General features: G+C 50.3%; 14 protein-coding genes and 4 long non-coding RNA genes across 46 annotated transcripts; 9 read left to right on the top strand and 9 right to left on the bottom strand.

Annotated features, from left to right (window-relative positions):
- Window positions 1–65,853: 65,853 nt before the first annotated feature.
- MAP2K3 (mitogen-activated protein kinase kinase 3) lies at window positions 65,854–99,553 on the bottom strand. 3 transcript variants are annotated; one of them, XM_052772694.1, is made up of 13 exons: window positions 99,437–99,553; window positions 79,332–79,364; window positions 78,842–78,911; window positions 76,909–76,957; window positions 74,016–74,129; window positions 73,413–73,532; window positions 72,841–72,957; window positions 72,629–72,680; window positions 71,675–71,802; window positions 70,959–71,036; window positions 68,634–68,773; window positions 67,818–67,863; window positions 65,854–67,332 (listed from the first exon to the last, which is right to left on the bottom strand). In XM_052772694.1, the coding sequence occupies exons 1-13, from the start codon at window positions 99,450–99,452 to the stop codon at window positions 67,249–67,251; spliced, it is 1,047 nt and encodes a 348-aa protein (XP_052628654.1). In that variant the 5' UTR covers window positions 99,453–99,553; the 3' UTR covers window positions 65,854–67,248. The 3 variants fall into 3 exon arrangements, with proteins under 3 accessions (XP_052628654.1, XP_052628657.1, XP_052628656.1); XM_052772697.1 differs by lacking the exon at window positions 99,437–99,553 and adding an exon at window positions 98,010–98,037; XM_052772696.1 differs by lacking the exon at window positions 99,437–99,553 and adding an exon at window positions 84,611–84,711.
- Window positions 99,554–103,739: 4,186 nt separating this feature from the next.
- On the top strand, window positions 103,740–116,274 carry NATD1 (N-acetyltransferase domain containing 1). Its single transcript, XM_052772698.1, has 3 exons — window positions 103,740–103,934; window positions 111,839–111,957; window positions 112,773–116,274. Exons 1-3 carry the CDS (start codon window positions 103,838–103,840, stop codon window positions 112,887–112,889), a joined length of 333 nt encoding a protein of 110 aa, XP_052628658.1. The 5' UTR covers window positions 103,740–103,837; the 3' UTR covers window positions 112,890–116,274.
- Window positions 116,275–118,988: 2,714 nt separating this feature from the next.
- TMEM11 (transmembrane protein 11) lies at window positions 118,989–128,067 on the top strand. The gene is made up of 2 exons (XM_052772478.1): window positions 118,989–119,122; window positions 127,150–128,067. Exons 1-2 carry the CDS (start codon window positions 119,058–119,060, stop codon window positions 127,664–127,666), a joined length of 582 nt encoding a protein of 193 aa, XP_052628438.1. The 5' UTR covers window positions 118,989–119,057; the 3' UTR covers window positions 127,667–128,067.
- A 3,080-nt stretch (window positions 128,068–131,147) lies between these two features.
- DHRS7B (dehydrogenase/reductase 7B) lies at window positions 131,148–144,839 on the bottom strand. The gene is made up of 7 exons (XM_052772476.1): window positions 144,758–144,839; window positions 138,162–138,337; window positions 136,421–136,536; window positions 135,520–135,730; window positions 134,731–134,823; window positions 133,023–133,175; window positions 131,148–132,663 (listed from the first exon to the last, which is right to left on the bottom strand). Exons 1-7 carry the CDS (start codon window positions 144,775–144,777, stop codon window positions 132,458–132,460), a joined length of 975 nt encoding a protein of 324 aa, XP_052628436.1. The 5' UTR covers window positions 144,778–144,839; the 3' UTR covers window positions 131,148–132,457.
- Window positions 144,840–145,022: 183 nt separating this feature from the next.
- Window positions 145,023–160,433, top strand: LOC128134804 (uncharacterized). 7 transcript variants are annotated; one of them, XR_008232829.1, is made up of 3 exons: window positions 145,023–145,126; window positions 149,493–152,667; window positions 156,336–160,433. It is a non-coding gene; the product is annotated as an uncharacterized LOC128134804 (long non-coding RNA). The 7 variants fall into 7 exon arrangements; XR_008232832.1 differs by lacking the exon at window positions 145,023–145,126 and having other exon boundaries at window positions 145,235–149,582; window positions 151,144–152,667; XR_008232833.1 differs by lacking the exon at window positions 145,023–145,126 and having other exon boundaries at window positions 145,235–151,241; window positions 151,931–152,667.
- Window positions 160,434–163,869: 3,436 nt separating this feature from the next.
- Window positions 163,870–275,241, top strand: USP22 (ubiquitin specific peptidase 22). 3 transcript variants are annotated; one of them, XM_052773296.1, is made up of 15 exons: window positions 164,025–164,154; window positions 166,195–166,427; window positions 204,104–204,236; window positions 217,634–217,747; window positions 218,289–218,333; window positions 223,163–223,264; window positions 247,227–247,396; window positions 254,296–254,443; window positions 261,772–261,877; window positions 263,569–263,727; window positions 265,940–266,066; window positions 268,897–268,988; window positions 270,303–270,365; window positions 272,318–272,467; window positions 274,332–275,241. In XM_052773296.1, the coding sequence occupies exons 3-15, from the start codon at window positions 204,125–204,127 to the stop codon at window positions 274,372–274,374; spliced, it is 1,431 nt and encodes a 476-aa protein (XP_052629256.1). In that variant the 5' UTR covers window positions 164,025–164,154; window positions 166,195–166,427; window positions 204,104–204,124; the 3' UTR covers window positions 274,375–275,241. The 3 variants fall into 3 exon arrangements, with proteins under 3 accessions (XP_052629254.1, XP_052629253.1, XP_052629256.1); XM_052773293.1 differs by lacking the exon at window positions 166,195–166,427 and having other exon boundaries at window positions 163,871–164,154; XM_052773294.1 differs by lacking the exons at window positions 166,195–166,427; window positions 218,289–218,333 and having other exon boundaries at window positions 163,870–164,154.
- A 4,839-nt stretch (window positions 275,242–280,080) lies between these two features.
- Window positions 280,081–285,539, bottom strand: TNFRSF13B (TNF receptor superfamily member 13B). The gene is made up of 4 exons (XM_052773428.1): window positions 285,401–285,539; window positions 284,192–284,308; window positions 283,316–283,567; window positions 280,081–281,833 (listed from the first exon to the last, which is right to left on the bottom strand). The coding sequence occupies exons 1-4, from the start codon at window positions 285,537–285,539 to the stop codon at window positions 281,559–281,561; spliced, it is 783 nt and encodes a 260-aa protein (XP_052629388.1). The 3' UTR covers window positions 280,081–281,558.
- A 12,779-nt stretch (window positions 285,540–298,318) lies between these two features.
- MPRIP (myosin phosphatase Rho interacting protein) lies at window positions 298,319–387,236 on the top strand. Of its 7 annotated transcripts, none has more exons than XM_052773050.1 (27): window positions 298,319–298,582; window positions 309,799–309,876; window positions 311,986–312,051; window positions 333,820–333,971; window positions 337,062–337,146; window positions 341,620–341,830; window positions 342,847–343,006; window positions 343,127–343,363; window positions 349,327–349,468; window positions 350,008–350,124; window positions 352,737–352,793; window positions 354,204–354,272; window positions 354,501–354,590; window positions 355,052–355,161; window positions 356,110–356,148; window positions 359,616–360,201; window positions 361,124–361,240; window positions 364,261–368,133; window positions 371,071–371,218; window positions 371,830–371,947; window positions 372,680–372,839; window positions 372,973–373,092; window positions 373,585–373,671; window positions 374,349–374,511; window positions 374,934–375,019; window positions 376,220–376,281; window positions 379,076–387,236. In XM_052773050.1, exons 1-26 carry the CDS (start codon window positions 298,463–298,465, stop codon window positions 376,250–376,252), a joined length of 7,224 nt encoding a protein of 2,407 aa, XP_052629010.1. In that variant the 5' UTR covers window positions 298,319–298,462; the 3' UTR covers window positions 376,253–376,281; window positions 379,076–387,236. The 7 variants fall into 7 exon arrangements, with proteins under 7 accessions (XP_052629010.1, XP_052629009.1, XP_052629008.1 ...); XM_052773049.1 differs by having other exon boundaries at window positions 376,220–376,285; XM_052773048.1 differs by lacking the exon at window positions 376,220–376,281.
- Window positions 387,237–387,669: 433 nt separating this feature from the next.
- Window positions 387,670–389,562, bottom strand: PLD6 (phospholipase D family member 6). Its single transcript, XM_052773061.1, has 2 exons — window positions 389,133–389,562; window positions 387,670–389,015 (listed from the first exon to the last, which is right to left on the bottom strand). The coding sequence occupies exons 1-2, from the start codon at window positions 389,560–389,562 to the stop codon at window positions 388,774–388,776; spliced, it is 672 nt and encodes a 223-aa protein (XP_052629021.1). The 3' UTR covers window positions 387,670–388,773.
- Window positions 389,563–390,062: 500 nt separating this feature from the next.
- On the bottom strand, window positions 390,063–403,281 carry FLCN (folliculin). 6 transcript variants are annotated; one of them, XM_052773057.1, is made up of 12 exons: window positions 403,124–403,281; window positions 401,935–402,213; window positions 400,965–401,111; window positions 400,066–400,287; window positions 399,424–399,584; window positions 398,557–398,648; window positions 397,611–397,801; window positions 396,282–396,395; window positions 395,790–395,913; window positions 395,293–395,424; window positions 393,617–393,722; window positions 390,063–392,822 (listed from the first exon to the last, which is right to left on the bottom strand). In XM_052773057.1, the coding sequence occupies exons 2-12, from the start codon at window positions 402,181–402,183 to the stop codon at window positions 392,621–392,623; spliced, it is 1,740 nt and encodes a 579-aa protein (XP_052629017.1). In that variant the 5' UTR covers window positions 402,184–402,213; window positions 403,124–403,281; the 3' UTR covers window positions 390,063–392,620. The 6 variants fall into 6 exon arrangements, with proteins under 6 accessions (XP_052629017.1, XP_052629014.1, XP_052629015.1 ...); XM_052773054.1 differs by lacking the exon at window positions 403,124–403,281 and adding an exon at window positions 403,000–403,087; XM_052773055.1 differs by lacking the exon at window positions 403,124–403,281 and adding an exon at window positions 402,782–402,850.
- Window positions 403,282–404,579: 1,298 nt separating this feature from the next.
- On the bottom strand, window positions 404,580–419,665 carry COPS3 (COP9 signalosome subunit 3). 4 transcript variants are annotated; one of them, XM_052772798.1, is made up of 12 exons: window positions 419,561–419,665; window positions 416,814–416,943; window positions 414,959–415,071; window positions 414,807–414,856; window positions 413,840–413,932; window positions 412,946–413,125; window positions 411,555–411,695; window positions 410,200–410,373; window positions 409,226–409,312; window positions 408,770–408,883; window positions 408,090–408,170; window positions 404,580–407,833 (listed from the first exon to the last, which is right to left on the bottom strand). In XM_052772798.1, exons 1-12 carry the CDS (start codon window positions 419,613–419,615, stop codon window positions 407,780–407,782), a joined length of 1,272 nt encoding a protein of 423 aa, XP_052628758.1. In that variant the 5' UTR covers window positions 419,616–419,665; the 3' UTR covers window positions 404,580–407,779. The 4 variants fall into 4 exon arrangements, with proteins under 4 accessions (XP_052628758.1, XP_052628760.1, XP_052628759.1 ...); XM_052772800.1 differs by lacking the exon at window positions 410,200–410,373 and having other exon boundaries at window positions 419,561–419,648; XM_052772799.1 differs by lacking the exon at window positions 411,555–411,695 and having other exon boundaries at window positions 419,561–419,648.
- Window positions 419,666–419,996: 331 nt separating this feature from the next.
- On the top strand, window positions 419,997–427,382 carry NT5M (5',3'-nucleotidase, mitochondrial). Of its 2 annotated transcripts, none has more exons than XM_052772741.1 (6): window positions 419,997–420,104; window positions 420,200–421,985; window positions 425,422–425,522; window positions 426,012–426,072; window positions 426,493–426,607; window positions 426,815–427,382. In XM_052772741.1, the coding sequence occupies exons 2-6, from the start codon at window positions 421,722–421,724 to the stop codon at window positions 426,970–426,972; spliced, it is 699 nt and encodes a 232-aa protein (XP_052628701.1). In that variant the 5' UTR covers window positions 419,997–420,104; window positions 420,200–421,721; the 3' UTR covers window positions 426,973–427,382. The 2 variants fall into 2 exon arrangements, with proteins under 2 accessions (XP_052628701.1, XP_052628703.1); XM_052772743.1 differs by having other exon boundaries at window positions 420,013–420,109.
- Window positions 427,383–453,279: 25,897 nt separating this feature from the next.
- LOC128134703 (uncharacterized) lies at window positions 453,280–456,204 on the bottom strand. The gene is made up of 2 exons (XR_008232814.1): window positions 455,581–456,204; window positions 453,280–455,318 (listed from the first exon to the last, which is right to left on the bottom strand). It is a non-coding gene; the product is annotated as an uncharacterized LOC128134703 (long non-coding RNA).
- A 98-nt stretch (window positions 456,205–456,302) lies between these two features.
- Window positions 456,303–461,320, top strand: MED9 (mediator complex subunit 9). The gene is made up of 2 exons (XM_052772744.1): window positions 456,303–456,516; window positions 460,492–461,320. Exons 1-2 carry the CDS (start codon window positions 456,353–456,355, stop codon window positions 460,706–460,708), a joined length of 381 nt encoding a protein of 126 aa, XP_052628704.1. The 5' UTR covers window positions 456,303–456,352; the 3' UTR covers window positions 460,709–461,320.
- A 1,906-nt stretch (window positions 461,321–463,226) lies between these two features.
- RASD1 (ras related dexamethasone induced 1) lies at window positions 463,227–465,287 on the bottom strand. Its single transcript, XM_052772736.1, has 2 exons — window positions 464,871–465,287; window positions 463,227–464,585 (listed from the first exon to the last, which is right to left on the bottom strand). The coding sequence occupies exons 1-2, from the start codon at window positions 465,154–465,156 to the stop codon at window positions 464,035–464,037; spliced, it is 837 nt and encodes a 278-aa protein (XP_052628696.1). The 5' UTR covers window positions 465,157–465,287; the 3' UTR covers window positions 463,227–464,034.
- An 8,362-nt stretch (window positions 465,288–473,649) lies between these two features.
- Window positions 473,650–518,242, bottom strand: PEMT (phosphatidylethanolamine N-methyltransferase). Of its 4 annotated transcripts, none has more exons than XM_052772740.1 (8): window positions 518,135–518,242; window positions 513,998–514,105; window positions 493,471–493,586; window positions 485,405–485,550; window positions 480,866–480,977; window positions 476,709–476,783; window positions 475,859–475,919; window positions 473,650–475,093 (listed from the first exon to the last, which is right to left on the bottom strand). In XM_052772740.1, exons 2-7 carry the CDS (start codon window positions 514,088–514,090, stop codon window positions 475,865–475,867), a joined length of 597 nt encoding a protein of 198 aa, XP_052628700.1. In that variant the 5' UTR covers window positions 514,091–514,105; window positions 518,135–518,242; the 3' UTR covers window positions 473,650–475,093; window positions 475,859–475,864. The 4 variants fall into 4 exon arrangements, with proteins under 4 accessions (XP_052628700.1, XP_052628699.1, XP_052628698.1 ...); XM_052772739.1 differs by lacking the exon at window positions 518,135–518,242 and adding an exon at window positions 517,060–517,168; XM_052772738.1 differs by lacking the exon at window positions 518,135–518,242 and adding an exon at window positions 516,729–516,929 and having other exon boundaries at window positions 473,650–475,096.
- LOC128134704 (uncharacterized) lies at window positions 476,494–479,261 on the top strand. The gene is made up of 3 exons (XR_008232815.1): window positions 476,494–476,811; window positions 478,511–478,552; window positions 479,147–479,261. It is a non-coding gene; the product is annotated as an uncharacterized LOC128134704 (long non-coding RNA).
- On the top strand, window positions 516,865–517,765 carry LOC128134702 (uncharacterized). Its single transcript, XR_008232813.1, has 2 exons — window positions 516,865–516,978; window positions 517,617–517,765. It is a non-coding gene; the product is annotated as an uncharacterized LOC128134702 (long non-coding RNA).
- Window positions 518,243–522,899: the final 4,657 nt, after the last annotated feature.

The raw sequence follows: 522,899 nt of genomic DNA, 5'->3' as shown, positions 1-522,899 counted from the left end.
AACCGAACTCCCACCGCGGAGCGGTTTCCCGCAGAGAATCCAAGTGTCTCCAGCAATCTGCCAACTGCACGGCTAATTTTTTTTTATTTTTTTTTTTAAAAGGGAGTTAAATGTTACAACAATATTCTGAACAGCCAGCGTGCCAGGAAAATGTGTCGAGTGCTGGGGAGGTCATTAGTTAGAGCCAGCTGAATATGTCAATGCTATTTATCATCACACCTTTCCCTGTACCTCTGGAGGGGACACATTTTGGAGCCATCAGGGCTGCCGTTCCCCCTCCTGCATCCTCCCAGCACGGATTTTTCCTCCCGGCTCACGGAGGCGTGCAGGGAACCAGGCTGCGTTCAGGTGGGATTGACCCGAGTGGGGACTTGGGAGGAGCTGAGCTGGGGGATGCAGATCCCCCAGCCGTAGGGGTAGGAGAGGTGACCATCCAGGAGGAGACGGTGCGAGGAGGTCACGCTCGGTGCTGCTGCCTGCCCTGCACCGGGAGATAACGCTGCTATCTCCCGCAGCGATGCCCTTCATGCCCCAGCAGCGGGACAGCAATGTCAGCGGCGAGGAGGGGAGCTCTGCTCCCAGCACGGGGCTGCGGCTGTGCCGGCACAGCCAAGGGTGCCCAAACCGCTCCTGCTCACCCCTTCCCGACAAAGAGACCCGGCACTGAGCACCCACAAAACTGGGGGGGAGTGGGCAGTGGAGCTGGGGGGGGTCCCCCAGTTGTGGCCAGCCCCCAGCCAAGCGTGTGTGTCCCCCCGTGCTGGGGCAGCACTGCTGCCTGAATAAGTCCGTCCTCTGAGACTCCATCTTTGGGCACTTCCAATAAATTAAGGTTTGACACGGGGCAGACCAGGCCTGGTGAATCCAGAGGATAAAAGACCCCCTTGCCAGGGGGGACGGGCGAGAGGCTCCCACCACAGTGCATTCCTAACGAGAAAAAACTGCTCGGTTTGGCAGGGGACATGGGTAGAAAACAGCCACGGGCATGGACCCCTCCCCTGGACCCCCCCACACACCCCCACAGCGCCAGCGAGCAGCCGAGACATCTCTGTCTGCGAGCCTTGACGGTGCATGCAGGGAGGGGAAACTGAGGCACAGGGGACAAGAAAGGCCCCTGGCTGGGGAGACTGGAGGTGACTGGGGTGCCTGGAGAGCTGCTGGCTCACCCCCGTCCCCCCCGAGCCACGTGCGGATGCCACCGCGGGCACGGGAGGAGAGAAGGGGCCACGGTGCAGCCCTCGGCACCGCTGGGGCCACGTGGCCTCTGCGGGGTGATGGGCTTGTGCTTAAGCACCCTAAAACTCCTCCTAAATGTGCCCTGGATGAGCGGAGATCCTGGGAAAGATCCCTTTGGAGGCTGCACTGAGCACACGGTTGGTCCCCCAAATCCATGGCATGATGGGGGGGGGGGGACACCGAGCATCCCAGGCTGGCTGCCTCCATGTCTGTTCCAGCCCCGGCACCCATCCCTGCTCCAGCTACCCGCACCCTGCGGCGTCAGGGACCCAGGGCTGTACATCTGCCCCTGCTGCCCCCCCCGCCGCTCCTGGGTGACGTTCATTCCCCCCCCCAGCACAGCGTTGGAGGGGGGTCAGGAAACATCGCAGCACCCACAGTCTCCCCAACCCGCAGCCAGCCCTGCCGCCCCACCAGGTCCGAAATCCCAGCTCACCGGCTGTTGGTCCGGCCGTTCGCATCCATACAGCCAGACAGCGGGACATGACTGGGGGGGGAGGATGAGGGCAAAGGGGGGGTGAAGGCCTTGGCAGGGGTGCGCACCGGCGGCTGCTGAAAGATGCCCCAAAACCCCAGGGGATGCAGCCAAAACTGCCCTGTCCCTGCGACACCCTTACCCAAATCTCTGGGGTACCCCCCAGCCCCTTCCCCGCAGCCCCCCCCGGCTGCCCCGGCTTAAAGGATGGGTGTTAATACCCCAGCAAATTGCCCTGGGAAGGGGCAGAGCCCCAGCCACCCCCCCCAGGCAGGGGGGTCTCCAGCCAGACCCCGGGAGGAGGGGGTCAGCCCTTACCTGGCGTGCGCCCGGGGGGGTCTCCCCAGCACTCCCTGGCCATGGCTGTGGGGTGCAGGGTGCCCCGTGGGCCTGCTGCAGCCCGGGCGAGAGACAGAGAGTTTTAATTGAATTTCTAGATTATCCTGGGGGAGAAATTGTAATCTCCTTAAATCCAACCTCTGGTCGAGTCCCGTAACCTACTGTCCTGCGCTGGGGAAGGGATTTAACGAGGGGGAGGGGAGGTTTCCCAGCCTGCTGCTGCCCCGGACTCCGCACCCCGCAGGATTTGTCCTGCAGGACGTCAGAGATCTGCTCCGGCAGCCCCGCGGCCGCGGGAATTAAGGTTCTGCGGCGGCGATGCCCTATCCCCTCTCCCCATGTCCTGCCACAGTGACCGGGGTATCCCGGGAGCCTTCTGGAGCCTGGTGGGGCTGGAGCACCGGTGATGGAGATATCTGGTGCTGGGTGGAGGAAAGGAGGTGGCTACGGGGTTAATGGGGTGTCTGGAGGGTGAAGAATGAACCCCCCTGGGGGACTCGTGGCTGGGAGGTGTCTGGGGCTTTGAACTGAAATATCACCTGGCTTGGCTGTGCCAGGGGTGCCCATGGGATGTGCAAGTCCCCAAGCAAGTCCTCTTCCCCGCCTGGGCTGCGGTGGACGCCTCCCTCCCGAAAAGCCCCATCCTGGACCACGTGGGTCAGAGGGTGTTTTCGGGTGGGTGACCTTGGGGCGTCCCTGTGTCCTCCCCGTGCGTTGTCCTCCACCACATGGCCCCGTCCCTCTGCATGCTCCCAAATCTGGGTACGTACAGGCTCCAGCCCCAGCCCCAAACCATCCCGGAGACAAACGCCAGCGATGGGGCTGCGGCAGATGATGGCAGAGCCGAAATCAGTCGGCCACTCTCCTGCCCTGCCCTGCGCCCCGGTTGTGCCATTGCCAGGGCCTTCAGGGATGCAGGTTCCCATTGGGAATGGCAGATTCCCATCCGGCACGTGCCGAGAGGCTCAAGGGGAAGGCAGCAACCCTGTCCCAGCCCAGGGAGATTGCCCAGCCGCTAAAAAGCACCGTGGGAAGAAAGGGAAAAGGGAACCGAAAGAGCAAATGTCTTCAAGCGGATTTTATCACCAACCAGATGGAGATGAGCCGAGGGCTGCAGCGCCGAGGGGCTCCCACACCTCAGGTAGCACCAGGGCAGTGCTCAGCACCATCCCTGGGGTATCACAGGCATGAATTATTTTAAAAGCCCTCTCACGGAGCAATTGCTGCCTACTACCTTAGGGTTAGAGGCAGAAGGTGATGGATCTGGACCCTATTCAGCCCCAGCTTGCCCACGGCAGAACTAATCCTGCGCCTCCCGCTTGCCCAGCTCCCATCAAGGTCTCTTTCCCAAATCCCATTACTCCCAAGGCGGGTTTTCCCACGGAACTCCGCTCTCACCCAATGCAAACCCACCCCCCCCCACCCAATGAGCCGTGTCTCCCGCTCGAGGGAAATCGCATGTGTGGGCAGAGCCCGCGCCCGGGGAAATGTTTATCCTGAAGGCGCGACGTGCGGCAGGTTGGGAGCGATGGAGCCGCCAGCCGGAGCCGATGGAGCCGTGAACCGCGGGGAGAACGACGCCGAGCGCCTCGGCACCGGCTGCAGCCGTACGGCTGCAGCCGGTGCCGAGGCGCTCGGCGTCGTTCTCCCGCGGCTCAGGTCCCTTCCAGCAAGGGAAGATGGATGTAAGCAAGGCTGAGCCATCAACTGCTCATCAGCATCCTCCACTCTTTTTTGGGCTTTAAACCCACAGCTATTCCTGCTCCATCCAAGCATTAGTGATTGCTCAACTCTCGGTGAAAAATACAACCCGTGTCCCGCTATCCCGGGCCAATTTTCCTGGCTCCTTGGCCGCGCCAGGGTAAAGTTGCCATTTCCACCCTAGACGCGGCTGCATTTCCACCGGGGCCTCCTGCATCACCATGGGTTAAGGTGTCGGCAGAGCCCTAAACTTGACTTTTAACCCCAGGAGGAAGGAGATGGGGGAGGAAGGACGCACCACGTTCGGGCAGAGCCGCCCTCCTGTCTCTACTCACCCCACGATCGCAGCGAGATGCCGGCGGCCGAACGATTGAGGCGAGCGGGGCGGCAGGGACTTTGCCGGGCAGCACCCGCCGTCCTGGCTAATTGCTCCCGAGCTCAGATTACAGCTTCTCTTCTTCCCTACATGTACAGGAGCTGGCACCTCGGCTGCAGCCGTGGGGGAGCCACCGCCAGTGAGGGGGACATCCACCGTCGGTGGCATTTCTAAGGGGTAGGGAGTGAAATTGCGGTCATAACAAGTAAAGAGTGATAAGAAGCTCAAGATGCCTTGGTGGTCTCAGGGGACTGGGGTAGAAGCAGCTCGAAGGGGATTTCGAGATTTTGGGGATGGGAAGGACCAGCCGGAAGGATGCAACAAATTCAAACCTGGGAGATCGGACACTGGGGCCAGGCAGTCAGTGGTTCAAGGCAAGTTCTTGGTTCTTTGGTCTTGCCATTTAATGGTGGCCATGACCCAAAACTCATACTTAAGCCTTTCCGAGGGGGAGAAAGAAAAATCCCCCTTCTTTTCTGTTGGAGGTGATAAAGCCCCCTGGCACACACGTGATGCTGCCCGGCATCTTCAAGACAAAATAGGCCTTTGCACTTCTTTGCTGCTGCTAGTTTTCCTCCGGCTCATGGCTCTGTCCGCACCAGTTCAAGAGTTTCAGTGTCTTTTAAATCCTGCGAGGGTTGCCTTTAATGCTCTCATTCTCGAGCTGAGCATGGTCGGAGGAGACCTCCTTCCCAAAGGATAAAGGGTTTTCTGGCCCTGCGTTTCTGCCCCTTCCACCTTGCCCCAATGTCACTGGGGAGCTGGACACCCCCAGATTGCAGACATGACCCCAAACCCAAGTAGCTGCAAGGGCGGCAAAGGCAGGGCAGGGTATTTTGGGGACCGTCTTTATCTGCTGTGGTGAAGATTTAGCACAGGCATTGCGTAACGCCGGGGGGGGGCTTGCTGCTCCCCGTCCCCTCTCTCTGTCAGGGATCAGCGGCTCAATTAATCCCTCCCTCATTCCCTGCCCACGGGTACCAGCCCCGGCCTGCCCCTCTTAGCCCAGACCCGGCATCAAGAAGTCAAATCTCTGCCCAACGTCAGCATCCACTGGGGCTGCACCCCGCAAGCTGGGGATGAGGCCCTGGGGCCACCCCACCGCCACCAGTCAGGGCACCCACGTCATTTGGGAAGCCCTGCTTAAATGGGGTGGCCACAAAGGTACCCACTGGGCAGACGTGGAAAGTCCCTAAAATAACTCCTTTCTCATTATTTCTGTGCCCCAGCCTCAGGCGCTGTTGTGCATCACTTTGTTAAGGGGCTCGGCGGTTGCAGACCAGCGGGCAGAGACATTGGGCATTTAAAAGGTCGTCTTTAAACCGGCGAGGTTTGCGCGCACACCCAGTTGTGCTCCTTCTCCGCTCCTTTGCACAGCCCAGGTACACCCACTAATGGGTGGCTCGCTCAGGCACACTCTGCAGGATCACAAAAGCAATATAGTAGAAGCCAGGAATCCCTTTTTTTTTTGGCCAGCCCTAAAAAACCAAACCCCACGTGTGTTCCTGGGCAACCCTACAATAAACAAGGCACTGGCGAGCCACGCACTGCTGTGCGCGCACACATGGGTTGACAAGGAGCAGGGCACCGTTTCTCCAGCAAGCAAACCCAAAATGTTGTCAAGGAAAGATTTCAGGGGGGCAAAGGCGGTGGCACGCTGCTGCCAGCCACAACAGCCTACCGAACCCCTGGGGTCGCGGTCCTGCCCGCCAGCATCCCTTGGAAGCGTATAAAGCCCAGACATCACGCAGCATCCCGGCGTGGCCGTGGTGGCAACAGGCAAGCACAGAGCAAAGGTGCCCTGCGGCTGGGACAGCAGCCAGGTCTGGTGGCATTGGGGAGGGTGGGACATGGTGACATGCCCCCGGCGAAGAGCCGCACGGAGAGTTACACAACGCCGCCCCGGCCGCCCTTGGCTGCGTGCGCCGTGCACGCTCCTATCGACACGGCCCCGGCTGCCCTCCAACATCCCCGCGGGGAGATAATTTTGCAAGTGGCGTAAATGCAAGCGCACGTGAGCTGGGGGGGCCCCTGCTCCGGTCCACCCCCACCATCTCCTGCCAGCGATGCTCGGGACTCACCAGCATCCCGCTGTCCCCTGGCTCGGCCGTGACGATGGCGGGGGGGGGTCGGGAGGGGCTGTGACGGTGCTGTGCGGAGTAGGGGGCAACAGGGTGAGCACCCACCACCAGCACCCTGCTGTGAAAATGCAGTGGCTAAGGCACCGCGTGGCCCCGACCCGGGGATTTTTAGGACGTGAAGGACCTGCCAGAAGGATGCGACAAATTTAAACCTGGGGGATGTGACACCAGATTGGGGCAAGGCAGGCGGTGGCCACAGGCAGGACCTTGGTTCTTTGAACTTGCCATTTAACGATGACCATGACCCAGAAAAGCACCTTTAAGTCTTTCCCAAGGGAGGAAGAAAAAAATCGCCCTCCTTTTCTGTTGGAGGTGAAAAACACTTGCTGATCCCACGGTGCTCACACCAACAGCCAGGAGCCCTCCCCTTAGCACGGCATGCAGGGTGCAGCAGGGCTGCTTTTGTCCACAGGGAGGGGGGAAACTGAGGCACGGCGGCTGGATGGGACCGACCGTGGGGACTGGCCGCAGCCCATGTCATCGCCTTCCCCCCAGCCTGGCCTGGCCTGAGTTCGCGGTATTTATAAAGCTGATAAGGGAGCAGAAAGAATTTTCCAAACGCCAAAGTTACGTAAGCTCTCCTCACCCTCCACGGACATCGTCTGTAATTATAGGCTTGGGGCAGGGGGGCGAGCCCTCTGTGGCAGGGCTGGGGGGACACACACACCACTGCCGGTGTCACCCCAAAGAGTTTCACCCTCCTCTCCCTCACCGCAGCAGGTCCCCAGGGCCAGGCACCAGCCCGTGCCACCACTGTGGCCCCGTGGGAGCCCCATCCCTGAGGGGACCCTGGTGGCATCACGGCCGGGTCCCCCCCCCCTTCCCTGCCCTGCGTAGGGGACCCCAAGTTTTTGGGCTGGGCTCTGGGTGGCTGATCCCCCCGGGGTGCACAGACCCCTCCAGCCCATCCCGGCACGCGCTGGATGTCAAAGCAGATGACAGCGGGAGCGTGGCTGACATTGCCATGGTGACTATCAACCGCTGCTGCTGGGAGGACTCGTGCGGAGATGCTGCACCAGCACCTGCTCCCAAAAAGCGCTGACCCCCCCCTCCCAGCGACTGCGGGTACCCCCTGCCCTCTGCCAGCCCCATTTCCACCTCTTTTTGCCCCCATTAGACACACAGGCAGCTTCCAAATCCTCCTCCATCACCTCGCAGCTGCCTCCAACTCCACTAACCGTGCCTCAGTTTCCCCAGCCCCGTGCTTGCCACCTGGAGCCGGGGCGGGGTGGGGGGGGGCTGGTGTCCCCTCCCTGGGATATTTTTCTCTCACCCAACTTCGGCCAAGGCGGCGGAGTTGGAAGGATGCTGAGCGAAGGCTCCGTCGCTGTGGCAACCCGCCGCGGCAGTCTCCAGGCGACCGCCCAGGGATGCTGCAGAACCGCTCTGGAGGCAGAGCAAGAGGGACCAGGGCGGTGGGGGGGGGGGGCTGAGGGGGGGGGAGGTATCCATAGGGATGCCACCAGACACACACACTCCCCTACCAAAACCACAGCCCGGATGGTTGTAACAGGGTGTTAAAAAGACCCCGAAAACGGCCACCGGTTTGACTCGGGTAACCGGCTGAGCACTGACAATCTCGTGGCACCCCAGGCTGGCTGGCAGCGATAGCAGCGGGATGCTCCCGGGCGGGTGCGGGGCCCCCTCCGTTTTCAGGGACACCTGCAGAGCTGTGGAAATAATTGCTGGTAATAAGCCCGTTAGCCTCTTAACCCTCATTAAGCAGCTTAGGGGGGACACGCGCCATTATACGCAAACCCAGAGGTGGAGGAGGCCCTTGTCGGGGCAAAGGGGGTGTTACTGCCGGGGACTGGATTTCAGCGGGTGCTGTGGGGGTGTCACGGGGGGGGGAATGGCTCCATCGCTCCCCTCCTGCATCCAGCCCTCCCCGTTGCTCTTTGCCGGCCGGTACCATCGGCAGCTCTCGGCAGCACTGAGCAGCGGGCAGGGATGGCGATGATGGGCCCGTCACACCCGTGTGACGAGTGTGGGAGGTCTCAGCCGCAGTCACGCCGGCGGGGGGGGGAGCGGGGCGGCTGACAGCACGGGGCGACGGCCCGGCCAGCACCCGACACCGCGGCTGGGGAATGGAGCGGGACGTTTCTAATCGCTCCAGTTGGAAAAAGTCCCATTTTTACATTTGCTAAATTAAAGGATGTCAGCATCTGATGCCAAGCCCAGGCTCCTCAGAAATTTAAACTAATGATAGTGAAGAAAATGAACTGAAACCAGAGCACAAGCGCTCCCACGTTAGCCAGCCGCACCAGCCCTGACCAGCCATGACCATGGCAGGGTTTAGATGGCAGCTTGCAAAGCACCAACCGTCACAAAGGTCTCAACTTTTTGCCCCAAAATGCAACCTTGCCCACTCCGCTTGGTCAGAAAGTGCATTGCTGGCACCCAGGCAAGCCGGGCTGCCGGGCTGGGGTCCCCAGCAAGAACCCCATCCTCCGAAAGGGCAAATATCTCCCTCTTTTATGGATACAAACGCTCTAGGCAATGGGGTTTGATCAGCACGGGGTGGAAGTGGGGAGAGCAGAGTGGCGAGTGCGATGTCCAGATTTCCGCAGCTCTGACGATTCCTACAGCCGGCTCCGTCCAGCCTGGCCCCGCGCGGGTGGGCAGCGGGGTCCCGGCAGAGCACCGGGGCCGCCGGCTGCCACACGGCCCCTTCGCTGCCCCTCTTCCCCATGGAAATACCTGGGCTCAGGCGAGGGCTTCAGTCCCCGGCGCTCTCCGGGCTCCGCTGGGGCGTTTTTGTGCTGCAGCTGAGCAAAACCACAGGGTGGTGTGGTTTTTTTTTTTTTCTTTTTATAATTTTCTCTGCAAGATAAAATTAAACAAACAAGCCCTTCTGGGAGCAGTGCGAGGAAGGGAGCCTGCTTTCCTACAGATGTGCGTGTCCTCAGCGATTACAACCACCGAATTAAGCTTTCCCTGTGGCTGGGACATTTGCATGATCCCCCTCCTTCGCCTCCTGCGGTTTTGCTGGTAGGAGACCGGCTCACTCTGCCTCTCCATAAGGTCATTACCCAAACACCTATTTTTCACAAAAGCATTGAGAACAGGGTTTTTTCCCTGACCTCACCACCTCGCCATCAAATTAGAGTGGTCTCGAGTGCGAGGCTGGGAGCATTCAGCAAAGTGGCGCACGCCAGTGGAGAATAGAATAAATAGGATAGGACGGGTTAGGATAGGATAGGATAGGATAGGATAGGATAGGATAGGATAGGATAGGATAGGATAGGATGGGATAGGATGGGATAGGATGCAGCCGGGCATCTCCTAGGGGATGGGGCTGCAGAGGAGGGGGAATGGTGTGGGTCTGGAGTAGAGAGGGGGCTCCCGGCCACCCTCCGAGCCCCCGCTGCAGCCCCCAAACCAAAGAGGAACGGCTGTGGCATGAAGACTTGCAAACACACCTAAACTTTCCAGCTTCATCTGATTCGGGAGCCAGCGCAGAAGCCGTTGCCATAGCTTTGCAGACCACCGGTGGGTTTTGTAGCGCAATCTGGACCACGGATCTATGCAAATCCCCAAGGCAGAAGTCTTTATGAAGGCATATGACAACCGAAAAAGAATAGCGCTCAGTGCTCTACTCCCACACGCCACCCCCCAACTTCACCATCATTTAAATCAGTCTTAAGTTGGAAGAATTCAAATCAACACTGTCGTCACAGAGCCAAGCAGAGAGGTGACACAACTTGGATGCTGCCAGGGAAATTGCCCCCCTGAGACTCCAAACCCATCAGCCCATCACTTTTTGAAGCCCCATCAAGGAAAACAAATGAACTGGCAACCCGCTGCCCCAGACCCTTCATCCCCTCCGGCCAGGGCTGCCGGAGAGATTTCCAACCAGCCTTCCCCCTGGGATCAACGGGAGGGGGGACCGTGGGGAGAAAAAAATATCCAAGCCATGCTGCTGAGGCTGGAGAGCCACAGTTGGAAAAGAAATCAAAGCTTCCAAAGAGAGAGATGCCAAGGAGATACGTTGTTCCCAAGAGAAACAGGACATTCCTCTCCAAGGGGAAGGAAGGGAGGAGGAAGGCTCATACCACCTCTTTCAGCGACCCAGCATAGGTGCTCAGGGGGATCCGTGCACGGCAGCCTGCTCGGGCGGCTCGTCCCCGCTGTGCAATGCTGCAGACGCGGATGGCATCGCAGCTACTGACTTTTTTTGTTGTGTTTATTTTTTTACCCTAAAAGCATGTTTTCAATTTGGGGGAAAGGTTGCCTGGGTTCTGCCAGCAGCCAAGCAGATGCGGAGCTGCTCTCCAGACTCCCGGAGACCTCCCTGCCTTCCCTGCACCACGCACCCAGACCCTCCGCTGTCTCGGGCGCTGCGGCTTGACTCCTCGGGGCTTTTATGGGAGTCCAATAGGGAAGAAAATGGGGGAAAAAATTTTGCTATTGCCAGAAATGCCAAAATCAGGTCCCAGTCCAGTCCAGAGGGTGAAGAATTGGCAGTTTAGATTTTTTCCTTGCAAAACCTTTTTGGGTTGCACAAGCAATGGGATCGAGCTGGAAGCAAGCGGGGAAGATCGTTTCAGTGTGCTCCTGGTTGCTCCCCTGAAACCGCCCAATTTGGCTAGTTCAGCATAATTTCTGCAGCAAATTGTTCCTGCAGGAAGTTTTATACCTGTGCCCCTGGGCAAAGTCCTGACAGCATCCTTCGCTGGGAACAAGCTACCTGCCTCCTCAAGGCAGCACCTGGGGAAGTAGGAGGGAGAGGAGGACGGGGAGCAGAGTTGGCCCAGCTATAAATAACACCATGGAAAGGAAACAGGAGAAAAAGGAGCAAACAGAAACCAAGAAATCCAGGGAGATGGGTTCAGCTACGGGCACTCGGTGCAAACAGCTCCTCACGCTCTGTGTGACCCTGTAGAATTGAGCACAAGAGAAAAATGGGATCCATCACAGCTCAGCGGAGCAGGATCCAGCCCAACCATCACCTTTCTATGAGCAGCGCATCAAACTGACCCAGAGCCCTGGGCAGGGTGTGCAGTACACAATGCATAGTTCGTGGCAAGACCTCATCCACTCTGCTTCATTAAAAAAGATGAAGGTGAGAAAGGGGAGAGTTAAATTAAGGAGAGTTAAATTAAGGCGCCTGTTGGACCATGCCAACACAGCACTGGCCTAGCTCCTGGTGTCACCGGCACTGAACACCCAGCGATCCCATCCCCGAAAGCACCAGCAAGCTGTGAAATAGCCTGTGTTTAAGGCAATCATTATTTGCAATCTGTGATCCTGGAGAAAAAGGCAGAAAAAGCAACTTCTCGCTTTTACCAGTAAAAGGGGAATTGCAGAGACTCAGCAAGCACAGTGGCCAGCAGGTCACAACCAGCCGTGCTGGAGTGATTCATCCTAAATAAACTAGATTTAGTCAAACTAGCCTAGAATAAGGCAGAGAAAACAGCCCAGAGTTTGCCCTGCTGATGCCTGCCAGGTATTAGCCCATGGAAGCGATGGGCCCAGCAGAGAGGAAACAGAGCAGGATCATCCCCACCGCTGCTTTCCCCTCCGCCTCCAGAAAAATGAATGAAAAGCTTCAATCCCAGCTTCTGCATCTGGATGCTGCACTGAAATACATTAAAGAGAGTTTATTTTTTTCCTCTTGCCCTAGACAATCTTCCCGGAGCTCATCGGTTCCCATCCCCAAAGGCTGCTGGAGGAGCCAGGGACTGGGCACCGCTCCGCAGCATCCACTGGACTAGTCTTCCCCAAAAAAAAAAAAAAAAACCAGCCACTTCAGTTCTGCTTGTGTGTAACTTATTATTAAAGCTGAGCAAATAATTCAGGGCAAAAGCTCCAGGAACAACATTTTGCCTTTTCATTTTCCGCTCTCGAGCTGTCTGCAATTTTCCCAGTGCTCGGGGATGATTTAAAGACCTGTCTCCGGACAGAAGCGCCTTGCTGTGACGATGGCTGCGAGTGTTTGATGGCCCGTATTTCACGTGCGCAGATGAGGACACACCGGACACGGAAGAATGGATGAGTCTTTCCTGGTACCCTAATTAGACGAGCAGCATTTGCAAGTGGGTTTGGGGATTTTTTTCTGTGTTCGAGACCTGCAAACACTTCATGCCGAGTTAACGACCTCCTGTTCATTAGGCAAGGCTCGACGAGCACTTTGCTTTATGGCTCATCATTTTTCCAGCCGACAGTACCAACCTGGACACAAGATGTCCATGGAGCGCCTCATTCCCAGCCCCTCTTTGCACTCCAAAACATCACTAAGGACACGGGAAAGATGTGCGGAAGATGGGACCGCGGGCAGAGCCACGGGGCCGTCGGGCTCCGATGGCTCCGACCTTCCAGCGCCGCAGCCATCCCAGGCATTTTCTTCCTCATTAGCGGAAAGGGTAAGGAGAACGGATCGGCTCTGTGCAAACTCCCCGTGGTGCTCGCATGACGCAGGCTGGCAACGGCAGCTCGCCCCGATCCTCGGGCAAGCGCCAGCCGAAAAAAAAAAAGCAAGGAGGGGAGAGCCACGCTCCCGGCTTGCGGTGCAAGGGGTGCCCAAATCCAAGGTTCCCATACCTGGGGTAAGAGGCTGCCCCCCCCCCCCCGACCCCGTCCGTCTGTCCCTGGGAACCCCACGCTGGGGTAAAGCAGAGTCTGTCCTCGAGGCCATACGACCTGCCTACTCTAAGAGATACCCTCGGCCCTTTTTCTGGGGGACAAGGGCTAGTGTCACCCGCTGCTGTGACACCCAGACACTCAGTGGGGATGCTGAAGGGGCTGAGAAAGGGACACCCCCCCCACCCCGGCCAGAGCCGGCATCGAGGGCAACCACGTCTCCTTCGGGGACCCGGCCCTGGAGAAAGAAATCGCTCCCAGGTTTGGGCAGGGCAGCCGCTGCCTCCCGTTTTTTTTTTTGCTTTCAGGATGGAGCAAACCGATGACATTCACCTCCTGCTGTCAAGACCCCCCAGAGCAGCTCACGCACGAGACAGAAGGAGCCATTTAATGCCCCCCAGCACTCAAAAGGGGCCGGGGCCGCTCTCGGGGCCATCCCAGGTGACCGAGCCTGGGGCTCCATTAGTCCCGGCTGGAAACCCCTCTCCAGCCGAACAGCTTTCTCCTCCCATTGCGTAATTGCACTTTGTCAAGCAAACCCAGCCGCTGGCGATGCATTTTCTCCAGCATCACTGCTCTCCCGCAACATTTTCCTTATTCACTCGCTCTGGACAGTCACCAAAGCACCCAGAGAGGGAAAGAGAGACAAACCCAATGGTCGTCCCACCCGTAAAGCAAAACCCAGGATGAAAAAAGGGGGGAAGAAAAGCAGAGAGTGGTGTCAGGTGCCTCTCCCCAATCCATCCCCTCCCGGTTTGCCTGTGGGGGTTTGACAAAAGTGCTTTTCGGCTGACAAAATGATTACAGGGTGCCGAGGCAATAAGTTGCACATGGATTTCTTTCCTGCATTTCAAGCAGGGCGAGGACACGGCTGCAAAAGCAGCTGCACTTCTGGAGGGGTCGCAGTGATGGGGAAGAGGGGAGGTGGCAGGAGGGGGGATTTGGGGAGAGGAGGAAGGAGGGATATTTTCTGCTCGACAAAAAAAGCAAGGAGAGAGCAGGTGGGAGTGTGCACGAGTGTGCGAAGCCAAAGGCAGAAGATGCTGCAGGTCCCTGTTGGAGTGGGGACGGGTTTGGGAGGATGCTGGTGCCGGTGTCTGGACCAGCCTGAAGTGGGAAGGGAAGAAGCTGGAGCCGCTGCCCGCCCCGAGCAGGGTCAGATCCTGTGGCCTTGCTACGAGGAGAGATTTGAGCAGCGGCAGCGGCGCTGGGAGCGTGCGCGCAGCGTGCGTGCGTCTCTCCGGTGGGAATATAGACCGAACGGGGCAGAGCGAGGTGTCCTGGGTGCGCTTGGACTCCTGGTGCCTGCAGGCAGTGGGTGCTGGGCAGGGGGGAGGAGGAGAGGAGGATTTCAGCTCCCAACTCAATCTGTTGGAGAACTTGGCCTGCTCCCCGTCAAGCTGAAAATAGCACATATGTAAGGACGTGCACGCAGTGCTGGCTGTGTCCTCGCCGAGCGTTTCCTTCCTGCTGCGCTCCACGCAGCACCCCGGCCCTCCGCCTGCCGCCTCCGGCCCCCCGCAGCCCCCACGTTCCCCCCCACGGGGACCAGGTCTAGGGCAAGAGATTTTTTTTGGCTCCTTAGAGCATCCTTATTTTGGCAAAGCAGGGCCGGTGCACAGATGCCGAGCTGGAGCCCGGTCCTTTCACCTTCAGCTGCTTTTTACTTTTACCACGAGGTCCGTCCGGCGGCGGCATCCCCGCCGTTATCATCTGGAGTGGGCGAGGATGAGTGCGGCTCACGGCGGGAGCCGAGCTTTATTAGAAACAGGCATCTGGCTCCAGCCCCCCCGGCAGCCGCCGGCCCAGCCTCGGGCTCAGGATGAGGCCACGAACACATACGAATGGCCAGGCAGCTGCGGCAGCAGGCGGGGAACCTCCACGAGTCCCCAATATTTCTCCAGATTTTATCTCCAAACCCATTACTGGTGGTGGGAAAATAAAGATATTGTCCTGCTCTGCGGGGGCACGTGCTGCCCAGCCAGGGTCGAGCCCCAGCCCTCAGAGGAATGGTGAACTAGCAGAGCGTGCAGCAAGCTGGAGGATGGAGATAACCCTGGCAGCAACCAGAGCTGATTCCTGCAGTGCAGAAGGAAGAAAAGAGGCTGAGCTCCCCATGGACATTGGGCACGGGAATAATGGGAGAGTTTTGTGGGACATCGGCTGCAGTTCTGAGGAAAGCTTGTGCAAAGCCCCGCTCCTCTCCCATCCCTGCTTTGAATTCCCCCTAAAGAAATGTCCAGGGCAAGTACCCCAGGATGGAGGAAATATAGGGTTTCTCTTAACAACGAGGCTTACTGGGTGGTAACTGGGGGATCTAGTAAGTGCAAAAAAGCAAATAACACCAGGGGCTTGGGAGGGACATACAGGCAACCCGCATGGTGCTTGGTGTACGGCAGAAGAGGATTGTTTTAAGCATGCAGGTTGCCTTGTGCTCAGTGTATTCAGGGTGCGCTATATAGCCACTATAGGATGATTTCCTAACCGGAGGGAGCAAGCAGCCCTCCAGCCAGGCAGTCTGGTGTTTCAGGGCATGGCCCCACAGCTGCACCCAGCAGGAGAGGCATTGCTTTGCGAAAACACATTTCTCACCCCAAATCTCTGCTCTGCCGGGATGTTGCTTTACAACGATGGCTGCCTCGTGCTGCAGAGCTCGGCTGGGGACAGCCGCTGGGCGCAGGGGGACATCGCTGGCTGCGCAGGAACCAAGCACAGCTCTAACTCACTCTTGCATCTGCAGAGCACCAAAAATGCACCTGAGCATCGCCAAAACCCCACTGCTTTCCAAAGGACTCTGAAGAACAGCATTAGCGAGCGTGTGGTATCAGGTCTCCTGAAACAAAGCCATTGTGGTCGAGGCAGGATCCTTATTAATTCTTTCCTCTCTTTAATTTCCATTTTTTCTCGGTTCCTTTTCCAATTGCTCAGGTAGGGCTTGGGTAGGGCCCCCACCGCCGCCAGCCTGTGTCCCTGTGGCACGGTGCCACCGGCGTTATCGCTCCGGGACACGGGGATGTGATGGGTGGTTGCATTTGGGGTCGATGGCGAGCTCAGAGGCATGGGGGGAGCACAGAGGGAAGGGAGCCCTGCATGGGGCAGAGAGCCCCAGGTGGAGGGGAAAGGGAGGGTGGGGAGCACCAAAATAACACCCCGGGGCTGTCGGCGGCCAGGCAGCAGGACGGGGGGGGGGGGACAGACGCACGGCTGGGTCCTGGCCTCGTCCACTCTCCAGCTGGGAGGATGGAGACAGGAAAGTGCCACTTATTGAAACGGCATCGTTTGGTGAAATATCCCAGCTTCTCCCCAAACGCCGCCCTCAGGGACAGACCGCAGGGAAAGGGGTGGGCCAGGACCCCCTCGGCACCCACAAAACCCACCCCAGCGATCGCCTTTGTGCCTCCACCAGCAGCACCCGCCTCAGCCACCCGTCACCAACGTAATTCCCCTCCACCCTTGGGTCCCCCCATCGCCCTCATCCCCCAGGACCCTAAAAAGCACCATTTTCCCCATTACATCCCACATCCTTGCAGCCCTGAAGCCCTCTCCAGCACCAGCCCTGCAGCACCCATCGTCATTGATGCCATCAATGTGTCCCCAGATCCCAGGGGATGCCGACGTGCTGCAGCCCCTACGCAGGGGACAGCGCGTGGATGCTATATGGCCCCTGGGACTCCTGCGATGCCCACTCGCCCGCCGTTACATAAACTGCCTGGAGCCGGGACTGTTTTCATTTGTTTTGCCTACAGCACTGTGCTCTTCAACTTTATTTGCATAACAAATAATTAATAATAATTAATGACTGGGAGAACGGTGCGGATTGCCAGATTTTGCTAATTAGTGAACAAGCGCCATTGCAAAAGCGAAGGCAGACGTCACACGGTCCCGTCTCCCCGCCGAGGGTGGGCTGTGGCCGGGGATGGTGGTCCTGTGGGACACGCGGCCGTTTTGAGGAGGAGGAGGAGGAGGAGGAGGAGGCAGCACTGCGGGTGGTGGTGGGACGGGTCAATGGTACTCGCAGGGTTTTGGCTGGTGCCCACGTGCGGGTGCCTCGACGCAGCCCCGCTCCCTGCACACGTGCCATGGCACAGCATCCCATGCCCCGCTTTCTCCACGGTCTTATTAGAGCCTGGGACAACACTACTTAATTGTCTGATGATGGCACCGCTCCATATAATTAATGAGAAAACCTGTACCAGCTCGTTAGAGAAAAGCCTTTGCTCCAGCAGCCCCACAGCCAAATTGTGCTGGGGACGCTCTTCCCCCAGACCCCTTGTGGGTGGCACCCCCTCGGGGTGGGGGGGGGGGCTGAAAGCACCAGGGAGACCCGGCTGCATCGCCGACGCCAGAAAATAAGGAGGAGCGAGGACGTGAGCTACGGGATGCCCTGTTCGGTGACACTGGGGGGTAGGGTGACGTGACAGCCTCTGCCTGGACCTCACCTGCAGCTGTCTGGGGGCCTGGGAACACTGACCCTGAGAGGGAGGGGAAAGGGAAAGGGAAAAGGGAAAGGGAAAGGGAAAGGGAAAGAGAGAAAGGAAAAAGATGAAGATGAAGATGAAGATGAAGATGGAGAGGAGAGGAGAGGAGAGGAGAGGAGAGGAGAGGAGAGGAGAGGAGAGGAGAGGAGAGAGAGGAGAGGAGAGGAGAGGAGAGGAGAGGAGAGGAGAAGAGAAGAGAAGAGAAGAGAAGAGAAGAGAAGAGAAGAGAAGAGAAGAGAAGAGAAGAGAAGAGAAGAGAAGAGAAGAGAAGAGAAGAGAAGAGGAGAGAGAAGAGAAGAGGGAAAGAAAGGAAAGGAAAGGAAAGGAATTAGGCTCTCTCATCTTTGATCTGCTCGAGTGCTGACTGCTGTACCACACACGACTATGCACACAGGAGCGCTGACAGCAGCGGGGTGCTGCGGTGAGCGATGGATAAAGCCCCCAGACCCGGCTGGCCGGAGCCAGCCCGCAGGGAGCAGGGTGCTTTCCTCTCCGGGAGAAGAAGGGATGAAGAAGAGCAAAACCCTCTCCCTCTGTCCCCACCAAAAAGCTCTTTAGGTCCCACTTGCTCCCCTTAACCTTTGCAGCAGACCGGACAAGCCCTCGGTGCCGGCAGAGCCCCGGTGCTGCTCAGCATCACTCCCACTGCAAGCTCCAAACCAGCCCCTCACTTTACACCACCATTAAAGCAGAGCTGTGTGTAATTATGCTTCGCTGGCTCTCTCCTCTATAACTGTAATTCCTTTGCTTCACTAAATTGCTTCCCCTTCAGTACCACACATAATCCGTTGCACCGTAATTATACGGGAATTTTAATATCTGATGTATTTATAAGATGCACTTATTCATCAGCCCCTTTAAGTACATTGTCATTACAGCCTTCAGCACGGTAGGAAGGATGACTCGCTGTCAGATGGAGATTAGCTGGCCCCCGTGTGTAACGAGTTGGAGGGTGTTCTCAGCCCAGCTGAGAACCACGCTGCCAGATCCGGCCCTGGGGCATCCAGGGCTGGGGAGCAGGATCCCACTGCGCCGGGTGTCCTGGGTCCCCGGGGGGGATTGGCAGTGCCAGGGCTCCCCTGCGCCGCTGCGGAGCTGAAGGGCAGCACGATCCAGAGCGGCACTCGACCCTCCCTTTCCCAAACATCTGAATCACCCGGCAGGGCCAGATTTGGCATTTCAGAAAAGAAGGGCCTGATCCAGCGCTGGCTGCCCAGCACTGGGGAGGTTTATCCCTGCAGCCTGAGTGCTGGGGGGGGGTCCCCAAAGGACTCCCCGAAGCAAGGGATCCGCATTTGGATCCCTCCAAACCCACGAAGAAAGTAGCTGCTACTGAAAGCTTATTTTTCCTGGCATTTGTTTCGGTGGCTCCTTTCCAGATGCGTCCTAAAAGGGAACCAAAGGCCTTTGAGCCTCTTGCAGCAAGCACAATGCAACGATTTTCCCAGCCCGGGCGGGAGGGATGAGCTCACTGGCGTCCTTGGTTCCCCCCAGCTTCGGGGTGCAGGATCCCTGTGCCGTGCACCATGGGTGCCGGGGCTGGGTGTCTGGGGAGGGCAACGGGTTCGGCAGCGTTCCAGGGGGGCAGCTGGGCTCTGTCCCACCGAGCCCCTGGGATAAATGCCAGCTGAGCCTGGGAACGAGGGGCAAAGGGAGAGAGGGAGGGTGGGGGTCTCGGGGACTCGGTCCCTGTGGGATGTCCTGGCTCTCACTGGTGGGTGACGCCACATTTTTCATGTCGGGATCATACTGGGGGTTTTTTTTCCTGCAGCACTGCAGTGATGTCCGTGCTGCCCTGCCAGGAGTCCCTGCAGACGGGTGGCACCCATGGGTGGTGGCATCTGCCACCACTGAGGCCACCTCGGCACTGACCGTGAGGCACCACAGAGGAGCAGCCCAGCTCCCGGTGGCACTGGGTGACCCCCCACACCCTCGGGGTGGGACAGAGCCCCACCGGGTCCCTGCAGCACCGGGTGACCATCGGGGCAAGAGCCAGGGCCCTGCGTGCTTCCAGGCACAAGCCCTTGTCCTACTCCAGCGAGCCCTGCCGGAGCAGGATGACATTTTGGCTGGTGGGGGATCTTCAACGAGTATCACCCCAAGCCCCGGGGCTGCTACCAGCACCCCGAGCCCACCCGCAGCCCTTAGGCTCCTGCTGGGTGCTGACACCGGAGCAGCTCCCAAGTGCACCCCGGCATTCAGCAACCGTCAGGCACGGTGATGCGCTGGCCCCCCCACCAGACCGAGGCCCTGGCACGACCTGGCAGTGAGGTCTTTCCCCCAGGCTCCTCGCTCCAGCACCCTTCGCCTCCCCGGGGACTCAAGCTGGGGCAGGAAGGGTGCTACGGCAGGTCTGCTGTCCCCCCGTGTCATGGCACATGCCACAAGCTCCAGAGCATCCCTGCGAGGATGCTGCACTGAGTGCCAGCAGGTCCCTGCGCCCACATGCCAGCCCTAAGGAGGGACACCAGCTCCGGGGACAGAGCTCAGGCTGGACTGGGGCATTTCCAGCCTGGGGGTATCCAAGGGGCTGGTAATGTCCCGTCTCCTCCTCCCCGTCCAGAAGGACCCTGGTACGTGGTCCCCACGGGAGGTCACAGCCTCCTGCCTCAGTTTCCCCACCTGCACAGTGGGGCTATGCTGTCTGAGGAGGGTAGAGATGAGAGCGTGGTTGGCAGAGGATGCCAGCAGGGTCTCTAACCTGACCCCTCGCTTAGGACCCGGGGCAGGGCTCTCTGCTCTCCCCCTTCCCAGCCCTTCCTTCCGCAGTGTGCTGCCACCCGGGGAGGGGGGATTTTGGCTCCCAAGGTCACCAGACAGATGGGGCTGGGGCCAGTCACCCCAGCCCTCATGCCCAGCTAGCCCTACCAACCACCCCCTCCAGGTCCTGGCCACTCCCTGGGGCTTACCTATCCCCCCCCAAATTGTCCCCCTACCTCCCCCATCTCCCCAAAAAGCAAATATCCAGGGAGATGTGCTCCGCGCTGCAGCTCTGCCGGTGGCACTGGCGGCTGAGCAGAGCAGACTGCAGCACGGCCGTTACGTAAGCCCGAGCCGGGCTCCGGGGATGTAGGACACCGGGGTTATCCCCCAGCCCACCCGGGGGATGCCACCCCCAGCCCGCCTCGCTCCCGGGGCTCGCGGAGCGTGGGGGGGGACCCCCACCGATTCAGCCCACGCTGCAAGGGGTGTAGGGGGGGCTTGGGGTGGCCCTGGGGGTTGCTGTGGCCCTGCCATGGGGCGCACGGTGGTGGCAGAGGGCAGCAGCGGAGGGACGAAAGTGGGCAGGAGGGTTGCGTTGCTGTGGGGCAGGGAGTGGGGCAGGCGATGGGGTGGGATGGGGCTGGGAGGCGGTGGGTGCTGCACCCGCATCCCACTGAGTCCGTCTGCAGCCCCATCCCACTGAGTCCGTCTGCAGCCCTCAGCCACGACTTTATCGGGACTCATCCGCACAAGCGAGGGTGCAGGGACGGAGCTGGGTGGCCGGGTTGTGACTCCTGGGTTGTGCCTCCCGCGGGGTGACTGACGGAGCAGGATGAATGCAGCCGGGGCGAAGGATCCCGGCCTCTTTCCCAACCTGCATCCACCTGCTATGGCTACATCCCCATCCCCGCATCTCTAGAGGGTCAGCATCCCTGGGGACAGCCTTCCTGGGGTCAGCATCCTCGGCATTAGCAGCCCTGGGATAGCATCCCTGTGGTCAACCTCCTTGGGATCCGCATTCCTGGGAACAGCAGCCTTGGCATTAGCATCCCTAGGTCAGCATCCTTGAGGAGAGCATCCCTGGTGCCTCCAGCACAGGCTGGAAAGCCAGGATCAGGGCTTCCCGGAGCTGAAGGGGAGATCCATCCCCTGCGGGACAGCGCTGGCATCACCTGCCCCGCAGTCCTGCGGGGAAATGGAGGTGAGGGATGGCACAGCCAGCATCACCCATCCGTGAAGGACCTGTGCCCTGCGCCGGCGGCACGGCGAGTGGGCAGGCAGCGCCGGCAGCACCGGGGATCCCCCAGGACCAAGCCCTACCCTGGCTAACGGACTGGTGGGGGCCTGGCAGCATCCCCTGCCAAGGTGCGGGATGGGGACAGGGATGGGGAACCCATGGCCCCCCCCAGCCACGTGGCTTCTTTCTGGCCTTCTGCCAGGCATAGTCTGGATCTGGCCATTTCTGTTTGGGGGTTGGGGAAAAAAAAAAAAAAAAGCCCAGGCTAAGGCTCCTGGCAATAGGAGACACCAGAACAGGGAATTAATGTTAATTAATTCATAATGACGCTCAGATAGTGATACCAGATGCTTCAAAAGTCCAACGGGGGAATCTGAAAGAGCTTTGCAAAAAACTGTCGCCCACCGGCAGTCCTGCCTTGCTGCAAGCTGGGAATGAGGGAGTGAGCTGGGAACCAGCATCGAGCTGGGAACCAAGATCCAGCTGGGACCAAAGGATCGAGCTGGGACTGAAGGACCGAGCTAGAACAAGGGAACAAGCTAGGAACGAGCCAGGAACAGTGAAAGAGGGGCACGTCCCAGTGAGGTGACAAGCCCACAGTCACCCAGAGCTGTGAGGAGCAGCACCGGGCCCCCCCCCAGCCTCCTGCCACCCCACTCCCACCTTTCTCCCTCCCACCCCAACTCAGAAACTGGAGTGGGGCCGGGGCCATGCTCCACTCCCCGGGGCGCAGGGGCTCTCTCAGCCCCTTAATGCTCATTTTTTCTCTCTTTTCCTCCATTTCGGGCGCACTGGGTGCAGGGCAGCCGGATGGGTGGGCACTGGGGCACCTGGGGACCCTCAGAGGGGATGGAGGGACAGGGTCATGATCTGGGACAGGGACACAGGTCCTTCACCAGCTGGTATCCCCACGCTCGGAGGACTATTCCCAGCTCCTGCAGCGAGTCGGCAGCACAAGGAACGGGTGCAAGCTGGGCTGGTTTCTCCTTTCTCATCCACGAGAGCCAGCCCTTGCCCTGCGCTGTCGAACCCAAACGGGGCTGGGCCTTAGCCAAGGGGCGCAGAAGAGCCTAGAAAGGGACTGGAGCCCGGGTGCCACCTCCCCAGGGCTGCGGATTCCGGAGCAAGTGCCGGGAAAGATGCACCCATGAACTCTGCAGAAACCACGGACAAACCCCTGGGCTCGGAGCCGTTCCCCACCCTGGCCTTCCCGGCCGGTGGGGGGATTATGCTTCCCCCCCCACCCCGGTGATACAACAGCACCTGCAGCCAGAGGGGACCCCCAAAACGGGGGCTAAGGGAGGTGGCCGAGGCCGCACGGGGCCTGGCAGTGGCGGAGCGGGATGGCACGGCACGGTCCGGGCACGGCGCTGCCATCGCTGCTTACATAAGGTGCCCGCTCCCCGCTCCGCGCGCGCCGAGCGGCGACGGGAAGGGGGGGACGGATCCGTCCCTCCAGCAATCCCTCATAGCGTCGGCGCTCCCGCTCTTTCTAGAGACAGCATCCTCAAAACTGCCAACCCGTCTTCTTTCCTACCCGCACAGAGCTTGGGTGAGGCTCCCGTGTCTCTCAAGCCCATTTACGCCCTAAAAACCTGACACCAACTGGGGAGAAAATGCCGGGTTTCAGCTCGCCGTGCGGTTCCCCCGACAGCTCCTCCAAAGTTTATCTGCAGCGGGGAACGGTTCCCACCGCGCTGCCGGTGAAGCTGCCCCTGCAGCCTCAGCCAGCCGACGGGGAGAGGGGGGAAACCCACGGCGAGCCGTGGCCGTGGCCGGAGCATCGCGGAGCACCGTGGCACTGTGCCGTACGGCCGGGGGAAACACCGTCATCCCACCCCGGCTGGTCCTGGGGGACTCGCCGTAACCCCCGGGGTCATTTCAGGGCTCAGAAAAAATCCACCTTGACTTTGTAGGTAAAGCAACTCTTTTGGGTAAAGAGCAGCAGAGGCGATACAGGATTTCAAAGTGTGTCGTAGATCAGAGGCAAGAAATAAAGTGGCCTTTAAGGTGCCTTCCCCAGCAAAGCCCGTTTTATTAAGGCTATCCAGCATGGATGGGAACGCTCGCTGTTATTCCAGGCCTGAAAGGAGCAGGCGAGGATTTTTAATTTTTTTTTATTTAGTCTTGTTTTCATTATTTTCTGGTGGCTTCGTGGCTTTGTACTCACACAAAGGGAATTTCACCTGCTGTTCAGAACAAAAGGCCCCGGAAAGTTTTGCAGAGAAGGGGACGAGGGGAAGGAGCTTTATAGAAGCAAAACGAGTTGTTGCAGGGTTTGGTTTTTTTCGCAGTGAGCTGTAAAACATCCCCAGCTCTTTGGTGCCTGTAGGAGACCTGGCACCGGCATGGGAGTCCCCTGTCCCCACCGGTGTCACCCCCGGGCTGGGAGCAGGGAGGTCTCACAGCCCTTATGAGATTGGGGTTGATTTGGGGTGCAGAGGGGGCCGTGGGAAGGCAACGGGATCGCTTCCCGTCCTTTTTGCACACAAGCAAAGTCATCGCCACGCTTTCTAAGAACATGAAAGAAAAAAAATCCAGCCCTGGTTTGCTGACACCACTGCAAAACAGGTGGTTCAAAATCACAAGGGAGCGGGGGAGAAAAACCCCTATTTGGTGATTTTGTGCTCATATTCACTGAAAAACTGTCTGGGAACGAATGCTGCTAAATACACACCATTTTCCCTCTAACACTCTTTGCTCTATAATTAAGAGAGACTTCTAAAAATACAAATAGCCTCAAGCACCCAGAGAAGGCGTGCAGGTGCTGCTAACTGGAGGCACTTTAGCACAGCTCATTTTCTGGACAATTTTACTAGCCTGGCTCACGCTCCGCGCCGATACTATTACAGTGATGCAATTATGCTGCTGCTGTCGTTGTCGGCTTGCTTTGCTTTTTTCCCTGCGCTTTGCAGTTTGCCTTCGAAGCACACACACACACAACCCCCCCCGCAGCTCCTGGATTCACCCCAGGCGTGCCCCCGGCACGGGCAGGCAAGTCCAGGCAGCCGGGAATAAGAGGGTCACACGAGCGTGCATCGCACGCGCGCGTGCATACACATGTGCGCACGTACACAGGGGCATAACCCGCACGGGCATTTCCAAAACCAGCCGGTGTGCAAAAGTTTTGGCTGAGGAAGCGAGCTGGCCGGGGGAAGCGAGCGGAGGCGAGCAGAAGCGAGCGGAGGCGAGCGGGAGCCCAGGGAGGCACCGGCGCTCCCCGAAAGGCAGCAGCAAACCCTCATCGTTGGCCACGCAGGGAGGGGGCCCGTGGCATTGGTACGGTGACGGCGGTCAGCTTGGCAAAATCCCCTTCCTAAACCTGGCATTTCGGGCACGGGGGTGAAGGGGGGGAACTTCACCCGCGAGGCTGCCGCTGCGAAACTTCCCCGTCTTATTTCTCCATTAGGGCTGCAATAGGTGGAAGTGATTGACTCACTATGAGACTGCTGTTTTTGCCTCTGACTTGAGATTAAGACGGAGCTGGAGAAGCGGAGGAGCTGTCGCGCCGGCTCTCTGGCAGGCAGACGCCGGAGCCGTCACTTACCTCTCACTGCATCCAGCCCCCCCCGGCCGTGGGGCTGCGGGTCCTGGAGAGTTAGCTGGCGGGGGACCCCAGATCCACTCGGGTTTCTCCCAGGACCGACGTTCGGCTGCTGCTTCTTAGGCACAGACCCAACCCCTCCATTCCAACCACAGGGGGGAAAAAAAAAATCTTCTTCCAAAAGAAAAAATTAAATAAAAAAAAAGAGGGAGATTAAAAAAAAAAAACCACCACGTTTTTTTCTTGGTTTGGTTTCCCCCTGCCACCCCCTGGAGAAGAAAAAAAAAAAAAAAAAAAAAGATAAATCCCAGCGACCAAGAGATCCAGACTCAGGTGAATTTAGCTTCAAACTCCCTCTGTGCTTTCAGAGCCTTCACCCTCAAATGGGCTCTGGAAGATGCTGGGGGACCCATCGTCGCCAAAGTGTCATCAAATATCCTTTGGGCTCAACTCCGCTCCTGCCCGGGGAGGGTGGACTTCTTCCCTGCTCGCTGCGTGCTGTGGAGTTGGCAGGGACCTGCCTGTTTCAGCCTCAGCGTGGAGGGTGGGTGGGTTGGTTGGTTGATGTGGGTTGGTTTTCTTTTTTTTTTTTTTTTTTCTCTCTGCTATTGGTTTTCTTGCTATCTGATCCTGAGCGAGCGCTGCAGCTCGCCGCTTCCCTGCTTTTTTTCCCCCAGCTCCCAGCCTTTTGACAGGGAATGAAACACAGACACCCAGTGAGACAGGCTCCGGCTTCTACAAAGCTCCACTCCCTCCTACCGCCTTTGTCCGCGAACAGCAACTACTCCAACTCTGCCCGTAGACACAAGTGAACCTCTGCATCAGCACTTTCCTAATGGCTGCTTCGCCAGAGTCCTTCGGCCCTTCTTCTTCTTCTTCCTCTCCTCCACCTTGATGGCTTCCGCTTGCTTTTTCTAGCCCGGCCCCGGCTCCGACAGCCACAACCGCGACGAAGCACCAACCCTTTCCCGACGGATCCATCTCAGCTCCCCCGTGCCGGCTGCTGCGGTCGGGGGGTTGCGGCCCTGCAGTCCATCACCGTTCTTTCTGGGCGCCTTCCACGAAAAATCGATGGCGGGTACCGCGTCCCCGGAGGCTTCGCTCCGATTTCGGCTGGCTTAAGGGGCAGGGTCTGCGTGTGTGGAGAGGAGCCGGGGGCAGAGGGAGGGCTGGGAATTGAAGCCACTTCTTTTTATTGCAGGCGGGAATTTTTTTTTAATTTTTTTTTTTTTTAAGATTGATTGGAGTCCAAGTTTATTTCTTGGTGGTGAGCATTATTTTAAGCCAGTTGGGAGGCTTTGGGTGTCTCCAGGTCACCCTGTCCTTATAATAGCAAGGCCTTTTTGGAGAGGGTCAAAGTGAAACCCTGCTCCAGCAGCCTTTTCCCCCCCACGGCAGAGGGATGCTGCAGTGGGCTCACAACCCTGGCTGGCTTCCAGCCAGAGGGAGATGCAAACCAGCCACCATCTGCAATTTCTGCTAGACTTCCTCCAAACTTGGTCTCCTGCAAGATCCCAGGGCTGCTGCCTGCTCCATTTTTGGGGATTCGCGGGCTTTGTTCAAAAAAAAATCACAGCCGGGAGACCTCCAGCCTCGACAGCGATGCTCAACACCGCTCAGCTTGGCTGTCATGCAGCCAGCAGGTCACATAAAAACCATAAAGCCCCCCAGCACACGAAGAGTTTGCCTCCCCGCCTGTCCCATCTCCCTTCTGCATCGCCTCCCTCCGCTTCCCAGCGTTCTCTTCACTCTTCTTCATCTTCTACCATGAGTTTGGGACCAACGATCCCTCCCTCTCCTCCTCCCTTTGGCAACATCCCAGAGCAGTGAATCTCCTCGTCCCCAGCTCCCATCCTCTCCCCGGCACGGCAATGGAGCATCGTGCTTCCCCTCGCTGCTCCCAAACACCCCCAAACTCCAGAGCGTCTCAGGGCGACGCTTGCAGCGCTGCCTCATCTCCCCTCTCCACGTTAGCTTGCCCCATATCTCACCCCATTGCATCAACCCCACAAATCCTGAATTTTAACCAACACGTTGAAATCCCCGGATGAAAAGCACCGCAGGGCCTTGATCTGGCAGCGGTACGCCTAAACCCCCACGGATGCTCAGCTAACAGCGGAGATTCGGGTTTTGCAGATCAAAGAGGACACCAGCCCGCACGCCGGGCATGGTGGTCATGAGCACGACCACCCAAGGGGCGACCGTCCGCGTCCTGACCCCAAACCACTGCTCCCTTCTGCCTGCCGGGCAGCCCCTCACACCCTGGCTTGCTCCTTTTCTGCGGGCTCCTCTCCTGCCATCCCACCACGCTCATCAGTCGTGGAAAGCTTTCCGAATCCCACCGCCCCGGCCCCGGTGCCCAGCCGGCAGTGCCAGCCCCAGGCTCCCTGCACCCGGTCCTCCGACTCCCTCCAGCAATAAATACAATTAACGCGCCGGGCAGTCTGGAAATTGGCTGCAGGGCTGGGGCGGGCGGCTGGCCGTGGGCCAAAGCTGGGCAGGGAGGCACCGCCGGGGCGGGGGGAGCTGCTGCGGGGACCCCAGCCCTGACCCCCTCTCGCCTCCCGCTCCCCGGCACGGCGTTCTGCCGGGGATGCCAGCGGTTGCCAATTTTGAGCTGCGTGAGCAGGGTGTTTTTCCAGCAAAGCAGCAAGTGGGAGAGGTTTGGGGCTTGTATGCAGGGGGAGACGAGGGCACCCTGGGGGGGCTGCAGCCCTTGGGGCCGGCTGGGAGGACAGAAGGGAGCTGGGCAGCCAGAACTGGTGAGGCTGGTGTTCCCATCGCCCTCCCCGGTTTGCTATGGGAAATGCAAAGAAATAGCCTGGGATTTCCATCCTGGCCATCCCCAAGGGTTCCCTCTGCTCTGGGGGAGCAGAGACGTTCCCTACGTTTTTGCCATCCTGCCCCGGGGCTGGGGAGACCCATGGGGAAGCCCATTGCTCCCAGTTGGCCCATCTGGGAGGGTACAGGACTGCAGCCTCGGGGACCCCTCTGGCCCCGGTGGGCTCTCAGCTGGGGAATAGCTCGGGTCAGGATCTGGCCTCACCCTGCAGCCAAGTCAGCTTCGGCCACTTGCTTAGGAGCCGTCAAAGCCAGGGAAGGAGGGCGAGAGGGCGAAGGAAGGGGCTGCACCCCGGCGGGGTCTCCGGCGTGCCCCTTCCCGACGCCTGCAGCGCGGCTGCGCGGGGCCACGAGCAAGTCAGCGCAGAGCCATTAGGGCTAATTTAATCAAGACGGATGGCCCAATTGGAGGGCTGCCGCCCATAAATCCCAGGCTCGCACTGCATTAGTGTCAGGGCTGCTGGAGGAAGAGGCCGAGGGGGAGGCACGGGGGGAGCGGGGCTGGGGAAACGTGCTAAGTCACCAGCCCTCCCGATGGCACTGGGATGCTCGGACTGGGTGCCACCACCCAAGTGTGCTCCCCATCCCGTGGTGAGCAGCCTGGCCCCGGGGACGTGGCCCACCATCTTCCAGCTCTTCCAAGAGCTCGACAGACGGAGAGGGTGGGATTTCGAGCAACCTGGTTTTGCTGAACCCCAAAAGGTGCAGGGTTGTTCACAAATCCCCCACGCCAAGGCAGGGTTTGGCTCCCATGGGAATCTCCCCTGGTCGCTCCAAGGGGTTTTGTAGCAAGAGGGAGATGGGATGCTGGGGGAAATAAGCCTGAAGCCCCACGGTAGATCACAGTATGATAACTGGGACTCGAACATACAAGCTGAGAAAGACCCAAGGCTGATGGGCGCAGCATCCATCCCAGAGCCCAGCCGAGACACCCCAAACTCAAGCCATGCCAGCCCACCACAGGGCTGCGGGACATCCCCGTGGGGTGCCAGCTCTGCTCTCCTGGCACCCCGCTCGCTCCCTTCCCACCCTCGCTCCTAGAAAGACCATTTTCGGGCTCAGGGTTGCCATCTGATGACCCAAACTCAGCCGTCCCCATCCGCTAGGCTCAGGCAGCGGGAGACGCGTGCCGCTGCGCCACACAAGCCGAGTCAGGAAATAAGCTCTCATCTATCAAAGTTAAAAATAGCCGTTATCTTTGCCATTAACACGCCTTGCCCCTAACTCTCCGGCCAAGCTGGCTCCCGTCTCGCCGTCCGCCCGCACACCAAGGCCACCGTGCTCCCGGCCGAAAAACCGGCCATGGGGAAGGGACCGAACGGCTGCCGCCATCTGCTCCGGGCGCTGGCATCGCCGTCGGCGCGGGATGCTGGCTCTGCGAGGCCGCGCTGTTGGCCGGCGCGGCGGTACAGAGGGCCAAGTCCTGGTGGGTTTTGGGAAGACAGCGGGCCAGGGGATGTGGCGGACGGATGGGAGGATGGCGTGGGTTTGTGGGCATCGCTCTGGCTCCCGGAACGCGCCCGGAGGCTACGTGGTCACCCAGCAAGGGAGAAAACAGGGGTGCTGGCCCAGTGCAGAAGAAAAGATACTTGTGCAATAGGGATGGGGGTTTACCGAGGGGATCTCAGCCTGGGAGAGCTGCTGAGGGCATCAAGGAGCGGTTGAATGATGGAGAGATGGATGCTCAGACCTCGTCTCCACATCCAGCGCATCTCGAGGGCTATGCCCGCAGCCAGTTAGCAGGGAGCACGACCGAAATAGCTTAGGAAAGCTGAACTCAGGGCACGAGGAGCGATGAACTGTGGTACTGCCGTAGATTTATCTGGAAAAAGAAGAGTGCACAGCCCTGTGCACCTCTGGTTTCTGGCTGTGCTTCAGTGTGGCCAGGAGGGAGGGAGGGCAGGGAAGGAGCCGGACTGCCGGCAGGAGGAGCACGGCGGCCGAGGTCAGCCCTTGCGGTGCTTTTATGAGACCACGCACAAGGTCCCAGAGACCAGAAAATGCTGACGGGGGCAAGAATTGGTCACCACCGAGCAGGGGTGCGGAGCGGCTCTCCGCAGGCTGGGTGCGAGTGGCACCGTGCCCAGCAGGTCCGGCTCCCTGGGCTCAGCACCTTTACACCCTCTTGCTTGGGAAAGAAAAGCAAAGGCAGGATTGGGCCTGAGGAACCATCAGCCAGGAGCAGCGATCTGTCCCATGAAAAGCCATGGAGCAGGTGAGCCATTTCTCCCCCAAAATGGCTAGCACAGGGAAAAAAAGACATTTGTATTTCTGCCAGCCGACAAAATGAGACACCACTTGTAGCCAATGAAACTCTGCAGATTTTGCTAATAAAGGATTGCTCCGTTCAGCTTCCAGCTGGATTCCAGCCCCAGCCCAAGCCACTGGCAGCATCAGCCGTCGCATCCCAGCACTGGCCTCCCTAAGCGGGCCGGCCCCGTGCCACGCCGCGGGCTCAGGCTCGCTGCAAATTCAAGCGCTGCCCCATGGCAGGGACACAGCTCCCATGCTGAGGTTTGCTCCCACCCTTTGGATCCCTGTGTTTGCCATGGGGACTGTGCTGCTGGGATTGCACTGCGTCCCTTGGGACACTCTAACACATCTCAGGAAATTTTCCCTTTCTATTCAGCTTAATTGCACCCATTAGAGCTTGTTTCAGCAGGGTCCCGAGGGGATGTTGCTCCCCGGCATCCTCCTCTGACTCTTCCTCCGCTTCTCTCCTCCTTCATGCACACGATGCTCACCTCAGGGAGGCTGATCCTTGCTCCATCATGAGCAACGCTGGTCCAAGCAATCATATCCTCCATAAAAACATGAGCCTACACCACCCCAGTTGACGGCATGTACCTTTTCCAAGTGGTCACAATACTCTTTTTAGGACTTCCAAGGCGCTGACCCTGTCTCTACTGCATGCAGAGAGGCCCGGGCCATGTCTGTGGGACAAATGCTTGAGGAGACCTTGGCCGGTGCATCGGACTGCGGCCAGAGTTGGGAGCCTGCTCCTTATCGGCAGCTGAAGAGGAGAAAAAGAGCAAGTTTGGGAAAACCATGTGCCCTCAGCACACCACCAGCCCGAGATCAGACCAGAGGCTATGTCACACTGGGATCCTGCCTGGAAAATATAGGACAAAGCAGGAGGCAAGAAGCTTATCTGCTGCTGTCGTGACCCGCAGTGTTTGGGGGGAGGATTTGGGGCAGCAGATGGGATTTCCTAGACCTCGTGCGTAAGCCCAGTGCTAGCTCCACGTCCCGGGCCAGCCGGTACGAGCAGAGTTTTGGCTTTTTACCATGGGATGCTCCGAAAGGAACAGCGAAGGGCAGCTCCCCTGGGCTGCCCACAGTGCCCATAGGACCCTGGAGAAACCATCAGTCCCCTTTCTGCTCTCCTCACTCCACCACCAGTGCTCAGCTCCCCTTTCCCTCACCCACAGGGCAGATTATTTTAGGACAGGGAAGAGGAAAGAGCAGCAGCAACCAGTCGACCGATGGCTGCTCGTAGCAGAGCCCAGGCAGGCTGGACATCCCAGGGGTCAGACAGGGACCTCATAGAACCCAGAGGCTTTCCCAAAAAGCTTGCCGCAGCCAAAGAGCCCAACTGGCTTCTTACATAAATGACCTCAGGGCAACGCCTCTGAGACCACCAGACCAGGCAGCAGATGCTCCGAGGCAAAATCCACCCCGTCCTGAGCAGACGTCACCTAATCAGCATGTTGGCTTCTTCCCAAGGCAGTTTTGGGGCACACAGTAAATATCTTATATAAGGACCTCTGTCCTGGGGTCAGATCCAGTTCAGCCTTGTCGTACAGCAATGTTCTCCTGGAGAGAGGCACAAGAGGTGGCCTGAGGGGCCAGAAAGGGCTTTCCCCAGCATGGACCTGTTAAATGGTTGTAGAACCCCTCGGTGACCCATCTCCACAGCTTTGCCAGAGGAGGCTCCAGGAGAAACCCTGGTGGATGGAGAAGAGCCACCCATTCCCAATGGCAAAAAAGGACAGAAGAAGGGGTCAAAATGACAAGTCACTTCTGCCTCCAAACTATTTGTCTTCCAGGACTTGGTAGCTGGGTACGAAGCTGGAGAGAGCCTGGAGACCCCAACACCCCTCCCTAGCAAGACCAGTCCTTCCAGCCCAGCCACAGCTGCCTGGCTGGACATTAAGCACCTTCTCTGACGGAGACATCACACCAAGCCAGGAGACCTCTGCCAGCGCTCAGCTCTCACCACTTGGGAAGTTTCAGATCCCAGTCTCCTCTGTTGCAGGTTAGCCCCCAAATTTTTCGGCACGGCTGGAGGCACAACAGAAGTCTTTCCTCTTTGTCCCGAGCAGCCTCCTGGAGCCCGCTGGAGTTGGGAGGCTGGAGAGAGCCCATGGACAGACAGAGCCAGGGGTAAAGATAGCTGGGCTGGGGCATTAGCAGGCTGCAGAGGATAACCTGTCAGCATCTACAGCACTTAAACTGTCAGCGCTAGATTCCCCTCCGGGCTGTTCAGTGAGGTGAAAACTGAGGCAGGGGCTGTACTGGCAGATGCTAATTCCTCCCTCAGCATCCTCTCTCCGGGCTCACATCTCCAGGGGATTTACCCACATGGCTGCACAGGGGTTTTGGTCAAAAAAAAACCCCCAGATAAGTGGGCTTCAGCCTCACTATTGCCTTTACCTGCCACCACCAGCCTCGGGGGACTTGCCCATCCACGGGACATCGCCTTTCTACCAAACCAGATCACACACAAGCACAGCGGGTTCAGACATCAGCAGGAGGATGCTCAGAGGCGCGGGCAGCAGCCAAAGGAGCAGACAGGACACGACCTGCCCCTCTGCCTGCCCCAGCCTCCCTGCTCCTCTTTGCCAGGTCGCTTAAACGCTGCGGCCACCGACAACCCGTCCCCGTCTTTCACAAGAGGCATTTCACACCAGCCTTCGCTGCTAAATAAAGCAGCCCAAGCGTTACTTGCACTACCCAGGCTCCCCGGGGTGGTCCTGGACAAGGAGCAAGGTTAAACTCATCCCTGCAGAAACGGCACCAGCAGCTTCTCCATCAGCGCTGCTGCCCCAGGCTGAGCTGGCCATGCCAACGCCGGCCCCGGGCTTGAGCAAAAAATAGAGTCGGACGGAGAATTTGGGTCTGTGTCGCTGCAGCTGGCAGAGAGGAACGCATCAGCAAATATTTGTGCTCTCCTGTTATTGGCAAGGCCTCTTTGCCCCGTCGCTGCCCGCTCACAGGCAGCTCTCAGGGTTTGGGAAAGGGCAAAAGGGTCCTCAGACCCGGGGTACGGCAATAAATATAAAACTTTAATGAATTGCTCAAGTCCTGTCCCCAGGCACGCAGCATTAAGTGACATTGGGCAGCTGCAGACTCCAGAAGCAAGTGCTCCAACTTTGCAGAGTTGAAGAAACAGTCAAAACCGGCACAAAAATCCCAGTTTTCATCCTCTGCTCAAAGCCACGGGCAAGACGCGCACCAGACACCTGGGCTGTGTCAGGGAAGCCAGGACAGCAAGAGGGCGGTCTGAAATAGAGAGCTGTATTTTAGGAAGATAACAGGGATCAGCTGCCTGTGACGGGAATTCGGAGGGTGGGGGCTTGGAAAACAGGAGTTCAGTGGTGCCCAGAGCAGGGCAGATGAAGGGTTGAGCTATTCTTCGGCTTGTTGAGCAAAAGAAAAGTGTACATTCAGATGGAAACAAATTATTTTTAAGTGAAGGAGAAAATTATAAAGGTTTTTTTTCTGCGAGGCTCAAAACAGTTTGCTCAATCCAAAATGAATCAGTTTCTCACCAGGCTATTGCACCCGTTTGTAAAATCACGGTTCTCCTCTAGATGAGTTAAAAGGCACTTTCCAGACCAGAAAAGGCAAAACCCCATTTAAAAAAGAAATTAATCTCCAAACAAGGTATTCTGACTATTCTTGAAACAAAACCTTCACATTTCCGAAAGCCGAGGTGAAGCACCGTGATCTTCTCGGATGTCTCCCTCCCCCATTTTGTGCAATCACACGTATTTTCCAAACGCCGCGTGAGCTTGGGATCGGCGCCAGCCTCTGCAGCGGCGGTGCTGAGCACACACAGCTGCCGGCACACGCCGGATCAAAGCCGCAGTTCGGCCATAGGGGCAGAGCACCCAGCAAAGCCGAGGACAGGGAGCTTGTAAAGGGGTGGGAAAAGGCTCTTTTCCTTTTCCTGGGGTGTTTATCCCTCCGGGGTGAATCAGGGAATCCCATTTGCGTTGTGGGTTTTGCATGACTGATCACATTGGTGATACCTGCTGCTCCTGGATGCTCCAATGCAATGACTTGCAAAGACCAGGGAGGGATAATTCCCACACAGAGCTGTTGTGGATCGTCCTACAACCTTCCTTTTCAGAGGGGACCTCACCCTCCTGCCATGCACAAGGTAGCACGTGCAGCTTGCATGGGCACAGCAAGCATGTGAAGCAAGGAGCATCGTATAGCTGAGGTGTAATACCCAGAGAAGGTGTGATCCAGGTCCTTGGGAGAAGAAGAAAGTCCTCCCTCTGCTACAGCAGCCTGTGCCTTAAATTCAGCCCCACTGGACTGGTAATTTGGCTGTGACCAGGTATATATGCACATGTGAGAACAGAAAAGTATATATGTTCTTCCTTAAGGACTGCAGCCGGCAGGCTAGAACTGCCCACCATCCAAGGCACTCTGTACTTCTCATCAAAGATGCTTCTTTAGAATTTCTTGACTTTTTTCCTCTCTTTCCCTCCATTCTGGATAATAAAAGACATAGCAGCAAAGGGCTTCTCAGACCCCAGCCCCAAGGGACCAGGACCTCCAAGCCCTCTCATCTCCCTTGATGTAAGGGAGCTTCCCAGTGTAAATTTTTGGGTTGGTTTATCAGGGATCAAACTGTGCCTCTCCTCAGGGGATCTTCTACCTCTGTTCCATTAAAGAAAAAAAGAAAGTTTTTTAAACCCCAATGTTTAACAAGACAGCTGCAGGGAGGCTACTTGACTGATTGAGTTTTTACCTGGCCCTTACAGGCAAGCTAAGGTACTTAACATAGAAATGAGGTTTAGTCACAGCAAGGCATTTGGGATTAGAGTTGGCTGGAGAAACTCTGATGGAACCACGATCCTCCAGAATATGCACTCCTGTCAAAATTGAAATGCTTTGTGAGATTGAATAGGTTTAGCCAGAAGTTCATTTTCTAAAGAAAATCAGAGAGTGGGTACAAGAAAATATGTTGAATGAAAAAATGTGCTTTTTCTTTTGAGCCATGCTGGTGTGTATGCTGTTGGGGAGGGTTTTTTCCCTCTTTTTTTTTTTTTTTTTTTTTTTTTTAAGTCGTGCATTACTCAGAGAGGAACCTGAGGAACTGTTTTCTCTCTAATGACAAATTTACCCAAACTCAGCAATTCCCCACTCCCTGCTGGCTTACAAGCTGGTAGCCCTGAAGACATTTATGACTCTGCAAGAGATGCTTGCTCTTGGACTCCAAGGCCAGTGTGACTCGATAAAAAAAATATGCTATCAAAACCCACCTGGAGTGAGCCTAGGGAGGCAAGGAAAGCCCAGCAGGACCTAAGCAGGCAGCGTAATTGCAAACAGAGCCGCAATGATCTTCGCTAAGGTGAGTCCACAGCAGCAATTGGGAATTTCTCACCCCAACCCCATACCTTCTGGGGAGCATCATCCCACTGGAAAGCAGCAGAAGGGATGGGGAAGCCCCTCAGCATGGAGACGATGGGCAAAGTGACTTGACTTCCAGGATGACAGAGCCTGGGGTTTCTGCAAGCCCGTTGGTTTCCATTTCCAAATGGTTCCTCTGCCCAAATCCAACATCATTCCTGTTGGGTAAACCTGTTACTTGAGTCTCTTGGCAAATGCTCACGCTCCTGGGTCGGACGGCTAAAACATCAGGGTCAGGTTTTTATCAAGAGGTGAGGATCTCCACTTGGCTGAGACTCATGCTGGGTTCTTGGGCTCCGGTTTGAGCACCGGTGGGAAGCGACGATGGCCTGGGCTTCTCCTCCTCCAAGAGAGCACATTGAGCACCTGCCCGCTTACCAGGTAGGGGAAAGAACACCGGGATTTCAGGGTGCTGAAGGCAGCAGCAACCCCCAGAGCAGCCACATGGGTTTTTCACAGCCTTTCCCCGGGATCACAGCCCATGAAGTGCTGCAGCCAGCTCCATGCTTATTTAGCAGATGCCAACAGCCTCCCTTGCTCAGCTCTGGGAGGTAGAGACTCCAAACCCCCGGAGATAACACTTCCCATCAGGCTGCCGCAACTTGCTCAGGGTGTTTCAGCAGTCCTGCCTGAAGCAGATAAGCTCAGAGGAGATGCCTGTCCAACGGCAGGAGCTGCCGGCAGAACTGCTGGACCCAGCCACAACAAGGCACCCCAGCTATAGCACAAATTACAGCCCATATCACAGCAAAACCCCTTCCCCAGGCTGGGGGGGGCTGCGAGCTATATGAACAGATTTTTGGGAGAACAAACAACAGCCCGTGGTCCAAGGGAGCAAATTCAGAGTTATCCTCCAGCCCCGTTAGCCACTCGCCACCATTCAAAACCAAGGAGGGTTTGTGCCAGATCTTGGGCTGGGAGGTGTCCATGAACCTCTGACTACTACCCCTGTAACCCCAGCTGTGTGCCCAGCCATTCAAATCAAGCAGTGTCCGGGGGGGTTGTTTTTGTTCCCCCCTCCCCTTGCTTTGGGATGAGAGGATCTTTATAAATGACTTCCGCTTAATCTCATTGCCAAGCGGACATCGCTGGCTTCTGCCGTCACACCATGCTCTGAAGACAGATAGAGTTTTCTGCCCGGGCTTAAAAAGAACATTGTTTGCAGAACAGAGCGAACATGTGAAAAGGAGAAGGGAAAAAAAAAAAAAAAAAGAAAGAGATGTGTGATGTTTGCTGGAAGAAAAACCCGCTCGTTTGTTTGGACGAGGATTCTCAGCACGTACAATCTCAGGAACAAAAGGAGATGCTTGTTCTCCACTGTGTTTGTGGGAAGAGTCCTGTAAATATTCAGCGGTGTTTGTGCTGTAGAGAAGATCACCTACCTGCCTCCAGAAACTGCTCCCAGCACCCCCAAAATCACTGCTGAGGGGTCCAGCCCTCGAACAGCCCTGCAGGTCTGGACCCTGAGCCCTTCCCTTTATATTCAGTAGAAAACAAACAGCCTGTTCGAATAGAAGTAACTGCAATAATAAAATTCCTTTGGGCAGAAGTTTTGGGAAGAAGCACGGCTCCATCTGACCTTGCTGGTACTCAACGAGATGTAGGTCAAATATTTTAATTGCCAAGTCACTAATCCCCCACGCACAGCATTTCAATATTTGTATTGCTGCGGACTTATTGCCTTCTGAAGCCGCAGGGGGAAAGAAATAGCTGCCTGGATTGATGGGCTAGTAATTTCTGCCAAAATACGGTGCTGGATACAACTACTCAGGATGAATGGTTGTGACTGCAGGGAGAAGCGAGCGGAGCAGGGGGGAGTTGCTGCTCCACCAGCTGCATTTCTGGTTGGATTCAAAGCTTTTGCCACCTTCCCAAAACAACGGCTGCATCCTCTAGCATCCAAGCGCAACCGTCCCAGGCAGCACATCCAGCCCAAATACACGCTTCAAACCTCCCCTCTCCCATCACTGTCGGGAAACTCAGAGCAAAACAGTCGGTTTATTTTGATAAGCAACCAGACGGCAAACCAGTCCCACCAGTGCGAGCTCCTGCAAGCTTCTCGCAGGCTCAGGCACTCACCGGGGCTCGCACGTCTGCAATGCAGCCACCTCTGGGCTGCAGCACTCGCTGCAACCCAAGACTCCTTCGGCAGGGAGAGGACTAGCAAATTGCATTGATGGTCCCCGAGGAATTTGAAGAGATGGAGGGTAATTACCCATGATGGAATTTGGCTCGCACAAAAATTACTACAGCAGGAGTCACGGCACCTGGGTCATGCAGGGACAGGCAGGAGGGAAGAGGACCTTGAATCATCAACTCCAGACCCTGCCATCACCAGCAACCATGTTGCATAATCCAATTTGGAAATCTATAATGGAAATCTTAAAATTAGCTCAATTTTCTACCCCCCCCGCTGCTGGGATCCCGCTCTGTAGCTGCTTCCTTCCAACAGCACTGAGGATGCTCCACTCAGGGTGCGCTTCCCCAGGTTTCGGGGCACCCAGAGGTCCCATACAGGCACCCATTGCCTTGGGACTGGTTTCCCAGCTGGGCACAGCCAGTGTTAGCTCAGTGACAGCATCTCTAGAGAGGAAAGAAAACAGGGGGTGGGATGCAGCATAGAGAGCATTGCATTTTCAGGCTAGAATTAAAAGGTCAATTACTTTATAATCTCTCCAGTACAGGAATGGTCTCGCTCATTCAAACAGGGCTTAACAAGACAAGGTCCTGGCCCAGAATAGAGATGTTGTTGCAGACCTGCGAGCAAATAATAAATTCTGATAAAGACAGAGGTTACGTCATTAAAATGGAGCGGGCTGGATTCTGCCCTTACATCTACCCCTGTAAATCCCGGACAAAGGATTTTCTAGATTACATATGCACATTCCTTTCCCCGCTGCTTCATCAAATAATACACAGTGCCCGTTTCCCAGCGTATGCCGGAGCTCTTGCCCCAGGCGTGCAACAAGCAGACAGCCCTCTGGGGCAGCTGGTGCTTTGGTCCTCAGGGCTATCCAGGGAAGAAGACACCCTGGGGAAAGAAAAGGGGAGAGGGGGAGGTTCCCCCTCCTTTCCCAGCTGTCAGGGAGGATGTACCTTTGCTTTTGTGCGGTGGATGGAAAGCTCAGGTTGTGACACCAGCAGCCCCAATGAGGCTTGATGCATGGGAAGAAGAGTCAGGCAATTTGCCTTGCCTGCACCAGAGACCTGGGACACAATGCTGTCTGCTGGGGCATCGTCTGGACATGCTTCATTTTCACTCTTGCTTTTGCAAATAAGAAGAAAACCCTGATTTTTTTTTTTTTTTTTACTCCTTAGGCTCATTCATGCAAATTTGTTCTTTGGGCACGCGATAGCAAGGGATGCCCCGGCTTTGGGATGCAGGAGGATGGAAGAGGCTGTACCAGCTGGGGTACAAGGCTCGTACCCCTCCTCTGCTCAGTTTCCCCCACATCTCGCTGCTGAGAAGGGAGCATTTTGTATAACTGCCCAAAGCCCATGCTATAGAGAACACGGAACAGGTTACAACAGAGGATGCCGGCCTCTGGACCAGGCTGGTCATTCGGTGCATGAAATCTCACCAATGTCCCACAGGGACAATTATCAAATGGGAGAGTTAGTCATCCCGACCCAAAGCCATTAGTTATAAAACAGGGAAGAGGGTTTAAAGCTCTTATGCTTGAACATGTTAGCTCAGCCCTTTAGGGAACTCCTGATGTGCCAGAGCATCTAATCTCTGCAAATCACTTTTATTCTGCCTTGCTCTGGGTTTTCCTTTTTAATCAACTTAATCTTTATTCATGAGGTGTGTTGCTGCATTACAGAAACGCCCAGATCCTGAGCATCAGGCTCAGGGAACGGAAATTGGGGAAACTTGGTGTTTGTTCCAACCAGGGCTTAAGGTCTGGAGCAATTTATCTGGACTCATGGCAGGCCCAAGCACTCCTCCACGTCCCGGCAGGGAGAGGGAAGAGGTGGGAAATGGCCCAAGCACGCAGAGGACAAGCACTACACCCTGAGGGCTGGCGCACTTCGATCAGCACGTTTCATTGCTATATTTAATCAGCGAGGTCCACGTTCACCTAGCCTTGCCGATGGAGCCTTTTTAAAAAAAAAAAAAAAAAATCTTTGAAATAAAAATAATAAATTAAAGGGATCAAAGAAATGAGCGACCAGTGAGTGACAGCAACACAAAGCAAAGAATAAAGGAAGTGCTAGTGGGATTTCGAGGGGAGAAGTGGGGCAGGAGGGAGGCTACGTTCCCAGAGGGAGCAGAGAGATGGGATGCCAGGACCCCACGACCTGTCCCACATGGGCTCAGCCCATTCCCCTGGTCCATCCCCACCTAAGGCAGAGTTTCACAAGGTATCTCCAAAAAGGGACGTAGGCAGAGCACAGCAGGACGGTGCATAGTTTGACACCCAGCATGAGCTCCCAGGAGCAGGCTGGGAAACACCAGTGCTGGCACTTCTGTTTTGAGAAGACAGGAGCAATTTCCCTGTATGCTTCCCTGGAAGAAAAGGGCCATGGTTTGGGGGTTCTCAAGAGGAGCTGGCTGAGCATTACCCCATCCCAACAAGTCAGCCCCAAAGCACCCCCAGTTTCCCCAATGCAAAGAGCGGTGCTCAGCAGCCTGCGGTGCCCTCGCTTGCATCCTCTGAGGATCGGCTCCCCCCCCATGATCAAAAGGTACTAATGGGATTGTAATTCCTCTAATGAGCTGTAATTAATTAATTACCCTGTTAGCACAAGAGTTTTACATTTTTTGGCAAACACTGTGCTGTTTTGTAGCTAGAGGGAGGCTCTTCCCCAGCACCATCAGGCTCTGATCCTGGCTGCTTACAAGCCTCATCTCAGCACTGAGCACACTCGCTTTTTGCCAAGGGAGCTTGTTCCCCTCCTCCTCAATCCGATATTGTTTGTACCTTAGGGAAAGTACCCTGGAAACAGCCACAGAGCTCACAGGTCTCCCCCAAATTACAGACCACCAAGTCACAGACATCAGTTCAGAGGGTTCGCAGACATCTCCTCCATCAGCCCCTTAAGAATATCAATTCCCTCTGGCAAATTTAACTATAAAAACACACCACAGGTAGAGAGTAAGAGATATCGGGACCCTCCATTGTCCCTGCAGAACAGGAACACACTGGTGGAAATTCCCCAAAGCACCGACGACGGAGCCAAAGCAGGCTGGGGGCCAAAGCAACGTCTGAGCTGTGTTAAGCAGCACAACAGCCCTGGGATGCTCAGAGCCACGCCGCAGCCTCCTGCATGCCCAGGATGCAGGATTGCACCCATGCATCTCAGCCACCTCTCCCAGCTCAGCTTCTCCATTACCTCCACGTTTAATAATTAAAGCATCAGTGTAAAGGCATTAAAGTTTCAGGGCCTGACACGTTCAGAGCAAGACGGCAAGGCTCAGGGACCAGACAAGGACTGCCGCTAATTAACCCTGCACACTGCAGACAGCGAGGAGCAGGTCCCTGCCCATCTGCCCCCATGGACGAACCCTTTCCTCCCCACAAAGCCTGTCTTCCCAGAGCCGCTTTCCAAGAGCATCCATCCCAAACTACAGGGGAGGTTTGCTCGACATCAGGTGTCTCTAAAAAATCCTAACTGGGGGGGGGGGATTCTTCCCAGGGAGCATGGCTTTTTATAGAGCACATGGCTTTGCATGGAGCCAGCTCTGAGCAAGGGTTATGAGTTACCTTTGGCCGGCTGCGGAGGCTGAACAGGAGGGCTCTTCTGCAGGAGCAGATGGAGCTGACATGCCTGGGAGCCAGCCCAGCCCTGCTGCGGTGACAGACTGTCCCATGCTGCCTCCCCCGATGATGCTGCGCTGAGACCCCCCCCCCCATGCAGGAGTTGGGGGAGTCATCAGAGGGGCTGAGCACTAGCACAACTCACCCCACCACCAAACTCCACATCAAGCAGCCAGCCTTCCCCTCCAGCATCCAAATTCCCCCCACCTTGTTTCCTCCCATATATAACCCAGCAGGCTGGAGAGGAGGATGCTTCTCCTCTCGTTAGGCTCAGCTGGGCAGAATACACCACCTTCCCTCAAATACTCACAGCAATTAAGCTAATTGCATTCCCCTGGGTAGCTGATGCTGGTTCCCTGATCGTGCAGCCTAGGCTGTCCCAGGATACGAGCCCCTTGCATGCAGGATGGGATCTCCCAGCTAAAACTCTTTAGGCACATTATTTGCTCTTAGAGCTTCATTGAATGCAACCGCAGCCCCCAGCAGCCGGGGTAGGTGCGGGAGCGGAGCCCGTCCCTCCGTGGAGCGGCGGAGGTTTGGGTTTGGTGGAACCCTGCCCATGGGGTAGCGGGGCCAGGAGTGGTTTGGGGCTGAGAATGGGGGCCAGGAGTACCCAGGCAGCCCCTTTGACTTCCCTTTGCTTGCTGCATCTCCTCCAAAAAAGAAGTGCTGTTTGCATTAGGAAGTGCAGATGAGCGGGGCCATCTGAGCCGAGGCTGTCGCCAGAGTCGGGTTTTGGTGTGCCAGGACCGCGGCTTGGTGATTAATCCTCCCCCGTGACACCTCCTGGGCCCGGGCGCAAGTGACCATTACCTTGATTAAAAGAGATGGGTTAATGCAGCGCTCGGTCCCAGCAGCCTCCCAGGAAAGCGAGGCGGGATGTCCCCCGTCATCGAGTCCAGCTCCCCAAATTGCAGGTGACGGCGGGGAGCCCGGTGGGTCACCAGGACACCGCTCAGCACCGCGGGCCACCCGCTGCCTGACGCTCCCAGGGACCGTCCCTCCTTGCCAGGCAGCTAGAGGTTGTTTCCCTCATTAATCCAGCATTTGCTCCTCTGAGGATGCTCCTGCCCTTTCAAAGCGTCTCCTGTTTTGTCGCCTGCCTTTTCAGATGCCGCAGACACAAAAGACCCTGTTCTCCCTGCAATGCCACCAGCCGGGTGCCCAGCCTGGGTGTGCACCAGCACCCCTGGGTGCAACCCTGGAGCTGAGCTAACGATGCCGCCGGTCACCCTCTTCTTCTACCCCTAGGTCGTTGTCCCACTTTCCACCCTTGTTTCACCACTTTTGTCTTTCAAAGAGATTTTTTGAGAAGTTTCTTTTGCGGCAATATTATAAATGTGATAGTTGCGTTTTGAAGGCCACCTTCTCAGAGCTGCCCAGGCACAGGACTGTCCTGCCGCAGGGTCAGCCCCGTCTTCCAGGCTGGCTCCGTTTGGGCTGGTCCCTCTCCTTCCCACCTCTGGAAGCTGCAGCCACCTCCCACAGGGACCCTTCCCTGGTCCTTTTCCCCCCTTGTGTTGTTCTTGCACCTGCTTTAATTTGCTTAACACCAAATATTTTATTACCTCTCTGGAAAGTTACTGGGGAGATTTCCTAGAATAGCAAATATTCCGAGCTGTGAGCTGCTCCTGGGGGTGCACCAAGCCCAGGGATGGTTGCAACCACCCTTACCCTGCACGGAGGAGCTGGGCAGAGGCCAGCCCCAGCCTTGCCCTGGCGCAACCGAGCACGTTAGTTGCGTTTCGAATGTGCTTTTTTATATCATCATCCCTTTTCATTCGGGCCTCTGACCAAGCCGTGAACTTGCGCTGCTTCACCGGCGGCTGCCAAGATCTGCTCGGCGTCCGCCGACGGGGAGGGCGGTGAGATCGGCTGCGGCTGCTCGGCTGGCGGGCGTCCACCCTCAACGCCGCCTCCGTTTTTTTGGCAAGGTGACGCTCATCCCCCGAGCGTGACGCGGGGCGGCAGGACCCGCCGGACGGCTGAGGACATCCAGCATCATGGATGGTTGCAGGGTGGAGAAGAGGGGCTCATGCCGGCAGGTGAGCCCGAGCTGATGTCTTGGCCCCACGGGCTCCCCACGCTGCCCCAGTTCCCCACGCCGGGTGTCAGGATGATAAAGCCGAGCTGAGCTCGCCGGAACAGGCGCAGCACCCAGCAGCTCCCATAATTAATGGCACCGCCAGCACTTCCCTGCCGGGCTATGAATAAAACATCCTTCCTGAGGACCCAAACTTTGAAAAATCTCTTTTTTTTTTCCTGTTAATTATATTTGGCGGGACACTGTGCTTTTATTATTTTCTCCTCCTGCTTAATCAGGGGGGTGAAAGCTGGTTTGGGGACCCAATTTCCTTCGGACTGGCGCCCAATTTCTTAGAGGGATAGTATAACTGCCAGGGAGATTCCCCCCCACCCCCAAATCCCTTTCCCATGCCCTTGGAAAAGCACCCACCTCTGCAGCTTTGAACCTGCTGGATCTCTAGGTTTGCTACAGCCATTGGATTTTTTGGCATTTCTCGGTCCTTCAGCGTCCAAGAGCCTCTTCTGGAAACCAGCCTCCCCAGACCCTTTCCATCTTGCGAATGTTTTTGCCGCATACCCAGGTTATGAACACAAAGTTATCAGTTTTCTGGACAAAGAAGGGACTGCACCTTGTCCCCGACCCCCTTAGTTCAGAGAAGGAGGGAGAAGAAAGAGGATAACGTAAGTCAAGGGACCCTGAGCACTTCACATTAACTCCTGGCATGACTTTCAGCACATCTCTGTGACTCAGTTTCCCCATTTGTCTATAAAATCCACTAAATGCAGTGGAGGTTTTTTCCATACCCTCCTGGTTTTGACCTTTGGCTAAAGCAGCAGATGCTCACAGGGGGCTGGGAACAGCTCAAGGGGAGAGCGGATGGATGAAGGCTGCTCACAGCTGCAGGTCTCAAACAAGACCCTGTACTTTTTCCTCTGCCCACCGACCCTGCCATAGCTTATATATATATTTCCTCGATCCCGACCAACAACCCACCATATTCGTCCATGCCATGCCTGCGGCACACAGGGGGTTGTGTTCCTGAGTGCTTTTTGCGAGGCTGAGCGCTGTGTTTATGCTACAAGCTGGTCCCACCCAGCGGCTTCTGCTGGGCAAGCAGCTCCCGTTGCCGCTTGGCTTGGGGAGCAGCATTTGAGCAGAAGAGAGCTGTTGCCTGCGCGCATCCAAGTCTCTAAGCATCTCCCTCTGTGGAGAAAGGTGAAATTCCACCCCCGGCTTCACTGGCTCCAATCCAGGAGCTGCATTAGCAGAGCTTTGCCAGGTCAGGATCAGACCCAAAGCCAGGTCCTGCCATTGCAGAAGCATCTCAGCTACCCAAAGCGCTGCCGCCTGGCCGTGCCGGCTGCCAGCCAGCAAGAGAGGATGCTGCCCTGCGCCGAGAGCCCACGCGTGCCGGGGCAGAGGCACCGGGAGCTGAGCTCAGGGCTGTGCCGTGCTGGGACACTGCAGCACGGTCCCCTCGCAGGTGGCAACAGCCAGGACTTGCATTTCCCCGGTGGTTTTGAGCCGCGGGTCGTGTCGGGCAGCGCTCCGACTGGGTAACGCGGCACTGCTCATGCCATCCCTGGCCAAGGGGGACTTTTAGCAGAGATACAAGCTCTGGGAGACACGGCAATTTCCTGCCTGAGCAACAAGCGCTTTACTTCTCGCCGGATCCTCTGCCAGCCAATTTTCTCTCTCTGGGCTCCTTCCAGCTCGGCGGTCCAGCCCTCACCGCCAGCAATCAACAGATCCAACCTGTTTGGGATGGTCGCTAGTGCCGGCTCAGCCCCATCCTGCAAGGTGCCTTCTCCTTTCCTTGCGTGCCCCGAGGGGGTTGATGGCATTCTCTGCGTGTCCTCCCTTGCTTCTGTCTTCCTGAAGGTCCTGGAAATGTTCGGCTCTCGGCGAGATCTGTGCCGTAACTCTCAAAAGCTGCAGTGTAAGTGCTTGAAGTGCTCTCAAAGGGAAGAACTGGCACCTTTAGCACTAGGAAATATAGTTGCATCCACTTGCACAAGCTAAGGATGCTTCACTTGCTTTTTAAGAGGGCGGCCTGCAGAGGGAAGGGATCTTCTAGTAGCTTTGTCACCGCAGTGAAAGTCTAGAGCTCATAAAGGAGATTGACTCTGCCAAGGTGGAGAGGAAAATGAATAAGTAATCTAAACAGGACCACTAAAAATCCCCCGGTGCTCTTCAATAAAGCAGAGATTAGCAGGAGGATTTGCAGCCACGCTACAGGCTGGGACTCAGATCTGCCGCTGAGGTTTTGCACGGGCTTGGGTGAACTGCTTCATTTCATCCCGTCCTCCTGTTTCTCTGTCTGGGAAGCAGAGACAGTCTTGATTCCCTGGTAAAAGATTAATTTAGTGATGACTGTGAAGCCCTTTGAGATCTCCCGGAGCGGGGAGAAGCCATAGGGAGGCAGAGCGCGGCACGCCGGGGTGGTGGGGAACAGCAGGTACGATCTGTGCTCCTTTCTGCAAGCAAACTCTTCCATCAGATGCTTTCATCAGCCTCAGCTAATTGCTCATTTGATGTCACCAGGATCTTGGCGCTGCAGATCAGCCCCGGCTCCGTGCCGCACCGCGCAGGGAGGCAGCAGGGGCTGCAGCAGCTCCCGGCTCCCCCGGCCCCGTGCCCACCGCAGCCGGTTCACAAGGTTCCCGACCCATGGAGATGGCAGTCCCTGCTGAAAACAGCTTCATGCCACATGCCGAAGCCAGCAGATTCCCTGTTGAGCAGGGGGTTTTTATAAAGGCAGTGAGATCAAGACCTCAAAGTGAAGGCAAAGCGCACACAGGGCATATAGGAGCTGAGTCTTTGCAAAACTGGACTGCGTGATGGCCAGGATCTCACCCCCAGCGGTGTCGGGGTGAACCCTTCCCTGCCTGCATGTCCCAGGGCACCTCCCTTCATCTCCCCAGGGATGGAAATCAACCCTCCTCATCCTGGAGCCACGGCAGGGACTGGCCTTTGCTGGGCACTGGTACCATGAGGCAGCAAGCTTTCCCAAGCCCTCCTTAATACAAATAATAAAGAGGGATTTGAACCGGCCAACAAAGATGGAACCAAAGCAATCCCAGCGGGAGCATATTTTTATAAGCCGGTGCTATAAGAGAAAGGGCAGGAAACCTGACACATTGCAAATCACTCTCCTGTCACTTGCTGTAATCTAGAAATGCTCTATTAAAAATAAGAGCAGCCCCAGCTGCCGGCAGCAAAGCAGAATTGAGGCCAGGGAGGAGGGCAGCTCGGGTTCAGGTCTGGCTGCCAGGTAGATGGAAGTCTATGAGGCTGGTAAGTGCTACGCTGCTCTGCTACGATTTATAAATATATAGAGCTGCCGGGCTCAGTGACATCCATCACCCACAGCCAGCAGATGTAGCTGGGGGGGGATGTCTGTCTCCCTCCCTCCCAGCCAGGCTCGGCTCTGCTGCCCAGTTGGGAAAAGGCTCAGGACAGAGCCCTGTGTTTCCTGTTTGTCCCCAAAAATTCACTTCCCCAGATGAGGAAGGGCCAGGGCTCCTGGGTCCTGCCTGCCTGCGGCGAGCAAAGGGCTCCTGTCCCCCGGGGAAGCTGGAGGGGGGCGAGGGGACCCCCCCAGTCCCCAGACCAGCCACACGGGGCTCAGCACCGCCAGGCAGCCTGGCTCGCTGCTCCGGCCGATGGCAAAGCATCGGGCATGCAAGGATGGCACACCTCCTCCTCCTCCTCCGAGTGTTTGCTCTTAACGAATCGGACCCGGCGCTAATGAGGTCGGGAAGTCACCTCTTCTTCTCTTGGCCATGGCCATGGCTGCTGTGAGCCCCTGCGGCCCACCGCTGAAGTCAGAGCAACAAAAAACATCAGCTAACAGTGATTCACCTGAAAAATGAGGTTCTGGGGGAAAAGGAGCTCTTTGCCAATTCAGCACAAAGTAAGGCAATAATTATGGGAGGGAGCAAAAAAAATTCAAGGGCGTTGAAGCACGTCGGGGCTTCCAAAAGGAGCGGTTTTTCTTGGGAAATGCAAATCCCCGTTTGCTTTGAGGTTTTCCAGGTGAGACCTTTGACAGCATTGTAACATTTTCCGTTTTCAAACCCGGCTGCTCTGATCACGGAGGACACAGCGGCTCCAGAGGAGGCAAGAAGCACTCCAGAGAGGAGCAGGAGCCTCCTCCCTCCCTCCTTCCCTGGCTCCATCAGGGTTTCCACCACCACGAGACCTATTTTCTCACATATTTTCCATGGCAGAACCAAACTCCCTGGACCTCCCCAGCTCCAAGTACTGGTCAAGGGATCTGGGGATCCCAGGCACCTCCTGGCCACAGGAAAAGCCCAGGAGAGGGCTGGATGAGGTCCCCCCACCCCAGCACCCTGCTGCACCATCCTCTGCGGCTGGTGCACATCAGCTTGCTCAAATAAAGCCCCATCTGTGCAGATTATTTACAGGAGGATGTTTGCTCTGTTGCAAAAGCTGATTCGGTGATGAATGTTTAAACAGGATGGAGAAGGGAGAACCGAGCAAGGTGTCCTAGAGATGGGACACGGCCCCGTGGGTCCTTCCCAGAATCAGATTCCCACAGCAGCATCCCTTGACCCTGGACACCGTGAGCACCTCATTGGAACAGATGCAGAGGCTGGGATCCACAGAGAACCACCGGCCCCAGGACAACCTGTCCTGCAGGTTACAGGAGACGCAAAATGACTTGTCCATACACAGAGTAAAAAGTCCCTGTCGGTGACCGAAAGTCCAGGGATTCCCATCAGAGATAGCCCTGCGTGCTGTGAACAGCCGCCAGGAACAGGCACAGCAAAGTCACTGGCGAGCCGGGGAAGTGCAGAGCAAGGGAAACACTTCGCAGAAACAGTTCCCCCAAAAACAAGGACCTGCTCTCGCCTTGTTGCCCAGCTAGGAAAGAAAAGCCCTGACTGGGGGCTGGAGCACGTTGCTGCACCCCAAGGTAGACCAGGAAACCACCCCGAGTCACTTCAAGCACCGAGATAATCCCCAGGCCACCACATCCATTCTTCCCTTCACCATTGGGGGCAGATGAGGAGCCCAGCCCTGGAGAAAAATGCCCAGATTTCCTCCCAAGCCTTCTGGGTCCCACAGGAGATGGCTGGTTTGTCCCCTGAGCTTCTAGGACACATCTGGCAGGCATGGACTGCTGGAGATCACCCCTTTGAACCTCCAAATGCCCCTTCCTGGCGATCAAGGAGCCTCCTGGGCCACGGTGGGGGGTGAAGCACGGCCAGAGCAGCCACACGCGCTCACCCGTCCCATCCCAACTCACCCACACGGACTCACGCTCACCCGGCTCCTTCTTTCTCAACACCCTGAAGATGGCTCCTACCTCCAAAGCACTGGTGGAGAAAGATCTCACCTCTTCAGAGCCAACCCTCACCACCCTCGTCTGCCGCCGGAGCCCAGAGCCGACCACCGCGTGTCCACTCCTCCCGTGGGTGAGGCCGAGGAACCGGGGAGCATCAGCAGCTCGGAGATGTTTCCTCGTGGATGGATCAAGAGCAGGGAAAGACCTGGGGAGGTAGGAAAACCTGCATTCGAGCCAGCAACACTTGCTCAACCGCTGGTTAGTGGCTCCACAGGGAACACCTTCCCATGCTCACCTGGAAAGACATGTTCCTAGTGAGGCAAGGCTGTCAGCGGGCAGGGAATGGATGGGAGGCTGCAGGAGGTACACCCCTTGGCAGATACGGCCACCTCTTCACCACAGCCGGCGGAGGAGAAGAGGCTGCCAGCACGTCCTTCCGCTCTCCAGATGCTTTTGCTCTCTGCTTTGCAGCGTTGGGGTCTGCTATGGCTGTTTCTAGAGGAAAAAAGGGCTTTCTCATCCAGGACTAATCCCACCTGGGCTTGCTCCTAGGTAGCTCCGGTATTTTCCATTATAATACACCTTCACGCTCTGCAGTTTTATTTGAGACTGAAGCTGTGAGGTCACATATGAGGCTTTTGGACAAACGCTGCTCCCTGCCCCTTCCTCAGCTGCCCCACGGCCAAGCAGCGCATAACTAGAGCTCTGCAGGGACGCAGCATGCTCCGAGTCTAAGCTATGGCTGGTTAAAACCAGCAACACCAGTGGAAAATTGGTAGACCATGAAGCTGTGGGCTTTCAGTTGCTCTAAAGCTTATTTGACCCTTATGGCATGGACAGATCCTGGGGGTAAGTATCAGGGGGGTGCAGTAAGTGGTGGGAAGGACCCCAGGCTTTATCACAAGCTTATCTGGACATCTCAGCACTAATGAAGCTCCCAACAGGGCTGGCTGAAAGCATCCCAAAGGGCTGGGGACAGCAGAAACCTGGAGCAAGAAGTTGGGACAACATCGTACCCAAGCAGATCTCACCTACTTTGTGGAGAACAACCCAAACCTGCCTGTCAGAGTCATGGCACAGCTTCTGGGTGACAAGGAGTAGCCACCCAGGCCTGTCCCACCACGGAGCTCCTCCGTGGTCACCCTCCTGCTGCCAGCTCTCATGGACAGGTACGAGATGTGGCTTCCATGCTTTGGGACACAACGCCCGTGGCCCCACGGCTCTCCCACTGACCTCCCTGGGAGCTCAGGGTGCAGCAGAAGGCTCCATTGTCTGGCAGGAGAAGGTTACTCAGATTAAAAACATGTGCTCATGTGTCAGAAAACCAAACACTGCTTCCTCCTCCCACCACCCTCACCACAGAGCTGGGCGGTATCTCCAGTGCTCGCCACAGCACTCCAGTCTTGCTGCCAGTGGCCTCACCAGTCAGGAGCACCTTTCCCATCACAACCGTCCGAGGTGGTTCCACCATGTTCCCTCAGAGCACAGGCTTAGGCTGGAGAAGAGGGGACCTGCACGGACGTGACAGGAGCAATCACGTCCCCGAAGGGTCCAGTAAGGCTCTCTCAGCTGGCACCCAGCCTTACCTTGTGACACGGCACATGTCATCCTTTCCCCTCCTGTGCCACGATGGAGCCAGATGCTCGGAGCAAAGCAGCGTAGCTCCACTGTCATCAGTGCCGTGACTCATTGCCATCTTCCAAAGGCTGGTCTCACTCTTCCCGGGTGTCGGGTACTTTCCATGCTCAGATCCCTCTTCAGTTGCTGCTTCAAACAGCTTCTGGGTGGCTGAATAAGGCCCATATCAGCTGCCTTCCCACACCTCAATGAGACCACGTGCCTGTTCTGCTGCAGAGTCGTGGCTGCTCCGGGCTCAGGAAGGCTGGAACATTAAGTGGGAAAACGCTGATTTTGCAAGGGGCTCTAACAGCACGGGAGAAGCAAAGCCCTACTTGGGAGAGCTGCAGATCAAACCAAGCCAGGAAGCATTTCTTGCCAGCCACGAGTGAAGGAAGGAGAGGAAGAGAACCAGGTGAAGCTAGGGACGAAGCACCATCTGCCGTGTGTCTTTGCAGGATGCTAGCCAGATTTCACAGCCCTGAAATGGAGACCTCTCGTTCACAAATACACAATGGTGTCTGGTGAACTCAAAGGGCTGTGGGGTCAGGATGAAACACTCCTCCTCAGCCGTGAGTCAGCTTGTAGCGTTGCTGCGGACAGGAAGCCCGTGACTCATGGGCTGCAGCTGGGTTGGAGGTGACCACTAAGAACATCACTGTTATTTATAGCCCAGACATTGATATGGGCAGAAAGACCCCGGCAGCTGCCCCGGGGCAGGGACCACACGGTGCGTTGCCAGCATGTCACGTCCTGGGCACCTGCTGCTCTCATCTGCGTCCCCATCCTGGATTCCCAACCTGGAGCTGGGTTCTTGGTGTGCTGGATGTGCCCCCTTCATCTAGGTGACAGTCTCCAGCCAACAGCCAGTCTCAATGCTAAAGCCAATGTTGCTGGTTGCCTAAATACAGCATTTCCCAAGGCTCTCGCCCCATGGGTACCACCCTCGGAAAGAAATGCATGAAAGAACAAACACAGATTTTGCAGAGGGATTTCTAAGATAATTTATCTGTAATTCAAGAGGCACTAGGGAGATACAGGAACTCTCGCATGAAGCCTTTTCTCCGCCTTGAAGGTTTGGCTTCTCCAGATTTGCCAGCCAGACCCCACCACGGTGGCTCAGGACTTTCCTCCCAAGTCCAGAGCCAGCCCCCAGCTCAGACTCATCCTCCATCCTCCTCTGCACCCTCATTTTGAGGCATTTTGGTTGTGCCTCACCGACGGTGAAGGAGCAGCTGTGAGCACAGCATGCAGAGCCACGAGGCCAGGAGCAAAGCTTGCCAAGAGATTTGAAGAAGGGCTGGTTGTGAGTAGCTGCCCTTTGCTAGCTGGTTTGCTTCATGCCTCCCTTCCAACTGCGTGGTGCACTCAGCCAAATATCATTAAAGGTTTATCCACACGCCGATCACCTTATTTGCCTTCAAAGCTGGAGCAAGATCTCTCTCCCTGGGGAGAGGCAGTAGCTGTTGCACCACCTTCAAAGGCAACAGAGGCTGCGCAGACTCGCTCCGAACTTCCCTTGGCTGCGGGAATTGGTCAGGACACTTGGGAGAGACGTGGCTGATGCCTTCAAAGTGAAGTATGGGTTGATAAGTGGGGAGTGGAGAGAGGCATTTTAGCTCCTATTGGGTAATCATCACCTACAGAAGGCTGAGGATTAGCTGTTGGGAGGGAAATCATAACCTAGCATAAAACCAATCTCTCCCCCGAATCCAGTCTCTTTAGTGTTCAGGAGTGTTTGGTCTAGTTCCAAGGCTCAGCTTCTGAAGGAGTTTGGAGAGGTCCCTCGACAGACCTCCAGTATGGCCGCAAAGCAGAGACCGCATTCCTTTTGTTCAGAGGTGTACAAAAACGGGTGACGCTTCAGGGTGAGAGGCTGAAGGAAAACAAATGGCTTCATTCGGGAGAACCAGTTGTGGTGAGATGAGAAGTGACTTAATTACAATAAGTCCCTTTACGGCAAAACCGCCAGGTGCTAAAAGACTTTTTAATTTAGCAGAGAAAGGCAAATCAACACCAAGCATCTGGAAGCTGAACCCAGAGAAAATCCAATTAAAAATCAGGCAATGCTGCGAGTAGAACAAGCTATGAAGTGATGGATTATTCATTCCAGGATGTCTTGAATTCAAGGGAGGGGGAATCTAATGGATCCTTCTAGCACTATATCTGTTGATGACGAACACTCCTACCCAACTTCTGGGAGCATGCTCACTCCACTGCAAAAGCAAGGCCAGGAGTTTGGCTAAATGCAAAGTTTTCGTGCATGTGATGGAGGACGACCCACAAGTCCTACTAGGTAAGTCGCACTGTTTTATGCCTGGAGGCATTAATAACCCAGAACTAGCAGCCAACTCCATGGAAACCAACTGGTAGTCGGTGACAAGTTCTCCTGTTGCTATAGGAACAGGGCCCAAACAAATAAAAATTACCTATAATTTTTCCTCCCCAAAGTTCTCCCACATTACATTTCCATAGCAACTAATTAGCTCATTAGCGATCGGAACCAAATCAGTGGACTGGTGGAAGTGCCCAGCTGTCATGCCCAGCTCTGTCGCCCCTCGTGGTTAGCTGAGAAAAGCCATTAAGATAGTTTATGCTGGGTTTAAGGGGAAAGGCTTGAGCATGAAGAGTTGGGTATCTCAGGGCTGGATTTCTTCATGCCTTCCCCATGATACCTCTGACACAAATATCACTCGGTCCCTTCTATTTCTAGCTGTCGCCTTACACTTTAGTTTCTTGATCTCATCGTTTCCTTTCCAGACTCCCCATGTCTTCTCCAGGCTCAGCATTGGTCTGCTTGACAGCTGCATGTCTTGGTAATGTTCTCTCATCCTTCCAGGCATGATATTCAGGTCTCCTGGCTTGTTACTATCTTCTGCACCGAGCTAACACACTTCATCTGCAGGGTCCTTGCAGGAGTCTTTCTTTTCTCATTTACACTCCATAATTATATCCCTCCATCCTCCTCTGGCAGTTTACTGTCATGGGTCTCTTCCATCTCCAAGCCATGCTGGAGCATTGTTCAGCCACTTCCACCTACGTCCCACCAGTCTGAGCCCTGGGAAAGCCACTGCTCAACTCCACTAGGCCAAACCAGTGCCAATCACACTGGTCTGAAGAGACCCACCACTACCTTGTTTAAAGCAGCGATGGATGCCGTTGTCACCTTCATGGCCAAGGAAAGACTGTAGCTTTGCAGACGTAGGGCTAGAAGGATGCGTTGGATCACCCTCTCTTGATTTCAAGACATCCTGGGTACAACACGATCCTCCCCTGAGGCCGACGGACACATTTGCACCGTGCGTACTGCCTGTTTGGCAGAGTTCAGGCTGAGCAGCTGGAGCAAGGCTGGGTGGCATCAGTGCATGGGTGCTGTATGTCCCGCCTGAGCTCAGCAGTCACAGGGCATGACTGATGACAGAGCAATCAGGTGTTAAAAATCGACCAGGGAAAAAAAAAAGTTAAAAAAAAAGAATAAAGTGGCAGAATTGCTGTTGACAAGTGTTGGTGTAATTAACACGAGCAAGTGCATCCAAGGAGATAAGATGCATTAAACCATAGTTGCATGCCCACAGAGAGGAGATGCTACCTTCAATTAGTGTCAGAAGCTTTGGAAAACAGAGATCGAGTCTGATTTCCTTCACTGTAGTAGAAATCTGCCGAAACCTCAAATCCCCTGAAAATCCCCAGAAATCTGCTGACCAGCAGCCACAGGGGAACACAGCCCAGGTCTTCTTGGTTTTGTTTCCTATGATTTGAATATTTTGGCACCTCTCGAGCAGTAAGTTATGAAAATGAGGTATAAAGGGGGAAAAAAACAATCAGCAATGAAGGGCAGGCAACTGAGAGCCTTTGAAACTAGCAAACTTGAGTCTTAGTCTGGGGTCTTAAATACCAAGTGAGAACAAAAAACTCCAAAGAAGTCAGGGGCTTTCAAGGGAGAACAGCTTTTCTCCCCTGAATTTGCCCAGCCCCCCTTTTTTCCCAGCCTTCCGGATGGACAGACCTACTCCTGGACACTGCAGATCCATGCTGAGCTACAGGAGGGGAGTGAGTGCCTCGGGGACTGAAAACCCTGCAGAAATGCAAAGTTTCCTTCTCCCATTCCCTTTGGTTTTTCCATTCCAGCGTTCCTGGGAGTGTGGATTGTTCACAGAGATAATAGCAGAGTATTCCTCGCTCCAGAGAGCCGTGTCTCCAACCCTCCCTGGGAATCATGCAAAGCTGCCGTGTCTTCACCTTTCCCTCCAGCATAATGATTAGCAAACTGCTCCTGAGAATAATATAAGTAGGTGTCCTTTGGGACAACCTGAATGCTCAGGACCTGAGGGCTTCAATTAAAATCCTTTCCTGGGACTTCTGATAGAGTCAGCTGCACTGAACGTTTCTCCTGAGCCCCTCGTACAAATTGTTGACGAGTCAGTGGAAACAAGAGATCTGAGTGTTGGTTTCATCAAAGGCAAGAAAAAATTACCCTAATTTTTGCGGATTGGGTTTCACCAGGTGGGAGGAAATCTGTTGCAGAGACCACTGATACCGTCTGGAAACCTGCCCACCCTTTGCATCCTCAGCTCGCAACGCTTTCTGCTACCACCTCTGCTACCACCAGGCTCCTAAATACAGGAAAAACTCTTCCAGCCCATCCTCCTCACCAGGCTGAAGGGGTGCATCCCCCACCCCGGCGCAGGTGACAGGAACGGCCCTTCTCTCCCCCCTCCACCGCTGCCCACCGGCCAGGGCAGAGGTGGCAGCAGGAGGGGGGGAGCGGGAGCTGGGAGGGACCGTGTCCCCGTCCCCCAGCCCTCACGTCCCCTGTTAGATGAGTGGGCAGCATCTGGAGTCCTCAATGGGAGGAATATGATGCTCATGTCGATGGTTTCTTCTTCCTCACTTTCGGGTCCACTTGGGGTCATTTTTAGATGTTCGCTAACATTTCTATACCCGGCGTTTTCTCCACTGGTCTGCAGCTCCACGTTAAACCTGAATTTACTATAAGCTGTGCCATTTACATATGTTAGATACTATTTCTTTGTTCTCCTTGCTACCCCTAAAATCAGTTCTGCATGTCCTTCACTGACCGCTAATGAGCTGTTTATAGCCATGGGGTCTCCACTGCTAATCCTGGGAGCCCAAGTCTCACCATCCCATGTCTATGCTCCTCTACGCCACACTCCACATCTCCACTTCTCACACCTCTACTTTCATACCAGGCCTATATTTCTCTATCCCACATCATTATATTAGAAAAAAAAATATTCTACAAAGAATAACTGCTTGCTACTGTTACCTGTGTAAAACTAGGGCTGTACCATACAAACAGAAGTAAAATAAATTAGCCATAGCTACCTGCTCAATTAGAAAAACCGCTGTTACATCTAAACCAAGTACAGGGCATATCACTATATCACAGGGCTACGGATATCAGGGGTTGCATTGTGGAGCCCCATCTTCTCACCTCCACATGCCCTGGGGTAAGCAGCACTGGCAGCCTGGGGTGAGGGACAGATGTGTCCCTCCAATGGCTCATTGAAGAAGTTGAGGTCAGGGTGGAGGATTCTTGTTTTCTCCCCAATCTGAGGGAAAAATGCCCGGCATCTCAGGCAAGAGACCACTGCCCCACTCGGGGTCTCTGATGCCTTCACTGCTGTGTCCAAGCCGCTGCCGAGGACCGGGGGATGGAGGACAGGCTGCTGGCTCGCTCTTCCCCGCCTGCTTCATTACCTCCAAAATTACACACACAATAAACGCCCAATTAAACACTTGCTGACAGAAAGGCATCTAGAGCAGGAGGCAGCACAGCTCTACGAGGAATATTCCCCCCACCCCAGGGGCTCCGCTTCCAGTCAAATTCATGTAAATCACACATGAATTCCCATAATTAATCGCTGCCGTCCCCAGCTGCACACATGCTAGTGCGAGCGATATCAGACGGAGCGGGCGCGCAGGGGTGGTGGAGAGCTGAGCCCACATTCACGCACAGACACCAGCCAGGTCAGGATGAGGCCAAGCCGGGTACCACGTGTGCTGGAGCAGCAGCACTGGGAGATGCTGGAGGTTCTCCCCAACAGCCCCCAGCTGCAGCGAGATGGAGCCACCACGGGGCTTTGCCAAGCAAATTGGCTTTTTTTAACCAGAAACAACACAACCTGTCGGGTTAAGTCCCCATTGAGACATGCGGTAAATTCACCTAGCCCCAAAACTTGATCTGACCCCAGGGTGGATGGAGACAGGCTGCTGTGTAGCTTCTCTGGTGTCTCTTAAGGACCAAGCAGCATCACCGCGGGCATGCAAGCCCCCCATCTCGCCTCCCTCCTCCACCAGCCTCGTCTCCGCGTCACCCACGGGAATCTGATTATCAGCAAGATCTCTGCTGCCGTCAGATGTGATCAAAACCACAATTCAATTAAATTTGATTGGATTGAAAGCTGAGGGTTTCAAGGAGACGGGCGTGTACGCCCAGAGCGGGACACCGTTCCCCAGGAAAGCGGGCTGAGATCTGCAGGATGGTCACCCCTAGGTGAAGGAAAAGCAGGGATGTGGCTCCGACCCCAGGATGAACTCCATCCCCTGGGGCCAGGAGCCTTTGCCCGTGCACGCATCCGCCTTCTGGAGGATCCCAGAGAGAGTAAGGTGAGCCCAGCCTCCCGGAGATGCTTTTAATTCTTTCTCATCTTTTGAAATCAAATAAAATTCCGAAGGAGAAACTTTGTCATCTAAGCAACGGAGGGGGGGAAAAAAACCATGCCTGGAGATGAAAGGGAATTCTAGATGGGTATTTCATCTCCTGCTCTTGTAACGAAGGTGAAAACAAAAAAAAGAAAGAAACAAACAAAAAATCCCAGACACGGTTAATGAGCTTTGCATTTAAATGTGGCACCAATGTCACCGCGCAGACTGTTCCTTCAAGGTCCCGCGTACTTGCTCACACTGGGCGACGGGTGCGGGACAGCCCATTGGAGCAAATATTGGATCAGATTAAATTTCACTAGTGTTTACTAAATAAAACATGCATTTCAAGAAATCAAGAAAAAGTTTGTTAAATATTTTAGTACATCTGGTCTCCTCTTCCCCACCCATATACGGACTTACAAAATGCTTTGCATATTTATTTTAGCATGCACTAGATTTATTTAAAAATAGCATCACCAGCACTGGAAACAGCCCACTTGCTTTTCATCTAGATCTTTGCATTGAATCAATGAATCCAAAATTAAACAAGGTTGGGTGAACTAAATCTATACAAGGACCTATTTGCTGATCAATACAGAAATGGATGCCTGGGCTCTCTTTACTGTGTGAAATATGAAGACTTATGAGAGAGAAATTGCTTTTGTTATTGTATTAAAAAAAAATCAGATTTAATCTCCCCACATAAAAAAATTATTTATTGGAGAGATGCTTTCTCCTAAATAATTCATGCCGGTTGTATAGTACCCAGAAGAAAGAAGACTCCTGTCTTCCATTCCTAATGAGAGGGAAAAAGACCTCCAATATTTTCCTTGGGTTCGGTTTTATCAGCACAAGGAGCTGAAACTGTCCTTGGCTTCAAGAGGGTGTCCTCCCCCACCACCACGGGGCAGCTGACTCCCCCAAAACACAAGGAAAAACCGCAACACGCCGCACATGGAGGGAGAAGAGCTTCAGACACGCCTGGAGGCCAAACTCAGATCACCAGTAAAAGACACCTGGTTTTGGCATTGAGGTTCAAGGGATGATGATGGTGACGGAGTAGCCAGAACCCATCTGACAGAGGCAAGAAGGGTCTCCTGAAGAAGCCACCTTAATACGGCCATCAAATAAATCCAGCCTCCGCTCTGTCTGTGGCTGGATGTATTCCTCCAGAACAGGGTGGAGGTGAAGCCACCCCGGGCTACACCGAGCACTGGCTCCCGCAGCAACGTGGAGCTGGAAGGCCACCAAAAGTCAACCCAGGCCACCCCATGTGAAGTACATGGGAGACATGAGCCACAAAGGTCAGTGGAAATCTCTCCTGGCCCAAAACGGGGACAGAATCAGGGCTGAAGAGCACGGATTCGGAAAAAAAAGATGATTGGCCTTTTAGCACATCTTGGGCACAAAATTTGGGGCTGGCTTTGGGAACCGCCTTGCACAGCCACGTTCTTGGCCAGGTCCCCTTCTCTGAAGCACGCTGCAAGAATTGATCCATCAAGGGCTGTACTTGCTCCGCTCTGAATAAATCTGCATATCAGCTGCTTCCATGAATGAAAAATGCATGTGCCAGTAAATTGGAGGTGAAATAATACATCTGTTGTCAGCACTCTTTTTTTTTCTCTTCCACGAGTTTCATTAAGGCGAGACATATCGTCTCTGATAAAGTTAACACCACCAGTTCACTAATTGTTCCTGACACTTCCCTGTTGCTTTGATGATGGATTGCTGCAGAAACACCAGCCCCAGGCAGGCAGGGAGGGATAAAGTCACCTCTTTGGGCTATTTCTGGAAGGAAACACAACAAAGCTGCAGAGCCTATGCCAGGGAACAGCCCCGAGCCGTGGCGAGGCTGGGGACACGGGGGTGGCAGGGGTGTCCCAGGAGCCCTGCGAGGTGCCAGCACTGGATTCGGATCCTGCAGTGCTGCAGCGGGCTCCTGATGTGCTTCCCCTGAATGAAAGGAGGAATGAGAAATAGCTGACCCTGGCTGGACATATCACAGGTCCCCCAGGGCAAACGGAGCTCAAGGGACAATCCCAGCCCCAGCTTTCCCGATCACCTTCATCCACCTGCATCTTTCAGCCCTTCTCCAGGCCAGGAGCCGGGCAAACCCAAAATGACAGGTTTTGAGCCCAGTTTCCTCTCCACGGGGTGCTGCTGCTCCGGCCGTTTGCATCCACGCAGGGAAGGACACCATGGTGCGAAGGATGCAGAGGGACCGGGCGCTCGGTTCCCACTCACACCTCAGATGATTTTGGCCCTCCCATGGGCAAGGCGAGGGTGGTCGTAGCAGCCAGCTCCACTCAGCATCACCTCGGGATGCCTGGAGAAGCCAGGTGGGACAGGGACAACGCCAGTGCCCCCCACCTCTGCGTGAGCCCCTTCCCATCCCCACGCTGTCCCCCGTCCTGTCCCTGCGTGGCCAGCAATCGGGTTAGCAGCTTGCAACACGCCCGAGCACACAGCAAAGAGGCAACAGCTGCTTTCTGCTGGCCCAGATCAAGGATTTTAATTAAGGAGAAGATTTGGGGGAATAAAAGGGAAGATCCCTCCCAAAGCTGTAATTAAAGAAACTCAGGGTGAGGCGGGACGACGAGAAAGGACACGTCCTGCTGCCGATGGCCCCGTGATGCTGGCGCAGCCCCCTCCCCAAGGGGAGATATCCCCCCACACGCAGGTCACAGAGGGTGCTCCGCACCCACAAAAACCACCTTTCAATCTTTGCTGAGGTCCCCCAGACCTTCAGCAAGATTCACTGAACGTGGAGCAAGCAGGCACCCCAACCTACATCAAACCCAAATTCCTGTCGATTCGGCTCTGAGTTATGGCAAAGGTTTGCCAGGCTGGCAAGGCAGGAGGGTCCTCATGGTGCACGCGATCCTGGCCCCAGTTCACCCCCTCCGAGCCGAAAGGGGCCAAGTCAGAACCCGGGAGGTCACTGTGGCCTTTGGGTGGTGGGTGCCACCGCTGCCAGGACCCGTGGAGCAGTTCTGGGCTGTTTGGAGAGGTTCCTGAAAAGCAGCATGGCTTGCAATTCGGTCTGCACCGATGCTCCGGGAAAAACACCGTTTCAATACGGTGCTGCTGAGAGCAGCATCACCAGCCAGGATGGATGATCAAGGGCACTGGACCTCCTGCCCCATCTCCAGCGGGATGGGAATTCCTGGTCGGGGAGGGTCCGAGAGCTGCGCCAGTTCCCGGTGTCCCTCCATCAGCTGCCGAGCCAGGCGCAACCGTGCCACCAGCCCGCTCGGAGTTGGTGCTGGAAACAGGCAATTTTCCCAAACATGTGGTGAGCATTTTGTTTAGCTCTTGGTGTGTCTCATCAGCTCTGGAGGAGCAGCTCAACCCCGTGGGCAACATCTGCTCCCCAAAACCCCCTTGTTCTGGAAGAAGAGGCTGCATGGCCCCCTCCAACACTCAAAAATCCTCCAGACTTCAGCAAGAAGGCACAAAGCCAGCCCCGGACAGGCAGCAGGGTCCGTCCTGGCCCCATCTGCTGCTTGGACCAGTCTCGAGCCCCAGAGCTGCACATGGGACAGACTTTGGAGATGGCTCAGGCAACCCCAAACCTGCTCAGGAGTCTCCCTGCTCCCATCACTACACGGGATCGCGGGGACAGTCTGTCCTGGCCACCCAAGAGGGAAAAAAGTCGATGGGGGTTCACAAGCCCTGACGCTGCATGTCCCTGCATGGCTATTGGGTGCAAACCAGCCCCTTTCCAAGCCCCATGCCTGCTTCCTCACGGTACCCTTAAAAACCCCTAGTCCCTCTTAACCCGAGCTTCTGCTTTGCTTCTTTAATAGATGGGAAAGGGAAGAGGAATGCAGCCAACCTGCCGGACCAGCCAGCAGTGAGCCAGGTACTTGCCACGAAACATCTCTCTGGCACCAGACGCTGAATGCCCGCAGAGGTGGGGGCTCAGCACAAGGCAGCGAGCAGGGAGGGGAGCAGCGGTGAGACTGATAGTGGGAAAGACCCCATAAAACATGTTTCCAAATGATCACAGCCAACTTCGTTAGCGGTGATGGCCACAGGAGCCGGGTGGGACCCCAGTCCTGGGACCCAGAAGTGCTGCGGGAACCAGGGTCGTATCCTCGGATGTGTGGGTAGACATGGCTGTGCCCAGGGCTGTGGGTCCCCCGTCATGTTAGGGGCCAGAAAATGAGGTTTTGAGGAGAAAGGTGCAGCAATGGTCCCTTGTAAGGGAGAAGAGCCCCCAGGTGAGACGTGGAGCAAAGCAACAGACCCTGGCACATGATAGCCACAGCGTAAGTCCCCCCAAAAAGCCCAACAGCCCTAAAAAAATCAACAGGGTGGGAAGGCAAGCTGGAGGCACCACTCCCCGAGAAGCCCCGCTGCATCCTGCTGGCTTACCCCAGGCTCCCAAAATTGCACCCAACAACGTCGCCCATCGCTCCAGCCCAGCTTTGCCAGGTCGCACCCTGTCCTTGGAGCTGTGCAGCACCAGCCTGTATCGATCCGGGTGAGGCAGCGCCTGATTCGCATGGCAGCTGCTGTGTATTTACAGAGCAATTATGAGCCCTTCGAGGCGGGGAGGCAAAGAGCATCCCTGGGGCTCCTGTTCCCAGGGCTGGGGGCAGCTGCACACAAGTTAAATGCCTGCTGCCACCAGCAAGGGCTCACCAGGCAGAGTTTCCATTGCACAGTCACGTCCCGGGGTACCCTCAAGCTCATTCAACAGCTTCTCGTTGCCGACACGGAACGGGACCTGTTGCAGACAATGATATTCTGCAGGGCCTTTGCAGAGGGTCGAGACGACCTAGGAAAAAATTAATTGCCTCGCTGAGCCGGAGCGGCAATGCTCAGAGAAGCCACGCATGCAATGCTCACTTAATGGTATTCGGGGCAGCTTCAGACCCAAGCTGGAGCTTTTGTCTGAAACCTTGGATTTAATTTATGAAATCTCAGCTTCCATAAGAAGAGAAGAGCACGTCACTCTAGAAGAGACATAAGCAGGCCTGAGCGGGGAATGACACCGAGGAAAACACAGCTGATATGAAGGTAACTGCTTTAGTTCATTGAGGTTCCCGTCTCCTCCACTCCGAGCTGCAAATCAAGTGCAAAAGCCACCCTGGCTTGCCAGGCTTCTCCGCAGCCCTCTGCCCACGTGCCTGCAGCACTTGCCGCCGCTCCCGCTCCCAGTGTCTGGAAATAAACAGCCTGTTCCAGCACCGCTTGGTATTTCGAGAAAGGTTAACGCAGCATGTGAGGGGCCAGAGCCACCGCTCACAAGGGCTGGAAAGCCTCCAGGCAAACTTGCCAGAGGACCGGGGCTCCCTGCATAGGAGGTGACCTCCTCGGCCCCCCGCAAAGCGTTCGCTTCAAGCTTCGGCATTTTCAGGCTTTGCACTGCTAAGGCTTCCTTCTCCCACCCCCACGTTTCCCCACCAGCATTCCCACCTCTGAAAAACCAACAGGAATTTCAAGCCAAGAGGGAAGCCGGGAGGTCCGCGTTCACTGGGCAAGCCGGGAGTTTTCCCCCTGCTTTGGGGCTCCTGCTGAAGGCAGTAGAAAATCACCCCAGTTTTTCAGCACCCCATCGATGGGGAGTTGTGCTTGGCCCTGGTGCAAGTCCCAGGGGAACGCAGCAGCGAAGCGGCTGTGCATGGACCAGCCCTATGGCTTGCTCCATAAATACACACATGCTGGGGCTGCATTTGCAAACCTGGCTGCTAGGAGAGACAGAAAAGGCTTGGACATGCTGTATCCAAGCCAGCGGTGAAAACAGCAAAGCTTAGAAACTCGTATCCAGGGATGACCAATGATCAGGGGGAAAAGGCACCAAAACACCTGGATACTCATGATTAAACCAGAGCTTGAGCTCTCCTCACCCCAAAACAAGCTACCTACCCTTCTGTTTGGAGAGGAGAGCTAGGAGACATCCGCAGCAGCTCACCACAGGCAGCAAAGACCTTCTCCACCCAAGTGCACCTCACTTAACCCCTTCCCTCTCTGATGGGCTGCACCAGTCCCTCTGGGTGCCAGCTGAAATGATTTTAAAGCCTCTCGCCAGCCTGGCTGGGCCTGGAAAGGCTGATCCATATTCCTGAGGTCTCATTGGTATTCTGCAGCTTCAGCTCATTAGCACTGAGGTGCTACAAGAGCGGGAGTGTTGGAAGTTTCTGGGCGAGACAGCTATTAGGGGAGGATTGAACACATCTCGCACAAACCAATGGCTTGCATGAACTCTCTAATTTACGCTATCGATCTAGAAGGTGCCCACAGGCCACCTGAACCAAAAAAAAAAACCCGCCCTAGATACAGTCTCAGCTGCCTTCAGAAAAAGAAGAAAAATTAAGCAAAATAAATAACCCTCAGCCCCAGAAAACTGGCTGCATCATCACACCCCCTGCTAATGCTATTAGCCAGCCCTCCTCCGCAAACGGCTCTTCAGGAACGGTGCGAGCTTCAGCTCAGCAGCTCCTGGAGAGACCCACCAGCCCACCGAAGGGCCAGTATGACCAGTACGAACACCCACGCTGTACTGGGAGAACGCGTCTGGGGGTCTGCCCTCTTAGAGAGACCGTGCTCCCAACACATTCTGCTCAGCAAAAGGCAGGGAAAGCTGCCGGCGCTTAAATTCAGGAGGGCTGAGCTGCTGCAGCCCTGACGGTCCCGATGTCCTCTCCCTGTGTTGGATGCGCTGAGTTTTCCCTTCTCTGCAGCGAGAGCTGTGTCCTCCTCGCCCAGGTTTGGGCACTGCCTGTTTACACCTCGTGATAGACCCACGGGGATGTCACCGGGCAGAAAAAAACCTCTTTTTGCCTGTATTTGAGACAAATGGGGGGAAAAAAGCACCGTTTCTCCTAATAAGGGAACTCGATGAATTTTCCGCTTCTCCTGAAGTTCTTTCCTCGGAGGCACTGATGCATTTTTAACGGGTCTCGATGTAGCTATTAAGCTAGTAATTGAAACAGAGAGCCCTCCAGCTCGGCCCCAGCCCCGCAGCAGGTCAAGCCCCCTCCGAGCGCGTTCCCCGCAGCCGTGCGGGTGGGCTGGTGGGTTTTCCTGGGGTCCCTGCGAGTGGGCCCGTGGGTTTTCCTGGGCTCCTTGCTCCCCCCCCCAACATCACTGACACCCCTGGGGTCCCATCTCCGGGCAGAGCATCACCACCGAGTTCCCGGTCCTTGAGGGACCCGGTATCCCCAGCCTGATTCTGCCTGGTGGGGGCTGACGGGGAAAATATTTAGGGAGGGAGCCATTCCCCCTTCTCCCTGTCCTATTGTATGGGGAGGGCTGTGAAATAACCCACAGCCCCCCCGCTAAACCTGCAGCTTTGCCTCCTGTGGGGATGATGCCCAGGCGATGGCAGCCCCCCCCCCCCCGGCCCCGCACCCCTAAGGGACGGCTGGAGGGTGCTGGGGGGGGGTGGTGGAGGGTGCTGGGGGGGCTGAAGGGTGCTCGGGGGCCCCCTCGCGGCCACGGGCAGCCCCTGCCGCCCTCGGGGACCCCCCCCCGGGGTGGGCACCCCACTGTTCTCCTGTCCCAAGCAGCCCCCCACCCCTGCAAGTAGCACCCACCCTCCTGCCCGGCCCGGGGGGGGGGGAAGCAGAGCCATGGGTGCCCCCGGGCAGCCCTCCTGGAGGGGGGGGGGGGGCTGCTTTTGGGGTCCTGGCTGGTACAAACTACTCCCTCCCCCGGACTGGGACCAGTGTTACCCCCCAGTACGAGGAAAAAGCACACTGGTGGCAGTGGCTGCTGCCCCCCCCCCCCCCCAAATCCCTGGTGGGCTCAGGAGCCTGAACAGACCAACGCTGATGCTCCAACAGCAACAAGAAGGGACAAGGAGCAGGTTTGAGGGTGAATTTTATTGAAAACAGATGCCTGGGTTTAATGGGTACAGACCGTTCTCAAAAATACAAGGTTAGAGGGGCTTCAAAATCCTCGTCCACCTTAAAGCCAAGCTGGTTGCCCCCAGGGCTGCCGTTCGCCCCCGCCACGGCAGAGGGGATGCAGCAGGACAGGGAGAGCGTGGGATGTGAGGGGGGACAGGGAAAGACCCGCGTGGAATGAAGCGGAGCAGATGGCCCAGGGAGGCGTTGGGTTTGCCTCTTCAGCAACGCCTTGCTTCATTCACAGAGGCATCGCCCCAGTGTTTGAAAGGGCAGATGCTCCCTTTCCCGAAAATACAGGAATCGGGACTTTCTCTAGGAGAAGAAATGCAGCAAAAACAAAACAAACACACACATGCAAAAAAAAAAAAAAAAAAAAATCACCATTCCCCAAAGCACCAAAAACGGGTGAGATAAAGGAAGGGGAAAGGAGTCGAAACAAGGAGAGAAGGGAAAAAACAAAAGCTCAACATCAAAACAAAAAAACAATCCGAAGTAACCAACTATGGAAAAAAAAAAAAAATACAATTATACATCTCAGCTGCAAAGCCGTCAAACCAAGCGGGTAAGGGTGCGGATGCTCCCAGAGAGCGTCGGGTGGTTTGCAGAGTGGGATCAAGGAGGGAGATGTGGAGAACATCAATCACTTTCTTATTTTACATAAAGAGAGGGGTCAGGGTCGAACCAAAGCTGAACGGGGTTTGTCCAGCTCAGCCTGGGCTGGTTCTCTCGGGGTTTGGTGACTCAGGGAAGGGGATCAGGGCAGTGATGGGGCAGGGGGGAAGCGCTGCTGCACGATGCCCCAGCACGGGGGCATGAAGGACTGAAAACCGTTTGCCCTGAAGCAGCTCGCAGGAATAGATGATGTCAAGCAGCCCCCTTCCCAGGCAGAGGGTCCCCAGCGCCGCTTCAAACCCCGGGCTGTAGGAGGGGGGAGCAATGAATTTCAGGGGACATCATTCTTCATTGGGTGGGGGACCCTGAACGCTGGAAATGCACCCTGAAATCCAGACCTCCAGGGCATGAATTTCAGGAAAAACGTTTTTAAAAGATTCAGTTAAAAAATAGATGCATTTCTTTTTTTAAAAAAAAAAAAAAAAAAAAAGTCTTCAGCCAGGGTGCCTTCTACTGATCCCTTCCCCACCGCCCCAAATTTAGCCAGAAAAACGCTAGCCATTTCACCAAATCTGCTGGCCACATAGACATTCACACATTCATCATTGATTTAAAAATATATAATATATATATATATTGCGCACACACATACACACACACAAATATATATTAGAAAAGAAAAAAAAAATCCCTCTGAAAAGTCAGTCTATTAAAAAACACAACAAAATCCACAGCCGGTGCGTTTATCCCGTGATCATATACAGTAGAAGACAGAAACCCCTTTTGCTCCCGTAGCTCCTTGCAGAGTGCTCAGGCTGGGAGAGTGGGGAAACACATCAGGTTTTCACAGTGGATTTGTTAGCGGAGAAGGAACTGCTCCTCCCTCCTCCCACGCAGAAGGGCTTTAATTTATAGCAAGTTAGATTAAAACTAGGAAACGTTACAAAGTCCATTATATATAGACATAAAATGTACAACTGTCGGCAGCCCCCGGGCGAGTCGCTGGGGTTTCGATCTCGGCTGACACCTCGGCGGGCAGCTGGAGGCTTCGAAGGCAGTTTGGGACACGAAGGATGCAAGTACGGCCTCCGAAACGAGCGGCTGTCACAGTGCGAGGTCCTGCGTGAGCTCCAGGTTGGAAGGGAGACGGAGCAACGACTTCTCCAGGAGCCAGGGAAGGCAGAGGCAGGGGCTGCAAAAGGTGTTAGATGCCCAGAGGATGGATGTGTCCTCCCAGCCCAGGGCTGGAGGGGAGAGATGCAGTGCCCAGGGACCTGCTTCTCTCTCCATCACCTCGTGCCCATGTGGGGAAGGGAGCACTGTGTGCTGGATGAAATCCCGTGGGGAGAGCATGGGTTGCAGCTTGTGTCAAGGTGGGCTCATCGAAAAATGCCCCCTTTTTTTTTTTTCCTCCCCACAAGGGAGCAACGTATCGATTGAGGGAGGGGGTCGCCCAGTCTGGTGCTGCCTCGAAGGGTCGTTAAGATGTCAAGCCAGGCATTAAAACAGCCTCTGGTGTGAACGGCGGCGTGCCCAGAAAGCCCCACAGCCCCCTAAAAAGCCGCGTGGGCTCCTGGGGGCATAGAGCCAGGCACAAAGGGAAGGCGAGCAAGACCAGACTCTGGGGAAGGGGCTTTGGGCAGGCAGGGGAGAAGAGTGGGGCAAGCGCAGCAGCATTTTTTCTCTCTGCCTTCCCCAGGCAGCAGAGAAACACAAATCCCCTGCGCTGTGCACCAGGCTGCCGGGGAGGGGAGATGCCCGCCGGCACCCGCTGTCCTGGCCCCGCTCAGGTGCCACAGGCACGGTCCTCTCCCCGAGAGGGATACGCTGGCATCAGCAGGGAACTCCCGAGCCTTCGGTCTCCGTGGCTTAGTTGGAAAGGTGTTGGCTTCAGAAGGCTCATCCCGGGGGATTTCGTTTAGAGGGCAAAGAGAAAAAGAGATTGCGAGGCCAGATGGGGCCAGAGATGCCCACGGGTTGGGGGAAGTGCGATTTGTGCAAACCACCATTAACTCGAGTCCTCATTTGCTCTTCTGCAGGGAAGCCAGGATGGAGGGGACTGCACGAAGCCGTGAGGTTTAAGTTAGGAGTCTTCCCCGAGGATCTCTGTCACAAAGGAGGCCATGTCAGTCTCTTTGGTGTCGTGCAAGGTAAAGAAAGGGTGTTCCTGCCAACGAGACCAGAGACAACATCAGCTGACACCCAAGGACAGACAAGCCCAAGAGCAGTCCCTGGGGGATGTCGCGCAGCTGGCGAGGTGCTGGAGGAGAGGTGGACACCAACCTCCTCCCCAGGCTCCCACAGATGCCATCCTTTAGCTTAAAGATTAACTAACACTTTCAGGTTTGGCATTTCTAGGTTCAACCCCAGCAGGACAGCCCACCTTGGGTTTGGGGTTAGACCACCATCTGAGGTCTAAACTCACCAAGAGCAGGTAGCGCAGAGGGAGAAAACACCTAGAAACCCTGACTTTAACACCCAGGAAATCAACACACCCTTCCACCTTAGACACACTACACCCATCCCGCTCCATGCCCGAAAAAAATCACCCGCACGTCCTGTCGTCCCATTTTCCTAGGACCTGCTGGACCATTTGTTTGACTTTTGAAAACACATTGCGATAAAGACCAGCAGAAATGGCTTCACGCTTACCATAAGTTCTAAATAGTTCATTCGCTCAGCAGGGTTCTTCCTTAAGCTGCAAGACAAAAAAATGGGAGAGAAAGGCTGTAGGATTTATTTTTTTTCCCCTATATGTGGTCTGACACAAGGGATCCCCTCCCCTTCCCAGCCAACACGACATCCTTCTCATGGGCAGCACCCATTCCCCTCCCTCCTCAGCCGAGCAGGTTTGAACCACCAGCAAAGCGGCCAGGCAGGTAACTGGGAAAGCACAACTCATAGTGTTTTGCCACAAAAAGCACAAGCCAAGCAGCTCGCTGCTGTCTGCCCCGCACAACCTTGCTTGTCTGCACAGACCAGAACAAATGAGGGGGGAGAAGAGATGGTTTCCCACCACCTGTAGGGCGAGCCTTGCCTTGGTGGGCTCACTTCTGCCTGGCAACTCCAAGCAGCACCCAGGGAGCAGAGGAACCCCCCGAGGGGAGCAGCTACCCACAAAACCACAAATCGGCTTTCACCCAGCGGTACCCAGACGCTGCCAGGGGTTCGTTCTCGTTTCATTGCCTCTTTGCCAGAAACCACCAAAATTTCAGCAGCAGCGACAGCAGAAGGGGAAGAGAAACCTCTGTGCCTTCCAACTAGCCTGGGTGAGTCAAGCCGAGAGCAAAACCAGTTTAGGCAGCGCTTCCTGCCATGGCCAAGCACCAGCCTCGGTACGGCAAGATGGGGAGGAATGGGCTCCGAAAGGATGACAAAGCCAGCCCCACGCTTTGCTCCAACCCCCACAGATCAGGGCTCCTCTTCAGCCGGGCTGGGAGAAGCCACCAGTCCCTGCCAGAGACTCACCACTGTGCCGTGAAGTCCACAAACTCCTTGGAGAAGCGATCGGCGGGCAGCTGGGGCGAGGGCTCCTCCACCACTTGCTTGAGCTGTTGGAACGGGGTCCCCCAGGACTCGTACGGGAAGCGAAGAATGGCCAGTTCGATCTGAGGATGGAGACAGGCTGACGTGAGACACTGGGATGAGCACGACCCCACGCAGCCTGCCTACCTCAGCCAGCTCAGATTCAAAATGAAAAACCTCTTTCTTTACAAACCATTTTCAATTTGGGTCATACCACTTTTTTTTTTTTCTTTTTTTTTTTTAAATACAAAGACCCAGAGGCCAAAAATACTTCCTTTTGAGGCTGGCTCAGCATATTAATGCATTTACAGGAAGCCGCCAAAGGTATGTAAAATGGGATTATTTAAAAAGATAATAATAACAGCACACCGTTTCTGCACTGGCTTCCAAAGTGCTTTGCTCCGCCATAAGGCAGCCTCTGGGCTTCAGGCTAGTACTATATGAGCCAGACACAAAAAAAAATTCCACAAACCCAAGAAAAACCAAGTGCTAGAACATCACTTATGAAGACCTTTGCCAAAACCACCTCAATTACTGGGTCCTGCCTACACATCACCTCTGCTCCATCACCCATTCAAGCAGGAAAAAGCCCATCACAGCTCTTGGGCAGTCTCCTCATGCCAAGGGTCAGCTCCCGTCTCGAAACGGTCAACAGAACCTCCAGACCTGCCTGGCAGGGTGGGACAGGGTGGGAGGAATAAGAAACCTGAAAGGACGTGGGGCAGAGCCAGATGCCCCTACGCGCCAATGGTTCGGGTCGGGGAAGCTCAGCTCCCGCTGCTGGAAAACTGAATGAAGCCACCAGCCCAGAAAGGCCTGGATTAGCCCTGCAATTCAATGGCCCTAAAACCAGCCAGTCTGAAATCAATCAATCCTCTTCAGAAATAAAAAAAAAAACCAGGAAGCCAGCCCAGGAGGAAGACATTAGAGGGAATCAGACAGGTCGGGGCTCCGTTCAGCTGCAGGCTGGCAGGCTTTCAGCAAGGTCCCCTCTCCCATCCAGGTTTGGAAAGGTTGAGAGATTTCGTCATTCATGCAATCTCCCATCCCACAGCTTCCTGCATCTCGGGAGGAAAGCCGGAGCTGATTACATTTCCAATCAGACAGCCCAGCTTTGCTCTACACTGGCATGGGGACACGAAGGAGAGGGGCTTGGGTTTGGCACTGCAGACAAAACTAGCTGGGGAAGAGGGAATATTTCCCAAGAGATCTGCACAGCGCACACAAACGCAGAGATGCAGCACTCAAAGGCCACGGCTAACAGGGTGCAGGAAAAATTCCTGAAAATAATCTACCCACAGAGAGGCAGTCTCCTGCAAAGCGAGAGACATGTTCCCAGGCGGCATCCCCTTTGAGCCAACAGCTGGGATTTCCTTTGTGCTCTGGCACCAGAAGATTTCGGCTGCTTTCTGCAAGATCCGTTTCTTGCAGGAGGTAGATAAACCATCCTGAGCAGCTGCGATTTTGGAACTGAAAGTGTTTCCCCTTCCTGTTGGCTGCTCTGATTGCAGCAAGTCCTGCTGCAGGCAGGACTCACTGCAAACCACGCACAGCACCCCTGGCTGCAGCAGGGCAGGCTAACTCGCTCCGATACTCCTGCAAGGCTTTGCTAACCCGGGAGGGGGCTGCATGTAGGAAAGCTGTGACCCTGCCGCAGCAAACCCTCAAACCCTGCTCCGCTCACTACCTCTCCAGCCAGCACATGGGGAACTGCAGAGCAATTAGAAGTCAGACTCTTGAATGCCCAGCTAAGCCCATTGTCATCCAGATAGTGCCCGCTGGGAGCCTGCCATCCACATCAACATAGTTCAGAGCTAAGTGGAGCTATTTGGAGCTGGCATTGTACACAACTAGCTCTGTGAAACCAAGTGGAAGGGTACAAGGGAACCACGTGGGAATAACAGGCCTTTTTGTATCCCCCAGGATCCAGCAAGAAGGGAGAGGAGGAAAGAGAAAGGGCAGAAAATGGATTATCTCCTGGCAAGCTTGTCAGCCAACTCGGCAAGAGCCGCAGCAGTGGTGAGCACACACCGGCTCACAGCTACCTGCCCTGGGTGAAGTACCCCTGTGTGCACTGGGCAGCACCTCCATCCTGTGCCCAGGGCATGTAATCTCATGCCTTAAGCTATCACGCTCAGAATTTAGTTACGTCTGGTGTGAAGCCACCAGCTGCCACTGCTGACGGCAGGGGTAGAGCCCAGCCAGAGCAGACCCCATCCCAACCCAACCCCAGGGCTGCAGGGTGCCAGTTGCAGCCCTTGGCATTACCATTGTGATCCCGAGACTCCAGACATCCGACTTCACGTTGTAGCCCTTCTGGTTCAGCTCAGGGTTTATTCTTTCTGGCTGTAACAGTAAAATGGAAGATATTACAACTCTATCTCATTTTCCCAGGGCAAACCCCACTGAGCAAATCTCTGGCTCCAAAACCCAGGTTGGGTGGATTCCCCCGGCTCATGTCCCCACGGAGGCAGGGTCTGAGGTTAAATCTAGCACTGATGAAAGCCAGATCTTGCTCCACACAACTCACAAACTCTCCCCTCCAGCTCCTGAGTGAGACTTTTACTATCCCTGCAGCATAATCCCTGTCCCAGGAGCTACCTACACAGATGCCACAGATGGCAAAGGGAAATTCATACTGACTCGAGGATGAAATGAAATGATCCTGCCAAGAAAAGCCTCAGCATTTTCTAGCCAACAAGGAGCAGCCCTTCCAACCACCACAGCCAGCACCAGCCAGTCTTTTACCCTTCTGCAAATGGAAGATGGCACAGGAAGAGCCTGCTACGGTATTAACACACACAGCAGGGCTTACAGGGAGGGTAATCCCATCCTTGGAGGACTCTGCTGAGCCAGGAAGCCCAGAGCACTCTGAAGTGGCTTCTGTCTCAGGACAGAGGTGAACCAAGACTGATTTCTATGCGGCAGCCTCTTCGAGTCAAGGCTGAAGGCTGCCAGCTCCAGTCCCACGTGAGCACACTTACAGCCATGTACGGTTTGCAGCCAGCATCCATGGTTTTTGCAACCGAGTCCACCAAGTAGCCGCTGATCCCGAAGTCGCACATTTTCACATGTCCCTCCTTGTTGATCAGCACATTCGAAGGTTTCACATCTAAGAGAGAGAACACAAGAGGGCAGATCGGCCTTTGCAAAGGTATTGCAGAGCCTGAGACAAGATGGACAACTCCCTGCCGACCTGGGAGGGGACCAGGCAGGCCCTAACACAAAGGAAGGGAGACAAAACCCCACCAGTCTTTTATTTCAATAAAAGTTGGTCACAGGTAAAACTGTAACCATGCCCTCCAGGCAGAACAGGCCTCCTCTCTAATGAGGCAGGTCCAAAGGTTGAAATAAAATGTTGAGGAGTTAATGCCCAGCTCCTTAGGAGAGGTTTATGTGGCCAACAGCCTTAAAAGCCCAGCCCTACCAAGTTCTCAGGACAGCTTGTCTCATGCCCATCATGATCTGTCCACAAGTACAGAAGGAGCTACACCAGAATGAAGAGCAGGACCTGGGTGTTACAATTGCTGTCTCTGATTTTTATAAGGTCTCCTTCAGTCCCTCACCTTGCTAGAACCACCCAGCCTGGAAGGCATGGGGATTTTGTCCCCGAGAGTTCCCTTCGAGGCACCTCTGTACTCAGAGATAGACAGAGATGTCCATAAAAATACAGGTAGTGAGGAATTCAGTTATTGTATTCAACTCTTCATCTGGAAAGGAGGAAGAGAACAATATCATGCAAGCAGACGCATGAGGGATACATCTCAGGAACAAGCCTTGGGCACCTAGATCTGTCCACCACGGTCCTAAGTACCATTAGACCCCACTGTAGGCATCCCAGAGGGACACACCACGCATCTCCTGAAAAGGAGTCCTCGCGTAATTTATTTCAAGGCTATATCTCCAGCAACATCACACTAACCCCATCCAGCACCTACCTCTATGGATTACGGACAGTTTACTGTGCAGATGCTCCAGAGCTCGTACAATCTGGGGACAAACAGAGCGAAAGAGTACCCGTTAGTCACACACGGCACCAGTCTTCCACTGCAAACACAGCACTTGTTTCTACATGCTGCAGGCCTCAACAGAGACCTCCAACAGGCTCAGGGGATGCACAAAACCACTTAAGAACCCAAGAGGCACTCACAGACACGGCCATTTTCCCCAAAATGTCTTCAGGGATGGTTTTCTTCTTCTCCAGTACTTTCTTGTAGAATTTATCTAGGGAGGTGTCCATGAGCTCCATGCAGATCCACACGTCGCCCTGCAGACGGAGAGAAAGCAGCTGAGAGGGAATTCCCTGGAAATCCCCGGGAGCTGAAGGGAGCGGTGGGGATGGACGGACAACTGGACACTGCCCCTTCCACACAGGGCAAGCCAAGTTCCCTGCCACACGGCGGCTGTTGGCCATGGCCACCAGCACACAGGCTCCGCACTAGATAGCGATGGGCACAGATGTCCAGGTACCAGCAAAGCTACCTGCGATGGTCTCCCTTTGAGGGTCTACCCAAAATCAGTCCGGGCCATGGACACCGTGCTCGGGCATCTGCCGTGGAAGTGAGGAATGGGACCTGGTCAACGCTGCCTGAAGGAGGCAAGCCTTTGACTTTAAGTCACGGCAGCACCTCGAACTTTGGTTTGGGACGGCGTAGTGCCTTCAGCGCAATCGCACAGGCCCCAGGTGCTGCAGAGCCCACCAGCCATCCACCAGCTCAGTACCTCGCGGAAGAGGGCTCCATAGAAGGTGACAGTGTAGAAGCAATCAACTGTCCTCATGGAGATGTCCAAGTCCATCAATAACCTCTTCTGCTCCTGAGTGTTCACAGTCGCTCGAATCCTCTGAGACAAATATGAAAGAAGAGGGGTTTGACATAGGTGGGGTAACACCATTATCCCTCAATCTGACTCGGAGGACCTGTGGTTCTGAGGCCAGGGCAAGCGTTTTATGCTTATTTTGCAGCCAGTAGCACCCAGGATTCCCTTTTCCAGACAGCACCTTAATGAATGATAAACCTTGGCAAGCTCTGCAGTGCATGCAGGATCAGGCCAGCAGCCTGGACAAGCACTCTGACATCCAAACCTCGCACTGTATCTACCTGCAGGCACCAAGCCTGGATTTCAAAGCCTGCTGACCAACCCCACGGTGCCTAGCTGGTATCAGCGCAGACCCTTCAACAGCCAAACCACACCAGGAATACCAGAGACTGCCAAACCGAGCCTGTCCCCATTTTGCCGTGACTGGTGGAGCTCAGCAGAGTCTCTCCACTCCCTTGGAGCTGCACATCTTGATCTCCGTGCCCCTCAGCAAGCAGCCGTCCTCACCTTCACGGCCATGATGGTGCCGCTCTGCGCGTGCCGGACTTTCTCCACCACGCCGTAGGCCCCACGGCCCAGCTCTGAAATTGCCACCAGGTCATCAGCTTCCACCTCGAAGTTCTTTGGGGAGAGACAAAAAAAAAAAAAAAAAAAAAAAATCAGATACAAGCATGCTTATCAACAAGGGCGTCAGCAGAGGTCCAACGTTTGCAGCTTACTCATGCAGAGCATTTTGATGGTACCTACAGGACTCCACCAGCTCCTATACATACCAGGGGCACCATGCTTAGAGAAGATGAGTATATTTTTTGCTCTGTTGAACCAGAGCCCAAACCCTCTCACCCCATACTCACCAGGGCTCATTTAATTCCCCCTCTGGAGCTAGAGAGCACGACTTTCATCCTTTAAGCCAGGGCACGCTGCCACTGGAAAGGGCACCAAAGGTTGGTGCCTCTCTGCCTGCCCGGGATTACCCACACAAGGGTATTTCTGCGGTTGCTGAACTATTTGCAGGATGTTAACAGCTCCCGTGCCAACACGGGCAGCAGTCAGGAGCCTCTGCCACCGCTCCAAATCCCCGTGCACAGCCGGGGATCCCCCACCTCGCCCCGCATCCCAAGAGATCACTGGTGACAAACACACCTCCGTGTCTAATAACACCTTCACCTGTGCAAAGCCTCTCTCAGATGGGATGGTGCACACAGCAACCCAATTCCTAATTATTGGGGAGTTCAAATGGGTTTTACCCGCTTTCGATCCTTTCTCCCACCATCAGAAAGCAGCCAGCAAGGTAAAACGTGAGTTAGCACCAGCAAAGGAGCTCAGGCAAGTGCAACTACATAAGTCTCGCTTCAAGCTGGAAAAAAAAAACATTGCCAGCGCTCAGCGAGTGCCCCACGCAGCAGGGAGCCAGCGAGCTCCTGCGCAACCCACAGACAAGTTTCCCTAAAGACGCGTTACCCTGTAATTGCTTCCTTTGCTGGGCAGGGCACAAACTGTTTGAGTGAGACGTGGGCTATTTTTGGACGCTGCGTTCATCGCTCCTAATAAGTCACAGGCCTTCTTTTAGCCAGGCTTTATCCAACCTCCAGTTTTCCTCCGGTCTCAGGGAACAAAAATAATACCAGGATGCCAAATTGCCCCAGTAGCCACAAAGGCAGCGAGGGTGGGAAACATGCACGGCACAGCGCCGGATACCGTGCCTGCGAGCTACGCCCAGAGCGGAGAGGAAACAGCCTTTGGCGTTAAGGAGCCAAACTGGGAGATGTGGCTGCCGGGCTCCTGGCCAGCAAGCTCCCCTCGGCACTGGCCACGGCACGGCCAGCAGCGACCAGCTCTGCCGGACCTTCCTGCCAGCCCCGGCTCCATTTATTCGAGCCAGATGTGCCTGGCAGACGGCCGAGGCAGGGAGCAAGGGAGGTCTGTGCTTGAGCTCAGCGCTGAGCTATGCACTGCCCAGCACAGGAAGGTGCCGGCCCTTTCCTGGGCAGGACAGTGGATGCAGAAACGAGGAGAGCAGGGCTAAGGGGGACATGTCGAACCCCCCCACACCCCGCCACCCCGGGAAGCTGGCAGAGCAGCAGTGCAGGCTCGCAGCTCCTGCAGGGGCCTCCAGGAAGGATCTGGTGGTGCTTTTCGGGACACGTGTTCTGCAGTTGTTCCAGGTTATTGTTTTTTTTTTTCCTGGCATTTACCCTAAGGCTTCCCCAGAAGCTGGCGGTTCCCAGCACGCTCCAGGAACCAGCATCGCCCTGCCCAGCAACAAGAGGCGATGCGCCGACGGAGCTGGTGCTCCCCTCCCCTGGTAATGGGACACACGGCATCGCCTGCACAGATCCAACGGACCCGAGGTCGTCATCCAGCCCCACGGCCTACAGCTGGCCTTCTGCCCAAGCCCTCTTCCTCCACCATGTCACTCCAAAACGCCTGGACCGGACCCCTCCTGTAAACACCGGAGGAGGCAGAGCAGGGAAGCAAGCGAGTCTAGAGAGCTTTCCCCAAGCTACAGCACTCTCCCCTTGCACACACCATGCCCAGGCTGCTACAGAGAGCATCTCTCCCCAAGCTATTAATACACACGACACAATGGCCAGAAAACGGCACAGGCAGCAGGATTGTTCCCTGGACCCAGCCAAAGCTTCCTCTCCTCTCCCCTAACCCTAAAACCTTGCACTGAGGCTGAGGGGCCCAGATCCCATCAGCCAAGGCATCTCCCAGCCTGGAAGGTAAGCAGCTAGATATAGGGCTGATCCAATGCATGGTATTTTTAGCTCGCTTGCAAACAGCCTTCTGCAGCCCCAAGAGAGCCCGTAACAAGAGAATGAAATAAAAGAGAGACAGTGGCTATTTCTAGCAGTGTTTTTCATCAGGTCACTAGGAAAGTCTTTGGAGAGCCGGAGAGAAGCTTTGCGCCCAGCTCTTCCTGGGCCACGGGCAGTAACGCAGCCCTGCGGGTACGCAGGACAAAGGGGACTTTGTTTGGGGCAGCCGGAGAGCGCGGTGAGGCCACACTGATTTAGGGCAGATGGGCTGGGTCCATCCATTCAGACCCAGGTGGCTGGTGGGGCTATCAAGGGACTGCTGTGATCTCCCACTACGGACAAAACTGCACAGCTAGCCTTTGATGCCACCCATCTGCCTTGCAGGGACTGCCCGCAGGCAGAAGAGACCAGCCAGCGAGTGCTCAGGCTCAGAGACGAGCCGTCCTGCTGTGGGATGTCTCGTCCCTGCAAAGATGCATCCCATGAGGCTGCACCAGGAGGGCACCATCCTTCTCACAGGGTGCTCTGAAATCTCAAGATCTGATCTGACAGGTTGTCAGGCATGATCCATGAAACTCTACATGCATGGGGCAAACAAAATTGGAAGCAAGCAAAAAAGAAACCACATTGTCACGTACTTTATCTCCGATGGTAATGAACGCTCTGGAGTCCAAATTCCTCGGGGGCCTGCAAGAAAAGAGAGTGTATCGTGAGAAAGCCCAGCTTCATTAACCCTCTTAGCCAGAGCCAGGTTTCACGTTCCTTCGACCACTTTCAGCCGCTGCTCTCCACCGTGCCTTGCTGTCGTGGGTTCAAAGCAGCCCCCTCCAAACACTCACAAATGCTTTAATCGTGCCAGTAACACCTCAACCCACACCCACGAGGCACTCACTGCACGCAGGCAGTGAGAACCCCAGAGAGTCAGCTAGGCGAGACGTGCATCAAACCAACAGGCTACGAAACCATCCCTGCTCAGGAGATGAGCCCGAGGAACCGAGACCGACGGGATGAGACGTTTCTGTGGCAGAGCAGCTCAGCTGTCATGTTTTGACAGGCAGGTGTTGTAACAGGACAGCCACGTAGCCCGAAACGCACGCCGAGGGAACAACAGGTAATTCCTCACCCGTGAGTCATTTGTGTACACTCGCGGGCCTGTTTCAGGCAGCGTGGCAGGCAGAGCAGGCAGCGCTTCAGTGTCACGCTTTGCACAACACCATGCAGGCGAAAGTCTTCCTTTATGGCTTTTTTCCTCATTGCTGCCCACTTCCCATTATGGGCAGCATGGTACTTTTAGAGCCGACATGAGCTTTTTGTCCCTCGTGCTTTGCTTCTCTGCTGTCCCCATCCCCTGGGACCTTCTAAGAGTGGAGATTGCCCAACTGGTTTAGCCTCTCAATTCCCATCAGAGCAATAAGGCAACCTCTGGCTTCAAGGAAGTACTTCAAGCTCACAGCAAAAGCCTTGCACTGCGCAAATATTTGCACTGCAGCTTGAAAAGGAGCTGTGGATAGCTTGCACCAGCCTCTGGGCATGCAAGCGCCCCACAAACTCCGGCACGATGCCTTCTCGAGGGGAAATTCAAACACCGATAGGGGCAGAAACAGATGCACCCATGGGGGAAGGAGGTGGCTGTTGCATGCAGGGCTCGGCGTGTGCATGCTAGGCTGCACGGCATTAACGGGGGAGTTCCCCTGGCTCCCCCTCCAGCAGATCTGCCCTATCTACCTGGGGTTTTGGTAGTGTTATTTCCTCTTCGGGGATTTCACTGCTTTCCTGGAGCTGGGAGGGTCTTTAGAAAGGGTTTCTGGAGCAAACAAGGCTCAGTGGTGGAGATGCAGCAGCCCAAGGTGTTTTGGAAGAGCACCATGCAAGAGGAATTTAAGCCATCTGCCCTTTGTCAAACCAAGTGCCACTACCCTGGGCTCTCCTCCACAGCATAACAAAGCGTCAGCTGCACAAAACAAACAGGGCAGAGAGAAATTCTGGTGCCCTGAGATATAGCTGGGCACCGGCCCCCGGCACCGAGCGGCGTGCGGCACAGCAACGCAAGTCATCCATGTCCTCCTCACACCAAGGCGGGGAGCTGCAAACAACTCAAACTAGCCCTGACGCACAGGTCAGGGGGAGGATGCTCTGCGTGGCAGGGCATCCCCCAACCCTCATCCCCCTGCTCCTGGCGTGGTCCAGCTGCCACCACCCCTTCTCTTCCCCTCATTCAAAACCTTTCCCTCTTCTTCCCCGGGCAGATTTGCTCTCTCCACCACGCCTTTGCCCTTTGGCACTGGCACAGCCATGGCAGGAAGGCTGAAGTCTCCCAGCAGACTCCTAGCCTTTGCCTTTCAGTCATTTCAAGTCAAACAGGCACCTCCCAGAGAGACACACGCTGTGTATGTGTGTGCATGCACATGAGCATACGTGTGTAATTCTTTCTCATCACCCGGAAGCCAGAGCTTAAGAGAAAAAACTAACTATCCCGATTCTGTAAAGTCTATAGGGGCCATTCCCCTCGACACAGCATTGAATCCAGCTCCAGAGAATCGCCGGCTGACTTTAAGCAACAGAGACACTTACGTAGTATTGGCAACGGGCTGTTTGATGGGGACACATGTTATCCTCAGTTCCCGTTTCTTCTTGCTTTTCACTGGAAGAGAAGATGCACACATGAGCAACTGGCATTTTTACTTTTCTTCCTTCGTGCATCTTCTTGCCTGCAGCAACCAGGTAGGGGAGGCAGGGCCTGGATCCCCTACACTGCAGCTACAGCAAGACAACAAGAAGGTCACAGAGCTCATGACCATTTGCCCAAAATTTCAGGCAATAGCCAGAAGCACAAGTGGGTCTCGATGTTCCTGTTGAGCACTTGCCTGCAGAAATACCCAGGATTGCACTGACAGAGAGCATTTTCCAAGTCTTGCAGCCAAGCGCTGCCTTGCAGTGCTCCTCAGACACCCCAAAAGTGCTCTTTACCCCTCATGGCCATTAACAGTCCCCTCTCTTTGGGGATTTTAATTGCTGATATTCAGGAGACGGGTTAAAGCCGTGATTTCTGCTGGGCGCTTACCTGGTTTGTGCGGCTCCAAGGATCCTTTGGAATCTGAAAGAGAAGGGAGACACCAGCTCAGCCTTCATGCTCCAGACCCACCAGGTACCAACCCCGCATCCCTCACGATCCCACGCACGGCCCGGGGAGAGGCAATATCCCAGCTACGCTGCAGGCACACTGGGCTGCCAGAGCCCAGCCAAGGCTGGCCCGATCCCCATTTCTCCAGCCACAAGAGGTCCCCACGCCAATAGTGATGCACAGGGTTCCCGAAAAAACGCTCCCTGTCCGGCTCCTCCTTGCCCCCACAGCCCCTCAGCCCCCATCCAGGCTTTCTTGGGAAGAGCAGAGCCATTCTGTAGCGTGGGTTAGATCTGGCCACGGAGGGTGACGGCCACCAGACCTCAAGAAAAAAACCAAGGAGTCACTCCCAGCACGAGAGGGGACGCTCCACACCCAACGAAGGGAAACCAGGGCAAAACCAGACAGGAGCTGACTATAAGAGCCAGTAGCAAACTGGCCACAAACCCAGGCTTGCAGAGGCCGAGACCCCGCCAGACAAGGCACGATCCCATCAGGAGTGACTGGTGAGAGGATGCTCTCTTCCCGCTCCTCCCCAACTCCAAATGGCACTGAGATAACACAACCCGCTACCGCAGAGGGAAACGGCGTTCAGACAGGTCCAGGGCAGGCCAAAACACTTGCAGATGAAACCACAGGGATAAGAGAGAACCAGCGTGGGGGTCCAGGGGACAGCAATGGGCACAGGAGACCTGCGCGGGGCTAGGAATCAGCTCCCTGTTGTGCCGCGGACCCCCGGCTGCTCAGCAAAGCCCCAGCCGTTCCTCCATCAGCAAACAGCTCACCCACCTACCCCGACTCGCTGGGAAAATAAATAGACCACGGAGGGGCTGGGATGGGGGCTGAAGTGATACAGCTGAGAGCGTCGAAGTCCTGATCCCCCCCAAGAGAGACGAGGGGGGCAGCTGCGCTTTGCAGTTAAAGGCGCTTCTGGCTGCACGGACCTGGAAGATGCATTAAAAAGCACAAAGAGCGAGCTGTGCTCCAGGCACCGGGCTGGGAGCGGATGGCTCAGCGTGGCCTGGACAGCCCTTCAAAACAGCTCCTACCTGCCTGGCTCCTGGGAACAGGCGTGCGGACAAAGTCCAGCACTCCAAAGGCCGCCGGGGAAGGGAGGGGAGAGGGCGAGGAGCTGGGATTTCAGCAGGAGACACAGCACCGTGTGAGAGCTCCTGCAGCAGCAGCGAGACAGAAGGACAATACACGTCCAGCACGTTCCCAGCACAGACAGCTCCCGTCCCCATCCCTGTATCCCCCCCAACTCCAGATGCCTCAGCTCAGACGGGTGCCTGAAACCCACTTGTCCAGTCCCGTCCTCCCCCAAACACAAACCTCACTGAGGCTGCAGGTGAAAGCTGGTCTGCAAGATACTGCAGAAGGGTCCCAACTGCTGGACCAGCAGCATCCCTCCCTGCTGAGGGAATCAGCACGGATCAGTCCATATCCCCATCTTATCTGCCACCTTTCCTGCATCAGAGCTGGCCCATAAGGGACCAGCACAGTTCCCGTGAGCCACAGGAGCGATGTGAACTTCCAGCTCAATGAAACCAGCCAGCAAGCCACTCCGCCCCAAAACCAATCCTGCTTGGCTGGAAACCATCTTTGGAGACCTGACCATGTCACAGCAATCACAGCTTCTACTTCATGAGCCTGCAAAGTTTCCTTCCCCATCGCCCATCTAGCAGGGCTGCAAGGGGGACTATCAACAGCCCAGCATGCCCACCGATGACACTTTGCAAAATACCTGGTTGAGCAACGACAAAAGCAAACGCAAAACAGAGCCAAAGGAAAGATGCCACCCATGGGTTCAGAAATGCCTCCCCTTCCCGCGCACAGCCTCTCGCTACTCAGCGTGGGGGGGCCGACCACAAAACCTAAAAACTGGGGTCCCCAATGTCCTTCTGCACCCAGGCAGGTCGGGGAGCTCACACATCCCGTCCCATGCCATCCCATCCCATCCCATGCCATCCCATCCCATCCCATGCCATCCCGGGGGACAGATTTAGCTCGCTGCTGACCGGGGAGCTTCGCACCAAGCATTTCTCCTCCACGACCTGCTGCAAAATGCAGACAGCGGTTTGCACGCAGCCCCCCCAAAGCAGCTACCAGCCAGACCTTAACATGAAGCCCTGAAATGCCCCCCATTCCGGCTGGTATTTTGTTTAATCTGTTTGCTCTCCTTCTCCCCAATTGCCATAGTAACCCCACACAGCCGGCACAAAGCGCCTTCTGTGCCGCCGGCTCCCCTGGCAGCGCCGGCCGCAGCGCGGTGACTCACGGGGCAGGAGCAGGGTCCACACGCTCCCGGAGCCAGGCGTCCCGCAGGCTGCGGCGTCAGCCCTTCCTTAGCCCTGGCTGCAAAAGCCAGGCCAGAAGGAGCTGGGAGCACCCAGTCTGGGAATCAATAGGGAGAGCGTTGTTCGGTGGAGCCCGAGTTCGCAGGCAGGAGGATTTGCAAGCGCGGGTTAGGGGGACAGCAAGGGACACGGAGATTCCCCACTACAAACCCCCTGCACAGTACAGGAGGGTCATTTATTGCCTCTGCGCGTCAGCCATCCCCTATGAACTCTGCTATAACAGGGCCCCTGCACGTCACCCCACTTCCCTGTACCCCCAAACTGCTGCCCTGGACTTCCCAGCATCGTACCGCCTGGGTCAGCAACAATCCCCTTCCCACCCCGTCCTGCCTAGCCGCAAAAAGTATTTCCTAGCTCCAATCTGCAAAAGCACAATTTAAACCGGAGGTATTCTGCCACCACTCCCAGGCTCTGGCTGGGCCACCTACGCCAGCGGAAAACCCAGCTCAGCCCATGCTTGCAGGAATAAAATCACCCGCGATGCTGCCCTGCAGCCAGGGGAGCTGAGGCAGAGATTGGATTCGCCTGTTACGGCTCTCCCAATATTTGCCATGAGTTTTCCCACCACCCTCTAGGCTGACCCGAACTCCTGCTTCTTGCTGCAAGCTTTTCCCACTGCTTGCAGCAGCACTGTGGGTCTGGCTGGGCAGAGATGGAGTGGGGCAGGCACCACTTCCCCTTGAGCACAGCCCGGAAAAAAAAAGAGAAAAAAAAAAAAAGAAAAAAAAAAAAAAAAAAAAAAGAGATGAGCAGTCCCACCCTGAAGCTCTGCACAGCCAGCTTGGGGCAGGCAGAGCCCCAGTGCGGGAGATGGGGGCACAGCCCAGCAATTGCCCCCCCACAAGCACCCCGTGGCTGCTGGGCTGCCTGCTGCAAGCCCCAGAGCTGGATGTGTCACCTCCGGGAGGTGACCTTGTTCCTGAGGCTCTGCAGCCCCCCAGGAAAAGCCCACGCACTTGTTTCAGGGTGAATGAGGGTGGAGGAAGGACTGGGGGTGGGGAGAAAAATAAAATGGGATGAACAAAAAGGCAGTGGGATGGGCATGACAAGACCTTGCAATTCAAGCCCTTCTGTCCCGAGTACATCCCAGGGCAGCATTTGCTTTTAGCCCCCGCAGGCAGCTGCTGTCAGCTCTTTCTCACCGGCCAGGCCTCAGCACCGTCCGTCCCGCGTTTGGGATCCCAGCAGAGTTGGTGCAAGAGGAATTGCTATAACATGAAGAACAGTTTAAGTCACCTGAAAATCCTAGAAACACGCTAGTTTCCCAGGGCACTGGGTTCTTGCAGGAGGGGCGGCTGCAAGCACAGAGCAACGCAGCTCCTCGCTAGAGATCCCTCCACGTGGGCAAAAAGGCAGCAGCGGGACAAGGTGTCATGTCGGTGACATGTCCTGGCTACCCCTGCAAGCCCCAGGGTTCTGCTACCAACCCTGGGCACGAAAAACGGCTGGGCGCTGCCGGTGCGGCACTCCGGGCAGCGGAAGGGGCTGCCGGCCGTGGGGGCACGCGGCACAGCGCCTTGCACCCGGGCAGGGGAAAATTAGCTGACAGAAGTTCCTGGTGCAGACAAGATTCTAACCCACGTGATGCTGCAGGCACGTAACTGCATCCTTTATGCTAAGAAAGGAACCATTTCCTCCTAAAGAAAAAAAAAAAAAAAGCCTAACAATTTTTTTCTCATGCTATAGCCTCCACCAGCTAAGAACTGACACAGACATTTCCTGGAACTGCTTAATTCAACATTTGAATCCTCATCTTTGCCACCACCAACTTCAGTTCTATTAAGCTGCACCTCTCCTGGCGTAGGCGGAGAGAAACAAACAGGACAATCTAAAGAACTGTAAATAAAACTATTTGCCTGAGCCGACCTTTGAAATTAAACCTCTCCGCTGCCTCCCCAAGGCTCTGGTTCCAGCCCCAGGTGAAATCCTGGGACGGCTGCAGCACGGGAGGCTGCTTCCAGAGCCGCGCCGCTTTGTTAGTGCTGGGGCAAATGTTTCAGATGCATCCCGGTTCTCCTCGATCCGAGGAGGAGAGTCGAATGCCATGGATGGGGGCAGAAAGCTGTAGGGTGGATCCCAGCCCTGCTGCAAAGAAAGAGCTGGAACAAAAAAGCATCAAGAAAAAAAAAAGAAAGAAAGAAAGAAATTAGAGGCAGGGTGCAAAGCAGAGAGGGGAATTTGGTTGCTTTGGTCACAAGAGCCAGCTCCTCACAGGCACACTTTGTGCTATTTTCCACCGTTGAGAGTGGAAAAAGCTATCTGTGGAAGTGGAAAAAGGGCCCTCAACCTGCCGAAAGCCGTCACTCATCGGCCCGCCAAGGTCCCACTGCAGAGAGGGGCTCCGACGGGTCATCGCCGCCCCGCGCTCGCCACTTCTGCAAAAAAAGCAAGCGAGGAGGAGGAAAAAACCACGCTTCAGAAAAAGCCCCTTGCAGCCCCAAAACAACCTGTCAGCCTGCATTGAATCAGAGCTCCTGACTGCCGTGGGTACCCGCCTTTCCAATGCAACAGGCTTTTTAGCAGGGGACGACCACGCAAGAGCTGCTGGAAAACCCTGTGTCCCAGGAATGCAACCAGGACCGGAGCCAGGAGCTAGCTTTACCCTCTGAATATTTTCCTTTAGCCATGCTAGATTTTATTTTTTTTACAATTAAGATGCCAGTGTTTCAACCCCCCAAAAAACATGCAAGTTTCCAGTGCTTTAAAAATAGATCCCTGCTGCAAACACTGACCCCCCGCCCAAGCAAGGGGAAAGAAGTAAAACCGCGTGGATTGACCCAAAAAAGTTACACGGTCCCTTTTAGCACCAGAATCAGCCCTTCACTCTCCCCCACCACGTGTTTTGGAAATTGCAACATCTACCTTGCTTCTTGTCCATGGTTTCCCAGAAATGAAGAACAGCGCCGGCACGCCTGGCAGAAGAGTGGGACGGGGGCGGACTGGAGGAGGGAGGAGGGAAAATAAAAAAAAAAAAAAATAAAATAAAAAAATCCCACAGGATCCAGCACACGGCACTTCTCGCAAGCACCGATGGTTATTTTCAGTGGGAATGCATGGCCCGAAGCGCTCGCCGGCTTCACGCGGCTCTCCTCGCCCGGTGTCCCTGGCTCCTGGGGGTCCGCGGGGCCGGCGGCAGCGGCGAAGGCGAGCTGGGGGAGACGGGGAAGGTAGAGCCGCGTTCCCTCATCGGCAGCTGCCGAGGTTGGCCGGTCTCAGCTCCGATTACCCTTGAAAGCTCAACAGTTGTAAAAATTGCAGCAGCGAAATAGCAGATGACGTCAACAGGAAACTGGGGGGGAGCCAGCTCCAGCTCCGGGAGCCATTGAAGCACCGGATTGCTACAGTGCATCCCAGTGGGACGCGTTTTCTTCCGACAAATTAAATCATTCAAACCCAGCCTGCAGCAGAGAGGCAGAGCCCGCTCCTGCCTCCGCCATCCCCCTCCCCAAGCATCCCACCGGAGCGAGCCTTGCTGGAGGACAGTCCCGCCACCACCCGGCATCAGCCGGTCATCGGAGCAGAGGGAAGCCCACGCTCGCCGGTTTGGGCACCGAGGGGGTGCCGGGATAGAAAGAGGTCACATTTCTTTCTGCTGCAGGTGACACGCTAATTGCTTTGCCACTAACAACTATTACCACAACAAATAGTAGAAATATTGTTCCATGACAATACCGGTACGGAGCTTAGCGGCTATTGCAGGGTGACAACCGAGACAGCATCTCTGGTGGCAAAATATAAATCGCTGCATGGATTTGGCTGGTAAATAGCAAGGGAGAGAGACGACGGCGTGGAAAAAGAATAATCCTTCATTTCTCTGCAAACACGTGCAAGAAAAGCCATGGAAAAGTATCGCTGCTCTTCCCCTTTCCCTCAAAACCAGCCTGGCAGAAGCCAGCGCTGACACTCCTGATCAAAGCCAGACTCAGCTTTGACAGGCTGCAGTTTTGTTTTTGATTTCTCTGTCAGCCCAGAGGGGAGATACTGTACCAGCTTCTTTACCTTAAACTACAGAAAAAACATGCCTCCAGTTTGCTCCTGAGCTATTCCCTAACTCGTAGGCTGTGCCAGGCCATGCACATTTGCAGGCAGAAAAGTCAGAGGTCAAGGTAAATGCACATACCAACATAATGAGTGACTCTAATTTTAAATAGTGTTTATATAAGCCCCAGAAGGACTGCGGAAGATATTTTCTCAGGCACATTTCCACTCCCAGGGTATAGTTTCAGGCACAGATCATCAGCACATAAAGGATGCTGATGCAGGAGCTGCTATCACAGATGGCACAGAGAGCCACCAGCACCCATCCCCAGCACTCCCGGGGAGAACGATGCTGCGTTGTCCTTCTGTCATTAACTCTCTGGCTTGATGGCTAATTCCCTGACCCAGACATAAGATGCTCCGGGGATCTCTACAGACACCCACAAAAATCAGTGCTGCTTTGGAGCAGAAAGTCCCTAACCCAGCAGGTGGGATGGGAAACACGATTTCCTTTGAATTAGTCCTGGTGGGTTTTAGTGCCCAAGGACCAGGGGTGGTGTAAAGCAGAGCTTCCCGACATCTCAAAAGCATCTTAAAAAACCAAACAAACAAAAAAAACAAAACAAAAGGAAAAAAAAAAAAAAACAAAACCAACCCAAGCATCCTTTCAAGTCTCACCCTTGGCAGCCCTTTCAAAAGTTTCCTGACGCGGTAGGAATTGCCCAGCCTTGAAAGACGCACACCATTTGCCATTAATCATCTGGCCCTTTATGTGCTACAGGTAATCCCAGAGGAACAAAAGGCATCGGGTGTTCCGCTGGTGTTAACGAAGCCTTCCCACGCCTCGGTGCTGGGACGTCACCCCACGACAGCCGAGGGAAGCCGGGAGAGCAAATCCTGGCATGGGGAGAAGTCAAGGCACTCGCTGCAGGTCCAGGTATGCCGGGAGAGAGCCAGGGACAAGGATGGCTCCCATCGCTCCCATCAGCCTCCTGCCAGCGGGCTGGCTCGAATAAGTGGAAGAGCACACCCTTAAAAACAGCAATGAGCTCAAACAGTGCCCTGCCAACACCGTGCCCCTCTCCCCACCCTTCCCCTGCAGACAGGCAGCGTCTCCCAAGGCCAGTTTGGTTCAGGCTGGGTCACCATCGCAGCCGGGAACCGGGGAAGAGCCACTTTGCCATGAGCGGCAAAAGAGGAATGCCCCATTTAGGGTCGGCAAGGAGGTTTTTATAGGAGCATTTGGGGTTGAGCAAAAAATTAACGGTTTCGCCTGCCCCGAAAGAAGAGTTGCTGCCTGGGCAGGGGGTGATTTTCACGGGATACCACATTCCCCCCGATCAGGGAAAAGTCCACGCACCAGCCGGCCGCGCTGTCCCAGCGCCACGCTGCCCAATGCCCGCTGCACCTCGCCATCCGACCGGGAATTGCAGCAGTTTCCCTGGTCAAGGCTGTTAATGCAGCCACTGCCCCAAGCCCGGGATGCACTCGCCTTTCCACATATGAGGTGCATGTCCCATGGGAAAGCCCCACGTGCCCAAGCCATGCACGGGACCCGCAGCCTGGAAACTCTGCAGCAGCTCTATTTTTAAGCAAAGCCTTTGAACCGAATCCAATCGGAAAGGGAACAGGGTCATCTTTCTCATCCCCTCGGACGGTACTTGGGGACAATCAATCACCGCACAGGACTCATCTCCTCCGGCGGAGCGGGATGTCACACCGACGGTGCCGCCGGGGCTGGGCGAAACCGATGCAAGGGAGAAGGGTACGAACCTCCTGGTACCCAGCGAGGGATTTGGGGACAGGCACGTTAGCCGAAACTACTGACAGCCAGAAGTTGACATTCGCGCTGACACCTCTGGGTCTTGCCACCACACCCGGCCTCCGTGCACCGGCCAGATAACGCCGCCACGAGCCGCGCCGGCTCTGCCGGCAGCTCCGGGAGGATGTCACCGCCCAGTTACATTCCAGTTGTATTTTTAGGTTACCTGCATAACCCCAAGGGCTGGAAAAAAAAGTTTGATTTTGTGTTTTGTTCCCCCGTGGCAGCTTGCTATCCTGCAGCCCCGTGACGATGGAGCACACAGGCTCCCCTCCAAGAAACCACATGTGAGCGGAGACCAGACTGACTTTACAAAGCTGAAAAACACCGGCTAGCTGGCATTTGCATTATGTCATTATAGGACACACTACATACGCGCCAAGAGTTGTGCTGCTTTGCACCAGAGCTTGTGCAAAACCCCAGTGCAAAGGTGGTTACGGTCACAGGGGCATCTCTTTGGAGCAGGCACCGAGCCGGAGTGCAGGCAGAGCATCCTCTGGGAACAGTGCCACAGGGCTGGACACTGCCTCCTTTGCATCCATCGCTCCAACTGGATTTTCTCCCCCCAAAAAAGCAGCAGCAGAGGTCACACCTCCTCAAAGCTCAGCTGCAACGCAATGCCAATGTGGACCCACTGAGGGTAGGCTGGGGGGCAGTGGGAAAATGCTTGGGATGGGTAATTAATTAACCCAACCCACAGCTCATCAGGAACTACAGAGCTGGGCAGCACACAGGTCCGGCCAGCCCGCAGCGTGCGTGGCCAGCGTGAAACCCGCGGCCACGAGCCACCTCGTCTGCGCAGCCCGTGCTGGTCCCACGCAGCTGCAGACACTGGTGTGCTGCCATGAGACAAAGGTCTGGAAGCAATCCCAGCCCCAACGCCTTAATTGTTAGGAGAAGGCAAAGGAGACGGTGCTTAGAGAAAAGCAAAGAGCATGCTAAAAAAAAAAAACAAACCAAAACCCAAAAACAGAGAAAAAGGAAGAGGCAGAACACCCGTCACCTGTGCCTATCTCCCTGCCAGCAGGTACCCAGCTCTCCCCAGAGCAATGCTCTTCCCTTTGATTTCTCAGCCCATAGGCAAAGCCATGAAAAAATAAAAGCTGTTTGGAATTGATGTGACCAGCTGGTGACAGTTTCCTGGTGGGAGAAAAAACTCAAACCATTTTTGGAATAGATCAGCTTGACAAGACGCACACGGTTAGTTAGTGGGAAAGGAAAAGAGTCATTTGACTTTTTAATTGTCAGCTGTAACTCAACTCCAGAGTCAATAGACACTCCTTTTTCTATCCAAATTGGTGCAATTCAAGTACTTCCAGGTGCTCCCAAAACTCTGTAAACTTGGCAAGACAGCAAAAGTATTCCCTCTCTGCTTCTAATGCAATTCTTTAAAAAAAAAAAATAAATAAAAAAATACTAGCTTTCCATCATCCTCCCTCCAATTTCTTTTGGGCAGGGATAGAGTGATTTCATCTCTGCAAATGATGTAAGACAGAGCAGGCACCCGCTCTGAAAACGGAATTTATGGAGGGGAAAAAAACCAAGGAAGGCCTCAATGTCCGCAGTCGCCTGCTCCAGGAGAGGGGCAGAAACAAGAGACCGACCCAGGTGCTTTCCTGGCCCAGAGACTTCGGGCAGGACTTTCTCGAGACCAGCATCCGCGCTGGAGAATGGGGCAGGCGGCTGCTCGGATGGTACACAGTGACGTTACCCTCTGGGACCTGGAACGCTTCCCTGATCCTGGGATGCCACCGCAGCTCGGGCGGACAAAGCCTGTGCATTTTCAGAAAAACCTCTGATCTCCGGTGGTGATCCAGCATCGCATCTCCAGGGCAGAGGAGCGGGGAAAACCTTTGATCGTTTCTTTTGGAGCAGGGTGCCGATCCATCCGGTGGCTTATGGAAAGCAGCGGGCGAGTGCTGCGGTACACTCCTCTATGTCTCCTGCTGTCCCACACCAATTCTTTGCTTTTTGGGGGGCATCTTCAGTGTCATCCCTCTTCCCTGCCTCTCTCACCCTCTCCCCTCCCTGCTCAGGGTTACCAGGTAGAAGACGCAAACGCAAAGGGCTCATCACGCCAGAGAGATGGTGCAAAGCAGACACAGCCAGTTGAAGTCCCTAGTTTCTCCACTCAGTTTTTCTGAGAGAAAAAAATCCATCCCATCATGAGGTGAGGGGGGAGCCGGGATGCCTCCCCGGGCTCAGATGCGGCAAAGGAAAACTATAGGCTGAGAGCAGCCACGAAATACGGAGACTGTCCAATTCCCCTCAGGCCACCACTCAGCCTTATCTCCATGTAAAGCCTGATACCACACTCAAACCTCAGTGCCCAGCCAAAAAGCATCAGTCTTAACCCGCTAACGATGCTCCCAAGTCAAGAGAGGTGGCAGGTGACCCGTTCGGTCCCCGTAACCTGCTTGCAACAGGGCTGGGAGTAAGGGCTGATGTAGCAAGGGGAGAGCCGGCTCCTGAAACCCCCAGGAGAGCTCAGCCACAGCGAGCCAGACCTGCAGCCTCTTTTCCTAGCGTTAACCACACCATCCCTCCGACCCGCACCGCATACCTCTTGCTCTCCCATCGCTGTTCCTCTGCCCCAGAGGACAGACTACATCCACATTCCCAGAACAACTCCCACGTCCAGCTGGTCCATGAGATCAGCTCCTGCTGCTCACTGGTCTAGGAAGTTAAAGATATATATATATCTATCTCATAAAAGATAGATAAATAAATAGATAGATAAGAGAAGCACCACATACTTGCTAAGCACCAAGTTTTGCAGAAATCACCTGCAAACATTTCTCCTTTGTTCCTCCAAATTCCCTGCTGCAAAGCTTAAAAATCCCCCCCCCCCCCCCCAATTAAAGGCTGGACCACCAGCACGCTGAAAGCTGCTGCCAGCCCCACTGCCCAGCATCACCCTGCACCATCCCCCCCCGCGGGCTCTTATCTGAGGCTGCAACAGCTCTGCTTGGGGAAAACACGTATTTTGTGGTGGATTTGCCCAGTACCCACAGGGCAGCTCTGATTTGTGCCTGGGAAAGGCAGGGGCTCCGCGGGCGACGTGCCCACGGCTCGGCAGTGTTCCGCCACCGTGGTCCCGACGTGGCTGCCGGCAAGAAGAGCACAGCCTCACTGCGCCGCTTCCCTTTGGGTGGGCTTTATTCCCCCCCCACTTTTTTCACTCCTCACCTACCTCTCTCGAATCCAGCTACCGCGCTGCAATTTTTCCAGCGTTCAGAGGAAGTAAGCATTGCAGGCTTTTGCTAGTAAAGGCGGATCAAAAAGCCATCACCCTGTCCCAGGAAGCCAGCGGTCTCCGCAGACAGGCCAGTGCCAACGCATCCGGCTCACGTCCCGGCTCAAGAGCTCGCAGGCTGTGAGTCAGTGCAGCTCAGCCTGCAGCTTCTCGTGGGGCACGCTTAGGCCTTGCAAGAACCATTTCCATTTAAATAAGAAATAATAAACTTTAAAAAAATCCCCTTTACCCCCAAAGAGCGAGGCTCACACCAGCGTTTTGGGGAAAGGCACGGTGCGCTGCGGGGTGGCGCGCGAAACGGCAAGGAGAGGAGTTGGAAGGAGATGTGTGAAACGTCAAACCTGTTTGAGATAAAGGGAAACACACGCTGGCTCCCTTCCCTGCAACGGTTATGCACGGTTTCCCTTGCTGAGCTGTGACTGTAAAACCCCACGGGGAAATCCACAGTTACTGAACAAGAAATTCTTTGTGGATCCAAAATTAAGGGTAAACTCTTGCAGCAACCTGGAATGTACACAGAAAAAGAAACCACACGTACAGGAGAGCCACTGGAGGAAAAGCTGAGTCGCTTTCTAGCACCTTAGCAAAGCACACGCAAGGCTGATAAGTGTTTCAATTAATATTCACCCAGAATTTTTGCCTGGCAATTTCTAGAGGCACCTCCTCCAGCCTCCGCTTTACTCTCATCACCCAGACGTCCTTCAACAAACCAGGCAGGGGCAGGTGTAATTAACACCTGCGAAAAGCTTCTCTTGGGCAAGAGAGCAGCGTCTGCAGAGCACAAGAGGCAGCCCGGCCACGGCACAGCCCCACAGGTATGCTGGGCTCGGAGGACAACCCCAGCCCTGGCCGGTGCCAGCCATGCTCCGGCAGCCGGTGCTCACCACCGATGCTCCCGGCCAAGCAATCGCAGGGATCAACCCAAAACCTGGAGGAAACGAGCTGCAGATGCTAACAAAGAGCGAATAGAGGGGGCTGCAGAAGCAGCAGATCTAAAACACCCACCGCATCCTCCTTTTTTGGCAGCCTTAAGGCAGCGTGCAGCTGCTTCCAGCCTTAAGGAAAACGAGCGCTGCCGAAGAGAGACAGCCGGAGCACAGCGCGGAGGCTGGTGTAGATCCATGCGGGTCCCCTGGCAGCATCGCCACCCACCTCCCACCACCCCCCCCAGCGCCCGCATCCTCCTTTCTGCACCATTACATCATTTTTTCTGACCACCGAGCTCTTGCCCAAGGGGATGGCAGTTGGCAGGGAGCATCGCGGGCGAGCCGGGTGCGGATTCGGCACGGGGTGGATGATTTTAGTTGCAGGGAGACCAGGGAAACCTCGAAAGCCAGCTGGGCACAAGCGCACCCGCACAAAAATGTCTTGCGCTGCCCTGCCCTGTGCCAGCAGGGATTTTCTGGGTGCAGGCACGGGGTTTTACAAACAGGCACGTGGGCCTGCCACCTACCCCCAAGCACCTTCTAAAGGTGCTTGGAAGATGACAAAGAGCAGTCAAAGCAATGTATCAGCGCAAGATCGTTTCATCTTTGGCTGAGGTGCAACTTGGCAGCACGTCAGGAGAGAAACCAAGCGGTCCGCAGCGGCTGGGGATTTTTAACTATGCAGAGCAGCTTTCTCAAAAAGCCTCGACGGTGAGCACATCTGGCTCTCAGAAAAAGAGCCACGTCATTTTTAGTGACGAGCTGCAAAGACATCCTTGCATCTTCAGGACAACACACCCCCCTGCAGCCGTGCCCGGCCACGGGGTGCACGTTCAGGACTGACTCAGAGGGACCGTCCTCGGGGCTGCACGCTCCGCTGCTCCGTCGTCTTCCTCTCGAGCCTCAACTTTCCCACTCTGACACCAAGTAAACCAAGATCTCCATCCTACGGCAAAAAAATACCTCCACCACGCGGTGTATTCGCCCTTCGCTACCTTTAATAGGAAACTGTCTCCTGCAGGGAGAGATGCATGCAGCAGGAGAGGACATCTGCTCCAGCTGGGGCAAATGTCCTCCAGCAAGCCGGGTCAGGACGCTGCCACCTCCAAGGGCTGCTGTTAACACACACCAGTAAAGACGGCCAGGGCAGGCTGCAGCCCTGCGGGGCCACAGCACCCGACCCACCGTAACCAACTCCTGCCGCGCGGGCAGGCTGCCTCATCAGCCATCCCTGCAAGATTCAGGCTAGGAGGGAATTTATATACACACACCACAAAGCAGTATCTAACCGGCCTGCAAGCCCAGACAAGCTGACACTCCCTAGATAACCTCGTCATCCTCCCTTAAACCACCCCCCCCCCAACCCGTCCACATAACCAGCCCTGCGTGTTTATGATCTGTCAGACACATGACTGTCACCTGCCAAGCCCTGCAGACGAGCTTCTTCCCCTCCTGTCCCTCTGTCCTGCACCACCGGTCATTGCATCGCCGCTCCCACCCGCACCCGTCACCGGCACATGGTAAGGAAGGACGGAGCTCTCGGCACCCGCGGCAGGACCCATCCCGGCTGCGGGGTTTTACGCGTTCCTTATCGGAAATCTCCGAGACCTTTATGGGAACAAAATGCAATCATTAAAAGCTGCTTTTAAGTTTCCGAGAAGACACAACAGGCACTATCGAGGCAGGAGACGAGGCAGCAGGGTACAAACGCCCTGCGACAAGGGGCACTCGGTACCCAACGGGCAGCTCCCAGGGAGGAGAGGGTCCAAGCACCACCGTCATCCTCAGAAAGGTTCATCGGATACAAGCAGTTAGGCTGATGCCAGTGCCAAACCACAGCTAAGGTTAGCAGCCTCTGATGGGAAATTACTTGTATCGAGCACTCTGGAGGTTTCTTCCTTTCCAAAACTAGATTTTTCTTTGGTGGTGGTATGGGGGGGAGGAAGGGTGGATGCTCTACAAAACAACTTCTGGTAAGTTTTGTCTCCTCCTCATCCTGCCTCCTCTTCCACTCAAGTTATGTTTTTAACGGAATTTTTTTTTTTTTTTTTAAATAAGCATTTCACTTGAAATGATGAAATTAAGGCTTAGAGCATGGGACAGACCTAGCTTAGCAGTGGCCCTCCCAGAGCGCAGTGCAGGCAGGACAACAGAGGCTGCGGCAGTCTGGTGGGTGCCAGACACCCCCCAAAGCTTGTCATGCACCCTGCCAGCTCCCAGAGGAGGGGGCAACAGCCAGGCCATCACCTTCACGCGTCTCCTTCCCTCGCTTCCCGGCGAGCGAGGCTATAAAGCCATTGCTCCCAGGGACCGGAGGGAGCCCAGGGCACCACACCCCAGTGCACCAAACAGCTCCCCGAGGTCACAACACTCACATTTCGGAGAAACCAAACTCCAGCATTGGATGTCTTTAAAAACAAGATCGGGTGTCTTTTTACACAATCTGGCTTAATTCGCCCAAAAGCTGTTGGACCGGCTGCAGTAATTCTTGGAAGTGACATCCTGACCTCCAGCCGAGCACGATGCTCGCCATCATCCCTTCTGTCCTTAAAGCCCATGATTCAAGCGTTTCCCCATTTCCCCCTACATTAGATCCAGCAGCACACAGGGGCAATCACGCCCCACAGAAAAGCCCATCAGCCTCCAGGGCTTGAAAGGGACGTGCTCCTCCAAAGTGCCGTCCATCTTCTCCTGCAACAGGTCGACAGAGCAGACAGCGCACAACAGAGCCCTCTGGTATTATGCCCGTGGATTAATTAAACCACGTGGACAACACAGCACAGCATTAGCTGGAGAGGATCCACCTCCCCTCCACCTTCATCCCACTGCAGGTCCAGAACCTCCCCCAGCATTAGGCAGCGATTCCCTCCCTCCCTCCCCGACCACGAGACCCCCAGACCCTGCCCTTCCCCTTAGCCACACTGTAACCCACCGCATCCCGCACGGGCAGCGACTCTGCTCCAGCCTTTTGCTGGACACACAAGTGGCTGCAAGAGAAAGATGCAGGCAGGGAGCCCTGTCCCAGCTCCAGAAAAGGGAGGAGAGACTGGGACCCACTACAAACTGAGGCCAGCTGGGACCACAAGACACTACCGTGATATCCGACATAGCTGCAGTCGTGCCCAGTAATTAATGTATTTCTTGGGGCGATGAACTTTTAGACTCACAATGCTGCCACGGAATCAGTGCAGCATCGTCCCCACCCAGATGAGGGGGTGTGTAGAGATGGGGTATCTCCCAGGCTGAAAAAAGAACAGAAACTTCCAGTTTCCACCAGAAAAAAATCCTCTCTGCCCTCTCCCTCGCTCAAAATCTCTGGCTAACACTCGACCTGCGCTACAGAGTTTTGTCAGCAAAAGAGGCGGGGGGTAGATCTAGCTCCATACATACCCACAAGCAGTCCTGAGTCATGCCAGTAAAACCCCAAACTTTTTGTTGATACAGTAAAATCACATCCCCAGCCAACACAAGTTCCTCTCACAACTCTCTCCCCAGCAAACAGCCTGCCTGGGCAGTGCCTTATTAACACCAGTGAAAACCATCTTCCGTCCAAAAACCCACAGAGCCCCACGTCCACAGCAGTGGCTTCTCGGGTCACAAAATCACCCGGACCAGAAACCCGCACCCGTTCCCAGGCACCCAAAGGGAAGCTCTATAAAACACATGAGAGTTTCCTCCAGCGACGACCACCTTTGCAAACAACAGGGGCAAAGCAAACTCCGGTTCAGCCCTGGACTGCAGCCCAGAGCTGGAAAATAAAAGCAGCAGCCTTCAGGGAGAAGCATTATCCACTGAAAAAAAGCAGGGGAGCATCCCTCCAGGGAGGGAAAGGGATTGCTGAAGCACAGCTAAATATTTATCACATCCAACATGATATTTTCCAGGCGCCCACCGTTATGCTAGCAGAAAGGAGGAGGAGGGCAGGTGCAAAGCCCTGTGCTCTCTCTATGATTGTCATAATTAACTGGATGCAAGCTCCGTGATGCTTCAACTAGAATTAAAATGAAAACCTGCTTCTGTGGGATCAGAGCTCCTATCTCTGCAACCCCCCCTGCCCACGCACACCCAGGGGACACCAGGCTGGTGGCTGCTCTGCCTGGACACGACGGGAGCCCGAAGGCAAAGCCCTGCTTCTGCAGGTCACGGCCCCATGTGTATTTTCAGCAGAACTGCCTTTTTTTTTGGGGTGGCGGCAGGAAAAGTGTGAATGGCACGAGACAGTACAGGATTCACAGATGACTGAATTGCCTAACGGCGGTGTGCTCCCACGAAGGGCATGGCCAGGGCGCGGGAGGGACGCATCCCCACCGCTTATTTACCTACCCAGAATAGACGTACCACCAGAACAAGTACGAGTTCATCCCCAGGTTCTGGCATTTCTAACCACTGATTTTTCCAAGCCTCGGTGTCAAAGGAGAGCTGCCTCCCCAGAAACACAGCCTGGCTTAGCCGGATCCTCTCCCCTCTCCCCAACAGCACCCATCTTCCAGGAGGAAGATCTCTCCCCTAAAGAGAAGGACTTGCTTTTGAATTTCTTGGGCATTGGCGCTGGGTGAGCCCAGGAAAGGCCAAGCAGGTCTTCTCCCTCCTGACCCCATCCACGCACCCTCTCTCTCCGCAGCTGCACAGCTGCTTTCTCCAGCAAACCCCCCGATTTCGGGAAACACGTGCCTCCCCGCCGGCACGCTCCTGCCTGTCCCTCCAGGAGGGGCTTCCCGGGTGTCGGCGGCCACCGGAGTCACAGCCAACAGCCACGGCGACGGGCACACGGGTCTTCACACGGGCTGCACACGCAGGCAGAAAATATGCCTCGAGCCGCAGGGGAAAGGCAGCAGCTTGGATTTGTACACATAGGGTCTAACACAGACCCTGCACCCTCCACCGTGTTTCTGCATGCACCCAAAGGCTGCAGACTCCCTGAGGCTTCATCCCCTTCTGCTTTAACCTCTCAGACACAACACCCCCCCCTTCACAGCATCCACTTCACCAAAAAAGGTGCAGACTTTGTTGGAAAATCACACGCGGGACCAGCCACGTGTCGCAACCTCTGACTAGAGGCTGCGTCCCCTGCAAAGCTCTGCAAGGAGGACGCAGGGGCAGCTCCGGAGTTTTGCACACAATTCCTTCCCTCAGTGCCACGCATTCAATGAAACACAGCTCCAAGGAGCTTTGGTGACCTGAGACAATGGGGAAATTTTGCATAATTTAGTAAACATCAGACTTGACAGTGCAAGAGAACACGGAAACCAATGGCCCTTTTCCCACACACCTCATCCCGCGAGATAATTTGGATCAAGCAGATACGAGCAATGGGAAGAGGAAGAAAGCCGAAATCCTTCCTAAGCTTCGCATAATCCCCAGAAGGTGTTTATCTCACAAGCTATGTTTAGCGCAGAGCGAGGCAAAGCTCTCGCCCAGCACCATTCCTATCGCACGTGTCACGGCCAGCCACGCGCATCCCCAAAAACTCCCGAGGCAGGAGACAACCCAGTGACTAAGCCAAAATGACGGCAGGTGAGTTTTGGTACGCATCTATCACGGAAATCGCCAACCTGAGAGCTTCAACGCAGCGGCCTCCCTTTACGAACCTGACCAACTCAAGCCCACAAAGGGAAAGCAACCAGCAAAAGGAAACCCAAGACCGCTCGCTGAATTTCCCTAAGGAAAATTAGGGAAATTTAGCTTAAATTCAGGCTGCCTGAACGGAGAGGCAGAAGGAGCTGCCGCGAGTGCTGCCAGCAGCGTCTGCAAGCACTCGGACCTGCGAGCATCCCTATGCGGCAGCCGGCCGCCGGCAAACCCGCTCGGAGGGCTGGCACTGCCGAGGCAGATGGAAAACCGAGGAGAGGCACGGTGGACGGCTAGCAGGACGAGAGGAGAGGGTTTTGAAGAGGCAGATGCGTTACACACGCTCAGGATCGATCCCCGTGCTGAATGCTGCCCCAACAGAGGCGAAGGAGCTCGGGTCAGATGGGGACCCAGAGCAGCCGGTGCCAGCAGAGCCCGGGCGCACTCAGCACACGTGCAACACCTCCGGCGAAGGATATTAGGAGTAATTGTATGAATGAACCGGTTCGCCACAACCAACAGCCCCATGCAACCAGAAACCTGCAGACACAGAAAGGCTCCAAACTTCCTCCGAGGAAAGCACCATGTTCCCAGGTGCTCCCGCAGGCATCGCCTTTTGCTGTCAGCCAAACTGCTTCCCCCAAAATCCTCCCAGTACCAGCTCGGGCCTCGTCTCTCGCAGGACATGAGCTGTCCCTCGGCCGGGCTCACCTCTTTCCTCCATCCACACATCCACACGCTGCCCACGGCACCCGTGAGCCGAGAGAGGGGTCTGGGCTCGGGCGTCCCGGTGAGAGCCTTTTTAAGAAGCCCGGTCGATCCCTTTCAACGCGGGACGGACGGCGGCTGGAGGCATGTGCTCCTACCTGTGATTCAGCAGCTCCGCTCAGCAGCACCGTAAATCGCTGCTGATTCACACCCTGCTTACACAGCAAACAGGAAACTCAGGTCCACATTCCCTCCGGTTAAGACACGGATCATTTAAAAGCGGGGGGAAAAAAAAAAAAAAAAAGTCACGCCGAGGTGCGTTCATCTGCTCACATGGTTCCTGACTTCAAGTTTCCAGTGCATCACTCCCAAACAAGGAAAACCCCTCCAATTTTATTCCGGTGATAAGAGAGAGGCAGCAACCGTTCTCCGGGTGCTCCCTCCTCCGTCCGGTCTGCGCTTACGGTGCTGATGCAACCGGCTCCCCGGAGCAGCAAGACACCAGCGAAGCCATTTCCCCATTTTCCTCAATCCCGGCACGCTGGCGGTGTCACCCCGGGCCGATGCCTGCCAGCCGGCGCTCACCTTGGGACAATGACCAGGCCACCTTAGTCACGGCGATGCTCTATAAATAACACCCGTGACACACGGTCACGTTTGCCAGCCACGTACGGCGGAGACAATGGGAAACTCCGCCACGGCGTTCCCGGCACATGCCGGCATCGGGTCACGGCTGTGCCCCGAAACGAACCGCCACGCCGTGCGGACCGGGATCCTCGTCCCCGTCCTTCCCGCCTCATTAGGCCGAGACGAGGGCTCTGCTCATCCTCGAGCCACGACGCTTGCTGAGCTGCCACGGGCCCTTTCCTTCAGAGGGAAAGACCCCAGCAGCAGCGTAAAATGCATAAAACTTGCTTTTTTTTTTTTTTTTTTTTTAATTAATCGTTCTCCACATCGACAGCAGCTTCACCCCCTCCCTCCAAACCGCCCCCCTCCTCCTCCCGGGGCTCAGCGGGGCTGCTTGCTCCCTTTCCCCTCCACGCAGCACACACGCCCCGGGGCTCTGCAGCTCCGGGGGCGGCTGCAGCCCGGTCCCGGTCCCGGTCCCGGTCCCGGTCCCGGTCCCGGTCCCGGTCCGCGATGCCGGGCTGCAGACGGGTGAGCAGCACAGCCCTCAACGGGGACCAGGGAGGGGGAAAGACACTCGAGGCCCACGCAGAGGAAACCCCGACCGACTGCAACGGGCAGCCCACGCCCGGCGGGTTGGGCAACAGCCCGGTCCCCGCGGGTTACGCCAGACCCGACGAGGCGGCTCAACCCGGCCGCAGCCCCGTTTCCTTCCCCCCACACCACCACCACCACCTCCTCCTCCTCCCCCGGCCCCGGAGCCCCACGGAGCATCTCCCCCTTCGCCCGGCCCGCGGCCCTACCTCTGGGCAGGGACATGGCTGGCGGCGGCCCCGCGGCGGCCGGGCAGAGCGCGGCGCCCGGCGGAGTCCGGCCCTGCGCGGCGGCCGCCCCGGGAAGAGCCGCGGGGCGGGGCGAAGGGGCGGTAGGCTCCGCCCCCCCTGCCGCGGTAGGCTGGGTCAGCGGCGGGGAGGCGGGGGAGGGGCGTGGTTAGTGCCTCCGCGGGAAGAGCTTCGCGGTTCTCGGGTACGGCTGCGGGGGTGAAGTGAAGCGGGCGGGCGGGACTCACGGGCGTGGTTGTGCTGCCGTACGACCGGGGAGTCCCCGCTGTCCCCGCCACCGGTGTGACCCCCGTAGGGCACCGTTTGGGGCGCGGAGCCCTGCCGGCAGCAGGGGCCAGGGGGGCCCCAGTCCTGCGCCGCGGCCCACACGCCTGGCACGGGGCGGGGGGAGTGGGAGCGAGGCTGGTGCTGTGCAGCTGAGACCGGCCAAGCTCATCGCATCTTCCGTGGGTCCCTGCTGCTGCACACCGTGGGTCCCACCGGTGGGTCTGGCTGAAAACTCGATGGGGATTTATTCTTCTCCGAAGTCACTGAGGAATCAATCCCTCCTAGCCCAGCAATGCGCCGTGGCACGTCCCCGGGGCGAGGATGCTCCCCCAAACACCCGAGCTGGGCTGCAGAACGTAGCGGCTGAACAGGACATGAGCGATGCAGTTGAACAAGCAAAGAGGAGATTACGAGTGCCATTTTCTGGCTGAAATCCCTACAGATCCATACAGATACAAAAAAGGAGGGGTCAGAGGGGTGGCGACTGCAGACAGCCCTGGTGAAATCACAGCTGCTCTGTCACAGCCTGTTCTCAGCTTCGCGTTTTGCGGAGCATTTTGGATCAGTTCGAGGGCTGGAAAACCTGCCTCAAAACCAGACGGCTCAAGGGAATGACTGCAGGAGGGAAGGAGCTGGGCGGACTGGGGTCTGCGTCCTTCTGCGGAGGACTGGTGCCCCAAACGGACCTGGAATCCAGCAGCGATGGCATAAGATCCGGCAGCTGCAAATTGAAGCTAGAAAAGTTCAAATGGGAAACAAATTACAGGTTTTTAATAGGGCGAGCAATTACCTTCCTGAGAGACGTAGTAGATTCACCACCTTTCAAGTCTTTCAACACAGGCGAGGAGTCTTTCTAAAAAAACTCCGCTCCAGTTGAACCGCAGGGTTATTAGCTCTGATGCAAGAGCTGCAGATGTCACTGCCTGGGCTGGGCAAGCAGGAGGTGGGAGCAGAGTGGACCTTTCTGGCATTTAGCCGTACCAATCTCTGAATCAACAACGGGGTTTGAACTCCAGCCCGCCTGATCCGAACGGGTTTGGGCTGGGCCGGTGTTTGGGTGCGAGATTCGGGGAGTGCCGCCGCAGAGCAGAGCATCGTTAGCATCTTCGCAAACGTGCAGCTGGATGCGGACCTGCGAGGACCGGTGGGACCGGCTTTGACGCCTGGCCTTGATGCTGGCAGCACCCGGGGTGTCATTGCAAGCGCAGGACACGACCCTGCCGTCCCCAAGCATGTTGCATGCTACATCATTCCACCGCTTGCATCCCCAGGCACGGCTGGAGATCGCCGCCGGCCCCGGCTGCAATTACAGGGGTGGATGAAACAGCCGCCGGCTTTTATTCACCCATCTCGAATTGCCAGGCACTTCACAAGTGGGGGTTTGTCACCTGCTCCGAGGCCTTCCAGGGCAGGAACGCTACAGAAGCACGAGTGGAAATTGGGGTACGCTCGGCATCAAAATCCAACAGGGTGGGAAGGTGTGGGGCTGGGGAGGGAGCCCACGGACCCCCGTGGGCTGCGAGGAAGGGGCCAGAGGCAGCACACGCTCACCTCCTCGTCGGTGGCAAGGCATGGGGACTTCTTGGGAGCACCTCTCCTTTTCTGCAACCTCTCGGTGCCTGCCAGCATGGCTCCTTGCCTGCACCTCCTCCGTCTGCCTGAGCTGCAGTCGTCGGACCCAGCAGACCCTTTGCTGGAGAAGTGTATCTGAAAGATCAGAAGCAGCTGTAACTGCTGGCCCGAGGCAGAGGGAATCATCCCAGGCAAAGGCAGGGCAAAGCGTCCCGGTGGAGCTCGAGTGCTCCCGGAAATTTTGGCAAGGGTGCTGGATTTTTGGCACCCCTGGAAGGCCTCTCTGTGTTTCCAGGGTGCCGTAGGTAAACCTGCGGGTTTGCAGGCTCTGGAGGGAAAGGCTGATGGAGAGAGAGGGAGGGAGGAAGGCTCGGGTGCATCCCAGGGCCAGACCTCACCAGACACGCTGGGACTTTTGCCGCTGGTGCTCGACGCTCGAATCTTCGGTGCTGGCCCCTCGCTGCGGGGCTGTGCCAGGCCTGGTTTGGGAACGCACCCACAGCAGGACGGGTCCCCGGTGTCCCCGGCACAGAGATCAGGGGGATCGCCGAGAGAGCCGGCGAGGAGCCCCTCGCCTTTGTGCAAAACCTGCTTCTCCCTTCCCCTCTCTCCTAAGGTTTCCCAGCGAAGCGACTGACTTTCTCCTGAGCATCCCTGTGCACTGGAGGGCATCAGCATTCCCTCGCAGCTCCAAGCAGGGTGCAGGATTCGGCCCCTCTCTCTGCCTGCCCCAGGATCCCCCCTGCCCTCGGGCTCGTGCCGCTCCTCTCCTTCCTGCACAATCGCAGCCGTACTTGGCCTGGCTGTTTGCAGCGTGTTTGCCTTCCCCTGCGTACCCCTGCTCCGGGTGTTTTGCCGTTTTTATCTTCCCGCATCGCCATTCGGCGTAGGAGCGCAGGCGGGGCGAAGGCTGCCAGGGAGGGGATGAGGAGAAGGACAATGTCTCAGCACCAACATTTTCTAGTCTTTCACGGAGGAGGAGGGGAACAAAGCCCTCTCTCCTAGCAGACACCCATTTCTGCGTGCCGGCGGGTGCTGCGGGCGCCTGTGCTCGACGGGAGCGGGAGAGCGGGACCTCGACGGGCACAACACCAGCACCCGGCACCGGCCGATGGAGCAGCACAAACCAAACAAATCGAGTGGCCTGATGAATTAATCAGCTGATGGACTCTAACTCGGAGAGCAGGAGCCAAAGGGATGAGTAAACAAAGGCCAAGCTACACGAGATGGTATTTAGGTGCAGAGTAGCTGCCAGTGAACTATTACAAGTTCCAAATTAATTCTAGGTGTTGCTGCTTTTCCTGTTGCACAGGCAGCCACCAGCCTGCCCCGCTGCGCAGCCGGCATGCAGACGCCTCGGACAGGCTCGGATCCTACCTCCGAGAGCTTTCGATTCAAATCTATCAAGGTGTCGCTGCTACAGCTCCACGGGCACGGAGAGAAACGCCGCTGTTTCCTCCCCCAGTTTCGCACGTGGCGGATACGCCGAGGTTATTGAGCAGACCCAGATGTACACGACGTGGTGTGTGGAAGCTCAAGCACTTCTGGTTTTGAGGGTGCGCTTAGTGCGACTGTCCCACAAACAACGATTACGGCACGTCCCCCTCCCCAGGCATCCGTGGTGTCCCGTGGCAGCTGATGCACAAGGTTTCCTTTGCTTTTGGGACCTCTGGGATGAGCATCTCGAAGCCGGCTGTTCACACAGCACTGTGGCCACCCTGACGAGCCTCCTGGTGTTTTCCGGGGTTTTCTGCGCTGTGGGGTGACGGGACGTGGCATCACCCCGCAGTGGGGCTCTGCCGGACCCCCCTGCCCTGTTCCCAGGGCCCGCTCCTGGGGAGGGGGGGACAGGACAGAGCATTGCCCGGGGGCCGTGACCTGGGGCTTCCACCGCACCCCGCAGCGTCAGCGCAGGTCACCAGCACAGCACCAGCGCACCAGTCCCGCGTGCTGGTTCAGTACCAGTACAGCAGGGCAATAACAGCGCAGCACCAGCACGCTGGGGCAGAAAACCCAGTACAGTACCGCAGAGCAGACGGCACAGCGCGACAGTACCACTGCCCCAGCGCCGGACCCCGGCGCAGCACCAGTAAGCCAGTACAGCGTACCCAGTGCAGGACCAGTACAGGACCAGTACCCCAGTGCAAGACCGGTACGGAGCACTAGGACTGCACTGGTGGCGGGTGCGGCTCTGCCCCTGCCCGTGTCCGTGCCCACCCGCGCGGGGGCGCCGGGTCCCACGGAGTCACCTCCGGTGGGGGGGGGCGGGGGGGTGCCGGGGGAAGGTGACGCTGTCCCTTTAAGAGCCGGACGGCCGTACCAAAACAAAACGGCGGCGCGCCCATTGGTTGGGGCGCGGGCACGTGGCGCACAGCTGGTTTCCTGCGGCCGCGCGCCGGTGGCAGCCCCGCGGCGTCCGCCGCCACGGCCCGGGCCCGGTCCCGGGGTCCCGGGGTCGGATCCGGCGCTGTCGGGGGTTTTCGTGTCGTTTGCGGCTCGGGCCCGGCCCGGTGCGGCTCGGCCATGGCGCAGTCGGCTCCTGTCGGCCTCCTGGAACAGGGCTGCCCCATTCAGGTGGAGCACGATCGGAAGAGGCGGCAGTTCACCGTGCGGCTGAACGGTAAGGAGTAGGGGGGGGGGGCACGGGGCTCCCCGGTACCCTGCCCGCTCTCCTTTGCCCCCGGTTCTACCTCCCTCGGGGGGTCCCAGCCCCCCATTTCCCCCCATTTTCCCCCAGCGCAGCCGTGTAAAAAAAAAAAACAAACCCTCCCTCAGTGCCCCTGTGCCCCCCCCATACTCTTCTGAGCCCCCCTGGACCTTCCAGTGCCCCTGGTTCCTGCTGGTGCCCCCCATCCTTCCTGCCCCCCCCTAAATCTTGGCCCAGGAGGTCTGGGGGTCTCTTGGCTGGTGCTGGTGTGTGGAGCCCCATGCTGGCATGGGCAGGTTTGGGGGGGGGACGACACTACCTTGGACACCCCCCCCCAGGAGCAGGTGGCTTTAGATGATGTGGAGGTGCTGTGCCAGGTTGGTGCTGGGGACGTGCCTCGGTGTGCGAGCTGCTCCGTGGTTCTTCTGGTGGGATTCCTGCAGGGAAGCCCCTCAGGGGGGAGGTGAGTGGCCCCCGGGGGCCCTTGCGCCGTGGGTGCTTGGCACCTCATTCGGTAGGACCCACGGCACGGAGCCAAGCTGCCCTCGGCGTCCGTGGGACTGGGGCTGTGGAGGTCTGGTGATGCGGTGACCCCCCCAACACCTCTGTCACATATTGGGTGGAGTGAACAAAAAAAGTAGGTGCCGCTAAAATTCCTCTATGGCAGGCTGATTCTTTTCCAGCCATCCTCTTAATGGTTAATCCCAAATATTCAACGATTCCCAATGTCTGTGTGTCATGCCGAGAACACTCTGGGGAAAACAGGCCGCCTCGCTGCCCTACAGAAATTGCAGGGTAGCTGCCTTTTAAAAATAAATAAATAAATAAAACGAGTAGTTCAGAAATTATACAGACTGTAGGAGGCATTCTCAGTAAGACAACAGGAATAGTCTGGATTTTATTTTAGACTCTTCTCTCCCCCCCTCTTTTTTTTTTTTATTTTTTTTATTTCAGCCACTAATTACAAAGTGCAGGCTAGAGGCTCGGCAGTGGTGGAGCAAGGAAGGAGGAGACGTGCGTGCTGGGTGCGGAGAAAACAATTTCACTAACTGCTTATTTCAAACAGGGAGAGATCAAACGAGGTCCCAGGTGACGGGTCCCCGCTGCCATCGCAAGAGTTGTAACACAGCGTTGTCGCTGTCGGCGAAGTTCGTACGTGCACGAAAGAGGGGAGAGCGAAGGACCAACAGTTATTAGGGAAACGTAATCTTTTTATTGTGGTTTGCTGAATAAAACCTCTCCCAGCCATGCCATGGGCCGAGTCGCGTTTGGCGGCTGGGGGGGGATAAGTCGGGTCTGGAGAGGATGAACTTTGAGAGTGAGAGAATCAGCTGTGGGACCCATGGTGGGAGTCGTGTGTGAATCAGCACAAAACCTTCTGCTTCAGGAGGGGACCACTGCGGCTCAGGGAAGCCACGGCATTCCCCAGGGTTGTAGGTGGATCCCCGTGATTGGGGCTGGTTTGTTTGGTTTTTTTCTGGGAGTTAAGGGAGACTGAACCCTTTTTTTGGCAAGTTCAGCGCTGGCCACGTAAGGAAGCCGAGCTGAGCAGCGTCCTGGCATGACAGTGTTCCTGCCGCTGGGCTGACTAACATCCACGCCAGGCAGGTGATCCATCTCTCCTTCTTGTTAGGCATTTGCTGATAACAGCCAAGCCCTGGAAGATGGTCAGAAGATAACCATCTCTGTGGGAGTGTGTGGCGTTGTGTTTATTTCCTGGGCTGCTCTCTTCATCCCTCCCGCTCCTGGCACAATGAGCATCAGTAGTGCTGAATGCTCTGGCAGGTTTTTCCTGCTGCACGTGGGGAAGTTACAAGAAATGGGCCAGGCACAGATTTTAGCTTCAATGTGACCCACGTGTCCGTCTGAGAGCACTTTTGTCCTGTGTTACTGCACTGTGGCAGAGATGAACAGCAAGTCTGTGGGGCGAATCCACAGCTCACCGGTGGTCTCCAGGGTCAGCTTGTCTCTGGTGTCTCGGTCCTAACTTCAGCTAGATGTTGAGTGTGCTTGATGCTCCAGGAAAACACGGGTGCATTGGGCTCGTGGACCAAGCAGCCAGGCTTTGCTCGTCTCCAGTAATACCTGATCTCTGAGCTGATGGCTTGGTGGTTTACGGTAGTGTGATATTGAGTAGAAAACTTCGTGTGGTGATACTGTTACGGAAATTCCTGTAGCGAGAGGCCCGACACACCATGAAAGCTGTGAACTAGTTGTGAAAGTGTTTGTTTTCAGCATCATCCTGTGTTTGCCTCTGCACCCCCGCGTAACCTCGTGTCGAGACTCCCTCCTCGTACACAAGAAGGATGAATTGTGTTTGGCATTTCCTGGGTTGCCCCATCTTTCCCTTGCTGAGCCCTCATTGCTGCACGTGGCTCCTAAAACTCTAATAGAAACAGCTGCTTCACTTTAATACATTCCCTTTTTCCTTGCATCCCAAATTTAGAAGCATTGAGAAGCTGAAAGTAAAGCTGAGTATAACCAGACTTCACCGAGCTTTGTTATCCCTCTGAGAGGAGGGTAGAAAGAAGCCCAACTGGATTTATAATCGGTCAAGATGTGACTAACAGCATGAGCTAGCCAGAAACCTCCTGATGCAGCAACTGTGTTGGAAAACACCAATTTGTCAAAGCTAAAAACTTCCATGGGAATCATATAGGCCGGTTTTGTCAGGAATAGTTGGAGGGTTTTTTTGATCTGAGACAAAGTTTCTGGTCAAAACAAGAAACCCAAAGAGACCTCCACCCTGAAGTAGTTGGCCAGTCAGTCCAGCTGCTGGCACAGCTGCTTGGGGCAGGGGAACAGCACTTTTAGCAGCAGCCTCTTTGACATCTTGATGCCAAGCAAACGCATCAGGCTCTCCCGTTGGGAGGTGGGCTCACCGCCTGCACTGAGCTGCTCCCCTTGGGGATGCGCGAACTTTTCGCACACCCGCACTCCCATTCATCCAACATGTGGGTGCAGCAAGCCACGCTTCCCAAACCTCCCGCTCCTCCCCAGCTGGGTTTGGGCAGGATCCAGTGGCTGGAAGCCGCTGCTTTGCCTGCTGCTGATCTCTGGAGCTCCTTGTCAGGAGTCCAAGCTTGGGCTTCTTAGGAAAACTGGAGCAGGTTGTGCCTTGGTGCTTTCCTTCCTGCTAGGGTTGATGCCCTCCAGGAGGGGAAAGCTGCCAAGTTTGCAGCAAGGATGAAGGGATCTGGTTGCCGGACGCTGCATCAAGATGTCCTCACTCGTCTCCTGTGCTGCAGTTGCCTCGAGAGAGCTCCTAAACAGGAAACTGCTTCAAACCAGAGTGCCCCCCCGCCGCTGCTCCTGCAAGCGAGGCCCCTCCGTGATGGTTGCGCCATCTCTGCTCGGCTCCGTCTGTTGTACTCTGTTGTGTTTTCTCTCCGGAGTAACGTGCCAGTGGCTCCCTGGGGAGCAAGGTCAGCCCGAGGCGTGCAGGGAGCTCCGGCCTGGGATGCACGAGCTCCTCAGGATGTCTCAGCTTGCCCCACACAGCCTTCGGCAGCCACCTTTTGGCTCAGCAGCCAAAAGAGCCAAACTGCCGCCTGCCTCGGCTTTCCGGGGTCTGAGAGCGGGAAGTGGGGCTGGTGTCTGTTCTCTCCCCGCTTGCTCTCAGGGAATGGCTTTGCAGCAGTGCCGCAAGGAGGCTGGAGCTCAGGGGCTGCCTCCAAAGGCTGGTGAACGCAGAAATTGGCCCGCAGACAGCAGCCAGCCTTCGCTGAGCCCCTGCCTCGCTCAGGGCCTGGCCATACAATGATGTCTTGTGGGCTGGGGCTGGTGCAGAGGGACAGGGAGAAGGCCTTGGGCTGGAGCGACAGGTCCTGCTGTGCTGCCAGTGCTGCAGCATCCCCTCGCTGGCCAGGTACTGTCCATGCCCCAGAAGAGGGGGTCAGCAAAGGATGGGCTGGAGCAGGGTGCCGGTGTCTTCCCAGATGTCTGCCGTGTCCCTTCCTCAGCTCGGGGCTGGGCTCTCTGCTTGTTCCCCTGAGGCTCACAAGCCAGCCAGCCTGGGGATTCACGTCTGGTGGTGTGGCTGAGCCTGCAGCGTAGGGGACTCGTCCACTGCCCAAAGCCGTCCGCCCTGTTTGGGTGGAAGCTCTGTGCCACTGGTCCCGGTGGAAACCCTCCATGGAGAGCAAGTTTAGACCTGGTCCCTTGCCCACCTCCTGGAAAAGCTTCCCGTTCCCCGTGCACCCTGTGATTCGAGGGAGGGAGGGCTGGGGACCAGCTGTGCTGCCATTGCTGCCATTTTCATCACACAGCCTCCTCTTGCTCCTCTTTCTTGCTGTGCTGATTTGCATTGACTCAGACTTCCTTGCTCGTTGGCCTTGAAGCCGAGGCGCTGTGCAGGGGAGTGTCTGCGAGTCAAACATCATGATCAGGCTCATGGGGCACCGCTCGGGCTGGCCGAGGTCTGAGCCCATTTTGCCAAGCTCAGTCTGTGCAGGCTGATAAAATCCCTGCCCCGAAGTCTAAGGGGATGAGACAGATAGGCAGGAGGCTGGCTTGCAGCGTCCCTCCTATGCCATGTTTTGGTGTGGTTTCTGCTTGCGGGGGGGGATTGCAACAAGCTGGGGATGGGCTGCTCCTCTGAGGGGTCAAAACTGCTTCCAGATCCCCCAGCTTTGCAATGTTCCCTTTGCTGGGAGCAGCCCCTGAGTCCAAGGTACCACGTAGCAGCAAGGCTGGCTTCTTCCAGCATCATATTGCAGCGAGGTGCCTCTGCTCCCCCGTCTCCTCCCTCTGGCCCCAGGGAGGCTTTTTGGTGGGAAAACGAGGGTTATGCCTGGAGCTGCTTATGGGGAGCCCAGGAACAATGCCCTGGTTTTGGGGTACAGCATGCTTCATCCTGCTTTTCCCAGAGGCTCTGGGCCCTGGTCTGGAGAGGATGTGCAGAGCAGCTGGTTTTGAAGGAAACAGGCTTTCTGCTGGCTGGTCCTTCCCCTCCTTTTGCGAGCTGTTGGGCACCTTCAGCCTTGCTCAGCAGAGGAACAGGGATCTCAATCTCCAGGAGAGGCTGTTCCTGCAGGATCTGTGCAGTGAGCCGGCATCTCTGCGGACGCAGGGCTGCCATGAGCGCACAGCCCGACAGCAGACAGTGGAGAATCCAGGTGGGATGCTGTCTCGCAAGACTGAAATCCTTTCGGATCCCGGCTTGGTTCTCCTTTGCTGATCAGGGCTTTTTCCTACCTCCAGCCCCTGTGGTGGTGCAGTCCCCTGTGTCCAGCTGTGCCCAGCTTACGGGTTTGGCTTGGCACATTCTCGCCCAAAAGGGTTGCAGGGGGTGTTTGTGGTGACCTTTAAGCATAACCACTCACCTCTGGCTGTCCCCTCCTTATCAGCTCCTCTTGCAGTCCAGGTGCTCAGTTTGTAGCTCTGCATCACCAGCCGTACCGCAGCAGGGAGCTGGAGACAAGAGACCTGGAGACACTTGGTGTCGCCCAGCCCAGCCCCGGGGCTGTGCAGGAATGGGGACCAGGAATGTGGATGCAGCAGCAATCTCCTCCCAAGCCGTCAGTGTCACCTGCAGGGCCCACACCAAGCGCTACGGCACAAGTGTCACTGATTTCACGTGCTGGGTGGCTCAGGGTCCCATCACCGAGGTGAGCATGTACAGAGGCGTTTATGTACTTGGCTGAACCAGGGTGTTTTTCTGAACTGGGACCGGTTTCCCACAGCATTGGCAGCACTGGCTTTCTCTGCAGAGCCGGTTGTAAAATCCTTTGGGCTCTGCGTGTGTTCATCTGTACGCTGGTAGCACCCTGCAGCTCCCGTCCCGGCTGGGGTTTTGTGGTGCTACAGTGATACAGCAAATATTGAGGGAAAGTCTGTCTGGGGCAGATCTGAGATTCTTCTAACACTGCATCATCTTCTGCTTTAAAATGCATTGTTGTGGATGATACTTCTATATGGATCATATATGTGTATATATATAAATATAATGTATAAAAGTTCATTTAAAAAAAACCCCCAATCTTTTGCTCTGTCATCACTTAGAGAAGGATTTGATTTTGGACTTATCAAAGCTTAAGGCACAGTCTATTGAAAGTCTTGGCCTGGGAGAAGAGCAGAGTGGAAGGGCTGGAGCATGTGAAAGCTGCTGTTATAAGAGCGTTTTACAGCCTTTGGTGCTGCCAGCTCTGCCGATAGCACCTCTAAGAGCTGCCGTTGAATGTGTCGCTTCTGATGCGAGAGGGCACCTGCCTTTGCCTGGGCAGGCTTTCTCTTGAGTGAAATGGGTCTGTACTGCTGGGGAAAAGCTCACCTTGCAGCTGCTCTCTTGGCTTTGTTTGGATGCCTGGATCCACATGGGAAAATGCTGCAGTTCTCCCTTTTTTTTTTCCCCACAAAGATTTGCGGCTGTAAAATGGGGCTATAGGATCTCATCTGCACTGGTCTTGGTAACGGGGAAGAGGCGAGCACCCCTTCGGCCCCTTCCCCACCCCATTACCTCTGTCAATCCCAGCGGTTCACCCCAAACCCTCTGTCCTGAGACAGAGCAGGGAGTCTGGGATCTGTAGGGAGACTAAACGAGCTTAGCTTTTTGGTGAACTAGAGGCTGAGAGGGGCAGGACTGATGCCTGTAAATACGCGGGGGAATGGCAGGGAGGGAGACTATTTATGTCCACCCAAGAACAATGTTGGCACAAGAACGAGCGGGTAGAAACCAGCAGGAATAAATTCAGACTGGAAATGTGAAAGTCTCCATCCAATGTAGGAGGACTGAGTCTTTGCCTAAAAGGAGCAGGAACAAAAAGTTGAGCTGCTTCTCTTGAAACACAAAATTCAAATGGGCTCATTTCTAGTGCCTCTCAAATACAGGGATCAGGCGAACTGGGCTGGAGTTGTCAGCTGAAACACAATAAAATAAAGTGTAGTGAGCTCAGCTAAAGCACATAGTAAATGCAGGTGAACCTTGCAGTCTTTCACCCTCCAATAACCATGGGAGGGAAAGGACAGGTTTCCATTATTTTAATAGAGCTTATCTGTTTGATTGGAAGCTTGCATTTCTGAAACTCACTTTTAAATACAGAAACCCTATAGAAATGAAATGCTTGCTTTTGCACTGAAGACAGAAGCTCGGGTTCTGCACATGAAGCCGAAGGGGTGTTATTAGCTCTCCTCTGATTTACATGTGTGCTGAAACTTCTTTTTTCCTGTAACTGAACTGCTGTGACAAAAGTCAGGGTGTCGCAACAGGAAGCCTGTGTGTGTGCATGTAAATGTGTGTGCACAAACCCCCTTGCACGCCTGTGTGTGCTTTTCCTGTGTGTTTGTGGGATTCATCTCTCTCAGCATCTTCCCCAAAATGTATCTGTCCAAATGCTGCAACACCAGACCAAGAAGTCTTGTCCTGTTTTACCTGCCGTGACAAAAAACTCTGTGGTATAGAGAGAAAGGAATTGGCTGTTACCTGGGTCAGCTTTTTCCTGTTCTTCCCCCTCCTTTTTTTGCTCACTCCTCCATCAATACAACCCACCCCTTCCCACCAGCTGCTTTCCTACCCTAAATGTGTTGTATTGGCACATCAGCACTTGGTTCAGAGCTGGGTAGAAAAGGTTCGGGGGCTTGGAAAAGCCAAGCAGATCTACCTCTGCTCGCACCTCGGGAGGCGGCGGGACGACCAACAGGGACGTCCAAGTGTCACCAAAAGCAAAATCTCTGCTGAGACTTTCCACTGCATGAAACCATCCAGTGCCACAGCCGTTCCTGTGGGTGCCAGGAGCTGTGTGAGGGCTGTTGTAGCAGTCCCAAAGCTGCCTGTCCGCTGCTGTGGGCTCCCCAGAGAGTGGCACCATCCAACGGTGGGCAGGGAGTCTGGGGCTCTCCGGAGGACATCCCAAGCCTCACCCCTCTCTTGCATCCCCCAGGTTGCCATGACAAGGCGGTGCTGCTCTACGAATACGTGGGGAAGCGGATTGTGGATTTGCAACATACAGAAGTACCGGACGCCTATCGAGGGAGAGGAATAGCCAAGCACCTCGCGAAGGTACGGCCCCAGCCACCCAGAAGGGCAGAGGCTGTTGCGACCTCAGCCGTGGCTAGAAGCCCTGACTGAAGCCAGGCCCCATCACGTTGGAATTGCATGCATGCCCTGTGGGAACCGTCCGTGCTCCGATGGGATATAGGGGCAGCTGGCGGGGCAGATGGAAATCTGCGGTCAGATATTCCTATTTCTGGTGGCAAGAGAGGCTGGGTGAGTGCCAGCACGTCCAGCCGCTTGCCCAGGCTCGGCCCTTTCCTCCTTGCAGCAAACAGCCTTCATGTTGACCTTGCAGGGGCTGATGCAGTGCCTCTCCTGGGGGCTGGACCCCCTCATCTCAAAGCTTCAAGGCCTTCGTGACCCCTTTTCCTGCATTGGGTCCTGCTTTTGAGGCCCACAGCTGTGCAGGGAGAGCTGAGGAGCTGTGAGCACAGTGGTGGGGGGGACTGCGGGGTGATGCTTTGGGGTTACAGCTGCTCCCTAACCCTGTAAGCCAGGGCAAGTGGGTGACAAAGGTAACCTTTACGTGATGTGGCTGGATCCCCTGCAGTGCAGCATCCACCAGGCTGGATGTGTTGAGGGTTACCTGGGGAGTCCCCTGCACACCTCTGGTGAAACTGGGGACCCTGTGGCAGGATGGCTGTGCTCTCCCCCCAAACCTCTCCCTCCACCTGCCTCGCACAGGGGTACGTAAGGGCAACCTTCTGCTTCCCCCAGCTGCGTGCAGGGTACCAAGAGTCCAGACCCCTGTGAGGCTTCAGAGGAGAGTGTAGGCTGGGGGTGCTGGTTGTAACCCATCTGTCCTCTCCGGTTGGTTGCAGGCAGCCCTGGACTTCGTGGTGGAGGAGGACCTGAAAGCTCACTTGACATGCTGGTACATTCAGAAATACGTCAAGGAGAACCCACTGCCGCAGTACCTGGAACACTTGCAGCCTTAAGGCAGGACTGCTCTGACACCAGCGCGCCTGTCCCTGACTGTTCAACGCGGCCTTCGCTTCTCTGCGGTCTCAGGAAACCCCCCTCCCACACTCACAATTCCCATTTTTTTAAGCGCATCCATGTGATGCATGAGTGTGGGCACGACCTCCTCCTCTCTGCCCACGTGTGAGCATGGCTACGGCCCTTGGGCCAGGCTGCCTCCAGGCACACGTGGTGCCCCCTGGTGCTCTTACCAAGCCAGGGGGTGGAAGAGGATGATTTTTCCACCAAACTCCATCACAAGACTAGGGGATGACTCAACCTGCACCTCATCCTCTCCCTTCCGCTTGGCGACAGCTGTGAACTTGCTGGGGGATGTTGGTTAGGGGTGGTCGCAGGGTACCAGCCCCTCTTTCCTCCCAGCAGCTGGGGGAGATGCTGGGGATTAAGCCTTGTGGGACAGAAGGAGGTGCTGGAGGAGCCCTGGCCCCGTGGCAGGTTCATCCCCTGCAGCATCTGTTGGGCACCGAGCCTTGCCCAAGCCCACGTGGAGTACAGATAAGAACGTGTGGGCCATGGTGGCGCCTGGGGGGCTTTGCTGTACCTGCTGTGGAGACACTGGGACGGTGACACCTTCAAGCCTAGAGACAGGAGCCATGTGAGGAGCAGGCTTCAGCCATGGGGGCTGCAGCAGAGCACATGCAGCGTGAGTGTGCAGAGGAAGAAAGGTGGCTGAGTTGCAGATGCTGGTCGCTGGAGATGCCAGCTCCTGCCCAGCCTTCTGTATCTAGCCCCAGCATGGCATCCCCGCAGGGTCACGGGCTGTCGTTCCTGTCTCTGCTCCCTGTTATTGGTGTTGACCGTGCTGGTGTGGACACAGCCTGCTCAGGAGAAGAGCACCAGCCCCCACAGCCAGCCCTGGCCTAAGCAATGAGGGGACATCCCATGCCTTTGCAGGCACCAGGATGGTTTCCTGCAGCTGAAGAGGAAGGCTCCCCCCACCTCCCTCAACTCCAGCTCTGCACCCCTGCCCTAGATTGTAAGGCCTGAGCTGTCATTGCATCCTGAGAGCAACGGGGGTAAGGCCTCCGGGACCTGCTCCTGGCCTATCTCCAGGACTTGATGCTAAGCTGCCTGCCTCCACCTGGATGCTGATCACTTCTCCTTACAGCCTTTGGAAAGAAACCCTGGCTCAGGGCATTACTCGTCTGCTCACTGGCGTCCTCGTAGCTCCAAGCCCACAACATCGTGGGGTCCTTGATCAGCAGCAGGAACACCCTCGTGTTGTGCTGTTACCTCCACGGATGATGACCCTGTAGCACAGCTCAACGTTGCCACAGTCGGATGTAGAGGTAACACCGTGACAGCAGGGCACTGCCTGGTTCCAGCTTGTTGCCTGTCCTCCCTTGCTCAGGCCTTCCAGGGCCTGAGCTAGACCCCAGAGCATCTCTCCCCTAAGTTCTCGGGATTTTGCGGTGTCCCAGGGCTGGGCTGTGGTGGGGGAGATGGTGCTGCCGGCATGCCACGCCAGCCCTGAGCAGCTGCTGGGGGCTGCAGCCAGGCAGAACAAGATAAAGAGCCTTTCACCTGGAGGCCAAATCCAGACCTAGCTTATCTCTCGGCAGGGACTAGTTTACAAGCTGTGCCACGGACCGAATGAAGCCCTGGCCAAGAGGCAGCTCAGCCCTCTCCCAGAGCCCAGGGCAAAATCCATGGCGGCAAAGGCAAAAGCTCCTACAACCTTCTCTCACGGTTGGGTTGGTTGGAGATGGAGACACTGTGCCTGATCTCAGCCAGGGAGGCCCTGAGCTGTTCCTCCTGGCCACCGGCTCGAGGCGAAGCCCTGCCGCCTGCCTGTGCTTTTGGGCTGCCCACTGCCAACATAATGCAGCCCTCTGCCCACAGGTTTGAGGAGAACCTCCCAAATTCCATCCCTACCCTGCCACGCTGCAGGCTGTGAGACCTCTGCCCATGTCCACCACCTGCCTGGGGAGGGACCTGTGCCTGGCGACAGACCCATCTATCTCTGGCTTGTGCTGCTCAGGAAAGGCATCAGGCTCAGCCCTGCCACTGCCTCGCGTTTTCTGCATTCTCGCTGCTTATTTCAGCCTGGCTGTGACCTTCAGGATCGCTTAGAGGGACTGGGAAAGGTTGCAGGTAACGAACTAAAGAAAAGGGCTCAAGAAGAAATCTGGGCTGCTAAATGTTCACTCCAACATGCAAAACACACTTCAACATCTAGTTACAGGAGCAAGGCTGGCTCTGTTACAACCAAGTGATGACAGAACCGTCCCTGCTCTTGATCCCAAGGTGAAGCTGAACCGTCTCCTCTCTTGCAAGCCAAGATGAGACACTGTCGTTATCTTTGTCACAGTGGGGCTGGGTGCTTGGAAGAGATGTGTGCCTGGTTGCCTCGTGGGAGCAATAGCGTGAACCCAGCACTGCAAGCCCTGGTTTTGTGCTTATTTCCACTTCGTGACAGTTCCTAGAAGTACCCCGTCATGTCTGCAGCACGAGAGCGGCTCGCTGGAGGGTGTGCTGCAGTTGCTGCACCGGCAGTGTCCCAGTGTCCGAGCTTGACTCTGGAGCCCTTTGTGCTGCTCTGGCAGGAACCTTGTCCTTCCCAGCGCTGGATCACAAGTGGCGATCACTGCCTTAAATCAGGCACAGCACACTGTTTTCCTGCTGCTTCCCTTCGAGGTGCTACAATCCCTCCAGTGTCTGACCCAACGGAGACGTGTGTCAGTGTCAGTGCCAACCATTTCACTGCTGTACCCATCCTCTGCCCTGGCCTTCCCTTCCTTGTGGTCTTTAATGTCGGCGAATAGCAATACCCACAGGTCACCAGCGATGCCGCAGTCCACGGTGCTCCTGTGATCTGGCACTGCTGGGCAGGAGATGGCTCGGGGTCCTTTGGTGTTAGGCAGCCTTCCCTCCTGCCTCTCTGCCAGCCGCCCTTTCCCACCTGGTCTCTGCAGGAAGGAGCTTTGAGTCCTGTGCTGCCCCTTGGTGCTGATTAAGGCTGGAGGAGTTGGGGATCCTGGACTCTTTCTGGCGACAGGAGTGTGGAAGTGGTTTGGTTGAATATTGAGGTCCCCAAACCCATTTGAACTACAGACTTTGGTGGGTTGGGAAATGCAGATTGCTGTCAAACTTGCTTCCACATCGCCCAACTTGAAACACCCCCTCCCTCGTCCGCTTTCGAGCGTTGTCTTCCTCTGTCCAAGGTTTCCATTCTGTTGAATTTGGTGGTTACGATGTGCCTTTCCTTCTCAGGACCTGTTACAAATGATGTTTCTGCTTTTGTTTATGTCTAACATTTATCTTTATCCCTTCTTCTGTCATACTATAAAACATGAACATAATGCATGGAATACAATACAATAAAAAGTGTGGCTTAACTGACCTGCCAGTGGTTCACTGTGCCACGCTTGGTGGGAGGCAGGAGGAGGTGCCTGCAGAACCAGGGGACCTGGGGCATCCCCAGCTCTGTCACCGCTGGGTCACTTGGGCAGAGAGCCTGTTTCACAGGCCCTGTCAAATAACTCTGCTCTCCAGTCCATGTCCAGGGTATGATTTTTGCTGCCTCGTTGCTGTGTATTCATTTTCTACATAAATGTAAACAGTCTTTTTCTCATCCCCAAAACCCACATCCTCTAACAAATCTAACCCCAAATCTCTTTGGACCTACCATGCATCTGTCAGCAACTTGGAGAAGGTGAGAGAAAAGGCAGAAGTTGGCAGATCTGCATGTTGGTGTACTCGGCAGCTAGTCTCCTACTGCCTAACCTTCCGCTCCAAAAAATGGAGAAAATTCCATTTTCTCGCCCACATAGGGAAGAGGATCTGGCTGGCCACAGCTCCCTATGACTTGCAGGCAGCCAGTCTTGTCTTTTCATCACCTAACCTGGGTGCTACCTTCATCACCCTTCTCCCATCACAGAGCACCTTAGAGCCAGATCCCAGATGAGCCCAGCACGCTCCCATTGCAAATGAACAGGGAGGCATGGACTGACGCTACTGAATTTTATTTCAGGTCATAGCGCTGTCTGACCTTGTGATGACTGTGTAGAGCTTGGGATGAGTGGGATCACAACTGGTTCCTCTCATTTGCTGGCTGATACGCCCCTGCTCACGCTCATCAGTCCTGCCTTGAGATTTCAGGTCAAAGTCTTCGGGAGTTATCCTGCAAATGTACCCTCTTGTGAAGACGCTTGACACTTGTGTTCGTTGGTTTAAGATGTTTGAAAACATTAAGGCATGAAAACATTTAAATAGCCAGCTGGTAGAGTCATTCCCTGCTGTGCTTGTCCAGAGCAAGGCAGGTGGGCAGGTGACTAAGAGGAACACAAGGTGCTTCCCTCCCAGGGCCAGTGGTCCTCAGCCTTGGGAGCAGAGCCCAAGCGCTCAGCACTTGGGCTCCCAGCACAGCGTGTTTACGTTGCTTCCTAAAGCTGTGTGTAAGCTACAGAGGCTGAGGCCAGAGTTTCAATAGCTGAAAATGCCAGGGCTGGGGGGGTGGTGGGGAGAAGGGGCACAGCTTATTTACAGTTATGATTTGATCCAACATGACAAGTGACAAGTGGCCCCTGGGCTGCAATTCGAGCAGGCAGGAGCGTGGGTTTTGCTGCTCCCAAGAGACAGCGCGGTAGGTTTGGGTTATAGCATGAAGCTGGGCTGTTGCTGGTAACACGCTCTGTTTACATTCCACATTCCAGACAGTCCGATGTTCCCGCCTGTCCCAGCAATGCTGCCGCTCGGCCGCAAGCTCTGCCAGGCTGGGCGCTCTTCCCAAACGCCTCTTGTTCGTGCAAATCCACCATTTACCTCCACGGAAACAGCTGACCCCCAAATTACAGCTGAGAAAGCAGGGGTGCGGGAGGGCCCTGCAGTCTGGAAGAGCAGCCTCACGATGGCTGGGAAGGTGGAGGCAGCCACGGGTTTGTTCTCTTTGGTCACATTACATCACTTGGAAATAACGTTGTCCAGAAGAGACTTTTTCTAGGAATGGGAGATGCAAAGACAGCGCCGCTCTCTTCTGACGTGCACTGTCAGGCTGGGGCTGGTTGTGCTCTCCGATGGGTGCTGGGAGCCAAGGATAGCTGGCAGCACAGCGTACCTCCAAGAGAGGGGAGGCTGCGGAGCAGGGAGCTGCTGTTTGATAAGACAAAACCAATTCCTGAGAAAAAGGCTCCTCTCCTGGGAGGAGTCAGAACTGGGAGCTAGAGAGGGCCCCGGAGAGGCACAAGGATCCCAGAGATACACCATCCAAGCACCCCGGCACAGGTCCCCTTGGGTGACCCTGCTGTGCTGGGGGCTGGCCCCGAGGCTGAGGAGAGGCTGGGTCCTGGGGCACCCCCACAAAACCTTCAGCATCCACTGCTGCTGGAGCGGCGGGAGCAGGGAAATCTGCGACAGTGGCAAACCTGCGTTTTGTTTTCTAGTGAAGTGTTTGGCTATAAACTGTTATTCCTCCTCAGAGATGCAGCAGTGGTGGAGCCTCCCCATTCCCTGCTCTTCTTTCAGAATCGATCAAAGGGGCTAAATTTGCCCCAAGAAAGCCCCGTCCCTCGTCCCCAGGGGGGTGCTGCTCTGAGGAGGTCCTCCATCCCTCCTCCGCCTGCCAACAGAAATCGTCTATTTCTTTTCGGGCAGGAAAACAAGGCAACGCTCCGGCTCTGGAGGACAGCCGAACCACCAGCCAGAGCTGAGCCCCCTCCGATCCACAGCCACTTCCACAGCCCGGCCCAGGACGCCTCGTCCGCGGCGGAGGCCGCATCCTCGGCCGCACCCCCCCCTCCCCGCCATGGCGGGACCGCGGGGCAGGCCGGGACTCGCCGCCGCGCTCCTCCCACGGCCCGTCCGCTCCCGTCGGGACGCGGAGGCGGAAGGGGCCGGGAGCAGGGGCCGAGGCAAGGACGGCGGGGCTGCTCTCTCACCGCTGGTGACGGGGGACCGCCATCCCCGCTCCCGCCCTGGTCCCCACGCCCGCTGAGGGGACTACGCGTCCCAGGGGCCCCCGCGGCCGGGCCGTGGCGCGGAGCACTGTGGGACTTGTAGTCCGCGCGTGGGCTGGCTCCCGCCCGCTGAGCGGTTCCGGCCGCCCTCGCGCACTACATTTCCCGTCGGGCGGCGCGGCGGGCCCGGGGTCTGGTGGCGGAGACATTTGCGAGCCGAGTGTCTCCAAGATGGCGGCGTGGGGAAGGAGGCGCGTTGGCCCCGGCGGCACCAACAGCGGTGGCGGCCGGGAGAGGTGAGCTGCCGCCGGGGTGGAGGGTGCGGGGCTGCTGGGGCGCCTCGGGCGGGCAGGGAGCGGGAGGAGGTGGGCTGCGGTCGCTCGGCGCTCCCCGCGACCCCTGGGGCAAGGGCGGGGGGGGGGGGCTCCCCGCTGAGGGGAGCGTGGCCAGGCAGGGCGGGTGAGGGACGCGGCCCCGCTGAGGTGGAGCCGGGGCGGAGGGGCTGGCCGGGGCCGGCGGTCTCCAGCTGCGGGCGAGCGCGGCGATGGAGCCGGGGCCGGGGAAGGTCAGCGGGGCCCGCAGGGTGGCGGCGGCCGCGGCCCTTCCCGGCGCGGGGATGCGGCGCTCGGGGCCGGGGTGGAGGAGGGCCAGGCCTGGGGAGCCTCCTTCCACGGCTATTTTTAAAGACGGTAAAGGCAGCGACGAGTCCTCCAGGGTAACCTCCTTCTGCGGGAGGTCGCGGCGGTCCCGGCCGCTCGGGGGGTCAGCGCGGAGCCGCCGCGCTCCCCCGGTCCGCGGGGCCGAGGCGGGAGGTGGTTGCCGCCTCGGCGCTGGCAGAGGGCTCGGTAACGCTCTGTCTTTGCCTCTGTCAGGACGGAGGAGCAGCTAGGACGTGCCGGAACGACCCACAGAGTAGCTGTAGAAGTTTGGGAATGGTAACTTTAAAACAGGAAAAAGAGATGGAGGAAAATCTTGTTGAGCTACTTTAAAATCTGTATGCACGGTTCTTTACCTACTTAAAATGTCTAGTTAAAGCCTGTATTTCCTTACGTTGGCATTTTCCGTTTTGCCCCAGGGCTGACTGATGTAACCAGCAGCTGCTGAAAGCTGCTGCGTTTTTATTGCGAGGAGTTTTCTTTTGTCCTGCTGCCTTACCTAGAGACTCTGATTACCTCTCTTAATTTTTGCTGTAGCTTTTGCTTCATTTTTTCCCTTGCTGTAATTCAACAGTATTCTTTTTGATGGTGTTGAGTCTACGTAGCAACGGAGAGCCACAAGTAGCCCTTAAAATTCAGGCACTAATGTGAATTGCAGGAATGCTGTCTCTGTTCAGGGAATTTAAAAGTAATTGAACTGGAAGAGCCAATGGAATTACTGCATCAGTGTAGTTTATATAAACAACTAAGAATACCATAGAGTTCAGTGGCATAGTGGTAAAGCTGTCTGCACCCGGTGCTGGCACCTGCCCCAGCCCTGAGCATGAGGTGTGGGGTTTTCACGCGGTAGACCTGTCCTCCCAGCAGAAGTGAAGGAAAAAAGAAAAAATGCAGAAAAGAGCACTTAATAACTTCAGTGAAAATTATTCTACCAGGGTGAAAATTGATGCAGACTTAAAAGTGAGTTGTTACCTTGAAACATAGTCTGTGAACCATACAACAATCTAATTGTAGTTTGAGGTGATTTTTTTTTAAACTATGATTACTCTTGATCTTATGATCAAAAATACTTACTCCTAAACATGAGTTACTTCATGAACCCGCTGCATATATTATTTTTCCTTTGCCAATGAGAAGTATATAGCTAAGTATAAGAAAGCACAGAAGTGACATAGCAGAACAACAGATACACCATTGACCAACATTTCATAATCCCTATCGAAAGATGGTGGTTCTTTTAGGCGTCATCCTGTACGAACGTGACAGAAGATCATACTTCTAATAGGTGTCGGGTGATGTCAACTAGGTACTACTTCTTCCTTGCAATTGCAGAGCTGGAGATACGCATGGCTGGGCCTCTGCCTCTCTTGATCAGTGGCTAATCCTAAATCACACCTACCGATCTTGTTTGACTGCTGGTAACACAAGTTGTGTAAAAGGCAGTGCTGACAGACCTGATGTCATCAAATGATGACATATGCTTTTTATACGGTGGATACAGTTTTCTTACACTGGGCAGGATTCTTGTCCAAAGATGCATTCCTTTGAACTGAATATGGTAATCCAGCTTTCCTCATAAATAAGCTGCTTCAAGGAGTTTTTGTAGTTGTCAGCCAGCTAGTCTAAAAGGCATCTGTGTGTTGGGAGGTGGTGTGAGGAGACTCAGTAGTGAATAAAATACTGTCTGCTATTAGACTAGACCAGCTTTCATTTAAAAAAAAAAAAAAAAAAAGTCCAGCAACTCTATCTGCAGAGACCATATCCCTTCATAAATGACTTTATTGATATCAGGAAGTCTGTAATTGGTCAAAAAGTGCTTTCCTCAATAGGACTAAATGTAAGGACATTAATTGCAAAGGATGTTGGCTGTGAACTCTAGCTGGCGCTCTGGTGGTGAAGTAATAACGTTAAACAAAATAACCCAAAACACTGAGGAGAACCAACTAAATATTTGTTTTTCTTCATTCTGGATAGACTCTTTAATGGAGACTGTCTAAAGGGAATTGTTAATCTGTAGACCAAAACAACTTTTTATACAGAACAGACACTGAATTGTACTTAGTGTTTTTGTATAAAATTCAGCGTGATGACCGCCAGAACACAAGACAGAATGCCGTTTGTTCACCCAGGAGATGTTCTAACAAACTCCAGAAAGAACAGCTTTAATGTCATCACCACTGCTTGTATTGGCTTCTCTGCGCCCTTAAAGAGGTCTCTGCTTTCGCTACCTGCACTGCTCAGATTTCTGGTACTCTGTTTGCTTACAGCAATGATTGACCTGTTTCCATTAGCCTGGCTAATCATTAGTTGACTTAAAATCGACACCTCTTTTTGCTCTGGTGGCTGGAGTTTTTTGTTATGGTCTGGTGATGTTTTCCTTAGTGTTGTCTTCCCTTGCCAAGGCTGCTTGAATATCCCACCTATGTTCTCCTGTTCTCTTTCCTATTTGTATTTAAGGTACGTCTTTTGAACGGAAGTCTTGCTTTATTGCTATGCTTTTCCCGTTCTTCCTCTGCTTTAATGCATGCGTTGACAGCCTGTTGAGAATGGCCTTCTTAAAGCTGTAGGCCTGACAGCCGTGGCTAATGGTCTGAGACTGGTAGATCGTGCGGACGTTGAGCAGAGCAACAATTCTTCAGGTGTTTAAGCTCAGATGCATTAGTACTTTCTGTATGCCATATCCTGGAGCAATCCTGAGTAGGAGAACATACTGTCGAATATGACTTTGAGGTGGAGTATTTCCACTGAGAGTTAAAGCCAGACCACAGCTCATTCCTTAATCTTGAAATTAAATTCAATTTCAAGAAGGATTTACGTGGGGGGAGGGAAGTTTAGTTTTTGAATTTGTCATGCCTTGACTTTACTGACTTACTCAAGCTTGGCTGAGATGCCGATCATGACCCCAGACACTGCTTTGGCCATCAGTAATATCCTTTTTCTGCAGTTCACTTGCTCAGCCAGCATGAAGTCCCTCTGTTGCATTGCTAAACTAGATTTTGTGAGTGTGTGCCACTTGTGACAGGCATTATTATCACACTGCTGCAAGCCTCACCTTTCTTATTTTTTAACTACTAATCGGACTGGTCTTCATTTACAGTTAATCTGAATGTATGTTTGGTGCTCTGAGCAACACTGTTGTCCAGGAACATTCTTCTTTTAAAAAAACTAACAAAACCTGACATACATGTTATAGGAAGGGTTTTGAAAGAACTTTCTTTGCACAGAACTGTACCTGTACTTTGTCCAGATTGAGATTGTTTCTAATTGTGATTCTGAACATTTTGCAGAACTGAGATAGTTGGACGACTTGACGCCCTTGCCAAAAGTCCATCTGGCAGATCGAGGAACACCTTTAGGCTGAGGGCAGCACTCTCGTGAGGCTCAGGCATTCTCCCCTGCAAGTGGACAGTTGTAGAAGGATGTTGGGTTTCTTCCAGGATGTTGTCATCTGCCCTGTTTTCAGGACTCTCTTCATTTGTTTCTCTTTTTGCTACTTGGCACCTGGCAAAACTTAAGATCTTTTCACATTGAGTGGCATTGTGCCTCCTCCTTAGAAAGGGTGTTTATTTCTTCATCCATAAAGACTACCTAATTGAAACTTACATTTAACAGACAGGCTGCTGTTTTCAAGGGGCAGCTAGGAGACTGCTTCCAAGCTGGAGGCAGAGAAATGGAGCTGCTTTGAGGGCTGTAGCTGGGAAACTGCTATTGTTCAGCCAGCTGCAGCACCCCTCTCCTGGTGCTCTCTGATATTCCCATGTTAGGAAGATAATCCAAATGTAATTTGAAGCTTGCCCTATAGCTAAGACAGACACTTCTGCCCCTCCTGCTGGTGGTAGCTCTGTTAACAACTGATTCCTTATTTATAACTTTGGCAATACCTAAATTTTACACTGGTGATTTTACATTATTTTCATCTTGCTGTGCTGAGTAGTTGAGAGTACTGTCACGTTCCCCCATCTATGCATGCAGTTGGCACAAGGAATGAGACATTTTAAAATTGTCATAGAATGTATGAAGCTGCAATAGAATAAACTATTTGGATATAAGGTCCAGAACTATTCTTACAGAACAGCTGTACAACTTTTTAACTTAGCCCTCTTTTTGGGGGTGGGAAGACAGGTCCTGGAAGATAATTTGATTGAATAATATTAACAACTGCTTTTAGGTTCTGGTTTGTCTAGTAAATAGCATGCTGGGCTTCTGAACATGTGGCAGCATTTTATGACTTCTGGAACTAGGTCCTCTCTGACACTGGTTATTTACTATTCTTTTAAGTAAAATGGAATTTATATAAAATCACCACACTTCATAACCAGTGGATGCCAGCTTGGAGTTCATTGCATAGCTCTGCGTTTTTGTTTGTCATTGCTGGGGGGTGGGGGACAAGCTCCAAAAGGCAAACTCCAGAGCCTCCAGTGTTTGAGCAAATCCAATTGCTTTGACTGGATTTGTTCATGTGCAGCTGCTGTGTTCAACTGAAAGGCTGTGTCAGGAGAGACTGCCTCTATGGATTGAAGTCCTCGATCCTACTCTGCATGCCAACAAGGTCTAAAACCTTCTCAAGCCCACGTTATCTCATCTGTGTCTCTATATTGTCTGAAAACAAACCAGTTTTCAGCTTTCCATCCTCCAGGGGCAGCCAGTTCTTGTGTGAAAATAATACATGATATTTCTTTCCTCTGTTACAGAAATGGAGACTTTTTTCTGCTTGTGCTGCTGACTCTTCATGTGTCCTATTGTTTGAGCGGCTAATTTTTCATTCTTTGTCCTTTGTTTTTGGATTGCTCATTTTGCCTTTTGTAGCTTCAGCACTGATAGAGATTTATTCCCATATTAGAGGACTAATTTGGAGAAGCAGCATAGTTAAGGGCCAGGACTCTTATCAGGGATGAAGCCTTTGTGCGGTTTATTTCCCATTGATTTTTTTCACCAGAACAAATCTGCTTGTTTTGGCTTAGGAGGATCGTGCTTTTCTTGACTTTGTTATAAAGCCCCAGAGCTTGGCAAGCCAAAAGATTCCAGAAGAGATGGACAGTACTGCTTCTGGCCAAAGCCTGTTAGATTCCTGCTCTCTTTGACAGGTGGCTGTTGCTTGTGGTATGGCTCTGTTTGTGTACATTAGGGTGAAAGGAAAAAAAGGGATATTCAGAGGGAAGAACAGGCAAGATCTGAGCGAGGAGAAATGAGGCTGATAAGTTAGTGCCACCTGTCCTGATGCTCAGCCTGGAGAAATCCCATGTAATGTTGTTACTTGACTTAATTCCTGGAGCTAGAAGCCTGGCTCCCTGTCGCTCTTGTACAGGCAGAGAAGAAATGGGCTTGCTTCATCCTTGTTTTCCCAGTGATGGCAGGGAGGTCCTAGGGTGATTAGGCTATTGTGCTGTTCCTAAGCCTCTGGGGCGTTCTCAGCTGAATTTGGATTCTGCTTCTCTGTTTTGCAGACCCACGCTGCATGTTCCTAGGGCGGTACAAAATGCTGAAAATGCTCCTTGGTAGGAAATACTAATTTTATCTGGAGGGTTGTGTTACTGGGTTAGCTTCCAGCTTGAAAATGCCTTTCAGCAATAGCTTTTCCCTGAAGTCATTATGCCTTAGCAAGTGATTTCACATACTCACTGATGTTGTTTTACAGAGTTACCTTAAGTCTCAGCATGTCTTCTGTAATGAAACTGGAATTTTTGATTGGGAAGAAGCTGCACTTGGAACAGTTGACATCAAGAAAAACCCTTGGCAGAAACCATTACCAGCTGTTTCCTTAATGTAACACCTGGTTAAGTAGGTCTTTGTTAGAAACTCCTTAATGTTAGCTGATATACTAACTTAGTGTAAGCATATATCTATATAACTTAGTTATATTAGAGATGTAGTACTCTGTAAAATTTTTATACAGGTGCTGTCCTTCAGAATTTTTCTTCAAATACTTGCAAATTCACTACAGAATGTCAGAGCCCATCACATCCTGTGCTGAAAGAGTTAATCATAATTTTCCAAACAATGTCTGACAAGATGATGGCCTTAAAGAAGCCCCTGGCATACACAGCATTCAGGTGGATTTATATTTTTCTTTCCACCCGTGAACAGGCCAAGGGGGAAATGCACTGCAGAGAACTCAATAACTAGCTTATAGGTTGAGCTTTCCCCGTAGTTTATATAAATTCCAGCCAGACTTTTAATGAAACTGCTTATTACTCTGCTTTGTGACAGGCTGGTGCATCTTGGGTCCTGCTGTTTGATATGTTTGCTGCTGTTCATAAAAGCAGCTACTTCTGGCAACAGCTTGTAATTTAACAATATTCTTGATTACAGATGGCCACTGCACGATACCCTTTGCAGCATGAATGGAGCTGCACATTAAGGGTAATGTCTGGTAACGCGGCAGCTTGCGAATGTGTATTTTTCTCCCTTATTTTCCAGTGCATGCACATATGTACTATTGTATTCATGGAGCAGAAAGTGCTAGTTTCATTCTCCATATCATCATTGTCTTGCCTCCCAATATCGGGAGGGTCTAAATGCTGTTGGGATGAGGTGGTTTTGTTTGCTGCGATTAGGTCAAATATGTGTAAGAATTGTTCTCCTTCTGCTAAAGGAATCTGCTAGATATTTTTATCCTTGAGAGGCCACGTGCTCAGTTTTGCTCTGGTTAAGCGCAAGTATGTCAGAAATAGTTATTTCTTCTGCTTAGAAGGGAGGATTTTGCCTTGTTCTAATGGATAGGTTTTCATCCTTTCTCAGAACAGGTAAACAGTCATAATCCTATTTCTTAGCAGTCTGGTACATTAATGTAGCTGCAGCTAAGGTGATTTGTGTGAAGGGGTGGAGGGAAAGTAGAAATTGATGTGACTTAGGTAGCTAAAAGCTGCTACTCAAATGAGGGATGTACAAGTCTTGTGAATCCCCTGTCAGTAGGGAGCCTGCTCCAAGGTAAAGGGAGCAGCTTTTTCTTCACTGTTAAAGCCTGCCTGGGTTAAAAAAAAAAAAAATGTTCATTTCTTGCTTTGTTGCGCCCTATTTCAGCAGAGTAAACTGTTCTGTAACAAACTGAGTGCTCTGCTACCTTTTTCACCTTCACTTCCAGCAAAGTTTCTTGGCCATCCTTGTTGGATTTACTGTGGAGGATGAAATAGCAAACTGCATCATTGGCAAGGAGGTAGTTACTGTGGGGAGAAAGCAAACGTTCATCTGAAGAAGCTTCCTCTCTTAAAACCTTCCAGTGCGACCTGCCCTCTTGATGGATGAGCTGCTAGTCTTATTTTCTGTGAAAACTCCTTAAGTCTGCATGGTCCATTCATTGATGCGGTGTGGTCGCTGAGGTGTGACAATCCCAGTATCTCTAGAGAAACTGCTTGGGTATCGGTGTGAGGAACCATTTCAGGATTGTTAAGAAGATGCTATTTTCTCAAAATGTTCTAGCTCCTCCAAGTTAGGAAAAGGTAAGGAAAAATATGTTGCCTCATTTTGGGATGATTTCATGTACAGCGGGCATAATTAGCCAATGTGAGATGAATCTTGATTTGAAAAAGCTGCTTGATGAACAGAGGCAGTGACTGACCTTGAGGGGCTGCCCTCACTTCGGGCATTTTTCTCTCCTGTTCTCACAGCTAGGTGGGTGAAAAGTCTGTCTGTAAGCTCTGTAGTTTTCATTCTGTGTTTCCTGTTAACAGGGTCACCTTGTCCTCCACGGATTGCTACATCGTGCATGAGATCTACAATGGCGAGAACGCTCAGGACCAGTTTGAGTATGAGCTGGAGCAGGCCCTGGAAGCGCAGTACAAATACATAGTGATAGAGCCCACTCGCATTGGGGATGAGACGGCCCGCTGGATCACTGTCGGGAACTGCCTGCACAAGACCGCCGTGTTAGCGGGCACCACCTGTCTCTTCACCCCTCTGGCACTTCCAGTAGATTATTCTCACTACATCTCCCTGCCTGCTGGTGTGCTGAGCGTGGCCTGCTGCACCCTTTATGGTATCTCTTGGCAATTTGATCCCTGTTGCAAGTACCAAGTAGAGTACGATGCCTATAAACTTTCCCGCCTGCCCCTGCATACGCTCACCTCCTCTACTCCGGTGGTGCTAGTGAGGAAGGACGACCTGCACAGAAAGAGACTGCATAACACGATAGCACTCGCTGCCCTGGTGTACTGTGTAAAGAAGATCTATGAACTCTATGCTGTATGACTTCAGCAGGGAAGAGAGAAACCCACAAAGACAAGTGTATTAAGACTCCCACAGTAACATTTTGTTTTTCCTCTTTGAGAAGCAATGGAGACTGGGAAGGATTTGGTTTAATAGAGCTGTTATTTTTAAAATAACACATCACTGGTGCACCAAGGTTTTTCAGTTCTTCGTTACACTTAAGATGTGGATGTGTGGTGACTTGAGAGCTGTATGTTAGGCCATGGGAGTCCAGTCCAGCAGCGGAATGTCGATGAAAGAAAGCTATAGGAAGAGGGGGTGTGAGAGCTGCTTTTTTTTTTTTTTTTTTTTTTTTTTTGGAAACATTTAAATATATTGTTTAATTGTATTACACAGAACCAGGCAGAAGTTATCATTGACCATTAAAGGATGAGAATTTCAAATGCTTTTGCTCTCTTGTTACTGTGATCATAGTTCCCTTTTATAGTGCGCTTCCAGGGGATGGAGGCTTTGCTATGAGAACTCCAGTGGTGATGATTATTTATGCATGCTCACACACAGACCTGATATTCCTCTTGTCCACTGCTCATGGAACCAGCATCCATGTTATTTCACAGCAGCTATCTGTTGAAAGAATAGCTAGAGTGTTGCTTTCCCTCTTGCTTGACTAGTTGTATCTCTTGGAAGAGGGCTTGCTGTTACCCCAGTGTTTGTACCTTTTTGGTAATTGCTTAAACACTGATGGTTGGGGCTACAGATGCCCAAATCCTCTGCTGCCCTGCCACCTCCAACCATTACTTCTCTGCAGAACAGAGGTAACACTGTAAGTTCCCAGCTACACGCACATTCTGCTCAGTTGTACAAGTTCTTCCTTATGTGGAGGCATCTCCACTGAAATGCATTGTACCACGTGTAGCTGAGGACTGCCGAGGTGGGAGTCCAGCTGTCTTACCTTTGTGCTTTGTTACTGCTGCTGACGCTCGGACGGCTGTGCCCTGACTACGCAATCCCACTGCTCTTGCTTGGAACACACACTTCTGGAGCTGCCTGCTACTGCTGCAAGGCATCCACGTGATTGTATCTTGTAACTGTGTTACCTGAAATTTTAGAATTCAATCTTGTGCATTAATTCATCCTTTAGCTCAAAAATGTCAAAATCCTGTTCTTAGAATGGGAAGTATTTTCTGTTTTGCAAGATCTGCCAGTTACTTTTAAAAGATAGGGGCTTGCTTTCTATAATCTCCTCCTACCAGATGGAAAATAGGCGTGGCTTGCATTTACAAGGCCAGCTTGGCACAGCTTCAAGTGTTATGATCTGAATAGGAGAGCAAAGCCCTGTAATAAAAACTGCCTGCGCATAGGTGTACTGCTTGCTTCAGGGGTAGTTGCAGTCTGACCTCCACAGCTGAAGCACTGACCTTGGAAGGGAGTCTCATGAGGTCAGAAGCCAAATTCAGTAGTTCTATCTTTATCTTTCCAAATTGCAACAGCAGGCACCAAGAACAACTCCTCGCCTCCAGACTGCAGCAGGCTTTTCTGGCCACAATTCCAACTTGTGCTTTTCTGCTGATGCAGCTTTTCTGTTAGCAGGGCATGCATCCCAGTCATGTGTGTGCTGGGCAAATGGGGTTTGCTGCCAGGAGTTCTGAGCAAGTACTTTTACCACCTGCACACGCAGCCATACCTGAGCAGGCATGTGGGCTAGAGGAAACTCCTGTGGCATCGGGATGTTTCTAGGTGGCAACAGCCCTTTGCCTCTTTGACTGGTACAGTGGCTGCGTTGTCTCCCTCCAAGGTTAAAAGAAGCTGGGATCCAGAGTGTCTCTATTTATAGCAACAATGTACAGTTGCCTTGGCAGAGAGGAGAAGAAATGCAACTACTTCATCTTTCTGCGGTTAGGCCAAGACTGCTGGGCAGGCTGCCTTTTGAGTCCTGACGTTTTGTTTCTAAAGTCCTGTCTACTGGATGAATTTTAAACTAGTGGCAGATCTGCCATAGCCAATACGTACTTTAGTGCTGCAGAAGGCCCTGAAATATCCTTGTGCTAGCCACACAAAAGGCATTCCTGTTCTTTTTTTAATCAATGCAGAATAATTGTCAGGGCTGTTAGTTCCTTTTCTTCACCAAACCTCTGTGGTCCTGGCACTTTTTTGTGTTAATCTTTCCCTTGCCTGGAATGATCACTATAGCAGAAGGACTAACCCTTGGTAGGCTCCCTGAACACGTGGCTTGCATCAAAGACTCTGGAGTTAAAAATGAACAAGTTTCCTCTGGTCTCTTATTGTGGAAGGTGAAAAGTCAGCTGTCACAACAGGTAGGTCTGTTTTAAAAATGCACCCTTTGCTCCATTCTGAAGTGGAGAGGACATAGCTGGGGGTGTAGGGGGGCTTGTTTTCCAAGAAATATTAGTGATACTCTAGCTAAAACACTTAGGTGACATCCTGGCTATTAGTAAGTCAGTGCTGTAACTATGCAAGGTGACCTGGGAGAATGAGATGGGTGTCGAGGGTCATGTGTTTCAGTGCATGGCATGAGATGGTTGCTGTATCTGCCTTCCCCCCCATGCCGGTAGCTGTAGCTTACAGTGGCTGGGGACAAGGGTCCCATTCAAAAGCCCTGCACGCTTTCCTGCCCATCCTGACCGTACGGAGGTGCTCTGAAATGGAGTGTGCTGCATCTCTCTCGTCACAGAGAGGAAATTTACTTTAGAAGGGGAATGTGCACACTCTGGGTAACCTCTGACTTGGAGCTGTAGTTCAAACAGTAACCACAATAACTCCCCACACGTAATTTTTTTCCTCAGGCCTGATGTATTACACCCCTCACCACCCTGGATGATAACAAATGCAAAGCGGACCCTCAGTCCTTCCCGGCTAGCCATGACCTGAAACACCAGAAGACGAAGCAGCTGGACAAGACTGGCAGGAGCACTGTATTTTGCTAAGAAATGGAGGACCTGAACACGCAAAACACGAAAGGAAAAGCACAACTAATGCTTACAGAAACTCCCCTTGTGGAGAGGGAGCGAAGAAAATGCCTTAGTTTCCTATCTTAACAGGAAAAGAGACCCATACACTTGAAAGCTTTAACTTGTAACGTCAACCGTAGGCCTTTATGTAACAAATCTGCAACCTCAGCCACAGTGAAAATGGTAGAGGATGTCCTAACTGAGCAGCAGCACCGTGATCATTAAACACATCCCGGTCATCATCTGGGATGGATTCTCAGAGATAATTTATAAATTGGTACTGGTCAAGAAAAGGCTTTTTGAAGGACAAGGTCCTGCTGAGCCTGCACACCTGTATCAGAGTTTTAGTGTGACTAATCTGTGTGAATTCACACTATGTCTACTGTAAGCTAGCAGATGACGTAAAGAGGGCTGCGATGAAGTATGTTGTTCTGCAACTACTACTGGTACAACAGCACCTTGCAGGAATGTAAGAAAAGAAAACAAATCAAAAGCCTCCTGCTTTCCCTTCCTCTAATGTTACCTGCTGAGAGGAGCTGAAGTAGAACAAAAGATTAATTTCATAGCAATGTCATTTATTTCTCATCAGATGTGCACTCACAGGCAGGACAGACAAGGCAGTACACGTGGAAAATGCTGGTAAGCACATGGAGGCAGCAGCAGGGTTCTGGACCTTGGTTCCTACTAGTAGGCTTTATTTCAATTATAAGTTGAAAAAGATTATTTCTGTCCTTACTGAACTATCTCTGTGCAGCCACTCCTTTTTCCTTATGGTGCTGGTATCCATCACATGAGGAGAAGGGCTGAAGAATGGAATATGGCACTCCCTCAGGCTGTCAGACTCCCTGAAGCCTGCGATAGGTGAACAGGCGGGTATTGTTCCCCCACTGGTGCGATCTTCAGTAGCATCTGTGATTGCTTTAAAACAGATGAGAACGAAGGGTCCGTCTCCTATACTGTCCACCCTGCACACAGGTTCTCCTCTGCTTGCCAGGAGACAGTGTGCCTGGCATCCACAGAATCGCACCTACTCTGTGCTCTAGGCCTGCAGGTGGGCCAGGTGTGCGCTGCCAGCTGCACAGTATTTACACACAACAGCATACCTTGCTGTGCTGTCTTCCATCTGTTCAGTGCTTCCCCTGCATTAACTTGTGCTGGGGTTAATACTGTAGTCTCAGGTAGTGCACAGTTAAATGTCCCTGTACATCAGTAAGGCGTGATTCAGATAAAATAATTGCCAAATAAAACTTAAATTTTACATCAGTCGCTTCTTTCAAAGTGGTACTGGACTTGACTTTGGCTTAACATATCAGATGATTTGGTGTGTTAACAAGCAGAGGCTCTGTGAAGTTTCCCACTTCAAGCAACGTGTTCTACATCAGATTGGAAGGAGTGGGAAGGAGACACTGATCCTGGGAGCTCCCAGCTGAGGACTGTATTTCATGGGGGCCATGGGGTGGGGAAAGCTAAGATCTACTTGTGTGAAGGCAAAACAGGTGGGTTGGTTTTATTTGTAGCAGGCCAGTAAAGCTGAGCATGCCTGGAGTGAGGTGAGGTAAGATGCTGTTTTCCAGCAAGCACATGGGCCTCCCCTGCTGCAAAGTGTGTTCCCTTGAGTTACCCTCCCCTGCAGCCTCAGCTCTCCCCCTTTGTCCAAGCACCCTTCTTCAGGTGAGGTTTAGGTGCTGTCTTCCAGCAAGTGGGCCTGCTCTGATGTGGGGGAAGCCACTTCCCACCCTCCATGTAATGGTGAATTGCAGCATTTTGAGAAAGGTTTTTCCTGCAGGAGCACCTCCACTGATGTCCCAGCCAAACTGCAGGGGGTTAGCCTTTCCCTACAGTTACTGCTTGAGTGAGCTGAGCTCTAAGAGTCCTTTTCTTTTCTCTCCTTTTTTGCTCTAGTTGCCATTAAGGTGAAGAAGAGCCTGGGGAAGAGGTTTCGCAGGTAGACAGCCAGGGAGGGTGTTAGGCCAGCTACAAGTACTTCCTTCTTCTTCTGTCCCACTGCATTGAGAACCACCTGAGCGACCTCTGCAGCTGTCTGTCCTTCGGCGGTGTTCTTGTCCATAACTGCCAAGGGAAACCCGAGTAAGCACCAATGCCAGCAGGTAAGCCCACACTTCAGTACCTTTCCTAGGAATGCTCTGTTCTAACTGTACATGGCTGCTTGTATGGTTTTGGTTTTTACAACAGTTGTGTATGATGGGAGCACAGGCAGGTATAATTCACGGTTGGGCTAGAAGTCAGTAGTTGCTGTCTAGAAAAGCTAAGTTTTGGGGGCTACTCTTCCTACCCTGCATCCAAAGCTGTCTTTTGATACTTCAGGGCTAACCTGTGTCCCCACCAGAGGCCATATGTTGCAAGCACACTTTGGAGTAACCCAGTGAGGTGGAGATGCTTTAGATAGAGGACACAAAATCATATCTCACCTCCATAGCGAGATCCATCTGCTGTTACAGCATTGAGAGAGAGGTTTGTTTGAATGTATCCAGGGCTTATAACCGTCACATCAATGTCATACTGCTCTACCTCTGCTCGTAGACAATCAAAGAAGGCCTGGGTAGCATGCTTAGAGGCAGCATCTGAAAAACAGGAAAAGGACTGTGCACTAAGGAGAAGGAGCAGGGCTGAAGGAAGATTCACTCCCCTGAATGGGTTTTTCACTGCAAAGCAGCCACTTCTCAGCAAGAACCCAGCAGCTGCTCTCTAACTTCTAGGGGTTTTTTGTTTTGCTGGGGTTTTTTGGGTTTTGTTTTGGTTTGGGTTTTTTTGGTTGTTGTTTTGGGGTTTTTTTTGTGAATGGCAGCAACAGGTAGTGGGAGTGAGAGGCAATTTAGGAAGGCAAAATGTAAATACTCAAGTTGGAAACTGGCTAGGATCCTGAGCTTCGTATCACAGCCATGCCAAAGCACTACGGAGTGAACCCAAGCTGCCTCCCACTCGCGATAAAGGAGACATGAAGCCTGGCTTGGGAAGCATTTGATAAGACAGGCTGGGGGAATGCGATGCCAGTACAGGAGGGCAGAGCTGACACTGGCTGCTGAACACCCTCCTGGCCTGCATGCGCTGAGTGTTAACAGACTTGCAGAGCAGGTTCAGAGCTTGGCTGCACGCAAGTCAAAACCTGATCAAGTCAAAACCTGATCGCACAAGCAGACAGGAGTAGAGAAGTGTAGCCTAAGGCAGGATTTCCCCCTGTTAAATGGCTGAGCGACTCCTTTTGCTCACTCCCTTTCCACGTATACTTGGTCACTACCACCACGACTGCCATCGCCTCAACACGGCTGCAGGATTGACGCCAGCAGCACAGAGCTTAGTGCAGGCTATGCACCCTGTCTGAGGACCTAGGTAAGAGCTGAGCTCCATGCTGCCCGGCCCATGTGGCTCCAGTCACTGTGCAAGTGCTCTGGAAGCAATTCAGAACACAATTCTTAGCCCAATCGTACCCACATCATCTGCAAGACCAGATGGCCCAGACGTTGCAGGCTCTCCTTGACTCAGCATCATGTCCTACCACTCTTATGCCACCACCACTGTATTTTTCCATTTTTATGTTTATTTTCAGTGACTTACAGATGCTTGTGTGCCAAACACTCTCCTTTTAGTTCCTCCATCTTTTATAAGGCTTTTTCCAGTAATCTCACCAATATTATTTATTGTCATAACTGATTTAGCATGAAGAGTTTGCTGGATCAAGGTAACTGTTTAGGCTTTTATTTGGGCACTGGTAGTACTGACATTTCATAACGTATTAAAACAAAAAGTTCCTACTTTCTTAGAGGAGATTAACCAGGCAAACAGCAAGGATAAAATACAATAAAATTATGGAATTAACCAGAAAGTTTATAGGGACTCTCAAGTGTTAAGATAGGAATATCAAGCTGTTTTCAAGACACTGAAAACATACTCTCCTTCCCCATCCCTTAACAACTTTAGGACAGCACTAAGATTTTGTATTTGAGAGTGCCTTCCTCAACAGCTGTCAGTGATTTGTGACCACACTAAGAATGATGCGCAGCTCTGCCTTCCCTGCATGCAGCCAGCTCTACAGAGAGCTAAATGTGGAAGCAGTAGCCAAGTATTCATTCAGTCTGGTGCCCCAAATATGTCTTCCCCATCTTCTGTGGAGGTACTTACATGCGGATCTGAAAGGAATGCTTATTTTGCCTTGAACACTGCTGATGGCCACAATGTGGCCTTGTCTTCTCTTGATCATGGAGGGGAGAAGTGCTAGCAAAAGACAGAAAAGACCCATTCAGAATAACAGTCCTGCTGTTGCTGCTGTCAAGAATCAGTGCTTTCAGAACATTCAAAGATGCCTAAGTGAATTACAAGATCCTTGTTCAGTGTAGGGGTTGGGCAAGGGATAGTGCTTAGGATGCCTCTAACTGAAGCTGCAGTCTGGCTGGGATGTTCACCTATGAGGAGATTCCTTGTGCCAGCAAGGCTGCACAAAGGCTGTTACAGTTGCTGTGATCTCCCACAGGCATGGCCAGCGGGACTTGCTTTTTTCTGCCATCAGTACATCTTTCCATTTCCTGCAGCTGATACCCTCCAGGCTGAACTTTCTGTGTAATCAAAGAAGCTTCCTAGGAAAGCTGCAGCTTCACCTAGAACCCATACTGCGTTCCTAGTGTTTTATCAGTGCAGATAGGCTAACCATATCTCTCTTCATAAGTTCCTGCTAGACTAGGGGTCAGGAGGTGTTTTAAACAAGATGGTATCTCTAATCAGGTACTTCCCATGCAGTCATGCCCAAGCATCTCCTCTAGGCCTGCCCATAAAACAAAACTTTCCTCCCCTCTTATACTGTACTGTACCAAATACAATTACAACCAGAAGTTAAGCTGTGCTTAGTTAGTTGTGTTGGCCTGCAGAAGGTATCAGCCAAATCCACTGTCCCCCTGTAATCCGGATCATGGGTACCTTTGGTGAGGGCTATAGGACCAAAATAATTTGTTTCCATCACTTTCTTGTCCACATCCAGTCCTGTGTCCACAATTGTGCCTCGGAAACTGATGCCTGCATTGTTGATCAGTATGTCCACGTGACCCAAGTACTTCAGGATCTCTTCAGCAGCATTTAGGACAGTTTTAGTGTCCGAGAGGTCAAATACCACAGTGTGAGGTTTGTGTGTCTGTGAATAAACAAAAGTTAGCAAAAGACCAGTTCAGGTTGTGCCGAATGTGCTGTATGTTCACACTCGTGATGGGATTTCCCAGCTCTGGAACCACAGAAGCAGGGCCATCCAAACCTTGTGCAATTACAGTGGAGCAGTTCCATTTGGTAGGAATACATGACAGAAGCAGGTTGTGCTCTCATCTTTCTCTGCTTCTGTAGCCTGTTCCTTATACCAGAGCCTAGGAAAGGGGCAAGTGAGGTCTTCCTCAACTACTAATGTTTCCTATTGTTTTATTAAAGAAAATGCTTCTGAAAGTCAAAAACTTAACCCATGTGTCTTCTGCAGAAGCCAGCAACACCTTTCTTAGCCCAGAACTAGACATCAAAAATAAAAGCCAACAGAAGGAAAGTCACTTTTCCAGATTCAGTATATGACATACAGATGCAAGGAGTCTGGGCAATTCTGTGCTTTCACTTCCACTACAAGGCAAGGAGTCTTTCAGATGGCTTATTTTTGTAGGGTTTTTACAAGATATGACATGTTAGCTCAATGTACTCCTATAGCAATATCTATCCCTAACCACAGAGTTGCATTTTTCCTATTGCTCAACAGAATAACCCACAAGCAATTCTGTAACTTCTGTAATAACATGAACAGAAATCCCAGCCACATGAGACAGCAAGCCTCTCCTTCTCCCACACTTACGTTCTTTCGATGATTGGTCATGGTAGAAAGCTGCTGCACCAGGTCTTTGAGTTTCTCGCTGTCTCTGCCACAGAGCACCAGCTTGGAGCCAGCTGCATGGAAGGCTTTTGCACATTCTTTGGAGGAAGCAAGGGAGAGAGAAAAGTAGACATTTGAATGACGGAGACAAACAGCAGATCCACATCATACCTGGTGATAGGCTAAAACTTCTTTTACCTGGCAAGGTTCTAAGGTGGCTTTACGACTCCCGAGTGATAAGCTGATTTACAGTGAAGTTGCAGCAAGATGCCAGCGGTGAGGCAGCTGGTGTGCTCACAGTTACTGTGCTGTTTACGCAGTTATTGTGCTGTTTACGCATCCTCCCTATCAGCTGGTCGAATTTGCCTGTGCCTTTTAATTTTTTACTATATGCCTTTCTTAAGAGGGACTACAATTACCTTGTGTATGTCATCTAATGCAGCAAGGCCTGGTCTTAGGAGTTTCAGTTTTAGTGAACACCTCCAAAGGTTTTGGAAGCCTTGGAGCTAATGGCTTCATCAGGGTGATCCTCTTTGTCAGGAAAAGGCCGAAGAAGGGATGCCATGCTATTGTCCTCCTTTCAGTGCTACCAGCTGCTGAGGCAATCACATGTTCTTCTACCCTACCCCTCTGTGATCCAGTGAGAGGAATTGCTTATTTGTGCAAGAGATGACAGTGGATGGTAACGAAGGGTGTTAAAGAACATACAGTAATTAGAGGTGGTCTAGTATATTAGTAACTGGGAGTGAGGGGAATAGTATAAGATCTTGTCAATGAGTCAATAAGGGGGAAACTTCACTGTACAATGGTGGAAATCCATACACCCAACAACACACAGTGCTTCATCTGCCCAGCCTATCACGGCTGAAAGGTCTCTCCTGAGATACTAGTTTTACCTCTTCTTGATGTGAAATACAAATTCTTTTACCACTGCCAGCTCTCTGGTTGTGACAGGCAGAGAGGACCATTTCATCTCCTTTGGCCATTCAGTTACTGAACTCCTATCCTTAAGGACAAACTCACATGCAAAGACAGCATCAACTTAAGCTCTATTTGTTCTATAAATGTACTCATCCTAATGAAAGGCCTTGATAGCAGAATACCTTGTCTTCTCTTCAACTTCTAGAAGCTTTCAAAGCAACTATAGAAAGCAGAATTAGAGAATGTATCCACTCAAAGAATAAATTTTATTTGGAAAAAAAATACCGCGTTTTTTCTTTAGAAAAAAATACTCACTGGTATTAATATTGCCAAGAGTTTGAATTTAGAATGGATGGATTTGTACCATAAGAGAAAAGGTACCTTAACTTGAGGGTGAGGGGCAGGGAGGAGGAGTGGAAAGTATGGCAGGGTATCTGGAAATATAACAAACATGAATGCAGAACACCAGTTCTGGGAAGTTTTAGAGAAACAATTGGACTTCCTGGCTTTTTCAGGATTTAGAGAAAAGAACTCTGACAGCACAAGAACAGCATAACTTGTTCCTTGCTTTGATGAGCTCCAGTTTATACAGGATGATTAAAATTTTCCTTAACAAATTTTAAGCCTTTCTTGCATCAAAATTTGCACTGGCTATAGTTATAACCGATATAGCTGTGCAAGCCACGTCTCTCAAAATTCAGAGCAGTAGGAACTTTCTGCTCATTACTGCTTTATTCCAATAGGTGCCCCTTCCACAACCCTCTGCTTGTCCTGCCTTTTGTGCCCTTCTTTCGGTACCTACCTTTTCCCAGGCCAGAGGTAGCCCCTGTGATCACGACCACTGCTTCCTGGAGGTAAGCTCGCATCCGCATCCACTGCAGTAGCCGAAAAAGGGCGAAGATCCCCAAGCTGCCAAAAAGCAGCGGGATGATGACTGTGCTTGTAAGATCCATGAGTTTTCCTTTCTGAACAGTCTTCCTAGAGCCACAAGATGAAAGGAAGCAGACCATTTCACCATCAAGAAAATTAGCAGAGGCTTGAAAACTAGGGAAGTCCTTTTTCTTAACCTTGCCTTAAACCACCAATAAACCGAATCCCATACAGAGGTATCTTCAACAGATTTCCTCATCCCTTCATTTAGACTTTCAAAAGTTGACATCAGTACCCAATTTTAAGCATTTAAATGCTAATCTGAACATCCCAGCAGGACACTTGGCGTTGGATCTTGTCAGCTGTTATGTAACAAACTTGGGTTCAAAGATGCTGTTCCCACATTTTGCTCTACATTCACTCTCTTGAACAAAGTGTATTTAGAGTGAAAGCTCCCCAGGGCTGCGATATGTCTCTGCATACTTCTGATTGTAATAAAACCTCTTAGATTTCTCTAGAACAGCCAGTACCACAGTATCTACATGCCATAGACCAGTTACTGTGTATTATCCCAGATGGATATAAGCCAGTCTGACTTCTGGACGCTCAGAGTAAGTTTTCTCTCTGAGCACGCTATTTGCTTAATGAAATGAAATCGGTGCTTCCATCTCCAGTGTCTTTCACCACCTGTTAGGAGAGACAAGGTATCTGATTTAAATGAACCACGTGTCCAACCTAGTAGGCTAAAGCCTACATTTATGCTCTTTACTTTTATGCCGACATTAATTGTGCAGTTTAACAGCATGAACCTGTGTTCTAATATACTGAAATTAAACCTGTGAATGAAACCCAAGCTGAAGGTATCTACAAGACCTAGCTCATCCTGGAATTGGATTCTGATACTAATGCATAGCCCTAATGTCCTTGCTAAGCTATTGCCTTCAAGGGAGTAGTTTATGTTACAGCTTACTACATGGCCAAAGAGTAAGTGATACTTCTGCTGTAAAAAAGGTCACTAATTTTCCCACTGTATATACCCCCAAGCTTTTATGCTTGATGTCCCAGTAGTTACAACCCCTTCCTGGAATCTAGTATATCTTCCCTGTTGTGCAGATAGTTTGAACTCTTGCAGTTTGAACTGCAAGATAGGTCATTACCAGGAAGATATTGGAAAGGTCTGGGCACACAACTCATACACTACTTCAAACAAAAGGACAGCATGAGAAGCAGAAAACAAGACATAACTAATAACGCTAAGCCAGAATTCAGTGTCATTAAGTAGGACTGAGCTTGTATGGAGCTGAGGGGATGACAGAGGCTCTACATGCCATGCAACAGAGCTAATGTGGAAAATGTCAGGCTCTTCCAGATTTCCATCGGGGGCTTGGACAGAATTCCTCAAGTAGCTGGTCAGTGAACAGACTAGGTTGCTGAAACAGTAATGAACTGTATAAATTAAGTATTTCTGGAGGCATAGCTAGAACACAATAAAATAACACATAAAGATAGCTGAGCTAGCTCTAAATAAGCTTGACAAGGTCTAAAAATAAATCCATCGAGTTAGTACAGAACTATTCTCAAGGTACTACGGAGCTTCCCATTCCTGAGCTAACTCATGTATCTACAAAGTACTTCATTGTGTAATATGCTGTGCATAACGCAGCTAGACACCGAGGCCCCAAGCACCCCTGGGCGTAGGGAGTATGCCCAAAGTGGGAAATCAGAAACCCAAAAGCAAGATTAAACTAATTCCATTGCAAAGCAGTGCGTGAGCACAGCACCCAACTGCTCAGACCAGCGTCTTACTCCTCCACCTCTTTGTGCTGAGTGCACACAGAGTGTGTATTTTGTACTGATTTACAGCAGAGGACTGGTAGAGCTGATTTAACATAAGAGTGCGTATTGGCCCTAAAACAATTCCTGGGAAAGAGCTGTTTAGACACAAGGCCACTGGCCTTCCTTAAGCTGGGTAAGAAGAAGGTTCTGCTTACTGGTTCATGTTCAGCAAGTCATTTAAAGCAGCTGCCCTCTTTATGTTGTCTTTTTTTATTTTGCTCTCAAAGGTCTCTTGAGATTCAGAAGATGAGATGTGGGCAGGGACAACAGGTGCTGTGCTGACATTGAGCAGCGTGGCTTACAGGGCATTTTGGAATCAAAAATCTTCAGCTCCCATTTAGGACCTTTCATTATTTCCAAAGTGGGAGCTGACAGGTGGAGTGGCACTTCCTTTATGAGCCCAGGTTGAAGCTGAGGCATTTTAAAAATCTGTCCCTGACCAGCTTTGCTTCTGATTTCAGTAAAATGCAGATCACAGTGAAAAGCAGATGAAAAGGTAAAACTGGGAAGAGGGGGCTTTTCTGACACCTTTTCTAACCAAACCACACTCAGAGATGGGAGGGAGTCCCATGTCTGATTACAGCATGGTTCTTTCAGATTCTTTGGCAAAATTAAAGGTTGACTTTGCAAGGACTGAACTCTCTGCCACAGGGGCTGGTGGAAAAGAGCCCCCAAGCCTACCAACTAAAGGCTAACCATGTTTTGGTCAGGTAGCATCCACTGCTCATCAGTATGAACCAGTTATGCCTGGTTAACTTATTCCTTAATCACATCAATTATTATTCATTTACTTTCTAAACAAAGAAGGTCTGCCTTTAATCCTTTTTCATTTGAAAAATCTTTCCAAGTCTTTTATTGTTTTTCTTTCTCTCTCTTTCTCTCCCCCCCCCCTCCATATTATATACAGGAACTGGGAAAATTACCCAATCTCTGCCTGAGGGCTGCAGCAAGCTGTGAACCCAGTCAGCAGCAGCAACCCACTTTTGCACCTTCCATGCTAGAGTTTGAATCAACCGGTAACCCCCTCTGATATATGGGGAGGGGAAATATGGGATGGGGAAGAGAAAGACTGGATGAAGGAGGGGAGCGAGAGAGAGAAGGACTAGCCGATCAGAGATGTAGATCCTTTTTTTATTAGGGCATACAGTTGCAATACTGTCTTCCAAGGAAGGTACTCAAATGGCCCCTTAAAAAGAGCCCCAGAACAAAGAAAATCTCAGTTCAGTCAGACTTGAGAAAGAGGACAACCTAACTGAACTAAATTATTTTGGAAAGAAGAAAGAATTTCTGTAGCACTTTAGACCTACAGCAACAAGTTTTGCTTTGATTTCATAGACTAGCTTCTGTCACAAACCCATGAGTCCTTATTTTAGCTTGTCATATTGAATATGCTGAAAAAAATCATTGATAAGTATCAGTGGAACAAGAGAACATGGAAATCAGCTCAAGTCATAGAGCCACATTGCAGTATGTTCAACTATATACATCTTTCGGAGCCTAGTGCCAGTCTACTGACACAACAGGGTGGCAGTTACATTCTGTTCAGTTTTCAGGGTTATTTGGTGGAAAGACCAAAGGAAAGAATTGCTGCAACCTGAAGGAGAAGTTATATTCTGTTCAGTATTAGGGTTATTTGCTGCAAAAGCCAGTGGAAAAAACTGCTGCAATCTGAAGGAGAATGAGATGGATAGATCATAGATAAAAAAGACTTGATTTACATCAACAAAAATGCTAAGTTTCAAGACACAGGCTGGAAGAAGAAGATCAAAAGCATAAAACCCAACTTAAGATAGATAACATTTTGAAGTAGCTAAAGACATCCCAGGGCAGATAACGCCATGTCACATTAAAAACATGGGGGGGGTGGGCAACACATGGATTTCCACACCTAATTCGAGATGAACTGGATATCCTCAGACCTCCTGCCCAAAGTTCCGAGACCCCACTATCACCTTTGTTCAAAAATTTGGCTATTCATGCTGAAAAAAACTGTTATTAATTCTTGACAGATAATGTTTATGACGCCAGGTTATCGGCAGGAGAGAAGCCACTGCTCATAATTGGTTCAAATAAAGTCCTGTAATTCTCAGTTCTCCATCCCAAAAGGCAGGATTGGAACATGCAGGTCATTAGAGAGCAGAAATAAGAACCCTGATAATGTAAGCAAATACAGGTGACTGGAAACTTTTTGAAAGGCTTACCATATAATAAAATATATCACAGATATCCAGTTTAAAAAAAAACTTTCCCCTTAAAACAAAAACTGGAGGTCATCCCATAAAAGCCAGGATAGTGATTTCTGAAGGAACACGGATCTTAGTTAATAAGATCAAGAACACACTAAACCCAGCAAAGATGAGATCAAATCCTAAAAGAAAGTAAAACCATGATAAGTTTCCTTAAACAGCACTTATTCTCCTTTAGCTTCAGCCACCTAGAATCACATTGTCTTTTACATGACAAATGGCAGCAACTGGGAGGCTATTTTCAGAAATCAAAAGGTGTCATTTAAAAGGTGGGGGGGATAAAAGGGAGGAAAAAATTTTTTTTCTAGGGAAGCCCTTGTCCAGAAGCACAGCAGCTCTAAGCTTGCTTAACTACCGACTTTAGTCTGAAGAAATCACAATATCCTACCTTTGAAAAGAACTCACTTGCCAGTGACTCTGTGAGGTGGTGTCTCCCTCTGGTCTTTTAACAGGACAGACCTGACTTAAATTTGGAAATGGCAGCAGTCCAAGCAAATGTGCTCTGTCCAATGCTAGCACAGCCAAGAACTGCCTCTAAAAACAAACCTCAGGAATACGGTCTGTGACCTTTCAAAGGGGGGGGTAATTTAACCCCCAGATTGAAAAGATAGAAGTGAATTCAATATAATACAAAATTTACAATAACCCTCTGATTATTTCTAGTACTAAACAAAAATTTCTAGTATTGAATCCAGAGCATCCATAAAGACCAATACTAGGCTTTCCACACTGCAGATGGAAAAAAAGGCAACTTGTGAATCAGCTGCAATTCTCTATTACTGTAATTAGTTCTGGGGCGTACGCTGATGTTATAGTAAATGGGTATCATGCTAATTAAAAGAAAACAGACTTTTAATTCTTCCCTTAGGATTCTTGAGAACTTTGAGCACAACTGAACAGACAGATGAGTTTCTCATCACACTCTGCATCAAAACCTGGTATTTACTGGGGTAATGGGCATTCCCTCCAGCAGGCCAAATTCACTAAATCCCTTATAAGCCATGTTTTACAGGGAGAAAAGTGAGCATTACTTGCATTTTATATCAGCTAAACAGTTTTACTGACCCAACTGCTTTGGAAAGAAACTGAAATCAAACTTATAAACATCTAAGCCAGAAAAAAAAGTCATATAGCATTGTTTGTTAATGTGATTTAATATAAGCCAATGGGAAATTTGCTGACAATTTCTCTGATGCACAAGATCCCCATAAATGGTAAGTTAAACTTCAAAAAACTCATTCAAAACCCAGTAAGAAAAAAACAGTAATTACACCAATTCAAACAACTGAATTACTGAAATGCCAGTGGGCACTTACATGCTTACATAATCAGCTTTCATTCCAAACTTTATAGGCAGAAAATAACGTAAAAAACACACTGAGATCATCAGAAACCAGTAAAACTCCTAAGAAGGAACGCAGGAACTGGACAGAGCTCCTCACTACGACACAACCATTTCAAACAGAAAATGGAGAAGGGGTTCAGGAGAAGGAGTACAATAACCCAACTGGAATTCTCAAAAAGAAATGATGGCAACTGGTGTGATCAAGAGTGCCACGGAATGGCAGCTGGTAGGTCTCGTTGTAAGTAGCTGGCAACAACGAACGAGCGTTCGAGGTTTGCTGAGGGGTGGGTAAGTACCAGTTGTAGTATTTTGATTTAACTTTTTCTAGTGCAATTTGAACAAGCTCCCATCTACTTGAAGCAACGCCTAGGAAAACCACCTGTTGCATTTCAGTCGTCATTCAACAAAATCCTGCTTATGCTTTTACATAGTTGTTATGCAAAACAACTACCTTGCCCTGTGGTACAGGAAGAGGGGAAAAAATGTTTGCAGCCCCCCCAAAAAGGGACTTGACTTGAGAAATCATCTTCTCAGAAATCTTCCTGACATATTTATTCAGTTACAAGCTTCATTTCCAACCCTCCCACTTGAAAATCCTCTATTGGTGACTGGGACACAAACAAAGCTAAATCAAAGTGGTGCGATTAGAAAACTAAAACATTTCCTGTGCCAGAGAAAGTGTTTTGCGGACACTTACCAAATCAAGAATCACCTAAAACCCAGTGAGAAAACGAAGAGTTGGCTTAACGTCTCTCCCCGCCCTGATTTATATATAAATAGGTATTTAATAGCCGGAGGAGTGATGAACTAGGTACTTGAGAGCCCCGGGTTCCCCTGCCCACAGACCAGGGCCCCGTTCACCCAGCCAGACTTCCATATCTCCCGGAGGACCACAGGGGCAGCCCGCCCGGGGGCGGATGGAGGTGGGCAGGCCCCGGGAGCACCGCAGGGTCACGGCGGGGTTCCGGCAGCCCCAGCTCCGCTCGCTCGATGCTGAGCGGGGCCCCGCCGGCAGAAAAGGGGCCGCCTCCCCGCCGGAAAGGGACCGCGGCGGCCGGGGCTGAAGGGAGGGAGAGGCCGGCGGGAGACACCGGGCCCTACCTGGCCGCCGCCATCACCATGGCCACCGCCGGAAGTGGGGGGGCGTGCGCATGCGCTTGAGGCGTCGCCGGGGGAAAGGCGGGCTTTCCGCCGGGACCGCCAATGACAGACAGCTTCCTCTGACAGGAGAGCCGGAAGTCGCTGCCGGAAAGCCCTTTACTCTCGCCGGTCCGTCCGCAGGTGCCGCCCGGGCGGAGCGCGGAGCTCCCGGACCGGGGTTCCGCCCCCCCCAATCGCCAATGGCGGGTCCGCGGCCTCCCGCCCGGCCGGGAGGGCCTGCCTTTCCCCCCCCCACCTCCCTCACCACCCCGCAGCGCTGAGGCCGAGGCTTTTCCACCGTGAACCTGGGACTCCAGCCCTTCGTTATGGGTATTGCTTATCCCCTGTCTCCTTCCAGGGTCGCCTCCGGCCGAGCTGCTGGGTGGGGTTTGCTGAAGGGGGCAGGGAGGGCCGGGAAGGGGTAGAGGGGGAAGAAGGGGGTAGGGGGTGCAGCTTGGCTTCACCAGACACCTGCAGTTGAGGCTAATTTTTACCCTCAGAATCAAGACACAGAAATTTGGCGGTTCCTATGCGGCTGAGCTGGGCGGGCTGTGTCTGTGGGTTGTTTTGGGGGAGCCTTCTGTGATTACCAATTTGACCCCCAAGCAGGGTCTCTGACGAGCTTGGAAGACTTCCCATTTGCAGTGGTCATTATTTTATGTGCACATTGCTGATGACACTGACCTAAGTTCTGTTCTCTTCTTTGATGTCCCCGCGTGAAAGTTGAAGATGGGCAAACTGCATGTGACAGGACTGTCTGCAACGCGTGACTATGAGGAACAGTGGGTGAATTCCTGTAGAAGGAGAAAAAGAGGCATTTCTGCAGAATCCCTTTCAAAGCCATGATCAGGGGAAATCTGATTTCTCCATTTTTAAACGAGCTCTGTACAGTGATGCTCACAGACCGCAGCAGTGGTAGGGAAGCATTTCAGCTTGTCAGTGATGAAATGGGGCCTGAATGCGCTACAGGTTCTGGGGCTTTAAATCTCCTACTTGAGGTAATGGCACTGATAAGGGGCAATAGAGTGTTACCAGGCTGTAGCACAACTCTGACCAGGCCTTTGGAAACCGGAGGTCCCAGGTGATCCCAAAGTCCCAATGGACTCAGTGGTGTAAGGAGCTTTTTTTGCCCTGAGGAAGAAAAGGGTGCACGGCTTCATCCCAGCACAGGGAGGTTTTCCACCTATTTGTTACGGTGTGTGTGAGCAGAAGATACATTTATAGAGGCAGTCAGAAATACTTTAGCGTTATCCAGAGACAAAGGCAGTTAATCCGAGATGTCTTTCCCTGTGAACAGCAGCAAAATAAAGGATAGCTTTTTATGACAGCTATTTGAAAGACAGTTTTATCATAAGTTTTTATGACAACAGTGTTCTGCTCCTCTCTTCTATTATGGAAAATACACTGAAGCTGGGAATTCATTTCAGTAAGTTTGCCATTAGTGAGGGATCGGTATTTCAGGAAAAAGGAGAAAAGAATTCAAGATCTTCCTAAAAAATCACATTCCAAAACGTCGGATTGTAATGCACTTTTCTGGCTTCGGGACCAATGCGAAATGAAAGGAAAGAATCGATAATTTTATTTACACAATGATATTGAAAAACAAAAAACCGAAGAAGGTAATTTATGGCATGGCAACCTTACTGGAAGCCATTGTTAGTTCAGTCTTCTGAAAATCAGAGCTGAAAAAAGCCATTTCAGACCATCTTCCCCAACAAAGTCGGGCAGGATGAGCTGTAGCCTAATGCATTCTCCTTCTTCAACAGCAGTTGCCTGAGAGCTCCATCTGAGCTCCATCCAATCTCCTGTGGTCATTTACCTACTATCTGCTAGCCTTTTTATTTTAACAGGGAGTAGTCTGTCACCAAACTGGCACGTGCTGGCAAAGTTGATTGAAACCAAGTGCCCTGCAGTGACTGTATGACTAGCGAGTCATATAGCAAAGGGTTAGGCTGGAGTTGCAATTGGAGAAGGAAATTCATTGAACTAAGGCTTGACTTTGGGATTCTAATTTCTTAGGTTAACCTAGTGTAATTAGCAACAAATTCACCTTTGATTTAAACCTGCTGATTCACACATTGCAGGTTGGATGGCAGTTAGGTGACTGACTTAGGTGGACATGCCTTTGTTCTCAGAAACATTAGAGGGGAATCTCTCCTGAATCTAGGACTTTTGTTTTGGAGACCATACAGGCCCGACTGGTAAATGTTGATATAGTCTTCCAAAACTACGCCTGTTGTTTTTATTAGCACTCAATGTCTCCTCTTTTCTTTCTCACTGTGTCAGGCCAGAACTGCAAGGGGCTGGAATCCTTTTAGCATTTTAACACTTCCTTGACAAACATCCTGCTGTTCTATCGCTGCCCTCCTGAAGTGTAAGAGCTCGTTTTTGAGGGGAGAAAAACATCTCCAAACTCAAGGAACTATTTGCACTTGTGTTGGGTGACATCTGCTTTACTGCAAGCATCACTGAATGCAGATCTACAGCCTTTTAACCCTATTCTCTAGGGCAACAATTTTGTGCTCTAGTTCTTCCAGGCTCTCATTTGTCACCTTTTTTCAGGGAGTATAAGATGTAGCTTCTCTCTTAAGAAAAGCTTTGGTTGCTTACCCTACACGCAAAGATATGTGCAGAAATCCCCACAGGGTAACAAAAACCTTCCCCAGGGAAAACATCCTTGAACTAGTTTAACTGAAAGCTCCCAATTTCACAGTGCCTTTGGCTGGAAAATTTAAATGTTCAAAGGGCTGTGGCATGATTAAAGATTTTCTTGTCTCAGCCTCTGATGCAAGAGTGCAGACTCTCCTCCTCCCCTCACTGCTTGCATAGATTGGGTTTATAGGAGTGATTGAAAACAGACTAGAGCGTTAGAGGAAGAAACAGAGACCTATGGTGGAAAACAGAGAAAGAAGGGCTTCTTGGGGCTTTTCCATTCTTTGCCCCTGCAGCTCTGTGCAGATCATTCATCTGTGTCCCTTCCAGGCAGTGGACCCGAGAAGATGGTCTTGATTTTTGCACCAGTTATAGTTCTGGTTTGGAACTGGGCTCTGACTCGAGGACATCAAGCTCCTTTCGGAGAACTCTTGCTGGACACCTGGTCACTACTTCTCTCAGCTCTTCTCTCTGGGAGAATTTTGCTCTAGGTTCAGTTCACTGCACTCACAGGTTTTTGCACCACCTGAGTCTGTTTTTTTTAATTTAGTTTCTATGAGGTTTCATTCCAGTTGTTTATAATGACTGTCTTCTCCAGACCCTGCACTGCAGCATTTCCAAGCTCAGTATGAAAACAGTGTAGACTCGGTGAGACTGCATTTCTGATGTATCATCCTGCTGCAAATCCCTGATCTTTGCAGCTAACCCAAAAGCTGGGGAAGAGGGAGCAATATCCTCTCTTCCTGCAGCTAAAGATCCTCAAACAAACACCACAACCATTTTAACCGAGTTGAATGCCTCCAGGGGAGATAGTGATGTTTTGTCACACACAGAAATAGGGACATGGCAAAGCTGAGGTACCATTTCCATTGCTTTAATTGCTGAGTGGGCAGCTCAGGCCGGGTGTATAGAAATATCTCCTACCTGCAGCTTCACTGACCTCAGGATATCCAACCCCGTCTTTCCCTGCTGCCTTCCATCATTGTTTTAGAATGGTAAAAGCAGGTGAGGTCTGAGGGCTGGGCCCCTGAGAGCTGTAAGGCAGCAGGCACATATGCAGAGAAGTGTCTAGCTTATCCCTCTTCTGCTTTTTGGTGGGTTAGGAAAGAGTTAAATGACAACAGAGGGAGAGGCTGTGCTATTGTTCAGGCATCCCTGGGTCCAGGGTGGCTGATCTCTATTCCCGGATCTGCCTCTGGCTTCCTGCATGACCTTGGACCGGTCACTTACCTTTTCTTTTCCTTAGCTCCCAGATTATAACATGGAAATCATTCTCTTCCTGTGGTGCCTCGTTCCCTGCGGGTTTCAGGGTGGCTGAGATTCTCTGGTGGGCGATGATGGGAGGAAGAGAACACGTTTCCACTGGAGAAATATTTACACAGAGGGTGGCAATTTTTGGACGTGTTCTTGTTCACTCAGATACAGCGCGGGCTGTGCATATGGTGATATTTGGTTTTTTTAGTAGGCAAACCTGTGGTGAAAGTCAAATTCCATTTGTCGTTGATGCAGCTGCCCGAGAGCAATGCCAGCTGCAGTGATCCTTTTCTTCACTAGATGGTGCTTTTGATCAAAGATTTGAATAACGGCAGTTCCTTTCTGCACAGAATTTCCTAATTTTTCTTCCCTAGTCTCCATTCCTTCCCCTCTTCTTTCTGTGCTTCAACACTACGGGGGACACTCAGTAATGCTGGATATTGAGCAAGGCTAATCTGGTGGTAATACAGGCTCCAAGCCACCCGCACCCACCAGCCAGCTTGTCTTCTGGGCTTTGGTTTTTGAAGTGTGTATCAGTGCTGCTGGGCTGTGGCAGAGAATTGAATTCTTTCCGTGTTTTCTATTCCCATAAGGAAAAGGCTTCAAAGAGCAGGTCCCCTCCCCCTCTCTGCTGGTGAAGGGCATTTAGGGAAGCTGGGAAAAAAAATCCAGCTCTGACAGATGCATTTATTTAACAAACCACTGCCTTTCCCTACCTTAGCAGAAGATTGGTTGGTTTTTTTTTTTTTAAAAAGGGAATTGCTGCTTTTATATCCGTCTTTGTATTCAGGAGATGGTTACCTAGCCAAGGTCATTGCTGCTGCATGCCAGTATCAAGCAGAGAGCCAGCCTCCTCTTCCTTGAACGAGCACTGATCTCGGTAAGACTTCCCCAGGTAAAGAACGGGAACAGGCTTGAATCTGCCAATGCAAGGTCCCAAGCCGCTGCTGGGTAGAAAAAGCCACAAGAACAGCCTTCCTTTTTATAAAGGCAGCAGAGGAGATGAATGAAATTGTAATCAAACATTTCCTGTGCAGTCACGCACAGGGATCGGGTTATGAGCTCGTACAGTGTGAGGCACAGCAGGGTGTGTGGTGGTGTGCTGTCATCATCCGTGACAGCGTGTGCAGGGCAAATGGGGCTGCCTGCCCCCAGCACCCCAACCTGGCACACACACAGACGATAACCGTCCTGTGCTGGGCCCCTTCCGAGTCTGACCCGAGGCTCTCGCCCCTCTGGCACTCGTCGGCAGCGATGGTGCTTGTTCACATTCGTGCGCTCGCAGGGCTACCTGCAGCCCGCTGTGCCCGTGCCTTCGTGCCAGGCTGCCTCGCACGCTGCAAACGTGCATCCGGACACTCCCATCGGGGAGGCTGCGAGGTTACATCACGTACAGCTCCCTCCCCATGGAATTTTACAAACGTTAATGAATGGGGCTGGATTGCTGCTATGACGCCAATCAGCCATGCACAGATTTATAGTCTGAGGCCAAGAGAGATTATGCTTCTGCCTCTGGCACTGCACCAGTGGCAGCAATTTCATGTGTGTGTTGACAAGCCCGCAAGGCCGGTGCCCACAGCAGCCCTGTCCTCACGTGCTGGATGTTACGCTTATGGCAGTGACGTCCCCACAGCAGGGACACGAGCTATGCTAAACTGCAGTGTGACACAAAACTCCTCTCGGGACTGGGAGCTGACAGTGATTTCTTTGTCATTCCCCTGTTGTCATCTTCCCACTGCACATATATTTGTTCATCATCAGTAAGATATTGCTGATGACTAAACCCTGGGTCTGCATCACAGAGAAACTGTTTGAAGGAGCAGCCCAGAACTGCAGGGTTCAAACTCGTAGAAGATTGAGAAGTGGGGACAGTGCATTTCCTCACATCTATTAGATCTGGAGAGCAAGCCACTCTCCCAGTCCCTCCTGGCTGAGAGAGAATTGCATCACTAGTGCATGCAGATTTTTTTTTTCCTGAATTGTGTTTGTTTTATTGTTTTCCTCCGATGGAATTTGCCAGCATGTCCCAAATTATGTGGTTCTGAAATTTAAAAGCAACATACCTGTGTGGGGGAGAGAATGAGTGGTTTTCACTTTGCAATCTGGCTCTTCCCTCCCTCCTCCCTTTTCCCCACATCCCATGTGTTATGGAGCCAGCTGCTCCCGGAATAGTTTGGGAATGAAATGTCACCGTTTGAAACTGGTGAGTCACACTTTTTGAAAGGGGGGGGGGGGAACGGGGGGGGGAGAATATGAAATCTTGCGGTGTGGCAGAGCGTCTCCTGGTGAGTACAGAGAGATTTTTAAAACCACGGACTCCCTGTTGATGGAATCGAGGGGCTTTGAATAAAGGCTGCTGGGCGTGTCCATGTCGCTTTTTGCAGGAGGATCTCAAAACCCTCTGCAAACTTTAATTGTCTTCCTTAACATGCCCACTGCAGCTGGATCCTAGTGCCTCCTCCAGCAGGACTAGGTTGTATCTGTCTGACAACACACCTACAATGACTCTCTTAATTAAGTCTCCCCGCACTGCTGTGAGGTATGTAATTACAGTGAGACCTGACTTAAGCAACCACTCGAGGGACTAACAAAAAAAAAATTCTTTACCAGAGCAGGGAGGAACAGAATTCTACTGAATACATTTTGGGGGAAGTTTGTTAACCAAAGGGGGTTAATTATTCTGGTTTCTTCTCAGTGTATCCCAATATTAGGATGATGCCTTTAATATACTGTGTGTTAACATAATCAGGGGTTTTTTCTTTTTAAAAGGATACTTGAGATCTTTTGTCTTTTAACAGAGATTGCTATAAAAAAAGTGTCAATTAGTGCAAATGGTGGCAATGGTCTTGCGAAATGAACTATTGTTTATCAGAAGCTGAGTAGTTGTCCCTCCCTGCCCAACCCAGGTCCAGTGGTAAAAATATTTAGTCAAAGGGCAACATTCTGGATTCCTGCTCCAGGGTATTATAACCACCCATTTTCATGACTCTACATAGCAGCTCTGCCTAGTAGGTACTAGGAATCATGTATCTTGAACTAAAGTACCACAGTAGTTGCGATACTAATGGTATCTCCCAGAGAGCTCTGGCAGTTCCAGGCGGACTGATTTTCGATGTCGCTGCCCCAGCCTGCTGTCAGAGGTCTCTATCCAGTACTCGAGGTGGCAGGCCGGACTGTGCGTCACCATTCTCAGCCCAGTGTATTGATATAAACTGCCAGCTATTTCAGGTTGCATTACTACTCCAAGCGCTGAACTGTAGTGGCCATGGAGAAGATATGCCACCCATTTTGCAGCCTCTGCTTCAACAGTAATGCTCTCCAGCTGAAGGACAGGAAGAAGCTGGAAATAGTAATATCATAAATAGTCCCACTATGGGCTGGCAGCCCTCCTCTCGAGTCCCACCTTCAGTGGCATTCCAAATACATGCTGTGAGTAAAACTCCCAAATTGCAAGCCAAGCTATGCAGCTAACTTGGTGGGGATTTTGCAAGCACAAGCCCTAGGGGGGGTTGATGCCATCTCTGTCTATTATATTTGGAAGACTGAGCTAGTAGCAAGATTTTATGAAGTGTGCTTTTATATCTCAAATTTTAGACAGTGTTTACTAGAAACCCACATATTCTGTCGTCACAGGATTTGACAAAAATAATCTCTGGCTGCAGAAATTTGCTGCAGAGTCTAAGATTTTGTTGTTTAAGACAAAATAAAACAAACCCTGTACTTCACGGCCTCAGAGACAACCTTGAGAAGTCAAATCTGGGTGCCATTCCACATGCCTTTTCCTCAGCAGCAAAGCCTGCCTATCTGCCTCACTCTTTTCTCTTTTTTTTTTTTTTTCCCTTTTTTCTTTAACTCAGACTATTTCAGTGATTTGGCTTACACTGCAGGTCTGCAAAGAGTTGAACCAGCAACACTGCAGGAGCTGTAAGTTGCAGCAGCAACACAGGACTGAGCCAAGGAACCAGGTAAGAAAAGGGTACCCCCACAGGTCCCTGCTATGCCATCAAGTTTGAACTTTCAGATATTCTGAACCAGTAACTCTAAGAGATGTGAATGCCAGTGGACCATCAGTTCTGAAGCATAATGACAGTATTTTCGCTCTTGATACTGTCTTCTTAGCCTCTGTTTCTTCTAGGATAGGTGTCTGCCTGGCGTGTTTACCTCCCCAGATCCCTAATGGGGATTCCCTTTAGCTTGCAGTTTCCTGCAGATAACTCCCAAGACAATGCTGGGCATGATCAGTACAAATACTCCCTATTGACAAATAGCTTATTTCTTAGAATGAGGTTAGTGTCATTTCAAACTGAGTAACAAAAGATGAATTTACTGAGTATACAACTCATTGAAGTACTGAATTCAGTAAGCATTTGAAATTTCAAAGATAGGTGATGATTTCTTTAAAACTTAATGGATTTTTGCCCAAATCAAAGGATTTTGCCTCATCAGCTACAGTGGGATTTCCCAGGGTGCCTGAGACCACACATCCGCAGCCTCTTAGACCTTGGCAAAACTGATACATAATGTGTGGAAGTCTTCCTAACATGAACAAGCATTTCAGTTCATTCTGAAAGGCCAAGGTTACTACTGATTTGTTTGGGGGGGGAAGAAAGGACAACCAAAATGACGTTGGACATTCATTAGCGAAGCATTGTCAGAACACAATAGAAGAACAGACAAAAGCCAGTCCAGATTCTGTGGTATTTCCTAAAGGGCTCCCTCTGGCACATGGCTGTTCCCTGCCAATCCTTTTGTATTGTTTTTGATAATGAATAGAAGCTGAACAGATGATTGTTGCATTGTCCACTAAGTGATTCATTTACATTAAATAGTGCTCCAAAAGTAGGCTTTGAGTGGACTTTTTTAGTCACTTCAGTTATTTATTTGTACAGTTTAATTACTGTCTTTTAACTCTCCACTGTACATAATTATTTCCTGATTGCTTCAGCTAAATTACAGGGGGTGTAACTCCTCTGAAGTCAGTGGTCCAACAAGCCCTGACATAAGAAGCAGCATCTCTGCATTTTCAAAGGTGCTTAATTTTGAATGGCCACCTCTAGAAAACTGCTCCTGATTTGGGAAGGTACTGAGGCTCTTAACCATCTGCAGGTCCCTAGTGTCCTTGGTCCCCATCTCTGAAGATTGGGCTATGAAGCACAAACTTTGCTGCAAAAGCCATCACAGTTCCATTGATTTCCTCATTAATCTCTCAACTCCTGCTGCATGTCTGCACCAAGGTTTATTAACTCAGGGCTTCCATTACAATTTCTGGCTTTTCTTACAGAGGTCAAAAGTTTTGTTTTGTTTTGTTTCATTTTGTTTTGCAGGGTGTGACAGATGTTACGTGCTTGAGGGCATATTGACAGTACTGCAGTTAGAAGAATTTCAGTGTAAGAAGCTATTTAGACCCAAATCCACATCCAGAACTGCAGGTCCACTGATCTGGATGTACTAATGGGTGGGAGAGAATGACACATACTGAAGGGCTTTTTGATGGTTGAAGAATCTAAGGAAATCCACACTCTAGGCCCTTCCATCTCCATTTCCATCTTTCCAGCTTGTCTGAGAAGTTGCATGACTTTGCATTTGTTGAATAGCTGTAGTTACATCTCAAAAGCCCTGGTTTCCTAGTTATTTTCTGTTCGCCATTCGATGTACCACAAAGAGAGGTTCAGTGTGGGCTTTTGCTTCTGCCTGTGTGAAAAAATTGAATCCAGGGGAAGGCAGCAAAATAGTGATGCAGAGCAGAGAAGGGAACAGTCCTAATAGTGTTGAGTTGTTCATGTAATATGGCATAGGTTTAAATCTCGCAGGGCAGAGCAAACCAGCCTTTGCAATTGTTTCTGACATTTTCTCAGTCCCTTCTCCTCCATCCACTTAGGAAAACTGAAATCACCAGTCCTGTGCCTAGATATAAAAGAAAGAAGTTTGTTTTGAAGAGTTTATATGCCTGTACCTGCCAATATGAGGCAGGAAAAAGATTGACTTTTTGCAAGCAGTCTCCTATCAACTCATAAGCCAAATGAACAGGGAGGACAAGTACGCTCAGTACCACTGTAGTCTTTCAACTGTGAAAGACATTGCACTACAGCTCTTTGCCATTCTCTACTGCTCTAGCTATGGAACCTGGGCAGAAGCTGCTGCATGGCCACCTAAGGTTTAGCCTTCTGTGTGTGTTACATTTCTGTTACCCTGTTTCAGAAACTGCCTTTGCCGGGTCTGTGATTAAAGCAAACTATCCATCCCTGATGATCTCCCTCAGCTTTAGCCCTCTTTTGGGTTATACGGCATCTTCACAAACCCACATAAAACTCAGCAGACACACAAATAAAACCAGCCCTCCCTCTGCATAAAACCACGAAGTATTGCTAGGGTTTTCCCCACTGCCTTCCACTTTAACCCTCCAGCATTGCTCTCCTTGTATTCTTGTTCTCCCAGGAGTCCACATTGCTCTGTGTTTAGTGGCAGGCGATGAAATCAAACCGTGCATTAGCAGCTCCATAATAGCTTTCTCAGTGGAACCCAGCTTCCTTCATTAATCCAGAAAATGAGAGTTGTTTTCGTACATTTGAGAAGCTAATTATTTAAGTGCTGGGAATTAAGGCTCATCAGATACTGGAGACTGATTTTGGTTTTGCTTCCCAGGGGATGGAACGAAATGGAGTAAGCTGGTTTTGCACAGGTGTGCAGTATGGTAACTCACCAGTACTTGGAGCAGGGAACAACAGTGTGCAGATCCTTGTCTACCTTAAGCATAAAAGCCCCTCTCTTTGTACATCTTCTTCCAGATATCATCTGATGATTCTTCCCATTCAAATAGATTTATTAAGTCATCACTGATCAAATAAATCTATAGCTTTATTTTCTTCTGCCATGGAAAGATGTACCCCACTTGTGGTTGACCTAGCCTGAATATTTTGCAATAAACCAAAAATGCCTTGTCTCAGCTGGGTTTTTAGAGAGGGAAACCAGCTCACATGAGTTGTCCTTCTATAATCAGCTATCCTTCAGCCTTACCTTTGATCACCATAGTCAGAGAGGTGTTTAGATAGAACAGCTGCTACCTAACCTAACAAGGGACCTTCCAGTGGCTTGGGAAACAGAAGATGAATTGGGTGAAAACCCCCCTCATCGGTGGGAAACCACAGATGAGGACAGATCTGTTGTTCTAAACAAAGTTTTTACAACAGAATGAATTTCAACAGTAGATGGGTGCTTTTGACATTCTTCCCAGAAAATGACAGAGAATCTGTTGATGCTATTGCCAATAACTATATGCTAAAGAATGGGGATTTGGTTCTGATGGTGTCACTGGACAGATCCAGTCTTCATTACAAGCAGCTTGCCAAGAACAAATTTTTCATTTTTATTGTGATAGCCAATGCCCTGTGTTGTCTTCAGAGACTAAGGGAGTGAACTTTTCTGTGTGTTCAGTTGAAGCCAGATGTTAAAGTATTGTCTGGATGTAATTGACTTGACAAATACCAGGAGTGACATTTTAGCTCCATTTGAATCAGTGGCAAAACTCCTGTTGAGTTCAGCTGGGGCCAAGATTTCAGCCTATGACAGTGCTGATGGGAAATCTAACAAATAAATAATCTTCAGAAAAATAAGTGTAGTCATTCTGTTTTTCTAGGACTCTTTTCAACCTATGGGACATGAATCCTTGGAATTCTGTGCACTACTTTGAAGAAGTCTGCAAAAGATCACAAAGACAAGGAAGCTTATTGTCAGTAGATTTAAATGAGCTGTACAGGGGTCCACAATTCCAAGGGTAAACTTCAGGAGTTGATTACAAAGTTCTAAGTCAGCTCGATCCATTGAAATCCACCTATCTTTGCACTCCTTGGACTAACAAGCATCCTTCTGGCAGGAAGGTTCTGTGCAGCTGAACTAACCCTTTGACATTGAGTATTGTGGATTCAAGAAGCTGCTCTGTCCCCTATACTAGGACTGAGCCATGTGGAAACCTCTGATCTGGCACCTGTCAGGTGCTCTTACCAATGGATTGGGCTGAAAACAAAAACTTTTAGAGAAGCTGGTGTAGCTGGCATTATACAACGAATTCAGTTTTGTAGCAAGGTCAGTACTTTGTCCCCGAGATAAATGAGCAGGTATACAGTGTTCTCCCTACAGACTGTGAGGTGTCTGAAGTATTTCAGATGAACTTTATTGGGAACTAAAGGCAATCAGCTTCAGGCAGAATCGTGCAACAGATTCTACCTATATCTCCAGAGCTTTAAGCCCAGCAGTCAGACATACAACCTGATGTGCTTTAAAGGCTTTGGATTAAGTAATGGTAGTACTACTGGGATGAAAGTTCATAATGCTTAGATGAAAAAAGGCTTGCGCTAGGAAATAAAAATCACTGAAGATTTAAAAATAGAGTAATTTTAAAATTTTAAAAGTGTTCTGTTTAGGATTTCAAAAATTTTTCTGTGTGGGTTTTGGTAAGCAGAGTTGTTTTGTAAGTTCTTTCCTGTTAGATTGTGGGAGAATTTGTCTTTTTTAGGGTGCCTGAAAAGCAGGAGAGGTACTGAGGAATCTTCATGTGGCTCCTGAATAGCCCCCTTCAAATCCACTTTTGGAGCCAGGGTCTTCAGCCTCTTGTAAGATCAAACTTAAGACAGCTTCACTTGTAGTCCAAGTTTATATGAGGAATCCTAGCTAAATCCTTGATGTTGCTTATACATCTGATCGAAGGGAAAGGTTCGTGTTTACCTGAGAACTCTATTGGACATTTTAACACGTATTATGTGGAAAAGCATGCCAAAGTGGTAAAGTAACAATTGATTCATGGCTATCTAGCGGAGTCTAGAAGTGCCACCTTGGGATGACATGGATTGAAGATACAGTTACTTTGCTTTTCCATGTGAAGAATGCTGCTTCTTCCCAGCTGAGCTATTGTGTAACATAGATGACTCTCTGGAGGAAGAGTTTGCTGCACATTTGCACTATGTTTTAGCTACTATCAACATTTATATTCCATTGGCATTTGAGGGTAAGCACTAATTAGCATAATAATCAATGCTTTAAAATTAAAAATTCCTCCAAGAGACACAGGAGGGATTGAAACTGTTTCCTTCCCCCAGAGGCAAATCCTTTCCCAAGCTATCTGCTGCACCAAAAGGTTTTATTCTAGAAACATTCCCAAGCTATGCCCAAGAGTAAATTAAACTACAGCAAACTTGTAAACTCTCGAGTGTGTGTGTGTGTGTAGCAAGCAGGCCCTGATTTGACAATTACTACATGACAAAATGTTGTCACTATTTTCCACTCCTATTTTGTTTTGACTGCTTCTCTGTGCCGCTGTGTCACCTTTACTGTGTGGGCTGGAACAATCAAGAAGTGTTTGTGGAGTCTGAAGTTTTTACACTACACAGGAAAGATTCTGGTGTCTTCACAAGCTAGAAAGCAAAGGGTTTAATGACATTGCCCTCTTCTAGAGCTTGCCTCAAGCTCCCCAAGTCAGGAGCTGGCCTAAAAAAATCTCAAGAGCCATTCTTTTCTACACTATTTTAGAGTGGATTTTTACTCTGGTTCCAGAATGATTCGTTGACAACAAAAACCTCAGACTAGATTTCCGGCTTAAAGAGACTCCTCTTTATGGAGAATAAGGTGCCAGCAAAACCTTGGGGGAACTTCAAGTTCGAAAGGTAACGTCCATACCTTGGAAATGTCCCCTAAGAGTCGATCTTTAAATTTCTACATTCCTGCCTTTGGGAGGTGACAATGGGCCTCGGCTCCCATTAATAGCAGGTGTGGTCAAAGACGGGTGTCCTAGGCGTGGGTTTGTTGTGTCTCAAAGAATCCTCACATCCTCAGCAGGTCTTCAAGTGGTGGGCCATGAAACCTCAGGGAGCAGGAATAGTTAAATGTTGTAATTGTTCTTGAACTGGCCAGAGAGAAAAATTAGTGGTTTTCCAAAGGAAATATTTCTTTCAGAGGGAAACACTAACAAATGCAGGTGTTTCTTAAAAGAAAACAATTATGTTTACAAACTCACAATTCTTGTTATTTCTGCATAAGACAAACACCACCAAACCCTACACTGAGTAAAGATGGGGACTCTGCAAGAAAGAGTGGCACAGAAATCTCCATGAAAATTTCAGAATCTGCAGGACATTGAACATATGTATTGTTTTCTTGGTATCCTATTTTTTCAGAGAGATGGACTTAAACTTCATTGGCAGAAATTCTATCTTTTATCTTTATCTCCTGTTTTGATGTGGTAGCCATGGAGAAAAGCCCAAGATTAGTAACAGTAGGTTGTTGCAGAATAAGAATAACTCTCTACTTGGATTTAGACTGTAGTAATACCCAGGGTTTTGTTTAACTGGAAGTACTCAGATTGCATAGAATAAATACTAGGTGCTGTTAGGACATTAATCACCCATCCCATTCACTTCTATCCACCTTGAACTAAACACCGGTAATCTTCTGTCTTTTCTGAGGGATGTTTAGGTGGCTTCCACAGGGTAGGGGTAGTGGGCTCTCTGTGCCTACTACTTTTGGAAACAATGGTTAGTTCTCTTGAAGGTCAATGTGTTTATGCTTTTGCCCTGCTACAGACATCAGGGCACCTGGACCCTTGGAATTTGGTTCCGTTTGGCTAATAATGAATGAAATGGGCCATATTCTGAAGCTGAGATGCCTCAGGCTCCACAAGAAAGCCAAATTAAAAAATACTACTTTAACGGCAGTGTCTAGCAATGAGTTTCGAGATTCCCTCTGGAAGCCCACAGTGAGAAACTTCAGAGAAAGGAAGGGGGTGGTGAATCTTTTCTCCGAGAACCTAAGAAGAGACAGAATGCCTTTGCCAGTGGCATGGGCTAAGAAAGCAGGACAATGGTAGGAACAAAGACACCACACCTTGCTCTTGTTTGCTACTGGCAAAGCAGGCTATGGGTGGGATTAGTAAATGTTTGACCATAAAGTTTTAGTTTCCCTAATTCAGCTGATATCCATGCTGTCTGGTACGTTACTTGATTTGCCTCTCCTCAGCATCTCAGCACGTAGCTTCAAGCACGTTTTGCAACTTTTCTTTAGAAAACTGTTTTGCATTTTACAGCAACATACAAACCAGAGCTCTTGCAGCATATTTAGGAAGAAAGGAATTTACACTGCTTTTGCTGGGATGACATTCTAGGATGACAGAGACACATAGTGACACATAGACATAATACCACATATTGTTAAGTTCTACCAGTCAATGTGCTTCTACAACGTAAATCTTGTTTCCAAATGATCACAGCTAATGTCCTGTTTTGATTCATGGTGATGGAAACTAGGTGCAGATGACTGGCTAATTTTAAGACTACAGAGAAAAGGCAGATTGTTGGAGACCAGGATCTGCTTGAAGACTGGCTTCTGAATTAAAACTAATTGGTAGCTTCCTTTGATGGCCCTTTTGCATCTGGATGAGAAAGATCCAAGAGAACTCATTTTTCTTACTTATTTCCCTCCTTCATTTTAGCAGGTGATGTCAGGATGCCATCATGACTTCTGTACTTTTTTTTTTGAGAAGATAAAATAGTTGTTTGATTAGTAAATGTAAAAGATCTGTATTTTCTGCTGGTTTTTCATTGCTAAAGATCTGGTAGATCTTAAGATCAAGGTTATTAAAAACAGCTTATGACATTTCTTAGGTCAGACACTCTTTTGAATATGTCTACTGTAGGTTTGGTGTTAGAATGATATTAAAAAGCATGTCTGATCATGGCATGTAAGAATTTTCTTGGGTATTGTCTTTGTGAAGAGATGACAAGTGTGCAGCATTTAGAGTACAATTCTTTTACAACTGAAGTCAATAAGGAATATTAACACTTACTGGAAGTAGAAGAGGATCATCACCGAATCCATGAGGCTGTTTCTTAACACTGGGAGTACCTTCTCACATCTGAAAAGGTTTCACTTTAGCTCAGTTATTACTATTTATTACAATACCTCATAACCCCCCCAATCCTCCCTGGACAAATGCAAAAAAAAAAAAGTCCCTGCTCCAAACAGCTTAGGAGCTAGAACAAATTAAGAGGGAGATTTTGAGAGCAGCAGAGTTCAGGGAAACAACCTACTAATCATCAGGTAGACATTGGTATTGATACGTAAGTAGTTTAGTGAGCCTCGGCTTCTTTGTGCACATTGCAAGCAAAGGGTTCTAATGAGGGGTTCAAAGGAAGGAAAGAGGAAGCCACGCAGGTATCATCAGGGAGCTTGTCCCAAGGAGAAAATATAGCTTAATTGGTTCATACTCTTTCGTATGTTTATAAAAGAGCCATTTAGACTGCAGAGAACGCCTGTCTTAGCAAGATGTCCAGCCGTTCCTTGATGTGGGAAATACTCAACACTGGGGTCATTAAACTGTACTCATTAGCATCAGGAAGGTGTCACGCGTGTGCTGGGATCTTCTCACACAGAAAGGACGAGGGCTTCGAAGTCCTGTTACGGCTCGTAGTCTCTCTGATGCATTAGGGTGAGTAGGTGGTGTCAGAGCTGTGGTTGGAAGCGTTACGCTGCAGAGTCATGGGTAAAGATGTCTCTGAGGGTGTCGGGTTAACACGTGAGAAGTATGTGCAGCACCAGTTCTTGTTACCTTTTCAAGACGAGGTGTAGGTTGCATGCTTGCTATGATGATTTAATAGGTCTAATGATTATGTAGGGTCAAAGAGAGGGTGTAGCTTCACTCCAGGTTTTGCACATAATCTTCTGAAACATTCAGTGCAGCTAGCAACCTCTACCAGCTTGTGTACACAGCGGGATAATTGGGCCCTTTCCTGTCTCTTGGCATCTTTTTTTTCTCCTGTGGGGCAATTCTGGTTTTATTGCTGGAGCCGTAATCCCCAAACTGCATGGAGGAGGGATTTCAGAGAGAGGCTAACAAGCAGTACGAGCCAGGCAGACTGAACAGTCCGTGTTACTGTTACAGGAGGTCTCCCATATGGCACACAGCTACGCTGGCAGGACAGCATGGCCTGCTGCTGCTTCGCAATCTGAGGGTATAAACTCAGGTCTTTTGCTAGCCATATATTCCCTAGTTGCTTTGCCACCAAACCGAATAATGAAAAAACGTCTCTTTACTACCCAGATACCCTGCTTTCTTTTAAAATGGCAGCACCTCTAAGGAAAACGGAAAGTGATTCTGTCCTCAGGTGACAGTTGCAATTGTTTCCTATTTCTGCAACTTGCAGCAGTAGGCCAGGGAACTGGAAAGGGCCTCATAAAAGTCTGCCAGGTAAAGACTTCAAGATTATAGCTCCTGAGAAAGAATGTAAATAGCATGTATTGAAAAATGGATTGATAAAATAATGCAGTGGTACTTCACCGCTACCTTTCTTGTTGCACAGTCCTTCCAGGGCTTGTGTAAGACCCTGGTCTCTGCAAAGCCTGCTGCCTCTCTTTTCACAGATCATGGCAGAATTCCCATCCTTTTCCTCTTGCCTCACTCCACCATTGTGTAACCCTATAGCGTGTGTGGCATACAAGCTAAGCGCTACGAACAGATTCAGAATTTTTTCACTGTCTTCTCATTTCCTTGTATAGTCATTTATAGGAAAAAGCTGAAATACCAGTTCTGGTTATACAGTACTTATGTTTCTTCCCCGTGGAAGCACCAGGAGAGAAGGATGGCAGCACAGAGGGACCATATATGGTCCTCAGGGCACATCGGAGCACCGCACAGCTCTTCTCCCCGGACCCCAACGACCTCGGCGGGGCCTGTTACACCCAGACCTGCCCCCCCCGCGAAGCCGCCCTCGGCTTTTTGAACCTGCGAACGATCAGGAGGCAGGAAAGGCCTGCCCCTCCTCCTGATTTTGTCCCACAATACCGGCTGACCTAACCGGAGGAGCTCGCTGTGGCGTTACCGGAGCCACCCCCCCACCCCGGGGGGGGGCGGGAGCCCTGAGCGGCGCGGAGGCCGTTAACAGCCGTCAGCACGGCCGCCCGCCGCGGAAGGCCAAGGCTGCCAGGCAGGGCCTCTGCCAAGCACACGGGGGCACAGGCGGGGAGGCAGCCCTGCCCCGGGGAGCGGGAGCCCTGCCCCGGGGAGCGGGAGCGGCCCGGCCGCCGCCACCCCTCTCCCCTCAGGAAACCACTGAGGGAGCAGCGACACAGCCGGCACCAGCGGATGTGACAGCAGCGCTGCCCCCACAGCGCAGGCTGCTGCTGGGAGGGGACCGCCCCCTCAGCCGGCCATCGCCAATCCCTTCGCCTTGCAACGTGAGTGACGAGCCTTTCAGCGAGTCCCGCCGCAAGACTCGCCACGCAGGCCCCGCCCCGTCTCTCCGTTGGCCGGATGGCCTATCAATCGGCCGAGCCCTTCCCGCCCCTTTCCGGCAGGGGGAAATGCTAGGTAGGAAGGGTGGAGGGGGGAGAAGAAAGGGAAAGAAACCAATGAGGCGCTAGGGAAGGACACCTCAGCGGCGGAGTGACAGGCGGGGGGACCAATTGCCGCGCTCCTTCCCCCTCCGGCTCCCTCCCCCCAGGGTGGCGGGGCAGAGGGGGCGCACCTACCGCCCCTTCCCCGTTGGTCTGTCCCACTCCGGGCCTGGCGGGCTAGGTTGAGTTAGCGGCTCGGACCATTGCTCACGGCGGGCGGAGGGGGGGGGGGGGCGGGTGACGAGGAGGAGGAGGAGGAAGGAGACGACGAAGGAGGCGGGGGGGGGGGGGCGGTTTAAAGAGACAAGAGCCGAGCGGGCGGCCGGCTGGGGGAGCAGGAGCGGCGGCGGGCGGAGACTCGCCCCCTTCCCCACACACGCTCGCTCACACCGCGGCCAGGGTCGCCGCCGCCGCCCCCCCCCCCTTACCCCCCCCTCCCCTTCCCCTCCGCTTCCACAGCGGCCTCTATGAGGTAGAAGGGAGCGGCGGCCACTCCGGGGGCGGCAGCGGCCGCTCCAGCCGCCTCCCTCCTCCTCCTCCTCCTCCTCGCCTCAGAGAACCCCATCTTTGTGTGTGAGGGAGAGGGCGGGCGAGAGGGAGTGCGCGCTGCCCGCCCGTCGCCGCGCTTTGTTCGGAGCCGGGGAAGGGGGGGGCCGTGGCGGCGCGGAGCCCCGGCTCTATGTGCCAGCCGCTCCCCGCGCCCCCACAGCAGCCGGCGGGGGCGGCGGAGGCCGCGCGGCAGGGCGGCGGCGTGAGGGGCCGGAGCCCCTGAGGGCGGGCGGGCGGGCGGCGGGGGGGGGGGGGGGGGGGGGCGGTGAGCGGCCGCCCCGGCCCGTGCCCGCGTCTCCCGTGTCTCCGTGTCGGTGCGGTTTGCTGCGGAGGGGGGGAAGGGGCCGGCTCGCTGCCCGCCGGCCCGGCCCGTTTGCGGGCGGATTGATGTGGGGGGGTCTGACATGAGTCCGCCGGCGGCCGGGTGCTGCCATGTGACCGGCTTCAAGGTGGAGAACTGGAAGCAGAACCTGCGGGCGATTTACCAGTGCTTCGTGTGGAGCGGCTCGGCCGAGACCAGGAAGCGCAAGGTACCGGGGGCGGCTCGCATCCACCCCCCTTCCCTTCCTTTCCCTTCCCTTCCCCACACGCGCTCCCGTCCCTTCCCCTCCCTCCCTCCCCCGACCCGCCCGCCCTCCCTCCGCCGCTCACACGCACTCCGCCGCCTCGGCCTGCCCGCGGGCGCGGGGAGGGGTCCCTCGTCCGCCCTCCTTCCCTCCCTCCTTCCTTCCTTCTTCCTTCCTTCCCCACGGGGCAGGTGGGCCCGGGCCTCCCCCGTCCCCGCCCCGCCGGCAGGGAAGGGGCCCGGGCTCCGGCACGCTGGCGGCGGAGGAGGGGGAGGAGGAGGAAGCGGTCGGTGTCTCCGGCCTGGGGGGGTGGGGGGTTACAGCAGGGCCGGTCACCGGGATGGAGGAGGCAGCCAAGCCCCGGCGCCCGCCGGTGGGGCCTCCCTCCCTGCCACCTGCCCCGGCGGTGGGGACGGTTTTCCGCAGCGGGGTTGTTCCCGCAGCGCCGCCGCCGCCGCCTACCTCCCGGAGGTGCGGGAGGCAGCGAGGGTTTCCCGGAATACGGCGGCGGGGGGGAGGGGAGGGGAGGCCCGGGGCAACGGGCACGTCCGGCCTGCGGCGGAGCTTTGTGCCGGCGGAGGGGGGGGGGGGGGGGTTGCGGCCGGGCCACCCGGAGCACGGCGGCGTGTGCGTGGGGCAGGCGGGGAGGCACAATGGCTGGGAGCGAGTCTGCGGGTCCCGGAGGGGCGGGGAAACTGGTTTATTTTATTTTATTCCCTTAAAAAAAGAAAGGTGCTCGTTGTGATAATCCACTTGGGAAAGGGGATTCCTGCTGTAGGGGGGCTGGGGGGGGGGAGAAAGGGATCTGGTTCAGTCTGGAGGACAGGGAAGGGGAGAGGGGAGTTTGCTCTCGGAGTGTGTTGGGGCTCGGGGCATGCAATGCGCAGGGAAACAGCAGGAAAAAAAAAATCCGTGTTAATGAGGCAAAATGCGAGAGGAAGAGCACTTTTCCCCACGTATCTTCTAAAATTACATCCCTATCCACATGCATGTTTCTGGAGGACTACTCTCTTGCCTATGCAACTAATTACTGTTTTTCCCTAGAATCAACTAGTTCTTGCTTCAAAGTGACTTGGCAGATTTCTATCAGTCATCATATTCATGACTGAGGAGGGGAGCGCAACAGCTACACGTAGCAAAACTTGGGTTTTGGGACAGCACAGACTGTGTTTGTGTTGAAGTAACCCATTGAAAACTTTCTGATCCCAGTTGCTTTGCATTAAGCTGCTCAGCTTATTATTCATAATAGAACTGGAGTATGAAAGATGTACTTCAGGGGTGAGGTGGCTAACTGTGTTTCTGTGTTCCATTTATGTTCTCGGGACAATCCAGTTTTCCAGTTTTTTACTTAAAGAGGAAAAAATGGAATCTGAGAAGAAGTATGTTTTAAATGTATTTAGTTAATTGATGGCCCTGCAAAATATAGTCAAACTTGTTTTCAGAATTTATAATCACCTACAAGTCAATATTTTGAAGTATATTAGTCAAAATCTGGTTTTATTTAGCCTTTAGTGTGTCAAAATACAAATTGGCATGTAATATGTGGTGCTTACAGCTTAAATGGAGGAAAAAATGTACATGTGCTGTGGAAGAGAAAAATGACAAGTGAGGTAAGAAGATGTCTCAGACAAATATGAATCAAGTGTTATGTGGAAGGGTGAAAATAAAATTTCATTAGCAAAATTACCACTTTAGGGTTTGTTTTTTTTTTTAAATGTGGAGCATCCTTTGTAACCTGCATACCATTTGTATGCTGCAACAGTTTGGGTTTTTTCTTCTGAAATCTAATGGTAGTAATGTGTTCCTTGTTGCTTGAAAAAACAGCTGGAAATAAATAATATTCCATTGTAATCAATCTGTTCTCACTTCCTCTTTGCACAGCCAGGCTCTTAAAGCAGAACAGGATTGTTACAAAATTACCTATCATCCCATGGAAAACATCAGTTTTCCAAATACATGCTAAAAATGCCTTTTTTTTTTTTTTCTCCCCCTTTTTTTAAGCAGGTTACCAGTCTGAAAATAGTTGGATTCCTGAATTCAGCCAACCTGAAGTATGTGGGAGTATGTGATCACATACAGGGAAACATTTTGGCTAGCTGAATTTGGGGTTCAATTCCCAGTCTATATTCATAAAGATTGAAGAAAGTATATAAACAACAGTTACGGTACTTACCTCTCCTGCATATGAACATGAGACCTTCTTCCATGGAATTTTTCTTTACTGAAATTCTCTGTCCGTATGTATACCTTACAGTTTTACATGTAAAATTTGATAAATGCTATTTTCTGTTCGGAGGCATGTTTATAGTCTAGTAACTAGAAAACAATCCTTTGTCCTTCAATATTTTATCTATACATACATTATGTATGTGTATATATATATTTTAGGAGCATAGCTCTGGCTGCTGAAGAGTACCTATTTATTGGTGAGGATTCTTGTTCTTACTCCTAATCAAAACGATGAGGTCAAATTAAAGGTTTGGTAAAAGGTGGTTTTCTTCTCTGTTGCAAAACCAAGGACAATCGCATCATTCATCGCAGCAAACATTCGACATATGTAGTTGATCGTTAGTGGGAAGCATTGGTCAGTTTAACTGTTAGTCAGATGAACCTAGCTGTAAAAAATGTCTTGGCTGTCTGGTGATAGCCTGATGTAAATTGTTAGGTTTCTAGAATGGTAACGTACTATCCCTTCTAAGGCTGTCTTAAAAATCTAGATAGCAATGGAAACTGCAGGGGGCAGAAAGTGTCCGTTCCTCCTGCTTTACTTACACTGCCTGCTGCATTATGCTTTGGAAGACCATTTTAATGCTGCTTGCTGTTTGCTATTCATTTTTAATACGTACCTTTTCTGCAAATAAGCTTTTATGAGCTTCAGCTCTCGGTTCAGTATGCTTTGCAGCTAGCGTTTTGAATAGAATAGCTGTAAAGGACAGTTTGTAGTTGGAAGGCTATCTCCTGAACACGTATTTGAATTCTCAGTCAGAAGCGAGAGGTAATTATGTATATACCTTTGTAGGTACTGGAATTCTGGTGAAGGTTTTAGGCGTATGTTTGCTTCTGAAGCCTCTTCTGTGCCGGGATTTGAGCTGTCGTCATGGTGCATCATTTTATCTACGCGAAGGAGCAAGGCTGTAGCTTGCCTCACCTCTCTGCATCTTGGCTAAAGTAGTAAAGTGCAGCCGTCGTAGTACATGGTGTTCTAGGCAAAGGCTTTGCCATGGTGTAAATGTGTTGCTGATGGGAAAGCCTAAGCGAAGACAAAAGCTGGTCTGTCACACTGTTTGAAGAGTGGAACAGGAAAAGGGACAGTAGAAGAAATCTGATGAATGACTCTTGAATTTGTAATAATTGTGATTAAAAGTTGGAACTAGATTTCAGGCTTAAGTTGTATGTGAAGTAGCACAAAATCAGGGTTGACTGTCTTGGCTTCAGGACTTTGACCTGTAACTCTTGATTTTTAATTTGTGATCGTTAGAATCTGTTTAATAAGTTGATGGCAAAGCTCATGTTTCTGTAGGTCGTGGACTTTACCTTGAATATTTTGATGTGGAAATTACCTTACACTTAATTAAGTAATACTGTATAAGAGGTCCTTAAATTTGACACCACTACCCCCCATTCAGGAATTACAGGACAGACAGAGGATGCTAAAAAGACTTAGGCCAGCCTTTCGTGTCAGCTTTTTCCATTTTTCTGTAGGGTCACACTTCAAACGCTTTGCTTATTCTTTTAGAATTAGAGATGAGAAAAATCTCTTTTGCAGTGCTGAATATGGTTTTTGGTTCCCATTAGTGAGCAATTAGACATGTAGATGCATCTTTGTGTCTGGGAGTTGGTAAGTAATGGTTTCAATGCTTGAAGGGCAGCGGAATTTACAATTAAGTTCTGTCTTACTGGACTATACACCTTGGAGGAAAACTGTCTTTCTTGTTCTGAATGGTTCTTATTATCACTGCTCTGAAAAGGTTCTTGATGATAAAAGTAAACTGCTCATCATGACCACAGTCATGATATGCACAAGGTCCTATCTGGAATTTCAGAATGTTTGTTCTGTGCTTCTGCCAATAGATCAAAGAATAATTGCCTGTCAGGGGTTGTACACTCTCATTGACAGCGGGTGCATTCTAGCATATTTCTTCCTGTTTGAGAGCTTCTGTTGTTTTTTCCATTATTCTCTCTTTACATGGACCCTCCAGACTGATGCTTTCAGATATGAAGTAACATTTTCTTACATAGATGATGACCTTTCTTCAGGTATCCTTCTCCCCATGTACTTGCGACTTCAGTCCTTCGTTCCTTATAATATTTGACAGATAATTGATTCATAGATACATAAAACCGAAATGACTTTGGTTAATTTTCTAACTTTCAAAGTAGGAAAAGCTTAATAGTATCTTAGCAAATAAATGCCATGTCATGTTTTCAGTAGCAAGGGTTGTGGTTCACAGTCTAAATCATCGTGTTTAGTTCTTGCTAAAATGACCTTGCAGTCACAGGGTAAGCTAATGGTGGAACTTTTCATCTGATGCCTGTTGAGGCATGCTTGCTCACTTGGCTTTCTTTCTCCCTTGCAGCCTTGCCCCATATACCTGTCCAGGAACAGGGAAGTGTTGCTTAGGCGATTTGCTTTGTACCGTAACAGATGGGCAAGGAACCTTACCAGGCTGTGCCGCCTTCTCAGGCTCGGTGTTTTGATTGCTTAAATTAATAAGGGAATCTTAGCTTGTTTTTCTTTAACGTTTTTAGCATATGCACCAAACTTCTGGATTACAAATCCTGTGGAGAATTTGAAAGAGGAGTCCAGGATTCAAGAAGCATGTCTCTTTTTCAGCTGCATACTCCGCTTTGGCTGCCTATGTGAACTGTCTGATTCACTCAGGAAGGATGTTCTTCTTTGCCATGTGTTGTGGGGACTACCTCCTCCCTGAAAGCCCATAAGAAGTGTCAAAATCAACTGCAAGCTTCATTGTTCAGGAGTTCTTCGGTTTCATACCTGAACAATCTTCCTTAGTTCTTAATCTCTAAGGAGTAAAAAGGTCCTTAGACCTGCTGAAGGTAATGTTCTCTTTCCTCTTGGTGTGAAGACACGATCTTTGGTGTGAGAGATATCCAGACATGAGATTTTAGCTCCATACACGGCAGAGCCTTGCATATGTGGGACGAGCCAGATTGAGGATGCTCCACTGAGCTTATGTCTTTGGCACCGAAGAAGAATGTAACACAAGACCTTCCTCTTCCTAGTGGTGTTAATCCCTATTTTGTATCCTCTACCATGTTTTTTTTAAATAAATGGTTGGTTTCTGGGCCAAAGGTTAGGAATTAGTCTTGTGCCATGAGGTGCAAGGTGGTGAATAGCAGTTCTTGAGTTGTGGGATCTGAACCATCGGGACTTAACTGAGCACTTGCTCATATCTCTTTCTCAGGTTAACACTTACAGTCTGATGTAAAGGTTACACAGATCTCTGTCATCGAAGCTGACTCATGAATAATAGTTGTATTGGAACTATTTTGTTCTGTTATTTTTTTTTTAACACGGATGGAGAGACAAACAAGCACAATAAATGCAGTTTTTCCCGTACTTTTGTTTGTTCCCTGTTGCAGAGAAAGAAGATGGATCCGCACAAGCTGACAAAGGAAAAAAAAAATAGGGATATGCTGGACAAGAAGGCTTCTTTTTGGGTTTTTTTTTCTGTAGTCTTAGGAGCAGTTAAGGCTTGCTAACAGCCAGGTTGTTGGTCAGGAGCAGTTGTAGCATCTCTTTAATTTTGTCTGCAGTCAACGATCTTATTTGTTTGATGCTGAAAATGTTGAAAGCTTTAAAACTAGAATGACAGCTAGTAGTGTGAAGGTGAGCAGAGTGGAATGGCTTTGTTTGATTTGCTGGACTATCTGTTGAGCTTTATTTTAAGCCATCAAAGCTTTAAACCCCAAACAAAGGTTAGCTGATATCCTCATTTTTGTTTCAGGCCTTAATCTGTAGCGTTAACGTGAAACCAGAGCTGCAAATGAGTTTCAGATCTTCTGCTCTCCTTCTTTCATTTGAGGATTTTCTGTTTTAGTAACTGCAGTAACAAATCGACGGGCAAATGCTACTGACTGATTGATAGTGGAAGCTGCCTGCTTGTGAATTGCTGACTCCCCTTCTCCTGACTTACTACTACTTGAGTCTGAGCAAAAAAAAAAAAAAAAAAAAAAAATTTGTTTGCCTTTGGGATGTACTCTGGGGATCCTGCTTTGTAAGAAGTGCTGTTGCAACTGTTAGTTTGATTCCCAACGGTGGCTGATTTGTTTTAAACCAGAGAAAGATTAACTTGGTTTTAAAAGCTTGTGTTTCTCACATTAAACCTAGCACCCATACTTTTTCCTGTTTATGTGTGACTGACTTGGAACTACGGTTTCTTGATGTCTTTTTCCTGGTAGATGGAGGACTCTTTTTATCAGCCACACCTTTCCATTTCATTTGACTGATAGCTACTTGAAAGCGTTGGGTTTGAGGTTTTTAATACTTGTATTCCCATGGTTCTCCAGCTATTTATAATGTGTCTGTAGCATGTGGCAGCATCTAAGGTGAGGAGATACATATGTACTCTTGCTTATATATCAATTATAGTGGCATCACAAGAAAGGCAAACTGAAGGTGACCTGTATGCATTTTGCTGGACTTACTAGAACTATATTTTTTAAAAGTAATTTTTTTTTTGTTAACCATGCAAAGAGCCATCACTGTTAGAGCCTTTCTAGACACGGACAGAAAGAGCTGCGTAGAGTAGCTATCTCCAGTCTCTTGTTAACCTATGGGCGATGGAGCTAACTGGGTGAAATGCTGTGATGTCATTACAGTTTATTATGTTATCCTGGACTGTGTTGTCAGCGAGCAGTGCTGGAGCATTGGGAGAGCCATATGTTATCCAAGAGGCCTGAATTGGGAACCTTTTCTTAGCAGAAGCAGTTCTAGAAGCTGATAGATCTGTTCTGACTGGATGAAAGCTCTGTCTTGTTACTTGTATTCTTCTACATATTGATTTGGCTGTCCTGTATGTACACTCTGCTTAATTCAAGTTAAGAATGTTGCTGCATTAGCTAGTAATATTACCAGTGTTGTAAAGAGTTACTCATTGCAAAATTAACCTGCATTCTATTTGGTTCAAAACACCTTTTTTCCGAGCAGTGGTACCACATTAATGGAACTTGCATAGCAACTCCAGAATGCTCTGTGGTTTACTTTAGTGCTAGGACAGCTTCCACCATGTTGATCTCTCTCTTTTAAGAAAAAGAATAATTTTATCTATTTCAAGACCTATTTGATGATCAGTAAAGTGAACTGCTACCAGACACCAGTTGACTCAAAGTAACCCGAGATTCACTTTATCAGCTGGTAGCCGATGAGAGGCAAGTACTCTTATCTTGTCAGGTTCTTTTGTGTGTGAAATGCAGCAAATACTTGACTTTTTTCAGTTCTCTACTTAGGTAGAATGTTATGCAAGAAGGTGTTTGTTTGTTTTTATTTTTTATTAAAACCTCTCAGTTATATGTAACACTAATAAATATTCTTATTTTTTTTCTGTCTGTTTCTGCTGCTTTTCCAAGTTGGTAAAGATAACTTTTCCCCCCTTCTCCTTCTTTCTTTCCTGTGTTTAATGGAGCTTGAAATTAACATGGCTGTACTTGTCTACCTTTTGCATAGTATCACTGGTGATGTCAGCATATCCCTGGGAAATATTTCTGTGAAGGTCTACAGTGTACTAAATTTGTCATTGAATAAAAAAATTGGGTATTAGACAAGGTGAAAAAAAAAAAAAGGAAAAAGTGGACATGGTAACAAAAGTTGTTTTCAACACACTTTAAAAAAAAAAACCAACTTGTCTTTTTAGCATAAATATTGCAGCTAGTGCAAGTTCTCATGTCCTGTAACAAATTCTGACATTAAGCATGTCAAATATTTTAAATATCCTCATATTAAAAGTAGTAGTGAGAAGCAGCTTGCTAAACATGATGCTGGCTTCGTAATAAGTCTGAAAAGAGAACCTAGGTTTAACTACGCTTACATAGTCTTGTTCTTATGCTGGTTTTGCAATGTGACAGTTGGTTTGCACACAAAGCTGAGCTCTTCTGTGCATACGTGTAAGATGTAAAAATATAATTATTCATAAATTCAATGAGTTGTATTTATGTAGAACTAAATTGCAGAGATGATTAATCTACATTTCAGTTAAGAGATTATTAGAATATCTCTTCTTTTTCATTAGCATCTTAATCTGGAGTTCTGTGTTGCAACTCTTGCGCTACTATATTAAACGAAGTTTTCATCCATATATACATATATGTGTGTGTGTGTTACATACAACTTTTTAAGCTGTAGGTTATAAACCCAAAGAGTAAAAGTTACAAAATTAGTAACAACTTTATTTTTGCCTAAATGCATGAAAGACCCTGCAGTATTTGAATATAGTGAAGTGATGGGGATGATGGAGTATCAAATACTCACGTGGCACTGAGTTCCATTTGTGGTGATTGCTTCGCTTGTCACTCAGAAGTTCATGCATCCAAGTAGCCTTTTTTTAAATAGGATTTGGCTTTGGATTCATCTTACTGAATTGACTGCCAGGGCTTTTATATGTATGTTTTGCTTTTGTTTTGCGTAAAGTACAGACTTGAATTCTGTTACTTCAGTGTGTGTTAGCACAAGGAGAGAAAACAGCAGCTTATAACCTTTAGTTTTGTCTCCCCCCCTCCCCCCCCCCCCCCGATTTCTGTTGTGTTGGTTTGGTTTTTTTTAAAGAAAAAAAAACAAACAAGAGGAATCTTGCCCTTGTTGTGTCTTTGAACCACCTAATGTTATTCCATAAAGTTTGCCTAACTGGTATTTGTGCTTCTGTCCTGTGCATTCAAACTTGTTATTGCATGCAAGTCAGATTTTAAGGGACCTTCTTTAGAATATACTTGGTAAATAAAGGTAAGATTTATTGCACAGCAGATGTATGACGACTTTGTAAGTGAAGACAGCTGAGATAGCTGACTGATTTCAGTACCTCATTTGTGTTAGGTGAGGTTTTGTGACCCTGTGCCCTGCAGTGACAATTGCAAAATTTGTCTTAAGGTTTTATGTTTTTCTTTGCTGTGCTTCATTATCTTCATATTACTGCCCAGTTTTGTTCTTAAACTGGATCACTGTTCTGCTTGGCAGCTAGTGACCAGGGTGGAATTCTCATATAATCTTGTTTTCTGTATATTGCTGACTTCTGTCATGGTCTCTTAGCAAGCATGTCCGTCCGTCCTCTCCCCCCCCCCCCCCCCCCCCCCCCCCCCCAGCTTATTATTGGATATGTTTATCTGAATGATTAACACTCAATTTTTTTTGTCATTCATGACTACATTTTGTGGTTTAGGTTGTCAGGTGATCTTAACAGTGATGTGCAGAACAGAATAAGGAAAGCGGTGAAAATAGTTTTAGGAGTTATTGCAGTTATGTGGATAAAGAGGAGCAAGGCTCTCTTCTGTCATTCTGAGGCTGTTCCCGAAGGAAATTGATCTCACACTTTGTCCAGCATAATATTATATTTCTACCCTTAGTGGTGTGTTTCCTTGTCACATAGTAGTTCTACTTCTTATAATTTTTCTTGATGTGCAAGTTCCAGAGTTGCCCCAATAAATGCAATTTCTTTCCTGCATTTCCTTGTAATTTTTTTGCATTGATTCAGTTACCAGAATTGATTCAAACTTGCACATGCAGAAGAGTTGCTCTCAACCACTTGTTGGCTAATTGAAGGCACCTAAATCACAAAGTGCAATGGAGTGGTACCAAAGTTCATAATTATACAGAGTATATCACTGTATATCTGTGAAATAGTGCCAAGTGTGAAAATGAAAAATACACACGGAGCATAAAAGAAATTGCTTTATGACACTAAGTAAATCTTTTGTTCATCCATGCGGTTAAGTATTTAACAAAAAGGAAACTTGAGGGGAGAGATCCTGGTATGTCTGAGGTCACAGGGACATCTCATAATTGGAATGCAAGTTTTCAGGCCCTTACTGAAGGATTTTGGGCAGTAGGAGGTGGGAGTTTTTTGTCTGTCCCAGGCTGCATACTGCAGAAGTCTGACTGTAGAAAAACAGAACTCTAGTTTAACGGTAACCTGAAGAATTACTTTATTATAGCAATTCTTTATAAAGCAAGCAATTTAAGTCTCCAAGCACATTGTACCTGTAGGTTGAAACTTCTGCAGACAAGTTGTTTTAAGCAGTGGTAAAAAGAACACAAGAAAACAACATTAAGGAGAGGGTGAGTTCGCAAATTGACAAATTTTGAAAGCTTGAATTAAAATTTAAAAACTAGTTGGTACTAGGGAGACACAAGTATGTGATGGAATTGGCAAATGGTTTGGATGAGAAAAATGCCATTCAGATACAGGATAGGGCAATATTTGATTTACCAGAGATGAGCAAGAGATGTGAAATTTGGACATTTCTGTGCATTATCACCAAAGACTAGCGAGTGGGGAGCATGAAATCCAGGTCTTCAGCTGTGGGTGTATGTGTGTCTTTCCTTAACAGTCTAAGGAATTACCAGCTTTTGGCTGCCTGTTCTTGCTGTCGTACCATTCGCTGTATTGCATTGGTGCGATTGTGCTGTGAACCAGAAGGAACAGATAAAGATGAAAAACACTTTTTTCTCCTCTTAATAATATTTCAGCCGAATTGGCTCTGTGTTATGTGTCAACGTAGGGTTGAACAAACAGCTGTAGCATTGGTAGCTTGAGGGGAGGAGTGCCTGGGTGATGGGGGAGGACCTGAGTGGTGACCCTTGGAGGCTGCATACGGCAGTTTGAGTAACAACTGCTGCCAGTGTGCGACTGCTGCCTTCCTCTGGACTTTGCCACTGACAGATTGACTGTGTTTGAATGTTCTCCACGTACTAATGGTTTCTTCAGTAAAGTGTGGCTAATGCTAACTTCATTTGAAAGGTTCTGTGAAGTAACCTCTGTTACTGCTACAGTTGTGTGATTGTACCTGCTATTGTAAGTATTGCAGGCTGTCATGATGTAGTAGTGTGTGCTGAGCCTGATATGTGAAGCTTGTCTTATGTTCGCCGTCACTAGAACTTATTCCTGTATGTAAATAATTTGCTTCTACTCCAGTTTCCTTGTGAAAAATAAATGAACCAGGGAGTGTAGAATGCCTGTAATCTGTGATCAGCTGTTACAGAAAATCTGCTTTTCATATGATGTTTAATTTAATGAAATGAATAGTGTTTTTCTAAGTAATCAAGTTATGAGCCACTTGTTTCCCTCTTTAAACAGGCCTGTCTCTAAGTTAAGATTTGTGTCTTTTATAATCAAAGTCTGTTAAGATGTTTTAACTTTTTTTTTGTTGGTTTAAAGCATCTGGTCACAGGGCATGTGCCTAGATCATGCTCATGCTGCATATAGTTGAGGATGATGGGATAATGGGATTGTAAATTAGCTCTTTATGGTACTGGTTTTCCTCTGGCCTACTTCCTTGTGTAGTCTAGAGCAGCCCGAAGGCTGTTCTGAGCTGTGCCAGCTGGCTGTGGCCCTGTAGGACTGGTGTGCCAGATGGAGACAGCAGGAGAAAGCAGCACTCTAGTAAAACCCTAACGTGCTTCCTAGGGTCGAGGAGAGGTGCTAGTTCTGCAATGCCATCAGGGCATCCTTGGGCAAGTGGTTGAGGTGGTATGCAGTAACTCTTGTAGTGGTGCAGCCATGGAAAGGACTGGATTAGGGGGTCTGTGGGTGGGTTGGTTGTTTTTTTTTGAGGAGATGCATAATACAGGATTCAGCTCTATTTTGAGTGTGTTAGCATCTCGTTTTTCTTAGTTTTATGCTTCCATACTATATCTGTGAAATGTTGCACTCCATAGCTTGCATGGATAACTTTTTTTTTTTATTTGATTATCTTAATAGTGATCAAGTGTGGTGTTTCCTGATGTGTTGTCCTGTTTTGTGTTTTTTCCTGACTACTGAAAAATGCTGTTATCTATGAGATATTCAGACAAGAAAAAGCTCATGTTTTTTCTTTTTTTATTAAAATGAAACAAAACCCCAAACTCTTTGTTTTACTGCCCAAGAATGACAACTTTAAACATGCTGAAAATGAAAGATGGAAGTTTTAATCCCTTCATTTGGTGAGCTGCTTTATAGTTTTTACTGAACGAAATATATTTGTTAGAATACCACTGAAATCTGTTGTTTGTGTTACTGCATTATATTCAGGTAGGCCTGCTGGTCCACCTCAACCCTGTGGCCGCCTTTGTATTCAAGAACAAGCTTAGTCAGAGTAGTTGTCCAGCAGCAGCAGAATAGCCTCGCCTTTGGAAGATGTACCCCACAAAAACCATGAGTTTGAAAATTTCTACCTTGTGAAGATGAGGACAGTAAATGGGTGAAACTCCTTAAGAATCATATTACCTGATGGCTGCTTAAACAGCAGATGTTTTCTGGAGGAGCTGAGATACACCAACTTAACCAGTGTTTCATCACTCTCTTGCTGCAGACAACTTTGTTCTCATTGCGCCATTAATGCAGCTAACACTTCTAATCCAGCAGCCCAGAATAGCTGTCAAGCCTGGATTTTACTCTGGTGGCATTTGCTGCACAGATAGTTGATACAACCCAACTTGCTGAACTGTAGCTGGAAAAAAAAACAAACCAAACAAACCAAACAACAAAACAACTGATGCACGTAAGCCTATTTTGGTCAGATATTTCAAGTGTCTGATTTACATAAGCTAATACACTCAACATTATAGCATGTGAAAAGGCCCTTCTCCTCAGAAGAACAATTTACTTTCTTTGAGAGGAAAAAAAAACCCCTGTCAACCTGCAGAACTGTATGGATGCTGGTGGGAATAGGCAAGGAAGGGTGTGCCCTGTAGCTTCCTTGCTTTAATGATTATCTGTGCTGGAGGAGTGAACTGGAAGGAGAATGGACCACAGAAAGCAGTGGCTATCATATTCCAACCCAAATAGTATCTATGTCTGCTCTTGAAGACAGAGTGCTGGTACTTTTGTGATCCCGTAGGACATTACATAGATTTGGGAGTCATCATTTTGTCTTTGTTAGCAAAGCTGAGTGATTTCAATCTTATAATGAAAGATATGCTAGCTTGAAGTAACAAAGTACTGGGAAGAAAAGTATGGTAAGAAATAATTTACAAGCTGCTCTGGGGGAATTAGAAATGGAACTTTGTACTTCAGCCCTGTTGTAATTTTGCGGGAGTTGGGGGGTAATATGTTTTTGTTAGGATTGATTTGGTTTGTTGTTTGTTCTCCTGAGTGATCAGCCATAGATGGCAGCAATAAGTGTCATCTCTATGAATAGTAAGAATTAATTCGTGTTTCAGAGCAGTCCAGTGGAGCTTAAGTGGTAGCACTCTGCCCAGAAGACTGGAGTCCAGTCTGTGGACGCTTCGCATGAAACTGTGCTCCTTGGATGAAGGTTGGTCTTCCCAGCCAATACAGCATTCATTTCATCATTACAAACCAGTATTAAAAAGCTTTAGATGCACTTCCCTGATTTCTTTACAAAGTAGATTTTTCCAAACTGACTTTAGTTACAGGGTCTGCTTCAACTCAGTGTTTACTCCTCTTTGCTAGATGACATTTTTGCTACCTTTTTACTTAACAGAGAATCTCAGGGAATTGGAGCTAATTTCCTAGCAAGCTAGTAGATGAATTGTAATCACTTCCTTACAAAAGTCTCAACACATATTGTTCTTTTAATTCTCTCTCATGCTGTCATATTTGAGAGTTTGGAGGTATGTTATATCTACTTACAGGTATATGTTTGAAATAAAGCTTTTCAAGGAAATTGTAAAATTTTCCTTTTGTCATGCAGAAAGATGTGTTCTATGTAAAGCCATGCTGATTGTGATGCCCACTAGACTGTTCCTGTCACTTTTAACATACTTTTATAGCCAGCTACTACTAATAGTTTGTGAATTAGATTTTGATTTTTTTTTTTTAAAGATGCAATTGTTTTGTCCTGGTCTTCCTCAGTGCTGAATCCCTTAACCTCACCTACTCATATGCTTCCAAATCACACTGCCTAACTTCTTAAAGTATTTCCTTCAAGTTAAGATCTTGGAAGTAGAACACATAATCTGTGAAATCAATTCTATCAGCATTAATATTATACATTTCTTCTGGTTCATGAAGCAAAGTAAAGTTGCATTAGAGGCGAAGCTGATGATTGGTGGAATCTCCTAACTGCATTTCTAGAAAAATTCCTAGCAAACCAGATCAAAGAGCAGAAGTCATACTTTACAGTCCTATCAATTCTGCAAAGCAAAAGTTGTAAGTATGGTGAGTGTTCAAGCAGGAAGGAGATTCCACTGTGTTTTCTTCAGCTTCATGGCTTTCTTTACTTCCCTCTGCAGTTTGGTGGGGTTTTTTTGTTTGGTTTTTTTTTTTTAAAAAAAAACTTGTGGTAAGGAGCTTTGTTTCCAGGTTTCTTCTCTTTGTGGTCAGTTAGCTGGAAAAGTGGAATGGGTGACCATGAATCTGCCGAACAGAATGCCTTAGTATGGTTGGTTTTGAGTAATGTCATTCTGACCTTCCAGTGAGGCCAAAGCTGGTTTTGAATCTGCACTTAACTCACAGGTAATGGCATGTACTGTTGTAGAACACACAGAGTTTGTCAAATCTTTTAACTTGGTATGAGTAACATCCTATGTTGGACTTGGTGATGGCTTTTTTCTGCAATTCACACCTGGCTTTCAGAGTGGCTTATTTCTTGTCAGGTTGGTTTGACTGGATACTTTAATGTTTTTGTGTTAAGCAGGAGAAATCTGGTGGGCTGTTTTCTAGTTTTTGTTCTGTAACTGTTCTTTGGAGCACATCCTCTGTCATAGGCAGTACCTTGTTTTCAGTGGCTGCTTTTTGTTTTTTTCTTTTTTTCTTCCATACCTTGAGCTTCCCTTGGTGTTCCTCCTCCTTTGGCTGTACACTGCCTTTTTCCCCTAGAAGTTATCTGTTTGTTTACAGTTTAGGCAAACGTCTGCATTTCTGTGCTCTTAATTTCTTTACGTGAGCCCACCCTTTCGAGTCTGATCATGGAGCCCTACTCCTGACACAGTATCTGAGCAGACTGCTCTTCATGCCAAGGTTGTAAGTGTTAATCTTGCTGCAGACCGGGGTGATAATTCATTGCTGTCACAGCAACACATGCTTAAAGTTGCTTCTTGCCAGATTTGTTGGCTATATGCTACATGAGAGAAAATTATTTCAAGAGTCTTATTGCATAGCCAGATGCTGTAGAACTAGTGCAATCAACCTCCCCTCCCCCCTTTTTATGACTGTTCTGACTTCAGGGAGGAAAAAGTATTATAGTGAAACACATTCCTGTGGAGCACTAGTAAAGAGGTAGATGAACTGATCGTGGCTAATTTTTCTGGTTTTGCTTGTAGGGAAGTTCTGTTTTGTGTTCAGGTAAAAAAGGAAGGAAGGCTTTTAAGGTAGGGTGAGGGGAATTTCAGAAGGAATTAACCAGTGTCCCCCTTGCTGTTTTAGTTGTGTTCTGTGCAGTAGTTGGGTGCTGTGGATGTTTTATGTTTTCTTAAGAACATGCGCTAATGACTAGATTGGCTTGATTGTGAAGAACTGTAACTTCTTCTGCCATCTGTGTACTTACGATCTTTCAAAACAAACTTTGTGAACTCTTGTTTGATAATGGCCAGCATAGCTAGGCACTGGCCTGTAAGATGCTGTTTGGTTTAGTTACAACTACTTTAGCTAGGTTAGGTGGTTATAATTTTATCTTGCTTGGAATTTTTACTCTGTGCTGCTGAAAATGCCCAAGGATACATCCCCCGTTCCTGGAATTTATGGCTGTAACTTACAAACTCCTTGTTATTTGGGCTCACTGGAGGGTGATACTGTAAGCCAGATCACAAGAGTACAGGTCACAACTGTTACTTGGTTACATCTGTCCCTTGTAAGGCTTCTGCAAGCACATCAGTAGCTGTTCTGTTTCTGAGATGTTGCAGAGCTCTGAAGAGGAAAATTGGTGGCTTTTTGGTACAGGATCTGAGGTTCCCCAGAACAACTTAACATTTGCCCTCATACATGCTGTAGAAAAATGCAAGTTATTTGATAGATAGCTTCTGAAAAAACTACATTTTGTGCACAGTGGTGTTTGATTACCAGGGAAGTGAGATTTATTGACTGTTTAGTCAGACATAAACTTGCTAATATGCTTTTCCCAGTGTATTTCCAGCATAAATCTCATAACGTCCAATGGCTAGGCGTTGTGTCACCAATAACTTTATCCTTTCATATATTAAGAGAAGTTGCTGTAGCAGTTACATTATTATGAATGGGTTCCCATAGGTCAAGATCCAGGCAAAAATGTGGTGTTGGAAAGTTTGCTCTAGTATCACCCAAATTGTGTTTCATGCAGCCTTCCCTACTTGTCATTCTTTGTGCCTCAATTATTTGCATTACCAGATTATAGGAAACACTGTCTTGAAAATCAGAACTAGGAAGAACAACGTTTAGACCTGAGTAAACCACCTCTTTACTTGGCAGGGATAGCTTTTAAGCAACTGGAGATACTCTCAAGAAGGCCTGAGGCAGTACTCTCAAATTATTTTTTTTAATCCCACTGTAAAGCTTAAAGACCATGTATTTGTCCACAAAACACTGCACATGTTTATAACCATAGAAACAAAGCAAGAGATCAGAACTAGAAATCTGCATGGGATCTCATGTAACACTTTTGCTCTACTCTGTGTGAGATTACTGGTAATTTGCAATTGTAATACTTTCCTCAAGAATTCCCTGGTTTTGCTTCAAGCTCTTAACTGGTTTTTCAAGTGAAATATGCCAAGGCAGTTCTGGTTTTTGCTTAGGTAAAAAGACTTAGTAATTCACTTTCTCCCTCACTCCCATGTTTTCCCTTGTCACCCCCATGCCAATGCTGTGGTTTGTGCATATGTATTAGCCTTTCATTTTTCCATATACAGGGGCTTTAAGAGCCCAGACAGCTTTATCCTGCTGCTGGGGTAGCCCGCACAGCTCTTCAGAGCTGACTAGAGAAAGGTTGAGTTCTCGGTTTTATTTCTGGCCTCCACTGGCATGTATGAGTAAATGATAGATTGAGGCTGAATCTGTCTTGCCGTGTGCGTTATAGATGTTGAATTTATTACTGGTACCATTTCTGTGAGTGTAAAAACAAGGATTTGTTTAGAACAAATTGCAAGATGAGTTCTCCGTTCTTAGTAAAATGCAGATTGCACTGTGGTTATTTTTAATAGCAAATAATTTTATTTTTTTTTTTTACCAATGCCAAGCATGTGCAAACTTCTGCTATTATGTTAACTTTGATAAGGGGTCTGGAGCTTTAATGAGCTGTTAGTATACCAGCTAATGCCCTAACCAGCAGAAAGTGTTATTAAGTCTATCTTAGTTTCGGAAACAGGGGTGAGCTAGATCAACGGAAGAGCATACTAAAAAGTACACCTCATCTGCCAAAGAATATTTGGTAGTATGCTGGGAGCAATAAATAATTAAGAGTTTCTGAAAACTGCTAATGTTCCTCTAGTATGGGGAAGAACAAGGAAAGCCAATAATAAGTATCCTAGTTGTCTCTTTCCTAGTGAGACTGCAGTTTGAGATCTTCAAGTCCAAAGCAGCCGTTCCCCCCTCCCAAATTCAATTGTTCAGTTGGGAGACAAGAAGCATTAAGCTTATCTATTTGCTTGAACTGATTGATTTCAGACCGCAGTCATTTGCAGCTTTGGGGCAGAGCTTGCAGAGTCCTACCTTTAGATGATGTTTCCCTGTTGGAATGCAATGTGGTAACTTTTGAGATTGCATCAGATGGATTCCCTGCTTAAGGGGAAGCTGTGGATACAGCAGACCATCCATGTTGATTTGGGGAGAGAACTGAAACTGAGAAGGGAAGGCAGGACACAGAACCTATGCCATCTGTCCTTTGGCTTGTTCAGGCTTCTCTGCAATTCAAGTCTTCTGCTTACATCCACTTGATATCAATTATTACCTTCTAGCACAATAAAAAAACTTTCCGGTTTCTGTGTGGAAAGTTAGTAAACCGAAAATAGTGAGAGATGGAAGCCCATACAACATCTAATGCAAAGGAGGGAAGGTAGAAGAGTTAGAAGCAAAACCTCTTGTTTTGGGTGGGGAGATGATGGAGGAAGAGTGTGTCATAATATGGACAGTTCAGGAAACCTCTGGTGTAAGCAGTGAGGATACACCAGGGAAGTAACTCTAGTAACTGGCTACTCAAACAGCTTAGAACAAGCCAGAGTACTGTTCCAGTGTAACTATCCCTTCGTATCTCAGAGGTGAAATACAATTTTGGCTTGATTCTGTCAGAGTGGTTTTTGGTGGTATAGCTGATTCTGTCCATCCCAGCAATGTGTTCTCTCGTACATGATTGCTAGCATGAGGCCTTGGTGCAGATACTGTTGGCCAAGTTTCATTTCCCCAAAGGACATTATAATGTCAGCGGAAATAGTTGTATTGACTTAGCCTCCCTGTTTGCATGAACGCAGCTTTTTAATGTGGATGGACCTTGTTGCTTTTTTGTATTTCTTTTAAATGCTTAAATTCTGTGCAAAGTGTGTGTAGTTGCATGTTAAACATAACTGATAACTTTCTCCATTGGTGCATGCGTGTATTGAAATTCAAATTTAAAACCACTTAACAAAAGAAAATTTTTCTATCAGTCTGAAAACCAAGAACCTGTCACTTTTGTGCTGTAGTAGCACATGAGATTTCTTGATTCTACCACCATTCCTTCTTTTTAGAGAGAATCTTGAAGTAACATTACATGGGCTGATGGGAAGCCAGTTGGAAGTGTTACTTTTTTTTAAATTGGAAAACCAAATGAGTATACTCTTAAGTCCCTCAAAAGCACTGCTCATGGTATCTAATGTCTGTTAATCATTTCTTAGGAGAAATTATGGAAATAGCACTCAATGCACTAATTTTCTACAGCTTTTCTAATTACTTTGTTGATTTTTGAAGCGTAGATTTGTGCCAAGGTACACTGGGGTATATTTGAACAAAATACATAACAATAAAACTGTAATTGTAATTCATGTATGATCAACAAACAAAGCATTAATTTTATTAGTTTTGCTAGCAGTTTCTGTGTTTGAAGTGTGTGGTTGGTTCTTTAAGCCTGTGCTTCGTTACACTTTTTGCACCGTTCTGTCTTGCCTATCAGGCAGTGTCTGACATTGAATTGGTGTTTTATATGTAGATGTATGTGTATCTGTAGGTGATTAATCAAAAAAAAAAAAGTCCAAAAATATATGTAATGGGTGGTTTAGTAGTTACTTTTGGTAAGGCTTTCCCCTTCTCCGCAGTATTATCTTAACCATAAAAGAAGAAAAATGCCACTTAGGTTGTTCCAGTCAGTCTGCTTTCAGTTATTAAGTACTGCTACACTGAACACTCACTGTTCCATTGTACTAGTGTTAATCATACAGTGACTTCATCCATATTGTTTTACTAAAAATGCAAATAATGTATTTCTCATTTCAATCCAAGTGTCTCATGGTAGACTTCTATTTAACTTAATATCATATCATTAGAGACCAGAACTGTGTGATGAGAAAATGTGTTTTGGTATTTAGAAGCCTGTAAGACCACTTGTTTCTTTTTTGTGATGTTGCTCTTGGGTAGAGCTCAGGCGTTTTTTTCGCCAATATAAATGTGTTTCCAAAGCTTAACTTTTTAAAGTCTCAGTTTGAATTTTGAGGTTTTAATACTTCATTTCATTGCACAGAATATCATTGCCATGGATTTCTTTACTTTAATTAGGGTTTTTCATGTGTGTGTATATATATTAACCCACATATATAGTCAATGGTAATTTGCTTAACCTTGGGAAGGAAAAGTGGAGAATGGTAATATGAGATGCTTCAAGGTGTGTGGTATCCAGTATAGTACAGAATTTGTTCTTCTCTGCTTTTTTAAGGATCAGGTTCACTAATTTAACAATCAATTAAAGAGGATTCAAGGTCTGCTGTTTTTTGTCAGAGCAGCACAGCTAGACCACATGCATAACTTTTTTTGCCTTTATCTTTTTTTTTTGGTAATTTCTTTGGATGTGCATGGCTATCAGTGTTCCTGTCTCCTCTTGTTTGATTAAAAGAGGAATTTAGCAGTTCTTTTAATTGTGTACAGTATTAGTGGTTCCTCTGAATTTCCCCCCCCCCCCATTCTCTAAGAGAATAATTGGCAGCAAAATCGCTGCAGAAAACCTTTGGAATAAAGAACTGCTATCCCTTGAAATAGCTGCTGTTTCTGACTTTTTTTTTCCTCAGTAGAAGCAGAATCTAGCTGCCCAAGGAGAGGGAGTATCTTCTTTTGCTGGAAAGATGGAAAGATGAAACTGCCACAAAGAACAGGTGAATGGAGACGATAGCATTCTTGTAAACGCATACACCATTCCTCTGCTCCCTCCCCAGGAGACTTGTTGAAGAATGATGGAAATAGTGGCCACTGGTGAAAGATTGTCACTACTGTAGAGCGCTGCTCTTCAGTCTCTTTCAAAAATGTGTTAGGAAAAAAAACAACACAAAGGAGGTGGGCAATCTTTCCAGGCCTGTTCTTGTAATATTTCAGTCAGCTTTAAGTTTGCAAAATCTTCATTATTATGTTGACTGTTAGAGGTGAAGTCTGACCAATATGTAAAATATGAAAGGACCCACTTTTTTAGTTAATTTGGGACTAAAATAATGGAGGGTTTGTTGTAAATTCTTCAAACCCCTGTTTTGTACTGTATGTGCAGTGTAATGGCTGTGCGGGTGGACTGTATTTTGAATATTTATCAGACATAGCAAATCTGTATTTTAAGGTGTTGCAGCTGACCATCTTGTAATGCTTGCAAATCCTGAGTGGTAATAATCCCTTCTCTGAAGAACTGCAGAATGATTTCTTATCTCTAAATGGACTTCTGGTTATTTCAACCCATTATCTGTTTGCCCAGCAGTCTTAGGTAACTGGAATTCATCTGTATAGGACTGCTTTCTCTTCCTCCTCCTCTTTACCTAGCACTTCCCTTCAGCCCCCTTGCAAAGAAACAGGATTTCGCTTACCTCTTTTGTTTATATACTGACCTGCGAGTTTGAACAACTGATGTTCAAAGAGCTGTGCCCCAGGGAGAAGTGTTGAGCTAGTCCAGGAATAATTTTTGTATGAACTGTAAAAGCCCTTCTGTTTCAGATGACCACCTTACATTCTAAACCAAAGAACAGAGCAACTTGTTTGCACAGTGGATTGTGAGGCTTTGCAGCTACTGCTTTTTTTCCAGTAATGCTTTCTGGGTTTTTTTGAGAATTTAAAAGATCTGGTGATCTGGCTTTGTTTCTGGTTTTCAATTCAATGTTTTGTTAAAATCTCATACTGCAGGCAGTTTTACGTTGATACACAGAATAGTGACACTGATGTTGGTGTAACTAACTCCACACATGCATGACCCCCATATTTTAGGATTGTCATCAAGATGTCAGTATTTTCTACTGTAGACAGGGCAGTAATCTTTTTCTATGTACGTGAATGCTGGAACCTTCTTTTCCCATCTGTTTTGGAGCATTGTGTCAAATCTGAAGCTGTACTTGGAAGGCTGCTTGGATATTGCTTTTCTGTCCTGTTTTCAGACTCTAGCAGGTATTTCCTTCACAGCTCTGAGTAAGCTCTGCTGTCCTCGAGCAAGTGTCCTGAGGAACAGCGGGTTCTGCTTTATCCTTAGACTATGGGAGTTTACCTGGCAAAGAGAAGACTGACTTTTCTTCTCTGAATTGTGGCAGCCATGTTAGTGAGGTTCCATTAAACAGAATTACAAGGTCCCTGACTATGGCCCAGTCTGGCTTTGTAGATGCCAGAGATGCAGTCTCTGTTTGGATTATCAAAAAAGATGATTTGATTTTGTCACAACTGGTGTCTGCAAGTAGCTCAATCATGTTTGCTATAGGAGTTAAAACCACCAATGCATGTTCCAATTTTGAATTATGTCTTTTTTTTTAGTTGGGAGTCCTCAAATCTATGATTTTTGCTTTCCAAATAGATTATTTAAATCACACAATTATGATATTTATACAACTGAAGTTGTCTCTTCTGTGTTCTGCTTTACATGAAAATGCGTGTGCACCCAAGTACTGTTAAACTTTTCTGGTAAGATAAACTAAATTATATCTGAGTAATTTTTTTCTGAAAGCAGTCTGCAGCTTTGCTGTACAGATGCTCTCTTGGTAAATGAAACATTACTTACCTTAATTATTAGTGTTAATGGACATGCTGTGGGCCCAGTATTTGCTAATGTCAGGTAGAATCTAAGTTACGTCTTTTTATGCTTGACAAATGTGACAGTAACTGTAGTTCTGACTGTCTTGTCTGAATGAATCAATGGCATGTGCATGAGTAGTTGCTGGCAATCACCTGTAATGCATAAGCAGACTATCTTCTTCCCTTCTTTCAAGCATCTTCTGCAGGCACTGTTATTACTAAAATGCTACTAATTTGTTAGGTGTATGTGCTCCAGAACACTCTCTGTAACTGATGAATGTCTTGCAGTTTCTCCTTGTGCCTTTATCTCCTTTTAATGGTCTCTCTGCTCTTACAGAATCCGATATGCTTCTGTGCAAGTGTGTGATGCTAACTGCTGAATGTCTATGGCATTAATATAAGCAGACATAAATAGAGCAAGGCCTCTACAAAAACCATGTCTTTTCCTATAATACAAACAATACCTGTGTTCAGATATTATTTTTTAATTAAAAATTTTCGGTGGCTTCCTGGAGCTAAATTTGTACTCAATGTTAAGAGTACATAAAGTCCATCCTGAAACCATCTTTACAGGAAATTGAGATTCAAATTCCCTTTTCTGTCTTCTGAGTAGAATGGTTACACTTTTTAAACACATATATATGTATATGTTTGTGTGTATATGTGTATATATACATGTATGTAAGTTGTATATTCATTGGACAAGGAAGATTCGTATGTATGGGATAGTTTTCAAAATGCAGTTTCCCAAAAGCCAGTGAAGGAAAAGGGAGACATGAATGAAGTGGGCTGAAACAGTTTTGATCTTATTTGCAATACTCCTGTTTTGCAAGCTATAGAGAGGAAAATCATGGGTTTTTTTCCTGAAACAAAAACTGAGCTGGTTTACAGAATTTGAAGGGGTATGTACAAATAGCTATTCCTGCTTACTTGTTACCATGGATGTTATTTGGGGGGGTTACTGTCTTTGTTTTCATTAAATAGTTTAAAGTTTGGAGGACAAACTGTATGTCTTAAGTAAAACAGAAGATGAATCTTTACATGAATGGTGAAATGAACTTTAGCTGCACTAAATGCTTGCGTATTTCAATGTTGTCGTAGTTGGACACTGCACAGAACAGCATTTATATATACTTCATGTGTCTTGTACCAAGTGCTAAAGGAAGTTGCCTGCAATAGTGATACCTAAGAAGTTGTCACATTCATTAGAGTTCTGTTCTCCCCCTCTCTTCATAGCATTCCTGACCCGTCCACTACATGAATTTTTTTCTCCTGTGCCTTTTTAGTGTCATCATTTGACTTTTCTCTAGCAAAACTATAGTGATGAGTTTGCTATGCAAAAACACTTGTCCAAAGGGTTGTGTAGAGTATGAATAAATTTGACAAATCTTTTCTTCATTTTTCTTAGGAGATAAGTTTTACCTGGGATTGGTGAACTGGGGAGTCCTAATGCAGATCTTGGGCTAAACGCATGTAGGTAGTAGTGTTCCCCCATTTCCCTCATCAGTTACCACTGCCACCACTTGATTATCGGAAACAGGATGTCAGGAAATCCTGCCCTGATTAAGTCTTTTGGCACTTTAATTCCAAGAATTATTTCATTACTGAGAAAGAAATGCCCAGGCACGGTTTCACAGGACTGATGAAAAACACTTGAACTTGCCTGCAAACTTTCTGAAAAATTTCGCCTTTATTAGAGAACCTTTTCTCTGCATTCTTAATTTCTGTGCAATTAATCAAAGAATAACGGGAGTAATTATTAACTTTGACAGGCAAATTGTCTTCTACATCAAAGTACTGTTCTTCTAGCTCTCTGGCAGTGGACAAAATTAAATCTTTAATAGAAATCTTAATGTCTTCACCAAAAAAGAAGTGGAAAATGTTATGTATTATGTAGCATGTTACTTTTTCTTGCTTACAGGGCACAGACATAACGGCTAGTAGAGCATCTGAAAGGTGAGAGTATTGTGTTTTGAATACTTCCACTGATCTGACATGTATAATGGCAGTAGTTAAAACTGCTGAAGGTGAATCCATTTGCATTTCTTTTTAAAACCAGGTCTCTGTCTTTTGCTGATATTTATAAGCTTTTTATATAGCTTTAAGATGTTCTTTGGCACCTTTAAACATTTTTCTTTGCTGTCTCATAACTTGAGTTCCAGTATTTTAATTTAAAGAGCGTTCTGTTGTGAGAATGTGAAGCAATGTGCGTATTATGCGTTCTGAAGTATTGTCAAAAAGATGCATTGTGGAATGAAAAAATGGCATTGTGTCGAAAGCATTCTGTCTTGACAGTTCCTGTTCTGCAGAACTCTGAGTAGTTTCAAGAACTGGAATAGTTTTAGGATTTTTTTTTAAGTTGTTAGTCACAGCTTTTCAGTTACTTAAGTAAAAGGTGTGTTGCTTTCAAAAGGTGGCTAACAATTGTTTGGAGCTGGCTGCCAGAAATGGTTCTCAGAACTCCCCAATTGCTTTGTCAGATAAGTCTTTACCCCATAAAAGTGTTGTGTTGTTGTTACAGTTTTTTGTTTGTTTTGGTGTGTGTGGTGGTTGGGGGGTTTTTTGGTGTTTTTTTCTGGTTTGTTTTTTTTTTTTTTTTTTTTTACTTTTCACTCTGTTCTGAAGGTACTTAAAAGGAGGCTTAGCATTTGCAGTACTTGGTAGCATGAGGGTGGATTGGTTTTTATCTCACCAAGATTGGGTAACGCTTTGTCTGAAATGTCTTCTTCCTTTCCATCTTTCATATTTTAATAGGGGTATTAGAATTTTATGAAACCTAATTAATTCAGAAAGAGACTGGTGTTTACACAGACAGATTGTATAATGCTTATGGCTCTGGGTGTGCTTTCATGCTTGATATCAAGGAATGAGGGGATGGTTTAGGTCCTGAAAGTAATGTTATCTGCACTTAATTGTATTTTCACCCTTTCTTCTGCAGCCCTTCCAACATCTTCCTTTGGAACAGTAGAGGGTAGGTGAAGCTTTTCTAGAGACAGGCTTCTCTTTAAAACATGGCTAGCAAAATGGCAAAAGTGGAGGTGCCTTGTTTTTGTTTTATTCTGTCCTTTAAAGATCAAGGAAAATAGGAAGAAAGATCTGTTGTTGATTTTATGAAATAGGCCTTCGCTGTAATTAACAGCCTGGGAATTTTTCTGCTTGCTTTTCTTATCCCTGTGTTGTGAAAGTTTGCCGTCCTGCTGGGATTTCTTTTGGGAATGCAGAGGTGTGTTCTAGCTAAAAAGCATGTGCTTTGCCTAATGCGCTTTCCTAGCCATTGAGCCCAGCTGGCTGCTGCAGTCTGTATTTGTTTTGTCTTAACTAATTTTTATATCCATGCTTTAAATTAAACTAACACTTTTTGCATTGAATGACAAACCAAGCACAATGTCCATAAATGAAACCAAACACTATAATCTACTAATTTTTGTTTTCAATGTGCAGCATTACATAATCAAACAGCCTACTAAGAAGGAAGATGTGGAAATAACACTGGTGGCATGTAAATGGTGCTGAACTAAAGTGATCAGCCTTTGCTGAAGGGAAAATTTATATTGAGTTAGTGGTTTAGCACTTCCTTTCTGAAATACAGAAGACAAGCGAAGAGAGCAGGGTCTGGCTGGTCAGCACAAAATGTTCTTGTCAAATCTTCATATCTTTTGCTGTAGGAGACTATATATGCTGTCAACAGGTAGCATTTAGCTGGAGTCCACTGATGGGTTAATTTTCAGGGTTGCTGCAGTCTTGCAGCTACCTTTGAAGTTGACAAAAGTTCCAAGTACTCAAACTCCCTGAAATTTAGCCACTTGTCTTTCTGGTTTGGTCCAAATTATGAATGAACAGAATAAATGTTAGAAGGTTAAGCACGGAATAGAAATTCTATTTCAAAATAGTCATGAATCACTATTTATGAGTCTACAACAGTGATACTGGAATGGTTGCTGCAAGATTGTTCTTCGTGTATTTGTGGAAATTAACAATGTTTTTGTTCTTATGCCACCTTCTCTTCTTGTCTCCAGTTTTTGTAGTTGAGTGATGCGAGACGTTTTCTTGTTAGAAAAGCATTTGCCAATGGGAAAAGGAACGCGTCTTCTGTGATGCTCACTGATTTTGGGACTGTTGGGTCGTATGTCCTTCGCTCTAGACAAAGGCTTACTGTGGCTCATACCTATAAAGATGCATTACTGTAACATGGGCTTCAGTCTCAGAGGATGCAGAGCTTTAGCTATGAGGCTAGTGCTACATCATCTTCAGCGCTGTTTCAGGTAGTGCTGCTTCTCTACTTCTGCCTCTCTAGCCTTGTGGATGACAGCAACAGTTTGGGTTCTGGCACAGTTCCCCTCAGCTCCTCAGCCCCTTTCGCTGTCAGTTTGGGCTGTGTACCCTTCTACCTTTTTTTCTCCTCCAGACTGTCCACGCCTGGCCCTGGTTTACAGCTGCAGTTGCCACACTCAGTGCAATCGTAAGCATGGACGAGAGATGTAGGCTTGCCTCTTCTCTGGCTTTATTGCTGAATATGAAAATTTTTCATATAGTACCAGTGAAATATACAAAGCTCTGGCCACTTCCCACTCTGCTGTTAGGTACCAGAGGAGTTTGTGGTTTTTTTTTTTTTTTTAGTAAGATGCAGCAGCTGCTTGGAAGTTAAATAAAAAAAACCCTACAACAACAATAATAAAAACACCCCCACCCCCCCTTAACCCTGTTTGGATATTTATTGTCACAGCAGTAAGGACAGACTCTTTTCTTCTAGTGAATTCATGTAGTTTAAAGCTGCTGTGAGTAGAAGCGTCTCCCTTTGCTGCTAGGGTGAGTGGCATCTGACCTGCACGTAAATGCTCTCCTGTTCTCATATTCATTGTAGGCAAGCAGTCTGAGCTGGGTCAAGATGAAGATTTGAATCTATTTGATGGTTCTCCGTGTTGCTCTTCAAAGAATTGCATTGCAGCGAGGCTCTAGACCTTTTTTTTCCCTTTGCACAAATGTCAGTGGACAGATTTAGGGCCTCGATGTCAACTCCATTCACTTACAGGTTTGCCTCATGTTTATTAAACTGTGACTGATCAGAATCAAAGTAAATTTCCTGAAGTCAAAACTACTGATAATGACACCTCAAAAAGATATAAATAATTGCATTTGTAATTACACTATTAAAAAAGGGCAGACAACTCTAGGTAAGGTTACAGGTACTTCAAATGTAACAAACTTAAAATGCTCTTTTCGGTCTTAATGGAAGGTTGGCTTTGTGATAATTAGCAAAGTGCTTGGTAGTATCTTGGAGGTGGCAGGGGGGGAAAGGAGCAGACAGCTGAAACTTTGTAGTTCCATGTGTCTACAAAAAAGGCAAGTATTTGTTATGGCAGCATTTTTTTTCTTAACGTGTGGACAAGATGCTCTAAACTCAGCTTCAAGAACTGAGTCTGATGAGTGAAGTGCCAAATTGAGAATGGATTGCGATGTATTTTTATTTTGTGTTGAGTTTTGGGGGTGTTCTTTGTTTCTTTGGGGGGAGGGGGCGGGCAGGTTGGAGGGTTTTTTGGTTGCTTCTTGATTCCATTTAGGGGATTCCAAATTTCTCTACTTAGAAACCACATCTTCCCCAAGCCCTCCTGAACGACAGGAGCTAGAATTTCTTGTGTCCTGATCTTGAGAGGCAGTAACAATTTTAACTGCACCCCTCATCCCAATTCATTCCTTTGAGAGGCAGGTAAAATGAATTTATTTTGCAAAACAAGTTAATGTTCCAAATGCAACATGAAGTATTAAAACATAATAATTGGCTGTATGTCCTATGTAAAAAGGCAGAAGCTCCTTGCTAAGAAACTATCACCCACCTTCCTACACACACTGTGATTAATGATTACTCTGTGAGACTGCAGCAATTTGTGAACTCTTTAAATGGAAATGGATACAGAAATAAATTTATCATGAGAATGCTTATTTCCCAGTTGTTTTTTTTTTCTGAAGATGCTTTCATTCATCTTACCAGTTTTAGTGTGAGAAATTCAAACTCCTTTTCTCTTCCACAAGGTATTTTGTGTTCATATTGCTTTAATAACAGTTTTTCTAAGCTGACTTGCATGTCTGTAGAGTTCAGAACATCCATCTGTCTAAATCTTAAAATCTTCTAAAGGGTGAACTGCAGTTCTGACTGCCTCTGTCTTATCTCCATATCTTTAGGTTTGTGAATTTGCATGAATGTTTTCTGGTGAATGAAAGACCTCTTATTTTGCCCTAGTAAAATGAATTATTAATTTGTTTTGTACTGAGGTATGAGAAAATAGTAAGCTTCAGCTTACTAGCTATCGAAGCATGTTCTGTGCAAGCATATTGAGAATTTGCTTTCATTCTCTGGATGTTCCTAGGCAGTAATGTGCTAGTTGGCTTGGACTATTCTTGTACATGTACAGCTAGGTGAACATAAATATGTCCTCAGATGCTGATGTCTTAATATCGTAAGTGGAACTAGACAAGCAAAATTTCTAGTTTGTCCATTATAGTTCCATTTTATGCTTCATGCTAGTGAAAGCACTGTTGTTTGAGGCCCTGTGAATGCTCTGTCTGATTTTCTCTGAAAGGCTTGCTGTGTAATTTTAGAGGATGCACTTGTTCTGTGATGAAGGCTAGTGTGTATGGGTTAATGGTCTTTTCTGTGTCAGCACATTTTTCTGGCATATTTTTAAGGGGGAATGATCTTGCTTCTTGGGAATGGTTTGTGATGCTTTGGGCAAATCGGTCTTTGGAAGGAGAATCAGCAAATGTTCTGTATAGCTCTTGTATAACCAAAAGGGAAGTTTATTTCATTCTTTTGTAATGGTTTTTCTTGTAGGCACTGTGAGGGGACTAGAACTTGTCTTCAGCTCCTGTTAGACAAAGAGGAAGTTTTATTCTTATGGCAAGAAGAGAGTTTGGCTTGTATGCCTTATTTTTGTTACATGTATCATCATTGAAACCCACAATTGTCAGAAAAGTTGTAAGTAATGGGGTTAATTTCTGTACTACCAGTTGGCTTGCTTTGCTACAGTAAATATAAAAATGTCGTGTATAATAACTCTTAAAGTCTTGACAGAATGGTGCATAACTCATAGGAAGCTTTTAAAAGCAGAAATGTTTTCTACCAGACTAATGCTTTTTGGTTAGGCTCAACAATGGATCTACCCTATTTAGTGCAGCATTGTTTATTTTTAAAATAAAACAAATAGTCGCTAATAGATGCACTCTGTCACTCTCTTGCTGCTCATTTTCGACTAGTCTCCTTTTCTGCTGAGAGTATTTGTCTCATAAATAAGTCATGCCACAGAGAATCTGTGCTGTAGCATCATCCCATCCATCTTTCCTACTAGCAGAATTGCTTTGACTTTGATGTGGACTAATTAAGTTCACATATTTTTATGGACATCTTAGAGTAGTTAAAGAAAAGATAGCTGAAATATCTGTGCTTTTCTTAATGAGGCTGTAGAACTTGTTAGGGCTTTGATCCTATGTATCCTGAAGTGTCTTTTTTCTTTTCTTTCTGAAAGGATGCTATCTAGAGTATTTCCATCAAAGTAGTATGGCAAACTTCCCAAGAGCATACCTGTTTTCATATGAAGAATCCGATTTCTTAGTTTTATGCAAGGCAAAATACAGTCTCTGCAGCATGGGCAGGGTTTAATAAGACTCTGCACAGCATCAGGCAGGTTTGTGTGTTTAGCTTGCTCCTTGAATTGCTTCCCAAGTCACGTGCTCACAGATTAGATCAATACATTACCTAATAGGACGTTTAAAAACATTTCCACGATTTGCTGACATGGGGGAATGGTGAGGTAAAGTAATAGATTTTGTACTAGATCTTAGAATACACTACTGCGGTATTGGCAAGCCCCTTGTTCTCATGTGAAATTCGCTACTGCAGTGGTGCATTGCAGGAAATAGATAAAAATCAACACACAGAACATATCCATGCATCATATACATTCGGGGAAAGAGACATGCATTTGAACCTTAAGCAGCTTATATGTTTTCAGAAGGCAAATATGCTTTCCACTTCTAAAAGAATCCTACTACAGAAGGACATGCAATTTAATTTGAAAAAGATCCATTATTTAAATGGTTTAAAAACATGATAGGCTCTTAAATGCATCTTTATAGGGTACTTGAGAAATCATTTAGATTTGTAAATGCTAGTGGTGGGGGTGAGCACCTACCAAAGGAGAAGCAAATAAGCAATTTCAGCATAGTCATTTGAATTTCAGAGAATTGCTTTGTTCTTGTTGAAATACAGCTTTTTACTACTGTGACTATATATGGGGAAACCAAAATTACATCTTTAGAGCATCCTCCTATTTTTCTCCTCTAGCTTGTGCTGTCTGTCTTTTAAATTGTGCAACTGTTTGGTTTTATTTTTTCCCTCCCAAGTTTCATATCAGCCTTGTACCTGCTGTGGAATTCTGTGTGAAAGAAAAGTTGGTTTTTTAAAAAAACAAAACAAAACCAACAAACACAAAAAACCAAACTGATTTAAGGTCCACCTCTTGGCATGATCATCCAGAGTAAGGAGAGCAGGAAAAAAATCTGTATGTAGAGGGCAAATGATAACTAGTCAGATCTCTGTTTCACCCCCAAATACAATTCTTAATTTCATCAAAGTTCTCTAGTTTTAGATTGACTTGCACTGCTCTCTTGAGAGGAGCCCTTGAACCAAACCTGTGTTTTTGGAGGTTGGATAGACTTTGGCTGCAACATTATTCTCATTTAAGAACATGTCTTCATTGCAGAGTTGATTCAGAAAAATGTGTTGTCTCTCTTCTGAGTATTGTCCATACATATAATCCCTTAATTTTAGTGTGTTGGAGCTTTAACTGTAATTCCCTTCAGGGTACATACACCTCAAGCTTAAGATAGCACAGATTGTCAATAGAAGTAACTCCCCAGCTGCATAGTCTAATTGTTTTAGAGCAGGAAGGCATGATTACTGCACAAACAGCTGCAGTTGCTCTAAATGCGTGTCACTGTCCCTCATTTGGAGATGGTTCCACCTACAATTGAGCCAGTGGAACAAATAATGTGAGTGCTCCTCATCAGCACGAAGTCACCTGTCTTAGTTTAGAAAAATACATGTTAGGTGCAAATTGTATGAGATGAAGCAGAACAGTTTAAACCAGTCCCTTCCAGTAGGAAGGGGACAAATAAGATGAGTTTACTGATGTTTTCCATCCTGCCATTTAGTGCAAGGCCTCAATGGAGCTTTGATCTTACTGGATGGAAGACCACATTAAAAGCAAGTCACTATTCTTGTTCTGAATCTTTGGGAAAAAATGACTTACTTGAAGTAGCTCACTTAAGAATGGGAAAGGTTGCTTTAGGATAGGGTGATCCCAGTGTATAACGGCGTATAATGTTAGCAACTAGTAGGTCAAGTTTATTAGAGGAGAACTAAAGTATCTGTCCTCAAGAGGCCTGGTTCTTTCTGGAAGAAAGGCTCTAGGAAGGATTTTCTGACTCCTATAGATCAATCTTTGTATGTATTAATCCAGTTATTTGTGAATAAGGAAGGGGGGAAAAGGAGGTTGTCTTTTCTGAAATAACTTTCAGTGATTTTTTTTTTTTTTTTTTTTTCTTTTCTGCTCTCTTTCCCTTTACTGGTCTCAGAGCAGCTGTAGTATGTTTGGCACACAGGAAAATGGTCTTGAAAACTATTCTCTAAATGCACTCAAGAATTCAGAAAAGCATGTGGAGTCATAAAAAAACCTACTATATGATCTGACACTTAGGATGTATAGAAGCATTTTTAAAGCTTTCTGTGTGGAACCTGTTTGCTGTATGTCTTTTTTTTTTTTTTTAATGGACTCAAAGCTATTTCAAACTTGCTTCTTTCAGTTCAGATCAGTGAGTCTCCTTATTTTATACTGCACCTTTTTCCAACTTCTGCTTAGTGAAAAGTTACCCGTATTTTCCTTAACAGTAATAGGGAATGAACCCCTCCCTGCCAATTTAGGGCTGGAACAGTAGTGCCGTGCAAATAAGTTATTAACGTAACTACTCAGTGCTCTAGAACTGCTCAGTAATATCCATTCCCATTTTGTGGTGTAGTTTGGAGAAGGAAAGTGAATGCTCTGGCTATTGATTCAGAAGTCAGTGGGCGCTGGGATATTACCTGCTTTGTGAAAGTTTCTGGGATAACTTAATCCAGATTTTTCATCCTTCAGCAGAATGAATAGTGTTATTTCAGAAGATGTTTGTGGTCCTTTCAGGCTTATTCTGAATGTTGTTGCTTCCAGCTGATGTGTCTAAAGATGCTTTTATAGATGGCCTCTTTTCTTGCATGTTACCAAACAGCCCCTCTGTATTGCTTATGCCCTGTGAACTTGAAGGGTTTACCTGCATGTTCCTCTTGTGTCTTGTCTTTGGATCAGTGTTCTTTTTTTGTTACTAACAATTCACTTTTGTATTGAGCATTTTGCTGGTGTTCAGCTAACTCTTGAAAGCATGGCACACCTCACTTGTCATCTTCCCACCCTTGGGGCAGAGAATAAAAACAATTGTTTACTATGTCCAAAGGCACAAGGCAAAATACTGTCAGGCTTCCACAGTCATTTTTGTGGTTAATTTTACACGGAAGTGGTAACAACCTAGTTGGTATCTTTTTTTTTTAACTCTTTTTTTCTCTTTTTTTCTTCTTCTTTTTTTTTTTTTTTTTAAACTTAATTCTACTCATTCTACTATTATTATTTCCCTGGATGGGGATCCTGGTCCAATCAAAATATTTGGCCAACTGTGCTTTGGTTCCTGGTGGGTTAGCCACACTGCTGTTGTGGCAAGCCATCACTCCTGCAGAAGGTAGCTCAGGCTGCTTTATTAATTAGGATAAACTCCCATACTCCCCAGCCTCCAGAGAATTTGTCAGCTTGGCATCAGAGCATCACAGAACACTTAGCTGAGGCTTGTCATTGCCAGATGAGGAAATTGAGATAATTTGTCAAAACCAAAAACTACAACTGAAAAAGGAATAGGATTAGTGTGCTTTTAAAACTTTTAGACCAAAAAGTACTAATTAAGCAGATAATGTGAAATATTCTCATATTTGCCTCAAAAACTGCAAGTCTCATTCCCCATGTGGGTGCTAGTGTGTCTTCTGTGAAGATAGGATGGGGGGGGGCGGGGGATGACGACGACACCACCAAACCTGAAAAAATAAAGGCAGGGGGGAAATTGCCTTCAGAATTTGAATTGCAGAAAATATTTAATCATTCTTTCTCTGGCAGTAGGTACTGTGCAACTAATATTTTTTTCAAAATCAGGGTTAAATTAAGATAAAATGATTCTGAGGTTCAAACAGGTGAGTTTAATGTATATGTTACTTTGCCTTATCAAAAGACAGGTAGTTTGTGCCCTTCCTGGGATGCAGCATCTTGAATAAGGTGTAATGGCAAAGGTTTATCAGTCTGGAAGAAAAAAAAAATTTTTCTCAAGTCGCTTTCTAGCATCTTTTGTACTGTGTTCAGTACTTTCATTTTTCCCTCTTTCACAGTTTTTTTCACTTATAGGCAGAAGTAGGATTAATTGGGATTAGCCATGGGTAATCTAATCTACAGAAGGACAGCAAGCTGCTCAGATGGTCATAATGGTATATTTTTATTTACAGTCAGTTTGAGAACTGTGACGTTGTTAAATAACTTAGGCTATTTCATCTTTAATTATAAATTGTGATATTGTTGTCTTCAAACTTGTGCTCAGATGGTCAGAGCCAAACATGCTGTTCACAGACTAGGCAAATTGTGTAGACATCTTCTCTCTGCCGCACCCGATGGCAGTAAGGGAGCCAGCAAATACACAGGTGCAGAGCAAGTGCCTTAGATTTAATGTTTGCTGTTGAACAGAGCTGAAATACTTAACTGTCTTTTTCTGCTGCTCTCTAAACAAACACTTAGAATAACCCAGTTTAAGAAGTTACCTGTACTTGGCTTTTTTTAAAAGGTGACTTTCTGAACATTTGCCAAACCACAGAATTCTGTAACTAGTGCACAGTTTTGCTAGTACTAATAAAACCTTTACTGGTACCCCTGAACTTAGTGGGGCTGGAAACAAAATTTACAGTATTGATGTCTTTTTTTTTTTTTAAAAATAGACATTTCTAATCGGACAATATCATAATTAAGACTTGGTTGCAGGAAGTGAGTGAACAATACTTCAGTTGATTTTTATTTTTTTTTTTTTTTAAAGCTGATGTGTCAGAAATGTGCCCTGACTCAGAGTAACTCTGAATCATCCTATCAGCATGTGGAGGAGTGATTTATATGCCATACCACAGAGGACTATAGAATCAATTCCTTCTTTTTGTTTCTTGAAACCTAAGAACATGGCTTTGAAGTCTTAAGTATTCAAGTTTATGAAGTATCCTAGCCACTATACTAATGGATCTGTGACACACCTGCCTTAGGAAAGCAGTTCAGTGAATCTTGAAGTAAATGTAGACTAAGAAGTGATAGAAATGTCGTAAGGCAGATTTGATCTGAATTTGTTACTCTTGAGGTGCAAAGAGTTCTTGAGAGTAGTAAATCTTGTCAGCTGTTATTTAATATTGGCTTTCTCCTCTCACAAGGCAGAAGAAGCGCTGCTGTTGGAATAGCCATAGGGTCTTCATCTTCAGCAAAGAAAGAAGCAGTAGTCAGTTCTATGACCTTTTGTGATTATCTGTCATTTTTCTTTCAAAAAATAGGCTGAGGGAAGCATGCTGTTCATCACTCAACATGTGCTGCTGTGTCTACGTTACATTTGGACAAGAATTGGTTGCAACACAGATGGATAAGAATAAAGATAAAAGTCTGTGCCTAGGCTATGGTCTAGACATGGCAAGGTGAATATAGGAGAGGCAAAAATTGACAGAGAGTCGTCGTCTTTCTAAAGAATTAGACTTGGTTTTGGGCTGGAAAGTGAAGTGTACCCCTCCAGAGACTTTCAGTAATGATGATAACGTATTAGAAAATTAAATACTTTGTCTTCTTGTTTCTGATGTGTCTAAATGTTATGTCTGTTTTACACAAAAACTTACTATAAAAGGTGGGGAAATTAGAAATAGATCTGTATTGGGAAACTTCGACTTTCCTAATGCTAAGAATTTGTACATGATCAAACACTTGCAGAGATCCATAGCCAGGGTATTTGCATTAAGAGTACCTTAAGAATCTGCTTCGAGTTGCCTGTGAACATGTACAGTGTGGCAACACTTTCCTTATGATCTTTTAACCTCCCAAGCCTCCCACTGTCTTGTTAGTGTTACCTAGTTCATCTTTTCCTGTGAACCTTTGTGGTGAGTATGGTTTGCAGACTGTGAAGGGTAGGAGGTCTTTGGCTTACAAGCTTGTAACTGACAACAGCTCTATTCTGAAAGAGCTTTGATATATTTAGTGTGAGTGTAAGAGGCAAGACTCCTTAGGTACCCAAGTGGAAAACTTCTTTAAAAAGATGTTTTCCTCTCATATACAATTAAGTGAAAAACGAGCTTCTAAAGCTACTTCTGAAATAGCTGAAAATATGGAAGGATGGTTAGCAGTAGCTAAGGTCCATTGCATGCTTCTTGCTTTTTCTGCACAGTTTGCTTTGCAGGGATAGTGTATTGCCACTTGAAACTGCCATTCATTGATTTGAGGAGCCAATATTATATGAAGTTGAAACAGGTTTGTAGGTTTTTGGAACAACTGATGCTACGTGCCCAGCATGACCTTCTTGCTTTAGGTGGAGCCTGAGCTGACCCAGGAAGGGAGAGCAGGAAGAGAAACTGTCAGACAGAACTGCTAGGGCAAAATAATGCCTTTATTTTCTCCACCGCTGTTTTGATGGTAGGATGGTAGACTAATAATAAGCTGTTCTGACAATTTGAGAAGACTTGGAGTGACAGCAGTCTAGTTTTTGACCTACTGATGCCTGGTGCTTTCTTTTTAACTCATTTCATATCATAACTACTAACAATATTAAGAGCAGGTGGCCTTTTAGAGATGGACTCTATTGACATGTGTTAGAGGTGATTACAACCAGTTCCCTTTTGTGTGTTGTGCACTATTTTTTACATCCTCATTTGCTAGGCTCTTTAAACCTCCTTTAAAGAAGGTACAGAACCATTGCTGAGTGTCTGGGTGTGTGAGTTACCACTGTCTTAGTAGAAATAAAGGAGATCAGTAGAGGAAAAAAACACTGAAGAGGGAATTGGGGTATCTAATGTTGCTCACTCCTGCAGCTTTGTCAGAAGTGGTGTCAGTTACTGTGTATGTGTGCGTGCATACATCATTTGTATTGTGCAGAACCGTTCCCTCCAGTTTCCTGTCACTTAAAAAACTGATGATAATCTTCCAGAAAGAAAACGCTCAAGGCCTCTCTTGGTTTCTGTGTGCAGTTTGTTAGAATATCAAAGCGAAATTAAAGGGGATAGAGGTTCAGTATGGACTGAAGGAAGACTGGCTGGGGACATAAGATCAGGGATTGTGTGGGGGGAGAGAGAATAAGGTTAAAGATGGAGAGTGGAGTACTTTGAGGGTGAAGAGAATAAAGGAAAGAAGCAAGTAGGGAGCAGAACAAAATGATGGGGGGAGCAGAATAATAATGGGAGAGGGTATGGAGGAAGGGGAAGACTCTACATTTATGTCTTAGGATAAGGAAGGGGTGCTCTTGTATCTAGGAGGCCATACGAGAGAAAAGAAGAAGTGACAGGTTGATTCTGCAGCCGAAATGCTGGATGACTTCCCTAAAGCGTCTAGACCATAAGCAAGACCTAACTTGCTTTTAAAAAAAGTTGTGTTTTAAAGCAAGCTTGTGACTTTATGGATCTGACTGATTTTGATTACTCATTTGCAGTATTGTATTTCATCTTAGACTGTAGCCTCAAGAGATGTGAGCAGGGGTGGGAGTATTATGAAACAAAGTGATTTGATTATTTGGGGTGGGGTGGGAGGGTGGCAGCTTTGTTTTAACTTAGCAAATTGTTTAAAAGCACAGACAGATGAAAAGGAGACAGCTAATCTAGTTATGAATAGCCACTATGGTTTTTGATATTGATTTCTTTCCTCACTCTGTTGTCTTTTAACCTTGTTTTCTTACAATTTTAGAAAAACCATCTTGAGCTATACTGAACAAGTAGAGGATATGGATAAAATAGCTTACTTTAAATAAGTGATTTAACTTCCTCTTTTAACTTACCACTACTTTTTTTTTTTTTTACATTCTTTGATTTCTCTTTATTTTCATGGAAATAAAAATGCTTAAGGTATGAATTTTCTGCCTTTTAGCCTAAAATGATTGGTTTTTACAAGCTTGTTCTGTCATCTGTTTACAATACATTTAATGCTAATAGATTTATTTTTAGCTGGCTAAGTAAAATAGCTAGTTGCTAGAGTTGTTGTCATAGCAGCAATCTTAACAGATAGGCTGATCCTATTTAGCTTTTGCAGCCAAAGAGCAACCGTTAGGCAACAGTTTGACAGTTCTGCAGTATTTTTCTAAAGATGGAAATTGTGCTGGTGGTGGTGAATTTTTTTGGTCCTACTTTAAAATATTTCTTTCTGTAGGTGTGTGGAGTTTGATTCAACCAATCTATTTTCATCCGACAGAACTTAGGAGAACTTTGAATACACAACATGTGAGATTCAGGATTTAAGTCTTAATTTGTAGAAGCTTGAAAATAAATTACATGGTGCAGCATATTGCAAGCTGCTTTGTTGATTATTTTTTTAACAGCCGTAAGTATCCTGAAAGAAAAATGCCAGACTAGAGAACAGGATTGTGCATCATTTATTCAGCACTAATTTTAAGTTGTGGCACACTGGGCAAATATTACTGAAGAACTTCGGGAGTTATTTTTGGTGAAATGCACTGCCTGGGTTAGATGATAGCTTAGTATTTTAGTAATTCCAAATCTTCTTTTTTTAATATGAAGAAAAAAAGGCACATCTATATCGTAAAGCAAAAAAAATAGTTATTTTTAGATTAGCCTGTAAAATAAGGTGTACCTCTAAGTGATCTCTTTAGGTCTGAGCTGTTACGAAAGCTCAGTTACTCTTAAACATATGTCTGAATGCAGTTGCTGTTGTCTGAGATGAAAAGTGAATTTACTGTGAGGAATTTCTCCTGTCTGTATCTTCCAATCAGATGGTATTGGACCTGAATTGTTTTCTGTGTTGTTGAGCAAAAGACTTATCCGTCAAAGTCTCTTAAGTCTCTTACTAGACAGAGTAATTTTTCAAAAGTTTTGTTGAAGTACCCAAGTTTAATGCTAACAGAAAGTTTTGGGTGGTGTTGGCTTAAAAGAGTGCTTCAGATACGATTTAGAGTCAAAAAGTCTACTTAGCCTTCTAATTGCCTTTTTTTTTTTTTTTTTTTTCCCTCCAGGCTTGCTTGTTAAAATGTGTTATCATAGGAATCCAAACCATCATGTCAGGCTTACATGCTTATTAATTTCCAATCAATCATGGTAACTTTCGTGACATACCTCCCCATTCTGGGTCGCTCAGGGAACAGTTACCATGTCACTTTCCAAACTTGATTCAAAGCCAGTCTGAGAGTAGCAAAAGTGATTTCTGTAACTCTTTGACTGGTATGGATTTGATGTTGCGCCACTATTTTGTGGGCTGGTATAGAGAAATCTGATGAATGAATCTGGCAGAATCTCGCAGCAGAGAAATGAAATGCCATATACCCACAAACGTTTTAATGTTCAAGTCATGTTACAGCTTTTGAGTGGATCAAGGAGCTTGGTGCTGTGAAAAAGCAGAGTTTTTGCTGTGGTTCCACTTCCCAAAACTCCTGCCTCTTCACCCTTTTTACCTCCCTGCTGGGCATCTGCTTTCCCTGAGCTCTGATACTCATCTGAGTCTATTCCATCTCCCCTCAAACTTACTAACCTGACAAAAGATTAGTTTTAGTCTAGCTTCAACTTCCATGTTAGCAAGCTGAACTGGCTCAGCGAAGGGGCTGTTGAGCAGCAAAGCACATTGCTTCAAGGCAGGGACTTGTGGGTGGGAGGTGATTCTGAATAACTGGGCAACAACAGATGCGTCAAGACCTCGCTTCCCTGGTAATCAGCATCTCTGCTGCTGTAACGTTAAGCTTGTGCTACACTAGCCATAATGCCCAAAGATTTTGCACCAGTAATGAATGTTCGTGTGGCTCATAGCTGGATGGAGGAACTGATACAGGTTAATCCTGGGGGGAGTGGCAGGTTCTTTTCATGCACATCTTTCTCCTGGCTCGCACATGGCTGTGCAGGTCATTCTGCTGGTACATGGTTGGTATGGGAACAGAAATGCTCAGGTGGGAATGGTAGGATTGTTTGTGTATTTTAGCAGCAGTGCCTGCTTCCCCCTGCTTGAAGTGTCATTAAACTACAGGCTGGGAGTTGTAAATGGGTTGATTATTGTCTGCTCTTAGATGAGACCTGCTCCCTATCAAGACTTGGTAATGTATTGGACAAATGGAAGAGTTTTCTCTGTGAACATGTCTAATTGGTGGTTTTGTCACACGGGGGCAGAACTGTTTCCCCTGCTGGTCTGCAGCCTTCAAAAGGCACCGAGTAATAGGGAAAGCTAGCAGTTAGATCTACGTCTGTTTAGCTGGACTTGGAGATACGTTTCTGTCACTCATATTCTGTGTCTGTTTCTCTATTCCAGGCAAAGTCGTGCATTTGTCATATGTGTGGTGCCCACCTGAACAGACTCCACTCTTGCCTCTACTGTGTCTTCTTTGGCTGTTTTACAAAGAAACATATTCACGAGCACGCAAAGACAAAGCGACACAATTTAGGTAAGCTGTCATCCTGATATACTCACTGGTGCTTTTTAACTCGCTGTATTATCCCTGTCAGTTCCAGGCCAGTTAAGGTGATATATTCTTATAGCTACCTCATTAGGCAGGGAGATCAATTTTATTTGTGCTTTGGGTTAGTTTAGTGGCATTATTTTAAACTTGGTGCTTAAGCTTCCACTGCATCACAGATAAGTTTTTGTTCACACCTTAAAATTTGAATTATTACTGTTTAGTATCTTAGTGTTTATGAATTAATGTCATATATAGGGAAAAATAATAAAAATGTGTGTAGACAGATTTTTTTTTTTTGCTAAGTGTGAAAAATAGTGGGTTTAGTGCCTTGAACTAGAGCATTTATTTCAATGAACTTTTTTTCGGGAGGTCATGTTCGCTTTTTTTGTCCTTGTTAAGGAAAAAACCATGATTCCTATCGCAAAGATGACTAATAAAATAACAATCAGAATTATTTAAACTTCTGGGGTTAAAAGTTTAAAAGTTAAAGGTTTGGGGGTTTGGGGGGGGGTGGTTTTTTGTTTTGCTGTTTTGGGGTTTTTTTGTTGGGTTTTTTTGGTGTTTTTTTTTTCCCTGGCTTGGCTTCTTGTTTCCAGTGGGGCCAATAACCTAAGTAATGAGAAAACTGTTTAATTGGTATGGAGTACCTTTCCCTCAACTGCCTCAAAAATGTTGGTAAAATGCCAACAAGTTCTTCTATTCTGTCAGCTTTGGTGCTATATAATGTTCAAAACCAAGAGCATTCAGTTTTCTTTTAAATTACTTATTGCTTGTAGTTTAGAACATTTTGGAGTTATAATGCAAAATCCTGATCATTTTATATTAAAATTCTGGTCGTGTCAAAATGGATGTATACAATTTTGCTTGGTGTACAAGCACAATTTTTCTTCAAATGAAAATACCTTCTTGGTGTGGAGTCATATAAGAAACAAGAAAAAAGGCATTATTTCATGGAATAAATTTTCTCTTGACCAGCGTGGCCACCATTCTCATTTAATTTATCCTAAGTGCTTATGGAACAAACTGTCTTTATTTTTCATGAAGACAAAGATGTTCCAGAAGGCCAACAGAGCTCTGTACTCCTGTGCTTAAGAAACTGGCATGTAAGTTTACTATTCATGGAAAAAATTATTTAAAACATCAAATTGTTATAGTTTCTTTCTCCATATGTGTCAAGAAAGAAAAAATTCAGGCTCCATAGTGGTATAACTTAAGTTTGTAAATGCCTTGAAAAATAGAATACTGGAAAATAGTACTGAATATCCATAATGTTTATGAAGTTGCTAGCCTTTGAAAGTGACATGACCATAATTCTTGATGTCAAGGTAGGCAGCAATATTCAGTATAAACTGAAGCACAGGTGGCTGTACTTTAAATAAGTTCAGGAGAAAAAAATGAAATGTACTAGTATGAGGAGACATCTGAAATTGGTAAGCGCTGATAAGGCCACATCTGGAATCCTGTGTCCAGTTCTGGGCTACCCTGGAGCTACTGGAGAGAGTCTAGCAAAGTGCCACAAAGATGGTGGAGGTACTGGAACACCCCTTATGAGGAAGGGCTGAGAGCACTGCGACTGTTTAGCTTACAGGAGAGATGGCTCGGGGATCTATCTCATCTGTGTGTACAAATATCTGAAAGAAGGGTTAAAAAAGGTGGAGCCAGGCTTTTTTCAGTGGTGTCCAGTGACTGTGGAAGAGGCAGTGAGCACAAAATGAAACACAGGAGGTTCAGTCTGATCATCAGGGAACACATTTTTACTGTGAGGGTGACCGAGGACTGGAACAGGTTGCCCTGAGAGGTTGTGGAGCGTCTGTCCTTGGATATATTCAAAAGCTGTCTGGGCATGGTCCTGGGCAACCTGCTCTAGATGGCCCTGCTTGAGCAGGAGGGTTGGACAAGGTGACCTCCGGGGGTCCCTGTCAGCCTCAACTGTTCTTTGAAAATTGAAACGACCAACCCTATATGACAATTTTTTATTGCTTTTTGCAGGGTGTAATCTCAAAGGGCTTTTGAAGTCAATTCATAAGGTGAAATTACTTGGGAATCTTTACCAATGCAGAAGTACAGATTACTCTAGGTAAACTCTTTGTAAGGATTTCTGGTAAAGTGTATATATGTATTAAAAAAACCCTTCTGTGCCAATATAAGTTTATGGCCAGGTTTCTGGTTTAAAAAAATACAGTGCTAAATTGAGACCGTAGACAGTATTTGCCTGTTTATCTGTGGATACTGTGGAAACACTGTAATATTTTTACCTTTAAACTTACCATATTTATGGAGAACTTTTAAAAGAGCTTTATAATTGCACATGTTGTGAGCTGCTGTTACCTACGTATTTGGGAAGCCTAAATTCAAGTTAATTTTTGTGCAAGGTAGAATTTGTTGTTGTCTGCTGTAGTGAAATATCTTCTGTTTCCTTAAAGGAAAAACAAAACTGGACAGAGGAGGGAGGTTCTTTGAAGATGCACTCTTGCTTAAAGACTGTTGTAGTTATTGTCGTGGTACTAGACAATTAAGAACGTGTCAGATAAGGTACTTCCCAAAGGAATAGCCTTTAGGTAAAAAGGGCAAGACTGAATTATACAAGCCGAAGTACAGAATACAGTATTGTATCATCCCCAAAAGGATTCTTTTGCAGCTAAATATAATGTACTCGGTGGACAAATACACGTAATGTGAAGACTGTACAACTGACGGTTTGATTTCTAGTTTTGAAGATTCCTTTTTTTTTCCTGTGTATGTTTTGGTGTTTAATTTTCAGCTGCATGTGAAATGAGCTGTAAAAATATTTTCGTAGTTTTGCTAGTGCTTTTGGTTGCTTTTACTGCTGCAGTTTTCGTTGGGGAAATAACATCTGATAGGCAAAAACAAGTTAAGTGCTTTGAAATTTCAAAACGAACAGGAATTATTTTAAAACACTTGGTGACTTTTTGCTGAGCCAACATCAGTCTCCATGGAGACTAGCAGGAACTGCACACTTAATCACAGTTCTAAGAAATAGCATAGATTTCAGCTGTAACAGCTGTCTGAGCACTGGAAGTGATGTTTTTGCAGCTAACTGCTGTGTGTTTCAGGAGGCTTCAGGATCATAGCCCAGAGTGTTCTTAAAATACATCCCTTGTTATCTCTACTTCCCTGGGCAATATAAATTAAGACACTCACACTCTGACCTTATAGTGATACCTGTACTCTTGCATCTGCTTGCCTATTCAGTGTATATTAATAATACTGTACTTATTTTAATATATGCCTTGAGTTGTGGATGTGGGTGATGGGTAGGTGAAGTAAGATCCAGCTATATGAGCTTCTTTTTTTAATGTCTGCATTGCACAGTCTCTGTTACAGTTGGTCACCATGATAGGCTGATATTTCCACTGGGTTGGGAATTGTTAATGCAATGTAAAATTTTTATACAGGTGTGAAAGCCTTTAGAAAGAGGTAGATAAGACTGACCTTTCCAGAACTTTGAAGACTTGGGACTATTCAAACTAGCCTTTTCATGTTCTGCTTCAGTGCTGTTTTCTTACTGTGTAGGCATCCCTCATACCCCTCCAAATACATGAAAATGGTACCAGTTCTAAACACCCATGGGTATGTCCTAGGACTGCTCAGAGATGGTCTGTGTCAAAATACATAGTATGCAAAGGAGTTGTCAGGAGCAGATAAGGCAGGGCTGTCTGTCCATATCCTCCTTGGGAATTGTAAGGTACTTAATCAAAGTCACTGTAATAGACATCTGATTATAGATGCTACCGATCTGAAATCCAGCAGCCTAAGCAAAGTGGTATCTTAGTCTGTGGACATTGTTACTTCAGGAGATATAGTTTCTGCTGTTGCACTTTTAGTAATATAGAATCCTTAATTTTTCCTTTTTTCCTCTTCTCCCAATTTCATAAAACATGGTTTGGTTCTTTGAAGTGGTTGTACTGGCTGAAGCTGTGTCATAAATATCCAGCCTTCTACCCGATAGTGGTCAACAGAGGTAGCTTAGAGAATAAGCAGCAGTATAATTATTAAGCATTTTTTCCCTTTTTCTACTACTTAGCTCTTCAAAAACTTTCTGAACAGGAGACTGCTTCTAGGTGCTTTTGTTCCAGCAGCTGCCAGTAGCCTGTCCAGTGTTAAAGCCTGGTTCCTTTTTGGCACCCACAACATGCAAAGGCAGTGAGTTCCACGTTTTTTCTGAGCCGTGTGGAAAAACACATGTGTTTTTTCTGGTTTGCTTTATAATGGATCTTGTAACTTTGTTCTGTATTTCTTTTGTGAGGAATTGAGAAATGGTGAGTAAAAAGTCCTTATTGATATCTTCTGGGATTTTTGATCTTTTTGATAGTGTCAGATGTTTCCTTTTCCCAGCGTGTAGGATCCTGAACTATTTTCAGCTTTCCTTACTGAAACTGTTGTATGATTCTCAAAATCCTCATCATACCTTTTTTTTGTTGTTGTTCTAATGTATCCATCTGTGGTGACAACTCTTTGAATTAATACAGTTTACTATACTATTGACTTGCATTCTTAGTTAATACTTCCATGACTTCTATTTTGTGTTTCTTAATATGCTGCTCAACACTGAGCTGATGTTACTTGGAAGTTCTACTCAGTGATGCCAAAACTTCTTTCCTGAGTGGCAATTATTATTTGTTTGCTACCTTATTGGTAGTGATTAGAGTTTCACTCTTGGTGGTATTGCCCGTTTGCTAAGTATCTTGAAATCCTTCTGGAGCTTTTTGCAAGCGTCAGATTTGATTATTCTAAATGAATGTGTGCCATCAGCATACTTCACCATCTTCCTATATATAATCCTTCCAAATCGTGTCCCAGCACCTGGGGAATCTGCTGGTGGTTTCTGTCCTTGTAAAAACTGATGGTCCCTTCCTTAAGTCTTCTACAGTTGCTCAATGAAGGAAAGTACACAGTAACTTAGTCCCAGACTAGCAGGAACAGGAAGGTGACCATGAACAGTAGCACTAAAAGAGAAGAGAGGTTGGTGCTCTCAGAGAGTAGAGAGAGTTCATCTTGAAACCGTAGCAGTGATTCTTTTATCAGTTTCCCAGTTGGGACTGAAAAATCCTAGGCAGATACCAAATGAAGTTTTAATATTCTCTCTGAGTGACTATTTTCTGTTTCTGTTACGTAATGATTAAAACTTTTTCGGTGGGATATCATATGAGAAGACAAAATAGATGATTTTGAGAGTGGAGTATTTGTGTAACCTTGCTTGGGAGATTTCTCCCACATGCTACATATATATATATATATATATATACACACACACACACACTTAGCTGCAAGAAAAAAATCACCGGTATGAGGAAAGCCTGTTACAGATAACAATTCTGAGTTAGATTAGTTCAATTACGGTATCAAAGCTCTGTGTAGACGTATTTAAACTTGGTAAGGAGCCAACTCATTCATTTCCATGCTATGCTCCTATCTGTTAGAGGTGCACTCTTAACACATGAATAGTATCTCTGAAACAGCACATAATGCAGTTTTTGGTTGAAGTTTTGGTCTGCTGTAAGGCTCTGTTCTGGAGTTAAAAGAATAGAGGTAGGTGAAATAGCAGGCTTGAGGTTCAGTGGTTAAGGGACTAAACAAGAAAGAGTTGGAAGGCTGAAGTACCATTCAATTTCTAAGGAGGCTGGCAAACAGTTCATTTCAGAATTAGTCCTGTAGAGTACATTCATTATTTATTAGATCACAAACTGTTGAACTCTTTTTTCTACATATATGCTGATGTAAGGTTCAGTCCAATAAATACATTTGTGGTGAGAGGAACTGGGTGGGTGAGCATAATCACGCTCATAGATTAAGTTGAGGATTTTTTGGTAGAATTCAAAAAGCTTCTACTTCCCCTAGAGAATAAATAAATAATTTTTTTCACCTGATTCAGGGGAAACATGACAAAAAGCTGGTTTCTATACTTGACGTTGGTCAAAGGAAAAAATCTGGTTACTGCTGTTAACGCATACCTGTCTGTTGAAATTTAATATGTCGAAAAAGAACAGATGTAAAGGAATGACAATAGAAGTTGTTTAATTTTCTTTTGAGTTGGAAGGTATTGACCATAGTGTTAATTCTGCATGATGGCAGTAGAGTTGAGTTCTTTTGTAAACAGCTGAAACCAGGACAACAGCTGAGACTTTCATTATACTCTGTGTGGAAGGGGCAATTAAAGCAGTTCCCAGCATAGTGTATGGCAGTGCTAGAGTAGTAGTTTGGTTTTTGCTTTTGCATCTAGACTCAGAAAGGGGTAGAAAAGGTCATCTGGGGATTTTACCAGCCTCTTGATTTGACTTGTGATGTTTTGCTTGGTGATGGTGTGGAGAAAAGTCTGTTAAGGAGATGAAGGCAAATGGAAAACAGCATGCAGTGTTTTATAGTTCTGTCAGAGATGGATTGTGTCGGACTAATATGTCTTTTTGATAATATAACTGATTTTCTTAGAAAAAGGAAATACGCTGGACCTAATTTGTGTAGATCAAGTGAAGAATGTGACATTTTAACCCCATGGAAATTGTTACTTGAGGTGGAAGTGACAGGGATTAATATAAGAATTGTAGTGTATATGAGGCAGGATAAAGAGAGACTGATGATGAATAAACTGAAAGCAGAGTGTGTAGGACACACGGACTTTACTAACAGAACCGGTCCTGGTTTACTGCTGTTTTCTAGTAATTGAAGAGAAGGAATTACATTTGTGTATGAAATTCATGAGGGTCACAAAATTCAGAGGTATTGCTTACACTGAGGAGGGCTAGGTAGTCCTGTGATAAGAATTAAATAACCTCATTGACTACAGTAATAAAAGTGAGATGAAATTTGATAGTAGAATGTACAAACTCTTTCTACTTCAATATAATAATATCCTTGTGATATCAACCAGAAGATCATTGATTGGAAGCAGAGGAGGAGGAAAGCATTTTGGATATACAGGTCAGCCATAGGGTATGGCTTTGAACCTCCAATATTCCTCACAGCCATTAAAAAATATGCTATTCTAGGATGTATTGTGCGAAGTATTGCAGGCAAATTTTCATTTGCTTATGTGATGCGCATTCCAGCATGGCATTCCTATAGTTTAGCTCAAACTTTGAGCCAGACTGAACTCGTAAGAAGGCAGCAGGCATTTGTTCATTGCATCAATTTTCTTCTGCTAGGAGCTGCTCTGGTGAGTGCAGGTAGTTAGGAGCTTCTGTAAGCCATCTCTCAAAAGCTCCTCTTACTATCAGAAATGACTCCTGAAGAGTTCTCTGTACACCAGGAATATCCTTAACCCTCAGAAAGCCCATCTCTTGATTATTTACCTGCATATTGCCAGCTCTGCATGCATCTGCTTGCCTCAGACCCAGCTACTAACTTCTGAGCTGTTCTGCATCTTACTACTGCTTTTATTGAAAATAGTGTTTTGAGGTAAGTCTCCATTGATCAAATGAGAATATGCAGATGAGTGTAAGCAGTTTGCATCATATCATGTGGAGCAGCACAAGACTTGGTGGCTGTGATTTGGGGGTTCTGCCCCCAAATTTCTGAAAAAAACCCAGCAAGATTAAGTAGGGAGTGTTTAACAATTTCTCTCCTTTAAACCTGAATAATATTTTGTGGGATCAAGAAAAGGTGCTGTAGGCAGGAAGATTTCATTCTTTTCAGGTTTGCTGCAAACAGGGGAACTGTTGAAGGTTGTAGGGTCAGAGAAGGGCAGGGAGAAGACTGACAAAAGGCAAAATATATTTTATAATAGAAATTGCAGGGCAACTTAAGTATAGGCATGCTACGGACTCCTCTGTAGTATACTAGGTGTGTGCACACATATTTAAGTAGTGTGTGTGTGTGAGATACATGTATTTCTGAATGAGGTCAAGGAGCTGGAGTTAATATTCTGCTCATAATAAATTAACATAAAATGTTTGCCAGACCATGGTTCCTCTAAATTAACAGCTAAAAACATTTTTGGTATGTAGATTCCATAGGGATACTAGGATATTTTTCCTTCATCTTACCTGCCCTGGCTTGAATTTGCATGCTGATGTAGGATGATACTCCAAACCATCATAGAGGCAAGTGTACAGCACAGAGGCTGGCCATTTGGCTTTCTAGTTTTATTTAAGTGGTTTGCAGGGTAGTACTGGGTACTTGCCGTGTTTGGATTGCAGGCAAATCAGTCCCTTTAAACATTAAAATTCTAGATCTGTATGGGGCCAATAGGCATCTTGGAGACTTTAGAGCACAACCCACAAAAACACTTCTTACCTGTTGACTGCTGGTTTAAAAAAAGAAAAAGTGGTACTTGAATAGAATGGCACTATCTCAAATATTAGGAGAAGAGAATAGAATGTGAGAGGGAAGGATAATGCTTAACTGTGGCCATCATTTTTAATGTATATTAAAAGATTGGGTATCTCATGCTGCATTTTTGGCAACAAAAGGAAGTTTGGGGCAGGTTTGGTTTTGGTCTTCTCCCTGCCCCCTCCCTTGCCCCCAAAAGTAAGTACCTGCAATTCTCAATGGTTGCAGTGGAAGCTAGGTTTAGCAGGACTAGCTTTTTTTGTTGTTGTTGGGTTTTGGGTTTTTTTTGTTAATATGTATCTGTGACTAGGAGAGTTGATAAGGCTGTGATCACCTTGATAGAGACTGAGAAGATAAGGAAAAAGGAATGAATAGCCTTTGATATGTCTGCTCACTAGTTCCTGGCAAAAACTCAAATATGTAAGTTGATGCATCAGATGAGTCTGCTAGTGTGTTTTGGCCTCTTTGTTTTGTTTTGTGTGGTTTTTATGTTACGGTTTTTTGGGGGTTGGGGCTGGTGGTGTTTGGGGTTTATTTTTGTTTCTTACTGAGGTTAGTAAGATTTTCTTACTCATATCAGGAGACCATAATATCTTCTCAGTTTAGGAATTCTGACCTGTGATGTGGGTTCCGGGTGCCAGGAAAACAGGAGGAAGGCAATCAGATACTTGTTTTGTGCTAATATATCAGATACAAGAAAGAGTGGAGAGCTGGCTGAAATTTAGCAAATCACTTCTTGTGGACTTGAGACTATTATCTGAAACTGGTTTAATGATTAACACTTAAGGTGAGAAATTAGGGCATATGAATTATCTTAGGATGTTGACTTAGAATACTGTCTAAAAGAATTACTGATTTAGTCTTCATTGTTACAGAAGTTGAACAAAAATGTAGGTGACTTGCATAGAATATGAGTGTGTGTTGATTTCAGGTTGATAACATGCCAAGATTGAGTCACAGAAATTCACAGTGGAATTAATTTCAATACAGGTAAAAATTGACTGCAGTTCTGAGTTGCTGTAGTTTTGTTCTACTTGAATGCAACCAGTGCTCCAAGGAAGATGATACCAAAACATGATTCACAGACATGTCATATCTGATAGAAGTCTGTTGTATATTATGCTGAAGTATCCCATTTTCAACTGAGCAACATTAGTTCTATTCACCTAGGTCTTTCAAAAACTGAACATACAAGTTTCTTAACTGGATGAGACGTGCGCGCGCGCACATGCGTACTCTGGATGTGGCACGTTTCCCTGCTTTTTTACATGTTGGTATGTTCCCATCATCGCTGGTCTCTTAACATTTTCTCAAGGATGTCAGTGGATATATTTGGCAAAGTAAAGCACTCGGGCTTAAACAAAACACTTTACTTGGCTCCCAGATGGAGAGTTTGAAGACCGTTTGCTGCCTAAATTTAAACTTTCACTCCTGAGCTGTTGTGTTTCGAAACTTATTGTCACTTGCACCAGTAGATAAAGTCGTTCATTCCCGCGTGATCTTCTGTGATGCCTCATTTTTTCTCCAGGCTGATAGCTTTATTTTTAAATGAAAAATGAGGTATGTTTTGATTTTTCTCTCTTGTGTCTCAGCTGCTTAGAATTTTGTATATGAAGAGGTACGAGGAGATCTGACTTTTTAAGTAAGACTTGCCTGTTGTCAGCATAGCAGGTATAAAAGCAAAGAAAAATGTTACATTCCAAGAGGCCTTTTCATTCTTAAGTTACTTTGCCTGTGATCCACAAGTAGGTATTTTGAATTCCTGAAACAGGAAATTAGATTAATCAAATTTAATAAAATGACATTATGATTCTTATAAATTTCTTCTGGTTCTTCCCTATGAAAGCAAAAAGTATATTTCTACTGAATGTATATTTTATTTTTCTAGTGTAATCAATTCTGTATGTGTATTAAGATAAAACTAATTTAAAGTATTCTGATTTCATCACCCTGCCACCTCCTGAGAGCTGTAGAAGTAGTGTTAGGAAAAGCAGATACTGGAAGGTAGGAGCAGCAGCCATTCTGGAGGAGCCTCCTAAAAGAGACGTTCATCGTGAGGAATGCGGGGCATCAAGGCAGAGTTGGCAGTGGATTAATCTGAAACATCTAGGCGTTGTTTCTAGGTTAGTAGTTCCCAAACTTTTTATGAATGTGAGGCCTGATTCTGTTAGTTTTGTGATGCTAAATACTAATGCAAATGATTAAATTTGTTACATGTGCACTCTCATACCTTACTGTCATAGTGTTTTTTTCTGAATTTTCTGGTCAGGTGTTTCAGTTTGGGTAGAGCTTCACAGCAATTTAGTTTAAAAAAAAAAAAAAAGAAGTAGTTTTAGCCTGTTATGAACAATGAGGTGAAAATTGTGTTGCCCCACCCACCAAATCCTTTGAGGGAGAAAGTTTTTTTATGAACTTTGTCCATTCGGTGTAGTGTAACTTCCGTTAGCGCTAACGAATTGCTTGCTTTGGAAGAATTTCTGTCAGTAAGAGAGTCTCTTCAATGGTTCCTCTGTTGGGGACCCTTTGCCCAGCGCCTGCCAGGCCCTGCGGACCAGCTCTGTGGGCACGGTGGCCCACCAGAGTGACTTGGTGGTGGATATTTTGTACTTTGCCCTAGAGAAAACATTCTTTTTTCACCCCAAGATGGCCAGAATAATAAAGTATATTTCAAGGGAAAAATCTGAATTATACTAATTTGAAACAATTAACTTATGAACTTTACTAGTAGACTCTTTTCCTAGGATATTGAAACTGAGCAGCTGTGTTTTGGCTTTCATGAGAAACTCCTGCCCTTCCTTTGTGCTGTAACTAGGCCTGTATGGCTGCCTTGTCACTGGTGCTTGAGGTAATTTGTCCAAAACCTATTGCAGTCTTTTTAATGACATTGAAAGTGTTGGCATATATACAACTGTATTGTTCACATAAGTATGCTGGAGAGAGGACATTTTCTCAAGAGTCCTTAATCAGGCGCTGGACAATTACGGCTTTTACTCTGCCAGTGTTTCCGTTAAACTTTTTGATTCTTTACACCAGAAATTCATTCTGCTCTGAGCAAGTGGTTTGTATAAGGTGGTCTCTTGTTGGTTTTGATCTTGACATCTGTACTTCATCACTCATGCACGTAAATCTAGAAAGCTGAGAAGAGTAAGGAATCCTCTGAGCACAACATAGGCCTACCCATTCTGATGGTAGATTGGAAGTATTAGTGCTCACAGAGAGTCCTATTTATTTAATATTCTGCCAGCCCTGTTCTATTATTTGGCAGGGAGGGGGCCTGCTTGCATGATCTTTTAAAAAAATATATGGAGAACAATATTTGATTTTGTCTTTTGACACCAGTATCTTTAGATTTTCAACAATTCTTTGTTGAAAACTGTGCGTAACTGGTAGTACAATAGGTAATGGAGTAAATAGCATATAACTCTAATACTCTGTAGCTTGTGATTTCCCCCCACCCCACAATTGCGTAGTGTTTTGTTACTGATCTTCACCACAGCTAAGATTCTTATCCCCTTTTGTGATACTCTGCTAAAGGAGTTTATTAAGTCCTCTGGGCACCAGGGTGAAAATTCTGGTGTTTGGACATTATGCAAGGTGATGCAAGCCATCCTTATCGTCTTCCACAAACTGATTGTGGTCCAAATAAGCAAAACAAAAGCATGAAGCACAAAAGCAAGATGACAGCCAAGAGACATTATGCAAACTTGTTTAAAGTAATTGTTCCCTTTATTATATAATAGGAAAAGTAACAAACAATTTGACATAATCATTGACAAAGTGATTTTGAAAGAGGAGAAGGAGGAAAAAAAGGGCACAGAGGACTCAAGGAGAGGGGTAGCAGGTTGTGAGAGGGGTAGAAGCTGTGAAGGGTGGAGGTGGTGTGGTTAGAAAGAAACCTTACCAAGCTTACCAACCTTACCTAGAAACTTTACCACGAGCACTGGCCCACTAACAGGGGAGGACGAAGACTTTACTTTGCCTGATGAGACTGACAGCAGAATTCCTGCTGTGTGGCGTGCGGTTTGGCTTATTTATGACTTCAGAGTAATTCAGTGCTGTTTCTTGCAGGCCACCTAATGTGGTAATGATTTCCTTTGTTTAAAACAAGTTTCCACTGCAGTGAGATTATTTTAATAGTGCTATTTATCTGAAAAAAAAATGGAATTTGGAAATAAAATAAATGGAGGATATACTCTAGAGGGAGAATGGTGATGTGTTTCTCAGCTGTCTGCTGGATGCAGATTGTAGTTTAGTAGCTGGCTAAGAATTTGTTAGTGCCCACTGAATTTTTTTATTTATTTTTTTGTAACTTTGATTGTGGCTTTTTTCCATATCTTTGTAGTGAAAATGAGCAATTTGCTATGATTAGTTTGCACTTCCTTCTTCCTTGGTATATGTTGAAGCAAAATGTCATTTCCCAGTTAGTTTTATTTCATTTCTTGGCTTTCTTTTGTTTACAATTGTGTAAGAAAAATATTTTTAACATTGGTCAGTGTTAATATGTCCATTCTGAAAGGGCGTGTGAAATGAGAAATTGAGACACATGTAACCCGTGGAATAAAATACTCCAGAAAACCATTCCCCTGGACAAGTATCTTTGAGTTTTCAGTGCTGTCTTCTGTTTGAGCTTTCATTTGGATTTTAAGTAGGTGCTTTGTAATTATTTTAATGGCTTTGAATAGAAATTATTGAAGTCTTAGAAAAAGACAATTCAAACTTATATATCAAATCTTACAGTACTAGTTCTGCATGTATTGTAGTCAGTCACTGTAATTATGCCTTTTGGTTACTTATGTCTTTGAAAAGTATATTGTGAATTACAAACAACTTTAAGGCAGCTAATGCTTTGTTGTCTTGCACAGTTTTCTTGCTGTGCCAGAAGCAATTGAAGAACTCATACTGTAACTGGAAAAATGTCTCTTTTTCCTCTCTTTTTTTTTTTTTTTCCCCCCCTCCAGATTATAAGGTACAGATTTTACTTTTTGTGGACTGCTGAGAAGAAAGAGTGCCTGCCTTGGAAGCCTGCTTTAAAATGTCTTCTAGTTTATGAACTCACGTCTTTTTTCCTCCTCCCCAACTTCCCTTCTGTTTTGCAGCCATAGACCTTTTGTATGGGGGTATATACTGCTTTATGTGTCAAGATTACATATACGACAAAGACATGGAACAAATTGCCAAAGAAGAACAACGAAAAGCTTGGAAATTACAAGGTTTGGTTTTCCTGCCTGAATTTCTTGTTTCTGTTTTTAATCATACCTGTCCCTCCCATTTGTCAATGGCAAAAACCAGTAAGGGGAAGAAAAAGCTCTTTAGAGATAGTAGTGCAGGCCATGGGAGAAAGAGATGTCTAGCTATTACCTTCCAGGAGTTAGACTGTTAGTTTAACACGTGCGCCGCACCTAATTGTAGCAAAAATATTTTATTTTTAATTACAAAAAAAAATAAAAATATCTAACATTAACCCTGCAAAACTTGCATAATATCAGTCAGATCTGTATTAGGTAGAAAATTTAACAGTCTGCTCCTTTAGGCTTATTTATGTGATATAGGTAATAAATCTGTTCCCCTCACATGAAATGCCACCCTTGTGTGTGATTTTTTTTTTTTTTTTTTAATAGAACGTGCCAGCTTACTTACACACCTGTGCTTTCATGGTACACGCACAGTATCTATGTAGAAATATTTACACACAAATATATGTACACACATTTGTTTTATTCAGTTTGCTTTCCCTAATTTTTTCTTTTTTAGCCTTCACCCCAACAGTGGTTTCTCACTACCAGTGTACAATGACAGGTAAGAGGCGTGGGCTGGCGACGCACTTCACTAACAAGCGTCCCTTTGCTGATTATCCTGCCATTTTAGACATGAATCACAGTTAAGAATGCCAGTTTTATCGTGCAAATTGTTTTCCTCTTGTTTGGATATGTTCCAATGATTGAATAATTATAGCAGACTTGATTTCATATGCCCTTTCCTTGATAGAACTACTCCAAAACAAACCTTTTCTCCTTTTATTTGGAGAGGAAAAGAAGTAGCATTTATCTTAAACTGAGTAGCTTTTAAGCATCATTTATAAATGCTTGTCATCTTCCATTTCCAGTGGCCTCTAGGGGGTATGTTTTCTTAAAGTGGGAAAGTCTGTATTTGAAGACAGATGACTTCTATCTGGTAATGTCTCTTACTGAATCCATGGCATCCTGTTTCAATGTGACAGCCTTAGTCAGGGCTGATATGACTTCAAACCATTCTTAACCTCATTTCCAATTTTAAAAATAGCAGCTAACATCGTATTAACTAGAGCTTTTCTGACGGCATATCAAAAGTATAGCTGCTTTTACTTAGTTCCTACTACAGATCCCATTCTACTTTCTGCTTATTCCCCATTTTGAAGGAGTTGAGTCAGAGGAAAGGAGGATAGTGAGATTGTCAGTGAGTTCTAGAACAAGAAAATATAGCTTAAAGTGCTTTAGCACAAAGCACTGGTTTTCAAAGCAAGACACAACGGAAACATGTTTTGAAACCTTTCATTTAGGCTATGCACCTCTTCTGAAAACTCCTTCAAACCCTTCTAAACTGTGTTGTTGGGGGCACCAAATTAATCAACTACAGCAACATAACACTTCTTCGTGATGCTACGGAAGAGAAAGGCCCCCCAGTTCCTTACTTTTGAATATGTAAATTCGAAGAGCAATTTCTTAATTATGTTGTCCTTAGCAAATGATATATTTGTGCCTTCTGGACTGAGATGCAGCCAGTTTGTCCTCCAGTGGACATCAGGCTGCTATAGCTTATATTCTAGGGTAATTACAGCTACAAGATTGTTCATCTTGTCATCTGGACCGCAGAGTTCTGCGATGAAGAGAAGAGTCACCAAGAGGAACTGCCAGGCAGAAAACGTTCTCTGTACTGGTTAATTGACTAATGAATAGCATATTAAATATATATATGAATGCATATTTATATGAATATGCACATTGCATCTTCTGTCCCTGGAGAACAAATCTGTAATGACCAATGAAAATATAAAATGAAGGAATAGAAAACAATACACTTTAAATTACTGGAGCACACAGTATAGACATTTTTTCTTTAAAGTCATGGCATAGGGTCTTTTGTTTTATGGCTTTTTATCATGAAACCATGTGTATTTCCCCACAAATTTATCTAAGGAATGAGAAAGGGAGATACATGAGAGAAGTAAGGGAGAACTATGTCCTTTTCCCCTTCTTTCTCCATTGCTTCAATCCATCCCCTCCTTCCCATAGTGACTCATGTTATCTGAAAGATTTTTAAAGTATAAAGGGGGAGGAAACCCTTCTTCCTCTAAACTGAATGTCAAGATTAGTACAAACCCCAAACTCAGTGTCTTAAGTTTATGTTTCTACCACAGTTAGTTTGCCTCAGATAGTGTTGCCAGCTTAAAGAACTTAAGTGAATCCAGTCTGCAAAAAGTGAGATTGGCTTAAAAATTGAAGTGTGAATGTTGTATATTTTCAAATTTCTATCCACAGTGCTTGAAGGCTATTAGTATATACTCTAATAGACGCTCACATAACAACATGATGCCTGGAGAAAAAACTTTAAGAAAAACCCCAAATATCATGAGATTCATTTCATACTCCTGTAATATTAACTCTTAGTGTGATGAGTTCCCATGTCCAGCTGTAGTTCAGGGTTATATGATATAACTCTGAACAAGTTGCAACTCTACCATTTTTTTTCTCTGCTATTGAATATTCTTTAATAATGAGGGAGGTGAGAATACATGGAGCCCTTCATTCTAATTAATATTTGGATTTGGGGGAGGGGAAAAGCGGGGATTTGCTGACAATAGCAAACTAAACAATCTATATTAATGATTACTTGCAAAATTCTGACTTTTATAAATTAGAGCCTTCATCGCCTTTTCCTTCACTCATCCATAGGTCCCTGATAAAGTCTCTGAAAAATTACAATTTGTGTATTTGACCTAATAAAATTAATTCTTGGGTGGAGATTTCACATGGTGACTTGACTCTCTGGCTATTTTATAGCATCACTTTTAAAATGATGAATTTTCACTCCTATAACGCTACTTTCCTTTAATTGTAAACGGTAACCTGTGCATGTTTTGCAGATCTTTAAGGTAGTTTATATTGGAGTTTTTGGCATGTTTGTGGGTGTTATTAAACCTTTTATTAAACCTTTTTCCTTCTTTGTGTGTGATTTTTTTCTTTTTTTAAACTTTTAAACGCCAAACCACTCCTAATAAATGGTTCTGTCTTTTTTTCCAAATTTTCAAGAGTAATAAAACCTCGATATTCTTGTTAAATTACATAGCTGGAACAGAACACTTTTTAATTTCTGTCTCTGACTTAAATTGTGCTCTTTCTAATGAAAGGCTTCTGTAAGAAAGTTTTCTGTCTGTTTTGCTCTGTGTTTGTCGTGGCATTAACTGTACATGGTTTTCTGTTTGGTTTCATTTCTTTCTAATTGAACAGTATTTGATTCACCCAGAGTCCTGCAAAGTAATCCAGTCTGTCATGTTTAAGTTTACTTGAAGAGCTGCTCTTGTGAAATGCTTTGGTCTCCATCCTCTATAAGCATTTAAGCTATATAATTATATATAGATATATATAAATATATATGAATAGTCCTGCTGACATATATGGAACTATTGCATGCCTAAAGTTGAGCGCACATGTGTTTCCAGGTGTGAATTTTGTTGTATTTGATTTAAACCAGGATTTAAACGTATCCAAGTTTTTTGGTTTTTTATTACGAGACTTCATCCCGTTGTCAGATGATACTAACTGTATTTGGCCATGTTTAAACTACAGTGAACCCAAATGCAAGAGTTTAAGTTTACAGCTGGCCAGTGCAATAGCTGGTACTAGTACAGTGTTGAAAATTATTTTGAGTTTTTTTACAAACCAATTTATATAAATTCCTAAGGGAGTATTACAAATATGAAAAGGGTTGCTGAAGACATGTAATATAAAACTTTTTCCAAGCCAATGTTCTGTCATATGTGAACTGTCCATATGTGCGTCTCTAAAGTTGCTTCATTCATTTGCCTATGTGTACTGTATAGTGTATTCAAAGCATTGCAGCTGTTTTATCTCATCAATCTGTTACACAGTAATTAGTTTCCTTTTCTGTTTTCCTGGGTGTGTAGCTTGATGCTGAACCTTGGATAAAGGAAAGGGACTATATGATTCTGGTATTCTTTCTTATGCTTCTTGCATAATCTATTGTTGAAACAAATAAAGTGAGAGATGGGTGCATCTATGTAAATAAGATTTTTCTAGTCCTCTAGAATCTGAAAATGAGACCTTTTATTACCAGAACCTGGAGGGTCAGTAGTAACTATGAATTGAACATTTTTGGGTGGGTAGCTTCTGACAAGCATAGCTATTTCTGAAAATGAAGATCAAAAAGCTATTAAAATTTAATGTATATTATGCAGAATGTGTAAGCCTCTAGCTATATTTTCTACTCTCCTTCTTTTCATATGTATGATTTATAATTTATTTTCTGTAGCACAGCACTGTTTCTGCTCATGCATTCTGTGAAAAATAACTCTTAATTGACTTTAATCCTCAGTTTTAGAATAGATTGCTTGTCATCTTATTATTCTTTATTTTTTAATGCCAAGATGCTTTCGTGACTCACTGTAATTGACCTTGCATAGTAATTTCTCTGTGCTACATAGAATGCTGCAGCAGTACTTAGCTGGTCAGCACATGAGTCGTCACTGTTGTGTTTTTCTTGTATCGAATTTACACTGAACGCAACTCTGTGCTTACTTCAGGTCTATTCTCTGTACGACTTACCTGACTCATTTCTACTGTGCTTTCCTTTGAACAAAAGAAATGTATTGGAAATACAGTGTTGATGTTTAAAGAGAAGGATGACAGATATTAGCTGCAGCTCATGAGAAAGGGTAGTTAAGTATTTGGAGAGTTTTGGTTGGTTGGTTGGGAAGAGGGTTATGCTTAAACCTACTACTAATTGTGTTTTTAGGTAATGTAGATATGTCAGTAAAGTGAATCTCAAGTATTAGAACTTGCTAATATCCAGTCCTACATCAGTGGTTATAAGGAGAGGTCATACTCTGTAATGGTATATCATAAGACATGTAGTAACTGTTCAATATATTGAATTACTAAATTCTGCTGTTCATCTGTAAAGATTAAACCTGTATCTGTCCATTAAGTTGGGTCAGTTTTGATTTATTTTGATTATCCTATATCTTCTAAAATCATATGGTGGTTTTGTCATTTGACCTCCTCTGAGCACAAAGAAATGCATTTTTGAGTAATAGTGGATTTATTCTTGTGCTGGAATTTCTTTTTAACTGAAAGGAGGACTGTAATTGAATAATGGCAAATTTATTTGGGCTAGGTATTCTTTATAAGTAAAGAAGTGCTTTTCTTTTTTTCTTTTAGTTCTTATCGTTTTGAAGATTGGTTGATATCTTTCTGAACAGTATTGGGGGGAGGTAAAAAGAAATCAGTCTCTTGTAGTTGTACATAGATTCAACCTAACTTAATGGGCAGCGTGTTGAAAGTTTTTACTTGAACAGAGTTTTTAATCCTTTTACTAAACAACTTCCTGAAACTTTCTTTTCGTCTGCTTAGGCATTGGAGAGAAGTATTCAACATGGGAGCCAACCAAACGAGAGTTAGAATTGCTACGACACAACCCCAAGCGGAGAAAAATAACCACAAACTGCACCATAGGTAAGTTCTAGAAATCCTTTCGGAAGGCGATTCTCAGCCACTTGTATGTTCAAAATTCTGTGTTGTTTTTCCATAAATATTTTTACCGTGAGGTAATTGTAGTGGATTTCCGTAACTGTTAGGATAACAAAATACATTTATTTTACACTACCTTTTTCTCACTGTAGAAGGATATCTGCTCTGTCACTTCAGGTACTGATGATGATTCATCTGTGTAACAGCTACAAAACAGAACTTTTTTTTGACAATGTTCAGTTAAAGACTTTAGCAGAAATCAGTGATGCTATCTCAAGTCAGTCTTCATCAGAGATCCTGTGCAGGTGTATGAAGGGAAATCCTGTAGTTGAGATGTATCCTTAACTATAGCAATCTGTTGGTAAACCTGTTTTTAGCAGATAGAATAAGCACAGTGATGTCTTTCTGCTTCATGTTCTAAACTCTAAATGGGGTGTCTTCAATTTCACATTGACTCTGAAAAGATGTAATTTGTTCTCCAGTGTGTGTCAAATAGCAGTTTTGAAATGCATATCAAATGTTTAATGTTTAGAGTTCAGTAGTCTTGAGCAAGGAACTCTCTGAAACATGGGGGTATCTACTTAGGGCTGAGGAGTATTTGGGTAAGGGTGATGAAATGAACAGCATTTTCCAATTGTTTTCTGCTGTCTTTAGGTTGGGGGAGTAGGGGCTTAAAACCAGCTTCCTGACAAGCTCTAAATGAAGATTATTGGGCATTTTCCTATACTGTTAAATGCACAGTAACATTTTAATGGTGAAGGTACTAGGTTGGAGATGTAGCTATAGACATTGCAAGTAGGAAGCTGTTTAAAAAGGTTTTTTTCCTAATTTTTAAGCTACTTACTGTTTTATGAGAACGCGTCACACTTTCAGCACAGTTGCTTTTGTCAAAATACACTGAATGTAATTGCTAAAACTTTCTAATATCATGTTTCTAATACAGTAAGTCATATTAAATCCAAAATATGTGCATATTTATTTGGAAAAATGGACTGAGAAGCACAGAGTAAGTTGTAGTAAGTTGAAAATGCATATAGAATGGTAATTCTAAAGAAAGGACCTATGCATTTGCAATAGTGGAACAGGAGAGACAGTTGGAAAAACATCTGGACTTTGGAAACTTCAAGCAGCCTAGGAAAAAATAACGAGGCAAAGATTGCTTGCATCATGTTCACACTGGGATTTTGCATTTTATGAAACTCTAGTAGATTTTGTAAAGACAGTTACAAATTACTTAAGATAATAGAACTGCGCAGGGGAAAAAAAGTTTGATAGAATTTTGAAGGTGAGTGTGACCTTTCTGAAGAATTGAAGCACATTTCTGTGTTTCTCTTTCCAATTCGAAGGAATGCTATGCCTACTCTTAAAGGATTTTAAATTTTTCAGTCTGTTTAAAAAGGACATGTCTGGTTGCATGAAATCTCATACAACGCTGCATGGGCGGGGGTGCTCTCATGAAACACAGGGGATAAGGGAAATGACTGATCTCTTTACTTCTGCAGGCATGCTTTTAATAATTTCTCCTACTGAGCCCTGGAGCTGACTATGTGCTGAGATTTAGAAAGAGAAAAAAATCAAAGCACCCAGGAGACATAATGCAGTTTTGGGCTACAGTTAAAAGGAAAAAACTAGCTTGCTTTCACAAAAATACATTGGGGGTTTAGCTGAAGGAAGAAAAGACCTGCCATTGTCCTTGAGTCTTTTCTCTCCATCTAACCTGCTGCTAAATATATATCTGCTTCAGAGTCTTTTTCCCTTCACTTTCCTCACATTGACTTGTCTGTTTGCAGTTTCAGATTAGTGAAGAGCCTATATGCAGACTGAAATGCTGCAATTATCTGGACATTCCCATTTCTCTTTCTAATAATTAATTCTTTTGACATCAAGTTTTTATCAGTCCCATAGCAGATATTAGTGAATCCAGTTTTATCTTGAGGTAGGTAAATGGCTCAGAGAATAGGCGTAATGTCCAGTTTTATTGATTCTGAAAATGAAGATGGTGTTGATAACCATCTGTAATAAGTATTGCACATCTGTTGATCAGCTCTGTTTACAAAAGAGTCTGTTAAAGCATAACCAGCTGCCTTTTATGTATAAAATGCTCTCTGCAAAGCTGTTTTAAGAGGAAGGCCAGGGGTGTTTGCTGCTTTCTGTCTTACCTCCAGAGATATACTGATGTCAGTTGGAAGACGGCATGTTTAACTGCTCTGCGATGACCTTCTGAAATGGTTAGTGTGCTGATGCCTGTTTCAGCATTTGTGTAAGACAAATGTATCAGTATTATAACTAAAGTAGGTGGGACAGTAATCTGAAACCTGGACAGGCATGGCCTTGAAAGGATATACTTTTATGTGAAGGGCTTGCATATGATTTTGAGACCTAATAGTAAAATACATTAAACTTGATGTTATTCATATCTAGAACACACTCAGGTGGTAAATTATGTTTTGTTGTAGTTTCCTGTTATATCTGTATTATTTGCATGACACTCATTTAGGTGAATGTTTTATTCTGTGGCAGAACCTTCTTTGTACATAAAGGGATTTTTTTATTCCACTTGTGTAGCAATCTCATGATGCTTCTCAAACAGCTGGATGTGTCTGCTACTTTTTGAGCTGTTTGAACTTTTGTACAGCTGCAGGATCCTTGTGTCTTTCATTGGCACCATAAATTAAATCTGAAGAATACTCAGTCATGAAATGAATATGTAATGGAGGATTAAACTGGTAGTTCATTAGAGGAAATACTGTGCAAAACTCCTAGCTTTCGATTTAGTGAAATGAAATTGTGTTTCCACTTACACGACAATTTGAAACCCATTGAAGAAGGAACTTCTTGTTCACATCCTTAAAAAAAAAAAACCCCAAACTCAACAAAAATCCAACTTAACAAAACCCCATAAATTTTGCTTGGGTCTCTTAAAATGGTTTGTGTTTCCATCTCATAGATATTTTTCCAGCTAGTAAGAAGATAGAGTAGGTAACTTTGCTTGAATCACTATTTTGCCATTGAGCAAATTGCTCTTCATATGAAAACTCACGCTGGGCACGGCTACAGGCTATAGAAACTGTGCTGATTCCTGCTTTTTGGGATATAAACAAAAGGCTGTTCCCAATGTGGGCACATAAGCATCTTCAAAGTGACGTGGAACACTGTTAACCAAGTGGAAACATTGAGCTATCTATGTGCGAGAAGCCATGATGAAAAATCCTCGCATAGTGTGGATTTTATGTGGGGCATCTCATATTGTGATGTCCTAGCAGACTGGAAATGTTTCTGTATTTCAAGACATTCAAGAAGTGTAGTCTACTCAGACCATAAACATATGCTCTTCATTAGCAGTATCAGCTCAAGACATTCTCAGACCTTGTTGTGCCCCAGATGCTATAGCACGCTGCCTTTTTCATTGTGCTGGCACAGTTGTTTGCAGGTGAACTAGATCAGGCTTATTGTGGGGAATGCAGAGGGTGAGTGGAAAGTAGAAATTTCCTAAGTTATTGTCTGTTGTTCTCAGCAGCAGTACGGAATCATGGCTTAGACAATTCATAGAGTATTTCTGTTCTTAGTCATGCTCTTGATTTTGGGCTGAAGCTGATGTTTCAAACATCCTGTAAACACCAAAACTTTTATATGGAAAATTAGGTAAGACTTAACAACTACTAAGTTAGATTCTAGTAGCATAAAAGGAAAATCTAATTTTTTCAGTCTCTTCTTGTCTGTGAAGAGGCTGCCCTCAGCAAGTGAGGTTACTGACCAAGCTCCAAGTTCACAGTCAAATTTTTTATTACTGGGTTGGGCTACAAGTGAAAGTGATACAGTATCTTTTGGGAACTATTTTCCAAAGCTCATCTTGCTCTGCTAACATTAGTACCCCCAGCAGATAAGTTCTCCTGAGTACATGAAGTATTAGCATGGGATCAGCTGGTCTCCAATTAGCATATGAAGTGACTTTGTGGCTAAAGATTGGTATATTAACAATAGGAAGAATTAGACTCCCAAGGCACATGGGTAATTAGCAGGAGCCACCTGGGATTCCCATTTGCAGTGTTGCAAAAAGGCAGAGGGGATAGCCTTTATAGGAGACTGAGCAAATCCTTTTCAGAAAGAATGATGAGGTGTGGGGGAGGTGGCAAAAACAATAGCTACATGGGAGTAGCAGGTGGTTTTTGCAGCTGTGCAATGCTAAGCAGTGTGATGTGACAAAGAGCAGCATGAGTGGAATAAATATTGCAGCAGAGCTCCCATGTAAGGGTGGCAAGGGAAGAGGAACAGTGGCCTGGAAAATATTTCTGGTTCTCTAGACAAGCTACCAGGAGCATTTCCGCTTCTGTAAAAGTAGCGGTAACTTGAAGGTGTTGAAGACTACGTTAGTACTTTGAAGTTTTTTTGTGGGATTCTTCTGTTCCTCTTTTACCTTGTCATGAGCTCTGACTATTGGACTGAGTTGTGTAATGTTTTTCCTAGGTCTAAAATTGATAAACCTGACAGTAAAAATAAAAAAACCCTTTCCTCTCGAAACTGCCAGGGAATTTAAAGAAAAATTAGAGGGGCATGAATCTTTTAAGAATTCTAAAACTTAAGCTGTGATTTACTTGCTGAGGTTTGTAGAGATTTGCTTTCAGAAAGTCTTGCTAGACTTTTGAAGTTTACCTCTTTAGCAATATAAAATATAAAGCTTTCTTCTGCAAAAGACATTTCAAAAAGAAATTCCACATTTGATATTTCAGTAGCCTTTTTGTGTATTGATCGTCATCTGAGAGGATGTCACTTAGTTTCCCAAAGCTAGTGCCAGAAAGAATTTGCATCACTGGTGTAATGTCACTTTGTATGGTTTATCTTCACAGCAGTCATTGATTGAGTTCTCTATGATTTAATTGCTGCTGGGTAAGCTTAGGGACAACCACATTATCACTGAAGTCCCTGTAGTGTTTATCTGCTTGGAGTGAGCAAACTTCTGTTATAGAAACTTTTGTTATAGAAAAGTAAGTCATCTTACCTTCACATTTGAAGAGTTTACTAATTAACAGTACTTCTTCAGAATGCTTATTTGATCCCAGGCTAGCTTCACTGACGAATGAGGGGGTTTTCCTGCTCTTACTATCTCAATATTTGATTGCATTTTAGGCCCTCTTTCAGAAAGGACATAAGCTCGTGTCTTTCAGTAAATGAGTTGTCCTGTTTATGTTTTCATTTCATGTTATCATTTTGCAGGGACATATTCTTTAATGAACATTAAGACAACCAGATTCTAAAAAGCATTTCTGATGAAAGCAGTAAGACTTTTTTTCTCCCCTCCCTCCATGTTGATGCTGCACATTAAGCAAAAGAACTAGGAGTATACTTCTAATACCTGCTAAGGGTGAAGAAATATGCTACAACTGAGGAAGACAGCTTTCTTCTGTCAGGGGACAGTTCTTTTTTTTCTCTTCACCCTTGTGTACGCTTCCCTTTAATTCCAGCCACATGGTCCCACCCTCTCCTGGGCATTCACTCTCATGCTGTCAAGCTGGTTGCAGAGTCTGTTCAGTTCATTAACCTGGCAGAAAACATTGTGCTTTTTGTTGTTGTTGGTTTTGCAAGAGCAATGTTCTCCTGCGTTACCGCACTCAACAGCTTGACAAAGGTTCTGACGTGCGCAAAGCTGGCATGAGGAGAGCACAGCACAGGAATGGGATGCGTGGCAGAGAGTAAGGGGGAACCTCCTTTTGGTGACAGCAAGCCACACTGCATCCGAGCTGTAGTTTCGTTTGTCTACAGCAAAGCCAGCAAAGATTAACCACTCTTGGATTGTCACCTTAGTAAGGCTTGACATTAGAGTAAGCCAGGAAGTCAATCTTAAACAGAAACCAAATTTTTCAGGCTTTTTAGGATCCCGTGTGAAGATGACAAAGTCTTTGAGAAGCTGGCATCAGGATAATGTGGTTTATATTTTTGCATATTTAGCTTAATGTTTCTTTAAGTAAATATTATATAATTACATGAATTCCTTCTTCTAAGATTCTAAAATCAGTCAGTTATCTTTGCATGTATCAACTTACTTCTTTTTTTAAAATCAATCAGTAGTAAGGCTGAAATTGAAATTACCTTTTTGGCTTATGCCATTTACTGTTCCTGCTGTAGTGTATATGGATAACCTTAAAGTTTATGGCTCTTCTTTTTCAGCCTTTATACACAGTCCCCCTCCCCAAGAGAAGAAAAAAAGCTCTTTGGAAGTAACTAATGTAAAATGTAAAAAAAACCCTAATGCCTATCTTTTGCTTGATGATTGAAGAATAGTTGAAACTTGCAGGGCATGTTTTTCAGCTTGTAAAGATTAATGAAAGAAGGATACAGCATCTCTTTACAAAGAACTTTTTTCCCCAAGGGTTTAGTCCTGCTTTCAAGTTAAAATGCTGTAACAAGTTGAAGTATAAACCCGTTAACATCTTTTCTCCAGGGAGTATCAGGCAATAGTAGTGGGATAGCTTGGAAAATAAAATTATGTATTCAAGGAAATCACGACTAGTTTTGGCCCTTGTTAGGCTTCCCAGTATTTTTTGGTTGATCCTCTTGCAGGAGTGTATGGATTGTTGAAGAAATCACCAGACCTAACTTCTGTAGATCAGGAGTATTCTTAGCAGCTCTTAGAAATACGATACTTTTGAGATTGGTTTTTTGCAGTATCTGTGTACAGAATAAATCCCATGCCTTTGCTTTGTTTCCAGTAAAAATTAACAAAATGTCAAAAACAATTTTGAGGAGAAGTTACATTGAAGCTTGAGCTCGGTGGTAGGCTGGCATTGGAAACAGCTTTTGCAGTGATGCGCTAAATGTATTCTGGAGGAAATTTTTAGGTTCAGGGGTCTGCTTGAAGGTTTTAATTTGCATTGCTTTATGTGGGAGCAGTTTGGTTTAGAACAGAATAGCAAGCTGAGTAGAACCTTTGAGTATATTTGCTGTCTGAGGAGTAATAAGGTTTTTATACAGGTTTTAGAATTCTTTAAAATATATGTAAAAAAATTGTGAATGGTTTGACTTTTTTTTTCCTTCCCTGTAAAGCTTGTTTTGCATGTTTTATTAGTGGGGAAATAAGAGCAGAGAGAGACACCGATGTACAGGCATGTGCGTAGCTGCAATAATATATAATACTGCAGATGAAGAAATGTTGACATAAGCATCAAAGTTTGTAAAGCTGGAATTCTAATCTCCAGGGATATTTACCTCAAATGCAACCCCTGCAGACTGTACAAAGTTAGAACTACTTGTATGTGAAATAAGCAGATTGCAATTGGGGTTGAATTTTTCTGTTCTCTGTCTTGGAAAATTGCCATTTGTATTACTTGTGTAGAAAATACTTTAATTTTGTAACTCTACGTGGCTCTTGGGGATTTGAGACAAAGGAAGATACACTGTGTGTGCTCACAATGTGAAATTCCTTAGAAGACAGGGTTCTTAATCTAGGGCTTGGATCATGTTCCAGACTTCTAACTCAAACCTGATTCTCCTCCTCTGGACTTTTTTTAAAGTGAATCCATGGTTGTTACTGATGCATACACATCACTTTTAGTTTACAGACAGTGTTTCAATTTGACTTTTCTAAAAATTGTGTTCTGCGCTTCTCCAGGTGAAACTTCATCATTTGGGTCCAGCCTAGGTAGCAGCACAAAAAAGCCTCCCACCCCCCCAGCCCCCACCCCCACCAATGCTAGTTCAACTTTCAAGTGTAAAATGTTTGCTGACTTTTTTTATGTCTTACCTATCTCTCTCTGATGGTCGTTAATTTTTTTCCTGTGCTGTGCTTTCTTCACAAAGTCATTAGATAACTTCAATGTGCAGTCAAAACACTAGGCTTCTAATATGAAAAATGCAGTAAATGTTAGTCACTTGTCATCATCTGCTTGAACAGGTTTTTATGGGAATGGGAGGTTTCTTATCAAGAAAAACCCAACAGCAGTATATAGCCAGAATTTGATTCTGGCCCTCTGAGCAAGATACCTTTATTTAAATAAAGTATTTTTTGTTTGTTTGTTTGAAATTAAAGAAAATTTCAGGGCATTTCTTTAAAGTTTTTAACTTGACTTGGGAAAAAAAATCAAAGCAGTGGATGCTTACAGAAAAACAGATGTGTTAAAAGTTATTAGCTGACCTTACCCTTCTTCACAGCGAACCCTGAGGTCAGCAGGTATGCCTCCTGTTTTCTTGACCACACTCTGCCAAGCTACCGACTGTTGCTCTTTTTGTCAATATCATGCAGTGGTGCTCTAAAAACCAAAGCCTTTCTTGAAATGGAGGGTATACTTTCGCTGTACAGTGATGCAGTCAATGCAAAGATACTTTCATAATCTCTAAATCAAAAGCCAGATAAGGAAGTTCAGAGCTAGCCCATGTGGCTACACTGATTACAGTCTTTAACATGTGCCCGTCGTCTTGTCGTGGGTGGAGATGCACCCTTAGCATAAGAAGGTTCTTTTTCTTACTATTAAAAAAACCCAACCCAAACCAAAGAAACAAACTTTGATATACCACTGTATTTTAACCTGATTAACGCTGTGTCATTACCGAGAGCACGGCATTTTCAACAAGGCCAATAATTTCCGTCTCAGTTTTGTTCTTTTGTGGATCACTTTTGGATTATATTTACTATGACCTTCCATTCTGCTCTTTCGTATCTGCTTCTAGAGTTGGGCTTTGTGTGGACAGAAGGTAGATACAGTATATACTGAAACTAGGAATATGCATAAACAGCATGTGACATGGTTTGTGTGTTGTGGATTGTTGGAATAGGTCTGTGCCAATTCATCAACAATAATTTGTGCTTATTAATATATTTGGATGCATTTAATTTCATTGGCAGTTAGCCTACTCCTTAAGTTATTAATTTGTGAAATCTGTTTTGAGGAAGGGTAAAAACTTGTAGGCAGCATATGGTGTGATATTGGGGGGAAAGGACGGCTGCGGGTGTGAATTTTATTTTGTCAGTTTAGTGGGAGTACCTCTTGTTCTTTAAAGATGCCATCTGCACAGGATTCTCACTGTAAGTCTTATGCTTCTCTGCAGATCACGCAAGATCTCACTGAGCTTTTAAGTTTGTCTGCTTTGGGGGAGGGCAGAGAGAATATTTTATTCTGTGCCACCTTTTGAAGTATTTTATTTTGTATAAAGGCTTTTTTTCTTTGCCATCAAGTTGCCATATAAAAATACCTTGAAGGGTCCACAACTTAACTAGCTTTTAAAGGCTAGTTGTCATAATGCTCCGTATAGATCATTCAGTCGTTTTGGCAAACACGGTTCCTGTTCTTTGCTTACTGCTGTTCTTTTTTGACATTGGGTGTCTTCTATCTGTTCTCCCTGACCTTTCTGCAATTATCAGATTAATCATTATTTTCATGCTCTGGTTCATAGGACTTTAATGTCTTGAACTTTGTGTTGTAGGGTGTGTGAGACAGGGCAGCTCTTACTTCGGTTATGTGGTTGCTTTAGGAGCTTCTCCATACCTTTATTCAACTTCTTTTAAGTTCATTCAGCTCTGTATATCTGAGCATACGACAAGCACCACAGTTGTAAGGGATCTGGCTTCATTGTTAGACTAAGGCATTTTGTGCAATGCATATACCTATATGTAGCATTTCATGTCATGTTTTCTGCTGTGCTGAAATAGGTGCCTTTTTGTTTCTCTGGCTCTTGATGTGACGTGTGCTTGGAGTGCATCGTGTTTTGTCTTCCTACTCCAGCTGATTGATCTTCATGTGTTACAGGGATCAGATAATCAAATCTATTACTAAGTATCAAAGCATTATATGATTATTTCCAGTGCTGTATATAAAAGACATTTTCTTCTATTGCGTGTTCTGAAAATTTGAGATCCAGATCATATGTAGGCATTCCCCACTGTGTTCACTCACTGCTAAGAGATCCTGACAGAGACTGGATCAGGTTGAAGCACAACAGACAAAATTTTTTCAGTGGGTTTTGATATGCCAAGATAGGAATTTAGAGAAGTTTGGTACAAGTTCTGCTGCAGAAATTAATGTCTCTTTCAGTCTTACTCATTTCAGCTGAGACAATCAAATAGGGAGAAATTACTGCAATGGATGATTATATACTGTATAGCTTTCTGGTTTTGAGAACATGATGCATTAGTTTCTTCTTGAGACACCTCAGAGAGAAAAACAATTTTGGATGCAGGTGGTCAGTAAAAATGCTGAAGATAAGAAATTACAGATATAAAAACTGACATTTTCCATACTCTTGAAGAAAAAAAAAAAAAAAGCCTTTATTTGCAGAGTGCTCACAAGTCCTCTTCCTACTAGGTGACTTAGCAAAAAGTTCAAAACTAATCTTGCACATTGCAGAGATCCTTGGCTTTAGCTCGCGTTTCTCCTCCTGCCCCACATTTATTTTAAACTTAAGCTTGGCTATGGGAGACAGTAAATTCATATAGATGCCTATTACATTTATAAATATTTTTAAATGAGTTTTTAGGCGTGGATTTAACTGTCGCCTTAGTTTATGAAAAGGCCTTTCCCTGGCGCTTTTTTTGTTGTTGTTGTTGTTTTAATTCAGGTTATTCTTTACACTTATAATACAAAGCAGCCATTGCTTTAATAGGAAGAACAATTCAACTTCACATCCTGGCCAGGAGAAATTGCTCCTGGAATATTTTTTTTTTTTTATCCTACCTAGATGAAAGCCCAACCCTTGTGGACTTGTCACATGAAACTTTGTGTGGTTGTGTCAGGGTTGTTGTCATGCTCTGCAGCTACAAAACAGCAAAATACATACTCTAATGTGAAGCATTTTAACTTATAGTAAAAAGGAACAGATCAGAATATAATTGTCATCAATCTGGGGGAACACTGGCTAGATTTGGCCCACAGAAGGCTTCTGTGTAGCTGTTATCTTTTCCTCCTTGTTGGGAAGCATATGGGAAATAAAATAGCTCATGCCGTACCCACTCAGGTGCACAGAAGTTTCTAGTAGAGAAAACCAGTGATACCGCAGTATCTTGGACAAGTTGTCTCCTCCCTCATTTTAGGAGCTTTTGTAAAGCTATTGCTATTTGAAGTATTAAAAAAATTTATTCTAATTCAGAAGCTCTAATACTACTAGTAGAGGAGCTTATCTGTAGATTTCATAGTGTATATGTATCTTCCATATTAATGTTGTTACAGTTCTTAGCCTCTGCATTAATTTATTTACAGAGATGACACTGGAGCACTTCAGAATGCAAGCGCATCAGGGGATACAGTAGGATTTCATCACTGAAGAGTTTTTAAGAACAATTCAGGGAAACATTTGTCAGGAATAATATAGGTAGCATTAATTCTATTTTGAGGTAGAGGGATAGACCAGACAATGTCTCAAGATCTTCTACAGCTATGTTTCCTGTGATTTGAGTGGAAGATTCAATGCATTTTTCAGTGGTTTGGTCAAAACCACTCACTTTGTTTTGCTTTGGAATCATGTTTCTTAATTTAAATTCCCAGGGAAGAAATACTTGCAGTCCCTTGTCTTGCTTGAAACAGCTTCTCTATTTACACAGGCAATATGAAAAATTAACCTTAAGCGGTTTGTTTGTGTGTATTGCCAGATATTTTAGGAATGCTGACTCATTTTACCAGGCTGAGGGTGTGCACACATGAGCCAATTACCATCAAATCAGAAGGATGAGAACTTAAAGGACATCAAGTACTCCTACCTGGTCTGTGTGCTTGGTCTTAATCCAAGCATACAGTTACTGCAAAGTATATGACAGGCTGTAACCTCACAGCCTGGCTTACCATGCCCACACCATTAGAAGAGATCACTTGCCTCGTTTGAAGCGTTTTAAGCCTGGAAAAACAGAAATAAAAATAAGTATCAGTACTCTTCTGGAGAATCGGGGGCACACAGTGCTTGTACACCACTGAACTCAGGAAGTAACTACAGGTAAATGATATCACAGGGAGTGTGCCCTAAGGCAAAGAATGGGAGCTCCTCTGGGCTGTGAAATGGCTCGTTTTGGCATCATTAGTTTGTGAATTGGTTCAAAGATGTACATATTTTAAGTATAGTATAGAGAGTACTTTCTGTGTCTGGCATACTGTGTACGCTTAGGAATCACTGTCTGGCTTGGGAGTTTTGTTTCATCTGTGCAACAGTAATATAAAATGTTACACTTTTGTGTTTGATCATACTCTTGGTAGCTTGTTTGATCTGTTTGCTCCAAGGATATCACTTGCTCCTAGGTTCTTCCAACAATATGTGTCCTGAGTAGCATGTGCAGAAAGGCCGATCTGTTGCTCTGAGGATGAATCTCCAGTAAAGCCTTCTTTGGTAGTCATTGCTTAGAGATATACATTTTTCTCCCCAATCTGGCAAAGTGAAGGGTAACCTTTCTTGAATCTCATCTCCATTTGTTGCTGTTTAATTTCTGTATCATTACTAGAAATTCTTTATTTAAATAAGCTGTGAATATGTATCTCCTAGGCTGAGGTTTTAGTCTGGTGTTGCTTCAATGTTTTGCGATTGCTTTTAACTGAAGGTACAGCATGATACAGGGACACTGCAGAGCTCCTCTAGAATTGATTTATAGCACTGCTGATAGCTGCACACTTAAATTTTTCTTGACACACCCTAGCAGGTATGACAAAGGAAATGAACTGAAATACCAGATCCAGGCGATCTCTTTGCATTATCCTTTGACTCTTTTTTGCATTACTAAAGTGAATGAATGATGTATTGAGCCACAAATGCAAAAGCTCATACACAGAATACCTATGTAGTCTAAAAATGGCATTGAGGATAGTTAGCAGTCCTGATTCTAGCAGCAGCTGTTACCTGTTCTCCATCCCTTCTTGAGTGGCAGCAGGGGAGTTAATTTTGGTTTCCAGAGCTGTGTGGTAGAAGTAGGGATACAGACATTAGGGCTATGGCTGTTTTGCTACCCAGCCTGTGGCTTTTAGACCACTGCCTGCACTGGAAGTTTTTTGCAGTAGAGGGGATACAAGGGCTGGCTGTCCCTGAGACTGACAGTTCCTGCATCCCTCCCTCATTCTGGCACCAGCCTTTTGTCCTGACCCATGTTGAGCTGTGCGAACCTGCTCAAACATGTCAAAGACTCATCACTGTTTGCAAGTGATGAGTTCATCCCCTCAAGGTGAGGCTACTTTTTCTGTCAGACGGGCAAGGTGAACCATTTCACCGTGGAGTCAAGCAGATGCCAGCTCAGTGCAAAGGGAACATCCCTTTTGGCATCAGTGAGCTGTTAGAAGGGTTTAGCTGTCGTGTGAAAATGCCCTCACCTTCCCCTTCCCTGTCAAAGCTGGTTCCTGTGTTTTGTATCACACTGTAATATTAATCTGGATGTGTGAACAGTCATGGGATGAAAAGGGGGAAGGGGTGTTACACACCTCTTCTGAGTCAGGGTCAACGTACTGGGCCATTCCTGATGGCTGACAGAGCTGCTTTTGGAACCACTCCAACAGATGGGAGTCCCAAGCTCCCTTGTTGCAATGTTTTCTAACTGTGAGACAATTATTTTTAATATCTAATTAAATTTCACTTCTTGTGAGCTCAGTCTTTTTTTATTATAGCTTTGGTAGGCCACAAGAGTTAATTACAGTCCTCTTTGCAGTGGCCTGTAACATACTTGAAAATTGTCAGCCTGGCTGTTCCTCCATCAGCACTATCTTTTTTAATTAATTAACTCAACCAGTGGGTTCTTCAGTTGTTTCTCCAGTCTCAAATATTAATTTCATGCAAATTTTCGCTCATGTTCTTGACTTCTCCCCAGTTTGCATAGATCTCTTTTAAAATGGGTGCTCAAATCCAGACATCATCCAGCTGAGGTTTTCCTGTCACCAAGGCAGAATAATTATCTCCTAGGCCTTCTCATATTCCTGTTAAGTTTCAAAGTGCTGTTTGTCTCAGAACTACAGCAAAGTATTAAGTCATTTAGGGTGAGTTGCTATAGCCATTGCTCCTTATTTTGTGTTTGTCCACTTAATTTTTCTTGTTTCCTACTTCACAATTGCTTTTATTGACTTTAATTGATTTCAGATAGTTTCTCCCATTTAACAAGTTGCTCTTGAATTATTGTTCTGTCTAATTATGTTTGCACTATCTTGATGTAGTTTGTCCCTTATGTAAGTATATATTATGTGATGTCACTGAAACTATTGAATAAAAATAGTGAATGCAGTCAATTCCCCATTAACTAAGAGGGGTGGTGACAAACTGAATGCTGGAAAAGCATTATTGGTGTCTTGATCCACACTAAGTCAATGCAAATTCAGCTTAGGCTCAGAGCAGCATGAATGTGTGCAGTGTCAGTGTGGGTCTGTAAACAGTATGAACATGTTCATATGGCGCTGTGCCCAAGGTAATGAGCCTTCCCAGAAGTACTGGGGAATGCAGTGCAGAGGCACTAAACCTAGTTGCATAAAGAACATAACCACATTTACTTGGTCTGGACTACTTAATCTTGCCTCTACAGAACCAGTGCTGCTGTTTTTACATTGTGGTGTGGATGAACTAGATCATCTTCATAGACATGCTAGAAAATACGTTCATCTCTTCTGCTGAACAGATGCTACAAATATCACTGTGCATATATATCCTGACAATTTAGTGTGGGTAGGTTGTTACTGACTGGTAACTTTTCATGGTTTTTTGGATATTTCTAAGGACGAAAAAGAGTAAAACCAATGACTTTTGAATGGCAATCCTAACATAAACATAAAAAGGGATAAATCTGGAAAGTCTCCTGTGAATGTTGAGGTCACTCCAGAGTTGCCCACAAATATGCCAGAAATTAGCAAAGGACGGACTTTGAGTTGTCATGTGAACCTGAATGAAGTACTTGAGCATGCATTTAAGTGTTGCATTTAAGTCATAACACTTAATGTGAAGTTTTTCTTACAGACAGCAAAACTGGAAAATGGGAACTGACATGTTCTGGTTTTTTTGGACCACTTGATAATCTGAAAGGTGAGGAATTGACTCTCTCTTTCTAAAAGCAAACCCACCCTTGGCCAGTATTTTCCTTAAGGAAAATAAGTAAATGGCAGAGCACCTGGTTAAGGTCACAACTTGCATTCAGTGCATGGGATATATTTCCTGGTCTTTTTGAGTTGTCAGTTGCTCAGCTATAGAGGAAATTGTGTCTGGTTAATTTCCTTAAATGGACCAACCATCTGACCAACCCATCTTTGCCTCCGGGTGAAGTTGTGTTAATAGGTAAACAGATCAGTAATGAGGATGAATTCCATTTACTTTGTACAGCAGTGACATATCGAAACTGAGAACTTTCTGGGTTTGGGCAATTCGTCCATCTAAATAGTCTTTGTCTTCTGGTGCTGGTGATACGTACAAGGAGGAATACTGACTATATTCTGTTTCTTTCAACAGTTAATGATTTTGCTATACATGTGCCATTCATGGCATATACGTCTTTCTTCCAGTGTACCATCTTTTGTAGCTGGACTCCAGGATTTTGAACTGGAAATAAACTCAAGGACAGTTTCCTTTTGTACACATAAGCAAACTTTTTTTTCTATTGAGCAATCTGTTATTTCAATGGTAATGGAAAAAATGCAGTGATCCGGAATCCTTTAGCCAGAAATTGGAAGGTTAAAGATGGGTTTTCATTTAGAATGCAAATATTCCTTTTTCCTAAGATACATTTTTTTTTTCCTTCCAGAAAGCCTTTTCTGATGTAATTGCCTTTCTTGTTTAGGTAGGAGTGGGTAAACTTGTAGTTCATGGTGCAATGCATAATGCAGTGTGTCTAAAATAGTCCTGTAATTTATTTTCTCTCTATTAACAGGAGTTGTTCTTCATAGTCGTATACTGACTGGTTCCGTTTTCAGCGTCTTCCATATTTTAAATTAGTTTTCTTATGCATCTTGGTTCTTACGTTAGAGTTTCCGGGGGGGGGTGGAGGGAGCCATGCCAACACTAGGTCAGTATGTGTAAGGAAAAAAACCCCACCTCATTCTTCTTGTGTGTTTAGATAGGGTAAGCAGTGGCAAAAAATACAGATAAATTTACTTTCTGTTCTAATCCCAGTACTCTACAGAATGGACTTAATGTACGGTTCCCCCAAATTATGTGTGCACAGGTCAGATATTTAAACTAAAGAATGTGTCCTCCAACTGCACTGGAGTGCATGTGTGTGTCTATTAGGGCTTCTGGATGGAAGGGGCTGGCTTTTTATTTGACTCCTGTCAGTGCCAAATGAAAATATTTGTTTGTAATTAAAACAGGAAGAAGACATCCAAACTTGTATAACAATATTATCTAAATACCATGTGTGCTATCATCCTTCCAAAACTGCAGGATTCAATGTGACCTATGAATCTTGATGCACACACATATATACATGATATTTAATTGTTATTTTTAGATAATGGAATAATATAATATAGGAAAATATTTATATTAATATATAGACTATAACATATATAGAAAATTTGAAAACATGTATCACAAATCTCTAAGTTAAGAAATAACTGTTTTAGAACTCTCTTCTGAGTTGTGATTTAAAAGGCTTCGCATAAAAGTCGGGTAGAGCAGAAGACTGAGCGAAGTTCTCCAGGTTGTGCCTCTTGGGTGATTGAATAGCTTGAGGAGGCTGGGAGAGTGGGTGGGTGGTGGTAGTGGTCTAGCTCAAGAAAGGTGGTTTGTTTCAGGAGGGATTTACAGTGATTCAAAATGAGCAATGACTAACCTGGCAACCTGGAATAACTGGAGCAAAGGAGCCAAGCCAGAAAAATAAACACAGGGGAGCTTCAGCACATTTTTACCTGGTTCAGCAGTAACCCAAAGAGGAAAGATTATTGCCCTGAGTGTTCATCTTAATTTCTTTGATCTGTCATGTAATCCCTTGCTAACCGTTTCTGTCAAAAATACTCTGTTCAAAAAAGATTTACTGATTAACCAATCTGAATCAATGAATCCATTTGGAGAGCACTTATTCAAGCAGTTGCCACAACCTATCTGCTGGGGATCCTTAAGTACCCAGGAAAAGGGTGGTAATAAGCAGTCTAGTTTGTAACCTCCTTATGCTGATCAGCTGCAGGACAGAGCGGGATGTGTTTGGTGAGGAAGAGCCCATGGTGACTTGGGAAGGTGGTTCCAGTGGGAAGTCGAGGTGATAAGCCTGCTAGATGAGAGAGGGTCAGGGCAAGGAGGAGATGCAATGGCAAGAAGCCTGGAGCTGCAGCCTTAATGTCCCTGGTCTTGCTGCTCAGCACTGCTCGAAGGGGGTGGTCTCAACGTCTTTGTGGTGTTCTTTAATGTTTTGGGGTTTGCTCTTGTTACGGGAGCTCCTAGAACATTTTTGTGGTTCGTTCATTATTTTTATGTATCTGGATCTTGCCACATCTTTTTCATTCATTTAACTGAATTGGTTTAGTCTAGTCTTCCAAAGCCACATATTCATTTTCCTCTCCTAGTACCTTTTCTGTTTAGTGAGAGTTTTTTCTGTAGCTTGGTGATTACATAAAACTGAGAAAGGTTCTGTGTAGAGATGCACAGTGTTTTCAAGCTTAACCTCTTGTAAATGTCTGTTGTCTTGCTCGCACCTCAGCAGTTTATAACTGCTCAGCATCTTCAGTGGTTCATATTATTTTAGCATTATGTGTTTTCTTTATCAAATTTCTTCTGCATTTGAGTGTCCTAAATTTTTACCCTTTTTGGAAATCCTTTTGGATTGAGAGAACAGTTTTGCCATTGTGCAGGCTTTTTCTTGAACATAAGATATGTTAACCAACACTGTAGTAGCTTACTCCTATTGTAAGTATTTGGCAGGCCCACTATTAACTGATTTTTTATTTTTTTTTCTTCTGGGGGTGGCGGTGTCAAAAGTGTATCATATCTGACAAAGATGACTATTAATTTACTGAAGGAACTCTGTTCAGGGTTTAATGTCAGTGTCTGTTGAAGAGTCCTCTCACCAGCAGTAAGACTGCAAATCCACCTATGACTGCCGAAGAGGCTCACCACAAAGCTGAAAGTTCTCCCGCATTGCTGTTGCTGACTGTATGTTCTTAGACCTGGGGTCATGAGAGACCACCTTCATTCCACTTGAACAGCAAATTGTGTGCAAGTATGTAACTTGCCGCGGAATCATTGCTGTGTGGCTCTAGCCTTTAACTTGCTTCTAGGCAGAGCGTATTCATTTCAGGGTTGTTTTTAGTAGGTTTTGACCGTACTCTGAATTTTATAGAAGTTTCAAAGTTTGTACTTGCAGAACTTTTTGCTTAAATTCTTTTCTCAAACTCACTACATCTTCCTGAAGGGGTACTACTGATGTGGCCTAAAAACCAACAGAATATTATGTGGGCATTTTTATTAACTCCTGAAAATTAACTCTTGAAATGTATGTGAAAGGTGTGGGGAAATCCCCAAACATTTAATACACTTCTATATATGTTCCTCTAACAGGCACTGGAACAAAAGCCCGTAGCAAAGGCCTCCTGGTTGCTGCAGGCTTCCTCCTGGCAAAGCATTACAGTGTAGTTGCTGACAGGTGTTTCAGTTCAGCCGTGTCCCAGGTCACATAAATGTTTTCCATCCTTCTGTGTTCTTCATCAAAGCTGTTTGGGGTCTGTGTTATTTTTGAATATTTTTTAATATTATTTTTGCAGTGTTTAAAAACCAGCCAACCAAAACTGCCAGTTTCTGTCCTGATACCTTTCTCCAATATAAAGAAGGCATAATACCTAAATACGGTAGCTTATTACTGAAGGAATAAATTCATACTTGCGCCTTGTATCTTAGAAGTGGTGGAAAAAGTAGAAGACGTGGTTGGCAGAACTCAGGTGAATTTCAAGATAACGTGAGAATTTTATGTCAAAATTTTCCTATTAAAATATGAATGGTGGTCAAACTGTTTGCTTGTGCCCTTTAGGAATAAACAAAGGAAAAGAAATTCATTCTTTGCAAATTCTAAAGCAAAGCTATAAAACTGTTTTAATTTAAAGAATACAACTTACTCCTTTTTGGAAACTCAGGTTTTGCTCAAACACCTTTTCTTTTTTTCTTTTCTTCCACGCACTGCCCCCCCTCCCCCCCCCCCAATTATTTTTTCTTTTGTGGTAGATTGCATGCTCTGTGTTTGGTGGAGATAGAGACGTTGAATTGCTAAGTTAGTTTTTAAGATCATGTGGTAGAAATGTTTTCATTTAACCTGGCTGTGGCAAAAGTTTATGTAGCTTTTTCTTAACTGTTGTCAAAATAATTTAATACCTGAGTGTGTCATCTGTAAGTTTGTTTGTAAAAAAAAGTTAAGAAAAAAACCTTTTCTAATACATTCAACTCAGTATACCTGCTTCTGCAGTTACCTGTGGGTTTCATGCAGCCACTGAGAAAGGATGCTGCAGCTGAAGCGGTGTGGAATAAATTCACCAAAACCACATGGTTATTTTTGTTGATAACTCACGTGATCACTAGTGTCACCAAATGTCGTGCATTTTCCTGTGTAGACTTGTAATTTCACGTATCTGCATACTGCTGCTTTCTGAAATAAGGGGTTGTTTTATTATTATTGTTATTTCAAAAGGGATTATCTTTTGAGAATAATTGCTGTCACTAACCCCATTAGCAAAACTATGCTGCTTCTGGCATGCAAGTGGAACAGTAGTGTGTTGGTCTGGCTGGGGTGAGCGTTTGTAACGGATACATTGTGGTAATGTGTGGTATGGTCTGCACCTGAAACTTGAGAGTTGAGAGAGAATTTGGTTTTAGTTTTAGGTGTGAAGAAGTAGGGCAGTTCTCCCTTGAAACACATTTTCAAAAAGATGCTCTTAAATGATGTTGTAATTCCTATTGTATGAACATAGGATGAAACCCCAAAATTGTTCTAGAAATCTTCATTGCCATGCTACGCTGTTTGTTTCCAAGGGTTATGCTGAACTCTCTTTAAATACTTCAGTGAACACTTCCTCAGCTTGCGCTGACTTCTGATACTGTCTGATGGAGCTTCAGAGAAACATCAACACCAGATGAGGAACTGGGAGGGCTGGGGCTAGGGGACAAAAAATTGTCTAAGTTGTTGCCAACCTGTGCTTAATCTAAAAAGGATCTCAAGCTGGCTATGCTGTAGTGCATCTGAATTATTTCCTCATTGTCTCACAAAGTTGCATTATATAGTGACCTATGTTCTTGCTTCCAGAACCTTCATTCAAATAAATCACAAGGTTTCTGTGTGGTAATATTTGTTCAGACTGGTTTGTCTGCTGTCTTTCTTATCCCAGCACAAAGCCTAGGTTTAGAGACAAACAGAACCTTTTCCAGAAGAGCAAGATAGGCACCTGATTGGTTTTTCTGTATTTTGTATTCATGTGTGGTCCTCTCATTTCCCTGCTTCCCCACCTTTAATAGCTGTACAGTTGCATTTCACAGAGAAGTGGAATTTCCTTATCTTGTTTTGGTTTTTTCATCTCGCCTGCGTGGGTGGACTTGCAGAACCAGTGTTCTAGATCTCCCTGCATCACAACAAGCGTTGTTGCCCAGTATTGCAGATCTATTACTTTGAGCATTTGAAAAACCAAAACCCGTTACTGGAAGAAGATTGAAGAACTGAAGCTGACAAAGGTAAGCCAGCTGCTTAGAACCTAGTTTTGAGACCAAATGTAAAAAGAATTTCCCAGATGGGTTTACCTGTGTTCAAGGCATTGCAGAAGTAGATTTCTTGCTGCTTTGCTTACACCCTGCCAGTCCAGCATGTGACAGAATGAGAATGGTGGTCGTATACCATGCATGATGATTAAAGGGTATTTTCTTTTTTATGACTATACTGTACATGACAATTTTGTCTTGACAACAATATTAATTTATTCCAATATTTACATTTACATCAGCAAGGTTCAGAAGTAAACAAGTATTTTTCTCCTAACTACACTTACCACAAGAGCACACATCTGTGTATAGAATATATTAAGTATCTTGATGGTTGCTCTTACTCATTTCAGAAACCGTTCATAAGAAACAGAAATAAAGATAACACTATGAAGCACAGCAGAAGTCTGCAAAGTACCACAGCTTTATTACTAGAGGTTGGATCCTGTTGGCAATCCTTAGACAGTTAGCCCACTCCTCTGTACAAATACTGTGCACTGAATAGATGCTAGTGGAGACAACTGTTGATGCTAGCAAAAGTGGACTGCTGTATTTGAGGTTTTGGCACATTATTTTTCTGTTAATTTATGACCCACATGTTGCAATGCTGACTATTCCAGTTAAACATTGCCAGGCATTGTTAATGGGGAGGGAATAGGTGTGGCAGACACAAGCCTTTTACATTCTTAGTATTTTATTGACCAGAATGCTGTATAGGCTTTAATTTTTAGCTATTTTTCTTTCCAACAAAACTCTTCCCCACCCCACCCCCCTAAAAGTTAAGCACAAGAGAATGTGTTGTTCTGAGTTCTGTCACTCTTTATGTACACGAAATTTTGATGTTTTCCGAGATGCTGCAATTAGTTACGCAGTATCTTAGCTGGAGTTCAGTGCATCATACCCATTTCATTTCAAATGTCAGTTTAAGAGACAGTATAGCAGCTGCAGTTATTGCTCCCTGAAGGATAAGAATGATGTATGCTTCTTTATGTTTTTCCCTTTTCAGCCAAGTAAGTTCTCATGTTCTGCTACATTCACCATTTTCTGATTTTTATTAGGGTTTGGAGTATTCACGTTTCAGCTTTGTCTGTTTTGCAGGTTACTTTGTCTTGGGTCATTCAAGTGAAGTCATAGTGTATGAAGCACTCCGTTTAGACCCATGAAAAACTGACACCAAAAGACCAAGCAAGTAGAGTAAACCAAGAGAGCCTTCCAAGTTTGATGCCTGTAACTAGTCTTCTGGTGGCAACTTTGAGGAAGATTTGATTCTTGTGGTCACAGGGAAAGAAGGTCCAGCCACAGGCATGTAATAAATGATGCTTAATAAATGATTCCAAAAAGCTGCCTTTATGTGTTTGCTTTTACTTGTGATTGCTCAATTAGATATCGAAAAGTGATAGGATGAGTCTCTAGATGTACTACCGGTTTTCTGCTAGTCTTCTGCACTGTGCAGGCTGACTGAATTCTGGTGCTAACCAGAGGGACTGAGTTTTCCAGGGAGAAATAGGGAGAGACTCTTCTGCTTCTCAAAATACCCTGGTGCATCTCAGGCATGTCCAGGGAGCCTTACAGGCTTCTGTTTGCACAGTCTGTGATTTAAATAAAACCAGTAAGTTTAAAATGGAAAACACAGGGGAGAGGTAGGCAAGAGGTACCGACCAAACATTTCTCGACTTGCACAGCCTGAACACCTTTTTGTTGCGACATTGTTTGCAGAGACATGTAGTCTGGGGATTGAAATAGGATTGTGTACAACGTTGAAGCATCACAGCGTATTTCAAGCTGCTACAACAAATTAACTATTTAACACTTTGCTAATGTTGTGCGTACACTTGTTGCCTCCCAGCATGAAAATAAAGCAAATAATTGCAGCAAGCTTTCTGCCCAGTAGAAGTTACTGTAATACAATGAGAAACTTTGTCCGGCACTTTGAGTAAACAGAAGCAACAGGAAGCTGTTGGAAGGAGGGCAGTGTTGAATTAGATAGAGGAAAAAAATTCAAGAGGGCTCTGTGTCCATCGCCGACAGCTCGCTATGCAGTTCAAGCTGATGTAGTGCCGTTTCTCTCTGGTAACGTTAGCAACTGGACCACACCTCCTCCTGCTGAAAGATGCTAAAGAGCCCTTTGAGCACTATCTGGTGTACTGCAAGGGAACTGCATCATTTTTAATTACCATGGCATTGCCAACTGATACCTCTTCCCCCCCCCCCCCCCCCCCATGGAATGGCAAGGAAATTCTTCGTTCTGTCAAGTAAACCTGTTTTTCCATTCATCGTTTGTGTAGTAATCCCATTATATTGCAGAAGAGGACTATGTTAATTTTAAATTAATACCAGAATTGTATCCATCAGTGCATTTTATCTTGTTTTAAGTAAGTTTTTGATTAAAAATAAGCATTCTTGTCCACCTGATGCTCTTCTCATTTAGCACTCCTGTATGGTGGTATTATGTTAACATTTTGGAAGAATACTCAAGGATTTGAGCATGTTTTTCTTCTCACTTAGACTTTGCAAATGACTGAAAAGCTTTCCCCACTCCTAACCTCTCTTCTGTTGTGCAACAAAAGAGCTTTCCTTTAAGCATCTTGGTTTCCAAGCACAAGAAATCGTCTCTGGGCATTACTGAACGTTTGACTTAAGGTGTGATGAATCCTCTTATGCCAAGTTCAATTTTTTTTTTTATGTATACTGTAGATTAATGTTTAACTTAGCTAAAACAACTGTGGAACTAGTATTGTTCAGAGTTTCTCTTTTAAGGTGGTTTTGTTCGGCTCTTGGGTTTTATACAAAAAAAGGATATGCTAAGTCTGCATTGGATGTCACAGCCTGACTTTGTTTTGTCAAGGCCGTTTCCTTTGCTGCCTGTCTTAGAAAGATGATTGTTGCATTATAACAGTACAAAATCCTTATTCTGGCTTCATGACCTGCATGAGGGAAAGCCTTTTAAACTATCTGAAAACTTACTTATTGATTTATTTAAATGTGTTGGTTTCTTACTGTAGTGACATACCAGTTGTTGTCATTGCACTTTGGTATCAGCTTGGGGAGGGGGCATGTTTTGGTGACATATGGCAAAGCAGCCATTGCAAAATAATGCTATTGGTATTGCTGTACTTTGAGGTTTCCTTTTTTTTTTTCTGAGAATTTAAAAAACAAATCCTAGCGTAGTTCAAGCTTGTGGCAGCTTGTGACTTAAGTACATCGAAACCAATAGCCTACCTAAAACAATATAAAACTGTGTACTTGGAGCTGTGCATATACAGTAAATCTGTGGCAATATTGTGAAAACTATATAAAAATGCAAATATACCATTTTGTTAACTTGATAATGCTTATGCATCCCCTCCCCCTTCTGTCTTTATAGGTCTACGAGGGCTAATCAATCTTGGGAACACATGTTTTATGAACTGTATTGTCCAGGCACTTACCCACACTCCACTGCTGCGAGATTTCTTCCTCTCCGACAGGCACAAATGTGAAATGCAAAGCCCCAGCTCATGTCTGGTCTGTGAAATGTCTACGCTTTTTCAGGAGGTGAGTGCTGTTTGCCACAATAGCATCACCTTTCCACAGATGCTGGCTGTTTCTTACCCCAAAAGGGATTGTGTTCTATTTGCAAATATAAAGGAATGTAAATTATGTTTCCCCTCAAGGTGTGGCAAAACAGAGCAGTAAAGATTGGGTGAGACCCTACTGTCAAAAATACCCAGCTGCTGAAAAGGGAACTATTGGCCTTTTAAGTCCTATTCATAAGTCACCCTTGTTTAGGCAAAGCTGGTATTGGAAATAATTACAGTGCTGCCTGCTCTTCTGAGACTGATCTGTAAATCTTTAGTCTTAAAGCTGAATGTGTACTTTAATTAAAGGTGCAAGTTGTAACTGGAAAATATGTCACAGGCTCTTTGGGTGATAATGGGAGTGAGAGTAAAGTAATATTATATAGCCTGTGGTTTAAGGCACTGGATTATGTAGGTCTGTATAAATATTTTAAAGATCTGATTCAGTGCTTTCTAACAGGTAGAAACATCTTCACTATCATCTCTTATGTGGAAACCCATTAATGGCCCAGAGGATTTAGAAAAGTGAATGTGTTGGTACAGTTTGTACCTTCCATGTATGAGCTACTGTTCTTTCCCTTTCTCACTCAGGTGACTGGCTTTGTAATGTGTCTTTCTCTGTAGGTCTAGTCTGTGCTGTATGAGACAGGCACAGTCTTTTCCTTAATAAATAGTCAAAGAGCGTTATTAACTACCTTAGTTGCGCATCAGCAATGTAAAGACTATGGCTAGACATGGGCTTCTAGTTTTAAGATGAGTCTTTAAAAACAAACAAATCCAGCTCTGTGCCTTTCCCTCAGTGATAGATCTGCTTTCTTTGTAAGTAAAAAAAAAAAAAAAAACCACCCACAACAAAAAAAAACCCAAAACCCAAACAAAACCCCCCAAAAAAGCTATAGTACATGCTGTCACAGAGCATTTAAGATAGCTGGAGGTGTTTGTACGCAGAGCATGTCTTTTGTGTAGATGCTGTTATGGAAGTTCGTTCAAACTTAGACCAACCTAAAATAGCTTTACCTTTATCTCGTGATTTTCAATTTGATTTTACTTCTGTGCCTTTTTCACCAGAGATGAGTCTTTTTGGTCATTGCAGGTAAATTAAACATATATGGAAGGTAAAGTCCCCCATTCCAGTACAAAGTTGTTTTCTGCTCATATTTGACACTCATGTGAATTTGCAACCTTTCATGCTGCTGATCAGTCCTTAGTTGTATGTTATACTTCTTATTTTTTTATTTATTTTTCAATTATTTCTATGTCTGTCAGGAAAGGAGGTAAAAACAAAGGGCAGGCATACCAATAGGTAGCAGCTGCAGGATTATTGAAACCAGATGTGCAGTTAAATGGGGAAATACCACTCTGCCTAGATAAAAAAAAGTCAGCCATGGTATAGAAATGCTAGCTTCTGTACACTGTTAATATAGAAACCTATTTGCTTATTTAAAAAAAAGGTACTATTATAATCTTGATACCCTTTCATCAAATTGTGGTATAAAGTCTCATTCTGATGAGTATCACCACATTCTGTTTACACACATGCATTTTTTAAAAAATCCCTTGGGAAAGGGGAAATGAGTATTACATTACAGATTGAGGGGCTGTAGGAAAGATCAAGACTGTCTAGGTAATGCTTTTTATTTCCATTTTTGTATGTGGAGCCCTTTTGATAGCCTAGGATGCCTTTTGCTAGACTATATACAAGCATGTAACAAAGAACAGGCTGTTATCCAAAATGGGGCTTAAATGCAGCATTCACATTAGTTTCAATTGTAATCAAGTTTAATTTCACACATAACTTTGGGAATCTCGGCCTTCATTTTCCCCAATCAAAATTCAAAAATGAGGGTATGTGAATGAGGGAAGAGCCATATCTGTGATATCAGACTCTGAAGGTAGCAGTACGGTAGTCTCTGTCCTTATTTCACATTGAAATACTGCAGCTATGTGCTGTGGGAGGACAACAAAAAGTGACTCAACCACCTTGGAAGTAAAACTAGCGCTTAGTCCTCCACAAGCAAAACTGTAGTGTCTGTAACCAACTCAATATATTTTAACTTGCAAGCAGTAAATCCCATGTTATGTTTATAGCTTTGTCAGCACTCATTGTAAAATTCTGTTTCCCAGTGAGTTTTAATTTCCGTACATTCAGAATTTAAACAAAAATCTTGTATTTTTGGAGCAGACTGGTTATCTTTCATGTCCCAACTATATGCAGTGGTTATGATGAAGATTCCTACACTGTCTTTTCAGCGATGAGGTCTGGATGAAGGAAAGCTAACCAGTGGAGGCTTCAGTGCTATGGTTAAGAATTCCTTTGTAATTGAATTACTGGGGAAACTGGTTCAGGTTCTGTCTTGTTTTTACGTAGCTTTCTCACCGGGATTAACTGATGTAGTTATCCCAAGGCATTTTACCCAGTGACAAACGATCAGGGCAAGGGTTAACTTCATCTCACCGCCACCCTTCTTTTCTGAAGGTGTGATCTTAGGCAAATGGAATGCCAGGGGATCTGGTGAATGCATGCCAGTAAGAAATCTCCCAGGAGAAAAAGAGACTGTTTTGAACATTAAATGAAACTTACTATACATAAATAAGCAAGTTTTGCTATTTTGCTGCTTAAACAGAAAACACTTGTCCCTTTTTTTGTTTAAGACCATTTAGTTATATAGGTTGTGTGATTTCTCTGTGATAAATAGGAAGTTACAAAGTTCTTCCACCTTGAAGTAGGTTGGTGGTGAGTAATGAGTATCAGATTGTTCTCAGAATTGAGATTTTTCCTGGTAGCTTTTCTTGCAAATATGCCAAGCATTGATCTCTGTTTGTTTTAAGAATATCTGACTGCATCCATTAACATTCTCATTTGTGCTACTTGAAACCTATTTCTCAATAGAATGATGACATGAATTACACTGCATAAGAAAAGGAATGAAAAGGATATGGGAATAACAGATAGTGGTGAAACTGGATGGAGGGAAGATAGAACACACAGAATCCGTTCATTGAGCCTTTTGGCTGAAAGGGTTTGTGCGCTACTTTTTACCTACTGGTATTTGTGTTTTAGTTTTGCTTCACCAATGAAAATTAATTTCAGGATGGTCTGCACCCTAAGGTTTATCTAAATCCTTTACAGAATGACCATTCAGGATGGTAGGATTAGCGGATCTGTATCTCGGTGTACTCTGTGACTGGAATAGCAAGAATACCTGGGAATATAGCAGAATGCAGTGCATCCACTCAGAGATGTAAAGAACAAAGCCTTCTTTATTCCCATCATTACTCATCCTCATGAGCCTATCAAAGTGCACAGCACAACTACGTGGAGAGTTGAAAAGTGAGGACAAAAAGCAAAAACAACAAGATGATTTATGGCTTTGATATCTTAAGATGGTACACTGTTGAAATGGCTTATGTATAAAATAAGTTACAACAAAGGTACAAGGGAGAAAAAGTAGTTAAGGCTCTTTACATAGACAGAGGCCTTGCATTTTGTCATGGAAAATACAGAGTTTGTGCTGAGTTTACTAAATCTTTTCTCTGAAATAAGTATAGAACATACAGAGTGCGTGCAAGCAAAATGGTTTTTCTGATTCCTTGAACCATTGCTCGTTGTTGGGAAACCTCCAGTAGGTGTTCTTTTATTCTGAAAGGTGCATGTATTACCCACTCCCTTTATCCAATGTAAATTTTCAGAACTTTTAAAGTCTTAATTGAGAACCAATTTCTAAGAGGAGGTTTTAGCTTCTCAAATTGGACTGGAGCCTGGTACAGGATTTATGCCTATAAATTCTTGATTACAAAGCTCGGAGACTGGTTTGTTGATACGTGTGCAGGATAGATCAAATGCATCTGTTTGTTCACATAATTGGGAAACTTCCATGCATGTGTTTTTGGCAGGAGGAGAAGGAAGTACAGATGTGTGTGGTGGTGTTTTGGGGTTGTGTGTGTCTTGGGTTTTGGGGTTTTTTTTTTTGGTTGGTTGGTTTTTTTGTTTGTTTGTTTTTAAACCTGACTGGTATCTGTATATTTTTGGTAACAATAATGCAAAATACAAAGACTAGAATCTTCTAAATCCCCTATAGATTCTTCCTTTTAGAATCCAAGAGCAAGTGTGTTAAATGCAAAAAAAGAAAGTTACTGTTACTTGGGTTGAGTGTAAGAATGGCGGCTTTGAATCCTGGTTGGGGGAGGTGTCTTCCTCACCCCACCCCGAACAGCAATTAAACAGGCATTTTCAAATGTCTTACCAGGCATTTTCAAATTACTTGAACTAGTTCTCTCCAATATAAACAACTGATACTGCTGAATTGAAAACAAATTTAAACAAAAAATGTTTTAAATTATGTTTGGAAGAATTGTGCCATTGAAGTGCTTTAGAGGTGACTTGCAAATACATCATTATTTATATTTGCTCATGTTAATGAAAATATTTGTATAATAGTGATTGAATAAGACTTTACATGGACTTTTTTCCTTTTTGTGGATTGGAACAGCTCTGATAGGCTGCTCTTCACAGCAACAAGGAAATGACAGAGATGGGATGGATGTTTTGTACATTCCAGTTAAAATACGCTATTGAATGTGCTCGGATTCTCTTGTTTCATTTTTGATTTACTAGAATAGTGAAGCTTTCACCCAATTCCATGTATATTTAACAGCATTCTTACTAGGTGTGTTTCTAGTTTCTGTGTGATAATAGCTAATAATTTGATAAAGCTTCTTGTTAGATTCTTCTAATGAAGCACTAGAGAACGTAAAATCTGCTGGCAGGTCTAGTGTCTGCAGTGGAGTAATTATGGAGAGTGCTGTTGGTTAAAATGACCGGAGAGCTCTGGGACTAATTGTAAGGAGTGACAGAACAGAGAAGTTTTATTGCTACAGTTCCCTGAATTATGTCGAGCAGCAGCTGCGTCAGCAGCTTTCAATTACCATACTACTGCTCCAGTCCCTTGGTGTCATTCTTGTTGGCATCAGAGTTAACTATTGATCTTTTTATTTATAGAAGCATTTTGTGTTGTTTGGCTGCAGAGATATATCTTCTTGTTTGGAAAAAGCAGAGCTTGCAATAAAGAAATTTCTTTGCAAGGAAATACACTAAAACCATTTAGAAAACATACAAAGATGAGGACTAGATGAGAAGATTGTACTACGTTTTGCCTACCTGTCCCTTAAAAATACAGTATGTTTTATCTAGGTGGGTTTGTAGCACAATGCCCTCATATAAAATGCTCAGGGACTGGGGAGGGAGAAACTTAGGTCTGGGGAAGGAAGCCTGCTTTTCCAGTGAGACTGAGAAATTATATGCTGCTGGGGTTTTAAATCTTTTTTTTGTTCTGTGTATTTGCTGCTTACTCTCTTCTGTTTGGGAAGAGTAACTGAAAATAAACTGCCATTGATTTGATAGGATCTTGGCAAAACATAATTGTGGTGTTGCAGGCACCCTTCACTGGCAAATACCTTTTCCAAAGGTTAGGGAAGGCAAAATGACTTACAAATTTTCACTTATTAAAATAAAATGTCACTCTGTTAAATACAACCTGAAGGCCAACTGAATAAACTTTTCTGGGCCTTTTCTGACTCCCTGCAGGGATACCACAAGCATCTCTGCTTTGCTTTTGGAACTGGTATCATGGTGCAGGGGTTCTCGAGCAGATACAGAAGTCGGCTTGCTCAAGAAGGGACTGTTAGCTTTAGTCCCAGATTCTGGATGCCAGAATTGGCAGCAGCAGAAGTGAGGACCCAGGAAGAGGAAAGTAGAAGAGTTGCAGCAGTAGCACTTTGATGGAAATGGAGAGGGTAGAGGAAGGAGCTGAACCTTGACCCAGGGAAACAGAGACCCTTAGTATGGGGGGTTTTGGCATGTTTTGTTTTTCAGTGGGACCTTATTTATTTAAAAAAAAAAAAAAAAAAAAAGGCATGAATTTCTGTTGCCAGTTATCTGTCCTCCTTTTCTGTGCTGATGTACCTTCCCAGTTGTGTGTCACCCCTCAGCAGTGGTGTTTCACATCATGGTTTTGCTGACTGAATACTTCGTCTGTGCACACTCTAATATGCTTCTGGCAAAATCACCTGGGGCAATTTCAGTCACTACTGTAGCCAGCTCGTCAGATTTTGACTGAAGCAGATGCAGGAGCTGGTCCAGGACCAGGTCTCTGGGCAGTGACACCCTGCAGGAGTGGTAATGGGCAGCTGACTTTGGGGATAGATGAATGAATTGGTACCTTCAGCTCTGCAAACAGCTGTACTTGACAAAGTTGTTTCTAAGGCTTTGTGCTGTTATAGCTGTACAGTGAAAGGCCAAGACTGGCATAAGGCTGCTATCCTGCTTGTAAAGTTTTCCATAAGATAGGACTGTGCACAGCCATTGGATGTAGAGAGTTACCATGGCTTGAGTCAGGGGCTGGCTGACAGTTGGCATCTAATATTCTCATCTTCAGTGTTTGTCCTGATTTTGGGGGGCATGTAATTGGGAGTGAAATTGCTGATCTCTTGCAAATGTAGGGGTTTTCTTTTTTTTTCTTTTTTTCTTTTTTTTTTTTTTCTTTTTTCCCCCAGGCTATTTTACAAAAAGCCAATGGTATCAGTAAGGAATTTTTGAGTGTTGTTTGTGTCCACCTTCCCTCCCGTGCCTGCTTTTTTTTTTTTTTGCCAATCCATCAGAAAATGATGGCATTTCAAGGGAGAAAACTGAGGTGCTGAGTTCCGAGATCACTTCTTCAGTAGTCTGATAAAAAGCTCTCTCTGTATTTTATTAAGGCTATCAGAATTAAATGGTTTAAATTTATTTGACTAATTGCACTCATTTAAGTTTTTAATAATTAAATGCACTGAGGCTGTGTAACTTGTTAACAGTTATGTCCTTTTCTTTGCTTTGAGCAGTTTTACTCTGGGCACCGATCTCCTCACATTCCATATAGGTTATTGCACCTGGTATGGACTCATGCACGGCATTTAGCAGGGTACGAGCAACAAGATGCACACGAGTTCCTCATTGCTGCATTAGATGTGCTACACAGACACTGCAAAGGTAAGGCTTGTACTGAGTCTTCAATCAACAAGGAATATTGGATCAAAAGGAGGTAGAACAATCTCTTCTTAAATCAAGTGTACTGCCTTACAGTACAGCAGTCTTAGCAAATTCCTTTAAAAATATTTGGTAGACTTATAGGAGAAGATTTATAAATAAATAAACCACTCCCACTGTCAAAAATTACCTAGAGTTAGAAGCAGACAAGGCTGTACATTGGTTTGAATCACCATCATGTTCTTCTCTTACTGGTTGTGAGTCACTGTCTTTTCTTTTAAATTGCCATTTTAATTCTATTTATACTTGAGGTAGTTAGAACTCTTACTCAGTGTGTCATGGAACTGATGAAAATAACATAGGGGAGGCTGTGGCTGTTCTGCTTAAATATTATCCTGCTGTGTTTATGATGCCAAATTGCTTACAGAAATGTGAATAAGAAAAAAAGAGTGGTTTTGGTATCTTGTTTTATTAGTCTGTATATAAAAATACATAATTGTACAATACAGTAAAATATTCAGTGACATGCTTTTTAGAGATGAAGTATCTAAGTTTTGAATTGATTTGTTAATATCATATGAAATTACATATTTCATGTTAGTTAGCTGTACTATATCTGAACTGAAAATTTCCTAATCTGCCAACGTTTCATCTAGCTTGATTCACTTGCTTAAGCACAGAAATTTTTGTTATTCTTGTAAGGGAAAAATAGTAGGGTTGATACTAGCAAAACAAACAAAAAAATCCTTAGTCACTAAAAATAAGCTTTAAAGCACTCAACTTTCCTCTAATGCCCTTAGAAAAAGCACTTAGAGGTTAGGTTTTTGGCTTCTCAGAGGACTATCAAAGGGAAGGAAGGCTGCTACTGCTTCTATGAAACATTTTGAAGTCTTGCTTTTATCTTTGAGATACTCTTACATGGTAGCAGATGTGCTTGTTCAGATTCATAATAGGTGTCCTCCAAAAAAGTCTTCTCCAAAAAAGAGTACTTGTAAGGACAGGAATACATAGAACAGTTCTTTCGTAATTTATTAATATCTGTCATTTGACAGTCACTAACTGAAATTCAATAGGCCTAATGGAACTAGTGTTGAAGTACTGTAAGGAGCAGAGTCTACCCAAATACTGACCTATCACTTCTTAACACTGAATAAACGCAGGTGCAAACAAATACTTCTTGGTTCCTGTAAAGTTTCTGAACCATTGATCTAACAAATCTTGAAGCTTTTTCATAATCTTTGATATAAAATGATCTTTGTATTTCTTCTATACTTCCTGATTAGTACATGAAGAAATAGTATTTTCTTCTCAGAATTGTAAAGAAAAAACTTGCAACAATAAAGGTCCCTGTGCTCTTTTCAAACTGATAAAGAATCTGAAAAGACTTTTTTTTTTTTTTTTTTAAAAGCATGATTTGGCTTTAAATGAAGAATCTCTGAGGTATCTTCTGGAATTACCAACAAAATCAAGCTTTCTCAACAGTTTCCTTACTCTGGGTTCTGTTTGGCCCCTCCATCCCGAATAAAAACGAAAGTGTGATCTGTCCTAAAACTTTGAAAAATTTATATGTTGGACATTCCTTGTTGGAAAGAGTGTGTGCAGGTGTATGAAAACTTGTTGGATACCACAGATGTGTTGAAAACACTGACTTCTGAATTGGTATCAAGTTTCATAATGGTTTCATCCAGCTTGAATTGAATTAGGGAGTTTTGCACCTTTAGTACAGAGTTTTTTGGGGTTGTGGGAAAGGTACCATTTACATTCAATACAAGGACCGAAATCCAGTTATTTAACGGATATCCTTAAGTTTGAGCCTACTTGCATGGACGTAAGCAAGCTGTTACAGTGCTACTAGTGGGAAGGCATTAGCGCTAGATCCTTGGCATCTGTGCACCCAGGTTTTTAAATTTCTGGCTCTGAAGAAATGGAGAGACTTTTATTAAACTACGGTAAATAATCTGTACCACATCAAGGTAATTTAAAAGAAGTGGTTGAGCAGTTGTGTGGGAACCAAACAAGTTAATCTAAACCAGAATTTCAAGTATGGTCATGATAAACCACTTTTGGAATGAACTAGTCTGCTATGTAATGAGAAAGTTTTCCCACTTATATACCCATGTATGCACACAGACACACACATATGTGAAGTATGTAAAAATATTATTACTAATAATGAGAATATGTCCTAAAGCTACAATAAGCAAATAATGCCTCCCCTGCCAATATTAAATATTTATTTTACTGAATCAAAAAAGCTTTTAAAGCTTCCAGTCAACAGTAATCAAGTTCTACAATTAACACACAGTGAGTGAAGTAAAATAAAGTCATGGGGAAAATTTTGTCCAAAGGCCTTAGCTGTTGGACATTATTCATGATGACCAAGGCTTCAGGCACTAAAGTAAATGAAAGTGTTACTTATACGAAGAACTGTATAAACATCCATTGATACTTGTTTGGCTGACATTGGTTGTTTATCCCTTTTCCATTCCATTTACTCAGCTTTCTAGGAATTGTCCTAATGCAAGTCAGAGAAAGCTGCAAGTGCTTGTTATTGATATCTGTCATTGCCTAAATTAGGAAGAGTATATGATTTTGATGTGCATTTAAAGATAAGTTTTGTAATACTGCATCCTACAAAGCATAAAATTAACTGCCCTGAGATTATTATATGGGCTGGCTAGCCCAAGTAGTTGTTTGTTTTGTTTTGTTTGGTTGGGTTTTTTTAATGCTGGTTGAATATATACTTTGTTTTTGTGGTATCTGTAAAGTTTTGGAAGCCCAGGATACCTGTATGATCACCCATGTAAATCATGTCTCAGGGTGATAGCTCTCCTTGTGCTAGCACTGTTGTGTTGAGCTGTGGCATTTGTGCAGGGCATATTCTGAACACTTCACAGGGCTCCTCTGTGCTGCTGAGTAATATAAAATGTTTCCAAATAAAAGGGATCGAGTCTGTCATGCCTATGCATCACTATTTTTCATTCCAACAGCTGGAGAAAGATGGTCTAACTGGCAAGTAGTATTTTGGTGAAGAAAAAAAAAAAGCTAAGCTATTAATTACGCCTCTTTCTCTACCATTCACCCAAAGTTTGCACAAGGTCTGTCCTTAAATGCATACTCCAACTAAAAAAGTGAGAGCTTTCTTGAATCTGAATTCTTTTTCCACCATTGCTACTATAAATGACACTTAAAGTTGTACCTGCAGTTTGTGCTATTCCGGTCTCTCTTGCTGGTTTGATAGTGCTTAGTTCTACAGTGTCATTGTACATTGGTATTTGTAATCCTTCTCACCACAAAAGCTTCCACATGAGATTCAGAACTTACTCTACATTGGAGAGTAGCTTCTTCACCAGAGTAATGCTATCAACAGCTTTGCTGGGTAGGTAACGGCCGTGTTCTTTGTACTGAAGCCTAACCATTCACCTGGACTTTGGCATGTATTGCCTTTTGATCTTTAAAATGCACAACAACTTTGATTTTCAGTCTTTGAATATGTTTGGATTATAGAAGCTGCTTAAAATTATCAGACATTGATCTGTTGCTTTTTGTATGTTTTCTGAGACTTTTCTATGAAGAACAGGTACAAAGTATACCCCACTCTTCACGTGGGATCCTTCAGGAGTTCCAGGGGTCTTTATTTGTTAGAGGAATGTAAATAATGGGTATTTCTGCCCAGTCTGTAAAGCATTAGGTCAGCTTTTAGTCAACATGACAGATACATCTTATTTATCAGTGCTCTGGAAGAAATTCAGGGTACTAATTCTGCAAACTCCCATGACAGTGAGGTTCCAATCATCCAAACATTTTGTAGTTTACTAACTTTGTCTTGGACATATTCAAACTTGGAGAAGCTTAGACCAGAATTGTTATTTTTTTGTATAGAGCAAGATGGCAATTCAAAAGTTAATGTTCAGCCCAGTGAAATCACTGGCTCTGGGGTTTCTTTTATTTATTGCAAGAGCAGCAACAATCAAGCAGCAGAGATGGGCATTTGTACACAAAGGTTCAAAAAGCAAGATAAAAAAAATTGAAGTAATCCTATTTTTTTATCCCAAACTTCATTCAGCCAATGTTATTCAGTTGTCTAACAAAAAAAGAGTGCTACTTTAAAGCTGATTATTCCGCATTTATCTGGTTTTTATGAAACATTTTGCATTCATCTTTAACAAGGACTGCTACAAAGCAAATTTGAAGCCTGGTGCTAGGTATCATGACAGAAAAAGAATGCTGTGCTGAGATTTGGGAGTAAAACACTACCCTGCTCTGTGAATTCTGCATGATATTCTTAGGAACTGATAAAGCATATGCTTGCGAAACATGTCATCTGCTATGATCCATATAAATGTATGTGTACACTGCTTTGTCATAAAGAATAACAAGCACATGTTCAGAACACTGGGGGCCAAAGTAGAGCAGAAAAGTTAACATTAATGTCTTGTTTTGATAAATGCCCCTTTTAAAATCTGGCAATTTTTTAATTCCTTTTTCTCATTTAAAATACATACTGGAAGTTGGGGGCAAAACTTCTTTATTTTTGTTTCAAAACCAAAACCAGTGTTAAAAAGTAACCTGTAGCTATTCTTACAGTTATGTATGATATACCTTTAGTAGTATATTAGATGCCTATATATTTGAACACAAGTTAACATGCTTAGTTATTGCACAGACGCAGTACTAACTTCTGTTTGTTTTTTTTTTTTTTAAAAGAATTGCATTTAATTTGAATCCAAACTTTTAAACTCAATTTTCTGCCGTTCTCGTAGTTACATTAGTGTATACATTGATGTATTTTCAAGTTTGGTTTTAGTCTTGTGCTGACCAATCTCTTACAAGAAGCTGCTGATTTCCCTGGTAGGAGTTATGACCAGCTTTAAAAACAAAAATGTATGAAACTAAAACCTACTTTTGTAAGACAGAAATGTTGAAGGCAACCTTAACTTGAGCACAACAATCTAGCAGCTTCTACTTCTCAGCTGCATAATATACCTCCTCTCAGCATCTGTTACATATTGACAAGTGTGAGTAGGTGGTAATCTTACTTTTTTTTTTTTTTTTTCCTCCTCTCCAACCAAATGTCATGGGAAATAATGTTGAGTGGGTAATGCCCTTCTGTTTTGCTGGGAACAAGCTTGCAGGATATTCTTTTGAGACCCTCTCATCATTGATCCTAATTGACTTGTATAATTGAAAAGGGAGTATTTGTTCTCTCCCGTAGGCGGAAATGGCTGTCTATTAAAGTTGTCCAACAGGGATGTTACCGGTGGTCCAGTGAAAATCTCTAGGCACTGTTTCTCTACTTCTGCCCCCCTCAAAACAAAACAGAGGGAGATAACGTTTCAAATGGTGAGATTACAAGTATGTAGCCGTTGCATGTTGTTTCTTTAAAAAGGAAAAGGGGAGTTTTAAAAACAAGGATAAAAAACATTAAATTCTTTTTTGAAAATCCACAAGTAGTCTTTAAAACTTGTAAGTGATCTTTTTCTAAAGGTGAAGAATGTCTCATACAGTTTCTATACTATATGCTTTATTCATTAGCTTAACATAATTGAGACCTTATAAAGATCTTAAGTTCAGTAAGATTTAGCTGAAATTCCTATCAAGAAGTGCCTGAGATTGGGTCTGATAACCCCCAACCTGAACGTTTGAAATCTAATTTTAGAGCATTTTGTTCAAGAGCCATTTTAAGGAAACAATATGCTTTTCTTGACAATTCAAACAAAAGTTTCTAAAGCAGGCAGATGAGTGAGAGCTTTTCTGAGGCATTTAGGATCTAATTAACTGAAGTGGCCCATTGCAGCTTAGTAGGTATCACCTATGTCTACTTTTCCACACCTAGTATCAGGTGGAACCTTTGTGAGCTTATATAATATTTTTCAACAAACTTCTAAAGCTTCATTGGGAGAAAAAAAAAAAAAAATCTTATTCTTTCCTGCCGCAAGATAACTCCAGCTAGAGCACCTTAGACACAAGTGGTGGGGTTTTGCCCTATGCTTTTTGTTTCTTCAGGTGGTTTTTTTACATACTTGACTAGAAATTAATTGTTTTTGAGTAACAGCTGTGATTTCGAGGAGTCAGCATCTTAGTATTTCAGTTTCGGAAATTAAATACTTCCCAGTAAGTTAAAGATACTAGGAAACCTGGCAAAACTTAATTCTGTCTTAGCAATTTCTGTTGTAGGAGATTGGAAGACATCTTAAGATGTACTTTACAAAATAATTAGCTGGTGCCGTGAAATAGTTTGTGTGTGCATCTCTGTCTACGAAGCAAAACCAATTGCATCTATCCTGCCCAAGGAAAATAAGCCGTACAGTCTCGGAAATCAAAGAAAAAGTGTATCACTCCTAGTTCACCTCTGAGGAATGGAACGAGTATGCTTCAAAGCTGAGAACTGTGCCAAGAAATTTTTGGTTATTTAATGCTCTGGTTAGTCTAAGAAAGCTGAATTGGCCTAATCTCAGCACTCAAATCATAAAAATGAATTGCTGTGCTCCTGAGACCTGCAATGACAGTTTATAATGCCTAAAAGATGGGTATGCGTTCATTTTGCCCCTTGGGAACTTAGAGGATTGCCATGTCTCTGAATAAGCTGGAGGAAGACACAGCACTTATCTTCCCACTTCAGATAAGGACATCTTTCATTTTCTCACTGGTGAAAACTTGAACGGAAAGTCCATGTTTATGTTGAACGGACGGGATGCAGACAGCAGGCTGGAGGTTAATGGGTCTTAACAAACCTCCTCCTCTCACTCTACTCTCAGAAGATGACTGGGATAGAATTAAAAAGTAGCATTTGCTGACATTTCTCCTCTCTGTTCATTTAGGAAAGTAACGCACTATTGAGTACTCTGCCTAAGCAGAAACTAGTGCTTCTGTGGTAAAGAGCTGGCCGTTTGTTTAGATACAAATGTTGCACGGTGGCACTCTAAGTGAAATTAAAATGTTCATTTTCATGAAACGCCTTGGGAACTCCTTTGTCTTAGGAACTGATCTTTATACCAGATAGTGCAAAGCAAATCTCTGTAAAGGGAGATAGGGCTATACCCTGAAAAAGGGTTTGGCTAACAGCTGATACTGCTTAAAGCTTCACCTCTACAGAAGCTAACTGCATTTAGTCACCTTCTGATTATCTTTTATATTTTTCCAGGAATTCTCTTGTTTTCTTGTTTTTTTTCTTCAGTGCGCAACGTTTTCAGGGTTCTGTATCGCTTATGTGAATTTGCAGTATGTTTATAAGTTTGCATTACAGAGAGTTACTGGAGACACAGTCCAAGACAAACCACTGTTCCCTTGGAGGATTTTTGACTTCTGAGTCTGTGTTTGCATTCCTCCAGGTGATGATAATGGGAAGAAGGCCAACAACCCCAACCACTGTAACTGCATCATAGACCAAATCTTCACAGGCGGACTGCAGTCTGATGTTACCTGTCAAGTCTGCCAGTAAGTAATTTTTTTCTGATTCTGCACTCTGATTTGAATCTGTACACCATCTAGTGCAACAGTATACTGAATCTTCTCTTTCTTGAATACCAGTAAAATTCCAGCAAGACAAGAACTGTAATACAGCATCAGCTAAATGCAATCAATTACCAGTTAACTGTCATATATTAAGATATACCAAAAAAGCTACCTGGAAAGTACCACAGGCTTATGGACGTAAACTTTTTACTAGTGTATAAAAGGTTGTTCTTTTCCAAGTTCATGAGGAAAAGACTTCCAGGATCTCCTTGGTTTTGAAAGTATGTAATTGCCACTACATTTGAAGAAAATCCTGATATGCGACCATATTTTCCTGCAGTTAGGAGCATTGTGTATTATCAGGAGACGTTTCAAAGAGGCTGATACCTAATGTAATCTCAGGTACCAGCAAGTGAATGTTTCACAAGAGTAAGGAAAAACGGTTTTGTTTTTCTGCTCTGTGTACTGGAGCAAGTTGACTTCTCTTTCAAGATGTTTGGTGTTGCCATAGTGCAGAAGTCAGAGTTCTTGTTTTTTGTTCTGTCTTGCATTCTTTATAATTATGCACGCTGTCCTGCAGATGGACTGTTGTGCTGTGCTTGTTTGAATCTGCTTTTATTCTCAGTTTCCTGGAGAGATTCGCAGAAGATTTAATGTAAGGAAAACATAGGAAATTTTGTTCTTTGCCTGGTAGAGCCACAGAATCCTTATATGATAATGAAAAGCTTGACGTGTTATGACACAATATTAGCATTGATGAAACTTTAACAAAGGAAGTTTCCTTTTGAAAACTGGCAACTTTTGCACAAATGAAGCTGGAAAAAAGGCAGAATATTGTAGGCTTAATGAGATTGCAGAGTGAAAGACACTAGTTTTAGAGGAAGAGAGAACTCAAAAAATAAGCGCAATGTGTACAAACAGAAAAAGCTTCCAAACTAGGAGCTTAGACCGCTGAAGTTGTGGAGTTCTCTTAAAAATGTAAATGCTGGAAGAAAAGATTTGAGTCAATACAAGTTAAAATGTTGAGAAGCTTTTTCCATAGTCTAGCTGTTGGGTTGTCTTCAGCTTTCTTGTAGAGAGATCTGATGGAGAACATACACTACTTCTTGATGCAGTTATTCTTTGGCCTCTCAAATTCCAAGTGCTGTAGGAGATGCTAATATGAACTGCAAAGCTTAATTCAGTGCACTACTGTATAGCAAAAGTATTTGGCGCTCTTTCTATCAAAGTAGCCTTAAGCACCATCTTCCATGTCTTGACCAGAGAACCATGCTTCTAAATTACTTGGATTGCATGTAGTTATCATCATAGATGTTAGCTGGTTTATACTGGTCGGTAGTATGACCAGTACCTCTATCTCTGAGTAACCCTGCTTGTTCACTTTGAGTCACAGGGCTCCAGTGAGTGGGAGAATGTATTAAATGTGTATATTTTGCATTTAGTACATCACATATATTTCTTAAAACGTATGGCTTTTAAATAATCAGAAAAACAATCAGTTGTGGGAAAACACTCCGGAGCAAATGTATTTTCTGTCATCTTTGAGTGCCCTCTAGGGGTGATGTAGGTCCCATAGTTCTTAAAAGTAAGTATCTGGTGTGCACCCTAAAGTGAGAGACACTGTTAATTTTACTTCCTTTAAACATGTATTAAACTCCTTTCTTTTTTCATAGTGGCGTTTCCACAACGATAGACCCATTTTGGGACATCAGTTTGGATTTGCCAGGGTCCTCCACCCCGTTCTGGCCACTGAGTCCGGGGAGTGATGGCAGTGTCGTAAATGGGGAAAGCCATGTATCAGGCACCACCACTCTCACAGACTGCTTGCGAAGGTATGAAATGAGACAAATACAGTTTTGGTGGGATAAAAAGAATTTGGCTTCATTCTGCTCTCCAGGTGGCACTGAACAATGGGAGTAAGTGATGCTTTGTCATGGCATTATCCCCAAACAGCATTTTTATACATATTTTAGTTTTTTGCATAAGAGAAAGTGAGAAGGCAAAGAAGGCTCAGAGCAACAGTAGGCCTAACAATAAGCAATCAAAACCAGTTGCTACGCAATGCAAAAAGAAAACAAATTTTACATTGGCTGCTGCCAGTGGTTTTAAATGCTCAAAACCACTAGTGTCTGTCTCCATGTTCTTGGTTGTGTCAGCTAAACAAGCATATAAAAAGAGTTCACAATGCATTTAATATTTGTCTAAATTGTAACACCAAATATGAATCTGATATTGCTCTAAGCAGAGCTGAGGGTCAGCTACTGCTGGCTTAGTTGCCGGAATGGCATTAAGAATGAAAGGAATTGGGCTTTCAAAAAGAAAAGATAATTCTGAGCAGGAAACTTATGCATCTTGGAAACAGGTAACTGGAGAGAATGTTATGGCTTCATACACAGTTAACTTGGATCTTTTAGCAGATCTGAAAGTCGTTCTCTTGTGGCAAATACAGATATTTGTCAAAGATACTGTCTGAGGAAGAGGTCACCTGTAGCCTGGGCAAAACTAATCCCCCTGAAATAAAAATTCATAGCCTCTGACATCTGATTTCTAACCTTCTTGATACTTTTAAGATCAGTAATTTTAAGAAAACAAGGGAGTTAGTACAAATGAGAAATAGCTGATGCAGGATTGCATCAGGAGGCAAAACCAGTTGAATTTTGGTGATGTTCTTCAACATGGGGATTAGTAGAATCAGAGAGAGATGATAAGGAAGGAAAAACATCTGGGCTCAAAGATACTCTTGAAGAGTATGGATTTTGGAAAGAAGTTAAACTCTAATGGATAAAGAGGATAGATCTAGGTTTTTACCCAAAAGTTAGCAAGCAGGTTGAATAGTAGATTCAAACAAGGAAGGTGTGTAACTTCACGTCAACCAGTGTGGCCATACAACTTGAAGTTGGCATGAAGAAGGAAGGATTGAGAAGGAATATGACAAAAACCAGAAAGATGTAGGCACTCCTAACAACAACAACAACAAATTCATAAGCCTTTTTACAAACTTGAGAGAAAAAAAATAAATAAACAAAAACCAAAACCAGAGAATGGTGGTACATAGGCTAGGTAAAGGAGATCTTGTTAATCAAATAAGAGGGGAGACCAAGAGGCTGTGATGATCATTTAATGCTGGAGGCTGCATTGGCCATAAACAGAATGAGGCAAGGTAGGGTTAGTGACAAGCTGATAACGTGTTGCCCTCACATACTTAGTGTGTGCATTAATGTAAGATGTTCAATTATATTTCAAAATATTTCATCTCAAAAATCCTAGTTGTAAAGCAGCCTCTGGGGAGATGATTTATTTGCCCCGTGGAAGTCTAAGCTTGGAGGAAGAGACTTAGCAGTCCATCCTCCTAGCCTTTTCTGTGCTGACAGTTTCTGAAAAAGTGAGAGATATTTTGCTTTAGTGTGTTGTGAGAACATAGAGGTAGTATATTTTCTCTAAGCAGTTCCCTTTTCTGTAATGGTCTCTTCCTATAGCTCCCTTGAGCAGTTCTGTCTGAAAATTTTGAAAGATATTTTTCTAGTTGTCAACACTTGGGTTTTCTTGGAAGATATCTGTATTTTGAAAAGAACTTTGTGTTTACAGCCCTTTCCATCTCAGAGCTTTGATCCTAGCCCTGGAGGGCTACAAGCTAGCAGAGTGTCCTGCAGATAGCATGCAGCTGAGCACAGAAGTCGTGTCATCTTGCTTCGGAACTTCCATATCAATGTTTTTGTTTTTGAAAGCAAAAGATCTTTGCTTTCTGTATGAAAATTAGCTGTCCTGTTGTAGGAGATGAACTAACATTCAGCTCCTTTCTCAGACACTGATGCATTTCAGTGCAATGTTACCAAGTAGGGCAATGATAAATGTCAGATTTGGATATCTGAACCACAGCACTTTATTATAGGTGTTGGGTTTTTTCAAAATGACACTTAGAAGCCATGAACTCTGTCTCTTGTGGTGCCAGTGACCCACAAGTAAATGTAAAAGAAGTGTTTTCAGCATGTGTGGAAAATCATCTGATGGGTTTGTGCATCCCTTTGCTTTTTAATATTTTTTCAGGTTTACACGGCCAGAACATCTAGGAAGCAGTGCCAAAATCAAATGTAGTGGTTGCCATAGCTACCAGGAATCTACCAAACAACTCACTATGAAGAAGTTACCCATTGTGGCCTGTTTTCATCTCAAAGTAAGTTCACAGGGGGCAGACAGAGCAGAGGACATATATTCCCCTCGGAGAGGATGAGCTAAATTCCTGGACATATCTTCTGGCTTTCACTGACTAATCTTTTATGATACAAATTAATATAAAGAATAGCTTGCATGCCCAGCTAGATTTTCTATTATGATAGTATTACATTATCTATAATGTAGCTTTGCAGTATGTCTGTGGGAACCTAACTAATCAGAATCTAGAAACAAAATGGAAGGCTAGTACAATACCTGAACCAGCGTAAAAACCAATCTCCAATAACACTTACTCATCCTGCATGGTAAAATTTTTACCCTACACATCTACTGGAAGAATGCCACAGAGGAACTCTGTGTTGAAGGACAAGCATGAGAAAGTTATCGGTTGCAATGGAGAAGGCTTCTTGTATCTTCCCAACTGTGATGTAGTTTTCAACATTTCCAATCCTGATTGTCAGATGCAATGATAGGAGATAATGTCATAGTTGGTGCTCTCAGATAGTTTAGTCCTGTACAATGTATGTCTTAAATATAAAGAGTATGACTGTGGTGCAAAGTAGGCAGGTATTGCAGAAGCTGAAGGTCATTCTGTGTCAAGAGGCAAAGGGTCCTTGAAAAGTGATGCCACAGGCCTTTGTAGAAGCATCCACCATAGTAATTTAACTGCGTCTCTGATCTGCTTGAGCTTTTCAGATGCAGACCTCTAAGGTCTTGAGTGTTTCCTGGGACAGAATGACAAGTCCTCTGCCTGCTGGGCAGCAACTCATGATCACTGGCCTCAGCTCTTACTGTGACCAGTGTTTCAAGAAACTGCTTATCTGATGATGATACTAATGTCACATAAGATACATGAAGAAAAACAGCATTTTACCTACAACCATGGTGACTGGAAACATTTTAAAATGGCAGCCTATATGCTGTGTGCAATTGAAGGCTTGTATTGCTTTTCTTTCCAGTTGGTGAATTGAAAGAACAGCCACTACAGCCTTTTGCTCCAGAGACCTCGTTCAGTTGTTCAATTCTTACACGGTTTCTAGGCTTTGAACTTTGGTAAAACACCTGAGTAACTTTAATAGTGTTGGAGTTAGACCTTTATCTTGTAGCTGTCATGGCAAAGTGCGTGCTGAACTTCGCTGTAGCATGCAGGCAGTTTTTCTGGTTTATTTTCCAGTAGCCCTATAAGCTAGGTCAGTATGTTCATACTGGAAAACCTAATAATCTGTGTAACTATAGTGCCATGGTTTCACTGAGCAAGTCACGGACTGTATTCAAGAATGATTGTAGTTTGGAACTGTTAAATTACATAGTAACTCCGTATCTGGCATAGCAGTGATTTAGAATTTATTTTCAAAATCTGGCTTGTACAGAAGCTTGTTAATGAAATGCAGAGGTCTTGACATGAAAACAGAATGCCACAGGAAGGGCTGTATTTGTGAGAAAAGATTGATTCTGCTTTCTACTAAAAAAGGTGTTAGAGGTGGAAAGAATTCCCTTTTCTGTAATTTACAGGCCTTTTCAGACTGTTTGGGACAATCATGCCTTCCGATGTTCACCCCCATATACCAGCAGTTCTTCAGTTGCATCTTGAGTATTAACCAAGATGATATGCAATGTTATATGCCAAAGATATTATTAGCCTGACTGGACTAGATAGCAGTACAGTTCTTCTGTTGTTCTTTGGCTGTGGTCTTCCTGAAGAGCTTTCTTGCATGACTGACTTGAGGTTTCAGGAGTGCTTGGCTGGCTGCTTGGCTTTCAGGGGGAGTTTCTGGGGTGTTGGGCTCTTGGTTTTATTTTATTTTTATTTTATTATTGCAGAGTAGTTGGCAAGATACACCTAGGTGATTCTGCTCTTTGGGCAAGGCAATGTGAATGTGCTCAACCCCTTTCCTACACTCAGTTCGGTATTTGTGTTATCCAGAAAGATTGAAGATTTTTTTTTTTTTTAATAAATTACTCTCCCTAAGCGATTCTGTTGTCCTGTCCATGCAAAATGCAAATTTAATTTCATGTGTTAAAGCAAAAAAGAAACACAAAAGATAAGAATTACAGAAGTCTCAGCTTTTCACGTCTGGATCTGTTGCTAGGGAATTGTTATGGCACCACAATTGGAAAATAATTAACTTGAAGTGTAAATAGAGCAGAATTTCTGAGAAATGGGGAGAGAAGCTGCCTTTAAATAGAAACTCATTCATCTCTTTCTGGTATTTGTTCCTGTTTCCACTTAATGTTCAATCGAGAAGATGAGGAGAGGATGGTGGGTATTGCAGGCTCCTTTTGGTGGAGGGACAAGGCTTTTTTATTATCATATTTCATTTTTGCTTTAATTTGAATTGGTATTCCTGTGTAGGCTTGAGTCCTGTCACTTGAGATGATTGGATGGGTGGATTAAGTGTGTGAATCTGATGGCAAGCTCTCATTGTCACCAGTTTTGTGTGCTAGTGTAGGCAGCAGCCATATATTTGAATAGTTTGAAGTACAAATGAACACTGGTTTGGGTAAAGGCTGTGTGTGCTCTCTCTGTTTAATACATTTTTTGTGAATGTCACTTGGGAATAAGTTTGTGTGTATAGATATTAAGGTAAACAATCTAATTAATACCATATTTTTCCCCCACAAGTTGTTGTTTATTTCCCTGGTAGAACTGTGTTAGCATTTACACGGGTGTTCCCAGCCCAGATAGTCGGTAGAAGAAAATCAGGGGATGACCCTGGATGCTGACTGCTAATATGCTTGCATGTTATTGTTCCTAAGCTTAGGATATTTATAAAAGACAAAAAACTTAGCCTTTCTCTAATGAAAAAAAAATTCTTCCACTTTGTCTCCAGCGGTTTGAACACTCAGCCAAACTGAGGCGAAAGATCACTACGTATGTCTCATTTCCGCTGGAGCTGGACATGACACCATTCATGGCTTCCAGGTGTGTACCAAGTTCAAAAACCCCCAAAGACCTGGACAGAACTGTTTTACCAGTTCATACATGTGCATCATGAAACATGGAACATCCTTGAATCAAAGTTACAGAACAGTATGTATAATGGTACTTCTGCTGTAAGCTTCTCCTTGAAATGTGCGTAATTTCTAAACTAATTTTTAGATAAACTATTGAGTTTTGTGTGCCAGAAAAAGCTTTATATTTAAACTTTTTTTTTTATTAATGTGTGTTACGTTTCTGGTTGCACATTAAATTTATGGACTCAGATCCATCTTGCCTTCAGATCTCTGCTTTGGTCCCATCACCTGAGTGCCCACCCACAGTCATCTTGTGTAATTAGGCAGACTAGACATAACCTAATGCCTAACCTAGTATTTCTGAAGTTATAAAAATCCTTCCTCTTTATTCCTGCACCTATGCAAATCTGGGTTTTTTTGTTTTGTACCTTCAACTTTTGTTAGAGAATGCTGCAAGAAGAAACGTAGTCCAAATTAAAATAGATATTTCTAATTGGTATTTAAACAGAAACAGTAAGACTTCTCCCACCTCCCAGGTTTGTGAACGACATGACATTTATATAAATAAACCTTTATGAAAGGTATATTCATAAAGAGGCCCTCCCCTGGAGAAAAGTATTTGCTTCTGCCAGGAGAGAAAGGAGAGCCCTGAAGCTCTGTTAAATGGTGTTATATTAAGAATATATGGTTTATTCCAGTATATTTTGGAGATTTTGAGACTTCCCTGTTCCTCTGTGGTGAATTCTCCCTGGATAGAACAGGCTCTGCTGATGAAAGGTATCAAGCATAATGGAATATAGATGGGATAATCAGCAGGCATAACTCAGTAATCTGAATTTCATCGCCTATGAAATCAACAACATAATCCTATTGCTGCTGTCAATACACAAAATGAATTTACAAGTCAGAGCCAGGATGATTGACCCATCAGAGGATAAAGGATTGATGTAATTAGATATTTTTCCAGGTTTAAAATACAAATCTTTTCTTAACCTGTTTTTAAGCTTTTTGGATAGGACATTTGACGTAAACAGATCTGTATTTGCAGCACTGAAGCCTTGACCAGGAGGAGAAATGGTGTTTCTTATGTAGCATTGCTGTGAGAACAAATAAAGCATCTTCAGCATCCTAATCAGCAGCCCTTCTCTGCTGCTAAGCAGCATTGTGCTTTTGAAAGAGGACCTGGATTCGGCAAACAGGCTGTGTCATGTAAAACCTATTTCCTCAGTTTGGGAAGCCACTGCTTTAAGTGACTGGATTTTTGTGTGTGTGTGTGTTGCAGTAAAGAGAGCAGAATGAACGGGCAATACCAGCAGCCGACGGATAGTCTAAACAATGATAATAAGTAAGTGGTACATTCCATGACTCCTATTGTGAAAGGTAGTTGGCTCCTAGAAGGAGATGTACAGTCTGCTGTATATCCTGCAGTGTGAAGTGCATTACCATATTTGACAGCACAGTAAGTCTGAACTGTTGCAAAATAAAGCTTCATTCACCACAACTGCCTACCCTTTCGTGGTTTTGTGGCAGCTGACTTTCAGATCTGAAGGTGATAACCCCAGCAATCGGTCTGTGAGCAAAATTAAAAGCTATGGTTACAGTATTAAAAGGGATGGGTGTTTCCTTTAAATAATCCTATTTCTATTGCAATGGCAACGGGAGTTCCAGAGGACTGAAAAAAAGTTTATAGAACACTGACACTCAAAGTCCCAAGCAGATGACCCCAGTAATTCTGAGGTGTCTTGGTCAGGTATTGATTCCAGTCAGAATAAATGATGGGCTGATATGGGACTTGCTCAACAATGTAAAGGGAGTGTAATTGAAACCAATATCCATAGCTTTGTGGGAATATAGATGGTCCCACAAACCTTATCTTTTGCTTTAATGAGGTTACAAGTTTGGTTGCCACAGTCATGTGCTGATGTTGTGTATTTAAATTCTTCAAGGCACTTCATTTGGCACTAAAAGTTTAGTTAAGAAATTGGAAGCACACAATAGATAGATTTAAAAACCAGCTAACCAGGTCTTAGTGCAGTTGTCATATAAGCAGATACCAGGCAGGTGTTAACGTGTGGTCCTATAGCAATTGATTCATTAGATGTATGGTGTTTAATAGTATTAGCAAAGATCTGAAAGAAGACACAACTGGTCACTGTTGAGGTTTGCACAAGTCTTAAGTTGGAGAAGTTGTTAACAATGAAGAGGATGAGGTAATGAGAGCAGAGGCATCTGGGCTGCTTAGTAAGCTGGATGCCAGTAAACGGCTGGGGCAATCTTAGCATCCTCCATGTAGGACTAAAGAGTGGTGTCCATCCTAGTTGGATTAAAGGACTCCACTAGGAAGAGAGTGACTATAATCAGTGGCTCTGTGGACATTCAACTGAATAGGTGCCTTGTTGTGGCACCACTGTGTCAGAAGAGCTCTGTGAATTTTGAACACAAGTAGGACAATATCAAGTGAGATTAGAAAGATTATTTTACCATTGTGCAGCTGTGTTTGTATCCCAGTTTGAGGATAGTATTTCAAGAAAGAGTTAAAGAAAATGGAGAACATTTGAAAAAGAGCTGCAAGTATATTTAAGACTGGAAACAAAATCTTACCTTAGAACAAAAGAGCCAAGGTCTTCAGTTTTCTCCTTTTTAAGAAAAGAAAAGGGGAAAAAAAGGTTAAGAGCAACTTGATTAGTCCATCAGTATCTTTCTTTGGAACAGAGATGTGTCTGCTAGTTTTCAGGCTAGCACGCAAATGCACAGCAGCATCTGAAAGCTGGAAGTTGAGGCTGAATGTATTCAGTTATGTCAGTATTTCAAAATAGGTACAGACTTTACAGATTAAGGACAATTAATCAGTACAGCAATTTATCACTAGAAATATTTAAGATGAGCTATAATTAAGATTAGTTCCTTCCCCAGCCCCATACCTCAAATGCATTTTTCTCATTCACTAGAGTAACTAATTCAGGGAAATAGAAGGTCAGACTAGATAATCAGTTGTCCTCTTCAGGAATGCATCAATATTGTATCTATTCTATAAGAAAAATCTTGGTAGCCAGTATTGGTAAAGCTGACGGCTGTCATCAGACTGGGGTGTTGCAGTAATAGCAAGACAGAAAAAGAAAAATGTGGTTCTTTTCCCTGGGCAAGAATGCCCTCTTCCCGGTTAATGTTAAGAACTGGTGTTTTATTGATGGATCAGATCCTTTACTATTGCTATACATGTTTATGTATAGCCTGTCTAAAATGTCAGTTGGTTTTCCCCTTTTGATCCGCATATTCATTAACTCTGTTCTGTACCAGGTATTCCTTGTTTGCAGTAGTTAATCACCAGGGAACCTTGGAGAGTGGGCACTATACCAGCTTCATCCGGCAGCACAAGGACCAGTGGTTCAAGTGTGATGATGCCATTATCACCAAGGCTAGCATTAAGGATGTGCTAGACAGTGAAGGGTAAGTTATGAAATGGAGAGGGGAAAGGAAGGGAAACTTCAACCTTTGTTGGGTTTTCCTTACTTTCAGTTAAAAGACCCTTTCATCACAGAGAAGACTTAATTTCTCTCTTTGAATATCTAATGTCTCTGTGTATTTACCAGTGCTTCAGAATGTTGCTTTATAATCCTGGGTTTGTTGAAGGAAGAAGAGGGGGAAGGGTGAGGGACATCAGCTGACTCTGCAGTGTCTGTAACTGGTGCTCATGTCCAAACTCTTGCTTGCTAATGGAAGGGACTCTGAAAACTGAAGTGGTATGATTGTCCAGCATAGGAGCAGCATTTACCTCCATGGCACAATCCAATCTTTGTCTGCAGAACCTTTGGATTACTATGAGTGTAAAAGATTTGAAGAAAAGCCGTTAAGAAAATACTGTGAACCACAGTGGCAAGGCTATATGGGAGGCAGGTATTGAACATGAGCTGTTTCTTAGGTCGTGGCTTTAAATTGATTTCAGATTGACATTATGATTTCAGATATTTGCATTAGACAAGTATTGAGAGTGCAGAGCAGTAGATTGCAAGGGAGGCATCTTGGTGTTCCCCATTTGAGGGGAGCATTGGGGACTGGTATATGTTTCAACAATAAAATCTGAAGTCCTCGTTTTGCGTTTTCAACTATGGACTTGGTACTGGAAAGATAAGCCTTTATTGTTCTTGTTTTAATTATTCCTGACATTTCCATGGATTGCTGCAGGCACAGATGTTCAGTTTGTAATTTTTTTTAACAGATTTTACCATTTTTTCATTTTTTGAACTTCAACCAGGAAGTAAAAAAAAAAAATCTATAATGACTGAATTTTAGCGTTAAATGACTTGACAAGGTAACTTCTGCTTTGAGGTCTGCAGAAAAACGAGTTTGTTTTTCTTCAATAACAAGTGGCTAGTTCTGGCCCTCAGATGGGGTATGTCTGTGGAAGAAACTGCCATAGGCAAGGAGGAGAGGATGTGCGACGCAACTGCTGCCCATCATCTCATTAAAGGCTGGTTTGAGCTCTGATCCATTTTCCCTGGTTCAGATAAAGGCTGACACTAAGTAGATCTGCATGGTATAAGGGAAGCTCCATAGGGCGTGAGATGGAACGATAATAATTGGAAAGTCTCAAAAGTGCTTTGAAGCATTTTAAGAGAGTCGTGCAGTGACCCCGTCAGTGTGTGTCATGTAAAGAGTATGTAGAGATAAGTCCACTTCCCTCCGACATGTAACTGCTTGAGGGCTGGGCTCCGTTATGTAGCAGTACACATAAAGTAATTAAGGACGGGAAGAATTTCATCCTATTAGAACACCAGATTTGAGTACATATTGAGACATTAGATATTTCAGTTGGATTTGATTGGGACACATGAGTTTTCACCCACATGCCTGGTTCTTCATTTTGCTTCTATAACAGTAAATGGCAGACAGTTTGTAATAATCCTAAGTGTCTGATGCTTTGGTAATGTGACTCTAAAGCAACAGTTGCATCTTAAAGCACCTCTGTTGTATTTTGTGTCATGGTAGTGTTAAATGGATGCTGCCGGTCTGGGCACCAACACGGTCCAATCTTCCAGAGCTTTCAGGTTCTAAGTAGCTTGTACAACAAGAAGGTTTGACTGTTTGTTGTACAACTGTGCAGTTCCCTGAGTTGCTGGTAAAATCATGTCAGCTGGCTTCCCTCCTTCTCACCCGTGGTTACTGTACGGAACTGGCACATCGCTGGAATCGCTTCAAATTGAATAGAAAAACAAAATTAATAGTCCTCACTTTTTGTGATCGCATCAATGGAAATACTCATCTGTTCCGAGGTATAGCAGAAAGCTGAAACTGTACCTCTGCTTTCTTGCAGATATTTGCTGTTCTATCACAAACAGTTCCTGGAGTATGAATAGCCTTATCCAGCAGCTTGTCAGATATAAACAAGGAAGAAAATAAGCAAGCCTTCTGAATCGACACACAAACCTACCTGAAATGAAAAGACCCATTAAAAAACAACTAGCACTGAGCTGTAACAGGACCTACTTGACACTGACTCAGAGCCTGGCGGAGTAAGAAATGAACAATGTCCAACGTGTACGCAGTCCCGCAAGGACAGAAAGGGGGAAAAAAAGAGGCTACAGTCAGTCACTTAACAGAGGAAATATAAAATGAAAGGAATGCTCTGGGTGGGGGAAACGGGAGCAGAGGAGTCCGGGCACTGGTACATCTCCTATGTTCCTCCAAAATGTGTGTGGGAAGGCAAGGGGTTATACCCTCATCTCCATAAAGCATCTTCTCCATTTGGTGCTTCAGCTCCAACGACCAATCATATAACAGTTAAAATTAAAAATCCAAGCCCATTTTTTATGCATATGGGTCTGAAAGCAGTAGAGTGGAGGAGGAGGGGATGACACAACTAAAGGACTTTGCAAGTATCTTTTTATTTGTGAATTTTAGTTATTAAATAAATACAGTATGAAACTATTAGGCTCTTTTTTTTCAACAACCATAAAAGAAATCCTGGATTGTGGAACTGAAGCTACAGTACTAAGACAGGTTTTCAAGCATGCCTGCTTGCACAGGTAATGTTTAATGCCATCGGACTGCTCATCAAAAGCATCAGCACAGATTCTTTTCTGTTTGAGCCCTTTTTTTTGTTTTGTTTTCTATAAATAGCTATTTTCTTAATTTTTTTCCTTTTATTCCCTTTTTTCACGAGAATGAAATTCATAAATGCAACCATCAGTAAAAATGAATGAATTGGCGTGTTTATACTGTAAGAGTGGTCTTGGTTCTTTTTTTAAAATCTTGTGAATAAGTTTGAATTTCTCAAAATTGCTTGTTTTGTTGTTGCTGGTTTTGGTTTGTTTTTTCCCCTGCTGCCTTCCGAAGGCATATATATGACACTTGAAAGAACCTCAGTATTGAAAAATGTACCATCTGTTAGAAACGGTTGCTGCTGGGGGCAGCATTGAGCGATAGATCTGCTGCTATTGAGCACTTCTGCAGTGCACTCGGTTTTTAAGTAAACAACACATTTTCCTGGTATGTGCTAGGCTGGTATTGGTTCCTTGTATCCTCCCACATGTATTAACTCCTCACATACTCTTCTCCTTGCAGAATCACAGCCTCTGTATCGGTGTCCTTAGCTTGCAGCAGTCGGTGTACCAGCTTACTCTGGCTTTGTCACAAATGCAGTTTTGCTCCTTTTCTCCCCCTCCACTGCTGTCTTTTAAAAGCAGCTCGTTGGCTTGTCGAGATACCAGCAGTAGCCGCTCGTGCGCTGTATCTTGCTCTCAGGAGGCTGGGCTGTGGATTGAATTGCAGCCCGTGAGAGAAACCATTCAGAACACGGAGCTGAAAAGAGCAAAAATAGCTTTGTTCTCCCTTCCTTGCGGAACCCGTAGAGAGCTATGTGTAAGAGTTAGGTGCTGTATACATTGGTGTAAGAGCCACACCAAAAAGGTCATTAAGCTCTGCATATGTATCCAGACAGCCATTCTTTGACTGTACCAGTGTGGTTAAAAACATGGATGGGTCTAACCTTTTAGATTCTGTGCTCTAGAAATGAGTTACAGGTGTCTGATCTGCCTGAGACAGAGGTGGAAAGTGGTCTGATAAACAGAAGAAATAGGAGGAAAATAAGGAAGCAAGTTTGTTTGGTTTTTTAAATGAGCATCTTGCAAGAGCAGCTGAACAAAAGGACAGTGGAATTGCATTTGATTTTTACACAGACTGGAAAAGTACAAGGTAGTTTTTTTGTATATCAAGAGATTTCTGTGACAGCTTGCAACAGGGAAGGAAGAAGGGACAACTAATTGAAGCACCTTGAATACCAGATCAGAGGTAGAAAATGTCCCGTACAGTGTGGGAGTTACCTAGGCAGCCTGATTTCTGCAGAAGTGATAGCGTACTCTGGCTTTGTAACCTGTTGTTCCCTATCATCACGGTTGAAATAATTTTCAGTTGTAATTGGGTGCTGCAAGATTTAACCTGAGCGTTCTTGTCGCAAATGAAAAATGGCTGGAGAAATGCAGATGAATGGCGCACCCGCAGGAAAGGGGGCCCCTCCCTCCCCGAATTGGGCACGGTATCGTGCAGATGCTTGACGACGCTTTCTGCTATCCTTTAATAATGCAGCAAGCTTGCAGAGGAAGACAAGAATCAGCCTTTCATTATTCCCAGGGCTGCTGCAGTTGGCGTCCCCACCTTGTCCTGTTGCTGGAGGAGGAGTGCCACCGCGTGGCAGATGGGTTTTGGGGAGCGAGGATGCCTTTGCTTTGTGATGCCGAGGTCTGAGCCTTTGGCTGCTGCTTTTTTTGATGCTGGAGCCTGAACAAATGAATTCTGTTTTCCACTAGCACGCGCTTGGCCACCGGAGCTAATGCAGTCTGCTTTGTTAATCCTTTAGAAACAAATTGTTTAGGGAGGAGGCCAGCCATATAAATCAGCCTTAATTTTTTTTTTCCCCACCCGTCTGAGGCTGGTGAAGAGGGCTGTGCTCTGTGCAACTGCACCGGCGCAGATGGTTTTCAGTGGGAGATTTCAGTGCTCTGGTTTCAAAAGCAGAATTCCTGGTGTATTAAAAGCTCTTATTCTTTTCTTCCCCCCACTGTGCCACCCCCTGTGTCTCTCCCTGAATCATACCAGGCACATTTCTATTTCCAGCAACAGTAAATCAGCACAGGTTGCTAGAGGAGGAGAGAGCATTTTCCTTCTTCTTACAAAAATGGAAGAACAGCTGCTGTCATACAAGCAGCGCTACCCCTCGTGATGCTTTTTCTCAAACACAGCCTTCTCTTACCCTTCATCTCTTCAGAAGCAGCCACGCAGCTCGTACACTGGGTTTGTTACCTGCAGAGCCAGGAGGTTTCTCTGTGTGGAACTCTTAACATCACCTTTAAGAAAACACCGACCACAAAATGCCTTGCTGTGCAGCAAGATGCTAACGAATGGCTGATGAAGTTATGCCTCCCTAATGTGCTGGCAGACAGCAGAGGAAGGCTGCCTCCTCCATGAGTGATGACTGCGCTGCTTCAGCTGCTGACCCTCTTCATTTCGGGGAGTACTTTGGGGTTGACTTGTTTATTTTGAGGTATGGTTTTATATTGGCACAGCTTGGTCTGTTGTGAGGAAGCATCTGCAGAAATGATTGAAAACAAAGACAACGTGTGGTGATGCAGGCTCGCGTTGGGGTGTGTATTCTGTTGTCTACCAGCAATGAACATGGCTCTACATGGGGCACAAAAATAGCCAGAAAGTGGCTTTTAGGTACAATATTTTCTTGTCCCTTAGCTACTCAATTAGAGATGAAGCTTTACTTGATGCTGGAGCCTAATGAAAACCTGAGCAAAAGCAGAAATGTGAGAATTGATTAAATCCCCAGGTGGATGCTCTTCCTCAAAACCGGTGCTCTTAATTCCATGTAGTTTAACTCGTCCAGCTGTAACTGCTTGTGTCCCATACTTACAATGTCTCTCTGATACTCTTAAGTGATGTCTCCAGGTGTGCTCCATCAGAGCTGTTGGCCAGTGGCTGCAAAGGTGATACCAAATCTATTGATTCCTCTTGGTTCTCCAGCATCTAAGGGTTGAAGCTGGGACCCTGTATGTTACTCTGCTGATTTGTTCAAGTTGCTCCATGTTACCTTTTCTTTTATATGGTGATAACAGTAGTTACATTCCCAGAGGGAGGGGAGGGCACGCCTGTGAGGGTGAGGAATGCTCTCCTCTTTCATATCAGGGCTGGAGGGAAGGACTTGACTTCTTACGGGCATTTTCCCCAATTTCTGGGACACAAGGCCACGTGGTGACAGGGACAGCCCCAGCCCAACATGGGCTTTGCCTGGATGTGAGAAGGCAAGTGGCCGCCTGGGCCAGCTGGAGCAGGAGCTGCAGGTTGCCAGCACTGCACAGGGTGAGCTCTGGTGCTAGCTGGCATAAATGCTTTCCTAAAAGCTTTCTCGTTTGAATAATTGATGCCTCTTGATCGTCGAGAGATGCCTTAATTGCAGAACCGGTGCCACATGTTCAGATATTTCTATCCTATTTTTAAATAAGGTTCTGAATCTCCTTGCACATGCAGGGTGGCCGGGGGTTCCCACGGGTGACGCCTGGAACGGTCGCCTGTCTCCAGCGCTGCCCGCAGGATCTCCGCGCCGGGAAGGGACAGCGTGACGAGGTGTCACATCTGCTTTAGGAGGGTTTTCCTTCTGGAGCCCCCGTCCTCGCTGGGAAGCGCTGGGGCAGAGTGGGGAGCGTGGGGCTGGGGGCTTCCCTGGGTGGGGGGGGACGATGACGACGACACATGGTGGTGCTGCCCCAGGGTAAGTGCGAAACCCCTTCGCCCCGCGGAGGCTGAGAGGGGGAGGCTGTGGGGAGGGGAAATCGAGGAAAGAGGCAGCGTTTTTGGTGCTGGGGAGGCCGAGCCTGAGTGGGAGGTCAAGCTGGTGGGGGGAGGCCGGGCAGGAGCGGGAGGCCCAGCGAGAGCGGAGGACGTAATGGCGTAGGAGGCCATAGAGGGAGCGGAGGGCGAGGGGAGGCCATGGGACTGCAAGGGCGAGCACGAACCGGAGGCTGACGGAGAACAGGGACAGGGCAAAGCGCTGAGGGAGGCTGAAGAGGAGAGTGAGGATGAGCAGGGGCGGAGGGTGAGCAAGAACGCAAGTGGAGACTCTGAGGGAGACTAAAGGGTGTAGGAGACAAAGGGCAGGGCAAGAGGAGATGCTGGAAGACGTTGGGAGGGCAAGAAAGAGTAAGGCCGAGCTGGAACAGAAACCGAGAGACTGGGGGAAGCTGATGTAGAGATCAGTCTAGGCAAAGATGCAGGCCGAAGAGAAATTGAGGCTGAGCAGGGGTGGGAGACCAGGGAAAGGTTGAGGCTGAGCAAGGGTGGAGGCCAAAAGTGGCAGGAGGCTGAGGAGGAGTTGAGGCTGGGCGCGTGCGTGGGCCTACGTGGCTTCTGGGACGGAAGGACTTTTGGAGGTTTAGAGGGATTGGGATGCTAATGATGCCGCGGTATTTGGGGCTGTGGTGTCGGAGACTATGGGAGCTGAGGCCATGGGGCAGGAGGCGACGGGAACTGACGCCACGAGACCAGAGGCCGTTGGAACAGATCCCACGGCGGGGGGGAAACGACAGGAGCTAAGGCCACGGAAGATGATGTTACGGAGTTGGAGGCCCCAGGGGGGTTGGCTGTGTGAGAGGAGATGGCAGGATGGAGTGGGAGGCCAAGAGGGTCTTGAGGCTGATGGGGTGGGACGTAGAGGAGGTTTGGGGGGTGGGAGGGCTGTGGGTGCTGAGAGAGGCTGGGAGGTGACCGGAGTGTGAGAGGCTCAGCGGGTGGAGGGCCGGGGGGGGGTCAGCCATCAGAGGCTGCCGCTGTCGTCGTACCCTGCCAGCGGCTTGCCGACGGCCGGGGTCTGCGTTTCGTTCTCCGCGCACGTGGGTAAGCCCTTGCTCTCCCCATCGCACCGCGGGGTGGTGGCCTTCAGGGCTCACCCGTCATGTTTAGGAGACCCATCTGAGTAAAACGAAATCTCGGTTTTGAAAAGGCTTATTTTCTCCCCTTGGATGCAAATGCAGCACAATACAGAACTCGTCCCTTGTGCTATTGCGGGATAAGGACTTTGATAACAGAGGGAAGAGATGAAAGGCAATATGCAAGGATAACGAGACAGAGAATTGCCAGGTTGGTTCCTGGAGCAATTCAAGACAGCCAAACTTTGCCCCACGTACCAGCTGTTGGACCAACGCATGGGCTCTTAGTCCTCACCTTAAACCACCTCTTGCACTCTCTTGTCCTAAAGGATTTCATGTGGTCCTAACGCCTTTCTGCTTTGTGACCAGACATCACTCATGGCATTGGCTTTGTCATGGTCACCCCCCCAGCGGTGTCTTCTTTAGTGATAAGAAAACATTGACATTTAAAGAAATATATAATATGAAGGGGACAGAGTCTGTTAGAACTATCTACTCATGCTTTCTCCAGCTGTCTACTTTCCCAGTGCTAACTTGTACATACATTGACTCATATTTATTCTTTCAAATTTGAAGCTCTAGTTTGAGAAAGTGGAGGGGATGAGCTCCTACCAGGTGTGATTTCTCACCAAGCAAAAAATTCCTACACTCTCCTTTAGTGAAAATGAGAACTTCAAATTACATGTTGAAACCCATATTTTTCCATAGTAGCTTTCAAAGCCAGGTCAGCTAAAAATCTTCCCTCAAAGCAGCTGTGTCTCTAGCTGGTTCATCACTTTTACCAGCTATTTTGAGCAACCCAGACCAGACGTACATAAATCCAGTCTCTTAGAAAGTTCTCAGCCTTGGATGAGCTTTCACATTTAAACCCAATGCCATTGGGGATTATGGTGCCTGTTCCAGCTCCTCCCATGCAGTGTCATGTCCCATCACAAGGCAAAGCCTTGCCATCACCCATGACCTGTTCTCCCCTCCCAAGCAGAGCTTTCCACTTTGTGTCTTACCAAATACTCTGTCCTGCAAAGAAAATTCTGTTAAAATCAGAAAACATGCCACTCTTGAGAGCATGGCAGTGGCATTCAGTGGTCATTATAACTTCCACGAGTAATTTCTTGGGTCTGAGTCCATGTTTGAGATGCTTACAGCTCTGCTTGTAAATCACTTGTGTTACACGGTAGAGTTTTCAAGCAGGGAAAGGTGTGCTCTCCGTGGGGACTGATGGACACCACAGTCTGATCCTGGCTCTGCATCAACACCCTTTGCAGAGACAAAGTGACACTGATGGTGGAACCAGGATGAAAAGCCCCAATGAAACATCACTCCCAATGAACGGGATGCACGGAGGAGTCTGCAGAGGTCAGGTCAGAGGATGAAGACACGGCTAAAAGGCAAGCGACTTCTGTCACTGGGAGCGCACAAGAATAATGAGAATTTCATTTCCCGAGTGGAAGAAAACAGCACTCTCTGTAGCCTACAGCCCTTGGGCAAAGACTGTGCTAGGTCTGCTGGTCCTGGTAGAAGCTGTTACAGTCACTGGAAACGGAGGGTGAAGCAGCTGTGTTTTGGGGGCAGAGGGAGCATCCCTCCTTTCTGATCCCATGCAGGAATATTCACTACGGTCATGCCATGGGCGTCTTCTCTTGTGAAGGAGAACATATGATTTTGAAGTGGCCATCGCCAGGGCTGGGAATGGCCCCAGCGCTTCCCATGCTGCATATCCCGATGTGAGAGGGAGCAGCTCTTTCCCCTATGTGATAGGAGGTGCTGTGGCACGATTTGGTCTCTTGTACAGCGGAGCCGTGTCCAGGGAAGCAGAAGCCACAGGTTTCTACCGGCTCTGGGACCCTGCTGCCAGTGGATCCATCACCAACCCTGCCCGCTTCCACCAGACGATCTGCAAATAAACTATGTGTATTAGCTTAAGGATTTTTCGGAGCACCTTTTTACCCAAGAAATGCTTTGCAGTGCCGCACTAGAGCCTATAAAGAGCTGGTCCTGGACCTGGAGAGGACATCCACCTCCCGTCACTTTGATAAAGCCCACGGCTCTGTGTGTTGTATGTAATGCATCGCCTACGTGCTCACACCTAGTCCTGCCACCCTGGGAGGTGAGATCTGAGGAGGAAATGGGAAAGTCCCTTGAACAGGAAAGCTGGAGGTTTAAGCGCTAAAGCAATTGTAATACTTATAACGTTACATGCAAATTGTCTTTTCATTAAATGCTGCTTTTGTAGCATGTGCAAATGCAATGGTGCAGCGCTGTGCGAGGTGCCAGAACTCTGGCAAGTGCAGCGTGGCAGGCTGGCTGCCCACGGCCGGTTCAAGGCACCCACGACGCTCTGCGGGCTGGACGCTAGCTGTCAAAGGGTTCTGCTCCATCATCTGACATCTCATGAGCAAGGTTAGACTTGGGGTATTGCAAAGCACACAGTAAATCTCTTTGAACCTGGCGGCTTCCCTGAAAAGCGAACATTCAGTGCCGCTGCGTCCTTCAGCCAAAGCAGATAGGAATGGCTTGAATTACAGTTCTGCTGGAGAGTGACTCCGAGCCACACACCGGCTCGTGGGCTTTTCCTCTGTGATTTTTGACATCCAGTGTGACTGGCTTTGAAGTGTACGTATGTAAACATGTATGTGTGTACATAAACAGGTAGACAGACCTTTTTATTTTTAAAGGCAAGGGAGGAAAGGAGGAGGGAGAATAAAAACCCATTTTCTATGTTGACTTACTGCATGTTATCCTTTCCCTATCTTTTCTCCCTAAAGCAAAGACTTGTGAAACCCTTCTGGCTGCAGAGCTAAAACTTCAGCATTTGATGCTGCAAGATAATTCAGCAGACAGGCTGCATCATTAGCCTGTTTGAAGGAGCAAGTAGCCTGCGTTACCCTGGTCCTTGCCAGGCAGCAGTTTGCCCCAAAGCAGCCCCAGCACAGCCCCGAGTGAAGGAAACCGGAGCTGCAATTGCCACGAAAGCCCTGGGTCTTCCTTGGGCAGGTGGTTCATTTGAGAAGAGGGTTGGCTTTTTGCAACTCCTCCTTCCCACAGCTCGGCTGCACCTTAGCCTCTGGATGGAGACCGGAGTTACTGGTTGACGGTGCAGCTCCAGCCCCTGCGTGGCAGTGGGAAGCTGTGCCTGTGACTTTGCAAGAGAGCGACTGAGAAGAGGGTTACGGTGGAGAACCGGGGCACAGGGCTCCAGTCCTGCTCCGCTTCCAAGCTCAGACTGAACCGCATTGCATGTCGCTGGCTTTACTTTTCCTCCCTACCCCTGTTACAAACCGTCTCTGCTTTCTGTCCCTCCCAGTGGTACGTGGCAGCCTGTCCCCCACCAGCCTCCCCATCCCCTCCCAGTCCCCCCAGTGCAGCCAGCACTCACCTTTGGCGGAGTCCTCCCTGCGGTGGCAGGTCCCAGCGCTGGCTTGGCAGGAGACCACCTCTCCCTTCCTCCGCAGGTGGGTCCAGCCCAGGAGCAGGGAGCAGATGAGGGCGCAGAGGCAGAGCCCCAGCAGCAGGTACACCACCAGCCACGGCTCCTGCTCCACGCACACCTTCTGCTCCAGCACGGCCGTGGGCGGCGAAGCCGTGACCAGGGCGGCTGGCGGAGGGGGGGTGGCCGCCAGGGCACTCGCTGTGGGCCAGGCAGAGATGAGCGTGCTTAGAAACCCTTCGGGTACACGCTTCATGCTGTTGACTTTCTGATAGGGAAAGCGCTAATAGCACTCGCGCGTTCTTTCTTGGAAAGAATTTGAAAGCAGCTACCCGCCGCCTCTGTTTGCTTGCATTTCTCTTCCATGGCGAGGTAGAGGAGATCCCTTCCCACCCCCCATTCCCACTCTTCCCCCTTCTCCAGTGATCGTGTCTCAACCCCAATGTGGGAATTGCAGATCTCAGGGAAAATAACCTGTCCCCTCCCGCTCCCCCTCCCCAAGGGCTGGAGGCAGCTCAGCAAGGTGAGAAATTCAACTGCTGATGCTGCTTCTGGCTGGTAGAGCCAAAGGACAGGTCTGTAAAACACTGTAAAATGATGGAGTTGTGTGACAAAGAAAACAGGAGAGAGGCAGATACCCTGCTTTTCTTTTCCCCGGTCCCACTGACATGACAGCGCACAACTACGCAACCCCCCAGGACGAAGAGAAGGGGGTTTGCTGCCCCTTTCCTAACTTCGGTCCCGTAACCTGGCTCCTCTTCCAGCCCAGCCCTGGAGGGTCCTGCCCCCCATCCCTGCTCTGCCTGCCCTTGCGCGCAGCCTTACTTTCGCAGGTCGGGGCGCATTGCCTGGGGTGCTGCCCGCAGATCGTGGTGCAGTTGATGCATTTTTTCAGGAGCTCGTCGTAGTAGAAGCCGGCTCTCCTGTTGCAGTCCCTGGATGCTGCGGGAGGGGATGGAGACGAACACGGTGTCCTGAGCGTGTCCTCCTCCCCTGCCATTTGAGCACGAGGGTCCCAAACCGCTGCCTTCCCACCACTCCCAGTGCCTGGGTTCATGCGAGGATGAGCCCGTGGCCGCTCCGAACAAGCTCCCGGCTCTGACGGGCACAGGGCGAGACCTGAACGCTGCCGTAAGTATTGACAACCTCTCAAGGGCTGGCAGGGTGACAGATCCACAGGATCTGCGGTGGTGTTTGGCCATATGATGAAAACTGGGGAAAGGCATTGGCTGGCAGCTGCGCGGGGAGGGGACGGTACGCAGCCAGACATGTGCAGCTGTACCCACCTGCGGCAGGGAGCTTCTCGTTGCTTCTCTTAGAGCTGCTGCTGCTGCTGCCCTGGGGCTTGCATGGGGTTTTTGGGACATACCAAAACCTGCCTGAGCACTGGCTCGGGACCCTAGGGATGGCATGTCCTAGCCTCAACGGGGAGACGTGACTTGTCGCTGCATGCAGCGTGCAGGGCTGGGTCCCCTGCGCCCTAGGACAGGGTGCAGCAGTCCTGACCGCAACTCGCTGGGGAGGGAAGGGGCCGTGCGTAGGGCTGTGTACAGGGTTTGTGTGCAAAGTACATCTGTCTCCTTTCCTTCTCCCCACCTTTCATCACTACACCTCGGTGCCTGCCCCAGCACAAGGCTCGCAGTACAGCCTCGCAAACCTACAGCTCGAGTTTGTCGTTATCCACATCAACTGAACCCGATGTGTCTCAGCACCCTGCCTTTGAAGGGTGGGGTGTCACCGATGGGGGATACGAGCATTGATGCAGCTCTGGGAAGGCTCCCCGTGACCCCAGAAAGCAGCAGGACAGAGACGTGGGCAACTTGATCTTGGTCTGTGCTGAGCTGTTGCCAGACCCAGCCCATTGCTGGGAAGCCGTCACGTTCCCCAGCATTTTTGGCTCAAAGCTCTGTTAAGCTGAGCTGGCTCGGAGCCTGCCCCGTGGTTCATCGCGGGGCCTGATCCCCACTCCCAGCTTTGCCCCATTGCTGCCTGCTTGGATCCAAGGACAGCTCCGCAGGGCTGCCCGGCACTCACCGCACAGGGCAGCACATCTCCTCACTGTGGGCCGGCCGCATACGAGGCTGCAGGGGATGCACTGGCAGACGAGGGTGTCCCAGTACTGCTGATCGGTGCAGTTGTTCATGGCATCCCACCCAACGTCCGTCCCATCCATGGCTGCGGAATGAGAGGCAAGTAGGTATGGGGTGGTCACCACGGGGCGGCCCTGCAGCCGCCTCGTCCCTTTGCTGGGGCTGGGACCCCTCGCAGGGGGATGCCCGGCTGTGCCCCAACCCTCCCTGGTCCTAGGCTCGGGCAATAACGTACAGCAAAATCTGCTTCAGGCTTAGCAAGCTCTTCAAATTATAACCCTATGTGAGCATGTCCTGCGCCGGTCCCTGGGGACGTGCAGGGAGACCACCCTGGCTTATAGGTGGCCCTGTGCTGTGCCCCAAGGGTCTGGGGATGCACGCATCTGCCTGAGAGAGTAAGAGCAGCGGGAACCGCTCCTGACTTTTATATGCTTTTCTGAAAATAACAGAAATACCACCAGAATGACCCCTGGCAACATCTTCTGAAACAATTTTTAATTCTGGAAATTTCTGAATTCCTCTGTGGCGTCAGGGCAGTTTGTGCCATCCTGTGTGTAATTTCTGACATCTCCCTTTGGTGTTCTGGCATCATAATGAAACCTGGTTTTGATGTGTAAAACTCCCCTTGGCAGCAGAAGGAGGGACAGCATAGAATCATAGAATGGTTTGGGTTGGAAGGGACCTTAAAGATCGCTTAGTTCCAACCCCCCTGCCATGGGCAGGGACACCTTCCACTAGAGCAGGTTGCTCAAAGCCCCATCCAACCTGGCCTTGAACACTGCCAGGGATGGGGCAGCCACAACCTCTCTGGGCAACCTGTTCCAGTGCTTCACCACCCTCATATCTAATCTAAATCTACCCTCTTTCAGTTTAAAGCCATTACCCCTTGTCCTATCACTACACAACCTTATAAAAAGTCCCTCTCCAGCTTTCTTGTGGGCTCCCTTTAGGTACTGGCAGGCTCCTCTAAGGTCTCCCCGCAGCTTTCTCTTCTCCAAGCTGAACAACCCCAACTCTCTCAACCTGGCTTCATAGGAGAGGTGCTCCAGCCCTCTGATCACCTTCGTGACCCTCCTCTGGACTCGATCCAACAGGTCCATGTCCTTCTTATGTTGGGGGGGGGGCCCAGAGCTGAACGCAGTATCATCTCACTGGGAGACCTTTAAGCACTGGTTTAACCAGCGCCCACTGGGACACCTGGAGGTGGACGTGCTGTTGTCCCCGCCAGGAGCCATTCGTCCCATCCTCCTCTGCCGCGGTGCACGCTGTGTCCGTGGGGGCTGGGTGTGATGCCAAAGGCAGAGGAGCGAGGCAGCAGCGGCAGCCCTCAGCAGCACAAAAATCTAACCAACAACTTACAATTTTAAGAATTAGCTTGCTAATGAGCATTTACTTATTAGCAGCTGAAATATTTGTGCGCGTCCCCATCTTTGGGTGCAGCAGCCTCACCTGTGCCACCGCAGGGTTTCGCCGTGGAGGCAACCCAGGTGCCAGCGTCGGTCCCTGCTGATCTCCCCACTCTTTTTCCGTGCCACGCCGTGCCGTGCCGCACGTGGGGTCTGCGGTGAGCGCGACCGAGCAACTGCAGGAAGCACTAATGCAGCACGAGGGCGGCCGCAGCGGCAACGTGCCGTTTGCTGACCGAGAGGGCTCGCGGGTGACCGCATCCCTCTGCGGAGCCGCACCGGGCAGCCGCAGCTGTGTCCTGCACGGATGGGACGATGCCGGTGCTGACGGGGCCCGAAAGGTTTAAAACTTCCCGGTGCTGCAGCGTGGCACTGGCCTCGGTGCGGTGCAGCCTTTGCAAAGCCAAGCTTTGACTTTTATATAGAAGAGCCCCTGTGCTCTGGCTGGGATCCCTCCTTCTCTCTAGTACTTGGGAGTGTGCAGCAATCGGGCACTTTGAGTGTCTGTCTGTCCTGCCGTTGCCTGCACAGCACCTTCCCCACAGAGGGGCTGAGGACGGGCTTCGTCCACTGCCTGCTGTGAACTGGCTCCTACCCAGGGAGCACATTTCGTGTCCCGTTCTCGGGGCATCAGGGATAAACCCACTCTGCACAGGAACGCTGGCCTTATAGTCACAGTTGTTCAATTAACATTGCTATAAAATTAAATAATTACTTTCTACCGAGGTGACTGAAGACATTCCCCAGGGCAGAGCGAGGCTCGGGCTGGCGCTTTCCTTAGATGCTCTTTGAAGATATTTTGTACCCAAAGAGAAGACCCCGACAGATAGCGGTGAGCCCTGGGGATGGCGGGGAGCCTGGCCATCCGTGAGCTACCGTGGGGTTTCACCTGGCATAACTGCAGGGGAAAAGGAGATTTGGGGCTGTGTCTAAGTTGGGGGGCTGCAGCCTGGGCAGCTCCTTCCCCGCTGTTGCGAGGGCAGGTCCAAGCCGGGTGTTTGGCCCCATCTGGGAAAAATCCTGCCCAACAGCTGAGCTCCCCAGCCCGGGGACCCTCAAGGTACGCGTGGTGCTCCCGGCATGGCGCAGCCGGGCTTTGCAGCCACGCATTTTTCTTCAGAGCCGGGTGCGTCTCCCCCTCTGCCTCTGCACCCACCAAGGACCAGCACCCCAAACTCCCTATGGACCCCTCGTCCAAAGCATTAAGCGACCATCTTCAGCAGGGTGGAAGCCCTTTGTCGTGGCTCTGCTACTCCAGCGAGAGCCTGGGGAGACCCTCTGCTCTCTTGCGAGCGCTCTGGAAATGTCACCGCGGCCCCCAGCCTTGGCACAGACAAGCCCCTCACCCCCATCTCCCCACGCAGCCCCTCCATGGGGTAACTCACATTTGACTCTCCCGTGGCGTCTAGTCCCCCTCGGCTCCTGCCATTGCACTGCGAGCTCCAGCCGCGAGCCCGCGCATCGCTCGGGAGGTTTATTATTAGAGATAGATTTGATTAATGCCTGGGCCATGCGTTTCCTGGGGTTTCCCCTTATCCCTTTGATGCAAATCGGCCGCACGCACAGCGCATTGCATTGGCTCGCCGGGCGTCCCTGGGCTGCCGGGGGCACGGGGGCCAGGGAGGGAGGCATCCTGCGAGGAGACGTGTCACCGGGCACGGGGACGGGTGTCCTGGCCCAGGTGGCCGCGTTGCAGAGGGGCTTGCAGGGCTGGGGGCTCTGCAGCACCTGCCCTTGCATTGCTTGGCTGCAGTGGGATGTTTTCTTCTGCAGAGAAGGATGTTTTGCTCCGTAGAGGAAAGAGGTATCCTGGGTCAGGAGAGCCGGCGGGCAACCCTGTGGGTTATTGCTTTCCCGGGCTTTGCCAAGAAGGAGCAGCTACGTCGGAGCAAGAGGCCGTGCGGCCGCGGGGGATGGTTGTGCACGGGGCTGCGGGTGGAAAGGAGCAAGTCCCCTTGCCGGGGGTCTGTGTTACGGCCGGCAGACCCCCGCCGGTAACATCCCGCACGGCACCGAGGGCCGGCCACCCTCGCCTGCCGGAGCAGCTGCAGCTTTCCCTGCCTCCGGCCAGGACTCAGCACCGCTCTGTGCACCCATCCTTTCCCTGTCCGCAGGATGGTCAACCCCACACCGCTCACCTACCTCCTGCTCGCGGCACGTAGAGCATCTCGCGGGCCCCAATAACGTGCTTCAAACACCGTTTTTCTCTAGCGCATCCATGCCTTGGAGGCGGGAGGTTTGCAAGAGGGCTGCGCTCTCCTGTGCTGCCCTGTCCTGCGTGGGCAACAGAGGTCCTGGCTGGGCTCCGGGCCCGACACTGCCCTCGCTGCTGGCAATGGAGGTGCACGACGCATTAATAACACGGCTTGGTTTTCACAGAGGGAAAGAGCTACCTCTGTACTGCTGCCAGCCTCCAAGAGTATATAGCTGTATATTTATTTTTAGATCTCACCTCACCCTGCAAGTAGAATGGGCTTGATCAGCAAACCCACGAAGGAGCAGCCAGGCGGCACCCCCAGGGCTGCCTCAGAGGGGGGATTCAGACCGCACCGTGCTGCTGAGAGCGTCTGCCCTCGCTCAGCCGGCACAGGAGGGAGCGGGCTGCGACAGCCACCACGGCTGCCCTGGTGCCTCCGACCAGCAAAATCCCCTGGGTACATCTGGCCGGTGACACGATGCTCCATAGGGAATGGCTAGCAAAGCAAAGCCAGCCTGTGCGGTTACTGGTTTCGCCCTTTTCCACTGGCAGCGCATTTATTTCTGGAGGTTTCTCCCCCTTTTTTGCAGAGGTGCTGGGCAGGGCTTTGCCGTGGCCGTGCCGCTGGGAAGGGGCGAGGGGTGCTGGGAGCACGGCAGGACAGTGACTCAGCTCAGTCCGGCACGACCTTTCTGCAGAAGCAGCTGAAGGGGAAGGAAGAAGCAATACCTGTTACTTTCTATAAACATCAGCAGGGTAGCGTCAAGGTTTTTTCCGTTCGGTTCAAAAACTCCTACTTTATGCTTACCATGGTGATCTGCAACTGAGAGAGAGACCAAAAGGCAGCCCGCGGGGTGCAACGCACTGTGTCAGTTGCAGGGACATTGGAGGCTGAACCTGCTCACAGGGAGCAAAGCCCCAAGCAGAGAAACCCAGCACTTCATGGCTGCTCGGCCCCGCAGCGGCTGGATGTGGCCCATCGTGTCCCAGCTCCTGCGGGAGGGAGGGAAGCAGCATCGGCACCGTCCGACGGACCACGGGGCTCGGAGCGAGGACTGGGAGGGGAGGCACACCGTGGCCGCAGGGACACCGCGGCACCAACGCTGTGCCACGTGCCGTGGCTCTGCACGTGCATCGGTTGCAAAGGATGGGATCATTGCTGGGCTTGAGTGTCCCGCTGGGAAGACCTGCGGAGGGTCCTGGGAGGGAGCAGGAAGGCAGAGGCATGGCTGGGACGGGGGGGTTGCACGATGCAAGGGCTTGGGGGGAAAATGCACCTTTGAGTGCACGTAGTTGGTGGCCATCCACGCGCAGACTCGTCCCGCTAGCGCTGTACCCCAGGCAGACGGCAGAGCCCGCAGCCCGTTCGCCTGCAGAGCTGAAGCCGACGGCAAAGGAAATCACGATTTTGGCATCGCCTGCCCTGCTTGAGCGTGGCAGAGCGTGGCCCTGGAGCGATGGCCCCAGCCCTGCCCTCCGGCTCTTGGGGTTTTGCAGGGGAAACCTGCCTCTGTAAATAGCAGCAGGAGACTTGCAGTTTCCACCCTGGTGTGTCCTCAAGAGGGAAGTGAGAAGCACTTGGGGGCGGTTTGTCCTTCCTCGCTGAGCAGAGATCAGGCAGTGTGATTTCGGCTTTAAAATTCTCGGTGTATGCTGCGACATATGCTGCGGTGTATGCATCTCCTTGGCCGTGCGCCCCAGCAGCCTGACCCTCTGTGCCCCGAGCAGCATCACCCCCTCCCGCAGCCTCCGAGGACGGTGTGTGGCTCTTAAGCACCTCCAACCATGGTTCCGTCTCGCAGCCAAGGTGGTGGCTGCCGGCCTGGCTTGCCTGGAGTCATCCCTGGGCTCTGGGACACAGGCAGGGATCGGGCAGCAGCTGCCAGCACCCTGTTCTGGGTTTCTGGGTTAAACCCTTCCCTTGCCGTGTGCCGCTGGTGGGAGAGCATCGATCGGCAGTTCCCCATGTATCCCTCTGCATGGCTTTGCATCCCGCAGCATCGTTTTGCATCCTTCAGCACCCATCTGCGTATGGCTCCCGAGGTGCCGCTGTCTATTTGGGGTGAGAGAGCCCAGTTTTGTCCCAACAATAAAATCTTTTTTTCTTCTGGGCTCTTGCCCCAGCGGCGTTGCTGCAAGGAGAGCTGCAGGTAACAGGCAGACAGGGTGGATGATGTTTGGCTCCAAAATTTTTTGGGGGATGCCTCGCCTTCCCTTTGAGCAGCTTTGCTGGGATATTTTCCTCCCAGCCTCTCCTCAGCCCGTCTGCCTTTTGCAGTCCCTGTGCTTGGGCAGGGCTGCGCCTTGGCCAAGGCATTTGCTCGCACACGTGCTCCCTCTGGGACCTGAAAAAAGGGGCCGTGGCAGGGGGAAGGGGAAGAGGAATCATTTTGGGTCGAAACCAGCAACTGCGAGGCCGGGCTGAGCACAGATGTCTCCGAGCACGGCTGCTGAGGACTCATTTCTTTCACCCTAATTCCCTGTGGACACGTGCTCTCGATTGCGCTGGCGTCAGGATGCGCCCGACCCCTGTGCACTGCCCGGCTGTCCTCCGTGTCCTGCCACCGCCGCCGATTCCTCGTGGCAAAGCGCAGACCGGCTACGTGACCAAAGCCACGGGGGTTGCCGGTGCCCGATAGCCACCGCCGCTGCCTGTTTTTTCGGTGCGGGCAGGCGCGCGGCCGGGTCCGTGGCGGCACGTCGGGTGTCTGCGCGGGAGCTGGACCCACGCGCGGTTGCAGAGCCGCGGCCACGCCGTGGCCGTCCGGTTCGTGAAGAACGGCCACGGCGTGCTTGCGGCCGCGTCTCGAGCTGCCCTGGCTGCCTGCCCTGCCTGCAACGCTGCAGCCCAGCCGACGGCAGCGATGGCCCAACCTTGGGGAGCCGGAGAGCCCTGGGGTGCAGCTCCAGCTCCCCAATCCTGCGAGCCCAGGGGTGCCCATCCTGCACATGGGTGCGATGCTGGACCCGGCCGTGCTCCTGGCTGTTTGGGTCTCTCCCCAGGAGATGGCACCCTTGGCTAGCCCAGGCTGGCTCCCCGCTGGGTGCTGGGTGCTCTGGTTGCCTTTGCAGCCCGGACATTCTCCAACTGGCCATTCCATTCTCCTGCCTTCGCCCACTCAGGCCAGGACCCTTGTGCCAAGGAGGATACTGTCCCACAACAGCCAGGCTGGCTCCTGCCCATTCCGCGGGGCCAGCCGGGCCCCAGTACCACCATTCACCCCAGCCCCTCATGCAAATTGGGGTTCAGATGTCCCCATACCCCCCCCACTGCTCCATTTTTCCCTTTGCACCGCCGCCTCATCCTGCCACTACCCCACGGGTGTGCAGCGGGGCATCATCCCAAGGATGCTCAGCACCCACCGGTGTCCGGGCGCTGCGGCTGTGCCGGGGGGGCTGCGGGCGAGCCCCGGGGCTAGCCAGGCTCCAGAGATGCCCATGTGCATCGTTGGGGGTGATGCTGCAAGAACCACTTTGCCAAAAACTGGCGCAGATCAGGAGAGGGAAGCGTTACTGAAAAGCAGGCTGTGTTCAGGGCTGGCTCCCCAAACCTGGTAGCCAGGTGGAGAGCAAGGACGGCTGGATGGGAAAAGATCCGGCTCGGCTGAGGGCCGGCATGGAAGCGAGGATAAAAATCCTATAAATGCCTAGCAAAGGGGCAGGGAAAGGAGGCTTCAGCGCTGGGGCTGTGTGCTGAGGTGTAAAGTGTGGGTGGCAGACAAGGGAGATGAGTCAAAGAACAATCTTTAGCCAGAGCGGCTAATCGGATAACGCGGCTTTTTAAACCTGGCAGGAATAAGTCCCCATTCCCACCTCCGACATCGCTGGATTTTCTCAGGACGAGAGGCGTTGCTGGCAGGACCCTCGTAGGAGGGGGGGGCTTGCAGGCTGCCGAGGAGCTCTGCTGTTAGTTTTTAACACTAAAAACCCTGGGGAAATTCCAGAGGGTTGGAGGGTGGCCAGTGGGACTCTAATATTTAAAAGGGATAAAAGGGCTGACCCTGGGAATTACAGACCAGGTAGGCTGATCGCAGTCCCTGGGCAAATTATGGGCCGGGTAATTGGGGATACTGTCAGCCAAAAATTAGAAGCTAAAAATATAATTAAGGTCGTTAGCTTGGTTTCATGGATGGCAGCTCCTGTCAAGTGAGTTGGCTTTGGTTTTTGGCATGACTCTGGGCTGGCTGATAAAGCTAATTGTGTTGCTGCATTATAATGGGTTTCTCCAAAGTATTTAATTTACGGCCATGTGACATTTTCATTTGTAAAACTTGCATTATATGGAGTCAGCAGAGCAGACATCCGACGGCTGCGGCTGGCAGCTCAGGGGTGGTGGCCGAGGGAGCTAGCGATGGAGGAAGCTGGAGGGACCCGATTTTGCATGGGACAATATTTTTCGCAGGGATGCTGAGGCTGGCGGTGAGAGGGGAGTCGGCAGGACAGGCAGCCATTCCCCTCGCAGGGGGATCCGCTCTGTCCAGCCCAACAGGCAGAGCCCGGCCAAAAGGCCGGGGGGGGACACTTGGGAACAAAAGAGCCGGATTTTCCCGGCTAAAGCACAGCGAGGTCCAATGGCAGGAAGCAGCCATGGGACCTGGTCACCGATAACCCGACCGGGAGTGTAATTAACCATTGGCCCAATTTTAGGAGAAGGGTATGAACTCACAGGCATTTGGCATCTCCGGACAAGAGGAAATCTCTGCTTGGTGGGACGTGATTTAATGCGGTTTCTGGGAAAAGCTCAAGCCTCTGAGTGTGTGCGCGTGTGCATCCAGCAAAGCAGAGGGCTGCGCTGGACCATCCTCGTGGTCTTTTCCAGCCCCGTGGAAGCTGCATCCTTCTCTCTGGGCTGCATCAGCTGTAGTCAAGCACTGTGGATTTCCTCCAGTGGGCAATTTGGGTCCTTTTATTTTTCCCAATGGGAAAATAGGGCACAGGTAGGACAGGGCGCAGAGGCAGTACCTGGGGCAGCCCGGGAGACTTTCCCTCCATCTGTGAGGGTGTTTTTCACCCCCATACAGATTTCTAACTTGTGGGTTTCACCCCTACTAGACACAGGGTGGCTTCAGGGGCATCCAAGCATCCCCTGGCCAGTGGCTCCCCTGCCAGATATTCCCCAGGCGGGACTGGGCTGGGGGCTCTGGACAACCCCCCCCCCCAGCCAGCCTGGCTGGTTTGAGGGGCCGTATCCAGCCCCCCATGGCTGGGACTCCACTCGGTGCAGGGCAGGAGGAGGGAAGCCCTCGCAGGCGCCGCTCGGTCCCAGCCTGGATCCAGTGGAGATCCCAGGGCTTGCCAGCTTTAAACCATGAATCCTGCCCTCTCCCCTGGGCATCCATGCGTCTGGCTCCACCGTAATGATGGCGAGGTGGCGGCGCAGAGAGATTAAATGACTTGCCCAAGGTCCCGCAGGGAGCGATGGCCACCCAGGAGGAGCACCCAGCCGTCCTCCTCCTGCGCCGACAGCACCCGGCCCTGTGGGAAAACGTGCTGCATCGCAGCTTTGCCTGCAAAACAAGGCACGGCCACATGTACCACGTCCCCATCCCGGTGACATCCTCACGGATGGAGGCGGTGGACGGCCTTGGCCTCCAACCACACCACGACAGGGAGCGGGTGCCGCTCTCTGCTCGCCGGTGGGGTTTGGTGCCGCCGAATCCTTTCCCGGAGCAGGAGGGTTTCGCTGATGCCCTTGCCAGGCTGGGGCCGGCGCAGGCAGAGCCGGTGACTAACACCTCCTGGTTTGCAGCTTGTTTACCTGGCGCTGGGGCTTCGGTTTGGATCGCTGACTCACCGCAGCGCCTTCCCCCTCTGCCACTGCAGCTCCCTTACGAATACTTTCCATTTTCCCATTACTTTAATTGCCCTTGTTTGAGAAAACTGCCTCGGACTGGCTCTGGGCTGAAGAGACCTGTTACGCACGGCTGCCCCAACCGGGCGTCCCCGCGGCGGGGACGATGGGGGGACGGCGGGGTGGGACACCCGCCTCTGTGGCACACACGGGGGACCTCTGTGCCATGGCCGTGCCGGGACCTGGGACACGCAGGGAGAGTCATCGGCAGCGAGTTTTCGACAGCCCCGTCGGCCGCACACGTCGAACGCGGCGCATGGGCGGCCGGCGGCGTGCGGATGCCGGCTCCGGCACAGCTGAATGTGGCCCGACAGGTTTGCGGAGAGGCCCGTCCCGTTCGGCTGGATTTTTGGAGAGGTTGGAGCCAGCCCCAGCACCAGCCGCTTCCAGCGAGGTGCTGCCGGCTCCGGCGGGGCCGTGCATGGCGCCAGGTCGTGGCCCCGAGCCACGGTGCAGCTCAGCCGCGTCTCGGGCAGGCACAGCCGGCGGCGTGGGAGACGCCAGCCCTGGCCCATGCTCCGTGCTCTGTGCCAACGCTCTGCCCTATTTTTGGGGGACAGTGCCCCAAGGTGCTGGGGAAAAAGCAGCCCCTTCGCTCCTGGAGGGACCCCCCCCCCCCCAGCCTGTGGGGTCCCTGCCCCGTCTCTGTGCACATCAATGGGGGGGACAGGCACTGGTCACCCCTGTCCCCCTCTTTCCCAGCTTCCCACCCAAAACCCTTCTGGAGGTGCAGTGCCCTGCTCATCCCGGCCTCGCTCCGGGAGCACGGGAAGGTGCTGTGCGTGGGGCAGGGGACTTCGCATCGGTTGCGGGTGCTGTGCCTTTGTCAGCTCGCAGGGAGCCCCGAGGAGGTGGCGAAGAGCTGGGGACCACAAGGACAGCGTGTAGAGGTGTCCGGGGAGCTGCGGAGGAGCTTTTAGGCGCAAAAAAAATGCTGGGCATCTCTGGGACCCGTGGGATGCAGGGCACGCCAGGTCCTCAGCAAGGGATGTGGCGGGGAATAATCCAACATCAGGGATGGAGTGAGGAAGGCAAGGGGGATCAGGGCAGGATAAGAGCCGGTTAGGAAAACTGTCTGCCCTTCTCCAAAGAGCAGGCGTTCTGCAGTCATGTGCCAGGTGAACCCTGGACCCACAGCGAGGGCGTCAGGGTCTGTAAATCCCGGAGGGGAAAATCCTCCCTCCCTGGGGAAGGGCCGTGCTACTTGTACAACATTAGGATCAAGGGAAAGGCGAGAAAATCCACCCAAACAAGTGATGTGTGGGGAGCTGGTGGCCACCTCTCAGCCTGCGTGTCCCTCCTGGGAGCATCGCACGGGCTCGGGACCACCGGTGTGGGACCGGGGTAGGATGCAGCGGTGCCACGGGTGCAGGAGCGGGGTCAGCCCCACGGCTCCACTGTCCCGTCCTAATCCGTGGCACACCGGCACTGTGCGTGCTGCGAGTGGCGGTGGCAGGAGAGAGAGAGATGATTAAAGCAGCCTTTGATGAAGCAAAAATTAATAAACAAGCAGGCAATTGTGCTGGTCTTTATTTACTTGAGGATGACAGTGTGGAGCCGGCGCGGCGAGGCCGCCGAGGCTGGGCCCCACATCAAACAGCGGGGCAGCGCCGGGTGCGAGGGGACCACGCCGCCGCCTCTTCTCCGACGGGTTTTTCCTGGTCCCAACAAACCCGGAAAGGTCCGTGTGGCTCTTCCTTAGAGCAGGGCCCCGTCCCATGCCGGCGGGGGATATTGGGGTGAACAGGAGACGCTGTGTGCCACTGCGGCATCGGACCGTGGCGGGACGTGCCGGGCTGGGGTACATTTTGGAGGTGCCGTTTGGCACGCTCGCCCCGTCCCCTTGCTCCGGGGTCAGCGTTCCCACCTCTCTCCTGCTCCAGTGATGCTCCACAGGCGCTGAGATCCCTGCTCCGGCCCTTGTCTGGTTGATGCGTGGAATTAGGGCTGGGAGAGTAAAACCAGAGCCGGTGCGTGCCCACGGGTCGGTCCCTCGGCCACCCCCAGGAGCAGAGCTGGGAGGCCAAACCCACGCCTTCGCGCCGGGTCCTTATCACCCGGTCGGGCGTATTTACCTGCCGGTGCTGCTGGTTTCCACCGGATAAAAATGCACTGGACAAACAGGAGTTCCCTGCCGGCCCTGGGGTGGTGGCACAGCGGGGGACGCGGCCGAGGCGGGACATGCACCCCTGTCCCTGCTTCGTCCCCGGTGCCACCCTTCGTCGCAGAGCTGCAGGAGGGGCTGCATTGACCCCCCCTCCCCAAATTTGAGTGTCCAAGCAGGTGATGAACCCCCACAATGTGCCCACCCGTGCCAGGACTGGGAACTGTGCCCAAGTTTGGGGACGGGGTCAGGGTTAATGGGGGCAGAGCCCCATGGGGAGGGGGTGGGTGGGGGGGTGGGCTGTACCCCGGGGCACCCCTCTGCTGGGGGGGTGGCTGTGGGGGTGCAAACCCCACATGTGTCCCCACTGCTGGGTGGCCAGGGGGGGCCTGGGCTGTGCTGGGAGCTGTACAGTGGGGTGTCACTGCACTATAGGGGGGAGCTGGGCATGGAGGGGGGGGGGCTGTGCACCACGGGGTGGGGGTGGCCGTGGGTGGTGCAGGGGGTCTGTGCACTGGGGTGGGGGGGGTTCATGCATGGTGGGGGGACGGTGCACGGCACAGGGGTCCCCCCCACGATGGGTCAGTGCATGAAGGGGCCTGGGGGAGGCAAGGGGTCTGGGGCACAACGTGGGAGGGGGCCGTGTGTGTGTGTGTGTGGGGTCAGTACGCGGTAAGGGGGGGTCTGTGCACCCTGAGGGGGGGGTCTGTGCACGGCAGGGCTGCGCAGCTGAGCGGGGGGCCCCCACGCAACCCCTCCCGCGGGGGCTGCGCCGAGCCGAGCCGAGCCGAGCCGAGCGGGGCCAGCCCCGCCCCCCGCTGTCAGCGCACCGCCCCCCCCGCACGACAGAGGGAGGGGCCGAGGCGGCCCCGTGGCGCCCTCCCCTCTCCTTGCGTCCCATTGGCCGGAGGATCCTTTTGTTAGCGACGGATGCCCGCCTCCATTGGTAGGCGGGGACGTCCTTCCGCGCCGCGACCCCCGCCCCTCCTCTTTTCCGCCTGCCTCCCCGACGCTGGAAACTTTGCGGGCAGCGCAGTCGGCAGCGGCGCCCGCAGCGCCGAGCACCCAGCCGGAGCCAGCGGGGCCCCGCACCGCACCGCCGGGCACAGCCCAGCCCCGCAGGGCGGGGGGGGCACCGCGGCCCTTTGCGCGCCCCTCCGCGCCTCCCGGCCATGCGCGCCCGCTGAGCCACAAGCGGAGGCGGGCCGCCTTGCAGTTTGCTCCCGTCCCCGGTTTTAATTTGCTCTATTTATTGTGTTTTTTGGGTTTTTTTTTTTTTTTTTTATTGGGGGGGGTGGGGGTGTTTTTGGCTTTCCCCCCCCCGCGCTCCGCAGGCGCCAGGCGGGGGCCGCGGCCCGCGGTGGCGGCGATGGGCGCGGTGGCGGTGAAGGCGGGCGGGCGCTCCGCGGGGCGCTGAGCGGGCGCTGGAACGGGAGCGGGGACGCGCCATGGCCGCCAAGGACAACCCCTGCAGGAAGTTTCAGGCCAACATCTTCAACAAGAGCAAGTGCCAGAACTGCTTCAAGCCCCGCGAGTCCCACCTGCTCAACGACGAGGACCTTAACCAGGTGGGATCTTCCCCCCCCCCCCCCCCCCCCCCAAAACCCACTGTTTTCTCCCCAAAATCCACCCCCGGGGCTCCGCCCCCTGCCCGCCCCTACGTCGTCCGGCCCCAGGGAGCCCTGGCTCCCCGTGGGGTGTCCGCTGGCCCCGTGGGTAGCCCGGGGTCCCGTGGATGGTGTAGAGCCCCGTGGGTGCCTGATGGCCCCCCCCCGGGTACCTCGAGGTCCACTGGGTAGCTTAGGGTCCCGCGGGAGCCCCCATGGATAGTATAGGGCCCTACGGATAGCGCAAGGTCCCACGGGTGCCCTGCTGGCCCCGTGGTTAGCGTAGGCTCCCATGGGGTCCCCAGGGGTCCCATGGGGTGCCCGCGGGTCACGCAGATATCGTAGGACCCTGTGGGTGCCCGCTGCCCCCATGGGTAGCGCGGGCTGTCAGGGGTGGTGTGGGGTCCCGTGGGGTGCCCACCGGATAGCACAGGGACCCACAGGTATCCATGAGTCCCATGGGGTGTTCAGGAGCCCCACGGGTGCTCCCTGATCGCACAGGGTGCCCAGGGGTCCCATGGGGTGCCTGCTGACCCCGTGGGTGGTGTGGGGTCCCATGGGGTGCCTGCTGACCCCACCGGTAGCACAGGGACCCACAGGTATCCGTGAATCCCGTGGGGTGTTCAGGAGCCCCGTGGGTGCTCCCTGGTCCCGTAGGGTGCCCAGAGGTCCCACGGGGTGCCTGCTGACCCCGTGGGTGGTGTGGGGTCCCATGGGTGCTGGCTGACCCCATAGATACCCAGGTGTCCCACGGGGCACCCAGCGTCCCCGCAGTGCCCACCGGTCCCTTCGGCCGTGGCCCACCCCAGTGCCTCCTCCCCCGGGGCCTCACCCCTTTCCTGAGGCCGTTTGGGGACCAGCACCCACATTTGGGGTGATCCCAGCCCCTCTTGGGGTGCACAGCAGCAGGTGGGGGGGTATCCTGGGGGCACCATCAGAAGATCCCGAAAGTCCTGGGGAAAAAAAAAAACTGGGTTGCAAACAAAACGTTCCCTCCTGGATGGGCCGGACATGGCCCCCCCCCACCCTACAGCCCCCCGCTTTCCTGGGGGGGACAGGAGGGTGACCCCTTCCTGGTGAGGACCCAGTGTGGGCACTGGGGGGGGGCTGCTAGGGCTGGGCCTTCCTCCTCCTCCTCCTCCTCTTGCTCCCAGGCCTGATGCAGGCCCGGAGGCCCACGCACCCGCGGCGGGGGGGTATTTTGGGGTGCGGGGGCCTGTCTGCGGTGTCGGGGTGCAGGGAGAGGGGCCACCCTCCCTCCTCCCACACCTTTCTGGGCCGGAGCTGACATCCCCGCTCCCGATCCTATTATGGCAATGAGATCAGACATATTGCTGCGCTCGCTGGGGGGGCGGGGGGGGGGGGTGTATAATGAAATCTGAGGGCTAATATGGAAAAAATGTAACTGGAAAAAATGCCGTGGTGTGTGCGGGAAGGGGCGGGCGGCGGGGAGCGTCGCGGCCGTGCCCAGACAAAGGAGCCGTCCCGGAGGGGGCTCGGGAGGAGCCCCCCGCTCCCGGCCGGTTCCTTCCCGCTGCCCTGTCTGGGGTTTTTGTTGCCTCCTGGGTGCAATGTTTTGGTTTTTTTTTTTTTTTAATTTTTATTTGGGGGGGGTTCAAGGCATTGCACGCTGCCCTCCAATAGTGCCTGCCTGCCCCGGCTGCGGGGGGGCCTGCCACCTTCCCTGGGGACCCAGGGCCGTGTTCCAGGCAGCCCCTCGTTCGCTTTGTTCCCATTGGGGCGGTGGGTGGCCCTGGGTCGGAGCGGGGGGCTGCCACCACAGCTGGTTCCCGTGGGGCTGGGGTCGGCCCCGTGGCCGGATCCAGGCCCTGCGTGTGGGGGCTCCGGTTGGGAAAACGGCGCAATCTTGCTCGGCTTCTCCCTTGCAGCTGGGCTGAAGTAATCCCGCTTCCCAGATAAGATGGTGGCTCTGGTAGCGTGTGATGCACGCACGTACCCTCCCGCCCCGCCACGCAGCCCCCCCCCGTGCGGAGGAGCCCCCGGCCACGGCCAGCCCGGTGCTTCCCCCCCACCGTGCCCACCTCCCCTCCGAATTCGTGCCCCTTGTCGGAGGAGGAGGCAGCTCCGTGCTGCGGCGAGGAACCTGGCTGGATGTGGGGGTGTGCTCGCTCCGAAGCACACCCAGGAATAACGGTTCATTTAACAGCTCTGAATTTTTTTGCCTTTTTAATTTTCTTTTTTAAGCTCGGTTTGGGTGGGGATCCCACAGCATAGCGTGGGGCCTCCGTGCTCAGCGTGTCCTGCTTACCCCGTGAACAGGGACTGTGTTGGTGATTACCTAGAGTTCGGCTAGAAGAGTCTTTTTGAGTCATCTGACCTTTCTACTTGGCTTGCAGGAAAGGTGAAGGTACTTCACACTTACGCACTTGTGTCTTTTTTGGATTTTTATTATATAAAAATACCTGTGTGGGTGTTGGTGTCAGGAGCTGCCCCTCCTGCTTCCCGGGGTGCTCCGGGGTGCTGGAGCTGCTCAGGGCAGAGACTGGTGCATGCTTGCAAAGAGTCACAAACATTTGGTAGTGGATTCCCGTTGTACTCAGGAACCGAATTAGGAATGGGGCTGGGAGGAGGGAATCCAGCCCCAAACATCAGGATTAATGAGCTGGAGCTCTCTAATAATAATCAGACTTAGTGCTTCCAACTTCAAAGGACTGCGTGGATGCTAAATCCCTAATCCCGGGAGCGCTGCGTTCACGAGTTGTTTTTGTGCGTGGCTGTGCTGCCGGACGGGGGTCGGTGTGACTTGGGACGTCTACGTGTGGTCCCACCACCCCTTGGAGCCCTGGCTGTCCCCACCCTGGGGCTGCAGGTGGGAGGTGATGTGCCCTTGACCCCCCCCACTCCCCCCAACCTGCATTTGACCTTCTGGGGTGCCCGCATAGCATGGGAAAAACTGGGTCAGTCACCGCGTCTGCTCCCCCTTTGGGGAAAATCTATTGCTGTGGGTCTGCCCCGATGAACCCGAGCCCCCGCGTGGGTGCTCAGAGCCCAGTGGTCCTGTGTGGTGGCAGGATCTGGCCCGTGGTCCCTGGCAGACACAGTGCTGGTGACGGCTCTGTCCTGGCTGCTCCACCCACCCGTCGCCAGCTCCCCTCGTGCTGCCCCTTTCCCGGCAAGGGAGAAATTCCCTTTCCGTGGGAATTCCCTCTTTCCTGGCAAGTTGTGCCTGTGCTGGCACCGCAGGGTCCCCTTTAACCTCCTGCAAACCTCGTGTGGAGGTCTGCTTTCCAGAGCCAGCCCCAAGAAGATGGATGGTTCCGGGGGACCCTCTTCCATCTCCAGGAGAAAGCTGGGCTGGCCAGCGGGATCTTCTTCCCAAGGAAGCCACCCAGGGCTCTGCAGGGCCGTGGGGGTGTCCCCATGGGGTCCCCGACCTCTACGCCGGCTGGCCTGGACCGAGCCGTGCCTGTGCACACATACCCTTAGTTCATAAGGAAGAAGAAGCCCCCCACAACAGGAACAGGCTGGGAATCAACCTCAAAATTACGCTTGGCCTGAATTGGAAGACGAGCAGGGTGTAAAGCAGTTGCTTTTAATTTTCTCCATGCATGTGCTCTCTTGGGGCATGGGGACTGGCACAGATAGAGGAATTTGAGGACGTCTTTCCAGCTACTAGTGTCTTTTTTTTTTTTTAATTTTTTTTTTTATTTTTTTGAGATCATGGCATAGATGCCCAGAGGACCACCCAGTTAGAAAATGGAGCTCGCAGACTTTTCCCACTGCCTCCTCCCGCCCTGGCCCGTGACACCCCTGCCCAGCAGCAGGGGGGGTGTTTTTTTCCATCTCTCCTCCGTTGGACATTATCACTTTCCTACTGTTCTGGATGCTGGACAGCCGGCCGCCAGCAGCCCTGAGGCTGGAGAGTGTCAGCATTGGGTCGCAGGCTTGGCTTTGCTCTGGGGCATTGCATCGATGGGGCCGCAATGCCCTGGGCCGGGGTCTTATCCTGGCTCTGTGTGTTGTCCGAAGGGCAGCAGGGTGAGGGATCATGTCCCAGGCATGCTTTTGCCTCCACCCCCTGCTTCTTGGGGGAGGAAAAGCCCCCTCTTTCCTGGAAGGCAGCCCCCGCACTTGCATTCCCTGCTCCCGGCTGCTTGTATCATGCTGCAAAAATCTGCCTGTACTTGACTAATTATTAGGACCGAACAGGGGGGAGATTCTCTGCAAATGTCAAACCCGCCTCTGTCGGTGCCTGCAGTGGGCAGGGACTTGGGGGGCACGGGCAGAGGAGCCGGGGTGGGCAGGGTCATGGTGGCTGTCCCCCATGGGCAGCATCCCACCCTGGGAGAGTGGCGTGAGGGCGGCGGGTGCTCGGGAGGGATTTCAGGTTGGGTGCCAGGGTCAGCTTTGGGTGCCAGGGTCAGCTTTGGGTGCGCTTAACCCTCCGCGTGGCACAAGGGAAGGGGCATGGCGGTGCCTTTGGGTGCTGGAGAACCATCCCCTTTGCACACTTTATTTGCTGCTGGTTTTTTGCGTGGCACCGCAACTTATCTGCTCTGGCACCCGAGGAAGTGATAAATCCCCTTTCCAGCACTCTAGAGAGATGTTGTGGCTTCTCCCAGGCGCTGAGGAAGCCCCGTCGTGGGAGGTGGTTAGATACGCCTGCTTGCTGCGGGGCACGCCGGGCTTTGGGGCTGCTCGAGGAGGGGGAGCTGGGATTGTGAAGCCCGTTCCTTCCCACTTCCATTTTGCTGCCACTTGACAAATTGCCCGTGCGCGCCGCAGCCAACCTCTTCCAGCTCTTGCTCTGACTGCCCAAGCCGATGGCAGCGCTCGGACTGGAGTGCAGCCCTGGGGCCAGGGCCAGGGTATTTGCAGAAGGAGACGGGCTGTTTGCGCGAAGGGTGAATTCAACCTTTCCCCTTCCTGTTCCTCCGGTCGGTCGCTCCCACTGCCCACGCGGCAAACCACCCGGGCAGCTCCTTTCTTTGGGGTTTGCCGACGGCTGGGTCAGGGCTGCTGGTGTGCTGGGAGGGCTGTTCCATCCACGGTGCCTACCAGCTGCCCCACGGCGGTGGCACCTTGTGTTCCTCATGCCCCGGGTTCTGTCCGTCTAGTCTGATTTGTCCTCTTCCAGCACAGTGAGATGTGTTGGTGGTGAAAGCCTGACCTGGTTGATTTGCAGCTTCGGCAGCAGCCGGCTCATGCCAGCATCTGCGCTGTGCAAATGCGCTTTTGCAGGAGAGCAGGAGGTGGACGGAGAGGGGGCTGTCTCCACGCGTCCAGGGGTGTCCCCAGGAGCTGCCGGGGTCTCAGGCTGGAGAAAGCTGAGCTTGGACCCAACCCTGGGGCAGCGAGCAGCTGCCTGGATGCGAAGCTGGGGGATGGAGAGTGCTTTCGTGCCAGGAGCGGTTGTGGATGCCCACTGGCAGCACAGCAGCCTCCCGTGCTGGGGTTTGGCCCCGCTCTGCTGCGCGTCGCCAAGTGACATACAGCGGAGGGGGAATACTATACGGGCAGAGGAAACCGAGATGTAAGCGGCTTAACTGCTGAGGCTGGGATATGTCCCCGGCCCTTGGGATTGCCGGTGTTTGCAGAGCCTCCCGCCGGCCGGGGTCGCGGGTCTCCAGCGGTCCATGCGGCATCCTGCTGGGAGCACGCAAAATGTTAAGCGATGCGGGCTTCTCAGTTCCTAGAAGCCGTGCTGTGGGCAGGAAAGCCTGCTTGGGTATCGTATCCCATTCCCTGCCCAAGCACCATGTCACCTTCCCCATTCCTGCCAGGTGACGGCTGCTCCGACTCACCCGTCAGTGATGTTCTCTCTGGCTCCAAGGTGTGCAAAACCGAGAGCGGAGCTGAAACCGCCCCGATTTCTTCTTTTGAGGTTGCAACCACAGCGTTTGTGGTGACTTTCCCCTTGAGCTGTGCCAGAAACAGATCCCTGCCTCTGGGGAGCCCTGAGTGGTTCAGGAGTTGGTGCCCAGGGGACGATGACCTTGCCATCCCCGCTCTGGGGCCACGCTCTCCTGCGGGTCTGGCTGAGAGCTGTTGACCCTGTTCCCGGTGCAGGGAGCAGCCGGCACTGCTGTCGCTGCTTTCGGAGAGGCTCCTTTGATGAATATTGGGACTGAACCCATAAAGGCGGTGGGATGGGAGTTACCATGGGTTCATGCACAGCCTGGCCTGGGCTGGGGAGATGGTTTTCTTGCAGGGCTGCTGGAAGCCCCAGCACCGCTTCCCCAGTGCACAAGGCGCTCTCATTCAGCGTTGGAGGCAGAGGCTAAGCTCCGCTGCAATGGTCCATTTTTTTCCCCTTCCCGCTCAGTTGCCAAGCCTAAACAAAACAAGCCCTGCCTCCACCCGCGACAGGCTGATTACGTCTGCCGGCAGCCTAAACAGATTATCCCTCCTGCCACGCGCTCGGAGCCAGGAGTCTGTCCCAGCGGTGGATTCGGACTTCCCTCAGAGCACGTTGGGGTGGGTGGATACTGGCTGTGGGTGCATCCCCAGCCCACCCGGGTGTCCCGGCATCCCAATGGGGATGTGGGTGCTCTGCCCCAGGGCTGAGTCTGGACCCTGAGAGGAGATGTGGGTGTCGGCAAAGCTCTCCTGTTCCACCTTGTGCAATGAGCTCCTGCGGGTGCTGCTAAGCACCCTGATTGCCTGGCTGGTTTGCGTGCGGGAGGCAAGAGGTGAAGGTACCACTGACAAACGCAGCAGGCGTGAAAGCGCATCCAACGGGCACGCTGGTTGGTGTCAGCCCACCTGTGGCCCCCTGACCTGGCGCTCTGTGGGCTGTCACGCTCCTGTAACCTGTCCTGCCCACTGGAAGCGGGTGACTGTGCCTTCTCTGCCCTGCGGCCCTGGGGATGTGCAGGGATTCCTGTATCACCCCGGGCTTCGGGAAGTGCCGAGTGGCTCTGCACATCCTTTGAGCCCCGGCTGCTGGGAATCGCGTTCCCGGTGCTGGTAGAGCTGGTTGGGGTGGGGTGGTTTGTCCGTGCCTGGGCAGCATCAGCGCAGCAGCCTGACAGCTTTGTGTAAACCGAGCTGGGGCCGCTTCCTTCTCCGTTTCCTCCCACCCGCCATGCTGCCAGCGCTGGCTTGGGGCGCTAGGCTGGAGGCATCGTCTTCCCCCGTGATGCAGCGCAGGGCCTGCAGGCCGAGGGGATGGATGCGGTGGCCGGGGCAGCGACCCGAGAGGCAGGTGAGGGGCTGCGGAGCACCCACAGCACAGCTCCGGTGGCGGGTCCTGAAGCTAAGCAGAGCCGGGCGGGATGGGAGGCGGGATACCTGGGCGCTCCCAGAGGTGCGACAGGAACCGGAGCGGTGACGCAGGGGCGTTTCTGCCTGACTCAGCCTCCGCCGGTCCCACGGGACTGGATGGAACTGGGCAATTTGGGGCTCCAGCCCAGCCGCACCTCCCACCACGCGGTGGTACCCCTGCAAGGCACTGTGGCTGTATCGCTTTATTTGGGGGGCGAGGCGCCTGCGGATCTCTCCCAGGGCGGCGTGGCAGCGGCTTCGGCACCTCCCGGCCGAGGTCGTGGCGGGCGGTTGGCTTCGTCACCGCGAGCCGTGCCGGAGGAACCGGCTCTCCTCTTCCTGCCCGCCCTGCGAGCGTCATCCCACCCCACCCCAGACGTGGATGCATCACGCTGCCAGCAGCTGCCCTCCACTCTGCTTTCCATGTCGTTTTGTGGCTCGCCCTTCAGCCAGGTACCGTCTGGATAAAAGCAAAGCTGCCCAGCGCCCGAGCATCCCGTGTGGCTGCTACCTGCGGGGAAACCGCCCGGAGCTGCCCTTTGGACATCGCCGGAGCTCGCCGGAGGCAGACAGGGCTCTGCCTGGTGAAAGGCATCCCGGGAACCCTGGGGTTGCTCTAAAGCCATCCCTTAACGTGAGGTTGGACAGATCTGCTTGGACAGGGAAAGATTTTGCTCTGAGCTCTTGCTCAGCGCTAGGCGTTGCGTTTTCTCCTCTTGCTGAGCTCTCCGGAGGAAGCCAAGCTGGTGCGAAGCGACGTGCAGCTCCAGCTCCATCCTGGTGCGGTAACGCTCCCCTGGACCTGCTTCCCGCAGCGGCATCGAGCTGGTTTATTTTAAACCTTGCTTCGGCAGGGCCATTCCAATGCAGGTGTGATGGGTTTATTTCAAACACTTTGCACGCTAATTCATATCCCTTTTATTTAGGCTTGTACCTCTCTGGGCATTTGCTTGATTTTACCAGTAGCTTGTTTTGGTTTGGCTTTAAAAAGCGCTGCTGCGTGTTCATCTGTTGGCGGGTGGAACTGGGCTGCCCACGCCGGCTGGCTCTAATTCATACCTTTCAGCTATTTTGGTTTCAATATCTGAAATTGGACGCCTCTGCCGAAATAAGTATAGCCCACTGGTGTTTTTTTATGATGCCGGTAAAGAAATGACCGTGCTCTATGTTAAGGGCATGTATTTCAGGTGCTCGGTGCTTTATATACGGTCAGTTGAGCCAAAGTTGGAGCGGTTGAGGGCAAAATAATGTGTGCCGAGGGGTGTGAGCCAGGCTGAGGTAGGGCAGGGCTTCATGCCTGTAATATTGGGTTAAGGCTGTTTGTTGCTGACCCTGGTGATGGTGTCCCCTGTTTGGGTTTCGTGGTTATTGCATTCCTGGTGTGGCACTCGGACTTGCCTGCTGCTTGTCACACGGGGGGCTATGCGGGGCTGGATGCTGCTGGGGTGCAGTGGGGTGCTCGGGGTGACGTGGGACGGTCCTGCCAGGAGGGCCGGAGTGCTGTGGCTTGTGTCGGGGAGAAATTTTGCTCGTGGGGCTTTGCTGAGTTGAGCGCTTGGCCGTGCCCAGGCACTGTGCTGGGGCACGGAGGGGAAAATTGGGGGACGGAGGAGGGCTGAGCCCTGCAAGCAGCTCGGCCGCCCGTAGCATCGCCGCTGAGGGCTCCTCAGGGTGCCGCCTCGGTGTGGCGGTGCCAAGCGTTGGGAACGCCGCGTCTTGCCTTCGCTGTCATCCTCTTCCCTGTTCCTGGGTGGCGGAGGCTACTCGCGATATCTTCTCGAGCGCCGCGGCCGGTTGCTCAGGGCTCACCGCGAGTGCCTCTTGTGGGAATTTGGGGACCCCTTTCCCTGCCGCAGGGACCCACTGAAGGCACTTCCCAGCTCTCTGGTGGGCCATCTTCAGTTATTTATTTCCAATTTTGCTTTTCCCCCTGTAAAACAGAAGAGAAATTCGGGAAAGACCGTTGCAAGCGACCCTGCCCGGGCGGCCGCGGCCGCATCCCGGCACGGCGAGGAGCGGTGGGAGCCCCCGCTCCAAAGTCCTCCCCTCGCGTGGGCACGGATGCGTCACGGGCGCCTTTGGGTGGGGGCACGGGGCGGGCTGCCGGTGGGGCGCGCCGGGGGAGTGGCGGAACACGGCTCACCCCACCGGGCGCTGGCAGCGTGGGCGGCACGGGGCCGGGCGCAGAGCGGGTGCCGCGTCGGCTGGAGGGGGACGGCATGGGGGCCACGGGCGAGCAGGGTGCCAGCACCCGGGTGAGCAGGACGGGGGTGGCGAGGAGGGGGGGGGGCAAAGGGGCTCTTTGCCGAATCCGGGGGGCTGCGGTGTTCGCGAGGTGCCCTTCGGTGCCAGCAAGGCCCCGGGAGGGAAGGGAAGCAACTCCTCCAAACTGGATCCCATTCCCAGCACTCCATTTTCATTGTTTTTAATCCTCCTTTAAAGAGAGGGGGAAGGAAGGAAGGTCTTCTCAAATCATGTTTTCCCAGCTGCTGGGAGAGCAACACCTAGAGCTGATATGTCATGTTGTGGGAGGGGGGGGGATAAGGGATTTTGTTATTTCTTTTCACTTTATAAACAGTAAGAGGGCTCCTCCGGCTTGTTTCCAGTTTGCTTACTCAGTGCTTCATGCATTTGACAGTTTTTGGTGCATAGGCAGTTTCTTCTATTGTTTGCAGGGATTTTTCCAGAGGGGAAACTTTTTTTAACATTACAAAACCACAGAAACTGGCAGGAAGAATCTAGGGGAGGTACCGAATTGGAAACAGTTTTAAGCTTTAAGGAAAAAAAAAAAAAATAAAAGGAATGAAAGCAACAAGATTAACCAAATAATTTCGCGAGGAGCTGGGAACGTGTGTTCTTGGTGCTGTGCGGCTGGGCTTCGGCCGGGTGTGCGCGGATGTTTCATGGTGGAAAGCAGTGACCCTGGACCCAGGGGCTCCTGAAGCTGGATCTGCCCTGGGTTTCCTCCCTCCTGCCCTGTCCTGGTACCTCCGCGGAGCTGCCTCACCAGTGTGGCAATGCCTTGCCACTCTTGCACCAGGATTTGGCCCCAGCCCTTGCCAGGAATGAGGTTGGCTAATAGTTTGCAGCTTGCCAGGCAGCAGGAGCGGTGCCCATAGGACTCTGCAGGGGAGGACATGCCCAGCGCCCGTCCCCATCCCACCGCTCGCCATCGTGTGGGTCTGTTTTACGACGGCCGCTTCTGCGCCCAAACCACCGGTGGAAAGAGCCTGGATATTTTTTTTTTTTTTTCCATTGATAAACAGCAGTGCTGTAAGGCATTTCTTTCCGGGTATTCTTTCCCTTTCTCTTCCCGGCTGGCTGAATGAGCTGTTTTCCCTCTGCCTGACTCTGACCTTCCTGCGTGCTCGGCCGTGGGCTGCTGGAAGCTGCTGGTGGGGAGGAGCGGGCTGGCAGGGGCCACCCCTGCGGGGAAATGGGTGTTGGATGTGCACGGCACGGGAAGCGGCTGTGAGCTGGAGAACTGCCAGCGCTGGGTAGTTTTTCCTCTCTTAATTAACAAAAGGAAAACATCGAGCTCTTCTTTGAAGTATGTTTTTGCTTTGGAGTAGAGGCACGCTGCCGATGGCGAGGGGAAGAGCTGTCAGTGAGGACGGGCTCTGCAGCTTAGCAGTACCCGGGAGGTTGGCACTCTCGGCGCGATGCCATGCAGAAGCAGCCGAGTTTGGTGTTTGCCGCTGGGGTTTTACCTCTTCCCGAGTCCTCATCTCAGTCCCGTTTGCACGCAGCCTATATAACACCACGAGTTGCCATCAGGCATAGCGTTCCCCGCGCTAGCAGGGCTGAGTTTGCCTGCGTGCAGGAGCCTGAACTCGTGCAGCTGCCTTCACGCTGGGTCGTGGTCCCCGACCATCGATCCCCCGTGGTGTTGGTCCACAGTAAGCTGGTTTCCCCTGTGCCTGATGTGTTTCTCTGTTGTTCCTTTGCAGGCCAAACCCATTTATGGTGGCTGGCTGCTGCTGGCCCCGGAAGGAACGGACTTTGACAACCCCGTCCATCGCTCCCGGGTAAGTGAAGCTGAGATGCCCTCTCCCCGTGCCGGAGGTGGGGGGTGGCAGGAGGAGCGGCGAGGGCTTGTCCCTGCTCCCAGAGATGGCTGTGGCCCTGGGAGTGCCACAGGCACCTCCATGTACCCATCCCCTTGTGCAAACCGGGAAGCCAGGAGATGTTGCCTGCAGCAGGGCTCTAATGCCTTCACCGGGAGCACTGCAGGTGCTGGTCAGGCTCAGTCCATGCAGTTTTATTGCTTGCTGCTGTTGCTTTTTGATGCCTTGACGCTGCTGTGGTTGGGGTCTGGTTGGACTGACACGTGCCACGCTCACGGGAAGGCTCTCAGGCTGGCGGGGTGTGGGCTGTGCAGCTCTGAGCCATGCTGGGACCATCAGCAAGGCACCCAGTTTCCCTTTGGTGCTTGGAAACAACTACTTTATTTTCTGCAGCTCGTCATGGGTATGTCCAGAGCCCTGGAGGGAGTCTGCATCCCACTCCCTAATGTGGATACCCCTGTGTCAGACACCGAGGAAGGGGCTGAGAGGTGATTCCCTGCAGAGCTCTGAAGCCAAGCGCACTGGCAGCAGAGACCCGCAGACAGAGCGGGGCACGCTTAGCTCCTGCCCAAAGGGGTTTGCTCATGCCTTGCAGAAACAGCAGCATCGTGTGGGGTCAGAGCATCCCCCACTTTCCTGCCATGGGGGGTGTGAGGCCCAGAAGGATGTGGCCAGGCTGGTGTCCTTTCACCACTGGCTTGTGACGAGGACTCCCAGCCTGTCCCCAAGCTGCTCTTCCAGGGAACTTGCTGCTGAGGCTGCCAGGATAGGGCTGTCTTGTGCGTGGGAGGGATGGCAATGGTCCGTGAACCCTCTGTCATGCAGCCAAAATGCTCTCAGAGCTGCTAGTAATAAAAAAATCTCTCCCGAGTGAACAAGAATTGGGTTCTGAGTTCAGCCTGGGGTATATGGGTCATTATTTGGAGTTGCAGCTAGTCGCAGGCTTGCTGGCCCAACTTTAAGGGGGACGTGGGACTCGGATGCCCCCCGGAGCAGAGGCTGCCAGCTAAGCTGGGGCATGCGGAGGTCCGCAGGGTCCTCGGTAGTTTTGCTTGTCCCTGAGCACCTTGGACTTTGCCCAAAGGGCTGAGAAAAGCAAGATAAGAATTGCTGCACTGGGGCTATGAATCTAGGACCTTTTTTATTTCAGCCTGCTCAACCAGTTTTTGCTCTTGGCTGAAAACAACCTGGCACACACAAAAAAAAAAAAAAGGCAGTTTTCCAGCCAGATCGGTTCTCCAATCTGGTTTGCTGTGTGGCTGCAGAAGCAGCAGTGCCAGGGGAGGCAGGACCGCCTGGGCAGTGCCACCCCCAGAGGTGCAGCCACCATCCAAATCGAGCTCATGCAGTGCTGGGGACATCTAGTGCGACACCCTGTCACCCTGCAGCACTGGGTGCTGGAATAGACCACGCAGAATGTAGCTGGGGGCTGGGAGCACTTAGCTGGGGGACCCTTCTGGTGTCCTGCAGGTCTTGGGTCTTTTGGAGAGCAGTGATGGGACTTGTGGGCGTCCTTTAGGAGAGGAGGAAAGTCCTTGTTCCAACCTAGGAGCTGGGGTCTTTTGTCTCTGGTTATTTTTGTCCCCTGTATGGTTAAAGCAGGCCAGCTTGGGGTCTGTCTGAATGCAGAGAGGAGCGGGGTGGGGAAGTAACCCCCAAACAAAGCCTCTTCTTGGGTGCCCACGAAGCCAGGCAGTAAATCAGCATTGAGCAATGTGGGCTGGGGCGAGCAGACCTCCGGCAAAGCCCTGCCAGGTGGCCTGGCAGAGCCTTGCTTTGCAAAGCCCATGTCACCCTGAACGGGTGGGTTTGGGGCGTGAGGGGCTGAGCAGAAATGCTTCTGCAACATTCATCACCCTTTAGGAACGGTCCCCACAGTGCTGGGGGTTCTCCCCTACCTTTTTTTGGCAGCTGTGATCTGGTGCTCAGTTGTCACAAGTCCCCGTGCCACGAACAGGTTTCGGTGCCTTTTCTCTGCCCCGGCTTTGCGGTGTGCAGCTCCGGTGCCCTCGGAGAGGCCTGGGGGCCGGTGGGCACTGCCATGACCCGCCTCGCTGTCTTCTCTTGCAGAAATGGCAGCGTCGGTTCTTCATCCTCTACGAGCACGGGCTGCTGCGCTACGCCCTCGACGAGATGGTAAGTGCTGCCCGGCGGAGGTGCGTGGCCATGTTCAGGCTGTGGGGATCAGCCGTGGCTGCCTTTGCTGCCCTTGGAGGAGCCTGGGGCGATGCTCCTGGTACATGGCGTGGGGAAGTCTGTGCCAAACTGGTGAAGAGTTGTGCTCGCTGGGTTCACACGGGAGTTTGGTGGATGGTCTGTGGAGGGCGGTGGGTGTTTGAGATGTGTGGGCCCTGCCTGGCATGGGATTGACGAGTTGCCGACAGATCCCGTGCTGGCAGGGAGGGCTGGGGGGTCCCCAAGGTCGTCTCCCCTCCTTTCTGCCCCGTTCCTCGGTGCCGGCTGGGGTTTGGTGGTGGTGACTTGCCTTGGCAGTGCCTGGGAAGGAGGCCCTGCCTAACGATGCCCGTGGAAAGTAGGTCAGCTGGAACGCCTTCCCACCGCTTGCCCGCCCCGGAGCTGCGGCACGCCGCTGGCGCTGCTCCCGTCGGTAAAACAGAGGAGGGGGGGAGACAAAAGGAAGGAAAACCCGTCTGCTGCGAGCGGCGAAGTGGGGCCGATGAGCCCGGTGGGGTCAACCCTGCTGTGACCGCCCAGGGCTGCTGATTTATCCTCCCAGCTACAGCAAGCCCGCGGGAGGGTGCCCGGGGTTGAGCGTGCCGGCACGGCAGGCGCCCACGTGCTGGGATCCGCCTGGGCGGGAGGTTCGCGAAGCCAGGCGCGCCGGGATGCGGGGCAGCGTGAGTGCACACGTGGGGCAGGAACGTGCGGGGACCTGGAGGGTCCCTGCGAGGGCAGCGTGCCTTGGTCCTCCACTGATGCCTCCTGCGAGGACACTGTGGGATGGGGAGGCACGGCAGCACAGCGAGCGTTGCTTGAGTTTCATGCCTTGTTTGTTTGTATGTTTTTTTTTCTTTTCCTTGGGGTCGATCCAAGCGCCCTAAATAATTTGAATGTCTCGGGTATGAGCAGTGGAGGCTTTTAATACATTTTTAGTGTCTCAGCAACCTGGCTCTGCGCTGGGCTGGTGTTTCATGTCCTACACTGACACGAGAACAGTGTGCAGCCAGTTGGAGTGGGGAGATGCCCCAATCCAAGGCAGAGGTGCAACAATGTTGGGAAACACAATTTTTAACTTTTTTTTTTTTTTCCCTGCTTTGCATCCTGAGGAGGTTGACCTGCCTCAGGTGCTGCTGCATCTGGGCAGGAGCAGACGGGCAGTGCCCCAGCCCCGTGCCTCGTGGCACCGCAGGGGACCGTTGCTGGAGAGCACGCAGAGGACAGGGGGAGCATCCCACAGTTCTCCAGGCACCTCTTGGGCTTTTTTTCCCCTTGAGAAGGGAAAAAGCGGAAAAAAACCAAACAAAAAGGGAACGTGCACACATGCAGCGCGGGTCGGTGTCTCGGGCAGCACGACGTATCACTGTGCTGGCACCGCTCCATGCTGGACCCCTCCACAGCTGCTGCCAGGTCCCTGCACCCCTCCAGCCCCGTGTGCCCAGTGGGACGGCTCTGACCCAGCAGAGCACTGCTGGGACGGGGCACTGGGATTTGCTGCCCCTGCGGGCCTTCGTGGTGCCGTGGGTCCCGCTGGAGGAGGGCAGGAGGTCTCTGTTTGGCCTCGCCGTAGCCATAGATGGAGGAGACGGTCGTGGCTCCCTCCTCCTCATTGGGGTCTGACACATGGTGTAAAAATACCTTCCTGACCTTTCTGCAGAGCACATCACTGCGTGGGATCCATGCTGCGGTTTCCACCAGCTCTGCTAAAGGTGTTGCCTGGCCAGAGTTGGGCACAGCCTCCCCCAGTCCCTTCCAGCCTGCAGCATCAGAGCATACTCTGCGGTGCTGGCCGGGCTGGGGCAGGAGAAAAAGCCCCCAAGCAGGAGGAAACAGGGTTTTTTGTTGCTGCTCAGCCCATGCAGGAGCAGGGCTGAGGAAGGACAGACAGGGACCATCACTTTTTGCACGTGGGAACGTGTCCTGCAGCGTGTCCTCTGCTTGACCTTGGGGGAAGTTGTTTTTCTGCCAAACCACCAGTCCCTGACCTCTCTGCATCGGGTGCCAGCATGGCTCAGCTGGTGGGACCAGGGCACCTCTCTGGCAGCCCGTGAAGCCCCTGCGCAGCCCTGCCCTTGCCCTGTTCCCCGTGGCAAGGCCCGGCTCGCTCCCTGCATGCCGGGAGGCTGCATTTACAGCAGGTCAGGTAACTCCCTCACAGGTTTTCTGCCGGTCCCTTTCAGGTAACGCGTGCCCGTTACAATGCAGGTTTCCACTCCAGCAGGACCCTGATCCCAGTACCCGCCAGTTCACAGCAAGCCCCCTTACACCAGAACCAAGTGTCCGTGCAGGTGTTAGCCCTCAGCCCTTGGCTGGTCTGCGCGAGGAGGGGGGACCTGTGGGGAGTAGCTGGGTGCAGCGTGTCGAGCACGTTGGGGCTCAGCGATGGTGCAGCTTTCCTGCCCTGGTAATGCCAGAGCCTGGCTCAGAGGGTGCCACAGCTCCGGTGGGTCTGGGACCCACTGCCACCATCCCACAGCCTCAGGCTGTGATGGCTGAGTGTTGGGGGATGTTACTGGAGGGGACTGGTGGCACTCAGGTCGGGCTGTCGGCAGGCACGTCCCTGTGAGGGGATGTGAGGACCCAGCCCTGTGCCCATCACACCTCAGGCATTGCTGGCTGGGGTTGCTGGGGGACACTGGTTTCTCCTCCGAGGTGCTCTCCACCAGTCCGGCTGTGCTGGCTCCTTGCCGTGTCCCCACCACCTCCGCGGGCCAGGGAGCAGTAACGGGGTGGGTGCCTCGCTGAGGAGGTGCCTCTCGCCCGCACAGCGGGGATACTGGTTTTGTGCATGGGGGATCCACTTGGCAGCCCGTGCAGGGATGATCTACCCCTAGTGTGCCCCAGTTGCCCCCCTCGGGAGCCGGGTGGGGGTCCCGCGGGGGCCTCGGCACAGGGGCAGCCTCCGCAGCGTGCTGGAACCTGGGCGGCAGCTGGCCGGAGACCTCCCAGGCAGTTGCAAGCAGGGATTGAATTGCTCTGCCTTAAACCTTTTAGACGTTAATTTTGTGGGTTTGGCAATTTCTGGTCTTATTAAAAGCGGGAGGGGATGGAGGGGTGGGCTTGGGAGGAGAGCCCTGGGCTGGTGCTGGTGGCAGAGATGCTCCTGTGCCTGGCCAGGGAGACTCCGCTCCTCGTTCCTGGGGGGTTGGAGAGCAGCGGGGTGTGGAAGGGTGGCTCGAAGCCCAGCCATGAGCTGGGGAGACCTCAGGGAGTCCCCAGAGATGTTGCTGCTGCAGTACACAGAGACCATGGGACAGGGCAGCCTTGGGCACAGGAGCCTTTTGCTGTGGGGTGCGTCAAGTTTGGTGTTGGATTGGAGATTTTGGGCATGGAAATCCCTTAGCAGAAGGTGGGACAAGCGGGCACCAGCTGCCTCGCTGGCATCTGGCTCCCTCCTGAGACCTGCCCATGGATGTCCCCGCCGTGCTGATCCCGAGTCTGTGGTCCTGCTCGGCTGCCTTCTTTCTGTATGTCCATCCTTCCAGCTGTCTGTCCTTTCTCTGCCATATTTTCACTCTGAAAACTCAAATCACTTCTGCACGATGGCTGCGATGGGGAGGACGTGCACGGTCTATGGACATCCATCCCCTCGGATGCAGGCTGAGCTGTCAGACTCACTCCCCAGGTTCTCCCTCTTTCACATTGGGTGCCATTCCTGGCAGCAGCCCCAGCCTCGTGCCAGCACCCAGAGCCTGCCTGGCCACTGGGAATGCCAAGCAGAGCGCATCCCCTTCCCCTCCGCAGGGAGCGTGCCAGCAGCCGTTCCCGGCTCTGCCGAGCCCTGGCTAAGCCGAGCCTGCTCAGACGTGCAGAAATTCCTCCTTCCCAACCATGGGTGGATGTGGGGGTTGTGTGGTTGCTTAGGGTTGCCTTCCCATGCTGAACTTCTGCGATTACCCCTTGGCACTGGCTTGCTTCTGCTGTTTGATAAACCTCCGTGCTGGGCCAGATGATGTACAGGGGTTGACGTTTCTCTGCAACAGCTGGAGGATGGCAAAACTGCTCTTACGTTGAGTTGAGGGAAGGCAGGAAAGAGGGTGACGGAGTCAAGGACAGGCTTGGGGATGAGCTGCTGCGTTTTGAGTGTCCAAAGATGTTTGTCCCCATGTGCTCCCCAGTCCTGTGGCACTTCCCTGGTTTTCCCCAAGAGATATGTTCCCCCGATTCCCCATTGCACAGAGTGCGAGACTAAAGCCCACCAAAAAACCTAAGCCAAGCCAAATGCATCCAAACGCTTGTTTTGGAGGTGGAAGAGTCACCCAGAGAGCTTAGACCTTTGGTACTTCAGGATATTTGAAACTAGAGAGGATAAAGTCCTCAGCCTGTGGGGAAACAACCCGGTCTGGGCTGGGAGGGATCACGCTCCATCACTTGAGGGGATGAGGGGGAACCTGTGCCAGGATGGTGAGCGAAACCTCCTCTGGCTGCTGCCTGCCCGGCAGCTGTATCCCAGCACGCTCTGTCCAGAGGGAGATGCCCAAACTGGTGCTGGCGGCTGCACCTTCTGATGTTGCCTCATGCTGTGCAATGTCTTAGTTCTCCTGGTAAAACACCCTGCGGTCCCCAGTGAAACCACTGCCGCTGCTGCAGTGGGAGAGCAGCCTGGCACCACGGTGCTGGGGCGGTTCAGGAGGTTTTTGCTGAGGTATGAGAGCTGCCACAAAAATAGTGCTGGGGTAAGGGGATGGAGCCAGAGACTGGCAAGTGCAGAGCATTTGCCTCCTTTTGTTTTGATTGCTGCGATCTATAATTAGCGGCCAAGGTCTCTATAAATAGAGCCCTGCTGCGTGGGAACGTAGTGGAGAGGCAGTGGGTGCGCAGGAGGGGTTTTGCAAGGACGGAGAGCACTCTTCCGTCCCTCCCCGGACCTGCGGGTGGGTGATGGCTTCAGCACTGCCCGGGGATGGATCCAGCCCTGTGGCTAGAGCAGCTCAGAGAAGAGAGTCTGGACTGCAACCCAGCTTCTTAATGACCCATTACATGTCTATGGGCCAGGTCTAGTCTCTGTGCCTCAGTTTACCCCTTTGCCACTTCCCTTGGGCTGGGATTTATACTAGGTTGGCATTTGTGCCAGCACTTTGCTGCCAGTGATAGCTGCAGCCTCCCTGGAGGTATTCTCCATCACACCAGGCCTCCTTTCAGTGGCTGCCTAAGACTATTAATTTTTTTTTTTTTTTCCTTTGTGGATATGCTGGTTTGAAAGCAGGACAAAATTCAGGCTCACCTGGGAGCATCTGAAACTTTGCTGGTGTTGTGGATTACTAATGCCAAGGTGAGAGCATCTTCTGGATGGGCTTTCCCAGCTCTCCCGCGGGGCATCAGGAGGAGCATCCCTGGGCACACCGTGTCCTCCCAACAAACTGGCCTCGCTCCATGTCTTGCGCTTTCCAGTCTGGCAGGGCAGAGTGTGAGAATGGGCTGTGAGCCCTGCCTCTACCCTACGCCTTATTTGCTGGAATCAAGTTGCTTTCTAAGACTGGGGGGGGCATTAAGACCACTGTTTGGGGGGTGTCTAAGAGGATGCTTAAACCAGTAGTCAGCTGCCTCCGTGCTAGCATTTGCTCATGCGTATGGGGTTGGGTGGTTCCATTCTCCGCAGCAGCGTTGCAGACCCTTCTCGGGCTCACAGCACAGTAGTCCTGCTCCTAAGTCAGGAACTCAGGTGGATTGTAATAGCATTAACCTCAATACGATGGAGTGGACATCCCTGCTCCAGCCCGTGATGGCTGGGAGGGAGGTCAGGAGGGAGCTGGGAGCTGATGGGACCGGGGTGGGATGAAGAGCGAGACCAGCCCGACATCTGGCAATGGTTAGGGGAGCACCGGGACCCCTGGACCGGGTATATAAATAGAAGAAGAGAGGCCAGCTCAGAGGTGGGAGGTCTGGCACTGCGTAGGGGGCTGCTGGGTCACATCTGGAGCCCTGCGTGGCCCCAGGCCCCGCTCCCGACCGTGGAAACTTAAGGAATTGATCAATGGATAAAAAAGGAGAACGGTGTAAGCGTTGGTGGCTGCTGGTGGGGGATCAGAGAAAGGGAGGGATGCGTGCCCAATGATGCTGTGATGTGTAGACTCGTGTAATTATTGTTTCCTAATTGATCCCCCTCCAAAATCTTCTTTATTTGAAAGAACGGGGCATTTTAAAATGTCACCGTCAGCAGAGCTGCGCTGCGTTAATTTTCATCGTAGTTCCCTCCTTTGTCATCTATGTTGTTTCAAGAAGCCAAGAATCTATGCGTGTGTTTTTCTCCTCCTTTTCAGATCAAAGCGGTTTACTTCAGTCTTGGCACAGAATGGAAATTCATTGGCAGGGATTAAAAATGAACCTTAAACATCCTGGCCTCTCTGTCCTTACTTTTTCCACACGTTTTGCCACTTAAGTGTTTCCAAGCTCTCCCTGCCCCCTCCTTCACGGAAGCACAAGGCTTTACAGACCCCTGTTCCCCTTGTCCCTGGTGTTTCCCCCCACGGACACAATTTTGCCAGTGCTTCTGTTCACCAGATCTTCAAGACTTTCAGTTTCTGTTTAGCATAAAAAGCTTTTGGCTTAAATCAAAGCGTGTTTCAAATTTAAAGCAAGCTGAGAGAGAAAGGGCTGGAGGGGAGCAGCTGTGCGATGTTCGGACAGCGGCAGGGACCCCCACCCCAGATTTTTTCCAGGACATGGGTCTGACTTGGTCTTGCAGTGCGAGAACTTTCTGCCTGGCTCCTCTGGTTTTCCATTCAACCTCAATGGAGGGGGAAAGCGATACCTTGCATGGCTGCATCCTGCGATGGTCCAGAGGTTGTGTGTCACCTCGGTGAATGCTGGTGATAGTGCCCTGCCAGTCCCACCAGTTTATGCAATGGTTTATGCAAGGGCGGCGAATGGGTCCATCCAGGAGCTCCTGGATTCATGGTTGTGGTGTGGATGGGAAATCATGCAGGATGTGAACTGGCTGGGATGGCGGTGATGGACAGCGGTGGGTAGCAGAGCTGGGGAAATAAGCAGTTTGGTGGGGAGCAGGGTGGAGGATGGTCTGTCGGGAGGTTTCACGTGGGATGTTTAGTGTGTATCTCAAAGATGAAGCAGTAGAAGTAAGGAAACGTTGGGAATAATTGGGAAGCAGCGATCCTTTCTCCTCCAGGAGAGCTGGGCAGGAGAGGGACACCTGAAGTTAGGGTGCAAGGAAGAGGGGACAAAGCACATCTTTGTGATTGCTCTACAGAGGTGTAGAGACAGCACAAGTGCTAGTGGTTCCTGACAGAGCTCAGAGATCTTTGATGGATTTATTGTGTTTAATTTTCAATACTGCTTTTGGGGGAAAAAAATCCATGAACTTACAGGGATCCTTGGGAACTCGTTCCCCAGGACATCGCTGAAGCTGGGACCAAGCAGCCTTGAAGGGGTTGGGAGGATATGCAGATCTTCATTTGCGGTCTTTCTAATATTAATGTCTTGCTTGATGCTGATCCAGTGTCATTTTGCTTACTGGGGTTGGGCGTGGGGATCCCATAACAGTGGCTTCAGGGGGTTCATGTCTTCCCTTTTCTGTCTGCTCAAAGTGTCTGGCCCCAGTTGCTGCTGGCGGTGGGTCCTGCTGTCAAGACACCTGTGGGCACCTCCATGAACAGTTCCCTACCCTATACTCTTCTATTTTACCTCTTTTTAGTTTGGTTTAGTGTGGTGTTTGGGGAAGTAAAACTGCTGAGCTGCAGAAGGGCGGTTCGTGGGGGCTGAGGGAACAGGGAAATGCTCCTCCAGGGATGGCTTCAACACCGGTCCTGGCACCTGGCTCTGTGGCCAGGGACCATCGCTGGGGCCCCAAAAGTGCCTGGGTTTACCGTGAGCTTAGGTGGATCAAGCTGACTGTTTCTGTTCTCATCTTCTTGAGCGTGGACAGGGGATGCTGGTGTCCACATCCAAGCCCCCTGAGAAGGGCGGTCGGTGTCTGCAGGACCCACTCGGGAGAGGCCCCGGCGTGAAGCAGTCTGTGGTGGGAAATTTGGGAGTTAACAGAAGGCGAGAGGATGAAAGTGGAGTTGGGAGAGCTAGATACAGCCAGCTATCTCCCAGTGGACAAGCAGCTTTGATGACCTGGCCCAGGTGCTTCCTTCCTGGAAAGAACACAGCCCCTATTGTCTTCTGCGGGGTGAGCTGCAAAGCTGGAATTGCTCTTACGCTGAGCGACGAGAACAGGTTCAAGTGGCTCTGTCCCTTCTGCTTTTTCCCTACTCCTCCATCTCTTGAGACCTAGCAAAGATGTTTGTGTAGAAGACAGGTGCAAGAGCAGTGAGGGAAATGAGCTGGATTTTAAATTGCGTTTATCTAGTTTATGGGAGGCAGAGTGATACAGGCGCTTGCAGCAGCTGGAGTTTCTTCTTCGTGACTTCTGGAAACCTGGGCTCCGTACCCGTGGCCTCCAGCCTGCCTGCAGGCTCTCGGCGAAAGAAAAATCGTGATCTGCTGTAACATGTTAATGCAGAAATCAAACCCGCCTCTAACGGCATTTAGCAGTGAAGATATCAGAGCTGGTAGCGAAATGACACAGCTAATTCCTGAGCTCACGATTACCCTCACGCAAGCACTTTGGGCCCCAGCTGGTGTTCCCACCCTCCGCCTCGCACAGTGGCCCTGGACCTGCCTTTTCTCTGCGTCCCACCATGCCGTAAATATCTAACAAAACACAGCGCTCCAGCAACGGCCCTGAATGCTGCAGCGGCGAGTGACAGATGGTAGCACTGGTATTTACTACGGGCAGTTGCTCCAGTTGCTTTTTCCATTTTTTTTTTTTTTTTTTTTTTTTTTTCCTTTCTGGTGGAGTTGTTGAAATGAAGGCAGTGGGAGCTCTGCTGTAGTCCCTGCAGGCAGCTGAGGAAGGGGCTGCAGCGGTGGGTGCCTTTGGTGGGTGCCTGATCCCAGTTCTCTGCAAGCCAGGGCAGCACTGGGCTCCCAAGCATCCCCCAGTGCCTGGGTGGCCGTACCCATCCGCAGAGACATGAACGATCGACCCACCCAAGGAACCAACAAAACCACAATTTTTTTGCCCCATTGTTGCTTGGTGCCGGAGAAGGGGATATGAAATGAGCTGCCTGCGGCACGGCCCCGTACCTGCCAGCTGCACCGCGTGGCAGCGGGGATGGGGTTGGTTTGAATTCTTTCCAGCCCTGTCATGGGCCACTGGCTGAGGTCGGCGAGGACCACCAGTGGGCTGTGGGCTATAGGCTGGGTAACACTGGGCAATATCACCCCTTTTCCCATTGTGTAAAGGAATCTCTAGAAGAAGTGGCATCCTGGTGGCTGGCAGATCCCTCTTCCTGCCAAAAGTCCCATCTCTGCTGGGTCGCATGGGGTATCCTGGCCTTGCCCGGTGGGATTTGGTGCTGCAAAACCCTTAGTGACAGCTTGGAGAGGAGGACGAGGACGTGAATTGAACAAGGCAACAAAGCTGCTCCAAAAATCAAAGCGCGTTCCCCCTTTTTTCTCGGCAGAGATCCTGTATTCATTGATTGTTGACATGACATATGTGGGTTGGAGAAAGGCAGCGGTGGCTTCTGGCAGGGGAGGAAGGGGCTCGGGGGGCCGGGGGGGGCTCTGCAAGCTGAGATGCTGATTACCAGGGGCAGCAAATAGCTTGCAGCTGCCTCCGCTCAACATGCTCTTTGTGGCGCTTGCAGCCACTCTTTGGACGCAGCTATTTTTAATTTCCCCAAGCGCGCGCACAAAGCAAAGGGGGTGGGTGATGCCGCCGGCGTCCCCCCTTCCTGCCCCCTGCTCCCACCTCCTTCCCGGTCAGCCCTGCACTTCCCGGTCTCCTCCCGGCCTCTGGGGAATGGGGGGGGATCTGGCCCCCCCAATTTCTTTTTGGGTCTGCCTTGGGAGCCAGCCTTGGCTTCCCCCCGCCCTGCGCCAGTGTGTGCGGGGAGCTGGGAAAATGCAGAAATAAATAAATACGCAATTAGGCAGGCGTCCAGCCATGGAAGGAGGGGGGTGCTGCAAAAAGAGGCTCAGGCCAAATTTTGGAATGCCTGAGAAAGCGGCTGGAGCTGCAGGCGAGTGCAGGGTTGTGGGCTTCCCACCGCTGCTCTCCTCCCGGCGGAGAAGGGGCGGCTGCGGTCCCCGAGGAGGAGGACGAGGAGGAGGAAGGAGGGTGGCAGCTCCCAGCCTGGCTCTCGGCAGAGGTTTCCCCCCATCGGCATCTTGCAGAGCCCAGGACAAGGCACGTTAGTGCTGGAGGTGTGATGAGAGCAGGGGGTCTCAGCCAGCCCTAGGCATGCTCTTGCCACGGCTAAAAAGTAAACTTTCAGCTGGTGTTTTTGGGGCCGAAAGCCGAGGTGTGCACTCTGTTCAAGCAGCAACACGGTTTGGGGTTAATAAATTACTTATTTGCAGTCCTTGTTTCTCTGTTACGGTAAGCCTTAGTGAATATTATATTTCTGCTTTATCCCAGACATGCATTATTCATCAGGTTTGGAGTCTGTAGAAGGGACATTGTCAGGTTAAAACTTGCGTGGAGAGAAGCCGAGGTCTTCAGTGAGGTTTTGTAAATGGCTTTTCTCAGGGTTGCTGAATGCAGGGTTTTTGCAGAAGTCTTCCACCTTTTGTCTGTGCTGTTTTGAGGCATTTCTGGTGAAAAATGAGAATTCCCAGGCAGGTTTTATTATTGGTCTTGCTCATTGAGTTATCATGGGCTGCAAGATATATAAGGTAGAAAAAAAATGCCAGCAAAATACTGCTTGTCCCTCATGCTGGACCAGGTAACAGCGTGTGAATGTGCTTTTGGTAATACATATTTTGTAAGACCTTTTCATTTTGCTCCGTCCCTTCAAAGCTGCGGAAGAGACTTCCCTGCAGTCACTGAAGTCTGACTGCAAGTAGGCAACAAGAAAAAACAGCCAGTCAGTCTTGCTGAAAGTTAAAATTACCATAGGTAAATCACGTGTGCAGCAACTTAATGTTACCCTTCACCTCCTTCCCGCAGGATCCGGGAGCTGATTTGTCTGCGTATGTTAACATGGCTTGCACCCTGCCACCCGCTGCGGGCAGCACGGCTCCTCTGCGACCTCTTCTGCTTTTAAGGGAGAGCAGGTCCCTGGGGCAGAGGTGCTGCGTGTGGGGCTTGGGCTGCTCTGGGGGCTGGGGAGAGCTGGGGAAGGCTCCCACCTACCAGGGAGGATTTTTTTCCATGTTTTCCTGGCATGCACCCCAGGGCCATGCCACATCTGCGCTGCCGTTGCACCCCTCGCTGTGGGGATGCAATCCTGGGAGTCCCCACTCTTGCATGCCCCGTGCCGTGGGTGCCGTGGCTTCAGGTGCTGTAGCTGTGGCTCTCCGTGATTTTATGCCCAAATAGTGCCCTGGGGACCCGCAGAGAGGCTGTGGGCTGCTCTCTTGCTGCAGCCCACGGTTGTCACCACTCTCCTCTTGGTCTCCATACAGCGATGCTTGCGGTGTTTCCTTTGCCGTGGGTGACAGGGTCCCTGGGGAGAGGAGGCGGGGGGGACAGGAGCACAGGTTGGTTTTAGACATGTCCCGGCAGCACCCTGAGCTTGCACGGGATTTCCACCCGTTGTTATGCTGTGGCTGGGGAGACAGGGTGGGTTTTTGGAGCACGCCCAGCCTTGGCCCTTTCCTCCTTGTTTCATCAGCCGTGCTGCAACCGCATCGATAAAGTCACAGCAGATCACTGGGGCACTGGGGAGCTACTGGGATATAATTAGGGTTTTGGTTCGCTTTTCTGGCTGCCTTCCCATTAAGGGAGGGACAATGAGGATTATGGACAGAGCAGATGTGTGGAGGAAGGGGGGTGTTTGGTTTGCACGGGCAGTTAATGCCATGCACAGGCTGATGCTGGGGGGTGAAGTCTCTTGTCCCAGGCATGGGGGATGGAGAAACCTCCTCGGGCTCATCCCCTTCAGGTGCACCAGCCCCAGATTGCTCCTCTCCGATGGGGCTGAACGGCTGCTCCCAAAGGAGAGGTTGCGAGGAGTGCTCCTGGGAGCAGCTCACGGCCGTGAACTCGCTCCTCTCCCTGAACTCTTCTGCAAGTGCAGGAGCCAGATGGGAACAGCAGGTTTAAGGAGAAAACGCTGATCCCCTGGGACATGGGGATGGTTCCGGCAGCCTGGTATGTTATTCCCAGCCTTTGTCCCTGGCTGTTGCAGGTGGCCAAAGCACTTTTCCCCCCCGGGTGCCGTTTGCCTTTGAACCCGGTGGTGCCTGCTCAGCTAAGACGGCTCTGCTGTCTGCATCAGTGCCTCCACCACACCTTACATACGGCAGCAAAGCCCACCTTGAATTGTTGCTGGGTGGTCTCTTTGCCCTGCAACAGCCGTGTGTACCTGTTGGGAGCTTTTCTCCTTGGAACTGCTTTTCTTGACCGAAAAGCCTCCCATTTCGTGCCATTCGGTGGGATGGCTAATGGTCAAAGGTTGGAAAATGCTCTCCAGCTGCTTGCCTTGGCTTTTGGGAAAGTGCAGAGTCCAAGCTTGTCTGGAAGCTGCTGGGAGCAACGCAGAGCAGGTATGGGGTTTTTTTTATAGGGTTAAGGCGTGGGGTACAGGATGTGGCTGCTGTTTGGTTGACCAACCCAGCCCAACACAACCTCTTCTGCTTGGGTCGGCCCTCGCACCTCCAGCTGCAGAACCCTGAGCGCCCTGGGAGCCCGGCTGTGTGGTATTCCCAGCCCGGCAGGAAACTCTGCAAAGCTCATAAGAGCAGTGCTGGGGAATAATGAGATTTCCAGGCTAATTTGGCCGGATTCAAGAACTTCCACTGAAGCATCTGCACCCGTGGGAGTTGCCTGAGCCTCCAGCGGATCTGGTGCTGCCGATCGGCTGCGGGGTTGTCCTCTCCTCGTTTGCAGTCAGCGAGCGCTGGTGCAAGATGCTGTATTGACAGACCTCGAGGGTGAAGGTGGGGGCTTGGGGGAAACCCCACCATGGTGTCAATGCCGTAGTGCATGGTTCCCGCAGGAGATATGCAGCGTGGGACGTAACCGGTGTCCGCTTTGCTGCAGCCAGACTGGAGCCCGCTATTTCCCCGCAGAAGGGAGAGCAGGCGGGCATGGGGTGACCTGTGTAATGCACGGTGGGGTGGGAGGTGTTGACCACGAATAAATTGCCTTTATCCACTGTAAAGCAAAATCTGCTGAGCAAATTTTCAGTTCAGCTGAGCCCAAAAGCAGCCAAATTGGGGAGAAACCGCAGCCATGGCCCTGTGGTACAGCATTGGGTCAACTGGTCAGATGGAGTTGGCTTGAGTGGGTCTAACCCTGTGTCCTATAAAAGTGTTCAGCAGAGCTTTGCTGAGAGGCTTCTGCTGACTTTGTCCATTGCGAGTTAGTACTTTCCTTCTTTTATTTCTGTGTTTTAGTGAAAAAAATGAAAATTTGTAATTCATATGAAACTGAAAGTTTTTTTCTTTTCTTCTATTTGGACACTAGGAAATGTCTTGCCATTTTATTTGCTCTTATATTGGTGCTGTAAATAATATTGAAGCCCACATCAACTGCAGTTATTTTCCCCCTTTGCAAGAAGACTGGCTTCAAAATCAAGCAGCGAAGGAGCTTTGCCCTGGGTTCATTTCATAAGGTTTTCCCCAAGGCGCGAAGCCCTTTTCACTTAAATGTCTTTCGCACCTTTGCGTAGCTGCCGTAAGGATCCTGAGCGAAGGCATTGCCCCCTCACCAGTTTTTCTACCCAGCTCTAGACTCAAAAGCAAAAGGTCTCTGGAGAGTCAGTGCAGCAGTCTCAGCCCTGGTGTGATGGGTTAATGGAGCCAGCCTGAGCTGTTGGGCAGAGCCTGCCCCAGTTCGGCCTCGGCTCTCCAGCACAGCCGATGTTGGGGCAGATACTCAGGCCATTTCCCTCGCCCCCGTGAAGCAGTAATCGAGTTCTAGCTGAGGTCGAACAGGACTTGGGTGGCTGATCAACACAGGTGGAGATCACCCTCCCTCCATCGAAGCTTTCCGCCTCCTGGGCTGTCTCCAAAATTGGCATCACTGTGTCTGTGACCCTCAGCGTGCAGGTGACCTTACGAGTCCTGCTATGGGCATGTGGTTTCTGATGTTTTGGTGAAGCCCTTTGCTCCTGGGGAGGGACGTGCGAGCCGGCGCGCACGAAGGTGGTGGTGAGCCCCTGCACATGTGTGCCTGGCAGCGTGCGGTGCAGGGACCGCCTGGGACTTGTCTCCTACACCGAGGGGGTGGAGAATAAAGTTGACAAGGCCAATTTGGAACAGTGCGATTTAAAATTCAAATATCAAGATGCAAATGAAGCCCTCCTTTCCTTCCCACCCCCAAACGACTGTGTTTCCCTCTCTATGCAACTCGTCTGCCATAGTCCCTACACCAAGCTCTGGTCCCTCACCACATGTACCGTCCTGGCACATGGTCTTGCCGGGCTTTTGCGATCGGGCTGATTACCGTGACAAGTCGCTTGAATGCTGCAGATATTTGCTTCCCCTTGGCTGGGTGGCTGTTGTGGTTGCATGTCGGGGAGCGGGGAAGATGCCACGCTGGCAGCTGTGAGCAGATGGGGTCGGATCTGTTATCATGTATTCCTCCCACCCCCCTCCTAGGAGGGGAGGAGGACATTTTGCATTTTAAATGCATTTAAATCCTGGAGAGGGAAGAATAACTCTTGGGTTTGCAGGGCTGCGAGACGGTGCCTTCAGCATGGCCGGGCTGGCAAGTGCCCGTGCAATGCTGGTCTTTTGCTTTGGTCCCCAAAGAGCTGAGATATGGGTTGAGCAGCTGCTCCAAGCTCTTTGTGCAATGCTGGGCTTTTGCTTGGGTCCCCAAAGAGCTGGGATGGCAGCTCAGAGTGGCTCCTTGACCCCCATTCCGGTGGGACCTTGCTCTTTTCCCATCACAGTGCCGACGTTCTCTGCATCTTCTGTCCCTCTTCCCCTCCAGCAGCGTTGGACGTGGAGCATGCGTGTGCACTGGTGCAAGCTCCCCTGAAGGGCTCCCTGGATTTGGGATGCTGCCGAGGACCCAGAGGGTCGGACCCCAGCGCCGAGGGAGGTTGCACCCACTCGGTGACCACCATCGGGTTTGCTGACCCTCCCTGCCCAGCGCGGGCAGTTGTGTCAGGACAGAATACGACCATCCCCATCGTGCACGGACCCCTTGGAGGCCGTTCAGCAGGAAAGAGGTTAACAGGAAAGAGGCAGGCTAGGCTCCGGCTGTCAGCTCCCGACCCCGCTTTGGGGTGGGGAGCAGCTGGGAGCTGCAAGAGCGGCGCGAAAATCGCCATATAAGGCCAAGATAAGCCAGCTTCAGCCTCCCGCGCAGCCCCGGTCGGGCTTGCTCTGCTCCAGCGTGTGCTCCCCGCATGGGTGTCTGTGGGCACGGGGCTGCGGGTGGGAAGCACGGCCCCAAATTTGCTGCCTTGGCACCCCCGGGATGGGTGCTCCCCATGGTTCGCTGAGGTGGTGCTGGGTGGGAGAGGAGCCCGAGGGTGCTCACGGCCAGGTCGCAGGCAGCTCACGGCCAGCTCGCAGCCTCGCTCAGTGTTTAGACTCGCTGTCTGTGGACGTAAACACGGACTCTGCTTAAAAGCGGCCCCTGGCTGAACTCGCCTGCCCAGCCCCTGCACTTCGCCCCCTCCCCAAATTGCTCCCAGGGAAGAAAATTCCTTCCCCCGGGCGAAAATGGAGCTGATGTTGTTTTATCTCTTGGTAGAGGCTTCGGAGGGCTCTATAGGAGCCCAGCGTGCAGGAACAGGCATGCATGGAGCTTGCTAACCCACCCTCCAAGGCCACCCCCCCGAGCTGGTTCCTTGGGGTGGGTGACCTGGGGCTGGGGGGAGCTCCTCCAGCAAAACAAATTTCAGGAGCCGGCTGTCGGTGCCTGTGATGAACAAGCAGGGGCCAACAGTGGGGAAATGTTGTGATGGGGCCGGGGTAAGTGTTATGGCATTTATCCAACTGGGAGGGTGTTTCTGCATCACTGGCTGCACACCAGGGCAGGTGTCCAGTCCCCTCCTCGCACTGGCACAGGGTGGCTGCTGGTGGCACCGGGAGCCAGGTTTGCTGCCGGTGCGGAGCCACACCGGCACATGCCAAAGCCACATCTGCAGAGCACCGCTTGTGCCTCCATCTGTGAAAGGGGCTGATGGCTTCTGGCTGGCTGGAGAGTCCAGGCAGCAGTGAGATGTGGGGACATCTTCCCCTGTTTCTTGCACAGGGGTACGAGGTGTGCATGCAGAGGGACGCGTGTTGCTTGATACCTCTGTTGCGTTCCCTTGCCAACAGTAAAAACCTGCTTTTCTGTTGCCTGGTGTGCAGCCCGAGCAAGCTGGAGGTTTCTCAGTGGCTTCACTGAGCTGTAGTTGCTGATATGGGAAGGCTGCAGGTAGGAAGGGTGTGCTTATGCGGCCAAGAAAAGATACCTGCCTCCTGCTTGGATGGCACAGGGAGAGCAGAGAGCTGCTGTGGGGACGATGGGGATGGGGGAGCACTCCTGCTTGCAGGGATGTGTGGGATGGAAAAGCGCAGCCTTCTGCTCCCCTTTGATGGGTGATTGCTCCAGTCCATCCTTCTGCAGAGCCTGCAGAGGTCGTTTTCATGAGCCTTTGTCTCATTTAATAAATCCAGGATGCTCAGCCTGTTAGACGATCTATAAGTGTAATAAAATCTGCCCGCTGCAGAGCTCCAGTCGCGTTGTGGCCATATCGATAGCCTCATGCCTAGTGGCAAGGAAGCCTAAAACACTCATTAAAGCCCTGCTGCTGTGCCAGCCCCGCTTGCCCGGCGCCTGGGCAGCTCGGGGCACATCGTGGCTGCCCTGCTGGCACCGGCAGGCTGGGTGCTCCAGCAGCAGCACCCGGCAGCCATGGTGCATGCATGGTGCATCCCCAGCTGGGATTTAGGGAGGCCGTGCATAGCCTCGCACAGGTGAAAAGGGAGCTCTCTTGTGACTTTTCAAGGAGTTGGTGCTTTCTTGCTGATGGCCTCTGGGTGGGAATGGTGGACGCGGCTGCGGTGTGGGCTCCCCGTGCCGCGCTGGCGCCGGGAGCTGCCTGTCCAAGCCGCATTGCTGCCCTCGCCCAAGGCATGGTTGTCTCCATGTTGCTCCGATGCGCCTGTGGCGATGCGGCAGCGGAGTCTTGCTCCTTCCCACGGCGCTGCCCAGCCAAGATTCCGCTTGCATCCCGCCTCGAGCACTGTGATCAGCCGAGCCTGGGCACTGGGGATAGGTGAAGCTTTTAGCAAACACGGCAGCTGCCTTTGCAGAGTACTCAGGAGTGCTGCGAATGAGCAGCGCGCTCGTCGGCAGCCACCCTCATGAATATTTTAGCTCGGAGAATTAACATTTGTCAAGAAGCGTTTATGGAGGCAGCGTGGATGTCTCTTCCCCAGGCGCCGGAGGTTTGCTGCTGCTCTGGGGCCGTGCTGGGAGCCAGGGCAGAGCCAGCCGGAGCCCGAGCTCTTCCCGGGCAACGTCGCGGTGGAGCGGGACAGCAGAGCTGTGATCTCCCCCCCCGGGATGGCTGAGTCCCGGTGCCAAGGCAACCAGCCCGCCATGCGAGATAGACAAATGGTTGTGGTGGTTTTTTTTTTTTCTTCCCCTCCTGGTTCTTGGCAGAAAGTAAAATGTCCCTTTTGTTTGGTTTCCTCCTCCCCCTGCCCCATCGCCTTTCTTTAAAGGTTGTGTTCCAGATTTCATCAACCCACGTTGTGTAATAGCTCTGGAGAACGGCGTGGGCATTGGCCGTGTCCCACCGAGGCCATGGCAGAGCCGCTCCTTGGGAGCTTGACCGCTGGGTTACCTGTTCAGAAGACATCTTGCGTACAGTTGCTGAGCGAAACTCCGTTGTATTTTGGACTGAGGTCCTACAATGCACGTGTGTTAGAAATGATGGGGAAGGTACTTGGAGAAAATTTGGAAATTTTTGAATCTAAATAATCCTGTATTTCTACCTCAGCCCTGCAAAACGGTATGGAAATGAGAGACTCTTGCAGATAAACCCTGTTGACTTACAACATCAGCCCCTGCGCCTGGGAGTTCATTGCCCATGGAGCGTCCAGCACTGTGCATCCTCCTGCCACAGCACCTGGGTCTCCCCAGTAATGCTCCGCTTGGGATTTCTTCCTCCGGGCTTGTAAGAGCTCCCCGTTCTTGCCTTCCCTCCTTTCCACTGTCCAAGGTGGGAGCTGCTGCAGTTGCTGGGCTCTGCATCCTAAGAGCATCCATCCAAAAGTCCCTGCATCTCGTCCAGAGGCTGCTGGGTTTGTGGATGTGGAGAGCACAGCGTGACTTGTGTCCTGGGCACCCAGGAAGGGAGAGGAGGAGGAGGAGGAGGAGGAGGAGAGTGTACTATAGGCTTTGTGTAGTATAGAGGGGGATGCTGCGAGCACGTGTGTGTGTAAATATGGATCTGTCATACCAGAGGGAAACAGCAACGCAATTGTTTCTTGGCTCCGGTTCTTCTGCTGATACTGGCAGTGTGGAGAGCTGTAGCTGCTCATATGGTGCGGGTGCTGCCTTCCCCGTGCCGGCGAGCGGTGGGGGGCTGCTCTGCTCGCCGGGCTCTAAGTGGCCGGTGGCACCGAGGAGAGCTGGTGTTCGTGATGGTGCCCGTAATGGTGTCCTCTGCTCGTACACCCTGCTGTGCTTCCACTCCTCCCCCCAGTTAAAAGACACACCCAGCACCAGATCCAGTCGCGGGGTAGCTGTGTGCTCCATCCCGTTGACGACAGCATGGGAAATGGCAAAGGCAGGGCCAGCGCCTGGGGATGGGGCTGTCCCCGAGGTGGGGACCAGCAGAAGAAGCCAGCAGCTGGAGCCGGAGCTGAGCCTGAGCGTCCAATCCTGCCTCACCTGGACGCGAAGCCTCCCCGCGGTCCGATGCTGGGTTTGACCTTGTATCAAAGCATCTGCTCTTCAAAGGGCTGGTTGAAGTCCCAGCCTTGTTATTGTTTTGGTGTCTCTGCTGTATAATACCTCCCTGCTTTTGCATTTATTTATTCCCTTCTAGTTGCCGGAGCCACGCAGTCCTCACCTGGCCTGGGACCAGCTCTTTTTGTCCTTCCCCGGGGATCCCCAGCCCTGAGAAACCCCCCAGCGCAGAAATGGGTGCTCAGAGGCGGGGAAGGGGTCCACGTGTCCTCATCCCCTGCTGCAAAGCCTCTCCCATCTCCGCTGCTCCCATGCCTACCACCCCACAGCTTCGGCACGTGAGGGCTGTCCCTGTTCTCCTGGTTCCTCGGGGAGAGCAGCCGTACGCCGTCAACAGCAACTCTTCCAGGGATCCTCGGCCGGTTTCGAGGCGCTCCCGGGGTGCAGCGCTGCCCGAGCCTCGTCCTTTTCCTCGGTGGAGTTTGCGTCTGTGCGCGCACGCGTTTCCACCTGGCACCATTTGCATTTCGCTTTGCTTCAAAGTGCCTGCGCTGCCTCCAAGGAAGGAAATAAGTAGTGTAAAGGAATTTACATCCCGAGCGAGGCTGCTGGTCCGTCAGGTTTCATCTGCTGCTGAGAGGTGTGGGGGTGCAGGGGGGGCTGCCATGGAATGGGGGGTTCATCCCTGGTGCCTGTCCTGTCCCCGGCCACAGTTGCAAGGGGGGGGCAGCCCCAGCTTTGCTCGCAGCCCCTCTCCTGGCGTCCCGGCTCGGAGACACGGTGGCGGACGGGGACCCGTGCGTCGGGCTGTGTGAGATGCCAGCGTTCACCCTTGCAAGGAGGGGTGTGTTGGCAAAACCACTTCACAGGGCCGGCCCGGCGGTGTGGGGGCCCCAAACCGGCTCCTCCGCTCTGGGCACGCTTGGGTCCGGGCTGGGTGTGAGCGGTGGGGGAAGCCACCCTGAACGCTGCCGTGGGGTTAAAGAGGGAGGAGAGCAGGCGGGTTTTGCAGGGAGTCATCTTCTCCTCTCCTCCTGTGTCAGCTCCCTGCCACGTCCCTGCGGGGCCTCCCGGGGAGTTGAGGGGTGCCTGTGGCAAGAGGGACCGAGTGTTTTGGGGTCCCCATGAGGGACTGGGGCTCCCTCCTGGAGCTGCCCTCATCCCCTTTTTCCCCCGTCTTGGTTGTGTTCCCTGGTGCAAAAATGTTCTGGGTGGGGAAGGGGGTCGGATCCAGGCCTTACAGTCCTGGAGGCCTTGACTGTGCCAAAGGCCAGCGAGACAAAAACGTTTCTAAGGCTCCACTTGGAACAGGAGAAAGTTTTTCCGTTGGGTTTTTTTAGCTCCCGGAAAACGGGGTTTTATTTTTGCTGTCTAAGACAAAAAAATCCTCTTAGGAGCCGACTACCCGCTGCGGTGCAGGGCGGGTGGCTGTGCATGCATCATGCTGGGTGTCTGGGCTTGGCTTTGCTTTCCCTCCCTCCCTTCATCCCTTGGGGTCTGTGGATGCTGATGCTGGTTTCCACGAAGGAAAAGAGGTTTTGGTGTCCCTGATGTATGACTGGTCCCGTTTGTGTGCCCGTGCTGGGCACTGATGCTGCAGCACCTGTGATGGCTCCATGTCACCCCTGGATCGTTGTGGGATGTTTCCACCCAGGGATGCAGATGCAGGGAAAGCCCTTTTCCTGGGGAAGGGGGCTATTTCCCATGGCCCACAGATGGGTAAATCTGAGGCCTCGGGGGGCTGATCTGAATTTCCTGGGATTGTAGGCTGGGGTCACCGAGCTTTCCCCAATCGCCCCTTCTTTGCATGGCGCAGGCTGCTTTTGGAGAGGTTTTACTGGCAGGGGAGCTGGTTTCCATGGTAAAAACCTTAACAGTGTCTGCCAAAAATCTGTCTCCCCGTTGGCCCGGCCATCTGGAGGGTGCAAGGAAGCTTTGGTGGGGCGAGGAGGTGGCTGCAGGCTGCTTTGGGTGCTCTTTTAGCACTGTTGGCAGCTTGGAGGGGTCCCTCCACCCAGTCGTTTATGCCCCAGGTTCATCACTGGGATGCGGGGGGGACCCCAGTGTCACCGAACCTGGTGGGGCACAGGCAGGCTGGGGATGGGGGAGACATGACATTGCTGCTCAGGGAGGGAGGGATACGGGCACCATGCACTGGGAGCGGGTGGCCGCACTGTAATCGGATGAGCCGCCGCCGGTCCAGATGGACCTGTCAGTTCTTGTCAGTGCTGACACCCCTCCGGGTCCCTCTGCATCCCCTCAGGCCAGGGGGGCCACCGCCTGTCCCACTCCGCTGTGTCTGCTGGGAGCAAGGGGGCTGGGAGGTGACACTGTGTTTGCAAAGCCCATCAGACAAGCAAGGTCCCTTCCATGCTGCGGTCCTTCCCTGGCAAACTCCGTGTGTTGTTAACTTTAATGGGAAAAACCTGGCACGCGTGTCTGTCTATAGTGCCTGAGCCATTCTGCGCTGAGGGCAGTGGGGCCTTGCTGCTTTGCCACCCTCTGTCCCCTGGTGCCACCCCCCCATGCCAGATGCTAAAATGGCAGCTGCAAACCCAAAGCTGGCGACTCGGTGCCTTGCCTTGGTGTCCCCATGCTGCAGCAGGGCAGCCATCCTTCCCTGGGTGTTTGGCATAGGAGAAGTGTCTTGGTGGCAGCAGTGGACTGGACTGGGCTGGACTGGGCTGGCAGGAGTCGTGCCTGCTGGTCTCTGTCCCCAGATGTGCGGCACAGGGCTTTGCTGCGTGCCAGCATGGTGCACAGATGGGTCTGGGTACCCGCGGGCAGAGCATCTTGGTGCATAGGATCCCACTGTCCACCAGGAGAGGTTTTAGGGTTCAACTCTGCACTCCTCTGTTCTTCTCTCCTTAAACATTACTCCTTTCTCCTTTCCGTCGCAGCCGACAACCCTCCCGCAGGGCACCATCAACATGAACCAGTGCACGGATGTGGTGGATGGGGAGAGCCGGACAGGGCAGAAATTCTCCTTGTGCATCCTGACGCCGGAGAAGGAGCACTTCATCCGGGCTGAGAACAAGGAGATCATCAGTGGGTGAGTGCAAGTCTGGGGCTGAGCTGCCATGTGGCTCTTCCCTTAGCTGGGAGGAAGAGGAGGGCAGGCAGGACCTTGCCTAAGGCCGGGTGCTGTGGCAGTTCATACCCAGGCTGATGCCCAAGCGATGATCACAGCCTGCTGCAGGGACAGTCCTGGAGGCTGGCTGTAGCTGCTGCCCTGCAGTCAGCTCCAGTCTCCTCCATCTTTTTGGCAAGGACAGGGTTTCTTTCCCCTTCCCTGCTCCCCTGCCTGGCAGACCCCTGCCATTGCCTGGTGCTCTGCAGCAGAGGGGGGGCCTGAGCCCCCCCTCCAAGCCACCAGATTTATGGTGTGAGCATGAGCACTGACTTCAGCAGAGACCTGTACGGCGGCAAATGATTTAAGTCCTTCCTCCACACCTAGTGTGCGTGTTCGGCCGTGCTGGGCTGAAGTCTGAGGCTTCCCAACATACTGGACACATTTCAGAGCCAGTGCTCAAGGAAACTCAGCCTCTGCTGGAAGCCTTGGCGAGGCCCTGCAGCTGAGATGCTCCTGAGTCACTTGTTACCTATGAAGGCCACCGTTTTCAGGTCAGTTTTGTTGTCTGCCGTTGGGCAATATCCTGCTCCCTGCTGCAGAACAACACTCCCAGCGGCGTTTAGCCCCGGGAGTGACCTGAGCTACGCTGGAGCATCTGTGGGATGCTCAGAGGGTGCATCTGATGCTGAGGTGCTCCTGTGCTGCCCATGGCAGCTTCAGCCCCAGCAGAAAGCAGCTATTTACTGGCTGGGCTATTTTACTTGGCTGTTGGGTGAACACCAGGATGGGCTTGGAGCCAATGGGTGCTGGGGTGACCCCATGGTGCTTTTAGGACAGCATCCGATCAGGCACCCAGCCTGCCGGTGCAGGTCCTGTCCCCACACCAGCAGCAGGTCCCGTAGTCCTGGGGCTGGCGTGTCCAGCCCTGAGCACCATATGCCTTCTGGTCCTTGTCCATCCCTGGGCAGACGTGGCCTCCTGGGGCTGCCTGCTCTGCATTTACCCCGTCCCCATTCAGACTCGCCTTCACAGCACCCGCCTCGCCCCGCTCACTCCCTGCGGGCAGGCTGGCGGAGGGGGTGGATGCAGCCCACCCCCCCCGGTCCCAGTGGAGCATCTGACCTCCGAGAACGATTAAAATATCATCACTCACAGGAGCGCCTGCCACTGGGATGCAGTTGCTCAGCAACGCTGAAGATTAGGCCACTAAAATGAGCAAATTGTGGTAGATTTCCCAACTCCAGGTGTTGGATGGTGACCTAGAAACACCCTAGTCCATCGCTCGCATGCTGGCTTGGGTTGAAGCCAGCGCTGGTGAGGGTGCAGAGCTGCGGGAGAGCCGAGCCGCTGGCACTCAGCGACAGACTGCAACAGTGCTGCTGCTCATCTGTGAGCATTTCCCACGTGGGATGTCTGGAGCTTGGTGCCTCCCTCCCAGATTTGGTTGACATTTGAAACTAGAGCAGAAAGTTGAAGGGCTGAAGCGCTCGCTCTTTCCCACTCTTCCCAAGGCACAGCGTCTCCTGCTTGCCTGAGCCCTGGCAGCAGCAGAGTCAGTGCTTTCTGTTGAGATGATTTCTATTTCCAAGCATTTTCTTTGCTTGTGACTCCCCCCGTTTTGGTAAATACTGGTTGAAATAGGTATTTTTCTACCAAGAGCTTGGGATTTTGATCAGATACATGTTTTCATGCATTGAAACTTCCCTGCTCCACTGAGACATGTGAGCGTGGGTGATTCCCCCTCCATACACGGCTGCCCCCCCGGCCCCATTTGCAGCAGTGGGATTGCAGCGGCTGTGGAGCCAGGGTGCAGAGGCGTGGGGGGAACATGGCATGGGGGAGCTGGTTCCTCTCCCCTGGCCAAGGTGGGAGCGATGGCTGTGCCCCAAAACATGACCAACCCCCATGCCCTGCTCTGTTCTCCCTCTCCCCACGCTCCAGTTCGCAGCTCAGCCTTTTGTTGCCGGTCCTGCCAGCCGCACAGGAGGGAGAGGCATTGCAGAGCAAGGTGGGGCTGATTTATTGTTCATTGGCCTGGCGCTGGATTTTGAAGGAGTGCGTTTGCTCCTGACTGCAAGCATTAATCATCCCAAAAGAGTCCCACTCTGGGTCCAAGCCAGGCGGGTTTCATTTGCAGTTGCAGCACGACAGGAAGATTTCCCCAGCCGGGGGAGAATTTGTTTTACGTTTGTTGCATGCTTCTGGCATTTATTGCTTAACCAAAACCCACTTGATGTGGTCATCTCAAAACGCTTTACAGCAGCAGCGTGCGAAGTGGGGGGAACAGGAGAGGGAAGCAGGGACATCTGAAGCAGGAATGTTTCCCAGCAGTCCACGGATCCCCGTGGAGTTCGCAGAGATGCAGGGGCAGGTTGTCAGGCCGCAGCGGGAGGGCACAGGAGGCTCCCCCCCAAACAAGCGACTTGTGCAGGGGATGGACTTCTCAATGCCAAGTTCACGCTGCTCTTTCTTGGACAAAAGCGCTTTGTGTGCAGTGTGCAGGCATTGGCATCGCTGAAGGGGGAAGGTCTTGCTGGAGGCTCTGTCCCTCTCGGCTGTCTTTCAGGATCCTTGAATCCCCGTCCCATGTGAGCCTTGGCCGTGGCCTCACTCTTGCAGCAAGTGGGGTTTGAGCCAAAGCACCCCAGCGTCATCCCTCCTCCCCTCCTGTCCTGCCTCGATTTTTCCCCCAGGAGCTGGTTGGGATGATTTCTGGGTACTATCTACCACATTGACCCTGACCAGGTTGGAGAAACTGAGCTCCTCTGTATGCCCAGCTCCAGCTTGGGGTTGTGCTTATGGTCAAGTTACAAACCCTGGAACGCTGGGGTTAGGGGTAAAATGCGGATGCTCCATCTCCGGAGCTTGCAGGCAGCTTGCCCCAGAGGCGGGATGGAACAGTGTTTCCCCGGGCAGTGTGGTCAGAGCCACCCATGGTGGGGGAACAGCTTTGGGGTCCTCAGCCTGTGGGAAGCTGCCTTACACCCCGCGGTAGAGCGCGAGCATCGCTCCCGTCCCTGCGTGCCGCCCTTCGGCACAGACCTCACCTTTTCCTTTCCCTGCCTGCAGGTGGCTGGAGATGCTGATAGTCTATCCAAGGACGAACAAGCAGAATCAGAAGAAGAAGAGGAAGGTAGAGCCCCCAACTCCCCAGGTAACCCCAGGGGGACACATGCTGTTGCCCAGTCCCTTGCCTCTTTCTCAGGGCCACGGCATTGCTCTGCTCCCAGGGAAGATCCCCCCAAACCAGCCAGACCAGTGCGCTGCCAGCCCTCTGATGCTGCCTGCACAGAGGGTGAGAGCCGGGGCGAGCCAGGGCAGCAGGACGGTGTGAATTAATTCCTGGTCATCGCTTCCCAGGGTCACGCGCTGCTGCTGCTGCTGCTGCTTTCCTGGCTACTTTGGGGCCACGTTTTACCCCCCCGGGTGCTGTCTTGTGGCACCAGCCCTCCACATGCTGTCCTGGGAGCGGCCGCAATGCCGCGTGGTCCCCGTGGGGGACCGGGAAGAGGTGCTGGCTGTTCACGGGCCATTTCGGCAGAAACAGGATGAAATTCCATCGGGCTCCGGTTACCCCCTTTGAGATGACCCCAGAGATAATGGGAATGAAAGGAAAATACTAAAGGCCAGGGCCAGGCTGGGAGCTCCGGGGGCTGGAGCCAGGCTCTCCAGGGACCCGGCGGTGGCTTCGTGCTCACTTTGACTATAAATGGTAAAAAGCGGGGCCGGCCATGACTCACTCGTTCCTGCTGGGCTCCCACGTGGCCAGAGTGGGGGAGAATCCCACAGATGGGGAACGTGACCCCAAGGCCACCCTCGTCCCTTGCCGGGGCTGAGAACAGCCGCGTCCCTGAGGCTGCCTGACCTCCAGGCGTGCATCCCACCGCCGTGGGGGACCAGCTGGGAGGGCTCCTCCGGCCAAGCCGGTCTGCGGCCCTGGGGGACTGAAAACAGCATCGGGGCTCCCCTGAGCCCCGGTTTTCAGGTCTCCTTCGATGAAGTCCCCAGGATGGTCCTGGTGCAGACCTGGCCATGGGTGGGTTTTGTATGGCGTTTGTTTGAATGAAGTTTCTACCACTGCACCAGATAAAGAGGTGCCGGGCAATGGGAAAAAAAAAATTGGCGGAAGATGATCCTTTTTTGCACACCAAGCTGTTTATCTGAGGACCCCCTGCCAAGGGCTGGGGTCATCACAGCCCCTTGACTGCTGGCTCTGGTGATGCTCCAGGGAAAATACCTCCTTCCATGGCCAAGAGCTGATGTCTTACGAGTTGCCCATCCTCAAGCCCCAGGGAGGGGGCTGCCATAGTTGGCGCACCCCAGCGAGCTGATGCAGCAGGGCAGGGATGCTCACCCCATCCCTGGCGCAACACTAAACCCAGGCTGCATTCAGGAAGGGGACGGGGCGGAGAGGAGAAGGGGCGCAGAGCCAGAAAAACATCATTCTGGGTTACATTGCATTGCCATGGCAACTTCTTGGAAACCGTACAGGATCCGAGCTCCTGAGCACCAAATAAGGGAAGCGGCTGCGGGAAGGATGCTGGCTCCCCGCGGGCAGACAGCCTCCCCAGGTGCTTGGGGATGGGGTGAGCGTGGAGCCTGGTGGCACTTTTCCCCCCCTTGGCTTGGGGCAGACCACCCCACCCCAAGCCCCGTCCTGCTTGCTACCCTCCTGCTCTCTCCATCCCATTGCTCCCAGTAAAAGGCTCAAATTCACTTTTGCAAAACCAACCTCCATGTGGGACCTGCTGCCGGACAGATGCAGAGCTGTGTCAAGCACTCACAAACAACCTGTAGAGGCAGAAGAAGCATCCTTCCTCTGTCTCCCAATCGTGCCAATGCAGGTGGCTGGTCCGGGGAAGGAGAGGGGATGCTGGGGAGAAAATCAGCACCAAATCCCCCTCTGTGAAATGGCTTCTCCTGAAGTTGGCTGCTGTTCAGCTCACTCTCTGTGTGCCGGTGGAGAAAGCCTAATTTCTTTCTAAAGACGGCCGCACGCTAATCCGGCAGCAGATTGTGTCTGAGAGCCGCCCAGGGAGGGACGGATACCTTTGTGATTTAAAAAAAAAACTTAAAACAATAGATATTTCTGCTTTTTCTCACTCCCATGTAGTTTTTCCTTGCCCGTGCTACAGCAGAGCTTGGCTGCAGCTGGGTGCTCCTGGAGCATCAGGGCTATTTTCAGCTCCCCCCATCATTTTGCATCTTCCCCCTGCAAAATCGCTGGGGTGGGAGCAACGCAGGCGAAGCTGGGAATATCGCTCCAGCTGCAGATTTTTGGACAGGAGTTGTTAGCTGCAGTCCTAGAGGTGTTTTCACCTTTGCTTTGCAAGCAGGTTGCAGTCTTATGGGAAAAAGAGCAGGTTTCTCTTGCAGCTTTTGCTGTGTTTTGGCAGAGTGATGCAGGCAGTGGGAGAGAGTGGGCTTGCTGCCTTTGCCTGCCTGCTGTCCCTGGGAAATTGAGGCAGGATTTGGGGCTGAAATCTGGGTTTTGAGGCGCTGCCCTCTGTTGCAGGACAGGTTTGCACAGGGGTGCGGCAGGCTCAGGTAAGCAGAGCATGCCCAGACATACTTAAAGTAACTGGAGGCTGGTTTTGCTGATTTTGGTGCATGCTCCTTTTTGGAGCTGTTCATACTGCTGAGCAGCAAAGAGTTAATTTCTCTGCTTGCTTATAGACTGCTTTTTGGCCCTCATATCCCTGTCTAATTAAATACATATCTACAAATAATTATATGGGGGTGTGTGTAAGGGATGTATAAAAATATATATCCTGAGCTGGCGATTAGCTCTGGGCTTTGGGATCAATGAATGAGAGAGTGGTTGAGGTTGGAGGGGACCTTGGAGATCGTCTGGCCTGACCTGCTGCTCAAGCAGGGTCCTCTCAAGTGGGATGCCCGCGAACTCTGGATCGTTTACCTCCAACACAGCATTCCTTTAGAGTGACATTTCCCAGGGGATTTTTTTTTTTAAATTGGGGTCATTTGCTGCTTGTTGTGGCTGTGCACTGAGCCAGGACCCGCTCCCTGGGAGATCCCTCGGTGGCTCTGGTGCAGCCCTGCAAACACCAATTTGGAGGTGCAAGGGTAAAACCCACTGGTGGCTCTGCTGTCGTGGGAGGGGGGACAGAGGGGATGCTCTTCTCAGCCCGTGTCCCCGGCCCATGCCTGCTGGCTTGGGTGCTCCTGGATTCCCCGTGCCCTGAAAGTGAACAAGCAGCTGGGAAACTTCCCACAATCCAGGGAGTTTGGAGTGGGTTAATTGTCATTGATTTATTGATGGCTTTAAGGAAAATAACCTGCTAATGCAGAAGCTTAATACGACAACAGCAAAACATCTGCAAAACGAAGAAAGCCAAACCCTAAATGAGTTGTGAAAGCTGCTGCCACTTCTGGGGCATGCACTGAAGCTGGGCTGCCCCGGGCTGCAGCCACCAAAATGGCATCATTATCTGATGGACTCCAGAGCCCCTTGTTAGCTAGAGAAGCATTTAAGATGATGGGTATTGTTTTAAAATAGCATTAAGCTCAATGCGATGTTGTATTTCCTTTTTAAAACAAGCAGCCTGTTAGGTAACCAAAGCACCCGGGAGGAGTACAGCCCCGGTTGGGTTTTGTTCTTTTTATCAGTGGCCCGTAGCAAACCAGCTGTGACAAACAAACAACATAGCTGCTGGTGGCAGAGAATTAATTTTCTCCTCCATCCCGTGTCCTTTAGCCTGATTTCTTTTGGTTTTTTGATGTTAGTTATAACACTGAGAAAATTCAGTCCTGGCAAACGGGACCCAGGAGAGAAGCCTGGTATTGGTCTGTCTCTGTGAAAGGCAGCGGCTGCCCATGAGACAGCCCGCGGAAGGACCGGGGACGTGCAGAAGGACCGGAGACATGCAGAGGGAAATGGGGGATGCTGTGTTTATCAATTACAGAGGGTGCACTGTCACCCCAGACTGGGTTTTGGCAGAGGTGAGGGGAGCATTTCCAGGTTCCCTGTAGGTCAGGACCTGACAGACCCGTTTCTCCGTGGGTCTACGGTGTTGCACGTGAATTCAGATGCAGAGCACCAAGCGTGCACTGGGCTGCTTTTGGGAAGAGCTGCTGTGCTGGAGAGTAAGCGGAGCCGTGTGGGACCCTGCGTGCCAGGGAAGAGCCAGGGCTTTGCTCTGCTTGGGGCCAGGCTGCATGAGCACAAGATGAGCTTTTCCCAAGGAGTTACGTGTTGGTGGCTGCAGCATCGGCCAAAAGTCTCCTTCGTTTGTCAGCTTGCCTTTGCTCTGGATCTTTTCCCAGCTGGATGCGTGGGAAGGTGCGGCCGGTTTCGGGAGCCCTACCCAGGGAGGGACAGTGAGGGACGTTTCCTCTCGCTGCGAGAGCGGCGACGGTCCCTTTGGCCAAGGAATTCCTGACCCATCGCCCCACCGCGCTGCCCTTGGGCAGGGTTTCCACCTGCGAGCTTGTCCCCTTGGGAATGTGGCGGTGGCACATGGCTGAGCAGCCCTGTCCCTGTCCCCATTCTGTCGTGGCATGCATCGTGGGCAGCACCCAAGCCACGTGGGACCCACGCCTCTGGGGACCCTGGGTGCAAAGCTGGGGCAAACCCCTCTAACCCTGCTCTTTCCCCCATTCTCTTCAGGAGCCCGGTCCTGCTAAGATGGCCGTGACCAGCAGCAACATCCCCAGTGCGGAGAAGGTGCCTGCCACCAAGTCCACACTTTGGCAGGAAGAAATGAGGGGCAAAGACCAAGCGGACGGGGGCAGTGGCATCAGCCCAGCGCAGAGCCCAGTTCAAGGCCAGGCTGGGGCTACCAGCTCCCTGAAGGATCCCATGCTGGACAGCAAGGAAGGTGAGGGACAGAGGTGCCAGCACTGGTGTGACGCTGCGATGACCCAGTTTGGGCAGCTGAGCTGGCAGAAAACCACTGTAGAGAGAAAAGTTTCCTGCGGGTTTGGTTCCTGGAGCATCCCAGCAAGGATCGGGAGGCAGACCTTGTCCCTGCTGTGCAGGGACTGGAGTGAGGCCTTACGGGCTGGAGTTCAGGAAGGAAAAAATTGGCATCACGTGCTGGAAAATCACAGCATGGGGCCTAATCCTGCCCCGGCAGGGAGACAGGGCTGCCCGCCCTCGCAGGCGATGTTGCCCTGGCGCTGGGGGCAAAACGAGGGGGAAAATGCCTTTTCTAGCCCCTCCGCATCCCTGCCGGGGGCACCCGCAGGGTGCGGGGCCGTGCTGCGCTCAGCCCGGCTGTCGGTGCTGCCAAGCCCTGAGTGCCGCTTCCTCCTCCGGCCCCTGCGTCAGGGCCCTGTTTACATTTGGTCTCCCCGATGAGTCCCTGGAAGGCGCCGGGGCTGTGGCATTGTTCTCCCTGGAACAATAGGGGATGGGGACTCTTCCTGCTGGGGCCATGGACAGGTCCCATGCGCTGCGGCCGTTTCCTTTATCTGCCTGCTCCGATGGGAGATGCTTTCCGCCCGCTCCTGGCTGCCAGCAGCAAGGTGTCCGTTGCCTTGCGCCCATGGAGCTGTGGTCAGTGCTGGACTGGGAAGGACAGAGATGGAAACGGGTGCATAGCGGTGACTGCAGCTGTCCATTTCTTGATTTGAAGGTTTAGGTCTTTCGTCTGTGCAAGCCCAACCCAAGGGTTGGACCAGCATCCCCAGTTCCCTGCAGACTGTCGTGCCATCTCCATGGGCATGAAGGGTGGTCAGGGTGGAAAAGCCAAGGGTGCAAGAGGTGGCACAGCATGAGGCTGGGGCCCAGACCATCTCTGCTCGCTTCCTGTCCTGGGTGGAATCGGCATGTTTTTTGTTAAAAGCAGAACTTGGACTTGAAACCAAGCATGGTGACTTCTCTGTCCCTTAGACGAGAGCTCCATGAACGGAGACCGGATAGACTGTGGGCGGAAGACGCGTGTCGAGAGCGGGTACTTTTCCTTGGAGAAGACCAAGCAAGACTCGAAGCTGGAAGAGCAGCAGCTGCCGCCCCCTCCGAGCCCACCCAGTCCCAGCACCCCAAACAACAGGTACAGTTATCCCAAATCGCCCTCGCAGGAGCATGCCCAGCCCTTTCCTTCCCCAGGTACCCGATCAGGCGACCGAATGATTCACAGCTTCTCTCTGAACTCCTTGGACTCGAAGAGCAGTTGCCCCATGCACAAGGACTCCAGCAGCAGAGATGTAGGAAAGGGAGCTGAAAAATCGGGGCGTCCCCTTTCTTTTAAAGCCAGCCGGCAGTACACCACCCTGGCCGACGTTCCCAAGGCCATTAGGATCAGTAATCGTGAGGCCTTCCAGGTGGAGAGGAAGCGGCTAGAGCGGAGAACCCGGGCCCGTAGCCCTGGGAGAGAAGAAGTGGCCCGGCTCTTTGGCAGTGAGAGAAGGTAAGGGATGAGTGGCTAATCTCCTTGCATGCTTGCAACGGCAGCGACGCTGCGTCCCCGCCACAGCCCTGGACAGAGCAGGCGGTATTTGCCGGGTGAAGCCCCTTTGTATTACAGTGCTCCTGGGTTTAAGGATGCCCATCCACACCGACCAGGCGGTGGGATGTCCTTAGTAGTGCCAGCAGGCAGGTGTCACCCTGCCTGGCTGCTTTGGGGACAGCTGGCTGTGGTGGGTGATGTTCGGTGGCCGTATTTGCAAGCAAGCCCACCCTCCCCATCCCCTCCCTGGCGCGGCACACGCTGGCAGCTGGCACCATTAATTAGTTAGCTCTCTAAATGGTGTTAGTGCCGGGCGCGTTACGCAACTGCCTAATGAGCTGAGAGAGGTTTCAAAATGTCACAGCATTAATCTGGGAGAGGAGAGGCGGGTGCAGCGCCGAGGCAGGGCTGCAAAACAGCTCAGTGCGGAGGAGGACGGGGAGGGCATCCGCACGCGCGCCTGCACCGCGCACCGGCATGCTTGGTGCTCTCCGGGCGAGGTGAAGGACGGGCTCGACTTGCCCTGGGAGAGACGCATTTGTGTGGTGAGGGCAGCAGAGCAAACTGGGAGACGGGCCCCGGGCGAGAGGGCTGCCTGCCAGTCTGATTTTCTTGCCCTGGTTTTCCTCCGGGCATGTTCTCTCTTGCACAGTTTCAGCAGGCGCTTCTCCTCCATTTCTTCCCAGCCCCTAAAGGACTGTTTTCCAGCCTGGCTTCTGAGAGCTGGGAGCGGGTCTGGGAAGCACGGCGCAGCTTTGTGCCGGTGCTGCCGGTCGGCAGGAGGATCCCAAACCCAGCCCAGCCCCGGCAGCATGCGCAGCGAGTGCTGGACTGGGAATAAAGGAGAAGAGCATGGGTTTGGCTTTCTCTGCCTTGGGAATTGGGTGTTCCCCGGGATGGAGGAGAAGGATGCCACATGGGTCCCTTGGCCACCCCGGCTGGGGACGGGGCTGAGGAAAGGCTGGTGACTGCTGGTTTGCAGGCTGAACTGGTGCAGCGTGTCGGCTCAGGTGTGGGTGAGATTGTGTCCCTGCACAGGACGCCGTGGCCAGTGCCTGTCCCCAGTGTGAGAGGACAGCGGGTTCCTCCAGTGCCGACAGTCCCTCGCTCCAGCCCCGAGGGTATCGTGCAGCACGGGGATCCAGCACCGAGCTGGGATGTGCCAGCCGAGGACAGGGAGGAGCAGATTTACAGGCAGATAACGGGCCCTGGGAGAGGATGCTGCTGCCAGAGACTGTCCTTTTTTAATGTCAGCCCCACTCATTGCCTGCTGACGAGTGCCTTTTCCCAGGGAAAGTCTGTTTTTTCCCAGCCCAGCTGGGCTCCTGGGGCTGTTAACAGGTTTTTATTGCCTTATCAGTAATGGCAAAAATTCCACTATGTCAGCCCAGGGCCTTTATCAGAGCAGGACGGGTGTAGGGAGACGAGTGCGAGCTGCACCAGGCACAGAGGTCTTGCTGCCCGTGGGGCTGAGCCTGGTCCGGTATTTGGGAGGGGGGTGATGGCAGAGAGCAGGGCAAGGGGTCCCCACTTGCCGGAGGGTTTGGCCAGGGATCACAGCCCGTGGCGCTGGAGGAGCATGCTGTGAGCAGGGATGGCTCAGCGGGCAGTGTTCAGGGACGGGCACGTTTGCTTTCTCCTCTGGTAACCTGGGAATTGGCCCATGTGGGTGGAGAGACCGTGTGTCCCAGAGCTCGGCTGGACTCCGCATGGCACGGAGAGGCAGTCCAGCGTCGCACCAGAGAATTAACATTCACCAGCACCCTGCTCAGCTTGGCTTGGCTGCTTTTTAAATTTGAGTTTACTTAGTCCACATATCCCTCTCATTTTTCTCTTCCAAGCTCAGGCTGTGCTGTTTGAGGTTGAGCAAATACAATAACTCACTTCCATGCTGTGGGGTCAGCTTTTTCCCCCGGGTTTAACACCATTTCTAATAATCCTTCTCAGTAACCCACTAACATGTCCGGGAACGCTTGCCTGAAATCACTTGCCCACATGCCAACCCCATAGGCGCCAGCCAGGCATCGTTCAGATCTGCCTTTCATCTCTCAGTGCAGCCAAATGAACTCGCTCTGATGCTGTTGGTATTTTCGGCTCTTCCTCCGGGTTTTTTTTTGTCTACCCACCGTAAATCAGTGCAAGTGTCAGAACTATGGATGGAAAAGAATTATTTTAGGTACCCAGTGCTGCATCCTGGGTGCACATCTGTAGGCTTTGCTCCCAATAAAGCTGTTTTTCAAGGCTTCTTGTCCTGTTATAGTAAGAGATATTACGTGACTTAAGTCCAGGACTGTGCTAGAAATTTTCTGTGTTGACCACTTATACCTGACGCTGACTCCACGCCTCATGCAGACGCCTGAGCTCGCAGCCACTCAGAAACATGAATCAGAAAACAGGAGATAATCTCCATGATTTTGGCGGAGCGGCAGAGTGCGAGTTCCCTCTGCTGGCACGCAGCAGGACGGGGCTGCCGGCATTGTGCAGGGGTGCCCGACCAGCCTGGGGGACAGAGGCTGTGTCCAGAGAGGTTGAGCCCTGCCTCCGGTCTCCCATCTCAGACCCATCCCTAGGGTGAAAGAGCAGGGGCAGCTCTTTGGAAATCCCATGGATGAATCTCAAAGCCTGTTTTGCACACAATATCACAGCTGAAGAGGGCTGCAGGGATGTCCTCAGACATTGGTCCCCGTATCCCAGCGGGGCTCTGCAGCTGCAGGGATAAATCCTGGCACATCTCAGAAGGGTGCCAACGGCTTTGGGAAGGAGACCACCATTGGGTGGGGAGTTCTTGGGGTGCATAGACCCGGAGCCCCTTCCTCTGGGTATGCTGCTGTGGGCTCACCCGCCTCCTGCAGCTCCCCGAGGAGCGTCAGGATTTCTGGTTGGCAAACTTGGCTTTTCTTGCACACTTCCAGGGATGCAGCCTCTAAAACTGTGGCTTTCCCGGTTGACCCCACGTTCTGCTCATGCTGGCAAGAGTCCACTGTGGCGTCTGCCAGACCTGCTGCAGGAGCATGGTCAGGGGGCTGAGGTGTATTTCTAGCCTCGATAAATAGCAGAGCTGCCTGAAATTGCTTAAAAGACTTTTCTTTCTCAAATTCCTTCTCTGGAGCTTCTTGAGACATAAGGCTCTGCTCTGAATGCTGCTTCTACCCCTAGAGAGGAGCGCCTGCTCTCCCAAGTATAGTTTTTCTTTTCTTGTAAAACTATCCTCTTCATTTTTGTGGACCTCTTGGGGAAATTCCTCTTCCTTTTCCTGACACTCGCTGTCTTTCTTGCTGCTAAATAATGAATGAATCCAATAAAAACAAGCCCTTTCTTCCAATCAAAGAAAATCACTTTAACGATAGCTTGTGCTGGTCTTTATAGCTTTCCTTCCCACCGCACACACCCCTCCACCTAACAACCAAGATCTGCAGCTTGGGTTTAGTGGCCTGGAAAAGATTAACAGCCTGCATGGCCAAAGAACTCCTTGGGATGAGCTTCGTAGTTGAGAAAGCACTAAATGGCACTGCAGCTTTTAAAACGCTTCTTCGTACCTGTCTGCAGCCTTGTTTTGTCAACATGGAGCTGCTGTTCAGAGGGAGCAGCTTTCTCCTCCACGTGGTGGGGAGGAGAGCCCTTCCCCTCCCCGTCCCCCCAGGATCTCTAGCAGTAACCTCTCTGAAACGTTGAGCTAATGGGAAAAAAACGATTCTTTCCTGTAATCCGGATGATATTAACCCTTGGGGCTGTGATTTGGTTGCAGTGATTTATTTTTCTCTTCCCTTTTTCAATGACGAATTACTGGAATGATTTTGATTTTGTTTTGTATGTAGATGCAGATATATAATTTCCTCTTCTGTTCATTCATTTTCCAGCCTTGTTTTCTTCCAGGTCTTGTTGCTCTCCACCTTCTCCTGCTGTGTTGCTGTGTGACGTGTCCGCCTTTACTTCGCCTGCTTCGCTACCATCTCATCTCAATCTCAAGCCGTAGAACAACCTGGTGGTGCAGCCCCTTTCATGAGAAATCAACCTGCTTTTGATTTTGTTTTACGTTTTTTGGTTGGGTTTTTTTTTTACTCCTGATTTGTTTTTCTTCAGGCCTTCACCTAGTAGGGTACAGACAATGTTAATTCATGGACCTCTTACTCCCTCCTAAACTGAGACTCAGAGAAGGCTGGGCCAGTGTAAAAAGGGTTAAAAAACGGTGACTCCAAAACAGTTCCCCATCTATCAGTGAACAGAGGACGTGGATTTATGCTCCGCAGGCTGGCTTATTTGAATGGACATCTCATGAGCAGAACATCCCAGGGGGATGGGGAGCTCTGTGCGAGCCTGGGATCTGCCCGCTCCCAGTCTGCAAACTGGGAGGTAGCAGGGGCTGAACAGATGTCCCATAAAAACATCAGAGACGTTTGAATTTCCAAAGCAAAGTCTTGCCCACCGATTTTGTCCCTTCCTCTTTGGTTGTGGGCTTCAGTGCCCAGTCCTGGCAGCCTGGCTCTGAGCAGCAGTGGGGGGTGTCCAGCCCGCTGGGGGACGTGATGTACTCAGACTATTCGTCTCATTTATGGAATTTGGTGCAAATGTTGGTTGAAAACTGAACATCTCGTGTTTTTTGAGTCCTTAACAAGCTGTTCCTTTTTGTGGGAAGGGTTAAAAATGTTTTTTTTGGATAACGTGTTTTCCCTCATGTGATTGCCATTGTGATTTTCATGCACATTAGAGGTTCACATAGAGCAAGCAGCCCTGAGTTTAGATGCGGCACGTGTGGGTCCAAATTTCGTGTCAAGAACCCACCCAGACTGAGCATTTTGGGGAGGTTCGAAATTGAGCTTTAAACCTCACAGCTTGGAGCTCAGCTGGCGTGTGTGTTGGTGGTGGGTTATTGCTTCACGTTCCCAGGTTGTGATTAAAGACCTGAGGTTGATACTTGCCCGAACCCCTGGGCATGCAAACTTAGACACCAGCAGGCCCTTTGAAAATTCGAGTATTTCCTCTCCTGTGGGTCAGCGAGCAGCTTTTCATGCTGAAACGGCGCTTTTAATTCCACCTGCAAAGGCCTGTTGTTCGCTCGTTCTTAGCAGCATCCCATTTGGGTTTGGTCCGGGGTTGGCTCCTGCTCCATCCACATTTCTTCATAGTTCTCCTCCGTCCTCGGAGACATGTGTGCCACGGTGTGATGGGCCACCGAGGCGGTGTCTAAGAGCCCAGGTTGTGCTCCCTGCTGTCCATACTGGATTTGCAGACCAGTTTGAGAGGAGGGTAGAGCCCCGGGGTTTCGCAGGGGATGTCCTGCTGTGCCTGCACAGGGTGCTCCTCATCTCCTCATGCCTCTTCAGCTGGCACACCTTGCGAGCCAGACCCATTGCCTGGAGGCACCTACGGACACTCCTCACTCAGTGCAGTCCTGTGGAAGTTACCTGTGTGGGGCTGAGTTTTCAGAGAGTATCTATTGCTGTGAACACGCAGGGTGACCCGTAGCCACCCGTTACCTCTGCACCCCAGCTTCCTCTTATGTGTCTCTGCTCTGTGGTCTGGGGGGCTGTCGATAGCTGCAGTGCCAGAGAGTAAAGGCAAAGCTTAAGCCAAAGCTGCTCAATAATCCCTGCTTCTCAAAGGGCTGTAAAATTTACAAGTAAAAAGTTATTTCTGGTTTTGCAAGGGTTTTCTAGATATTTAAGCAGATACTATTTGTGGAGCTGAGTAGTGAGGTTTTTCCCCACTTTGGCTGCAGGTAAAGTGGTGCATGTCAGATTGGGGCATTTTGCCCTGGATTTGTGCACGTTAGAGCTTGCAGAGAAACGGTGACCAAAAGCCAGGTGTGCATGAACACTGGGTCTAGCAATTCTGCAGCCTTAAATTTGTGGGATTGTACAGCTCAGCGCAGTTGCTGTTCTTGTGTTTAAAGTGGCTCTGGTTTCCCCTTTCTCTCTGTTTTCCAGGCGATCCCAGGTAATTGAAAAATTTGAGGCATTAGATATTGAGAACGCGGAGCACATGGAAACGAATGTGTCGGCTGGTGCTGCCCTTTCCAGTGAGACGCGGCAGGGCAGGAGCGAGAAGAGGGTTTTCCCACGGAAACGGGTAAGCTGCTCAGCCGAGGTCTTGTGGTGGGGTTTGGAGGATGGCATCTGGGATCCAGCAGCCCAGGACAGAGGGTTTAGCTGTAAGATTTAGTTATAGGGTTTGTCCCTGGGTAGAGAAGTGGATCTGGAGTCGCAGGCAGGCTCATGCAAACCGCTGTGTGTGCTCAGTCTGTGCAGATTTGCTGCTTTCTGTTCTGCTCCCTTGGCCCAGCTGCAGGTCAGAGTGGAAAATCAGGCTGTCTTTTCTCCTTCTTCCAAAATAGAAGGAGAGAAACTTCAGATCTGGCATGGCAGGACACACCAGGATGGGGTAGAGTAACAAAAGAAACAGGCAGTCTTGAAAGTCCCAGATACGCTTAGATATATTGGGAACAAATTAATGCCTGAGAGTACAAAAAAAATGTATTGCCAATGAAATGACACTTGTTCTGAGCCTGAGATGCCCCTTAAATATGTGGATTTTTATGCCATGAGCCAAGAGAGTGGGACTCGCTGTCCTAGTTCCTGCGCTGATCTGGGCTAATGCTGTTTACACAGGACTTCACTTGCGAAGGTGCCGCTGTGGGCTCCATCCTGGATGTGTCTGCGTCTCCTCTGTCCCCGCATCGCCGGGCAAAGTCGCTGGACAGAAGGTCCACAGAGTCCTCTATGACGGTGAGCCGCCAGGGCTGTGTCCTCTGCCTCGGGGGAGGACGTGAGAGGCCCGTCCTGGGCAGGTCTGGTGAAAACTGCTGCTTTCCCTGTAGCCAGCACGTGGGACATAGGATACGCTCGGATTCGGAGCAGGTTTCAGTGACTTAGCTTCACACTTCACACTTGGCATGTTAAGGAGAGCTAACACATGGCCTAGTTTTCTAATGCCGCTTCCTTGATGTTTATGCAGTTGCAAGTGGGTGTGAGTGGGACGAAGGCTGCGAGGAAGGGCTGAACCTGCCCTCCTGAGCTTTCCTCCCTTTGCATATTTCAAATGCTCACCAGACCTGGAGGCAAACAGTACAGAACAAACACAAAATGCTTTCCTCTCACTTGCCACCCTTCTGTAGGAACAAAATAAATACACTTGCTAATCTCTCAAAAAGATTACACAGCCATTGTAAATACGAGCTGCGCTTTTCGTGGATGGACAGCTTCTATTGAAGTACTTCTCAGAAAAATGCAGTAGCTTAGCATTTCTGTAGTAGCTTTTCATGTAGACTTGTACAGCCACAAGAGCGATTTTTAAATTCTTGGTGGTAATAAAAAGGTGCAAGAAGTGCATATTAAGTGGCAATGCACATCGTCTAGTGAAGGCAAGAAAATCATGCAGTCAGTGGGAAGAAAACCTTTTCCTTGCATTAAATACGCTTTTATTGTGCCACTCCTGCTATAAAAGTAGCAATGTAAGAAAAACCTGCATGTCCGCTGGCTTGCAACCGTGATTGCAAGACTCTCCCCTGCCCGTCGGGTTCACTGTGTCAAATCAGATCAGATCGGTTATTCATCAGGGTAAAAGCCGAGGGAGAGTTCATCCCTTGTTAGGCTCAGTGAGTTACAGCAGAGCTGCGGCTTGCACTGCGTGGGTATCTCTTCCATCAAGTGCTTCATCTGTTTTTGGTTTCTAATGTCTACACCCTTCAGTGGCAGCTGGTCGCACACTTTTTGTGCTCCAGCAGCTTTGCAGCTTCGGGCAAAGCCTGTGCTCTCTTGCCTGCCCAAGCACTCAGAGGAAAGCAGAGGGGTTTCCGTGGAGGAGTGGGACCTGCAAGAGAAACCTTCCCGCTCCAGTTGCTTCTGTAGTGTCTCGCTGCAGCCCAGTCTGAAACGTGTGCATATACAGTTTAGCAGCCTCTTTCCTCTCTGGCTGCTTCTATGCCTTTGCTTAAATTTTAAGGAAACTGAGAAGCGTAGTATGAATGCTGCTAAGGAGGGGTTTATCTGCTTTTGCAGAAGATTCTTGCCCTGTGATTCTTCTCAGTTGATAAATAACAAGCCCATGAACAACTGTAACTCTTGCAGGCCCTCTGTTTCCTTCTCTGCAAAGTGCATGGTTGGGAGCTGGTTATTTTTGATCCAAAATGTATATCCTTTGCTTGGCGCTTTCCTGTTGTACAAGAAGGAGCTTAAACAGGACCCAGATCCTGGAAGCCAGGTCCCACCTGCACTTCAGCAGAGGAGAAGCAGGCAGGTGGTGGTATTGCGCTCTCAGGGTAAATTAGGGCTGAGATTAGGACGCCCAGCTCTCATAGCCTACTTGAGAGATGGATGTAGTCGTTGCAAATGCAATTTTCTCTATAGTTTGTTTGTGGCTTATCGCTGCCTTGTCAGCAGGTCCTGGTGGGGCTCGGCGGGTTTATTGCCTGCAGCCACATCACAGCCAGGGCTGCTCAGGCTGGCGTCTGTCCGCTCCTTCCTCCAGTTCGCTAGGGATTCGGGAAGGGCAAGGTGGCATTTACTTTCCCCTGTGTTTTTGTGGAGCAGGGCTGGGTTCCCGCCACTGTGGGAGCACTCAAACGTGGGTTGTGGTGCCCCAGAGCATAGGTTTGATTGAATAGGCTTCCAGACTCCAGTTTTCCATTGCTCCCCTTGCTATAGCCCATTTCAGAAACTACAGCTGCATTTCACACACTGCTGTCCTTTCCTCCTCCACTCTGCAGCACATGGAGCAGCTGGAGGAGCTCAGCCTCGAGGGAGTGAAAGCATTTCCACCACATCCTTCCCTGCGTGCGGGCAGGGCTGGGAGGAAGGGCTGGCAGGATTTATCCCACGCTGTCTTGGTTGCTTTTCTCAGAGCTTCAACATCCTGATGCACCCACTTTGGAAGAAAGAGCAGGTGTTGTTTGGGTGGTGCAGTGCTGGGATTCCCTGTATTTCCAGCCTTTGGAACTCAGTCTTGTTTTGAACCCTGCAGCCTTGCATCAATAGCACGTAGTTTGTCCTTCGTAATATATAATAGAGGGACAAAACTGCCTGCAGTCTTGCTAATTCCTTGCTTCTCCTTCCTCTGTAATGCTGCTGTAGCAGTAGGAAATTACAAGAGAAGTGCTAGGAAGGGGACAGCCTGAATAAACCATACAGCAGGTCTCTGTTCCTCCTGGGAGCGAATGTTTAGCCACCACGCAGTATAACGATCCAATTTGGATCCAAGGTCCCTTCCAACCCAAACTATTCTATGATTCTATGCATTTAACTGTTGCTGGTCTGTTTTATTGCTGTGCTGTGTTTTATCAAGCCGTTGCTGATAAGACGTTTCTTCCCTCCCCTCTGATCGCCTCTCTCCTTTCTTGTAGCCCGACCTGCTGAACTTCAAGAAGGGCTGGTTGACAAAGCAGTATGAGGACGGGCAGGTGAGTCCGGGGAGTGCTCTGCCCTTCGCGTTGGTCTTTGGAGCTGCGGTTTGTCCCTGTTTCTGGCAGCTGACACTCACTCCGATGTCCCGGCTGTTCAGGATGTGCATGGGGCTGCGCTCGGCGCTGACAAAGCCCCGATGTCCTTGCACCGTAGATCAGCATTGGGCCATGCTCCAGATGGGGGAAACAACATGTAGGTGCTTGGGCAGAGCAGCAACAGGGAATTTGTACAACTCTGGAGCCACGCAGCAGTGGTTGTGTGCAAGCCCTCTGCAAACGGTGTTTGTCTTGGCGTGGGAATAGCTGGTGCTCTGTCCTGGGGAGGTTTCAAAGCCCCACAGCTGGATATCATGTCATGGGTTTTTAGGAAGCTGGGGCAGCTTGGATAGCAGCACTGGTTTCGCGTTCCCATTCTCTTGTTAGTCTCATCTCTCTTGCGACCCAGCAACCTCTTTGGTGTCAGTAATGAGGCTCAGATAAGGTCCCCTGAGTGCTGGGGAAATGGCAGGGCCAAGAAATAAATAAATGCCTCTTGAGTTGGCACTGAGGGAAGCAGCTGCGGCCACTTCCCTCCTGTCCGCTCCCGGAGAGATGCAGGATATGCGGCTCTATTGGAGCCTTAGAGATGGGCACTGATGCCGAGGCGGCAGGGTGCCCTGGCTGCTTGCAATCCGCCCCTTCCCTGGATTTCCTTCCCTCCTGCTCAGCCTGTTGAGGGAAAATGAAGGTGACTCGCCCACGGCTGTGAGCACCGTGGCCCGGGCTCCACTGTGGGTACCCACTGGTGCGTTGGGGGGCCAAGGGCACGTCTGTAGGCAGCCAGAGGGGGAATCGGCTGCTGGAGCAAGTGCTTTATTTACTGAAAGCTGCCTTGGGTAAGACTGTGCCTCGCTGGGAGCGTGCAGAAGGCCTGTTTGTATAGAGCAAGGGCCAGGAATAGGCTCCAACTTAGGTACTGCAGATAAAACATGAATGTTTTACTGCTTTTTTAAAATTTTTTTTAAAAAGGTCCCTTGAAGGCTTTAAGTGCAGCCACTAAAAGCATTGTCTTGCCAGTGGAGCTAATGGGAAGGCTCCGACTGCCCCCGTGGCTCTCACAGTGTTTCACCATCACATGCAGGGTTGGTGCCACTGAGGGTCCAGCACTCTGCCAGTGCGGCAGCGCTGGGGAAATCAGTGTCCTGGCAGTGCAAACCATCACGGTGTCCCTTGCATTGCTGCCTGTTCGGGTGTCCCCTTCCTCCCAGGAAGGCCTCTCGGTGAAGCCGGGTGCGGAGCTGGGAGGGGAGAGGCTGCGAGCTGCCTCCCTGCGGGGAATCTCTGCTGGGTGACCTGTGACGAGCTGCCGGGGCGGCACTGGTGGGGAAGAAGCAGGATTATAAATGCCCCATCTTGGTTGTTTCCTAGTGGAAGAAGCACTGGTTTGTGCTGACCGACCAGAGCCTGAGATACTACCGGGATTCGGTGGCGGAGGAGGTAAGTGTCTTCTCCCATCGGTGTTCAACCCATCACTCTGCACCCCTGGGAGTCCCAGGTGCTCCCAAAACTGACCCCGGGCAGGTTGTCTTCCCAGATGCCAAGGTCCTGGAGCACCGCTCTTCAGGGCTTTGTGCTTCTCAAGGACCTGCTGCGTGCCTCCCTGCGAGCCCACCGCACTTTGGGGTTGCAAAGCATTACGGCTTATTTTACCTCTTCCCTCTCCAGGCAGCTGACCTGGATGGAGAAATTGATTTATCCACGTGCTACGATGTTACCGAGTACCCGGTTCAGCGAAACTACGGCTTCCAGATCCATGTAAGGAGAATGTGGGGAGGAAGAAGAGTCCAGCTGCAGGACAGCAGACAGGGCTGCTCACATTGTGCAGCTGCTTGGGGATGCTCATCTGTGGCAAGGGAAACATCTCCCCAAACACCTAAGAGAGGCGACTGGGCATCCCCCACAGTGCTCCAGAGAGCTATGGCCTTGGGTTTGAGAGCCAGTTTTTCGGTTCACAAAAAATGGGGAGGGGGAAAGGGAAGGTTTTGTCTCAGCCTTAGGGTCTCGGCTACGGCAAAACTAGCCTGATTGCTGAGAGATGTTAATTCCCACCGTGAGTGTGCTGGAGGATGGAGGGGCTGGGTGCGACGTCCGCGTGGCCGGCGAGAAGTGCCCCAGCGCTGGGTGCTCGGGGCTGGGTGCAGGGTGGTACTGGGGGGGGTGGGAAGGTGCTGGTGGGTGCAGTCAGCTGCTCTGAGCTGGTCCTCCTCTCTCGCTAGACGAAGGAAGGGGAGTTCACCCTGTCCGCCATGACATCGGGCATTCGCCGCAACTGGATCCAGACCATCATGAAGCATGTTCGCCCTACCACTGCTCCCGATGTAACAAGGTAAAGGGGGGAGTTTAGCAGCCCCTGCAGTTGTCTGGTTTGCTGTGCAGGAATAACTCTTCCCTTATCCCCTTTCTTTCCTCTTCCTGAGCCTGTCCGTTCCTGGAAGCTGCGGCTCTTTCTCACATCCCTCTCTGGGCTTAATTTGGATACGCTTTGTGGGGATGCTGATATGCTGAGTTACTCTTAACGCGTGCAGATTTCAAAGCGGGTTGAAAATGTGGCTTTAATTTGTGCATAGGAATATGAAATACTGTTCCTATATCAAGGCTCCTCTGGATTCCCACCAGGTATTGTGAAACCACTTGGATTCAGTTGTGCTGGGTTCCCCCTTTCCTCTGGCTACTGTTCAGCATGAGCTGCCCATCCCCTCCGCGGGTCACGGCAGCACGAGCCCAGGGTTCAATTTAGAAGCTGTTTGGCTCTGATATATTTTAAACTCCAGCCAGCAAATCGTCTTCCCTCCTCTTTTGATCTTCCAGATAGCTGCCGCAGCTCATTCCCCTTACGCGTTAGTAATGCTCGCGTCTCCTCCTGCCGTCAGTGCCAGAGGAAGGGACCCCCCCGCTTCACAGAGTACCTTCTGTGAGCGCTTGCAGCTGCGGGTAAAGGGTGTTTGACCTCCTCACAGCTAACCGTGCCAGCCACACTCGTACGGGCCACCTCTTACAGGCTTCATGGACACGGCCGCACCTTTAACTCCGTCTCCTGTCCTTACCATAGCTGCAACGAGCAGGTTTTTGCCAGGTTTGTCCCTGCATTGATGGAATGGCTCTTCTCACCCGGTGCTGTTGACCTGGAGATGCTCCAGCCTCTCCTTCCCCATCCCGCTTGGCACTCGGCCACCGTTTCCCAGCCCTGCCCGAGCTCTGGTGGATCTCACGGGGGTCTCGGGGAAGCCGCCTCTTTCCTCACTCCTGTGTATGTTTGATTTCCATGCAATCCCAGGAAAAACTTCTCTTTGAAACTATCCGTGCTGAAGCCCAGGTTGGAAAACTGTGTTCTCTCCTGTATTAACGTTTTGTGGTTTGTATATCTCGTGATTCACTGCATGCTTCTCCTTTTCTGCACCTCGGATGGGAAGTCCTGCAGTTTCCATTTATTTTTCTTTTCTTTTCCCCCCCCCCTTTTTTTTTTCTTTAAATAAAAGCCAGAGAGAAGGGAAGAAGCAACCTGGTCTTGACACTTGATTTCCCCACACTGGTATCTTCCGATGTGACTAGATATGAAGATGAAGACCAAGGAAATTTGAGGGGACTTGTCTGCCTTTAAAGAGCCAGATATATTTACAGCCTAACAGGTTACTGCAGCACGGTAGTCCTGTGCTCACTGTCTTTGCATCTGCTCCAAGCCCACGTGAAGTGGTTTGACGTGGCTTACCCTTGTGAGAGGGTCCAAGCGCAGGTACCAGTTGGGCAGTAACTTGTTACGCTGCATAAATAGACTGTGAATCTCAATCCTGAGCTGGGGAAAAGGAAATTATAGGTGCACTTCTGTCGTTTTCCACCGAGCTGGTTTTGGATGGGGTAGAGTCTGGCATGGGTTAGTCACTTTGCTGAGAAGTTGTTGCTGTGAGCTGAAGGGCTGCACCGTCTGTGAAGCAGGGCTGTGTTCACCCGGTGCCTGCTTGCAAGCCCTTTGCCGCGGCGTGGGGTATCCCAGCCCATCCCACCTGGCTTTGGGCACGTCATTAACATCCACACCTGGGGAGCGTCTTGTGAACAGGGCTGCTGGAAAGCTGAAGGACAGACTGCCAAAGGCTCATGATGGAGAGGTGGCAAACGTCTGCACAGCGTGGCCAGGGTGCAAGAGGGACGTTAGTCTGGGTGCTTGGCTGTGCCGGGAGGGCAGTGGTGTTTGCCCCGTCCCTGGGACCGGTCCGACTCCACACACTCCTGCAGCCCTCTGCTGTGTCTCATTAACCTGCTGCCATGTCTCCACCAAGCCAAACACACTTTTTCTCGGTTACTCAAGTCCTAATTACTGTTTATATTGCTGCATGTGTCAGCACCCGGGGCGGGGGGCAGATGCTGCACTGCTCCCTGCCCTCAGCAGTGCCCTGCAGTCTGCAGAGACACTAATTACACTCTGCTAACGATGACCGTGCAGATACAAAATACCCACAAGAAAGAAGGTGGCTGCTTCGGCGCTGGGTCCTTGTTCAGCTCGTGGCCCCAGTGAGGCTGAGCTCCCCAGCGCTCCCCCAGTTCCCTGCAGCCTTTGTGTGCTTCTCGCACGCTGCGGCAGCGTGCTCGGCTCGCAGCTTGCACCACTCCCACAGCCACCCATATTAAAAAAAACAACTTTTTGTTTTGACCTATAAATACCACTGCGAGGCAAAGACACCCCCCCCCTCCCATGTGATGTGAATTAATTTGTCTGGGATGGAGGAGATGTGAAATGCTTGAGCAGAATTAATAGCCATGGGGTACTTGCGGGAGATGAAATGAGAAACTTTGGGTCAGTCTTCTGAGTATCTTAACTCAGTTCCCAGCGGCCGTCCCTCTGCTCCCTGACACACATCCCATGCCCTTTGGAAAGCAACAGGAGAAATGAGCTCACGAGAGTTGTCACCTCTAGAAATGCCGAGATTCTTCCATGTGGTATTTAGAGCAGCATAATTTCTGTCTCTCAACAATGTCCGAGGGGCCCCTGGACCCCTTTTTTTCCTAGCGCTTTTCTCCATTTTAAGACTCCATCTCATCCCCGCTTTACTTATTTAAAATGCAGCTGTAATCACTAACTGACTCCAGATTGAGCGCCTGGCTGTGGAGTCATGCAATATCTTCTAATGGTTGAGGAGTGAGGAGGTTTCATCGTGGTGCCTTTTGGGTTTATTTTATTAGCTGCAAGTGACAGAGCTGAAGAAGGAATTATCTCTGAGCTGGTTTTAGCCTGTAACTGCCAGAGTTTCTTGAAACCCAGCTCTACTGAGCCCGTGGTTTGATCGTGGATGAAAGTGCATCGGAAGATACTAGCCCCGGACCCATGCAGAGTCATCTCTTTGCTCCATTCTTTGTTTTGGGCATATGCACATACATGAGGTTGTTGGCTGCGGGAGCTGGGGTGTATTACCAAGGCAGGAGGAGAAGCCGTGTTGCTGCTGCTCCCTCCCGGTCACAGCAGTCTCAGTGCATGCGGTCCCGTGGGTCAGAGCCCCGTTAGCGGTGATCTGCCTGCAGCGAAGGGCCCGGGGACCTGCTTTCCAGCTCTTCCCACTGCGCCCTTCTAGAAAGCTTGTGGAGGCTGTGCTGGAGGCTGGAGCCCGGGGGGATGCTGTGGGTGTACTGGAAGGGGGGAGAGCTAGGAGTCAGCCTGAGCAGCAGGGCTGTGCCTCGGGAGGCATCTCGGGGGCTTCTGATAGCAAAGAGGGTTCAGCAAATGCCTGCCACTCTCTCAGGATGGGCTTCCTCTGCAAAGTTAGCATACTGCTATTTTCTTTTTTTAATTTCGATCTGCATGTTACAAGGCTGGCATGTCTACGTTTAATAAGCTAATACTGCATTATGGATTATCCTTAGGTTGGAAACAGTATTGCCTTCCCCTGTTAACTTTCCCTGCTTGATGAGTATGTTTCCCCTCTCAACCTACCACCTTCTAACTCAGCACTAAAAATCATTCCTTGCTTGAGAAATTTGAGAAATCGGCATTTTCAGTGACTTCCATGGTGTGCTGAATAACTCTTGCTCTCCTTGCTGCACCGACAACTGCACATACGGTGTGCAGCCCCCGTGCCGGGGTGGCTGCCCGTGCTGCCCGCAAGGCTGGTTTCCCTGGGGGAGATCTGTGCCTTCAGTGCAGATAGTGGCACGGAGAAGTTTTCGACCCGTTCATACCCCAACTTTGCCAAGCTCGAGGAAAAACTTCCCCCTGTTACCCAAGACCTCTGGGAGCTGCTCTGTGCTTCTCCGCCCCGCAGCTCCGAAGCCAGACTGACTTTGGTGGGACTGGTGGCATCTTCCCCGCAAGCACGTGACTATGGCCGCATCGACCGGCGTGTGTGCATGGAGCCCCGCAGCCGGGGAGGCGGGCGGCGAGCCAGCTGGTGGGCCCCGGAGGAGCTTTCGAAGCCTCTTCCCCACCTGGCATGACGGTTCGGGGTCGCTGCCTCGGCCACGGGCTGCTGCTGGGTCGTGGTTGCCGGCCCTGGGGTGGCTGCCGAGGAGATGCGAGGTCGGGATCGGCTGCTCTCCGGGGGTCCGGGGGGTGCCCAGGAGCAGCCGGGGCCGCTTGCACCATGGCTTTGCACACCAGCGTGATCCCGGGGAAGGGCAGCGGCGGCTCCTGCGCCCGAGAGGTGATGGGAGACGGAGGGGCAGGGGGGGCACCCACGTGGCATTGGCTTGGGCTTCCAGCAGCCCCTTTCCACCCAGCTCTTCAAGGCATGCGTGGGAGTGCCCGGCCGTCTGGAGCACCCACTGACGCTTTCCTTCACCCTCTCTCTGTCCTCGCAGCTCCCTGCCGGAAGAGAAAAGCAAAACAAGCTCTTCCTTCGAGACTGGTCCAAAGCCGAGCGAGAAGCCGGATGCGGAGCAAGCTGAGCTGGACCCGGAGCAGAAGCGGAGCCGTGCCAGGGAGCGCCGGCGAGAAGGACGGTCCAAGACCTTTGACTGGGCTGAATTTCGCCCCATCCAGCAAGCCCTGGCGCAGGAGCGTGCAAACGCTGCAGACTCCTCCAAGAGCGGCTCTGCCGCCTTCCCCAGGGATGCCAGTGCCACCGATGCCGACCCGGGAGAGCTGGAGCGGGAGCGGGCCCGGCGGCGGGAAGAACGGCGCAAGCGCTTCGAGATGATCGATGCCGTGGACGGGGCAGGGTCGGAAGAAGCACTGAGAATGGAGGTGGACCGGATCCTGCCCGTCCCGGCGGACATCAAACCGCAGAACGTCCACGTGGAGATCGAGCAGCGCTGGCACCAGGTGGAGACCACCCCGTTGCGGGAGGAGAAGCAGATCCCCATCGCGCCCCTGCACCTTGCCCACACCGAGGACCGGGATGAGGGGCTGACAAAGCAGCACTTGACCACACTGCTGGAGAAGGAGGTAAAGTCGGGTGCGTGGGGTGCAGGCTGCCTGCCGAAGTGGCCTTCAGGCCACTGCGGGAACTGTAGGAAGCCTGAGCAAGGCTTAAAAAGGATGCATTTATTCCTGCTTCGTAATAGCAACGAGTGGGGATGCCGTAGGTTCCCCTGGGGAGCTGGCAGGGCACAGACCCACGTCCGTTCCCGTTCAGCCCTGCTGGCAGCTTTCATGTTCCCACGGCTGCAGAAAGGGCTGTTCTTGCAAGAGTGGTACTTCATTACCCCCTCCCAGCCAACGCAGCCTACGCTTCTGTTGGTCATTAGCCAGCCTGCCTCTGATGAGGTGGGTACGGTTGATGTGTATCAACCAGACTCTAAATTCAAATTCATAATTCTGTGTGCCTCTGCAGCTGTAGAGATTTGGGTCTGCAGTTATGTCTGCAGAACTATAAACTGGCTTGAGTTGTAGCACACACCACAAAGGTTCCCTTTTTGTGGAGCCTACATTAAACAATCTTATGATTTTAGGAAAAGAAAGGAGACTCGGCTCGCTTGGAAAAGGTCCATGCCTGGGATAACAAAGGTTGTTGTTTGTTGGGATTAAGGTGTATTAGCAGGAATGAAAGGGGTGCAGGCGTGGAGTAAGCAGGAGTATCACCGATCTGAACCGGGCTGGGATTTGCTGGGGTCATGCCTGGCACGAGCTGGTGCCGTTCATCCTTTGCTGCAGTGAGCTTTAGGAATTAAACTAACGCGTAACTTAGTTCTTTCAGAGGGGAGGGATTTTGCCTGGCAAAATGAAATCCAGATCCCAGAGCAGAGCAAAGCAGCGGTGCCATCAAAAGCCCCGTTCATTCTGCTCTACGTCCCCTCCAAGCCGCTTGCTCCTTATGGCTCACCCCCTGCCCACTCCCTGGACGCTGTCTTTGTTCGTGTCCTTCCAGCTGGAGCAGAAGCAGAAGGAGGCCCTAGAGCTCCTGGAGCAGAACCGGCACCTGCAGGACCAGCTGAAAGTGGCACTGGGCCGGGAGCAGAGCGCCCGGGAGGGCTACGTGTTGCAGGTAGGAGAGTGGGGAGGAGAGAGAAATCCGTCTTCCTCTGTGTCCGAGGGGGACCCTGGTGGGCTTCAGTCCAGCGTGTTTGTGGGGGCATACTGGTTGACGCAGAGGTGTGTGCCACTGAGCGGGCTCCACGATATTTGACCACCTTGCAAATATTGCTAATTCTGTAGCCTTACCAGGATCATCTGCTTAACAAAACCTCTGATCTGGGATGCAGTAGACAGAAGATAGCATTACCTACTAGTGTCCCCAAGGGAAAACAAAACGCAGCCATGGTAGACAGATGGGACCTCAGCAAAGTCCACCTCTGATCCATCCTATAATGTGTTTGCTTATGCAACAGCTGTTTCCCCCTTTCTGTGCCCCAGATATTCCCCTCAGGCAGTGGGGTGCACATAAGGCTTTGTAAGCATCTAGTAGCCCAGCGGTTGCTCCTGGCTGGGGAGTTTGTGTGGCGGTTACATGGGCAAGCACAGCACGCGCAGGCGTATCTCCCAGGCACGTTCCCCGCAGCCAGAGTGGGATTTGCACGGGGACGACCTGTTGTCTTGGATCACTTTGGTGGTTTCTTCTGTTTTAAGATGCCTTGCCTCAGCAACGCCTAGAAGTGTGTTTTGGAGGTTCTGGCAAAAGAGGCGAGAGAGTCTCTTGGGAAGCCTTTCCTCCCCTTCTCCAAACAAAATGGACTTTCTCCAGCCCTTTCTCTGGGAGCATCTGTGCCCGGAGGAGCCGCGATGCCTGCAGGGCAGCTTCTGGCTGCTCTCATGGGTCCGTGGTCCTGTTTTGTGCAGAGGCAGCATTTTGACCTGCTCAAATCTACTTGGCCAAACCGGCTCTGGATCGAAGTGGCCGTGCGTGGCCACACGCTGCGCTCCCATGGCAGTAAACCCGGTGTCGATGCTGAACCTTGCCTCCTTATTTCTCACGGGAGAAATTGCCCCTGAAGAAGTTACACAGGCAGTGGAGCCAGCCCAGGTAGGGGGGCATCTTGCCTTCCTTGCTGGTGATCTCCCTGGAGGAGTTATTAATGCATTTATTTCTGGAGTCCCCAAGCTGACAGTGCTTGCTCGATTGGAGGAGTTCCATTTTCACTTGGCAGTGTTGGAAGAGCAACTAACTCCCACTTCCCTGGGGCAAAGGCATCCGACCTCCCTTTGCCAGGAGCCTGAAAAAATCAGGGAATGGGGCTAAAAGCTGGATGCTAAATCCACTGTCAGATTGGCCGTGTTGAAGTTGGCCGTAACGCCTCAATAGGAGGAGGGGGGGCAAGAGGGGAAGTCCGCAGAAGGGCTGAGCAAATCATTACTCCAGTGAGAAGTGACCCAAACGTTGACCTAGAAGTTGGAGAGGGTTTTCGGAAGGGTTGGAGGCTTTTGCTTGCTCCAGTCTAATTGTTCTGGGGATTTCCCTTCTGTTTCCCCGGGAACAGAGGGATTAAAGTCCTGAAGCAGAAGGGAGTAACCCCACCAAACCCTGCTGGGGTGGAGGGAGTGGAATCGCTGGGGGAGTTTCTGCAGCCCCAAACTGCGAGCAAACATGACAGCATTTTTTTGGACAGATCCTCTGAATTTTATGTGCCCCCCACCTCCATCATGGCTAATTTCAGAGAGGTTCCTACATTGTCTATGGGGAGGGACGATGAAGAAGCCTGACTGCTGCCAGCCCATCCCTCTGGAACTGCCCGGGGGGGCACCAACCCCTCCTTGGCAGCATGAGCAGCCCTGTACGGACCCCCAACCACTGCCCCGACATAAAAGAGTGCACGTTTCATAAGGCAGCCACTGAGATACCCACCCCGATGCATGTGCTGTGCACCAAAGCCTCTCCGGCCTCGTGTAACCCCTCTCTCGCTCTGAGCTTCCTCGGGATGGGGTACCCCAACTTCGGAGCGGAGAAACGGCGGAGGCTCCTGCTCCTTGCAAAGGGACCGGAGACATCCCTTGGCTCCGATCACGGCGGGCGGGAGGGGTCACGTACTAACATGTCCCGGGCGGATGTTCTTGCATGTTTTTGGTGTAAAGCATGAAATTTAACTTAACGTAACTGAGTGTCACATCTGTGGGCTTTCCTTATCAGCAACCAGAGTACAGCAAGGCAGGCCAAATTCCTAGGCTTAACGCTGTGCTTCTCTCGCCTCTTCCTGTCTGTGTATTTTTTTTAAAGATACATAATTTCTGTCGCCTTTTGCATGACTCTCTCTGTGAGTTTTCTCTTTGCATGCTACATTGCTTTGGTTTGAATCTCACAAAGGTTGGTTTCTTTTATTTTACATTCTCATCACACCTTTTCCCTCCCTTCACTTGTCGGGCTTTTTATTTTGTCCTTTGTTGGTTTTTTTTTTGCAGGTAGAGAAATTAGATCCTCCCTAGTCTTAAACTTTAGCATAACAACATCTCTTTAATGCAATGAGCAGCCACTAAGTCCTGTCTGGCAGTCACAGAAATGACATCGCCACGCCGGCTGTCCTGTCTCCCTGCGTTTGGGTGGGATATGATGTCATTTGCTGTCACCTCACTTCCTGTTGTTGCTTTTGGTCGGTAGGACTGTGTTACCTGAACTGTGCACTTTTTGTTTCACAACAAAACGAACAAACACGCTAAAAAAGCAGTTCCTTTCTTCTCGACCTGTTCCCATCCCCTCCTCCTTCTCACCCTTCCCATTTTTCTCTTGTCCGTCTGTCTCTGTTTTACTGCTGGTGTTTCTTTTTCATTGTTTTTTTTGGTTCTATTTGATTTTGGTTTTTTTTTTCCTTTTAGCCTGTTACTGTACAGCTGTTTTGATGTTGTGGTCCATGTTTTCTGTTACTGGAAAGCAGTTGTCGCTCATTAAAAAAAAAAAAAAAAGTTGGTTAAAACAAACAAAAAAAATTGTGCCAAGAACAAATCATCCCAATTGGAGCATGTGGGTAGCAGCCAAATCGCTGCGAGGAGCTTTTCCGTGGCCTGCCTGGCCAGAGGTGTGACACTCAGAAGGTAGAGCCAAGAGTGTTACTAATCTAGTATTTAATCAATTTTTTTAAGACCGAGGTGGCCGCCTCGCCATCAGGTGCCTGGCAGAGGCTCCACAAAGTCAACCAAGACCTCCAAAGTGAGCTGGAAGCCCAATGCCAGCGTCAAGAGCTGATCAATCAGCAGATTCAGTCGCTGAAGCGCAGCTACGCCGAGGCCAAGGACGTGATCCGGCACCACGAAGCCGAGATTCAGAGCCTGCAGGCGAGGCTCAGTAACGCGGCGGCCGAGCTCTCCATCAAGGAGCAGACCCTGGCCAAGCTCAAGAGCGACCTGAGGAGCGAAAAAGAGAAAGCCAAAGAGCAGCTGGAGGAGTGGCAGCACGGCGAGGCCACGCTCAGCTCCCAGCTGAAGGCCAGCGAGCAGAAGCTGAAGAGCGCGGAGGCTCTGCTCCTGGAGAAGACCCAGGAGCTGCGGGACCTGGAGATGCAGCAGGCTTTGCAGAGGGACCATCAGAAAGAGGTGCAGCGGCTCCAAGACAGGATCGCGGACCTGAGCAGGCAGCTGAATGCTAGCGAGCAAACGCGGATCCTCATGGAGGAGAAGCTGCAGAAGAATTACGAGGCTTTGCTGGAGAGCTGCGAGAGGGAGAAGCAGGTTTTAATACGGAGTCTGAAGGAGGTGGAGGATAAGGCCAACGAGTACGAGAACCAGCTGCAAAATAGAGAGCAGCAAATGGAGATCCTACAGAAGGAGAAACTGAGTGCAAAGTTTGAAGGCAGCGAGCTTGTCCACCAGCTGGAGGAGCAGCTGGTGATGAAGGAGGCCAGCATCCAGAAACTCGCAGAGCACATCAAGGAGCTCGAAAGAGAGAGAGATCAGATCAAATGTCGGTTCCACGAGCTCATGAATCAGGTTGCCGAGTCAGACAATGAAGTTGCAAAGCTGCAGGCGAAGTTGAAAATGGAAGAGACCAACTATCACAATCTGGAGCAATCATTCGAGGAGGTGTCGGATCAGTTCCAGGGCGTGCAGAAGGTGCTGAAAGAAAAAGAAGAAGAGCTGAGACACGTTAAGGAAATGCACTTGAGAATTGTGGAGAAGAAAGATCAAGATCTCAGTGAGGCTTTGGTTAAAATGGTTGCTTTAGATAGCAGTTTAGAGGAGACTAAAATAAAGCTAAAGGCCAAGGAGGAGGCTTTAAAGAAATTAGCTGGTGTCGGCACAAGTCCAAGTACTGAGGAGGCAGAAGACCATGGCCCCAGTCTCGAGGCTGACGAAAGTCATCCATCCCAGCTGGGGCAGCCTCTGCAAACTCAGGATGTCCTCCCAGCTCTGACTTGCGCACTGAAGGAGGAGGAGGAGGAGGAGGAGGTTCTTGAGACCAGCCAGAGGCAAGCGGAGGAATTCGGCTCCCCATCCAAAGCTGTAGAGCTCCAGGACCAAGAGCTGGTTCAGAAAGCCTTAGCAAAGCCTGATGTAGGAATCATGGGGGCCAAGAGGCAAAGAATCCGTTTCTCGAGCATCCAGTGCCAAAAATACATCCATCCGGACGGATCAGAGAAAAACTGGACAAGCAGTACCTCTTCAGACACGAGCCAAGACAGATCGCTGTCTGAAGAAAGCATGTCATCAGAGCCAGCTCTTGGTTACCCATCATCAGGAGCAAGCGACTCTGAGACCTATCTCTCAATCATCCATTCCCTGGAAACTAAACTTTATATTACAGAGGAAAAACTCAAAGATGTAACGATGAAGCTTGAAAGCCAGCACGGCCATAATCAGGAGACACTCATCGCCCTCCACCATCAATGGGCCAGCACAGAGTCTCAGCTGCGGGAACAACTTCAGACCAGCTTATCCCAAGTCAGTGCTTTGATCTCACAGCTGGAGACTGAGAGGCAGGAAAAGTTCAAGCTCATAGAAAATCATGTTAGCGAGCTGGGAGGTTTCCAAATGAAAAATGATCAAGCGCTGACTTGCTTAGAGAAGTGCAGGGAGCAACTAAGATCTTTGCCCAAATCAGACAAAGAAAAAGAGGGTGATTTGTTCCTTGTTACTCTGTCCAGCATGGAAACAACCTTATCAAACGCAATCCAAGCCTTGAGAGGGACGCCAGTCCCCTCGGAGTATCAGCAGAGTGAAAGCCTTATCGTGGAAAGCCCCGCTCCAGAAGGAGGTTTTTTGGGAGAAGAGGAGCACGTCTCCAAGGAGCAGCGAGTGGAAATGTTTGACGCCAGCCAGCTGAGATGGCTTTCTGAGAGAGTGGCATTTGAGGCCTCTCTCATCAACCAAATAGCGGAGTCTTTGAAAAATGCAAGCTCTGAGATATCTCGGCTTCTGAGAGAGATCCAGGGAACGGCTGAGGTGGTTTTGTTGGAGCCGGCAAATGTTTCTCATACAGCCATTGATTTGGCCAGCGTCCTATCTAAGAAGCTGCTGCTGGAAGGGGAGTTCTGGAGCCAGGTGGAGGAGCTGAGAGTGCACTTGAGCACCAGAGAAGGAGAAGCCGAGGGCAAAACACAAACAACAGGTTTGGGCTTTTCTCCCTGTTCTCTCAGTGCTGTAGCAGACGCTACATTGATCAAGGCAGAACTTGGGTTTGTCGCACAGAAAATGAGAGAATCTTTTCATCAGAGATTAAAAACAATCGAAGAAGACCTCCATAATACCAAAACAGCTCTCCAGCAGCATAAATGCATGTTGGAGGAGATCATCAAAGCGTACAGGACTCCTGATTTTGACAGAGTTATGCACCAGATTTCTGAAGCACTTGAAATTCAAAAAGATGCTTCAGAAAGAACCCAAACCTCCTGGGACGGGAGCTGTCTCCAAATGGTGCCGTGTCAGGAATTAGCCAAGGTGGAGGAGATGGGCAGCCTGCCAGACCATAGTAGTGAAGCTCTTGTTTCCATTCAGGAAGATCTTGCCCAACAACTAAAGGACAAATCAAATGTTCTGAAGGAGATATCTGTTGCCTTACTCTCTCTGCCTCCTGAGGAGGCAATGAGAGACTGTCAGAAGCTCCTGAAGATATCTCAGAGTCTTTCATATCATTCGTGCATGGGAGACCTTGAACGGTATTCTTCTTTGTTAGTCCACGATGCAATTGTTCAGGCTCAGGTTTGTTATGCCGCTTGCAAAGTCCGACTGGAGTACGAGAGAGAGATGAAGTCCTACAAGGAGTCCTTACAGAGCATGGACGCGCTTTGCCAAGAGCGCGTGAAGACGGTCTCTCTCCTTCGGGACGAGTACGAAGACTTGCTTAGAAAGCAGCAGGGTGAGTATGGCGAGGTGATCGCCATGCTTGAAAGGGAGAACGCCGATCTCAAAGCAAAGGTGTCCCAGCTTGACAGTCAGCGAAGGCTCTTGGAGGAAGAAGAGCGTAAACACAGCAAGAGCTTGAGTGAATTACAGGGACGGTACGAGGAGGAGATTCGAAACGTGATAGAGCAACTCAACAGGACAGAGGATGCTCTGAAGGCCGAGAGGACGGAGGGCCTCAACCAGCTGGATGCCATTGTCCGTGACAAGCAGAACATGGAGCGGTATCACCTGGAGCAGATGCAAATGCTGGAGGACAAGTTCCAAGCCAAGATCAAGGAGCTGCAGGTCATCCATGGCGAGGAGCTGCAGGCGCTGCAGGAGCACTACAGCCAGAACCTGCAGCGTCTGCAGGAGACCCTCGACGAGTACCAGAGGCAGCACCCGGAGGCGTCCCCCGCGGCGGGTCCGGGCGGTGGGGACGCCTGGGCGGACGGTGAGGCGGGTGGCACCGGGCAGGGCCCCGGCGATGACCCGGACTCCATGCACGGCCTGAGGGAACGCATCCAGGAGCTGGAGGCCCAGATGAACGTCATGAGGGACGAGCTGGAGAACAAGCATCTGGAGGGGAACGCGTCCACCTTGAGGGAAAAGTACCAGAAAGACTTTGAAAACTTAAAGGTCTTGATACGTTTAACGCTTTACGCTTTCCACAGCTGAGTGTAAGGGAGGGTCCGTTCCGTCCCGGGGTTTGCTTGCCAGACCAAGGGGCATCCCCAGAAAGAGCCAGCATGCCGAAGCGAGCCCCGAAGTGTTAGAAAGGCCTCTGTAAAGCATGGCGTTTTCCTTTTCTCCATGCTGGGGTATTCTAAATGCATTGCTGAGGGCTTGGAGGGGGGTTGATTACTGGAGGCGGTCTCTGCATGTAGAGGGAGGGAGAGTTTCAAAGTAGTTTGATAACGTCACGCTCTCTTTCAATATGAAGACCGTAGTGTTTCTCCTCATACCCGAGGCGTACATTTTATTCGTGACTTCCCTTTAAAAGCATTCCTCAGCTCTTGTCTTCCCCAGTCTGATCAAATCTCCAGTTTGTCTCTGCTGCCCTCAAAAATGCAGGATGAAATGGAAACTTAATGCTTTCAAAATGTATGTTCCTGGGGGAAGTAGCTGCAAACGGATTCCAAATTCTGTAGCAAAGCAAAGCTCCTCTGCACGAGGCTGCGAGGAGAACGGCCCTGGTGGTGTACACCAGTGATTCTTTACACAACAAACAGTGCACAGTTACGGGAAACCCAGGCTAGGTGCAGGAAAACCCAGTGGCAATTGAAATGCCATCATTCAGATTGCTCCACCAGTCAGACTGGCTGTAAAACTAACCTGAGATGGTACAGCATCTAAAAAAACCTCTTGGGTTTGGTGTTTTGCATTTGATCGGAGAGCATTTCCAGTTAGGAAGTGGGTTTAGGGCAGCAGAGGACTCTCGGAAGCACCAAGAGAGGCTTCCAGGTTGAACAGGCAGCCGAAAGGGCAGCGATGCAGCCTGCGCGCAGAGGCCATGCTGGCGAGGCTTTCATGGAGCAGTCGTTCTTCGGAGTCAGCAAAAACGTGGGAGAGCTTGCTTCCAGCCACGAGATCCTCAGCGTGCATTTGGGCTGGGGGTAAAGCGTGGCTCAGCTCCAGCCAGAAGCTGGTTTTAGCCTGGGGAGAGCAGTAGTCCTGCTGCATCCCATCAGGCGCGAATCGGGTGTCCAGGGGAGGGAATGCTGCTGGGGAGATCGGAGTGAAGTGGTGGTGTTCACTGAATGCTGTCTCCTCCATCTTAACCCTTAGGAAGGAAAAGCCCCTCTTAAACCCCGCGCTCAGGTCAGCGGGACACACAGGTAACACCTTGTCCTGCGAACCAGGCACCAAACAGGGTCGCTTGTACCTGGGGATGTTCTTGCTTTGCCAGAAGCAAAAAGGCCAGAACCAAAATAGAGGCTGAAAAATAACAGCAGGGAATGAACCTGACCTCCCGCCTGTGTTTTCAACTTTGCTCTACCAAAACTTGCAGTTTGCCTGGTGGGAAGGCAAGCAGCATCTTCTGGGCAGAGGGGTCTGGGAGGAGAACAGGACGAACCGGCCTGTTTGTGCATCTTTGTAGGAAGCAGAGGGACAGGCAGCAAAACAGAAACTTCCCTTGGTTAGAAAGCTAACCAGCTGATTGCAAACCTGGCCAATTTATAGGTTTAAATGTGCTTGATTCTTCTCTTCTGAACCTGATGGAGAATGTAACATCAGTAACAGGAGATACTGGTTTGTACATGTTCAAATGTCCTGGATTTATAGCAATGCATTTACAATACATTAAATACTGACTCTACAGCCAGACCTGTGGAGGAGCATTCACCATTTTCCTCCAACGTTAGAGGTGTATTGAAGAATCCTGCAAGGCTGCTTCATGCCACTCTGTAGTCAGCCAAGTCCAGACAGGTTCTGGCACTGAGTTATGAGGTTAAAAAAAAAACAAGGCTGAGAAAGTGAAGAATGCCTCAGGATTAAAACTTAAAGGGGAGGAGAAAAAGCACCAGAGCTGAAAATTGGGAATGAGGATGGCATAGGTTACAGAGCATCAGACAACGAAGTGATGCTGAGGAGTGTAGGTCAGTGGTGTTAGACTGTCGTGAGCAGTTCTGTCACTGGGGGAGTGAATCTGCTCCCCTTAAATTTCCCATGGAGTCCCAGTGGTCCCTAGGTGACAGTTCTCACTTCCCCTGGAAAACATGACTGTGAATCAAGAAGAAATCCATTGAGACCAGGAAATAAAGCCAGCCTGTGACGTTAAGAGCCCAGTGCAGTTCTTGGCATCAGGGTTGTCCCCAGACGTCTGACGGGGCTTGTGCGCTGCATCCCTGGTGCGTGCCCTTCCCGGCTCGTGGCTTGAGCCTGCCTGTGGCTTTGCTGTCCTGCCTCTGTCCTGCAGCCATGTGTCTGTCCAGGATCCTGATGTGCTTGGCGGCGGCAGCCAGGCTGGCAGCTGAACTGGTAACAGGCTTTTGCATTTGTCCCACTGCAGAGGCAGGAGCGGGGTCTGTGCCTGGGGCAGGACTGGGCTGGAATTCAGGATTTCACAGCTGGTGACTCCTGAATCCCCAGAGCGCTGCTCCCATATCCTGGCCTAAGTTCAATCCTAGTAATTCAATTAGCAAATAATTGCCTATGCGGCATTTGAAGCAATACTCAGTTGGGAATTAAGGTCCTGTTGCTGTCACGAGTCTTTTGTTTCCCACCCCAGAGGTGGCCGCATAAAATCAGGCATTGTAAAAGAGAGCAGAAGGGGCACGGTAGGCTTTTTCTTGTTTTTAACATAAATTTGCATTCCCCAATCGGGTCTGACCCCAGACCTACCCTGTCCTTCCCTTTCACCGGAGCTGTCAGGGGTCGAGCCGACAGGACAAGCTCTGACCTCACGAGGTCCATCCTCAGCCAGCTCCTCCGTGGTTGGGGAGGGAGAAGACCCCCACGATGGAACTTGGGTGCCGACCTTCCCGCTGGTGTGCGGCTCCTGGCAGGCTCACCGCCGCTATGATGCCGACCCCACGTTCCCGGGCCAACACCTTGCCCTCGTCCCTTTTGCAGGCAACATGTGAAAGGGGCTTTGCAGCCATGGAGGAGACACACCAGAAGAAGATCGAGGACCTGCAGCGGCAGCACCAGCGGGAGCTGGAGAAGCTGCGGGAGGAGAAAGACCGCCTGCTGGCAGAAGAAACGGCTGCCACCATTTCAGGTATGGGGACACGCCAGAGGGTCCCCCATGGTGGGAGGTATTGATGGGGACATGGGGAGGGCATTTGGTCTGGTGGGGAGGAGCAGAGCGTGGGATGGGATGAGGGCTGGGTGCGGATCACAGGGAGATGGGAAGGGGTTGGTGGGAGAGATGTTTTGGATGGAGGTCCATCTCCTGGTCTTTCTCCAGGCTTGGTACCCGTATCCTTGGCTGTAATGGGGTCTGATCCGTTTTCCGTTTCATCTCAGAAAGGCATTAGTCATTCCTGTGGTTAAATTATTGCCAATTCCACACTGAATTGATTCTTCAGTGCCCCGGGGAGTTTTAAAGCACTGGAGCCCAGGGTCTCTGCATTATGAGTCCCACAGTTCAGGAAAAAACATGTGAATTGGACAATCTTTTGGGCTTTATTAAGAAGTGAGCTTTGCAGAAGCCCCTTTGCCACTTTGCAGCCAGGGGCACAGACTGAAGGAGCTGCAAAGCAGTGGGGGGCTCGCTGGGACGACTCGGTTCTTGTTCCTTTAAAAAAAACCAAACAAAAAAACACCTCCAAAAAAACCTGTCCTTGGGTGACGTGGTGCTGGGTGCTAACGCTGTGCGGTCCCATACAGCCATCGAAGCCATGAAGAACGCGCACCGGGAAGAGTTGGAGCGAGAGCTGGAGAAGTCCCAGCGCTCCCAGATCAGCAGCGTCAATGCCGACATCGAGGCCCTCCGAAGGCAATACCTGTAAGACCGTTGTCCTCTGTCTGTTGCTGTGTCTTGCAGGGAGATCGCGTGTGTGGGAGACCCCTTTCTCCTTTTTAATTTTGGCAATGAGTTAGGGGCAGACCTGTCATCGCAGGGACCTCTTCCCTTGGTCCTGACCTGGCTGTGCCCATCAGAGGCTCCTGGTTGCCTGTAATCTTTCAGGCTCCAGGCGAATGTCCCCCGCCAAATTCAGCTGCTTTATGGTCACCAGAAGCAGCAGATGTACAGATACAGTGCTGCTTTTCTCACAGCTGCAGTGGGAGGGTTGCTTAACCACATCTAACCAGGTGAGGAGAAAGCACTTAGCTTTTCATGGCAAGGCTGTCCTCATGTGGGAGCCGAGCAAAACAGCCCGGCAGCTTTATGAACCTTGATGCATCTATGTAGAGATGTGTAGGTGTGCAAATACACCCAGTCCCGAGTGCCCAGAGCAAACTTGATAGATCTTGGCTCAATTTTTGGAAACCCGAGGAAGTCCTGCCATTAACCTCCTAGAGAAAGACCTCCCGTCCCCTTTGGTGCCCAAGCACCGCTGTGCCAGGAGAGGGAAGGGCTGGCTTGCTCTGGGCTTGAGGTTTTTTCCCAAAATGAGTATGCAAGTCCTCCTCCTCAGTGCTTAGATCCCTGTTGCGTTGTCCTGGGGCGCTGGAGGAAGAGTGGGCACGGGTGGGTGTCTGTGGGGAGGGCACTACACGGCGTGTGTTTTGCCAGGGAGGAGCTGCAGTCGGTGCAGCGGGAGCTGGAGGTGCTTTCGGAGCAGTATTCGCAGAAATGTTTGGAGAACGCCCACCTGGCGCAGGCGCTGGAGGCTGAGAGGCAGGCCCTCCGCCAGTGCCAGCGGGAGAACCAGGAGCTCAACGCCCACAACCAGGTGAGGGTCCCCGCCGTAGCCGGGGCGGCCGGTGCAGGCAGGGGGTCACGGGCCGACGGGCAGCACGGTGGGCTCTGCGCCGAGCCGTGGCCGTGCTTCCCTCTTCCCACAACGGCTCTTCTCCTCTTCCCAGGAGCTGAATAACCGCCTGGCTGCGGAGATCACGCGATTGCGGACCCTGCTGACCGGGGAGGGTGGGGGAGAGGCTGCTGGATCGCCTCTCACGCAGGGCAAGGACGCCTATGAGCTGGAGGTGAGCTCTGCCGCTGCTATGCCGAAGGGGCAGCGTTGGTGGGCACAAGTGCCTGTGGACCCCCGGGAGCATGCCACAGCCATCCATCCCTCCATGCATCAGGTCTGCTTGGCTGCTCAGCAGTGTGCATCGTGGGGTGCAATGGGGCCAGGAGCTTTTGGAGTCCTAATCTTCTGTCCTCACCATGTCGAGTCAGACACCTGCTCTTCCTTCTCCTGCCCCTGCTTGTCCCCTGGGATCCAGTCCACGTAAAGCAGTGGGGACAGAAACCAAGGGGTGTGCAGGGGACACATCAGCGGTGCAAGTTCCCAAGAGACCCAGGAGTAATTTTCTTGCGTGAACCAGAAGACGGGTGAACCAGCAGCTTTGCAGTGCTGGCGTGGGGCTGAGCCTCCGGCCCTGCCTCGGTTGTTACCGGGCACAGCGGGCGAGCATCTCGGGATCGTGCTGCATCTGCTCGGCTGCGAACACGCGCTGCTTTTGTTCCCACAGGTCCTGCTGCGGGTCAAAGAATCAGAAATCCAGTACCTGAAGCAGGAGATCAGCTCCCTCAAAGACGAGCTGCAGACAGCACTGAGGGTAATGCCAGGGCCATTTCTGCAAATCCTCTTATGGGCTGTGCTCTGCTCCTCTGCGTTTGTGCTTAGATTTCAGCTCACTTATACCTGGATTTGAAACAATATTTAATTTTTCCCCTGAATGGAATTGAATACCCATTTTGGTGTCATTAGTAAAGCACTTCACGCCTGTATCAGCTTAGGACTTGCCCAACAAGGGAGACGATGTGGGAAAACATCCCCTTCAGTGTTTTTTTCCCCATTTCCTGTCACATCAGATTTAAGTGGCAAAAATAATCAGTGTTAGAGATCTGCCCAGCCTCCCAGCATCAGATCTGGTTTGCTCTGGATGGCCTCTTTGCCAAGGCCATTTCTGGGAATTCTGCTTGAATTCTGTGTCTTTGCTAAAATTAAAACCCACAAACAAGTAATCCTGTAACGAAGGAGCTGCATGCACGGGTAGCACTGTATGCTTGCTGCTGGGCTCACAGCTTTCTGCCTGTCTTAAGTCCCGTACCGCTGTTAGACGTGGCTTCGAGAGCGTGTGTGAAATGCGTGCATCGCCCTGGCCGAGCATTTCTACCTGCTGCCGGCTCTTCTTCCGTCAGCATTTGCCAGGCTCCCCTTCAGTGCATTCACAAACCCCTCGGCTCCAGCTGTCTGTCTGACGCCATTGGGTTGTTCTTGTTCCTTTGCCAGGATAAGAAATACGCCAGCGACAAGTACAAAGACATCTACACGGAGCTGAGCATCGTGAAGGCCAAGGCAGACTGTGATATCAGCAGGTTGAAAGAGCAGCTGAAAGCAGCCACAGAAGCTCAGGGAGAGAAATCCCCTGTGAACACCACTGTATCAGGATATGGTCAGTCCTCCTCCAGCAGCTCTAAGCAATCATGGGTTTCCCGAGCTAACACATCCATCCTGGCATACAAGCCCTTGTGCAGTAATGGGTCCGAGTGTGGGACTTGGCATGGTGCTCTTTTGCTGTTTCATGCTGCTTCTCGCCTCCACTCCTTGCAGACAGTCTCACCAGAGCTGCCCTCCCGTGGCAGTTCCTCCTTCCAGCCCACAGATGGGAAGCTGATGGGCTTTGAAAGCCTTCTGGCATTTTGCATTGGGAAAACCTTGTGCTGCACGTGGTGCAGGGGAGCGGAGACCCCCGAGAGTCCCCTCTGCCCTTACGGGGCACTTGCCTGGGCTGGGAGGGCAGAATTGCCCCAGCCCTGCTCCTTGCAAGAAGGCAGTGGGCACCACGCTAATGCCATTTCTTTTGCTTCTTCCCAGATATTATGAAATCAAAAAGCAACCCTGATTTCTTGAAGAAAGACAGATCCAGTGTTAGCCGGCAACTAAGGAATATCAGGTCAAAGGTGAGCTCAGATCTCCTGCCCCGTGTGATGGGAATGCTCAGCGTTACTCTCCGGTGGGGGTCCCAGGTGGGAAGAAACTGGTAGGGGAGGAAAACCAAGAATTTCCCAGTCACTAGTGCTAGCCTGGATGGCACTGAGAAGAAAAGTGAGCTTTTGACTGCAAAACAGCTGGCTGTGCAGCCAGGCAGGGCCCGCTCCTGCCGCGATGCCTGGCAGGGCACACATACTCCTGACCCTGCTGAGATCGAGGTGTGAAGCTGCTCCCCGCTTGAAAAAAAGGATGAAGTTCACCCTGTTCTTTGGTCTTTCACAGGAGGACTCTCCCAGTATTTGCTCCCCGTTTTCAGTTGAAATTTAGGTGGTGTCAATAGGTGGAAATGTTCACATCATTCTAGGTTTTAGTGTTCACCACTGCAAGACTTTTGGTCTTTGTATGGAACAACGATGCCTTGGTCCTGGGCATATTTAACACACGCTTTGCTTGTGTGTTAACATGGTGCAGATGGCCCTGCGTTTCCCTGGCCGTTCTGTAGTTGCTGTTGCTCCCAAAGCCCAGTGATGCTGTGCCAAGCTCGCCTGCTTGGCCTGCTGACAGCCAGAGTTAACATCGTGTTACGCACTGGCTGTTGCTGTGGGACATCAGGGCTAAAAAGGGCAAATAAAGCCGCTCAGAAGTCATCGTTAAACATAGGTCAGTTGGAAGGAAGATCAGCATGGGCAAAACCTGCTTTGCCTCTCACCACTGGATACCTGGTGTCTCATGCTGATGTTTGAAGTGGTTGGGACCTTGGGCAGAGCGAGAAGCCGGGCAGGCAAAAGGCTTCTAGCTCTTCCCCATGCTGGGGAAACAGCCGCCACCCGAGCTCTGCAGGTCATCAGCCTGGGGTGTCTGCGCTGCACCCAGTAAATACAGAGAGCATCTCTGTGCATTTCAGGGGCAGCGCAGACCTGCTGGGCCAGGTCTGATGTTGAGTTTCCCTTCTCCGCTTCAACTCGGACCACTTACCGTGTGGTCCCCCGTGTGTGTTGCTTGGTGGGGGAAGGAGGAGAGGAGAGCAAGCATGGGCTCTGCCTGGGCGCGCTGCCTGCTCGCATCGCTGCCGGGGCGGGGGGGCTGGGGCTGTGCGAACGCCAATGCAATTAGGATTTATGAGCTTCTTGTTTTGTTTTTTTTCTTTATTTTGCTTTTTCCTCCAACAGTCCGTTATTGAGCAGGTCTCATGGGATAACTGAAATGAACCCGAGTCCAGGTTCCCTGCCACGTAGGTAAACAAACCGGCACCCACCAAGCGACGCAGCTGCCCGCTGGAGCGGCCCACTTTTGCATGCACTGCTCACACCTCCATGGCAAACGAGAGCCCTTCTTCTTTTAATGACTGACTGGATTATTTACGGCTAATTATTTTACTGGGGGAGGGGGAAGGGGAGGGAAGAAGTCAGTGTACCCAAGATCCATATGAAATGCAGTCTTTCTGGCTCTTCCCTGGGGAATATGGCTTTCTCGTCTTCCTGCTCCTCCCACCCTCGCCAACACAGCTAACCGTCACGGAGAGGATTTGGACACGGTGGGGCACATTTTCCTGTTTGCTGTGTTGGGAGCGCGGGACGCTGAGTGTGCATGCTTGAATGACTCTGCATGCCTCAGACTAAACTTCAGCAACATCCAGGTCTTGTAGGAAAAATAGCCGTTTTGCTGTTAGCCAGGCGGAGGAGTGGGTCAGTGATGCCTGTAAATGCCTTTCCCACAAAGGCTTGTAGCATGTAAAATGGTGGCCCCCGTCTCAGCTGCAGAGGGGATGTCCTGGGCTGCCCTAAATTTCCCTTACCTATAATTGCTGCTGCTTTAGGTTGATCCATGCCTGAGCAAAAGTCTTCCTTGCCCAGTAACCTCCTCCTCCTGCTTTCCAGGCTTCCTCCAGCTCCCCAGTGTCCACCCCGCTGCTCTCCATCCCTTGGCACTGCGCCTCCATCCCACACGCTGGTCTGAGAGTTCCGAGCTCATCCAGCAAAAGGAGGGACCTGATGAGAAATGGGGCCGATCCTAATGACCCAGATATCTCAAGTAACTGGAGCAATAGTTAATTTACTGGCCCATGGTAAAGACTGAGGTTAGAGCACCTGCAGAGGGAGGTTAGAGAAAAGAGGGGAGCTCCCCAGCATGGTGGCAGAGGGGTGGCTGGAGAGCCCCAGGAAGTCTGTTGGAGGATCCCTTTATCACAGATTTCATCCTACATTAGTCTCCCTTCATCAGGCTCCCCTCATCAGCAACTCAAATAGGTTGTGAGACTGCCTAAGGGGTAAATTTGCTAGAATTTGTACCATCAGGCAGAATAGTCTAATGGTTTCTGTTGTCTCCTTCCATCTAATGAGAAATCAGAGGTACAGACTGGAATGCACGCGTTGCTGCCCATTTTAAGAGGCCCAAAGTAAACTTCCTTTAGGAAGTGTGTGCTCAGAGACTCGCATCCCAAGAGACTCTGCTGCCTGTTGAAAAGAAAGCATACAGCATTTGTAAATTCAAACCAATCCATTTTAGTGCTTTCATTTCCGTGCTGCTTCCCAAAGCCGTTCTGTGTTTGTGGGCCTGTGGGAGGAGAAACATTTAAAGAAATACAGTAACCATGGGAATCTGCACAGCCTCGGGGCAAGTTTATCATGGAGTCCTGCCTTGATAAACACATGTTAAACAAAACTCGGCCCAAAAGTCTAACCTGCTGCTCTGATCGTACGGTCCTCTGGCACCATGATCAGAGAAGTAAAAGCGAAAGGGGCGATGGCTGCCTGTTAATAGAAGGGGCTTTGCGTTCAGGTCTGTGCCTTTTGAAGCTGCCACATCTTGGTCTGTAAAGCAAATAAGGTTCCAGCTGCAGAGTGAATTCCTTGCAAGTTGCAAGGAATCGGCTTGCCGGCAGCGGTTACCTGCGGGGTGCAGGCAGGCAGCTGGCTGCCTGGCCCAGAGCAGGTACAGCCCGGCAGTGAAAGCCTTCGCAGCACGTAGGGGCAGAGCCGTTGCTTTGTGGCCCCGGCTGTTGGTTAGGGAGATGTCTGGCCTCCTCAAAAGAAGCAAGCAGGGACAGCTCACTGTCTGGTGCTCTGCTCCCCTGAAGCTCTTAAGCCACAGCTTTGGGGCTGCAGGAACTAGGGAAGGCTGGCTTTAGGCTTGTGCACCTCCTCGGGCTAGTTTCAGGTTAAAGCTGTTGTACAGGGGGCAAGCAGTTTGCTTCTGGGTTTCTGCCCCTCACATTGCTCTTCTCCTGGGTCCCCACATGTAGGCGAGAGATTTCACAAATCCAAATGCCGAGGGCTAGCGGGGCGGGCTTTTCTGTTGGCTAGCTGAGTGTCGTGCTTTGAAATCTGGATGCTGCATCTGAACTGGATCAGCCATCAGATCCTGCTAGACCTGAAGCAAGCATTTAGCAAGTCCTCTGTCTAACCCTGTGCAGTAGAGGCAGCTTTGGCTTGGGAGAGCCCCCAGGCTGGGGTTAGAGAAAGGGTGGGATTGTCGCTGGCAACAAAAATGCAGTTTCCAGGGCTGCTTGAGCAAAGCCTGCACGTTGACCAGAGCCAGGACCATCCCAGACGGACGCACGTTCAGTCAGTGCCGCAGTGGCACGGGCAGGCGGGGAGGACCGGCATGCAGGTCCTGCTCAGCAACGTGGTGCTTTAGCGTAGCAGATCCGAGCTGACCTGCCCGGGGCTCCCGCAGTGTCGGAGCTCTGCCGAAATTGCCCCAGCCACCGCTGCGCTGCAGGCTCTGGGGGTCATTTTCCAAGTCGAGCTAATCCCGCTTGCAGCATGGTGTGCCTCTCATTTGCTTCTGGTACGTCGCCTGGTTCATTTGCAATCTCACCCTCTCTCTAGGCGCCATTCACCAGTAACCGCCCTCCATAACCGTGTGTTTTCTCTTAGCATGTCCCACTAATCTCTGTGCCACGGAGGCCATTCTCCCGCTGCCCACGTCTCCTTTGCCTGAGCATCGCACCCTTTCTGTACGCCAGATGCCCGCCACCTCCCTCCCGCCCGTGTCCGACGCTGTCTGTCTTTTGTCTCTCCCAGAGTCTGAAGGAAGGCCTGACTGTGCAAGAACGCCTGAAGCTTTTTGAATCCAGGGACTTGAAGAAAGACTAGTTCTCCCCGCTCCGCTTGACCACGCGCACCTCCCAGCTTGAGGCAGCACAGCACCAGCACCGTTTGTCTCTCGTTCCTTACGACTGTCCTCGCTGTCGTTCGTCTTGACCCCCCCGCCGGGACCCGGCGCCGCGGTGGCGGTGCCCCCCGCCGCCCCCTCGCCTCCCCAGCTCCTTTCCCTGCTTGTGAGACGCTCCAGAGACTGAGAGGGAGAGGAAGGGATCGGGGTGGGGGTTTTTTTCCCCCTCTCTTCAGCGCTTTGTAGGAGAATCCTTCCTTTACTGTAAACCATTACACTAAGTGTCAGTATTAAGGCTCAGTAGCCTGTTAATAAGCTAGCTCTGTCGTACCAACCGTTTTGGTATGCAAGCAGGGCCTGGGTGGTATCTGCCATACCTAGCTCTCACTGCTGTCAAGAGACCCAGTGCTCAGAGCACACCAGGAGCCTAATCTAACCATTGATCTCGATTGCATTACTTGCACCTACAAGGGGGGGAAAGCCTGGGGGAAGCTGTCGGGGAGCGCAAGTCCGTGCCGGCGTACGCAGCCTGGAGGTACAACACTGACATCTCGCTGGAGAAGGATGCAAGAAATGATTCTCGTGCCCCGTGACTGTGCCGTATCCTGAATGTAGGCAATACCGAAGCCCAGCGAGCTTTGGTGGCTGCCCAGGTGGTTATGGATAGGGAGCTGCAGATACTCACGTGCACCGTCGAGTCCGCCCCATCGGCGTGTCTTTGCCTCCCGTCTCGCTGGTGGTCGGAGTCGGTGTTTCGGGGGCCGAGCTGTAAGATCACTTTCTTGCCTCTGTTAGATCAAGCCCAGCACTCTCTTTTTTTTGCTGTTACTCCCTTCCTCTCATTGAGTCCCGTGTATCCCAGGGTCTGTGCGCATGTGAAACTCCCTTTTCCTAGTCAAAGGAAAGTAGAGTAGAAAGTAGAGCCAATATTGACTGAAAATGCACAGTGCTCAATGCATATAATGCTCCTTTTTTATCAGCTTCTTGAATTCAACTCTTCTTGTCAGCAGGGCAGCTCCTATTTTAATTCTTTAATCTTTTCCTGAAATAAAAATCTCAAAACCAGTATGTGCTTCAGACCTTCTCAGTCCTAATAGCTTTTGTATTTAAAGCATACAATTTAGCACCGTGAAGCCGATAAACAGATACAAACTAAAAGTGAGTTGAGGGAGCTGGTAGCACTAGATACAGCACACGGCCAGCCGAGCAGAGGCTGTCTTCCTAGAAGAAGCTTACGCTGCTTTGCAGCGGGGCTGCCCAGGCACGGTGGCTTCATCCTGGGCTAAATTTCAAGATGCCACCTGTAAAGACCCCAGGTCCTGCCTCACCGATCGCCCTGGCCGGGAGCAGGGCTGGAGCAGCGCTCTGTCATGTTGGCTTCCCAGCCCCGTTCTCGCCGAGCGACCCGCATCACATCGGGCTGGGCTGTTCAAGATACGCCCTGGCCTTCACGTGGAGCAAAGCTTTCTCTTGTCTTTCGGGCCCTTAACACGTGGTGGAAGCAGGCAGCTCTGTGTGCTTTCATGGCTGATTTGGGGTCCGTTAGGCGGGCGGTACAAGTGCAGCCGTCAAGAGCAAATTCTGGCTGCAGGTCTGAAGCGGTGAGCACCGCGGGGCTGGTGACAGCCATCTCCAATCCTGCCAGGTTGGACCGCGGTGGCTGCCGGAGAGTTCGCCCTCATCCTCCCGCTTGGAGCAGCAAGTCTCTTGTTTCAGCCACCAGACCCTCAGCAGGAGATGGAGTCATCTAACCATGGCATGAATCGGGCTCTGGTCCAGCTTGTGTGGCCTTGCCATGGCCAAGTGCTCGGCTTGACACCTCCCGGGGTACTCATGGCAGCGCTCCGGTTGTGCCCATAGGAGCCCCACTTGTCCCCAGCCAAGATGCCGGGGCCGTCCGGTGGGCAGAGCATGTATGGGGATGCTCTCCCACTGTGATGCTCTGTAATCAGGGTGTACATGGAAGTCCTGGAGCTAGGAGCAGGGTAGGAAAGATGCTCAACCACTTGGATACGAAGGCTTTTCCCTCGTCAGCAGGCACGTGCCCTTTAAGATGTTTTGATGTGCAGCCACTTGCCTAATCTGAGCTCACCATCGCGCTTTCCATAACCTGAGCGTTGGACGACCCAGGAGCCTTCCCAGCCGTGATGCACCTGGACTGCCTCTCCGATCAGCCATTCCCGGGAATCTCTGTGCTGCTCCTTGCGTTGTGTTTGCTTTCACCCATCAGTCAGCAGCTGCCTTAGTCCTCCTCCCGTCCCACCGTGGAGGAACGTGGCCTGTGCACCCAAATCAGCTTGCCATCACCTTCTCGCCTGCATGATGGGAGTCCAAACTGGGGAGCCCCAAAGTGGAAATGGGCACCTTAGGGCTGTTTTGGGGCTGTGGAAATAACTGCACTCACCACGCTGAGCTAGCTAATGGCCATCTGAAGCAGACTGTTGATGATAAACCCATGTATGTCGGTAACACTTAGCAGTGGCTTTTTAGAGCCATGGCATGGGGTCCTGCTTCCCTTCCAGCTGAGGAGATCCAGATGCAGCTCTCCCTGGTTGTAGCACTTCCCAAATTCAGCCTTCTCCAGGTCAAGTGTGCATGCAGTGTACTTAGAAGGCCACTTTTGGAAGAAGAGGGTCCTTTCTCACTAGTCGTGTGCGGGATTTCTCTCTTTCCCTGCCGGCATCTTGCACTTGACTGAAGTGAGAGGTCTGGGTCTCTGGTATAACCTCACAGTTGGGTGAAGGGTGCGTGTTCAGGTCCCCATGCTCACCGCAGCTGGGAACGTGACACTTCAGTGGCATCTACGAGCAGTTAAAGGCAGTCTTTAAGTTAAAGCAGGGACACCAACGCCTGCCAAGCAGGGTAGACTGCAGGACCAGCAGAGATGTCAGTGCTGTGGCCCAGGTTCATTTAAATTCGGGCTATTACTTGGGTGGGAAGGTGACTCCATCCACTGTGTTTTGTATATTGTATACGCCTTTCTGACCGTGTCAGGAGGTGGTCGCCTGGCCCAGGTGCCTGGCTTGGTCCCATCCAAAGTCATCTGTCCAGCTCTCAGCAGGGATAACCTTTACACTTCATCCCTGGCTGCTCCGGGTCCGTGCTGAGCTCTGCTCTCTAGCAGCTGTGATCTCCTGGCAGAGACCTTGGGACACACCATTAGGACGGCACGTAGGCCTTGTCATTGTCATTGCTCTTCCCTTACAAGATGTCACTGGTTCCAGGAGGACACCCTCCTCCTCCTCTTCTCTCAAGACATATGGTAGGACTTTGTCCTTTTTATTCAACTGAGCAGAACATGCGCTGGTCTCCTTCTCACCATGTGGACCCTGACCTTTCTTACGTCCCCTAGCAAATCTTGCTTTTTCTTTGCATACTTCATTTGCTCAGGAGCACTTATTTTAAGCGTGAGGACTAGAAGTTATGTACCTTGCTACTTGCATTGGCACACGGTGGTGTAGAGAACGCAAGACGGACCCTTTCTGATACAGGATCATGCCACTGAGCATCTTGAGGCTCCCCACAGAGGGATGTTCTCTGCTGTACGCTTGCTCATACCAAGAAATCCTCTCTTGCAGCTTAGTGTCCTGCCTGGGACTAGGTATTGAGCCTGACAAGTAAGAGCCCTTGATTTCTTTGCCAGTGCTCCTGCTTCGAGCCTTGTTTTCTTAACATAGAGAACAGCTGGGTAAGTGCAGGGCACACACAGAGTGATCAGGTGGGGATCATCCCCAGTTTTTGACTCAGCATGTGTAAACACATTAATAGGATTTTTTTTTTAAAAAAGGAATGAGGATGGGCAGAAGGGCACTGCAGCGTGTTGGCAAAGGTGGCAGCACTTTGGTGGTGGATAGTGCAGGAAGGCAGAAGAAGGTGCAAGAAAAATGCAGTGGCACAGGGAGCCGTGCAAAGCATATGGGTACTGAAGACAAGGAGGGTTCAGAGATGTGCTTTCTGCTTGTGCTTGAGCCCTAAATTGCCCTGTGAAGAGAGGTTGTGGGGGGAGCATTCTTATTTATACACATCTAAAATATACTGATGTTTAGTGTGTGTGTGGGAGTCACCCAAGAACACTTGGACAGCTCTTGCTCCTTTCCCATAGACATGCCCATACACTAAGCAAGAGATCATATATAACGTCTGGGCCACTCGTGTCAATTCTTCACCCGAGGCAACGCACACGGTGTTTTGCATCTCTCCGGTGAGGCACTGCCAGGGATCCAGCACCAGCTGGAATGAAGCTGCATTTTGTTCTCCTCTCTTTCCTCTAGTTTGCTTTTACCTTATTGTACAGAAAACGTCAGTCCTCGCATCACCCCTCCTCCCCTTTTACGGACTCCCTGAAACAGCTGTAGAAGGATTTGAATTGAGGTTTGCTAGGACTTCTGTAGGAACAGGATCAGACCTGGGGCATCAGCTGCTCAGAGGTTTGCTGTTGGGGAGCTTTTATTTAATACATATGGGCCAGCTTCTCTGGACCTTCAAATAGCTGAGAAAAGCAAAACAGGCAGGTTTGCTGGGAAAAAAACCCTGGCACTAACTACAGGTATAGCTGAAATAAAATGTGTTAGATGGCAGGAGGACAGCCGCAGGGAATACAGCAATGCCTAACAAGCCTCATCAATTAATCTTACTGCTGAATTTCATGGGTTTAAAATACTTATCGCTAACCAAAGGGGTGTTTTATGAACATGGTGGTGGTCTCGTATGCTGTAGCTTGTAGGAGCAGCCATCTTCCACTGGGGAGTTAGGCTCCTTGGAAAATTAAAACAGAGAACCTGGCTCTGCTGTACAGAAGGTGCATCAGGGGCTGAGCCGCGACTTCTTGGCATCATCAGGACCAACCTCACCCTTTGAGGCAGCACTTCAGCAGGTGGGAACGCTGTATACGATGTCTTACGGCGGTAGCTCTGTGTTCTGGTGGTCACAAAGAAGAGGAGGAGGAGGAAGAGGGAAGATGCTGTGGTATGCAGACAGCTGTTCGTAACTACTGCTGCAGGCTGTGCTCCAGGCTTTGGGTTCTGCTCTGCTTGTATCTAAGCAAGAGGCAGTACATTACCTGCCTTTACACTAAAGAAAGAGAGAGAACCTGCAGCACCAATAAACAGCTGAAAACTGAAATATCTCTGCAGAGAACAGTACTTTGGGGGGGGGGGAGAAAGCCAGCTGGAAAGCCTTTTACTGATAGCAATGCTCCTTAGTTATCCTATTGCTTCTTCCTGCTCCAGGCTTCACCCATCTTTCAACATAAATCACTGGCTATTTAAATTAGAAAGTGTGTGGAGAGGGAGGGAAAAAATACAAGGAGGAGAGGGCAAGCTCCCTGCGTGCTCCGGAGGCTTTCGAAGTCCAGCTGCATCGTCCTGCTGCCCAGCGCGGTAGCTTGGCATGACCCTGGCCACGGGCTTCGCCTTTTGGTGTGGTCCTGGTGCCTGCTGTGCACAGCGGAGAGAGACCTTGTAGGTATACTGCTTCAGGTGCTCGCCAGGGCACCGTATATACGCTGCGTGACACGTGAAATGCAAGCTGCTGCGTTTTACACAGTTCGACACTATTGATAGTACTGAAATGTGAGGTCTAGGAAAAGTCAAGTGCAATGAAGGTGCAGACACAGACGCCTTCTAATTGGCTCCAAGTAATTTTTTGTTTTCCTGCGTAAAAATTTTCGTACCATTTGCACCGTTTCCTCCAAGTCCTTCTTTAAATGTGACCTTTTCTTTGCTCACATATAAAAAAAAAGAAGCAAATTGTGTTCATTTGCTTCAAAACTAGAATTGTGTGCTGACTTGCAAACCAGAAGTCTTTTTTTTTTTCTGTAACAGAGGTGGACTGGACTGCATTAATAGTGCTGCTCCCAGCATTGTAAAATCTCTCTTTTATACCAACTCTATACGTGATTGCACTTCCACTAGACCTTTGCATTTTTTTCATGGTCGGATGCAGTACTTCTTAGTTTGTTGTGAACACTTAAGCACATGCACGCTTGGTGTAGCTTGCCTTTCCTCTGTAATTTTTTTCCATTTTTGTAGAAAAAAAAGCTTTGTTATTCTTCTCTTTTAAAAAAAGTAATTTAAAACCTGTATAGTATTCAAAGCACGCAATGTAAATATTTATTACTCAGAAATTAGTGGAGGGTTCTCCTTTGTGACTAAGTTGTGGTTTTGATTTTTAAATCTTGTTCTAACACAGACGTCCCATGCGCGGATTGGGAGAAGAGCGCCGAGTGTAATGTGTCCAACCCACTCCCTCTGCCCTGATAAACTGTTTTGTTTGGTTTTGATGACTGTTATAAATATCTTTTCAAACCTTTTCTGCTGACCTGTACCTTTAGTTTTGAAGATACCTGTCCAAAGATTGTGTATAGTCTGTTTGAGAACTGTAACCTTACTGCGCTATAAACTTGGGGTTGGTTTTTTCCATTCAGAGAACTCAGTAATCTTGTATTCGATAGTGGCATTAACACCATGCACGTGCAAACTGTTGTTATACAGCGCAGCAGCAGCTACTCGGTTGCAGTGAGCGCAGCGAGCCCCTGGGTCTGGGAGGCACTGGTGTAATGCTGTAACTCGCTTGCACCGCACATTCAAGATGCTCTTGGACTTTACAAGAGACCGAGAGACCCCGCTGCACAGACACGCATCCTACAGCAGCACGGACGTGTACTGTAACTTACGGTATGTAAGTTTAAACATAACTTTCAGTACAACGTAGTTACTACTGAGTTGTACTTATGTGATCCTGTGGCACAAACCATTTCTTACAAGAGGATGCAAATGTACTGATGCAGGAACAGGGAGCACCAGGCTGGAAACAAGGCAGGCATCAGCCCTGCCTCAGTTTGAGACTACTAAAAGGAACCGAGGGTGTGGGATTTACTAGCAGAAACCTGATGAGCTGGACAAGTTGGTACCAACTGAACTAAGCCAGCTGGCCATGAACTCGTAAATAATGAGTGCAATTACAAGTATTTTCTTCATGCTTTCTTCACATGCTGCCTGTGTGCAGGATTGACAAGAACACTCACTCTTTGTTCTAAACTAGAGACAGCAAAGTACATTGTAAAATACTAAAGGCTATGGTAAGTAGAAAGCAGATATGAATGTGCAGTCTTTGATCTGTGTCCACCCTCCTGGAGTTCTGGATGACTTGGGAGATTTTAAAGAATCATTTATTTGAAAGGATGAAGTTTTGGAGAGAGAGAAGGAATCTCTGCAAGTCTGTGGGTAGTATCTGAAATGGCACTGGCCATTCAGGTGCTAACGGTCAGTCTTCCTCCATTGTCCTAACAAGAACAGAAAGCTTGCCTTAGTTCTGTCTGAGCACATCTTTAACTGACAACTGACCCATAACCGAAGAGTACTCGTTCTGCATTAAAACCACGCACGCACCATGTTCTTACCACGTGTACTCTGCCAACGACCCAAAGGAACTGTGAGTAATGAGGATCCAAGAGTAACTTCCCAGTTTCTGCGACGACGGAACGCAGCAGCCAGCCCTCCGCCTCCGACCTGTGGATGTGGCCGAGGGGAAAAGCGGCGGTGGAGCAGGGAGAGCGGTACCCAGGCAGCACTGGGATGCTGCAGCCTCACGGCTACTGGAAATCCCTGCGGCTCAAACCCAGGAATGGTCACAGCGGGACAGTGGGGTGGGAGGAGGAAGCACAGTTGTCCTCAAGCCCTGTCCATCCATAGGGCAGAACAGCCTCTTCTAAGAGGCATTTTCCACACGGATTAGTCCGGGAAATAATGTCTCGCGCGTGATATTTTCCCTCTGCAAAGGGGAATGGGTGTTGGAGGCTCCAGTTTCTCCGTATGTGTGAGTTCCTCTGTCCTTCCCTTCTCCCTTCCACTCCAGTTTGTTTCAATGCTTTTTTAAGAGCCACTGTTCCCAATCAATCAACTGCTCACCGTAATAGAAATGTCACTTTTTCTCACAGTATTTATTCCTTACAAAATCTCATGTGACATGCTAGGTTCCCATGGATGTAGCTGATCATTTTTATTTTGTAAATATAATTACCTAACTTTACATTAACTATATCGTAATAAACTATTTTTGCACCACCCTTTGCATGCTGTGTAGTGAGGCGTTTCTTTCAAAAAGGACACTACTACGGGAAGAACGGAGCAGAGGCCAGAGCCTGAAAACGAGTGAGCTGTTTGCTTTTGTAGTCACACTTGACAAAGAAAATGCAACAGGTAGCATTTTAATAGCAACATCATCTTTAAAGTAGTGTAAATCTAATGCTGCTGAACAGGATTTACTAGGGAATGACCTTCCTCAGCTTCTTCCATAGTTGCTACACCACAGATGATAACAGTAATGCTTTTTCCCCCAGACCCATGCCAACTTTCTCAAACAGAACAGATCAAATCTGCAATCTGTTGGTTACTCCATGTATCCTAAATAACACCTAAGGATCTACAGGAATTTTTAATGATTTGGCTCTTTGGAACAACCAACCCACAAGGACTGTCTGGAGTGCAAAAACCAGAAGATGATGTTGAGCTTTTCTGTGAAAGTAGTTTATTTAATAGTGCCAGTCCCAGCACTACTGTATCAAGCAAAACTGGTAACAAAATGTTAAGACCTTTTTTAATTTTGAGGTATTTTGAGGCACTTTATATTTGGTATAAAGTAATTCTTACACAGACGCTATTTAGAGTTTTGAAATTCTTAAGTTTACAGCCATCTGTGTTCCACCCTAAGCTGTAGGGACAGAGATCTTTCTTACCTTCCTCCCTCTTCCTCTTCACTCACTGTCCCCCACCCTGCTGCTGCCAAGACAGGTGGCCAAAGTCACCGAACCAGACCAGGACACGATGTCCCGCCACCTGAATGAATCGGGGTTTCCCTCCACTGCTCCACTCTGAAGTCAGTGACCAAACTCCAGCCATGTCTGCTCTCAAGACAAGACCAACTGATCCCAAAGAACTGTTTCTCCCGTTTCTTTCCAGATTTCCCTACACTTGCTTGCTGGAAGATGAGCTGTCATTAGGATCTGTTCTCATGCTTTTATGCTGGAGCTCTGCTAATCTTAAACCAAAGGAAACGTGTACACAATCAAAACATACTTCTAATTTCTGCCTTCGTATTTCCCACAAATTTCCAACAGTTAATGCCAACAAGAAACATAACTAAGGTGCTTAATGTCTCTATCCAAACTCTAGCTTTGCTGCAGCCCTCTTAACTCTTCTTTAGAGTTACTGATGTAGAGGAACCAATGGGCTACCATTCCATTCTGCAGTATCCCAAGTTGGAAAACGTCCATTTCACCGTTGAAACACCTACCCAGCACCATATGAACACACCTTGTCTGCACCAGGGCATGGCAACGAGCCTGCCCATAGTTTTAAGCTCTATGAATGCAGTCCTATCACAGCTATCCTCACAAAATGACTCACTGAACAGCTGGGTCATTCCCTCTAGCATGGGAACGACCCACAGCAAGGAACCTGCGGCACTTTAGGGTAGAGCGCACTTTGCTTCTCTGGAGGAGCTTACCTAAATTACACCCAGATGGATAATACAGTGATGTCTATACATAATAATAAAGTCCATGAATACTATCTGTTGAGTACTCCACCAGCCCTGTGAGGCAGCTTAATCATTTGTCGTCTTTGGAAAAAAATCTGTAGTTGATGGGATTGTACTCTTCCCAAATCCTTTCAAACTCATCCAGAAAAGGCTTCACGTACTCGGCGTCCTCCACGACCAGCACGTTCTCCCGGTTGTTCTGGATAGCTTGGGTGGTCCAGTTGAGGGAGCCTGTGATGAGCATCCTCCTGTCCACGACAGCAAACTTGTGGTGCATGTAACCGTTCTCCTGGTCATGGCGCACCTGGATCCCTACAAAGACACAACCAGGCCTTTCAGCGGCAACCGAAGCTGTCACCCAGGCCGCAGCCACCCCGAGCGCCGTGCCCTGCCCCGCACAGGCCCCTCGCCGAGGCGAGGCCGCCTCACCGGCGTGCCGGAGGAGGCCGATCTGGGAGCCCGGGAGCCCCATGTACTGCGCATCCGTGACGACGCGGACGCGAACGCCGCGGCGGTGAAGGAGCTGGACGGCGCGGCCCAGCTGTGGGCTGGAGAAGGCGAAGAGGCAGATCTCGAGGGAGCGGCGGGCGGAGAGAAGATGGCGCAGGAGGCGGCTGAGGGAGCTGTCGACCCGCGGCAGCGGGCAAGGGCAGGGCCGGGCCGTCGTTCCGAGCCCCGCCGCCTCGCCCAGCAACGCTTCGGTGCAGCTGGGCCGTGAGGGGAAGAAGAGCACCTCGCGTACCGGGGGACGCCGCCGCCGCCGCCAAGCCGCCAGCGCCAGGGCCAGCGCCGCCGCCGCCGCCGCCGCCGCCAGCGCCAGGCCGGCCCGCCGCGGCTGCCGCGCGCCCGCCGCCCACATGCCGCCGGCCGCCGCCCCCGCTGCCGGCCCGGCGCATGCGCAGTCGCTCCGAGCAGGCGAGCGCGTTTATGGCGGGAAGTTTCCTGAGGGAAACCGCCGCCGCCGGGTGTCGAACGGCCCCCGAGCCGACCGCCCTCTCGGTTGGGGGGGGGGGGGGGGGGGGCTTGGGCTGCTTCGGGGTGGGGGGGGGGAAAGGTGGCTGGGTGCTTCTGGATGCACCGAGGAGCTGCTCCAGACCAGGCTGCAGCTGACTCTAACCCTTCCCCAAACACCAGCCGGCTCCGCTGCATCTACTCAAGGGATCCTTTAAGCCGGATCCTGCCTGGCTGAGGGGACACGGGGGTGGCAGAATTAAGGCAAAAAGGCTTTGGCTCTAAGTGCAGCCCAACCAGCGACCCTGGGTCTCCGCTCCGTCAGCCTGCAGCTGCGGCGCTCACCGCTCCCACCTCCCTCCCAGGTATACGCTGCTCGGCCACGCAGAAAAGGCAATCACGCCAGAATAAAGAGAGATCCTGCTTTAATCAGTTTGTCTTTAAGGCGTACCGTTTAGAGGGAAGGAGGGTGGTGAAAGATGGCTGCAGACAGGCTTTTTTGTTAATTAAGTAGTGCTAAGAGGAGCGTGCACATTCCAGCTATCACCGACGGCAAAAGGAGCGCCTGCAGCCTAATCTGCGAGCTGCGGGAACTTGCCCAGACAGTTATTTGGTAATCCCACGTATAGATCTGTTCTGGCAGGCAAGCACATCTGGTTTTAGGCTACGCAGGAGCCCTGGGTTCACAGACTTCAGCAACTCTCCCCCTTCTTTCCTGTGGGTATTTTACACGTGTTAAGTTAGTGGTTTCCTTGACCTGGCTCAAAAACTATACATTACCCAGAGCCTGGCTGTCTGTGACACAGCCCTGTTTTGGACCAGAATACTGCGTACAACTGACCGCTCACACAGGCACATGGAAGAAGAGGGTGAAGCCTCAAGCTTGACCTTGCGATCACTGTTTTGGAAGAAACCACACCTCTGTTCAGAAACACGGGCTTTGCTAACGGGTGCTTATGCACCAACTGCGGGTCAGATAGACACTAGGTTTTAATGTTAGGATTGCTTGGGAGAGCTATTCTTAAACAGAAACAGTTCAGCAGTCAAGAAGGTCTAAATGCCAAATAATGTCTTACCTGTTGTGTTACACAGCTCTGAATTGGACCAGAATAGCTTTCCAGTAGAAGAATGAAGAGCACCAGATCACGTACAAGGTAGCCACAAGACCAAGCACCGACCTAGCACTGGAAATTCTGATTTACTAGTCCATGCTTTTCTAATTACTTCTGTCACTTTTATCCCACTGGCAGTGGGCTTTGTTCTTCCCTCATGACTAGCACCCAGCACAGAGGAAGCAAGATGCATATATTATTCAAAGCTTCCTTTCCTGTGGACAGAGCTTGAGCACCTCTTTTGTCTCATGTTTCCTTACTGACAAGTTGGGAAATGCAAGCCTTTTTGCAAACCCTGAAATTAAATAAGTGGTTAGTTTTTGAAGTAACAGAGTAACGCCTTTTTCCAAGCATCTGTTTGCAGTTTGAATATCCTGCAGTTGTTTATGTCCAGTCAAGCATTTTCAATTAACGTATCTGAGCATCTCTTGCTCCATATGTACAAGAAACTAATACATACAAAGTTAAGAGGAAAAGACCTGTTAAATTCTGTAAATTAGATCAAGGCTAAGATGCAGGAATTACCTTGTGGATCAACTGCTGCTTCCCCCACCCCAACACACACGCACACTGAAAATCAACACAAAACTAGGCTTTGTCCATTTTACAAAAATAGCTCTTAATGAGATTTAATGCCTGTCGCCATTTTACAGATGTTCCAGACAAAAATCAACCTGCATATTTTATATATAAGAACAGAACTCATGACAAGTTGGAACATCCCCTCTGAGCTTGAGTCTTGTTTGAATGAGTGTAGAAGGTCACCTGGTAAAACCTGCCTCTAGTTTGTTAAAAATGTCTATAGTAACGTCAAGTTTTCCCAATAATGATCCAGAAAAAAAAAAAAAAAAGACAAAAAGACTTCACAACAGAAACAGTAATTCCTTACAATACAGATAAGGAATATCTGTTTAGGTAATTAAAAAAATGCACCAATGTTTCCATGAACTATTAAGCAAAAATGGCTAGTCTAGAGTTATATAAGAAGGGAGCACCTACAGGTTGGATCTTTTCTGCTTAATTTAATTACAAAGCTAGAAAACTATTTCTGAAGACAGAGGAACACCAGCAACCTTATCCTGGTGAGGTTATCTTCATTACCTGGAAGTTTTGCAACCACAGGCAAAACAAGGCGAGTATTTTACCCTCTAGAGAGGCAAGCAGGCTGCATTTTGAGACTTCTTATATTACGATTCTCCCTCCCAGACAAGATTTCCAAAGCAAATGCTGAAACTGTTTCAAGTTAAGATATAAATAAATAAAGTGGAGTGACAGGACTCTGATAGGATATCCTGACTTATGCTACAGCAGAAAATAGTCTCTTCTTAAATCCGAGCATAAAGTGGTTCGAAGTAATTTACATGTGAGCCATACCCTGTGACGTGCCACTTATTTTTGGTTCTTCTCTTGCACATTTAGGAGTTTTATGTGGGATTCGGAGAGATTAACTATATCCACTCTCAGGAGTTCTGGACGTTGTCACAGATATCCAAGTCTTGCCAATGAAATCTAAAACCGAGGTCTACTGCCACACCATAATGCTTAATGATGACAGTAGGGTATCTTAATTAATTCCCGCTGATTCTTTGAGTGTTGCTGTATTTTAGTCTTGAGTGCGGAGGTCTAGATTTAGAGCTGAGTTTCAGGACAGACAGCAGCATTATTTATTAGCACTTATTAATCCAGTCTCACAGCAATTAGAAGAGACTTGAGTCACTCTTCAAGTTAGTTTGAGGACCAGAAGAATAGTGATGAAGTTTCACTATCCACCTAATGCACATGCTGCAGGCTCAGCAGTGGTAACTCAGGGTTCCCTGCGATTATCTGAAGGCAGCAAGTGAGGTTGGGCACCCTTTAGTTCCGGGACTCTGAGGATGTTGGGCTGCGAACTGTTGACATCAGGTGGGACTTGTATGTCTTGCTCAGGCCAGTCATCCAGAACTTGAGAAGCTTGACGTTGTCCTCCTCTGCAGCTCCCAGAATGCTCAGCAGTTTTTGGGTATCCTCCTTGGGTCTGCTGTCCACTTTAGTGAATTTAAAGAGGACCTTCACTTTACTGCAGAAACAAGAAACTCCTGTCACTACTCCAACAGACTTGCATGCATCAAACAGGAGTGAGCAATAACTGTAGCTTCTCTTGGTACCTACTGCAACTAAATGTTAATAAAAGCTTCAAACAATATTCCATGGAACCTACTCTCATGCTTTGAATGAAGAAGGTGCGGGGAAGAAGAGTAGAAGAAAAGGGGGGATTAGTTAGGGGGATTACTCATTTTCAGCAGTAATACGCATAGTTTTAGTTTGTTTTTTCATTCTAGCGGGAAGTAAAACAATTAATTGTGACAACTGAGAATCTCCCTGGGAGACACACCTAGTGCCTATCTGGCCTTCAGGTAAATTCACAAAATTGTAATGTTCCATGAATTATTTTACACGACTATCTGGTCTTCCTTTATAACTACTTGCACCTTTGAAATGTAGTGCCTGAAGGTGCAAGCATGACATCTGTTTGGCATGTTATCTGTACCGGAATATAGCGCGCATTGACAGGCATAGATGTATTTGCATACTTAATCCTCATAATGTATGTAAGGCAGACAAGTATTGTCATGTAGGTAACCTACAGATGTGTGAACTGAAGCATAAAGGTTAAGAACTGCTGAAAGCCAAAAAGAGAGCTAGGACTACAGTAGAAGGACTTTGATATTCTTAGCTCCCAACAGCAAAGCCAACTACTGTCAATACTACAGCAGAAGTTACCTGACTACAAGTTTGTCCTGTACTCTGCTGTAATCGTTCCAGGATTAGTGCCAAAGCTGTTTTCTCTGAAAGCAATGTAGTTGTACTTACTTCATCCATTCCTCCTTCAGGCAAACAAGGCACTGATCCACAACATCTACAGAAAGGTTCTGGTTGGTCAGGGCAGCTTCGATCTTGTTCAAGATTGTTGGGCCAACTACAAGATCAGGAAGAGGGGAAAATGGGTGAGAAAGAGGACACACATGTTATAGGTTACCCGCTCACACCCTTACTAGTAATTGTTAGCAAGGACTAGTCCATTTATTCTGTGACCTGGGCCTGAATACCTGCTGGAATTACAGACAAGAACACACATTTGTTCTACCTCTTACTCTGTTCAAGAGCACTAGCCTTCACTCATGTTTCATAGTACTTTGGTCTGGTGCACTAATGCAGCTTCCTCTATATGCAGAAAGCTACACTATTAGTAACAGCACAGCCAATTTCAACACAGAATTTGGCTTGATTAGTCACAGACAATAATATTCGAGTCAGGAAGAAACCTACCTATTCTACAAGGTGAAAAAATATACCCCCCAGTGGCCTGCCTTGATTTAATTTCGATGGAAGAGGAGCTAAAGACCATCCCACTAGAAAAACACCTGACCCAAGAAGCAACATGGAATTTTGTGAAGGATCCTGGGATCTGCACACAGGTTCAGGGGCCTTTGTTTTCTTCAGACCCACTTTTAAACTGAAGTTGTTTAGATTTTGTTGTTTCTAGTCCCATATCAAAAGCTCACTAAACAATGCAAAGTTATGAAAAATCTTCATGCCTTGTACAACATACATTCAGATATATAAAAATATAAAACCTCAACTTCAAAGTCTCCACTTACTCTTGATTTAATGTTCCTCTTGTTAAGGGCAGTTCCAGGATATAGTATAAAAACAAACGGACAACCAACCCAAGGCATTCCTTTCCCGGACTGCTTTTTGGAATTCCCTAGGAGGCTATTTTCCCAGCAGTCCGTGGCCTAATAAGTTTGATGCTGTGGTGGAGAAAAGACCTTTCGGTGACTATTTTTGTCCAGAAGATTCTGGACATGCCACTGGTTGGATGGAAAGCAGACTACTGTAATTATACATGTGGGATCTACAACAGAAAGAACACTACAGAGAGAGTAAGTCTCTGCTTTGCATTGCACCTGTACGTTCAGAGGACAGAGCAGAAAGGATTAGTGACCTGCCAAGTGTTTTGAGACAGTCAATGAGGCCAATTCATCTAAATGAAGACTTCCCAGAAAATATGAGACTGATGGACCTGACTCAAATCACACCTAGGTGCAAGTGCTCAAGTCCTTGAACAAAGTAGGCCAAAAAAAAAAAAAAAAAAAGTCTAGGCATTTCTGTATCAGTCATGCTTGTCTATCAAGTGGAACACAGGAGATGAGTAATGTCACAGTCCTTATAAGCTAGACATACTCAAAATAAACACACAAGTATTCCAGGATAGAAAACATTCATTGTGGGTTACAGAAGAATCTCCCCATAATTGCTACTATACACATTACAGAATTCGTTACTCATTTCTGAAAATTAATAAGCAAAATGCTGATCTGGTAAAGCAAGCCCTTTATAATTAAACAGACCTCAAGTAACAGTAACCCAGTTCTACTCAGACTTCCTTAAGGGCCAGTACATGAACAGCATAAAAAACTAGTTAAAGATCAAGATGACCTTTTAACCTCAGTGATACAGGTTCTTTCTGCTTTCAAATCACCCACCTCGATCTGCTGCAACAGGGCTACCACTGGTGACAACAAACTCATACTTGTTGAGGGACTGCTCATCATCAAACAGAGTTGGGTAGAGACTGGACCGGGTAGCAGTGCGAACTTCCACAAGGACCGCAAACTCTAGAGCAACAAGAGCCCAAAAGAACATGAACTGTATGAGCCCAGATTTTAAAATACAGCTACACACCCTGCTCCGAGAAAGCACAGCTGTCAGCTTACAATATTTGGCCCAGCATTAATGTTTCCTCCACAGGCACCAGGACTGTCAGCTATAGTATGATCAGTGCTTAAAGCAGGTGTCACACCTTTCAACTACTGCGCAGGCAAGGGTATAGGGAAAAAAAAAAAATTAAGTGGTACAGGTTTTGGTTCATGCAGCATTGTTAGACTATCTGCCAATACTTAATTAAAAAAAAAAAAAATCATCTTGTGTCCTTTAACATAAGATGATAGGGAAAGAAGAGGGTTCTACAACAGGTTCTTACCAGATGATAATATGTGGGATGGGATTTGGACGTGTGGGCTAAGCCCTAGGAAGTTACACCGATACGCCTCTTCATACTGGTCACTGTAGGGGATGATCCGCACACAACCAACAGGCAGCATAGTCTAAAGAAGGAAGGAAACATGTCAAGAGAAACACTGGAGCTAAACCAGTAAAGTACCCTTTTCTCCCTGACTTCCAGGGCCAGTCAAGACTTGGAGAACTGCTCAGGCAGATGCTCCTGATTTTGGGGATCAGAAGTATCTTACTCAGCTTGAAAGACTACGCAGTTGCCGAGGACAACAAAGACATCCAAAGGTTGGGGGGTTTTTTAGGTTTGTTTTGGGTTGGTTTTTTTTTTGTTTGTCTCCCTGCCCCAAACCACATCATTTAACACACATTGTCCAAAAGATTACATGTCAGAGACAGCCTGGACTACTACAGAAATATATGTAAAAATATGCAGTCAGGAAACAAAGGAAAAGGTTTCTACCCGTAGCACATCAAAAGCAGACTGGACAAGATCCATGTCTCGAGCTTTCCAGATAACCTGGTTCCCCATCAGAACATGCCAAGCCAGCATGCGGAATGCTGACGCCCCCAGAACCTGGAGGGGAAAAAAAAAAAAAAAAAAAAAAAGAAAGAAACCAAAAACATTCTGCATTGATTATGAAACTTAGTGAAATGTCCAGTTTGCCCTGTGAAATACATGAGTGCCACCTAAGAAAATCGCTAGAACTGAGCAGCAGAAACAAACATGAAAATTTAGCAGGTCTTGTGCACAGAGTAATAGCTCCAAACCACAGCATCAAGATCAAGTATTTCTTTGACAGGTGCGAAAGGCATCTGACTGTCATGGCAAAGCGATATTCGCCCCCATCTCTGGTTTCAAGAACAAACAGCAGCAAAGTACCACTTTGCCAACATGCCTAATCAATGATCCAGTTCACTATCAAGCACATTAAGAGAACAACAGTTTCATTTCTAGGTTGCTCCAGATTCTTCAGTGCTCTGGCTAGACTGCATCAATCAGCCCACTTGTTGGCCAAATTAGCGGTTTTGTTAAGATGGACACAGGTCTGTTTGGAATGGGACCGAACAACTTCTATTAGATGACAACAACTTTCAGGCATTTCTCTGATCTGGGTTATGTTCACAATAGTGATTCAGGCACACAAGATGAAACAATGTTCTCACACAAGCCTCCAAAGGCACACACTTGCAATACAGTGATGTAGTTCAATAGCTTCAAGCATTCTAAATTGGGAGACAGTAGAGCAAAAAGAGGCTAAAGACGTAAAGCAGGTATTTGTCAGGAGTGTCCAGGAAAACAAGCTGGTGTGAAAACAGACTGCGGGTCAAATGCACTGAACCTTCCCCCTCAGTCAGGTAACTCGAAGCACTAGATAAAAACTAGATCTGTACACAACCATTTGTTTTGTTTGTCAAGGATTTTTTTCCCTCTGAAACACTTTTGGTTTAGGCAAATAATACTTGGCTTTGAAGGTGCTGCACAACCTCTGTATTAAACTACTGTCACTGCTCTTGGGAAGAGGAAAAGTGCAGCATTTGAGAGAAATCATATGATCCCATCCCACATGACCGATGATCACTAGAGGCCCATGTGATCTCAGAGGAAGGGAGCATCCTCAGAGATGCAGTTAACACCGTGCTACTAGCTGTGCAGGCACTGTGTTGAACACGGAACCAGCAAAGAAGTGCAGACTGCAGGAAATGAATGTATCTTTTCAAAAAACATTATCAGGAGAAAAGAGGTTGTTAGCTTGTGAATGCAGCATCAGAGTAACTGCTCCTCTCTTACCTGTCTCATATGCCTGAGAGAGCGAAAGACAGACAACCTTCTATGAGCTACATTCCAGCTATTGCAATCTGGCATCAGAGATGTTTCAGGTGAGCATTTAGATAGCTCCTGCCCTTCCACAACATCTGGCTGGGAAGAAGGCTTCTCTTCTTCCTCAGAACCATCCCAGCCTTCCGACTCTTCTTTCAGATCTAGCAAAAAAAGGCAGAGTGGTCATAAAAATTGCTGCTCTCTAGGAATGGGAACTGCCTTAAAAGTGCCTACACATGCTGCAGCCAATTGATTTTGGCTGTTTGTGGGAAGACAGAGTTCAGAACACAGTAGCTGAAAGTACTGTCATCACAGACACACCTGAAGTGTTAGTGAAGTTTATTAGTTCAGACATAAGATAACCACTGAAGGGTCAAGAAGGAATTTCATCTCCTACAGAACACAAAGTCACATCTTTTGACCAGCTACGTGTTCTATATCCTTGTTTTAAAGGTCATGGCCAAAGCTTTGAGGCAGGTTTTGTAGATTCTAGTCTAAATGGATTAATAAAATAATTCAATGCAAGAAAAAAATTATGGTCCTTTATATTACAGAAGTTTTGTAGAAAAAGGAGCAAGAAGTCCATATGTTGTGACTGCAAATTCTTCTGGCTGTAGAGATTCACTGGGAGGGACAACTCAGCCAGAAAGAACAATAAACATGATGATGCAACATTGCTACTCAAGTAACAAACACCACATGTGTGTGCAGAGAGCCTACGAGGCCAAGGGCCTTGATTTCACATTCATGTCAGAGTCATCTCCATATGGGAGAGTGCATCAGCTACTGCAGAGACTATCACTAGGGTAAAGTTGATGAGAGATGGCTGTGCTTATGATGCTGATGAAAAGACTTGGTGTTTTACTATCCAAAGCGTTCTCAGAGGGTTTTCCAGCTCTGGAAACGTCTATCTCACCTGCAAGTTTTTCCATCTGAACGAGGGTGTCTTCTGTTGGTGCTCCTTCCAGAAGCTTCTCTGTAAGTCGGCTACCGCAAGCTTTCAAAAGCCTGGAGACATCGAAAGAAAGAGAAATAGCGTTCATTAAGCCTGCTTGCTAGGTACAAAAAACTTGGTGCGATGAGGTCAACAAAAAATCCAACCACCAACCAATTTCTGTCTCCTTTCAACACATCGCTATGCTTTCCTTGGTGTGGTAACTATCAACACATCTTACAACCACTGCCACTCAAAGTCACCGAAAGGCCTACCATTTTGCAATTACTTTGTGCAACATACTTGTTCCCCATCCAAGTCACATGCCAGTGTTGCAACCCTCTCTGTGGCATCTTTCCAGGGAAGCTGGATGAGCAAGTCAGGCACTGGAGCAACTGGACTCCCACAGACATACTACTGTGCTAAATGGCTGCACCTCCCGCACCACCTGTTGCAATACACAGGCACTTCCAGGTGAACAACCACTGTATTCCAAGTGTGGATCCGACATACAACACACTGGGCGTAGGAGCATCTTTTCTTGCTTTCTTCCATACTTACTTTTATACTGCAAAGCCCTTCCATCTAGATAGACATGGCTTCCATTAGCAGCCACATTAGTAGGTTTACTTCACAGCAACAAGAAATTTTTGTTTGTCCTAAAGGCATCAACGGGCTGCTGTCTTTCTGTGCTTAGCTCCTTCCCATTCAGAGACTACTTAGCAAAGTCCAACTTACTACGTCAAGAAAAAATACCCAAACACTCAAATCACATTTCCACCCTTTCAGAATATGACAATATTCTCTTCATGACAGAGTTGTAGAAGCTAGATACACAAGTGGCATTACCAAGCAAAGGAAGTATGCAAACATGCCCACAAGTTTTCATCGTTGGTCAGTGACGTTAAGGAGCGGGCTGCATTGCCGTTCCGCTGGTGCAGGAAGGGAGTGAAGGCTGTGTTCATCCGCTGGGCACGCTGAGGGCACCCATACTGCTCTGCTTCAAACACCTACACCACAGAAGAGCAGTATAAGAGACTGAAAAAGATAAAATGCTTACCTAAAGCTGAGCCAAAAAACGCAACAAAAATACGAAGTGAAAAGGCAGCGTCACAGACCATCATCCAAAATACATTGTAAATTATGGGAAAAGAGAGGGAAGGGACATCTTATTCTTTGATTGAGTAAAATTATCATTAAGTAACACTTGTGCTCCAAAACCATTATCCTTCACAACTTTAGTCACTTAAATTTCTAACAGAGCTACTGTCTAGCAGCTAGGTCTGCGAAAAGTGTTATGAATGGCTTAAAATGAGAGAGGCACCCTTCTCTCCTACACCCCCCAATTCACACCATCCTCTTATCCCTTGTGTCAACCTTAATGACCACCCTGGCTGCAAAGAGCTGGATCAGCTTTTTGACTCAGCTGTAAATCAACTACCATAAAGTTTTACTAACGTTGAGTCAAATGGACTCTGTGCACTGACCTACCTTAAGTGCTTTGCCCTGAAGCTCATCAATGATGCCTCTGATTTTTCCCAACAAGAAAGGCCAGGAGTTGATGAGGTAAATCCGGTCCATCATGATAGTGATGATGCTGTACCAGCGCTGGAAACCTCGAGCCAGGCTGTCTTTGATAAAGAAGGTGTGGCTGAACACAAAACCATGCTGTTCATCTCCAAAAAAAATAGGGCCTTCACGTCCTGGGCAGACCTGAAGGGGAGGGACATATACACCAAAGTAGTTAAGCACATCATGCAGCTGAAACGATAATAAACTGAACAAAGCTTCCTGCTCTTTAACACATACTTGGTGAATAAAAAAAGCCTCTTTTAGGCTACTATCCAAAACCCAGGGTCAAACAGATCTCCAGAGGTACCCTACAAACACTACAAAAACATCAATTTAACTGTATTTTAAGAATTCAGCTCTATTCAACTACGATACCGTTAAGAATCCACAAGGGATTTTGCTGAACCTGACACATGATCAATCTGTAAGATTCTCCCTTCACTTCCATGAGATGCTGAATGTTAATGGTCTACAAAGATCAAGTACTTCTTGGCACTAAACAACAGATTCCAATGTTTTTACAAAAACAGTTTATCTTACAAAGAAAAACAATAAACACATAGGAGCAAAAAAAAGAAAGGGAAATTTTTGGTCTCACAAGCTGAGAGGAAGGAACCCCCAAGGTTATCAAAGATCAACCTTAAAAATTACCACCAGTCCCAGAATGAACAGACTTGTGTGTGTCTGTCTTTCCATCTCCATTCCCTCCTTGTTTCAGGCTGCACAGAGCAACCAGGATCAGCAAAGCACCATCTTGGATTTGAAACAATACATAAGGCCATAAACAGGTTTTCTCCCTGTACTCCCAAGGCAGTTACCTCACAGCTCAGACTGCGAACACAGGCCTGGCGCACGATGCTGAACAGCTGGGGGTGGTTTGGGTGTTGGTGACTGACGTACTTGATTGAAGTTTCTTTGTCGTGGCTGACATATCCAGGATGTCCTCCTGCAAGAGAGCGGCAACCCTGAAGATAGAAAAGCAAATCCAGCCATAAATGAGCATGCAGTTATCTAAGGTTTCCAAAGGACTCTGCATATTCCCTTCAAAACGTAGGGAAACGTTACTTACACAAATAGATAAGAACTCAAATACTTAGAAGACAAGAAATATGAGTCAGGGTCAGGATTTGAACCCAGCTCCTCACATAGAACTCTGTGCGATACACTTCCCCTACTCTTATGCTCATTTTTCACTATTTAATTTGATTGTGAACTTGGTGCTGGCTCTACAAGCGGTAAAATTTGGTTAACAGCAGCTGTGAAACCAACTGGCCTAATAAAACTGGCCATAACCTAAAGGAAAGTAAACAACAAATACCTCAGAACAAGTACTAATAGTAGACAAGTGTGAGAACAACAGAGAACATATATTTTCTCTATTGTTTTAATAGCTTTTGCATTTTTTTTTGTTTCCTAATCAATACTGCTCTTAAAATTACTATTAATAAACGACCAGACCTAATCTAACAAAGTAAGTGCTCTTCAAGGATGAGGAAAGTACTTCTCAGCCACAAGAGAATAACAGATCACAGGGCTTAAAGAGACCTCAAGACACCATCTTGTCAAGGTCTATACACTCCACAACGGTTCCTTCATCCTCTTGTCATAGATCATTACAGTTCATGAGGACTTAGAGGTCTTCTGGTACTAGCAGTCACATACAAAACAAGTGCACTTCACTTTTTTTTTTTTTTCTCTCTTAAACAATTCAATTTGCCTTAGAGATTCCAAGAGCCCTTTAGTTAAGCCAAGGACCACTGATGCCCGCACGCAGACCTTCACACTTGCCTCACACATGTCTGACTTCTTTGGCCCTGGGCTGCTGGAATCGGCGCTGGCACCTTCTGCTGGGCTGTGTGAGCGGATCCGGCTGCTCATCTGAATACCACCTTCCTCCTCCTCTGTCTGCTCATTCTGCCCAGAGATGTCCCCGCTGCTCGCGCCTTGGGGAAGCGGTGAATGTAGAACCTCAGTACAAAAGAGGGTGCGAGGACCGTGGAGCTCACAAAAATGGCAGAGGGCAACAATAGCATTCATAGTGAGAGCTCAGCACATGCGCCAGGCCTCCTGCAGGCAAGGGAGAAAGCACACGCTATCAGCACAGCAGATATTAAAGCATTTCTTAGGCCCGACTGGTGCCAGTCCTGCTCTGTATCCTTCCAGGAGCGGCTGGCCTTACGCTTAGCCTAAGCGACCAGCACAACTCCACCACGCAGTGCCCTGAAGAAGGACCAAGCCTTCGTGCCCTGGTGGGATGGGACCAGAGCAGACCGATCCCCCCGTGCCCGGGTCCCTGACTCTGAGCCGGGTACACCGCAGGTCCCACGGCGGTGGAACGGGACTGGGCCGGACACCCCCTCCCCGTGCCCGGACACCTCCGGCCTTACAGCGAAGGCTGGGGTCTGACAGACCAGACCTCCCTGCCGGCCCCGGCGCAGCTTCCCCAGAGGCCTCAGGCCGCAACGGGTCGGGACCGGCCCTGCTCAGTGCCCCCAGACCCGAACGCCTCAGGCCCAGCCGGACCCGGACCCGGACCCGGGCCGGCCTCCCCTTCCGGGCCCCGACCTCCCGGCTCCGAGACCGGCCCAGCCCAGGCTCCCCGTACCCGGACGCCCGCGGCCCGGTCCCCGCTCACCGCGGCTCCGGGCTCCCCCGCCCCGGCCCGTCCCGTGTCAGCGGGCGCCTGACACAGACTGACCCACCGGCCCGTACCATCCCTACCGGCAGCTGGGGGGGGGGGGGGAGAAGAGGGGCAGACAGCTTCCCGGCTGCCCACCCGCCGCCGACAGAGAGCGGCGAGAAGACGGAGGAGAAAGTGGAAGAGAGGAAGAAGGAGGAGGAGGCCGTTCGTACCGGCGTACCGAGCCGATCCTTCCCGCCGCTCTCCCGAGGAGCCCGCTCCCCCCCCCCCCCCCCGGGTGCGGCAGTGACTCGGCCCACGGCCGCCCTGTCCACAGTGGCTGGGCAGAGCTATTACCTCTATACGAGAGGGGGGAGTTGAGAAGATCCGGGAGACGCCTCCTTCCTTCCCTCGCTATCCCCTGCCCCACCGCAGAGACCGGACAACGGTGTCGCAGCCCCCAGAGCCGAGAGGGGACCAGCCGCCGCCTACGACCCCGCGGGCGCTGCACCGGCAGCGGGCTCCGCTCCACACACCCCGCTCCCCCCCCCCCCCCCGCGCCGAGTAGTGCGGGCCGCATGGCGGGTCACGTGGCCGGCGGCCTCCGAGAGGGGACGCGGGGCGGGGCGGGCCGTGCGCAGGCGCCGTGCGCGGGCGGGGCCCTGCTGAGGCGAAGCGGCCGCCAGCGCCCGGCCTGGGGCGGCGGGGCCGGGGTCGGCGGGTCCCGGGCGGTGGAAGGGGGTTCGTAACCGGGTCCCGCAGAACCCCTTTTCCCCTCCCGTCTGCCCCCACAGCAGGCTGGGCCCCAGTTCTCCGTTAAAGACACTGAGTGCAAGGACGGGCGGCAGCCATCATCTGCTTTAATTCCTTAAACTACTTAGAATGTGAGATTAGGGCAGAGGAGGGCTTCCATGAAGTATTCTCGTTCCCCACTCCATTTATAAAGCAGTTGTAGCACGGGATTTACACAGGTAAAGCCCAGGCTAGAAGGGTGAAGGAAGGGAGCAGACACTGGGAGTTACACAAGCCAGTTCTAGGCTCTTCAGTAGAGATCCCCTCTCCATTAAACTACTTCAGTTTTTCTTCAGGGTATCAAGTTTTATTAGAGGATTATTCAGCTCTAGAAAACCATGATAGAAAGATAAACCAAAGTCCATGTGAACTATTAATCCTTTCAGGCTTCAAATATAGTACTGGATTACCCCCCCCCCCCATTCCCTTTACATTGGAGTTTTAAATATCTGAGTCTGAACAAAAGCAGTAAATCTTCCACAAGATAACAGCATAGATCATTCGGCTGAGTAACACTTCTACTTAAATCCCAAGAAAGACCAGCTATCACTGACACCACTACAATATATGCCTCTGGATCCAAGCAGCCATGCATGGACTAATAATTATGCCTCTAAAGAAAATGATACTCAGATGGTCAGCAAGACGGATGATTATTGTAACACAAAGATCAGATATGAATGGAAGCGTTTGATCCAAAGTCCAGCTAATCCTGGAGCCCATCTCAGTCAAAGACCTGTAGCAGCACTTCCCAAGGAAGGCACGCTGTTGGCACAAAAAGAACTACGATTTCTACTCGAGAGCGCTCCGGAGAGCTCCGAGAATCCACCAGAAGAGCTTGAACAACTCCTGAGCAGAGGGCACTGCCACACGCAGCAGACAACTAGCAGCCTCTCGCCAGTCAGCCAGAATCACGTGTCCTGAGAAGCGACAAGAACAAAAGACCCCCCAAAAAAAACCAAAGGAAAAGCCAAATACAGAAGACCTACCATCTCATTTAAGACAAACTAAGAAGAATGACTCGTTTGTTATCTTTATTTTCCAATAGTACATTTAAACAACTTCTCAGGACTAACCTCCTCAGCCAGTTCGGCCATGCAGAAAACATTTCCTAGGTTATACAGATCGCCTATGACAACACATGCAACAGGTCACGGTTGTACGGTAGACTAGAGAAGGGAAGCTGTAGAGGAGGAGGCAGCTGGAGTTACGCAAAAGCATGTGGCGCAATGGCAGTGCTACAGGTGTGTTAGCAGAGGTCACTGGCTGCGGCTCCTCAGCGGCACAAAAAGAGGAGGGGGTTTGTACACAAACAGCTTCTAACCCTTCCTTCTAGACACGTTTCGAATACCTGCTAATAATAACTGAACTAGAGACCCCTCCTGTGGCTAAGAAGTGTAGTTGCATGTCTAGTGCTACCTTCAGAACTGCATTTTGTATCTTTTGCTAATTAAGATGCATGAAAATAGGAGTTAGATATCAAAGCATGCACTCAGTACTTCATGAACACATCTTGTGGCCATGCATGACAGGAAGAACTAGCCACAGGACCTTTGAGAGTCTTAAGTTCTTATATTCCATCAAAAGTCCTTCCCTGCAAAAAATACAAATTAAAACCAGAAAGCTCAAGTGTTCTCAAAGCCTCTCAGCTGACCACAGCCCATGCAATTAGTTCCAAGACTTGAAGGAGCTACCTCATTAAAAATCTGACTTAATTTCAACAGTATCTCAAGACATGCAGATGCCAGACCCTATGCATTTATCAAACTATTACTTAAAAGCCCTTCCCTGAAGCACTTTCGGTGAACGCTTTATCTACTGATTCTACAGGTGGGACCCAACTTTGAATTTTCAACAGCAATCGGAGTTTAACGGCACAACTATCCACGTCAGAAAAGGAAACTTAGCAGTTCTCTAACTTTAAAAGCATTTGCCCTCTTAAAAATCAGCTTAAGAAAAATAGCCTAATATATAATTTGAAACTATTACATAGCTATTTCTACCATCCTTTTGATGTGAGGATGGATTTATTTTAATCACTTTAGGCAAAAAGGAAGAGAAAATGTAGCTGCTATTTGCCAGCTGCATATATTCGTTTGCTTCTAATTCCACAGATAGAAAGCCATCCTGCAGCTCTCAGCAGGGAAGTCCATGCTCCCTAATAGGAACTAGCGGTATAAAAGCTCAGCCATTGCAAAGTGGACATTTCTGGTTCTTCTCCAACATCACGAAAGCATCCTGCATACATTCTCCTCTGGCAAGTGAGCCCTTGGCAACGGAAGGCGAGCCATCCACATTTTTGTATAGGTGGCAGTTTGGGGTTAGTCATTTGCAGTCCTTTCTATGACTACCACACATGGTTGTAAACACTTTTGACAACCCAGCTTTGTGCTTGAGCCCACAGCATTACTAATCTACTAATTTAATACTTCCACAGTACCAAAGAGGAAAATTGCATAAGCATGTTCAGCATTGAAATCACTGCAGGAATAACCAGGAAAAAAAAAAAACCTTCAAAAATCATAAATATCTTTAATTACAAGACTAGTAAGGCAAGTTATGAGAAAAACCCAAGGTTTTGCTTTTAAGATCAGGTGCAGCAGTTGCCTTCAAATACGGAAGTCTCTATGATAGGAAGCACAAGTACTCAGTGGTGAACTACTAACACTATGGACCTATGCTGTGTTCAATACTAAACTGCTATTTTATACTTTTAAAAACATCATTCACCACCTAGACAACAAGCTGGGGACATATCTTCTACTAGAAAGCATACCGCTGTCACAGAGGCTCTGCTAGAATTAAGACACCAATTTTAAGTGAAAACCGCAACAGTTCTGTATCAGCACTGGAAGCACAAATGGAGTATTTTCAACCATGGTTGACCTCAATACATACAAGCTTCACGCAGCAAGAGCGAGAAATGCTTAGCTCCCACTTAGACTCCTGAAAAAAAGCTGGTAGGTTAGCAGTAGCAAGCAGCTCCTAGTCAGGTGTTTAAGTAGGAAGCACTGGATGCTGAGCTTCTCGCATTCTGACTTGATGACAGGTTTATTTACGCCCAATAGTAGGAGATTCGCACTGACATGAAGTGTTTCAAAGGTGTTTGAACAGTGAGAATCTTCAGATACATGAGAACTACAGAAAATTAAAAAGCCCGTTGATTTAAGGGGTGAAGCACTTCAAGAATCCTACAACAAAGTTTTTACGTTTAAAATAGCAAATTAAAACCCAGATAGCATTCCAGTACATTATCTCCAAATAAAATCCTGCATTTTGAGAGCTGGATAGAATTCTATGTTCCGGGTAGAATTATTTTCTTTGGAAACAAAGATCTATAGCATTGCCCTCGCTTAAACTTATTTCTACTGCAGAAATGTATTAGCCTGTTGAATACCTTCATGCCAACTTTATAGAAACAAAAATTCAAATTTCTTTCAGTATGAACAACTACCTATCTAGCATCCTCCAGAACACTACGGTCTTCTAAATATCCTTTTGTTTAGGTCTAATAAATTTGATCTAAGAGTAAACATTATTAGGAGATATTTTGTACCAGAAACTTAAAATCATACATAGCTGTTATGTATGGATTTCCTATAGTGATTTCTGCTTTTCAGCAAAACTGCCTTACAAGGACTTGATATGCTCATCCTTTTGGGAAGAACACAGTTCTTATTTAATTTAATAGACAGCAGCCAGCTACACCAGGCATATGCAAATTATAATGCAGAGAATGTACTTAAACTCTACCCCTCTCCCCCCACCGTACATATGATAAATCTGCACTTTGAGCCAACTTTAAATACAGAATAATGAACCAGTAATTATCTTGTACGTGAACCACCACTAGGTTTGTATTCTTCCCTGAATAACACTTTTTTTTGCAGAAGAGAAAAAAGGACTGCTACAGAAACACAGCAACATTCAAACCCTTTAAAACAAAAGGTAGATTATTTAATGCATTAACGATGTTAATCTGAAGATAAATAAATCCACAACAGACTTTTAAGTTTCTTTTGAGATTTCCTTTTTCTTTGCAGAGAATATTTCTGATATTATACAGTACTGAGAGGGTGTTCTTTTATTTTCTTAATGTCCAGGTGAAAAGCAAAGCTCAGTTCTCTCTGCTCTCTTCATGGAACTCCTCAATGCCCTATTCCAGGCGTGATTCTTTTCATAAGCTTTTACTTGAAAGCGGAGTGGTGAACAACATTAATTTCAGGAATAACTGGATGGTTTGGTCCCTGAGTCATCTTCTTGAGAGCCCATACTCTGGAAGGGAGAGAGTTATTTCTTCTCAAAAACAGGTCTGAAGGTTTACCTTTGAGACAGACAGTTCTTTGAAGTTAACAGGTAGGAAAATAAAGTGCATATGAAATAACATGCACTTCCTCTTTGTTTTAAAGCATGATGTTTATGCACGTATTATTATTATGTAACTATTAACACTGTAAACACTGACATTCAGTACAACATACTCACTGCACTGAATCTCTTACATACTCTTACAAGACATTAAATCAATTACCTTCTGCACAAACTGAGGATTCACAGTGATCTCTTGATCCATGGCTTTCAGTCGTTCATCAAGCTCTATACATTTCAGCATCTTAAAAATATATATAAGTTGATTACTTTGTCCAGCTTGTGCATGACCTTCAAGACATTTCATGGCTGTGCTATGTAGAACCAGTAACTTTTGCCATCACAAAAGTTCCATGTCAAAATATTCTCATCCCTCATCTACCAAACAAAAGTGCCAGACCATTTTTTATTGCCTTATTTTGATCCATGTCTTCCTAACAATCCTTTTTAAGGCCACTGATAGACAGTCCCATGTGGGTCAACCACCTCAACCTACAGGCAGGTTATCGACAGCCAGTGGAAGTGATCCTTGAAGTCTAAAACTCTAAAAACAATCCTTCTAATCCATTTGATTCAAGGAACTTCACATCACCAACATCAGGCAGTCAGTCTACTGAAACATCTCAAGCTGTACAGAAAATACAGCAGGGAACACATTGACAGTAATTGACTATCAAGCTAAAACCTTTAAATACCAGTATGGTAAAATAGTCAAATAATGACTCATAGTCCTCAATCTCTACATTTAAGTTACCTACACTGGCTTCTCCCAGCAGCTCTCTGATTACAGACTAAGGTTCGTCGGTAGGAATTCCAAAAGCAGTTAATATCTTAAAGATTTACCTCCTGATCAATGTTATGAAGCATAGCTGGATTGTTATATTTTTCAGGATTATCATGGAAACAGACCATACCATCTTTCTGATTAATACTTGCAAAGATTTCACCATCTTCTATCTGAAATGAGAGAGGGTTTAATGTAAGGTATCACTAAGAACAGAATTTCAGGTAACTACAACACACAGACTCCTTGTGGAATCATCTTTAACTTGTTTGCTTTTTATTTCCTAACAGCTTCCCAAAGATAAATGATGCATGCCTTATCTTCGGCAGGGCACATCTTTGAAGACATTTTGAGAACAGTCTAAACACCACAGCAGACTGACAGTATTTCCTTCACCCTGAAAAAGAACCGTTCTTCAGCCATTCAGAACATGCACTGCCAATCCAAACACTTAAAGAGTCTTGCGTTGGATCAATTTTTAAATTAGGATAGTTTACCCAATTCGCAAGTCTTACCATGTGGAGGACGTATTTTTCTGCTTCTTGGGGCCCCGACAACTGCACTCGACTTGCCATGTCTTGTAATGACAATGTTAAAAATGTCTGAAATTTAGAAAGTACCAAACCATTAAAACTAGATGTTAAGAACTTTCCCTATCGATCCTTCATGGCCTATGCAATCTTATTTTTGAAGTCCGATGGGAAGAAACAAGTGGAACGCATAGTTATTACTTACAAAAGCACCATGAGAGTGGAGTCAGTTCCTTCTCCAAAGGCACTAATTTGTTACTGTGCATGTATGCAGACCAAACCAATGGAGTCATTACTCCATTTCTGCAATTCCTTTTTACCCCAGACACAGTCCTGACCATGTCCAACCTCTCCCCTCACCTTTTTACGTGAATAAGGTGACCGTCCATCCCTTGAATTTCCTTCAAGGGATGCGTGTATTGCATTCCTTCTGAGGTTAGTTCTACTGCAACAAACATTTGAGCTTGCCAAAAAAGAGCTTTCCCTTGATCATCTTTAAGGATTAATCTGATCTCTCAGCTGAAGGAGCACATCACTCCACTGCTTCTTGTTTTCCTTTTACTTCAGACACTTCCAAAATCTGTCCTGTTCACTCACTCTTCCCTAATGAAGTAGCCTGTAAAGTTCAGTTTTCCTATTTTTTGAATAGAGATGAAGGTCAATGGGTAGCAGTGCTCACAACTTTTTTGATTATGTGTGAAAATCTCATGGGCAAACCTCTCAGATAGACAGACATATTGAACCACCTTTTAAATAATGCTTAAGTAGCCAACTGAATTGGTTTTCTATATAGAGCATTTTAATCTCATTTGTTTCAGAGACAAAAATCTCAGTTTTAGTCATTTCTCCGTGACATTACTACATTATCATTTTGCTCTGAATTGAATACATTTCAGAGATACACTCTTTGAGAAAAACTAATCACAATTTCTCAGCAAAACAAAACCCCTACATCTTACCTTGGTTAGCCTCTGAATATTCTTTTTGTAGAGAGATGACAAGCATTGCTTAACCAGCCCCATATTGTTATCCCTTGTGAATGTTTCACTGTGTTTGTTCACCAGATTTCGAAGCTCCGAGGGTTTATTGGTTGAATAAACTTGCGCTAATTCATGGTAAGCATTGCTAAGGGGCTGCAATTAGAAAAATGAGAACCCTTCTTAAAGAACACGGTGTTCAACCAGCCTCACAAAATCTATTCGCTACTTTAACATTAGAAGCTATGCAGGCATAAAAGTAAATTTATGTAAAGTAAAAGTAAAAAAAGTAGCTCAAGCATCTCTCAAAAAATGTGATGCCCATACATGGCTTTACGGCAGCAGCGATAGATCCCCGTACACTAAATCTGTAGTACTGCAATATAAGATTTAGTAAACATCATTCAAGGACCTCTGTGTGACAGTTCTAGTTACAGCAGCACAAGAAAAAGTCCATTAGCTGACCAGCACACAAAGTAAGCTGAGTTCAAGGTAAGTAGCATATTGACTAGTCACCGCCCATCCATTACATTTGTTCTACCCTCTTAAGACAGTGTCATCCTTCACCACAATGCATCACAGCATGGACAACAGAGAATCAGAGGGTGAAGACCAGTTCACCTCAATTACTTTAAAATGGCAATTGTTTGAGCTTGTTTATTAGTATCTGAAGTTAGGAGGAGATTTTTGGAACTCTTTAAAATTTTGGTCACAAATCAACAAACCCGGTGTTAAATGAGAACTAACTATATTTTTAAAGTGTGTTATTTACCTAGGATCAGAACGCTCTCGCTATCAGTTTTGTCTTTCACCCTACACCTCCCAATCAGAATGCTTATAGACTCCAAACTTGCAGCTTTTTCAGAAGCTTTTATTCTTTATAAAGCTGGAGTTTTGCAATAAACTATTTAGCATTTCGTACTTCGACTAGATGAAGTTAGGGGTTGAACGTTTTTACAAGGACACTGCATACTAAAAGCCAAGTGAAGTCTGCGTCTTGAGTTCTAACTTAAAATGCTACCAAGGGACGTGCAGTATCAGTGAAGAGAATATTGGTAAGTACTATTCAACCCTGAAGTTTTTCCAAATTTAAGTTTAAAAACCTGTATCGCAAATATGAACAATACAGTTTGTTTGTAATAGACGTAGAAGTTGCCAGACAATCTTTAGCTATTGTACACTAGAAAGGCAGCAACAGATTGTACTCTGGCACATTGTGCATTGTTTCCCATGATCTGCAACGTTAAACAGTAGCATCAAATAAGGGTAGAAAAAAAAATATAATTTACAAATTCAGATTTGTTGTTCTATTATTTAGCTGTATTTGCAAGACTTACCTTAATGAATCTACCAACTATCTGGGAAGTGTATTTTGGTAGCTGCTGAACTTTGCCAAGTAGTATCAAAGAAACTAGAATATACTTTTTATATGATTCCAACATAATATGACTGACTGCCATGGCTGGAGTAGTTATTGCCTAAGTAAGCAAGAAAGAAATGGAATAGAAATTTAGTATACTTACTGCTAGATCCTGGTAGCTACTGCATTAACAAAAATCTCAGTTTAAAGCTGCATGCAGAAAGGATACAATGACATATGGAATTCACCTTTGAGCATTAAAGCTTAACTAACTTCTGTCAAAATCAATTATTAAAAAATGTCCTGAAAAAGTAAATTCTATACAAGCTACTCAAAACATATCATGTTACAGTGATGCCCACCTTCAAATAACCCCGTTAAGATGAAATCAAAACTTCTTGCCTTGGTATATATCTAAAATTGTACTAGAAATCACCTGTAGCTACCTGTTACCAGGAACTATTACACAGTTCCTGTAGAACCTGGATTTACACAGATCCTTAAAGAGGATTCATAAAGTTGTTCCATCATCAGATCTCATATTAAAGTATGCTGAAAGAGGTCTGCAGAATAGGGAAAAGGGATTTTAGTTTACTATAATACTGCTAGCTACTCCAAGATCTGACCCTTGTTTACAGCAAAGAAAAATGCTCCACCAGTTTATTTTGCACATTTGACAGCATTTCCCTCTCATACACACACAAAGTTTTCCCAATTTTGCCCTTTTCTCTTCTTTCACAGAAAAAGCAAAAGCAGCAAATATTGTAATAGCCTTGAAGAAGTGTAACCCTCCTCATAAAATTAGCAACAGTCTTCGCAAAACCACTGGACTATTTTTTCTTTAAGAATACACAATTCTGAATGTCAGCCTGTGAACTGTTTCTATGCTAGCAGTAACAAGCAGGCATGTGAAAAATATTTATAGTGAGATAAATTTAACATCAACCTTTGAGTTGCATAGTTTTATGGTGCAATAGTTACTTGGCTGTAAGAGACCTTCTTAAAGGAAAACACCTCTAAAGACAGTTTGCTTGTTACTTCACTTTATACACTAAAGAGTACCATTCAGGCTGTACCTTTCATAAAAGAGCTAATAGCGAACACTAACCCAAATCTGGTTTTATGTATTACTATGATGAACACACGTACTAAACCAAAACCTATGTGAATGATGAACAGCAGTATAGATCTGTTAGTAGAATTATATCCTTAAGATTAAGAATGCTTGTACTTTATGTCAGGTTCACAGCTTTTATTGCTATCCTTGGTGGCAATTCAAAGATGATATGTTCTCTGAGCACTATTACACATGCTACCTTTGCCTTACAATTGATCACACTTTAGACTTACCATTTTAGTTAAAGTTACCTGTTCATAAAAGTAGAGTGCTCTTTCAAAGTTCTTTAGCCCAGTGTATATCATCCCACCATAGTAGTAGTAACATAAAAAGTGCTTCGCATCATAAGCCCCATTCTCTTTACAAATATCCATCATGTCCACATCTAGATACGGGAGGGCAGGTTTAAAGCATTTTGCTAACAAACAGAGCTACAAGAAAATAAATCAAGTTTTCATAAATTAGCCATTTCCATTCAAATTTCCACAAGGAAGAAGTTGAAACAAAATTCATCTAGTATTATTAATAAACCTCACTCCTCCAAGAGTGAAAAACCAGTGCATGTCAGTAGTTCTGTAACACAGATTATTCATTGTATCATGATATTTGGGAAACCCTTAACACAGATTGTGAACTGTTGTAAATTATCCAAATCTTAAAGAAATTAGACTCTGACAAAGCTGCTTGAAACTCCAGGCCTTCCAGACTACCATGCTGGCAGCACTAAATATTGCACTAAACATTCCCGTCCAACCCTAAATCCCAGGAGTCAAGAATGAGACAGAAGTGTAAATCCAGGCCAAAGACATCGAGACAAATATGCCTTTTGTCAAACTTGAGCAAACCAAATCTGGATATTACACTTATACTGCCTAAGACAAGCTGTGTGTGACTTTCAGCCCAGAGAGAAGGGATGTCAAAGGATTTTCAGAAGTCATCACAAAACCAAAGATCTGGGGACACGCACTGAACATTTAAAATTAATGGAAGCGGATTTTATTTCAGTATATCATATTATTTATTACTAGAAAAAAAACAGTTAAAAGCCATTTTTACATTGCAATATGTGAACATACATTTCCTCAAAGGGTTATAGGCATTTTATAAGCTTTTACTCTCATAAAAAGCCCTTATAGTGCCCTTACCTGGCAGAGATCTGCATGTATTGAGGTCAGCTGGTTTGTGTTCATCTGCATCTTGTCTATGGCTTGTCTGAGAATGCTAATTCCTCGCAGGGGCTGTCAGAAATTACATCTCTTTCAGATAATTTCTCATAGATGGCAGCACATTGGATCTTATGTTGACACTTACAAATGAAAAATAACACTAATTGACAGGTTCCATTAATAGTTAATTTGAGGTTCCCTTTTTGTAGGATACTGCAGTCTCTCAGAAAATAAAATTAACCTTGGCTATACAACTTCTCCTGATAAACTAAATAAAGTCATCAATTCTGCTCCACAAAGCCAATCTCCATCAGGAATACAGTCATTTGTATCAATAAGAAAACCTTTCTTGACTCCATGACACCATCTAAACTCCCACCAAATAACAAAGGCAAGGCTCTTGCTTTACTCCACTTAGACCAGACTTGATCTCTACTTTTATTTCAGGCTAGATTTCCCTAAAGTGGCCTGAAAAAGTCAGTATCTTAGCAACAAAAACATTGGTCAAATATTTCTTAAACAAGTTTCCTTTTTATATTTTAATGCATTTAATTAAGAACATTATATAATACTGGTAAGAATAACTAGAACTGAAACTAGTATCACTGACTCACCAGCGCTAATAATCTTTGCAGCACTCTCCCTACTCACACACACATTGTCTGAAGAACATTCTTGGTACTACACAAACTAGGAAATCTGTGAGAGATGTTTTTAGGTGACTCTACCCCCCCCCCAAATTTATCTTCCTTACATTTGCTTTAAGGAAATTTTAAAATCTTGGTTTAGGTTCATTAACTCTCAGTAAACAAGTAAGAAGCTGCACAAAAGTACTTAACGTGAAGTTAGTGGCAAATCTTTATGAAGCGAGTAAGATACTGGTAACATCCCCTTTAAGAGCTTGGATATGTAGGTAGCTTATTTGTACCAGATGATACTTGCTCACCTGTTTTCTCTCCACAAGGGCATTTGTTAACTGGTGGCACAGGCCAGCAACTAAATACAGTAAAACACAAACAAAAAACCACAACACAGTGAAAAATCAGTAATACCAAACTATCAAAAAATACATAAAGTCTAAAAGTAAGCTTAACTTACAAGTGTCTGTTGCATATCTAATGTGTTCTCCATTACAAGTGCTGATAAAAAGCTGCACCTGTGAGAATAATGTTTCGAAGTCAGGGATGCTGGGCATAGAAAACTTCACAAACCTGAAACAAACAAACAAAAAGGTTTAGCACTTTAACATTTGGAGATTAATAAAAAAGCTTCATCTTCATCACTGAAGTCTCTGCAGATGCATGTAGATGCTTGCAAACAAATCCGAGGTGTTTATGACAGATGGCATACGATTTCCCCAAGAGCTGCACAACATTTGAAAATACACTTTTCATGCACACCCCCATTCTCAATCTAGTGCAAACTACAATTTAGAACAAAAAATTATCTTTGTTTGCCACAATATCTGGTACAATAGTTACAATCATAATAGAAACACCGGCTAATGATGATGAATTATAATACTCAGCCACACAACTTCTCTGGATGCTTTTGCCTATCCTACAGCCATCTCCTGCTTGAATGTGCTCAAGATTTCTCAACTATTAGATTATTAGATGTGTATCTGTTGTTAGGAGCTCTTTCTCTTCACTTCCAGTTTCTCTCCATCTCTGGTGGTTCCTTAGCACCCTATAGGCTGTAGCCTTGCACGCTGCTTCTTCTGTAAGATGAACTATGATTACGCTCATCTGAGGGTAATGAAAACTCTAGCTACGCATCCTACAAATGTCACAAAGACATACAGAAAGAACTGTTTAATGCTGTTGGAAGGTACTCAACCCTGCCCATACTTCAGTTGCTATACACTGTAATACGCAGTTCAAACCTACTTAGATCATGAACTGTCCTTCCCTACAAGGCTTATGGCTGTCCAGGTTACGTGCTGCCACCCCTTCCCCATCTCTTCAGAGAGTCTTATTCTACCAGCGTAGGAGCTTGCCATGCCACAGTTTCAGCCAGGAGAGCTTTCCTATATGCTCCATTGATACCATCTCTTCAAATAATACATTTTACGTATTATTTCTTACAAACAGTTATCTTCTTTCCTCCACCTGTTTTAATGACTGTTTTCATGTACCCCATGATATGATTCTTCTGCTAACGCAGTGCCGATGCTCTGCTTTTTGTAAATTCCTTTTTGTAAATTCCATAATGCATTTTTATGAGATTCTAGCAAACTGTAATATTAAGTGCACTATCTCTATGTATTACAGTCATTTTGTTTCAAATGGGTAGTAGAACAAGTACTAAAATTCTGATCCTTCCCTTAAAACAGAACTTTAAAATAATAGTGGAACCTGTAGACGTTTCACTTGCAGTTAGGTACAGCTAGAAACAATAGTTTGAGCTTCAGGGCCAAATATCATTACCCTACCTCAGCATCACCAAGGCAATTCAGGTATTATCTTAAACTACAGACAGCAGCAAGAGCCTCAATGCTGTCTAGAGACAAATACCCAAGAACCATGATAAGAACCCATGTTTCACTGGAAAAAAAGTGTCGCTTCAGGCTTACAGTTCAATGCACTACTGCCCTGCCAGTCAAGTTGTAAAAGTTAGTTTTATACCTTTTTGCTGAACATGGATGGAAAAATACTTATACAGATGTAAACATGAGAAATAGATACAGCCTTAAGGAAAACAAACCCCCAATATTACCATTTGACAGTAATGACATTTACAAGCTCCAAAGGTTTTTTTTTCTTTTGAAAATACAAATTTGCCTCAGTATTTTTATTAATAAAATGTGCATCACCAAAGGAAAGTAAGCACCATTCTAAGAGATGCAGATTGAAAACATTTATGTCCAAAAGAAAAACATTTGGTTGACAATTCAGCATGTTGCCTGAAGTTTTAATACCAAGATATTCAATTAAAAGAAAGCAACACTTACAAGACAGCAAGAACGCCTAGTGAGTGTTCCTGCACATCCAGGGCACCAAGCACTGTATCCAGATGGGAAAGATTTTTTGCTAGCAGTTCTCCGCTTTTATTGATCAGTTCACAAAGCTGGGTCATTTGCCCTGAAATATAAAACATCATTGTCAAACTCTAATTAGAGAACGCTCACACATTCCCATATTTCATTACACCTTGCTTCCCTATATAACCTGAGGAAAAAGTAGTATCACCCAGAGAATTTACTTTTCTTTAATACGATAGGCATTAGTTTCCAACAAGTGAGGTACTCACCATATGTTTTTTATAGGGTGACAGCTAAGGTTCTGGCCTTTGGGATTGCAAAGGAGGCCCTCGGAACACAAACGTAACATGAAAAGTGGCATCAGCTCACCTCTTTAGGAAGGGGGCTTCAGGGTTTTGTATCAATGCCAAGCTCCATCTAAGTCAAGTCTACAAAGCTTTGACCAGCATACTATGATGCAAAATTTTGCCTCGTGTGGATAAATTTACCTACACTTGTGCCTTCTAGGTGTTATAAGGGAAAAAACAAATCCAAAACAGTACCAAAAATAGTTTCTTCCACTTTCTAAAAAATCCCAATACCAGAGCTTGTTCCTTGCTGCTTCTCAAGTGCCCTATCCACTTTTCAGGTCTGCTCATAAGCATTTTTTTGAAGTAGACGTTAAAATTACAACTATGTACCTACAACAAAATGATTTAAAAAACTGTTCTTAAATTTACTTCAATTAATTAAAACTACAATGTTATTCTATTGTTGTGAGCTATGAACACAGCATTAAAGGCAACTATTTTGAATTAGGAAGGTACGGTAAGCCCAGAAAACCTTACACAGAAAGCAGACCAATTATCATGAACTGCTTTCAAACTCTTCTTCCCCCCACAATTACTTGAATTAAAACTACCCTTTCTGAAGCAGAGTATTGTTTCAGTGTTCAATCCTTGCAGATTAGAGAGAAAAAAAAACAGAGGTTCTCTCACTCTTACAAAAATCTTCATAAAATGAGGAATAGTGCCTCCATTCATAGAGATTTACACTATCCTCAACTCTCTGGCCTTTCCTTTGAAAAAGAAAACCTGGGAAGCCCTAGCAATGAAACAGAACTTTTGATCCCTCTGTTACTTCAAAGCTAACAAATGGGGGACCAGAGCCCAGGAAGTCCAGAAACCCGTCCCAAAAACCATGCTCTCCATATGGAATTAAAACCCCAGGCATAAGCATGGAAAGGAATAGGGCTTGTAAAATGCTCTGTGGTTTGACAACAGTATTCAAGCACTGCAAAACCTTAGTTCTGGTGTCCTCCCTAGTAGAGAAATCTACCCGTTCTACAACGATCATCTAGCATTCCCCTAAAAAACAAAGCAAAAAAACCCCCAAAACAACCCTCTACCCACAAACGCACACTGAACAACTTGCAGTCTAAGTAGAAATATGCACACCAGGCCCACCTAAATGTCCATTTGTGTCACCTCCCATGCAGCCAAACGCTGATAACCAGAAACCAACACCATCACAAGTACACAGACTTCTCCTGTGTGCTCTCATAACCTCCAGCAGCCTGTCTGGTGTCTCGATTTACTTTCTCACAGAGAACGTCTATCTGGCTCGTCCCTAATGGGAGAACTTCCACAAAGTCAACCAGTCTCCCCTTGAACCCTTTGCATCCACAATACCTCGTAATAAAAAGTTCTCCAGCTAAACTACAGGCCTACAAAGAATCATGTTTCATCTGGTTTGTACCCGCACCTTGCAGGTATAACTTGTCTCTTGTATCCGATATCCCCAGCAAAAATACTCTATATTTAATAAGTTAAACCAAAGTAAGAGAAAGTTGGAGCTCCACCCAAAAGTAACTGACAGAGACAAAGCCTGGAGCCATAGAGGAAAGCATCAATTTTTGATCAGTTCCAGAGACCAAACATCCCATGCAGAGAAGCACTGAGAACACATTTTAGGGAGCATCAACACAGAAAGTTCAAGAACTAGGAAACGCTGTGCCCACACACAGGAAAATTAGGGGTCTGGCAATAAAACTACAGAATTCTAACTGTGGTTATTAAAACACTTTCTGAACACTCGATTATGACAACTCCGACGTCCAGCCTCAGGCCTCCTGTCCCACACTTCCGCGGGAAGGCAGGACTCTTCTGTCCCCAGAAGCCAACATTTCCGAAATGGATTTTAAAACACACGTGCCACAAGTTGCACACTCATCAGTTAGGTGACAGGCTGGGCTAGAGAATGCTAGTTAAAGTCCCCGCGATGCCCGCTCCTCCCCCCCGCGATTGTGAAGGCTCAGATTTTGGCACGGCCGCCGGTGCCGGCTTCACTCCGCTCACCCGGGACCTCCACTTACCGAAAACCACTCGCTACCTTCCCGCCGCCTTGGACGAAGGGCACAGCCGGCCCTTCGTGCCCTGTCAAACCGGCGGCGCCTGAACCCCGCCGGGATCCCTCCGAGGCCGCCTCTGCGTGCGGCGGAGAAACCCTGAATTACAGCCCGGGCGGAGGGCCCCGCCGGAGCCACCAGCCCCTCGGGGGAGCAGGACCGCCGGACCCGCGCCTGAGGGAGAGCCGTGAGAGAGGGGGCAGGCCCCGGCCCACCTCCACACACACCCGCGCGGGCCCCCACCGGCCGCCGCCCCCTCCTCCTCCTCAGGCCCCGCTGGTTCCCCGCCGCCAGCCGGGCCCACCCGCGGTTCTCCTCCCCCCACGGTCACCTTGGGCCGAAAGCTGCCGGACGCTGTTGACGAACTGCTCCAGGGCCGACGCCATCTTGGCGGCTGGCGGCGCGGCCGCGCGCGCTGTGGGCGGGGCGGGGCGGGGGGGGGAGGGAGGAGGGAGGGGGCGGTACCGAGGAGGGAGGGCGGGAAGCGGGAAGGAACCACCGCTACGGGCGCTGCCGGGCCGCCAGCCAATCAGGCGCCGCTGACGGGAACCGCGCGACGCCTCGCTTCCGCCGCTTCAGCGGCTCTCGCGAGAAGCGCCGTCGCTATAGCAACGCCCGCCCGGAAGTAGCGATCCCGCGTCGAGGCCCTCTCAGGGCGAGAAGCCGTGACTCAGCAGGGCGAGGGGGGTGACGTCACGATGGCGTCACCACTCCGCCCCGTGTCGCGACACGGGGCCCTCGGCGGGGGGTGGCCCGCTCCCCGGGGCGGCGGGTGTTGAAGGCCCGGCCGTTGTGCCGAAGGGATTTAATTCCTTTTATCCCCTTTGAGGGGGATAATACGGTGGCTGAACGTGGTGGTTGTCGTCCGATCCCGTGTAACGTTCGCCCTGCTCTCAGGGAACGAGATTTGCATCCTGCATTCAGGTCGATTCGGTTTATATAAATGGAAGTGTATTTTCCATCCCCGCAGGAGCTGAAGCGGTGAAGTTACGCAGCTCTGAGCTGCTGCGGGCAGGGAATTTGTCGGTCCTTCAGTGTACCATGAAGAAGAAGGAAACCTTTCTGCCTGTCGTGGGGATGTGTATGTATTCTCTCGCCGCTTAGCGAGAAACATCAAGTTGTGTTGAAATCCCATTCCTGGCAATAAGCAGCATGCCTCCGGGGCAAGCGAAAGCAGAATACAGACTTGAAACTTCACACGTTTTCCCTCCTAACCTCCCAGTAACATTTACTGTCATGTACAGCCTGGCTGCCAGTTCTGCTCCTTCCTTCGTTCACGCTGTGACCTTCCCCACATCACCTGATCTCTACAGCTCGTTTGCCCTTTCTGAGAAACAAGGACAATATATTCCACTGGAAGACATTCTGGAATTGAAAGATGAAATATTTTGGAACCGCTAAGCCGTATTATTGCTGTCAACCAAAATCTTTTCTTTCCCAGCTCAGCGGTTGCCTAATCCTGTTAGTCACACTCGGAGGCCTCCCCCTTCTTTAGCAGCTTTAATCCCCATGGTGTTTTTTGACCAGAGTGATCTTTGGTCCTGTGTCAGAACACGCAGACCTTCACAGTGTGCTGTCAGCGCTGCTTCTGGGTCCTATTATTGTCTTTTAAGGGTTCCCGTCACCCATGGGGACAGAGCTGTGTCACAGCGAGTGAGATCCTGGGCAGAGCGTGCCCCCTCCTCATGAACTGGTAGAAATGGGTATATTTTATGTCAAGGCTTAGCTGCAAAAATCACATTACGTATGCCCCCAAACCACGCACAGTTGCCCCCAAAGACGTACCCAACCCCTGCTCCGGGCAAAGACGGGCATGGGGGCAGCGGGGGGGGGTATCGGCAGCGGATGGGGCAGAGAGAGGGTCTACAGCGGGCAAGGGCAGACGGACCGGCGGCGTGGGGTATCCCCGAGGCTGAAAATTAGGGAAACTGAGGCAGGGGCTCGGTTCCCCGCCGGATTCGGCACCCCGCCGCCCCGCAAAGCCCCCCGCTCCGGGGAAGGGGAGGGAACGGGGCTTGGGGCAGGCTTAAAGCGGGCGGGAGGAGCGGCGGAACCGCGCCGTCGCAGGGCGCTTGTGCCGCTTTAAGGCGGTGCTGCCGATCCGGGCTCGGTCAGGCACCGGGAAGAGGAACTGGGCTTTGCACTGCCGGGTCGGGGCGAACGCACCGCCGTGCACCGGGTGGCCCCGGTTCCCCCCCCCCCGCCGCCGCCCACCGCTGTCGCCTGCTCCGCGCTCGCTGCAAGGGAGGGATGGGGCGGGGGGGGAGAGGAGGCGGGGGGGGCGAGGACCGGCCTTTGCATCCCCACCGCAGCCCCTCTGCAGCCCCTCTGCTCCCCGTTGCGTCCCCTTTGCATCCCCTCCGCTCCTTCCTTCTGCTGCAAGGGGACGTGCTTGCCAGGGCCGCCTGCTTGCAGGGTGCGTGCTTGAAATAAAAGCCCCCCACCACCACCCGAAGACCCCCCATCCCCTGCCCCGAGCCCTCTCCTCTACCATGATTTTGCTGAGCAGCTTCTTGCACCTGCGGCCTCGGCGCTGCGGCCCTTTCGCAGGGCTGGGCAGGGGCTCCGGCCCCGCAGCGGGGTCCCGCAGGGCTCTGCGGGTGCTGGTGGACATGGATGGGGTGCTGGCCGACTTCGAGGGAGGCTTCCTCAAGAAGTTCAGGGCCAGGTACCCCGACAAACCCTACATTGCCCTGGAGGACCGGAGGGGCTTCTGGGTGTCGGAGCAATACGGGCGCCTGGGACCTGAGCTGAGTGTGAGTTTATGCATCCCCTGGCTCCGCGCGTGGCTCTTGTTCGCTCCGCGCCGTGCAGCTGGAGCTCCGGCCCCGTGGGACCCACTGGCCCTCAGCTTGTGGGCGCAGCGCTGGGGAGGGCTGCGGGTGCTGGCCGGAGCTCCCACCGAAACACAGGCACAGGTCTGCACGCAGGAGGGCTTCCAGCGGTGCCTTTTTCCCCAGAAATCCAGCATTTTTCATGCACATCTGTCTCTTTTCCCCTGCATGCATGGATGGAGATAGATGCAAGGAAAGGAGATCTTTCAGAACATCTGTTTTAAAATACCCCGAATTGCATAGCTGAGTTTTTCTAGCTCTGATTTGGCCAAGCTGCATGCATTGATACTGTTCCTAGATGGATTATTCAGTTTCTCAGCAGCAATGTGAGGGGTGGGACGCAGCAGAGAAGCTGAGAGCAAACCATGCAGTTGATGCTTCATTTGAGGGCTTACTTAAAATTAAAACAACCCCAAGCCCTCCCACGCCTGAAAATTATTGTATTCATTTTAACAATTAAAGCCTAAAAGCAGAAGCTCTCTTTACATTGTACTTTATCATTCAACGAAGGGCTGAGTGCTACAGAAAGTCAGTTTCTGCCTCTACAAGTTCCCCATCTTGATGGGATGTCTGTGGTCTCAGCTGCACATTGCAGTTGCACTAGTTGAAACGTGTTACAGCAAATAAAAGTACTCTTGTCGTTAGTGGTATGATGGTTACAAGGAAGGGAGTATGAATAAGGTCCGGGGCTCTCCCACTGGCAAAGTCCTAAACAGCTTGATGAGCTGAACAAATAACGTGTCCTCTCTAGCTGGGATTGATGAAAGGGAAATGGAGGACATCGTTCATGCAGTAAGGCAGATGCTAAAAGTTTGGCAGGGTTAATGCATGATAACTCTTTTTTTTCTCTTGATCTTAACTACTTTGGATGTGTTAAATGAAGTGAGCTCATCTTGCGTCTGCTGTGATCACGTAAAACCACCAAAACCTTGGGCTGAACAAGTAGCAAAACTTCCATAGACCGACCTCAGGGCAACCCTGATTTCACCTGTGGTTTCAGACCAGGGATAAAAAGAATAGGAGCTGCTCTGTGGTTACGGACACATGGGCCATTCCAGTCCCCCGTCGTCAGAGCCCACCATCGACCTGCAGTAGAAGACCAGAAAATAGGAGCCAAAGAGTCCCACGAGCTGAGGTTCCCAGCTCTGAAAGGGAGAACAACAGGTCAACAATACGCCAAGCATACAGACCTGGAAGGATGGGGAGCCCTGGATGGGCAGGGAAATTGCTCACAGGGAGAGATGAGAAGAAGGAAATGGAGGGTCTGTCCTGCCTGGCACATGGTGGGATTCCCAGCCTGGGGGATTTTTCCATCTGCTGGGCAGCGTGCTGGCTGCGGTGCCACAGGGAATTAAAAGAGCCAAGCGGGTCTTTTCTTCAGGATGAACTTAGTTCTTCCCCCATTGAGCTTGATTGCAAAATGCTTTTTGACATAAGTGGAAGCTGAATAGCTACGGAAGTCCTTGCTGTAAGAATACACTTCAGCGCAATTTGAAGTGCTTTGCTGCATCAGGCCACATTTCTCAGGTGTCTCTTGTGCGACTACAGTCAGTATCTTAAAAATAAAATGTCATTGCTCACCGGTCTAAATCAGAGCAACTGGAGTTTGAATTGTTTGCCTAGCCCTGTGGCAAACTGTTAGGGTAGCTGTTCTTGTCATGGTGCCAGCAGGCATTTCTGCTGGCTCTCTTGCACCAAATCAGCATGTTTCATTTTGAACATGTATGAAGAAGGCTTTTCTTCCCTCTTCTGAACCACCAATGTTTTCTGCGGCTCAGGCAAAAGGGAAGAGCGCAACAGTTGATCTGAGTAGTCTCTCCTTTGAAGTTGGGTGTCTGGTCTTCTCACGTTATCTGGGGTTTTTTTGAGAAATACAGGGTCTGATTCTGGCATGTCATGTTAAATGCTCAGTGCCCAAATATGTAATGGGTTCATGCATTCATCTTCCCGAGAGCAGGCAAGGTGTGCAGCCAGCGTCTTGGCACAGGCAGCCAGCAGGATGAAGCAGAACATGACTCCCCCAAGTGAGCCCTGTGTTTGCTCTGGGGCATTGCTGCCCTGAGCCTGGAGTTACCAGCAAAGCCCCAGTTGCTCCTGCTTGCCTGCTTTCTTCCCCCAGTACGGGTGTAGTAAAGGCAAAACGTGGTGGTTATACGCGCTAGATTCCCACTCATCAGGCAGGGGGGAGCTGCAAGTCTAGCTGGCGTGTCCAACCAGCCTATTTGTTGCTATGAGCTGTAAGAACCAGCATATAAGCATCACTGAGGCTGCTCTCCCCTACCCTGATGCTCTGCTGACTCCTCCATACTGTGCAATATAAGAAGACCAGGATGGGGTTAAAAGTTCCTTTTCTCCCTATTGCCCGACCTCAAATACAGAAACAGAGGTGCTGAAAATGAAGATCAATCCTTCAGGGCAGGGCTTCCTTCAAAACTTCTCCCAGCTGCATCTGCGGATGCTTGGCTGCATTGCAACACCGGGAGAGGTCTGCTTCCTCTGCCTGCAGCCACATTGCAGCACTCCCAGGCTCTCCTCCCTGAGGACCCAGTGTCTGTGCAAAATAATTGCTTCGCTTGGCAGCTGACAAGCCGTTACCTGTTTGAGGGAGTGCAGGGGGTGCTGTGCCTTAGAGCTGTGCTGGACCCATTGCAGGCAGCCCCTGGACTCTGTCGTCGTCCCAAGGTTTTGCTCCCCGTGGTCTCTCTCTGCTTTGCTCTCCCTTTGCACCATACTAGTGCACCCCAGCTGCTAACCTGGATGTTAACTGTTTCAAACCCTTGCCTGCAGGTGCTGCGTTTGCCTGGTAGACCTTGCCCAGGCATCCCTGAGGAAGAGCATCTGCATTCATCCTGACATGCATTTCATCCTGTAATATACTTTCTCCTTTGAGAGCAGCCCCACTGCTATTTTAAGTGATCTGATTGAGACAAATAGGCCAGACAGCATCTGGAGCTGAACAGCATCACATTACAGCAGGGCTACCAGGCCACGTCAGCCAGATCCACGTGGAAGTGCCCCTCCAGATGCAGACCTGGGGTTTGGTTCAGTTCTGGACAATCTCTTGTGGTTTGCCTTGAAAGAACGTGCTGCTCCCTCTGTGTCTGGGGCTGCACAGGCAAAACCAAGCCTGCTCCAGAGCATCTCCGATCTAAATTGTATGGGACGGGTGCAGGTTGGCAGATGGGGAACAAAGGCACCCACAGAGGCAAGGAAGGTTAGCAGGAGGGGACCGGAGCCAGCCCTCCCACCTTTCTCACTGTCACCATCCTCTGTCCTGGGAAAGGGTGGGGAAGATGCACGTGCAAGGAGAAGAGTAGCAAGAAGCCCTGTGCAGTAACTGTTCTCTTTGCCCTCACAGGAAAAAGCCATCAGCATCTGGGAATCCAAGAACTTCTTCATCGAGCTGGACCCACTCCCCGGGGCTGTGGAAGCTGTGAAGCAAATGGCAAATTTGGCAGAGTGAGTAGGAACCTGCCCATGGTATTTGAGGATGGACAGGGGAGCAGCAGTGGCTTTGCATGCTCATCCGCCTCCTGGCAGAAGCGCTGAATACAACATCAGCATTAAAAATACCGCCCAGCCTGCCGGGTGTGGGAGGAAAGAGAGGGTTTTGGCTCCTCGAGCAGTCACCACGATAATCAGCCATGTGCAGCCCCTTACCTTCAGCTCTCTGCTCCCAGCAAGGGTGGTGAAAAAGGGAACATGCTTGTGCCATGGGTGTGGGTACACGTCCTGGGGGTGGGATCCTGTGAGATGGGGGATTAACATCTTAAATCACCCTGGTTTGATCTGTGTGTGACAGGGGGGGTCTGCTTTGGGCACGTGCCTGCTCAGGCACAAAGTGGCATCTCGCAGAGGCAGCCAGGTGTATCTCAAGAGGGAGCAGGGTCTGATCAGTGTGTTTGGCCACCAAGTGACACTCTGCCCCTGTTTTTACCCTCATGGCAGCACCGATGTGTTCATCTGCACAAGCCCGATCAAGAAGTACCGCTACTGCCCTTACGAGAAGGTGAGTAGGTCCGAATCCCAGCTCCCCCTCCTGTACCGCGCTGCCCAGTGAAAGCCATCTGACCCCCGCGTGCCTCCAGCTGTCTGGCTGTAAAATGGCAGAGATATTTCCCTGCTCCACCAGTTTTGTTCCTAAGCATCTTTGCAGAGCGGGAGCTCTGCCGTTGGCCAAGCTCTGCCATTTGCATGCACTGAGGCGCTTGGTCTTAGTATTTCATCACGATGTCAAAAGCTGCTTGGCTTTAAAAGAACTTGTGCTCCAGCAGCATCCGAATCCTTCCCATTAATGAACTTATTAAGAGAGATGTCCTCCCTGTGTGGGGGCCAGAGCTCATGCCGTGTGCTGCTGCCTCTCTGCTGAGCAGCCCCTGCTCCATCCATCAGCTTTCCCTGCGCTCACCGCTCGCCTCTCGCCTTCCAGTACGCCTGGGTGGAGAAGCACTTCGGCCCCGAGTTTCTCGAGCAGATTGTTTTGACGCGAGATAAGACGGTGGTTTCTGCTGACCTGCTTATAGACGACAGACCTGATATAACAGGTAAGGGAGGTGCGGGGTGGCAGGAGAGACCAGAGGCAGCCTCGAGGGGCAGATGGCATCTGGGGGCAATGGGCGCTGGTCCCTCCCTGCTTGATTAGGCTCTCATTAGGGGTGTGTGTCCGCAGGCTCCTCATGTTGGAGTAAGGTCAACCTCTGCGTCTCGCAGAGGAGTTGTCCAGCGAGCCGACCTCTCTCCTTGCTTTGCAGGGGCCGAGCAGAACCCCAGCTGGGAGCATGTGCTCTTCACAGCCTGCCACAACAAGCACCTGCAGCTGAAGCCCCCCAGCCGTAGGCTACAGTCCTGGACCGACGACTGGAAGGCCATTCTGGACAGCAAACGCCTGCCACCGGGCCAGACCGCCTAAACACCAGCCTCCCACTGCTGCCCGGGGCTGCGGCCACCCGCTCTTGTCCCTGTGGAGTCCTGCTGAAGGCTGAAACCACGGATGGACAGACAGACAGACACTGTCCGTGCTGCGGAGAGGAAGAGGAGGGTGAGCTGAAGCGCCACGGCCACCCAGACCTGGAGAGCGGACCCCAGCCCGGCCATGCCACAAGGGACCAGCAGCAGGATTGGCCCCGTGGACTCAGCAGCCCGTCTGGGGAGCATTTCCCCCTGGCTTCTGGGGTCTCTATGCAGCATCTGCACCCCCTGCGAGGCCAGCCCGGCATTTCTGGTGGATGAGGTCACCCTCAGCATGTCACTGCCCTTGTCCGGTGCACTGCATGGCACAAAGCCACTTTCGATCCTCCTCTCTACGTTATGGTCGGTGGTCATGCGGGTGGTTTGTTTTGTCCTCGCAGGGCTTCATACCGAGGGGCTGCCTCAGGGGATCTTTCCTCCCAGCCGGTGGCCGGGGTCTGCGGAGAGGAGCGGCTGGAAGCGCAGGGGGAGCAGGCGGACGCTGCCCAGGCTCCCTGCACCGGCTCAGCTGTGCTGTTCCTTGCAGCTGATGCAACGGGACAGCTACGTAGTTCCCTGCAGGAAAAGTCCCTGCAGCGGGATATGGGGACAGTACCACTCCTCCTGTGGATCTGGCCTTGGGGAGAGAGCCCTGAGGCACTGTCACACCCGAGATGTAGCCGTCCTCCAGCTGGGGGGAGGGATGCCCGCTTGCTCTCATCCCTGAGGAACTGCCACAGCTTTAGAGCTGGGGCTTTAGAGCTGATTTGGGATGAAGAGAGGGGCTTTTTTCCCACCTCCTCATCGCTTGTGGGCTGCTCACCTGGGGCACCTCTGGGGCAGTGAGCAGGTAGTGGCAGTGCCAGCACCAGCCCTTCCTGGGAGCCAGGCAGTTCCTGCAGGAGCTCATCGCTCACCCTGCCAGCCAGTGATCAGACCGTAGCTCCTTGGATTTCAAAGCCAGGAAGGTCTGCACATGCAAGCTGCATGATCAGATCACCCCATCTCCCTCCTCCTGGTAGTGTCTGACATCAGCCTGCCAGGAAAGCTCTGGGTGTGCATCTGCCAGGCACCCTGCTTCCACGCAGAAGGTCCTGGGTGCTGCATCCCACCACGGTCAGGCACTGGGACAGTTGATGCCACAGAGCATCCTCAAGCCTTTGGTGTGGAGAAGCGGGGCTAGTAGAGGAGCTACAGCATCGCTGAGAAGTGGGTAAAGCAGAGGCACCATGGGTGTCCAAAGGGGTTGCGTTGGTGGAGGATTATCACGGCTGCATCCGTGGATGCTGTTTTCAGTCCTCACATACCGCAAGGGAAGAAGTTGAGGGGACGTTGCTGTTAAAGGCTGGGGAGCCCATCAGAGCCACCCACAAGGCTGTATCACAGGGTTAGTTTGTTCTGCAGCTGCCTGCAGCTCTGCCACTGTCCCGGCTCTGGATGTCTGGGGACGGAGCATGCTGCCAGCCGCCCTCGCCTTGTGTCGGGACCCCTGAGGCGAGGTGTTTGGCCACCCGACCGCTACGAAGGGGCTGCAGCATACGTGGCTGTCTGCGCCAGCCGCCACCGCAAGATGACTGTGCCGGGGCTGAGCTCTGGGAGCAGCCAGTGCTGCTGGGAAGCTGCAGCTGGGCACCGCAAAGGGAGCGTTTGGACCAAGGGGCAGCTTCAAGAGGGATGCTTTTTGCATAACTGTACCCACGGCCTCTTCTTCCCCTGCCCGGCTCATTCCTGCCTTCCCAAGCCCACACCAGCCAGGCCTTGAACTGCAGCGACCCAGCTGGCACCAGCACCAGAAAGCCGCCGCCGCTGCTGCTGCTCTTCCATCCAGCCCCATAGAAGAGACATCCCAGCTGCTGGGGAGAGCCGGGCATCCCTTCCCTGCCTCCAGCACTGCCATAAGGCAGACACGGCCCAGCCGTCCCAAGCGGGAGCCGGTGCTGGGTTTCCCCAAGCAAAGCCCCGGGGATGCGCCGGCTGCGTCAGGGCCGGCACGCGTTTGCGTCACTGCTGACATCGCGGAGGCCATGCGACCCCCCGCTCCCGCCTGCCCCCACGCCATCTGGGATCCCGCTGCGCGCTCCTGCTCTCCTGGCCCGAGGACTTGCTGGCTGCAGGAATAAAATTCCCCACTGGGACACATAGCCCCACGGGCAGGGGCGGTAGCCAGGGCTTGGCCAGGGTTAGCCATCCCGCGCTGCTTGCTCATGCCTTTGGCTTGCCTCTCCTCTCTCCTATGGGCCCCCCATCAGCAAAAAACTATGTGAGCTTAAAGCTACATAGCCAACAAATAACCTATTTCAGCAGCGATAGCTGGCCCCCACCATGTCCAGGACCCGGAGGGGCTAGTGAAGTCGGTGCTTTCGAACCTGTGCCTTCCCCGGCTGCTGCGGGGTCAGGGATGAAGGCTGCATCGTCTTGGGTCTTTCTGAAAGCTGCCCCACCTCTCGGGATGGGGCACATGCATGAAGACGGCACTGTTGGCCCACAGTGCTGGGAGTTACATACCACAAGGACCTTTTATTTTTTTTTTTTTTTTTTTTTCTGTTTAAACCACTGTGTGCTTCTCCGGGTGGTGGGTTTGGTTTGGGGGTGTATTTGGGAGGGGTGTTTGCAATGTGCAGCCACCTTAGATGCAGCGCCTTGGCCGGGGGTTTGCAGGCGGGGAGCTGGGAAAGCGAGTGAGCTCTGTGGGCAGCTGCTACGGCTGCTGAGCATCACATACCCCTCCGCTCTGCCAGAGCCCTGCTGGCTGCCGGCCCGTTCGTGCAGCCGGTGTGGCCTCATGGGGTCCAAGCTGTTTTTTTTTCCCAGCAGGACCATTTGAATATGAGTTCCCCAAGCCCCCCCGGAGCCTTCTCACAGCCCATCCTCAAGCCAAGCCTGGAGCCGGCGTGTCATTACGGCAGCTGCCCAAACCAGCCATCTTCCCCCGAGGCTGGGGTGGACCTGAGGGACGTGGCTCTCTGGTGACCAGTGGGTCTTTCCCCACCTTGGTGGGAGATTTGATACCGGAGAGACCGTGTGGCTTCACGCCAAATATACTTGAAAGCAGAGCTGGAGTTTCTCACGCATGAGGCTCCGACTTGACGCACAGAAACCCCGAGCAGGTAGCTGGTCTGTTTGCACCCGCCGAGCTCGGGGCTGGGAGGTGGCTCTCCGTCGCCCGACAGATCGACCCTTTCAATGTTCGAGCCCTTCTGTGGCCAGCTAAGACGCACAAAGCTTTTATTTTTAAATGCACATCTATAAAGCCGAGGCCGATGAGGAGCACTGCAATAAACACTGGGTTTTATTGGCATCCAGCTTCCTAGAAACGGAGTTTGGGTTTTGCAGTTTCCCACCTGCGGCTCTGCCCTCCGCGTGGGGACAGGGGGGCTTCGCCTGTGGGCTTGGGCAAGTCCCTGTGTCCAAAAAGCCTATAACCAGCCCCCAGCAGTGCCATTACCCCATTAGACAGAGTCCCTGTGAGCAGAAATAGGGGTGGGTTTAGGTAGAGATGAGCTTCCTAAAGATCTTTTATAATAAATAAAGCCATAAAGCGTGTCTCCCGTTGGGCCACAGAGCAGAAGCAATAAAAGGGGCTGGAGCTGTCACAGGCTGGCTCTTCCCAGGATATTTTATCTTGTCCGTTGCTGTGGGCTGGTCCACATCCACGCACACTGGTTGCGAGGTGTCCACAGGCTTCCCCTGCCCACCGTGGGGCCGTGCCACGGGTGACCGCTGCGCTTGACCGGCACTTGCATGCTGTAAGCAATGCCGTAGCCCTGCCAGACACGCAGGATCCAAGGTGGGGAGGGAGGACTGCAGGACCATCCCAGCAGGGCTGGGAAAATCCCCATTTCTGGATCAGGCTCTGAGGAGTGATACTCCAGTGGCCTGTCTGGGGTTCCCCCTGCCCTAAGCACAGTAGCCGTCATCAGCGCAGCACGGATGCTGGGACAAAGCATGGGAATTGGTTTTTTCCCTGGTAGTCAGTGCAGCCCTAATTCACTACTATGTACAGCTTTAAAAACAGCTTGATTTGTCTCTTCCAGCTCAGACCACTGCATTAGATAGTTGCAAGCACTCAGAGGTTAAATTAGCCTGTTCACTGGTGAGTCCAATCCTGCCACAGCTTAGCCCCTGCCTAGATGCTACAGCAAGGAAAAACGTGGTCTGTGCCATAGCTCATGCCTGAAATGAGTGTTTCTGGGCCTGAGCCGTGCTTGGCTGCAGCTGGACAAGGTCTGACTCTGCTCCCCCTGACACTGGAGTCAGGAGTGTCCCATGGGAGGCAGTGACCTGCCCCAGCGCACCAGGAGACAGCGGGGAGGACGGGGCATTTGCACCGGGGCTGGGATGCGTGGTCCTCGCACTGGTGTGGCTCCGGGACACGACACGACACGACACGGGCTGCGAGCAGGATCGCATCCGTGAGCTGGAGGTGCTGTCCTGCTGGAGCCGGGACACCCAGGGAGTCCTGGGCAGCATGGGGGAGAGGGCAATTCAGCTGCCAGCTCGGGCAGCACAGCCTGGACTGGGTGTGCATCCCCCCCCCAAGACGCTGCTGTGGGGCCCGTAAAGCTGCCCTGGGGATGGTTTGGGCAACAAGCACCTCTCTGCCGTTGCAGCTGCTTTTTGGGGCTCCCTGCAAAGCCTGGCAGCAAGCGTTGGGCCCCAGCTGCCTCTCTTTTCCCACTACCCTCGCCCTGCGCTGGAGATCCCAGCTCCCCGGAGGAGACGCTGTCCTTTCCCTGGCACAGGGATAGAGGCAGCGGGTTTGACACCAGCTCTGCTCTGAGCTGGGGCTGCCAGGCGGTGGCACTGGGACCAGGGCCACATGTTTCCCAGTAAAAGATGGAGGAAGGTGGAGGGACCGCATCCCCACCAGCCCAGCGAGGGTTGGTGGAGGAGCATCACGAACTGCCGGCTTGCAGCTGAGCTGTGGGTTTGTTGCTGTGTCCGCTCCCCCACACTCTCCAGCGTGCCTTTTTTCTCCTTGAAAAGCCTCAGGTTGCAGATATCGCATATCTTCCGGGTGACAAGCACAGTTTCCAAGGCAGGCGGAGGCGGAGAGGAGGGGGACGAAGGTTGTGGTGACCTGGACCTGGCCCTGAGCACAGGGGAGCACTCTGGACCGATGCCGGTGGGAGCATTTGCGCCCTTCCCATGGCCAGGGGCTGCTGGGTGAAGGTGGCCCTGGCCAGAGCAGGACCACCGACCACGGAGAAAAGGATGTCAAAAGCAAAGACGCCGTCTCTAACGTGTAAGCGCTGCCCTCGGCTGGGCGCTGAATTTCGGCATTGCCCAAACTCACTGGAAAAGTTCCAGGAGGTTTGGGTGCCATCCCAGCAGCCGGCGCAGCCCCCGCGTGAAACCCCTCAGCTGCCGGGAGCGGGGTGGGGGTGCGGGCACCCGACCCCCTTAGGGAATTCACCGCGAGAGCAGCCCGCTTCACCCCGGTCCGAGCTGGACCAAGCTTGCAGGACCCAGCAGGGTGGGAAGCGAGCGATGCTTGCGCCTGGACCCCTCGGAAAGTTGTCGCCACGTGGGTGTTTGTTAGCTCTTTCTGACGTTGGCCGATACCCAAATAACTCCAAGCCGGTGCAAAGCTCGGCGAAGGGGGAGAGCGAGGGCTGCAGGGGCCGGCTGGCCCCAGCCTTGACGCAAGGGCGGTGGGTGGCGTGTGATGAAGCCAGGGCAGGGGACGGCGAGAGGATGAGTCACCCAAATACGCAGGAGGGGAAGGAGCGGAGGCAACGACGGCTCAGCCCACGGCAGCAGCCGGACGGGGCTTTGCCTCTTGCAGGGCCGCTCTGCCCGATTTTGGGAGAGGAGCGGGATGGTGCCCCGGCGTCACTGCTCAGGGCCAGGGTCCTGAGCCCAGCGCTGCCCACGCGCCGTGGGCAGGACAGCCGTGTGGATGCAGGAGAAATATCCACTAGAGGGGACTGTGCGATCGTGTGTGGGAGCGTGCAGCTGCCAGCCTGGCTCTGTAGAGCAGGATCCGGCTCCTCTGGCCGCAGAGCCAGTGCTCCATCCAGCCCTCAGCCTGCTTGGTTATCCCAGCCCGGGCTCCCAGTGCCCTCCGCATCACTCCCGCTGGGCACTGCAGCCCGGGGGGCACAGCTTACCCAGGGCCAACCGGAGTACCGTGGGGTACGGAGAAAGCAGTTGCAGCTGCAGGCGCTGGGGAAATGTGCTGGGTTGGCCCCAGCCAGCAGCTAAGCCCCCACCCAGCCGCTCGCTCACTCCCCCCTGGTGGGATGGGGTAGAGAATGAGATGGGCAAAAGCATGAAAAACTTGTGGGTCAGAAGAGGAACTGGGGATCTATAGGGTCCATATAGAAAATACCCCTGGAAAAAATGCAGGCTGCAGCTCCCTGGCAACTCAGGGCATCCCCCCTCCTCCTCCAAACCTCCCTGCTCGGCTCTGCCCCAGACCCCACAGCTCTCCCAGAGCTGAGACTATTCATCCTGTTCCTGCAAGCCCAAAATCCCCCAAGGACCCAGGGCCGTTACTTTGCTTTTTCCTCCCACTCACCCTGAAGCTGGAGCCCATTGTGTGGGGCAGAGCTGGGGGTGCCGAGGGCAGGCAGAACTGGGTTGGTTTCTGGTGGTTTCCTCTCGCCGTCCCTTTGTCCCTCAGCAGCACAATATCATCTCCCTCCCGGTAGGATTAATGGGCTTTGCTTCTCTATTTGTTACACAAGAACTTAAGTAATGCACTCCCCAGAGAGAAATAAAGCTTCCTTTGCCCCAGCAGTGCTGGGGAGGCCAAATCAGAGCCCACGGTGATGGGCTGCATCAGCTTTCTCATGTCCTTCAAGGCTCCACACGTTAAGCCCATCCTTCTGGCAAAAATCCTGCAAAACCTTTATTTGTGACTGTGTTAACAAACATGCTTGTGGAACATGTTGTGTTTAGATGTGGGCACGCCACCTTCTCCCTGTGTCCCCGCGGCCAGGCTTGTGGGCAATGCGGGGCCAGGGTTCACAGCTGCCAAAAACCGGCCACTGATGCTGCTGACGCTGCACTCGCGAGCACCACGGGGACCGGCAACCCCGAGCACGAGGCCACATCGCCTGCTGTTCCCATCAACCACCAAACCTGCCAGCAACATCCCGCCAGCTGCTCTTCCCTGGAGGTTCCCAGCTCGTGGTCCTGGAGCAGGGATGCAGCCGGGGGAAGGGTCTGACCACGATCTCACACAGCCCTGGTGTCCTGCAGCCGCTGGAACACGGACACAAGGGCTCCAGGGATCCTGTCCAGCTCCATAAATACCTGTCATAGGGGAGGACGCTGGTCTCAGGCCACCCCGTGGGCAGACACCCGTGGAGCTGAGCTTGCACATCCCGCTCCCACAGCCACCCTTGATGGGTCTGAGCCCGTCCCCATCCCCGGCTCCCTCGACCGCCCGCTAATCCTCGGCTGGTAGTACCAGCAATGCTCCTGGGATGGAGAGGGCACCTTGGGGAAATGGTGCTGCTCCTCTCCCAGAACAGACTTGCCCTGAATACATACTATTTTAAACTCTAACTTGCCAGATTTGGGGGGAAACTTGCCTTGGCTGTGTCTGGGTCCAATCCCCCATGTCCCAGAGTCAACGTTCAGCATCCCCAGGCAGCTGGGACTGGAGCCGCGTCTGGTCTCTCAAGATCCAGGGAAGGGAGATTAACAGCAATAACTGAAAGGCTGTTAGTGAGATACCGGGTGAGAGCACTTGAGGGTCTATGGAAACATAGCTGGCTGTCCCCAAGGTCCACAGGTCCCCCGTGACCTGCTCGGTGCCTGTGGCGTGTTTCCATCATGCCAGCCCAGTGGGAGCCCCAGCTGGGCAGCACCTGCGCTGCCTTCAACGCTTGCACGTCCGCCGATGATGGCGGTGAGTCATCCAACGGCTCCCGGGGACGACTCCAAAACGCCGGCAGACTTTGGGAAACTCCCAAAGGTGCTGGGATATGCAGCAGGAGCAGCTGTGGATGTCAGGAATCTGCCTCTGTTTAGGAAAGGGGAGGCGAGGGGGCCCCGCCGTGTGTGCCGGAGGATGCGCCACGAACAGGGAGCAGCTCGTGCTGCACGAAGCGAGTCCTTCCCAGGTGAAGGGATGGGAAAGGCAGCGACCTGCTGCGCTTGGTGCTGCAAAGCCACCTGCACACACTGCCAATGTCACCCGAGCGAGGCTCAGCGCCGTCACCACCGTATCGCTGCTGAAGGCACCGGCTGGGAGCAGGCGGCAGCCGGTGCCTGCTCTCAGCCAGCTCTCCATCCCTGTAGGGCTGGGATCTCTGCTGCCTTTGTTACCCTTTATGGCACTGTGCCTGCCTGCATGAAGCTTCTGGCTGGGCACCAGCTGGGAACCACCTGGCTCATCACCCCAACCCGGCGGGGGCTGCTGGGGCGAGCCGTGCCCCATCCTGCCCAAGGGCCCCGCTTGCTTCCCCTCCCAGTTACGGCCGCGCCAGTTTATGACTCCATCAGCCCTGAGGAAGCATCGCAGGGAGCAGGTCCCTGAAGCTTTTCAGGTGTTACCACCCCCTCCTCTTGCAGGCATCGCCTTTGCTCTCGGCCCCAGACCTCCCCACAGCTCCCCACAGCCTCTGGAAAAACAAACGCATGCCTTGGATGCCTGTTTTATTACAGGTTTTCCCTTTCCAGCCCAGCAGCACAGTGCTTCCTGCTCATGCATCTCGTACACATCCTTTTTTATCATGGGAAAAGTGCTCCCGGGATGGCTCCTGGGGACGGGCACTGGTGCAGGTGGCAGCCGCAGCCCGGCCACACACAGCCCTGAGCTGCAGCTCGGGACACAAGCGCTGCCGTGTTGGGGCTGCTTCGCCCTTGCAATGGAGCTCCTTTCTGCAGATGCCAGTTTATTCTCTGCAGGACATAGCAGCCTGTTAGGAAACACGTCTGACTCTAAACCTCACTTGTCCAGCACCTCCTTGGTGCAAAATGGATCTCTACCGACAACTTTTCAGATGATGAAAGTGAAGGCACAAGATATGTTATAGTTACTTCATCTATAGCAGGATTGAGACTGCCCACACCTATGGGTGATAGGAAAATAGGGAGAAGAGTGTCCCACCCGATTGGCATGGGTCTGTGATGGGGCCCCTGCTTTTTGGTGTTCATAAATAAAGACCACAAAGAGTCCACGAAAAAGGGCAAAGCTTCATGTCTGCTCAGCCTGGCGTGGCCTTGGAGCACGATGCCAGAGTCCAGCATCCCCCTCATCGGACCCCCATGCACGGGGCTTTTGCAGCAGTGTTTTTTGGCTAAAAGGGTTTCAGAAGTGCCCGAACTTTTAGGGCTGCCTGTTCCCAAGAAGCCACAAACCCTTCTGCATCTCTCCCCGCAAATTTGCAGCATTGCAGCCCCAGCGATGACCCAGCACCCATCCAGCCCTGGGGACTCCACTATTTTCTGCGCCGCCCAGCTTTGCGATGTGTCTATCGAACACATCGAACATGCTGGGAGGAGCGTTTCTGGTCCAGCACCTGCTTTAGGTGTGCAGCATTGTTTCCCCAAAGCCCAGGAGAACAGCAGCAGCTCGACACGGTCTGACCCCCGTCAGACCCAACCGGCTCCGTCCTGCTCAGAGATGGTTGCTTCATCCCAAACTAGCTAATTCTTGCTGCTTTTTCTATTCTTGCTTTTGAAGGAGGGAGGGGAGAACAAAACAGCCCTCGGGGTGAAGTTACCTTCTTAATTAACAAGGCTGAGAGCTTTGCAGATATTGTGCAGAAGGAGAGAAAAATAAGGAAAACTGGGCAAAACCGGAAAGGATTGGGTTCAATTGTCAGACCAATTAACCTAGATCCGCGCTCTCCCTCTGGATGAATAGCTCGTTATTATGTAATTGCTCGGGCCCAGCTCCTGATTGAGAGAAATTAAAATCAGACACTGAACAAGGCAACCTGGTGTGGAGACAGGACGTGGGAGCTGCCCGGGGAAGCCACCCGTAAGGCAAAACCGAGTGAGAGCCCAAGCTGTGCAGGGTGAGCTTGAGCTTGAGCCTGAGCTTAGAGGATCTTGCTGAAACCAGTATTATCTGGACCATTTGCACCATCCTGGACCCAAAATGTGGCTGGGCTGGGGGATAATTTGGAAAGGCCCTGGAGATGGTGAGCAGGCAGGAGGTCCTGGTTTAGCCAAGCACTTAAGCGTCTGCATAATTGCAATGTAGCTGCAAGTCCAGCTCAGCTCAACAAGGGATTTCGGTGAGATATGTGGTGTGCTCAGTCAGGGACAAAGTGGTTTGGGAGCTCTTTTGTCTGGAGAAGAAATAAAATTCATTGTAAGCCCTACTTGACCCTTTCCCGCATGCTCTGTGTTAGGACCCATCTGCCCAGAGAGGAGGAAAAATTCCATCATTACAGACTTTTAAATCTATACCTAATAAAAAAAAGCCACTAATCCTAATAAATCAGCATGAGAAAACTAGCCAGTGCCATAGCTGAGCAGGGTTTTCCGTCTGTAAGGTTGATGAGTTCATATGCAGTGGGAAATTTAAATGCAGTGTTTGGGAAAGGACTGCAGGTTTCAATATTAGCTTAAGAGCAGACAAACATGTTTTTCTGCTGCTGAAGTGGAAGGGGATCTCCTTGCAGGAGGGTTGGCCTTTCCCATCCCCTGTGTTTTCATCTACCTCTTCTCCTGCCTGCAAATTATCCACAGAAGGGAGTGAAAGCTGCAGAAAAACACCCCGCATGGCTGCAAGCCCCGCACGCCGTTTGTGCTGCTGTCTCAAGGTACGATAGCAGCTTTGCTTCCAACCGAACCGTGCCAGTGCCGGCTGGCTGCTGCCCGCAGCTGCTCACCCTCCTGGCTTGACACCCTGCAATATCTGCATTTCCCCAGGTTCGTTTTGGGGTGCTGGTCCTGCATCTGGCTCATGCTAGCATTAAACTTTTTTCCAGCCCCTTGGCTGAGCCCCCAGCCCTGATCCCCATCCTTAGCAAAACCCCACTGCAGCGTGTGTTGCAGAGATGATGTTTGCTGTGCAATACAAAGCAGGTATCTTTAAAGAAAAAAACACTGGATACCCTAAATTAAGCAGCTTTAGCTTATCCTAGCACCAGGCATCCTTAGCTGCCATGTCCTTTGCCCACACACGTCCCCAGGGCCGGGACAGCCACCCCACAGGGCTGAGTGCCAGGTACAGCTTTAACCCACTTGACTTGCCCCAATCATTCTTGACAGCTGCCTTAAGTTTTGCTAATTAACTGGGTGTCCCGAAAAGTCCTAAAAACTGCCACAGATCAAGCAGAGACCAGCAAAGGGCGAGAGGAGCCCAAACAAACCCTCCCTCCCCAGCTGGCAAACCCCAAAGGCTCCAGCCAACACAACGTGTCTTTAGGGACACCACCAGCAATCTGGCTACACCACGTGTATTTATTGACATGGAAAACAGCTGCCCTATGTTTTCCAGCTCCGTGCCCTGGACATAACCCGCAGTCACCAACACCCTTCAAAACATCCCTCTCCTGAGATGTTTGGCGTCTGCCATGCTCCGAGAGGGTCTGAAGGGCCCATGTGCGCTCAGGCGGTTTCATCTGATGCTGAAATGGGCTCAGGATTTTCCTACGAATGCCCCAGGATTAAATTAAAGAGGGTTTAAGCAGATGGTCGGTTCTCTGCTCTTCCTAGTTGGCAAAATGGGAACCATATCGCTGAATTGTCTACCAGCACTAATTAATGTTTGTAAAGCGCTCTGCTCTGCAAACTGCTGCCTACGTGCTAAGTGCTATCATTAGTATTATTACTAAGCTATTTATGCCTGTTCCAGTGCTTTCTCTTCCTTGTCCCAAAGGGCTTTTCCTCTTCCTTGTGCAGATGTACTGGGGCTGGGAAGAGGAATCAGCCCTCCCAGGCTCCGGCTGGCTCTAGCCCAGGCTCAGATCCTCGGTTTGCTGGCAAAACCCTCCGTTTGTGCCAGCACCGCCGGGCTGGAGCCACTGGCTCCACAGTGAGGGCAGGAGCAGCCGGAGACTGGGAGGATCTGCCCAGAGATGGGGTTTAGCATCATCATGCCCAACTGTGGGTGAGATGGTTGTCCTGCTGCCTTTCCTGATTGCAAAATGGACATGATGCTGCTTCCCTGCGTCCTTCGTGTTCCCACTGGGAAAAGCTTTCTTGGCTCGTAGGGGCTATTTGCATCCTTCTCTCTGTCGCTGCATGGCAAAGGGTTTTGCAAGAGAAGGGAGGGATCACACATCCTTCCTAATGACCTAAGAGGAGACTGAGGCACAGAGGAGGTTCAGTGATGGATGAGCTCAACCGTGGTCCATGACAGGCCCTTGTCCCCGTGCAACAAACGGGCAGTGACGTCTGCTGCTGCTGGCAGATGGGACAATGCATTCCCTACAAATAATCATCCTTGCAAGACAGTATTCTGCAAAACTGCAGGACAGCTTCTCCCTTCCCCACTCAGTGAAGCCATCATCAGAGAAGCAGCTCACAAGAAATTGCGGCTGCTGCCTCTGGAAAGCAGTGAGATGGCAACAATCCGCTCATGGGTGCACGGAGCAGCCAATGCTCCCCACAACCAGCACCGAAATTTCGGAGCACAAGATCTTTACCCCGATCAAGACCCTGCTTTGAAATCCTTTGCTCAATTAACCTAATCAGGCAGGATGTTCCTGAGCATCCCCATGACATCTTTTTGATACAAGAGTGGCTTTCATGACTCAGTTGGGAAAGAAACTGCCCAAGACAAGAAATTGGGGAGGAACCGACTGAAATACCGAATGCGCTGAGCCGGGTACCCAATCTGCTACAGGGACACAGCAGGCAGCATCCACACCCCTGAAAATCCGGGGTGAGGAGGGCACCTTCACTGCCGTCACCTGCACAACCAGCAAAATAGCTGAGGACTGATGCTATGCTTCTGATGGGAGGTTTAGGGCATGAACCATCCTTTTTTTTTACCCCATAGCAAGTGCATGAGACGAAACGAGGCTCAGAAAGCTGGATACGGGATGCAGGCAGAGCGGGCAGCTCCCGGAGCGGGAGCAGAGCTCGCTCCAGCGAGGGCAGGAGGTGGCACAGGTAACACTGACCCACTATGGCCCTGGGCCAGGGTGCATTTGCTTTGCAGAGGTTGTTCAAAAGAATAGCAGAAAAAACAGCTCCAGCAAGCATGCGATCAACGTTTTCTGTGTGGTTTGAATTATCCATGACTTTTGACCCAAGATTAAATCTAGTGTGTAACTGGTGGTTATATATTGAGTCATATGAGCAGGCTAATCGCAGGAACCCCATGTTCTCCAAACAGCCTGCGCCCCGCCAGGGCTGACTGCAAGCCGCTCACGTTTTCTAGCCAAAGCACCCTGTGGCTTTTGCATCATCCTTTTAATTCAATACTTACAAAGCACTTTTTTGTCCGACCAGTATCTCAAGCCCAGAACAAAACAAACCCAGCAACGCCGTGAGCGGCCAGCCCAAGGAAGCCAAATTTCCCATCAAGTTTTGCTACTCGGTGGCTGCTCCGGTGTCTAGTAAAGGGCTGGGCTCACGCTGCAGCATTTTTCTCAGCAGGAGCTGTCTCTCCTCTCCATCAGCAATTCTCCTGACGTGCATAGAAATAGCCTTTTGACTTCTACCTCTGTGTGCAGTTTGGGTGAAAATGAGCACTGGAGTCAGAAAGTATTAGCAGGGGGTAAGCGGCAGGTAAATGGGCTCTCCCAGGGTGCGATGCCTGCCTCGATACCCACTGGGAAGGCAGAAGGGCTTGGCACAGCCTGGCCCTGGCTCTCCCCAAACTCATTTTTAGCTCTTTGCACCTCCCTTCCCTTTCCTTAGGGCTGTGGGAGCCTGAACCAATTCACTTCTCCCAGAGAGCCCAGGTAAGAGCTGTAAAAAGCTGTTATCAGCAACAGTGATCGGGTAATACTCCTGTGAGTACAATCCTGTGGGCTCACTGGGGTGTTTCCCAGTGCCGGTGACCAGGATAGGGCTGGCACAGCCTGCGTGTGCTGGAGCCCTTTGCCTTCCCTCTGCCCGGGCAGACTGGGCAGCAGGGCCAACCTGGGAACCCAGGGTGGACCCAAAACAGGGCTGATCCAGGGTCTGCCCAGGTTCCTGAAAGGCTCCATCGAGCGGGAAGTGTGTTGGAAGAAGTTTGTGATATGCAGGGGGTCCCCACTGGCCCACACACGCCGGGTTGGCAGCGGGGACCTTGCAGGAGCAAGGCAGCAAGGGATGCACGGAAGGTGCAGGGGAGAGCGGGGTGAGGGTCCCACCGCCCTGGACCCATGCAGGCTTGGGGCTGTGGGGAGAAACACCTGGCTCTTTGCAGCAGGGTTAAATTAAGGCTAAATCATCTCTTTTTCCTCCTGCAATAACTTGCTGGCTGATAGAAACCCAGTGGGAAGAGCGTGACCTTGGCACGGGCTGGTTGTGTGTCTGGCCATGCTGGTACGGAGCTGCTCAAGAGGCATTTCATCACCAAAGGCTCTTTGTCTGGAAGGCCAGCCACTGTCCCAGGAGGGGTGCTGGTGATGCGGGAGGCGGGGGACACCTCCACCCTGGGTTCAGAAGGGGGACAGCCCCATCCCGATGGCCCCAGGACCCTCCTGAGATGCCCTGAAGGATGGTGGTCCCCAGCAGTCCCCCAGCCAGCACTGGTTTTGGTGTCATCCCACGTGCCCCAGCACCCCAGGTGTCCCCCAGCTCATGGCAGCCCCCAACCCTGCACACCCGATCCTGCCGCAGGGACCTCCCCGTGTCCCCTCGTGTCCCGTCCCACCCCCCGGCAGGATGCCCAGCTCCTTGCTGGTCTGAACTGGTGCAGGCATCAGCGCTGGGCTTTCACCTGCTCTCAGCCAAGGTGGCTCTGCATTGCTTTGCAGTGAAAATAAAGCAGCAGCTGGAGGGGAAAAATCCATGGTTACTAAACAGAGCTGAGCAACCGCAGACCTCTCACCCAGGAGAGGAGGAGGGCAGGGAAAGCGGAGCTGCCTGGGGGCACCCAGGGCTGGATTTCGACACCCTGCAGAAGACAAGATGCTTTTATTTAATCATCTGGGTCCCAACCCTCCCCGTGCTGCCCCACGTGCGGCGGCGGCGGGGGTGGCTGTTTGGTCTGGCCGCAGAGCCCCGTATCGATAAGGAAGAGCCGGACGGGAAGGGAGCGGCGGCGGCCGAGGGCCAAGGGGAAGTGGTTGAGGTTTGGGATCGGCTCTCAGGTCTTGTTTTGCCCTCTCCCCTCCCTGCTCCCCCGCAGAGGAGGGCGATGGTGCAAGGAGAAGAGGTGCCTGGAGGATGTCCCCAGGCCCCCATTACTCCGTAGCCCCTTATTTCCACAGCCCCTCTGCTTTGCTATATCGCTTAGCTGACCTCCCTGAGTCCAACACCACATCTGCTGCCACTCGCTCTGATTTGCATTGTCTTCGGGTCACCTGGTGTCCCTCCTGGCAGTGCCAGCTCCCACCACGTCCCTCCTGGACAGGGGCAGAGGAGCAAACCCCTGAAGCAGAGGCAAAAATTTGCATTTTAAAATCTCACATCTGTTTTTTTCCCAGGAGGGGGACTGGTGACTTTGTGCACTCTGTCACCTATCCTGTGGATGCCACCGCTGTCCTCAGGGGATGCTTGTCTGTCCCCAGGGCTTTGCCCTGCACAGCCAGGTAAGGTCACGCCGGGACAGTCCTGATGTTGGGTTCCTTCGGTGCTGGCTGCGACGGCTCCATCCCGCTCCACCTCCAGCATAAATCATGGCAAGCTATAAATCCCTGCCAGCCCTCAGGGACCCATCCCTGGCAAGGGCAACGGTTCAGCCCTGAGGCAGCAAAACCAAAGATCATGTTTTTCACGGGGTCGATATTACCCGCAGGCACAAACAAGAACCCGGAGCAAGGGGGTGCTGGCAGCGCAGCACCTCGGGGCGGCACCGATCCAGCCGGACCTGTGCAGGCACGACTCGAGGCGCAAACCTTCGGCAGGGTGGATGCTTCCAGCCGGATCTGGTCCCTGACCTGGCTGCTGCATGAATCCTCATGGCAGTACAAGGAAAAAGGACTGATCAGGGCAATGGGGACAGGAATACACAGCATTGGGGGGGTTCAAGGCAATGCCGGGTGTTACTGCGCTGCGGAGGGGCTGTGACCAAAGGGAACAGGGATGGAGCTGCCCCGGGGGATCCGCACTCCTTCCCCAGCCCCTTTCCCAGCCCCACGCTTTACAAACCCTCTTGTTCCCAGCCCCATAGCGGCTCCCAGCCCATGGGGACCTGTCCCCACCCTATCCTGGCTGAGCTCTGCCAGCAGAAAGATTTGGGGAGATTTTGGACGAAACACCACAGGACACACAAACAGCCTCGCACCAGCTTTCTGTGGCACAGGCAGTTGAGAAGAGGCTTTATTTTTCCTAGTGTACTCCTCAAGTCGCTGTCTGCTACTGAGATTACCTGGGAATCTTGATTTTCTTTTAAAAACCCATGTTTCCCTGCTGTGACAGCTACCACAGAAAGCCTGAGCCTGCCAAGGGTGCCATGAATTTGTCACTCAACAAGATTAAATGGGCTCTCGGCACACGAGAGTGGCAGGCGACCCTGGCAGGCGAGCGCGAGTGGCTCCCAGGGAGTTATCGGGCACATCCCAGGGATTTGCTGGGAAGTGCTGAAGGAGCCTCCGCACCAGCTGCGATTGCGGCGTGCACCGACGTGGCAGGGCCCGTGTCATTTCTCATCACTGGCTGGCTCCGCAATCTCTTATACAGGAACCCGGCAGATTATTTCTCCATTTGTGGATGTGGGAGGTTGATAAGGAGTGGGGCCAGGAAGCAGAAAGACACTGAGCTTTTTGTCCTTGGGACTGTTCTGGGGCAGGCAGTGGGTGACCATGAGGTGCCAGGTCTCCACCAGCTATCGGGGGGATGCGGTGATTTGCCTTTCCTTCTAGAAATAGCCCTTTCCGCACTAGACGAAAAAATACCCTCATCATCTGCTGCCTGCTTGCCTCGTGGTCAATATACCGAGCAGCAAACCGGTGCCAGCCCTGTGCAGGGAGAGGCTCCCAAAGGGCATCTTCCTAATTTTGGTGGTGCAGGGTCATATTGTCCCTAATTCCTGCGACTTGAAAGTCCCCAGGTCCCCGGCTAAGGACCAGCCGATGCTGTTCGTGGCTGGATGCGGGCCTCAACCCGCATTTTTCCCCATGCAATGGGCATAAGCATGACCTTGCTGCAAGCTACAGCCACTCCCTGCCCTCCTGTCCCCAACTGTGTCCCCACAGCATGGTCTGGGGTCACTGGCCAGTGACTGCTTGGTGGCCACAAGCTGGGTTTTAGAGGTTAGACAAGGTGGGGGCACCCGCATTCCTTGTACGCTGGTTTTCTAGTTCAGTGCCCTGTGTGACCGAGGGCAACAGTCATGTTTTGCATCGAGCAGCGGCACAAACTCCCTGACCTCCACAGGGCTCACCAGGCACATGAGCCGTGGTGAAAGCCGGTGGGGTTTCCAGATGAAGGCTGTCCCTTTGCCAGAGCTGCTCGTCCCCACCGGTGGCCCTGGGGGAGCACCCCCAGCTAGCATGGCTGCAGGGGAGGACGGGGAGAGCTTTGGGCTCTGCCGCCAAAGGACGAAATGGGAACAGAGCAAGTGTGCAGCGAGGCTGCCCGCTGCGTTCGGGGTGTCGGAGAGGGCTGTCCCCCCCCTGCAACAGCCAGGATGCCGTAACATCCCAGGAACAGCCCGAAGGTCCTGTTCCAGCTCCCGACCTGAAAACAAAAGTGCGTCTTGTTCCCATCGTGTTTTCAAAGCCAGAAAGGTCGGGGCCATGAGAGCCCTGCCAGGCTGGGCAGCACTGCCAGCTCCTGCCACCCGCCCTGACCTCGGCACACACCGGGACCGACGCGTGCCGCTGCTCCTGCCCGGCTGCAATGCTGCTTGCCGGCAGCGCCGGGCTGGTGAGAGCCAGGGGCCTCCCTAAAAAGCCCATGTTTGGAGAATCTTGCAATCTCCAAACAATCCATGTTTGGCGAATTGATGCTCTCGTTCCTGCTCCCTGCACTGCATGGGGAGAGCGAAGATGCGTGGGAATGCTGTGTCCGGGAGGACCACACCAGGGACCCCCTGTGCCCAGCACAGCCCCGAAGGCTCCAAAGCCACCGTGAAGGATTTCCTAATTCACCTCCAAATCCCTCTCCAAATCCAAGAAGCTTTTGTTCTTGTTAGATGGGGCCATCATTAGAGGGGCTGGTGCTTCATGGGCAGCCCTCCTGCTGGGATGGGTTGGGGAGAAATGCAAAGGGTCTATATGGCAGGAACAGTGGCGTGGCCCTGCCATCGCCACATCAGGCTCTGAACTATCCCCCTCGTCCCCGTGCTCGGTGCATGCATGTGCTGCTGCCTGCTCAGCGGAGATTATTAGCAGAGAAAATCGTTAGGCACAGGGACAGGAGCTCAAGGGACACGCGAGCACCTCTGTTACTTGGAAATCAATCCCAGCTGTCTGCCCAAGCTGAGTTTCCTCCAGCCCAGCTCAAAGCGACAGCAGTTTCTCTCCATCGGGGAGGATGAGGAGGTCCGACTGGAGCGGATGCTCGTCCTGCTCCTGGTCCTGCTCCAGCCTTGAGCCCTGGGGAGCTGCTCCCAGCCTGGGGTTCTCTGGGACTCTCTGCCCTCCGGATCCCAGAGCAAATGGTTGTGCTTTGCCCATGGACCTGGACCAGCTTCTACGGCCAAGCCCTGGGAGGAAAATCCTGCACCGAAGCCCTGGGAAAGAGACAGGGCTGGGCTTTGGAGCCAGAAACTGGAGGGGGCTGGGAGGATGTTGCGGAGGGGCATCACAACCTGCTTACCCCCTCGCTCTCCAGGAGTGGAGAGGGGGTACAGGGACCTCTGGGCTGAGCAGGCAAAGCTGTTTGCACACCATGATATTATTATTATTAGGGATAGTTGCCCTGCCCAGCCCTGCAGCAAGCAGAGCGCTTTTTGGGGGCTCCGTGCCTGTTGTACAGGGAGCAGCATACCCGACAGCCGTGACCGTCCCTCCGAGCACCCTGTGTCCCCAAGGCAGCTTTGGCATTCTTGCTGACTCAAGCCGACAGAGTATTGACATTCGTTTTGACCTTTTGAATCACAAGGATGTTCTGTCCTTCCCGGCCAAGTACAGCCTGGGTACCCTGTGGGTGGATTATACTGTATATACAGTGCCTGCAAATATGGAGCTGGCAGAAGAGAAACGTGTTTGTGAGCTTGCAGGGGTGCAGCAGTGGTGGGATTGGAGTGAGAAGCTGCTGCCAGTGCCCAGTTTTCCTCCCAGGATGCCCAAGCAGATGCAGCACACCAAGGGAGAAGGACGGTGATGGTGGCAGGAGAAATACCAGCAGCTGGTTTGGGGTGGGGGGAGAAAGGATCCTGCAAAAGCAGGAGCCGCAGCCCGGCCCTTGAGTGGCCACCCCCTCGCCATCAGCTCCGGAGGCTGCTCCTGGCTCCCCGCATTTCCCGTCCTCCAGCTAATTAAGCCTTTTGCTTTGAGAGAACATGAAGAACTGCAATTAGAAGACAACATGCAAAATCAGCCACGAGGGCCCAGCTGGCTCCTGAGGGCAGTGCTTTCCCTCTCAGCCACCCAAAACCCCACTCTGGGCAGCAAGAGCGGTTGTTTCAGTACAAAACCTACCCCAGCCCCAAAAGCTTGAGCTGATACAAAAGGCAGCGCGTTGCAGTTCCCAAGGTGTAACGTACGGTCACTGCCAGAACAAGCTCATGGCACTAAATTAGCATCTTCCCGCCTCAAGCTTGGCCCATGTGCTGGCACATACCAAATCCTGTGCCCCGAGATGGCAACCGTGGCACGGAGCGGGGCAGAGAGTGGGGTGCAGGTTGCGTGGGGTTGGGGGGAGCCAGCCCCACCGCCCCTTCCCCTCACAGCCCTTGGGAGCCAGAGCAGGTCCCTGGATGGGGCTACCTCCTCCCTGCCCTCTGTAGCCAGAGGGTTTTGGCAGAGGGCTCCCATACGGCTCTTTCCAAGCTCTGCCAGCAAGCAAGCTTTGCTGCGTGGCTGGCTCCATCCAAGGCTGTCACGGCCCGGATCCGGCCACCCGGCAGCCCCATGGCACCAGGGAGGCTGACGGCTCCGTGCTCCCAGCCCAGATGCGCTGCTTATCTCTCCCTTCTCTTGCCCTGACACATTTTTTTCTCTCTCTCCTTTCCCAGCCAGCTCATGGGACTCTTATCTCAAGCCGCAAATCACCCTTTCTCAAGGCATGCTCAGCAGCATCCTTTGCGAACCCATTTCCACAGGCTTGTGCATGACGTTGGGGCACAAGTGACAACTTTGCAGCAAAACCCTTTTGCCTTACATCTTTATGCCACATTGATTTCCTCAAACCCCCTCCAGCAGCCAAGGCGGCGTATGGTGAAGGCAGCTTGGCCGCAGTCGCAGGGCATAGGCAGCAGAGCATGGACCCCAATGCCCAGCATTGCCTCCTTGCCACTGGGCTGTGGCCATGCAATCTCCAGAGCAGGGGAGGCAAAAATGGTGTTTGAAAGCTTCTGCAAGCCCCAAAAGCCCAGAGGGTTAATTCAAGGCGTGCTGCTCCTAGAACAGGGTTTGCACTTGACAGTTGGCTGCAGCCTCATGGTTTGTGGAGAATAAATAAAAAACAAGCGAGGTGCAGAGCCCAGGGCTGGGCTGGGAGCTGTGGGATGGGATGGGATGGGATGGGAGCTATGGGATGGGATGGGATGGGATGGGATGGGATGGGACGGAATGGGATGGGATGGGATGGAATGGAATGGGAGCTATGGAATGGGATGGGACGGGATGGGACAGGACAGAATGGGATGGGATGGGATGGGATGGGATGGGGAACCTCTGCTGATGCTGCCCCAAAACCACATGTTTTTGAGCATAAGCAGAGCAGGGATCCCACAGCTGGCTACTCAATACACCCTGTGGCACCGAGCAATTACCAGCAGCACCTATGCCAGGTGCTGGACGGGGTGCAGGGAGCAAAGCACTGCGCTCTCAGCTAGCTCAAACGCTCGCTCCTGCTGCCAAGCGAGCCTCATACATCAGAGCAGCCTCAGCTATTGTCGGCCCTGCCTGGGAGGTGGTGGGTTCCTGGGTCTTGCAGAATGCTCGTTGGTGGAGGAGAAATCAATGCTCAGTCAGGGGTTTCTGCCATGTGGCTGGTTCATCCACCTTGTTGCTCCAGGGGAGAGGGTAACGTGCACTGCAGTCCCAGGCTGCGTGTCTCGCCAGCATGGAGCAGGTCTGCCCGGTGCAACAGCGTGGCGAAGCTGCAGCAAGCTCTGCGGTCTGCAACAGCATTGCCCAAAACAAGGGGCACCACCGGACCGAAAGCAACATGGTGTGTTTGAGAACACACACAGCTCGTTACACCGAGCAGCAACCATGTACTGTAAAGGCTATTCCTTGGTTTCTAAGGGGAGGAGGTTGCTGTCTGCTCATCTGCCAGCTCCCCCCCTGCAACTGCCCAGTTTATGAGCCTGTTAGCTAGTTTAAAACATTATAAAATTTAGCAAAGGGAATAAAAGAGGGACTTCAGAGATCCTCCATTCTCCGGAGCTCATGGACACCAGCGCTTGTGCAAAGGAGAGGTTCAAACCGCAGCCCTCACCGGGGGAAGGCTGGAGCAGGAGCCTACCAGGTCGGCAGGGAAACGGGACTGGGAGTTCCCGACATGGGAGTAGCTCTGTGTGTACCCACACACACACGCGTGTGTGTTCACATGGACGTGCATGCCTGCATGTGTGTATGCTTATGTGCGTGCATGTCCATGAGTGTACATGTGCATTTCCAGCCCTTTGCATCCCACAGGGACAATGTTGTGTCCGGGTGGGAGAAGCCCCTTTGGAGACATGACTCCCTGGGGATTTGGCTGTGTTTCATCCCCATGCTGAAAATCCCACGTTTGCACGCCCTCGTGTCCAGGCTGCCTCTTGGGAATAGTTCCTGGTCCGCACCTTGTCCCAAAGCACACTTGCAAACCGGCACTGCTGTTAGCGGGGGCTCAGTGCGGGGGCTTTGTTTCAGGTGGCCGGATCCAGCCTGGTTCAGCCTTTTCTGGCTCAGAGGAGCCACTTTCCGCCCCTGAAATAGCAACTGAGATGATGCTCTCGGCAGCTGGGGATGATGATGCAAAATGCTCGTTATCCAGCAGGAACAATTAGACTTATGGCAATTATCTCTGCAGTTGCTGAGAGATGCCGGAACGGGCCGGCCAGCAGCCAGCTCCCGGTGTAATCCCTGGGCAGGAGAGACGCCGGCGCCCAGCCTTGCCAGGAGCTGCCATTGCCATGGAGGAAGAGCAAAAACACAGCTGGAGCATCCGAAGAGCCTCCTGCAGCGCCAGGAGGGCTGGTTTTGCGCAGAAGCAAGAGCAAGGACGTGCAAGTGTTTACCTGAAAGCCAAATGCCCCTTTCTAATGACATTTGTTTGCATTCAGATTAATGATGAAATGGGCTGAGCCACGCTGGGTTTAGAAGATGGTGTTATGGACTGAGTTGCTTCGCGTGATGCTCCGACCTCCCTCTGTGCCGGCTGCTGTCGCAGGAGAAGTCAGGCTGGGCTCAGCTTTATCCGCAAGGTAGAAATGGGCAAAAGCTGGCTCCAGGCTGGGTCGAGCCGTGGGCACCCGATGGTCACTGAGCTGGGCAGCAGCTGCTGAGCTGGGCTTTAGGGCACATTCCTTTGGAGGAAAAGGTTAGGCTTCTGGCTGAGAAATGCCTATGGGGTAAAGGCATAAAGGACAACTTCACTCATTTCTCAAGTCAGAGCAACAAGGAGGGTTCTTCTTTTCCCCCTTGACATTATTTGAAAACTTTATTTTGACACTGCTAGAATGAAGCAAGCCCTGCTGCCCGACAGTGGCTCAGAGCCAAAACCCCAAACCAATCCCAGCTTGATAAACAACTCCTCCTTGGATAAATCAGAGCAGGGCTGGGATGGTGAGAAAGCTTTTGGGCAGGATGGGATGCGGCTGAGCACTGGATCACCAGCTGATGCCCGAGGGATGGCAGGGAGTGGGAGCTAGAGGGGTGCGGGGAGCCTGCTCTAGGAAAACCCAGGCTGTTTTCCATTGAAAACTTTATCCGAGGCAAGCATACCACCACATCCTGGCATTGTTTGTGCTGCAAGAGCCAACAAAATTCCCAGGAAAGTTTAGCTACCTGGTCAGCAAAACCTCTCTGATACGCTTTGTTTATTAGCGGCTAAACATTAAACCCTTGGCAAACAGGGCTCCTTGGGGCCAGGGATAAGTGACCGTGACAAGCTGCCCCGCGGGCTGCCAGCCCCAAAAACAGGCGAGGGCTGCCGTCACGGCCGAGGAGGGGACAGGTTGCTCCAGGTGGGGGGGACAGCAGTACCCTGGGGGTCCAGGCTCGGCTGCATGTGCCAAAGGGAGCCCAGGGCCAGGAGGAGGAAGGCTTACCAAAACGTTGCTCTTGCCATGGCCATAGTCCTGCAGAAATGCACCTTTCCCCAGGTCAGGAGAAGGATTAAATGGTTTCTCGCTGGAGCTGGATGGAGACTTCTCCATCTCCCAGTGCCTTGATTTGCAAGAGAGATGTGTCTCCCATGACGCCAGTGCTGCCCCAGAAACCCACTGCTCTGGCAAATAAAAGTGTATTCTTCAAGGACACCTGATTCATCTTGGAAAGCCCATGTAAAATTTGTCTGTTTTCAGTAATTAGGCCAATTATAGCAAAATGGTATTTGCAGTTCGAGCAAAGGACAGGCTAAAATCTTAACCTGATGCCTTTTCAGTGGTGCCAAAACGAAGTCCAAACAAAGCTCCTTTCCTCTCCCCCTGCATTAAGTAACCAAAGAGCGACATTTTGAAGTGCTCAAACATCAGGTAATGGCTTTTCCTGACACACTTGAAGAGAACCTGACAAACACACAAACAAAGCCTGACCCACTTTAGCAGAATAAGAACTACACCAAGAAAGGGAGCAGGGATTTCAATAAAGTCCCTAATGCAGCCTCATTAGCAAGTCTCTGCTACGTGCATCCAGATAAATTTATCTTGACAAGTCTGTCCTCTGAAGAGAGCAAGCTGTGAAACCTGCACTGTGCCCATGCGCAGGGCAGCGCTGCTCTGGATGCACGAGCACAGGGATGCACACGCACAGGGATGCACGAGCACAGGGATTCACATGCACTCACACAGGGATGCAGGAGCACAGGGATGCACACACACAGGGATGCACGAGCACAGGGATTCACATGCACTCACACAGGGATGCAGGAGCACAGGGATGCACACACACACACAGGGATGCATACAGGGATGCGTGTGCCCAGGGATGCACACGTATGTGCTGTCCCACTCCATCACCTTCCCAACGTGCAGGGTGTGCATCCAGGAGGCCAGGGAAGAAATCCTTGCCCGGGCCAGGCACTGGGCACTGCTTCAGGCTCTTGCAGCATTGCTTCAAGGCCGTTATTGCGTATCGAGAGGACAAACGCCGCTGCCTCATGTGTTTCGTGGCACGTGTTTTGTGGCTAACTCATTATTTGTAAATAATGGCAGGGATGTTGCTAAGTCACCGCGCTGCAGGTGAGAGCCAGCAGGGATTCGGGGCTGGTTTCGCCCAGTGGTAACAAGGGCACTTCCCTCTGCAGGGGTAGGTTTCCTCAGGGACACCCCAAATTCACACACCAAGCTCCTGCCTTGCTCCTGCGAGGTGACTTTTACCCCTTTGCACTGGGTGGAAACTGAGGCTGGGAGCGCTCAAGCCTAGTTCTGGGATGAACTGGTGGGACCCTGCAGGGACTGGTGGCTCCCAGGACCCACCACCCCGAGATGCCCCACGGGCACAGCACTGCCCGACAGAGACAGCGAGCTTCAGAGCCACTTGCGCCCAGAGACGGGCCAGGCTGGAGCCTGCAGCTGATCCGGCTGCCTGTTTTCCTGGATCCGTGCTTCTGCGTAGCTGACCTTGCGCAAGAAGCCCTCCGTGTTCCCCTTGCCCACGCAGTAGCTTGGGTGCCTCCCCCGGGGTGGCACGCAGCCTGGGCCAGCCTCCGTGTTTGCTCAGCGGTGGGGTGGCATCAGTGAACATCACGAGATCGCTGGACACTCCCTGCGCCCTTGAATTGTCCCCATTCTCCCCCCGAGGCTTGGTGCACCAAAGTGCTAGCCTACATGGCTGGGCCAATGCCCTGCAGCTCCGACACCCAACCCGGAGCTACAAGCAGCTTGGCCAAACCTCTTGTGCCACCTCTTGTCCCCGGCTCTGTCCTGTATGCCGGGCTCCCTGGGAGAGGCAGCCACCCTCCTCGAGGATGGCATGTCCTGGGCCATGGGACGATGGCCCTCCTCCCCATGGCAGCCCCAGGACGGGCCACCGCGGAGTTTCCCCAGCAGCCAGTGGCTCTGCCAAAGCACGGTGGGCTCCAGGAGGGACTGGGGTGCTTTGGATGCATTTCCCATCAGCACGCCCCAAGAAGCCTGGGACACCAGTGCCCTGAAACGGTCCCTGAATGATGCCAGGACTCAAGAGAGGGCAGAGCCCAAGACGAAATTCCCATCTGGTCAAAATTAGGGGGAATCTTGGCCAGGAACCTGAGCAGTTGCAGGATCACAGCCACGACCTAATGAAAAGGTCCAACATTTCTGTGCTGCTGACCACAGCCAAGGGCTGGAGCTGTAATTTCTCATTCCTATCACCCCGCCCCAGGTGGCCACAACCCTGACAACACCTTCCCGACTTAGCAATACAGACTTATCCCACCATGGCAGCTTAGCAAGACTTAAATAGAAAATTCAGGCTGCCGATGCAGTGCAGGAGCAGAAGGAAGAGATAAAGTTCAACCTGGTGATAGCCACATAGTAAAACATGGTAACAGAGCTGGTGGCAACAGCACAACAAGCTCCAGATGGTCCGGCAGTGAGAAGCAGAGCCCAGTGAAATGCCAGACCATCAAGATAAAAACGTCAAGTCATTGTAAGGAAATGGTGAAAGGCACAGAGTCACCTGGTGCTGAATTAAATAACTGGTGGTAAATCCCTCAAAAGTTACCTTTGGAAGCAGACAAGAGGTGCAATTAGTATAGAAATTACAGAAAGAGTAGCATCGGTATCATAAAGGAAACAGGCAATAACAAAAGAGGCTCTGGATACGGATTATTGGATCAGCTGGTTTTTAGGATAATGGGTTAACCAAATGTCTGGGTGAGCAATGAGTGTACATGATGGCTTTAAGATGTGGGAGATCAGATGGTTTGGAGACATTTGCACATTTCAGAAACCGGCTGTCCAGCAAGTGAATTATACAAAAAGCCACAATCAAATGCGAGGAACAGGTCGATCATTTGCACTTCAGGTTTATTACCAAATCCAGGGGGAAATTACTCTTTTCATTCAACACTAAGCATCTTTGTTCATGTTTTAGCTGCCTCACTAGGAGTTTTCATAGGGTGCTCATTCAAACCCTTCTGCTGAGGAACTGGCAGGGGGTGAAAAAATCCAGACTGAAAATTAGGAAGAACTGCAAACCAACACCAGCTCCACATGAGAACAGCAGATGGTCAGACATACAGCCCTTCCGTCCGAGATGGAGACCTTGACAGGACTGCGAAGTGATGTGGATGGGGAAGACCATGTTGTTAGCGATATCTGCTAGGAACTGCATCACAAGGATGTAACCCAGGTCATTGAACAGTCACCCCATGGGGACAAGGGTCTCACAGCTTGGAGCTCCACGAGGGCAGGTGAAGATTAGGGCACACCAGCACTGCTCCTCACCTGAGGTCAACACTCCTCTGCATGCCCAAAAGTATGTCTTCTCTTCCCTGCCACACCTGTCAGCTGGGTCTCACCTCTCCCCGCAGTCCTCACCAGGGATATGGACGCGCTGTCACAGTACAGACAACAGCTCTACTGTGTCACTCACATAGGTTGACACTCAAATGGTGACCACACAGTCTCCTCCAACCAATTCACCAGCATCTTCAGTGATGGAGGAGCCTGTTGAACCACAACCCTACCACAAAACATCTTCGCTCTCCCCTGGACTTGCCATGAGACATGACAAGCCCCAAATGACAGAGATGGGTCACCTGAGGGAGCTGGAGGAGCTGTTCTCACAAGAAAGAGAAGGTGAGAGGCAGGGACAGGGAGGAACCAGACAAAGCTGTGTGTTCCAGCTGCTGTGGGAACACATGACCCAAAATGGGAACTGAACGGCACAAAGAAATGCCGATTGACAGCACTTGAGGTACGGCTGAATGGTATCTGCGTGTTGTCACCTGCTCTAACGACTACCTGACTCAGCCATCAGAGGCAGGCGTCCAGCAGCCTAGCAATTAGCCGTCCTCCTCCGTAAAGTCAAGGGGAGAGTTAAAACCAGCACAGTACAGAGGAAAGTGTCCCCCACGGAGCCTGAATCAAGTCTTGCTTTAGAAACAGCCCATAAAAAGTGACAGAAATGAACCTCTTGGCTCAGCCGCATGCAAAGGACGCAGCATCCTGTACCTCCTGCTTGGCTCAGTCAAGGACCATAAATACCACCAGCCTCCCTGCAGGGATCTGCTCAGCGGGACCTGGGCTCCCCCGGGCTCCTTCGCACATTCCAGCATCAGCGCCCGAGCCGGGATCTATTCCTGACAGTAGGAACAAAGTGAGCGATTGCATCTGCTATATTTAGAGCAAACAGCCAATATTCCACATGTTTAAATGGTTACCAGCATTCTCATTTGATATATAAATAGCCTCTGTTTGCTTTTCAAAAGAAATTGGTTTAAAAAAGAAAATTGCCTTCCCAGTCATCCTCAGCCCACAACTGTTGAGCAGGGGGGCCTATTTCAAATGAAAAATTAAATTATGCATTTTCTCTAAGCCAACCCGGGAAGAAAAACTCATGACTGTGGCTGGTATTATTAGCGCTGTGCTCTTTTGTGTTGATAGAGGGGTTTAAACACAGCAGCAGCAGCTCTGAGGCCGTTTGGTGCAGAGGGGCATCGCCCTCCATCTCCCAGCTTCCACCACACGCCATCTCCAGCCACCTCTTCCACCCGCGGGTCAGTCACGCCAGAGCCCATTTCTTTCCCCTCTCCCAGCTTCACAGTGGTCCCAGTCCTGACACCAGATTTCTGTCTTCCTCCAGATTCCTCCAGTTTCCAGCCCAGGCTCTCGGCCAATGCTCCAGCTTGCTTTCCCTCCAACTGATGTCAGCCGTGCTTCCTTCCTTGGGCAGAAAGCCTGGTCCCGCGTAAGCATCCGTCTTTAAGGCGTTATGAAGTCCCTATCCCCGTCACTCAGCCCCCTCGACGTATTGTCCCCAGTTGCACTGAAGTCAAACTACGGACACCAACTCATGAAAAACCACAGTGGAAAGCTGGGATCTAAAAAAGACAGTGGAACTGTTATCGAAATCCGGAATAAAACTCCTTAACACCGATGTGATGTTAAGAAGCAGGCACTTCGTTTATTGCAGCGCTGGGGACACGGGGGATCGCTCCTCAAAGGCATGTCCAGTTTAACATTAAATTCATCAGTTTTTATAAACTTTTTCTGTCAAGTCATTGTTACATAAGCTCTTTACATAAAAATGCATACTATGCTTGCTCTTAAATTTAACCTTTATTGGTCTTTTGATTATATCACCTTATCAATATTCTTCTTTAAAAACAATCATTGGTCAATTTCACTTAGCTCTACTGATTGGAATCCTCCATACTCAAATTGAGATGGGAAGAGTAAGGGGGTTTCCAAGCAGCAAACTGGTGTCCATGATGGTTTCCTTAGTTTCTTGAAACAAAACATAAGAAAACCAGTAAGTTCCTGGTGAAGTTTCTATGGTTAGCTTATTTCAAACTTAACAATACTAAGGTTCCTATGGTCACACATAACACAGGTCCTAAAGTTTTATGACTACATTTCAAACCTAACACTCCTGTACATTATGCTTCACGATTTTCTATTCCTTAATCAAACCTAACTCTTTTATATAACCGAATTTTAATTTCTTTATCAGAGTATTTGCAACAGAACCTTGCTGTGGGTATTGATTTAAGACAGAACAACGCAATTTTCCCCCTAAGATTTGGCTCGAAAGGGAGGGACACACGCAGGCTCGGAAGCCACTGCCAGGCCAACGCGGGATGGTTCCCGGGAACCCTTCTCCGGGCTGCGGGACCCCCCTTTGCCCCGCTCTGTCCTTCCTCCCACCTCCCCCCTGACTTGCTGGGGAGGGGGGGGGGGTCGCAGGGGCACGGCTCAAACCCAGGCCCAGGCCCGGGTCCAGGCCCGGGCCTAGGCCCAGGCCCAGCCCAGGCGGGAGCCGGCGGCTGGCGCGGCGGCGCGGCCCAGCTCCGCCCCGCTGCGCTCGGCTCCGTCACTGCGCGGCGCCGCGGTCTCCCTCCGGCCGGGCTCCGCCATGGCTTCGGGGGTTGCCGCCGCCCGCTCCGCCGAGGAGCCGCCGCCGCCGCCGCCGCCGCCCGAACCTCCCGCCGAGCAGAAGCCGCCGCCGCTGCTGCCGCCGCCGCCGCCCGCCCAGGAGGAGTTCTCCTTCCTACCGCTCGTCCACGACATCATCAAATGGTAACGGCGGCCACGGCCGGCACCGGGCCTGCCCCCTCCCCGCCGGCACCGGGCCTTCCACCCCTCCCCTGCCCGCCCCAATCCCCGGGCATCGCACCGCGGGGGCTGCCCTGCACCGGGGCCGGGCCGGGCACCTCGTCCCTGCTCCAGCCACCCCCCTCTAATGATGCTGTCTGGGTCTCGGGGTGCCCAACATCCCCAGGGTGCAGGGCAAGGGGGTCCCCCCTCGAACGGTGCTCTCCCACCCCCGGCATCCGCAGGCATGCCCTGGATGGGGAGCAGGACAATGGGGTATCCCCCTTCAACGGTGCTTTCCCACCCTCAACATCCTCAGGGTGCCCTGGACAGGGAGTGGGGCAATGGGATCCCCTTCTAGTGATGTTTTCCAGCCCCCAGCATCCGCAGGCATGCCCTGGATGGGGAGCGGAGCTACGGGGTCGCCTCTTTAACGATGCTTTCCCAGCCACAGCATCCTCAGGGTGGCCTGGACAGGGAGTGGGGCAATGGGATCCCCCTCTAATGATGTTTTCCAGCCCCCAGCATCGCTGAGGTGCCCTGGATGGGGAGCAGGACAATGGGGTCCCCCCCTTCAACGATGCCTTCCCACTCTCAGCATTCTCAGGGTGCCCTGGACAGGGAGCAGGGCAATGAGATCCCCCTCTAATGATGTTTTCCAGCCCCCAGCATCCTCAGGGTGCAGAGCAAGGGGGTCCCCCCTTGAACGGTGCTCTCCCACCGCCAGCATCCGCAGGCATGCCCTGGATGGGGAGCGGAGCTACGGGGTCCCCTCTTTAACAATGCTTTCCCACCCTCAGCATCCTCAGGGTGCCCTGGACAGGGAGTGGGGCAATGGGATCCCCCTCTAGTGATGTTTTCCAGCCCCCAGCATCCCTGGGGTGCCCTGGATGGGGAGCAGGACAATGGGATCTTCCTTCTAATTATGCTTTCCAACTGCCAACATCCTCAGGGTGCCCCAGATGGGTGGCAGGGCAATGAGGTCACCCCTCTAGTGATGCTCTCCAACCTCCCAGCATCTCCTTTGCCCTTTTTCTCCTAGCTAGAGTTCATGGGAAGAGTGTCAGTGGGAGCTGGCACAGCCCCAAGTCCATCTCCGCTCTGAGTCATGCCAGTATCTGGGTGCTGTTTGGGTCAGTCAGGCGGTGCATGTGTTCCCATGGCCCAGGTACACTGCCCCACCATTAACACCCAGGAGCAGGAGCGTTGTACTTGCGCTGGGTTATTGCTGCAGATAACTGTACTGTTTGGCTGATAACAGCCTCAGAAAGTACAGGCAGTGCTGGGACAGGAATGCAGCCCATTTCTGGGGAATTGTAAAAAGGGGGATGGCTTCTGCAGTGGTATGGGTTAAATTGTTCTCTTCCCAGTTCCAGATAAGTACTGTAGGGGTAAAAGGTACTTGTACAAGGGTTCTCAGAACTGTGATGTTTCTGGCCCAGGATAACCCCTTCAGAGATGCTTGTCTGAGGTCCCAGTAGGGGCATGGCTCTGCCGTGAAAATCCATCCAGGCCAGCTCCATGCGCTCACCTGGGCACAGTGCGGGGTAAGGCAGAGGGGTTGGGAAGCATGAATTCCCTTGTCACTGGCTGTGGGCCTGGCTGCCCTTTCCCTGTGTGCTTATTTAGGAGCTGAAGCTGGTTTGCGTCCTGCTGATGTTTCACTTGCAGCAAGCATGTCTGAAAGGTGAGCGAAGTTCACCCTTAGTGGCTCTGCAGCCTTACCCATGGCAAGGAGAGACTGAAAACCTCTGACACGTCGGTCCAGATACAGAATGGGTGAGAGAGTGCAAACCCTCTGATTTCCCTCAGCTTCCCTGTTGTGCTGGGGGTGGGCGGTTGCCCCCAACCTCGATCCTGCCTGATCTGGCCAGACCACAGAAGTGAGGCTAAGCCCATTGCCAGGTGCAGGCATGTACATAAGCAAAGTGGGCAGTGGCCATGGGCCGAGACCTCCCAGATTCCTATATGTCACTGAGCAGGTCATGGTGACACACAGATGACAGTACCGAGGATATCTTGTGCCCTGTCCTGCTGAGCCGCTCATTCCCGCTACCCAGCTACCTCCCTCAGCTTCGCACACGGCATTTTCTGGGCGGCTTGAGCAGACATAGGTACGCTGAACAGTGCTGTAAATGGGTAGGACCACAGAGGCAAGTGGTGGGATGTGTTGCCTCATGTCTCTGACAGATGGCAAATGTATTATCCTATGTGCTGCTAGTCGCAGAGCCCAGCCCTGCTGTTTTGACACTGACTCAGCTGTGAAGATGCATCTCCAAGGTGACTCTGTGCTCCGGAGTGAGGATGTATCGCGTAAATTTGCTTACATTCAAGGACACGTGCTCTTTCCTGTTGTTCGGGTCTGGAGAGAGTTTTCCCAAGCAGGGCTTGCTGATATTTTCAACCTTGTACAGTCAAATGGCATCGCTGCTGAGGTCCCAGCTCGTGGCTCCACCGATGGGGGGTTGTGCTGGTGTAATGAAGAACACTGTGCCTTAAGGCGGGTCTTATGCGCAGTCCATCAGCACAGGCTGTGGTTGGACGTTGCGTTGAATCCTGTGTTACCGCAGGCAGCTGCAGTCTCTTCCAACACCTCCTCACCCCTGCCTATCCATGCCCTCAAAGAAGGAGTCACTTCAGTGGCTTGATCCAGCAGGAAAAGCACCCATCAGAAAAAAAAAAACCCACCAAACCTGAAATAATTACCCCTTTAGATCAACCAGCCAGACAGGCAGCCATCAGTTCTCTATGTGTGGGGAAGGGAACAAGACTCGGGGAGACCTGGAGCGGAGAGGACATCCATCTCAAAGCCAGCCTGCAACTATAGTGGATTAAAGGCAGTATCAACCCATCCTTCCCCAGATGTGCCATGGGGTTGTATGTGTGCCTGTATTTTTCCACTGCCGACCTGACCGTGAATGCCTGCATAATGGGGATACATTGTAGTACCAGCTGCAGTTTTATTTAGAAGGGAGTAATGAATATTTTGTTCCAACAGGCTTTTGAAACGAACGGAGACCATCTGGTTAAAAGTTTTGCTCTCAGCCATGTCACGATTCCCCAAAGTTACAACTGAGCACCTCTCTGCCCTGGTCCTGCCAAGCAGATTTATTTTTAGGTCTGGCTATTGAACGGGCTCCAGTTTACAAAGACCATTAGAATCCCGCTCTCGTTATTAACAGGCACCCTGGAAGTGGGGACTCGCTTTTGCCTGGAATCGTTAAAACTTCTCGCTGGTGCTAACAAAGCTGCGGTAGATACTAACGAGGGTTTGAGGGCAGACGCTGCCTCAGACAACACTGATCCTTGAAAAACATAGAGCTGGCCGCAGAACCAATTGTGCTTCTCTTAAAAAAAAAAAAAAAAAGCTGTTGCTTCTCTTTTATTAGGTATATATCCCCACAGAGTCGTTTTAAAGCTCCAAAGTACCATTTTCTCTGCCATTGGATACTCTCTGATACTTTGGGGAACAGTTTCTATTTTCCGCTGTCAAGCTGTTTGACTGCATTGATTTTTTGTCTTACAGCAGCAACAGGTCACCGGTGAGACTGAGATCTTTTTTTCCAGGTGCCTACACACAACATATGTATGTAATCTTACCTTCCCCAAAGAGAGATACAGGAGTTGAAACAGAGGGAGAATTTAGCCTGCTCCATGGTAATGTTTTAAAGCTGCAAACCAGCTCCTAATCCAATTGATGGGTCCTGAGGCAACTGGATTGTGTGCTGGAAATTAGCAGGAAACCAGTTTGCCCCAGAGGCTACCCAGTCTGTGTATCTATCTGTGTCCATTTTATTGGGATAGGTGAATTAGGTGTGCGTAGGTAGATACCAAGAGCAAAAGTTTCCCACTGGATTCCAGTTTAAGCTCTAGTTGCACTGGAAATGACAGTCGCCCCAGCAGGTTGTTCACTTTCCAGTAGGAGAACTGAATAGTGTCTCCGTTTTCTCTTCTCTGCAGCATGGACAAGGACAGCCAGGATGTTCATCAGGTGCTGAATGAGCTCAAGAACAAGTTTCAGGAGATGAGGAAGCTGATCAGCTCCATGCCTGGCATTGGTGTGAGCCCAGAGCAGCAGCAGCAGCAGCTGCAGAACCTGCGGGAGCAGGTCCGGACCAAAAATGAACTGCTGCAGAAGTACAAGAGCCTTTGCATGTTTGAAATCCCCAAGGAGTAGGAAGGGCACAGGTCTGCTGTCCGCGTCCGAGATACCTCTTCTTCTGGCTGAACAGGAGAGAAAAAGGTGGCAGAAGTTTACTTTTCTTTCTTCTATGCTTTTTTGATCGCCTTGCTCTGAAGTTGTGTCTGTGTGGATCGCAGGCATGTGACGCCGAACCAGAACACTGTGTGCTTCACACATGATGATTACAGCAGTACGTTCACTTTGATCTGCTGTAGGACTGTGCATTTATATATGCATCTCTTCTGGTTTTCTCTTGGGGTGGGGTGGTTGGGTTTTTTTTTACATTCAAGCAAGGTGGAGACATTATATTTTCTCCTCACTAAGGGTCAAAGTACCTGCTGGTTAACTTCAACAAGAAAAAGGGGGCATTTTCTGCATTTTTTTTTTCACTTAAAACTGGCCAAACATCAAAAGGGAGCGTAAGAGGGAAGGGTGAGCTGTTTGGCTCTGCGCCTGGGAGGGGTCTCTGGGGCACTTTCCAGTCTCTGTGTGTCAAAAGAGGAATGATTGCTTTCAATTACTTCTGTATTTCTCTCTCTTTCTCTTTTTTTAAACAAGTGGTGGTTGTGTCTGAGATGAGTCAAGTAAAGACTTAGAAATTCCAAACTGCCCCTCTTGTGTGTTCACTGAGTGGATGTGGGCTGAGCTGGGACAGGGCTTTGGCATCACGGAGGACGTGTGTAGCCTGGGTCCAGCTCCTCTGTCTTTACCTCACTTTTTTGGAAGCAGGGTGACTTGGGAGAGCAAAGCAGAGACTGCCAGGGGAATGGATTTCAGTAGGCTTTGGGTGCATAAATCTCCTTGGGTGAGTGCAGCTTGTAAGCAGTACGTTGGGCATCTTGCTCTTTTAAAGCAGAGGAAGGGCAAGCAGAATCGAAGCAAAGGACATAAATGACGAGAGCTTTTAGTTATTCCATCCGTGACACAAGTCAGGCTCAACAGGATGGGTAAGTTCCGCATCCGAAGTGCTCCAGGGGCTTCCCGCAAACACAAGCATTTGAGCAGCTTGAACATTTGCCAGTGGCTGATGGAAAGCTCTTGAATGTTGTATCGCATTCAGACGGATCCCAGGGCTCCCTGCCCTCTGTTCTCTTGCTGTTAGCTGTTACGGTGGCTGATGACAACCTGGTAAGCAGCACTGCATCTCGCCAACTAACAGAGATGTGACGGGACCTTGAATCTCATGGTGCTCTGAATTATGCTGAAAGATGGTGCAGGTCAGCAGTGGAAGAGGTGAAAAACCAGCTAGCGAAATACCATATCCATTGAGAACCAGCATCCAAGGGCAGGTAGCACTCATGCCTTCAAAAGAAGAGAAGCAAGGTCTGTTTGAGTAGGATTTTCCTTTCCTAAACCAAGAGGCAAGTAATTCTGCTCGTTGGGAGCTGGGATGGTTGCGACTCACCTGTAGCGTAGAGATTACTCTGTTCCCACTGGAATACTTTACTAGTACTTTCTTTGGGAAGGTGCCAGTGTGTAAACTCTGAGTAAAGCAGAACACCAAGATAAACAAAGCACAACGTACGGTCTTTTTATTACTGAAATTTGCCTTTCTGCCAGCCATTGCCTGTCCCAGCTCAATAAATTCTTGTGTCTCATGCCTGGATGGTGGTTTCCGTTTTTTTTGCCAGTTGCTGTTCCTGTGAAATCGGGGCATATATGAAGCTGGAAGAAACGTGTTTCCAAAGAAATGTCTGGCACTTAGCACCGGAACAAGTTAACTCTGTCAATGTGAATCCAAGTTTCAAACGGAACTGAAGCGGTAGATTGCACTCTCACTTACCCACCTTAGTTTTGTGGCTTCGATAGAATTTTTTGTCATTAATATGTATTAAACGTAGATTTGTTCTGCCGCTTGCAGGGGGAATGGGGGCTGAAAATGAACTGAAACAGAAGCTGGAGCCAGGGAGAGCTGTTCTTTGAAGAGCTTTTCCCTTTCCCTTTCACTTCTAGCAATGGTTACTGTGACTTGTTATTAGGAAGAGATTAAAAACCATCAGATGCAAAGGTGACCTTTCGAGCAAAGTACTTCCTTTACTCATATTGCAAAATAAAAACAATATCCCGGATGGGGCACAAATGAATCACTCTCTGTTGACATCATTAAAATGTGCTTAGTTAATCGGGAAAAAGCACAAAATACAATCAGCTCTTTATAACAAAGTGATGTCAGTTTGCTCGGTTACTGTGGTGAATGACATGCCAATGCCCGGAGTGTCATGGGGCTGGCAGGATCGTCACTTGGCGTTAGTGAAGTGAGGAAAGAGTCCTGGCTCGGTGACCCGTTTGAGTAACTAACTCTGTGCGTGGCCCCTCGTTACCCCGTGTGGCAAGAAATTGGCTGCTTGCAGAGGCGGAAACCTTTGCACTGGGAGTCGGAGAAAATGGGGTAATAAAGGGATTGAGTCGAGAGACTGTTTTTAGCACCTCGGAGTTGGGCTCAGGTCTTGGTTTAACAGGATTTGGTTTTGCTATAGGGCAGGGCGAGGAAGCAAAGGCAAACCGGCAGATGTCGTTTTAAAAAGATTTTATTAATTTGTAGAAAAAATAAAACATCAAGTTTCACCCACAGTAGAAACACTTGAAGATTTTTTTGTTCATGTCCATGATAAACAATACCTACATAAAGTGCCTATTATTTTCTTATTTAAAAAACCCTTTCCGCTCCCCCCACCCTCCCCAAATCTTGTAAATCAGACAAGACAAATGTAAACAAGAGTCATTTTTTTGGTCCATCAGGGCTGTAACTCTGCAATGTCTTTGCAACAGCTTAGGAGTGTCTTCTGCACGTGTTTTGCAAACACAGACGAACACACAACACAGAGCCAGAGTCCGTGCACAGCTTCTCAAGTTAAAAAAACAAACAAACAAACAAACAGAAAAACAAGCCCAAAGCCCCAAGCAGGCGCTGGCAGGCCTCTGCCCTCCCTCCTGAAGGCAGTGCCTGAGGCTGGGTGGTTTGGGAGGGAAAGAAACGCCGAAGTCCGTGCCCTCCACACTCATCCTCCCACCTGGCTGCCCGGCAGCTCACCCTTTCCCCATCTGTCTGCCCGGAGGAGGCTGGTCCCAGCAACACCCCCCTTCTCCCCTCCAAAGCCTCCCCCTTCGCATCCCTCGCTCCCAAAATTCAGCCCCTGGGGAGGGAGCCGATGAAAGCGATCCCTTGGGAGGAGGGAGGCTGGGGAAGAGGCGACCCCCTCTCTGTCCCGGGTGGGTGCCTGCCCAACCTCCTGCCTGCCCAAAGTCAATTTGGAAATGAGCATCTTTCCCCCCTCCCTTCTTTCCTTCCTTCCTTCCCGTCGTGGGGCGAGCGGGGGCTCCTAGCTGATCACGCAGCGGTCCTTCTCCTTGCCATGCCCGCCGCCGATGGCTTTCTCTCGGATATACATGAGGTCGCTGTGGACGCTGGGTCGCCGGGCGAAGGGGGCCACGATGCCGTACGCCTCCTCCGTGCTGCCCCGGCCCCCCTCTTTCAGCAGCTTTTTGCCTTTCAGTGCCTTCTTATGCAGGATATCGCAGTACTGGACCGAGACCTTGCGGTGCAGGTCGGGGCTCATCTCGCTGGGCAGTTTGGCCATGGCGAAGAGCGCCTGGAACATCTGGTCCAGGCTGCTGTTCTTCTTGGCCGAGATTTCGAAGTAGGCGCATTTTTTGGGGTCCCCTCCCACCAGCTCCTCGATCTCCTGGGGTTGCACCTCTCGGTAAAAGTCCCGATCGCCCTTGTTGCCGCAGATGACCAGGGGCACCTCTATGTTCTCCTTGGTTTTGTTCTTCAGGCACGACTTGGTCTCCAGGATTTGCTGCTTCAGGCGCTGTACCTCCTCAAAGGAGTCCCGGTTGTCCAGGCTGAACACGAGGATGAACACGTCTCCTGGGGACAAAGAGGGACCGTGAGATGGCTGCAGGAACGGGGACACACAGAGACCTGCTGCCTAAGCCATAGAGAGACTTGGGGAGGGAAGGACTGGGCAGCATCTGGGTCTGGCATCCTCCTGTCCACCCCGTGCAGGGAGCAAAAAGTCACCCACCCCATGCACACACAAAATCCCACCTCCCTCCTCCCGGGACTGGAAAAACATCCCCAAATTGGGCAGGAACACCTGAGATCTGGCAAGGGACCCCCCCCCCTTCCTCCTGGCGCTCCCCAGCCAAATACCTGTGAGGATGGAGAGACGACGCATGGCTGGGAAGGGGTGGTTGCCTGATGTGTCCAGGATGTCGAGCTGGTAGACCTCACCGCGGATGCTGTAGAACTTGCGGTGGAAGTCCTCGATGGTGGGCGTGTATTGCTCCTCGAAGCGGCCGGTGAGGAAGCGCGAGACGATGGCCGTCTTGCCCACCTTGGAGGAGCCCAGGATGACCATGCGGTAGCAGTTCTTGGCGGGGATGCTCAGCTCGGCCTCGCTGGGACACATCTTCTTGATCATCGCTGCCAGTTTCATTGAAGCCGGCGAAAGTGCAGCTTGCACCGAGAGGAACGAGGAAGAGGAGGACGAGCAGGAGGAAGGCGATGTCGGCCCGGCCGCTCAGCCCCTCTCCCCTCGCAGGAAAGGCCGCTGTGAGCTCTGCACGGTCGCAGCCGCCGCCGCGTTATATGGAGGAGGCAGCGACCGCCCCTCGGCGCGTCACGGCCCGGGGCGGCGGCGGCGGCGGCGGCGGCGGCTGAGTCAGTGCGCGGCTCCGCGCCCGGCCCGCTCCCCCGCCGCAGCCCCGGCTCCGGACTCCCGGTCCCGTTTGCAAGCCGATCCCTTTGCAAGCTCAACCCGGGGATTCGGGGCTTTCGAGCTGTCCCCCGTTCGCAAGTCCGGGCCGGGTTGCCGGAGCTCTGCAACCGGCTCGGGGTTCCCGGGGCCCCGCACGCCCTACGGCGGGGTCCGACCCCCCCCACACCCTGAGCGGGACCCCTTTGCCGACCGCCCTGCCCGGGCTCAGGGACCCGGGGCAGGGGTGTGTGTGTGCGGGGGGGTGGCTCCCGGGGGTTTCCCAGCCCGCTCCCCGACGTCCTTTTGCTCCTTTTTACACTCGCTCTGGGTGCAGAAACGGGTGTGCGGACCCCCCGCCCGGCAGAAAAAAACCCCTTTACGGTCCTCCGGGACGCGGGGCAGGGGAGAGGAGCAGCGAGAAATCTCCCTCCCTCTCCCGGTGCCCCCCCCCCGGTGCATCGACCCCAGCCCCGACCCCAGCCCCGGGGCGCCGAGCGCGTTGCAGCGCCGAGTCCCCCGCTAGGGGGCAGGCAAGGGCACGGCAGGCAGCGCGGGCAGCGCGGGCAGCGCGGGCAGCGCGGGCAGCGCGGGCAGCGCGGGCAGCGCGGGCAGCGCGGGCAGCGCGGGCAGCGCGGGCAGCGCGGGCAGCGCGGGCAGCGCACCTGCGGTGCTGCCCCGGGTAGGGCTGGGGAAGCTCAGCCTGGGGACATGAGCCGCAGCACAGGGCCCTGCAGCCCCTGGGGGGGGCTGCCAGGAGGAGGAGGAGGAGGAGGAAGGATGCTCGGAGGGATGCAGGCGCAGTGCGAGGCAGCAGGGTTGCTCCCGAGGCGGGCAGGGTGCACGGTGCTGCTTCACTTCGGGGGGCCTGATCTGGTGGGGTGCTGTGTTGGTGGGTTTTTTGCTGGAGCTGGATGCGAGGGCCGTCCCAGGCAGCCCCCCCCTGCCTCCCCGGACACAGCAGGGCTGCAGCGTTGCTTGGCTGACCCAGCATCTCCCTGAGCAGCCGGGCAATAGTCCTCGGGGAAATGGGAGCGTTGCTGTGCTGAGGGATTTCTGTGCCATCCATGAGTGAGAGACGGGGCCCAGGAAAAGCCAAATTCCTCTTTCACATCAGGCTGATGAGAAGGTCTGACTTAAAAACACCTGTGAGGATCTATTACCAAAAAAACTTAGCAAAAGGTGATGCTTAAATAACATTCAGGATAGCAGAAGCTTCACCTACAACACCGAGAGGGACCTCAGGGACAGCTAGAACACACAAATGTGTGGAGTGCGGTGCATTTCATCAGCACCGCTTGAGAAATGGCTGCTGCTGAGCTTTTCATCTCCCCCGAGTGTGGTCGTACACTTGGACATTAATTTAAACGCTGCCCAAAGGTTTACGGAGAAATCGCAGTTGTCTGCAGGGTGGGAGGGAGCAGCGATTTAAACAGCCCCCTCCCTGCCTGCAAGGAAACATCCTGCCCGGCAGCAGAGGCACAAGGACACTTTAGGGAGAGAAAGTGAGACAGTTTCCCATGTTTATTGATCTGTGTGCCAGACAGCGAAGAGGTTTAATAGCCGATTACAGAGCACAAATGTATCACCCCAAAATAACAAAAAGATCATTTAAAAGTGAAGAGGTTGATGGAAAACAACGAGGGGAATAGGAAGTGCCAACCTCTGGGGGACAGACAAATCAAATATCTTGATTTGGTTGGACTAGATGACCTTTAAAGGTCCCTTCCAACCCAAACTATTCTGTGATTCTATGGTTGGTGTTTATTGTTAACCATACAACTATTAATAGTGCCAGGAATGGGTAAAAATAGCCTGCTTGAAGCCTTCTCTTAGGTTAACAGGCTTCAGTAATGGAAAATCCATTTGCTCCCTCCAAAAGGCTCTTTGGTGACAGCAAAGGCAGAGCACACCACGAGGCAGATGTGCTGCCGGGGTCCCAAGGGCTCAGCTCAGGGGTGCGGGGTGCAACCAGAGCCACTCTACCAGTGACCCCTTGGGATCAAGGACAGGGATCCCGGGCGGGTGGAAGAGATGTGATGGCTGCAGGAGCTCCTGGGGAGAGGACGTGGGCACTGCCTGCGCTGTGCCAGAGCCCAGCTCCTCGCAGAGTCACGCAGAGCCTGAGAGGAGCATTACGAGGCATTAGGCTGAGTCCCCCAAGATCATCCAGAAACTCATCTCCTGGTGAAGCAGAGCACGTTTGCTGGGAGACAGCTGCCAGTGATTGATGATAAAGGACCCACCTCGCTGCGAGGCAAAAGCCTTCCCACAGTTATGACTCTGTTAAAAATCACTACCTATTTCTGACCTGACTGCAAATAGCCTGAGTCTTAAACAGGGGCAGGTAAAAATAGCGTTTTGCCCCACGGCTGCCATACCACCTGCGCAGAGTTTGATCCTGCCATTTGTGGGGTGTTTTGCTCCTTGCCCAGTTTTGGAGGATACAAGCTCTTTGCTCGCTCGCGCAGCAGCTCGGTACAGCAAGAGCCGCAGGCAGGTTGCTGTGCACAAAACCCAGCGACTGCAGACACCTTTAATGGAATCAAACATCTTCAGCACAGATCAGTCCCCGGTTTCTTGCTGTTTCTTTCCCTGTTTGCTCCCTCCCGGGTTTACCAGCCACCTGCCAACGAACAAAACCCACTCGACCGCTGTAAGTGAGTGGCTGAAGAAAGGAAATTCCACGAAAGTCACACAAACATCCCCGCAACAGAACATGCAGCTCCCCAGGGTCCAGCTTGGACGAACTGTGCAAGCAGCAAAATAGAGCTCGCGGCAGCACCAGCCTCTGCAAAAATGTAGGAAGCAAAATGTACCAGGAGGCAGAAGCGTGCATCGCGCTACCCAGCCCAGGGACAGGCGAGTGGGGGGATACTCGGAAAAGAACGATTACATCAGAACATGACTTTGATTTCTGAGTGTGCTGCAGAGCCGGGAAGTATCATCACCCCAGGGTCGAGCCGGCCTCGGTTCCCGGCTGGGTCCTACGGGTCCAAGTGGGGAAAAGTCAAGACTGGAACAGCCGTTTGTGCCTTTCCCACCCTGGCACACGCAGACCCCGAGGCCTCTCCCAGGCCACGGAGAGGACCACATCTGACATGAGCTCCTTATCGTTGCGTTAAGATGTTTCACGTCCTACCAAGGGCTTGTCCCCTGTGCAGCAGCACATGGCATTCCCTGGCTCTGGAGCAGGGCTTTGCGGGTACGCGCATGGAGCCAAGCCCGCTCCCCAGCCAGGCTTTCCTGGCTCCCCAATTCCTGCTTTTCTCCCCCAGGACAGGGACCTGTTCTTCAGACAGGGACCCTCTCTCTCTTTGGTGTACAGCATCCCGGTGTGCTGCTCATTAGCCCACTCACAAATAACCACAGCGTTTGCGCTGTGCATTTCCCAGCGGCTGCTGGTGAATAGCGGGGTCTTATGGGACCCCAAATCCTGCCCTGGCTGCTCCCCTGGGATGGGAGGAGCGGGAAGACGGAGGAAGAAGGGAGCAGCTGGGTAGGGAAGGGAAGGGAGGCTTTAGCTAGAGCTCTTGCTCGTCCCCCTGGGGAAAAGCATCTGATTAAATCAAGATGCAGCATCCAGGGTTGCTATTCATTCCCTATATTATTAGCTTGTCTCATTTTATTAAATCTCCTTTAAGGCTTTTCAAAAGAAGCACGTAATTCACAACATATAATTTTTCCCAGATGAGATATGATGCAGAAGCAGGCTGCTCTGTCGCTGGGGACCGGGGGGGTGGGTTTATTTGTTTCCTTCCCCCGCCCCCGACTTCTTTAGCAACACTTTTCATGTCTCTTGATTCCTTTTAGCATTTGGGATTTGATTAACAGAGAATTTGAAAGCCTGAGACATGTCTCAAATCCCCAATTCCTTGAGTCATCCAGGCAAGGGGTGGTGAGAGCTCCCTTGGAGACACCATCCCTGTGCCCGGTGAGATGCAGTTCCCGGAGCAGGCTTGTGCCATGCCATGGTCTCCAGACTTTCTGTATCTATCTATTCCTCTTCTCCCACCTTTGGTGTGTGATAAACTTGCAAAAAACCCACAGCAGGGGCTAAATGCCCGTATTGCAGTACAAAGCCGGGGAAGCGGCATGCTCCAGCAGATCTCTTGGTGCTGCTGCTTTCCTTACCGGCAGCGCAAACATGTGCTGGATGGCTGAGCACATGGTGAGACCTGGGGTTTTGGTGGCACCGCTCTGCAGGGAGACTTGGCTTCGCCGCCCGGCTGCCCCGGGGACGGTGCCCCACTCTCCCGCCATGGAAACATCTTCCTTCCGAGTTCACCGAGGTGACATTAACTCATCGTCAATAACCACGCGGCACAGCTGGGTCAAGACCTCCGTACAGAGCAGAACTGGGGTTCCCCGAGCCGGGGGCACCCTGGGAATTCTCTGCTCCCAGTTTCCATCCCATCTCATGCCATCCTCTCGCCTGCGGTTTGCTCGGAGACAGCAGCATCCCGCCAGCATCCGGCATGGACAAAGGCGTTTGCGTGTCCTGGACGTGTCCCCAAACTCCGGCACCTTCTGCTCCTTTCCAAAGAGCGGCAGCCTCCCTGGGATTAGAGAGAAATGTCACCTGTAACCAGAGACGGGCAGCAACTGGGCTTGGAATATAAGGCACGGGAGAGAGGGAGGCTTGGTGTCCCCAGCAGACGCATTGTTAAAGATTTCAGGAGGGTTCCCATGGAAATAGCGATGGCTGCTGGGGTTATAGGTATATAAAAGCCCAAGAGGAGGCAGGGACCTGGCCAGGCAGCGATGGGCTGGAACTGGCAGAGGGATGCGCAGCCGGTGCTGAAGGCTCGGAGCCTGGAGGTGTTTCGTGTCTAGGTCCCACATCTGCCCTCGCTGCTTCGGCTGTGGGGACCGGAGAGGGCTGAGGCCAGCGCAGGGTTTGATGCTGCGGGTGGAGGCACTGGGGTTGGGGAGGGTTGAGCTGGATGAGGGCTGAGCCCCGCTCGGTGCTGGTGCCCAAATTGAGGACCCTCGAGGCTCCCGCAAATGCTCAGCCCTGGTGCAGCAGCAAAGCAGAACTGCAGGCAGAGCCTGGCCCCAACATCTCCTTCCCGGGGGCTCTGCCTCCCTCCTGCGATCCTGATTCAGAAAGGAGCCGTGCTCCGTAAGCAATTCCCCTCCGAAGAAAACACGACATGGAAAAAGCAGCACATTCCTCGGATTTTTTTTTTTTTTTAAGTAAGATCCAAGGAGGATGCAGCGCAGCGTGGCCAGCTCACCGGGCTGTCCCAGGGCGGCTTTTTAGTGTGCAAATTAAAGAAAACAGCCTCGTAACTTGTCCTCTGGCACATGGCGGGAGCTCTGTGCGTAAAGGCCCCTGGGGTGGAGGGCGGAGGTGGGCTGGAGTGGGTTGGATGGCGTCTCCGTGCTGTCCCTGGCAGGATTGATGCGGAGGGCAGGGTGCTGGTGCTCTCCCGGCGCTGGGGCTCATTTTGAAGCATCCCCTGAGCACCCACGAGACGGGGGCTGCCTGCATCCGCAGACCCCAGAGCAGGAGACTGCCAGCGGTGCCCATGCGGCTCAACCCCAGCTCTGCCAAGGCGGGACGGATCCTGGTCCTGCCCCAGGCATTTGTTTGGGGTCCAACACTGGTGGTTTCCCACCTGGAAATAGCTTCCCACCAGAGCGTTCTTCCCATCACATTTTTTTGTGACCATTTAAAGCCCAGACTGCTTTCCCTACGCAGTGGGGATAGCGGAGACTGGTTTATTCCCCTGTAAAGATAAGTCCTGTCATGTCCCCCGTCTGCCTTCTCTGGATTAAGGGGTCTCTGATAAAGCAGTCGGTGCCCAAACTGCCCCTGAAAGCCCCTGTACCGCCTGCGCTCAAAGCTCATCTTTTTTATTTGCATCAAATCTCAATTGCTGGCAGAGAAGCCCATCTCCCCTGCCCACCGAACGGCCAGGCAGAGGATCAACCTCAGCATCAGGATGGGTGCAGGAACCAGCTCCAGAGCCCTGAGCCCCCCATCTTCCCAAATAGCAAAAGTGCAGACTCAGCAAGCCGGGCCTGGCAGGAGCCCGACGAGAATCGTGACTTCTCCATCGCTCCATCGATGTGACATGTGCTGCCTTGATTGCACCATGTGTTTATTCTCTGTTCTGGCTAATCGTGTGTGTTTGCCACCTAAGGGCCAGTGGCCATCCCTGCCCTGGGTGAAGGCAGTGCAGCTCTGCTGGACAAAAGCAAACACAGGCGTGGGATTACGGGTGGTCACATCGCAGAGCAGGGCCTTTGGGGATGTGTCCCCGGTTCTAGATGTCCCCGCCATCAGGTCGCCTTCAGGGAAAGGACCTCAAGATGTAGCCTCCATCTCCCAAAGCGTCCCTGGGTGAAGCATCCCGCCAGCGTGGAGCTGGCCCCGCATCGTGTGCCTGTCGCTGGGGCCGTTTGGCTTTGTATGGGTGATCCCCCCACCCCCAGAAAAATTACATGCGGTTTCAAGGAGGGGAGACACGTGCGGGGGAGCCATGCAAGAGGCCACACGGAGAAAACCCGGGTGGGCACAGCCACTGCTGGGGGCTGCACGGCAGGACGGGTGACCCGAGGCAGCGCGGTGAGATGGACTTGGTGACCCTGCCATCCCTGCCAGGCAGGAGTTGAGATTTAACCAATTTCTCCTTTCTTGGTGTTTGCTCTGGAGAAATGTCCCAAACATCAAGGGAGGTGTTATCGGTGGCATCTGCACACAGCCTCACGTGCGGCGTTTCCCAAGGCTGCAAACAAACCACCCTGCCAAACTCACATGGGCCCAGCAAGCCCCACACTGGATTTTTTTTTAAGCCACGAAGTTCTGAAAATGGACCCATGACCACTTTTCCAGGGACTCCCACTTGGTGCTCAACACCTCCCCAAGAGCCGGAGGGATGCGCCCAGCCGTGCCGGCACGGCACCGGGTCTGCAACCGGCTGGTCCTGGGGATCGGAGAGTGCAGATCTCTCCTTGGGAAGCAGCAGGAGTCCCACGTCCTGACCTGGAGGCCACGTATCCCTGCATCAGTGCAGGATACGGCCCAGCTGCAGCCAGGCACTGGCCCTGGGGATGGGAAGGGGCGAAATAGCTCTGACACCACTGATGCTTCATGCTCAGCCTGAAGGTTTCATCCCCACCCTCTGTAATCTCAAATTCTTAGAAATATTAGGTAATTGGAGAGGAATCCATCTTTTTCCTTAAAACCGGCGAAGGAGAGTTCCTTAGTCCCTCACTGTTAAATACTATAAAACAATATAAATAATGGTCTCTCTGTTTTCCTCCCCACAGCACCGGTGTGCAGCACAGCACCGCCGGGACTGGCCCCGGCCAGAGCCAACCCCCCCCACCTGAGGACCGCGCGAGATGGGCTTGAATATCACCTTCCAGCTCCTCAGTTTTGCTTTAGGGAACAGAGCAGATGCCTCTGAAACGTCAAACTCCAGCTTTACGGCAGCCAGAACCAGTTCTGCGAACGCAGCGACACATTAATCCTCACTGGCTGCTTTGGGAAGAGCTATTAAAAATGGGGATATATCTGGCATAGCCCCAGAAAAACCCTTGTGCAATGCAAAGCCAACACGGAGCGGCTGGGAAGTGAGAAGGGTTGGGTTTGAAATGGCAGATCAAGGGGGAAGGAGTCCATGAAGCCGGTCCCAGCGCAGCACTAAACCCCTGTGCTTTTGGGATGCTGTGGGCATGGAAGGGGAAGCAGCTGCCACTGGGGTGACAGACACCCATCTAGGGGGGCTGATCCTGGCTGGGGATGGGAATGGTACAACTGGGGTCCCCCTGGTCTCGCAGCGGGGACAGGGAAAGGCGTACACGGTCTCCAGACTGGGAATGAGACAGCACGAATACAGCCCTCGCTGTGTTCTCGTTAAGATTAATCCTTCCTGAACAAGCATGTGTCTCTTCGGTAAATACTGATTTCACCTATCAACAAATCTGAATTTATTTACATCAGAGACTTTGAGCCAGGACTGCCAACTCTGACATAAATTGTCTGAATAATGCAACGTGTCCTCTCCTTGCTGGTTGCTATGGGTACTGGGCTGTTTTAGCCTCCTTCTGTAAACATTAACCATGAAGGGGATGTGGAAACTTATCTAAAAATAAAATACTATGCCCAAATCTTTTAAGAGGAAGGTTGTTGAGATGGCCATAAAAAAATCCTTGGGTAATGGTTCTGAAGCAGTGAAACACAGCATCCGTGAGCTGGGCCGAAGGAAACAGAGGCTGGACTGAAAAGAAACCAACACTTTTAATTCCTGCTGAGCAATGCCTGAAAGGTGAATTACAACATGCAAAAGCAAAAGGAAATCGGACCGTTTCGCGGAGGTGACGCTGAAAAAGGGAGGACCCTCTGCAGAGGTGCCTGCGTGGGAGCCGGCAGCAGCACAGCTCCCTTCTCCAGCGCCACTGCTGGGGGCTTTATGTTGCTTTTTTTGGTCATTTACAGCTTATTTCTCAAACTGTTCTGGGAATCTGTAAACACTGAGCCTGGGTCTGGAGCATCACCCTTGGGATCTTCCCGTTCAGGGCAGGATCCGGCACCAGGCTCTTTGGGACTCGCTGAGGCTGATGGCAGGGGCGGAGGGGCAGATCCGTACCCGGCTGCTGCACAGCGTGGAAGGCAGAAGCAGCCCTTTCCCTCCCTCCCACCCACTGCCCCTGCAAGGCAGTGAAAAATAGCTGGAAGGCACTGGGTGGTGGGGAAGGCAGGCAGGACCCTCCCGTGGTCCCTGGGGAAAAGGAGTGGGAAAGGTTGGGGGGGTGCGGGGGGAGCCGGGGCACGGACACGGCCAGGAATGGGATATCTGCAGGGTGCGGATGGGGACTGACTCTTCCCCTTGGTCTTCTCCATGCCAGGGCTTCCCCGTGGGATTGCTGCCATCCTTCCGTCATCCCCCTTGGGCGGTGGTTTAGGTCATATGTTCACATCTACGTGCTTTTCAGTCACCTTTCTCGGAGCCTTTGCAAATAGCGCGGAGATGCTACAGGGCACAGGTGGGAAACCGCAGCTCTGGATGGGAAGGTTTCCCTCTCCCAGAAAAGAGCGGGTTTGTTGTTGGGTTTGCAGCAGGTTTTGTTGTTGCTGAGTTTGCAGCAGTTTCCGCTCTTCCTTCCCCAGCCGTGTTTGAATGCCTCAGGGGTTCCTGAGCCCTCTCCGTTGCTTCGCCTGAGCTTTTGTTTGCTTCCTGTGGCTCTTCAGCAGCATCTTCAGATGATCTTCAGGATCAGCCGGAGCCGGTGCTTCCTTGTATTCAGAGCTCGCTTAGGAAAGGCCCCCGGTGTCTCCATCGTTAACTCTGCTTGCCCTCCAGTCCGGGGCTGGAGCTGGGTTGCTTTTTTCCCTGCAGATCTCCAATAATTGGTGTGGGAGAAGAGGTCGGGAGGTCCCACACCATGTGGCTCCAGGGAGAGCATCGCCTTTGTGGCAGGAGCCACAGTGACCCGGCAATGGGGACAAGGACCTGGGGACAGGGACCTCCAGCTCCCACGGGCTGCAGCGAGGAGGTGCCGCCACGCTTGGGCTGTTCCTCTGATCGCTTCCAATACTGCAGGGTGCTCAGTTGGCTCATTAAGGGTTGCTGGGCTAATTAGTAGGATACATCTCAGTAGGAAAACGGGCAAATCGGACAGCGTGGGTACTGGAGAGGCACGCTGTGCCGAGGTATCCGAGACACTGCTTTGCAAAAGGCAAAGAGACGAGTCTGTTAGGGACCTCACTGGTGCTACAGCATCTTAGCATCTACAGCATGGCAGAGGCTACAGGGCTGCCAAAAACTCAGCAGTGCCGTGTGCTCATCCAGCCTCTCCAACCGCCAGCTGGGAGACGCACCACGAGTTTCATTTAACCCTAGGGAAAGGAGTCTGGGCAGGAACTTAATCTTTTGTAGAAACTTTTGGCCCTAAAAAGCGAGCCCAGGCTGAGTTTCTGGGGTGAGCCGGTGCAAGCCCACATCCAGAATGGTCCCGGCTCGGGCACGGAGCAGCCTGGAGGGGGGATGCCCCATTTCCCTGTGGGGTGGTGGGGCACGCATGCCCTCTCGCGCCATCCCTGCCGCTCGCTGGAGCACCCCCCATGGCCAACAGCTGCTTTTTTCTACCTGATTTAGACTAAGCCTGGAGCCTCAAAGCTCCCCAGCAATTTTCCCTCATGCTGACTCTCAAGTATATAATCAAACCAATTTGGGGGTTGCTGGTCGAGTGCCAAGAGGCGGACGCAACCGCCACCGTGCAAATCCTTCCCGCCTGGGTTTTTGCGGAGCTTTGAAGCTCAAATCCCTTGAGAAGTGCAGGAAGGGCTCTGGAGGAGCCGGGGAGGGCAGGGCTGGGCAGGGGTGCGCTGGGAGGGCAGGTGGTGCTCCCGTCCCCATCTGACGCGCTCGTAGGTGGGGGAGCCTGGCAAAGAAGCCCCTCTCGCCGAAACGCCGATCGGCAAACATACCTGTCGCTACTTGTTCTTCACTCCTTTCTGTTTCTGCCGATATATTTCCTCTGTGAAAGGCCTGTGGTTGGGAGGATGGGAATTTGGGGAGAGAGGGGGCAGAGACACAAGAGAGGGGCAAAAGAAGGTGGGAAAGAATTAAAATCAAGACTACTGTGTGCTCTCCTTTGGGCCCAGAAACTCTGCCCTTCACAGGTTGGCACAGTCTGACTATTCCTGTGCCATGGCAATCCTCGGCTCGGTCTCTCTGGACCACGGAGCAGCTCCAAGCTGCTCCCGACTGGGACCAGCCCTGCACCGAGCAGGATGAGGCTCAGCACACGCTCAGACTCCCCCTGCATGCAGACCGGCCTCGGCTCTCTTCATTTCCTCCTCCCTTGCAAACACAAAAGACCTTTTACTGCTGAAGTACAACCGCTGCTTCTGGGAGTAATTCTGGGCTGCTCTGTCCTGGGCTGCCGGGCTATTGTCGTGCAAAATATCAGAGAAGCCCATCCAAGGAACAACAAAATGCAAGCTTTTTTTGCAGGGTGTCTTCAGATGAGACAATGAGTCCTCTCACTGCCTTGCTTATTGTTCTTGTATAGACAGAATCAGGCACCCGAAAGAAAAAAAGATCTCATTTTGGAAAAAATAAACAAATGCATAAATGTTCCTAGAACTCAGCAAATTGTTTCAGAGAGGAATCTGCCCATTATCAAAACAATTGAAAAACAATCCTCTGTTTCCCTTCCTCCCCACTGAATTAATTGGAAAAAAAAACACCTCTACTTCTGTAGTTCCCCGAAACCTTGGGAGTTAAAGCTGGTAGAAATAATTAGAAGCTCTCCAGTTTTACAAAGCTACTCACCCCTCATACAGCATTGCGATTGTGTAGGAAATTGCCACTACAGCTGTCAGCAAAAGGCCAGCTGGGCTTGCATGCCTGTTTTGAAAGAGAAGGAAAAGATCAGGTAAGTACCTGGGCTTATGCAAGACCTGGTTTAGAAAGTGAAATGAGACGCTGGGCTCCATGAGAGCACTCTCTTGCTCATTAAACAGAGGCGAACAAAAGGGTGGGGGTTTTTTGTACTTAATGTTAAGTGCCTTAGACAGATGTTCCTTGGCAAAGACTCTTCCACAGCCTACTTCGGTGACTTCTTTTAAGTCTGATCCCTGCTCGTCTCTGCTAAGAGAGCTTCTGCTTTGATGCCAAGTCCTGAGATTATAAGGCTGTTTAACAGCTGAGCAGCTGCTTACGTACGGCTGTGGCTTCCAGCCAGCGCGCTATAAGGGAAATGCCTGGTGTGCACCGAAAGATGGGCCACCCAAAGTGCAGGAGGCACCTGGCAGACGGAGCAGCGTATGGTACCGTATACATCGAAACGGTGGCTGAGCCAGCACAGGGCTGGGGATGGAAAGGGATGGAAACGTCCATGCCTGCCCTGTGAAAGGTGCTGGGGTGGGTGCTGTGTCGGGGCCGGGTGCGTGGGGGCTCGGTTCACATTTAAACCCATTTCAAGATACTTAGGAATATGTCCCGTCATCTCCCCAAGGCCCAGATGAATGGTGTCCTTCAGCAAGAGGTCACCAGGCACAGCACGGGGGACCGATGCCACCCACCGCACCGCACTATGATGTGGTTATGGGCACAGGTCCTCGAGGGCTGTGGATGTGACGGGAGCAGCTGCTCCTTTTAGCACCAAGGCCGAAGAATCGGGACCAAAAAATCCCCATCACCTCCTGGTCTAAAGAGAGATGTCAACGTAGGCAGCAAACCTGCACCACCCACGTGGGGCCACTTCTTTGATGCTTGGCCTGAAAGTGTCTGAGATGCCAGCGAAGGCAGCGGGGGCTTTGCTAAGGCGCCAGGATTTCAGCGGGCGGGTTACAGTCCCCAAACCAGGTGCCGACATCATCCCGGGGTGTGCAAATTCCCCCAGGTGAGAGCGGCCACACCAGCAGCCATTCCCCGCTTGCTAGCCCAGCACCCACGAGGTCCCAGCCCCATCTCTCCCCAGCAAGAAGTGTGGCTGCGTCTGGCTCACCACAGGCACCAGCCCCCCCCAAACACCCTTTCTGCACCCTACACCTCCAGCTAACGGCTGGAAGTGTTGCTCTTAATTAGGACACTGCTGATTGCCTTTAATTGCTGGTCACAGCTCAGCTCTGAGGGGGACAAGAGCTGGCTGTCAGCAAAAAAAAGTACTGAGCTGGTCCTTGGCGAGGATTAACATCCCACAAGCCTTGTGCAAGGGGACTAGCCCTGCCAGGAAAATGTGCCTTCAGAGGAGAGACCAAACCACCTAAACCTCGTGCTGGACCTGCTGTCAGGTGCTGCCCAGCCACATCAGTTCCTGGAGAGATGCACACAAATCTTCACCTTTTCACTGTTTCCATTTTGCAATAAGTTTTTCCCTCATTAGGAAGCATCGGGCACCTTCTTCCTCTCCCAACCCCCTGCTATTACATGCTTAGTCATGTCTCCTCCTTGATTCCTATCAGAGAGAACAAATTTACATGATTGTTTGTTGACAGCAAGACCTCTAATTGCATCATTTGGCTGCGGCTCCAGCTCTGATTTACACAGCCTGTTGCCATGAGTTAAAACACTTCCCTACTAGAGATACACAAAGCTGTCCCCAAACAGCTAATGCTCCATTTGTCTTTCAGGAGAAACGAGGTTGCTCGACGCAGGTGATGAGAAGCATTTGGGTGAGTTGTTTCTCTCCTCTTAGGAGCTCGACCTACTTATTGGGCAACGGCTCGTGTTGTAGCAGCATTGACGATGAGTCAGCCAGGAAGGTTTCTTGGTCCTGGTAGGACTTTTCTGGGGTAGGAAATCTGTCCGTCCCCAACCCTTGCTGCAGCTCCCCGTGGCTGTGGGGTGTCTGCAAGAGCAATAGTGTGGGCTCGCATCCTTCCCCACTGGCCTCGCTGGTCCTGGGTGTTGGACGTGGAACACCCACTTTGCGCTTTCCTCTTGGAGCTCCTGTTTTCGTGGTGATCAGCAGAGGTGCCTTCTCCAGTGTATCTGGCGGACACATTTTTGGCTGCAGAGCTGCCATTAGTCGAGCTGGGGATAGCTGCAATGTCATGCAAGGGAGAAAACAGCAGCTCTCGCCCCACGCGATGCTTCTAAGATTGGACCGGAGTTGGAAGGCAGGCTGTCTGGTGTGCTGCCGAGCTCGCTTACGTTATGTGGTATGTGCACTTACAGATGAAAATGAATAAATCCTTTGGGCTCCGATGCCACAATATGGAGCGTGATACATCACCAAGGGAGGACAAATATGCTTTACGTTTTAGGTCTGACCAGAACCAGATGGCAGACACATTCCTCCAGCATCCCTCCCGCTGCCACGGAGCTGGGGCGTTAGCTCTGGCCTCCGAGGGCAGATACCTAACATCTTCTGAAAGCCCTGGGACCTCAAAAGAGACCTGGGACTCCCCCCCAAAATCTCAGCAACCTGAGCAGAGATCCCAGGGAAGAGAAAGAGTCAAAACTACCACGTGAAGGGTTGTGCAGAGCTTCCCCAGGGCAGGCGGGCGGTGTCCTGGTGCCACTTTGCACAGCTCCAGCAATTTGTTAACAGCAATTATTCGTCATGCCTCACTGCCCTTTATGGTGGCAGCCTTTTAATGAGAAAAAGCAGGCAATCACACTGTTGTCTCAAGCCACTTCAAGCGGCTTTTGCCCAGGATTGCGGTGGAAGACCAAGCGACATGCACCTGGTGCGAGGCTGCTGTCTCGTGGCGGCAAAGAAGGGATTTCTGTGACAGAAACAGCTCGGGAGGGTTCAGCTGGTTCTGCAAAGGTTCTAGGAAATAGTTTGATGCTGATCTTAAACAAATAAAAACCTCCTTATAATTCCTTCTGGTCAAATTCCTCCTTCTGTGCTGTTGTAGGGGTAGTGGTGCTGGTCATCTCCGGTTGCGGTACAGTATGGGGGGGCTCATCCTGCCCCAGCTCTGCTCCACTCTCCCCAGCAATATCCACGGTGCCAACCCCATGGCTGGCTCTCCTGCGCTTTGCTCTGGCTCTCGTGCACCATTTCCCGGGGTTTAGACCCCATCCAGTGTCGTGGGTCTGCCAGGAAGGCAAACAGCCTCGTGTAGCCAGCCCTGACAGCACCGAGGGGAATTTCAAGTGCAGAATGAACAGCAGCAAGTCTCGGTGGAGACAGGAGAGAAACCATCAGCTTTACTTATTACCAGAGTCCAGAAAGCACTGCACACATGGCTGAAAAGGTGACCAGAAAGTGGCCAAGCACTTCATTTTTCCCACCGAAGCAGAAGAGAGCTGGTCACACTCAGGAGCACCAATGCAAAGTGTTTAGTGATAAAGGCCCACAATGCTCTACAGGCTCCTGATGTAACACAGCCAGGGTTTTTTCTCCTGGGCAAATAAATAAAATGTGATATTAAATGAAAACCACATAAAACTTGTTACACAGAATAGAGTACATTGCTCATTTGCTGCTAAATTACAGCCTATTCATTTCCTCCTAAGCAGGCTATTGAGCCGTGTTGTATCACATGAGGAGTGTTTCGGAAGTGTTATCACCATGCAGTGGGGGAAAGGGTGTGTTGGCTTATTTTGCTTTTTTTCAGAGGTAATTACAGGGTCACACTGATCCCCCCTATCAGTGCCCTGTCCCTGCCGAGTGACACCCACCATGAATTCGGCCCTGACTGTTGATTTTTCCACATGCAGAGCCTGCCAAGGACCTCATTCAGCTGCAGAGCATTTGCTGATACTTCCTCTCCCCAGCACTTGGCTGTTATTTATTTTTCTACAATTAATGCTGCCAGTCTTTTATGACAGCAGAAGATTTTGCACGCACAAAAATAGTCAGGAAGCGAGAAGTCAGGGCATGTTATGCTTTCCCTGCCTTTTTTTTTTGCTGACTGCCATCACCAAGAGTTTCTTTGGCCCCTGATGCAGCCCAGCACCTTATTCCCTGCGGAGCACAGACCCCCCCACTTGCCCTACAACCGGTGCTGTTTGCAGGGGCACGTACTTACATGAGGGACCAGCCCAGGTAGACGGCTGTGCTGCCCCAGTACATGGGATTATCCAGGATGCTGAAGGGGAAGCTGGTCACTTTTGCCTCCATCAGGATGCCAAAATAATCACCTGCAAGGTGAATAGAGGGTTTCTGGTTAGGCTCCATAAGGCTGGGAGTCATGGGGGGCTTTGGCACCCCGATACCCTCCCAGTTCCATGGGGCAACCCTGCCAGGGATGCAGAGCAAAGGTGAATGAGGGGTTTTGCTGCTGACTTCCAGGCTGAGAAAACAGCAACAAACAGGTTGGCTGTTTACTCGGTATCTATCAGCTTTTCCAGGAATGGCTCTTTGCCCATGAGGAAGGTTTACGCATTGCAATGAGGCTACAGCAGCCACATCCCTCATCGGGAGGCAGCTCTCAAGGTCCCAACTGGCTGATTCTGGCTTTCTCATTTGAAAACTGCCCATCTGATGCCACCTGACAAGGAAGTAAGTGGATAGGATCAAATTCATTTAATGGGGAAATAAGCCCAGTGCACTGTAATGGTGTTTCGAGATGTTATAATCACAACCGCCACCACCAAATGCCCTCATTCAGTGTCACCTTTATCTCACAGTTCAGAGAATTTCTCAGAATTTCAGAAAATAGCACCTCTGCCTACAAAACACTCAATTATCAGCATGATGGTGATAATAGGTGATTGTCATCTGTAATGAGGAAAGCTTTCAGAACTGTCAGCATCCAACCAGCTTCCTATCTACCTCGGAGTAATCCTTCCACCCTCCTGAAAGGAGCCTGGCAAAGAAATGACAAGCAAGGAGATGTTGTGCAGTTTGTGAATGGCATTTTGCGGGGAGAAAGGGCCAGGATACAGATCTCTGACTTCTGTTGGTCTTACCAGCGAGACCACAAAGCCCAGCAAGGATTTTGCTCCGTGTCCGCTGCACAAGACGCAGCATCAATCAGCGAGGAGCAGTGCCGGTCATCAGCCCACGGAGCTGCCACTGACCCGGGTCACGTTCCCAGCTTTGCTGCCAGCCTGTTCCCTGACCTTGGGCAAGTCTCCTCTGTCCCTCCCGGTGCTATTGTGCACCGATCATAATATCAGTCTTTCTTATAGCGCGGAGGGTGGTGAGGATTAATGTATGGTGAGAAAGTGCTTGGAAATCCAGATGAAAGGCATTACAGGAGTGCAAACTATTCAAGGTTGTTATTATTATTAGCTGGATCGTAGTGTAATTTCTTTGACCTCACATGGTGCAAAAACATTTATTTCTAAGGATAAACAGCGCCTGCCCAATTAGACAATGCTTTTGGGCTTTAACTATAGGCCACTAAGTGAGATAATTGCCTGGTATTCATACTATATGTTCTCACAGTTACTTGGCAATGCATCTCTGAGATTGTTCTGGTAGAAAGAACACATCACCCCCTGCCACAGCCCATTTCTGTGCTTTCTTATGTGTCAAAATGCTTCATTATACCCTGCCCGCCTTCGCCTTTGGGCTGAACACCTCGCTGCCCAAACGGTGCTGGCACCGGGGAGGTTCGCACAAAGCCCTGGGTCCGTGGGGCTGGCAGGGGCTTATCCGAGCCCAGCACCGGTGGGGCCGTGGGACCCTCCAGGCAGGCTCCCTGCAAGCAAAAGCACACAGCAGCTGGGGGGAGCAGGCAGCTCTCCCAGGACACAAGCTTTTCTGATGTAAACCCTGCCTCCAAACCCACACAGTTAAATGAACGTGACCACCAGAGAGGACCTACGATATTTTTATATTCAGGCAGGTGCTAAGGGAAAGGACCATGCATCAGTTTGCACAGCATCAGCCTGAGCATCTCCAGCGCCTCCATTAAGCCCTCAAAACAGGAATCCGCTCCTTGTCAGGCTGAGGGACTTTGGCATCTAATTTGGGTTATTTTTTTGCTGGAGGTCAGTGTAACCATCTCGCTGCACAGGGTAGACACTTTGGATCGCAGCAGCAAAAAGCCGGTTGATGCACTCCGCAGGGACCCCCATGGTCCCTGGAGCCCAACCTGGGCTGAAGCACCACCTCGGCTTCGCTCCGGGGAGCTGCCGGCTTCACCATAGCGCAGTGACAGACTTCGGTCAAGTCAGATTTACTTGAAATCTTGGTCAGCGCTGGAAGGAACAGCGCTCGGGTGCGACACAGATGGGCTCAGACAGGCAGAGCCGCCTCTCGGTGCCCGCGGCCTCTGGGAAGCCAAGCCCTCGTTACTACGTTTGTCGGGAAATAGGGCAAACGGCGAGGCAGATGGCGCTGAACTGATGCCCGAATCCCTGCGAGGGCATGGTGCGGAGACGGGGTGCCAGGAGGATTGCTCTGCAGGGGAGAAGGCTGCTGGGGCAAGGGGCCGCATCCAGCCAGTGCAAACAGAGGCTGGGGTCGGTGCTGGTGTGCGGGAGACGGGGTAGCACAGAAAGGCTTCTTGCAGAAGGGTGACTCCCACTGCTCCATTTAGCCCACACGTAAGAGACAAAGTGCTCTGCAGCCGCTCCAAAGCTTAAATGTCCTGTTAAAGAGGAATCTAACAGGCAGCCCCAGTGCAGTCTCTGTGCCCTGCATGTTTTAGCCCTCATTGCCATAGGAAAACCCAAAAAGGAAGGGTCAAATGCTGTTCTAATAAGTTCTTGAAGCGCTTGGGTGTCAGAGGCGCTCTCAAAACTTCTCTCAAGCTCAGATATTGACTGTGAGAAGAAGCTGGATGATGCTATAACCCCCTTCTGGCCAAAGCAGTGCAGCCCTTTGCTAACCTGCCGTCAGAAGCGCTATCGCTGCTGGGGGACCCTGCTCTTCCCGCAGCACCAGCACATCACTGAATCCCTGCGTGCAGGAGGACGCTGGAAGTACCAGTCTCAAGTGAGTCCTGAGCAAGAGACCATCCCACGTGAGATCCTCGGAGACCGGCAGACCCCTCGTCTTCCCCACAGCTGGGTAAGAAACCATGCTGAACAGCATTCTCCATTAAGAGTTTGCTGACTTGGACTCATGGGGGCTTGCATGGAGCTGGGAAGTCACGCTCAGTCCCAGGATGGATGCTCGGCAGGGCTCGAGCCGGGCCATGCCTCTGCGGCACAGAGGTCCTGAGCCAGCCCGGCTGCACCAGCACGTGGTCTTGGCATCTCCCCACCCTGACTCAGCTCTGCCCCAGCGCCCATCATGCCCCAGCGCCCATCATGCCCCAGCTAGCAGAGAGAACTGGCCTCGCTCCCTGCTGTGTCATGCAAGACTCGGAGCCATGCAGACTCAACCTGGTGTGCTGCTGGTGGCACGGAGAGCCTCCGCTGGCCGAGAGGATGGAGCAAAAGTGCCCGATACGGGCCACTAACGCCTGCCTCTTCCCTGCCCCGGGGGATACCGGAGCCTCCCACCGTGCAGAGCGGAGCGGGACAGGGCCACTCTCACCACTTAACACTGAGCCTGACTCACTTGTTTGCTTTCCCCCAGCGGTTCAAGTCCAGTGGATCTCCTGGTTGGATGAATCAGGCTTTACGCAAACAACCCCAGACCTGGCTGAACTTTAGGAGCATTCGAGCAGCTCTTGCTGGTGGGTTCTCCTATGCCCAGCCTCTCTGGACATGTCTCCGCAGGCACCGCATCGCTCCTGGGGGCTGCGGGCGATTCTGGAGGATGCCGGTGCCCGGTAGCTGGGGGACGGGGGTGTAACACGGGGCGAGGAGTGGGACTGCACAGATGAAGTGTGAGGGCACGCGTTCAGGAGTGCTGAGCTCTATTTCTGGCGGCAGGATCTTGGCCAACTCAACTCATTTCTTTACAACTCCACTTGAAACCAGGAAGGCTTATTACCTCCCTCTCTTCTTCCTGGCGACGCTGCAGGAGCTAATTGAATTTGGTTTGTAAAGCACTTGCAAAAGCACAGCCTAAATGCAGTGTCAAAGCTGGGGCTGTGATTATTTCAGCCAGCGGGAGCTGCCCCTTTCCTTAGATATTTATTGTTCCTGTCTCTATTTTATTTTTATGAATTCCACACATACTGGCATGTTTTTAAAGTCAACAACGCTAATAGAATTACTCTCTAAATGGGAAAGCAGGCACAGTGGAAAATGCCTTCTGCCATAAAGCGGCAGATAAAAGAATCTGTCAACGAACATCAGGTTTATTGCAGAGGGAAGAGCAAACGAGATCCTGCCTCGGTGCATGTGTCGAGCGGGTGGGGGCTCAGAGCAAGGCTGCCAGACAGCTCGTACCCGCTGTGCTGCTGCCGACGTGCTCGCGGGGTCTGCACTTGGGGTCCCTTTTCTGGAGGGCATTTGGACGGTCAGAGGATCAGCTGCTTTCCATAATTTCAGGCTTGACACGGAAGTTGATGGGACTCATCGTATAAACCACTGCACCATCTTCTCCATGAGAGGTAACAGCATGGCTAGATCATGCTTTGGCATCATAAAGACAAGACCAAATCTAACAGCCCTGAAGGCAAGGACGAGGAAATTCTTACCGGACTCTGCCCTAGCAAAAGACACCTGCAAGGATTAAATGCACTTTCTGGTTAAGCTGTTGAATTTTCAGTGCTTACCTAGGAACGTCCCAGTGAATCCCAGTGCTAAGAAGCTGGAGATGACAAACAAGGTCCCTACAGCCAAGACGGCCAAGCCTAAGTAATAGGCCCAGTGGCAGTCCAAGCCCTCCAGCTTCGGCTGGCTCTTCATGGCTTCGGTGAAGCTGTCAGAGAGAAAACAAGGGCTGTTAAAAGCAGCAACTCATTACTAACACCACTCACCTCTCCCTGGGAGATGCGGAGCTTTGGAAGAGGATGCTGCTGAGGAGGATCCTTCACCAGGTCCCTTTTTCCACCTGGATCTACTCAACTTTCCAACAGGAGAAGCAAGGAGCCAAAGTCTTGTGAGCAGCCAGGGTTTGACCCGGGGCAGCTATTTCTACCTGTAACCCTTACTCACTCGTGGAAATACCAACCCCACTGAACTGTAATATCAAAAGCTTTGCCTCGCTTGCCAAAGGCCAGGTTTTATCGTGACCGGGAGCTCTGGGAAAGACGCCCTTGCAAATGCTGGAGGCTGCGATGCCTCAGCACAGGACTTGAAGGGTTGGGAACAATTGGCTGGGTTATCTCATGCTCCCACCCCCATTTCTCTCCATCAAAATATTTTGCAGCGTTCATGTGTTAGCCACGTGCCCAGGAGTGATTCACGGCTGAAGCCTGACAGTCAGGGGGAGGATTGGAATGGCGAAAGGAAAATACTAGAGACACGCATTTTCAAGTGCGAACGCAGCTTCTCAGCTCCAGGCTTGTTCAGGCATTTCAGGTCTGACCTTCCAAACACTCGTTTGTGAAGTGGAATAATTGTGAACCCTCCCCTCAGCCCCCTGAACTTCGCCCGGAGCAGGGCTTGGCAGGCTCAGCATCTCACGTAGCTCCGATACAAACATACGACTACAAAGGAGACAACACCGTGATTAAAAAAAGATGCCCATTAAGAATAGCAAGAGGAGATAACAGACCCGCAGAGCCATACACAGTGTTTCTCCACATGTTGCTGACACATGAGGTAGGAAACTTTGAGCCTTTTTTTAATGAGCACCCTGGAGGCTGAAATTCAAGTGGAATAACAGCTCTCCCGTGCCTCCTGCCACCGCTGCCTGCCAGGACCAGGCCAAGAGAGCTGCTCCTGCCCGCTCTCCCAGGCTCCTCGGCTGGAAAATGCTTCCATGACGTTACCTGTAGGGCTTGGGAGAGTTTTTTTCCCCTGCTGTCCAGCTTCCCCAAGCCCTGCAAATTCCTGGATTTTCTCTGTTGCCCAAATGAAAGCTGAGAGAGACAGTCCCGCCTGATGGACAAGCAGCTGGAAACGCACCTTTCGAAGGCTCAAAGACCAGATGGCAAGTTACAGGCACCAAGCAAAGTCCAGGATGATATTTTAAACCTCATGGTTTAGGGACCTGGATGATATTTTTTGTTTTCCTTGGAGCTCGTTCCTACTAGGTTTTCTATTGTCAGGGAGTTTTTAGGACCCCAGAGCAAGCCATTCAATCTTCGCTTTGGACTGGAGCAAGGAAACAAAACACAGAACAAAAGTAACGTGCTCGGGAGTGAGCAAGAACACAGCATCTTGGTGATTTACACTCTGCCCCCCCATGCTGGAAATTACAGGGAAATTCCCTTTTCCAGGGAGCAGAGCACAGGCAGAGGAACGACAGCGTCCCCGGGGCTGGCCCTCCTCCAGCACCCAGCACACCTCCCTGCGCTCACCAGGCTGACGGTGGTTTAGCTTAAAATCATTACTGATCGGAACACACGAATCCGGCTGCAACATGAAGCAGCAGCAGCTGCACAACTTTTTGCATGATTTCCCTGGTATTTATTTTTAAATGACACAAGTCTCCCCTATGAGGAAGCCCAAATCCACATCCCTGCTACCAGCGCTGCCTGGGATTGGGAAGAAAGCAATCCCCCTGCAAGGACGTGCCTTGAGCAACCCTGGTCTGGCCGTGCTCTCAAATCACAACATGACATCCCCGGGGATGCTCTGGAGCAATTTGCTCCCACAGAGGAAGATGCTAATGCCTTTTCACAGCGTTGGGGGTTTGATTCCGCAGCTGGCCAGGACCTCTCCGCAGGGCATTAGCAGCGGGAAGGAATCTCACAGCAATCAAAAACTGCTGCTGCTGATCCCTGGGGAAGCAGGTCTGGGAGAGCAACACTGAGCCGGCCGCTGCCTGGATCCCAGCTCCCAGCAAAGAGACGGCAGAGCAGCGAGAGGTACAGCTAGAGCACAGCACTCGGAGGCTGCTTCTCACTCTGGATGAGCTGGATTCATGCTATCTTACATCCTTGAGGCTCCTCTATCCTATGCTAGTGACCTGACTTGGCCTTGGAGCACGAGAATAACAAAGGTGGCTTCAAGAGCGTGAACTGGTTGACTGCAAATCAGCCTTGGAGGTTTTGCAGCCAGCACGTGATGTGGTTTGTTTTGGCAAAGCTGTCTCCCCTGCTCCAGATGATCCCATCCTTCCTTTTCATGGTCGGATAGGCCTGCATTAGTTATCCTCATCAGCATGTCTTGCTCGGTCCCCTGCTGCTTGGCTTACAGCTAGAGAGGGAGGTGTTTGCACAGAGATAATGGACTGCCTTTCCCTCTAGTAATGTTTTATATCTTCCTAAACACACTCTCTATTTGCATTAAACATGATGCACACAGGAGTTTTCAGAATTGGTAAATAAACCTTTTAAGCATTTATGATGCTGGGCCATGACAAGCAGCACTGAGTCGTCAATTATTCTGGCATCCGCGACTGCTCCTCGGTGGCAGAGGAGCCTCACCGCACCGCATTTCGCCCTCCCTGGCAGGGGGAGGACAAGGTGTTGGCCATCCCCCCTGCTAGGGGAGCCAGTCATGCAGCCAATCTGTCATGAAAGCAGTCCCTTTCACCATGTGCCTCTGAGTCACGTTTGTTACAGCATTTATTTCTGGCTGCACGACAAGGCAGCGGCCCAACTCGGTACCCAAGAGGACACCAATTAAAGCCATGCTTTGTCCCAGTACCTGGAAATGCTTTATGGGCAGAGCGGAGCGATTGCCATGGTGAGGAGCATCCCTGTTACCAGCACTGGGGAGGGGTGGGTGGACTGCAACCTACTTTAATCACATATCCAGCTGCTATCACGAGGATGTCTGTCATCAGTGGGGGGGGTGGGGCTGGAAGGCGCCCCCAGCTCTGGCAAATGGAAATTGGGAAAACTGGGCTTCCCCTGACATCTCCCCACGCTTGCCAGTGTGAAGCATGATACCAGAGGAACCCATTCTCCACCCCAGCAGGGAAAAACCCAAATCCAACAGCTCTGCTCTGGCCAAATTGGCAGATTTGGCCAATTCCTGGCAGGGTGGGAGCAGCCGCAGTGGCTGCAGCGGGGCTGCACAACTGCCAGAGCGTGCCGCAGGGTTTTGCACGGGGAAACCAAGGCAGCGGGTGTTGTTCCGCCCACGCATCCCAAAACAGAGATGCCCTTGCTCAGACACTCAGCTGTTGCTGCTGCTTTGTGGGGATCATAGACTGGTTCGGGTTGGAAGGGGCCTTTAAAGGTCATCTAGTCCAACCCCCCTGCCATGAGCAGGGACATCTTCAACTAGATCAGGCTGCTCCAAGCCTCGACCAACCTGACCTTGACTGTTTCCAGGGATGGGGCATCTACCACCTCTCTGGGCAACCTGTGCCAGTGTTTCACCACCCTCATTGTAAAAAAATTTCTTCCTTGTATCTAGTCTGAATCTACCCTCTTTTAAGCTTACCACGTAAAACCACCTGAACTGGAAAAACACTCAAAAAAGGAACTGAAGCATGGGGATGACATCACGCCAGTAGGCTCACAGGAAGAAAGCGGGAGTGAAAGAAATCAGCTACAGGTCCTCTCACTGAGACACGGAGAAGACATGCAGCCAGGTTTGCACAAACAAGCACAGATTTATTCAACCAGACAACGGCAACTGCAACACCAGAAAACTTATCAAACCCACAGCCCAAAATACATCCCCAAAGGCCGTGTGGAGCACGAAACAAACCTGGAAATACCGTACCGAGAGAGAAGCTGAGCTTTTTAGGTCTCTAAGCCTCTCTCGCTGGCCCACAGCAAGCATATTTTGTAATCCTTTCCCCGCAAAGGAGGGCAAAGACGTCGTCCAGCAAACTGGGTCGCTGCTGGGAGCAGCCCAGCAGTGCTCCCTTTGCCTGATCCCAAAAATTAGCCTGGAAACTGGGGCTGGCAAATGCAATTGGGGCAGAACTGGGCCAGGGACGGCAGGCAGCGAGGAAGCAGCGGTGGTGCAGGTGGCCAGGGTTTCGGAGGCAGCAGCTGCCGCTGCAAGGTGCCGTGCTTACCATGCGGGACATCAGTCCGTCCCCCATGCCTGAGGTTTTGTTCCTCTCGGCAAAAGGAGGCAATGGGGGTAAAACCATCCGGTGGCGCCCAGCAGCACACACTGCAACAAAAGATCTTGTTCATTTGAAAACAGCAACTCCAACAACACTAAAATCGTCCTGCCAATACCACTGGCAATTGTTAGCCCAATCATCATCTTCACAGCTTCTTTTGCCAATAATGACTTTGCTTTTCTGCCAGCGCCGGTGTGCATGTTATTTAGGTCAGTTGGGGGCTGTGGCAGCTTCTCCCCCCGCCTCGCATCTCAGCTGCCCGGTTTCCTCATCTGGATGCCCGGTTTCCTCATCTGGATGCCCGGCAGCCGTGCCGGCGGGGGCAGGAGGTGCTGCTGGCCACCTGGGGCTTTTCCCAGACAGCCATCAGAGATTGCTGGCAGCGTGGCTCAGAGGGGACATCGGCTCCTTCAGGCCACACTCAATTCCCATCATCAAACTTGGTCACTTGGTTCTCAGATCGATACCATTTACACCATGCTCGTTCATGGTACTAGCTCACAAAATTAAATAGCATTGACCATAAAGCTGAGAGGCACTACCTGGCAATGACAAATAACCCCTTCCCTGTGCAAAATCCCGTCCCAGGGTGGATTAATTTTCTCGGAAGCGTCAGCTTCAAGCGAGAAGCCCGTCCATGCAGGAGACAATACCCAGCGGGTGGCATCAACGAAGGACTTCATGTCAGCCGGCAGCGCGGTACCCACCGAGCACGTTGCCAAAGGCACTGCTCTTGCTTAGCTTCTGCGGGGCTCACTCGTGGCCCCAGGCACCCCGAGACCCTCGCATCTGCAACCCCCCCCATTCAGGGTGTGCACGTGGGTCTTGCCTTTACAGCTCAGGCGAACACCCCGAGACCCTTAAGGTGGGAAGTTCATAAGCTCCCCGAGCACAAAACCACTCGCACACGCCTGCCCCGAGGGGAGTTTGCCAGGGCGTGCAAAAGGGAGCGCAGGAGGGCTCAAAGGCAGCACCAGCGGCTAATTGTAGAGCTGATGCAGGGAAAGATATCAACAACGTGGTAAGGCAGGAGAGAGTGACACTGGATGTAAGTCTGGAGGACAGTGAAGGTTGTCACGTCCCGTGTCACACAGATAACAGTCATAAACCACTGGGGTAGCACATGCAGCGTAGATAGTTCAAAAGTTCAGGAATTGTTTTTGCAGATAAGAGCCTCAGTGATGGAAGTTCCCTGTTTCTTGCAGAAAGAACATGGCTGTAATGAAAATAATCATTGCACCAAAGCAATTAAGCATGCTTGTCTTGTGCAGTTGACTAAGCAGGTCCCCCCCTGGTCACAGGTCATTCTGGATTGCTTCTCAGAAGCAAGCCAAGGCTGATAATGAAGCTCAGAGCTGGGAAGCACCTAATTGCTTAATTGAGCACAAGACATTCCTCCTCTTACACCCAAGCTATCCCTTAGGAGCAAAGCTTGCATGAGAGCATCACGGTGCTGAACTGGGGACAGGACCACAGCAGAGACCCCTGCGTGGGGTGGGCGACGAAGCAACCGCACAGCCCAGCTCCCGGGTGCTTTTAGCTGCAATGCCAACCCACTCACAAAGTTTCTGTCTGCTCTGCCCTCCCCTCCTCCGCCTCCAGCTTGGAGCCTTTCAAAAATTCAGCTGAAAAAAGGAAGCAGGTTTTTAAAAACAAAAGAGACATCCCGTGGGCTCCTCAATAGCTCCCTGGCAGCCCCCACCAACATAAAAAGTCCCCAAAGCACGCAGAGAGGAGTTTTAAAGGCTGGATTGCAGCACTGGGGGTGGAAGGACCCCCTGAGGCTGCCTTTTCGCTCGCTATCAGCAGCCAGCACGCTCTGCGCAAGCAACCCTGACCACCGTGCGCAGCCGAAGCGCAAGGCACAGCTTGCGCTTTGCCGGCTGGATTGCCTCCGCGGGGCTGAGGAGCGGAAAACCTGCTTTCATCAGCGCACTCGAGTACAAGTGACTCAGAAAATAAAACAAAGGGAAAAGCGAAACAGCAAGAGCGGGCGAGATGCATCCCTCCCGCCATCGCTGGCCACAGAGATGACAGTGCCCATGTCGTATGACCTGTGAACCCCCTCTGGCCAGCCGAACCCCGGTTTGGAGCTGGCTGATACCTTCATGCAAGGGCAAGGGGCAGGATGAATCCTTCCCAAACAGCACCGCTCCAGGCTAAAGGAATAAACCTTGGGCAGCCGTGGAGGACTCACTGTGCTGGGAATGGAGGCAGGGAGTCTCCCAGGTGCATTTCAGGGCAATTCCAGCAGAGTTGCTGCTCTGATGTCCACCTTGAAACCATCCCATCACTCCCACAGTAAAGGGCTTGCCTTGCTTGAACAGCCTCCAAAACCTGCTAGCCATCACTCGGGCCAAATTCAGTGCCAAGGAAAGGTAAGGGAATACCCAACCCTGTTGAAACACCTAGGCGAAATAAACTTCACACTCCAATCATCTGAAATGGCCTTGGCCCATCGCGGTGGGCTGGCATCTCCTTCGTGTTCTGCTGGGGCTGAGCTGCCCCATCTTCTAGAGCCTCTCCTCCAAAACCAAGGTCCAAATTTGGCTCTCCCAGCAGTGCCCTATCAGTGCCTCACTGTGACCCAGAGATCCTTGCTGACCCAGGAGCCAGCAGGACCACTGGGAACAGAGACTGTCTCTCCATCAGCTGTGTTCTTAATTAAAAGCAGGCACAAGGCTTTGCATTGCTTCCCAGACAACAAGTGACTATGTCATCTGTACAAGAGACTGCCGAGACATTCCCCAGCGAAATCCAAGCCCACTGTGTCACTAAGACATCAGCAGAACACACACATTCCCTCTGCATTGCCTGCATTCAATTACAGCCCCATTCATTGCAAGCTTTCTTACAGTTTCTGCAATAAGCAGTAGCTGGGACAAATGCAGAAGGGCAAGGGCAGGTCTTGGTGTCACTTCCAGGAAGGCAAAGCTCTTAAATACATGTGCAAACTCCAACCTGAGATCTCTGCACCTGGGAAATTACCCAAAGTACTAAACAACCCATTAGCTCTGACCCTGGCATAATTGAATCTGGGAATTTAGTAAGAGAGTCTGTCTCTCCTAACAGCACTGAAGATAAAGCCTACCAGATCGCAGATAAATTGCTGGCATTGAGGAAATCTTCTGCAGTAAACCTCTCTGCTGCACTCAGAACGTCAAAGGACATATTCCCATGGTGTACGGTGTATCAGTCATACAATACTATTAGCTAGCACAGGTGGTATTTAAAGAGATCGCAGATAAGAGTTTAAAGAGACTGCTTGCTAAGTGCACAGATAATCCTGCTCTTTTACACAGGAAACTGTGGCTTCTTAAAGGCAGTTTTAATTTTATTTATGATTTTTACGAGAAAATTAAAAAATTCTGCTGTTACATATGACCCATCCTGTGCAAACAGCCCTCCTGTCACCTGGGCTGCTCTCAGGGCAGGGGAAACTGCCCCCAGAGAGCAGAGCAAGGAAGCCTGCGACACTCAACGGCTGTTGACACTGATGGTTTTGGCCACACTGCCGCATCCTTTGTCTTTATTACAAATCCTGGAATAAATCTGCTGCTGGCTGAAGGTATCCGACCACGTAAAAGCAATACGCTGGGGCTGGATCCAGCACCGCAGAGCAAATATCCCTCATCCCCCCCACCCTGTAGGGGCATTTCTTTGCATCGATACATAGCAGTAGGGTTAGCTCCTTACCAATGGCTCCGCACACAGTTAAGCATCAGGATAACAGCACCCAGGCAGTAGCAGGCAGCACGTGGAGAGCCGAAGACTCGGCTGAGCGCTCGCGTTTTGTGCTCCCATCTGGCTACCTGAAGAGACAACAGAAAAGAAAGCGGGTGGTTGGAGGTGCCTGGGCACGTGCTGCCCCAGGAGCGTGAATCCCACGGCCTCGGCCCCACGCCGGGGGACACACACCGTCTGCGTGGCTTTGTGCAAGAAGCAAGCGGAGGCCACTGATGAGACATAGCTTAAACCAAGCCTGGGGGTGAAAGCTCTTTCTCCTACCCATGCCAGCCCCTACTAGTGCTTGCATTGCCCATGCATTGCTAGTGCTTGCATTGCATATGCCCTCGCATTCCAGGCCAGCCAGCAGCACTGAGGCACAGGCTCATGTTAAAAAAAAAAAAAAACAAAGCCAAAAAACCCTACACATCAGTTTTGGGGAATATGTGGCTTGAACAACATGTGTCCAACGAGGCTGAGAGCATTGCTAAGGCTGTCCCCAGGCTCCAAAGCCAACAGGCTCCTGCCACGGAGCCTGGTATTGCTCTCCTGGAAGGAAAACAGATCCCCGAGTAAGGGATGGATCACAAGGACACCCAGCTCTCATTTTCTGGGCTCCATCATCTCCTACATCCAGCTGTAGGGATTATACCTGACAGGAACAACCCCCTCCCTGCTCACTTCCAGAAAAGTTTGCAAGCACTCCTCCCCCAGACAAGATCTACCAGCTTCGCCCAGTGAACTGCTTCCACTTGTACAGGCTGAACGAGCTGGCCTTCATTAGCACTCAGCAATTGTAGCCATTAAGGGCTCGCCTGCACTCCTCACCCATCCCTGCACGGCTGTCTCAATGCAACCCGTACAGCACGTCAGCGACAGCCCAGGACTCACACGTACGCAGGCGGCATCTCCAGGGAGGCATTAGCATCCTTTACAGCACGCTTTTCTCTGGCTGCAATTTTAAGCTCCGTGTTCTGCAGAAGCTGATGGGCCCCTGCCCAAAACACCTCGCAGCTGAGGAGGTGCCCTCTCAACCCGGGAGGCTGCTGCAACGCAGGTGGCTGGAGCTGCTCCCAAAATCTGCAGGACTGCATCCACCCAAGTCACCAAATCCAGGACCCTCATTCCCAAACTGATGAAAATCCTTATAGCTACTCTGTTTTCTACCTTTCCTGTACCCCTCAGAAAACTGTCGCTGTATTTATTGCCTTTTTTGTAGGCTCCATTTCCAGGCACCACGCCTGGGGTTTGGATCAGACCCTCGATTCAAGCCAAGCAGGGCACACCTGGGCAATGAAGCGAGAGGTGGGAGTCAGCAGAACATCTCGGCACCAATTTGCTTCTCAGACACGGCTGGCACTTCATTAGCTTCAAACGCACTTCACTCCCTCGTATGGAGCCTGGGCAGCTTTTGGGAGGCACCTGCAACCCAGCTATTCATCTACTCTGAATGTATTTGGTAATTTATTGGCTCTATTTGAGCAGAGAAAGGCAGCTTTGCAGGTCCCGCTTTCTTCCCAGGCTAATGCAAAAGCACAAAGTGCTGCTGGTGGAGGGGGACTGCTGGCTTCGGGAGGGGAGAACGATGAAAACCTCTGATAAGCAGGGCACTGATCTCACATGCTGAGAGCTGATTCAATTAGTTATGCAATGATTGCTCTGAAATTACAAATCCACTCATGACAGAGAGAGCTGCTTCACTGCCTTTTTCTGGCTGGTATAAATAGTTTGTATTCTAAATTGAATTTAAAATACCGTGCGTCACGCTGCTGCTAAAATGGGAGCCGCTGTTTGAATGCTGAGAGAGTGGAAAAAGAAATATAGGGTGAGTTACCACCTTTGGAAAGTAAAAAGAAGTGACCGTACAGGTGACTGAATCACAGATGGAAAAATGCAGCCACGTGCCAGTTATCTGTACCAACTTCCTAATTCCCTGGAAATTATTCTGCCGGCGTTTGCACGGATGGCAGCTCCTGGTTCGCTTCGAGAGCTTCGCAAAGCCTCTCAGTCGGCGGCAGAGCTGAAGCTGAAAGAGAAGGCAGCGTCGCCGGGATCAGAGGGGAGAGCCCGCGTGCCTCTGGGAGCCGTCAAGGCGGCCTCGTAATTACCCTTGCCTTTAGAAAAGCATATCTGGGCAACGACAGAGCGCAGCGGGGCGAGGGGACGCGTTTCCGAGCCCTTTGGGGCACCAGCTGGCTCGGCTGCGTTGGGATTGCTCCCAGCAACAGCCCAACTCACGCTGCATCACGTTGCTGCTGACTCCCCGGCTGGGACCGAGACGCCAACTTTTATTTAGCTGTCACAGCCTTCGGATGGGACCCCGGGCTCTTTTCTGAGCCCACGCGGGAGTCATCCCGAGCAAAGCAGAGCGGGAGCCTGCGTGGGGCTGGAAGCGGCGGTGCCCGCCAGGCCCCGCGGCGATATTTCAGCAACAATTAATTTGTTCCGGTTCTGGTTCTATTCCTTGAACAACTAATTAGTTCTGGCTCAGTTCTAATTTTCTAATTTTAGTAATTTCTAGCTAATATTAGCTCTCGTTCGACCCATGGCTACGCAGCTGGCTTAATGGCTTTATAAAATCATGAGCTGATGTGTTATTATTTACTGCATGACGGATGCAAAACGCTTTTAGCATCCTCCGTGGCCGTGTGCGGGACACGGCAGGGCTGAGACCAGTGGCCTCCGGGGGAGGGCTGCAGCCGTTCCCAGCGTGCTGTTTGCCTTCCCAGCCAAAGCCAGCACCGTGCTGCCCGCAGGCGAGCACAACGTCGGGGAGGAAAAGCCCCACGCCACGGCTGTGTGTCCCGGTGAGGGAGAGAAGGATGCATTTTTATTTTTCTTCCAACCTCCAAGTTTGGAAACGGAGTTAATACAAAGTTTCCTGACTTACCCAAGGGTCAAAGCAATAGAAAAATTCAAGGCTCCTTTTCCAAAGCTCCCAGCCCTCTGCTTTCACTTTAGGATACTTGGTGAGGGCTGTAAGTAATTTTTTTAATGTTTCCCCCAATGCTCGTTATTGAAATAAATCAACGAGCGGATGTGGCTGCAAAGCCGGGGAGTGCTCTTGGGTCCCATGTTCTGCCTTTGGCAGGCCGTTTCGGCGCTCGTCAGGGGCAGACACAGCCGGCTGATGTTCCCAGGGAATCGCCGCCTCCTCTACGTAAATTCAGGGCTGATTTCTACATAACCGAACCGAGCCATCTCCCCAGCCGCTCGGGCAAGTGCGTAAACAAAAATGAAAGCACCAGCATGCATTCCCAGTGGCTGCCCTGATGCAAAATGGAAATGCTCTGAGTTTTCTTTTTTTGGGCAGGCAAACCTTTCCGAGCCACCTCGAGAAGGGCCACAAATAACCACTCGAAAAGCAATTTCATCTCATGAACCTGTCTCCACAGCTGATCAACAGGAAATGCTCTTTACAGCTCTGTGTGCATGGCAGACCATTGCCTCTCATTAATATTTAGTATTTGTTTCAAGGAAATTGATTATTTTTGTCTGCCATCCAGGGAAGCTGGCTTTTGAACACGCTACATTTTAATTTGCTCAACCCCAGCTCTGAAATAGAGACTCTGTGCTGTTTCGCATGACTCCATTTCTATATCTGGCTCGCCCCAGAGATGGGGAACAAAACCAGATAGCCCAAAGGCTCAGGTCTAAGGGACATTTTGCATCTCAATGCTAATCAGCTGATCTACGTCCTCACATTGCCCCATTGCCATAGTATCTGAAGAAGACGGTGTGGGCATGAGTGAATTGAGCCTTGCGGCATGCCTGGGAGGCTGGGATGGATTAGCAGCTCCCTTCAACCCAAGGGAAACTGAGGCACCGGAGGGTTGAGGCAAGCGGCTCCTTCCCAGTTCTCCAGGGAGCAGGGCAGAGGGGCTGTGCCCTCATCCCGGACCCATCGCCCACCCGGGGGCATGCTCTGCCCACTTCTGGGGATGCTCTTGCCCTGGCCAAACTGTTGGCATAAAAATATTCAGTGCCCAAGTCTGGGCTGTAGAAAAGATGGCAGTGAATAGGATATGCTACCTTCACCATCCCTGTCTTGCAGTATTTGCCATCATGAAGGATTTTGCCCCATCATGTGGGGTCTAGGAAGCAGCCCGCCAAGGGACCCAAAAGACAGAAATTTCATGAAAAGACGAGAGGAAGAACAATCAGCTCCCCAGGGCATGTCTGCGTCCCGGTCCCAAGAGGATGCACGTGGGTAGGGTGAGCCCTGGATACACGGACGATTCAGCCCTAAGTAAAAAAAAAACCCTTCAGACAAAACCAACCTGAGCAAATTTTTTAACTTTCTCCTCCAGTCTGGCCTTTCCTAGGCCAGCCATGGGGGTACGTCCTCCTGTGGGCGCTGGAGCAGGAGAAACCCTGACTCTGGACTTAGCTGGCTCCGTATGAGCATCTCCCATCAGGGTAGACGTGCCCTGCCTAGCCTGTAACCTGATGAAAGGGCAGGAAACCTGACGTTACCCTTATTTCACCTGCGAGGACCAGAAGCACCGACCTGTTCCCCTGTTAGGAAAAATCCATTTTTCCTTTCTGATTCGCTGGAATCCCTCATTAAAATGTAATGACATTCTCTGTCACTGCTTGGATGCTGGAAAACAACCCTGCTTGCAGCTACTACCTTTATCTAAAAGACAGGGAGGAAAAAGATACACCCGAGCACCCAAACTCTGACTGTGGTGCTCCCGGGAGCGAGCAGGGAAGCAGAACCAACACAGAGCCAGGCAGCAGAGCAGGCTGCAATGTAAATGCACGTCCACTGCCCGCCTGCGAGCGCTGGGGCTGGCTGACCTTTGCCGAATGCCAGAGGATCCAGCCTTTCTGGCTGTCCAAGTGACCGCGGAAGAAATGAGGGTGGTCTGACCTTATCCCTCTTAACGAACCGTGCTCGAGCCCCTCTGCAGTCGGCAGCGCTTAGTGCAGACGGTTTATTGCCCACGTGCCGGTAGGGAATCGCCGACAGTGCCGGTTGAACACCGTGGCCAGGCTGAAAGCTCCAGCCCGGGCTCCTGCGGTCACTCAAGGCAAATGTCCGAGTGCTCGTGCTGCTCCTAGGTGAGAAAAAATCTGCTTTTCTAGGAGAAACCTCAGGAGAGACGGGAGGGGAAACTGCAGGGCTGGTCCTGGGGAGGATCGTGCATGGCAGCCCCGAGGGGTGTCCAGGTGCCGTTCCTGCCGCTCGCCGGCACAGCACCGAGCCCCTGGCACAGGAACAACACCAGCCGAGGCTGGCATGTGCCCATGTGCGCAAAACACCGGCCCGCCAAGCACCCACCCCAGCACCGGGCACCGGCACAGGCTTTCTGAAGGCATGTGCAGAAAACGCCCCAGGGACTGGTGTGCCACTGGCAGCAAGAACATGATTAGCAGGAGCTCTGGGCAGCGAAGGCAGGAGAAAAAGAACAGAACAAACCACGGTTTAATTTGTACAAGCTGGTAATTATAGTTGCTATCTGTCTGAAATCTCTATTGAGTTTATTTAAATATGTTCTCCGTGAAGGCCATTCAGACAGGAATTATCAAGGTGTTGCAGCAGAGGAGATAATGCCATGCAGTTTTCAACAGATCAAGGGCTGATTAGGAGGAATTAATTAGCTGCTTAAACAGTCCTTGACTCGCTGCAGCAATTAGCCGTCACCTCCCCACAGTCACGTTCCCGGTGCAGCAGTGGCGGTGATACGAAGCACCCATCAGCAGAACTGCCTTCCCTGCGCTGCCGATGAGCACCGGGTCAGCCCCGGGTGGGTGCGTGGCCCCGGGAAGGTGCCCTAAACCCACGAGGTTTAGCCCGTGGCCAGGGCTTGGCAGCCAGGCAGCGGTGCATTAGGCTGCAGTGACTCCCTTGCACCCGCCGTGACGCCCATCGCCGGTCGGTACGCGTCCACCCGCTGTGACTCCCAAGATGAGGCGGACAGCGGGTATCTTCCCTCTTCCAGCCTTTAGCAGGCCAGTCTCTCCTGCATCCTTCATCCACCATCTCTTATACGTTATGAGCCACCAGTTCTCAGCCGCGCTCCACCACTGGGGCCAGCTGATCATACAGCAGCCTTAATCCCACGTGCCGTCCCTTTGGCACGGCGGGAGCATCGTCCCCACCTCTGCCCATCCGAGCCGTCACCCAGCCTTCCCCAAGCCCTCGTACCACCCAGCCCTGCCTGCTGCAGCCCCTCCGTCCTGCCGCAGCACTGCTCGGGGTCCCTTGCTGCTCATCCCTGTCGTTCCCAGTGCAGCCCATGGCCCAGGACCCGTCTGCAGCCGAGGTGGGCACCGGCTCCAGGACTGGCTGGGAGCGGGTGCCACGGGGCAAGCACTAAACCATGGCAAGCTGGCATTGCAGAGCTGCCTGGGGAAAGCGGGCTGAGCCGTCCCCAGCTGAACACTTTCCAGAGGCAGGAGGAGAAGCCGGCACTTGGGGTGACCGTGAGACCACCTTCTTGTCCCTCCTGCCACCACAGCACCCTGGGGGAGCCAGTCGCAGGCTGCCAGCTCCTGCCAGCACCCCGACAGGCTCCACTTTGTTTAATTGCTTCCTGCCTGCACTGGGAAGAGCCGCGGCGGCTCTGGACTACCTGATCTAGAGACCGAGTTATTTCTCTGAAGGCTTCTCAACTCACAGGCACTCAATTACAGAGAGCCATAAGACGGTAATGGAGCCTGAAAGCTTTTTAGCAAATGATTAAAGCCCTGCGAAGTTCCCCCACTAAGTACTGGAGCAGCAGCTTCCAGTTCGTGCAATTAAAACACTGAAGTGGTATTAGAAGAGACAGGCACCGTCTTAACGGTTTCATGTGAGCTGTAAGGCAACGCAGGCCGGAGATTTTGCCCACGCAGCTTGTAAAGGTCTTTTTTATGGTAATGCACCAAGAAAAGATGGACCCAGAGATGGACTGCTGATGAGCAACAGGCACTGGGGACAACGGGTGACAGCCCGTGCACCTGGAGCCAGAGCAGAGCAGGGACTCCCATCGGAGCTCGGAGGCTCCGGGCACCCCGATCTGATGGGCAGAGACCTGACAAGTGTCCTGAGAGACGGGGACAGGCTGGCTCGGCCAAGAAAGGTCTCCCCAGGAGGCTACACCAGTTAGTTTTTCCCCTTTCCCATTCCCCACTGGTACGATGGCAATAACAGCTGTCAGTAAGCCGCAGCCAAGGAGGACGGCTTAGCTCATCCCTGTCTGCCAAGGGCTTTCAGTTTGGAAAGGAAGGCGTCGATTTGACTCAAGGAAGACTTTTCCATTGCCTTTCACGGGCTCTGGATGGAGGGGGGTTGTTGTTTATTCCAGCCAAAAGAAACAGCAGCGGGGTTTCGGAGAGAGAGGGTTTCAGTATGTAGACTGGCTACGCAGCGATACTGCGGCATAGAACAGCCAGTTGGAACGACGGGGCTGTACACCCAAGTGACATGGAGTTTCACGGAGGGAAAAACCACACGTTTCCAGGCTCTCGCAGTGGAACCGGAGGCTTGGAAAGCATAAAAGGCTGCAAAAAAAAAGAGAACATCCAAGGGGCTGAAGAAGAGAACTATCTACAAGAGGAAAGCAGGGCGGGCTCCTCTCCAAAACCAAGGGGCAGGTTGGGGAGCCGCAGCGCTGAGACAAGCCGGCGTGACAAACCCTTGCTGCCTGCAATGTTGATCGCCCAAACGAGTGAGTTAAGACCATGAAAAGCAAGCTGGAGTGCCTCTTCTAGTGACTTTTCCCCGACAAAGCCTGTGCACCGCCATCAAGGGGGTCAATGGGGTCTAGTCTGAGCACTTTGACACAGGGAGAAGAAGTGGCTCCGCTTCTTTAGAAGTGGAAAGATGACTATTAAAGAAACCCAGCCTGCCTCTACCACGTATGAGTTTAGCCTAAAAAATAAAGCCCCCCCTGCATCCATCCCCAGTGAAAGTAATTGGACTGAAATGGCACAGGTCACCTCAGCTAAGAGCCTTGAGTTGGGGAAACAAAACAAGCCGGCAGGTAAACAGATAAGGGTTTCGTAAGGACTAGGTACGCTTTACCTCAAAGCCATCCCTTGAGATTACCTCCACATGAGCCTTTACCTTGAATCCACTCATGATCAACAGCTAGATAATAAATTTCATTTCTCTAATAGTGTTTATGTGATTTGTCAAAGTACCATCTCATTAGCTGGTTGTAATAAAAACAAGCCCCTACTTAATGTATGCCAAGGCAGCCCAGGTCCATCGATGTTCCATGAGCCACATCCTTTCCTCTTCAATAATAACAAAAATGACACGCAATATGGGCTGTATTTGCTAGCAATTTCCAACACAAAATCTGAACAGTTTCTCCTCAAGGCAAGGAGCTCATGATTTATGTCCGAAGAGCTGGAAGCTGAAGGCAGGTGATTTTGAGTAACCCAGAATGAGCTGTGTTAATTAATTTTGAGAGTGGACATAGGAAGCCCTTATGAGCAGCTCCCCAAGACTGAGCAGGGGAAAGGCAACACGCTCCAGCTGCAGGGAATCAGCCTGCATGGCCCAAACAGACTCTCCTAGCCAACAAAACCCAAGGAAAAAATATCTGGGAAATAATGATTTCTCCAGAGCGCAGCACAGGATGGGGAAGGACCTTTCCAGTCCTAGGCTGGGATGCGGTGGGGATGGCCAAGTACTGGGAGGGACATGGGCTGCGTGGGGGAACGGGGAGCAGCTGGGAGCCACCCAGCTCCTCTTATCCTGTAATACAACCTAATAAACTAAAGTCCCGAGATTAGGGAAAGGCAGAGGCTCCCCCCACACAAGTATTTGGGGCTCTGCTGGAGCCCAGGGGGAAGGCCAGCACTGCCAGATGAGCATCTCGTGCACAGGACGGTGAAGCATTTTGCCCGGTGTTTCGCCAGTTTCTTTTTCATCTTCCATGCCCAGATGACTTGGCCCACACTCGGCTATCCATTGCACACAGTCCCCATCCAGAAAACCACAAACCTCATAGTTTCATACATTTTTCTGAAGCTCAGAGCATTTTCTTTGAGCAAAACGGGTCTGATTTTGCTCAGGCAGTCCATAGCAGGCACCTTCCCAAACCAACCAGAAGCAAAGGTGTGTGTCGGTCTCTTGGGTGAGTGAGACTATTCTGCCCATCTCACATCCTGTATTTGCTTATTTTTTTTCCTGTTACTCATGCAACACTAAAAAAAGCAAAGCCGGGGAAAGTGCTTGAAGTGTTATACACACAGCCGCTTTACCGAAACAGGCCGTCTACCCAAAAGACCCATTTTCAAACAAAGCGATCCAACAATAGCACTGACAATGTTTGAACTGGCATCGATTTAGAAAGACAAGCTCTTTGCTGCACCACACTGTCAGCAAGCATTCAGTACAAATGCCACGTTACAAGACAAACGCCTCTCTTTTTTTTTTAAGACTTCCCTTCTATTTTCGCACCTCTGCTCCGTTGCGTTATTTCCAAATCAAGCCCTGGATCCCAGCAGATCCACAGTGCTGAGGTCAAGTCCCTCTGAATTCGCTGCAGACTTCAACGCCTTAGGTTTGGTTTTAAATGTGGGGACAAAGCTTTCTATCTTCATCACAAAGCATCTATCCCGCTCTTCAAAGCTTTCCAACGATTGCTGCAAACATCTAGTTCAAACGCTATCGCCGTTGCAAATAAGGTCAGCCTGATTAAAAAGCAGTTATTCTAGCTGGAATAAAAATGGACAGTCTTCAGCAAGTGCATCCTATGTAAGAAATATCCTCTTACGGAACTGAGACAAGCCTTCACTGGCTCCAGGTAAAAGGAGATTGAGGTCACCTAACGACTCTGACATTTCTTGCAGCCTCTGATTCATTGCAAAGAGACCATATAAAGCTATACGGGAGATGGAAGCTAATTCAAGTGCCTTTTTGCTCTCCTGTATGACCTGCATTTAGTTGCAGATCGTGTTCAGGTACCAGCGTGAGCACCCAGCTCTGTCACCGTGTCCCCAACCAGCTGGACCTGCAGATGTGCCCCTGCCTGCAACCGAAAACTGGGGCTGGATGCTGCAGGACTGCAAGTCGGGCAATTCTTCAAGCAGATGGGAGTGGAAATACTTTGGCTCTGCTGTCTTAAAGATTAAATCAGAAGCTCCAGTCCACCCAATGTATGAGTAAGAAGGAGCAGGCAGGAGAGAAGGCGATGGAGAAAGGCTGAGGGTGATTGGCAAGCAGAAGCCTCTCGAGACGCAAACACATCAGCACACAACCACACAGCCCCACGCAGAGGAAGAAAAAGCAGCCAAGCCATCCCAGCGCTGCCTGGGATCTTGCCTTTGATGTGAGGGTTTTCAGACCCGGGCATCATCTTTGCCATTTGCTCTCGTTAATAGGTTTGCTTAGATTCCAGCTCAGCCCAGCTCATTAGCCACACTGCCGAATCTGACACTAATTCTGGATGACTCCTATTGCTACAAATAAATAATAAAATTGCCTCCACGCAGGGGTTGTTTTCTTCCTCTCTCCCCCTAATGCAGGTCTGGTAGCATCGCATGTATCTGTTAATGAAGTCCATTATATCCAGAGTTTCTCAGCAAGTAAAAATTACAATCATTAGCCAGTGACTGATGAGAGACAGAAACACCATTTCTGCCCGGGCTGGCAATAACAGTACGCCAAGTACACGTCCCAGCGAGTCGAGCCTTGCTCTCCTGTAATATGGTACCCAATGTTCTTCATTAGCATTTCTCTTTTTAATAGAGCAAGACAGCGTCCCGCGGCAGGTCACAATTACACACAACAATTAATTCAGGGAGAAACAATGACTGGTGTCACAGAGGCACATTTTGCAGCGGGGTTGTCAAAAGGTGAAGTGGAAGATGATTAGGAACATTTTAAAGCCCTGCCTAAAACCAAAAACAAAACAAGTGGAGGCACAAGTGACAGCACAGTAAAGGAGACATGGCTGGTTTCCTTGTACACTACTTTGCAATTTTTGTTTTAAATAGTAAAGAAACACAGCAATTATTCTTTTGGTCGTAATACCCCAATGACCAGGACCAGCAGTCTCAGACCGGGACTTCTTGTGCCGTTTGCAAACAACACACAAAGCCAGCTCGGCTTCTCCCAGAGCTGCAGCCGTTCTCTTGCTGCCCTTTTGTGAAATTAGGGTTTAATTCTCTGGAATAAGTCTGCTAATAAGGACTCCCAACACACCCATCCTCTGGACAGCGTGTACTCGCTCATTGCTCCCCCAGGGGCTGTGACGGGAGGGGAAACAGCAAAAGGGGGATGAAAAAAAAATAAATACGCCTCGCAGAGCACAAAATGCAAGAGAAATCTAATACCCCTTCGCAGAGTAGTGAGAGTTCGTTGGAAAAGAGGTACTGGTTGCACCGGCCGCGCTCGGCGGAGCGCCGATTTCGGCTGGAGGGCCTCCCGTCCTCTCGCTGCTCGACATATCACGTTCCACGCTCTGCGTTAAGCCTCCCCGGGGAACATTTCCCACGGCGCCGAGGACACGCATGTTTGCGATGCTGCTGTCGTCCCGACGGCCAACAATAGAGAGGGACAATTTGATCTTTATGTAACGCGGGCAGCCGCGCGCTCTGTTCCCCTCTCCTCGGGGATGAGATGTTCAAACCGCGCGGCACAACAAGTAATAACAGTCTGAAGGGTTAAATACAACCATCGAACCCCTCGGGCTTGCTGGTGTTATCACTGGGGTTCCTGTGGGTGTTAGATGGGTGTAACCACGTGCCCCATGGTATTTGCTCAATGCAAGAAACGTAACCCAAAAGCCGAGCGAACGCTCAATCATCCCTGGACCCAGTGATCTGCATCCCAGGGGAGCTCCTTCCCCCTTTTGCAGCCTCAAAGCCCAACGCTGAGATGCACATACGAGCCCTGCACGCAGTGCTCAAACCCTTTTACAGTCTTTTGCTCCATGCATTTGTACCCGAGCCCTGCACGGAGGTGGATGGGGGAGGCTGAGCAAGTCCTTCCAGCTAAGGATCCCCACGCATCCGCACCAGGGACCAAAGCCTGATGGGTGCAGGCAGGAAAGTAATATTCAGTTGGGCAATGCACTCGCTTCGGCTTCCGAGTACATCAATCTCTGGAATATGATTGCATGACAAAGTGTTGAAATGAAACTAATTCATTGCTGCTCTCCAGCCTTGGGAATCAAATGAGTAACTCTGCAGTCATTAAAACAATGTGCTGGTAAAAATAAGCAGGAAAGGGCACTTAATAGGAATGCTTTGTAGTTAAAAATATTGTATCTTGTCTGAGGTCATTCAGTTTTTAACAGGAACAGCCACGTGTGCCCCAAGGTGATCTGGTTTGGTATTACTCCAGCCCTGTTACGGGTATACACCGTAGTCACAGATGGATGGACAGGGTTTTTCTTCCCAGCTCAAAACCCTTCATGGGATTTTGCCGACTGAGCATCTGCTGTCGGACTCACCGCAGAAAACACAGTTCTGAGGGCAGGAATAGGAACATCCAAGTACATGGGGGGATCTGGGGTCCCGCTTCTCTTCACTCAACAAGACTGATGAGGAGGATGCTCAACTTTTTCTTTCCAAAAGGGGCATTTCTATAGCAAAGGAGAGGCTCGAGCCAGAGGCGGTCACACTGAGCACCAGGCAGGCACAGAGCTGATACTGGAGAAAGGGCAGGAGGTGAGAAAAGTAGGCAGAAGGAGTACTGTAAAGGATCATAAAAGCTGCATGTACATTTTCCTTCCCTGAAAATGTCTTTGTGCTTTTATGGCAAGGAGCTGCTACGATTACAGCTTCTTTTATAAGCGAAGCACAAACCAGATAATGAGCAAACCTCCCACCGCACAAAGGAGGCAACGAAGGCGTTCTGTGAGCCCTGACGGTCAGGCTTCCCCGCAACAGCCAAAGGCAGAGAAAATTGCTAAAACCCATCTTCATTTCACCCACTTCAGGGGTGTGAGCTGCTTGCAGCCTGCTTTTTCTTCCCAAAAGCGCAAAAAGGATCACACCAAAAATGATTGTGCCTACACAGACAGCGAGTGAAAACCCTTCAGCCAGACAAAGCAGCAGCTCGCACGTCCTGACCTGCAGAACAAGCCCACAGCTGCATCATCCCTGGTCTGGAGGAGTAAAGAGAGAGAACAAAAAAGGTTTTGCAAGGCAAAAAAAACCCCAAGCAAGATATTGCCAAATCCAGACGACTAGGTAATGCACCATGGAGGTTCACGATTTTAATGACACATGGGAAAATCAAGAGCTCCCATCAGCCTTCCTCTCCCTGATCCCAACATTCGCTGGGAGATCGGAGGAGTCTGACGAAGCCACACGCAGATGCACAAGCCTGGGGCTTCCAGCTTTTCTGGCAACCAAATTCATAATTTTCTAAGAGAGTTGCCCCTCTTTCCCTGCACGTGAGCAAGCACGGAGCTTCAGATGGCTTGGCAGCGAAAAGAAAAATCAGGCAGCAGCTCGCTGGGTAGGGCTATTTCTCACCCCACTCCACAGCCCTTCCCCTGGTTCAGGGCCACCCTCCGAAATCAAAGCTCCTTGCTCCCAACAGCCGGTGCACCGCTGCACCCATCCTTCTGCAACGTATCAACCAAAGCCACTGCCCAGGCACGCTCTATCTCCATAGCTCATGTCCTCCATCAATGTAATACATCAGCACCAGCTTCCAAAAATCAACTATTTCTCTCCAGGTTGGGGTTTTAAAGCTTTGTCAGGATGCCTTAGAAAAGGGAATGTAAGGGAGCTGCCACAGGCAGGCAGCCCTGGGGGGAGTGCGGATACTTGTTTGCTTTAACTGAGATGAGGCTCCTAATATTTACCAGGAACCGGTGCCCGCCAAGCGCTGCTGTCATCGGGTTGCTGAACTGTCTGGTTTCACACTCAAGAGAGCAGGGATGTGGGATGCTCCTGCCAAGTGCCATTTCCAGCTACTTGTGTCACTGGGGACACAATATAGGCGGAAAAGAGAAGGAGGGGTTTGCTTTACTGATTTACTAATCTACTTTACTACCCATTTGCTACTGCCATGTGAGCCACTGGAGATAAGTGTCCCCTTGGAGTTCATCAAGGGGGAAGAAAATAGAGAAAACGAGGAAGCATTTTCTTTGGGGTGCCAACCCTATGTGCCACCAGCCTGCCACTAGCCAGATCCAGCACTCCCACCATGAAACCCCAACGCCTCCCTCCCCACCACGAGTCTCCAGGCACGCAGGAGATGCAATTGCATCATGATGGAAGCCGGGCAGCGGACCTTACGGAAATAACCTCCCAAGAGCACCCAGCAGACTGCGTATCTCTGCATTTCTTTGTCAAAGCAGCTGGAAAACACCCAGCTCACATCTGTGATTGCAGCAGGCACGCAACCCGGGAAGCTCCCGTCCGGCCCCCGGACAGCCAATGTCCCGGGGGAGGCAATGGGTTTCCCCACTCGGGGCTCCAGCAGCTCCCAGCCCCAGGGCTACGCACAAACGCTGCCAAAGCCCAGGGCCACACGGGAGGACCCACCGTCTTCCACACCTCCTGGTCTGGGTAGATCATACTACTTTCTTTTTTGCATTTTTTGCCTTGTCCCGTGGGATGCAGGTGGTCATAGACTTGCTATTTCACAGACATAACATCTTTGATCAGCACCTCATCAGCAGGAGAAAGTGTTTAGCAGCAGCATGGCAGGATAGGGATGGAGTGGGACAGAGAGGAAAGGGCCTCTCCCAACTTCTAGGGTCTACAGATAATCCTCTCGTGTATGGAAACAAGACTCCTGGCTTAAATATATTTTTTCATCTTTTGTGCACGTGCTGACTTATTCCAGCAGGGCTGCCAGCAGCCCGCAGTTTATTTTTAAAACACTAAACAAGAAAAGTCCAGTATATACAACAAACACCCTGGGAGAAGCATTTTTAGAGAAGCATTCTGCAGAAGCTAAAAAAAGAAGGTTGCTTTTCGGGTCAGCTTGGCCATGATCCATAGGGGACTGTGAGGTGAGAAACGGATTCTGACCTCGGTTTAGAGAAACACTGAGCAGGCACGTCGCATACAGGCTGGATCCCAAATCCACGCTAGGAACGGGCACGGCAACGGTTCAGCCGCCCAAGCACACCCTGCCTTGGCAGGTACCCACGCACGGTGGCTGGGCAGCTGCTCGAATGATTGCCACCGCCTCGCCTGGAGCCCCGAGGGCTGAGATCCTGCCTGGCTCGACACACAGATGAAGCATCTCAGTTCACAGCTGCCCAGCCAGGCTGGGCTCCACAATCCCCCCCTCTACGGCAGGCAGCTCAGCCTGCAAGGACATCATAAAAAGATATTGCACAGCTTCTTAAAGAGGGTTTAGATGAAAACACCACCACCCCTAGCTGAGAGGCTGCAGGGAAGCGGTGCTGGGACGAAGGATGTGGCTCTCCCTCAAGGTGACAGCGCTCCTAATTGTGTCACTCCCGCCGGCAGGCCGGAGGATGCGACCCAGTTTTGGTCCCTGTTATGTGGCTCGCAGCGGTGCCGACATGCTGGAAAAGCTAAATTTAGGAGCCAAGCAGGCGCAGTGTTACACACCCGGCCAGGACTCGCTCTGTTACGAGACGGCTGGCAAATCGATGCCGTCCACTTACCGCACACGTTACAGCATCGCTGCAAAGCCCTTGCCGCCTGAGTGGGAAGCGTTACCAAGTCACTCGGAATAAAATTGCCACTAAATGCTGTTTGGGGGGAGGAAAAGAAAAAAAAAAAGCAAACCCTCGCTCTCTCTTAGGCATTGTACAAAATGAAAACGGCTATTGCTGCCTGGAAGAGAGTCCAATTACAAATAATGTGCATCCTCTCCCTGCACAAAGGATGAAAGGCATCAGAGCTGGTGGTGACATTTTAAGACAGGAGATGTAAGAGCGAATCCAAGCCTCATTGCAAGCCCAGCTTTACCCCAATAAAGAAAGACTTTCTGCAGTCAATTGCCTTGCAGCGTAGCTTGAAGCCCCGCTATTGATCTAGCATCTGTTATAAGCAGATAATCATCGTCACTGTGCCGTGGCTTCTACGACAGGATCTAAAAGCACTTTCCAGAAGATGGTCAAGGGCTGTTTTTCTGCTCTCACCTGCGCTTGCAGGCAGGCAGAGGTTTGCGGGGGAGCCCACAAAACTCTTGCAGGTTTGCAGAATTTGAAGGCCAGAAAAAAACCAACAAATCACTCTGACTCATTCATCTTCCAACCCTGTAAACTTCAGCTAATGGAGGTGTACTCCCCGCGAGGCTCTGCCTGCCACTCCAGCCCCAGCCATTGCACAGCCATTTCGTACCCTGCAATTTCCTTTTCCCAGCAAGGTGCTAACACACTGCCATCAAGCCACCGCTCAATCCTTCCCTTCTGCAAGACAGACAGCGAGAGCTGCTGAAATCCCCCAGCATCAGGCAGTTTGCTCCGGTCCCCAAAAGGTTTCTTGGAGTTTGACTCACTGAGGTCCTAATCCCGACAGCTCCCGACCACTTCCCAGCAGCGTGGGGAAGTTTTGGGCCAGGCACCTTCCTCCGAGTTTAGCAAGAACTGGTCAGAGGTAGCTGAAACCGGGCTTCCAGAGCCTGCAAACTTCCCCTTCCCCACCGGCGCAAGCACTTCTTATCCACTTGGCAGATTCCTTCAGTCTCCAAAGAAGGAGAAAAGGATGGGAAATTAAAAATAAATGAACCAAGAGATACACATCCATCAGGAGCCAGGCATTGTCAGCCCAGGTCCCTGTGCAACTACTTTACTCAAAACCTCATGCAGTTTAAACACTTGACAGAAGTTTAAAACAGAGATCTTGTAACCCTGAACTGGAAAAGCTGCAACCTTGTACAATAAAATCACGTTTCTCTGATGGGGTCTATTTTCTCTAAAATCATGCTAAATTTCGCTAAGCCTGTTCCTAATCATGACATTTGAGGTTTTACCCTGCAGATTCCTGCAAGATGCATGGGTGTCTCGAGGCGGTCAGCGGAGGTGACAGGAGGAGCAAGCTCTTGGGTGGCAGCTGAAGATGTGCCATTTCTAAATCAGTCTGTGACGCCAGCCGTAAATTTTTAAGACGCTCAAATCAAGAAAAGGATTGCTGATGGATGCGCTCCCCACTTGAAACTCACTTGCGTGGTGATGGACGTCAGAATACCTGGCTCATGGCTATGCCACTTGCTTGTTTGCTATTGAGAGTGTCAGAAACCTTCCAGCTTTCTAGAACCTCCCCATGTGCCCAGGCTCAGCGAGCTCTGTAAAGCCTCTCGCATGCAGGTTATCTGCGTCTCCCGGCTTGAAAATGTTTGTACCCAAGGAGCTGTTATTTAATACCTTCCTTAGTTACCAAGGGATGGGAAGTTTCTCCCATCGTTCTGCGGTTTTCCAAACACAGATGGGATTTATTGAAGTTTCTGCTGCTTTGACCTCATTAACGTTTTACAGCACGGCTCCAACGATGTGCCTACTCCTCAACGGGTGCCCCTCTACAGCCCCACAGCGGTACAGGTCTCCTGGCTACGTTGAACATCCTTGGGGAGTTTTAAGTGACTTCATCCCCAAAATGGCTCCGCTGCTGCCTTTTGGGACCTCACCTGCACCCTACCTCATGTGGGACCACAGCTCCCAGCAGCTCTTTTCATAACAGCCACGGTGGGTGGGAAAGCAGAGACAGCATGAGGAGGAGAGAGGAAAAAAAAAAGGAAAAAACCCCAGAGAATAGCGCAGGAACACATCCAAGCTGTGCCATAACCTGGGGGCCACCTGGGGACGGGTGGGACTTTAATTGGCATGGAGAAGGGGAAGCAGAAGAGGGGGTGCGAGCCCTGGGTTTGGTGGGGAAACGCAGCGGGCGACCCTGGGGTGACACTCATGGTACCCCCTGGCACATGCCTGCAGGGAGGAAGCTGGGAATCGGGAGTCCTGAGGCTGTTTTTGGAGAGCTTTTCTCCCCTGCGGAGAACAGGAGGCAGCATCAGCATAGCCCGGCTGGAGTCCTGCAAATTGCCCCACTTAGGCTCTGGTCCTCTAAATTGCTCTCTTAACCAAAGTACATAAATCGACCCGATGAGCATCAGGGTTTTCTCTGGAGCCATGCTCCCCCACAGCCTCCGGAGTTCATGCTTCGTTCCCAAAGCCTGCAGGTTTTGTCCCAAAGAAACATGCCTGGTGCTTACCAGGGCAAACGCCTCGCTATGCTCATAGCCTCAAGATGTGCCTCTCCATCGGCCAAGCATGGCACGGAGCCGGGGTTTCCCCACCACATATTTATTCAGAGGCACTGCACAGCAAGGACAACCCGGCGCCAAACTTTGCAAGAGGCAGACCTGGCCAGAGTTCAGCAAAAACGGGGAATTAAGACACTGAACTAAATCAATGCATCCCCACCCAATTTCTACCCAAATCAGGAATTTCATGCACAGGAGTGTTTTTGACCAGGGTCCCACATTACTTATTAAGCACAGAGAGCAGAGAGTGCTTGGCACGGCACAGAAATCCACTCTTTGCACTAAAGCTCTTGCAAGCCCAAAGTAATTCAGATGCAGAAGCGATCTCAGCTGCCGGGAAGGAACTCGAATAGCAAAACACAAAGGGAGCCTGTGCAGGGATATAGAGAAAGAAAGAAGAGCTGCTGGCTAGGTGCAGGCAGGGGACACCGATCACATGGAAAAAAGGATGGAGCGGACGTAAAGGAAGCAGTTCAGGGAAAATCCAAGGATGGCTGGGGCCACTCCTGCTAAAATGCACCCGATAGCGGGGGCTTGCTCAGGGCTGCAGGTCCCACAGCCCCCCACAAGAGCCTTCCAGCAGTGCCTGCTGCGAGCCATACATCAGGACCAGCAGAGCCTGAAAACGCCAGGGAGATGCTCGGAGACGTGGGCAGAGCAAGTGTATGGACGGAGGCACCCGGACTGCGAGAGCCACCCGGCCCGTTACAGCCGGGAAAACATCTAGTGCCACGCTCACCTCCCCAGAGCTTGCCACCAACACACCAGCTCAGGTTGCTCACTGCAAACCCATGCAGAGATGCCTTCTGCTCCCAGGCGCAGGCCCTGCACGTCTTGCTTGCAGTGCCACCTGCCGCCAACGGCAATGCTCTTCAGACACTGGAAGGGGACAACAGCAACGCAGAGCAATGAACTTCCTGCTGTTACATCAGCTTTCCCTGTCCTTTAACAGCAGCCAAACTCTTGATCCAAAAAGCAATGCTATTTCCCAAGCTGCAGGCGTCCCACAAGTCGCAGGCGTAGCAGCAGACGCTAATAAAGTACTTTTTTTTCTTTCCCTTTTATGCAGTTTCTCGCTGGAGCCCGTCTCTCCCCCCAGAGACCACATCCTGAATCTTCTTGTTCATTGATTCTTTATGCTAAATGATGACTCTGCAGTCGAAATAATGTGGCATATTCTAGTTTGCATTTCAGGCACCGTGAGACTTTTTAATAATGAGTTGCATGAAAAATTAGGGAGGCTGCAACAAAGAGCTCCGACGGAGGTTTCCAAAGTGACTCACAGCCAGGAGAGTCTCGCTTTTCCAAAGCCCAGCATGAGACAATCTCAAGAGCCCCCGCGCTCAGAGAGAGCCGAGTCCTCCCCCTCTGAAAAAATAAGGCCTTTTTGAGGAGACTTCCCCAGGGTGAGAATCCCTGCGGGGAGGTTTGGCGGGCGGTTTTGGGAATCTTGGCTGAGATGACATCCCGTTCCCATGAGCGCTCGCGGGGAGAAGGTTTCACCCCACACCTCAGCAGTGCTGCGGGACAGGAGTCACCTCGTCCTTCAGCCAGCCTGGGCTCCCCGCTCGGCACATTGGCTCTCCAACTCTCCAAAACGGGGCCAGCAATGATTCTTGCTGCTCTCGCAGGGAGGTAGCAAACCGCAGCGGTAAAGGGCAGCGAAGACTTTTCCAGTCTCGGCTCCCAAAGTGGTATCGCACCCAGCAGATGGTATGGCACCCACAGGGACAGCGAGCATCACCCGTGCACAGGTATCCCTGCTCCTGCTTAGGGCTGGCTTGCTGCCAGCTCTGCAGCAATTTGCCAGACTTTGCAGCATGATGAAAGGGGAATTTCTTCAGGTTAACTTTTGGCTGGTTTTGCTTCCTACCATCCACACAACCAGCTGCCAACATATTTCAAGGGGAAGCAGCGGGCAACGTATACAGCGCAGCCCACCGCCGGGGGTTAATGCCATTCATGCTCAGTCCCAGTGGTGGCCACTGCTTGGCTGCTGGGGTGGGAGGTACGGCAGGAGGCGGCTGAAGGCTGAAGGACGGGTTTGATTGCTCTGCCCCCTCTCCCAAGCTCAGCTCCTAATTCCTTCTGCATCCCGTACGGGATCCCACCTTTACCTCCTCTGTGACACCCGTCACAGCTACCCCCAGCCCCAGGAGTTCTCTCTGCGGCACAGCTCCCTGCTCACCCACTTCTAACACCTAATAACTGAGCACTGCTCACCCCACCCAGCCCAGCAGACTTCCCCAAAAGAGGTTTTTCCTCCAACGCTGGCCAAAGGAGACCGCCCCGTAGCTGGCAAAGGAAGACAAAAAATGACGGGGTGGCTGGCGCGCAGGCAGCTCTTACCACGTTCCAGAAGAGTGGGTTGAAGGCGATGGAGAGGACAGCCGCAATGAAGCCAGAGTCGGTCACATCCACGTAGCCAAAGAGCCGTGCCATGGCTGTCACATCCACCTGGGGGGAAGAGCCAGTTACTGGGGGTGCAGGTTCCTGCAGGGGCACCGGGCGTTGTACCCGAATACGGGGCACTTCATCTCAAACCAAACGCGTCAGCTGCCCTGCAAGAGCGGACAAATCTTTTAACGGCCCCGAGCAACACGCTGTGTCAGGGTGCAAAGCCAAGAAGAGGAGTGGGGGGTCCTCCAAGCCATCTCCCCCCACACCTCGGGGGCAAAGGGCTCTCGGGGAGCCCCCCGTTTGCAGCAGTGCCCAGAAGGACACAGGCACTGCGAGGACACTGCTGCTGTGAGGACGAGAACCAGCGCCACGGGGCAGCTGCCAACCCAAGCGCATTTCCAAGCCGCAGGAAAGGGAGCACCGTTTCACAGCACCTCAGCGTCCCTGGGGACGGAGAACTGTCCCAGGGATGCTGGTCTGCGTGGAGATGCCAAGCAATGGACTGTGTCAGCCTCAAACTTGCCCTCCCTAAAGTAAGGGTGATGCAAACCACCTCCACAGTGAGGGAGGATGCATTTGCACTGTAAGAAGCTGCAGAAGACTTTCCTGTCTTACTTAACGACAACAACAACAAAAAACCCTTAAAGCTCACTGTTCTTCCCCCTTTCTCCTTTTAAGAAAGAGATATTTTTCCCAGGACGGCTCCCTGACATTGTCAGCATTTTTACGTGCAATAAGCCATGCTGCTTCTTCCTCCCCGCCCCCTCTCCCAGCAGTGGTATTTGGATGAAAAACAGCCAGAGCCTTTCTTTTTTTTTTTCCCAAAAAAACTTTGAAAACAAAAGACAAAATAGCCCAGCCCAAGCCCTTCCCTCGCTTGAATCAGAATCAAGACAACATCGAGACGTGGAAGGTTTTTGCTTCCCAAACACAGCTGTGTTTGCAAGTCCTTCGGATGCCAGGGGACAGGAAAGGCTCAAAAAGGCATCGGCTCCACCTCGCCCCTCTGGGAGAGAAATTCCCACTGGCTCCTCACGGGTTCTTTGAAGGAATCAGAACTGCAGTGGGATTCATGGAGAGGGGCTGCTAAACCTGGCACCTCTTGTAGCCAAGAGCAGAGGCCCAGGGAACGGCTCCCGTGCTGTCCTGCCCGCGGTGCAAAGTGCACGAGCAAAGGCCATACGACCCCGGGGAAATGGGGGGAACCTTACGGGGGTCCGTGGCTGCCTTCAAACCGCTCCAGCTCCCAGGAACTCCTCCATCCGAGCCCTCGGGATGCAGTTGCTGGGAAGCAACGAAGGGAACAGCCCCTAGGGCCTGATCCTGACCCATCTCCCCCTATTCCTACCCTTCCCGGCCTCTCCTCCCCTCCCTTCACCCCCGAGCAGCCCTTCACCATCAGACCCCGTCCCTTCAAACCGAGTGCTGTCAAGCCGTAACCTGGGCACCCAGAGAACCGCTGGCGCTGGGGCCAAACTGTCTGGTCCCGCTTCAGTTGCAAACCCGTGGGACTAGGACAGCTTCTTTCCTCTCGTTCTGTACAGAGCTGAGCACACTGCCAGCACGGGCTGAACAAAAGCTTCTTGACCTACTAACTCCCGGCTGGCAACATCGTTAACATTGCACTCACCTTCTCTCCTCCTCAACAACCAAATTTGCCGCTGCCAGCGGGAGGCGGATTGGCCTGTGCCTAGTATGTGCTTTTAGGGATAAAAGAGGAGCTCATTAGGATGAGGCGTCTCTGCAAGCTGCTGGGACAGCCAGGTAACAGGCACAGAACATTCAACTTTGCCCCCTCCTCCCCAAGAGGCGATAAATAACGGTGGAAAACGCTGCCCGCTTGCCTGCGACCCCAAGGTCAGGGAGGGTGAGAACCGCACGGGCACCTGAGAACTGCATGGGCACCAGGGCAAGAGCTGCATGGGCACCCAGGCAGGGTCTGCACAGGCACCCAGGTGAGAGCTGCACGGGCACCCGGGTGAGAGCTGCACGGGCGCCTGGGTGAGAGCTGCACGGGCGCCCAGGCGAGAGCTGCACAGGCACCCAGACAGGGGCTGCATGGGCACCCACGAGCTGCATGGGCACCAGGGTGAGAGCTGCATGGGTACCTGGGCAAGAGCTGCATGGGCACCCAGACGGGGTCTGCATGGGCACCTGGGTGAGAGCTGCACAGGCACCCACGAGCTGCATGGGCACCCAGGCAGGGTCTGCATGGGCACCTGGGTGAGAGCTGCATGGGCGCCCAGACGGGGTCTGCATGGGCGCCCAGGTAGGAGCTGCACGGGCACCCGGCCGAGCCGTGGGCAGCACCCACGGGACTCCCGTGCGGTGCCGGTGCAGCCGCTGCCACGTGGCCGGAGCGTGCGGCGCCGTCGCGGCCCCGGGTGGAAACGGGCCGGGGCCGGTGGCGGGCGCTCCCCGGGCACGGGGTACCGAGAGTCCGCGGGGTCTGCCGCACCCGGCGGAGGGGGTAGCGGGGGGGTTATGGCCACCAGCTCTGCGGAGCCCCGCCATGTGCACCGGGAGAGGCCGGGGGGGGGGGGGCTGAGGGAGGGGGTCCGGTGTCGTCGTCGTCCCCCCCACAACCGAGCGGCAGCGCTGCAGGCCGGGCCCGTTCCCGGGCCCACGGCGCTCCCCGCCCGCCCCCCCCCCCCCCCCCCCGCCCCGGCCCCGCCGGTACCTGGCCGTACTCCAGGCCGCCCAGCCCTTCGCAGCACTCCCGCGGGAAGGGCCGGCCCCCGCCCGCCGCCGCCGCCGCCGCCGCCTCCTCCCGCCGCCCCTCGCTGGGCCCGGCCCGCCCCGCCATGGCGCAAGGCCGGGGACCGGGGGTCTCCCCCGCCACCGCCTCCCCCTCGCCCGGGGCCTGGCCGAACCCCGCGGTGGCGCTGACGGGAAAGCGTAATCCCGCCTCCGCCGCCGGCAAGGCCCCGGTACGGCGCCGGGTAGGGGTTACGGGGAGGGGGGAACCGGGCCTGGCGGCCGGGCCTCGGCGGCACCGGGGAAGCACTGACCTCGCCGCGGGCCCGGCCGCCTCCGTCGCGGGCTGCCAGCGTGTAGTCCGGCCGCGGCGGCGGGGAGGGCGGCCCGTGCTGCCGGCGCTTGGACTTCGACCCTGCCCGGTGAAGCAACCGGACCGCGGCGTGGGTCGGGCCACCCCCTCCCCGGGCCCCGGTGTGGGGCTGACCGCGGGGCCGTGCGTGGGAGTGGGGGGGGAAACGCCCCAGAGGGGAGAGTGGGCAAGAAACCGAGGTGCCAGCGCTGCGGCGGGGGCAGAGACCCGGCCCTGCCCGTCCCCCCTGCCCGTCCCCCCTGCCCGTATTCAGCGCTCCCACCAGGGCCAGTGGGAGGGAAACGGGTCCGGTGGTTTTCTGGTACCGGAAAGACTGTGGAAATTAAATGTTGTGTGCCCAGTATTACTCATTCCAGGGCAAAAGGTAAAGCCATCAAGCCTGGATGTATTTTAAGGACAACTCATTGCCGCCTACTCCCTTCAGCAGGTGTAGTATTTTTTTTTTTATTGCTGTTATTATTCCTACTAATATTATTTCTCCTCTTCACTCCTCTCTAGGATGTTTCTCATGGGCTGCAGTCCCGGACCTGCCCGTGCATGGGAAATCGGGTAGTATCATCCCCGCAGACCTCTTGAGGGTCTCTGCATGGACCCTCCGCTTTTGCAGACCCTCCTTTGAGGGGGAAATAAATTTTCTTCAAACAGGAGTTTGCTACAAAGGAAGCCTCATGGATGAGCTGCAAGCGTTCCTCCCAGAGGTCTCACGGGAGTGGGGAAGGGATGGGATGTCCGAGCGCTCGTGCCCTGGCAGGCACCGAAAATGTACGTGAGTGATGGCTCACACGAAACCCTCCCTGGCGAAATGGCATCCTTGGAGGTTGCGCTTCAGGAGACCCAGGGGATCCCCGCTACGACTCCCGGCCCCATGGGAAACCGGCTTTCCTTAGTTCTGCTGCTCCAAACCCCTCGCTGCAGCAGCGCGTCCCTGCCTCCCTGCCTGCAGGGTCGGCTCCTGCACTCGGGGTGCTTGCCTGGGGCTGGACCCCATCCCGCCGGGGCCCGACGAGCACACTCACAGTGTAAATTGCAGCGCCAGGCTGGTTTGGGATGAGGCGTGCAGGAAGGCACCGTGGGTGGGAGCAGCGTTCCCCATGGATGATCTCCAGCTGCTTCCGGCCTCTTCTCCCTCGCGCTGGATAATTTTGCTGTGCCGAGTGTGTAATTATCGCCTCTGTCATCTCCCAGGCTGGGGCGCGGGAGCAGATGGGAGGATGTTTATTTTGCGAGTCCCACCAGCTGGGTGCTTGGGGCAGCAGGGAGGGCAAAGGGGACACAGCGGGGAAAGCAATGATGGCTGTGTTCAGAGAGGAGGAAACGTCCCCCCGGGGAGGGAATTAGCAGGGACAAACCTTTCCAAACTGTCCTCCCTGCTGCAAGGGGAGGACGTCCCGGTGCTGCCAGCGCTGCCAGCTGGGAAAGGACAAGGATGCCGTGGCAGACCGGGAGGAGGAATGGCTGAGGGACAGAGGGAGGGATGGACAGTGAGGACGTGCAGAGGGGTGAGCTGTCTCGCTGGCTCCTTGCTCGAGGCCAGCAGAGCTGGGCTGTCACGGACACGTCTGTCCTGTCACCCCAGTGAAGGCATGTGGTGCAGGACCCAGTGCCCTACCACCAGCTCGGCTGTCTTTGGGGCAGGGAATCACACCGGAGTCCCCACGCTGTTCCTGCTGCCAAATCCCCTGTCCCGGGAACATCTTCTGCGTAAGAGGGACGGGGGGTGTTTGCAGCGGTGGGGCCCCTCCACACCGGCCCCCATCCTGCCTCGGAAACATCCCGGCAGCTGGGAAGGGGACAAAGAGGGCTTTCTGCAGGGCTGGATTTTTCTTTGTGTCCCCATCCCTCCCCTTCTCCCCGTGGCATGCCTTTTATCCAGCTCTCTGTTTCCGAGCACCGAGCTAAGGAAGAGGGCATTGCCCTCAGCTTTCCCAAGTCCCTTCTCAGCTTGAACCCCCCCCCCAGCGCCCTTTGAAATCCCACCACGGCCCTGAGAGGTCACTGATGAATATGGAGTTGCAAATGCCTGCGTGGGCAGAAAGGACTTAAATGAAGTCATTCGTTAACGGTGGCGATGAGCTGCCCTCTCGGAGTGAGGACCGGGAGCCGGCGCGCCAGTTGGCAGCTGTTAATGGCACGCAGGGACCGTGCAGCCGCCGTTGCTTCTGCTGGCATCTGCTGCAGCGGCACCGAAGGGTTTCCATGTGTTTGACACGCTCATCGTGTGTAGCTCAGCAATGCATGTGTGCATCAGTCTGGGGAAGGATGCTCGCTGTCTACGAGTTAGCGGGATGCTGAGGCTCAGCAAGCTGCTGTTTGCTCAGGAGCGTTTCAAACACAAGGAGACCCAGGGGACTCGTGACTCGTGGAAATCCAGGGCAGAGAGTGCTTTCGGGTGGGTTTCCCTTAGAAATGGGACATTGGCTGGGAAACAGCAGCCAGGTCAACTTCAGCACAGAGGGTCGGCTCTCCTTACAAGGCCAAGAGAAAGCTCCCAGGCCAAAGGATTGGTTTCCTTGCTGAGAAAAAGGAAAAAAGGGGATATAAAGCACCTACAGCTTCCACTCTCTGCAGATGACTCTTGCTGCTGTCCTTTGCGAAGCAGGACAAGCTCATTAACTCCTCTGCTTGCCTGCAGCTCCTATAAGCCTGCTCTCACCCATCGCTCCAGCCAGCTGAACCAGACTTTATGGTTGTCCCCAGCGAGCCTTGGTGCTCACCAGGAAGGGCTGCTTTCTGCTGGCAATCTTGCTTTCTCGTATCTGAGCTTGCAATCCGCCTGGTCCCACCTCAGCTACGTCCCTTGCTGATAGAGGTCCCATGGGTGCAGCGAGGGGCTGGGGAGTTTTTCCCAGTCCTTTGCATCCCGTTCCCCGAGGGCTGCGTCATGGTCCACATGTTCAAACCTGCCCTGAAATAAAGCTGACCCCCAGGGGTTTAACCCTTGCAAACCTGCAAGGGCTTGGACTGACGGGTCACGGAGATCAAGGACAGAGCATCAAAACACATGGTAAAGGACGGCATTGCAGGCCTAGAGAGAAGAAAATAACGCTGGAGCGCCGAGATGAAACCTTGGGCAGAAGCAGCAAAATTGCAGGTACTCTTCTGTCCTCCATCAGATAACACGTTGTCACCAGCGGTGCAATGCTGCAATCCAGACCTGCAATCCTAGTGGAAATCCTCTAGTGTTTGTGCTGGAGGTTAGCTCTATTTATATTCTGATGAATGATTTACTCGAGTAATTGGCACACAGCTCCCCTATTACAGATCATAAAGAATTAATCACAAGATTTTCAATGCTCCCCCATCAATTTTATTAGGCTTGATTGAACGTGGTGGATTGGGAACATATGGTATGTGAGTCAGACTCTGCTCCCAGTTACACCCTGGTTAATGCTGGGGACTCACTCGGCTGCTGATCCCTGTAAATCCGGAGAAGCAGCTGCTCCTTTCCTTCTTTCCATGCCCTGACTGCTCCCTGAGTTCCCTTAAATGCCCAGGGATGCAGAGAGCAACCAAGATCAACTCCATGTACCTAAATTCTCCAAAAGCCTGAGATGCTCCCAAACTGAAAGCCAGGCTGGGAAGAGGATGCTTTACTTCCAGCTCCTCCGTGTATCGGCATGAGCCAGAAACCAGAGCCAAATGCTTGGGAGCTCTTGATCTGCCCCTACAGCAGTTGTCGAACAGCAGCCCCTGCGAAGGGGACGTGTCACGACGTGGGAGGCTTGTTGCTGTCGAAAGCTGAGGATGCTTATCTTGGCGTCCGGGTGTCCTGCCAGGCAGGTTTGCCCACGGGAGATGCTTTCCTGAAAGAATTAGCAACAAGAAGTCCTAACACCCGCAGGAGCAGGATGACACATCCCTGCCCCGAACCAGCAGCATAGCGTGATTCCCTGGAGGAGAAACCTCCTTAAAAGCCACGTCCCCTGCGTGGCTCTCCCCACGTGGAGAACCAGGAAAACCTCCAAAATTTCGATGTCGAAGGCTCCCTTGTTTTTTCGCCTGTGGGTGTTGTTATCGTGCTAGCTTATGTGCAGAGTCGTGACGCAGGGAAGGGGATGGTACGGGGCCCTGCTCCGGCTCGTGGGCAATGCTCACCCCTGGTGAAGCTGTTCCCGCTGTGCTCCCAGTAACTACACCAGTATCTCAATAGGTATTTACAGGAGGGAATGGGAACTTTGGGTGTAGATGGAGTTACTTGCATAAGCCTAGCGTATCCTGAACCAGGCTTGCAGAGCAACCAGTCTGGCACAGCTACAACCCACGTCCCCATCTGCTGTCTTGAGCAGCTGCATTGAAGGGCACCGAGAAGTTATTGCCAGTAACTCTTGGCAGGAGCCAGCGAGGAAACCTTCCTCTGGGGAGAGCTGATCTGGGGAGGGCAAATCAGAAATGCAGCAGAGGATAGAGCAGGATCTGTCCTTCCTGCAGGCAAAGGGGAATAACAACGGCCCCTTTGCCTTTACGGTCAAAACATTTTGCGTACACAAGGTCCTGGTTTGGGAGCAGAACGGGCAGGACCTTGCACAAGGCTCTTGCCAAGCATCAGTGTGCCCCAATCGCCTGGGGCTGCCTCTTCTCTGCCCTGCCTGTGCTGCCTGCACCCAAACCAGCTCTCCAAGGCCTTGCCGTGTCCATGCTTCTGGGTGAACACCCCTTGCAAACACCCCAGGCTCTGGGAACCCCGCAGCCGACTCCAGGTACACCTTACATCGGCAGCTCAGAGCTGGGGAGCACCCCCACGGGTCTCGCCTCGGTGCTTTGCCCTGGCAAGAGCCACAGCTTGCATTGCTTTAACCCAGGGCATCGTGTCCTCGTCACGCATCGGTGGGGAGAACCGCAGAGGGAGGGGACGGACACAGAGGCACTAAGGTGCATCTTTCCAGCCTCAGCCTATTTCCAGGGAGCTCCGGTGCCCCGTGGAGCCGAGCGTGTGATGGGTGATGCAGGAAGGAGCAGGCTCCCTCTGAAGAAAGCCGCGCTGTCGGAGGAGCTTCCCGGCATCTGCACTCTGAGTCCGGTGGAGACAACATTTAGGGAAGGATTCACAACAGCTTCCCCACTCCCCGAGGCCACGTTCATCACCAGTGTGTCTCTAATGAAGCGGAGGCTTTACTTTCTGGGATCAATGAATCCACCGATCGTGACCTGTCTGCTAAGTGGGAAATCAGGTCTCTCCCTCCCCGAACTCGTCTGAGCTCAGCTCAAACAGCAGGCTCTGTCCCCAGGGTACTCCGTGTCGCTTAATTGCAAACCCTGTGTCTGATTAGAGAGCAGCAGTGAGGGCGTGCAGAAGCCCTTACTACCGCAGCCTGGCAGAGCGGCGGCTGCTCACCCAGCCTGGGAGATGGCTGCAAGGAGGGAGGATATTTGGGGGCTCCAGGAGGGTGGAAATCCCCCCGGCTTTCTCTTCTCCAAAAGGTCCTGACTCTGCACAGCTGGCTGGAGGGTTTATTGCCAATCTGCTCTCTCCCAAAGCCCTAAATCCCCCAAACCATTTAAATCCCTCCAAAGTACCTTTCACAAGGACAGATGCTTTAAGAGAAGCTGAGGCTTCCCAAAGCAGGAGGCAGCTACAAAGGTCACTGCTACCACGTCCCCTGGCCACAAACATGTCCCACACCGGAGTGGGGGAAACAACCCCCATTGCCCCCTGGGTCCATCCAAAGAGGCCGAGCAGCATTCCCTAACGCTGCCTGCACCTCCAGGTCCTCTCTGCACCTACAAACCACCCTGTGCACCCCCAGCACCTTTGCCTGTATGGTGCAAGCTGCAGAGGGCTGA

Source organism: Harpia harpyja, chromosome 21 (assembly GCF_026419915.1).
Source record: "Harpia harpyja isolate bHarHar1 chromosome 21, bHarHar1 primary haplotype, whole genome shotgun sequence".
Classification (NCBI taxonomy): domain Eukaryota; kingdom Metazoa; phylum Chordata; class Aves; order Accipitriformes; family Accipitridae; genus Harpia; species Harpia harpyja.
The sequence above is the reverse complement of the archived record's forward strand: the minus strand, read 5'-3'. Positions and strand labels throughout refer to the sequence as shown.

Excerpts from the sequence above, each read along its gene's own strand:
- NT5M (XM_052772741.1), top strand. The coding sequence starts at position 421,722 with ATGATTTTGCTGAGCAGCTTCTTGCACCTGCGGCCTCGGCGCTGCGGC. Across the intron at positions 421,986-425,421 it reads GCCTGGGACCTGAGCTGAGT|GAAAAAGCCATCAGCATCTG; the intron begins GTGAGTTTATGC and ends TTGCCCTCACAG. Across the intron at positions 426,608-426,814 it reads CGACAGACCTGATATAACAG|GGGCCGAGCAGAACCCCAGC; the intron begins GTAAGGGAGGTG and ends CTTGCTTTGCAG.
- MAP2K3 (XM_052772694.1), bottom strand. Across the intron at positions 68,774-70,958 it reads GGAGTCTCGGGATCACAATG|ATCGAACTGGCCATTCTTCG; the intron begins GTAATGCCAAGG and ends CTCCATCCTCAG. Across the intron at positions 67,333-67,817 it reads TGAACTATTTAGAACTTATG|GAACACCCTTTCTTTACCTT; the intron begins GTAAGCGTGAAG and ends TCTCGTTGGCAG.
- MED9 (XM_052772744.1), top strand. The coding sequence starts at position 456,353 with ATGGCTTCGGGGGTTGCCGCCGCCCGCTCCGCCGAGGAGCCGCCGCCG. Across the intron at positions 456,517-460,491 it reads GTCCACGACATCATCAAATG|CATGGACAAGGACAGCCAGG; the intron begins GTAACGGCGGCC and ends TCTTCTCTGCAG.
- RASD1 (XM_052772736.1), bottom strand. The coding sequence starts at position 465,156 with ATGAAACTGGCAGCGATGATCAAGAAGATGTGTCCCAGCGAGGCCGAG. Across the intron at positions 464,586-464,870 it reads TCGTCTCTCCATCCTCACAG|GAGACGTGTTCATCCTCGTG; the intron begins GTATTTGGCTGG and ends CTTTGTCCCCAG.
- COPS3 (XM_052772798.1), bottom strand. The coding sequence starts at position 419,615 with ATGGCGTCGGCCCTGGAGCAGTTCGTCAACAGCGTCCGGCAGCTTTCG. Across the intron at positions 416,944-419,560 it reads CCGGCAGCTTTCGGCCCAAG|GGCAAATGACCCAGCTTTGT; the intron begins GTGACCGTGGGG and ends TTTATATTTCAG. Across the intron at positions 414,857-414,958 it reads TAGATATGCAACAGACACTT|TTGCTGGCCTGTGCCACCAG; the intron begins GTAAGTTAAGCT and ends TACTGTATTTAG.
- PLD6 (XM_052773061.1), bottom strand. The coding sequence starts at position 389,562 with ATGTGGGCGGCGGGCGCGCGGCAGCCGCGGCGGGCCGGCCTGGCGCTG. Across the intron at positions 389,016-389,132 it reads CGGCCTCCTCCGGCACGCCG|GGATCCAGGTGCGCCATGAC; the intron begins GTGAGGCGGCCT and ends GTGTCTTTGTAG.
- FLCN (XM_052773057.1), bottom strand. The coding sequence starts at position 402,183 with ATGAATGCTATTGTTGCCCTCTGCCATTTTTGTGAGCTCCACGGTCCT. Across the intron at positions 400,288-400,964 it reads TTCGCAGTCTGAGCTGTGAG|GTCTGCCCAGGACGTGAAGG; the intron begins GTAACTGCCTTG and ends CCTCCCCTTCAG. Across the intron at positions 395,914-396,281 it reads CTGCTTTTGATGTGCTACGG|ACTATGCTGCCTGTTGGTTG; the intron begins GTAGAAACCTTT and ends TTCCTTCTTTAG.
- DHRS7B (XM_052772476.1), bottom strand. The coding sequence starts at position 144,777 with ATGGTGATGGCGGCGGCCAG. Across the intron at positions 136,537-138,161 it reads TACCTCTGGCCTGGGAAAAG|AATGTGCAAAAGCCTTCCAT; the intron begins GTAGGTACCGAA and ends CTTCCTCCAAAG. Across the intron at positions 135,731-136,420 it reads TGACCAATCATCGAAAGAAC|ACACACAAACCTCACACTGT; the intron begins GTAAGTGTGGGA and ends GTTTATTCACAG.
- MPRIP (XM_052773047.1), top strand. The coding sequence starts at position 298,463 with ATGGCCGCCAAGGACAACCCCTGCAGGAAGTTTCAGGCCAACATCTTC. Across the intron at positions 298,583-309,798 it reads ACGACGAGGACCTTAACCAG|GCCAAACCCATTTATGGTGG; the intron begins GTGGGATCTTCC and ends GTTCCTTTGCAG. Across the intron at positions 375,020-379,075 it reads TAAGGAATATCAGGTCAAAG|AGTCTGAAGGAAGGCCTGAC; the intron begins GTGAGCTCAGAT and ends TGTCTCTCCCAG.
- TMEM11 (XM_052772478.1), top strand. The coding sequence starts at position 119,058 with ATGGCGGCGTGGGGAAGGAGGCGCGTTGGCCCCGGCGGCACCAACAGC. Across the intron at positions 119,123-127,149 it reads AGCGGTGGCGGCCGGGAGAG|GGTCACCTTGTCCTCCACGG; the intron begins GTGAGCTGCCGC and ends TCCTGTTAACAG.
- USP22 (XM_052773293.1), top strand. The coding sequence starts at position 164,029 with ATGAGTCCGCCGGCGGCCGGGTGCTGCCATGTGACCGGCTTCAAGGTG. Across the intron at positions 263,728-265,939 it reads CTCACAGACTGCTTGCGAAG|GTTTACACGGCCAGAACATC; the intron begins GTATGAAATGAG and ends ATATTTTTTCAG. Across the intron at positions 270,366-272,317 it reads AGTCTAAACAATGATAATAA|GTATTCCTTGTTTGCAGTAG; the intron begins GTAAGTGGTACA and ends GTTCTGTACCAG.
- PEMT (XM_052772738.1), bottom strand. The coding sequence starts at position 516,854 with ATGGCGGGGCGGGCCGGGCCCAGCGAGGGGCGGCGGGAGGAGGCGGCG. Across the intron at positions 493,587-513,997 it reads ACCCACTCTTCTGGAACGTG|GTAGCCAGATGGGAGCACAA; the intron begins GTAAGAGCTGCC and ends TTGTCTCTTCAG. Across the intron at positions 480,978-485,404 it reads ATTCACTGGGACGTTCCTAG|GTGATTATTTTGGCATCCTG; the intron begins GTAAGCACTGAA and ends TTCACCTTGCAG.
- NATD1 (XM_052772698.1), top strand. The coding sequence starts at position 103,838 with ATGGCGCAGTCGGCTCCTGTCGGCCTCCTGGAACAGGGCTGCCCCATT. Across the intron at positions 103,935-111,838 it reads GTTCACCGTGCGGCTGAACG|GTTGCCATGACAAGGCGGTG; the intron begins GTAAGGAGTAGG and ends TGCATCCCCCAG. Across the intron at positions 111,958-112,772 it reads TAGCCAAGCACCTCGCGAAG|GCAGCCCTGGACTTCGTGGT; the intron begins GTACGGCCCCAG and ends GGTTGGTTGCAG.
- TNFRSF13B (XM_052773428.1), bottom strand. The coding sequence starts at position 285,539 with ATGGATGGGACGGACGTTGGGTGGGATGCCATGAACAACTGCACCGAT. Across the intron at positions 283,568-284,191 it reads ATGCGCCCCGACCTGCGAAA|CGAGTGCCCTGGCGGCCACC; the intron begins GTAAGGCTGCGC and ends CCTGGCCCACAG. Across the intron at positions 281,834-283,315 it reads CAGGGAGGACTCCGCCAAAG|ATCGTCTGGTGGAAGCGGGC; the intron begins GTGAGTGCTGGC and ends GTTTATTTGCAG.